Below are 576,716 nucleotides of genomic sequence, written 5' to 3' on the forward strand. Positions count from 1 at the left end.
AGAAGTAAACCTGAAAAAATGGTGGTTATTTTGTTAGGAGATTATAGAGAAGCTTTCATTTTCTTAATAATTTGGTATTGTTTAATTTTTATGCAAAATGTATATATTAGCTTCGGAATTCAAAAAGAAAAATACGTCTATGGATCATCTTGTCGGGACAGAGGGTCTTGACTGGAAGCACATTTGAGGCTGGCAAGGGTTATGCTCTAGCAGGAAGACGAGTCCCACCAACACACTGACATCTCCTAGGTGTGACTGCGTAGGAGGAGGGGGGCTTTCCTCGAAACCTCCCCGCCTGCTCCGGCTCCTCCCCTTCCCTCCCTTCCGCCCCCAGGTTGGGAAGGTAGCCAGACGAAAATTGTAGTTTTTGTTTTGACATTTGGGAATATGCTGCAATTGGCTGTTTTCTTCCAGCCAATTGTACCAGCGGGTCATGCTTGTCTCTACCCCGCAGTTAGGAAGCGTTGACTTCGCCAGCCGGAAAGCAGTGATCTTAGACGCAGGACACAACATCCGTCCTTGCCCCTCTAGTGCCCTCGGGCACAGCGCTGCGTACCACCTCCCGACTCGAGCTTCATTTCCCGGAGTTTCTAAGGGGTCTGTAGACCAAGTTGATCCTAACCCCTAACTAAGCTCCCGGGTAAAAGGCCTTTTCTACCTTGCTCAGTCTGCTGGCGCTCTCTCGCCAGAGCCGCCGAGACCCGGCGGATGCGATTGCAGCCTGCAGCCGGAGGAGGCGGTGCCCACATCACACGGTCTGCGCGCGCCCCCTGCTGCCCTCTGTGAGAAATGACACTCTCCATCGGCCGGGCCCTTTGGCCCTTCAGTCGGAGAGCTAAGCACCAGGACCCCTTCTACAGCGCCCAGGCATTTAAAAAGCAAAATGGTGCCTCCGTGAATGGGCACAGCACCCCCGAGGCTATAATCCCACCTCGGAAGAGGCCTAAGTGACTTTTCTGCATCACGTTTCGCAGGTAAGACGTAGGAGCAAACCACAGCCTGTTCCCTGACAGCGAGTCCAGACCTCTACGAAGCACTGAGGGAACAGAGGGCGTAAATTCTCCAAGCACTGTATGAGGAGCTGTGCGGAGACTAAGATAGGGTCCTGCCTCCCGAAAGCCTAGAGCCCCAGAGCAGGAGCAGGCCTGATTCTGTGTCCTGTCAGCTGCCCTCGCGGGCCAGGGGCCAGCCCTGTGAGTGTGGCTGTTCTGTCCTGGGCTGGACCTGCCCAGGTGGTGAGCATTGACAGGGGCCTCCCCAACCAACTCCAGGTGCGCTCCCAGCACACAGAAAAGCCCCTGCTCAGGAAAGCTCCAGAAGCACCCCTCCCCAAGGGGCTGAAGCTGTGAGTTCCCTGGGGAAGAAGAGACAATGCAAGGTCAGGGCCAGAGGATCCTGAAGGGAAGAAACGGTGCCCTTCTGCTATGTACCAGCTGTGCCACCTGGATAAATGGCTTGCCCTGTCTGAGCCTTATGTTCCTTATCTGTAAAACAGCATTCATAATTTATCATAGGTTGAGAAGTGGATTCACTGCTACAACTTTGCCATATCTAGCACACAGCACATGACCTGTAAATGTTCATTAACAGCGTAATGGAAAAATAAATTGTAGTCTATTCATTTTTTGAATACTCTGAAGAAAGTGAAAGTTGCTCAGTCTTGTCCAGGTCTTTGCAACCCCATAGACTATAGCCTGCCAGGCTCCTTGGAATTCTCCATGCCAGAATACTGGAGTGGGTAGCTGTTTCCTTCTACAAGGGATCTTCCCAACCCCGGGATCGAGCCCAGGTCTCCTGCATTGCAGGCGGATTCTTTACTGTCTGAGCCTCCAGGGAAGTCTGAATACTCTAAACCCGTGAAAATTAATAAACTATAGCTACATATATGAAACTCACATAGTGCTGAGTGAAAGAGGCAAGCTGAAAAATGGCCAGTACAATGTGATACCATCTATATAAGGTTTAGAAGCATGCAAAACATTTCACGCTGTATGCTGCTTATGGATAAGTAACTGCGGCAGAATTGTAAGAACATGAATGGAAATGATAGCACCAGGCTAGAATAGTAATTCACTCCAGTGAATGGAACTGGTGAGAAGTATAAGGGGCTATGTATGTGTCCATGGTACACTTTTTAAAAAAACATTTATTTGTTTATTTATTTTATTTTTGACTATGGTGGGTCTCCGTTGCTGCATGCGGGCTTGCTCTGGTTGCAGCCAGCAGGGGCTGCTCTCCAAGCTGGTGCTCGGGCTTCTCACGGCAGTGGCTGCTCTTGTCGGAACACAGGCTGTAGGCTTGTGGGCTTCAGAAGCTGCTGCCTCTGGCCTGCAGGCTCTAGGCTGGGGACTCAGTAGTCGGTTGCTCCACGGCATGTGGGATCTTCCCAAACCAGGAGTCAAACTGGTGTCCCTTGCATTACAAGGCGGATTCTTAGCCAGTGGACCACCAGGGAAGTCCGACAATGACTTTTACTTTAAAAAAGAAAACAAACGAACAAAAACTGAAGTAAACATAGCCAAAGTTGACAACGTTGGATGGTGACTTCTTGGGTATTTATCATGTTTTTATCTATAACTTTCTTAGTGTTTGAAATACCTTATTATAATAAAAAAGCAGAAGATAACAGTTGCTCACCTAATAATACACCCTTTGATAACCCCCTGCGTTCAGCAGCCCTGCACCCCCACTTGACCACTTCTCCTCCATCTTTAATCTTATCCAGCCATGTTTTTCTTGTCAAACTAGAACCTAAATGCAGATGACTCCCAAATCTAGCCCAGACACCTTCTCTTACCCAACTTCTTGTCAGATGTCTCCACAGCAATGTTTCTCAGACCCTAACCCTCAATATGGCCAGAAGTACCCCTAATAGGACATGCTGAAAGAAGATAGATACTCAGATATCTTGTGGAAACTTTTGAATGCTGATGATAAATAAAAAGGTCTTCCAAGCTTTTTAACAGCAGAAGGGTTTTCTACAAATGAAAGTCAGCCTGACAGCAGACTTTTCATCTGCAACGTGAGATGCTAGAAAACAGCTGTCAGAGCAAGGAAACTGCTGTCCACAGGGCACTAAAGAGAGAACTTTAAAATAGTTTTGAGGATGGGGAACACATGTATACCTGTGGCGGATTCATTTTGATATTTGGCAAAACTAATACAATTATGTAAAGTTTAAAAATAAAATAAAATTGGAAGAATAAAAAAAAAATAGTTTTGAGTAAAAAGGAACAAGGGAAAAAAAAATGACCATTTATGTAAATTAAGAACACATATACAAAACAGCCCTGCATATTTTACATGGATCCATAAACAGTCGATAACAGATAACAAATATATGAGAGAAAAGTTTATTAGGGGAGCAGGAGAACTGGCAAGAGGACAAGGACAAAGAGCAAAAGACAGGCGAAAAAGAAGAGTAGTCTGGTGTGGACCTCTCACGGCGATGGCCCTGAAGAGGCAGGAAACGGTACTCAATCCTCTGCTCCTGAGGTCCAAAATGCAAAAAAAATCATTAAAAAAGAAAAGTGTTCCCAAATTCAGGCAATGGATTAAACAACGAGGGGTGTATGTGTGTGTGTGTGTGTGTTCGCGCGCACACGCTCAGTTGTATCTGGCTCTTTGTGACCTCCTGGACTGTATCCCGCCAGGCTCCTCTGTCCATGAGATTTTCCAGGCAAGAGTACTGGAGTGGGGTGCCATGCCTTCCTCCAACTCCCCTACATTCACAATGTGTGTGCGCGAGCCTCTGCTCCACCCCAGGAACTGTATCTGTATTACTTGTTTTAGATTTTACTAAATCCAAACAAACTGGATGGACTGTATTTGGTGAACCTAAACCATCAGTTACACTCATTCATTCATGGATTTATTCATGTAGCAAATATTTGTGGGCTGACCATTCTGTACCAGGCTCAGTTCTAGGCACCAAGGGAAAAATCAGTAAGCAAAGCAAATTTGAAAAATCTCTGCTCTTTAGGGAGCTTACATTATTGTTGAGAGACATAACAAAAATAAATAAATATATATTTATTGGAGGTATATATTTATTGGAGAGTAATAAGCACTAATGGTTTCCCAGGTAGGGCAGTGGTAAAGTGCCAGTGCAGGAGATGCAAGAGAAGGTTTGATCTCTGGATCGGGAAGATCCCCTGGAGTAGGAAATGGCAACCCACTCCACTATTCTTGCCTGGAAAATTCCATGAACAGAGGAGTCTGGTGGGCTACAGTCCATGGGGTTGTAAAGAGTCAGACACAATTGAGTGACTGAGCACACACACACACATAAGCACTATGGAGAGAAAGTAAGCAGTACAGGGAAATAAGGACCCCAGGACAAGGCCAAGAAAGTCAGGTCAGGGGAGGCCTCGCTAGGAAGGTAACACTGCAGCAAGGACCAAAAGAAGGTGAGGGACTGAGCCATGCACACAGCTGCAGGGCAAACAGGAAGAGGGAATAGCGAGTGCAAAGGCCCTGAGATAGGGGTGTATTTGGTCAAGGGAAGGCCAGAAGGCCAGTGCGTCTGGAGCAGAGTGAGATGGGGACAGTAGCGCATGAGGCTAGAGAAATAACAGGAGTGGAGGACCTTGTCAGCCCCCACCTGGGGTGACTCGGGGAGTCAATGGAGTTGATAGATTCTTTACCACTAAGCTACCTGGGCTCTGCAAATTATGTAGCTTGTCTGGCTTGCGATCAGATAGTGGCTGGGACTGGACCATTCAGATTAGCTTTATTCACACATTTAGCATCTTGACTGGGAGGCTGGGACTCTCGCATTCTCTCTGCATGATTAGCTTGGGCTTCCTCACATAGCAGCTGGATCCCAAGAGCGGGCACCCAAATGGCAAAGGGAAAACTTCAGAGTCCTGCCTCAGAAGTTACACAGTGTCACTTTCTTCATATTCTACTGACGAAAGCAAGTTGTAGGGCTAACCCAGATCCAGGAAGAGGGGATGAAGAAACGGCAAGGCCTCTTTGCAACAGAGCATGTGAGGAAGAAGCCGTCTTTGAACACATACCCTACCATTCATTCCATGTGTGTGGCCTCTGGGCCCGCAGGATCTGCCTGCTGCTTTTGCTGCTGCCCTCCCTACCTCTGCCAAACCCCCCAGCTGAAGCCAGCTGAATTGGTTTGTCTCAAGTAGGGTAGGGGGTCTATTTTGTCCCCTTAAACTTTGAGAATGAATAGAGGACTGGCCTTGACCAGAGAGGCTGTGAAATTGATTGCTTAACCAAGTAAGGTGGTGAGGAAAGGGCAGGCCGAGCAAACAGGTGCAGTAAGCTGGGGACATGGCTCTACCCCCTTCCCCTGACAACTGGAATGAGGAGTTCAAAGCATGTATAGAGCCTTGCCATTCAAGGAATGGTCCCCAGACTAGCCCCACCATGTAGGAGTGCATTAGAAATGCAGAATCTAAGAACCCAGCCCAGACCCACTTTGAGTTGGATCTGCAGTTTAACTAGATTCCTGGGTGATGTGTATGCACACTAAAGTTCGAGAAGCTGGTAGACTCTAGAACAGAGTTTCTCACCTTGACCCCACAGTGGAATCACTCCAGAAGTGCCCTGGGCACACCCCAGGCCAACCAGATCAGCATCTCAAGGTGGGAGCCTGGCCTTAGAATACTTCGTTCCTCACTACGCCTTCCCCTGCTGAGTGAAGAAGCCAGGCTCCACACCCTTCCTGGCTTAGGACTCCTCACTAGGCAAGCCCTGCATGGCTCCCCTCGGGAAAGCCGGGAGCCAGGGCATAGTTTCCAGGAGGGGTCCAACCCTCCCTCTCCTCATCGGGAGCTTGTAGACACTGGTTTTCCCAGAGCACTCGCTGGACCCTGGGGGAAGTACTCCCACACCCCACGCCTACCCCTATGTTTGAAGTCAGGACCCCAAGGGGCAGCTCTCCATGCAAGTGTGAACAGCAAACAAGTCAGTCTGAACACAAATAAGGTTACTTCCTAACAGGAACCTCAATTCAGTGCTGAACAAACAGGCAGCCAGAGCCCCCCCCACCCCGACCCCTAGACCACCAGCTGGTGGCAAGACCCAGCCTCTGCTCCTGGCCTGGACGTGAGGTTTCCCAGGACTCCAGTGCTCCTTTCCACCCAGTTCTCTCCCCAGTCCTGGACTTGGCCTCCCCGGCCTTAGTAGGTGATGGCAAAGGCTTGGTGACAACCCCTGAAGCCCACTTGTGGAAGAGCCTTAAAACGGTTACAAGGGCACAAGGGAAGGTCTGGGCGGGTATGAGGGCCTGAGACAGGTCTGCCCTCTTTTCACTGCCCAACACACCTTCACGTCTGCCTGTGACTCACACGCACACCACCACCACCAAAATGATGACCTCTATTTCCCTTCCTTCTGAACACAGAAACTGCTTTCTAGGTCGTTCTTTCATCTTCTCCCCCTCCAACTCCATCTGCTTACAAGACACTTGGAGAGGTCACACACATGATAACCCAACTCCTCCTGGGTTTTTCCATTTCAACAACACCCCTGAGTTTCTGGACCCTCAGACCAGGTTTGAATATGATGATGCAGAGACGGGCTCAGCCTGACTGGCGGTGACTTTCTTAAAAGAACCAATCCCCTTGGTCGCCTCTTCTAGTGGTGTTGGAAGTTCAGTCACTTATGAGCAGTTGAAACAAGCTGGTCTTTTAGAGGCATTACTCTGTCTCACACACACACTCTTCTACTATAACTTCATCCCCCATTCACCCCCAAAGGGAAAAAAAAATAACCCTTCCCCTTTGAAGGACTGTGAAGCAGAGAGGAGAAATTAATTCGATTAAATTCAATTTCAGGACTTCCCTGGTGGTCCAGACGTTAAGAATCTGCCTGCCAGTGCAGGGGACACAGGTTAGATCCCTGGTCTGGGAAGATTCCACGTACTGTGGAGCATCTAAGTCCATGCACCACAATTACTGAGCCCGCGCTCTGCAGCTACTGAAGCTCACAAGCCTAGAGCCTGCGCTCCGCGACAGGAGAAACCACCACAATGAAGACTAGCCCCTGCTCATCGCAACTAGAGAAAGTCGGCACACAGCAACAAAGATCTAGCACAGCCATAAATAAAGTTTAATAAAATTAATTTCAGCCACTTAAGTTGACACTTCATTGTGGAATTTAGAGTCAGATGGACCTGGGTTTGAGTTCTTATAGTTCACTAACTGAAACAAATCTTAGCTCTTCAAGATCCAGTTTCCCCATCAGTAAAATGGAAATGACAGAAACCATGGAGATGAATAAGATACACGCCTTACACAGGGCCTGTGGTATACTTAGGGGTTGGGTAGAGACCATGCCTCTTGTTTACTCCTTTCTTTAGAAGCTGGAGGGATAAAGGACAAACAGAATTCAATTCAGCAAATATGTGTGTAACCACTGTGGTAGGCGTGGCTGGCGGGTAAAATGACAAAGAAGCTGCTGACTGGGTCTGGGTTGTCATGAGGGCATGGTGTACAGTGAGCTGGAAACAATCCTGGACCGAGTTTTGCCTTTTGTGCAAATCTCTCCCCATTTAGCGGGCTGGACTCAATGTCCTTTTCAGTACAACAGAGGGCTTTGACTAGCTGGTTGTGAAGATCTCAACAGCTCAGTTGAAGTACTTTAGACCTCAGTTCTAGAGTACTCTCAGTGGGTAGAAAATACACCAGTTCCCTGAATTAGGGCTGTTTGCCCTGGTACTTAGACTTCCTCTCTGCTCACTGCTTCTTCCTCTGCCTTTGCCCATTCCTAAACCTGGGGAGCCCCCATGGGTCCATACTAGCTAGCCCTTCTCTCTTCTCTCAAAGCACTTTCTTTCTGCATAATCTCCCCCTCTTCTTGCCTTGGCTGGCTTTCCTCTCTTTGGAAGTATCCGCAGAAGAAAGCCTCCTCCGAGGAGACGTCCCAGTTCTTTGAAGCTATAACTAATCTCTGTCCTTCATACTCACATGGAATCTGCTCTTGTCGTTTGACGGTTGCATCACTTAGCTGTGACTCTCCCCTACCGTGAGACTGGGAGTTCCCAGTGGGAACAAATGGTAGTCCTCATTTCTTTGTAGCCCTCGTAAACCCAGCACATAAAATAGGTCTCAAGCAAATAGATGTTTGTTGACTCCAGTCTAATTAAAGAGCATAGAATTTCAGAGAAAGTCTTAAAAGCAGCATGCATAAGAAAAAGCTGGGAAACAGTAGGTAAGTGCAAAGTGCAACGCGTGTTAGCAATGTGTGCCCCTCTGTGTCGCTGCGCGTTCCTGGGAGATGAACAAACAACTTGTTTGCTCTTGGCCTGTCAGGGGCAAGGGGGTTCGGGAGGGGCAGAGGGGCGGGGAAGCAGGTGTGGGAGGGAGCTGAGGCAGCTGGACAGGAGGCGTGGGGCTTCCCTCGAGGTAGCCTTCAGGCTCTCTCTTCCTGTAGGCTGGGCTGGACTTGAGCCCTGATATGTGAGGGCCCTGCATCTCAGCTGCAATGACCTTCATATTCCCCAGTTAGCTCCTTTCTTCTGAGCGAAAAAGTCTCCCTTTGAAAAGATGAAAGAGAAAAAGAGATGGAGAAAGAATCTACAATAGAGAAGGTGGAAAAAGAGAAAAGGGGCAAAGATTTTCAAGGGTGCTGGAGGAAAGGGCAGCTAAGGGGCCTCCCAACATACCTGTTCCAACTTCCTCAGTCCCCAGTGGCCCTGTCCTGACTAAGGCTCAGAATGTTGGTGTGTACTGCGAGGTTTCTTCCCTTAATCCTGAGAAAGAAACTAGTTCTCTACTGCGGTGGTGTGTTCTGCTGCTGTTGCTATTAGTCACTTCAGTCGTGTTCAACTCCACAACCCTGTGGGCTGTAGCCCGCCAGGCTCCTCTGTCCATTGGATTCTCCAGGCAAGAATACTGGACTGGGTTACCATGCCCTCCTCCAGGGAGATCTTCCCAATCCAGGTATTGAACCTGCATCTCTTACATCTCCTACATCAGCAGACAGGTTCTTTGCCAAATAATGGACACTAGCATAACATTTTGTTAAATTTGAACAAACTCTGTACTTTAGTTAATAATATTGTATCACATGTTCATTTGCTGTTTCTTTTACAGCACAGTATTTCTTTATATTCTCAGAATTGGATTAGAAGTTTCAAGCTTCATTCCAAAACAATTTTTAAATCATTAAGATAAAATTTCTAGATTTTAGCAATAATAGTAGATGCCAAAATGCATGCAATTATATTAAAGTTTTGAGTGAATATAAATTAGAAATCTAGCATTTTATTCATACTAATCAAACAACTGGAATCAAAATGTTATACATTTTTTAGCTGGGAAAAAATTAATGTTTTCTAAAATATATATTATGTTATAATATAAAATTATATATTATACATGTTTTCTAAAATATATATATTATACAGAAGGCAGTGATCAAGACCATCCCCAAGAAAAAGAAATGTAAAAAGGCAAAATGGTTATCTAAGGAGGATTTATAAATAGCTGAGAAAATAAGAGAAGCTAAAGGCAAAGGAGAAAAGGAAAGATATACTCATTTGAATGCAGAGTCCCAAAAAATAGCAAGGAGACATAAGAAAGCCTTCCTCAGTGATCAGTGCAAAAAAATAGAGGAAAACAATAGAATGGGAAAGACTAGAGATCTCTTCAAGAAAATTAGAGATACCAAGGGAACATTTCATGCAAAGATGGACACAATAAAAGACAGAAATGGTATGGACCTAACAGAAGCAGAAGATATTAAGAAAAGGTGGCAAGAATACACAGAACTGTACAAAAAAAGATCTTCATGACCCAGATAACCACAATGGTGTGATCGCTCACCTAGAGCCAGACATCCTGGAGTGCAAAATCAAGTGGGCCTTAGAACAGCATCACTATGAACAAAGTTAGTGGAGGTGATAGAATTCCAGCTGAGCTATTTCAAGTCCTAAAAGATGATGTTGCTAAAGTGCTGCACTCAGTATGCCAGCAAATTTGGAAAACTCAGCAATGGCCACAGGACTGGAAACAGTCAGTTTTCATTCCAATCCCAAAGAAAGGCAATGCCAAAGAATGCACACACTACTGCACAATTGCACTCATCTCACACGCTAGCAAAGTAATGCCCCAAATTCTCCAGGCGAGTTTTCAACAATACATGAACCAAGGACTTCCAGATGTTCAAGCTGGATTTAGAAAAGGCAGAGGAACCAGAGATCAAATTGCCAACATCTGTCAGATCATCAAAAAACCAAGACAGTTCCAGAAAAACATCTACTTCTTCTTTATTGACTATGCCAAAGCCTTTGACTGTGTGGATCATAACAAATTGTGGAAAATTCTTCAAAAGATGGGAAAACCAGACCACCTTACCTGCCTCCTGAGAAATCTGTATGCAGTCCAAGAAGCAACAGTTAGAACCAGACATGGAACAACGGACTGGCTCCAAATTAGGAAAGGAGTACATCAAGGTTGTATATTGTCACCCTGTTTATTTAACTTAAATGCAGAGTACATCATGAAAAATGCTGGGCTGGATGAAGCACAAGCTGGAATCAAGATTGCCAGGAGAAATATCAATAATCTCAGATATGCAGATGACACCACCCTTATGGCAGAAAGTGAAGAAGAACTAAAGAGCCTCTTGATGAAAGTGAAAGAGGAGAGTGAAAAAATTGGCTTAAAGCTCAACATTCAGAAAACTAAGATCATGGCATCCGGTCCCATCACTTCATGGCAAATAGATGGGGAAACAGTGGCTCACTTTATTTTGGGGGGCTCCAAAATCACTGCAGATGGTGCCTGCAGCCGTGAAATTAAAAGATGCTTGCTCCTTGGAAGAAAAGCTATGACAAACCTAGACAGCTTATTAAAAAGCAGAGACGTTACTTTGCCGACAAAGGTCTGTCTAGTCAAAACCATGGTTTTTCCAATAGTCATGTATGGATACGAGAATTGGGTCTTAAAGAAAGCTGAGCACCAAAGACTTGATACTTTGAACTGTGGTGTTGGAGAAGACTCTTGAGAGTCCCTTGGACTGCAAGGAGATCCAACCAGTCAATCCTAAAGGAAATCAGTCCTGAATATTCATTGGAAGGACTGATGCTGAAGCTGAAACTCCAATACTTTGGCCACCTGATGTGAAAAACTGACTCCTTGGTAAAGACCTTGATGCTGGGAAAGATTGAAAGCAAGAGGAGAAGGGGATGACAGAGGACGAGATGGTTGGATGGCATTATGGACTCAATGGACATGAGTTTGAATAAGCTCCAGGAGTTGGTGATGGACAGGGAAGCCTGGCATGCTGCAGTCCATGGAGTTGCAAAGAGTTGGACGTGACTGAGTGACTGAACTGAACTGATATTATACACACTATTTATATATATATATGTATACAAAAGTTTTTCTACTATGCTTGATAAAGGCTTGAGAAAGAACAACAACAAAAAGGAGATGGAGAAATTGGAAAACAAAAACTAAGTGAAATAGGAGCATTGAATATGAAATAGGAAAAGTGAAACAAACCAGATAAAAGTAGAAGATCGTCTTATAGTCCAGTTATTTTTAAACATGGCTGCTCATTAAAAACACATCCGCAGCTTTGGAGAAAGAAAGCAATATCTGAACATTTGTATGTTTCAAAAAATTCTGAGATAATTCTGATATGTATCTGAATTTTAAGAAGTGATTATTGGTTCTTCTATTAAATGGTAGTTTTAGTGATATAGAATTCTATTATTTTCTATTGACCAATCAAGATAGAATGGTATTAAGTGAATAATAGTTACATAATCACAATAGTAGAAGACATTTATCAGTTTTCACAGTCAATAGCCAGACAAAAGATAAAAGATAATTACAATTGCAAGCTATAATGGAAACATGATTAGCCTAACAATATCAAATAATAACATACAATCTGGGGGGTTAAGTAGAGTGATGCGGTGAGTGGAAGTGTGTACATGTATAGGTTTTCATCCAGCTAGCCAGTTTATGTCTTTTGGTTGGTGCATTTAATCCATTTACATTTAAGGTAATTATCAATATGTATGATCCTATTATCATTTTAATTGTTTTTGGGTTTATTTTGTGTAGGTCTTTTCCTTCTCTTGTGTTTCCTGCCTAGAGAAGTTCCTTTAGCATTTGTTGTAAAGCTGGTTTGGTGGTGGTGAATTCTCTTAACTTTTGCTTGTCTGGAAAGCTTTTGATTTCTCTGTCAAATCTGAATGAGAGTCTTGCTGGGTAGAGTATTCTCAATTAAGTTCTTCCCTTTCATCACTTTAAACATATCATGCCATTCCTTTCTGGCTTGTAGAGTTTCTGTTGAGAAATGAACAGATAACCTTATAGGAGTTCCCTTGTATACTGTCATTTTTCCCTTGTTGTTTTTAATATTTTATCCTTGTCTTTAATTTTCATCAATTTGATTACTATGTGTCTTGGTGTGTTCCTCCTTGGGTTTATCCTGCCTGGGACTCTGCACTTCCTGGACATGGTTGACCATATCTTTCCCATGTTAGGTAAGTTTTCAGCTATTACCTCTTCAAATATTTTCTCAGGTCCTTTCTCTCTCTCTTCTCCTGCTGGGACCCCCTACAATGTAAATGTTGGTGCATTTAATGTTGTCCTAGAGGTTTCTTAGGCTGTCTTCTTTTCTTTTCATTCTTTTTTTCTATTCTGCTCTGCCACAGTGATTTCCACCATTCTGTCCTCCAGGTCACTTATCTGTTCTTCTGCCTTAGTTATTCTGCTATTGATTCCTTCTAGTGCATTATTCATCTCTGTTTGTTTGTTCTTTAGCTCTTGTAGGTCTTTGGTAAACATTTCTTGCATCTTCTCAATCTTTGCCTCTATTCTTTTTCTGAGACCCTGAATTATCTTCACTATCATTATTCTGAATCATTTTTCTGGAAGGTTGCCTATCTCCACCTCATTTAGCTGTTTTTCTGGGGTTTTATCTTGTCCCTTCATCTGGGACATAACTTTGTGCTTTTTCATGCTGATTAACTTTCTGTAATGTGGTTTTTGTTTTAGTCACTACAGGACTTTGTTTTTTTTTTTTTTGCTTCTCTGTCTACCCTCTGATGGAGGAGGCTAAGAGGCTTGTATAAGCCTCATAAGCCTCTTCTGTTAAATTTAGGAAGTTGATTGTGAAGGAGTAGGACCATGAAAGTTAGGATGGAGACATGTATGGACAGATTCCAGTGAACCTGGGGACCTTGAGTGCCTAAGTTCTGTTGAACCTCTTTTTTCAGTGGCAATGACCCTTCCACCCCAGTAAGGAATCTTCCTTGCTTGTGGGGCCTGTAATGGCCTTCCCTGAAGTAGTGGTCTTGATTTTTCTCAGGATCTACCTCCACTGCTTATAGGCTTAAGTCCAGACAGACTTTAAAGGGTGAAATACAAAGCATGATTCATGAGAAGATATGATAAACACCAAAATAATTGCATGACTTTGCCAATTTACATCAACAGAAACCTAGGGAAATATATAGATATGGATCCCTAAGGTACAGAATCAGGATAGAAGGACTATAAAGTCAGATTAGGCTATATTTATTTACTAATGTAGAGATTTCTGATTCAACTGAGAGCTTGAGTGTTTCCAACCATTTGCTCAGTTGGTTGATTGAAATCTGGAAGTTAGAAGGTCAAAACTTCTTTGGTATACAGTAGAAGAAAATATTCAAAGGTTAAGAAAGATTGGAATGCTACAGTAGATTTATCATATAAGACCTGAAACTTTGGGCTCGGCTATTTAGAGTATTAGTTCCCCAAAGAGAAATATTTTCTCAGGAGACACAGGAGTGGTTCCGTTGAACTATAAATTGAGACTGGCCCTGGCTACTTCGGGCTTCTCTTGCCAGTCAATCAGCAAGCAAAGAAGGTTACTGTATTGCCTGGGGTGGTTGGTCCTGATCAAGGGTGGGGGATGGGGAGCATCTTAAAATCCATAGCAAAACTTAAAACCCATAGCAAAACTACTGCAGACTAATACAAGAAGGAGTGCTATTGGCACATACCAGAAACAAAGGTCACCCTATCAGGCAGGGAATATGAAATGGGGAGTGGAGGAGTGTTTATAAATACCAGCTAAAACAACACAAACTGTTGCAGGAATAAGGACAAAATTTTTCTTTTTATTTCAACGTAAATATTTTCATGTTTTAACCAAAATTTTCCTTCCCTTCCAATTCATCTACTGTATAAATAAAATTTTAACACTAATTGTTACAGGATGTAATGGATAGTGTGACTTAGCTAGAAGAGAAGTGAACATCACCAAACTATGAAAACTATGAACCTGTAGACTTTATATCCTCTTTTGGCAGGGCAGAGTTAGAAATGAACCTTTTCCACATGGATACCCAATTGATATGACATATTTTCATTGTACAGAAATAGGTATATCATGTTAAGCAGAAACACAGTTTTGCTGTCATTTGCTTTCAATCTTTATTTGAAAGTTGCTGCTGCTGCTAAGTCGCTTCAGTCGTGTCCGACTCTGTGCGACCCCATAGACGGCAGCCCGCCAGGCTCCCCCGTCCCCGGATTCTCCGGGCAAGAACACTGGAGTGGGTTGCCATTTCCTTCTCCAATGCATGAAAGTGAAAAGTGAAAGTGAAGTCCCTCAGTCGTGTCCGACTCCTAGCGTCCCCATGGACTACAGCCCACCAGGCTCCTCCGTCCATGGGATTTTCCAGGCAAAAGTACTGGAGTGGGGTGCCATTGCCTTCTCCATTTGAAAGTTAAGTCTGGTGAAAACAAGTATTTAAGGATGCCAAGTTGACAAAGGGTGGACAATGATGGCTTTGTACTTTGTCACCTTAGCTAAGCTGGAATCATACTTCCTAGAATTTCCTTTCCTCTGTGGTTCTGAGGTAGGATTGGCCACAGGAGAAATTTCCATGAAAGGTAGAAGTGAAGTATCTGAGTTTATACTTGGAAGGTCGCTGTTCGGTCAGGTGTTATTGCAGCTCAAGCACAGAGCTGTGGGCCTGTTGGTTCACTTTACTGGTGTAAGGCAGGAGCTGAGTCTGCAGCTTTTAGGTCTCACTGGATCTCCTTCTTCAGCTTCTTCAACTCCTGGGCTAGGTACAATTTTAGCTCTGAGATGAATTCAGCTATGGCTCTCTTACATCACGGAAGTTGGAGGCTTCGAGGTAGTGAAAAAAGTGAGTTTCAGTTTCTTCTTATGAGTTTCAGCTCTTCCTCGAAGGTTCCAGTGATTCCATTCCTCTCCACTTCATGTCCACTTTCATTCCTCACTGCCTACCCTACCTACTTGAAGTCTCAGTACTAGATGGAGAAGCAATATCCATAAACTGTTTAACTAGTTCCTATAGTTATATAAGATCAGATTTTCACAATAAATGCTTTATTCCACATCACCCCTAGTGGATTAGATTTTCTAATCAAATCCTGTTAGCTCTGTGGGTTGTAAATATCTTCTCTCATTTTGTGATTTGTCTTTTTATCTTTGTTTATGGTGTCTTTTATTGTATAGAGTTCTACACTTGAATGTTTTAAAAATTTATTGTGTTTCTTGTATTTAAGGAATTACTTCTTATCCTGAGGTCATAAAACTATGCCTTTTTGAAAAAAGAAATCTCCTTTTATCTTTTTCCATATTTATTACAAAGGTCCATATCATCAAAGCTATAGTTTTTCCAGTAGTCATGTATGGATACGAGAGTTGGACTATAAAGAAGGCTGAGTGCCGAAGAACAGATGCTTTTAAACTGTGGTGTTGGAGAAGATTCTTGAGAGTCCCTTGGACTGCAAGGAGATCAAACCAGTCAATCCTAAAAAATCAATCCTGAATATTCATTGGAAGGACTGATGTTGAAGCTGAAGCTCCAATACTTTGGCCACCTGATGCGAAAAACTGACTCATTAGAAAAGACCTTGATGCTGGGAAAGATTGAAGGCATGAGGAGAAGGGAACAACAGAGGATGAGATGGTTGGATGGCATCACCGACTCAACAGACATGAGTTTGAGCAAGCTCTGGGAGATGCTGAAGGACAGGGAAACCTAGCATGCTGCAGTCCATGGGGTTGCAAGAAGTAAGACATGACTGAGCGACTAAACAACAACAAAAATGATAAATAGACACTACAACATTGGATATGCATGTCTTATTCTTGACTTTAATTAGGACTGCTTCTGAAGTCTCATTTTTAAATATAATTCTTGCTGTAGGTTTTTAATGACCATCCTTTACCTTTAGTTCAGTAAAGTGTATAATTTTTAAATGAATGAGTGTTGAATTTTATAAAAATTTTTTCTGTGTCTATTAAGATCATTATATTTTTATTCAATCTAGTTTTGTAGAATACTACTTTGATATCTACCTTTTCACCCTGAAGTTTACTAAAAATGTCATTTTTTAAATGATTATAGAATGTTATTAAATATTCTTCTGCATCTATTTAAAGTATCACATTTTTTTTCTTTATTTTGTAAATATGGTGTACACCTCAATAGATTTTATGATGTTTTCTTACACTCCCAGGACAAACCCTACTTGATCATGATTATTATTATATAAACTGCCAAATTTGATTTGCTAACATTTTATTTAACAATTCACCACCTTAGGATCATAAGAATAATTGATTTAAAATTTTTTGTCTCACAGTATATTATTTTCTGGTTTGGACATCAAGGTTATGCTAGCCTCAAAAATGATTTGGGGGTGGAGACAGCGGACCCTGCGGAAGGCAGCGGCAGCGGCTGCGGCGGCATCTGCGAGCCAAGGCCCAGGCACGGTATGGTGGCGCCGACGGCCTTGTAAGAGCGAAGTTACTGCCGGGCCCGCCATGCGCCGGCGGCCCTGACATGGGCGCCAGCGGCTCCAAAGCTCGGGGCCTGTGGCCCTTCACCTCGGCGGCGGGGGGTGGCGGCCCAGAGGCGGCGGTCGCTGAGCAAGCTTTGGTGCGACCGCGAGGCCGAGTCGTGCCCCCCTTCGTATTCACGCGCCGCGGCTCCATGTTCTATGACGAGGATGGGGATCTGGCTCACGAATTCTATGAGGAGACAATCGTCACCAAGAACGGGCAGAAGCGGGCCAAGCTGAGGCGGGTGCATAAGAACCTGATTCCTCAGGGCACCGTGAAGTTGGATCCCCCCCGCATCCACGTGGATTTCCCTGTGATCCTCTATGAGGTGTGAGCCTGGGGGGTGGCAGGCGTAAACACCCCCTGCCCCAGCAAGACACCCCCAGGCTCAAGGTGTGGCTTCCATTGAGGAACCTAGGCTGGGGCCACAACCGTGAATAAACTCCACTGGCCTGGAACCTTCAGCTGTGAGCAGGGCAGTCCTACAGTGCTGGTTGGGTGTTGGTTTGTATGTGGACCAGAGATGGCTGGAAGCTGGTGAGGGCTGATGGCGGAGTTACCAGTCCACCTTTCCCAGCAATCCCTACAAGGAGCATGGCAGGGCACATGCTGGTCAGGAATGCCTGGTTCCTGTGCCCTTGCCTGGCCTGCATTCTTCCAAGCTTGCCTAGGGCCCAGCCCTGCTAGAGGCTACAGCACTTTAAAAGCAAGGTCTGCCTTTTTCCAGCCCCAGGGCAATGGGAGCTCTACAAAAGTGGGAACTTCCTTTCCCTCCTCACTTCCTTTACCCTCTCGTTGGAGCATTTCAGCCGTTTGCTACCTCGATTCCTCCTGTGTTGGACAGAGGCTGGGGGCAGAACAAGCCTGATTTTTCCTGCCTACCTGCCCGTTTGTTCCCAGCCCCAGATGGATGGACACTTTGCTGGCTGTTAATAGGAGTAGGGACTGGTGTGGGAGGTTTCTCCCTCTACCCAGGGCTGGCCCGATCCCTCCCCACTGCAACTAGTTGTTTCTCCCCCTCCCCCCCCACCCCAAGTTGAGAGGGTGTGGATGTGGATCAGGAAGGGCTCTGGATGCCTGTGCCCCATCCCACTTACTGTATCTAATCCCCCTTGCCCTTACACATCCACCACCCTGTGGTAAGGCACAGCACCCTAGGGCTGGTGCCAGTAGCTCTGAGGAGCCCACCACCCCTTTTCCCTACAGTATACCCCTCCCTTCAGTATCAGTCAAGAGAAAAGTACTGGAGCCCCTGGATAGGGGCAGAAAGAAAACAACCATAATAGGAATACTTAAAATGTGAAAGCTTGTAAATAGTCTAGTCCATGATGTTATTGGGGCAGAGTCTGATTTCTACATAGAAATGATTTTTTTTTTAATTCCTTACTGTGCAAACTCTGTGCTTTAAGCGTGTGAGAAATGGCTTGGGGAGGGTAGTCCTCAATCTAGGAAGGCTGTTGTGTTATTTGTTCAATAAAATTATTTGTAGACCCTGAAAAAAAAAAAAATGATTTGGGTAGCTTGCCCTTTTTTCAACTGTGAAACAGTATAAAACCAGGATTTCTTAAACTGTTGGGACTGGATTTGGGAGGTTGAAAGGAAAAATGATTTGTAAAATTTTGATTACCAATTGAACAGTTAGTGGCATATTGTTTTCTGTTTTTTCTAAAGTCAATTTTAACAATTTATATATTTCTGGAAAATGATCTGTTTTATATAATGTTTCAAATGTATTGACAATTCATGATAATCCCTAACAATGAGATGATCTCTATTTCTAGCTTTGTTCTGCCATCATTTCCACTAATTCTTATTTTGTCTTTTCTCCTTTTACTCTTGATCAATTTTGATAGTGTTTTCTTTATTCTATTCTCTTTTTCAAAGAACCATTTTGGATTTTATTGTTTTTTTCAACTGTATCATTGTTTCATATGCTGCTGCTGCTAAGTCCGACTCTGTGCGACCCCACAGACAGCAGCCCACCAGGCTCCTCCGTCCCTGGAATTCTCCAGGCAAGAACCCACTGGAGTGGGTTGCCATTTCCTTCTCCAATGCATGAAAGTGAAAAGTGAAAGTGAAGTCACTCAGTCGTGTCCGACTCTTAGAGACCCCATGGACTGCAGCCCACCAGTCTCCTCTGTCCATGGGATTTTCCAGGCAAGAGTACTGGAGTGGGGTGCCATTGCCTTCTCTATCTTGCCACTATATGTTCTGTGAATTGGGATTTAGATCTAAAAACTTGATCAGATTCATGTTTGACGTTTTTTTTGACAAGAAAACTTCATACATAAAGTTGCATACCTTCACCAGTAGGCACATAATTTCTAGTTGTCTTTCTGATTGTGATGTTAGAGGCCACTGATGATTCTTGCCATTATGATTAATGCTAATTTCTGTCTCACCACTCTAGTTGTCTAAAAAAATTTTTTTTCTAGTAAATTCTTCAGACAGATTCTGGGAACAATATTCCCTCTTTCTCTTTTTAGCTCTTCACAAAAACATCTTAGGAAGTTAGGAAAGCTATCTTGGCCTTTTCTCCTGATCTGGAATAAACACTCATCTCACTTAAACATAGGCTAAGAGTTCTGTCTTTTATGTCGCAATGTGACTGCTTCTCTATTTGGACTTTTTTCTGCTATCTTTTTTTGTATTTTCTGTTTAGCATTTTTCTTTTAATTTCTGTTTTACACCTTTCCCACCTTCTAGAGAACTGATAAAATTTTCCATATACATCCTGCCCACTTTTAAAAAGCCTTTACTGGTTTGGAAGATATGCATTGCATTTCTATTCTTTTAGTCTTTGCCCTTAAGTAGTTAATATACATTCTTAACTATTATTTTTGTCCACTAATATGTAAAATTAGCCAATATCTTACATTTTTCTCCTGAACATGACAATGACATTAAGAGGCCCATTGCATAATGCATTCAATCTTATTTTGCTGTGTGAAGCGTTAGCTTTTTTAATTAAAAAAGATTCTTTTTAACAATAAACAGTTGATAATTAATCAACTTCTATATTTTTCTTATACCTGTACCTCTTGGGTTTTTTCCCTTGCTAAACTACTCTTTAAATAGGTTTCGTAAGGAATGGCCTTTGGGTTGCAAACTTTCTTGGCCTCTGTGTGTCTGAAAATGTTTTCATTTTTACCTCTCTCTTGAATGATAATTTCCATGGATATACATTTTATGTAGACAATTAACATCTCTCAGTACTTTAAAGAGACTACCTCATTGGTTTTTTTCCCATTTCTTAAAAAATTGTGGTAAAATGTGCAAAGAATTACCATCTTAACCAATTGTAAGTGTGCATTTGTAGTATTAAGCACATTTACATTGTTCTATAACCATCACAACCACCCATCCCCATAATTCTTTCCATCTTGTATACTGAAACTCTATACCCTCTAAATAAAAATTTCCTGTAGTCCCCTCCACCTAGTCCCTAGCGACCACCATTATATTTTCTGTCTTTATGATTTTGACTACTCTACCTTATGTAAGTGGAATCACACAGTATCTGTTTTATTGTGAAAGGCTTACTTCACTTAGCACAATGTCCTCAAGTTTCATCCATATTGCTGAATTTCCTTTCACTGAAGAGATATGGCCAAAATGGTGGAATAGGAAGACCCTGAGCTCACGTCCTGTCACCAGCACACGAAATTTACAACTACTTACAGAGCAACTAGCTATGAGGACAACCTGAAGACCAGCAGAAAAGATTTTTCTACAACTACAGATATGAAACCTGGAGAAGGAAATGGCAGCCCACTCCAGTGTTCTTGCCTAGAGAATCCCATGGACAGAGGAGCCTGGCAGGCTACAGTCCATGGGGTCACAAGAGTTGGACACAACTTAGCAACTAAACCACCACTACCAAAGATATAAAGAAGGACCCACAAGACAGGTAGGAGGGGCAGAGACCTGGTATGGTCAAGACCCCCATCCCTGGATAGGAAATGCCAAAACAGGAGGCTAATCACAACTGTAGAGCTTCTTCCCAAGAAGTGAGGGGTCTGAGCCCAACATTGAGGCCCCCAGGCTGGGGGTTCTGTATCAGAAGATGAGCCCCAGAACATCTGGCTTTGAAGGCTTGCATATGGGAGAGCCAGCAACAGTAGAAAACAGAGACTCTGTTCTTAGAGGGCACACAAAAATATTATATAGTCTGAGATCCAACACAATGGCAATAATTTGTATGAGCTTGGGTCAGACCTACTTTCTGATCCTGGGAAAACCTCCCAGAGAAGTAGGAAGTGACTGGTAGTCCCTTAGGGGCAGCCATTTGGGGGAGCTCATTCTACCAGGACACTGGTGCTGCAAAGCACAATTTCGGAATCCCCCTCTAGTTTATAATGCTAGGAGCTTACTCATCCACCAGCAGGTCAGAACCAGTCCCAAGACCCCCAGGGCTGAGCAGGCAGACATGCAAGGACCCAGCCCTGCCTGAAAAATGGCTCAGCACCAGCCTTTCCAGTCCCCATAGCCAGGCACCCCAGGACCTGGTTCCACCTACAAGTGGCCAGCAACCACTGCCCAAGGTAGGACCTGGCAGCCAGCTGGTCTGGGGGCCAACCCCGCTTACAAGCATGCCCATGGTAGTCAGCCTCACCACACCAGAAAGGCCCATGAAGCCTGCTTAGGAGGCACCCTGACAGAGGGGAGTGTATTTCTGGGCCCCACAGAATGTCACCTGCATAAGATCACTTCTCCAAGATCAGGAAATGTAACCAACCTACCTAACACATAGAAATAAACATGGAGAAGTAGTAAAATGAGGAGTTAGAAGAATATGTTGCAAACAAAGAAGCCACACAAAACTCCAAAGGAGAACTAAATGACGTCTACTTATCTCCAGATAAGCAATCTACCCAATAAAGAGTTCAAGGTACTGATCATAAAAGATGCTCAACAAACTGAGGAGAAGAGTAGATGAACCATGGGAAGTTTAATAAGGCATCAGAAATTTATAAAGAAGGATGAATGAGATTTGAAGATAATTACTGAAGTGAAATTGTTATAGGTCATCAAGCTAAGAATTTTGAGTTGGGGGGAATAATTCTGGATTATCTGGATGGACCCAGTGTAATCACAGGGGTCCTTATAAGAAGAAAGCAAGGGCTTCCCTAGTAAAGAATCCACTTGCCAATGCAGGAGCCACAGGTTCCATCCCTGGTCCAGGAAGATCCTACATGCTGCGGGGCAACGAAGTCCACATGCCACAACTAATGAGCCTGTGCTCTAGAGCCTGCAGGCCGCAACCCCTGATGGCCGCGTGCCCTAGAGCCCATAATCTGCAGTGAGAGACGCCACTGCAACTAGAGGGTAGCCCCCACTCTCCACAACTAGAGAAAAGCCCGCACAGCAACGAAGATCCAGCACAGCCACAAAAAAAGCAAGCAAGAATGTCAGAAAAAGGGAGGAAGATTTAAAGATGTTATGCTCCTGCACTTGAAGGAGAAAGAGGCTAGCTAAGAACAAAGACCTACTAGCAGCCTCTAGAAGCTCGAGAAAAGCAACAGAACAGATTAAATAAGAAATGACCAGCAAGGAGACAGATTCTTCCCTTGGAGATTCCAGAGGGGAGACAACCCTGTCAACATCTTGAATTAGTCCTAAGAGACCCAGTTTTTACTTCTGACCACTAGAACTATAATATAATAAATCTGTGCTGCTTTATACCAAAAAAAGAAAGAAGAAGAAGGAATTGAAAGTAGATTAGATGATACAGAGAAACACTGAATTAGAAGACAGAGGAATGGAAATCACCCAAGTTGAACAGAAAAAAAATTTTAATGAGGACAGTTTAAGAGACTTCTGGAACAATATCAAACATGCTAATATTTACATTCCAGAGGCCCAGAAGGAAAAGAGAGAGAAAGGGAGGGGCAAAGAACTTACTCAAAGAATTAATAAGTGAAAACTTCCCTAACCTGGGAAAAGAAGCACATGCGGGTTCAAAAATCACAGAGTCCCAAATAAGATGAACCCAAAGAAGTCCACACCAAGACATGCTGCAATTAAAATGGCAAAAATGAAGGATATTTAGTTATATTTAGACATAAATATAATTAGCTATAAATATAAAGATATTTAAAAGCAGCAAGAGAAAAGCATTAGTTACATACAAGGGAACTCGCTTATAACTCACACAAAAGGAAAGAAATCCAAATATAACACTAAAGATAGTCATCAAATCAAAAGTTATGAGAGTAAAAGAAAAAGGAACAAAAAAGAACCAGGAAACAATTAAAATAGCAATAAGGGCATATCTATCAGTAATCACAAAAGAATACCTTCATGGCTTCAGCTAGGCAAAAAGGTTTCTCTGGAAGGACATAAAAGCAGATTGTTAAGCTTTATTACAATTAGTTATCTTGTTCATTAAAAGAAAATATTAAAAGAACGAGAAGGCAGGCCACAGAGTGGAAGAAGATATTAATATTTGCATCTATATATACTGTAATAAAAAGCTTAATCCCAAAATATCTATCTCTATCCATAACTACTCTTACAAATTAATAAGAAAAAGATAGTAGCCCAATGGAAAAATATGGAAACCGCTGGAACAGGGGCTTCACACAAAAGGGGATATCCGAATGGCTGATATCCAAAAGCTCAACCTAAAGAGTTTTCAGGGAAATAAATGTAAATTAAAATACATTTTTCTAAAGGTCACATAGCTAGGGGGATTTGAACCTAGGCAGTCTGTTAACCTCTCTTGCTCTATTTACTCGTATGTAAACTAGGGATATTAATATCTATATACTCATGAACTTACAGTTTGAAGAGAAATAATTCAAATAATAGAAAACAGATAACAATGTACTGAAATTCAGTGTATGTATGGAAAACCCAGACCTAGAGACACAGTGACCATACTTTTTACCTAAAAATCAGCACAGACTTAACAAAGTTTTCATACATCTTCTATTTTACAAGTTTTTTCTTGTTATTTGTCAACTCCCCCTGATTCCAGGGTGCATGCTGTTATTGTAAATAGCTTCTCTCCTCGCCACAATAGCTATCATGAGAAGGCAATGGCACCCCACTCCGGTACTCTTGCCTGGAAAATCCCATGGACGGAGGAGCCTGGTGGGCTGCAGTCCATGGGGTCACTAAGAGTTGGACACGACTGAGCGGCTTCACTTTCACTTTTCACTTTCATGCATTGGAGAAGGAAATGGCAACCCACTCCAGTGTTCTTGCCTGGAGAATCCCAGGGACAGGGGAGCCTGGTGGGCTGCCATCTCTGGGGTTGCACAGAGTCGGACATGACTGAAGCGACTTAGCAGCAGCAGCAGCTAAAAACTCAATCTCATTCAACTCTTGTAAGAATCTCATTAGGTAAGTATTATTTTCTCACTTAAGAGATCATTCCCATTTTATAAGAAATTGAGGCTTAGAGTGAATATACCACTTATCTGAAGTTACAGTTCAGTGACAAAGTTGGGATTTGAGGCCAGGTTTGTCCAACTCCAAAACCCACATTTTCCATCATCTTGCTCCACGGTTCCCCAACCACCTAAGTCACTATCATTGTAGGCCCAAAAAAAGCAGTGTCTGTATCCCTCCTCATAAGGCCCACTTTTGGTACTTTAGCACTGCAGTCTGGGTGGCCCTAGGGGTAACAGATGTCAACACAGACTCTACCTCTTGGAGGAAAAGCTCCTCAAAAAGAAACACATTGAGGGGGACTTCCCTGATGGTCCAGTGGCTAAGACTGGAGCTCGAATGCTGGAAACAGGAGTTCCATCCCTTGTCGGGGAACTGGACCCAGTGCAGCCAATATTTTTTTTTTTTTTTTAAGAAAGAAACATGGTGAGAAATGAAATAGTATATGTAAGATTTGAAAGTTATGGGGTCCAGAACTTTCCAACTCCCAGTGGATCTGACCTCACCGGAAGAGAGAGTCCTTCCCACCCAGGCCCCTTCCCTGGAGCTCTCATTGCTGTACCCTCATTTCTGACCCTGCATTCTCTGGCCACAACACAGGAGACCTAGACCTGGGGTCAGATGGGACACCTGTTCTTTGTTTTTCCCACAATCTCACGTTGCAGACTGCCTGGGGTGGGGGTGGGCTGGGGGTGTTGTTCAGAAGGCAGGGCCAGTATTTGCTCAAGTGGGAAGTGGGGAGGGACAGGAACCCAGCAAGATTTCCTCCAGCCCTCACTTAGCAGAGCAGACAGGGCATACTGGTGTTCCAAGAGCTAACACCTATGGACAACGCCACTGAACTGTGCCTCGACCTGCTAGAGTGGCTTCAACATTAGGCATTGATTTGAGGAGGCAGAATACCATGGGAGTCTGGAAGGCAGGAATTCCTCCCAGTGCCGCAATCACTGCATAGTGCTCACTGGCCAATGCTACATGGTTTAGGTGCATTAACTCTTGTGTGACCACACAGCAACTCCATGAGGTACCTACTAATACTATCCATTTTACAGACGAAGACATTGAAACAGTAACTTGCAGTTTACCCAAGGACATCCAAAAACACCGATTATCCAACTGTAAAAGGGAGATGCATATGCTTGCCTTACACCTTACATAAGGCAGGTTTTGTAGGACACTAACTCCCATGCATTTGCAATAAATTCGTATTTCTTACCCTTCCTTTTTTTTTTTTTTTGTATACCGGAAAGATTTTTCCACTGGGGCTTCAGTAAGGCGAGAGTGCAGAAAAGTCCCTGAAAAGACACAACAGAAATTGATAACTACAGCGGTGTCTCCAAGCAAGAAAAGGTGGGAATTTTACTTTTCAGTGTTTAAACAAGGTATTTCAATTATTCTTTTTTAATTTTTTTTTTTTTTTATTTAAGGGCTTGCACAGTCATAGGTGAATGTGGCCAGGGCTTTAAAAGACAGTGAGCCGATGAGCCAAAACCTAAAGTCGCGGCACTACAGGGTGGCTCGCCTGGGGTCACCAGCAAGCTACAGTGAGTTTAAGGTTCTTTTCCCTACTGCACAGGATGGGGATATATTTTACGAGGAAGGAGGAAGGGCGCTAAGGCGCCCTGGGCTTTGAAACGTTGGGGGGGGGGGGGGTCCTGCCCGCGGGAGGTGGCGCCCACCTGGGCGATGGGAAGGAAAAGCCCGGCCCCGCCCTGTCCAATTTAAGAGCCGCGGGAGACAGCTGTGACCGTTCCTGGCCGACAAGGCTCGCTCCCTTATTTAAAGCAGGTGTCCTCCCGCGCCTCCCGCGCTGCCCACAGCCCAGAGGCCCCAGCTCCCCTTCTTGGGCCCTTCCGAGCAAGGGCCGCGCTATGCCCAGCCCCGGGCCGCGGGGCTGCCGGCCGCTCCCTCTTTCGGGCGCCGGGGTCCAGCCCCAGCGCTCCAGCCGCTCTCCCCGGCCCGCGTCCCCCGCTCTGCCTCGCGGTTCTGCAAATCCAGGCCCGGCCCGCGCGCCCGGACGCCTCGCGTCCTCCTTTTCCGTTGAGGCCATCCTAGCCAGACCTGACCCCCGCGCGCCTACCACCTCCCCGCTGTCAGTCTCCGCTGGCGCCCACGGGGACCTCTGGAACGTGCCCTCCAGGCCTCCCGCCCAGGCTCTGCCCGGGGCGTGCCCGCCGACGTGGCTGCCCGCCTGCCTGAGCGCGGGGCTGCACCAGCCGCGCCCCCAGCCCCGTGCGCTGCGGCCCCTCGCCTCCCACTTCTGCGGCCTCCAGGGTCTCAGCGTCACAGGTACGAGGGAGCGGATGGCCGCCACGGCGGGCACAGGATAGAGGAGAAGTCCCCGAGTTTGAGAGCCACGCGTGGTTGGAGTAGATGTCAAGTTTATGACCCTTGACCCTGCAGGTGATACCGGGCGGAGAGAGGGACCCAGACCAGGTGGGAGACTATCCGGCCCGCCGCTGAGGTGGGAAAAGGTGTGTGTCGGGGGGTGGGTGAGTACGTGTGCAGAGAGGAAGGTGAGGGCAGGCCCGAGAGCGACTCGGACAACCATGATCAGCGCAGGGCTGCAGGCAGCCCGGCCTCTCCCTGGTCTAGGGAGTGGGAGAGGCCCTTGCTCCCTTGCACACCTGCTTTGCACAATGCTTTGTGGAGCAGGCTTTTCCCCAGCGCGGCCAACTCGGCCGGAGAGGCAGCTGCTACTGGTACCCTTCAGCCAGAGCGAGGAGCTGTCGGGGATTAGCCGACCGAGTTACAGCCTCCACTGCTCACCTCTGTGTGAGCTTAGCTTCCGCACTTTACTGCTCTGAGCCAGGTTCCTTCAGCTCTTAGAATGGTTCCCTGGGGCTCTGGGCCCTGGAGCACAGTCACTTAAATCCCCATGAGACTTTAACCGTTGGGGTAATTTTCTCCTCTAGTATTAACATCCACCTATATGAGTTTTTACCATTTTTGGCTATCTGGTTCATGCATCCCCATGGCTCCCATGAGGGGAAACAAGAGTAAATTTAGTGCAAGCCTTATCAACCCAAACCAAGATCCTGGTAAGACAATCTTTCTTCGGTTACCCCCACCCTGTGTCTCCTCACCTCCCTTCAGTTGGGCATTCCTCCCACCCACGTGGGAGAGAAACCCTGGTCTCCCAAGCACTATCCAAATTCTTGCTACATAATGAGAGCCACCTCTGGTGGCTCAGAAGGCAAAGAATCTGCCTGCTATGTGGGAGATGCCGGTTCGATCCCTGAATCAGGAAAATCCCCTGGAGAAGAGCATGGCAACACACTCCAGTATTCTTGCCTGGAGAATTCCATGGACAGAGGAGCCTGGTGGGTTACAGACCATAGGGTTGCAAAGAGTTGGACATGACTGAGCGACTAACATTTTCACTTTCATGAGAGTCACAGCCCTCACTCCAAGCCACCTTTTTCTAATGTCCCCACACACCTGAGGTCTGAATTGTAACTTTCTACTCCGTATTACTATTGTCTCATTTTCAAGTTATTTTTTTAAATATATATATATTGATTGATTGATTGATTTGGCTGTGCTAGGTCTTAGTTGAGGCATGTGGGATATTTTAGTTTCAGCATGGAATCTAGTTTCCTGACCAGAGATTGAACCCAGACCCTCTGCACGGGGAGCACCAAGCCTTAGCTACTGCACCACCAGGGAAATACCTCACTGGTTTTTGCATGGGTATTACAGCCACACAAATCAAACTTCAAAATGTTAACTATGAAGTTACAGTATGGAGAAGAGTTTACCGTTCCTTTCCCCTAGCCACCTGGTTCTCCCCACCCCACAGGCAGCCAGACACCAGTTTCTTTATTCTTCTAGTATATTTTATACTATTTAATACTTGGACACACGTGTGTGTGTGTGTGACGCTTAGTCGTGTCTGACTCTTTGTGACCCCATGGACTGTAGCCTGCCAGGCTCCTCTGTCCATGGAATTCTCCAGGCAAGAATACTGGAGTGGGTTGCCATGCCCTTCTCCAACGGATCTTCCCTACCCAGGGATTGAACCTGGGTATCTGCATTGCAGGCAGATTCTTTACCGTCTGAGCTCACACACATGTGTATTTGTGAAAATACATGTATATATATATACACACACATGCATTCTTCTAACCCTCCCCCAACACTAGACACACTGCTCTGCACCTTACTCTTTTTACTTGACCATGTATCGAGATTTTTCCTTAGAAGTCCACACAGAGCTTCTGTATGCCACAGAATGGTCCATTGCAAGAATATACCATATTTTAAATCTGGCTCCATTGATGATTTCTTATATTTTGCTATTAATGCTTATGTAAGCCAGCTGGGCCCAGTGGCTGGGGTCTTAGGCAGCCAGACCTCACTCCTTTCAGTGGGGCAGTTTTGTCTGCTAGCCCTGGAGCCCCTCCCCAAGGTTAGTGGGAGCGGAGGAGTCTTAGCCCTGCATTGCCAGAACTCTGTCTGGAACACTTCCTTCCAAGCTAGCCCAATGGCTTCCTTCCTCACTCCTCTGGAGTTACGAGTCAGGTACTGACCCTGGTAGACCAACCTGCATCTCCGCTGGCCCACAGCTCTATGAGCTGAATAGCACACTTATGTGCGTTAGAAAAGGGCACCTCCTAACTCCATGCAAACACAACACCTTGTCAGGGAGGAAGAACGGGCTTATAAAGAGCAGGCGAAATTTCAGACTCCACTTACCCTCTCAGCTGGGTACCTGTGTGCAGGATACAAGCTGTACACAGTGGCCCTATTCAAGAGTCACCTGAGTGAGGTGGCTACCCTTTCCAAAGATGTTAATACAAACTCTTCCACCTGCCCACACACACGCACACTTACCCTGTCCTTCCCTGCTTTATTCTTATTAGTGCTGATCACTTTCTGACATACTCAATATGTTACTTATTTGCCTTTTTTGTTGTTACTGTTTTTTGCTGTTAGGGATTCTCTGTTTTGTCCTGGAACCATGCCTGAATCAAAGTACCCATTCAAAACTTTGAATGAACAAAAAAGATGAACCTTCACTCTTTGTTCAAAAAGGGGTCGCTTCTCTGCTCATCTCATAGGGTTTTCCTGAAGTAGCCAAGGAAAGGAGAGATGGAGGTTTGGCAGCTCCTCTTAGGGCCAGAGATTATGCCACTAACCTGACTAATGGAGGCCAAAGCGGTCTCACAACACTGTCCCTTCTTTTAAAAAAAAAATTTTTTTTTTAAATTTTGTATTGGGGTATAGCCATTTAACAATGTTGTGATGGTTTCAGGTGAACAGCGAAAGGATTCAGCCACACATAAACATATATATCCCTTCTCCCCCAAACTGCCCTCCCATCCAGCCTGCCCCATAACATTCAGCAGAGTTCATGTCCTTTTTCATTTGTTTTATTTCTGCGCAGTCTCTTCCCACCTTGCCTGCTGTGTTGTTACCTGGCCAAGGGTAAGACAGGGCAGTGGAGCTGTGAGTTTGTTCTCTCTCCTCCAAGATGACAGGGTAGGGGGTTACGGCTAACCTTTCCTCCTGCTAATTGCTCTTCAGGCTTGGAGCTGGTTCACTGCCTAGGCCTCTGGGATCCCCGAGACTGGGCCCAAGCTCAGGACCTTCAGGACACTGAGAGATCCCCAAAGAGGATTCGAACCATGTTTAACTTGGAGCAGCTGGAAGAATTGGAGAAAGTGTTTGCAAAACAGCACAATATAGTGGGGAAGAAGAGAGCCCAGCTGGCAGCCCAGCTCAACCTTACAGAGAACCAGGTGAGAGCAGGGACTCCTGTGGGCTCGGCTGCACCTAGGGACAGTTACTACTCTCTCAAAAAACCCTGAGTTGGGGCTGGGAGGAATTTATGGGCCTCTTTCTCTGTGCCAGGCTGATAGGGGATACGGGCCCTAACCACTGGCACACTCCCTTCTCTATATGATGAGAAAAATAGTCCTATTTGAAATCACATTATGGAAACAACATGTGTTAATCTAGAACTTTCTAATATAATGTTTCCATGCTAAATAAGGAGCTGACAGTGAAATTAAGTTGGTATTCAAGAGACTAAATATTAAAAATAATAAACATTCTCTTGACCCTATATTCTCCTCGCGACTGAATTATAGCTGCTCTTTTCACAGGCAAATTTCTCAAGAACTGGCTATGTTCTCTCCATGTCCTCACCTCCCGTCTACTCCTTAATTCACTGCAGTGTGAATTCTTTCATTCTGCCATTTCACTGAACCTTCTCATCAAGGTCTCTAATGACCTCCATGTTGCAAAGCCACCATATGCTTTCTTCCCTCATCTTACCCCACCACTCAGTACAATCAACCACTCCTTCTGTTTTGAAACCCACAGTTCTCTTGGCTTCCAGACACCACACTCTCGGTTTTTCTCCCAGCTCTCTAGTCCCTTCTCGGTTCCCTTTGTAGGCAACTCTTCTCTTTGGGGCCTCAAATTTTCCTCCCTAGATGATTTAATCTATCCCCATGGGTTTTAACAGAGAAGGCAATGGCACCCCACTCCAGTACTTTTTCCTAGAAAATCCCATGGATGGAGGAGCCTGGTAGGCTGCAGTCCATGGGGTCGATAGAGTCGGACATGACTGAGCGACTTCAGTTTCACTTTCCACTTTCACGCATTGGAGAAGGAAATGGCAACCCACTCCAGTGTTCTTGCCTGGAGAATACCAGGGATGGGGAAGCCTGGTGGGCTGCCGTCTATGGGGTCGCACAGAGTCGGACATGACTGAAGTGACTTAGCAGCAGCAGCATGGGTTTTAAATACCATTTGTAAGCCAGTGACTCCCTACTTTGTATCTTCCACCCACTCCTCTTTTCTGACTTGTGCATCTAACTACCTTCCTGGGGCCTCCAGTTGGGTGTCTTGTGGGAAGCCATTTCAAACTTAACAAGTCAAAACCTCAATTCTTGATTCCCACCCCCCCACCCAAATCTCTCCCCTTCCCCACACATGGCATCATTGTCCACCCAGCTGCTCAAGTATCTAGTTCAGATACTTAGATCTGAGTATCTAAGATACTCAGTCATCTTAGATTCCTTTTTCTTTCCCAATTCCAATTCATCAGCCAGCCTTTTCACCTCTACCTCTGAAATACAACTGGAATCACTTCATTTTTCTCCATTGCCACCAGTTTCAAATGGGACCATTCTTCTCATGATACAGGGAAGGGAGTGTGCAGCCCCAACTATTGCTGGATCACTGCAACAGTCTCCCCAGCTGTCTCCTCAAATCTGCTTATATCCATTCTTCACCCACTGCCAGAATTGCAGTTCACTTGATATAAATAGGACTATGTCACATCCCACTAAAAAACTCAAAAGTGACACTTCTAATCCATGGCCTTCACAGTTTTGGGTGATCTGGTCTCCACTGACCTCTTCCACTTTCTCTTCCTTTGCTTTCCCCTTTCTCAGATGTGTCTGCCATGCTTTCCTCCTTTCTGATCCTCAGACATTCCAAGCTTGACTCCCCTGCCCTGGCTTGCTTTTCTCTGTCCCCATCAGGCAGGCCTCTCATCCTCTGAGCCTCAGCTTAAGTGCTGGTTCTTCAGGGAGGCTCAAACTCCTATTTGTACCCTCATTTGTATTTATATATTTGTTTCCATGTTTGTTTTTGGTCTCCCTCCACTAGACTGTGAGCTCTGTGAGGGTGGAGCTCGTACTTCACTATTATCACCATCACCTGGGAAGGGCCAGCACTGCCTCAGATGTGGATGTCTAAAGTGAAGCCAATACACAAGTGCTCAGTCGTGTCCGACTCTTTGCAATCCCATGGACTGTAGCCCACCAGGCTCCTCTGTCCATGGGATTTTTCCAGGCAAGAATACTGGAGTGGGTTGCCATTTCCTTCTCCAGAGTTCAGATCAGGAGCTCAGTAAATACTTGGGTGAATGAGTGGTACTGGAATTAGAGGGAAGGGTGTGCTTCCCTTAGAATGAAGAGTAAATTTTCAGAGAGGAGTGGGCACTGTGGGAATGGGGGATGCAGTGGGAACTGTTAGTCACATTCTTATCTCTTCTCACTGCCTCAATTATAGGTGAGGGTCTGGTTCCAAAACCGAAGGGTCAAATATCAAAAGCAGCAAAGGCTGAAACTGCCAGCTGCATCTGCCATGGCTGCCTCTCCAGACGAGCCCTCCAGCAGCTCTGACACCAGCATCCAGAGAGAAGATGCGGAGTCAGGAATGGACAGCTGAGGACTGCAACAAAGGCTCAGTCCAGGCTGGGCTAGTTCTTCCTGGAAGCACCCATCAGACCTCCTTGTTCCAATTCTTAATGAAGAGCTTGTCAGGTCAAAGGGCATCAGGAGAATCTGAACTGTAAAGCAGGAGCCCTCTTTTTCTGTATTGACCCCTGGGAGTTGTAATAATGCAAATAGTCACAGGTACAGACTTTGGCCTTCAGCTATGTCCTTGGCCAAGTTACTGAATTTCTGAGGGTTTTTCCCCCCACCTGTAGAATGGGTATGTTGATAACTTTGACCTCCCAGGGCTGAGATGATGTCTGTAAAACACTTAAGAGTGTGCCAGGCTCAACACTAAGTGTGCAGTATCTACTAAGGCTTATAGGTCTCCTTCACCTGTGGGAGTAATACCTCAGCCCCAGCCTCTCCAGAGAGTAATCTTTGCCTGACCTGGCTGTAGAGGAGATATGGCCTCCTTGAATCAGCATCTGGGCATTGCAGACTCTTCCCCATTGGAAATGGTGGAATTGAGAGCAAAGAAGGACGGATAGACCATTTAGCCCACTGCCTCTCACAGAATTTCCTGAAGTTTTTTAGTTTTGTCTGAACTGTTACCAGTCATAGAAGGAACTCAGGCCCAGCTGTCCCCTTGGAGCAGACATGCTATCCTGAACACCATCTTTTTCCCTCTAGCTACTCAACTTGACCCCCTAGCCATCTTTATTTCGAGTAAAGAGATTTAACTGTGCCTTTGCCAAAACTGGCATTTTGCCTTGAACTCTGCTGTATTATTACCCCAACCCCTTCACAACCAGTTCTCATGGCTTCCATTCCTTCCCGGGAACCACTCCGTTTCTCTCCAATAAGTGTATGTTATAGCCTCCACTTGTGGAGTCTGCCACCAACATTTCCAGAGCTAATTTCTCTAGCACTTCACATTTCCTGGTGGGCCTCTGTTGAGGGTACTCCCTTAGAATACAGGATGACTTCTGGGTGTTGAGATGAGCTGGTGGAAGGAGGTGTGCCCTGCCACCTGGTGGCGAGAGAGGGCACGGTCCACGCTGCTCTTGAGAGCTCTTGAGGGAGGGAGAAAAGGCGGGAGCAGCGGTCCTTGGAAAACCATCTGTCCCTGAGGCAGTGGACCACCGTCTCGAGAATACCAGGCTGCAGCTGGAGGGAGGGGGGAGGCCACGGTCCAGCTTCAAGAACCTTCTGTTCCCGTCTTCCACGAAATCCTTCCTAAAGCTGGATCCAGTCAACTCTATTAAAGGAACACAGCGGCAGGTGGCTCTTCCAGGAATCGTTGGCTCCCGTTTTTAAAAAAATCACCAGTCAGTTACCTATTCAGCAGTTACCCGGCTCTATCCAATCCCTAAATGTCACCATGAGACCACAGCAGATGTGGACACAGGTCTTATGTCAAGTAGCACAGGATCAATGGGAGGAGGGAACAAAATGAGAGACGGGGGTCAGGCCTGGCTGTGGGGACAGATGCTACAGGTCAGTCCTGAGCAAGAGACCAGATCCCTCTCCCATAGTCAGGACAGTATGCATATGCAGACTCACTTCCGCATACAACTTCATGGTCCTTAGACCCTCCAGCATCCCCCAGGCTACAAGGTCCCTATGCCCCTGCAGCGTCTGAGTAAGACACACTTCCAGCTTGATCTTTCACAGGACTGTCTGCCCCCTGCCAGAGTGCCTGTGGAAATAGGAAATCTTACGCTGGACTTCGTAGGCTGGCTAAGAGTGGTAAGCTGGACTTCGTAGGCTGGCTAAGAGTGGTAAGCTGGACTTCGTAGGCTGGCTAAGAGTGGTAAGCTAGCTCTTCCCCTTAGGCTGAGTCCAAACAGCGACTGACAAGACAGGCCACTGAGAGGCAGAGACAACAGACACAAACAGGAATTCAGACACAGATACACACATCAAAACGACACACACAAACTCTGGTATGGCCACGAAAATACAGGCAAAACTGCACAGATGTAAAAGCACAAAGACCACTCGACCTACACGCACATCGCTCAAACACTCGTGCGAAAACCCGCGCGGCCTCACGGACACGCACGCTGAGGGCGGGGCCTTCGGGGCGGGGCCTCCCGGGTCGAGGCTGGGTCAAGGGTCAGAAGGCAGAGGTACGCCCAAGATGGCGGCCTCCATGTGCGACGTGTTCTCCTTCTGCGTGGGCGTGGCGGGCCCGGCCCGGATCGCCGTGGAAGTCCGCTTTGTGAGCAGCGCCAAGGTGAGGCCGCGGCGAATCGTGCCGGGGTTCCCCACCCAGCCCGTCCTTGGAAACAGCCCCGCGGGACCCTATGCCTGCAGCTTAGAGGGTCCTCTGCCGCTTGGACTCTGCTATCCGGCCCCGGGGGCTCCTTGTCGGTACCCGCGTGCAGGCTTCCAGGGCGATCACGCGGTGGCCTGGGGCCCGCGGAGTCTTCGTGCGCTCCCCCTCCTCCCCTGGAACCGGGCCTTTCTGCTAGCTGGGCTGGGGAGCGCCAGGCCGGGGGATATTCCTGCTGGATCCTGAGAGCTGTTGGGCGGGACGTGCCGGGCAGAGGGAGCTGCGGTACTAAAAAGCGTCGGCCATCAAGAACTTTCTGAGTGAGATTTGGGTGGGGGGATTGAGGAGAGAGGCCAGGACACTTCACAAAGGGTCTTGGAGTGCCAAGGAATTTGGACCGAAGCCCGTGGTAACATTGAAAGGTTTAAATCAAGAGGATGACATTTTGTTTTACTATCGTGTTTTAAAGTTCAGTGTAGAAAAAATTCGAAAGTGCATGTAAGAAAAGGAAAGGTAAAACACTCATAATCTTGTATATGTACAAATATGTGCATATTAAAGTTATATTTTTAGGCTGCTTTCTGATGCAGCAGTATGTATTTCAATATCAATAATCCTTTTAGGTATTAATTTTTAAGAGTTGAGTAATAGTCTTTCATGGGAGGACCGCTGTTCACTCAACAACTGTTCATTTATGGATCTTTATACTGTATCTTGTTTTCCATCCCTGAGGTCAAAGATGGTGAAGCTCAGTGTCTGTGCACGCATCCTTTTCTTCTCACCAGCACTAAGTATTTTCTTTCTTGGTTATCTTTATTAGTTGATATGTGCAAAATGATACTGCTTTGTTCTCATTTGTATTTCTTTACTAATGAGGTTGAATAATTTATCATTTGTAATGGCAGTGTGTATCCTTGCTCCTGCCCTGGATGTCAGCCTTCTAGTCATCTGGCTCCTGCTCTCAGCATCATGGTATTCACACAGATCCCCAACCTAACCTTCCATTGTCCTCTTTCCACTCCAGAGGCGTCTGGAGCATTCCTCTCTTAATGTGGTAAATCAACTCCCCTGTGTCCTTGGGCTCCTCACTGCCCACAACTCCATCTCCACCCCAAGGCCTGCAGTGCTCTCATTGGCTCACAGTTTGATGGTGTTTCAGTTCCATCACTCCTAGCAAGCAGAGATATTCACCTTTACTTTCACTTTGCTCATGTCTCTGAACCTCCTCCTTTTTTTTTTTTTAACTTCTTCTCTCTTACATCACTTCAGCCACTCTCCTTGCCCAGTTGTCCTGTTCTAGCCTTCCATCAAAACCCCAGGTCTGGAAGAAGGGGCTGGCTTCCCTCTCTATGCCCGCAGCTTATGTGCTGCTGCAGAAGAATCATGTACCCAGACTTGGTGACAAGATGGCTTATCCTTTTTGCATCTGTATTCATCAAGTGGGATTGGTTTGTGATTTTTCTTTTTCCTTTATGGTATCTTCCTCAGGTTACGACATCAGAGTTATACTTGGTTTTTTGTTTGTTTTGTGAAATAGAGAAACTTTCCATTTTTTTCCCTCTGTTATTGAATAGTTTAAATAGCATAAGAATTACTTCTTTGGTTCAAGAGAGCTGATTTATGAAACCATATAGACTGGGGGCCTCATGTGGGGGTGGTTTTTGACCACTTTCTGTTTTGCCTCTATGGATATTGGCAAGAATGATTTTCAAAATTTTGCCAGTTGCTATGCCAGGGATATGACTGGTCACAACAGAAACCTAATCAAATATGATAAATGTCAACCAAGATGCTGTACTAGTACACATCAGGCAGGTGCTGGTGTTGCTTGTTAGTCTATCTTGGCTTCCTTCCTGTTCAATTCACTTTTGGCAATTGATATTTTTCTAGAAAATAATTTAATAAAGAATTTATTTACTGGAGTCTTAAATTTTTATTGTACAATCTTTTAAAAAAAACATAAGCTTACTTTTCAAATTGCAAATAACTTTGCATAGTTTGTACCCTTTACATTCAGGTTCAGATTCATTTCTCTCCAGGCTTCTTGGTAATATGAATTAGAGCTGTTTTTTTCTTGAAACACTTCATATGTTCTGGGGATGTGTAGTTTCATAGAGGAACAGCTCTGATTCTTCCCTTTGCATTGATTACTAAATATTTCCTCCATTTGGTCCTCCAGAAAGAGGGAGAAAGAGATTAGTGCTTATCCAATATCAAAATTGATGACTGTCAGAAGTAGCGTGGGTCCCTGTTCATAATATCTTTGCGTCCCACGGAGGAAGGCCAGGTTTTCATTTTGCTAGGTTGGGATCCCAGAGGTTACTCAGTGTGGAGGTGGGCTTCTAGAAAGACAACCAAGCTGCATCCACGGCTTTGTCAACGGTTTTGTTCCAGCTGCCCTAGCATGCTATTGGAGCTCCCAGAGTTATTCACAGGGTTGAGATTTGTGGCTCATGGGCATGTCAGGTCTACACATCCTGCCGCTCTGATTTGGGGAGGTGCCCTTGCCTAGCCAAAGCACTAGAGTTCAGAGGAAACGGGGAGCTACCCAGGAGGCCACATGACAGGACATTTCACTGGTGGCTCAGTTATTTTCTTCCTCTCCCTTTTTGTGACAGTTCACTGGCACTACTGGGGCAATTGGCAGGGGCACCAGTCCTCTAAGTGTAGAGTGCACAAAAGTGCCCAGCGGGGCCAGTCACTGCCTGGCTTTTAAAACTGTCTCCTGAGTCCCTTTGTACATTTGAAGTGAATTGAAGTCACTCAGTCGTGTCCAACTCTTTGTGACCCCAAGGACTGTGGCCTACCAGGCTCCTCTGTCCATGGGATTTTCCAGGCAAGAGTACTGGAGTGGGGTACCATTTCCTTCTCCAGAGGATCTTCCTGACCCAGGGATGGAACCCAGGTCTCCCACATTGTAAACAGACACTTTACCGTCTGAGCCACCAGGGAAGCACATTTGAGAGATGGCAATTCAACAGTTGTTTTCTCATCTTTCATCCCATACACGGTGTCTGCAGTGCTTTAGACCAGGACTTCTCACTAACATGCATGTGAATCACCTGGGCATCTTGTTAAAATGCAGGTTCTGATGTGGCAGGTCTGGCGTGGGGCCTGAGCTTGTGCGTTCTAACATCTCCCAGGCGATCCCCATGCTGCCAGTCCATCACCTCATTTTGAGTAGTGTGGTGCACGTGGGGTTCCCTCACCTGTGCTGTACCATAACATCCTGGAAACTACCTGGTAGGTATTATTATAGTACTCGCTTTTCACATGGTAGACAGATGGAAAAAGGCAGTCGGCTCAACGCTTCACAGCAAGCTAGGCTTAGGACTGGTGCTAGGGTTAGTCATTCCTCCCAGTGTAGCACCTGAGAACTTGTTGGGCACCAGGTACTGTGCTAGATACTGTGAGTTCCGAGCTGACTAGGGAAGTAGGACACATTCTCCCGAAAACTAGGCCTCCCCGTCCTGCAGTGTAGGATTCTCTGCAACCCTGAGGAGCAGCATCATGACCAGGATCCTGGAGGGGCACGTGGGTGACTCAGAAGGCGGCCCTGTACCACTCGCTAGTACTGGAGGCTCCAGCCTGCTGTGAACCTCTGGCCATGCTAAAAACGCTCCTCTGGGTAGCCCAACATGGTTGCCATGGTGGCTCTCTTCCCATCCCAGCCCTCTGCCCTGGACAGTTTGGAAGATGTGCTACTGAATGTAGGGTAGAACTGCATTTCTGGAGGAGGTGATTATGAAGGGGGCTGACGACGCTCCAGAAGTGACCGTCCTGAGACAGAGGCCTCTGCCAAGAGGGAAGCACGTGGAGGTGAGGAGCCCTTGAAGCTCTGTCCTCTGCCTCTTCTTATGGCCATCCTATTCCTTCTCTGCCCTTTTAGGGAAAGGGGCTGTTTGCCACACAGCTGATCCGGAAGGGGGAGACCGTATTCGTAGAACGGCCCCTGGTGGCTGCGCAGTTTCTCTGGAATGCACTTTATCGCTACCGAGGTGAGCTCATCTCGCCCACTCTGAGGGCCGCTGTGCCCAGCAGCCTTGGCGCCTGGAGGAGAGCATAGATATCCCTGATAGTCTCTGGGACTCCCGGTGTCAGGAGGGAAAGCACATCTTCTCTTGGAGAACTGTGCCTGAGAACCATGCCCCTGTCTAATCTCAGGCCGTCTGGGGCTGTGAGCCTATAGCAAAGAAGCTGTTCCAAAGGGTACCCTGGAGGAGGCCTGTCACTCAGGTGGACGCAGCGCCATCCTGAAGGGCTCTGTGCCAAAGTGGAGCCACTACCAAGAAGAGACCACATGCCGCCTGTTCAAAAAAGGCTGCATTAGGGATCACAAACAGCATGCTCTTAGCTTTCCAGCCACTCGCTTTTTTCACCCTTCCGTTGGGCTAGAGAAAAATCTCTGAAAGGAGGGTCAGTCAGCTCCAGAATGTGGGGAAAGCCCAGTTTTGGGGAGGGGTGGAGAGCCCCATAGACTAAGTCCCATGGAGAAGCAGGGAGAGTCTGCCAGGCGGGGTGGGGACTGCAGAGAGGGAAGAAGGTATCATCTATCTTTGAATGCATGTGAAATTGATTCATTCGCTCCATTCTTTAACATAGTCATTCATTTACTCACCCCTTAAAACATCTGATGTGAGCCAGGTGCTGTCGTAGCCCCGCGGATATTGCTGTGAAAGGACAGATGCAGCCCCTGCTCTGAGACACACTGTCATGTCTGGCTCTCTCCCCCAGCCTGTGACCACTGTCTTCGGGCACTGGAGAAGGCAGAGGAAAACGCCCAGAGACTGACTGGGAAACCAGGCCAGGTTCTGCCTCACCCCGAGCTGTGCACTGTGCGCCAAGACCTGCACCAGAGCTGTCCCCACTGCCGGGTGAGCAGCCCTGGGGCCGAGCTGAAGTCCTGGCTGGGGAGACGGGAGTGAGCGCAGACCTGGTCATGGCCCTCAGAGCCCCCAGTGGAGGGAAGACATTGAAAAGCCTTGAGTACTACTCCAGTTTCGTCCACGCGGTTCCAGTCCCACTGCCCAGAAAATAGGCTTGTTGGGAGCTTGCCCTCTGCCTCGGAGCCTGGCAGGGCCCTTCCCTGTCCCCGAGAAGCAGTCTCTCCTTCTCACGGTTTTAAAGCCTGGGGCAGGTGCTCCTCTCACATGCCCCCAGAGCACTGAGTGCTTCCTCGTCTCATAATACTATAATGCCACTGACTGCTGCTCAGGGGCTGTTTGTGGGAGGAATGAAGTTAGAGGAGGTGAGGCCACACAGGTGTCTGTGCCTCACCCCAGGCCAGATCCTTGGGTGCTGACCTCCACCTCCCCCAACAGGTGACGTACTGCAGTGCAGAATGTCGACTGGCCGCAGCTGAGCAATACCATCAGATCCTGTGCCCAGGCCCCTCCCAGGATGACCCCGCGCATCCTCTCAATAAGCTGCAGGAGGCCTGGAGGTAGGTAGCATTTCCTCTCTTCTCTCCTTTATCCTTTCCTCCTTGCGTGTCTTCGCGGTGCTCAGCAGATGCAGCCATCTTTCTTAAGTTACCACTGCCTGGATTTTTCCTCCATTCTTAGGGCCAAACAGAGGTCATTTCACCTATTTCCCCTGCCTTAAATCTGAGCTGCCAGCCCCACCATCCTCAGCATTTTACACACTCCCAGAAGAGCCTCATTAAGCCCATAGAGATATAAAATCCTGCCCATGTCCTTGCCAGTAGCTTTCCCTCTTTGGTTATGAATGGGATTGGTAGGAAGGATTCTCTATAGCAATCAGACCAGGCTTTCCTGAATTCGGCTACTGGGAAGGGAATTTCTAGGCCAAACCTTTATCTTTCTCCCCAGGAGTGTTCACTACCCGCCTGAGACTGCAAGCATAATGTTGATGGCCCGGATGGTGGCCACAGTGAAACAGGTGAGCCCACCTGATCTTCCGGAGAAAGCTGACTCTGGCCTCATTCAACCCTTGACCTCAGTTTCCTTCTTACTTTAAGACTCTGGCTTGGATACAGAGTTCTTTCTGGGCCTCTCAAAGAAGAGCTGCTTGCATGTAAACCTTAGGAGTAGCTAACCATAAATCTGGCAGGGGGAGGGGGGCTTATCTTGCCTGTGATCTTTGATCTATGAGATGACTGCCTGTGCAGCAGCAGTTCATGCGTGCCATTTATAAGCATCACCTTTTCAGGATTGTATCTCTTTAGGTACAGCAAGAGAAGCTGCTCTGACCCCTTCTTTAATACTGTTGCTCCTCAGCCTCATTCTATTTTCCCAAGTGTCGTGAATTGGCTAGCTTGGCAGCAGCTGGGGAGATGGTTGGGTATGGGCAGGGCTGGGAGGAAGAGTCTACCTAGAAGCTAATGTGTGATGGTGTTTCTCTGAGGGCTGGGGCTTTGGAATGACAGCCGACTCTTCCCACAAGGGCGGGAATGACAGTAAAGAAGAGGGTGTCTGTGAGTCCATCTGTGCACATGCATGCATGGGCATGTATCAACCTGACCTTGAAGTATATTTGTTCACTACAGGCTAAGGATAAGGATCGTTGGATCAGGCTCTTCTCCCAGTTCTGTAATAAAACTGCTAATGAGGAGGAGGAAATTGTCCATAAACTCCTAGGGGACAAATTCAAGGTTGGTCTCCCCCCATGACCCTCCCACCCCTGCTAGTAGCCTGGGCTGTCTATGGCTACCTGGAGGAAGCTTCACACTTGCTCCCTTCCCAGTCACAGGAAGAAGTTCGCGCCTGGGTCCAAAAATCTGTTCAGAGACTTGTATTTCTGTTGCTGTTTAACTTCATAACCTAATGTGGACTTAAAATTGCAAAGTGGGGTGATGACCAAGGATAGAGGGGCTGGGTGCCCTGATATGGGAGGCAGGACCCCATAATCGGATAGCAGTGGGCAAATCAAGTGTAATGAAAAATGGAGGGTTGAGGGGGTCTGCAGGTTAGGAAGTGGGGTGAAATAGACTTCTAGTTGCCCATGTACTGAGCACTCGCTTCAGATCAAAGAGTTATGCATTCTCCCCGAGGAGAGCAGAGTTCTGTGCAGGAGCTGCCTGAAGGGGGAGGCAGGTGTAAAAGGGCTTTTGGGGCAGGCCTTCCTGCACTGAATCTGGGGAAAGGAGGGGAGCGTCAAGCTGCTCTGGAGGGTGGTGCTGGTATAAGTGCTAGAAAATAGGAATTTGGGGTTTGCTACCCTGGGTTGGAAGAGACCAGCAGACTGCCAAGGCTCTTTGGAGATCAGGACTCCATGGCTTTCTTTTGCCCCCTGGGAAAGCTGTCTTTAGAGCTCACCCTTTTCCTTCCCTTACATGGTCTTCTGGGCCCTGCCTGGGTGCTAAGGGGAAACCCCAGAGCTGCAGGTCTCTCCCTGCTTTCCCTAACCCAGGGTCAGCTGGAGCTACTGCGGAGACTCTTCACAGAGGCGCTTTATGAAGAAGCACTCAGCCAGGTGAGTGGGAAGGTGGGACCAGTGGCCTCCCAGTCACTCCAGCCCTCTGGGAGCAACCAGGGCAGCGTGTCCGCCTGGGACAGGTAAGCAAGAGCAGACCTGGTCTTACGGAGTTGGGGTGGGACTGACTCACAACAAGCTTCCTCAACAGAGTTGTATCAGGAAGAAGAGCAAGTGGCTGCCCACTGAGTGCCCTTCTCCTTTCTCCCCACAGTGGTTCACTCCGGATGGATTCCGGTCTCTCTTTGCTCTTGTTGGGACCAATGGCCAAGGAATTGGGACCAGGTTAGGAGAGAATGTTCCAGAGCTCTTGGACTTGTCCCTCAGGGCTGGGGTGGAAGATTGAGAAAAGTAGCCAAGCTCCTTTCAAGACTAGGGTGGGGCAGGGTGTAACTCTGGCCAGAATGCTGGACTAAACTCAGGGGCGAGGGTCAGACAGACCGAGTCTTTCTTGGGAACACTTAGTTGGGAAAGGACACACCTACCCACCCCCACCCCCTCTCGGGAGAAAGAAATGGACTTAACTTGCTTGGAGGTGGAGAGCCCTGTGAGCTGGGTCTTTCTCCTCTCCAACCATGGCTGCCTGGAACCCCCAGCTCCCTGAGCCAGTGGGTCCATGCCTGTGATGCTCTGGAGCTGAAGCCTCAGGACCGTGAGCAGCTGGACGCCTTCATTGACCAGCTGTACAAGGACATCGAGGCAGGTTGGTGAGATGGAGCCTTGGCTTCACCTGACTTTGGAAGCCCCCATCAGTCAGTTGGTGGACACAGTCTTCCCCCAGGGAGCTCTGAGTTCATGGTTGGGGAAGGTAATCCCTGTGTGAAGCTTCATGCCTGTCTGCAGGGCATACATGAGAAATGGCCCTGCAGTCCATGCAGAGGCCTCATGCGGGGGGTGGAGGAGTGCCAGATCGTGCGTTGGTATCATATATAGGAAAGCAAGCTTGTGCCTCAGAGAAGCATTGTCAGGTAAATGGGAGTGACTGGGTGGCAGACAGTGGAGCCATGCCTGTCCTTATAAGCCTGTTTGCTTTTCCTACCTATGACATGGACGTAATACCACCTGCATACGACTGTCTTACAGCAACCGGCGAGTTTCTTAACTGTGAAGGATCTGGCCTCTTTGTGCTGCAGAGCTGCTGTGAGTCCCGGCATTGAGAATGCGCAGCCTCACGCTGCAGTCCTCCTCTGTTGGTCCCTTCTGGGCTGGTAGAGTTGAGTCTGGGAGTGGGATTAGGGCTGAGCTGGAGGATTTCCGCTTGGTCTCCCATATCACTTTCCATTCATTTATTGGACTGCTCATGCTTTCCAGTGGGCTGGCCCGGTGCTAAGGCAGGGCACAGAGCTCTGATTCTTGCAGAGGGAACCCTGGGTCTTGCCCCACCACTGCCCTGTGAGTCCTGAGTGTCCTAAGAACCCAGGAGAAGCTCAGGCTGGAAGGCAGTCTCATCAGCACCTGATGGAGGGACAGAGCCAGTTCAGACTGTTTTTCCAGATCCCAGCCTCCCACCCTCTGCTCTCCTCACCGCAGACCTTTCCTCCCAGGCTCTGGGGAGACTACTTTTCCTAAACTAGGCTCCCAGCTGTTACCAGTGACAGACAGGCCTGAGTTAAGTTTCCGGCACGGGCATCCCTTTCACAGCCCTGTCCCTCCCTTTGTGAGACACTGGGAACAGCTGAGGATCAAGGGGACCAGTGAGGAGAAGAGCAGGGCCAGGCATGGCAGGTGGGGCAGGGCAGTGATGTGGGAGCACATCTGGGCCTGTGCTCTTCAGGAAAGAGCGCTGGACAGGGAGACAGGACACCGGGGCCCGGGGACCTGCACAGCCCAACAGGGATCAGAGAACAAGGAAAGACGGGGCCCAGGGCTCTGCACAGTTAAGGCTGTTATTTTTCTTAGTCAACAATCCTCATTATCTGCCTCTCATGACCCAGGCAACCACAGCTGTGTCCCCAATGCAGAGACCTCCTTCCCAGAAAACAACTTCCTTTTGCATGTCACCGCCCTGGAGGATATTAAGCCAGGAGAGGTGAGGGGGCAAGTAGCTGTGGGGGTGGGTGGGCAGGAGGCCTGGCAAGTTCTCTCCAGGAATCAGGAGCAGCAGTGGCTCCAGCCCCAGGTTCAGGCTGTTGGGTTGAATCCCTTCATGCTGCAGGACCTTAGTCTTGCCTGTGAGTGTGCTCTGACCCCACCTCACTTCAAAAAATAACTCCAGAAAGCCTCAGCAGTGTTTGAGAGAGCACTGTGTGCCTGAGTTCTTGTGTCCAGCTGCTTTTTGATCAAGGAATCTGCAGCTTCTAAGGAAACAGGAAATGGCCCTTTGTGGCTTGGACTATGGGTTGCTAATGTGGTTTGGGGTCCTGGCTGTTAGAGCAGTACACAGAGCCTGCTTGAAACTTCTTTCAGGGCAAGTAGCTTCACAGCAAGATAACCTCTGCCCCAGCCACAGACAGACCTTGGCCATGGCCTAAGGCCCAACCATAGCCCCCAGTTCAGACTGTCAAAGCCTCACAGTCCCATCCCTGCTCTGAGCACAAGGGGATGGATTGGGGTGGCCTGCCCTTTCGCTGAAGGGCAGCTCAGGCTCCTGGGGACGAGGCAATGGTTGGACACGGGGCAGAGGTTGGGGAGGCCCTAATCCCACCTGTTAGAAAGACCATCAGCCCAACCTCTCTTGTGCCCCTTAGGAAATCTGCATCAGCTACTTAGACTGCTGTCAGCGGGAGCGAAGCCGCCACAGCCGCCACAAGATCCTCAGGTGCCAGCGGGGGCTGCGGTGGGCAGCGGGGCTCTGGGGTCCTCCATTCCAGTGGCTGCCTGACTGCCCTCACCATCGTGCCCCCTCGCCCTCTGCAGGGAGAACTATCTGTTCGTCTGTTCCTGCCCTAAATGTCTGGCAGAGGCCGATGAGCCCAACATGACCTCTGAGGAGGAGGAGGAGGAAGAGGAGGAGGAGGAGGGAGAGCCGGAAGATGCCGAGCTGGGGGATGAGATGACTGATGTGTGATGTCACCCTGCTCGGAAGCACTCCTACCCCAAACCCTGCAGAAGAGGGGGCCTTTCCCCAGAGCAGAGGCTTGGAAGGAACACCCCACTCCTGTCGCCCACTTCCCCCCCATTTCAGCACTCTTTCTGCCGGAGGGTAAGACAGGCTGGACCCTAGGCCCTCTCCCCCCGCCGGACCTCACGCCCGGACACTGCTGCTGCGTGGCTCAGGCTCTGCGCTGTCACTGAGCCGCTCAGAACTGGCTTCCCCCTGAGGTTCGGATGTAAGTGGCTGGAACCAAGGTCAGGGCCTAACAGTGTTCTTCCCCATGGCCCCACTTACTCATCCGCTTGAGGCTTCAGCCCTCTCAACTCAGTATGGGGGTAGGGGGGCAGTAACAGAGTGGCAACCCGAGAACACCCTGACTCCACTGAAGAAGAGAGGGGCCAAGATGCCCTTACCGACTTCCCTACCTCCCACTGTTGTAGCCTGACCACTGGCACAGCCTAGCGAGGCAGGAGTGGGGAACTGGGCCCCACTGCACCTTCTCTTAGGCGCTCTGTGGGGAGCACTGAACCACGGGGATTACCCGCCTCTCCCCACCTCACCCATCGTTTAGACATCGGGGAGTAGCGATTAGCCCCTCCCCCAGAATCTCTGTACTTGTGCCTTTCCTCTAGGCCCTGGTACAGTGGCTAGCCTCACAGGGTCTGGAAGAGGTGTCTGCCTCCCTTGGGAGGGGTATGGGGGGATCAGCACCCCTCCTCTTACCCTCATCCATTTAGGACTCTAGCAGCATAGCTGAGACTTGGGGGGTGAAAGGCCTCTGCTCCCTAACTGAGGATGTTCTAGAGTCTTCTAGAACTTTGATCAGTGAGGGGCTCTCCTGGTCTCAATCTCCATCTTTAGGATCTCCACAGAGGAACACAAGTCTTCCAGAAACCTAGAAGAGCTGGGCTGGATACTCAAGATTAGCCCTGACTGTCCTCCTCCTCCCCAGATTAGCACCACCCCTTGCTCTTGGGTTGGAAGCTGTGGAAATTGTAACCTGTCACCCGCAATTCTTTTCTGCCCCCCTTCCCTGAGGGGCCTGCCGCATGCCCCTGCTGAGGGATCCTAGGGAGGCCAGGTCCCGCCGCACGGGCCCTTTCTTGGATCGTGAGCAGGTGGAATCTGCCTGAATAGCCTATTGGGTTCTTAATTCTTCAGAGCAGCCAGCACCCCCTCCTCCCCCCCTGCCCACTGTTCTCAATAAAACATGAATGGTGACAGGCCTTTACAGGAATGCTTTGTGGAGGATGGCTTGACAAGCAGGCAACAGTCACGTGGATGGTCCCAGAATGCATAGGACAGAGCGGTGACGGCAGGAGATGGGAGCTCCAGCTCCCCAGTTTGGATTCATCCCTCGTCTCGTCTATATCTGCTGTGCAAACGTTTCTCAGGTCTAAGAGCAGGGCTCCTCTGAGGTCCAGTGTGGATCCCCAGGACCAGGCTACAGAACAAGGAGGCTTTTCCTCGGGGGCTGAACCACCGCTTCCTGAGTTCTTGAGCAGGAGGCTGTCGGGATCCAGGATTAGCAGTCTGAGCACTGGTCCTGAAGGACCCTGGGCAAGCCTTGTACCCTCTCTGGGCCTCAGTTTCCTCCCTTCAAAACAAGAGCGTGGGACCAAGTGAGTGAGTGAAGCCCCCCACCCCACCCCTGTGTGCTTTACTCTAGGACACAGTTGCAACCCTGATGAGAGGCTTTATTGCTAAAAAGTCACTGAGGGTTTATTAAGTCCTCAAACACCAGCTCCTTACACCATTCCAGCAATTGCTGTGAAAGACTCTGGGTGGGGAGGCTGGAGCCAGGTGGGATGTGACAGCTTTCAGATGGCTCTCAAACCACCTGCTGTTGGCCCCTTTAGTTTCAGACCCGAGCCCACCAGCCCCCGGGCCTGGCTCTTGCCTCTTCCCATAGCATGAGACACCTTAGGAGTCCAGGGGAGGAAAGGCCAGTGGTGTGGCTTCCTTTAGCTGAGCCAAGGCCCAAGCCCTTTTCCTCTGCCTGGCTCCACCAGTTCCCAAATGCTATCCCCAAATCCTGAACAGCAGAATTCCTGGATTTTCCCTTCTCAGCCTAGAGTTGCTTATGGCTGGAATGTGGGACCAACTCTTCTACCAGAAGGTCCAGGGCGGTTGCAGCAGCTCAAAGGTGGGGATGCTGGTGACATTGACTGGGATGGAAATGATGGCCCAAGGCAGCCCATGCTGTTCCAGGGAGCGGCGGATCATGTAGCTGGGAGGGCATGGAGAGAGGTGGTGATGGTCACTTTCTCGGCACCCCATCATGCCCCACTGTCCCCATTACTTTGGGAGTTCCAGAGCCTGAGGACTTTTTTGGCCCTCCAACCAGGGCACCCCAAGGTGAGGCTTGTGGGTAGGGACTAGTAATTGCCCTTGACCTCCCCGAGTTGTGGCACCTAGTTTGGTGCTAATACAGCCAGAGACAAGGACCCCTCACCCATCTCGGCCAAGCAGGAAGAGGGCGGGGATGTCAGCTGTGCGCTGGGTACTGTCTTGGATCATCTCCACGTAGAAGCTGTCATTGTCAACCGCGTTGTCAGAGATGATCACTGCCCGCCCGCCGTGCTCCTGCACCACCCGGGTCTTGGACAGGAAGGAGCAGCCCCTGGAAGAGGTGATGATGAGACCAAAGAAAAGGCAGGGGAGCTATCCCCTCCCCAGACCACCACCCTGGGAGGGTGCAAGAAGGACCAATCATGGAGGATTATTTTTTTATAGAGGCTCACAAGTAAATGGCCAAAGGCCTGGATAATTTTAAGACATTTCTTAAAAGATTCTTAAAAAGATGAATTATTTAAAAACAGTTATTTCAAAGTATCACCACCAACACTGATCTCAGACTCTCCCCTGGTGCCTGTGCCTGTCCGCGCCTTACCCCCTCTCCACCAGCGCGATCTGGTCCTGGATGAAGAAACCGTTGCTGAGTTCCCCGCAGGCCTCTGAAGGTTCCGCAGGGACAAGGTGAATCTGCTCATACCTTGTGTGCTGAAAGATATTTAAACAGGTGAAAGTGTAGGGAGGGGTTAGGACTGAGCTGATCATTCCATCATATCAGCTCCTCACAAAATGAGAAGGAAATGCGTGATTTCTGTGTGCTGGACACTTGAGCACTTTTACTCAATTCTCACAATTGTCTGGTTGTCCTATCCCACCCTCCCCCTTTTTTTTTTGGTCAAATCTTTATTTTATTTATTTTTTCTCCACCCTCCCTTTCACAGACACAGAGAAGTTGCTGTGGACCCAGAGTCATGTATTAATAGTTTAGCAGTGGAGCTAGCAGAGCCTTTGGCTTTTTTTTTTTTAACTACTTCATGTCCCTAAGAAGAAGAGTTTCCCTCTGTGATGCCCAGGTCTGTATTATACCCAGAGGAATAGCCGGAAGCCCTGCCTTCCTGGCTCTATAGCCCCTGGAAGACAGAGCAGAATTCTGCCCCCTTCTCTGTCCCAGCACTCAGGTATTGATTGAATTGATGAAGGTCACCTCAACTTAGTAGGGGGAAATGTGGAGACAGCATCAGATGTGAGGGGGCCTCCCTGAACTTACAAAGATACCACCAAAGTCCTTGGCAGGCGTGGCTGTGAAGATGTAGCGAATGTCCCCAGGACTCAGCACTTGAAAGTACAAATAATCATGGATGCGTAAGCCTGAAAGGTAAAATGTACAGGTGAGAAGCCTCCGGGGGAAAAGCTGGTTTCAGGTTCAGATCATGGACCCCAGGCCTTCAACAGGCTGGCTATGGTCTGGGCCCAGAGACCCAGCTTCAGCCAACTGTGTCCTCACAGTAGGTAGTATAGATGGTCTCTGCCCTGGGGAGGATAGAGCTGATGCAGACAGTTAGTGACCCCAGAGGTTTACAGCTGCTGCTGCTTACACAGGTGAGCCAGGGAGACTGAGAGTTCCAGTGTTACCTCTCTGAGGGTTAATTCATCTTTGCTCTGAAGCAGACTTTAGAGTTTCAAGGTGGTAGATGTGGTAGCTGTTGTAAAAAAAAAAAAAAAAGTCTGGTTCCACTGCCATTCCCCCCTCGTCCAGTCACTACCATTTCTTGTCCTAGCTGATGCAGCTTTTTAACTGGTCTATCTTAGCCTGTATTCTTGCTCCCTAAGGTCCATTCCCCTAACAACTGCCAGGAATTTCCTTAAAACACCTTAAAGCAGATGTGATCATATCACCACTGCCAGAGCGTCAATACCCTTCAAGGATTGCCTTTTGCACTTAAAGCCTAAACTCTAGTCTGCAAGGCCCTGCTTGATCTGGCCGTTGGCAGCTACCCCAACCTCATCTCTTCCCTTCCTGTGTTCTAACTACACTGGCCTCCAGTTTCTTCACATCTCCAAGTCTTCTTGTAAGTTCCCTCACCATACCACACCTCTACCTCTTTATAGGGCTCACTCCTATTCATCCATCAGATCACTTTCTCAGAGAAACCTGCCCTGTGACTGCCCTCCTTTATGCCCATTCAAAAATGTACTTTGTCTCCAATGACACTTTTAACATAATTTGGAATTATTTTTGTTTGTTGTCTCTCTCCTGCACTAGAACAAGGACTTAAGTTTGTGATTTCATTCCATACTGTATCCACCTTAACCAACATAGTGGCTAGACTATAACTCGTGCTCTAAAAGGTTGTTGAGTGAATGAACAACTATTTCCAGCAGGGAAGTGCCAGAACAACTAGATTTTTCTGGGATGTGGATCTCTTTAGTACCTAAGTGTAATGTTTTACCTGAACTTAAGTGGCTGGATTCCTTAGCCCAGAGAGATTGAGTAGCGTGAAAGGGTGGAAACTTCTGCCACAAGTCAGGGCTTGTGTCAGGGCTGGGATCAACTGTGGCTTTAGCTGTCCTTTTCTACATCCTAATCAGCCACCAGGTAGAGGTCCACTGGTTGGTACTGGGCTACACATACAGCCTTTTGTCCTGGGAGTGAAGGCTTCCAGTCAAATAGAGATACACTCCCAGGAGGCCTTCCTGGATTAGCACTAAAATTCCCCTCCTCCCTACACATCTTTGCCTAGCCTTTGTATCCGCTGATCCGTGTAAATTAAGTATAGATACACACATGTGCTCACGTATGTATATGGGTGTATGTTTATGTTCTCGTGTAGATGCAAACAGGTTTAGTGTGTGCGTATGTGCTAAGTGCGTGTAAGCCCACGTATAGCAACGTGTGGTCCCATTTATGTATGTGAGTGCTCACATATTTCCAGCTTGTAGTATTCCTGTGAGTGTGAAAGTCGCTCAGTCGTGTCCGACTCTGCGACCCCATGGATTATACAGTCCATGGAATTCTCCAGGCCAGAATACTGGAGTGGGTAGCCTTTCCATTCTCCAGGGTCCCATTTATGTATGTGAGTGCTCACATATTTCCAGCCTGTAGTACCCCTAGGTGTTCCTTGTTCTTCGCCCCCCTCAGCCACCTAAGTCGGCGCTAGTGGGGGTAGGGGGAGCCTTCCTTCGACGTGGGTAGCTGGGGACTCACAGCCCAGTCTCAGGCCGCGCCCAGTTAATGTCCCTGGGGACCACTACCCACCCACTCCAGGTGCCGGTGTCTGGACCTGCCTTCCTCCGAATTCGCGGGGTCCCCAAGGTGACCCGTGGCCCCCGGCCCAGGACGCGCTCAAGCTGGTCCGCCAGCCCCGCCCTGAAGCGTAGCCCCGCCCGTTGCTGCTCACCGTGGGCCGCGACGCACGCGGGGAGCCAGAGCACGAGACAACACCAGCCCGCGGCGCCGGGGACCATCTCCAGGGCCCGGCCGGGCGCCGCGCTTCTTCCAGCCACCCCGCCGCGCGTAGCTAGCCGGACTTCGGCCTGACAGCTGCTCTGGCCTCCCGCCCCCGGACCCGCTCACGCCGTCGGTTGGCGGACCGGAATGAGGCCTAGGACTGATTGGCTCTGAGGCCTGCTTATGTAGCCACATTTTCCGCCCCTACGCCCTAGCCCACTTCCTATTGGTCGAGAGAAGTGAGGCCGAGGGCTGATTGGTCTAAATTGTTAACTGCAACTGCCGGCCCCCGCCCCAGCATTTCTCTTTTTGGGTTAGACTCTGCAGGACCTCTCAGGCAGAGGGCGGGTCCGGGAGGCCGCGGGAACGGAGAATGGAGACCCGTAGCCCCGAAAGACTTGGCTAGTCGGCCCGTGCGTCCTCGGCCGAATCCTCACCGCGGCAGCTTCGCAAGACAACGATTTATCTTCTAGCTGTGCTTTCCTTTTTCCCATCCTCTTCTTGGGAAGGCATTCGTCTAGCGCCCAGGTGGTCTCGGGCGACCCCTGCTCTGCTCATCCTCTGCCTAATTTCACTGGCGTTTGTGCGGTCGTAGTCAGTAGGCTCTGGGGATGTACCAGTAGGCCTTATGTACCCGACACTCGAGGAAGCTCTGACAATGCCAAACCAGAAAACGAGCATTCGGGCCAGGTACCCACGTGTGATGTTGGACACCTAACCCCTCAGCCTCAGTTCCCTCGTCTGTAAAGTGGGCGTGATCGTGGTACTACCAAAACGATAGTGTGTAACAACGAGCTCACTCACGTCAAATGCTTAGTAAAGGCCTGTCTCTCAGTCACCAGTCAATAAATATATGCCTTTATTGCATCCCTTGGTCTTGGGAGATAGGGGAAATGGAATTAGAGTTAGTGGCTAACGCGGCCAAGCAAGGGTTCTACATGCTCAAAAATAATGGCACCATGGAAAACCGGCGAACCTTCCCTTACCAACGATTCTCGTAGCTCTCACCGAGGCCCAGCCTCTGACCCTTCTAGCCACGCCGACTCTATGGTAGCGAACCATAGAGTGGCGGAAGTGGCCCACCCCTTCCTCTCCCGGTCCAACGGCTTTGTGAAGCTTCTGGGGATTTCTCTGTCGCGGAGCATTGTGGGGTTGCTGGGCGTCCCGGGCGCGGAGAAGAGGAGTAGCCGGCCACTGGATAAGCTTACAAGATGATGGTGAGTCGCATCTCAGTCATCCGGCTCCATCCGCTGCCATCTGGTCGGTAGCTGGCGCCGCCTGGCCTAGACTAGTCTCGTAGAACCTTCTCCTGCTTATTGACTCGGTTCTCGCTCCGACCCTCTGTCTGTGAAGGACCCCGGCCCGCTACCGCCTGGTGGGCCCGGGCCCGGAGCAGCTGCCCTCAGCAAGGGTTTTGTGGGGGTCAAGAGGAGGCTCCGGTCGGGCCGGCTGGGGACTACAAGTCCCAGGGTGCTTCGGGGCCTTGAACCTGCGTCGATCACCCGGTTTTCCGAGCCCCCCATAATCTTGACCTGGGTCAAATGACTGCGGGTTGAGCGTGCATACGCGGTCCAGGGCCAGACTTGGAAGCTCTGGCTGTCTTGAAAAATGCGGATGTGAAGGAGGGTGCTTCCTATAAACGGCAGAGGCAGCATGGGGACGGAGCCCAAGGAGAGCTGTGGTCTCTCATTGCCCCGCTCCCTGCCACCTTGCTGCTGCATAATTGAAAACAGATTACTCCGCTCATCATCCCTTCATTCATTAAGTAAACGCATTTTGTTGTTCAGTCGCTCAGTCCTGTCTGACTCTCTGCGACCCCATGGACTGCAGCACGCCAGGCTTCCCTGTCCATCACCAACTCCCGGACTTGCTCAAACTCATGTCCACCGAGTCGGTGATGCCATCCAACCATCTCATCCTTTGTCGTCCCCTTCTCCTGCCCTCAATCTTTCCCAGCATCACGGTTTTATCCACTGAGTCGGTTCATCGTATCAGATGGCCAAAATATTGGAGCTTCAGCTCCAGCATCAGTCCTTCCAGTGAATATTTAGGACTTATTTCCTTTAGGATTGACTAGTTTGATCTTGCAGTCCAAGGGACTCTCAAGAGTCTTCTCCAGCACTCAGCCGCCTTTGTGGTCCAGCTCTCAGATCTGTACATGATTACTGGAAAAACCTTAGCTTTGACTATACAGACCATTGTCGACAAAGTGATGTCTCTGCTTTTTAATATGCTGTCTAGGTTTGTCATAGCTTTTCTTCCAAGGAACAAGGGTCTTTTAATTTCATGGCTGCAGCTACTATCCGCAGTGATTTTGGAGCCCAAGTGAATAAAATCTGTCACTGTTTCCATTTTTTCCCCATCTGTTTGCCATAAAGTGATGGGACTGGATGCCATGATCTTTGTATTTTGAATGTTAAGTTTTAAGCCAGCTTTTTCACTCTCCTCTTTCACCTTCATCAAGAGGCTTTTTAGTTGCTTTCTGCCATTAGGGTGGTGTCATCGCATGGCTGAGGTTATTGCTATTTCTCCCAGCAATCTTGATTCCAGCTTGAGCTTCAGCCAGGCATTTTGCACGATGTACTCTGCGTATAAGTTAAATAAGCACGGTGACAGTATACAGCCGTGACATACTCCTTTCCCAGTTTGAATTAGTCCATTGTTCTGTGTCTGATTCTAACTGTTGCTTCTTGACCTCATACAGGTTTCTCAGGAGGCAGTTAAGGTGGTCTAGTGTACTTATCTCTTTAACGTTTTTCCAGTTTGTTGTGATCCACACAGTCAAAGTCTTTAGCGTAGTCAATGAATCAGAAATAGATGTTTTCCTGGAATTCCCTTGCTTGTTCTGTGATCGAGCAGATGTTGGCAGTTTGATCTCTAGTTCCTCTGCCTTTTCAAAATCCAGCTTGTACATTTGGAAGTTCTTGGTTCACATACTGTTGAAGCCTAGCTTGAAGGATTTTGAGCATTATTACCTTGCTAGGATGTGAAATAAGCACTGCTGGGTGGTAGTTTGAACTTTTAGTACCTACTGAATGTACTAGGCCCCTAGTACAGCTTCTGAGGTGCAACTTCTCAACTAGGAGAATGGGCAGGGCAGTGGGGATGATGCATTAGAGGTGAGAAGACCCAGCCTCTAACCCTGTCTGCCCTTCCAGATGTGACATTAGATGGCTTTTCTAGTTGGCCACCTAATTCTGGGTCTCATTTTCTTTAGGGAAGCAGGTGAATCCTAGAGGCTGTCTGTAGCCCTCCCCTCCCCCCTTCTGTGGCATCCCTTTCTCCAACTCTACAGGTACCTTCCATGGGTCCCAAACAACCTCGGTGATGTCCCCCGAGTTGCTGTTGAACAGGGCCAGCTCTTAAGTGTTTGAGGTAAAACCCTGACCTGTGGTTCCTGTGCACTTGGCAGGTCGCTTGTCCATTTTTATCAGTCCAGCTCAGTTCTCTGTTCTTCTCCTGCTTCCTCAACTTCTGCCTGACCTAGTCATATGTCAGACTGACAGCTGTCAGGTGTGCAGTCTACCAAATGCCCTGAGAATGCTGCTTGTGCCCGAGACAGTAGGAACCTGGCGTTACTCTGTGTACCCTCTCCCTTTCATACACCCAGTACTGCCTTTTTCAGTCGGTCTTCAATGGTACCTATTCCCTGAAGTCATCTTCATCTCATGCAGTGGCAGCATAGTAGAACACTTGAGAGTAGGGGCTCTGGAGCCACACCGAATGCCTATGTTTGTAATTAACTGTGCCACTTAATGGACGTATGACTTCGAGTGTGGTATTATATTTCCGGCCCCCAAAGTTCTTCTGACTTGCGATAAAACCCTTCACCAAGAGGCCCCAGCCCACCACCTCAGCTTTTTCCTGAACTGACCCCTGGTCTGTTTCCTTGCTTTTTGACTTTTTATAGCTCTCCTTTTTGAGTATGAAACTTAAGTCACCAAGAACTCTTGCTGTTATTGTTTGGTACCTGGTGTTGAGTTGGTACCTGACACTCTGGAAGCCAATTGTGATTGAAAAAGAGGTAGGAGGGTTCCTCAAAAAGCTCAGTCCTGTGACTTCGGTACAGCCACACAGAAGGTATTGGTATGTCCTTGCCTTTGTGTTCAGCACTGCATGCCTTAGCGTATGAACACCTGTGGTTTTATAGAGCATCAAGCTAAATAATGCTTATTAAAAGTTATTAAGGAAAAGGAAGATCATTAAGCTGAAATTAGCAAGCCTTTCATGGTAGATACCCTTGGCAGATTATTGGATCCTGCTGTTGTTTCTTCACTTGAGTAAAAACGAGGTTGGAAAGTAACAAGGACACGAGCTGGGCTTGCCCTTGGAGGACTGACAGAGAGGCACCGTCCTGGTAGACCTAGCTTGGCTCAGTCCAGTCCTGCCGCCTTTTCCTCCCCACAGGATCTCTGTACCCAGCCTGCCATTTCTGTAGGGCCTATACAGCATAGAACTTGGGACAACGTGGGCAGCTGCTTCCAAGCCCTTCCTGCTTGTACTTAGGAAGTCTCAGTGAATTTAGTGTCACCGTACTGCTGATGCTTTTCCAAAAATAAGGACTGGTTGCCACCGTACTTCATGATGTGTATAAAGCACTTTCAAGTGTATTTGGCCCTTGAATAACTCCCGAAGTTAGGGGCCCAGATTCTGCTAAGTCAAAAGTTTGCATATGATTTAGTCAGCCCCCATATCTTGATTTCTTTGTATCTGAGGATTCAACCGACCTCAGGTGGTGGTGTACTGTAGTATTTATTGCTGAAAAAAAACTCAGGCATAAGTGGACCTACACAGTTCAAACCATGCTGTTCAAGGTTCAACTGATAATGTAATTGGAATTTTCAGCACCAAAAGCTTCTGTATATTGCTTTGTATGTGGCCAAATCTAGGCACTCTACACATTGAAATTAGTGTAGTCCTTACCTTTATGAAGCTTGTATTTTAAGATGGATGGCAATATAAACATTATGCTTGAGAAGGAGCAGAGTTCTGGGATCCCCTGTTCCCAGTGCCCGTGTTAACTACTGTTGAGAGGAATGGCAGCTCTGAGGAATTGCTGGCCTAGTGGGAAGAAAGCGGTTTCGGTAGAATATGGCAGTGTGGCTCTTGCAGGTGGTGTATAATTTGGAGTTAGAGATGAGAAAAAGTTTATAAAAGCATTGGATAAGTTAGACTTGGTGGGGTGAATGGCTCTGTTGAAGGGACTAGCAAGGGATTAAGACTCAAGTTGGTTTTTGATTGATAATGTAAATCTCTGTTGGGGCAGGGTTGGACCAGAGATGACTTGAAGCTGCCCTGAGGAATGATTTAGCAGGACTGGGAGAAGGGGCCTTTGGGGAACCCATTTTTCCTTGCAAGGGACCCGAAGGAATTCTGAGAGTACAGAGAAGCCATTAAATAATGTATGATATGTTTGTTAGGAAAAGTTGAAACAAAATAAAATACCCAAGTTTTAAATTTTTCTTTACCACTCTTACTTATTTGAGTTTGTTGTGCATCTTTCTAGCCTGTTTTTATGCAGTTGCTCATTATATCTTGCCTCTTATAGTTATTTTTTGTTGTTGTTGTTTTACCCCAGTGTAAATTAGACTATGCCATTACTCTGCTAAAAGCTTTTCCAGGGCATCCCTTCTTTGTAGGAATAAAATCTATAAACTCCTTACCGTAGTCTGCAAATGAGTAGTGATTTGATTCCTGTCTGCTTCTTCAACCTCATTCCAGTCTTTTGCTTTCTCACTACCTTCCAGCTACACGGGCCAAAGAAGTCAAATTTTTAAAGAAATTGTTCAGTTAATGTGGAGTCAGCCTCATGGGTTGTTTGAGTTTCTAGTTTGTGAATTCTTGGCTCTTTTTGTTGGACTGAGACAGCCTGAGGCTTTTCTATGTCTTCTCCACTCAAACACTTGAAATATCCCCAGGGGTGGACATGGGCAGTGACTGTCAAACTTTACGTTTGCAATTCACAGTAAGAAATAAGTTTCAAAGCATAGGGTTGCAGAGGGTCAGATACAACTTTGGGACTAAATAACAACATAGCCTAATTGCATACACATAACTAACATAAGAAAAGTTTTGAAACAGTGTTTACACTTATCTGTTTAATATACATAAATCAGTCATAAGAGAATAGTGACTGTTCTGAGACCAATGCAAAATAGAGAAAAACTTGTTTAGGGTATCTGATTGGAGATTAGTCACAAGAAAGCTTTATGGAACCAGCATGAGAGATGGAAACACTGCTGTACAAATTAGAGTTGTCATTTTGTGAGGCAGGACAAACGTGCCATTTGTTTGTCTGCCTAGCCATTTCCCTACACTCCAGCTACCATCATTGGTAAAACCACCTGCCTGGGCATCTCTGGAACAACATCTGAAGCTCTTGGCATCTCATTCTGCATCAGTGCCCATCTCCTTCTCTGCGGTTAAGCTCTCAGGCGGTTGAACGGGTGTTTGCTGGAGTGAACACTAAGTACGGCCCGCTTCCTCCTGTGCGGTGGCCTAACTCCTCAACCCGGGAAACAGGGTCAGAAGCTGAAAGGGGTATGCTTTTTCAACTGGGCACTGAAGAATACATTATTTGATTTGTTCTTTTTGACTAAATCAGTGCTTCTCAAACCATTTTCTGGTATACCTACAGAGCATGCTGTCTCTGGGGGTAGAGGCTATTTAAGGAATAGATGTAGTGGATGGACATTGGGGGAATGTGCTTTAAAGGGGCCTCCAGATTTTTTTTTTTTTTTTTAAGTGAATTGCTCTTTCTTCTCTAGCCCACACCAGTTATCCTGTTGAAAGAGGGGACTGATAGCTCCCAAGGCATCCCCCAGCTTGTAAGTAACATCAGTGCCTGCCAGGTGATTGCTGAGGCTGTCAGAACTACCCTGGGCCCCCGTGGTATGGACAAGCTCATTGTGGATGGCCGAGGTAAGTGCAGAGTTTCTCAGACCAGTGTGCAGAAGAGGAGGCTCCTCTAAAGTGTTTGGGGCCAGCAGAGCTTGGCAACGGAAATCCCTCTGCTTTTAAGATCGCTGAAGGATTGCTCTCTCTGAAGCTACTTCTTTTCATACACTGTCGTGAATGCTGAGCCTCTTGGGAATATATGGGAGAAGCCAGGTTCAGGAATCTTGCCTTGTAGAGAGATTTGGCCTAGAAACATGAAATAGAACCTTCCGAAGTTGCCTGTAGTCACTCCTGTTGTATCATGTTGCTGAGACAAATTCCACATTATGCTTTATGTATTAATTTACAAGTGAAATACGAGGGCATCCACTGTTAAGAATATCTAAATGATTATCCATTCTTATTTTTTAAAATGTTTTCTGCATCCAGTAGAGGTTTGCTATTAGGAAAAATGAAGAGCTCATGGTTTTTGGAAATGTGTGGTTTTAGGTGGCCCTTTGTGCCCAGAGCTAAATCCATAAAAAGATCAGTTCATTTCCACAAGACCCTCTGTCCTGTCCCAGTAAAGTGTATATGGGCTCCAAGTCCACTAGAAGTCAGAATTTAAGGAAAGATCTTTACATTTTTACTTTGTGTTTGTCCCTTTAAAGGCAAAGCAACAATTTCTAATGATGGGGCCACAATTCTGAAACTCCTTGATGTTGTCCATCCTGCAGCGAAGACTTTAGTGGACATTGCAAAATCCCAAGATGCTGAGGTAGGAATATCAAGTCTGTGTGTTTCAGTGGAGATTGAAACACATGCCTGTTTGTTCCTTTGCTCTTCTTTCTTTAAGCATTTTGATTTTATATCTAAAACCATAATTTCACAAATACAGGTTTGTAAAACTATGTAGATGGAATTAATAGCCCTTTAAAATTCCTTCTGTTTCACTGTGTTGTGGCTCAGGTCTCAGAACCAGGCCAGTGGGCTGTTATTCATATGAGTTGCTCAGTAAATAATTTACCCTCTCATCTGTTGGTTGCCTTATAAGATGGAGTTGGAGATTGTTTCCAGTTCACTTTTTTCTTTCTTAAAAAAAAAAAATTTATAATGGTAAAACACACATAACATAAAATTTGCCATTTTATGTTCCTGTCAGTGACATTAACTTGTCTTTGCCTTTTTAAAAATCATTTCTAACACTGGAGTCTTATTGAGAGAGACAAGTTTGCATTTCAGAGTGTTACAGATAACCTCCCAAAGTTATATTAAAAGGTCTATTAAGACCCTGTAGCCTGGAAAACAGTATGGCAATTTTCAACAAAGGAATACTTTTCTGTCTAGGAATTTGGCAGCTTAAACCCTTTGCCACAGTAACTTTTTTTCTCCCTAAAATCTCTTACAGTCCACAGAAACATAAGTGAGTTAAAAGTAAATTTCTTCTATATCAGAGGTTAACCAGTTTTCTAAAAAAACTCTTTTTTCTCAAAGAAAAGGGGAAGCAGAGGGAAAAAAAAGCTCTTATTCTTTTTCTCCTTTATTAAAAATAAAGTTTAGATCCCATTGTAGAAAATTGCCATTAAGAAAAACAAGCTCATAATCTGCTTATTCCAAATAGTGTTTAAAATACAGACGACTTTGATCCTTAGAGGTTTGTTTTGTGAACTCCTGTAGAATTTGTTCCCATTTATCTCATACCTTTTGCTACCATTATTTGTTATTTGTGACATATTCAGTTCAGTTCAGTCGCTCAGTCGTGTCTGACTCTTTGCGACCCCATGAATCGCAGCACGCCAGGCCTCCCTGTCCATCACCAACTCCCGGAGTTCACCCAAACTCATGTCCATTGAGTTGGTGATGCCATCCAGCCATCTCATCCTCTGTCGTCCCCTTCTCCTCCTGCCCCCAATCCCTCCCAGCATCAGACATATTAGCATTATATTATAAGCATGTATATTGTGTTACTGATCATAGTACCTTGTCCATAGTAAATAAGTTCTTGGTTAATTTGTGTATATGATTTCATATTCTGGGAAAATTTGTCCAGACCAGCCCTCTTTGGAGAATGGGCCTGGCTGCGGAATTAATTTTGTGGCCCAGGACCATTTGATGGGATGAATATCTACCCAGCAACACCCCAGTTTAAATGGATAGATTGCCTAGAAAACAGAGTTTGGGAGTTTTATTCCTGAACATGAGTGGATGTGAGTTTCCTGTCATCCTGTTCCAGGTCGGTGACGGCACCACCTCAGTGACCCTGCTGGCTGCAGAATTTCTGAAACAGGTGAAACCCTACGTGGAGGAAGGTTTGCACCCGCAGATCATCATCCGCGCCTTCCGCACTGCCACACAGTTGGTATGGGAGTGCTAGTGAAGCTGGGCCGCTTGGGCACCTTTTTGTTTCTCTTGGGATATGGTCTGTATTGGGTTGTGGAGGGTCTGGGGACAACATTCCTTGAATATTTTCTGAATTCTACTCCATAGAAATCTCAGTTCTACCATTCAATAACTATTGACTAGGTATATTACTTAGTCTGTTTAAGCTTCCAGTTTCCTCACAGACTATGATGTAGACATACCACAGGCTGTCAGTAAGTGAGAGCTGTTTTGTTTTTATCAAGTACTTCATAGCACATCTTGAGACCTTGCTTTTATTGACCTTTGACTTTCATTCTTTAACTTGGGATAAGTCAGTTCCTCCTCACCTTACTTTCTTTACTGTCTCTGTTTTGGGGTGGTGACATTAAAATGAAATCATATGTGAGAAGTATGTATGAAAGGATATCTTTTGAAAAAGATGGCTTTGAAAAGATACAATGTTTAACATACAAATATGTGTATCATGTGTTACATGACATAGTTAGTATATAAAGTACTACAAGTTGTCACCAGTGCTGTTCTGTGCCTGCTCTACGTTTCTAACTTAGGGCATTTTTCTAAACTAGAGATTTATATTTTTCTGGGCAGCTTTAAGACTTAGAAATGTTATTTCAGCTGTCGAAGTACTTAAGATTTGGGCGTAAACAGATTAGGAACTAGCAGGAGAGATTGGGATCCACTTCTCCAGTTTGTTTTTAACGTGAGAGACTCACCCCGTTTCTGTTCTTGGCAGGCAGTTAACAAGATCAAAGAGATCGCAGTGACTGTGAAGAAGGAAGATAAAGTGTAAGTTTGCAGTGAACTTTGTCAGAACCTTGACTTCCCATGGCCAGATTGGATGCAGAAGCGTGCTGGAATACCCTGCATGGACTGGGGCTGTTTGGCCCTTGCTAAACCCCTTGCTGTGCCCCAGTCAGTCCATGTAGTACAAGAGAGCTGTTGAAGAGCTGTCAGTCATGAGGTCTTTGAGTGCAATCACCATCTGTCACTGGTAATCTTCCCTAAAGATTCAGAAGACAAAGTGTTGAGGGCTGAATTTAAAGGCTAGGATAGAAACCATCTCCACGTTGCAATAGAGTACCATAAGAGGGGCTTTCGAGGCCTGATGCAGGTCCCACCCTTGTGTCCCAGGGAGCAGAGGAAGCTGCTTGAGAAATGTGCCATGACTGCTCTGAGCTCCAAGCTGATCTCCCAGCAGAAAGCCTTCTTCGCTAAGATGGTGGTGGACGCAGTGATGATGCTTGATGATTTGCTGCAGCTTAAAATGATTGGAATCAAGAAGGTGCAAGGTGGAGCCCTAGAGGTGAGCCTGCCGAGGCCTCCCTGGGAGGCTCTTGCTTTCACATCGACCCTGTAGGCAGCTTGGTGTAGGCGGACAGCACACATTAGAGGAATAGAGAGAGAGAGCACTTGGGCGGGAAGCCAGCTGTGTTCCTCATACTGTGGCTATAAGTGTCTCCTGTAGGTGCATTTTATAACCTCCACAGACTTGTATTACTTGTCAGCAGAATTGAAGGATGAACTGGCTGATTTTCATAATCTCAGTGTTAATGTCAGAGGGGACAGGGCTAGCTCTGATAAATTATCTAAAACCCTCTCAATAAATATAAGTACTTTGCAGTCCATTCTTCTCCAAGAGGTTCAGGCAGGCTGTCCCTTCTTTTATTCATTTATCTTGAACAGATAATACGGAAGTCAAACTGTATAGAAAGTCCTAAAGGAAAACAGAAATGTCTCCTATACCACTCCTGCCCCAGAAACCACTATTAACTGTGTGTGTTCTTCCAGACTGTGCGTCGATAAGTATAAATGTAAATATTGTTTTCTGAAACGAATGCTCATTTGTAGTACATAGTGTCCTGCAACTTTTGTTTATTTAACAACATATTTTTTCACTTATTTAAAATAGTGACTAGTGTCTACTGTATTTGCACAACACAATTGCGTTTTCATTCTGTTCATCTCCTCCTCTTCCTATCATGGCACATGAGAGGGGGATGAGATTCCCTGTATATAACAAAGCTGTAAAGAACCTGAAAGTCATCTGAGCCGTTCCCATGCCTTTCGCCCCCAGATGGTTGTGTTTCAGCCCATTCTCTACGTCATGACTTGCTGACATTGTCTTTACACGCTGCTTTGATCTCAGGGTTCCATCTTCTGTTCCAGAAACCCTTGAGATTAAATTGGCATTCACTAAACTAGGGATCAGAACTGTAATTTTAACTGGTGAGAAAGCCAGGGGCTGCAAGCCACACGTACGTTCAGTCTGTCTCGTTTACTAGACCTCTGTCCTGGTAACGCACCCTTCCTCCAATCTTGCATCCCCTAAGTTCATTCTATTTTTTGCTGCAGGGTGAGGTTCCTCAATTTACACTCTGTGTGTGAAGCCACTTGGGGTTCTGCAGGCCCACAGGATAAGAGTCAGGCCTTAGCAGAGCCTTTAAGATTCTCCTAAACGTGTCCCTGCCCTCTTTTTTTCCCCCCTACCCTCTTTATTTTGTATTCCAACAACTGCTAATGGCTTTTCATCCCCTGACTGCACCATACTGCCTCTGCCTGTTGGGGACATCTCTTTCGTTTTCTATTTGACTAATTTCAGTGCATCCATCTAGATTCAGCTCAGACATCACCCCCTTTAGGAGGCTATGGATTTGAATGATGTAGGAATCTGTTCCCTGATAGGCTACGGTATTATGTATTGTAGACTAAAACTGTAGATTAGTACTACGAGAAAACACATAGGTCATTGAACGGAATACAGTTTTTAAAGTTGTTATTTTGTCGACATATAGTTGATTTACAATGTTCTGTTAATTTCTCCTGTTCAGTAGAGTGATTGTTAACACATACCTAATTCTTTTTCATTAGATCAGATCAGATCAGTTGCTCAGTCGTGTCCGACTCTTTGCGATCCTATGAATTGCAGCACCCCAGGCCTCCCTGTCCATCACCAGCTCCCAGAGTTCACTCAGACTCACGTCCGTTGAGTCAATGATGCCATCCAGCCATCTCATCCTCTGTCGTCCCCTTCTCCTCCTGCCCCAATCCCTCCCAGCATCAGAGTCTTTTCCAATGAGTCAACTCTTCTCATGAGGTGGCCAAAGTACTGGAGTTTCAGCTTTAGCATCATTCCTTCCAAAGAAATCCCAGAGCTGATCTCCTTCAGAATGGACTGGTTGGATCTCCTTGCAGTCCAAGGGACTCTCAAGAGTCTTCTCCAACACCACAGTTCAAAAGCATCAATTCTTCGGCGCTCAGCCTTCCTCACAGTCCAACTCTCACATCCATACATGACCACAGGAAAAACCATAGCCTTGACTAGATGGACCTTTTTGGCAAAGTAACATCTCTGCTTTTGAATATGCTATCTAGGTTGTCATAATTTTCCTTCCAAGGAGTAAGCGTCTTTTAATTTCATGATTGCAGTCACCATCTGTAGTGATTTTGGAGCCCAGAAAAATAAAGTCTGACACTGTTTCCACTGTTTCCCCATCTATTTCCCATGAAGTGATGGGACCAGATGCCATGATCTTAGTTTTCTGAATGTTGAGCTTTAAGCCAACTTTTTCACTCTCGACTTTCACCTTCATCAAGAGGCTTTTTAGTTCCTCTTCACTTTCTGCCATAAGGATGGTGTCATCTGCATATCTGAGGTTATTGATATTTCTCCCGGCAATCTTGATTCCAGCTTGTGCTTCTTTTTCATACTCCTTTCAATTATGATTTATCACTGAATATTGAATAGTAGGACTTTGTTTACCCATTCTGTGTAATAGTTTGCATGGCAACCCCAAACTCCTAACCCACTTCTCCTCCAACCCCCAACCCCCATGGCAACCACAAGTCTGTTCACTTTGTAAGTGTTTCTCTTTCATAGATAGGTTCATTTGTGTTGTATTTTAGATTCTACATGTAAATGATATCATACGCTATTTGTCTTTTTCTTTCTGACTTCACTTCCTGAATATACCCTTCTTTATGGAGTGGGAAATGACCAGGTCATTTAATAAGAGGTCTCAGGTTGAGCCTGCCTTCTCATAGTGTTAAAGTCACTCCCAAGTGCTGTGTACTTTCATCATGCCCTTCCATGCAGCAGGCTCTGTTTTGGAATGAGTGGTGTAGTAGTTCATATTTTGAGGGATTGAGATGAGAGAAGCCACAATGATAACTTGAGAACTGCGGGAAATTTCTGACTGTTATGACCTTTTGTTTTCATCTCCTGAAGAGAGGAAGCATCTAGGCTACAGCACACAGGTGTTTGTGCACTCACGTGCAGTACGGGTAGGGAGGGGTGTGTGTACATATGTGCAGTGAAGACTGGGAGGTGTCGAGTTGGAACGACAGTGCATCCCTTGGCACGTGTGCTTTGGAGGGTCAGTCTTAAAGGACAGCCCAGACAGGCTTTTCCCATGCTTAGTCTCTGCAAGCTAAGTGGTTTTCCTTATCCTGAAGGGACAACCAAAATATGTTTTTATATTTTTCCTAGCATTTAGGATGATGGAAAAACTTTGTTACAGTAGTGGAATAAAAACATAATTAACCCTTACAGGTTCACAGAAATGGACATGCATTAGTCCAGCACACCACTAACTTGATTTTATTTCATGCCAGTACTGAACTGTTGAACCGTCTGATTTTTTTAAACAGGAGTCCCAGCTTGTCGCTGGCGTCGCATTCAAGAAGACTTTCTCTTATGCTGGGTTTGAAATGCAGCCCAAAAAGTACCATAATCCAATGATTGCCCTTTTAAATGTTGAGCTCGAGCTGAAAGCTGAGAAAGATAATGCGGAAATCAGAGTCCATACAGTTGAGGTAGGTCCTCCCAGCTGGCAGTGGCATGAAACTGGGCAGCATTCTGGGCCAAAGACTTGGGCCTTCGTGGTCATCTTGGGCTTAGCTTTGTTTCTCAGGTACCTTATGGGCTCCTTTCCCCTCCTATGCCCCTAAGTATTGATGTCTAAATGCTAGGCCCACTCTTCTCACTCTACTCTGACCTGGACCTGAGGAGGTTTGGATAGGGCAAATCTGCTGAAACATTATCCTTTGGCCCTGGAGAAGGGGCTTGCGGGAGCCTTTCAGCTATAAAATGAGCCCTGTATTTTGATTCCTCTTATTTGGGCAGATGTGAGCTCTGCCCTTCTAGACTGTCCCATGCTGCTGGGACTGGTGTGCTCCCAACATTGGTATCAGCAAGGCTGTCACCCAGCTGTAAGCATCTGTTCTTGGAAAATGCATCCCGAACACAGAATGGCCTTTGAAGGAAAGGGCTTGTCATTGGGAACTCCATGGCTGCAGTGCCTCAGAGGAGCTAGAACTTAGCTGGCCAAACTGCCTCACACCTTAGCAAATACCAGCTCTGGAGTAGCTCCCAGTGCTCAGATTACTTTCTGCTTTTGTGTTTGAAGATTTTAGGTGGTTCCTAAGTTACCTTATAGGGTCCTTGTTTATTTGAACTGAGGGGAGTCTCTTCTGTTTACCCTCTGTTAATTCCCTAATAAATTAATATTTTCTGGGTCTCTTCAGGATTATCAGGCAATTGTTGATGCTGAGTGGAACATTCTTTATGACAAATTAGAGAAGATCCATCATTCTGGAGCCAAAGTCGTCTTATCTAAACTCCCCATCGGGGATGTGGCCACCCAGTACTTTGCTGACAGGGACATGTTCTGCGCTGGCCGAGTGCCGGAGGAGGATCTGAAGAGGACAATGATGGTAACCAGGTTCTCACGGGCCGCTTTTAGGTCTTTCTGGCCCCAGAGGGGTTTTCACATACCCTAGTGTACTGGAGTGGTGTGTGAATCTGGGCTTGTCTTCTCAACTCTTTTTGCCATGAAACACTTCGGTTCCAGTGTGTGCATACTACTATATAAGAGTCAATCTAACCAAACAAGTCAGGAAAGCTGATTTGTGAGGGAGCCTAGCAGTAGTGCTATGATTAGCTGGCTAAGCTCCAGTCTTGGTGCTGCAGGCCAGGTTTCCTCTCTCTCTCTTTTTTTTTTTTTGCCGCATCTTGCACCTGTGGAATCTTAGTTCCCCGACCAGGGATGGAACCTGCACCCTTGCACTGGAAGCATGGCGTCTTAACCACTGGACTGCTAGGGAAGTCCCTCCTCCCTTCTTAAGCATCTCGCCAAGGTGCTTTAAGTTTTAAAGCACTGATCATGACTTCAGTCACTGGGTTCAGAGCATCCTAGTTTAGGGAAGAAGGTACTGGGTAAAGCTTTTTAACTGGGCTTGTTTGCCTTCATGTGTCTTCATTCTGTTTTGTTTTCTCCTCTTCCAAAGGGAGCCTTGAGGTCAAGGGTGAGAGTGGGTCCTTAGTGTATCTGGGGCACCATGGCAGTCTAACATGCGAATTGGCTATAAAACTAGGTGGCAGGATGCTTGCTTCCCACCTCATGTGATCTGTCACTGCTAGATGATTTTGTCTTGTGTTCTTCAGGCTTGTGGAGGCTCCATCCAGACCAGTGTGAATGCGCTGTCGTCAGATGTTCTGGGCCGCTGCCAGGTCTTTGAAGAGACTCAGATTGGAGGCGAGAGGTGAGTGGCAGGCCTGGGCTCTGTTTGCTTAGCTCATGAGACTTGCCTGGTGGCCTTCTGCCATCTTTGGTTCGTGGTGTATATATAACAGGCCTCCCAGGTGGCGCTGGAGGTAAAGAGCCTACCTGCGAATGCAGGAAATGAAGAAAAGCGAGTTCGGTCCTTGGGTGGGGAGGATGCCCTGGAGGAAGAAATGGCAACCCACTCCAGTATTCTTGCTTGGAGAATCCCATGGACAGAGGAGCCTGGCGGGCTACAGTAACATGTGCTACTGTCTTCTGAGGTCTTAATCTCTTGGGGTGAATAGTGTTAAGTTATATAAAGTGTTTCAGGAAGAAAGAAGGTCAAATCGGGTCTACAATCTGACTCCACAGTCTTTTATACCCCTGTGGTACAGCCCTAGACCTTCCCAAGAACGTGCTCTTAAGGGTGGGCTTGGAGAACTTTAGTGAGGGACAGAAGAGCAGCTGTTGAGTGTTGGGAGGACTTGGTGACTTCAGAACACTGTGGGTTGGCAGCAGAAATGACTTCACAGATACAATTTGATCCTGGGTGTAGGTACAATTTCTTCACTGGCTGCCCTAAGGCCAAGACATGCACTGTCATCCTCCGTGGTGGTGCAGAGCAATTTATGGAGGAGACAGAGCGGTCCCTGCACGACGCCATCATGATTGTCAGGAGGGCCATCAAGGTACTGGACTGGGGGCTTCCAGCCTGCACAGCCTACTCTGCCTCTTGAGCTGATGTGACCCTGGATTTGTGTGGTGATCCCTTTCCTGTATAACCTGTCCTTCCAAGTGGGCATGTGGGCCCTGATTGTCTCAGATCAAACATCCTCAGTCTCTCAAAATAAGTCATGCTGCCTTAAAAGCTAAGACTTGTTCTTGTGAGCACCTGTGGAGCTGATGGAGTCAGTCATCCCAGGGATTGTGACAGTGCCCTCAAGGTGTAGGTGACCTTGAAGAGGGTCAGAAACCATATGGTTCACCAGATTGCAGTTGGGATGTGCTAGGCGTGGTCCGTGTCCAGGCTTCCTGTGGCTTGGGCTGGGGGAGGGAGTGAGGAGCCAGCCCTCCTTCTAGTCTAGGGGGCCTGTTGACTGAGTGGCCCAATTTGGCCATGGCTGGAGTTTGGACAGGGGGCTCCTTGAATTTAGAGGTGTGTCTGGTCTTTGCAGAATGATTCAGTGGTGGCTGGTGGTGGCGCCATTGAGATGGAGCTCTCTAAGTACCTGCGAGATTACTCAAGAACCATTCCAGGAAAACAGCAGCTACTGATTGGGGCCTATGCCAAGGCCTTGGAAATTATCCCACGCCAGCTCTGTGACAATGCTGGCTTTGATGCCACAAACATCCTCAACAAGCTACGGGCTCGGCACGCCCAGGTGGGTTTTTCCTTTCCTTTGAGTCCAGGGACTGGGTGGATGGGGCTAGATTCTTTGAGTGTGCTGTGCTTACTCGGGCTCTGTGTGCTCAGCCCAGGTGATGGTGCTGGACCCAAACCCGGTACCAACTGACTGCCTCCTCTGAGGTCAAAAGGAAAGCCATGGTGTCAGGACTAGTTGTTCCAGGGTTTCTTCAGTGCTGCTTTCAAGAGTCTGGTCACTCCTTTTGGTGCACTGAGGGAATGAAGAAGCACGGTAGCCCCCTCCCTGAAGCGTGTACGACCACTGTGTGTACGGGGTTCCTCGTGGGTTCCTCCAGCACTTCTGGGCCCTGCTGACAGCAGTCCAGCCATGGCTGTACTACCTCCATGTAGAGCACGCATCTCTTGAGAATTTAATTTGTTCGTCTGCTGTTGAGCCAGTACTCATTTTGAGATGTTTGCTAAATGCCATTTGTTAAATGCTCAATATGATGACGACAGTACTCAGTAAGTGGCCTTGCTTCCGACTTGTGTCAGAACTTGAAGCAAGCTACTTTCTCTTGTGTGTCCGTTTCCTTATCTGTAAAATGGGGGCTACTGGAAGCGGTGTGATGATAAAATGAGATCAAGGGTTGGAAAGTCATCCTCTTGAGAAGCGTGGTTTGACATACAGTCCTCAGATGACCTGAGGGTTAGAATGGGGCCTTCCTAAAACCCAGCAGCTTGCCTGGGAGAGGCTCTGGGCCTCTCAGGTTTGGAGGGGTGGTGGAGGGCAGGGACGGGAAGAGGCTTCCAGGCTCCCGTTGGAATGCCATCTTCCTTAGGGAGATGCCAGCGGGTTCAGAGAGCCTGAGGATGCCTCAATCTCAGTCATTCAGAGGATGTGCAGGAAGAAATTTGAGAGCAGTTCCGTATCATTTTCCCTCTTGTTCTGCTTTTTCAGGGGGGCATGTGGTACGGGGTGGACATCAACACTGAGGACATTGCTGACAACTTTGAGGCCTTTGTGTGGGAGCCAGCGATGGTGCGGATCAACGCCCTGACTGCTGCCTCCGAGGCCGCGTGCCTCATCGTGTCTGTCGATGAGACCATCAAGAACCCTCGCTCAACAGTGGATGCTTCCCCAGCCGCTGGCCGGGGCCGAGGTCGCGGCCGCCTTCACTGAGGTTCCCAGCCCTCACACGAGTGCCCGGCAGGCTGTGCTTACTCTGTCTTGGTCAGATATTACAAGGAAGGGGTAGTATTTGGCCCACTGTGTTCTCACTGGAGGTTATTTAAATAAAACTTAAAAACCTTGAATCCATTTTGCACATTATTTGGGTGCAGGAATTTTACTCATAAATGACTGTGGCTCAGAATTGTAGCTTTATGTGTACTCACCCAGCAGGTAGAAAAGAGAACTCGGTCAGGGGAGGCGCTCCACTTGAGTGGCTCCTGTCTGGAAGTTTTGCTTTAGCTGCTTTCTCAGTCTTAGAAGCAGCTGGAAGATATGGAGTTGCTTCGTTTTTTTTTTTTCCTTTTTTTCTGATGTCATCTTATTTGGCCCTGACCTTGCCCAGCACTGCTCCTAGGGTTTCTCTGGGTTTCTGTTAAATGCATTACATTATATCTTGTTTACCCCTTTTACTTCCATATTCTTTTGACTCGGTCCCTTAATCTCTCTTATTTAAGATCTTGAGGTTGAGGAGTCTTGAAGCAATGTTTCTAAAGTCTTGTGACTTCTTAGAAGGGCGTCCATTGAGGAGGTGGCTGAAGGAGCCACCTGGTCTTAATTCAGCCACTAATGGTCCTGAGGGGGTCCCTTCTGCTTTCTGCTAACCAGTGAAAGTTAAAAATGGCCGGCACAGATAAAATAAGCATTCTAACTGCCTCCTCCTCTATGCTAGTCCTCAGAGTTGGCCTGCAGTTAACTAATTAATAGAAAGCTTCTGCTCCCTGAATCTGGGAAGTGGTTTTTTTTTGTTTTTTTTTTTTGATCTGAATTTCAACCACTCCGAGTTTGATGAACTCAAAAGTAGATTAAGGTGGTGGTAGGTCCACACATTGGAGTCTGGCATCCCTCCTAACTTGATGGTCTTTAAGTAAATTTTTTCCAGTTGTTCTACCTGTATGATGATAATAGCTGGCTCAGAGTTGTGGGGATGTGTTCAGCTACTTGTTTGATGTTAGAGCCACACAGTTTTAAGCCTAAACACCTATTTTCTGATTTTCATTTTAAGACCTGAGGAATCAAATCAGTAGGGGAACCCCATTTTGTCAAATGGAATGTTGAGCCAGACCATGATGGGAAACTTGGTCTCTGTCAGGCGAAAGTCGGATTGGCTGGCCGGAGCCCTCTCTGGTGCCCAAGCCAGTGAGGGGATGGGCAGGTGCGTGCTGTTCCTGCTGGGCTTGCCCTTAAAGATGGCTTCTCCTGGCTGAGAGTCAGAAATGACCCCTCAAGGCTCTACCTGCAGACACTGAAAGCTCTGGGGGGGGCAGTAACACGCATGGTCTTCCTCCAGCGACGCCTACCCTCCTGAGACAGGTCTTCGTAATACTTCAGTTCGCCTCATTGACGTCATTCAGATCATCCACCTCCTTGCTAATCAGTGCATTTCAGCTACAGGAAGGTTTGGTGACAGACTGGCAAATGTGGCCACCTACCATTTACTTTCCTGAGGCAGATATTATTCCAGTTTCACCATCTTTTATTGGATACAAAGCCACAAATTCAGATGCCCATTGGAGTCCTTTTAAATACATACGCTCGGGTACATTCAGCAAAGGGCATCTATGGGCGATGTGGAGCAAAGTGCTGGGATGGTGGTGCCTGGGTGGGGCAGAAAAGTGGGGCCAGGGGAGGCCCCCTGGGGGCTGGAGGTACAGGCACCACTTCAGAAACAAAACCAAAAGTTGCTGTCCACCCCTCTGCCTGATGTGTTTGGGGTGAGGAAAGCTCCCCTCTCAGCTCAGGCCCACTGCACCTGGCTGTTTAGGGAAGGCATGGCATGGGGGCCAGCTGTGGAGGTCCCCGCCAGCAGGGTTATGCGAGCCAGGCCTACTGGGGCCAGCCACAAGGCGAGCCTGACCCTGAGCGCTAGGCCTTTGCCAGGGCAGAGCTGAGGCCGGGGCCCCTGCCAGCAGTGGCAGGCGAGGCTTGGACTTGCAGCGGGGAAGCCTGCCTGATTGTCGGGGCAGTCTTGGGACTGGCCAGGGTCCCAAGGGGTTGGGGTCAGACTAGGAGCTGGTTGCCTTAGTTGGCCCTGGTATTCTGATCTTTATCCAATCCTAACTAAACCTTATCCTCAGGCAAGGCTGCAGATGAACACACTTGTCCAGGAATATATATACACACACACACACGTTACACAGCAGTATATACAGAAACGGGGCCTGGGAAAAGGCTGGGTGAGAGAGCACAGCCACCAGTAGGGAGAAGTGCCCTGGGGAAGGGAAGCTCCACTCCTCAGGGACTGATGGGTTGGGACAGATCCTAAAGCATGAGTTAACTCCTCCAGGGGCTGGGCCTGTACCCAGTCCCCAGCTTGTTTTCACCCCAAGCCCACCAGGAATTGGGTCTTTGGCACCAGTAGTCACTCTGGAAAGATCTTCGGCTTAGCACCCGAGAGGGACTAGGCATGGGCGGCTCCCCACCCACAGCCCAGAGGACCGGAGGGCCAGGGGCCATGCAGAACCCAGAGACAAAGCATGGAGTCATGCCTTGCAGCAGCAGGACTTGGGAAGGAGGCCGCCTTCCCTCCCCAAGCCCCACCCCAGCAATTCTTGAAGGACTGGCTCAAACTCCACTCTGCCTTGTAAAAGCAGCCAGGTGGTCTCCTGGCCAGTAAAAGCCATGGTTCTGGGCGGCCCACTTTGTCTCCCTCAGGGACCCAGATACATCATCTCCTTTGTTCTCTGCCAGTGCTGTGGGCAGGCAGCCTGAATAAAGCATGATGTCCTTAGGACAAACACCCCAAGTCTCCCAGGCACTGGGCTGGCAGGAGGTGGTAAGGACACCGAGTGGCCATCACCCATGGGGCCTCTACACCAGCTGGGTCCCCTGGAGCAGGGCCTGCCTTGGTTTGCTCTCCCAGATATTCCTCTGTTTTGCATCTCATCAGATGTGATATATGGAAGAGGACTCCCCTTTGGGTGAGTGAAAGATGAGGTCCCCCCCAACTCAGGGCTCATCCCCCTGAGGAGAGGCAAAACTACCATCAAGCTGGTAAGGACCTGTGGAAGCCTGCACACCCAGCAGGTCCTCAGGGCAGACATCCAGGCTGGGGCACACAAGCCTATCAGTCCCAGGTGTGCAGTGGGACACACTACGACCCATCTGGGCAGGGGCTTGGACCTACGCACTATGCATCCCTCACACTCAGCTGGAAAACAAAGGATGGGGGACTCGGTGGGTTTCTGGAAACAGCCCAACTCACGGAGAGGAAAACTTCCCACCAACAGGTGAGGGGTGTCCTGTTCACCCGGCTGCCCCCCGTGCTGGTGATACTCAGCGCTGCTGATCAGAAGGGACTTAACCATCAGGCCTTTCAGCACCACCTTCCTCTCACTCGAGCTCGCTGCCCGTGCGCCCTCACCTTTCCCAGAACTGATGGCAGGCATTCCACCAGACATCTTCCCAGGGAGATTACCCAAAGCCTTGTATTCAGGGATGGAGGCTTCCTCGGACAGAAAAAGCCCCTCAGTAGACAGGCTCAGGCCAAGCAAGGCATCCCTTTGTGCTTTGTCCGGGAGACACATGGAGGGCACCTCCAGTCCTGGGGTCACAGGAAGCAGGGGCTGTGGCGGGTGCAGCTGGTAAAGCGGAACACACACCCAGGGCAGCCAGGCCAAGTGGACCTCCACCTCCCTTCCGGTCCCAGAACAGAGGAAAGTTGTGCTTCTCCTTCATGATTCCTGGGGACAGAACTGGGAGGTTAGAGTCAACAGAACCAGGTGCTCTGGGGTGGGGATGCCACACAGCCAAGGCTTCGTGCAGGACTAGATGGAGATACCGACATGCTACCCTTGGCATTTGGAGTCTTCAAAGGATAGGGCCAGAACAAGTCACAGGAAGAAAACAACAGAAAGAGCAAGACACGGCTGTGTGGGGAGCCAGGAGAGCTGGATACACTTCTGAGCCTGTGAAGGTCCCAGCTCTGGAGGCCTTGTTGCAGGGAAACCCAGGGTGGGTCTTGATGTCCTGATGCCAGGTTGCAGCAGAAAAGTTGGATTCCCGGAAAGGACTGGGAAACTAGAGAAGCCCGGCCCCAGCCAGAACCTAATGTTTAGGGCCGAGAGCCCATCTTACAGCAAGAGAGAAGGAAACCCTAAGATGAAACCAGATTAACGTTTGAAAGAACTTTCCAAATGGAGGTTGGCAGGACCCACGGCCTTTGTGCCACTGTGGGAGGGCTAAGAGGAGGAACTCGGAAGACCTGAGTCTTTAGAGCCATAGTGCCAGGACCTGACCCTTTGGGAACCATGCAAGGGTCAGTGAGAGCCTCCATTTGCACTCTAAGCCAGTGATCCTGGTTCAGACCCCAGCACTGCCCCAGGCAGAAGACCCCCCAACACAGCCCTCAGCCCATGGACCACTGGAGACTGAAGAGGGGGGACAAGTCTGATGTTGGGGCTCCTTTTTGGGCCCCAAAGGTGTGGCTCCCCACCAAGGCCACATCTTCCAGCAAGGTAGCCGGACAAGGAAGCAAACTAAACCACCCCTCTTCCAGCCTCCTCCAGGCCCCAGCAGAGGGCAGCCAAATGATTCCCTCTCACATGACCTTGGGGACCCAAAGGCCATCAGATTCCTGTCCAAGCACCCAGATTAGAAGTATACTCCTTGAGGACAGGAACTGCTTCTCACTGCTGACAGCATTTCCCAGAGCTGGGACCTGGCCCCTCCAGAGGCTCGGGATTGGTAGAAGGTATAGAAACATGCGCCTTGTAGCTCTGAATTTAGTTCTGGTGTGTCATGGGATATGTGGTGGCTGGGAGGAGTCTTGTCTTCTCTACAGCAGTAAAAACTCAAAGTTTTCTCACCCTGGCAATATCCACCCTTGGGAGGCGTGGCCTGGATGTCTCGGGGAGAAGTTCTGAATAGATGTCTTGCCCTTCCAAGCCGACCCCACTACCTCACTGAACTCCCTACTTCCCACTTTCAGCTGAGCACATCCCCAAGACCCCTAGGGTTATCCCTGGAGATTATGGACCCAGAGCCCTGGCAGGCTGCCTGAAGGGGATGCCCCGCAGAGGGCTGGGACTGAGCAGGGGGAAGAGAAGAGCCTCTGGGCCCAGTCTGAGCTGCCTGTTGGAGCAACCCCTCTGGTCTGGGGCCTGACAGAGGCTCCCGACCAGGAGGCTGGGCCTCACAAAGGGGAGGCCTGCCCCAACAGCTTGAGCAGCCAAGGAGCCACTGGTGGTTACTGCAGATCCTCAGGGTGATGACACCGAGTGCTGGTGGAGACTCAGCTCTTTGCTGGCTGTGCCTAGAGGGCTGCTCCGGATGGGGGTGGGGTGGAGGTGGGGGACAGCTGTCCAAGCCCCTGCCCTGGAGAGGGCCTGAGTCCTGCTGTCCCAGCAGGAGGACAAGAGACTGACAACCTCTCTCCCAGACACCAGGGATAACACCAAGCCTCCAAAAGTCTAGTCCAGATCAGGGTCCCTCTGGAGGTCCAAAGAGCGCGGCTGGCGTGGGGCTGGCAGGGGCCCTGCCGCCCCCAACCCGGGTTAGCAGCCTTCCACCTTGATGTGCAGGATCTTAGAGAAGCCGGGCCTCCGCCGTAGGGCCTGCGGACCAAACCTGAGTTAGTTCCCCTCAGGGCAGACAGGCAGAGCCCTCCCTTCAAACACCCAGGTCACAGTCCCAGCCGCAGAGTGCCCTGGGGGTCTCGTTCAGAGCCAGCTGCTCACCTGGAGCTTTGTTACCATGTCCTCAAACAGCTTCTGGGCCTCAGGACTGCTGGGCTCTTTGAAATAATCGGCAATCCCAATCTGAACCACAATGGACTTGAGGTTCCGGCAGATACCTAGGAAAAGATAAGTGAGGTGGGGCCCATGTCTGACCTGGGCAAGAGGCCTGTCTTCTCTCCTCTTACCAATCAATGAAATCAGAACACTGAGGGACAACCGCGTGCTAAGCACTGGGAGCAGATCCACGCTGCTCCGGGCACCCCTGGACAAGGAGAGAAAGAGCGTGAGGTTTCAGAGCACAGGTTGTGGTGGACTCTGGGAGGACGAGTGGATGACAGCCAGTTGTGCAGGGGTTCCAGCAACTTCGCTGGCAGAGGGGACCGTTGTGCTATGGTCTGGGCATGTGGAGATGAATTACAGGAACAGAGTAGCTGAGGTGCAGCTGCTGGGTCTCGGCCCAGCCAGAGTACTGGAGGAGTGGAGGCAGGGAGCAGATCAGTTGGGAGCAGAGGGCTTAAGGGACTGGATGTTGCCATGAAGTCAGGGGAGGAGGAGCGAGAAGGTCAAGAGGCTGAGAGGATTCTAGAAGTTAAGATTTTGGAGGCCAAGCAGTTAGTTCTGATGGTCAGCCCAGGGCAGGGCCATGAGATTGAAGGGGAGGGAAGAAGAAGATCCTGGCGATGATAAGAAAGTCAAGGAACCTGCAGTGCTCAGGATATGGGGTCCTGCCAGGGGCCAAATAGTCCCCGATGAGGGACTCACTTGGGTATGTGCAGCTCAAGCTGGGTACCTGCATCCTTAATGAAGGTGAAGGAATCACAGGGAGGGAGTGGGGGCTGGAGGGAGGTAGGGGCCAGCAGAGGCATGCTGAAGGCTTCACCCTGAGAATTGTCCTGGGGGGCTAACACACATTATCTCATTAATCTTCCCACCCATTCAGCTTAGAATTCCACTTAAAAGATGGGGATACAGACTCAAGAGAAGTACAGTAACTTGCCCAAAGTCACACAGCCAATAAGCAGTAAAGACAGAATGGACATGTAGGTCAGTAAGTTCCAGAACCCGTCTGTTCAGCTCTTGCCCTTTGCTGGAGGCTCACGTCGGGGTAGATGGTGGATGATACTGAAGAGCCCATGTCTCCAGCATGGAAAGAGCACAGGGCAACACATGTCCATTTGGCTGAACTAAACCATTCGGGTCAGACGCTGGCAGGCCTTCAGTGCCACCCTGGCCTCAGAAGGCACCGGTGGCAAAGCCAGGGCTAGAACCCTGCTCACCCTGACCCCAGTGTTGGTGTTTGCTGACCAGGATCAAGAGGGAGTTGGCTGCGCGACCTGCTGACAAGACATGGTAAGAGTTGACAGTGGTGCCCCACCCCTGCTCCCCATCACTCACTGTTGAAATGCAGCAGGGCCTTGGGGGTTACGGGGGTGGCTGTGAGCACAAGCATCTCCAGGCCCTTCAGGCCTTCCCGGCAGACCTCAGCCGCCACCTCCTGGGTGATCTCCGACACGTGGTCCAACTCCAGCACCTGCAGCCGCATGCAGTTCCTTGCTAGGAAGAGGGAAGGAGAGGGGAGGGCCTGCTGACAAACACCCAGGTCACTTCCTGCTGCCACCCACACCATCGCCCGAACCCCGCTAGGATTTCAGTGCTGCACCCATGCCTGCTTCCCATCACCCCCTATGCCAGTCCCATGGAGAGACTCACCGAGTGATGCCAGGCCCTGCACCCCACAGCCGGCACCCCCGACCCCCAGAGCCCGGAGGTGGGGCCAACAGCGACCGATCATCTGTAGGCAGCGGTTACTGAATCGCATGGGCTGCTGGCTGGAGAATGGGGTGGAGGGAGGGTCGTCAGGGAGCCCCTGGCTGCATGCTATCCTAAGCCCGCTCCTCGGTCAAGACCCACCCCACAAGGTGAGGGCCCCACCAACCACCCAACTGTTCAAGTCAGAAACCTGGGATCTTCCCTGACTCCTCCTCCTTCACTTCCTGCCAAGACCTGCAGATTCTGATTCCTCAACAACTCGTGAACCCACAGCTCAGACCACAATCAACATTCATCTGATTATGCAGCTAGTCTCCCTGCCAGTTCATCCAGTGGCTGCCGAGAGCCACTCACTCCCACATTCTCTCAGTCAGTCAACAAAATGCTTCTCAAGTCCTGTCATGACTAAGAACAACAGAGCTGGGCCAGAATTCACCTGCAATGTGGGAGACCTGGGTTCGATCCGTGGGTTGGGAAGATCCCCTGGAGAAGGGAACAGCTACCCACTCCAGTATTCTGGCCTGGAGAATTCCATGGACTGTATAGTCAGTCCGTGGGGTCGCAAAGAGTCGGACATGACTGAGCGACTTTCACTCACTAACTGGGGATAGAGTGGTGACATAAACACATGGACCCTGCCTCCAAGAGGTACGCAGTGTAGGGGAAGACAGAGAACATTCCCAGTCTGGTATAATCCCATTTGTTAAGAATCAATGCAAATAAATAGAGGAAAACAACAGAATGGGAAAGACTAGAGATCTCTTCAAGAAAATCAGAGATACCAAAGCAAGATTTCATGCAAAGATGGGCTCAATAAAGGACAGAAATGGTATGGACCTAACAGAAGCAGAAGATATTAAGAAGAGGTGGCAAGAATACACAGAAGAACTGTACAAAAAAGATGTTCACGACCCAGATAGTCACGATGGTGTGATCACTGACCCAGAGCCAGACATCCTGGAATGTGAAGTCAAGTGGGCCTTAGAAAGCATCGCTACGAACAAAGCTAGTGGAGGTGGTGGAATTCCAGTTGAGCTGTTCCAGGTCCTGAAAGATGATGCTGTGAAAGTGCTGCACTCAATATGCCAGCGAATGTGGAAAACTCAGCAGTGGCCACAGGACTGGAAAAGGTCAGTTTTCATTCCAATCCCAAAGAAAGACAATGCCAAAGAATGCTCAAACTACCGCACAATTGCACTCATCTCACATGCTAGTAAAGTAATGCTCAAAATTCTCCAAGCCAGGCTTCAGCAATATGTGAACTGTAAACTTCCTGATGTTCAAGCTGGTTTTAGAAAAGGCAGAGGAACCAGGGATCAAATTGCCAACATCTGCTGCATTATGGAAAAAGCAAGAGAGTTCCAGAAAAACATCTACTTCTGCTTTATTGACTATGCCAAAGCCTTTGACTGTGTGGATCACAGTAAACTGTGGAAAATTCTGAAAGAGATGGGAATACCAGACCACATGATCTGCCTCTTGAGAAATTTGTATGCAGGTCAGGAAGCAACAGTTAGAACTGGACATGGAACAATAGACTGGTTCCAAATAGGAAAGGGAGTATGTCAAGGCTGTATATTGTCACCCTGTTTATTTAACTTATATGCAGAGTACATCATGAGAAACGCTGGGCTGGAAGAAACACAAGCTGGAATCAAGACTGCTGGGAGAAACATCAATAACCTCAGATATGCAGATGACACCGCCCTTATGGCAGAAAGTGAAGAGGAACTAAAAAGCCTCTTGATGAAGGTGAAAGTGGAGAGTGAAAAAGTTGGCTTAAAGCTCAACATTCAGAAAACGAAGATCATGGCATCTGGTCCCATCACTTCATGGGAAATAGATGGGGAAACAGTGGAAACAGTGTCAGACTTTATTTTTCTGGGCTCCAAAATCACTGCAGATGGTGACTGCAGCCATGAAATTAAAAGACGCTTACTCCTTGGAAGGAAAGTTATGACCAACCTAGATAGCATATTGAAAAGCAGAGACATTACTTTGCCAAAAAGGTTCGTCTAGTCAGGGCTATGGTTTTTCCAGTGGTCATGTATGGATGTGAGAGTTGGACTGTGAAGAAGGCTGAGCGCCGAAGAATTGATGCTTTTGAACTGTGGTGTTGGAGAAGACTCTTGAGAGTCCCTTGGACTGCAAGGAGATCCAACCAGTCCATTCTAAAGGAGATCAGCTCTGGGATTTCTTTGGAAGGAATGATGCTAAGGCTGAAACTCCAGTACTTTGGGCACCTCATGCAAAGAGCTGACTCATTGGAAAAGACTCTGAAGCTGGGAGGGATTGGGGCAGGAGGAGAAGGGGACGACAGAGGATGAGATGGCTGGATGGCATCACTGACTCGATGGACATGAGTCTGAGTGAACTCCAGGAGTTGGTGATGGACAGGGAGGCCTGGCGTGCTGCGATTCATGGGGTTGCAAAGAATCGGACACGACTGAGCGACTGATCTGATCTGATCTGATGATCCCCCAATGGCTTCCCAGTGCTTTCCAGATAAAATGCAAAAATCTAAATCTCTTAGGCAAGACCTGACCTTGGCCCAGCCTTCCTTTCCACACTCACTGCTCGTTGGGCCCTGCCCACCACTCACAGCAAACCTGCTACTTCCCTGAACACTTCATCACTAACAATCCCCAGCAGCTGCCACGCACTCGGTACCAGGGACACAGAAATGGACATTCACAGCCTCTGCCCCAAGAAACATGAGTCTGGTGTAGACTGAAACATAGAGAAATTATTGTAAAATTGACTAGTTAGGGGCTAGGACAAGGTGCAAGAGGAATGGAGACAGGGGAGCAGTAACAAACTCTGAGTGTTAGTGATGGGATATTGGGGACCCGTGAGGTGGTGTCATGAAGAGACAGTCTTGCAGGGCACGAGCAGGGAATGAAAAAGCCTGGTAGTTTGAGAATTCCAAGTAGAGCGATGAATGATCTCATACCATGGATTCTCTGAAAACCAGCTCTTTTGTGTATTATACACTGACCTCCCTAACTGCCTTTCACGTGTCAAACAAAGCTGGCCATCAGGCCAGCGTTTCTGAACACTCTGTGGGCTCTGCAGCCTTTAGGCACACATCTCGTCTGAGCCAGCTGCAGGCTTAATAAGATCCACAGATCCTTGATACCACTTTTACTCTGCAGTTGAGAAACTCAGGCACGACCGGGTAGCCCAAAGTCACACTGCCCGCAAGCCAGGCCATGATCCCACGTCTGATTCTGAAGCCTAAAGATAGACTGATGAATGTGAATCTGTCACCCCAAACAGCACATGGAATGGGCCCAGATCTGCTGGGTCCTCAGCCCCACTCGGGGCCCAGCCCTGCCCATCCCCACCGCGGCCTCGGCTCACCAGGGGTGAAGTGGTGCCACCTGGAGGGAGACGATCTCTCTGCAGCCTGCGCCCAGGGCCCAGATGACCTCATGGCCCACTGGGTCTGTGGCACTTCTGTTGAAAAGACAAAAGCTGGGGCCACCCATTCTGGAGGCCTCTGCTCCTTTCCTTTGGGCCTCAGAGCTCTTGGGTCCTTCTGCCCCAGAGCCCTGCGGGGAGGGGGGAGGTATGTGTATGCAGAGCCTGGGGATTCCTCTGGCCAAGGCCTCGCCTCTAGCAGTGGGGACCCACCTGTAGGTGACGGCCTGCAGGGCGCGGCAGTAGCAGCTAGCCAGCCACAGCGAACGGTCAGTGAGGATGTTGGGGCAGTGGGAGATGCGCAGGATCAACAGATTTCCTCCCGCTGCCTTCAGCAGAGACTCCAGGCCTGCCTCCAAGCAGCCCCTGGGGACGGCCAAGAAGTCAGGGCACTGTCTGCAGCCAGATCCTCCTCCAGAAGCACCCTGACTTCACTCTAGGTCCGCAGCCCAGGAGCAGTGCCCCCACCCCCACCCCATGGCCTCACCGGGTACTCCGGGCATACTCCTCTTTGCTCTCCTTCTTGCCTCGCTGCCGGGGCTTCAGGTTCTGCAGTGTCAGCGAGTGGGCCTGGGTGCACCACTGAGCCAGCATTGCCAGAAACTGCAGGAAGAGAGGAGTTATCTGGGCATAATGGGATGTGAGTCTGGTTGGCAGGAGATGAACCAGCTCCAGGATAGGAGGCCTCAGGAGAACATTTCAGGGAGCCAGGTTGAAACTGGGGTGTGGTAAGCGTTGCAAGGACAAGACCTTGCAGGGCTAGACTCTGCCAGGGAAAAGATGGGGTCACAGCAAGGGTGACTGGGAGAGCAGGACAGCAGAGAGGTACAGGCACCTTGGAACAGACGCGGGCGTTCTCGAGCAGCACCCGGGTCCAGACGGCGGGGTGGCGGGCCACGAAGCGCCAGTCCCGGCAGACCTCGGCGGCGTGTAGCAGAGTGCGCGTGTCCAGGTAGGTAAAGATGCAGAACAGGGCAGCTCGCATCTTGAGGATCTCCGGGCTGATGACCTCATTGGAGCGGGAGGGGCTGCCCCTCTCAGCTCGCCGACCCCGCCCACTGCCTCCCTCGGGGCGGGCTGCACAATACCACAGGGTCAGAGGTCAGTGTGGGGGTTACACAGATGGGGAGCTGGGGTAGGGCCGGAACTGCAGGAGGAATGGGCATGACAGAACCATGCTGGGGGACCAGAAACTGGGGAGGAGGGACAAAGGGCCTCTGCTTCCCCCTCCACTGCATTAGCCCCCTCCCTAATTTTGCAAATTAGAAAAAGGTGGCCCTTCCTCAAGTGAACTTTCTTTTTAAGGTCGTGTATCATGACACTGTGCAAAGTCATCCCCTAGAGGAGGCAACTGAGCGATTGGAGGAGGGAAAAGGTTTGGATAGAAACCGTGCATCTGTGAACAGAAGGCAGGTGAGGTTGCCCAGAGCAGTCACCAGGCACAGCCGTGCACCCTGACCTGAGCTTTCTGCCCCCGGACCCACCCACATACACATGTGGCCCTGTATGGATATGGGAGAGGACTTGCCCCACTGGCCCCTGGCTTCACTTTGAACTCCCAACTCCTCTCCTATGAATGTCACATGAATGGATACCTGTGTCCCAGCAGCTCCTGCCCTAAGCCTGCAGGGCCCTGTACATGTGGGAAGTCTGGGGCAAGGGGAGAGGCGGTGCAGGAGCCCAGGAGATTTACTGCCTCAGCCCTGCGTGCCCTGAGAGCAGTCAGCACCAAGGAAAACCCAGTCTCTTAGTACCCACCCCCTCAGGACTCACCAGAGAGGCGGCAGCTGCTCACCGGCCCAGCCATAGCAGGCCCGGGGCGGGGGACCTCCGAGGGGCCCTCAGCCTCTGACTCGGTGGTTCGGGAGCCCACGTCGGAGACGTCACCTTCCTCCCCTTCTGTGCTGTGTCGACGGGGTCTGCGCTGCCAGTTCTGGATGGCCTGGCGCCGCAGTCCAGAGCTGCGAGGGGGCTGGGCCCGCTCCGAGCCACCATTGGCAGCCTGGACCCGCGTGCCTAAGCCCCCGGGGCCGCTGTCCTCGGGGGCCCCCTCTTCTGGCCGGGGCAACTCCAGACTGTCACTGTCATAACAACCTGAGCTCTGAGATGCAGCTGGGATGCGACTGGAGGCCCTGGGGTGGGGGGTGGACCAGACGGTGAGGAGCAAAGGGTCCTAGGCCTGCCCAAACTCTCCATACCACCTGCCACTGGCCAAGGGCAATCCACCCACCCTACTGTCCAAAAGTCCCCTCTGAGTGTGGAAAGGCAGACAGAGGTGACCCAAGGACGATGAGGGAGGAGGAGAAGCCAAGCCGCAGAAGGGCCAGCAGAGCAGTGGATCTTTCTAGGGGAGGGTGGGCTGTGCGGGACGGGCCAGGCCCGTGGCTTACCCTGTGCTGGGAGAGGAGCCATGCCGGGACACTGCATACGTGCTAGGCATGGCCGGGCCCGCGTGGTGTTCTCGCTGTGGGCCCCCAGAGAGGGAAGGAAAGGCAGGAGGCAGAGGGGGCCAGAGGATGAGAAGGAGCGGGAGAAACAGGGTACAAGATGGAGATAAGAGATGGGGGAGAAGAGAGAGAAAAAGAAAAACAGTTGGGAGAGGTGGACAAGTAGACAGACAGACAGCCTGGAGAAGCAGGCTCACCAGCCCCCTCCCTGTACCCACCACGCACCCCAGACCCCGGCTTGTGGCTCCTGGGTCTCATTTGCAGAGATGGGCAGAGGTGAGCCCCTGCCTGAGGCCTGGGGTTGCTGGATGGTATCTCACTACAGCCTCAGGGAGGGGCTCCCCTATTCCTGGACCCCTACTTCAGGCCTGCAGTCTGCTCATGGGGAAGAGCCAAAGAAGGAAGCATGGAGTATCAGAGGGAGATTCAGGCATGTGTGAGGCAAGGTGGTAGGGGTCAGCTGGGCAGGCAAAGGAGGGAAGGCAGGTGGGCACTCACCATCCTGCCTGGGGCCCGGGTACTGGGCCCAGCACCAGCTCCCCCACCTCCGCGGCCCAGGCTGGCACTGGGCGTGCTGCCACAGCTGCTGCTGATGACCTGCAGCTGCCGCTCAGCCCGGTCAGCCCGCTCGAGGAGCTCCTCGATGAACTGCTGCAGCCGCAGCTTGGCACTGGCCTCCCGCGCCGCCGTCTCCTTCAGGAACTGGTCGATCTGCACCACCTCCCTGGGCCCAGAGCAGTCTCTTACCCGAGTGCCCTGGCCTGGCTGCCCACCCACCCGCTGGAGGAGACCCAGAACAGCAGGGAAAGACAAGGGCATGCTGGCCACAGTGTCTGCTCGTGGTCACATGGGTACACGCAGAGCACACCCAGGAACACTGCCCACACAACAGCACTTACAGAAATGCAAGTATACACCCCTAGTCATACGTTCACACCCCACCAACCCAGACCCAAGCACACAAGCAGACACTCCTGCTCCCCACAGAAGTACTCACAGGCACGTTCAGTCACACACAGCCACCTCCTCCCTCCAGAAGCCCACACACAGCCAAGAAGCCAGCCCCGCACACTCATGTACACATATTCATGTAACGTTCATCCACAGGCATGCACAGACTGAGGCACAGTCCTACCAACACATTCAAACACACACACACATTTTCAGAAATGTTCTCAGATGCAGAAAAGCACACTTATAGTTGCACCAACCTCCAGGAGTTGCACAGATACACAGCATACTTAAAAGAGTCATTTGAGTATTTACTCTCACATGCATTCATAGTCATTCATGCATCTATTCAACATGTATGGGCACCTTCTAGGTGTTGGGGCTACAGCAGTGAACAAAGCAGGAAAAAAATCTCTGCCCCCATGGGGCTTATCACGATGGGGACAAATAACATCTATGTACTTCATGAGTCTACATTTGAAGACCAGAGGAATGAGGAGAAACCCAGCAAAGGCTGAGAGGAAGCCAATAGAAAGAGATGGAAATTCCAGGAGAGTGTCTTAGAAGCCAAGTTAAAAGATATGTTTCAAGGATCAGCTGTATCAAATGGCTGCCAAGGGGCCAAATAAGAAGACGACTTGGCCTTTGTAACATGAAGGTCATTGATGACACGGAGAATAACGATGGAGGTGGACACCTGATCAGAGTGGGTTCAAGACAGAAAGTGGGGAAAGAAATCGAAGACAAGGAGAAAAAATATTTTCAAGTTTTTCTCTGAGGAGGAGAGAAAAGAATGATACAATAGATAGGAAAAAACCTGAGGAGGGAAAGGGAAAGGAGAGAACTGAGCCTTGTCTTTGGGTCGGCAGAAGAGAAGAGTCTGGTGTCACAATCAGGAAACAGCCTTGTCAAGGAGCAAAGAGATGGACGAGAAAGATTCACACACACGAACGCGGTCACACTGTCATGGTCTCAGGGTCCTAAACACACACCTTCATGCCACTCTTGGCCCCACGCGCACCACCAATACATGCCCGTGGCCACAGAGCCGCGTAATTCGGCCGCACCCACAGCCACACTCACGATGGTGGCGGGAACACAGTGATGCCATCACCGACTCTGGTACGTTCGCGGACACACCCACCCACGGGGCCCCGTGGGCCACTCACTGCTGCTTGCGGCTCAGCTCCTGTTCTTTGTGCACCAGGTCCTGCTTGAGCGAGGCCAGCAGCTCCACACTCACGTCCACCTGGCGCGAGAGCTCGGAGGCGCGCTCCTCCAGCTCCTCCTTCTCACGCCCCAGCCGCGCGCTCTCCTGCCGTGCAGTCTCCAGCTCCGCCGCCTTTCGCTCCAGCTCGGCCTGCAGCCGGCCCACCTGGCCCGCGATCTTCTGCTCCACCTCCTCGCTCAGCCGCTCCAGCCGTCGGTCCACCTCCAGCTTCTCCAGCGCCCGGATCTTGAGGCGGGCCAGGCCCTCTTCGTAGGCCACGTCGGCGGGCGAGGGAGACGCGGGCGAGGCGGACGCGGGCCCGGGGCAGGGGCCAGGGCCAGGCCCGGGCGGCGGCGTCGAGCACGCCGAGGAGGCCACGGACTTGCGGGCGAACAGCTCCCCCAGCGGGATCTCGATCTCGCGGAGTGCGTAGCGCGCGGCGGGCACGAGGCCCGGCTCTGCCAGCTCCTCGCAAGGCAGGCCGGCCGGCACCAGGTCGCCAGGAAAGTGGGCGAGGGGCGCGTGGTGGTGATGGTGGTGCAGCAGGTGTGGCGCCGCGGACGACTGCCCGACTGCCTGCTCCTTGCCCTGAAAGGAAGTGCTCTCGAAGACCTCGCGCCGGGCGCCCGGCACGGCCAGCAGGGCGGCGGGCTCGGGCGCCAGCGGGAAGGCCGCCGCGGCGCCGTCGCAGATGCTGTTGGTCTTGGAGAGAATGTAGAGCGTCTCGTACGTGTGGCTGTATTCCAGGTGCGCGCGCAGCGACGACAGGCTCCGGAAGCGCTTGTGCTCCCCGCAGCGCGGGCAGCGGTAGGGCAGGTCCAGCGAGGCCATGGCCCCGCTGCCCCCGTGGCGCCCGGGCTCCACCGCGGCCGCCCTGGAGGTCAGCCGGGCGCGCTCATGGGGGGACGCGGGCGAGCCCCCCTGAGGGGTTGGGCAGGCTCAGGGCGCTGGCAGCCAGGGGCAAGGAGGCTAGAAGAGAGGGAAGCAAGCCTTAGGAGGGTGGTATCCCTCCCCACCTCCAACCCGTATTCCCCACCCTTGACGAAACTGACTTCCCCAGAAAACATGTGCCCACAAGAGAGGGGCAAGGGGAGACCAATGGCCAGACCTCCCAGAGGAGACTGGCCTGCTCCAGTACCTGCGTGAGGGCTGTGCATGTATGAGAGTGAGAAAGAATGAGAATCCTCTAAGGAGGGAGGGGGGGACAGCATTAGTTTTATTTATAATAGTAACAACCTGGACATAACCGAAGTGCCCATCACTAGTAGAATGGATAAATCGTGTTATATTCATAATGGGATGTTACCCAGCAATAAGAAGGAACTGTTGGTACATGGAACATGGATGAAGCCATTTAATATCATGCTGCATGACAGAAGCCAGACTGGAGTGCATACTGTTGGTTCCATACACATGGAGAACAGACTAAACTGATGAGGACAGAAGTCAGAACAGAGGTCACCTCTGGGACCCATGTGGACTAGAAAGGGGCAGGAGGCAACTTTATGTGATGCTGAAAATGTTCTTTATCTTGATATGAGTAGTGGCTATACAGGTATATACATAAAGTTACACAGTGTATGCACACGTACATTTAAGTTTAGTGTACTGTATGTACCAGCTGTATGTTATATCTCAAAAAAATGCTTATTTCCATGTCTTGCAACCACACTCATCAAACCAGCTGGACTACTGGTACCATGCTGCAGTGACCAAGAAGTCACCTCACTTAATGATACCGATGTGTGCATGTCACTCTTTCTGTTCCTGCTTCTGTCCCACTGTCTCTCATCCCTGCTCTGCCCTTTGCTCCAAGGGCCATGATATTTGTCTTCTCCAGGTTCCTTCTGGCACAAGTCACCGCCCTTCCTGGCACCCCACTCCTGGCCACCCTCAGCTCCTGCTGTCTGTCCTGCCTCGGCTCTCGCTTCTGGTCGCCCTTCCCCTGCCTCGTGGGCTCTCTACCCTGTAACTGGCCTTCAATAACCTCGGGTGTCACTGTGCCCTTCCAAGTCACAGGCCATCTGCTAATCAGACAACGTAGTTGTCATCAAGGGTCTTCACCTACTTGGTCCCTTGGATGATGTCACTGACCGCTCCATGTTGGCAAGCTGCCATGCAGCTGCCCTGTTTGGGCTCTCCAACCTCTTCTTCTAGCTGTCTTCCTAACCGTCCTGTCTTCTGATGGGAGGTGTGCCTTCACGCCCCATTTGCCTCTATCTGGTTCACTCCCACAGTCTGGCTCACTCATATCTTTAAGCCTTTACTTTCAGCTCCACCTCTCCATCCTGACCTACTCTTAAGTTCCATTTGCCTTCTGGCTTTACACCTGGGTGTATGGATGGATGCCTGTTCTCTATGCCAGCCCAGCACCCAGTCCTCATCCTGGCAACAGCACCCTGCCTTGACATTGGGTAACCATCCTTTCTTCCCCACTTTCTCAGTCCATGTGGTCTGAGTGGGAGCCAATGGTTCCCCCAGGGGTCAGAATGTGATAGAGGCCTGGCCAATCAGAGTCCTGAGATGGGCACAGATCACCTAACTTGAGTCAATGAGTCATTTCTTGAGGACTTCTCTGGCATTACTGGGGAAAGCGTCCTCTTTGGGCTCAGGTTTCTAAGCGCAGGGGCGGGCCAAGCTGTGAGGGCCATCTTTGTCTCCTTTGGGAGGAACCACCTGGGAATGAAGCCAATACAGAGGTAGAACTGAGACGGAGAGAGAGCGATTCCTCACAGTTTGAGGTCCTGGTCTGTTCAGTTAGGTGAGCCAGTCGATTCCCTTTTCTGCTTTAGCCAGTCTGTACCAGGAAAAAGTCCAAACTCAGAAATTAGATTCAGAAGTCAAAGTTTTTTGAAAGAAGGAATTGGCTGAACTAAACAGGATGGTACCACGTCCCCTGTCTGCTACACAGCAGCAAAGCAGTGGCTAAACTCTCCCGCTGCCTCTAGAGGTGAGCTAGAACTTTAGGGGACCTGGAGGAAAATGTCCAACAAGAAAGAGATACTTTGGCCGAAAGGGGCTCATCTGAAAGCAGGAAAGGAAGAAAATGCTGCTTTGCCCAGAGAGGCCCTTTCTGCCTGAGGCCAGTAATTCAATAGGGCTGAGAGATAATTAAGAGCCAGTTCTCTGCTGCTAGCTAAAGTCACCTCAAGCAAAGACAGACAGGCTGGAAACACAGAGGGAGACAAACCTGGAGCCTGACAGGCTCTTGACTCCTCAGGCCCTCTTGAACTCCTCCCAGCTCAACAGAGGCCACCGTGGCTTCCATTACAAGCAGGCTTCCAGTGGGTTGCAGCTTGAGGGAGAAGGGGCAGAGAGCTCTGCCTCTCACCACAGACTAGGAGAGTCTGCACTGCCCTGCGGCAGAGCCCTACTAGAGCCACAGAACCATGGGCTCCTGGGACAAGCAGAGCACCAAGATCTGTTGCTAAGAGACAACTCCTCCTCCTCCCCCAACACCATCACCAGGGACTTGATTCAAGAATTATAACTTTCAATGAGGTCTCTGGTTTGGTTAATAGCTCTGGGGATGGCTGAATGCAGACTGACTGAGAGCTTTCTAATGATTAAAGGGATAGTATTGCCAGGAAACCCCCACAAACCTGGAAAACAAAGGCCAGGGATTACTCAACCCCTGAAGTGTTCCTGCCCCCAAATTTGTACCAATGGGAGGTGACCCCTCAAAGCCCCTTGTGCACGTGGCCACAAAGCATGAAGGTTAACGGAGGCTCTCAAGACAGCAGAAGCAGAGCAGCTGCTAGTGGGCCAGTCACCTTGTCCACACTGACTGGTCAAGCTTGTGGTCCAGGCTATGGACCTGTGATCCCGGAGTGTTCTCCCTCCCGTCCCCTGTTCAACTGGAAAGGCTTTGCTCTTTCAGCTGTCGGACTTTTCCTCCATTGTTGTAGTTTGTCCATAAATTGAAAGACCAGGAGCAGCTAGCCCAATACCATAAGAGATGAGACTTGCATTGGGGCTGGACGTAGTAAGTGGGAGAGAACTTGGACCCTCTCCTTCCGGAGATGGGACAAGTGTGTTTTAAGTTTTGTGAGGGCTAATTGCATGATGATAAAACAGAAAAGTTTTAAATTATATGAGAAGGGGGATCTGTTTAGATCTTGGACAGAGGTGGAAGGGAATGGAGATTTGTTGGTTTTGCTGCTCAACTCCAGTCCCCCTTGATAGGTGCACACCCCAGTTTTCCCTTGGAGAACCATTCCCTCCTCTTTCAGTCAATGTTGTTCAGCTGACCTCACCCCCCGGCTCCATGAGCTTTTCCAGGGGAGCTCATATGACCTTGGCCTTTTCATCAGTCACAGCTGTCACTTGGTCTTGGGCAAGTTTCCTAGGCCAGGCCAATACAGCTCCTCCAGGATCTGTGCAAAACCGGCAGGATGTGAGGCTGGAGCTGCCGGTGGCCCTTTCTGCCCTCTCTTTGGGCAAGGTGAAGAAAAAGACTCCTTATGACCCCCCTGAGCCACTGAGCCAGATGTGCCGAAACCTTTAACCCAGGACTTGTCAATTGCGTGAGGCAGCAAAAATTTTTTTGTGGATTAAACAATTTGAATTGGTTGCCAGGAATGAGGCTCTAGAATAACACAATGACCCACAGTGTCAAAAGACTAACCTTGGACTTCCCCTGACATACTCCCCAGCATCCTTGTTTCCCTCAACAGTGCCAGCCACAGCCCTGGCCATCTCAATTCTGCTCCCTGCTAACCATCAAGACTGGCTGACTTTTCCTTTGAATGCTCTCAACACAACTGTTCTCTTGTGCTTCATGCTCCCCCCACACCTGGAAGTCCCCGAGGTCCAGTCTTGGGTCTCACAGCTCTCTAGCATCCTCTGTAAGGTACCACCAAATGCCTCTGATATGAGATAACTCCTGTTCACCATCCTTCAGTGGTGCCCATCGTCTGTCAACTGCAGCCAAATTCCACAGCTTCATGCTTTGGCTTCGATGTAGTCTTGCCAGTTTGAAAAATGGCCTGGCTATTTCACTTGCATTTTTGGGGACTACTAATGGCTGGACTTTTTTTTCACAATTTATCAGTCATTTATATCTCTTTGGTAACTTGACTATGTACTAGTTTGCTCATTTTTGTACTGAAGTTTCATCTTTGCTTATTGATTTGCAAAGGCTTTTTATAATATTGATCTTTTGTCATTTATGTACTGCAAATATTTTTCTCATGTGTTGATTGGCTTTTACTTTTGTTTATAATCTTTATTGACATGCTAAAGCTTTAAAGTTGCATCAGTAAAATCTTTAGGATTTCTCATTTTGTTGTCATTCTTAGGAAGTCCATCCCTACCCAAGGATTATATTATGTTTTCTTTTGGTAATTTGTGGTCTCCCTTTTTTTTTCAGTCGCTCAGTCATGTCCGACTCTTTGCAACCCCATGGACTATAGCCTGCCACGCTCCTCTGTCCATGGAATTCTCCAGGCAAGAATCTTTTGTGGATAGCCATTCCCTTCTCCAGGGGATCTTCCTGACCCAGGAATCAAAGCTGGGTCTCCTGCATTGCAGGCAGATTCTTTACCATCTGAGGCACCAGGGAAGCCCCTGGTCTTTTTAAGTCCAGAACGTTTTTAAAATTAAGGGCTTTAAACAAACCACCATAATACTATAAACACAATGACTGGTAGCATTCAAATACTTCAGGATCTGTGGTTTCCTTTCATGCAAAGGAGTTTTCATCCATCTAGAAATTCTTGATATGCATAGTGAGACAGGGATTAAAAAACTTTTTGTTATGGACATTTTCACACGTATCCCAAAATAAAGAGACTATGATGATAACTGATGTACTCATCATGTAGCTTCAGAAATTATCAGCTCATGGCCAGTTTTGTTCATCTGTACACTGTTCTCTGACTTCACACCTCCTCCATCTCCACCACTGGATAATTTTGAGCAAATACAAGTTATTGTATTAGTTCATCTAAAAGTACCTTAGTATGTATAAAACAACTTAAACCTTCTTTTAAAAACTAAATGTTAGTCACTTATTATCACAATATTATTGTCTTTTTAGGTCTATTAAAACTCAAAAAAGTAGCCTTGAGAGGTAATCCAAAAGATGGTTCTCTGAAAAAACCAACAAAGTAAATATTCCTCTGGCAAATCTATTCCCAGAGAAAAGGAAGGGAAACAAGTGCTATAGCAAAAAAAAGGATATAAACGCTGACACAGAGGAGATTTTTTTTAATTACTGAAATGCTACCAGGTACAACTCCTGGCCCAAATTTATGAAAATCTGGATTAACTGAATACTTTTCTAGGAAAATATAAATGATCAAAATTGACTCAGGAAGAAATTTTAAAAACCTGGCTAGACTAATGGTTATAGATAAAACTGCAGAAGTTGGCAAAGTGATCAGGGATATATTATAAGGAGAATGTGGTTCACACACACACATAACTGTTCAGGAACAGGGTTATTCTTCACACCCGTTCAGTCCAGTGTCTGAGCACCTGTGTTTGCCTGTCTGTCCCAGCTAAGTGCTGGCCCTTCCTGTGGGGGAATCTGACCTACACAGCACCTTGCTAGCCAGGCTTCTTGAAGATCAGGGTAATCCTGGGGGCACAGGCCTGAGTGTGGAGGTGCAAGCTAGAGGAAGAACAGGAATCTGGAATCCATGGTCCTCACCTGAGGCCCGCCCACCCCACAGTTTCCCTCCATCTCCTGGAGCTGAGAAATGACTAAAAATCATTCTTAGAAATATTTCTGCCTAGATTTTACCCACCTCCTCAGCATAAACATGAAGCTTTGCCTAAACACAAGCAAGATGATGGAGGGAGGAGGGGAGAGAAGAGCAAAACAGAAATGTGGTCCATTCAGATTCTACCACAATCCTATACTGTGATCCCCTGGACATATTCCTTTGTGTTCTAGTCTCCCCAAACCAGCAACCTCTACAGACCTAAGACCTGCCTCCTTTTTCAGCCTGGTCCCGTCTCTTCACCATCCTCAGGACCTGTTATCTCCTTCCCCCATCTCAAATGTCTATCTCAAGTCTACTTTTAAGTCCAGTGCAAGGTTCTCTTTGAGTAGAAGACTCAATCAGTGGTATTAGCATTTTTTTTTAATGGCTTTCCAGTGTGTGTTTCATCTCCTCAAAGAAGACCAACCATCTCAAAATGTGTCTTCTTTGGCTCTTGCCCACTGTCACATTTTCACACGTTGACTCTGCCAGAAACACTGATAATCTTGCATTTTCATGGCTTCCACTACCACGTGGTCACTGACAGTTCCTGCAGTGAGCATTATTATTTTTATCTGCTTGGCAAGTCTTCTTCATCTTCTGTTAATAGCAACATCTCATCTTCTTTTGGGTGAGGTTCCCCTTCCTACCCCATGCTGGAGTTCTGACAGGGCTGCCAGTCCTAGTAGGGTGGTCCCGGACCTGACCAGTCATAGTACCTGATCTTGGTCATGATGATTCCTCAGGCTGAGCCCCTGAACCCTTCTCTGGGAATTTATATGAAAGACTAAAGAGATCTCCTTTAGTCTTATATGAAAGACTAAATTCTCTCTGGGATCACATCCTAAGGATGATGACGCTATCTATGGCCCTGTGCAACTTCCACCTATAACAAGAAGAAAACTCATGTATGGTGGGGAAAAAATGTGGCAACACTCAGAGGGAAGTCGAGTCCAGAGTTAGAGTCCTCACCCATTTTTGAGAACCTGTGTACAGTTATGCCCAAGACCCACTCATCCCTCTTTTTTTCCAGTTATATGCATTAGTACATATCCTTTTTTGCTTAAAATAATTTGGGTTGGGTTAGATTTCTGTCACTTGCAATCAAAAGTCTTAACTAATACTCGTATAAATCTTTATCTCTAACCTAGAATTCTCTCCTAAACACCATTCCAACATGAATTAATTCAACATTCATTTACTGAGTACCTACCATGAACCACACCAGGTGCTATGCTGGGCATGTTGAGGACCCACAAACCTACAAGATCCAAAAAAAAAAAGAAAAAGAAACCTACAAGATCCAATCCTTGCCTTCAAGTAGCCTGTAATCTGGGACAGACTAAGGCATTGGACGGTGCAGTCATGAGATAAAGGCTATGTAGGAGACCGGCACAGAAGAAGTAGAAGTTCCTCTACACTAAGCTTCAGGAGTTTGGGGGTTGGGGAACCCTTGGGAGGAAAATGTAAGCTCCACAAGAGTAGAGACATTATCTTTCTCGATCCCTGCTATTTTCCCAGCACTGAACAATAGTGCCCACTAAGTGCTCAGGAAGTGTTTATGGAATAAAGGAAAGGCGTGTGAGCATGCTCAGTTGTGCCCAACTCTGCGATCCCATGGACTGTAGCCTCCTAGTCTCTCTTCTGTCTGTGGGATTTTCCAGGCAAGAATACTGGAGTGGGTTGCCATTTCCTCCTCCAGGGGATCCTCCCGACCCAGGGATTGAACCTGTGTCTCCAGCATCTCCTCCACTGGCAGGCAGATTCTTTACCACTGAGCCAGCTGGGAAGCCCAAAGGGAAGGCAAAGGCTTAACTAGATGTAGTTGAGAGAACGGCCTACAGAGGGCCAGGGTCAGGAAGAAGAAGGCTCTAGGAACACAACACAGAAACTGTTAGCCAAGGCAGGAGAAGTGTAGATTGTGAGAAGGCTGGATCTGGGAGCAATTTAGAAGGCTTGGTGACAGAATGACTGTGGTGGGTATGAAAGGCGGGAGTCAAGGGTCAGGCTCAGGTTTGGGGTTTGAGGATCTACGTAGATGGGGATGAGGCTCAGTAAAGAGGGAAAATGAGTCCGGGCCAGTTCATGGGGGAGACAGTGAGTTCAGTTATAGATTCCATGAGTTTGAGGTTCCAGTGGACCTTAGAAATATTTGATACATAGTTTTCAATATGGAGCTGAAAATATAGTTTTGGCAATTTAAGCTTAAAAACAAAAGTGGATGAACAGGACCAGGGAGAGGGTTAGAGAGAGGACAGCAGAGAGGAAAAGGTGGATCCTCAGAGAGGCAGAGGAGGCAGAAGAGCCGAGAAGTTCCTAAGAACCAACAGCAGAAATGGGAATTCTGGCAGGAAACCTTAGCAGGGAGAGGATGTCATGGATGGAAGGAGTACTGCTGCTGCTAAGTCACTTCAGTCGTGTCCAACTCTGTGGGACCCCATAGATGGCAGCCCACCAGGCTCTCCCATCCCTGGGATTCTCCAGGCAAGAACACTGGAATGGGTTGCCATTTCCTTCTCCAATGCATGAAAGTGAAAAGCAAAAGTGAAGTCACTCAGTCATGTCCGACCCTCAGCGACCCCATGGACTGCAGCCCACCAGGCTCCCCCGCCCATGGGATCTTCCAGGCAATAGTGCTGGAGTGGGGTGTCGTTGCCTTCTCCTAACATCTACTGCTGCTGCTGCTGCTGCTGCTAAGTCGCTTCAGTCGAGTCCGACTCTGTGCGACCCCATAGACGGCAGCCCACCAGGCTTCCCCGTCCCTGGGATTCTCCAGGCAAGCACACTGGAGTGGGCTGCCATTTCCATCTCCAATGCATGAAAGTGAAAAGTGAAAGTGAAGTCGCTCAGTTGTGTCCGACTCCTAGTGACCCCATGGACTGCAGCCCACCAGGCCCCTCCGTCCATGGGATTTTCCTGGCAAGAGCACTGGAGTGGGGTGCCATTGCCTTCCAGAAGACTGTAAACAACAGGAGTTGACAACTCAGGTCAGAGCAGAGGTGGTAAAGGTCCCCTGAGGACTTCAGAGAGGGCCACTCTGCTGAGCCTGGCTGCTGTGGGTTAAGGAGGGGGTGAGGTGAGGATGTGGTAGACAGTGAGTGGATGCAGAAAGCCCAGCTGTGAAGGGGAGGAGGCTGCATGGGAGAATGACAGACTGTACTGAAGACGAAAAACACCTGAACATATTTAAATGCTTCTTAGAGATAACCTAATTTTAATCTATACCATCACTTCCGCTAGCCTGGAGTTATACATGCCTCAGACCTGTAATTTATAGCAATTCTTTTTTTTTTTTTAACTGCTTCTAAGAAGCAGCAAAGCAGAGAGGACGAAAAGGATGATATTTTAGTGTAGGCAGCTGAGTGCTTAATATGGCTAATAGTGAACTCATAGCACAGTACTCACCCTGAAACCTGCTTCTTCCTCCTGTTTCCCATCTTGGCCAACATGCTCACTGTCTACTCAGTACCCTGTGTGCAACCCCAATGCATCCCTGAATTCTTAAGTGTCCCCCTCAGATCTCATCAGTTGCTGATTTTTGTCAATACTATCTTCTAAATATTTGCCTCTATTTGTTGCTCTTCCTTTAGCCAAGGCCCCAGATCTCCTATCCCCCGCATCTGGATGCTGATACCACTTCTAACTGGAGTCTCTAACCCCTCCAGCTTTGAATTTTCATGGTTTCTCAAGAAGAGATGCAGTCATGTGATTCTTCTTCTAGTAAAGACATGTCTGAAGGCAGGCCATCTTCTGAGAGGTAAAGTCTACCCTGCCTTGCCTGCCCTCAAAGCTGGCTGGAATCTGACCACCACTCGGCTTGTCAGCCCCAGTTTATGCTTAGTGAGCCCTATGGGGCTTAGCTTCACTGAGAAGTGCCATGTGATGTTATATGCTTGCGTCTTGGCTCATGCTGGTCCCTCTTTCCAGGACTCCTTCCACTAACTGGTGAATTCTGCAGGCCCAGCTCAGATGCTCCTCTTTCCATGAAGCCTTCTACCCATTCCTCCAGCTCAAGTCACATCAAAACATGAATCACTCCTCACCATAGCTCTTCACACATGGTAACGGGTGTGAACACATGGTAACATCGAATACTGGATGGTCATGGACTTGTTCGCACAGCTGATCCTATTCTTCACATACATTTGGAGGGCGGGGCAATACAACTGACTCATCCTCACACCTTCCACAGACAGAGCAGACACTAGTATATTCTTAGAGGAATCACAATGAATAATGGAGGATGAACAGATTGATTTACATAAGCAAAGTGATTTCCACCACTCATCATCATGGAATGGGTGAATTTGGTTACAATTTAAATCAACCCAAGAATCCCCTTGAGTAACATGTTCTTCCCTGGCTCTGCAAGTCACCGCTGGGAGGTCAGACCTTGATGTGTCTTCTTGACACCATTGCTCTAGCAGAGCTCCAAGGTTTAGGACTTGTCTGCTTCATTCTACTTTATCCACCCAACAAAAAGATGTCAAATACAAGGCCCATGCCAGGCACTGAGGATATAAAGATGACTAAGACAGCAATGCTGTCAAAGTGCTTGCAGTCTAACAATCAAAACAGTGAACATTTACCTACCAATTATTCTGCTGAGATAACATGGTTTTCATTTAGTGCTCAAGACAGTGCTGCCAAGTACACAGTATCATCATTTTAGGATGAGGAAATTGAGGCTCAGAGCATCCAGATCATGTGTCCAAGACTAGTAAGTGACTGTTACAAACTGCTGCTTTGGTGGCACCCAATGAGCCATGCCTCCCAGTATCCTTGCCCTTACGTGGTCCTCTCCCACACTGACTCAGAGCTTGGCTATGTGACTTTGGCTGGTGGGACATTAATCAAGCCTGATGCAAGCAAGGTTTGATAAGCAGTTGCTCAGAGTTTATCCTCTTGGAATAACTTCCCCTGGGGACCCAGCTGTCATGTAGAAAACTTGGGCTTGACCTGGGTGATTAGATGCCGTGTGTAGAGACGCACTGTAGGAGGAAAGCCACCTTGTCAGCCAGTCTCTCAACTGTGTGCACCTGAGAAGAGCCAAGTGAACCCATAGTCACAGCCAGCCCGCAGACCATCATGAATAATAAATCAGTATTATTTTAAGCTGCTGTATGCTGGGGAGGTTTGTTATACACCAGAGAATAACTGAAACAGTGACAAGCTAGGATTTGAACCCTGCAATATCTGACTGACTTCAAAACCACACTCTTAGTTTCAACACTGTGTTCCTTCTGGTTGGGAGTGGCATGTCATACCAATACTATAATATTTATAGATTGGCCCATAGTAGCACTCAATATGTTTATGTCGAATGAATGAATGAAGGGTGTGGTGGGCTACCACAGAGATAGGAAAGTCTACAGACTTCAAAGGCAAGATGGCAGTAACCTTTCCACAGCCATGATCCCCTTTCCCACTACAATTATTCCAAGAACAAATATCCCCTAAATCTAGAAATAAGTATGTGGATGTCACCAAATTCCATCTGTATCTTTTTCTGTTAAATTCAAATCAGGTAAAACTGGGAATTTCAAAGAGTTTGGTTCTGATGGTCATTCCCCTTTGCCCCCAACTCTCCACCTAGCCCCTGGCATCTTTTCTCTCTCCTATGTTGCCTTCTAGGCCCAAAAGCTCTTTCTCCCTCTTTCCTATAAAATCCACATGCAGAAAAGCAGAGCGGTGGAAATTACAGAAATGAGGAGGACCTGGATATTAGTAGATGGCATTATAGGCCAAAGACATGATACTCCAAGCTCAGTGCTTCCAGGAGCCATCTGCCAGCAGGTGGAGGAGGGGGAGAATGGGGAGGCAACTGGAGGTGTCCCTGTGGCTGGAGAATAAAGGACTGCCCCCTGAATCCCCCAAGAAGCCAGAGGCTCTGGCTGTCTCCACCTGGGGCTGTGGCCCAACATCTGTCCCTCCCAGAGTAGTCCCTGTCACCTGGAAAAGACCCACGGGTCCTCTGCATCCAGTCCTCTGCTTCTTGGTAGCTCTGACACTGCCTCTTCCGTTCTAAGCTCCCCCTCACTCTCAGGCTCCTGCAAGCATGCACACACCTCCCAAGGTCACACACACATGGCTCCAGCACCGGGATCCCAAACCCAGAAAACCACCTGGGCCCCTCACTGCAGACTCAACTAAGGAGAGAGCAGGCCCCTCTCCTATTCACAGGAGAGGGTGGCAAGCGCTTACAGGCACCGTGGCATACACCGACATGCAAAGCAATGCAGTGGGGCACACATATCCAGATCACTGTGGGCACAGTCACAGGCAGAAGCACTAGGATGTGAGGAAACATGCGTGCACACGCATGCACACCTCTAGACCATCACACGTGCACACAAACACTCCCACCCTCAGACACCCGCACAGGTGCCCGGCCAGGCCTCAACACCAAGCCCCTCCCCCACCCCTGTGCAGAAGCAGGTGGAAAGGGCTGGGGTTTTAGGGCGCTCTTTCTCCTCCCTCCCTCGGGTCCCTGCTCTCCAAGGTCCAGAGTCCCAGTGGGGTTTGGAGCCCGCCCCGCCCCCCAACCTGGCTTGAGGAACGAATGGCGAAAGGGGGGATGGGAAGCCTGGTCTTGAATCGTTCTGATTTTAAGTCCTTATATTAACCCCTTCTTTGCCTCTGGCCTGCTCCAATCCCCCGCGGTCGGGGAGCCTCCCGGGCCTCCAGAGGGCTGTAGGGGAGAAGCAAGGGGAGGAGGCAGCGGCTGGGGTCCTCCCTGCCTTCTCTCCAGGAGCGGTCCCGCAGCGCGCCCGCGACTCGCCCTTACCTCCTCCACCCCGCGACGAGGCCAGGCCCCGCGGCCCTCGGCTGGGGGTGCAGAGGCAGCCCCCGCGTGCCCGGACCAGATGCAGGGCCGCCTCGGGGCCTCGGATCTCGCTCCCCTCCGCAGCCTCGGGTGGCCGCCGCGGCTGGCGCCCCCGCCTCCCTATCGGGGCGGGGGCGGCCAAGCCTCCCACTCAGTCGCAGCGGGAGGGGCACACAAACAGGGTGGGGGAAGGATGGAGGAGGGAGGAGGGGGCGCGCGGCCGGAGGAAAGGAAAGGAAGGGGTAGGGAGGCGGCGAGGAGGTGGGGCAGAGCCGGCCCCTCCTCCGGGGCGGGCTCTCCAGCGAGCTGGGGAGCGGCAGATGCCGCCAGAAGCGGCTGCGCCGGGACCCCACGTTTTCCGCTGAAGGTGGCTTCGGTGGGGGAGGGGTCCGCGGCGCCGCCCTGGGGGTTCCCGGGCCTCTCCGGCCGAGCTCCTCCTGGGTCCCTGTCTTCCTTGGTCTCGGCACCGCCCAGTGCACTCCCCCTGCCCCAGGCACCTCCGGTTGTGACTTCTGCTGCCCACCTTTAATCCGAACCTCTCCGCCCTAACCCTACCAGTCCGGTTTGGGCCTGCTCCCACCCGGGGCAAACCCTGGGGTGCGGAATTCTGTGGGTCGGGAAGAGGGCCGGCGCGCTGCCCTACTAAGATCTGCGCCACCGGCCCTACGCAGCCGCCTAGGATGCGCGCCTGGGGTGTGCACTCAGCGACGTCGGGTCACAGCCTTCGAGGAGATGCCTGGGCCCATCCCCTCTGGGCATCCCCAGCGACCCAGAGGAGCTAGGAGTGTCTTTGGCCAGACTCCACCAGGTCCCGGGACCCAATCTTGCCCCTGAGGGTGCCGTATAGGAGCACATGTCCCCGTCACAAATCCTATTCGGGACCTGGAGGGGGAAGAAAGGGACAGGAGACCCCTGGTTCCTTCCTACCCACTCCCATCTCAAACTTGGTTAGGGGAGAAGCCTGGCTCTACGGAACTTGAGCACCTAGAGGGCCCATCCTTGACTTGAGGCCCATCCAGCTGATGAAGCAGGAACAATCTGACGGTCCAAGCTTGGAGGAAGTTTATAGGACTGCAGTGGGTAAACTCAGATAGGGTGTTTGGGCCACTAAGCCCAGGGATGAGATGAACTGAGCTTTGGATGAGAAAAGTAAGTCATTTCAGACTAGGGGTAGTGCTTGCACAAAGGCAAAGAAACTGTCTTGGGCAAAGTTGAGGGCCAAGACCATGAGGGGTCTTCCGGCAGCAGCAGAACAGAAATCCAGCATAGCCCCAGGATTCTCCAGTAAATGAGGCCGATGGAGACTCTCCTTGACCCCATCCTATTTCTGCTAAGGCAGGGTCATTGGGCATTTAGTATCTGGAGGGATAGTTTGTGGGCTTCCCTGATGGCTCAGTGGCAAAGAATCTGTTGGCAATGCAATAGATGCAGGTTCAATCCCTGGGTGAGGAAGGTCCCCTGGAAAAGGAAATGACAACCCATTCCAGTATTCTTATATACTGGAATACGGGAAACCCATTCTTATATAATCTGAATACTGGAAACCCATTCAAATTTCCAATATTCTGGGAAATCCTATGGACAGAGGAGCCTGGCAGGCTATAGTCCATGAGGTCACAAACAGTTGGACACCACTGAAGCAACTAAACAGCAACAGGATAATTTGTAGAGCTGTCAGGTAGTTTCTGAAGAAAGGGAAATTTAATAAGGACCCAGGCCAGTCAGTTCAAACTCCCCTCCTCCCCCACATCTTCTTTTTCTTCCCTTAGCTCCTGAATTTCTTTCCTCCTTGAGGAAATCTTAGATTGAGCAAATAAGAAATTGCTTATGACTTGTTATAACAGCTATTAACCAAATGCTGCATGCTCAGTCGCTTCAGTTGTGTCTGACTCTGGCCTGCCAGGCACCTATGTCCATGGGATTCTCCAAGCAAGAATACTGGAGTGGGTTGCCTTGTCCTCCTCCAGGGGATCTTCCCAATCCAAGGACTGAATGTGAGTCTCCTGTGTTTCCTGCTTTGCAGGTGGGTTCTTTACCACTGAGCTACCAGGGAAGCCCACCCAAATGCTGGGCATTACACATCATTTTTGTATATATTACTCAAATGTCAGACCTACTGAGTAGGTATTATTATTATACCCACATACAGATTGGGAAGCTGGAGTTCAGAGCTCAAAAAAGGGAACAGTTAGGATCTGAACTCAACTCACTAAATTCTAAGGTCTGTGCTTGAATATAGTGCCCCCCGACACCCCTTGGCTGTATTAAGCCCATCCAACCTTCTGCTGCCAAATTGAAGATTCTCTAAATTCACCTGCTTTTGTAGACTGCCAAAAATATTCATGTATTTTTTGTTCTAGTGATGTTTGTTCTCAGTCTGTGCTTCCTCTGAATCTGTAAAAGCAATTTAGGGCATGCATGTGTATGTACATGTGTTTTTGTGAATGTGTATATACATGCATATGCATTCAGGTGTATATCTGTGCATATGCACATATATGCACGTGTGTTAGTGAGTGCATGGATGTGTGAATGTATACATTGTACGGGGGGGTGTTTGTACATATGAATGTGTATATGAGTAAATGCACATGTGTATGTAAGCAGGCATACATGTACTTGTATAAGTGTGTATTCAGGTGTGCATGTACACACACGTGCGTATGTATATGTGCATGTGTGCCCAGGCTACATTTTATGGACAACAGTTCCTGCTTGGTTGTTATGGGAACCACAGTTCTAAAAATGTTAAACTGAATCCCACTCCATGTGGGCCAGAAAAACTAAAAGGGAGAGAGAGAGCTGAATAACAGACACATCTGGGGACCCAAAGCTGAGGCAGAGAATCATGGGCTCGGGAAGAACTGGACAGGCACAAACCAGCCAGAAGTATGCCCTACTCATGAGGCCCCTGGGCTTGGCTCAGGGCCTCAGTCTCGCTTCTTCCCATCTCCCTCCTGACCCTTTCCCAGTTTCATGCTCTCCAACCACCTTCCTTCCTTTCTCGGCCCCTTCTCTTTTCCTCTTCTCCTTTTAGGCCTCAGGCCTTTTTGTTTTTGGCCAATCAATCAGCACAATAATTAGGCACTTAAGGTGTACCGGGCAGAAGGCATAGTGATACTGTGGCCGCATGTGTGGATCAGACAAGGTCTCTGCCCTTGAAGAAGCGTAGTAGTTGCAGGGTTTGGTGGGAGGATTCACGTGGGTGGAGGGGAGAGGACAGAGCGAAGGGAGAGAAGACGGAAGAGGATGGACAATAAGTTTGGATCAGATATGGAGGGCTTTAACTGCAGTGTATTTTTTGTAGGAAGCTGGAAGCTGTGGTCAGTTTGGAATAAAACACTATTACATCAGTAGTGCTGTGCGATGTGAAATGGAAGGAGAGAGAATGGAGGCAGAGGGACCACAGGAAGCAGTCTGGTATAGTACAAGCTTGTTTCAAACAAGGCCAGAGGTTGGGGTGAAGAGGGAGGAAACAGCACTCTCAGTTGCTTTGTCAAACTCTCCCCCATGTCCCACATCATCAAGATTCTTATTACTCTTCCCTGTCTTTCCAAGATGAGAGCCAGGATCTGAGTGAGGCTTTGTTATTGATGTGTATGTGTGTCAAATTCTTCAGGTGCACTGGAAAGGAAAAAAATTGGTAACCACAGGCCCAACATATGGTAGGCACTCAGTAATACTTGTGAAGCAAGTGGATATATGGAAATGCACTGGTCTTGGACCTGGAAAGCCCAGATTCAAGGTCCACTTCAGTCTCTCATCATCTGTGTGCTCTTAAGAAAATCCCAACTTCTGGGACCTCAATTTCCTACTCCGTACAATGAGGGGTCAGTCAGGATGTTCTTGTAAGATCCTTCTAATTATTACGTGATTGTCATAGCCAAGGTGTTTGTGTATGTGGAGCGGGTGGCATGGACTTAGGTGTTGGCAATAGGCACAGACAGGATAAATGGGGGAAATATTTTAATAGAGGAATCTGTATCTTCTGGCTTCAGTTTTCAGCAATATTGTGGAATAAACCCAAGTCCCTCCTGCTAAAGAATGCATGGACTGAGTCACAAGATACAACAGACATCTGAAATGCCCAACTGACCTTGCAAGAAAGGGAAGAAAATCTACTTGGACCAGAACAAGGGAGCTGAGACCAATAGATGAGAGCACAAGACGTGCTGTGGAGGTATGGAGAAGGAAGACCTTCCCGTATTGCTTGTCTGTCCTGACCTGGGCCCTAGGTGGAAAAGGGGAGTTGCCTCTGAGAAGCTGGAACTATTTGAGTTAGAGTTTGAACTCACAACACCTGCATAATATAAGAACCCCAAGCCAAGAAATTAACATAAAGATTGGCCTTCATCAGTTGATATTCCTGGAATGCCTGGCAGAAGTAAGCACAAAACTGCTCAGAAGAAACATGCCCTCAACCCAGGCTACAGAATATTACTGACCAGGTAAATCCCCACTTAAGATGATCTCACAAGCTAAAAATGACACTACATAAAAGGAAGCAATGTACCGTGAATTAGAGTGTGTAAGACCCTTTTGAACTTCAGTAAGATCCAGGAAGTCTGAGTTGACAGCCTGGATGTGGGGGAGAGAAAGGTAAAAAATGAATCCCACAGAATTGTAGTTATTTAGGTGATTTTGAGAACCAAACAAATGGTGGTCTCCATTAGCATAAACTGGGTATGCAAAAGGATGATTTGGTTTTAAACAGATTGTATTTGAAATGATGGTGAGCATCCCCATATAACTTCCCCATATGGAGATGTTCATTATTCAGAGTCATGGGCTTCAGCTGGAGTAGAGATGAGGGCTGGCTGGCTTAGATGTCATCTGTGTAGCAGTGATAGCTGAAAGCCTAGGAACTGACGTGCTCTCCAAGGAGAGTGTTGAAATGGGGAATGAGGGTCTCAGAACTAAGTCTGGGAAAACACCCACATTTTTGAGGACTAAATTAAAAATAGGAGGGAGTAAGGAAAATGAGCTATTTGTCCCCGATTATGTTTGGGTCCTGGTTTGGGACAATTTTCTGAGTGTTTCACTTAATCCTTTCCATCTCTGGCCTAACATTCTTTTCCCTCAAAATTTCTAGGGGAAGTTCCAGTAAATGGAGCAGTTTCTTTTGGGAATAAATAGAAGGGCCTTCTTAGCTGGGAGTTCTAGAACCCAGGCTGGGCCCTGATACAAGCACCACTACTAAGTCATTTCTTTGGGGTGCAATTTTCTTATCAGTGACTTTGAGCCTAGGTGGGTGTGAGGACAAGGTGGACACACTGGAGCTGACAGTACTTGATGGACTGCTGCTGAAGGGGGCAGGGGAGGGGTGGTCAGACACCACTCACCTTCTGCCCTTCTTACTTGTTCAGGTTGTGTAGTTTGAAACCAGTTGCTTGAAATCGGGGTCTTTATGCTCTTTCTTACCCTACTCTGCATGGGAAGTATAGTCAGGTGGTCTATGCCTATAAAGTGAAAGGTGTGGTCCCTTAAATAGTAAGATAATGAGAGTCATCATCATCTTATGTCTCCATGGATCTACCACTTCCCTATTACAGTGCCTGATGCTCCACCATTTGAGACTCACTACAGGGCTAAACATTGCTCTATATAGGCTACTCTATTAAAGTGCTGACTCTCCTAGAACTGTTAGTCGCTCAATCATGTCCAACTCTGTCGAACCCGCCAGGCTCCTCTGTCCATGGGATTCTCCAGGCAAGAATACTGGAGTGGGTAGCCACTCCCTCCTCCGGGGGATCTTCCTGACCCAAGGATTGAACCTGGGTCTCCTGTATTGCAGGCAGATTCTTTACTGTCTAAGCTAGGGAAACCCCTCCTAGAGGAGAGAGCAGTGAATCCTTTACCACAGACTGGTTTATTAGATACAAGGTACCCAACTACATGAAAGCACTTAGCACTTTGGGAGAAAAATGGGTAGAACTCACTGACTTGATAATTTTGTCTCTTGTGAACCAGAGTGTGGGGATGGAGGGCGAGCACATCTGAGTTAGTGAAGGAATGAAGTGGCCAAAGGATCAAAAGCTGGGTTGATCTGGCATCTTAGGGCTGTAGGACTCTCTTAATTCAGGAATAGCTCAGCTCAGAAAAGAAAGAAGTCCTCAGACAGGCTCTATCCTTTCCATAGCAGAGAGGAGCTATCAGGGAGGAGAGATGGGGTGCACAGCAGAATTTTAATACTCCAGCACCTACCCAAGATGGCCAGGAAAAGTAAAAGCTTTTGGGTTAGGAATTTAGGGAGTAAAGGGAGGGCCAAGATTCACCCATTACCCACCTTCCCCATCAGAGGATCATATTTCCTCACCATCCTCCTAGCTCCACTCCCCACTTCTGCCCGCCCCTCTCCTCCAGCAAAGCCACAGATGTTCACCTGGAAGGAGAGTTAGGGAGAAGGGGCTGTGGTCATTGCATGACTAGGTGGTAAATGGACTGCTATGGGAAAAGCAATTAATGTTGACTGTGAGCCTCTGACAAACATCCTGTCCTTACTGGGCTTGGCTATTCTCATCAGTGGTCTAGCTGAATGCTGAGTCCCTTCTGGCCCTGACAGCATGTCATTCTTATACAGATGCAAATGCACTGGTTGTTATAACCAATACTCTGGGCGTTCACAAGGAGCACTGAAATACTGCAGTCTTTTGCTGCTGTTGCTACTGCCTGGAGCTCCCTCTAGTTGCCAAATTTATTTCACCTCTTGCTAAGATGCCTTTCCAAACAGTGATTTTAAGCTGAGGTGCCGCCATACTGGAGCTGGGAAAAAAGCATTGGCTTTGGAACCAGACAGATCTGAGTTTGACCCTGTCTGGGTTACCCAGAAAGTTACATACTTTGCTTCCTTATGCTACACTCAAGATTGCAAGGACTAAGGAGGATAATATACGCACAATGTTTAATGCCTAAGCCTCTCAACGACTCTCAAGTTCCAGAAACACCTTGAACCCTTAGGTCAGCTGTGATTAAATTCATTCGTTAATGCAGTACATATTTATTGAATGCCTATCACATGCCATTGTGCCTGATAGTAGGTGTGTAATGACTCCATGAGCATGACATCTCCTTTCTTTTCTGGCACACATCTTCATGGAGGGGAGAGGGATGGTCAGGAGCTTGGATGGCAGATTCAGTAAGCTTTTAGCACAATAATTTTAATTGCAAAAATAAACAGTTCTGTCAACTGCTTGAGAGTAGCGTCTGCTTTACAAAAATTAACAACAAAAAGGAAATAACCCCAAAGCAAAACGTTACAACCAATGGCCGCTGAAAACGACATTGCTGTACAAAATCCCGCGCGAGACCAGCTCGGCGCTACCCCAGCCTGTCTCTGGGGGTCTTCGAGGAGGCGTGGGGCGTGCGCCAGTTACAAAGAGTGTTTTAAGTTCCAAGTAAGTGCCTGCTCAGTGGGGTGGCCCCGAGAACTTCCCTCCAAAGCGCAGCTGACTCAGAAACAGCGCCTAGACCATGGGAGCTGTCCGTGGAGCTGGTGCTGAACAGGGTGTGTGCGGCGGGCGCTTCAAGGGAACTAGAAGCTGGACCAGAGGCTCGCCCTAGGGCGTGCCGGAAAAAAGTGGGCAGAGGAGTGGGGAGGAGGGCGGAAGGTGGGGGCAGGTTTTCTCTTGCGCGCCAGATTGAGGCGCCCCAATCTACAACCCATTTCACCCTCACAGGGCTGCGAAGGAGAGGCCCAACGAATAAAAGCCGAGGCCCTTGAGCCGCTCCTCGGCGCGCGCCTTCTGCTTGAGGTGCACCTTGCTGTGCCGTTTCTTCTCGTCGCTGCGCGCGAAGCGGCGGCCGCACACGTCGCAGGCAAAGGGCTTCTCGCCCGTGTGCGTGCGCACGTGTGTGGTAAGGTGGTCGCTGCGGCTGAAGTTGCGGAGGCAGATGCGGCACTGGAAGGGCTTGTGGCCCGTGTGGATGCGCAGGTGGCGGTTGAGCTCGTCGGAGCGCGCGAAACTGCGCACACAGCTCTCCACCGGGCAAGCAAACGCCTTTGCATGCGGCCGAGGGCAGAAGCAGCGTGCGCTGCACTTGCCGCCCCGGCGCCCCTTGCGTCGCGCCTTGGCTGGGGGGAACGGGGCCGGCGGCGGGACAGGAGGTTCGGGCACAGTGCTGCTCCCGGGGATGTCCGCCACCAGAGGTTTCGGGAAGTCCGCCGTGGCGCTGCGAAGGCCCAGCGGGGAAAGCTCAGGCTGCGTACCATCTAGAAACTCTCCGCCTTCGCCGCTACTCCCTCCCTCCCCACTAGGAGGGGTCAGGAGCCCCGGGAGGCTCTCGGCTCCTTCTCCTAAGTCACCCGGGGCCAGCGGGAAAGCATCGTAGGTCCCCATGGTGTAGAGTCTGCTGGCAGGGCCACCCGGCAGCTCCGCGGGGCAGCTGATGGACAGCAGGTCTTCAATCTTGGCCCCCATCGTGGGGAAACGGGCCTCCGGGGCGGCCTGGTAGCCTCCTTGTGACCCACAGCTCCCTGGAGCCCCGGCTGAGAGCAGCTCCCATGGAGAGTACGGACCTTTGAAGGCCGAGGCAGTGTCCAGAGCAGGGGAAGCCGGAGGAGCCCGGAGGCCTGGCTTGACGTCGGGTGGGGAGAGATGAGGCTCATACAGGCACTGTGAGGGGGCGCCTGCCGAGGGCGAGGCCTCCCAGAACGCCTCTGGGAAAGCAGCAGCGCCCGGATCCGGGGAGAAAAGGTCTGGCGGACCTGGCAGCAAGGCGTCGGAGCCTGCGGGAAAAGAGGCGTCCAGAGGAGACCGGGATGCTGCCGCCTCAGCGCCGGGGAAAGGTGTCAGGCCTAGGATGCCCGACATGAGGTTGAAGAGTGCTTCTGGATCGTGCGGGTGTTCGGGTACTGCCTGGATGAAGAAGCTACCACTGTAGCCGAGGCCAGGGGGAGGCGTGGGCGCAGGCCCCTCCAGGAGGCAGGAGTCGGTTAAGTACTCCCCGGCGCCACAGCTGCTCAAGGCCCAGCTCAAGAAATCACCTGCTGAGGAGGGAGCAGGAATCAGCTCCGCGCACATCAAAGCCGGAGCCTCGGAGCCCGAAGCCCCTACCCAAGAAGCCCTCGGTGCTCGCTGACACACGCAAAGTGCCTTTTGCACATTCCGATCCAGCAGGAGCCGGCATACGCCCCAAGACATACATACAAACATGCACACACAAAACACACGTGCAAAAGCAAAAGGACGCCTCGATACACGCACAGGTTCCTACGGAGGCGCAGGAGGCCCGGTGTGGGTGGGACTGGGGGCGCGCACCACAAGACCCCGAATCTCCTTCCGCCCCTATCCCTACCGCTCGAGCGTCCCCATCCCTCCCTGTTCTCAGCCACCTTGCGTCCCCGCGGTGCGCCGCCGTCTGAGCACCCCTGGCCTCGCTCCTTACCTGCCGGATAGCCAGTGGCTGCGGGTGGGTCCCTGGCGGGCAGCCGGGTTAGGTCGGTACTGGGTTCAGAGCAACAGCCCTCGGTAGACTTTACTAGGAGCGCGTCGGGGCCGGAAAACTCGCTAAGGTGGAGCATGGCTCGGCGGCGGCGGCGGGGCTCCCGTGGCCTCGCCCGCTGGGCTTGGGGGCGCGCAAATGGCGGGGAGCCGACAGTCGGGGCGCCCGCACCTCACAGACCTAGATGCTCGGACTCCTGGCTCTCACCTCTGGGAAAGGGTTGGGAAGGGGTGGCTGAAGCGCCCTAGCGCTGGGAGGTGGCAGTTCCTCGTCTCTCCAAAGCGCAACCGGGCTCCCCCAACCCGCGGCCCCCCCACTTATATAGCAGCGGCGGCGCTGGCTCAGGGCTTCCGACTCCCCGGGCCACTGCCATTTCGGGAGGCCCCGGCTCTGCCGCCGTGACGTAAATGCCCAAACATGGACACAGGATGTGTGCCGGGGACTCCCGAAAAGGAAAACTCGGGCTGTGACGTCGTTGCCTCAGCCGTCGCCGGGCCCGCGCCGCTGCGTGCGCGCGCACTCCCCAAGCGTGGAGCCCCGTGCGCGCCGGGAGCGCGGGTGCATCTGGCTGGGGCGCTACGCCGCGTGGGTCCGGACGTCTAGAAAGTGCTCTTCTCCCCTGTAGGCAGACGCCGAAGGACGGCTAAAAAAGACCGCGTGACCTTAGGGATTCCATAATTTGGGTTCGAATCCTCTCTGTCAACTGCTAGCTGTGTCGTTTCATCTCCCCAAACGTCAGTTTCCTCACCTGTGAAATGGAGATACACATATCTACTTCATAAATTTGCTATAAAGAGTCAATGGATTAGACCATATGAAATTCTAGGCACAGGGGCACTCAATAAACTGTAGAGATTATTGCCGTAATTTAGTATTTGCTCACGTCTGTGTGTGTTTCATTTTCTTAATAGTTTTGTTGGTTTTGGTTAGTTTGTGCTAGGAAAAATAACATTTAAATTAAAAAGAGTCATGTCTTGAGAGAAAATGTCAATTAGCACAAAATTGTATATTCAAGATTGAAAAGTAAAGGTCTCTCTTTACCCACCATTTTTTTTTTCAGAAAAAAATATGCATATGCAAGCATACACACTGTCTTGCAGTAGAATTTTCCCCAACTTGTAACAGCTGAGAGGTTGACTCATGTCCAAACATAAAGAGCTTGATCCTTCTTTTGTAAGGCTGTATAGTACTCCACTGCAAGGGACAACAATTTGTCCCTTCAGTTCAGTTCAGTTCAGTTGCTCAGTGGTGTCCGACTATTTGCAACCCCATGAATCGCAGCACGCCAGGCCTCCCTGTCCATCACCAACTCCCGGAGTTCACCCAGACTCAGGTCCATCGAGTCAGTGATGCCATCCAGCCATCTCATCCTCTGTCGTCCCCTTCTCCTCCTGCCCCCAATCCCTCCCAGCATCAGAGTCTTTTCCAATGAGTCAACTCTTCGCATCAGGTGGCCAAAGTACTGGAGTTTCAGCTTTAGCATCATTCCTTCCAGAGAAATCCCAGGGCTGATCTCCTTCAGAATGGACTGGTTGGATCTCCTTGCATCCATTAGCATATAGAAAGTTTCCAGTCCTTTGCTTGCCATTGTTGTTGTAGTCCTTGAGTGCATAAATGTGAATATATCTGTGGGATAAATTGCAATGAGTATAATTCTAGATCTAAGAGTATGTAAAATTTTGATACAACTGGCAGTTGTCCTCCAGAGAAGTAGGGCCAATCCCTGCTCCCCATTCCCTCACCCACAAGGTTTGAGATGCCTTTATAGTAGTCTTTTTTTTTTTTTTGCCCAGGAGCACACAGAGAATTTATAGGCTATACATGCCTGGAATCAGTTCCTGGAATAATTAGACTTCTTCTGCAAAACTTAAACAAATATATTTCCTAGTGTTAAGGAGGCTGTGGCTCTTGGCTACAGAAGGCTAGTCAACTCTAGCAAAGAAGCCTACCTGCCCTCCTGATCCCCTTTCTCTTCTTCTATAGTTTTTACTTCGTTTTATTTTTTCATCTTAAAAAATTTTTCATTTTATTTTGTATTATAGTTCAGTTAACTCCTTTCTGGACCAAATTAGGAAATTAAGTAAATTAAGTATGTTTTTCTTTACAAAGAGCATCAATTCTTGAGACTCTGGGTGCCAGCTGGTATGGAGGGCAGGTTGGGATCCCTTCTTCCTTAGGAATGGAAACAAAGTCATTTAGGGGTGATGGGCTCTAGCATGACTGGCAGTATATCTCCAAGCCCCCCTTGCCCAGCCTCCTTTTTCAAGGGAGAGTGCCAGGAATGCCCAATACCCACCAAATGCTCATGTGTTTACCCTATGTTCATTATGCAAATATTCATTCATTTAACTTCTCAATGTTTGTTCATTCAGTATTTATTCCTTAAGTGCCTAGTATGGATTAGAAGGTAGATTTTGGTTTTTGTTCTACAAAGGCTGTGAGATATATCTTCATCCCCATTCCACAACAGTGCTAAAGTGTGTTCACAGAATATGGCATCATATAATCACCCAAAAAACACATGCCGACACACTTGCATTCATTTTCTCGTGCCTGGAACTCACGTGCATCCAGAATGACCTAACAAATGCCATAGACATAGTTCCATGTTAGCAGCACATGTGTTTCCATGTAGGAAATGCAGAAGCTCAGCACTTGTCTGTAAGGATTAGGCACACAGGCCACCATTTCTTTTATACTCTATTTCAGACCCTGATTTGAATCCTAATCCAAATGCATTGCCAAAGCCAGGTGAGCCCGTACCAGACACACGGGGCACACATGTCTCTAGTCCTTGCTGGCATCTTGCTGCCTGGGAGGGAGGAGGAGGGGGGAAGTTTGACTAGGCCGGTGTCCAAGGCTCCCCAGGTTGCCCCGTCGGGCCAGATTGGCCAGCCCCAGGTTCTCCATCCCTCTGCTGTTCTTCCCTCTGCCACAGCATTCCTTCTCCTTCTTAGTCATGGATAATTCCCCTACTCCTTTGGCAAGTTCCCAGGCCATTGCTGCTCTTTGCCAAGGGTTGTCGGGCTAAGTCTGTGTTAAGACAAAGGTCCAACTTCCTTTTGTTTGAGGCCGGGCCTGGAGGCAGAGCTGGGAAGGGGAGAGAGTAGGAGAGGAGACAGGGGACACAGCCTGTGTTCTGGGTGTGGGCTGGCCCACATTCCCGCCCCCGCGTCCTCACCTTCAGTGCGTGCGCACACCCATACTCTCACACATGGGACCTCTGGAGGGCAGCTGCACCTACATTTGGCTCTTTGAGGAGGAGGAGGGAAGATAAAGGGGGAATGAGCATTTTGTAGCCCTTCGCAGCTCAGCCCATCTTACTCCCAAATTTTAACAGCTTAAAAATAGATCATAGGGAATTCCCTGGTGGTCTAGTGGTTAGGGTTTGGCACTAAACAAAAGCTCCATGGAATAATGAATTGAAGACCCACTTCAGATGAGGAAACACACTGAAAAATGTTCAACAACTCATCAAGGCCACACTTCTATTTCGTGGTGGGACTGACAGTCAAGCCCAGGCTAGCCTACTCTGTCAGATAATTTAGGAAAAGATCATTCATTTTACAAAAAGATTAAAATGGCTATATGTGGAGAACCTTCCTCTAGCTTTTTAAACATACAAACTCCATCTGGCTGGGATCCATCCGTGCAAGAATTCTCTGGAGTGGCTGCCATTAGGAACATGGTGGGTCATTTCAGACACATGCTGAGGAGGACGGCGTGCAAGGCTCTTGGGAGCCAGTGTGAAAGGTGGTGGTGATGATCTAGCTGTGATTGTGGGGAAAGCGAGAGGAAATTTCTGGCTTCCGTGGGAAAAGGTGATGGAAGGAGAGTTTGCTTTCTAGACAAGCATTGAATAGACAGACAATTACTGAATGAATTAATGAATCAACAAATTCATTCATCAAATGTTCATTGAATACAGCCCTGTGCCAGGCGCTGCACAGGCCCTTCAGATGCGGATGCTGATGTCTCAGGCAGTGAGATTGGAAGCTCTGGATCCAGGGAGGGTGGAGGGAGAGGGATCAGAGAAGTAAGCCTCCCTTTTCTGTCTTCTGGGAAGGGCCCAGACCCTGCCATCATTCTGGTAATGCTACTGTCTCCTCCCCCACTCCCCACCTTGATTTTTCTGCTCTAAATATCATTGTATTCAAATAATAGTGTATATTTTAAAAGACTCCAAGAAGACAGCTGCCTCAGAGTATTAATCATGAAGAGGCCAGCGCTCAGTCTCCATGGCGACTCCTGGCACAGAATGCCGAGGAGCAGCTCCACGTCCCACTTCCTGGGGCCGTGGAGATGCAGGCACACAGCGTTTCTCTCTCCTCTCTTCCTCTCTTCTCTACCCACTCTCCCTTTCCTTTCTTCTCTCCCATCTCCCCTTCCGCTGCCTCTCATTATTCTCCCGAGAGGGTTTATTTAAAAGCAGGGGCAGAGGCAAGATCCAGACGCCCGACTAACACAGAGCAAGGCCACTGAGGCTGCAGGAGAGATGAAGTTTGTGTCCAACTGCAGTTTCTGCAGTACGTAGCGCCCCTCCCCGGGACCCTGCAGTGCCCTATGCCTCACTGACCGCTAGGCCAGAAGGAGTCCAGTATCTGTCCCCGAGGCAAGTGACCCACCATCAGGGTCCTTCTTTGTACCCCTCCTCTTCCCTGACCATGTTCAGTTCTTGGTTTATGATTTGGATTCTCAATATGTGTTTGGTTTTTTTTAATGACCACAAAAGTAACCCAGGCTCATTGAAAAAAGACAAACATTAAAATTTATAAAGTGAAAAATGATACATACAATTCTATACCCAGATATATAAAATTAAAAAGTTTCAGGTTGATTCCTTTAGGTTTTCTTCATGCATTTCACTTATCTTCCATGTATTCAGTTGTAGCATTGTTATACTTGTCATTATACCAATGGTATCATACTATACATACTCTTGTATGACATTGTACATTGAACAGTTTTTCTTTTTCCCTAATCATGGTACAGACTAATTTAAAGTCTTATAAGTTATAACCATATATATGTATATGTATATATATCCTTATATTTATATCACCTTATAACCTATAGCAATTAATAATTGCTCCAGAGTATTCCATCATGTCAATATATCTAATTTTTTAAACTGACAGTTTTTTCCCCACTATTATAAAGAATCTGGCTACACACAGCCCTTTATGTGTACTTGGTGTACTGATAAGGGTAATAACACTACAATATGCTAGTTAACATTTGTATACCACTTGCTATGGGCACTATTAATTGGGTATTGAGAGCTTTACATGTACTCACAAGTATATGTAAATCCTCACGATGACTTGTTAAATACTATTAACTATCTCTGCTTCATAAATGGGGAAATCGCAGCATGAAGAGGTTAAGAAACGTACTCAAGTTTACAGGGTTAAGACTAACCTACAGTGTAATCATAGAATAGATTCCAAAAAGTAGAAGTCCTAGATCAAAGGTAGAATATTTAAAATTACAGTGTATGTTGTCAAACCTTCCTCTAAAAAGATTGTTCCAATTTGGGGCCAGAGAGCAGCATATGAGAGCCAACCAGGAAGCATTTCTGGAAAAGGTATTCCTGCGATATTTTAATTTACATTGTAAAAATTATACGTAAGGACAAGAAACTTTTCATAGGACCTTATTATTCCCTCTTCTGTGATCTAGGGGCCTACTGCCTCATCCAAAGACATCTGAGTGGGAGCCTTTCTTGTGCTCCGCTCCTTACATTCCTGCAGTGGGCACTGGAGATGAGGCTGTTGTTGCATGAATTGTGTGGGGACGTGGGGTCTAGGGGATTTTGCACTCTCCTTATGATTATTTTTTTTTTTCTAGTTTGAGTCATGGTGGAGGTAGAGAAGAGAACAAGGCAGCTGGAAACCATTCAGAAAAAGCTTCTTAGGTTCTCCCAAAGCAGCTTCTAAACTTCTCTCACAGGAGAGAGGGAGGTTATTCTTTCTCTTATCTTCCATTCTACACTCCTCCTTGGGCAAAATCAGCATTGTACAGAGCTGATCACAGAGGAGGTATGACTAGGGTGGGTTCTAGGAGGGTCAGAGGCAGGGGGATGGACAGAATGACATCTCAATGCTGCTACCCACCCTGCAGTTTGGAATCAACCTCTTTTGTCTCTAAGCCTGTTTCTGCATTCGTGAGCAATAATGGACTGGGATCCTGATATGTGCTTTTATTTGGTTAGGTAATGGTGTTCAGAGCACTGGCTTTCAATTCATGAACTGAGAAGGGAAAAAAGAGGCTGAGAGTAGAGTGGGAGGCCTAGAGCTCCAAAACAGAAATGGAATCATAAAGAAACCTGGTCAACCTCCCCAGCATACCTCTCTTCTCCCTGGCCTCTTCCTGCTTCCTTGCACCTGTGCTTATCTTATTTTTTTCTTTTTTTTTGAATCACCTCTCCTCCTCCATCCTGTAATAGCATTCCTTAAACTGGCTTGAAGTAGATTGTTCAATGCACTGAGATCCAAAATACTCAGGCAGTTTATCTACAACTGAGTCCTCTGTGTGTCCCTGAACCCTGTCCTCCACTAAGCTAGGTTTCTACTTGAAAGTGATAGAAATGCAACCTGAATTAGTTTAGACCCAAAAGGGAATTTATCAGTTCATAGAATCCAAGGGAGTGTCAAACAATGACCCTATAAGGGAATAGAGACACAGCTGATGTAAGGAGCTGGTAGAACCAGGGGCAAAGAGTTTTTCAGATAGTTTCAACTCTTTCTCTTTTCTCTCAGTTGTGACTGAAAACTTGGCAACTAGCAGATTCTGAATTCTCCATGCCTACCTTCTGTGATTAATGGGTTCCCATTCTCAATTCCAGGTAGGAAATCCTAGGAAAGACCTCTGCTGTCCTACTTAAGATAATGATCTGGCTAAGGGTCAGGGTAGCACAGCTGATGAGACCACTCAAGGCTTGCACTCGGGTCTTAAGAGCCATTCCTGGAGAAGGGAAGCCAGTGGAAGCCAGAAACCTCCCAAGAGGCCTCCGCCTCAGTCGTTGATGGCACAAGCTGGGAAGCATTGGGCTCTGCAAGTTCTCCAACGCCCCTGGAGCGTCACCTATTCCATCTGTCTGCCAGCTCCAAGGAGCACTGCCCCAAATAAAAATCTGTGATTAGTAATTCCTGCAATCCAGAAAACCAGTATATTTGTTTCCTAGAATAATCTGGAGCCATACTTGGCTTGGCAACCAGTGGGCCCCACAGATGCATGCAGTGTGCCATGTAAAGACTCCAGCAGGGACCCTTCCTTAGTCAGGGCATGACGGGGAGGCCCGGGGGACCCCTTGCCCAGGCAGCAGCAAGCAGGGGCCGAGAACAGAACCGGCTTTATCAATTGTGTACCGTGGGCTTCTGAAACAGGGAGTTAGGGAACAGAAGGAACGTCAACAGGACTTCTAAATACCAGGCCCCATAAAAGCCAGACTAGGCACACACAGCCTGCAGGATCATAGGGGATCCCACAATGGAGGAGTGACCTCCAGCCTGGAATCAGGGGACTGATTCCAACCCAGCTCTGCTGTTAGCTTGCTCTGTGACCCTGAACAAATTCCCAATCGTTCTGTGCTTGCATTTCCTCACCTGTGAAATGGTAGTATGTTATTTGCTCTACCTACAATCTGATGACTGAGAGCTAGAAGGAACAAATTAAGCAGCTGAAGCACAAGTACTTACTGTAGCAATGAGAGATGATGTGAGAAGCAGTATGTCCACTTAAGAAATAGTGGATAACCCCTGCCACCCCCAGATGTGCTCCCTGTTTTCTGGGCACCTCTTTATGTGGGGGTGAGACTGGTCACTGTGACCTAAATTTTATTTTCAGTATAAAACACCATCTATTTTATTATATCTCATTATTTTTGTGGGTAAAGAATTTGAAAAAGACTTGCATAGCTAACCTATTTTTCTGCTTCACATGGCTTTTTATTTTCAAAAAAATTTTAAAAAGTTGAAATATAGTTAACTTACAATATTGTGTTATTGATAGTTTCAGGCGTACAGCAAAGTGATTCACATACACACACATATATTCTTTTTCAGATTCTTTACACTAGAGGTTATTATAAGATATTGAATATAATTCTCTTTGCTGAAAGTAGGTCCTTGTTTTTTATCTGTTTTATATATTGTGGTGTATATATGTTAATCCCAAACTCCTAATTTATCTCCCCTCCAATCCCCTTTGGTTACTATGAGTTTGTTTTTTATGTGAATGTGAGTCTGTTTCTGTTGTGTAAATAAGTTCATTTGTATCTCTTTTAGATTCCACATGTAAGTGATATCATATGATATGTTTCTTTCTGTCTGAATTACTTCAATAGAGTATGAAAATCTGTAGGTTCATCCATTTTGCTACAAATAGCATTATTTCATTCATTTTTATGGCTGAATAATATTCCATGGTATATGTGTACCATGGACTCTACACATGGACATCACCAGATGGTCAACACCAAAATCAGATTGATTATATTCTTTGCGGCCAAAGATGGAAAAGCTCTATACAGTCAGCAAAAACAAGACCGGGAGCTGACTCTGGCTCATATCATGAACCCCTTATTGCCAAATTCAGACTTAAACTGAAGAAAGTAGGGAAAACCACTAGACCATTCAGGTATGACCTAAACCAAATCCCTCATGATTATACAGTGGAACTGAGAAATAGATTTAAGGGACTAGATTTGATAGACAGAGTGCCTGATGAACTATGGACAGAGATTCGTGACATTGTACAGGAGACAGGGATCAAGACCATCCCCATGGAAAAGAAATGCAAAAAAGCAAAATGGCTGTCTGAGGAGGCCTTACAAATAGCTGTGAAAAGAAGAGAAGCAAAAAGCAAAGGAGAAAAGGAAAGATATAAGTATCTGAATGCAGAGTTCCAAAGAATAGCAAGGAGAGATAAGAAAGCCTTCCTCAGTGATCAATGCAAAGAAATAGAGGAAAACAACAGAATGGGAAAGACTAGAGATCTTTTCAAGAAAATTAGAGATACCAAGGGAACATTTCATGCAAACATGGGCTCAATATAGGACAGAAATGGTAGGGACCTAACAGAAGCAGAAGATATTAAGAAGGTGTGGCAAGAATACACAGAAGAACTGTACAAAAAAGAGCTTCACTACCCAGATAATCATGATGGTGTGATCACTCACCTACAGCCAGACATCCTGGAATGTGAAGTCAAGTGGGTCTTAGGAAGCGTCATTATAAACAAAGCTAGTGGATGTGATGGAATTCCAGTTGAGCTATTTCAAATCCTGAAAGATGATGCTGTGAAAGTGCTGCACTCAATGTGCCAGCAAATTTGGAAAACTCAGCAGTGGCTACAAGACTGGAAAGGATCAGTTTCATTCCAATGCCAAAGAAAGGCAATGCCAAAGAATGCTCAAACTACCGCATAATTGCACTCATCTCACACGCTAGTAAAGTAATGCTCAAAATTCTCCAAGCCAGGCTTCAGCAATATGTGAGCCATGAACTTCCAGATGTTCAAGCTGGTTTTACAAAAGACAGAAGAACCAAGGATCAAATTGCCAACATCTGCTGGATCATGGAAAAAGCAAGAGAGTTCCAGAAAAACATCTATTTCTGCTTTATTGACTATGCCAAAGCCTTTGACTGTGTGGATCACAATAAACTGTGGAAAATTCTGAAAGAGATGGGAATACCAGACCACCTGACCTGCTTCTTGAGAAACCTATATGCAGATCAGGAAGCAACAGTTAGAACTGGACATGGAACAACAGACTGGTTCCAAATAGGAAAAGGAGTACGTCAAAGCTGTATATTGTCACCCTGCTTATTTACCTTATATGCAGAGTACATCATGAGAAATGTTGGGCTGGAAGAAGCACAAGCTGGAATCAAGATTGCTGGGAAAAATATCAATAACCTCAGATATGCAGATGACACCACCGTATGGCATAAAGTGAAGAACTAAAGAGCCTCTTGATGAAAGTGAAAGAGGAGAGTGAAAAAGTTGGCTTAAAGCTCAACATTCAGAAAATGAAGATCATGGCATCCGGTCCCATCACTTCATGGGAAACAGTGTAAACAGTGTCAGACTTTATTTTTGGGGGCTCCAAAATCACTGCAGATGGTGATTGCAGCCATGAAATTAAAAGACACTTGCTCCTTGGAAGGAAAGTTATGACCAACCTAGATAGCATATTGAAAAGCAGAGGCATTACTTTGCCAACAAATGTCTGTCTAGTCAAGGCTATGGCTTTTCCAGTAGTCATGTCATGTATGGATGTGAGAGTTGGACTGTGAAGAAAGCTGAGCGCCGAAGAATTGATGCTTTTGAACTGTGGTGTTGGAGAAGACTCTTGAGAGTCCCTTGGACTGCAAGGAGATCCAACCAGTCCATTCCAAAGGAGATCAGTCCTGGATGTTCTTTGGAAGGAATGATGCTAAAGCTGAAACTCCAGTACTTTGGCCACCTCACGCGAAGAGTTGACTCATTGGAAAAGACTCTGATGTTGTGAGGGATTGGGGGCAGGAGGAGACGGGGACGACAGATGGCTGGATAGCGTCACCGACTTGATGGACATGAATTTGAGTGAACTCCGGGAGTTGGTGATGGACAGGGAGGCCTGGCGTGCTGCAAATCATGGGGTCGCAAAGAGTCGGACACGACTGAGCGACTGAACTGAACTAAACAATTTGGTGCATTGTAACTAACTGCAGAACAGTATATATTTTGAGTTCATTACATTTTTGTGAGTTTTACAAATGGGTGAATATACTTCAGACTGGTAACAGCACTAACCTTTGGAGAGTGGAGCTGAAGGGAGGGCATAAGACAGGCACAGCTGGACGTCTATTAGGAGAGGCCAGATGGGTCCTGTGGGTGTAGCTGGGTGCAGAAGGTTTTGATCTCCCCTGCTTGTAATGTGCTATCTCCTCAGTGCGATCATTATTACATCCATTAATTCCATAGACAGTATAAAAACAGATCATGAAAAACAAGGTAGTATAGATGGAGAAGAGAAGGAAAAGAAAATGAAATGAAAACAGTTTGAAAAGATAAAAGTTGATGTTATCAACTGGGCAGAAGGCAGATGTGACTGTTTCTGGTTGATTTGCTGCATCCCTATGTCACCTAGCTTCTAAGGACCTCCTTGTATTGTGGAGGCAGGGAAGTTGAACATCACAGTCTTGACTCCTTTTCAGCTAGAATTTTGAATGCAAATTAAGTAATACCAGGTAGCTGCATTGTGTGAGATCTGGAAGACAGGTGTGGGATAGAAGTCATCATTTTGCCTCTTCCTATTTCTTTTTTCTGCTGCCAAACCAGAGTGCTCCACTCCCTGGCTTCTTCCATGTGGAAAGGTGACTGTGTTGGCCAGTAGGGACTTCTATTCTTTGGATTACATCTACTGTAGTGTGTTTTTGAGCTAAATAATGTTACATTCTGAGAGTCATTTCAGTCTTTTCAAAGATTTTTAAGTCCCCAATATCCTGTAATAAACCAAAAATACCTCTTTAAAATACCTGAAGTAATTTCTATTTCCTTGTTTCAGTTATCTTGGTGCTACCTGACAAACCACTCAAAACTTAATGGGCTTTAAAACAGCAACAATTGTTTATTTTGCTCAGAATGTGATTTGGGCAGGATTTGGTGGGGAAAGCTCATTAGAGTGGCTCTACAGAAGGCTGACTATCTTTCTTAAGCGCTAAGTCATTTCAGTTGTGTCTGACTGTGGGACCCTATGGACTGTACCCTGCCAAGCTCCTCTGTCCTTAGATGGGATTCTCCAGGCAAGAATACTGGATTGGGTTGCCAAGCCCTTCTCCAGGGGAGGGCTCACTTATATAGAGAGCAAATTGGTGCTGGCTGGCAGCTAAATTGCTTCTTCTGATCCCTCTCCTCACAGCATAGTGGTTGGCCTTCAAGATTGAATGTGTGTGTTTGTGTATGTGTGCATGATCATCTTCATCACATACCACACTCTATCACAAGTCCTGGAGCATCACTTCTGCCAAACTTTAGTAGTTGAGACAGTCACAAAGACCCACTCAGGTTCAACCTATTCAGGGTCAAGGAGAGGGAAGTTAAGACACCACCTCTTGATGGAAGAGTGGCAGAGTTCTAGAAAAGCCTGGGGGATGGAAATATTGTGGCCATTTTTAGGAAGTACAATCTGCCACGTTCCTGTTCTGAAACATAATTGATACAGTTAATAACAAGGTTGCTTTTCTATTTAAACCTTAAGAATAGAAAGTTGGGCTAAAATTAAATTCTATAGAAGGTATTGTCTGTAAATAACGAAACAGTAACATTTAAAGAAATATACAAGAAAAGAAAAGGGGAGATTTTTACAAGATTAGTTTTTAAATAGAAAGGCTAAATATAGAAGCAAATATTTTTCTACAGAATAAAGTTTCATAGGTAAGGTGTGAAGGTAGAGGAAAATAACAGAGAGAAGGTAGAACTAGAAGACTGAAAAAAAGAAGCAATAAAATAAGAACAAGGATAGAAAAAGAACAATTAAAATGGTCCACATTCAGACAACAAAACATGTTCAAAAGCACTGCGACTGAAAGCATTAAACCAAATACATCTCTGTTAAAATAAGAAAAAAAGTAACTAAAGGCCAGTTTAAGGTGGGTTCTGGCCCTAGATGGAAGGAATCCCTCTTCAAAAGCCCTGTGACCTTCGTGGCTGCCGCTGGTAACGCTGCCACGTGGCTTTGGAGGTCTCATCATTTGGGCTAATCTCTCGCTGTGTCTCTCATTTCTTCTCCGTGCTAATTTCAGACTTCTACCAGAGCAAATTTCCTTGGACTTTGCTGCCTTGTCCAGGCCTTTCCTTGTCTTTGTGGCCGTCACAACTGGGCCATCCTCCTGGTAAGGAGACAACAGGGTCCCCCTGGGCCACTTCTTGTGGAGGCCATTTCCCCCTGTGCAGGTGAAGGTAGAAAGAGACCCTGGACTTGGGCTGAAGTTGTCATCAGGAGCCAGGAGACCAGTGTATCCTCACAGAAGCATGCTGCCAGTACTTGGATTCCTCACTTTCTTGTATTTAATCTGCTATTGCCCTTATGGTTGTTTGGTTTTAATGGTGGTGATTAAAAGATGATTCAGTCATCGTCAGAAGCACGCACTATCATTTCCGAATGGGAGAGTCTGAGTTGATTCAATTCCTGGGCAGCGCTTCTGTGCCATTTCCTTCGACTCTTTCGTCCTTCTCTCCACTGGGTTGCTATCATTTCCACCACAATGGATTCCTGTTATCGAACCCCAAGCCCCCATTCCTGTGTAAGACCCATGTTTCCTCCAGGGCTGTTTGGGAAACACATGTGAGCAGCATTCGCCCAGCTGTTGGGTGCCAGCAGCGAATCCTCCTAAACAGTCCCAAGCAGAGCAGGAGCTGGGTGAGGGTGGAGGTGTGAGAGGAGGCACGGCAGGCTTCAGTTACGTTGCTGAGTTTTGAGTTGCTCCTTTCCTGAAAGGCTGTGTCAGCCTACCCTGGAAACACTTCCCTGGCAGCTCCCTGTATGAGCTGCGGGTGCCTGCTGCCAGCACCTCTGCCTCCAACCTCGCCAGCTGCCTGTGGTTCTGCTGCCTTCAAGAGCCTCATGTCTCCTGTGTTATTAGAAGCTAACCTTTCTCCCAAGCAGCAGGAGCATCATCTCTCTTCATTTGGGTGTTAGCTTTGTAGAAAGGGCTGGAGGAGGTAGGAAGGTGGGTGGGAAGAAGAAGGAAATATTGACAATGTGATTGAAAACACTTCGTCTCCTAATTTGAGAAAATTGAAGAGTGGTGGGAGTGGTGGTGGGGTTAAATGGGGAGACGAGGCCCCGCCTGCATCTGCTTTCCTACAGGGGCCCCCATGACTGAGGGCACCGGCTTCCCAATGGCTGTCTGCCCCCTGCCCAGCCCCCGCCCCCTGCCAGGGTGGAGTCTGTGCTTCTGTGCTTCATCTCTGACGTAGAACCAAGAAGCCGTAGTGGACTGGTAGAGAGACAGAGCCCCAACCCGTGGGACTCAGTACAGATTTTGACCACTTGAATGAATTGGTCCTGGATTAAATGGAATGGATTTTTTTAAAAATCAGTGAAGATAGAAAGATGGCAGGCAGGTAGGGGGCACTGAGGCTGAATGCCTAGAGACTAATCCTGGCAAACACTGGTGAGGGCTAACTATATGCTGTGCGTGGGTGTGTGCTAAGTTGCTTCAGTCCTGTCCAATCCTGTGCGACCTCCCCTGTCTATGCTATTCTCCAAGAATACTGCAGTGGGTTGTCATGCCCTCCTCCAGGGGATCTTCTCGACCCAGGGATTGAACCCTCATCTCTTAAGTCCCCTGCATTGGCAGGCGGGTTTTTTACCACTAGCACCACCTGGGAAGCCCAACTATATGCTGCTGCTGCTGCTGCTAAGTCTCTTCAGTCGTGTCCGACTCTGTGCGACCCCATAGATGGCAGCCCACCAGGCTCCCCCGTCCCTGGGATTCTCCAGGCAAGAACACTGGAGTGGGTTGCCATTTCCTTCTCCAACGCATGAAAGTGAAAAGTGAAAGTGAAGTCACTCAGTCGTGTCCAACTCTTCTCGACCCCATGGACTGCAGCCCACCAGGCTCCTCCATCCATGGGATTCTCCAGGCAAGAGTACTGGAGTGGGGTGCCATTGCCTTCTCCAAACTATATGCTAGTTCTTGTCAACTCACCTCTCAGAGTCGACACAGCTGCCCCCTCCCAGGTGGTGGGCCCCAGGGCAGGTGCAGCCCCTCATCTTTCCCAGTATCTATGCCCGGCCCATTTATCAGTTTAGCTTTGTTAGTCTCACTCTAGTCCAGAAAAATATCTACTTCTGCTTTATTGACTATGCCAAAGCTTTTGATTGTGTGGACCACAACAAACTCTGGAAAATTCTTCAAGAAATGGGAATACAGAGCACCTGACCTACCTCTTGAGAAATCTGTAGGCAGGTCAGGAAGCAACAGTTAAAACTGGACATGGAACAACAGGCTGGTTCCAAATAGGGAAAGGAATAGGTCAAGGTTGTATATTGTCACTGTGCTTATTTAACTGATATGCAGAGTACATCGTGCAAAATGCCGGGCTGGATGAAGCACAAGCTGAAATCAAGATTGCTGGGAAAAATATCAATAACCTTAGATATGCAGATGACACCACCCTTATGCCAGAAAGCAAAGAAGAACTAAAGAGCCTCTCGATGAAAGTGAAAGAAGAGAGTGAAAAGTTGGCTTAAAACTCAACATTCAGAAAACTGAGATCATGGCATCTGGTCCTATCACTTCATAGCAAATAGATGGGGAAACAGTGAGAGACTTTATTTTCTTGAACTCCAAAATCACTGCAGATGGTGCCTGCAGCTGTGAAATTAAAAGACACTTGTTCCTTGGAAGAAAAGTTATGACCAACCTAGGCAGCATGTTAAAAAGCAGAGACATTACTTTGCCAACAAAGGTCCATCTAGTCAAAGCTATGGTTTTTCCAGTAGTCATGTATGGATGTAAGAGTTGGACTATAAAGAAAGCTGAGTGCTGAAGAATTGATGCTTTTGAACTGTGGTGTTGGAGAAGACTCTTGAGAGTCCCTTGGACTGCAAGGAGATCAAACCAATCAATCCTAAAGAAAATCAGTCCTGAATATTCATTGGAAGGACAGATGCTGAAGCTGAAACTCCAATACTTGGGCCACCTGAAGTGAAGAACTGACTCATTTGAAAAGACCCTGATGTTGGGAAAGATCGAAGGCAGGAGGAGAAGGGGATGACAGAGGATGAGATGGTTGGATGCCATCACTGACTCAATGGACATGAGTTTGCATAAACTCCGGGAGTTGGCAATGGACTGTTTGACCAGGTGACTTGCCAGAGGGCTGCAGGTGATGCTTGGCCCCACAGTTTCCTCATCACTCATCAAATGCCCTTCACTTTTTGCTTGAATGGAGTGAAAGCACCCTGCTTTACATTCATGTATTCATTTAATACCTGGTCTTCCCTGCTGCTGCTGCTGCTGCTGCTGCTAAGTCGCTGCAGTCATGTCCAACTCTGTGCAACCTCATAGACAGCAGCCCACCAGGCTCCCCCGTCCCTGGGATTCTCCAGGCAAGAATGCTGGAGTGGGGTGCCATTGCCTTCTCCGTGGTCTTCCCTAATCATTCCTAAATAGCAAGGTGGTGAGAGTTCCAGGATCTGGGTCCATTCACCTCCCTTTGCTCATCACTGAGACTCACATCATGGTAGTTATTTGTGAGGAAACACTTTTGAAGATATTTAAAGGGATATTTTTACCAAGTGGATTGAGGGAGGTGATGAAGTGGAAGATCTGTCTATTATATTGCCATTTTCTGAGTTAGAAAATGTATGCCCCAACCCCTCTGAGGTCCCCTTCAGAATTTGGAGGTGTGGTGGGAGAAATGTTTATAATTCTTACATCAACCACACAATAGGATTATAGAGATGTTTACTCTTTTATCAATCTAATATTTTCTAAACTTAAAAAAAAAACCATTTAAAAGATAGGAACATGGAGCTGCTAAAGGCTTAGCGACTCTTCCACCCCACCCCTCATCCTCCTTTAAAAGTTCTTTTTATTTAGTTAATTTTAATAATGTAACAAGCACCATAAATTCACTACTCAAAACTTGGCCCATGACAGTACCCCGCATCTGACTGTGCGGTCCCCCAGCCATGGCTTCACCTTCCCTCACTCAAGGTGACTTTCCATGCTCCACTCAAATCAGGCTGGAGTCAGGGACCTGCCTTGTTTTATCACTTTCTCATCTGTTCTCATTGCCACCAATAGGGCAATTCTACTTTGGCAATCTTAACATTTTAAAATATCCTTAAATGGCCTTACTTGGCAGAGAAAAAAGCTCAGAATAAATGCTACTTCTTGTAGCATAATTTTCTATGTTTAACAGGAGTGCAAATATAGCTGAGATATTATTCATCTTGAAGCTATCACCCACTAATTCGGATATAACTTCTTTTGTCATATTCTAGAAATTCTTCCTTCTAGGATAGGACCAGGGTCGCTGACTAAGAGATCCCCACCCCACACTCCCTGCCCACCTCCTCTCCAGTACTGATTAGTGTTTTTCCCTCAGCCTCCACCAGGGCGCATAATGGCTCCTGAGTGACAGTCTCCATCTAGGCTCATACTTAGAATTTAGAGGCTGCTGCATAGAGTGACAAATATGGCCATTAGTCACTCTTTCCAGCACTGAATCTGTATCATGTTTCACAGCCAGGTTTGAAGAGGGGATAAAAAGTACGATACATGTTGTAGATCCTTTCTTGGGGAGAGGGTCTCTTAGAATAAAAGTGAATTCTTAGATACAGAATACAAACTAATGGTTAGCAATGGGGAGAGGAAAGGGAAGAAGGGCAAGATGGGTGCAGAGGATTCAGAGGTACAAACTACTATATTTAAAATAAACAAGCTACAAGGGTATATTGTATAACACAGGGAATACAGCCAATATTTTGTAGCTGTAAATGGAGTATAACCTCTGAAAATTGTGAATCACTGTGCTATCACCCAAAACTAATCTATTATTGTCAGTCAACTATACCTCAATAAAAAATGCATTCTGGGAGTTGATTTGAATTAGCAGGATAAAGCCGTTTGTCTTGTAGACATTTTACTCTGGAGAGTCTGCAAGACCTAAAGTTGTCTAGGCTTGAAGTGTTACAAGGAGGTTCCATCTGCCACCGAGAGAATACAATTTCTAAGACATTGACCACCAGGGACTCTGTCAGAGTAGAATCTAAGCCTGAAGCCTGTGAGTGAGGATGGGGATGGGGTGGGGTAGGTGGGAGCAGAGAGGTAGAAAAAGGAGAGGGAGGGAGCTGGGGAAAGGAGGGACTTGGGACTTCAACCTAAGGCTTATTCAGCCTGCACTGAAGGGCTGTATTTTTTGTTTTCCTTTTTGGCTTATGGGATCTTAGTTCCCCAACCAGGGATCAAACCTGGGCCCTTGTCAGTGAGAGTGTAGAGTCCTAGCCACTGGACCTCCAGGGAATTCCCAAGGGCTGTATTAAGTAAAAAGTAAGGACTTGTTTCTCATCCTTCTCTGGGCTTTTGATATCATCATGTCTGGCTACAGAAAAGATTGTTTTCTTTTCGGTCAAGACATTGCAGGACATAAGAACAGGGTGACATAAGGAAGACCATAAGCATGAGCAAGGGTTTGGGTTGGCTTTCTGCAAGCCAGAGCTCTGCTGAGATGGTGTACTAGTGCATATGGCTTACAATGGGTGCTATGGTAAAGAGCGCTGTAGGTGGTACCCAGCCCACAACTGCTCCTTGCCTGAGAGCTACCCACTAATCATAGCCCTGTGACCCAGCAACCAGATCTTCATTCTCTAAATCTTCCCCAAGGTAGGTGATTAGCCCAGAGGAGGAGACCTGATCTAGGTTGGGCCAGTTGTGTTCCACCTTCTGGTAGAATTTGGAATATGAAACAGAGACGCACATGGACTGGGAGTCCCTAAAGCCAAGTCACATCGGTGGTGATAATCTAGAGGGAAATGGATCCTCCAGCCTCAGTCAGGCTTTCAGGCCAGCATCTTGACTTTAACCCCCTGAGAATTTCACCTGAGCCAGAACCACCCACATAAAATGTCACTGAATTCCTGACCCATGGAAACTGTGTGAGATAATAAATTTTTGTTGTTGTTGTTTCAAGCTGCTAAGTTTTGGGGTGATCTGTTATCCAACTAAGTACATATTTGTGTGTATATATTGGTATATACATCTGTGTGTGTGTGTTTTTGCTCAGTCCCTTGCAAAGTGTCCTATGCTTTGCAACCTCATGGCCTGTAGCCTGCCAGGTTCCTCTGTCCATGGAATTTTCCAGATAAGAATACTGGAGTGGGTTGTCATTTTTTACTCCAGGGGATCTTCCCAACCCCGGGATCAAACCCACATCTCTTGCGTCTCCTAAATTGCTGCCCTGAGCTTGTCCCTCTCAATAAAGCACTACCGCATAAGTTTTGCCTCTGCATTGTTTGCTAGGCAGTGGGGCTAAGAAAGGGCTGAAAGGGAAATGGAAATTAAGGGATTATATGCAGGTGGATTCTCCCAACATAAATGACTTACTCAAAAGTCGTGGCTTTTAGCAAAAGAGTCCTTGTAAAGTCTGAACACCCTGTAGGCAGGGGCTCTACTGGGATGTGGGGACTAGAATTTCAATTTCCCATTCATATCCCAGTGGGAACCAAGAGCACTGCCTCTGGACCAAGCAGTATGAGATCAGGCTTCTCCCTCTAGTCTACTAATACCAACATCTGTCATCCTGGGAAATTCACTTAGTTTCTTTGAGCCACAATTTTATCAGATCACAGATGCTGAGAACTGAAGGCTCATTTTGTCAAAAGGTGTATGTAGTGTGAAGAACACTGGATTGAGAACCAGGAGAGGTTGTCAGGCCTTCTGGGGCTTAATTTCTACCTCTATAAAATGAGGTGGTACAACAACGTGACCAGCAACAAGGAAGAAATAAAATATTAACCCACACATAACAAAACAGAAACTGAGGTGGCAGGTAAATACATTTCAAGACTTCTTCTCACTCTAAATCGTGTAATTAAAGATTTGAGACGTACTTAGGGTCACAGCGTGAAGAAACTGGGGGCTGGAGCTGTTTTTCCCAGCCCCTAGTCTGAGCGTCCAGTCGTGCTGCTTGAGATTGCACTGTCTTTGGCTATTCAGCTCTGCCTTCCTCTTGACTCTTTGGGGTCGGGTTATATAGGTTTTGGACCATGTGGGATTTGGGGTTGGACTAAGTATTTCAAGACCTTCCCAAACATATGAGGGCATTGTTTATAGCACTGTGTACTTTGGAAAGAGCTTTTAAATATATTATCTGGCTAAGACCTGACAGTCTCCTAAGAACTATGTGTTTATATCTACTTTCCAGATAAGAAATTGACTTTTGAAAGAGTTAAAGACTCAGAGTCCCAAGGATTGTGAGTTAGGGGTAGAGCTGGGCAAGGATGCAGGTCACCTGACTTCCAACCGAAGGATGTTTACTCACAAATGTAGAGGGTTCTAGGGAGAAGACACAATGGCTCAATGAGGGGAAGCAGATCATAGAAGGAAGGAGACCTGAGGTGTGGCTCAAAGGAGGAAAGAGGAGGTAGGTTCCCTGCCTGGCTCCTCTTCACTGCTGCCAAGCCAGCCTAATGCCTCTGTTTTCTTTCAATCACCTCTTTATTACTGTAGAAGCCATATGGGCTCATGGTAAGTAATTCAATCAGAAAAGAAGGGTAGCTAGGAACATGTCAAACTCCTCTGCTCCAACCCATCTCAAGAATCCTCCTAGAATGTCTCAGGAGTGTCTGGTTTAGTGTTGCCATCCTTTCCATGGCCCCTGGCATGGGTCACGTGCTCTTGAAATGTTTGTGAAGATATTGCGGTCCATCCCACATATTCTATGCTTCAATTTGGGGTGGGATTTTAGGTCATAGCATGTGTCTCTTATCCATCCTGGGCTTCATTCAGCTGTAAATGGAAGTGGGAAACACTTCCACATATACTTAGCATCACATGTGTGATAGTGCACAAGTAGATGTCACCTGGAATAAACAGGACTTAGTTCTGAAAATCGGGGAACAGCTTCCTCTTCCCTCTTTTCTAAACTGAAGATAATTGAGAATGCAGAGCCTACACATTTCCCTTCCTCCAACAGGTCCAGGCAGACAAAACAGGATGGTTGACCAGAAGGACAGTCAAGCCTGAGGTAGGGAGTAGAAGAAAGAGTTGAGCCCAGACATTCAACCTGTAACAAAATACAATCAGTCTACCCACCAGTGGACACAAGGCTCAAGAATGCCCCAGGCTTTGGACAACTCCTCCTCCCTCGGGAAGGACTCATAATGTGCTATTTCCTCCCTTATGGGCAAAAATGGACACATGAATAAAGTAATAGAAATATCCTTGTTTTACATATAACTGAAATTTCTCCTTTTTGGGAAAAAATGACACTTTTTATTTCAGGCACAAGTTAGGGCACAATAGCCTCTACTTAAGTGTACAAATACCCTTTGAACAGAATATATTAATACCTACTGTGTTAGAGATTGGGAATCAGAGATGACACCTGCTCTCAAGGAGCTTACAATCCAGAATGGGAAACAGACACCCACCCAACTTTTGAAATAAGTATAATAATAGTAAGGAGAATAGCTAAATGTCCATGCAATAATTACTCTGTATAAGTCATGTTTTATCTTGTTTAGTCTTCATGGCAATCTTAACTAAGGTAATTTTAGTAGTGCCAGATTTCAGATGAGGGAGCTGAGGTTTAAAGAGGCTAAGAGCTTGCCCAAGGCCGCACAGATAACAAGAGGCAGAGCTTGGAGTCGCACTGAGTTCTGGCTGACATCTCTGTGTACGAGCACTTCATCATGTTCTTACAAGAGAGGACAACATGGGCGCTACTGGAACCCAGGGAAAGGCGGTCACCCTGACTGCTGAGGTCAGGAGAGGATCACAGAAGGCTCACACATCATTCTGTGAGTGCTTGAGCACCTATCAGGGACGAGCCGGGTAAATGAGGGCAGAAAGAGGGAGCATTAGTAGGTCAAGTCTACACAGGACACCTCAGTGGGAGAGGGAGGGGAGGAGGATGCTGAAAGGGGCAAGAGCAGTGTGGAGAGGGGGGATATGAAGGCTGAACCTCACAAGTATGTATCATTAAGCTCATTCACCTCAAGGTTAATCCAGAAATGTTCAGTAATGACCGCTATTGAGGCGGGTTGACAGAAAAATATTTATCCCTGAGGAGAACACAAATGAAAATATCTAAGAGAGGAGGGACGGGGAGCCATCAGGGCATCAGGAGCCGGAATCTCAACCATCTGGAATCCTACTGAGATTTGGCGGCCCACTCCAGAGTCTCAGGTATCTTGCCAAAATATTTTTTAAAGGAGAAAAAAACAATAATGTTGCCTGCTATAATAATGCACCGGAAACTCCTCACATTGACATTTACAGATTTCCTGCCAGTGGCCTGGAGAGCACATAATGGATGGATAGCAAAGGCAGCAAGAGAGAAAGAAGCAGCTGAGTGACTGAGCTGTGCCTCCTTGGGTTTTTTATTATCATTGCTGCCTTTAGCCATATGCTTTTCAAAGGCACTGACAAGCCTGGACCGATTTCAAAGGAATTCCTAAATCCCGATTTCAAAATCTTCCTTGCATCTCCGAATTGTCAGTGCTCTGTACAGGAAACACAAATTTATTTAAGTTCTGAAATGTTTCTCTATAAATGTTGATCAGCCTCTTCTGTCATTATATGAGATGCCTTGGATGTTGAAATAGATGCTAATAAAATGCCAATCCAGCTTATTGATTGCCAAGTAATGAAAAGCATTTCTCTTCCTTGGAATAGGATGTCTTACCATCTGAGTGGCTTCCAGAAGCTGCATAAAAAAGGGAATAAGATGGTTTCTTTTTTAGTCTGTCTGGTTGCTCCTTACCACTCCCACCCCCTCTGCCACTTTTTAAAACAGAATGAAAACAGATTCAATCTGCTGGGAACGCTGGTATTTAAGTACAGGACGGACGCTATTTGTGCTACAGCCATCAGCCAAGACTTTTGTCATTCTTTGCCACCACTGGATGTCCCACGTTCATGAGTCTCCACTCATTTCAGGTCTTTCTCTATCCATTTTCTTGGACCCCTTCTCCATGCCAATCTTGCTCCATCTTACAAATAGACCAATTAAACCAGAGGCTGATAAGGTAGGTGGCTGATGAGTCAGGAACCGAGTCTGGGAGAACCCACAACCAAGTGGGACTCTGGAACTCTGCAGAGTTCCTGGCTCCATCTCCAGCCCAAAGAACAGCATGCTGCTTTGCAAGAATGGTGTCACACTAAAGGCTCTGGAGAACTAGAAGCCACAAGTACACTGGATATTTCAGTAAGATTTGTGCGAACAGAGCAAAGAAAAGAGATAAATCCTGTGAAAATACAGAAGTCTTTTACTTTAGAGAAATTCTTGGATGGAGTATGCAGAAATCTGGGATATTTGGGTATATTCCATCCAAAATGAAAGACAAGTTTCTCCACCTTGTGCTTCATCACTAAGAAGAAGACCAATGTTTCAAAGACACCCTTGAATTTGGGGGGCAGCACAATAATATATTTAGCTCTCTATTCCATACCACTAATAGGATAACACAGAATACTCCCTGGGAACCAATACAAAATCATGTTCAGCACCTTGAGATGAAAGCATGGGACTATTAAATTCTTCTCTTGAGCCCATACTGTGAGCCAGGTATTTTTTTTCCTAAGTACTTTATTCACGTAGTCCTCACAGGGCACATGGGTTGCATGGCAGAGTATTTAGACCAAGTGTGTGGTTCCCAAGTCCATTGTTCTTAGCCACGTTTAAGTCCATGTTCGCCTGTTTTCATTTTCAGAGCTACTAGTTAATCTTGGACACTGCAGTTTCCAAGTGATGCCCATTCTTCCTCTGCTCCTGCTGCTAAGTCGCTTCAGTCGTATCCGACTCTGTGCGACTCCATAGACGGCAGCCCACCAGGCTCCCCGTCCCTGGGATTCTCCTCCAGTCTACCATAATTCCAGGATCCTCTGACCTAGGAAATGAATGATAAATTTAACTACCGCCTACACAGCCACTTAGAATAGTGAGAGGTAGAAATGAGTAAGAGGAAGAAATTGCCATAACTAGTATTTTAAAGAAAGGGGAAAGGAGAAAGTAATTATTCAATCTTCAAATACTCAAGAAGTAATATAGAAGTATGCAGTTAATTAAGAATATGGTAATCTACACATATTTGTTCCCCCTTTCTTCACTACCACAACTGGGGAAGTATATAATCTCCAGAATTTGGGTATGAATCCCAAAACTGATACCTCCTAAAACACAATTTTTTTCAGCATTTTTCCTTCGGAATTCTAACTTCGGATAAAGCAGTGCTTCTTGCGCGTGTCTCACACGGCCTTGAGCACTTTAAAGCTCTGGTGAGATTCTCCCTTCGGCTGCACTTCCATCCCACCCATGTGAGAACACACTGCTCTCCTCCTCAACACAGCTACCTCCTCAACCTCTCCTTTTACTCTTTAGTAAACGGAAGGTCCCCAAAGTCAAAATTTCAAGGCTTATTATGTAGCACTCTCAAATGTGGTAGAACAAAAATTTCCTATTATTTTAAAATCTCCCACTGCCTCTAAATATGATGGGGTGTTTTGTCTGCTAGGTCCTAATGACATCATCCTTAGTGTAACAAGAATACACATATATACTTGTACAGTCTTGAGGATAGAATGTAAATGCTGGGAGGGGTCTATGTACTTTTTCATTCCAATTTCATTGCAATTGAGATAACTGTAGATTCACATGCACTTGAAATAATCCAGAGAAATCCCATGTACCCTTGACCCCGTCTGCCTCAGTGGTAATGTTTTCAAGCCCTGGTAAAATCTCACAGCCAGACCATTGTCACTAGTAAAACCATCAGCCTTAATCCGCTTTCCTCAGTTGTTTGAATGTGTGTTCCTTCTAATAATTTGGAAATTAGACACTTTAATTCTAGTTTTTAGCTTTAATTTTAAATAACTATCTTTTAACAATTGATATGTAATTAACATGTCATGTTGTTTTAGTTGTACCACATAATGATTTGATATATGTACGTATTGCAAAATGATTATCTAAATCAGTTTAGTTAACATCCATCACCCCATGTAGTTACAAAACTTTTTTCCTGTGATGAGAACTTTTTAAGACCTATTCTCTTAGCAGCTTTGAAACATCCAGTACAGTGTTGCTAACGGTGGCCACCATGCCGTACATCACATCTGCATGACTCAGAACTGAAGTTTATACCTTTTAACTGCCTTCACCCATTTTGCTCACCCCACACTGCTACACCCGCCTCTGGCAACCATCAGTCTGTTCTCTGTAAATGTGAATTCAGTTTTTAAAATTGCTTCATATTTTAAATTAATTTTTTTGGCTGCACCACACAGCTTTTGGATCTCAGTTCTTCAGCCAGGGATTGAACATGGGCCACAGGAGTGAAAGCCTGGAATCCTAACCACTAGGCCACCAGGGAAGTCATAATTCAGTCTTTTAAGATTTCACATATGTGAGATCATACAGTATTTGTTCTTCTCTCTGTCTGACTTTCTGACTCATTTTGCCTTCAAGGTCCATTCATGTTGTAGCATGTGGCAGGATTTCTACTTTTTTTATGGCTGAATAATCTTCCATTTTGCATATCTTTATCCATTTATCCACTGATGGACACTTAGGTTGCTTCCATGTCTCCGTTATTGTAATTAACGTTGCAATGAACATGGAGGAGCAGATAGCTTTTCAACATAATGATTTGACTCCAAATCAGATCAAATTTAGTGAAGGAAAGTCCACATTGTTGAGTCATCCCCACCACTAGGACCAATTTGTTCGGGTGCCCATGCTCTGGACTGCATTCTAGGCACCTGCTACCATAGAAACTTTCTGCTTCTCCCCTAGTTCCATGAGCTACTACTTTCCTCTCCCAAAATATTAATTGGAATCTCACTGCCTTTTGCCTTATATTGGTCTGATGACCAACTCCAAATACCCCATATGTCATCAAAGGCCTTTTGGTTGGAACATGCTGTCAGATAACAATTTCTGTTCCAGTTGGTGTTCTTTGATTATAAGCAATGAAATGACTGGTCAACTTAATTAAAAGAGAAATTTATTGAAAAGGTATAGTTTAGCTCACATAATACATGAACCAGAACTACCCAGTCAACTCACAGAACTGTGAAAGGCAATAAACTGTTATTTTAAGCCATTGACATTTTAAATTTTTAAATTTTTTTATCTTTTGGCCATGCCACATGGCATGTGGGATCTTAGTTTTTCTAATCAGGGGACCATGCGCCATGCTGCGTTGGAAGCATGGAGTCTTAACCACTGGACCTCCAGGGAAGTCCCTAAACTATTAAATTTTGAGGTGGTTTGTTACCCAGCATCAGATAACAAAGCATTCACCTTATAAAAAATAGTAGAAGAAAAATACATGGAAAATTAAGCTGTATAACTCTAAATAGATATTCACGTATATATAATTACATATGCATATACATAATGTGCTGGATAGGGGCATGGCACCCCACTCCAGTATTCTTGCCTGGAGAATCCCATGGACAGAGGAGCCTGGCGGGCTACAGTCCAGGAGGTCAGAAAGAGTCAGAAACGAATGAAGTAACTGCACATGCATGCATGCATGCTAATGTGAGGGAAATAAGATGACTCTTAGTGTCCTCATTTCTGTAGCTGGGCACAAATTACCCAGCACTATGATGATTTGATAATGTCTAGTTCATGTTCCCTTTCAGTGGGCATCTCAGCCAGCTAGGTTTTTACTCTTGGGGAGACCCAAATCACCATTTCTGAGGAGTCCTTCCCATATAAGTTTGCTATAATCTTCCACTGAAGTTTATTACAGCATATGTCATTGTTAGGAAGTGCTCCAGACACGTTCTTCTCTCACTCAGTGTTGTGGCAGTGTTCCTATTTCTCCTTGATAATGGCATTTCTCTTTGGTAATCTGAAGCCAAACAGTAACCTCCTTTTTGTCTTGTTAATCCAGGTTTATAAAGAGCACAAAATTGTCAGGTGAGTTTTGACTTTCAGTTCAGTGGAACCCTTGTTTTGTCTTATGGTGGTAACACTCATTCTTTGGGTACTAAGACCTCTAAACCAATAGAGCCAAAAATGGAAGGAACAGGAAGCAAACTTAGATATGATACTGAAAAGTAACTCTACAACTTTCAAGCCTTTGGCTCTCAGATCCACGTATTCTGTCCATAGGAGAAAGCACTATGTATTAATTACTAGTTCAGAGCAAGTATGGCACCCACCCTTTTCCCCGGCTGGTTCAATAACTGAGTCTTAACTGGTCAGTTAACTGTTCTATAAGCTCAGATGTTTCTGAGTGATGAGTACACGATAAGACCACCAATTTCTGTATGATTAAGCCCGTTGCCTTCTTTGCTAGCTAGAAACAATGTTGTGCAGAATACCATGACCAGGAAGAAGGCATCCGGTGATTTCAAGGATGGTGTTTGCAGCAGAGGCATGGTAAGTAAGAAAGACAAGTCTATGTTTAAAATAAATGTCTATTCTAGTATGGGCACTGCCCTGGCAGGGATCCAACAAAATCAGTCTGCCACTGGTTGACTGGTCTGCTCAGGTTATGTTACTCTATTACATGCTCGCCATTGGTTGGTTTGGTTGGTTGGTTTTGTTCTTTGTTCCCCTGCTGCTGCTGCTGCGTCGCTGCAGTCGTGTCCAACTCTGTGCGACCCCATAGACGGCAGCCCACCAGGCTCCCCCGTCCCTGGGATTCTCCAGGCAAGAACACTTTATTGAAATATTACTGACACATAACATTGTGTAGGTTTAAGGTGTACAGCATGATGATTTGATACACATATATACTGTAAAATGATTACCACAATAAAGTTAGTTAACACATTTATCACCTCATATAATTATCACTTTATATATATATAAAAACACTTCTTTATCTGTTCATTCATCAGTGACGCTTAGGTTATTTCCATGTCTTGCTATTGTGAATAATGCTGCAATAGAACACTGGGGTGCAGATATCTCTTCAAGATAGTGATTTCATTTCCTCCAAATATATACCCAGAAGTGGAGTTGCTGGATCATACAGTAGTTCTACTTTTAATTTTTTGAGGTGCCTTCACCTCCATACTCTTTTCCATAGTGGTTATACCAATTTACATCCCATCAACAGGGCCCAAGGATTCTGTTTATTCCACATTCTTGCTGCATTTGTCATTTCTTGTCTTTTTTTATATTTATATAGCTATCTTTATTTTCTATTTTTCTAAATAGAGTATTAATTCCACACTATGAGCAATGGTGAAATTAGAATATTTATACTTCCCATTTCCCCTACTCCCTTCTCCTCACTCCTAAATATGAATTGATAGTTTTATTTTTATAGAGTTAAATTTTATATTGTTAATATACTTCTCTCACTTGATTTGGTAGCTTTGTAGCCCAAGCTATTAAAGATGAAGAAACACATTTATGCTGCAAAGTATTTATACCTCATCCTACCTATGTACACCCTTCTCAACAGAAGTTTTGTCAGTTAGATCATTTCCAGATCATTTCCAATCTGTTCTTCAGCCAGATGCACTGCATGTGTTTTGTCTTGGTCTATGGTGACACACGGGCTTCCCCGGTGGCTCAATGGTAAAGAATCTGCCTGCCAGTGCTGGAGACGCAGGAGATGCGGGTTTGATTCCTGGGTCGGGAAGATGCCCTGTGGTAGGAGATGGCAACAGACTCACTCCAATATTCTTGTCTGGAAAATTCCATGGACAGAGGGGCTTGGCGGGCTGCAGTTCACGGGGATGCAGAATTGGACGTGGCTGAGGGACTGAGCTCGCACACCTGGTGATATGCATTCAATATTCTCTGCCAGTTTTTTTGTTGCAACTTTTTCATCATCTCTTGGTAGACCCAAGTTTACACTCCCATAGAAGCCTTCATTTGAACTGATAGAAATTCTCAGAATTCCTTTATGTTTGAATCTGTTACCTAAGTATTTGAACAGCAGTCTGGCTTGAAATAAGATGTCATGTTTATTTTGCTTGAGGCTTTCCTGATTCTTTCTTGTCTTACAGTGTTTAAAATGGCAGTGAATGCAAATAATTAATGAAAATCAAGTTATTATCTTCAAGGAGAGAGGGAAAAGAGATGAGAAAAGAAGGCTGAAAAAAGTAAAAGAGGTTATTTAATAATATAAATAAAGAATCTTATATAAAGAATTTATATAGAATAAAGAATTTTATATGAATAAGAATTTATATAGAATTTATATAGAATAAAGAATTTTATATAAATAATATAAATAAAGAATATGAATAAAAATAATATAAATAAAGAATAATACAAATAAAGATGTCATTAAAAGAAGTAAACAAAAGTTGGACAATACTGTAAAGCAATTATCCTTCAATTAAATAAATAATTAAAAAAAGAAAGCTGAATAGCAATCTTTGTGTCTGAAGAAATAGATTCCTAGATAGAAATAATAAGAGACAAAGAGTATCATCATATGCTGGGAAAAAGAACCACAGGGCAAGGACATATAGCCATCATGTACATGTATGCATTTTATATACATGAAATATATAAAATAACAACTGACAAAACACTGAGAAAAATAGATCATCAATTATCATCAGTGATTTTAACTACAAGTTGCTAAATCAGCAAACAAAAAATTATCAGAGATATAGAAAATCTGAATGCATTAATATCTAGCTGCTAAACGTATATTGAACTCTACATTAAACAGAATATATATTTTTTTTAGTATATGTGTAATATTTACAAAAATTTACCATATACTAGACAACAAAGTAAACCTTAAAAAATTCCATAAAATCAATATCATACAGACTATTTTCTGTAAAGGAACAGATAATACTAAATATTTTTGTCTTTGCAGGCCAGATGGTGTATGTCTTAACTACTCAACTCTGCAGCTGTAGCACAAAAACAGCCATAGATAAATGAATTGATGTATTCCAGTATCTTTTTTTCTTTAAGGAACTGGATGAATATGAAGCATGGACTTTAGTTTCCTGACCCTTGGTGTAGGCTAATTCGGACATTCTAGAGAGTAATAATATAATCTGGGGTTTAGTAATCCTGTACGTGCGTGTGAGCTCAGCTGTGTCCAACTCTTTACGACCCCATGGACTATAGCCCACCAGGCTCCTCTGTCCCTGGAATTTTCCAAGCAAGAATACTAGAGTGGGTTATCATTTCCTCTTCCAGGAGATCTTCCCAACCCAGGGATCAAACCCATGTATCCTGTGTTTCCTGAATTGGCAGGTAAATTCTTTACTATTGAGCCAACTGTATATCACAAAAAAATCTCACATGGACTGATAAGAAGGGGGCATATCTGGAAATTTCAATCCTCTTTGCAGGGATCTGGGAGCAGTCTAAGGTTGATTTCTGGGGAGTTGGATAAGCAAAATGTACTGGACATACCCCAGGGAAGACTATGTAGCATGTAGAAGAAAGAGATTGGATGTGCTCAAGCAACGCGAATATATACTAATATTAGAGTGCTAAGTCAAAGACATGAGAAACAGGGGACTTCCTTGGTGGTCCAGTGGTTACAGTGCCGTGCTTCCAATGCAGGGGACACAGGTTCAATCCCTGGTTGGGGAACTAAGATACCACATGCCGTGCAGTGTGACCAATAAATAAATAAATATTTTTTTTAAAAAATGAGAAATAGAATGAGACCTAAAGCACATAATTTTTAAAATTTCAAAAAATTAGATTAACAGATACAAACTATATAAAATAGATAAGCAACAAAGATTTTCTGTGTTGCATACAGAACTGCATTCAATAGCTTATAATAATCGATAATGGAAAATAATCTGAAAAAATGTATGTAACTGAATCACTTGAAACAAGCACAATATTGTAAACCAACTATTCTTCAATAAAGAAATACACAAAACAAAAATGTATGTTTTGTGAGACGTTTATACAAAATGTATGTTACACATGTGTATAGGTTAAACACTTGTTTGTGTTATCCATACATTATACAGGCATGTTATATACAAAGTACATTTTAAAAATTTTATTTATTTATTTTAATTGGAGGCTAATTACTTTATAATATTGTGGTGGTTTTTGCCATACATCGACATGAATCAGCAATGAATGTACATGTGTCCCACCAACCTGAACCTCCTCTCCCACCTCCCCCCTCACCCCATCCCTCTGGGTTGTCCCAGAGCACAAGCTTTGGATGCCCTGCTTCATGCATTGAATTTGCACTGGTCATCTATTTTACATACGGTAATATACATGTTTCAATGCTATTCTCTCATATTGTCCCACTCTCTCCTTCTCCCACATAGTCCAAAATCTGTTCTTTACATCTGTGTCTCTTTTGCTGTCTTGCATATAAGGTCATTGTTACCGTCTTCCTAAATTCCATATATATGTGTTAATATACTGTATTGGTGTTTCTCTTTCTAGTTTACTTCATTCTGTATAATAAGGCTCCAGTTTCATCCGCCTCATTAGAACTGCCTCAAATATGTTCTTTTTTATAGCTGAGTAGTATTCCATTGTGTATATGTACCATAACTTCCTTATATGTTATATATAACATTTCTGTCTATGTACAAAGGATACATTATAATCTTATTAGCATACTTGCCTATGTGTGTGTATGGATGGGGACTGGGGATAGATAGGCTTTGGGGAATGAACATTAAAAAAAGAAAAAATTAGAAAATACTTTGCCTATAACAAGCATAATAATGGCCATGAACTGATGGGAATTATTAACTCTATATCTGAGGTCTAGAATGTTACAGATCAATTGTAAAGGTAGAGTGTTTTCAGCTACTTACACTCATTTGCCTTTGAATACATTGCTGTTTCACTGTCTGCCCATTTAGCAATTATAGTTTGATAATTGCAATTGGAACAATGTTATAATGTAATTTATCTTTTGATAATGTTTTGCAAATAGCTAGTTTTGCAAAAGCATTACTTGTTTATGACTTGTATCTGGTTGGAACTACATAATCAATTGCTCTAACTGTTACATTGCAATCCAGGAAATATTACCCCAAATATGAACAGCCCCATGAACAATATGAAACAAAAGTGTTCAAATTTTAAAACTTGGATATACACTTTAAATACCTTACACTTTTATTTGTCAATTATACCTCAATAAAGTTGAAAAAAACTTGATAAAAATCTTATCGTCAATCTTAAATTGTACTTTTAATATTATTGTGTGTATTTGTTTTTGTTGTATTCAATGACTAAAATATATAAGCTACTATTAAAGATCTTGAAATAAATATTACCATCCATAACAATTGTTCCTCAGAATTCTTTTGAGAATTCTTTTGAGGGGCTTGAGAGTTGAACCTATTTGCTATCCCAGTCTAGGGGAAGGGATCTCACATTTAAAGAGCAACTACCATAAGCCAAGCATTAAATGTGTAATTTCAATTAATCCTCACAACAAGTCTCTAAAGCAGGCGATATAATCCTATTTTACAAACTGAGAAAATCAGGTTCAGATAAATCAAGTGATTTTCCCAAGGTCTCATAGCTGGTACGGAGAAGGCAATGGCACCCCACTCCAGTACACTTGCCTGGAAAATCCCACAGACAGAGGAGCCTGGTGGGATCATAAGGGACCCATGGGGACCCTTAGGGACCCCACTGCAGTCCCATGGGGTCCCTAAGGGTCGGACACGACTGAGGGACTTCACTTTCACTTGTCACTTTCATGCATTGGAGAAGGAAATGGCAACCCACTCCAGCGTTCTTGCCTGGAGAATCCCAGGGACGGGGGAGCCTGGTGGGCTGCCGTCTATGGGGTCGCACAGAGTCGGACACGACTGAAGCGACTTAGCAGCAGCAGCAGCAGCAGCATAGCTGGTAGGGGGTGATGTTAGAATCTAAACTGAATAAACACAAGTTTTACATCAGCATTCAAAGTTTAAAAAAATCATGACAGATTTGAATTTTACCATGGTGGTGTACATAACCCATCTCTCCTGCTAGACAAAGCACAAAAACCCATTACCTATAACCATTACCTGAAAATTAAAAAAACATTTTTTTAATTGAAAATGCAGCAGATTGTGGAGGAGAGTAAAAAATTAGAGAGGCAGCCACCATGGGGATAAGCTGCCCTTTGTTTCTCCTCTTTTTCTTTTCTGGCCTTGCTCTGTGGCTGAGCCCTGGTTGTGGAGAAGTATAAAGGTATCTATGGCTAAAACGCGAACAGAAATCCCATGCTTAGGGCCAAAAAAAAAAAACCAGGAAAAGGGCCCCTACCTGCCTGAGACTGGGGAATAGAATCCTATATGAAAGAGACCCAAAGAAAGAAATCCGTTAATTCTGCGTATGAACCCATGTAAGTCTCAGCACAAGCCCTGAGCTATGAGTGTGTGGACAGATGCCAAGGTTTTAACCACATGATCGAATATTGGGGAATCCAACCACTGAGGAGCACATGTGCAGAACAAATGCAAACACAGGTGACTCAAGCGGGAGAGCGAAAGCAGGACTTGGGCCACGTGACCAACTTTCGGAGTAATCTCTGCCGCTGCTGAACAGGTCAGAGCCAGAGCGGTGTTACAAAGGCTTAGAGAACCGAGCTGAGAGGCTCTAAGCCTCTATCACAGGAGGCGAGGCAGAAAGGTTGACTGCCTGCTAAAACAGAAACAAGCATTCTTCAGAGGACTTTAATAGAATCTGGTCTGTCTAACATGACAGTCACAATTTCAAGGTACAATACAGGGCAGGGGGTTCAGGATGGAGGGGACACATTTATACCTATGGCCGATTCATATTGATGTATGCCCCAAACCATCACAATATTGTAAAGTAATTATCCTCCAATTAAAATAAATAAATTTTTAAAATACAGTACAAAGTTCATCAACATAATTAAGAATTAGGAAATATAAATAATTCTTGAGAGAAAATACAGTCAACAGATGCCAACCCCAAGATAACCTGGATGGTCAGATGGAAATTTTTAAAAAGCTATTACAACAAACATATAAGTATAGAAAATAAAATTATAATAATCTATACATGCACATATAAAAACAATTATCTAACTGTTATAACATGAAGCAAAGAAAAATACACTATAAGTGAAAGAAATAAATAGAAAAGAAAATAGAAAGCATAAAAAAGAATCTAATGAAAAGCGCACAGCTGAGAAATACAACCCCTGAAATGAGAAACTCACTGGAAGGGCTCAGTAGCAGAATAGGGATGACAGAGGGAAAGACAGTGAAATTAAAGCTAAATCAATAGAAATGATTCCATCAGAACAGAGATTGTTCTTGGGACATAGACTGAAAAAAATGAATAGAGCTTCAGGGAATCTGTGGAAAAAAAATCAAAAGATCCAATAATATACGTGTAACTGGAGTTCCAAAAGGGGAAGAAAAAAAGGTCAGTACAGTAAAGAACATCTGGGGAAATAATGGTCCTCGATATCCTAAATTTGGTGACAGGTGTAAATTTACAAATTCAAGAAGTTTAGCAAGCCCTAAGCAGGATAGATTGAAAGAAAACCACACTTAAACTTTTTTTTAAATTTTATTTCCTTAAACATTTTCCTAAGTCTTATTTTCCACCTTCACTGTGTCATTGCAGGGTCTTAACTGCAGCATGAGAACTCAATTGCGGCATGTGGGATCTAGTTTCCTGACCAGGGATCCAACAAGCCTGGGCCTCCTTCACTGGGAGTACAACGGTTTAGAAACTGGACCACCAGGAGAGTCCCAGGAATCTTCCTAATAAAATCCCTTAAAAACAAAAATTAAGGAAGGTCTTTGAAACTAGCTAGAGAAAACAAAACGTTACACACAGGGAATAATGATATGTTTACAGGTTTTTCATCGGAAAAAAACAGAACCATAGAGCCATAAAAATGTTCTGTAGGAGTGAAGGTGAAATGAAGACATTTTCAGGCAAAGGGAAACTAAGATAATTCATTGCCCTATTTACGATGAGTCCTAAAGAAAGTACTTCAGGTTGAAAGAAATGTTACCAGAGGGAAATTTGGTTCTTCAGAAATGAGGAATCACAAAAATGATAAATAGCTATGTAAAAATAGCTGATCACCCTTTTTCCTCTATGGTGGGGTTTTCAGTAGATGTAGATATTATACATATGATAACTACATCATGTAGGTCAGTGGTGAGGGGGTTCTAAATGGACCTATATAGCTGCAAGTTTCCTATATTCTATATGAAGTGGTACAAGGTTAACTTTGAACCCTTAAAATGATGAAAATGGTACATTTTATGTTCATTTTACCACATTTAAAGATTAAACATTGAGTTATCATATGACCCAGAAACTCCACTTGTAGCTTCTACATACGAAAAATGAAAGCATATATCCACATAAAACCTATAAATGAGTATTTATAGCAGCAGTATGCAGGATAGCTAAAAAGTTGAAATAGCCCATATGTCCATCAATGGATAAATGGGTAAACAGAATGTGGTATATCTATACATTGGAATATTGTATGGCAATAAAAAGGAATGAAGTATTGATACATGCTACAACATGGGTGAGCCTTGAAAACATTATACTAAGTGAAAGTAAGCCAATCACAAAAGATTATGCATTGTAAGATTCCATTTATCTGATATGTCCAGAATAGTATTAGCTAATCCATGCACAGCCCAACTAAAAGACATTAATTCATGGGTTCACATCCCTCATTTTAAAAAGACCCCTCCACTGGAATGTACTTTGACCCCTGTTTCTAGCGCCCGGCTTCAACTAAGCCAAGCATTACCAAGCAAGGATAATATGACAACAGTAGGAGATGGCTGACCCTGACACCCATCCCACAAGTTCAAATAGAGCGTTTCCCAAATGTCTGTCTCGCTACCAAAATTGAAAGTTATTGTTTTATGATATCTATGTTTTTGCCTCAGTGAAAACTCATTCACAAAGTATAACTACTGGGAGCAATTTAACTGATTGTTGGATCTCTTATCAAATTCGTTGGTCAATACAGGCCAATATAAGCCCTTCATAATTCTTGTCACTGACTTTTTGGGTATTCTTACAATCTATAAAATGCTTCCTCATCAGCATACACCTCCATGTTCATTTACTACATTCAATTTATATACTCATTTCTGAAGCTTCTATGATGAGAAAGTGATGTTGCAAAACCAAATGGTTCCTGATTTTTAAAACTACTTTGAGGAGGGAAACTTATGCTATAATACAGACAGTGTTGTGCTTTCATATCAGATGACTCCTCTAATATAACCACCTAATGACTCACATATCAAACAAAGTTCTGCATTGAAGGATCCCCTTTTCTAACCTAAATAAAATCTTGACTCAGTTCTGGGGATTCATGGCTTCTGATTTTGTTATCGTTGTTGGCGATTTTGATTGTATTCTATATCATTTATAGAAAAATAATCTCTTGTGTGTCAGTGTATATTCAACTAAAATGATGGTGTCTGAATGACTTGAAATTACTGATCATTTCTATAGTTCTGTATAAAATGATGAGCATGCACAATGCGTATACAGGATAAAATTTGAATCCTATTGGACAACCTAGAATTGACTGTCAGTCCTTGCCAAGCATTCTACTAGACCTACCCCTTAAAAGAAAAGAAAGAACTAGGCTGTTTAGACCTGGCATAGAGGGACATGATAGAGCCAGGTAAACAAACCACCCTGGCATCAGGGGCACCAAATATTTGATTTGTTTTCTATTGAAAGATTAATGATCAAAAGGGGAGAAATGATGAAGTAAAATTTATATTTTAAGATAGGATAAGAAAAAATAAACATAAAATTATCTCTGTGTGTTTGTTGGGGCCTTCTCCCTCCTTAATGTGCAGTGTGCCTGACTTACACATTAACCAGGGCACCTCAAAGATGGGAGTGTCTGCTCAACGGTATATATCAATTTTTTTTCTCTCTTCTGATGTTAGCAATGTAACTTCTTAAAAAGAACAGCATTCTTTACCAGCTCTGTAGGGGGTTTCTGTGACTTGCTGCTCACTTTGTAGGTGCTTAGCTAGACTATGAATCCTTGGTGAATTTTGTGAAGTATCAGTATGTCATTTTGATGTATAATACGATCCTGTCTCACACGACTATGCCTTCAACTTCTAACAGGTATAACAGTGCTCAGAGCTTTCTGAGAATCTGCTTCCTGGGTTATAATCCTAAATTTGGCTTCAATAAAATTTTGTTTTCTCTTCTTTTTTTTTTTTTTTAAATTATTTATTTATTTGGCTGTGTTGGGCACAAGAGACCTAGTTGCAGCACATGAGACCTTTCATTGAAGCACATGGACTCCCTAGTTGGGCGCACAGGCTCTAGAGTGTGGGCTTCTGCATGGCATGCAGGCTTAGTTATTCCGAGGTATATGGGATCTTAGTTCCCTGATCAGGGACTGAATCTGTATACCCTCTATTGCAAGGCAGATTCTTAACCACTGGATCACCAGCGATGCCCTTCTCTTTGTTCTTTGAAGTGAAGAAGTGAAGTCTCTCAGTTGTGTCCGACTCTTTGTGACCCCGTGGACTGTAGCCCACCAGGCTCCTCCGTCCATGGGATTCTCCAGGCAAGAATACTGGAATGGGTTGCCATTTCCTTCTCCAGGGGATCTTCCTGACCCAGGGATCAAACCCAGGTCTCCCACATTGCAGGCAGATGCTTTAACCTCTGAGCCACCAGGGAAGCCCTTTTTCTTCTTTACTTGGTAGCTAAGGGAATTTTCATCAACTATAGAGAGAAAGATTAATGTTTGTCAGAGGCTGAGGATAGGGGAAAATGAGAAGTGACTGCTAATGAGTATTGAGTTTTGGGATGATGAAAATGCTCTAAAATTAGTGGTACTGATTGCAAAATTCTGTGAAAATACTAAAATTGACAGGATTTGTACACTTTGAAAAATAAATTTTGTGGCCTGTGAATTATATCTCCATAAAACACATATTCATTGAAATGTATCTAGAATGATAGGCACCAAATGTGTGTAATTTTAGGAGATTTGTTGCTTTTATATAATCACTTATATTTAAAAATGAGGGGCATCAATACATTTTTATGAAAATGAGCCCCTGATTTCCAAGAAGTAATGGGGCATGTGAACCCAGACTGTAGAGGTCTCAGAAACTGAAGGAAGGGAGTGATTGTTCAGTGGTAAGAGGGGTAGATTTTGGAGAGAAAAATCTTGTGTTCCAGTGGCTGTTATCTGCTGTGCCTATGCCTGCTGAAGAGATGCAAACTTCATTAGCATGATTACAATTAGTAACACAAGTTTATTTTTATGCTCTCTTAAACTGAGTAATTTTCAAATAAAAAGAACTCCTCATGATGCAATTTTACCAAACTCAAAGAGGGTCTGTTGGGACAGAAATTTGCTGACAGAAAAGTCATTTTCAAAGAGCAAGAACAGAAATATCTCTTTTCTATGGTGTGCCATTGATTTAATCATGGAAAGTGTGCTGGCAAACATTATCTCAGCAGGTTAATCCATAATTAGAGCTCTAATTTTCCTCCTGGCTTTCTTCTCATTTGTCAAAGGGACCCAATGAAGGGTGTCTATAAAACCATGATAATGGTTCTGAGCATTTTCAGTGCCAGCACCACTCCAGAGCTTGTGTGTGGGAAGAGGGAAGTTGCATGGTGCTATGGGAGAAAAGCAACTATATGACCAGTAGGCTTGCATCCAAATTCCTCCCTCTCTGAAAGGTTATAACTGATGCCCTATAAACATTTTCTCTGAAGATGCTTTCCTTAGAGGCGCCCATCCTGGATAAAGATTGCCTTAGTCACCAGAGAATCCAGAACAAGATGAAGATAATCTGTAAAACCAAAAGTTTGGGAAACTTCCTCTGCTGAAAGGACAATAAAAGGAATCAACGGCAAGTCAAAGACAAGTATTTAAACATCGGTCACCATTGCTTTCTGTACATCTCCAATATGTTGATTTCAGGCATCCCTTTCTTTGACTACTATCTCTTATCCTTCCAGTGTACTTGTTTTCATGAATCCATTCCAGCAATTCTCTTTAAAATTTTTATTTACTTATGTATGACTGCTTCAGGTCTTAGCTGCAAAATGTGGGATCTTTTGTTGTGACCCAAGGGCTCCAGAGTACGTGGGTTCTGTAGTTGTGGCACATAGCTTTAGTTGCCCTGCTGCATATGGGATGTTAGTCTGAACTCACATGCCCTTCGTTGGAAGGCAGATTCTTAACCACTGGACCACCAGGGAGTCCCCCAGCAATTCTTAGCCATACTGAGATCATAATCCATTGATTTTTCACTATCCATCAATCCCTTCACAACCTCATTCAGTTCTTATCCAGCCTGGGCATGTAAGACTCAGGGAAATTATGACCCTAGATGTTTATTTACTTTTAGTTGATTCTTTACAGTTTACCTATTTCCCGAAACAGTTTGAGATAGATTGAAATAGGAAAAACACTTAGGACAGAATACAGATTCAGAAAGAGAAATTAAATTATTTAAAATGTCAATCAAGAGAGAATTGGTTATGTAATTAGAAAAGGAAACACCCTTTCTCTCTCACTGTCGGAGAGTAGAGGAAAGATAAGCCTTGGCTAATAATTTAATTTGACTGATGGTTAAGATAAAGGGCAATTTCAAAGACAGTTCTTTGTGTAGCTAACCAGTAGTTAATAAAAGATACATAGTTTAATAATGAACCCTGATCTTGGGCCCAGAACACTAGGCATTTGAAGGGAATGAAGAAAGGTTGAGGGATTAAGATGAATAAGAGGAATTCACAGTGTTTTACATAATTTCAGGTACTCTCAGGTAGGGGTCAGTTCAGTTCAGTCAGTTCAGTCGCTCAGTCGTGTCTGACTTTGTAACCCCATGAATCGCAGCACGCCAGGCCCCCCTGTCCATCACCAACTCCCAGAGTTCACTCAGACTCACGTCCATCAAGTCAGTGATGCCATCCAGCCATCTCATCCTCTGTCATCCCCTTTTCCTCCTGCCCCCAATCCCTCCCAGGCATCAGAGTCTTTTCCAATGAGTCAACTCTTCGCATGAGGTAGGGGTAGTCATTAAATTTATATGGTTCTAAGGAAAAATTTTTTCTTCTGCAATGTAAATTTAGACTGTGCTATCTTCAAGAAACCCGTATTTGTTTTTGGGAACTAAGTGTGATTTTGTGTGTGTGTGTATTTGATCAACAGTTAATACCTGTTGAATTATAGGAAGACAAAAAGTAATAGCTATAGCCCACTCCATATGGTGAACGGATGCTAAGGTGGCTCCTATAATTTCTGCCTCCTGGTGTCCACACTTTTGGTAATCCCCTCCCTTTAGTGCAGGCAGGACCTGTGACTTACTTCTAACCAATACAATATGGTAAAGATGATGGGAATATCACACTTGCAATTACATTTGTTGTTGTTTTTCAGTCACTAAGTCGTGTCTGACTCTTTGTGACCCCGTGGACTGCAGCATGACAGGCTTCCCTGTCTTTCACTATCTCCTGGATTTTTAAGGAATCTCTATACTGTTCTCCATAGTGGCTGTATCAATTTACATTCCCATCAACAGTGCAAGAGGTTCTCTTTTTTCCATATCCTCTTCACCATTTATTGTTTGTAGATTTTTTGATGATGGCCATTCTGACTGGTATGAGATGATACCTCATTGTAGTTTTTTAAAATATGATTTGATTTATTTATGGCTGTGCTGGGTCTTCATTGTTGCATGAGCTTTTCTCTAATTGTGGCGAGTGGGGGCTACTCTCTAATTGTGATGTGCAGGTTTTCCGTTGTGGTGGCTTCTCTTGTTGCAAATCATGGGCTCTAGGGTGCATGAGTTTCAGTGGCTGCAGCACATGGGCTCAGTAGTTGAGGCTCCAGGACTCTAGAGTACAAGCTCAGCAGCTATGGTGCGTGAGCTTAATTGCTCCATTGCATGTGGGATCTTCCTGGATCAGGGATTGAACCCATGTCTCCTGCATTGGCAGGCAGATTCTTTGCCACTGAACCACCAGGGAAGCCTCCCTCATTGTAGCTTTGATTTTCATTTCTCTAATAATGAGCTATGTTATACGTCTTTTCATGTGTTTGTTGGACAACTGTATGTCTTCTTCGTAGAAATGTCTGTTTAGGTCTTCTACCCGTTTTTTTAGTTGGGTTGTTTGTTTTTTGGGTGTTGAGTTATACGAGACGTTTATATTTGTTGGATATTAATCTCTTATTGGTCCTATCAGTTGCAAATATTTTCTCAGTACGTTGTCTTTTCCTTTGTTGATGATTTCCTTTGTTGTGCAGAAGCATTTAAGTTTAATTAGGTCCCATTTGTTCATTTTTGCTTTTGTTTCCTTTGCTTTAGGAGACAGATCCAGGAACTTCCCTCGTGGTCCAGTGGCTAAGACTCTTCACTCCCAATGAAAGGGTCCTGGGTTTAATCCCTGGTCAGGGAACCAGATCCCACATGCTGAAACTAAAGGGTTTGCATGCTGCAACTAAAAGATCCCACATGCCTTAACAGAGATCAAAAATCTTTTGTGCTGCAACTAAGACCCAGCACAGCCAAATAATAGTAAGTGAATAAGCATTTAGGACACAGATCCTAAAAACATTGCTGTGAGTTATGTCAGAGAGCGTTCTGCCTATGTTTTCCTATAGAAGTTTTATAGTATCCACTCTTACATTTAGATCTCTAGTCAATGCAGAGTTTATTTTTGTACATGATGAATGTTAGAGAATGTTCTTTTTTCATTCTTTTACATGTAGTTGTCCAGTTTCCCAGCATCACTTATTAAAGACTGTCTTTTCTCCATTTTATATTCTTACCTCCTTTGTCATAAGTTAACTGACCATAGTTAGGTGGGTTTATTTCTGGGCTTTCTATTCTGTTCCATTGATCTACGCGTCTGCTTTTGCACCAGAACCACACTGTTTTGATTACTGTAGTTTTGTAGTATAGTCTGAAATCAGGGAACACAATTCCTCCAGATCTGTTCTTTCTCAAGATTGGATATTTAGGGTGTTTTGTACTTCTACAAATTTTTTAAATATTTGTTCTAGTTTTGTGAAAAATGCCATTTTCTATAGGATTGCTTTCAATCTGTAGATTGTCTTGGATAGTATGGTCATTTGAACAATATAGATTTTCCAAACAAGAACATGGTATATATTTCCATCTGTTTGTTGTCTTCAGTTTCTTTCGTCAGTGTCTAATAGTCTTCAGAGTACAGGTCTTTTGCCTAACCTTATGTAGGTTTATTCCTAGGTATTTAATTCTTTTTGATGTGATGACAAATAAGATTGTTCTCTTAATTTTTCTTTCTGATTTTTTGTTGTTAATGTATAGAAATGTTACAAATTTCTAAGTGTTAATTTTGTATCCTGCAACTTTACCAAATTCATTGATAAGCTCTAATAATTTCCTGGTAGCATCTTTAGGATATTCTATATATAGAATCACATCATTTGCAAACAGTGACAGTTTTACTTCTTCCTTTCCAGTTTGGATTCCATTAATTTCTTTTCTTCCTCTGGTTGCTGTGATTCAGACTTTCAAAATTATATTAAATAAAAGTGGTGAGAGTGGGCATTTTTTCTTGTTCTTGATCTTAGGCAAAATGCTTTCAGTTTTCACTGTTGAGTACGATGTTAACTGTGGGTTTTTCATCAGTTCAGTTGCTCAGTCATGTCCGACTCTTTGCGACCCCATGGACTGCAGCAGGCCAGGCCTCCCTGTCCATCACCAACTCCCAGAGTTCACTCAGACTCATGTCCTTTGAGTTGGTGATGCCCTCGAACCATCTCATCTTCTGTTGTCCCCTTCTCCTCCTGCCTTCAATCTTACCCAGCATCAGGGTCTTTTCAAAGGAGTCAGCTCTTCACATCAGGTGGCCAAAATATTGGAGTTTCAGCTTCAACATCAGTCCTTCCAATGAACATTCAGGACTGATTTCCTTTAGGATGGACTGGTTGGATCTCCTTGCAGTCCAAGAGACTCTCAAGAGTCTTCTTCAACACCACAGTTCAAAAGCATCAATTCTTCGGCGCTCAGCTTTCTTTATAGTCCAACTCTCACATCCATACATGATTACTGGAAAAACCATAGCCTTGACTAGATGGACCTTTGTTGGCAAAGTAATGTCTGTGCTTTTTAATATGCTGTCTAGGTTGGTCATAACTTTTCTTCCAAAGAGTAAGCATCTTTTAATTTCATGGCTGCAGTCACCATCTGCAGTGATTTTGGAGCCCCCCAAAATAAAGTCCGCCACTGTTTCCACTATATCTCCATCTATTTGCCATGAAGTGATGGGACCGGATGCTATGATCTTTGTTTTCTGAATGTTGAGCTTTAAGCCACCTTTTTCACTCTCCACTTTCACTTTCATTAAGAGGCTCTTTATTTCCTCTTTACTTTCTGCCTTAAGGGTGGTATCATCTGCATATCTGAAGTTATTGATATTTCTCCCAGCAATCTTGATTCCAGCTTGTGCTTCATCCAGCCCAGCATTTTCCATGATGTACTCTGCATATAAGTTAAATAAGCATGGTGACAATATACAGCCTTGACATATTCCTTTTCCTATTTGGAACCAGTCTGTTGTTCCATGTCCAGTTCTAACTGTTGCTTCCTGACCTGCATACAGGTTTCTCAAGAGCCAGGTCAGGTGGTCTGGTATTCCCATCTCTTTCAGAATTTTCCACAGTTTATTGTGATCCACACAGTCAAAGGCTTTGGCATAGTCAATAAAGCAGAAATAGATATTTTTCTGGAACTCGCTTGCTTTTTCCATGATCCAGCGGATGTTGGCAATTTGATCTCTGGTTCCTCTGCCTTTTCTAAAACCAACTTGAAGATCTGGAAATTCACAGTTCACGTATTGTTGAAGCCTGGCTTGGAGAATTTTGAGCATTATTTTGCTAATGTGTGAGATGGGTGCAATTGTGCAGTAGTTTGAGCATTCTTTGGCATATATGGTTTGTCATATATGGCCTTTATTATGTTGAGGTGTGTTCCTTCTATGCTTGCTTCCTGGAGAGTTTTTTTTTTTTTTGGTAAATGTGTATAATTTTAAGATATTAAGTTTGTGGTAATATTGTTATGTAGCAATAGAAAGCTAATACCCTGGGAATGGTGGTGCATTTTGGGAAACAGAAAGCACTGGGAAGAAAGATTGGAGACATAGTCATGTCTTAAAGGTTATATTTCAGCCATGTTAAATTTTAGCTTCCTATTAGATATCAGAGTGAGATGTCAAGCAGGCAATTAGCTATACAAACTTGAAACTTAAAGAAGAGCCAGAATCATAATATAATTTGGGGAGCCATCAGAAGATAACATTAAAGTCATGAAACTGAATGAACTCTCTACAGAGGAAGTAGAAAGAAAAAAAGAGAAGAGGATCCAGATTGATCACTAGAATATACCAACACTTGGTTGTTGGACAGAGGAGGAGGAGAAGTCAGAGGAGAAAGAAAAAGTAGAGAAGTTAAAGAGAAATGAAGAGACTGTGGGATCCTGATACCAAGAAAGAAGGAATAATTATGCGTGTTCAGTGTTGCTAAGAGAGTGAGTAAGATGAGTACAGAGAAGTGACCATTGCATTTGGCTGTATGGATGACACTGGTGACCTTGATAAAATCAGTTTCAATAGAGTGAAGGAATGAAATAAGACAGATGAGAAGGGAATAGAGAACAAAGGGCCAGGATGGTTGAGTATAGGCAAATTGAGGAGTTTTGTTGTGAAGAGAGACAGAGAAATGGGACAACTGTTGGAGGAAGATGTATGGACAAAGGTGGGTTTTTTAGTGACGAGTGATCCTATGACATGCTTACAATCAGTGGGAATAATATACTAGAGAGGGAGAAATAAACGATGGAAGAGAACATAGAAATGGTTGCAGGGACAAGATCTTAAGGCAGAAGACAATGGGATTCAAAGCATTAATGGAATAATTGAACTTAGGATTGGCAATCCATCCACTGTGAGAGGGAAAAAAGACTGCATGGACAGATACAAGGCAGTGGATCCTGTGGTGGAAAAGAGGGACTGTTCCTATCTGGCTGCCCCTATGACTAGTGACATTTGACATAAAGGCTTCAGCTGAGAAAGTATGTAGAAAGGGTGTTGGAGGTTTGAGGAGAAATAGGAGAAATTTCAAAACAGACTTCTCTTGTACACTTATCTTGGTAGAGAAATGTAGGACTGCCAGGCAATACAGATTTGTGATCCCACACTAAATTTGCAACCATGAATTTGAAGTGAAATCATTTTTTTGGAGGATATTATGCTAAGATAAATAAGTCAGACAGAGAAAGACAAAAATTGTATATCATTTATACGTGTAATCTGAAAAATAAAACAAGTGAGGAATGTAACAGCAAAAAGAAATAGATTCATAGATACAGAGAAAAAACTAGTGGATACTGGTGGGAAGAAGGAAGAGTGGAGGGGTAAGATGGGGTAAGGGCTTAAGAGGCACAACGTACTACGTATAAAATAAGTAAGCTTTGAGGATATACAGTACAATGTGAGGAATATGGCCAGTATTTTATAATAACTATAAATAGAATATAATCTTTAATAATTATTGTACACTTGAAGCTTATATAATATTACACATCAACTATACCTCAATTAAAAATAACCACAAAAAAAATAAAGTGAAACCAGTCCAAATAGTAATACAAGAAACACTGGGGAGAAAATAATGTTCAACTCTTCAGGTACTTAAGTAGGCACATTGTTGAGCCTGACCAAGCAAGTGTGTTGGAAGAAGAGAGGATCAAGGAATCAAGGTGGTTTGCAAGCAAATCTGTAATGAAGGACCATTAGGAGGAGTCTGTGTACACAGGATACTAAGAGAAGGGGAAGAGAAAATGAGAAAGGGCAGTCACTCGTTTGGATAATTGCCTAGTGTGGGGGTACTAGAATTAATAGACAGGAAGATTGGGAGGTGGTCAGAGAGATGCTTGAAATGGAAATTTTTGGAGGCAGCACAAGGATTGATAATGATAGTTAACTATTTCGATACTTGTCGTTTGCTTTCATCACTCTCTGAATCTTTGAAATCTTACTTTCATGATTCACACAGACCACAGTCTCTAATTGTTTAAGCTCACTCTTAATCTTATTCCTAAAATAGTGAAATCACATCATTCATGTTTTAAACTTATTTAAATTTGGTTCTACTGCCTGAAGGGAAAGTGAGAAAAAGAAAGAACAATTTAAATAGCACAGTTGCTTCAAGGCCTTTCCTTTCAATGAGTGTGTGCCAATAAGTGAGGATAAGGTGGGAGCCAGGATTCTGCTACTTTGCAGGTTGACCTCAGTTCCCTTTTATCTCTTACTGGGGGAACATCTTGTTGCCTTCACTGTGATTCTAATGGTCAAAGAACACTCCCTATTTTTGTTAATATGGCCTCTGAACACATGCCAACTACTTACACGCTGCTCAACCAAAGACAGAGTTCTAGGCCAGCGTGGACTTGCTGGAAAATAGTATGTCAGGATGTCAATGCAAACTATGTTTTAAGGCCAATTTAAGGAATTTCCAAGGGAAAATTTGACCTTACGAAATTTATGTCCTAAGTGCTGCCTTTAGAATCTGATCCCTTCTGTGGTACAACTCTCTATACTACCATTTTGGTCACAATCTGACAGTAGGTCCCTTGTTTATTCCATTTTTTCCCGAAGAAATCAGCATCCTCATGCATCACTTGTTTCCTATTGAATCTATACCCTTTTCTCCTTTTTGTTTCCCTAGACCTTTTTGACCTTTGGCATGCCAGTGTACTTGACCTATAGAACCACAAAGCTCAGTTAATTCGAGCATTCAGGTGCTCAGTTTAGCACTGCTAAAGAAATTTGCACTAGTACTGTCCACTCAAGTCGCCAGTTTCCTGTGGGTCTTCATACCTGCTCATCAGTTCCTCTCTGTATTAGAAGTTATGCCTCGTTTCATCTCTTTAGCACTTAATTCAGCTTGTTTGCTCTTTCCTCAAATCTCTTTCCCCATTATCTTCCTCTATGCTAAGGACTTTGCCAACAAAAGTCCATCTAGTCAAGGCTATGGTTTTTCCAGTGGTCATGTATGGATGTGAGAGTGGGACTGTGAAGAAAGCTGAGCACCGAGGAACTGATGCTTTTGAACTGTGGTATTGGAGAAGACTCTTGAGAGTCCCTTGGACTGCAAGGAGATCCAACCAGTCCATTCTGAAGGAGGTCAGCCCTGGGATTTCTTTGGAAGGAATGACGCTAAAGCTGAAACTCCAGTACTTTGGCCACCTCATGCGAAGAGTTGACTCATTGGAAAAGACTCTGATGCTGGGAGGGATTGGGGGCAGGAGGAGAAGGGGACGACAGAGGATGAGATGACTGGATGGCATCACTGACTTGATGGATGTCAGTTTGAGTGAACTCTGGGAGATGGTGATGGACAGGGAGGCCTGGTGTGCTGTGATTCATGGGGTCGCAAAGAGTCAGACACGACTGAGCGACTGAACTGAACTGATGCTAAGGATTTGCCTATTCCATTGGGAAAATTGAGGCCATTAGGCAAAAACTCTTTCAACTTCTTTCCCAACCACCTACAAATTAAACTCTCTCTTGACCTGTCCTGTTTCCTTCCCTCTTACCTCAGGAAAAGTGGTTTCTCCCTCCACACGCTTGGAATCCCTCTCACTTTCTCATGAACTTGCTCACTGACAACTCTTTCCCTTGGCTCTTCAATCTCTTCTTCATTCACAGTGCTTTTCCTTAAGCACTTGCTCAAGTCAAATTCTCAATATCCTACTGGCCTATAATTTCACCATTTCACAGCCAGGGTATTTTTAAAAATTGCCTACAAGTATTGTTGTTAATATTTCACTTAAAACCACTGTAGCCATGCTTCTGTGCCCATCACTCCACTGAGACTTTTCTCCCTGAGGTCACTGATGACTTCCTGAATGCCAAATCCAATGGACCATTGCCTTTTCTTATCTTATGTAACTTCTCACGTTATTCTTCCTGAGTTCACTCAGACTCACGTCCACTGAGTCAGTGATGCCATCCAGCCATCTCATCCTCTGTCGTCCCCTTCTCCTCCTGCCCCCAATCCCTCCCAGCATCAGAGTCTTTTCCAATGAGTCAACTCTTCGCATGAGGTGGCCAAAGTACTGGAGTTTCAGCTTTAGCATCATTCCTTCCAAAGAAATCCCAGGGCTGATCTCCTTCAGAATGGACTGGTTGGATCTCCTTGCAGTCCAAGGGACTCCCAAGAGGCTTCTCCAACACCACAGTTCAAAAGCATCAATTCTTTGGCACTCAGCTTTCTTCACAGTCCAACTTTCACATCCATACATGACCACTGGAAAAACCATAGCCTTGACTAGATGAACCTTTGTTGGCAAAGTAATGTCTCTGCTTTTGAATATGCTATCTAGGTTGGTCATAACTTCCCTTCCAAGGAGTAAGCGTCTTTTAATTTCATGGCTGCAATCACCATCTGCAGTGATTTTGGAGCCCCCAAAAATAAAGTCTGACACTGTTTCCGCTGTTTCCCCATCTATTTCCCATGAAGTGGTGGGACCGGATGTCATGATCTTCGTTTTCTGAATGTTGAGCTTTAAGCCAACTTTTTCCCTCTCCTCTTTCACTCTCATCAAGAGGCTTTTGAGTTCCTCTTCACTTTCTGTCATAAGGGTGGTGTCATTTGCATATCTGAGGTTATTGATATTTCTCCCGGTAATCTTGATTCCAGCTTGTGTTTCTTCCAGTTCAGCGTTTTTCATGGTGTACTCTGCATATAAGTTAAATAAGCAGGGTGACAATATACAGCCTTGACGTACTCCTTTTCCTATTTGGAACCAGTCTGTTGTTCCATGTCCAGTTCTAACTGTTGCTTCCTGACCTGCAAACAAATTTCTCAAGAGGCAGATCAGGTGGTCTGGTATTCCCATCTCTTTCAGAATTTCCCACAGTTTATTGTGATCCACACAGTCAAAAGCTTTGGCATAGTCGATAAAGCAGAAATAGATGTTTTCCTGGAACTCTCTTGCTTTTTCCATGATCCAGTGGATGTTGGCAATTTGATCTCTGGTTCCTCTGCCTTTTCTAAAACCAGCTTGAACATCAGGAAGTTCACAGTTCACATATTGCTGAAGCCTGGCTTGGAGAATTTTGAGCATTACTTTACTAGCGTGTGAGATGAGTACAATTGTGCGGTAGTTTGAGCATTCTTTGGCATTACCGTTCTTTTTTTCCTGTGGTTGACATCTAACCTTACTGCACAGATCACAGTCTTAATTACTTAGTTTTACAATGTATTCATATATGATTATGTAGGTCCTTCCACTTTGCCTGTCTCCTTTGGAAACTGTTAATAAGACTATGGAGCAAGAGGAAGTCTTGCTGTTAGAGAATGTAAATTGGTACATGCACTTTGGAAAACCGTTTGGCAATACATGCTGAAGAATCATATATGCTATGACCTAGCAATCCCCTTCTTATGAATATACCCAACAGAAGTGTATGCAGATGTTTACAAGAAAGCAGGTACAAGAATATTCTTAGCAACATTATTTAGGAGAACAAAAATCTTTGGATAACCCAAATGTGCATGAATGGATAAATGTATTGGGGTGTAATCATCTACACAAACACACAAATGAACGGCTCCACAGTGAGTGACCGTGTCCTTCTACAACTCCTATCAGGTGAAGTGTAGTTGTAGCTCAACCTTCTCCATAGCTCCAGATCTTGCTGGAAATCTCCTCTTGTTCTTCAAACTTCGAGGGGTAATGGTTTCTCACTGTTTTGAGTCTATAAAAGTACAGTAATCCTGTCCACAAGTCTGTATCTAGCTCCCTCATTAGGTCTCTTTATTAAGCCATATATAATGAATTATTCTCACCAGGCACTGAACGACATACAAACACAAAAAAAACTTTGCACATGGATGCATAAACATGATCATATACATAATAATATATGTACTGTATATTATACATATAATATATGTATAACATATGTTGTATAAAGTGTATGAAGTTTTATACAATTCACTGTTCTAATACAATCTCTACTTTAAAAAAAAGTTTATCAGATTCTAGAACCAAGAGGAATTTAAAAAATCAACCTAAACAATCCCAACTTTGGGTAGGTAAACTGTTTTCACGATATAACATGTGTGCCACTGTGGCCCAGAATAGCTAAAACCCTACTTCAGGTCACACAGATGTATTGGTGGCTATTTGAAGATTCAAACCCAGACCCCTGATACTGAGCCAGAGATTCTTCCTATACAGTGGTTCTTAAACTGACTGCACTTTGGAATCACTAGGGAAATTTAAAGCATACTCATGCCTGGGTCTCACTTCCAGAGAACTTAATATAATTGGCCAGGGTGTGACTGGATATAGGAAAATTAAGTACATATATTTCTGTTATGAAATAAAATACCACTGCAGAACACCACACAAATAAAACATGTGGCTTAATGAATTATTTTAGGGTGGACAGCATCTAAACCAAAAAAATTGAACTTCGGCAAGCATTCCAGAAGCTCTTCCATGTACCCAGCAATTCCACTCCTAGGTATCTACCTAAGAGAACTCAAAACACACAAAAAATGTGTACACACAAAAACTTGTATAGTTTTCTCTTCAACAGCTGCTGGACTTGGGGTGCCTAATTCCCAGCAGTAGAAAATCCATATATAACTTTGTAGTCTGCCCTCCAGACCTGCGGTTCCATATCTGGGGAATTAACCAACCACAAATCAAGTAATACTACAGTATTTATAGAAAAAAATGCATATCTAAGTGGACTTGAGGGAAGTTCAAACCTGTGTTGTTCAAGAGTCAACTATACACTCATTTATACCAGTACTTTTCTTTTTTAAAATCAATTTTTATTAGAGTATAGTTACTTTACAATGTTGTGCTAGTTTCTGCTGTACGGCAAGGTGAATCATGTTATAGATACACATATACACTCTTTTTTAGATTTCTTTCACATTAAGTCACCACAGAGCACCGAGTAGCATTCCCTGAGCGTTCGTGCATGCTCAGTTGCTGAGTTGTGTCCCACTCTTACAATCCTATAGCGAGTAGCCTGCCAGGCTCCTCTGTCCATGGAATTTTCCAGCTAAGAATACTGGAATGGGTTGCCATTTCCTCCAAGGGATCTTGCCGACTTGGGGCTCAAACCCACCTCTCTGGTGTCTTTTGCTTTGTTGTACAGTAGGTTCTCATTAGTTATCTATTTTACATATAATAGTGTATATATATATGTCAATCCCAATCTCCTAGTTCATCCCACCTTTCCTTCCCCGCTTGGTAACCATGAGTTTGTTTTCTACATCTGTGGCTCTGTTTTCACTTTGCAAATAAGTTTATCTGTACCATTTGTCTAGACTCCACACATGAACAATATCATATAATATTGGTCTTCTCTGACTTATTTTACTCTGTGTGCCAGTCCATCCATGTCGCTACAAATGGTGTTATTTTGGGTCCTTTTTATGACTGAATAATATTCTAGATTGTAACGGCAGGTTTAGGAAGTAACAGGGATTTCTTTGGGGGATAATGAAATATTCTAAATTTGATTGTGGTGATGGATGCACAACTCTGTATATATTCTAAAAGCCATATATAATTGTATACTTCAATTCAATTGTACACTTTAAATGGATGAACTATATGGCATATGAATTATAACTCAATAAAGCTGTTTTTGAAAAGTAAAAAATAAAGGAGATACTTCTGCCATATTTACACTGTTAGAATACATATTTTTATATAATACTTTATCTTTTAATTCTCATTTATTCATAGTTCTACAGGTAATATACTTTGAATGTTTAATATCTGCCCTTATATCAGTGAGTCTCTACTTATTTTGGTGGTCTGAAGCTCTTTCCGTAATAAATTTTTCTAGGATGGGCTCCTGAGAATAATAGTCCCTGGTCTTCACATGTTGGTAATAGTTTGTCTATGTCCTTTATATCTGAAAGTTATTTTGAGATGATATAAAACCCTTGTTTCACACTTTCTTTTCTTGAGTGTCTTATATTACTCCTTTTCTCTCTTTTTCTCTGGCATAAAGCATTGTTAAAAAGATTCTAATAATCTAATTTCCTTTTCCTTAAAAATCACATGCTCTTTATTCTAGATGTTCAGAGAGTTTTTATTTTTCTTTACAGTCCAGTAGTTTATGTTGTGGCATTGTTTGTTCTGGGCCAATAATCTCAACTGTGTGGTGTGCTCTTTTACACATGCAGTTTCAAATCTTTTCTATATTCAGGAAAGATTTGTCGTCATTTGTTTCATTTTTTAATTTATAGGATGTAGCTTTTGTTCTCGGAGGCATTGGCACCCCACTTCAGTATTCTTGCCTGGAAAATCTCATGGACAGAGGAGCCTGATAGGCTGCAGTCCATGGGGTCGAGAAGAGTTGGACACGACTGAGCGACTTCACTTTCACTTTTCACTTTCATGGATTGGAGAAGGAAATGGCAACCCACTCCAGTGTTCTTGCCTGGAGAATCCCAGGGACGGGGGAGCCTGGTGGGCTGCTGTCTATGAGGTCACACAGAGTCGGACACGACTGAAGCGACTTAGCAGCAGCAGCAGCTTTTGTTCTATGCCCTCACATTGGTTTTCTCCTTTAGGAATTTCTATTTCTAAAGGAATGTGTGTTTGATCTCCATTGCTTTTCTCTCTCTTCGTTTCTTTTTGATTAAAAAATTTCCTATTTTCACTTTCTATTTCTTTTCAGTCTTTTCTTCCTTTCCTTATTCTTTCTTGAGTTCCGTCAACTCATTTCTGAGTTTTTCTGATCTATGTAGTTTTTTTGTGTTTTCTATAATTTTCTTAATATTTATTTTGAAACATATGTTACAGCTTTTGTGAGCATGTCTTTTTGACATGCTTTTGTTGTTTTTTGGATGTCTTATGCTTCTTATTCCGTTTTTTTTTTTTTTTATATACTTTTGTGTAGGATTTGACTTTGATGCTATTTGGTTTCCCATTTTCATGTGAAATTAGTTTTCCTGAACTTATAAAGAAATAAGATGGAGTTCAGGAAAGCTTTTCTAATTTCATAGAGCTCCCTCTTCTGTTGCTTTTGTGTAGTGTGCAGAAATATGTGGTTTGTTTTCTGGGATTTTTCTGGTTCTATTCCCCTCCCCCATTTAGATCTAGCGTTTCTATTTCCATGCAGTATTTAGAACCTACTTACACTAAAAACTTATTCATTATTTACCTGAAATGTGAATTTAACGGGACACCCTGTATTTTTATGTTAAATCTGGCTATCCTAGTTGTAAATATTTCTCATGCATGTTGGTTTTGCTGTCTAGTGGTTCTGCTGCTATTTCATGGAGATTCGTAGAGGTTCAAAGACTTTGCTGGTGCTGCCACTGCCAGCTTTGAGGAATCCATCACTTAGTTTTCAAATGTGATCTGCTTTCTTTTCTTCTTTCTCCCTTGATATTGTCTTCACTTCCCTCACACATATATCTCCTCAGATAACTCATGTTCTAAACTTAGTGTCTGTTTTTCTATGGTTTTTATTGCATTCATATAATCATATACATTATGCATTATATATGGTTTCATTTTAATTTTTTTGACAGAAACAAGATCCTGTGTACTTTTTTTCATCTTGCCTTTCTGTCAACAATATCCTAAGGACATTGCTCCAAGTCACCTTGTAGAACTCTAGTTCCTTCTTTTTAATGATAGCATTCAGAAATGTACATGGATTGTAATTAATTCAACCATGTTTCTAGTGTTGCGCCTTCACTTCATTTATGGATTTTTATTGCTATAAAAGCATCTGTAATAGACACCCTTATATAAATTCTTATATGTGAGTTCTTTTGTTTCCAAGAGGTAGAGTCTCAGGAGTATATTTACTGGGCCACAAGTGTTTCTGACTGTTGCAGGAATGAAGATTGGGTCATTCAATATCCATTGCATCCCTCTTCTAGCACACTTTCCCACAGAAGCAAGGATGGAAAACTAAAACAAAATCCCAGACTCCAGTTAGTTCATCCAAGTTAATACACCTGTGCAGGATAAATTGTTAGAAGTGAGCTATGTGAGAACTGGTTTTGCATATCGTGGTAGAAGCATTTGATTCTTTTGGGGGAGCTTGTTGGAGTTCTTCTCTTCTTTCTCCACTCTCAAACATGTCTATAAAAAGTAGTGGTAGCAGTGAAATTTCCACTGGGACCTTTCATAGTGAGGTTGAGTGTTTCTCCTGGCTGCATTAGCACCCCAAATTTCCTGGAAATTCTTAAGACAATATTATATAACAAACGCTCTTAATTAAAACACGCTACAGTGGATTCTGTTGGCTAAAGCAAATAATCCTGACCAGAAGCAGCTGTGCCCGCAGACAATTCTACGGCAGTGAAATGGGAAAGTGGGATTGGCCATTTGACCTGGTTGTCTAACATCAGAGAATGGATTGCTAAAATGGTGCATCATACACAGTGTTGAACAATCACTTCAACTATCATCTGTGGTTATCTGGAGTGAAAAGTACACCTTGAAGACAATACCTTAGTGATCAAAGTGGTTGCTGTGATAGACCATGTCAAGGGCATAAGAGTACAAAGATTGCAGCTTGGATTGGCTTTTTCAAACCATGCTTAAAGAAAGAAAATGAAGTCTCTGGGTTTTAAGTTCTTGCCTCAAGGCATAGTTGCATCTTCTCCTGGTAGCTCAGTTGGTAAAGAATCTGCCTGCAGTGCAGGAGACCCAGGTTCGATCCCTGGGTTGGGAAGATTCCCTGGAGAAGGAAACGCAAAACTACTCCAGGGTCCTTGCTTGGAAAACCCATGGACAGAGGAGCCTGATGGGCTGCAGTCCTTGGGGTTGCAAAGAGTCGGGCACGACTGAGTGACTAACACTTTCAGTTTCACACGTTCAAGGCATAGTTAGAGAACCAGGGAGTTCTTACGTCTGTCCTAAAAGAATCTCTTCATGTAGTCACAAATGGCTGAGTGGGTTAACATAGGCTGAACCAATAGTCTTGTCTAATCTTTTAGGCAAAAGTTAGGGCATCAACCAGGTGGTACTATGAGATTGGAATGAGGAAGCTGGAGGATCTGGCTGATAACAAGTACATTAGACTCTACTGAGCTTCTCTTGATGGCAGAAGGAGCCCTCTTCCTTGCTTTTGTCTGATGTGCTGATTCCTGCCCTGGTTGAAAAACCTTCCTTACGACTTTACCTGAGATAGTTTCCTGGCAAGTGAATGGAATTCTGCACACACTCCTCCTATCCCCCTCTAATTATATTCAGGCAAATAAGTCATATTGTCCCATGTCCCAGGGGACCAATTAAAAGTCCAAGATTACTTAGCAAGATAATTGCAAAATTTTGCTAATTTATTTCAACACAAAATGGATAATACATATGAACACAGAGTTCAACAGATTAGGGACATAATTCTACATTGGCCTAAATTTATTTAACTTTAGAGGATTTAACTGCTTGGTTGGTTGATTAAAACCTAGGGTGGCTTATACTACATGAAGCTGAGATACCAGAAACTCTTCAGTATGACATAGAGAAATCCAAAGACTTTGGTATTTGGTATTATAGAGTGGATTTATTAAATGTGGATTTATCATTCACCCATCTAATTAAGAAGGCTGAGCACTGAAGAACTGATGCTTTCGAATTGTGGTGCTGGAGAAGACTGCTGAGAGTCTCTTGGACAGCAAGGAGATCAAACCATTCAATCCTAAAGGAAATCAACTCTGAATATTCATTGGAAGGACTGATGCTGAAGCTGAAGCTCCAATACTTTGGACACTTGATGCTGACTCTTTGAAAAAGACTTGATGCTGGGAAAGATTGAGGGCAAGAGGAGAAGGGGGTGACAGAGGATGAGACTGTTGGATGGCATCACTGACTCAATGGACATAAGTTTGAGCAAACTCAGGGAGATAGTGAAGGAGAGTGAAGCCTGGCGTGCTGCAGTTCATGGGGTTGCAAAGGGTTGGACTTGACTTAGTGACTGAACAACAATAACACCAGAGGACATTCCCTTCATTATGGCATAGAAAAATACACTGATGTGGAGAGCCCCATATCTTTAAAAGAAACCATAGCTGTCCTCTGTAAGCTGTGGATGAGATGAGATATTCTGCTACTGAAATGCATTCCTTGATTTCAGTGGAGATAATCGTATCTCAGAATGGCAGAGGCTATAGAGTGGTTCTTGACCAACAGAAAAGGATGAACATGGCTACCATAACAGGCAGCAGGGCTAGAGTGGTCATCAGAACAGTCTGACCCACAGAAAACTTTAATAATGCCTAACACAGAGTATTCAAGGCCAAAACAGACAGCCCACTGAAGTTCTACTTAAATTGTAGTAACAGGAAACAAACAAACAAAACTTTAGGTATATGAAGAGTCCTGCCATAAGCCATCACAATGAAGACTCGTGGCCTCTTATCTGTTTTCCATTTTTGAATCTGTTCAAAGTCCCAGGACCCCTTGAATGAAGGAAAAATTAGGAACCCTCCTGGAAGGACCATGTGATAACGTAGATACACACAGAGCTCTTTTTCTTAGTCTTCCTAAAAGGGACTCATGCTTCTTTACTGTGGCAACTGTAGCTAGGGAAAGAGAAATACCCAGACCTCTTGGGAATTATTAGTTACTGGCTCAGAGCCAGAGTTAATCCCTAAGGAACCAGAGTTACCCTGTGGTCTACCCCAGTCAGGGTGTGGCTTGTGAGAGCTATGTGATGTAGTTTGCTTATCATTCCTCTCACAATGGCCCAATGGGTCTTCAAATCCACCTGTTCTTTCTGTTTTGATGGCAAAATATTTTAATTTTACATAAGGCTATTTCCTGTCACCCTGTAGACACAAGACAGAAAAGAATCTGCATGCATGTGTTCTGGCAGACCAGGAGAATGAAGTGTGCATATACATACATGCATATACACACACGTGCATTTTAATGATCAGATCCATACTTTCAGAGGAGAAAATGGTAACCCCCCTTCAGAGATCAAAACCATCCCTAAGAAAAAGAAATGCAAGAAGGTTGCAAAGTGGTTGTCTGCAGAGACTTCACAAATAACTGAGGAAAGAAGAGAAGCAAAAGGCAAGGGAGAAAAAGAAAGATATACCCAACTGAATGCAGAGTTCCAGAGAACAGCAAGGAGAGCTAAGAAGACCTTCTTAAATGAACAATGCAAACAAATAGAGGAAAACAAGAGAATGGGAAAGACTATAGATCTGTTCAAGAAATTTGGAAATGCCAAGGGAACATTTCACACAAAGATGAGCATGATAAAGGATAGAAATGGTAAGGACATAATAGAAGCAGGAGAGATTAAGAAGAGGTGGCAAGAATACACAGAAGAACTATACAAAACCAATCTTAATGGTCCAGATAACCACGATGGTGTGGTGACTCACCTAGAGTTGGACATTCTGGAATGTGAAGTCAAGTGGGCCTTAGGAAGCATTACTATGAACAAAGCTAGTAGAGGTGGCAGAATGCCAGCTGAGCTATTTAAACTTCTAAAAGATGGTGCTGTTAAATGCTGCACTCAATATGTTAGCAAATTTGGAAAACTCAGCAGTGGTGACAGGACTGGAAAAGGTCAGTTTTCATTCCCATCCTGAAGAAGGGCAATGCCAAAGAATGTTCCAACTATCATACAATTGCACTCATTTCACACGCTAGCAAGGTTATGCTCAAAATCCTAGGCTTTAGCAGTACATGAAATGAGAACTTCCAGATGTAAAAGCTGGGTTTAGAAAAGGCAGACGAACCAGAGATCAAACTGCCAACATTCATTGGATCATGGAGAAAGCAAAAAAATTCCAGAAAACCATCTACTTCTGCTTCACTGATTACACCAAAGTCTTTGACTGTGTGGATCATAACAAACTAGAAAATTCTTAAAGGGATGGGAGTATCAGGCCACCGTGCCTGTGTCCTGTGAAATCCGTATGCAGGTCAAGAAGCAACAGTTACAACCAGACATGAACAACTATCTGGTTCAAAATTGGGACAGGAGTACAATAAGGCTATATTTGTCACCCTGCTAATTTAACTACTATGCAGAGTGCATCATGCAAAATGCTAGGCTGTATGTATCATAAGCTGGAATTAAAATTTCAGGAGAAATATCAACAATCTTAGACATGCAGATGATACCACTCTAAAGGCAGAAACCAAAGAGGAACTAAAGAGCCTCTTGATGAAAGGGAAGGAGGAGAGTGAAAAAGCTGGCTCAACGTTCAAAAAAACTAAGATCATGGCATCTGGTCCCATCACTTCATGGCAAATAGAAGGGGAAAAATGAAAACAGTGACAGATTTTATTTTCTTGGGCTCCAAAATCACTGTGGATGGTGACTACAACCATGAAATTAAAAGACACTTGCTCCTTGGAAGAAAAGCTATGATCAACCTAGACAGCATATTAAAAAGCAGAGACAACATTTTGCTAACAAGGATTCATATAGTCAAAGCTGAAGTTTTTCCAGTAGTCATGTACAGATGTGAGAGCTGGACCATAAAGAAGACTGAGCACTGAAGAATTGATGTTTTTGAATTCTTGGTAGTGCTGGAGAAGACTCTAGGGAGTCCCTTGGACTCCAAGGAGATCAAACTAGTCAATCCTAAAGGAAATCAACCTTGAATATTTATTGAAAGGACTGATGCTGAAGCTGAAGCTCCAATACTTTGGCTACCTGATGCAGAGAACTGACTCACTGGAAAAGACCCTGATGCTGGGAAAGATTGAAAGCAAAAGGACATGGGGTAGCAGAGAATTCGATATTTAAATAGCATCACTGATTCAATGGACATGAATCTGAGCAAACTTTGGGAGACAGTGGAGGACAGAGGAGCCTGGCACGCTGTGGTTCATGAGGTCACAAAGAGTCAGAAATGACTTAGTGACTGAACAACACCACCACCAAATATTTGCTGTATTTCATATTATCATTTATTCCATCAATTCTTTTTTTAAAATCTGTTTAAAAGTAGTTGATCTAGTTCTCTACTTGCATATTATACACAACTATTGCTCAACACATACATCTGGCCTCTTGCTTCTACTACAAACATCATCCTAGAAATTACTGGATGCCTTATACTTGGTCATGGTATTCTGCACAACGTTGTCTCTAGCTAAGAAAGAAGAAGACAGTGGCCTAGTACTTATAGAAACTGGTGGTCTTAACATGTATCTCATTGCCCAGAAACAGCTGAGCTTATAGAATAGTTAACTGCTCAATTAAAACTCAGCAACTTGGGACTTCCCTGGTGGTCCAGTGGTTAAGAATCTGCTTTGCAATGCCGAGGGCCAAGTTCGATCCCTGGTTGGGAACTAAGATCCCACATGCCACGGACCAACTAAGCCTGCATGTCACAACTAGAGAGTCCGTGTGACTCAACAAAGATCCTGAATGCTACAACTAAGACCTGACATAGCTAAGTAAAAAAATTTTTTAAAGGCCTCAGTTAGTGAACCAGCTGGCAAACAACTGGGGCAGTCAAGAGAAAGCGTGTAACATACACACTCCAAACTAGTAACTAATATTTAATACTCTCTTTTCTACAGTCAAAATACATGGATCTGAGAGCCAACGGTGTGAAGATTGGAGTGTTACTTCTCAAAAGTACATGGAAACTGTTTCCTGTTCTTCCATCATTGGCTCTACTGGTTTAGTGGTCTTAGTATCCAAGGAACGCGCGTTACCACCATTGGACAAACAAGGGTTCCGCTGAACTGAAAGTTAAAACTGTCATCCGACGATTTTGTGCTCTTTATACACCTGGATTAACAGGTTAAAAAGGAGGTTACTGTTCGATTGTGGATTACCAAAGGGAAATAATATTATCAAAGAGAACTAGGAACACTGCCACAACACTGAGTGAGAAAATACGTCTGGAACACAAGGGATCCTCTGGAACACTTCCTAACAATGACATACGCTGCAATAAAAGTCAGTGCAAGATCATAACAACCTTATATGGGAAGGACCCCTCAGATATGGTGGTTTGGGTCACCCCAAGGGTAAAAAAATGCAGCTGGCTGAGATGAACACTGAAAGGGAACGTGAAATGGACGTTATAGAATCATTCTAGTGCTGTGTGATTTGTGCTCAGCACAAGAGTGAGGGTATTAAGAGTTATCTTGTTTTCCTCACTTTATGCATGTGTGAGTGTATGTTAGTTGCTCAGTCAGGTCTGATTCTGCGAACTCATGGACTGTAGCCTGCCAGGCTCTTCTGTCCATGGAATTCTCCAGGCAAGAACATTGGAGTGGGTAGCCATTCCCTTCTCCAGGGGATCTTCCTGACTCAGGGATCAAACCTGGGGATCTGCATTGCAGGCAGATTCTTGACTGTCTGAGCCACCAGGGAAGCCCTCACATTATGCATATGTAATTACTTATGTGTGAATAAATGTCTTTTTAGAGCTATCCATCTTAATTTTCCTTGTATCTTTCTTCTACTATTTTATATAACACAAATGCTTTGTTATCTGATGCTGGGTAACAAACCACCTCAAAGTTTCATGGCTTAAAACCAAAACAGTTTACTACCTTCCACAATTCTACGAGTTGACTGGGTTGTTCTGATTCATGTAATATTTGAGCTAGACTATATCTTTTCAATAATTAAGTTGACCAGGGTCATTTCTATTGCTTATATTCAAGAAACACCAGTTGGAACAGAAATAGTTACTTGAGAGTGTGTTCTAAGCAAAAGGCCCTTCATGAAATACGGTGCATTTGCAATAGATCATCTGACCAAGATAATGCAAAAGGCAGTGAGACTCCAATTAATACTGGGGGAGAGGAAAGTAGTACCTCATGGAACTCAGTGGAGAAACAGAAAATTTCTATGGTAGCAGGTGCCTAGAATGAAGTCCAGAGCGTGGGCACCTGAACGAAGTGGTCTTAGTGGTGAGGATGGATGCTATTAATATGTAGGAACTCAACAATATGCACTTCCTCTTACTAAATTTGATCTGCCTACCACCACTGTTATGCATTTAAATGCTGATAGTAGCATCTAGTCGTGATCCAGTAGTACGGTAACAACCCTCAAGCAGATCAGTGAGTTGAGATGGTAATTTTGTACTTACAAAATTAGGAATAGAAACTTTTTGCATAGTCTATGTTGTCCTCATTGATATATCATATACTAAAATTACTATTACATATATATTTACATATATACACAGGGAGACACATGTATGTATGTATAAAACAAAATTTCTCTCTCTATATGCCACATATAAACTTCTAAAATTTCTTTAACTGATTATGAAAATGAAGCTATCAGTGGATTAAGTTAGCCATCAATGGAAATGACTCATCCTAAGGGAGAGTTTGCCACCAGGAGTCAACTACAGTTTGGGATCATCTTCCCCTCCAGCCACTCAAGCACCTGAGATGCATACCACTTTCTGCTCACCTAATACCCCCAGGAGCCAGCTGGGAGAGGATATGAAAAGTTGCCCAGTAGCAGACATCTTTATCAACTTTGGTAAAACCAAACTTATTCTGAAGTTCTATTCAGAAACTTTTGACCAGCTACCTCAATTCAGTCTCCATTTGTTTCATTCAACAATGCAAAACAGACAAAATTCCTTCTCTCATGGAGCTTGCATCCTACTGGCAGCAGTGAGTTGCAGTGGGAATAAATAAGACATCAACAAACAGATTTTGGGTGGTGATAAGCACTAAGAATACACAGAAAAACTGTACAAGAAAGATCTTCATGACCAAGATAATCACGATAGTGTGATCACTCACCTAGAGCCAGACATCCTGGAATGTGAAGTCAAGTGGGCCTTAGAAAGCATCACTACGAACAAAGCTAGTGGAGGTGATGGAATTCCAGTTGAGCTATTTCAAATCCTGAAAGATGATGCTGTGAAAGTGCTGCACTCAATATGCCAGCAAATTTGGAAAACTCAGCAGTGGCCACAGGACCGGAAAAGGTCAGTTTTCATTCCAATCCCAAAGAAAGGCAATGCCAAAGAATGCTCAAACTACCGCACAATTGCACTCATCTCACATGCTAGTAAAGTAATGCTCAAAATTCTCCAAGCCAGGCTTCAGCAATACGTGAACTGTGAACTTCCAGACGTTCAAGCTGGTTTTAGAAAAGGCAGAGGAACCAGAGATCAAATTGCCAATATCCGCTGGATCATCGAAAAAGCAAGAGAGTTCCAGAAAAACATCTATTTCTGCTTTATTGACTATGCCAAAGCCTTTGACTGTGTGGATCACAATGAACTGTGGGAAATTCTTCAAGAGATGGGAATACCAGACCACCTGACCTGCCTCTTGAGAAACCTATATGCAGGTCAGGAAGCAACAGTTTGAACTGGACATGGAGCAACAGACTAGTTCCAAATAGGAAAAGGAATATGTCAAGGCTGTATATTGTCACCCTGCTTATTTAACTTATATGTAGAGTACATCATGAGAAATGCTGGGCTGGAAGAAGCACAAGCTGGAATCAAGATTGCTGGGAGAAATATCAATAACCTCAGATATGCAGATGACACCACCCTTATGGCAGAAAGTGAAGAGGAACTCAAAAGCCTCTTGATGAAAGTGAAAGAGGAGAGTGAAAAAGTTGGCTTAAAGCTCAACATTCAGAAAATAAAGATCATGGCATCCGGTCCCATCACTTCATGGGAAATAGATGGGGAAACAGTGGAAACAGTGTCAGAACTTATTTTTTGGGGCTCCAAAATCACTGCAGATGGTGATTGCAGCCATGAAATTAAAAGACACTTACTCCTTGGAAGGAAAGTTATGACCAACCTAGATAGCATATTAAAAAGCAGAGATATTACTTTGCCAACAAAGGTCCATCTAGTCAAGGCTATGGTTTTTCCAGTAGTCATGTATGGATGTGAGAGTTGGACTGTGAAGAAAGCTGAGCGCCGAAGAATTGATGCTTTTGAACTGTGGTGTTGGAGAAGACTCTTGAGAGTCCCTTGGACTGCAAGGAGATCCAACCAGTCCATTCTAAAGGAGATCAGCCCTGGGTGTTCTTTGGAAGGAATGATGCTAAAGCTGAAAGTCCAGTACTTTGGCCACCTCATGCAAAGAGTTTACTCATTGGAAAAGACTCTGATGCTGGGAGGGATTGGGGGCAGGAGGAGAAGGGGACGACAAAGGATGAGATGGCTGGATGGCATCACGGACACGATGGATGTGAGTTTGAGTGAACTCCGGGAGTTGGTGATGGATAGGGAGGCCTGGCGTGCTGCAATTCATGGGGTCGCAAAGAGTCGGACACGACTAAGCGACTTAAATGAATGACTGAACTGAAGCACTAAGAAGAAAAATAAAGCGTGGGTAAGGTATGGGCGTATTGGGTTACTACAGAAGGCCTCTCTGATAAAATGAGCAGAGACTTTGTGGTTGTGTGTTCCAGCAGTGGGAATAGCAGGTGCAAGGGCCCTGAGGTGGGTGTGGACTTTGCATACTGTGCAATAGTGAGGAGGCCAGTGTGGCTGGAGTGGTGTAAGCAAAAAGGATGGGCAGAAGTTTAGATCTGGAGATATCCAGGTGGGAGCCAGATCATATAGGCTCTTTTAGGCCCTGGTTAGGACTTTGAATTGTATTCTGAGTGAAGTTGAAAGCCCTTGTGGGGTTTTGAATAGAGACACGAAATGCTCAGGTTAAAGATTTAACTAGACCACTCTTGTTCGCCTGTAGAGAATGGTCTTTGATGGAAACTAGTTCCACACCTCTAAGTTTCTTCATTTTCAGCCTCATCTCTAAAGGAGAGCTCCTCCCATTTCCTCTTGCTGCAGGGCTTTCCTCTGCATATTTTTGCAAATCTTCTTTAGCTTCTCTTCCTGCTGACCTCCTTCTTCCAAACCTGTCCCACAGTTGTTGAAAATCTTCCCATGCCCCCACAGCTCCTCACCTCATTCTACCCTTAACTGACACCCAGTTTGCTTCTGTGGACATATGTGTCCTTGTCACCTCTGCAGGGAAGGTTGACCCATGTTCTACTTACAACTGAGCTAGGAGTTGGGGTGTGCCTGCTTCTCCTGCCCTACTGGAAGCTTCTATATCATAAGGTTAAACAGGAAGGGGCATAGACTGTATAGTCAGACTGGACTTGGAGCTATACTTCACCCCCTCTTACTGACTCGGTTATATTGGGCAAATTGTTTAACTTACTGACTTTGGTTTCCTCATCTGTAAACTACTTTGCCAAATTGTGAAGATTAGAGGCGGCAACGATTGTAAAATACTCATCATAGTGCCTGGTACTCAAAGAACCTTAGATTTCCCTTCCCCCTGTCCCTTGGATGTTCATATTGCCCTCATGTCACTCATCTGGGTGGTGTGCAGGGAGAATGTGGCATCTGATCTATCTTGTCTCTAATTCCACTTCTGTCTCCATCCTAGGGGGTTTTAATGAGCACATAAGGAGACCCGTTTTAGGAACACACTGCTACACCGCACCTGAAGCCTTTTCAACTCTGGTAGCCACACCCTGAACTTTTTTTTTTTTTTCTAATTTTATTTTATTTTTAACCTTTACATAATTGTATTAGTTTTGCCAAATATCAAAATGAATCCGCCACAGGTATACATGTGTTCCCCATCCCGAACCCTCCTCCCTCCTCCCTCCCCATACCATCCCTCTGGGCCGTCCCAGTGCACCAGCCCCAAGCATCCAGCATCGTGCATCGAACCTGGACTGGCAACTCGTTTCCTACATGATATTTCACATGTTTCATTGCCATTCTCCCAAATCTTCCCACCCTCTCCCTCTCCCACAGAGTCCATAAGACTGTTCTATACATCAGTGTCTCTTTTGCTGTCTCGTACACCGGGTTATTGTTACCATCTTTCTAAATTCCATATATATGCGTTAGTATACTGTAATTATGTTTTTCCTTCTGGCTTACTTCACTCTGTATAATAGGCTCCAGTTTCATCCACCTCATTAGAACTGATTCAAATGTATTCTTTTTAATGGCTGAGTAATACTCCATTGTGTATATGTACCACAGCTTTCTTATCCATTCATCTGCTGATGGACATCTAGGTTGCTTCCATGTCTTGGCTATTATAAACAGTGCTGCGATGAACATTGGGGTACACGTGTCTCTTTCCCTTCTGGTTTTCTCAGTGTGTATGCCCAGCAGTGGGGTTGCTGGATCATAAGGCAGTTCTATTTCCAGTTTTTTAAGGAATCTCCACACTGTTCTCCATAGTGGCTGTACTAGTTTGCATTCCCACCAACAGTGTAAGAGGGTTCCCTTTTCTCCACACCCTCTCCAGCATTTATTATTTGTAGACTTTTGGATCGCAGCCATTCTGACTGGTGTGAAATGGTACCTCATAGTGGTTTTGATTTGCATTTCTCTGATAATGAGTGATGTTGAGCATCTTTTCACGTGTTTGTTAGCCATCTGTATGTCTTCTTTGGAGAAATGTCTATTTAGTTCTTTGGCCCATTTTTTGATTGGGTCGTTTATTTTTCTGGAGTTGAGCTGTAGGAGTTGCTTGTATATTTTTGAGATTAGTTGTTTGTCAGTTGCTTCATTTGCTATTATTTTCTCCCATTCTGAAGGCTGTCTTTTCACCTTGCTAATAGTTTCCTTTGATGTGCAGAAGCTTTTGAGGTTAATTAGGTCCCATTTGTTTATTTTTGCTTTTATTTCCAATATTCTGGGAGGTGGGTCATAGAGGATCCTGCTGTGATGTATGTCGGAGATTGTTTTGCCTATGTTCTCCTCTAGGAGTTTTATAGTTTCTGGTCTTACGTTGAGATCTTTAATCCATTTTGAGTTTATTTTTGTGTATGGTGTTAGAAAGTGGTCCAGTTTCATTCTTTTACAAGTGGTTGACCAGATTTCCCAGCACCACTTGTTAAAGAGATTGTCTTTAATCCATTGTATATTCTTGCCTCCTTTGTCAAAGATAAGGTGTCCATATGTGCGTGGATTTATCTCTGGGCTTTCTATTTTATTCCATTGATCAATATTTCTGTCTTTGTGCCAGTACCATACTGTCTTGATAACTGTGGCTTTGTAGTAGAGCCTGAAGTCAGGTAGGTTGATTCCTCCAGTTCCATTCTTCTTTCTCAAGATCGCTTTGGCTATTCGAGTTTTTTTGTATTTCCATACAAATTGTGAAATTATTTGTTCTAGCTCTGTGAAGAATACTGTTGGTAGCTTGATAGGGATTGCATTGAATCTATAAATTGCTTTGGGTAGTATACTCATTTTCACTATATTGATTCTTCCAATCCATGAGCATGGTATATTTCTCCATCTATTAGTGTCCTCTTTGATTTCTTTCACCAGTGTTTTATAGTTTTCTATATATAGGTCTTTAGTTTCTTTAGGTAGATATATTCCTAAGTATTTTATTCTTTCTGTTGCAATGGTGAATGGAATTGTTTCCTTAATTTCTCTTTCTGTTTTCTCATTATTAGTGTATAGGAATGCAAGGGATTTCTGTGTGTTGATTTTATATCCTGCAACTTTACTATAGTCATTGATTATTTCTAGTAATTTTCTGGTGGAATCTTTAGGGTTTTCTATGTAGAGGATCATGTCATCTGCAAATAGTGAGAGTTTTACTTCTTCTTTTCCAATTTGGATTCCTTTTATTTCTTTTTCTGCTCTGATTGCTGTGGCCAAAACTTCCAAAACTATGTTGAATAGTAATGGTGGAAGTGGGCACCCTTGTCTTGTTCCTGACTTTAGAGGAAATGCTTTCAATTTTTCACCATTGAGGATAATGTTTGCTGTGGGTTTGTCATATATAGCTTTTATTATGTTGAGGTATGTTCCTTCTATTCCTGCTTTCTGGAGAGTTTTTATCATAAATGGATGTTGAATTTTGTCAAAGGCTTTCTCTGCATCTATTGAGATAATCATATGGTTTTTATTTTTCAATTTGTTAATGTGGTGTATTACATTGATTGATTTGCGGATATTGAAGAATCCTTGCATCCCTGGGATAAAGCCCACTTGATCATGGTGTATGATCTTTTTAATGTGTTGTTGGATTCTGATTGCTAGAATTTTGTTAAGGATTTTTGCATCTATGTTCATCAGTGATATTGGCCTGTAGTTTTCTTTTTTTGTGGGATCTTTGTCAGGTTTTGGTATTAGGGTGATGGTGGCCTCATAGAATGAGTTTGGAAGTTTACCTTCCTCTGCAATTTTCTGGAAGAGTTTGAGCAGGATAGGTGTTAGCTCTTCTCTAAATTTTTGGTAGAATTCAGCTGTGAAGCCATCTGGACCGGGGCTTTTGTTTGCTGGAAGATTTTTGATTACAGTTTCAATTTCCATGCTTGTGATGGGTCTGTTAAGATTTTCTATTTCTTCCTGGTCCAGTTTTGGAAAGTTGTACTTTTCTAAGAATTTGTCCATTTCTTCCACGTTGTCCATTTTATTGGCATATAATTGTTGATAGTAGTCTCTTATGATCCTTTGTATTTCTGTGTTGTCTGTTGTGATCTCTCCATTTTCATTTCTAATTTTGTTGATTTGATTTTTCTCCCTTTGTTTCTTGATGAGTCTGGCTAATGGTTTGTCAATTTTATTTATCCTTTCAAAGAACCAGCTTTTGGTTTTGTTGATTTTTGCTATGGTCTCTTTTGTTTCTTTTGCATTTATTTCTGCTCTAATTTTTAAGATTTCTTTCCTTCTACTAACCCTGGGGTTCTTCATTTCTTCCTTTTCTAGTTGCTTTAGGTGTAGCGTTAGGTTATTTATTTGACTTTTTTCTTGTTTCTTGAGGTGTGCCTGTATTGCTATGAACTTTCCCCTTAGGACTGCTTTTACCGTGTCCCACAGGTTTTGGGTTGTTGTGTTTTCATTTTCATTCGTTTCTATGCAAATTTTGATTTCTTTTTTGATTTCTTTTGTGATTTGTTGGTTATTCAGCAGCGTGTTGTTCAGCCTCCATATGTTGGAATTTTTAATAGTTTTTCTCCTGTAATTGAGATCTAATCTTACTGCATTGTGGTCAGAAAACATGCTTGGAATGATTTCTATTTTTCTGAATTTACCAAGGCTAGCTTTATGGCCCAGGATGTGATCTATCCTGGAGAAGGTTCCATGTGTGCTTGAGAAAAAGGTGAAATTCATTGTTTTGGGATGAAATGTCCTATAGATATCAATTAGGTCTAACTGGTCTATTGTATCGTTTAAAGTTTGTGTTTCCTTGTTAATTTTCTGTTTAGTTGATCTATCCATAGGTGTAAGTGGGGTACTAAAGTCTCCCACTATTATTGTGTTATTGTTAATTTCTCCTTTCATACTTGTTAGCATTTGTCTTACGTACTGTGGTGCTCCCGTGTTGGCACACCCTGAACTTTTTAAACACCAATGACTTGGTCTCCAGTCAAAGCCTCCTCTTCCTCCACTCACCCCTTCATGGCATCTCAGCATCATGCGCACTCAGTCTCCAGATGCTTCTTCTCCAAGCCTGACAGCTGCATCCTGGGATGCCATCTTCTCCCCTTTTGACTTAGATTTCCTCCTGTGGATCAGTCAGTGAGAGCTTTTGGTTTCGGGCAAAAGAAGCTGGCTCTAGCTTGCTGCAGCAGAAAAGGAACCTCCTAGAGAGAATGTGTAGGGTTCTTTGAACCAGTTGGAAAGCTGGAAGACAGGTTTAGAAAAGGGTTGGTATCATATATTAGGTTTATCATTCAATAAATATTTATTACTTCTCCTCCATCAACCTCCATGGGAGAAATATGAAGTGGATGGGCCCATGTGATTTGCTTTGGTCAATAAAGTATAGAAGGAATGCCTGTGGCCTTAAGAAGGATGGATTTCCACTCACCTCTGAGAGCTTCCTACCTCCAGCCTGGAAGGAGAATACTTTGGGGAACCTGCTATTTTCAATGTCTTTCTTTCCTTTGGGTCAGTTTTCTCGCATACCAATATACTCTCCCATATTAAAAAACTCCAAATTCCCATATTTCTTTTCCTGCCCTAGCTACTACCTCATCAATTTCCTTTCCTTTCATGGCCAAATTCCTCCTTTCTATACTCAATATTTCACCTTCCTCACCCCCAATGATTTCTCAACTTCCGGATCTGGAGTTTCCTCTCACCATCCCATTAAAATAATTTCTTGTGCAAGTTACCAATAAATGTCTTAATGCCAAATTCAATAGACACTTTTCAGTCCTTATTTTATCTTTCTGCTGCATTTGATCCTGTTGGTTTCTTCAGTCTTAAAACTCTTTGATGTCCCGTTTTCAATGATATCGGTCTTTTTCTGTTTTCTTCCTATCTCCCTGGCAGTTCCTTCTTAATCTGCGTTCTGTTTTTCCTCCTTTGGGGATGTGTATATTGGCACATGTACTTGAGTTATGACTTCCTTTAACATATATACACTCCTTGTCAGTAGCACACACCTCCCTCTTTCTTGAGTCCTAGATCTGTATATACAACTGCTAATTGAACATCCTTCCTGGATATCTCTTGGGCAACTAAAACTCAATATGCTCATAAATTGAACACATGATTTTCCCCTTCAGGCCTGCATCTTCCTACTTCTATACTCGATCTTACCCAAAAGGCCGAGAAAAGATGCATCTTCCTACTTCTATCATCAACTCAGTTACCCAAACCAAAATCTGGGATTTAACTTTACTGTTCCCTTTCCATCTCTCTTCCCCACATCCGGTCACTAGATACTATTCGTGTTGCTCCTTTTGTAGCTTTTGCCTCTGTTTTCTCCTCTCCTTTTCCACACCACTGTGTTCTTTCAATTATCATCTAAACTACTGTTGTAACTTCCTTAGGGGATCTCCTTTTTTTTTTTTACCAGGGTTTTCTTCACATCATCAGATGCTTTTATTTCTAAGGATAATGGGTGAAAAGATATAGGAACATATTTGTATAACTCAAAGATGCAACCATTTGTTTAAAGGATGTTGTAGTTGAAGGATGATTTCAGTTTATTCTCTGAAAATCTCAGACTCAGGTTTGTCTTTCAGACTGTCCACTTGGAATATGAAAGCTGCTGGACAGGCTTAAACACTTCAGATGTAGACATTGGGATAGTTTGCCACCAGCTAATAGATCTACCAGTAATTACTTTCTCACTTACACATAACCTTATACATTCTTGCTGAGTCATCTTTGGAGAAAGTAATCCACTGTATACAATCATAGCAGAAGGAATCAATGAGAACTCTGCTATACTGACCAATCCCAGTCTTGGTTCAAACACTATAGATAGCAACAGCAATTAAAGTGACTTAAAAAAAATTGTGGTAAAAATCACAGAACACAAAACCTACCCTCTTAAAATTTAAGTACAGTATGTTATGGTTAACTCTATTACAAGAATTACTGAAGTTCCTCAATTCATAATTTTATTACTGGTTTCATGAAAAATATCCCATGATTGAGTCCAGGGATGTTTTGAAAATGAAATACAAGCAAGACAGGACATTGATTTCAAAGGGGCAAGTCTGGTTAAGTGGCCCTATTGATTGTAACTCCTCTGAAGGCAGAGAAAGTGTCATTCAGTCTCTGTTACTCTAATATCTGGCAAAGTGATTGGCATTTAGTAGTTGGTCAATAACTGTTGAGTAAATGCTATTGGAGACCTGGGGCTGATCCAGAGCCACCAATGTGATAAGGCAGAGCCTCAGGACTGACAGGGAGCTAAAGAGGGATGTAATTTATTAGCTATGTTGTAACCTGACTATCTGGGGGTAATCTGCTTATGTATACTTTCTCCCAGTTTAAAAACCAAAGCTTGAACTTTTAAAGGCTTCGGTTTGAAAAGTGAATCCTTTGATGGGAGAAAGTCAGCTGACCCTGCAATTTGAAGTAGCCCCCTGAGTTTCATCTTTCCTAGGCAGTAGGCTCAGTTTAATGACTCCTGTCACTGCCATACTGGCCTACATGCTTCAAATGTTCTGTCTCAATGGTCATTGGAGACTTTTTCCATGGATTTCCTTTAGCACAGCTCTGGCAAGCTGGAGATTCATAATAGTTTTACAAACTAAAACTTCACCAGCCTTTGGCTCCAGGTAAGTCCAAGTTAATGGTAATCTCCCAATTCGGTTCTGTTCCTTCTTCAAATAGTCCCTCATTTTCCCTTTGTCCTCAGGTGGTGGTGATATTAAAAGTATTTCAACATCTGGAATGGTGAGGACATAAGACAATCAAACCAGAAGCTTAGGATATAACAGGCATTAACCCTTTAGTTTTTCCATTCTAGGAAGGTAGGTCTGGGGTAGCAGGAGGTAATAGGAGTGGAGATGAGAAGGGTGCTTGAAGCCCTGGCTAATTACCAGTGAATATGGAAATATCTCAATATTCTAACAACCAATATAGCTGGACCGGTACACATCAGATGAGTATCAGCCCTGCTTCCAGATTTTTCTGGAAGTTGTCAGTCTGTCATTCATGACTTTCCCAAGAAGCCCAGCTAGCTGTCATGTGATGGGTGCAGGGCATTGTTGCCACCAGCAAGGGAGAGCCTCTCCCATGGTTACACTGCCTTATCTGGGCATGGCTGTAGTTTCTCCTAGGTTGTTCATCTCTGGAACACTAATTCTCCCACTAGACACTATAATTGTTTCTGCTATTGCCTGATAGGCCCCGTGGTCTTCAGTGGCCATAAAATTTGCGTTGGGCATTTCTGGACCTCACCACCAAGGTCTGGAAGCCCTCATATCTGATTTTCCATATATCTATAGTAGAATCAGTGAGAATGTGTCTTGCTCCTTTTAAATTCCTTTTGTGAGAGGATCACCAAATCACTGGACAAATATTAAGGGCAACTATATAGCAGGAATAATTCCAAGTGTTAAGGTTGTGAAAAATATAGGGTCTCTGCTTTCATGAAGTTTATATTCTAGTGGGTAGAAACAGAAAACAGACAAACATATACAATGTTAGTTAATGACTGATGTATTAGTAATAAGGAAAATAAAGCAGAGTGATAAGAGAATGGAGGAGGAGGCGGGGATATAGATGCCATCTTAGATGATCAGAAAAGACCTCTGATGTCTGAGGTCTTTTACTTTTAATAAAGTAAAAGAGTCTCCAATAGGGGATATCTTGGGGGGGGGGGGGCGGAGGGTAGCAAATGCAAAGGTCTTGTTGTAGTCTGCATGTGATTTGTGTTTTGCGGTTTTAATGAATCCAGTGTTTTTCACTTTTTACTGAATTCTGCCTTTTGCTGTACATTTGAACTCTCCCTAGTAGACAAATTTTTGTTTTTTTTTTCACCTCTGTTTATCCAGAAAAGGAGAAGGAGAAGAAGAAAGGAGGTGGAGGAGCGTGAGGCAACAACAATGACTATGGGAGGGGAAGGGAGGGCATGACGCCCTTAACCCTGTTTCACTGCTTCCTGGCTCCTAGATGAAGGAGTGGGCATGACCTGTGAGTGGGCAGGTCTAGTCTAAGCAGACTCTCAATCTTGTGGGCACATTAGACATGTGTTGTAGGAATCCACACCATTTATAATTGGCAAATTCCCATGTTTTATGCACTCATTTGTGTAGTCCTGCTATAGGAAGTGTTAGCCAGGAACATGAACTGTCAGTCTCAGCTGTCAGACCCTCTGTTCAAGGTGTATGAGTAGGTCTCACCTTCACCATAGGTCTCCACCTGTCTTTTTCCATTCTTTGGAACCCTGCCTCAAGAGATGGCTATCACAGATAATAATGACTTTTTTTTTTTAGTACAATATCAGTATCTAATTTACACTTAACATTTTTAGCTAAGACCCTTTACCACAGTCTCAGGCAGTATGTAAGGTAAACTTACTATGTATCTATGTACTTCATCTATAAACAATATTTGCACAGCACTCTTAGCCAGAACTGGAGTCACTACAATGTATTATGGCTGATAAAAGTGTGTGTGTGTGTGGTTTCTTTATTTTTTTATAAAAATATTTGTTTATTTATTTTTGGCCGCACTGAGTCTTTGTTGCTGCTCACAGGCTTTCTCTAGCTGCAGTAAGCAGGGGCTGCTCTCCACACTCTCTAGTTGCGGCGCGCAGGCTTCTCATTGTCGTGGCTTCTCTTGCTGAGGAGCACAGGCTCCAGGTGCATGGGCTTCAGTAGTTGCGCTGCACAGGCTTAGTTGTCTCTTGGCATGTGGACTCCCCCTGGACCAGAGATGGCACCTGAATGCCCCGTGTGGGCGGGTGGACTCTCAACCACTGGACTCCAGGGAAGCCACGTGTATGTGGTTTCTGATGTCTCCAAACTTCTCTGTACTATCTCTCCTCTATAAGACCTCAAACATCTGTCCAAGGTGGCTATGGTGGGAGTTGGAGCTAGGACTCAGGAGGCACAGTGTGAACAGAATCGTCACTCTCTTTTTGTGACTAAAGCCCTCTGCTTTTGCATTGACTGCATTCTTACCTAGTTTCTTCTTTCCCAGAGAAACAGAAAGCTCTGAATCTTTATTTGGGCCAAAGTTGAATTCCCTAAAGGGATAACAGCTGGGAAATAGTATGGAGAACCTAGGAATAGGAAGAATCTGAATGATGAGGCTTGGGTTTTAATCCCACCATGGTGGAGGCCCAGGTTTCTCTGTGCTTTCAGGGAAAAAGCATTCTCAGCTCCTGTCCTGTCTTATGGCAGCACCACCTTTAACACTGGCTACTGCTACTGCTAGAAGAAAACACCAACAGGGGTGCTTGCTTAGCCATAGAAGGACTGATGACAGGAGATGGCATTCCTACTTTCTAGCACAGTGCCTTGAACCTACAAAGCAGTCAATCTTCGATCGAGAGATTTGTGATTCAGAGCAGAAACCAGAATTCTAGTAACTGGGAATGCTCCCCACTCATAAGTTTAAAATCAGCATAGAGCCTACAGAGTTTCTTTAGTTTAATATTTCAGCACTCTCCGGCCAGTGATCCTTGGAAACCCACCTATAGTTAAAGCAAAGTTGGATTTATTATTTGTTGCACCAAGACAGAACACACATCATGTGAAATTAAAGAGTACCTCAGTGGAGAAGGCAATGGCACCCCACTCCAGTACTCTTGCCTGGAAAATCCCATGGATGGAGGAGTCTGGTAGGCTGCAGTCCATGGGGTCGCTAAGAGTCAGACACGACTGAGCAACTTCACTTTCACTTTTCACTTTCCTGCATTGGAGAAGGAAATGGCAACCCACTCCAGTGTTCTTGCCTGGAGAATCCCAGGGATGGGGAAGCCTGGTGGCTGCCATCTATGGGGTCACACAGAGTCGGACACGACTGAAGTGACTTAGCAGCAGCAGCAGCAAGTGATTTTGAGGAAGGTTCAGAGAAGCAGGGCTTTACTCTGAATCAGATGATGTCAGGACAAGGGAATAATTCTATGACTGAGTACATTAATGAATCTTATCTAGAAGAATGGAGTGAAGCTAGAGCTATAATTGATAAAACAGTAGCAGTCACCCAAATTAGTTAGAAAAGACAGATGTTTAGTATGTTTATGGTTTGCACAGTAACAGTGTTTCTGTCTGTGCTTAGACAAGTGGTCTTGTTTTTTGTTTCCCCTCATCACAGTCATAGAGTGACCTTGTGTGATGCTGGTGTTCTAAGAAATTGATTATGCTCAATAGGAAAGTATCACAGCATAGCTTCAACTGACAGGCCAGCTCCTAACAGCGCTGAGGCTTAGTTATTAGTGTCAGACCAGTTTCCTGATCCAGAGGTTTGTTTCCTTAGTGCCCCTTCCCCAAAATTTTGAGTCAGAGGAAAAGTTAGCCCATGGGATGTTAATACATTATATTCAGATTTCTTTTCTTTTTACTATTGCTGAGATTCTGCTGAGTCGGAAAATGGGCTGTGGTTGGACTAGGGTTAATCTCTCCTCATACTCCTGTTGTAGGATAAGTTATTGAATCATATGCTATGACAATGACTGTGTAGTAACATTAGTACTCTGGACAGGGTACAGTGAGCAACTGTAAAAAAAAAGCAGTTACCAGAAACAAAATGCTTATTCACATTCGTTGTAAGTCTGGAAGTCAGAGGCCCAGATTATAAAATCCTGGCAGTGAAAACAAAAGCCCAGAATAACCCAGCTGACTCTGTTTTAGGTTTTATCTTTTAGCTATGTTCTACTACCCTGAAGGGTAACCGATGCAGGAATAAGTATTGCTGAACACAAACTCCCCTGTGGCTAGCTATGAGAAAATCAAGGCCTATACGACTGTCCATAAAAACTCTGGCTAATGTATTCAAATTTAATTGGTTGAGCTTCTAAAGTAGAAGTTCGGTCATTTATAATGTCTGCTAAGATCATGGGAAATGCCAGGCTGGATGAATCACAAACTGGAATCAAGATTGTTCAGAGAAATATCAGTAACCCCAGATATCATCCTAATGGCAGAAAGTGAAGAGGAACTAAAGAGCCTCTTGATGAAGGTTAAAGAGGAAAGTAAAAAAGCTGGTTTGCTTAAAACTCAACATTCAAAAAACGAAGATCATGGCATCTGGTCCCATCACTTCATGGCAAATAGATAGGGAAACAATGTAAATAGTGACAGCTTTTCATTTTCTTGGGCTCCAAAATCACTGTGGACAGTGACTATAGCCATGAAATTGAATGACGCTTGCTGCTTGGAAGAAAAGCTATGACCAACCTAGACAGCATAGTAAAAGGCAGAGACATCACTTTGATGAAAAAAGGTCCATCTAGTCAAAGCTATGGTTTTTCCAGTAGTCATGTATGGTTGTGAGAGTTGGACCATAAAGAAGGCTGAGCGCTGAAGAATTGATGCTTTTGAATTACGATGCTGGAGAAGACTCCTGAGTCCCTTGGACAGCAAGGAGATCCAACCAGCCAATCCTAAAGGAAATCAGTCCTGAATATTCATTAAAAGGACTGATGCTGAAGCTGAAGCTCTAACACTTTGGCCAACTTATGTGAAAAGCTGATTCATTGGAAGAGACCCTGATGCTGGGAAAGATTGAAGGCAGGAGGAGAAGGGGGCAACAGAGGATGAGATGGTTGGATGGCATCACTGACTCAATGGACATGATGAGTCTGAACAAACTCCGGGAGATAGTGAAGGACAGGGAAGCCTGGAGTGCTACAGTTCATGTGGTCACAAAGAGTTGGACATGACTTTTCAGTCGCCAAGTCTTAATAATAAAGTCAGAGAGAAATGTTTGCAGCATCTTTTTCAGTTGTATTAATCTTGTTGTGGGAATTTCATTCACTGAGGACATACACAGAGAAAGTCAGCTTTCCCTCCTGGGAGTTCTCCCAAGTTGTCTGTGAGTCTCTGCTCGCCTCATTTGCTTGGTTTCTGGGTATCTTTCTCAGGGAAATATGAGCCACTGGAGGCCTGACCATTTTAAGCATCTGAAAACCTCTAACAATTTGATTCAATGTACAGGGTAAGTTAGTAGGAGTGTATAAGCCTGACATTCACGTAAGAAGCAGTACTCTAGTAGGGGTACAGACTATACTGGGAGTACAAGTATTATTACGTGTATCGGGAGCAAGCCAGTAGTTTGTCCCTCAAGATGGGCAGATTTCTTGGTTAAGTAAAATAGGTTTCTGCAAAGTGGGCTCCAGTATTTCTGAAGAGAACGAACTGACTGTTGGAGCAAGGATAGCCCCAATATTAGTTGCCATTCCTGATAAGCTAGATTTTTCTAATAAGGTTGTAATACCCTCAGAGAAGCCTGACAGGTTACAGTACCTGGGGTTGCAAAGAGCTGGACATGACTGGATGATCTTAACCCTCAGAGAAACATTTTGTTGAGGTGTGGATCAAGGTCTGATTTTTACAAGATTGAAGTCTGGGATTAATTACATGAGAAAAGCTTAAGAACCAGAAGGGGCCTATAGAGGAAAATCTACACTATGAAGTGCTTAAAAGTGCAGCTACTGAATTTTGTCAATAGCCAGTTTAATTAAGAGCATAGCTATGGTTTGAGAAATATATACAAGTATTGCTTTTCTTAAGCAGCAGAAAAGTACAGGGAGTCAAAAGTAAAAAGATGCAGATAAGGTAGATCATATTGAGAAATCATTTTGTTAGTTGTCAAAGTACAATAATAGGCAAGATTAGTGGTAGGGTGAAGGATGCTGAAGAATCAGAAAAGTAATCTTGTTTTGTTGTCATGGGCACAAGCTGTCCACTTCTATAATCAGCAGCCTCTGGAGAATTCCCAAGAATCTTCAGTTTGAGGTCTTCTAATGGAATGGATGTCCTGTAGTCAGGAAAAAATGATGCTTATATTTTTGGCTGAGAAACATGGACCCAAGATCAATGCCTTGGAATTTCACTGCTGGTCCACTTGTTAGCAGTACCTAATCAGGTCTTTTCCATTGAGGTTCAAGGGAAGTTTTCTTCTGATATTTTTTCAGAAAGATCAAATTTCCAGGTTTCAGATCATGCAAAAGTTACTTAGGTGGATACTTTGGAAATGCAGATTCTACCTATTGTTGATAAAGCAGGAATTATTATGTGGGCCCCTGGAGCAATTAGTCATACCAGATTGTATCAAGGTAGAATTTAGTATTGAAAATAGTTCCTAAATACAGGAGGCAGCCTATCCTTAATTCAGAAGGAGATACATATATCCTGCTGCTAAGTCACTTCAGTCGTGTCCGACTCTGTGCGGCAGCCCACCAGGCTCCTCCATCCCTGGGATTCTCCAGGCAAGAATACTGGAGTGGGTTGCCATCTCCTTCTCCAATGCATGAAAGTGAAAAGTGAAAGTGAAGTCACTCAGTCGTGCACGACTCTTAGCGACCCCATGGACTGCAGCCTAGAGAGGTTCATGTTATTGCTATCAAGGTAAATAGAAGTTCTTTGGGCCTTGGAAGTTTGAAGATTTCTGAAAGATTTGATAATTAGTTTTATAATTCCACTAGTTCTCTTTATTTTTCCTGACATTTGTGGATGATAAGGACAGTGGGGTTTCTAGGTAAATGGTAAAGTTTTACAGAATTACTTAATAACAGATTCAACGAAATGTGTGATCCTGTTACTGGAGAGGTACATCGAGATTTCTCAAGTCAAAATATAAAATAAAGCAATTTTTTCCCTATCATTAAAGCCATAGCTCTCCAGCAAGAAAAAGCCCGAACCCACCATAAGAAGAATTGTACTTATATGTACTCAAAGTTCATTTAGAGGTGTTCCAAGGAGTCCTGAGGCTTTGGGCCTCCATATGCTATCTTTATGGTTTTCCCAGGATTGTGTCATTGGCAGATAGGACCTTCATTCTTGGCAAAGCCCCTAAATTATGCCACAACTGTTGGTTGTGCCCTGCCCCTTTCCCTCCTGTTACAATACCGAGAAGAATTTTTGCTGGACTTCACTTTGTGTCTGTCTCCTTAGATAACAACAAGGGATCTCAAGATTCTTTAATTTCCCATTCATTTTATAGGCGTTCTTAAGGGATAGGGAAATCTTTGTTTTTAAAGCATTTAAAAATCATTGACTAACCCCCAAACATCATCTTTCAGGATTTGGAATAGCTCAACCGGAATTCCATCACCTCCACTAGCTTTGTTCATAGTGATGCTTTCTAAGGCCCACTTGACTTCACATTCCAGGATGTCTGGCTCTAGGTCAGTGATCACACCATCGTGATTATCTGGGTCGTAAAGATCTTTTTTGTACAGTTCTTCTGTGTATTCTTGCCATCTCTTCTTAATATCTTCTGCTTCTGTTAGGTCCCTACCATTTCTGTCCTTTATCGAGCCCATCTTTGCATGAAATATTCCTTTGGTATCTCTGATTTTCTTGAAGAGATCCCTAGTCTTTCCCATTCTGTTGTTTTCCTCTATTTCTTTGCATTGATCGCTGAAGAAGGCTTTCTTATCTCTTCTTGCTATTCTTTGGAACTCTGCATTCGGATGTTTATATCTTTCCTTTTCTCCTTTGCTTTTCGCTTCTCCTCTTTTCACAGCTATTTGTAAGGCCTCCCCAGACAGCCATTTTGCTTTTTTTGCATTTCTTTTCCATGGGGATGGTCTTGATCCCTGTCTCCTGTACAATGTCACGAACCTCATTCCATACTTCATCAGGACTCTATCTATCAGATCCAGTCCCTTAAATCTATTTCTCACTTCCACTGTATAATCATAAGGGATTTGATTTAGGTCATACCTGAATGGTCTAGTGGTTTTCCCTACTTTCTTCAGTTTAAGTCTGAATTTGGCAATAAGGAGTTCATGGTCTGAGCCACAGTCAGCTCCTGGTCTTGTTTTTGCTGACTGTATAGAGCTTCTCCATCTTTGGCTGCAAAGAATATAATCAATCTGATTTCGGTGTTGACCATCTGGTGATGTCCATGTATAGAGTCTTCTCTTGTGTTGTTGGAAGAGGGTGTTTGTTATGACCAGTGCATTTTCTTGGCAAAACTCTATTAGTCTTTGCCCTGCTTCATTCTCTATTCCAAGGCCAAATTTGCCTTTTACTCCAGGTGTTTCTTGACTTCCTACTTTTGCATTCCAGTCCCCTATAATGAAAAGGACATCTTTTTTGGGTGTTAGTTCTAAAAGGTCTTGTAGGTCTTCATAGAACCGTTCAACTTCAGCTTCTTCAGCATTACTGGTTGGGGCATAGACTTGGATTACTGTGATACTGAATGGTTTGCCTTGGAAACGAACAGAGATTATTCTGTCATTTTTGAGATTGCATCCAAGTACTGCATTTCAGACTCTTTTGTTGACCATGATGGCCACTCCATTTCTTCTGAGAGATTCCTGCCCACAGTAGTAGATATAATGGTCATCTGAGTTAAATTCACCCATTCCAGTCCATTTCAGTTCGCTGATTCCTAGAATGTCGACATTCACTCTTGCCATCTCTTGTTTGACCACTTCCAATTTGCCTTGATTCATGGACCTGACATTCCAGGTTCCTATGCAATATTGCTTTTTACAGCATTAGATCTTGCTTCTATCACCAGTCACATCCACAGCTGGGTATTCTTTTTGCTTTGGCTCCATCCCTTCATTCTTTATGGAGTTATTTCTCCACTGATCTCCAGTAGCATATTGGGCACCTTTATGTTTCTCTTTCAGTATCCTATCATTTTGCCTTTTCATACTGTTCATGGGATTCTCAAGGCAAGAATACTAAGTGGTTTGCCATTTCCTTCTCCAGTGGACCACATTCTGTCAGATCTCTCCACCATGACCCGCCCATCTTGAGTTGCCCCACGGGCATGGCTTAGTTTCATTGAGGTAGACAAGGCTGTGGTCCTAGTGTGATTAGATTGACTAGTTTTCTGTGAGTATGGTTTCCGTGTGTTTGCCCTCTGATGCCCTCTTGCAACACCTACCGTCTTACTTGGGTTTCTCTCACCTTGGGCGGGGGGTATCTCTTCACGGCTGCTCCAGCAAAGCCCAGCCATTGATGCTTTTGAACTGTGGTGTTGGAGAAGACTCTTGAGAGTCCCTGGGACTGCAAGGAGATCCAACCAGTCCATTCTAAAGGAGATCAGCCCTGGGATTTCTTTGGAAGGAATGACGCTAAAGCTGAAACTCCAGTACTTTGGCCACCTCACGCGAAGAGTTGACTCATTGGAAAAGACTCTGATGCTGGGAGGGATTGGGGGCAGGAGGAGAAGGGGACGACAGAGGATGAGCTGGCTGGATGGCATCACTGACTCGATGGACGTGAGTCTGGGTGAACTCCGGGAGTTGGTGATGGACAGGGAGGCCTGTCGTGCTGCGATTCATGGGGTCGCAAAGAGTCAGACATGACTGAGCGACTGATCTGATCTGAACCCCCAAACATATATATTATCAGTATAAATATTTCTACTTTATTCTTTATTAGCTGTAGGTCTGGGCAAAGGCAATTACTGGACTTACAGAAGACCTGGGATGGCACTGCCAGCCACTTATAAGGTAAGAGACTTTGGCCAAGTTATTCTTCTCAGCCTTAGATTCTTCATGGAAGCAACCTAGATGTCCATCAGCAGATGAATGGATAAGAAAGCTGTGGTACATATACACAATGGAGTATTACTCAGCCATTAAAAAGAATACATTTGAATCAGTTCTAATGAGGTGGATGAAACTGGACCCTATTATACAGAGTGAAGGAAGCCAGAAGGAAAAACATAAATACAGTATACTAACGCATATATATGGAATTTAGAAAGATGGTAACAATAACCCGGTGTACGAGACAGCAAAAGAGACACCGATGTATAGAACAGTCTTATGGACTCTGTGGGAGAGGGAGAGGGTGGGAAGATTTGGGAGAATGGCAATGAAACATGTAAAATATCATGTAGGAAACGAGTTGCCAGTCCAGGTTCGTTGCACGATGCTGGATGCTTGGGGCTGGTGCACTGGGACGGCCCAGAGGGATGGTATGGGGAGGGAGGAGGGAGGAGGGTTCGGGATGGGGAACACATGTATACCTGTGGCGGATTCATTTTGATATTTGGCAAAACTAATACAATTATGTAAAGTTTAAAAATAAAATAAAATTAGAAAAAAAAATGGAAAAAAAAACCATAAAAAAAAAAAGATTCTTCAAATACAAAATGGTTATAACACTTGTCTCACAAATCTGTAAGCATTTACCGTTACTATTCAGTAGTCAACAAATAATACCTACCACTACCCCTTCACAAGTTATCTCCCTTAATTATCAGGACCATCCTATACAAGGGCCTATTACCCTCATTTCAAAGAGGGTTAGTCTCAGTGCTGTTAGAGGCCATGTTAGGATTCAAGCTCCCATCTTTTTGATACCAAAGTCCAGTTCTTACTTAACCCCTCTACTGCCTCTGACGCTTTTCCGCTGTTGGGTTCAAGTGCCCATAATACATTGAAAACTTTGAAAAATTTATAGTTTGCAGGTTTGATTATTTTGGGTTTGTCCCAGAGTCTGATTGCCCCTCGGGGCAGGGGAAAATTCAGTTTTGGCTCGGCCCAGTCGAGGACTAGATTCTTCCCCATTCCGACAGGAGCCCTGTCTGGGTTTATTGTGAGCTTACAGTACTGTGAGCGAGACCCCAGCCGGTGACGGGGACTAGGCGTCGGCTTAGCCAGCCCGCCGCTCAGCGCCGCGGGCCTTCCCGCCGGCCCCTTCGGGGCGTCCTTAGCAACGGGCGCTCACTCCCTGCCCCGCCCTGTCCTCCCAACACCCAGCCCCGCGCAAGGCGTCGGCGGTCTTTGCGCCTGCGCGCAGCCAAAACCGCCAGTCGTTTATTTTCCCCTCCCTTCCCTCTCCCCTCCCCTCTCCTCCTCCTCCTCCATCTCCTAGAGCGAGACGCCAATATGGAGCCTGAGGACCTACCATGGCCCGGCGAGCTCGAGGAGGAGGAGGAGGAGGGGGCGGAGAACTTGGACGAGGACGAGGTGGTGATGGTGGAGGAGATGGAGGAAGAGGAGAGACGGGAGCCGGAGGCGGATTTTAACTATGAGAGCCAGCGTCGAGAGAGTACGGACGAGGAGGACGACGAGGAGGCCAAAGCCTGGCTGCAAGCGCACCCCGGCGCCACTTTGCCTCAGGCGTCTCTCCCAAGGCACCGCTATTCGGAGAGCGAGCTGACCAGCCCCGGGAAGGTGAGCTGGCCGGGGAGAGGTATGGGCCGCCGTCGGGCAGGTGGTCCCTGAGCGCTTTGCATGTTCCCTGCCGTCTGCCTCCTGCTCGCCGCCCGTCACGATGCCTGACAGTAGTACGTGTGCTTTTAAAGGCTTGTAGGGGCCTTGTCGCTTCCTGGGCCCCGACTCTTGCCGAGTACTCCAAGTCTCCCGTCCTTTCAGGCAAAGATCTCTCTTGTTCCCCCGCCCCAGGCCCCGGGCTTTTTGAATTACACCAGGGGTTCAGAGGAGTCAGTACTGTGGTTTCAGAAACGCTGTTGGGAGGAGGTGGGGCTTGTCCCCTGAGGGAGAGGAAAAGAGCGGTGTAGGAAAGGAGAGAATGGTTGTCCAGGGACTCTGTTGTTTTGGAGACAGAAAATTATCTGCCTGAAGGGCGGAACTCCGCTTGAGAGAGCAGTGTGGATTCTGTACGACAGTTAGTTCAATCGCTCAGTCGTGTCCGACTCTTTGCGACCCCATGGACTGCTGCACGCTTCCCTGTCCATCACCAACTCCCGGAGCTTGCTCAAATTCATGTCCATTGAGTCGCTGATGCCATCCAACCATCTCATCCTCTGTCGTCCCTTTCTCCTGCGTTCAGTCTTTCCCAGCATCAGGGTCTTTTCTAAGGAGTCAGTACTTCGCATCAGGTGGCCCAAGTATTGGAGCTTCAGCATCAGTCCTTCCAATGAATATTTAGGACTGATTTCCTTTAGGATTGACTGGTTGGATCTCCTTGCAGTCCAAGGGACTCTCAAGAGTCTTCTTCAACACCACAGTTCAAAAGCATCAATCCTTTGGCGCTCAGCTTTCTTTATAGCCCAACTCTCACATCTGTACATGACTACTGAAAAAACCATAGCTTTGACTAGACGGACCTTTTTTCGTCAAAGTGATGTCTCTGCCTTTTACTGTGCTGTCTAGGTTGGTCATAGCTTTTCTTCCAAGGAGCAAGCGTCTTTTAATTTCATGGCTGCAATCATCATCTGCAGTGATTTTGAAACCCAAGTTTTCATTGTTTCCCCATTCAGTAAGCTACCTGAATAGTAATCTCTAGTGGTTTCTGGCCAATTGTGCTTCTTCAGCTTCTTTGTAGCCCTAAAGGGGTCCCTAGCAGGTAGGAGGGGCTTCGAAATACAGGAGGTTTATTATGCTGCAGCTCCCACCAGTCTGGAAAATTAGAAAGAGCTGATTTTTTGGCTGGCTTCTGAAGGTCATTTTGAAAATAACTGCATTTAATTGATTATTTTTCAGGGAGAAAGGAAAGATATACAATTCGGATATCTAGTCATCAGACATTAAGTTTCTATTCTGTGAGAGGAACATTGTGGGGACAAAAAGAAGTCTAGGGTTTATTGTTCAAGACTGCTCCTTAGATAAGGTGTCAGCTGGGTAGAGTGAAACAAGATGCAACGATTGAAAAGACAGAGAAAAGACTATATAGACCTGTGCTGTTCAATACAGTAGTCATAGCAATGTCTGACTCTTTACATCTTAATTTGTTAAAATCAAGTGAAATTAAAAATTCAGTGCCTCTGTTGTACCAACCACTTTTCAAGTGCTCGGTAGCCACGCTTGATTAGAGGCTGTGTAATTGGACGGTGCAGATGTAGAATAATTTCATCATTACAGAAAGTTCTACTGGACATTATTGCTGTAGGCTGTTGATAATTAAAGAATAATAGTTGTTTTGCTTGGTAAATATTCCTGTCGGTACTCAATTCGTTGAGCATGTATTGAGCATTCATCATGGGCCACACATTATGCTTTATGCTGTGGAATTTTGATGAACGGAAATATTTGTTTTTTCTTTTTTCCTAGCGTATGCACTTTAAAGAGGGAGGCAGACAAAATTCAGTTGGTCGAAGAAAGAAAAGTAAAAATCGTATGTCCTAACATGCTTTGAAAACATTTAGTAAGGGAATCTGTTGTGTCAGTGAAGTTGGGGCAAGCTTCTCTGAGGAAGTTATGACAAGCTGAGGTCTGAAGACAGATCACAATTAAAGGGAAAAGAAGCTTTCCAGCTGAGGGAAAGCCACATGGAAAGGTACTGTAGGTAAGAGAGAATGGCGTTTTCAAGGAACCAGGAGCCAATAAGGGTTGATTACAGATTTCAAGGCTTTCTGTTCTATGTCAAGGATTTGGAAGCTTTATCCGTGGAAGTCATTGAAATGTTTTTAAACAAAGAAATACAGAATAAGATTTGTGTTTCAGGAAGATCACTTTGTAGCAGAGCAGAGAACAGCTTTGATGCCTGGGCTGGGTGGGGAGCAGCAATAATGTCAAGGATGCTAATTAATTAGGACATTGCAGTATTGCCGGGAACTGATGATATTTTGGAATAGGCACCTGTTGGTGGATGTAGAAAAGTAGACTGATTCAAGAGGAATTTAAGAAGTAAAATAATCACAGTGGTACACTAATTTTACATTATTATTACACCAATAATGGATTAGATGTGGAACACGATGGCAAGGAGGTGTCAGGTTATTGGATAAATGGTTGTGCCAAATATTGAAAAATGGCCAGGTTTATGGTAGAAGTGGTGGCCATGGGGTAGGGTGATGAGATGGCTGGGATGGGTGTTAAGACTATGGGTTTGGCTTTGGAGATCAGGGGAGGGATCTGGGCTAGACATTTCAAATTGTAAGTTATCTATATACATATGGACCAAAACTAAAGCCACACTTGTGGATAAGGTCTCGTAACTTTAATTTTGTTCTATGACTTCTTGTTTGAATAACTGTTAATATTTAATTTTAATATTTCTTGAAGATTTTAATTAAGCCCTTTTACTTCTTTACAGCCAATGTGACGAGATTATTCTTTTGTTTAGCAGTGATCTATCTGTGTAATAGAAGATACTGCTTTTTAGAGCCTGAGTATTTTTTCCGTAGAGGGTTTTTTTTTTTTTTTTTGAGAGAAAGATATTCTCTTGTTTACCTTGGTGGGTTTATGAAGGTGTGGGTGATGTGCTGTATTAAAAGTAGTTTTAAAATGATATAAAATGTATTAAGATAATTTTTTTGCTCACTAATATGTTAAGATTTATTTACTAATATATTAAGATTTACTGGCATAAATTGGAAAAATGTTTAAAGGAGAGACTTCTATATTTCTTGCTAGAAATTTATGAACTATAAGTTTTTGAAAATGAGTTTGTTGTGTAGTATTTAATTCAGTGTCTTCAAAGGATGGGGCTTCCCAGGTGACTCAGTAGTAAAGAATCCACCCGCCAAGCAGGAGATGTGGGTTCCGTCCTTGGATTGGGACGATCCTGTGAAGAAGGAAATGGCAACCCACTCCAGTATTCTTGCCTGGGAAATTCCATGGACAGAGGAGCCCGGTAGGCTACAGTCCATGGGGTTGCAAAGAATCAGACATGATATAGTGACTGAACAGCAGCAGCATTCAAAGGAAGAGACCAAATGATGGGAGACATTAATTTCATTCAGGATAGCCTCAAGTTAAATAACAAAATTGTAATATTTGACTCACTCTCATGTCTCTGACAATAAGGATGTTCTAGTGCTAATTTGCAAGGTACTGATTAAGTTTGCAACTCCAAGTAATGACACCGAGCTAAGGTATGGAACTGTTTTAAGTTCAGTACAAAATGTGACCTGCCTTACAACCAAGTCTTAAAAAAAAAAAAAAAAAGATTTATTTTTAGCTGAGCTGGGTCTTTGTTGCTGTGGGAGGGCTTTCTCTAGCTGTGGTGAGTGAGGGCTAATCTTCATTGCGGTACGCCAGCTTCTCATGGCAGTGTGCCGTCTTCTCACGGCAGCGGCTTTTCTTACTGTGGAGCACAGGCTCAGAGTTGGGGGGCTTCAGTAGTTGTGAGCACTGGCTTAGTTGCCTCTCGGCCTATGGGCTCTTCCGGGACCAGGAACTGAACCCATGTACCCGGCATTGGCAAGCCGATTCTTAACCACTGGACCACCAGGGAAGTCCCACAACCAAGTCTTTTTAAGAGTTCAGGGAAGTGAGTGATTCAGAGCCTTTACTTTGTTGGTCTTATGCCAGGCCAGTCCTACAGACCATTCAACAAGAACCGTTTCAGACATCTCTGCTTTGTAATTCCTAAACCTAAATTTCTGAACTGTGCTAGGGAAAATAATTCAGTTCTGTGAATCGGTATCATAGAAGTTCTTGGTCTTCAACTTTTTTTGTTTTTAGTGTTATTATTTATTTACAATAGTCTTTTCTTCCAACTATATTGAGATATAATTGACATGAAGCACTTATAAGTTTAAGGTATATAGCATGGTTTGACTTACATACATCATAAAGTAATTATCACAAGTCGTCATCTCATGTGGCTTAGAAACATGAATAGAAAATAATTTTTTCCTGGTGATGAGAACTCAGCGTTTACTGTTAGCAGTGTTCATATATAGCATACAGCAGCGTTAATTTATTTGTCATGTTGTGCATTATATACTTAGTTCTTATTTATCTTATTATTGGAAGTTTGTGCCTTTTGACCACTTGGTCTCCAACTTTTAACTGGATCATCAAGAGTTCTTGGAAATATTTTTATGTTTCCTTCTTCAGATTCTTCTGCATTATCACCCTTATCCTCTGGCCTTCATCTAGTGTTCAGCATTCTCCTGTCAGCAGGTTATCATTTCTTAGGAGAGACGCTTAGGCCTGAACTCCTTCACCTTCCTAGCCCCCATCTCCAAATTTATCTACACTGTACAACTCTTAATCTTTTCTTTTTTGCCTATTAGTACAGATTTTTTTCTTAGTATTAAAACTTTTTTGAGCTTGGGGATGAAAGCTGTCAGTTAGAATGTGTTTCTCTCTTAAGGAAGTGCTGAATTTTATCTTTAGATATTTGATAAATGATAATAGTTTTAAGTTAAATTGTTTTCTTGACTTTTTTGGTCAAATTTGAAGTCAGAATTATGATGTTTTTATGTGAGGTACTGGGAAGATTTTTTAATGTCTTGGAACAGTTTAAATAATATAAGACTTTCTTGCATGTTGGAAAAATAATAACTTGTGAAGCTACTGTGCCTATGGATTCCTTTCAGGGTTATAATTTGTATATACTGTCTCACTTTTTTTGAGTTGAAACTCTTAGTTGCTCAGTTGTGTCTGGCTCTTTGCAGCTCCAGGCTCCTCTGTCCATGGGATTGCTATTCCCTTCTCCAGGGGATCTTCCTGACCTAGGGATCGAACCTGGGTCTCTGGCATTGCAGGCAGATTCATTAACATCTTACCCACCGGGTAAGCCCCTTTTTTTGGGGGGGGGAGTTAATTTTGATAATTTATGATTTTTCTGGAAAATCATTTCAATAAGGATTTTTAGTTAATTATAATGAAGTGTTACATAGTATTCTTTATTTTTTCCATTGCATTTGTGATTATTTCCACTTCTCATTCCTAATGTTATATATTTTATTTTCCTCTTGATCTGAATAACTATGGATATATTTTGTTAATTTTTTTCATCCAAGGAAACCACTCTTATATTTAAGTTTAATTCTATTGACTTTTTCACCATTTGGTTCGTTAATTTCAGCTCTCATCTTTTACTATTTCCCTAGGTTTATTTGATTTATTTAATTTTACTTAATGTGCTGAATGTTCAACCGGCTTATTTAAAAACATTCTAAACAGTTTTGTTGTGATATAATTTAAAAACCGTGCAATTTACCCTGTATTTTACTGCACAGCTCAGTGGTTTTCAGTATATTAATGGATATGTGTAGCCATCACCACAATTTTAGAACAATTTTTTCACGACCTCAAAAAGAAACCCTATACACTTTCGCTATCGCCCCTCTTGCTTCCATTCCTCAAGGCAACTATTAATCTACTTTCCCTCTCTGTAGAGTTGCCTGTTCTGGTCATTTAATATAAATGGAATCATATAATATATGGTACATGTCACACGGATTCTGGATCTTAGTTCCCCCACCAGGGTTTGAACCCTGGCAGTGAGAGCATTGAGTCCTAGCCACTGCACCACCAATTCCAATGTGTGGTCTTTTATGACTGGCTTCTTTCACTTAGCATAATGTTTTTAGGAATCCATGAATATAACATCAATTTTTCGTTCCTTTTTATGACTTAATAGTATTCCATTGTATGGATATACTATATTTGTTTATCCGTTATCAGTTGATGGACATTTGAGTTGTTTTCTGCCTGTTGTCTATCTCAAAATATTTGAAAATTCTCTTTGTGATTTTTTTTCATTGGTTGTTTAGAAGTCTGTTGCTTAATTTCTACATGTTTGTGAATGTCCTTAACTTCCTTCTGTTATAGATTTCTAATTTCATTCCATTTTGGCTGGAGAATATACTTTCCATGATTTAAATTTTTTAAAAAATGTGAGGCTTGTGTTTATAACTGAATCACTGTGCTGTACAGCAGAAGTTAACACAACATTGTAAATCACCTATTCATTAATAAAATAAAATTTTAAAACATTGAGGCTTGCTTTGTAACCTAACACGTTGTCTGTCCTGGAGATGTTCCATGTATGCTGAGAAGAATGTATATTCTGCTGCTCTAGGATGGAATATTCTATAATGTAGTTTGCTTATAGTGTGTTCACATCTTATATTTCCTTGTGGATCTTCTCACAGGTGGCTGTCCTTTTTTTTTTTTTTTTAAATTATTAGTATTATTTTTTGGCTGCCCTGGATCTTTGTGGCAGCCCGTAGGCTTTCTCCAGCTGTGGTGAGTAGGGACTACTCTAGTTGCGCTGCTCAGGCCTCTCACTGCGGTGGCTTCTGTTGCAGAGCGTGGGCTCTAGGTGTGTGGGCTTCAGAAGTTGTGGTGCCTGGGCTTAGTGGCCTCCTGGCTTGTGGTATTTTCCCAGACCAAGGATGGAACCTGTGTCCCCTGCTTTGGCAGATGGATTCTTAACCATTGGACCACCAGGGAAGTCCCAGTAGACTTTATTGGGAGCCGTTTTATGTTTAGCAAAAAGCTCAGAATTCCCATGTACCTCTTTTCCCTCCCCTGTTTTCTCTGTTATTAGCATCTTGTATTAGGCTGGCATATTTGTTACAGTTGGTAAGCCAATATTGATACATTGCTATTAATTATAAGTGTATGTTTTTATTAGAGTCCACTTTTTTGTACATTCTTTGGATTTTGACAAATGTATAATGACATATATCCACTATTTTACAGTATCACACAGAATAGTTTCACTGCCTAAAAAAAAATCCCCGTGTTCTGCTTATTTGTCCCTTCCCTCCTTCCTCTGAAACCCTGGCAGCTGCTGCTGTTTTTATTGTCTTTGTAGTTTAGCATTTTCCAGAAAGTCATGTGCTTAGAGTCATACAGTATGTAGCCTTTTAGGATGGCTTCTTTCACTTAGGAATATGCTTTTAAGGTTCTTCCATGTCTTTTCATGGTCTGGTGGCTTGTTTCTTTTTTTCTACCTTGATTTCTTTTTCTTTTCTTAAAAATTGTGGTAAAATATGTATACCATAAAATTTACTGGTTTAAGCTATAAATAAAATATATTTATTTTGGCTGAGCCTCGCAGCTTGCAGGATCTTAGTTCCACAACCAGGGATTGAACTTCGGGCCCTGGCAGTTAAAGCACCGAGTCCTAAACAGTGGGCTACCAGGGAATTTCCCCATTTTAACCAGGTTTAAGTGACATTAAGTACATTCACATTGTTTTATAATCTTTACCACCATCTATCTCCAGAACTTTTGCATCTTTACAAACTGAACCTCCAACATTTCTGCCTTATCTGAGTCTGATTCTGATCCTTGCTGTCTCTTTAACCTGCTTTTGTTTTTTGTAAAACAAAAAAGTTGTTTTTGTCGTTTATGTTTTGTAATTTGTGTGTGTGTGTGTGGAAAACCAGGCGTGTACCGAATGAATATGATATGCTAGGAACTGAAGTAAATAGCCTTTTAGTGTGAGGTTTCATAAGTTTATCTGGTTAGAGGTGATTTTGTGTTTGTTTGCTATAGCAGTAGGTGTCAGAGGCTAAAATTTCCTCTGATGGCCTTGCTTGTGTTCCGCCCGTTTTCTTTGGATTTCTCTAAGGACCTCCTAAATAAGATCTGGATGTGCTGTTCTTGCATTCGTCTACCATTCTCATCAGGAGCCCCGTTGATGTAGTGGTGAGGTATGGGCGGAGGGGAGGTGTTCTGTAGTCATATTGTGAGGTCTCAGTCTTTCTCTAGGCTGTGAGCTTCACTAGGGTTTCTCATTGGTTTCTCCTTAAATAAAATAAGAAAGCTAGGAGGGGGCTTGGAGTTGAATATTTCCCTTCCCCGACATCACTTAGTCTCTGGTAAAACCCCAGTCTCTGGTAAAATAGTTTCTTTTGCAGGCAGGTCTTAAGGACAAAATGCTTCTAGACTTATTTCAAAACGACTACTTTTCCCTCTTCTCCTGCCACAGCAAGAGATTTTTCTCTAATCTTAACTGTGAAACCTGGTGCAGTTCCTGGAAGTAAAACTACAAAAGTGTGGGAGCCCCTCTAAGACTTTCCCTGGACTTTTTAAATCTCACAGTTCTCTATCCTGAGCCTCTAATAATTTGTCAGTTACAATTTAGGCTTTCCTTCCCTGTCCTTCGTGGTGTCTGCTCTGGAACTCTGTCCCGTTAGTTGTGATTGTCTGTATCTGTTTGTCTGTCCCAGATTTGCTGGACTGTTCAGTTCAGTTCAGTTGCTCAGTCGTGTCCGACTCTTTGTGACCCCGTGAATTGCAGCACGCCAGGCCTCCCTGTCCATCACCAACTCCTGGAGTTCACTCAAACTCACGTCCATCCAGTCGGTGATGCCATCCAGCCATGCCATCCTCTGTCGTCTCCTTCTCCTCCTGCCCCCAATCCCTCCCAGCATCAGAGTCTTTTCCAGTGAGTCAACTCTTTGCATGAGGTGGCCAAAGTACTGGAGTTTCAGCTTTAGCATTAGTCCTTCCAAAGAACACCCAGGGCTGATCTCCTTCAGAATGGACTGGTTGGGTCTCCTTGCAGTCCAAGGGACTCTCAAGAGTCTTCTCCTACACCACAGTTCAGAAGCATCAATTCTTAGGTGCTTAGCTTTCTTCACAGTCCAACTCTCACATCCATACATGACCACTTGACTAGACGGACCTTTGTTGGCAAAGAATGTCTCTGCTTTTCAATATGCTATCTAGGTTGGTCATAACTTTCCTTCCAAGCAGTAAGCGTCTTTTTAATTTCATGGCTGCAGTCGCCATCTGCCATGATTTTGGAGCCCCCCAAAAATAAAGTCTGACACTGTTTCCACTGTTTCCCCATCTATTTCCCATGAAGTGATGGGACCAGATGCCATGATCTTTTGTTTTCTGAATGTTGAGCTTTAAGCCAACTTTTTCACTCTCCTCTTTCACTTTGATCAAGAGGCTTTTTAGTTCCTCTTCACTTTCTGCCGTAAGGGTGGTGTTATCTGCATATCTGAAGTTATTGATATTTCTCCCGGCAATCTTGATTCCGGCTGTGCTTCTTCCAGCCCAGCGTTTTTCATGATGCACTCTGCATATAAGTTAAATAAGCAGGGTGACAATATACAGCCTTGACGTATTCCTTTTCCTATTTGGAACCAGTCTGTTGTTCCATGTCCAGTTCTAACTGTTGCTTCCTGACCTGCATATAGGTTTCTCAGGAGGCAGATAAGGTGGTCTGGTATTCCCATCTCTTGAAGAATTTTCCACAGTTTATTGTGATCCACACAGTCAAAGGCTTTGGCATAGTCAATAAAGCAGAAATATATGTTTTTCTGGAACTCTCTTGCTTTTTCCATGATCCAGAGGATGTTGGCAATTTGATCTCTGGTTCCTCTGCATTTTCTAAAATGAGCTTGAACATCTGGAAGTTCACGGTTCATGTACTGCTGAAGCCTGGCTTGGAGAATTTTGAGCATTACTTTACTAGCGTGTGAGATGAGTGCAATTGTGCAGTAGTTTGAGCATTCTTTGGCATTGCCTTTCTTTGGGATTGGAATGAAAACTGACCTTTTCCAGTCCTGTGGCCACTGCTGAGTTTTCCAAATTTGCTGGCAGCATTTTCACAGCATCATCTTTCAGGATTTGAAATAGCTCAACTGGAATTCCATCACCTCTACTAGCTTTGTTTGTAGTGATGCTTCCTAAGGCCACTTGACTTCCCATTCCAGGATGTCTGGGACTGTAGTTTGCCCTTAATTTCAGTTCTCTGGTGGATATAAGAAGAGTTGTTGATTTTCAATTTGGTTAGGGTGTTTTCTTTTTGTAGGGATGGGAGTGATGACTTCCTAACTCCTTGCATGCTGGACCGGAGCCTTGTTTTAGTTGTTTTTCAGCAGACTGTGGTTTTGTTTGTTTGTTTGTTTTCACCATGCTCCATAGCTTGGCTTCCCTAGTAGCTCAGTTGGTAAAGAATCCGCCTTCAATGCAGGAGACCCTGGTTCAATTCCTGAGTCAGGAAGATCCTCTGGAGAAGGGATAGGCTACCCACTCCAGTGTTCTTGGGGTTCCCTTGTGGCTCAGCTGGTAAAGAATCCGCCTGCAATGCTGGAGACCTGGGTTTGATGCCTGGGTTGGGAAGATCCCCTGAAGAGGGGAGCAGCTACTCACTCCAGTATTCTGGCCTGGAGAAGTCCATGGACTGTATAGTCCATGGGGTCGCAAAGTGACTTTCACTTTCACAGCTTGTGGGATCATAGTTCCCCCACAAGGGATTGAACCTGTGCCCTTGGCAGTGAAAGCATGGCGTCCTAACCATTGGACCACCAGGGAATTTCCTCAACAGATCATTTTTTAGAGCAATTGTAGGTTCCAAAAAAAAATTGAGATTTCCCATCTACTTCCTGCTCCCACACATGCACAGCGTCCTCCACTGTCAATTTCCAACGTCAGAGTGTAATACGTTTGTTATGATGAACCTACATTGACATCCAAAGCCAGAGTGTATATTAGGGCTCACTTTTGGTATTGTACATTCTGTGGTTTTTGACAAATGTATAATGGCATGTATCCACCAATATAGTTTCTCCATGTCTTTTCATGACTTAGTGGCTCATTTCTTTTTAGTTCTCGATAATATTATTGTCTAAATGAGCCACAGTTTATTTTATCCATTCATCTACTAAAGGATATTTTCGTTGGACTTCCCTGATGAGTCAGACTGTAACGAATGTACCTGCAATGCAGAAGACCTGGGTTCAATCCCTGGGTCGGCAAGACCCCCTGGAGAAGGGAATGGCTACCCACTGCAGTATTCTTGCCTGGAAAATTCCATGACAGAGCAGCGTGGTGGGCTGCAGTGTGTGAGGCTGCAGAGAATCAGACACGACTGAGAGACTAACCATCTTTTCAGTCCATTTGGGTCAGTACCAAGCAGTCTGATGACTCGCTGCATGTGTGCTCAGTGCTGTATGTTGGTTAACAGTCCTTATCAGGTTATGTCTTTTAGAAATATCTTCTCCTCGCCTGTGGCTTGTCTTCTCATTCTCTTGACATTGTCTTTCATGGAACGAAAGTTTTTAATTTTGATGAGTCCAGCTTATCAATTCTTTCTTTCAAGGGTTGTGCCTTTGGTGTTGTACCTAAAAAGTGATCACCATAGCCCAGGTCATCTAGGTTTTCTCCTGTATTATCTTCTAGGTGTTCTACAGTTTTTACAGTTTTATATTCCCTGTTTTGAGTTGAATTTTGTGAGAGCTGTAAGATCTGTCCCAATTCGCTTTTTGCATGTGCATGTCCAGTTATCCCGGTGTCGTTTGTCGAAAAGACGGTCTTGGCTCCATTACGTTGCCTTGTTCCTTTGTCAAGGATCAGCGGTCTTTATCTCGGTCTGTTTCTGGACTTTGTTGTGTTACAGCGATCTGTTTGCTGGTCTTTCACCAGTGCCACATTGTCTTGATTGCTGTAGCTTTACAGGAAGTCTTTAAGTCAGATAGTGTCTGTTGTTTTTTTGGCTTTCTTGGATCTTTTGACTCCCCCTATACACTCTATTTTTTAAGTTCAAATTACTTTTTTTTTTTCCCCATTGGTGTGTTGGTTTCTGCTGTACAACAGTGCAATCAGCCATAACTATACGTACATCCCCTGCCTCCCTAGCGTCTCTCCCCACCATCATCCCCCCTCCACGTCATCACAGAGCACTAGATGGGCTCCCTGTGCCGCACAGCAGCTTCTCCCACCTGTCCAGCTTACACTGGACAATGTGTGTATATTGATGCTGCGTTCTCCATTTGTCCCACTCTCTCCCTCCCCCACAGTGTCCATAAGTCCATTCTCTACATCTTTGTCTTCATTCCTTCCCTGCAGATAGCTTCATCAATATAATTTTTCTAGGTTCTGTATATATGCGTTAATTACTATATTTGTTTTTGTCTTTCTAACTTACTTCACTTTGTATAACAGGCTCTAGCTTCATCCATCTCATGAGAACTGACTCAAATTCATTCTTCTTGATGACTGAGTAGTATGTATGTACCACATCTTTTTTGTTGATTCCTCTGCTGATGGACATCCAGGTTGCTTCCATGTTCTGGCTGTTGTCAGCAGTGCTGCAGTGAACGTTGGGGTACATGTGTCTTGAGTTTTGATTATGGTTTTCTCATATTGATTATGGCCCAGTAGTGGAATTGCTGGGTCATACGATGATTTATTCCTAGTATTTGAAGTAATCTTTATCCTGTTCTCCATAAAGTCTGCATCAGTTTGTATTCCCACCAACAGTGTAGAGTTCCCTTTTCTCTACATCCTCTCCAACATTTATTGTTTGTACATTTTTTGATGATGGCCATTCTGACTGGTGTGAGGTGATACCTCATTGAAGTTTTGATTTGCATTTCTCTAATAATTAGTGACGTTAAGCATCTTTTCATCTGTTTATTGGCCATCTATATGTCTTCAGAAAACAAAGATCATGGCATCCGGTCCCATCACTTCATGGGAAATAGATGGGGAAACAGTGGAAACAGTGTCAGACTTTATTTTTCTGGGCTCCAAAATCACCGCAGATGGTGACTGCAGCCATGAAATTAAAAGACGCTTACTCCTTGGAAGGAAAGTTATGACCAACCTACATAGCATATTCAAAAGCAGAGACATTACTTTGCCAACAGAGGTTTGTCTAGTCAAGGCTATGATTTTTCCTGTGGTCATGTATGGATGTGAGAGTTGGACTGTGAAGAAGGCTGAATGCTGAAGAATTGATGCTTTTGAAGTGTGGTGTTGGAGAAGACTCTTGAGAGTCCCTTGGACTGCAAGGAGATCCAACAAGTCCATTCTGAAGGAGATCAGCCCTGGGATTTCTTTGGAGGGAATGATGCTAAAGCTGAAACTCCAGTACTTTGGCCACCTCATACGAAGAGTTGATTCATTGGAAAAGACTCTGATGCTGGGAGGGATTGGAGGCAGGAGGAGAAGGGGACGACAGAGGATGAGATGGCTGGATGGCATCACTGACTCTATGGACGTGAGTCTGAGTGAACTCCAGGAGTTGGTGATGGACAGGGAGGCCTGGCGTGCTGCGATTCATGGGGTCGCAAAGAGTTGGACACAACTGAGCAACTGATCTGATCTGATCTGACCCATTTTTTGATTGGGCTGTTTGTTTTCCTAATATTGAGCTGTATGAGCTGCTTATATATTCTAGATTAATCCTTTGTCAGTTGTTTCATTTGCAATTTTCTCCTATTTTGAGAGTTGTCTTTTAATCTTTTTTATTGTTTCCTTTGCGGTGCAAAAGCTTTTAAGTATAATTAGGTCTCATTTGTTTTTTTTTTTTTTTCCATTACTCTAGGAGGTGGGTCATAGAGGATCTTATTGTGGTTTATGTCAAGGAATATTCTGCCTATGTTTTCCCCTAAGAGCTTTATACTTTCTGACCTTACATTTAAGTCAATCCAGTTTGAATTTATTTTTGAGTATGATGTTAGGAAGTCTTCTAGTGTCATTCTTTAGCATGTAGCTGTCCAGTTTTCTCAGAACTACTTGCTAAAGAGGCTGTCTTTTCTCCATTGTATATTCTTGCCTTCTTTGTCAAAGATAAGGTGCCCATACTACTACTACTACTACTACTACTACTACTAAGTTGCTTCAGTCGTGTCCAACTCTGTGCGACTCCAGAGACGGCAGCCCACCAGGCTCCCCTGTCCCTGGGATTCTCCAGGCAAGAACAGTGGAGTGGGTTGCCATTTCCTTCTCCAATGCATGAATGAAAAGAGAAAGTGAAGTCGCTCAGTCGTGTCCGACTCTTAGCGACCCCATGGACTGCAGCCTACCAGGCTCCTCCGTCCATGGTATTTTCCAGGCAAGAGTACTGGAGTGGGGTGCCATTGCCTTCTCCGAAAGCTGGTTTGGTGGTGCTGAATTCACTGAACTTTTGCTTGTCTGTAAAGCTTTTGATTTCTTCTTCAATGAGATCCTTGCTGGTACTCTTGGTTGTAAGTTTTTATCCTTCATCACTTTAAATATATCCTTCCACTCTCTCTGGCCTGCAGAGTTTCTGCTGAAAAATCAGCTGTTAACCTTATGGGGATTGCTTCGTATGTTATTTTTTGCTTTTCCCTTGCTGCTTTTAGTATTTTTTCTTTGTGTTTAATTTTTTTTAGTGTGAGTAATATGTGTGTTGTTGTATTTCTCTTTGGGTTTATCCTGTATGGGACTGTCTGGGCTTCCTGGACTTGGGTGCTATTTCCTTTCCTATAGTAGGGGAGTTTTCCGCTATAATCTCCTCACATATTTTCTCATACCCTTTGTTTCTCTTCTTCTGGAATGCTAATAATTTGAATTTTGGTGCATTTATTATTGTCCCAGAGGTCTCTGAGACTGTCCTCTACTCTTATATTTCTTTTTCTGCTCCTCAGCAGTTATTTCTGTTATTCTGTCTTCCAGCTCACTTATTCATTCTTCTGCCTCAGTTATTCTACTATTGATTCCTTTTAGATTATTTTTAATTTCAGTGATTGTGTTGTTCATCTCTGTTTATTTTTATTTTTTCTAGGTCTTTAGTAAATGTGTTAAATAATTCTTCTATTTTTTCTATTTTTGATATTTTGAAACTTCTTTACTGTCAATACTTGAAATTCTTTTTCACATAGGTTGCCTGTTTCCTCTTCATTTATTTGGTCTTGTAGTTTTTAACTTGCTCCTTCATCCGTAACATATTTTTTTTGTCATTTCTTTTTTTTTTTTTTTGATAGTTGGGACTACGTTCCTGTCTCACAAGTTGTTTAGTCTTAGTTTCCAGCAGTGGAGTTTTCAGGTAGTTGGGTAGAGCTGGGTCTTTGTTTTGAGATGTGGACCTTTGGGAAACCTCACTCTAATTAATATTCCCTGGCACCTGAAGTTTTCTCTGTTACTCTAGCCCTTCGGACTCGGCACTCCTGCCTCCTGGGGCTCAGTCCTGAACTGGGATTCCACAAGCCATGGTTGTGGAAAAGAAAAATATAGAAAAGGAAGAAAAGGAAAAAAAAAAGGGCAGAACAATAACAAAGAATAGAAAATAACCTCAGAAGGGTGAAACTGGACTCCAGTAGCAAAGTGAGAGAAGAAAAAAAATTATATCTATAAAAATAAAAAATAAGAAAAATCAAGAGGGAGCAGAAAAATAATGAAGATTAAAAAATAATAAAATAAATTTAGAAAACTAACAAATAATAGAAAAAATAAGAATATGTGTGAAACAACCACTGCAGGGTAAAACCGAACTCTGCTGGTAAACAGTAAAAAAAGTATTGGAAAAAAAAAAACAACCTCAAAAACAGAAACAAACCTTGAATGTGAAGGGCTGCTTAGGTGGGGGATGACTTATGTGGTGTTGTTTGGGTGGAGATGGGATTTATTGGGGGGATGGGGTCCTGATTCAGGACCTAAGCCTCCAGAGAAGACCCTAGAGAGGGGGCTCTACCCAAACTGAGAAAGCCTCTGCAGTGCCTCTCTGTAGGGCGTGGCAGGTGGCCTGGACTCCACCCAAGTTTCTGCAGTGCTTCTGGCTTCAGGGTGGGGAGGATAAACCTGGGTCTCCAGGAGGCTCCCTGGGGCCGAGTGGGTAGGGGAACACCAGATGGATTCCCCTCTCCTCCCCATCCAGAGGGACCCTTCCCTGCTGGCTCTGCTTTGTCTTCCTTCCCTTCTGCAGTCGCAGGACCTGTGTGGGCAGTGGGTGCCCTTGGAGGTGACCCTGGAGGGAGAGGGGTCCTGAAGAATAGAGGGTGCCCCTGGAAGGAGGAGGGAGCCAGAGGGTAGAGAAAGGGGTCCCAGATGGTGGAGGCCCAGTCCAGAGGGCAGACAGAGCCCCTGGTTGGGGGATGAGGGCCCACAGAGGACAGGGACCTTGGAGGGGAGAGGGAACTGGAGGATAGAGGGGGACCCTGAAGGGTGGGGGGCCACCCGGATGGCTGAGCACTTGGCCTGGAAAGAGGAGTAAGCCCTGGAGGGAGGAGAGGGGCTGGAGGGGGGCCCCCTGGAGGGTGGAGGGGGGCCCGGAGGTGGTGGTCTTAGGAGACGCTCCAGGGCCGAGTGGGCAGGGGTACACTAGGCAGTTCCCTGCTACTGGAACCCTGCAGTTGCCTCCCCCGGCTGGGTGGTCTTCTCTCCCTGCAGGAGCCTCCCTCCCCTGTTTCACATCTACAGGACCCATCCAGGTGGATGAGTCCCTGAAGAGTAAAAGGTACCCTGGAAGGCAAAGAGCTCCTCAGGAGGGTTGAGAGGGTCCCAGAGGCCCTTGGGCCCCATAAAGGCTCCCTGGGGCCAAGTGAAGGGGGAACCCCAGGGCCTTCCACAGTGGGACTTCTTATCCCCTCAGAGGTCCCTCCCCTTTCTGGTAGAGCACGTATGCCACTCCCAGCACCCAAAGGCATCCAAACTGTCCCTGGCGTCCAAACTGCTTCTGATGCCGAAACTGCTACCCCTCCCCCCGCAGCCCCTCAGTCTCTGAAAAGTGAAAGGGGCACCCCAGGGGCTTTTCCCAGTGGATCCTGTGATCCCCCAGGATCCCCACCCCTCCGAGGCAAGCAGGCGTGCGGCTTCTAGCACCAAAAGGTGCCCAGACTGCTCTGGGCACCGAAACCACTTCTGGTGCTAAAACTGCTCCCTCTCCCCCAGCAGCCCCTCAGTCACTGGTCCCCAGGCCTGCACTTTCCCCTGCTTGGCCCTACCTGGTACCTGGTCTCCCCCAGGGCTCCTCCCTTCAGCCTGTCCACAGGAAATCCCCCACCATTGCCTGGTGAATATCCTAGGGGTGGGCAGATGCAGACTGCATGCCTTCCCTCACTGCCGCCTTGGCTGTCTGCCATATAAACTTTAGAACCAGTTTATCGATATCCACAAAATAACTTGCTTGGATTGCATTGGAATTGTATTGAATATATACATCAAGTTGGGAAGAACTGACATGTTGACAGTATTGAGTCTTGCTAACAATGAAGATGAACTATCTGTCCATTTAATTAGTTCTGTTTTGATTTCTTTCACCAGAGTTTAGATTTGGTGCATATTTGTTTAGATTTATACCTATTTCATTTTTTGGGTGCTAATGTAAATGGGTTTTTTCCTCCCTGTACATCATGTGGGATCTTAGTTCCCTGACCACATACCAAACCCACCCTTCCTGCAATGGAAGCACCCAGAGTCTTACCCACTAGACTGCCGGGGAAGTCCCAATGGTATCGTGTTTTTAATTTCAAATTCTAATCGTTCACTGCCGGTGTGTAGGAAACCCATTGATTTGCTCTGGTTTTTTTGTTGTTTGTTTTTTTAAATGTTCAGATCAGATCAGTCGCTCAGTCGTGTCTGACTCTTTGCGACCCCATGAATCGCAGCACGCCAGGCCTCCCTGTCCATCACCAACTCACGGAGTTCACTGAGACTCACATCCATTGAGTTAGTGATGCCATCCAGCCATCTCATCCTCTGTCTTCCCCTTCTCCTCCTGCCCCCAATCCCTCCCAGCATCAGAGTCTTTTCCAATGAGTCAACTCTTCGCATGAGGTGGCCAAAGTACTGGAGTTTCAGCTTTAGCATCATTCCTTCCAAAGAAATCCCAGGGCTGATCTCCTTCAGAATGGACTGGTTGGATCTCCTTGCAGTCCAAGGGACTCTCAAGAGTCTTCTCCAACACCACAGTTCAAAAGCATCAATTCTTCAGCATTCAGCCTTCTTCACAGTCCAACTCTCACATCCATACATGACCACAGGAAAAATCGTAGCCTTGACTAGACGGAACTTTGTTGGCAAAGTAATGTCTCTGCTTTTGAATATGCTATCTAGGTTGGTCATAACTTTCCTTCCAAGGAGTAAGCGTCTTTTAATTTCATGGCTGCAGTCACCATCTGCAGTCATTTTGGAGCCCAGAAAAATAAAGTCTGCCACTGTTTCCACTGTTTCCCCATCTATTTCCCATGAAGTGGTGGGACCAGATGCCATGATCTTCGTTTTCTGAATGTTGAGCTTTAAGCCAACTTTTTCACTCTCCACTTTCACTTTCATCAAGAGGCTTTTGAGTTCCTCTTCACTTTCTGCCATAAGGGTGGTGTCATCTGCATATCTGAGGTTATTGATATTTCTCCCGGCAATCTTGATTCCAGTTTGTGTTTCTTCCAGTCCAGTGTTTCTCATGATGTACTCTGCATATAAGTTAAATAAACAGGGTGACAATATACAGCCTTGACCAACTCCTTTTCCTATTTGGAATCAGTCTGTTGTTCCATGTCTAGTTCTAACTGTTGCTTCCTGACCTGCATACAGATTTCTCAAGAGGCAGATCAGGTGGTCTGGTATTCCCATCTCTTGAAGAATTTTCCACAGTTTATTGTGATCCACACAGTCAAAGGCTTTGGCCTGTCGCAGCCACCTTTAAATGTTCAAGTATCACCAAAAAATATCCATCCACTACTTTGGGAAACTGGAGTATTGAATTCTAATTATTGTTGGATTGTCTCTTTTTTCCTTCAGTTCTGTTAATTTTTCCTTAAGGTATTTTGGAGCTCTGATGCGAAGTGAATATATATTTTGAATTATTAGATTATTCTTGGTGGATTGACCCTTTTGTCATTCTGAAATGCTCCTCTTTATTTTTAGTAGCCTTTTTTATTGTAATACATTTTTATATTGCACTAGCCACTCTGCATGTTTTAGATTATAAATCTGCTCTTCATCCTTTTCCTTTCACCCTGTTTGTGTTTTCAGCCTAAAGTGTGTCTCCTGTAGAGAGCGTATAGTTGAATCTTGTTTTTCATGTAGTCTAGCACAACTATATATCTTTGATTGGGTTGTTTAATTCACTCACATTAAATGCTATTGATATGTTTTGATTTATATCTACTGTTTAATTTTTTGTTTTCTATATATTGTGTCTTTTTGTTCTTTTAGACCTTATATTGCCATTTTTGGTTTTAAGTAGATATTTTTCTCTTGTTTTGGTTTAATTCTAATGATTTTTAAAGTTATAATTACTGAGTTATTTTCTGTGGCTTACAGTATACACTGTTAATTTATCAGAATCTGCTTGAGATTCATTAGGACTAAATTTCAGTGAAATATAGAAGGTTTATGCCAATATAACCCCATTCCTTACCCTGCCCCTTCAATGTTATTACTGTTAAACATATGTCTGCATATGTTACAGATATATGTTACATACCAAGTGAGGTATTGTAAGAGTTAATACTTTCTGTAATAGGTTTTTTGAAGAATCTGGGAGGAGGGAGAATAACAAGCAGATGTTTTGTAGTTAGTTATATGAACTTTCTTTTGTCTTCTTTTTCTGTGCTCATTTCTTCCTTTCTTTTGAGTTATCATCTGGTATTGTTTCCTTATTTCAGCACAGATCAGTACCTGTTGATCTCCTTTGTGCTCTCATTGTCAAATACATTTCTGTATGTTTATGTGCCTAGCAGTACAGTTAGATATATATTGTTTCATACAATCGTTCTTTTTTGAAATAGGAAAATTTTCACTTTATTGTCACATTGAATTTTAGTACTTTACTTTTTTTCCCCTTTCCTTCCTTCCTTCCTTCCTTTCTTTCGCTGTCAGGTCAACTGCAGCGTGCGGGATCTTTTGTTGCAACACACATACTCTCTAGTTGTGGCGTATAAGCTCAGTAGTTGTGGCACGCGGGCTTAGTTGCTCTGTGGTACGTGGGATCCTAGTTCCTGGACCAGGGATTGAACCTGTCTGTGTCCCCTGCATTGCAAGGTGAATTCCCAGTCATTAGCTCACCAGGGAAGACACTGAATTTTAGTGCTTCTCTGTACAAGAGAAAAACAAACTGAGTCATGGTCATGAGTTCAGGATTATATATGTTACATTTTGCCTTGTTACAATACAGTTGTGGCTTTATGATAAACATAAATTGGGGACATAGCTTGTAATCCAAAGCTAATTTGCATAACTCACGAGGGGAAAAAGCATTAAATGCATTTCTGAAATAAGTATTTTCATTTAATTCAGAATGTCAAGACAGCATTAGACATTGGCCTTGTTTCAAAAAAGTTTAAATGCTAAGCTAGCTAAATAACCTTCTTGAAAGGTTTAAACACAGATAAAGAAAATGTTTTCCCTCTAATCTCAATCTTACATAAGAGAAAGAGATGAGGGGAAAAATGTAGACAATTTCTTTAGCGTATATGGCTAAGTACTTCAGCCTCCTTAAACTAGTGTCCATTACTGACTTCATTAAAATGAACTGGGCAAATATCGAAAGTTATCCACTTTATAAACCAAAGGCAGAAATTTTAGGGTTATGGTAAGTAAAAAAATTTTGAAACACTTGAAAAATGTTTGACATTAGAGAAATCATCTCTTCATTATAAGAAAGAAAGGCATAACAGAAAGTAAAAAACATTTAAACTAAACTGATTTTCAGTCCTCTTTGAACAAGAGAAATAGAAAATAATGATTACTAAACTTTGTGCTTTAATCGAACTAATTAATTACAGTGATTTTAAATGGCAACTGCCCATCTGACTAGGTGGTGAGCTTGACAGTTTTGAATGTTTTTGTAATGAGTATTTTTTAAAACACAAAGGCACTAAAATGATCTGGTCTTGCAGTGTTTATCTTAATGCATTCTGCATTTCTTTGCCAAGCTTGTAGTTAAGGATCTTGTTCCAATCAGTCTTAGTGTGAATAATTGGGAACCGTTGATGAAAGTTGTGTCTGACATTGTCTGATAATTTTCACTGATGACAGTTTGATATTCATTCTTTTTAGCCTCTTCAGTCTTTATAAATTCATTTGCTGTTTGCACCTCGTTAGACACCGTTAGGGAATCTTGTATATCTTTATGACTCATAGCTGAACCTTAACATTTTCATAATAATGAACCTGAATTCAAGATGCCAGGCACCTGAGTAGTTGAAGGAATGATTGTAAACGTCCACTCTGACCTCCAATGACCATTCCAAAAGTCTTTTGCTTGAAATTAATGGCTTTCTATGCATGCAATAACTGTTTGCTGTCTATTTTTTTTAACCACATACAGTACTGACACAGAGTACTGTGTCACACACAACTGAAGTGACTTAGCAGCAGCAGCAGCAGCAGCAGAGAGGAGTTATTACTGAAGTTTGCCATGGTTCAGTTGCGTTTTCTACTTCATACAGTGTTGGATCAGTTGTGTCCTTTTTTAAGTGATCAAGTTTTTTGGTTCCAAAAACTTTCCGTTTCCCAAGTTACCATGTTCTGTTTTCAGTACCTGATTTTCAAAACCTTCGGTTTTACTGAGGTATGCATGGATTGCCCCTTCCCTCAGAAGAGTATCATTGTTAAGCAATAACAGAACATCATTAAACACCTCGTTAAATTCTCCAGGAGGGGCATGAATGATGAATTTTGCTGCTATGCATACCTTCTCATCAGACAACTGCTCCTCCAGATCTGCTGTTTTCCTTTCGGTGGCGAACTAGGCTGCCCGTGTTGATGCTGGCGGTGACAGCCTGCCTTGCCCCTTTCCGCCTGGTCTTCTTGCTGCACATCCTGCCAGTGAAGGCTTTTTAGATTGTCAAAGGGAAGAAAGGAGAAGAAATACGCAGTTACACTGTCTTTTGCAGTTAGCTGTGTAATTACTTTAATTAATTCTCTGTTATTTTGTATAAATTTCAGTTACTCTCTAGTATCATCCTGAAGCATTTCCCTTAGTATTTCTTGTAAAAGAAATAAATTTTCTGTTTAGGTTTATCTGGGGATTGAAAATTTTTAAAAAGAATTTTAATTGTGATAAAATACAGAGAATATCTTAACCATCTTAACCATTTTAAAGTGTATAGTTTGATCATGTTAAATACATTAACCTTGTTGTACAACCGGTGTCCAGAACTCTTTTCATTTTGCAAAGCTGAAACTCTGCACCATAAACAACTCCCCATTTCCCCTCATCTTAGCTCCTAGCAGCCACGTTTCTGCTTTGTGTTTCTATGAATTTGATTACTCTAGATGCCTCTTTTAAGTGGAACCATACAGTATCTGTCCTTTGTGACTGGCTTATTTTCACTTTCATCCTCAAGATTCATCCATGTTGTAGTAGTGACCCAATTACCTTCCTTTTACGTCTGAATAACATTCCACTGTATGTATGTACAACATTTTGTTTATCCCTTATCAGCTGATAAGACACTTGGATTGCTTCTGCCTGTTGGCTGTTCTGAGTAGTGCTGCTATGAGCATAGGTTTGCAAATATCTCTAGACCTGGCCTTCAGTTCTTTTGGATATATACGCAGAAGTGGGATTGCTAGAACATGGTGGTAGTTCTATTTTTAGTTTTCTGAGGAACCTCCCTACTGTTTTCCATAGTAGTTGTTCCATTTTATAGTTTCACCAACACTACACAAGGGTCCCAGTTTCTCCACATGTTTGCCAACATTTGTTATTTTTTTTCTTTCTCTTTTTCTTCTTTTTTGATAGTAGCCATCCTGATGAGTGGGCTTCCCTCATAGCTCAGTTGGTAAAGAACCTGCCTGCAATGCAGGAGACCCTGGTTCGATTCCTGGGTCGGGAAGATCCGCTGGAGAAGGGATCGGCTACCCACTTCAGTACTCTTGGGCTTCCCTTGTGGCTCAGCTGGTAAAGAATCTACCTGCAATGCGGGAGACCTGAGTTCAGTCCCTGGATTGGGAAGATTCCCTGGAGAAGAGAAAGGCTACCCACTCCAGTATACTGAACCTGGAGAATTCCATGGATACAGTCCATGGGGTCATCAAGAGTTGGACACGACTGAGTGACTTTCATTTTCACTATCCTGATGAGTATGAGGTGATGTCTTACTATTTTGATGAGTGATGTTGAACATCTTTCCCTGTACTTAGTGGCTATTTGTATGTTTGGAGAAATGGCTCTGCAAGTTCTTTGCCTATTTGATAATAGGTTAATTGGGTGGTTTTTGTTTTGTTTTTGAGTTTTACTGCTGCTGCTAAGTCACTTCAGTCGTGTCCGACTCTGTGCGACCCCATGGATGGCAGCCCACCAGGCTCCTCCATCCATGGGATTTTCCAGGCAGGAGTACTGGAGTGGGGTGCCGTTGCATTCTCCGGTTTTGGACAATACTGCAGCATGAATTCAGACTGAAAACCTGAATCAGTACTGGCTTACCGTTCAGATTCTCAGGGAAGTTCTTTTTAACTCCCTCCACTCAGTGCCAAGGTTGAGAAGTGGAAGTTTCTTTTCTGTCCTTTTCTGTGGGAAAGTTTATTTCCCTTTTAATTTTATATTTGTTGAAAAGACCATCCTTTTCCCATTGAATGAACTTTATACTTTTATTGAAAATTATTTGACCATATATATGTGAGAATTTATTGGGGTCTCTGCTCTGGCTGATACTCCCAATACTGTGTTGATTAGAAATGGCAAGAGTAGGCATTCTTAAGCATTGTTCCTGGTCTTAGAGGAAAAACTTTCAGTTTTCCACCATTGAGTATGCTATGAGTTAGTTGTGGGTCCTCATAAGTGGCCTAGGTCATGTTTGACTGTTTGCAACCCTGTGGACTGTATCCCACCAGGCTCCTCTGTCCATGGGAGTCTCCAGGCAAGAATACTGGAGTGGATTTATGCCCTCTTCCAGGGGATCTTCCCAATTCAGGGATTGAACCTGTGTCTCCTGCATTGCAGGCAGATTCTTTACCTACTAAGCCACCTTTGGGAAGTCCCATTATATTGATTAGTTTCCTTCTGTTCCTCATTTGTTGAGTGCTTTTATCATGCAAGGGTATTGAATATTCAGGTGCTTTTTCCGTATCAGTAAAGATCATCAGTGGTTTTGTTCTTCATTCTGTCAATGTGAAGTATTGATTGATTTTTATGAGTTGAATCATCCTTGCATTCCATGGTTAATCCCCACGTGATCATGGTGTATACTTCTTTTAATGTGTTGTGAATTCTGTGTGCTAACATTTTTGAGGGTGATTGAAGTGATTTGGTCCTTGGCTTTTCTGTGTTGCCAAGTTTTTGATTACTGATTCAATCTCCTTGCTAGTTATACATTTCAGATTTTCTGTTTTTTCATTGTTCAGTCTTAGTAGGTTGTGTCTTTCTAGGGATTAATGTGTGTCCTGTTTGTTGGTGTGCAGTTGTTCATAATGTTCTCTTATGGTCCTTATTTGTGGCATTGGTTGTAATGGAATATTACAACTCTTGCATTTCTGATTTTATTATTTGAGTTTTTTTTTTTCTTTCTTTGTCTAGCCTAAGGGGTTATCAATTTTGTCAGTTTTCTGAAAAATCACTTTTAGTTTCATGATTTTTTTCCTTGTTGACCATTTCATTTATCTGTACTCCAGTTTTTGTTATTTTCACTTTTAGGTTTTAGTTTTTCTTTTAGTTCCTTGAGGTGCAAGTTAGATTGTTACTTGAGATCTTACCTTTTTTTAAGGCATGCCATTTATAGCTTAAACTTCCTTCTTAGTACTTCTTTAACTGCATCCATAAATTTTTTTGGTATTTTGCATTTTCATTTGTGTCAAGGTATTTTCTAATTTCCTTTATGACTTCTTGTTGTTTAAGAGTGTAGTGTTTAATTTCCACATATTGTAAAATTTCCAGTTTTTTCTTAGGCTGTTTATTTCTAGTTTCATTACATTGTGATTGGAAAAGGTACTGTGTATTATTTCAGTCTTCTTGAATTTATTCAGACTAGTTTTATGGCTAGACATGTGTTCTGTCCTGAGGAGTGTTTCATGTGTAATTGAGAAAATGTATTCTGCTGTTTGTGGATGGAGTCTTCTATATATGTATCTGTTAGGTTTGATTGGTCTGTAGTGTTGTTCAACTTCTGTATTTTCTTATTCTTCTTATTGGTTGTTCTATGCATTATTGAAAGGACATTATTCATTATGTCGTTGTATATTTCTCCCTTCAGTTCTTTCAACATCTGTCTCATTAATTTAGGAGCTCTGAGGTTTGGTGCAGAAATATACTTTTCATATTTTCTTGGTGAATTGACCCTTTTATCATTATATGACATACTTCTTTGTCTCTTGTAACAGTTTTTGACTTAAAAGTCCATTTTGTCTGAAATTAATACAGTTGTTCCTGTGTTATTTTGGTTACTGTTGCATGAAATATCTTTTTTTAATCCTTTTAATTGATATGCATCCTTAGATCTAAAATGTTTCTTTGATAGGTAGTATGTAGTTGGAAGACCACTAAAGACCACAAACTTTTAATATTAAAAGCTAATCAGGGAAGGACTCTGAAACTGTTTATTCCAGAAGGCATTTAACCTCAGATCAGAGTTGCTGATGACACCTGCTTAGTTTTAAAGCATTCATCTTAAGAATTCTCTTTCAAGTGTTTGGGTTATACCAATACCTGAGGCACCTGTGGGAAAACTGATCAAACATACGGGAATGTATTAGAAATTAATTTCCTTAATGAAGTCTATAAACCATTGGGTAGGTAATAAAAATAAGTTCTGGGAAATGTATTTTTTAATAAGAACTTTTCCAATGAGCCCACTTTCTGGAAAAGACCCTCATGCTGGGAAAGATTGAGGGCAGAAGAAGGGAGCGACAGAGGATGAGATGGTTGGATGTCATCATGGACTCAATGGACATGAGTTTGAGCAAACTCTGGGAGATAGTGAAGGATAGGGAAGCCTGGCGTGCTGGAGTCCATGAGGTCACAAAGAGTCGGATACAACTGAGCGAATGAAAAACAATAAGAACTTCTAATATTTAATTTTAAGTTTTAAGGTTTTTTTAGCTGATAAAAGTGAGAGTGTGTTCTTTTTTCTCACACACTGGGTTAGTTTGTCAAAGTGTTGGTTTTCGTAATATTGTATCATTAGTGTTCTACAAATATCCTAGGGAATTGAACTTTTTTTTGTAAGCTAATATGAATCAGCTGTTTTCAAAGGCAAGACCCTGTGCAGTACACCCAGCATTATTTAGTTGCAGTGAATAGCCATTATGAACATTCATTTTGGCATTCTTCGTTCCTGGAGGGCTCCAGGAATACTAACTGTGCCAGAACATTGGCTCTATTTTTATTTATTTAGGGATTTCAAATTGCCAAAATGAATTTGCAAAATGCCTTTCTTTGCTTTTTGTTCGTTATTCCTCAGAAAATGCCACTGGAGCAAGGTGGGTGTGCCCCATGGTGTTCTACCTTTTGAGAAAAACCTCATGAAAGAGTCTATACCATAGAAATCTCTTTAGTTATTGAATAGAATCTCTTTAGTTATTGAATAGATTTTTGAGTTAAGCTTGCCTTTCTCATCAAAAGCACATTGTTGTATGTGCTCTGTAAAAATGTTTTGTTAGTGTAGTAACTGTTTTAATTATGGGGAAAAAAATTACCTTATGATCTTGAGTTTCCTTCAGAGGTTCTTTGACATTTGTGGGTTTGTGAGCAGGCATCTTTTCTTGACTCATAGCTGCCTGTTTTATTTTTATCAATCTCTTCTTTTTTTATGGACATTATGTCTCTTTTTATTTTATTTTTTAACTTTACAATATTGTATTGGTTTTGCCATGTATCAACATGAATCTGCCACAGGTATACACGTGTTCCCTATCCTGAACCCTCCTCCCTCCTCCCTCCCTGTATATGTCTCTTTTTAAAAAGTCTCTTTAAGAGTCTGAGGTATTCTCATTTTGAAGTCTTTTGAAATACCTTTGAAAGTATAGTTTGTAATTTCATTTTTAGCAGGAGTGTTGCTTTGTTTTGTCCTTTGGTACATTCTTCTCTTCCTGGTGTTCTTCTCTATTCTGGTTGTCTCCACCTTGCCCCTTGCATCTCCTTTAAAAGGAGGTTTTACATTGGAAGCTTTGGGTTCTTACACTCCAAGAATATTGGGGAAAATCTCAGTAACCCATCCTGAACCAGTAGATGACTTGGCGTGACTGAAGTCATTTTTGTTTGATTGCCTCTGATCTTTTCCATGTACACTGCTTCAGTTTTTATTGCCTTCTTTCACAAATAGGAGAGCCCTGCTTCAACCTCTGATTATGCAAAATGAGCCCAACTTTGTCCCCATTTTCCATGCTCTCGGATGATTTTAATTCCTGTTATTTGGGTTAATTTCTTAGATGTCTCAAATAGTAAGATTGTGAAATAGGTAACTTGCTTGCTTCTACTTGCTTCTTTCACTTCTACAAGTATGTGTGCGAAGTCACTTCAGCAGTGTCCAACTCTTTGCGAGCCTATGGACTGTAGCCCACCAGGCTCCCCTGTCCATGAGATTTTCCAGGCAAGAATAGCAGAGTGGGTTGCCATTACCTTCTCCAGGTACAAGCATAGGTTAAAGAACTGGTGTGGTTTGTTGGAATATATCAAGTCCTTACTGTGTAATCAAAATCACTATTTCCTAATTTTTTTAAATTAATTAATTAAAAAATAATTAACTTTGGCTGCACTGCGTTCTGTGCATCGGCTTTCTCTAGTTGTGGGGAGTGGGGCTACTGTCTGGTTAGGCTGTGCAGGCTTCTCTTTGTGGTGGCTCCTTTTGTTGTAGAGCACAGGGGCTCTAGAGCTTGGGCTTAGTAATTGTGGTGCATGGGCTTAGTTGCCCTCTGGCATATGGGATCTCCTTGGACCAAGGATCAGACTCATGTCTCCTGCGTTGGCAGATGGATTCTTAACTACTGGACCACCAGGGAGGTTGAAGATAGTAAGTTGGACAGTGATTATGAAGTCTAAATGTTATATTTGTGAAAGTGCTTTATAAACTGACAAACATAATTTAAACGTTAAATTTGTTTATTGTTTAGTCATAGGGATTGTGTTATTACTCTCTTTAAATCTGCCTTTGATTTTCAGGTTGTTCCATTGACTTGTCATCTGTGGCAACAGCCATTATATCACAACAATAGTGGAACACAAATTTCTGATACTAACGTGGCCTCTTTGGAAAATATAGCTCCGTGGGGTTCTGGCGATGATCAGGTATGTCTTCTGTAACTGGAAAACTTTCTTTTGATAAGCAGCATGAGAAATTCTGGTTTAGCTATGAAGAGCAGAAAGAGGTGAATTAGTTTAATATTCCACTTTTCTAGTAGATCTTTGGCAGCCTTAATTATATAGAACAACAGTTTACTCTTTTTTGGTCTCAGGATTCCTTTACATTTTTCAAAAGTGTTTTAAAGAGTTTTTGTTTATAAGGGTTGTCTATATCAATAACCTCAGATATGCAGATGACAGACACCACCCTTATGGCAGAAAGTGAAGAGGAACTAAAAAGCCTCTTGATGAAAGTGAAAGAGGACAGTGAAAAAGTTGGCTTAAAGCTCAACATTCAGAAAACGAAGATCATGGCATCTGGTCCCATCACTTCATGGCAAATAGATGGGGAAATAGTAGCTGACTTTATTTTTTGGGGCTCCAAAATCACTGCAGATGGTGATTGCAGCCATGAAATTAAAAGCCACTTACCCCTTGGAAGGAAAGTTATGACCAACCTAGACGGCATATTCAAAAGCAGAGACATTACTTTGCCAACAAAGGTTCGTCTAGTCAAGGCTATGGTTTTTCCAGTGGTCATGTATGGATGTGAGAGTTGGACGGTGAAGAAAGCTGAGTGCCAAAGAATTGATGCTTCTGAACCGTGGTGTAGGAGAAGACTGTTGAGAGTCCCTTGGACTGCAAGGAGATTCAACCAGTCCATCCTAAAGGAGACCAGTCCTGGGTGTTCTTTGGAAGGAATGATGCTAAAGCTGAAACTCCAGTACTTTGGCCACCTCATGTGAAGAGTTAACTCATTGGAAAAGACCCTGATGCTGGGAGGGATTGGGGGCAGGAGGAGAAGGGGACGACAGAGGATGAGATGGCTGGATGGCATCACCGACTCGATGGACATGAGTTTGAGTGAACTCCAGGAGTTGGTGATGGACAGGGAGGCCTGGCATGCTGCAATTCGTGGGGTCGCAGAGTTGGACGCGACTGAATTGAACTGATGTCAAGTTATTAAAATTAAATCATTCTAAGAACATTTATTTAAAAATACGAATCCATTATATATTAACATAAAAATATGTTTTAAAATGAAAATTTACTGTTTTCCAAAGCAAAAAAAAATTGGTTGAAAGGATGGCATCGTTTTACATTTTTGCACATCTCTTTAATGTTAGCCTTACTAGAAGACAGTTGTTATATTAGACAGGGTTCTCCAGAAAAATAGAACCAATAGGAGATAATAAATGTGTATTTACAATAGTGTTAGTTGCTCAGTTGTGTCCAACTCTTTGCAACCCCTTAGACCGTAGCCTGCCAGGCTCCTCTGTCCATGGATTTCTTTAGGCAAGAGTATTGGAGTGGGTAGCCATTTTCTTCTCCAGGGGATCTTCCTGACCCAGGGATCAAACCAAGGCCTCCTGCATTGCAGTCAGATTCTTTACCGTCTGAGCCACCAGGAAAGCCCACATATATACAGTATGTATATATGTGTGTGTATATATATGTGTGTGTGTGTGTATGTGTGTGTATATATATATATATATATATATGTATTTGTGTCTGTGTGTGTATTATAAGGAATTTGTTGCAGGAGTGGAGACCCCGTCTATGGCCCCAAAGTGGGCGCTTGTCTAAATACTTGGATATTAATTATCCAGGGAGACACACATGCAGACAAAGCAAGAGATTTTGTTGGGGAAAACCCAGGTGGCGAGCAGGAGGGTAAGGGAACCCAAGAGAACTACTCTGCCATGAGACTTGCAGTCTCTGGATTTATGGTGATGGGGTTTAGTTTCTGGGTTGCTCGTTCTGTCTCAGGGTCCTTCCTGGTGGTGTGTGCATAGCTCAGCCAAGAGGATTCTAGGAGATTGGTAGGATGTTTGGGCTGGTGTCTCCTATCTCCTTTTGACCTTTCCCAAATTCTTCCTGACGGTGGTAGCTTGTACTTCCACATTACTTACCGTGGACCTCCTATTGTTAAGATAACTCATGCAAGTGGCTGGCCACTTGCTTGGTCATGGCGGGCAGTTTCAGTCCGCATTTCCCTTAGCAGATTGGCTCATGTGATTATGGAGGCTGAGAAATCCCAAGTTCTATAATGTGGGGACCCAGGAGCACTGATAGCTTAATTCCAGTCTGGATCTAGGAGTTGACTGATGGTATATGTTCTAACCCAAGTCTAAAGGCTCAATGATAGGCCAGCGGATGGTGTAAGTTCTGTGCCAAGTCTGATTCCAAAGGCAGAAGACTGATGTCCCAGCTTGAAAACCATCAGACAGAGAGAGCGAATTATCTTTTGTCTAGCCTTTTGTTCTATTCAGGCCTTTAGTGGATTAGGTGAGGCCTGCCCACATCAGGAAGGGCAGTCTGCTTTACTAAGTCTGTGGATCAAATGTTAATCTCATCCAGACATGCTCTCACAGTGCCCAGATTGTTTAACCAAATATCTGGGCACCCTGTGGCCCAGCCAAGTAACACATAAAATTAACTGTCATAACTAAACTTTCAGATTTGCTTTCTGCATTTAGTCCATTGGGATATATTGTTTTGCTTAAATTATATGAAGAAAATCTAACCTTATATAGGTACATAGTTAGAAAATGGAGGCCCATGTCACTTCCCTGAAAGGATGTCAGTGACTCCTAGGGATCTTCGGACCAAATTTTGGGAACCATTAATCTAGAACATAGTAATAAACTTAGAGGAAATGGAAAAATTGTGAGCAGATAGGAAAAAGTTCATATATGTTTGTAGGAGGAAAAAAATACAGTCTTACTCATAATGATTAAATATTTAAAGGTGATTATGTAATAACTTAGATATCAGATTTCTTCTGGTTCCTGCAGTTTTCTCTGAATTGCAGTTACTATCCATTGAATGCAAGATACAGAGGAAGGAGATTTACTGTCACCAAGCTAAAAGGGTTACGAGAAACCCTAACAAGAAAAAGCATAGTAATTGTGACCGTTAATGGAAGGGAGATTGTTATTTGTTGAATTGTGTCCCCTCAACTTATTTGAATTTTTGACTTCTGTTTGTTGGAATATTTTGATTCTCATATAGATCTGGGGCTTTAAATATACCTGTATACTTAAAGATTGCAAATTTGTATCTCCAGCCTTTACTTCTCCTTAAAAATTTGTTTGTATTTATTTTATTGTCATCCCTCTCCATATCAATCAAAAATAGTTAGAGATTTGAGGGTCTTTTTATATTAATTAAAAGGATATAACACTCAGGATCATAGCAAAATAAGCAGAAAGAAAAGAATGGTCAACAGATTTTTTTAAAGTTTTATTTTATGATGGGAAATTATTGGAGTATGTTTGCATAAAGAGAAGAATTGTTCAGTAGGAAGGGAAATTGTGTGAAGGAAAGTAGGAAATCACATATAGGAAAGAAATCATTAGAAAAAAATGGAATGAGATGGGTAAGCCATTGATAGGTTAGAGGGAAAGACAGTTTAAGTCATAAAATGAAAATCTGGGTTAGGTAATAGGGCTGTAGATCTTGTGATAGGAAAATAAGGGAGCTCCATCTCCTGCTCTTTGCTTACTAAAGTGGGAAATGAGGTCATCAGTTGAAAATGAGGAAGGAGAGTTCAGTAGTTCTGAGGAAAGTATAAAGTAATCATTTTGGCTAGTCAGCTTGGCAGGAAACTATAGTAGAACTTCCAGGCAGGGCTGAGTGCCTTTGAGGTTTAGTGTTATCAATCTAAAGCAAATAGTGTATGTTAATGTATATATATGAAATCTAGAAAAACTGGTATAGGTGATCTTATTCATAGAGCAGAAATAGAGACACAGACATAGAGAACAAATATATGAATACCAAGGAAGAAGGGAGAGTGGTGGGATGAATTGGGGAATTGGGATTGACATGTATACACTATTGTTGCTAAAGTGAAGTCGCTCAGTCGTGTCCAACTCTTTGCGACCCTGTGGACTGTAGCCTCCCAGGCTCTTCCCTCCATGGGATTCTCCAGGCAAGAGTACTGGAGTGGGTTGTCATTTCCTTCTCCAGGGGATCTTCCCGACCCAGGGATTGGACCCAGGTCTCCCACATTGCAGGCAGAGGCTTTAAGCTCTGAGCCAGCAGCTCACATTGTTGCTAAGTATAAAATAAATAACTAATGAGAACCTACTTTGTAGCACAGGGAACTCTACTCAGTGCTTGGTGGAGACCTAAATAGGAAGAAAATCCAAAAAAAAGATATATGTATACATATTGCTGATTCACTTTGTTGTACAGCACAAACGAACACATTGTAAACCAACGGTTCACCAGTGCATGTGTGCTCAGTCACGTCTGATTCCTTGTGACCCCTTGGACTGTAGCCCACCGGGCTCCTCTGGCCATGGGATTTCCCAGGTGATAAAACTGGAGTGGGTTGTCATTTCCTCCTCCAGGGATTGAACCTGCATCTTCTGTGTCTCCTGCAGTGGCAGGCGGGTGTTTTTTGTTTTTTTTTTTACCACTAGTGCCACCTGGGAAGCAAGATTTTTAAAATAAAAAAAATCAACTATACTCCAGTAAAAATTCATTTTAAAAAAATCTAAAGGAAATCCAGTCTGAATGTGTGTTTTGTTCAGCAGTGTGCTGTTGCTTGGATTAAGACAAGGAGAGGTTCAACTAGAACTCAACTTTTGCTAGGCAGATAGGATGGTAGGGGAAAAGGGTAAGAAAGTCAGAAGTGTTTGTGAAACAGTGTTTATAAAGATGACTGTGAACACTCATAGTGTTCATGGGGTTCTCCTAGGCAAGAATACTGAAGTGGTTTGCCATTCCCTTCTCCAGTGGACCACATTTTGTCAGATGTCTCCACCATGACCCGTCTGTCTTGGGTAGTTTAATTGAGTTAGACAAGGCTGTGGTCCATGTGATCAGTTTGGTTAGTTTTCTGTGATTGTGGTTTTCATTCTGTCTGCCCTCTGATGGAGAAGGATAAGAGGCTTATGGAAGCTTCCTGATGGGAGAGACTGAGGGGGAAACTGGGTCTGTTCTGATGGGCTGCAGGGCCTTTCTCAGTAAATCTTAAATCCAGTTTTCTGTTGATGGTGGGGGGATGCTGTGTTCCCTCCCTGTTGTTTGACCTGAGACCAAACTATGGTGGAGGTGATGAAGATAACGGCGACCTCCTTCAAAAGGTGCGGGCACGCACTGCTGCACTCAGTGCCTCTGACCCTGCAGCAGCCACCGCAGACCCACGCCTCTACTGGACACTCCTGGACACTCAGAAACAAGTCTGGGTCAGTCTCTTGTGGGGTCACTGTTCAGTGGTGACTGTGGCTCAGATCATGAACTTAGTATTGCAAAATTCAGACTTAAATTGAAGAAAGTAGGGAAAACCACTAGACCATTCAGGTATGACCTAAATCAAATCCCTTCGCGTTATACAGTGGAACTGACAAGTAGATTCAAAGGATTAGATCTCATAGAGTGCGTGAAGAACTATGGACGGATGGACAGAGGTTCATGACATTGTCCAGGAGGCAGTGGTCAAGACCATCCCCAAGAAAAAGAAGTGCAAAAGGCAAAATGGTTGTCTGAGGAGACCTTACAAATAGCTGAGGAAAGAAGAAAAGTGAAAGGCAAAGGAGAAAAGGAAAGATATACCTATTTGAATGCAGAGTTGTAAAGAATAGCAAGGACAGATAAGAAAGCCTTCCTCAGTGATCAATGCAAAGAAATAGAGGAAAACAATAGAATGGGAAAGACTAGAGATCTCGTCAAGAAAAGTAGAGATACCAAGGGAACTTTTCATGCAAAGATGGGCTCAATAAAGGACAGAAATGGTATGGATCTAACATAAGCAGAAGATATTAAGAAAAGGTGACAAGAATACACAGAAAAACTGTACAAAAAAAATCTTCATGGCCCAGATAATCACAATGGTGTGATCACTCACACTCACCTAGAGCCAGACATCCTGGAATGTGAAGTCAAGTGGGCCATAGGAAGCATCACTACGAACAAAGCTAGTGGAGGTGATGGAATTTCAGTTGAGCTGTTTCAAATCTTAAAAGATGATGCTGTGAAAGTGCTGCACTCAATATGCCAGCACATTTGGAAAACTCAGCAGTGGTCACAGGACTGGAAAAGGTCAGTTTTCATTCCAATCCCAAAGAAAGGCAATGCCAAAGAATGCTCAAACTACTGTACAATTGCACTCATCTCACATGCTAGCAAAGTAATGCCCCAAATTCTCCAAGTGAGTTTTCAACAATACGTGAACCATGAACTTCCAAATGTTCAAGCTGGTTTTAGAAAAGGCAGAGGAACCAGAGATCAAATTGCCAACATCTGCTGTATCATTGAAAAAGCAAGAGAGTTCCAGAAAAACATCTATTTCTGCTTTATTGACTATGCCAAAGCCTTTGACTGCGTGGATCACAACAAACTATGGAAAATTCTGAAAGAGATGGGAACACCAGACCACCTTATCTGCCTTCTGAGAAATCTGTATGCAGGTCAAGAAGCAACAGTTAGAGCTGGACATGGAATAACAGACTGGTTCCAAATCAGGAAAGGAGTACGTGAAGGCTGTATGTTGTCACCCTGCTTATTTAACTTATATGCAGAGTACATCATGTGAAATGCTGGGCTGGAGGAAGCACAAGCTGGAATCAAGATTGCCAGGAGAAATATCAGTAACCTCAGATATGCAGATGATACCACCATTATGACAGAAAGCAAAGAAGAACTAAAGAGCCTCTTGATGAAAGTGAAAGAGGGGAGTGAAAAAGTTAGTTTAAAGCTCAACATTCAGAAAACGAAGATCATGGCATCTGGTCCCATCACTTCATGGCAAATAGATGGGGAAACAGTGGCTGACTTTATTTTTGGGGGCTCCAGAATCACTGCAGATGGTGATTGCAGCTGTGAAATTAAAAGACACTTACTCCTTAGAAGGAAAGTTATGACCAACCTAGACAGCATATTCAAAAGCAGAGACATTACTTTGCCAACAAAGGTTCGTCTAGTCAAGGCTATGGTTTTTTCAGTGGTCATGTATGGATGTGCGAGTTGAAGTATAAAGATGGGAAAGTATAAAGTATAAAGATATGAGAGTATAAAGAAAGCCGAGTGCGGAAGAATTGATGCTTTTGAACTGTGGTGTTGGAGAAGACTCTTGAGAGTCCCTTGGACTGCAAGGAGATCCAACCACTCCATCGTAAAGGAGATCAGTCCTGGGCATTCATTGGAAGGATTGATGTTGAAGCTGAAACTCTTAATACTTTGGCCACCTGATGTGAAGAGCTGACTCTTGGAAAAGACCCTGATGCTGGGAAAGATTGAGGGTAGGAGGAGAAGGGGATGACAGAGGATGAGATGTTTGGAGGGCATCACCGACTCGATGGACATGGGTTTGGGTGAATTCTGGGAGTTGGTGATGGACAGGGAGGCCTGGCGTGCTGCAGTCCATGGGGTCGCAAAGAGTTGGACATGACTGAGCGACTGAACTGAACTGACAAGCACTTAAGAGTGGTAAAGAGGAAAATGCAGTTAATAAGTGTTACTCAGTCATGTCCAACTCCCAGGCTCCTCTGTCCCTGGAATTTTTCCAGGCAGAATACTGGTGTGGGTTGCCATTTGCTTCTTCAGGGGATCATCCTGACCTTGGGATTGAACCTGGCTCTCCTGCATTGCAGGCAGATTCTTTACCAACTGGGCTACCAGGGAAGTGTAAATGTGGTAGGATAGTTGTCTTCATAAGGTTGCAAAATTATTGCAGTTTAGGAGCTGAGTGATCTGTGGAGGTCAGAGTATGGACAGGAGAACAAATGCATATATCTTTCATCTGTAGTGAAGAATAAACTATGGGACAAGGCTCAAACCCTGGTCAGAGGGGCTAAGAGATGAGTTGGGACCCGAAATTTTGTTGTAGTGAAAATCCCAAGATGATTGGAATTCCCTTGCTTTCAAACCTATTCATTGGCCCACTATTCCCTATTGAATTGAATACTCTCAAAAGAAAAAAAAAATCATTCTCACATTCCTTTTTATTTTTCAAGTATGAAAAATGTATAAAGCATGTTTCCAATAGCAATTTGATGTTACGGATTTGACTAATTTATCTGACATAGATGGGATTGGTATATTTTGGAATGCCAAAGGTCTATTATCTGGTAAGCCATAGATGGATAGTGTTAATATTTTAGAATATTATTCTCCAGGATTATTTTTCTCTGTATATTTATTTTTTTATAGCTGATATTAGAAAGTGGATAGTTGTGTATCTTTTTTTTTTTTTTTAAGCCTACTCTTAAGCACATTTGGTTAGAGGATTTTAACTAATGGAAATAATCCTTTAAAGTTTTGTTGAAATTGTGAAATCGTCCTAAATTACAATATATATTTTTATATGTGGGTCATTTGGGAATTAAAAAAATTTAATTTGGTTAAGGAATAAAATAATGAATATCAGTACATCATATATCTAAGCCTGTTGATAGCCATCAATATAATGTCATTGTCTCATCTTTTTAAACAGATAGGTTAAAATAATTCATTGTTTAATAAAAAATTTTGTTTGTATAATTAATGAAAGGCTGAAAGTAGAGGAAACATGATAAAGAGAAAAGCAGAAATAAGTTAGAAAGTAGAACTGTTACACTGAAGATAGAAAAAATGTATACATTCCTAGCAAATCCAATCAAGAAAAAAAAACCCCACCTTAATGAGGTAGACTTAATACAAACCTGTCAAAGTTTATGGAGTTGAACTGAAACTAAGAAGAAATCAAGAATGTTATAATAGTACCAACTATCAAAAAGGTTTTTGGATCTAATGAATTCAACCATGAAGTCTTTTATATTTTTTAAAAAATTTCCTTGTATTAAAATATACAGAACAAGGTTAGAGAACAAAAGCATTTAAAAATACTAATGAATCTTAATCACTGAGAATGTTAAAGACTGCTATCAAATCTAGTTAAAGGTCTCATCTACCATCGGCCTACTACTGTGAAGTTGTTACATTATGAAGAAATTTATTGCTGTATTTTATCAGATGTAATTGGGGAAAAATGATGCTCTAATGCTGTTTGATCAAATTTCGTGCCCATTCCTAATCAAATTATTTTAAAGTGAAAATAAAGGAATACTTTAATAGCATGACAGGAAGAATATTCTTAATAGCTAATACTAAATTTGTTTTTTAAATAACCAGATTTAAACAGAAAATGCCTATAAAACTGGTTACCATTAGTCTTTAATTCAACTTTAGTTCAACATTGCTGCTTAGTGTGGTTTGTAGATTGGTGCCAGTCCATGAATTGCCTGTTACTGTCAAGAAATAAAAAGAATTGAGAGGAAGTGTTTAGAAACTTTTATAGCAAATTGATGTTTTTTAGTATCAGAAAATGACACTTAGACATGTGTTTTGTATTTTGGGTTTATATACCTTTTCAGTTTCATTTTCCTAGTTTTTTTTTTTTACTAGTTTGTAAATTTATTTTTTATTTATTTGTTACCTATTAATTTTTATTAGTATTAATAAAATGTTATTCTGTAATGAGTTGGAAGTAGGGAGAACTGACCATAGGTATTTTGAGAGACATTGCTCTGAATCATGCCACAAGTAAAAGAGTTAACGTTTGAAAGAGACAAATGTACCACTCACGACTCATGAAACCACATGTTTTGTACCAAGAAGTCCACTAGAAACTAGTATAGTAAATAAGAGTTAGTAAAGTGGTCATGTGTAAAGAATATTGTAGCTTTAGATTTGGAAATTTTTTTTCAGTTTTATGATACTGTAGGATTTCATCATGAAGAACCAAATTTATTGTTTTAATGATGAGAAGTAATATTAAAGAATAGCAGAAATGCCAGTGGTTCAACACATTAAAAGATGTGTAATAATGGGAAAAGGTAAAAAATCTTATTGTGAAAAAAATTTTGATGAAAATGTGAAATAGAAAGCTATATGCTAATGTAAATGGACATTTTAATCTAAATGTTAATATGTATGGTAACTCAGTTAATGATTTAGCATATTTTCCTTTAAAATTCTTGTTTTAGAGAACAGAATCTTGGCATTGTCTTCCTCAAGAAATGGACTCATCCTGCACCTTGGATACAGCCCAGACTGGGTTTAATATGAGAGAGAAAGGGACTGAAGTGACCGACTTCACCTCTTTGGAGGAAGGTATATTGACCCAATCAGAAAATCAAGGAAAGGATCCCAACAGAGACCTCTTATGTTCTCCGTTGCTAGGTAATACCTCTTTATTTTTAGCTAGTAGTAATACCTCACATTTACAAAATACACACGGGGGACTCCAAATCTTGCGTCCAAATCCTTGAGTTGAGCTCTGTAGAACTGTACTCAAACGTGTTAGTTTATTTCTGGTTTTTCACACTGGCCAGCTGGTCTAGTTACGTTAAATGTGCAATTGTTCCTCATTTTATCATTCTCTGTTGCTCTCAGAAGGCATAGAAGCTTTCTGTCATGGATATGCCTCCTCAGTCCTGACTCTGGGGTTTTTCCTGGGGGTAAGCACATGTGTTATCTTTTGACTGCTTCTCTCAGCAATGGAGGCTCCATGATGTATAAAAACCAAACAGAAAACAAATGTTCATGCTTACCTAATTAGCTTCTTAGAACTAGTTAAGACATTTATCATTATCCTAAGTTTTTAGATCCAAACATTGAGATAAAGAGGTTAAATGACTTGTCTGAGGCAGATCTTCCTGCTTTCTTCTGTTTAATATGGAACTAATTTATTAGCTCTTTACAAAAGATAAACTTTAAGTCCTTTTCAAATCATCAAGGTAGGACATAGAATTATACTCTCATTACTTTAGATTGCTGCACATATATAGGAATGCTTAGGCAGTATGATAATTTCAATTTTTTTATGCCTAATTCATAATTCAAATATTATTTTGTTTTCCTTCTGTTTTCTTCAGATTTTTAGTTTCAAAAATTGAAGAAAATGCAACCATCACAGATTTTACAGTTAACCTTTGTCAAGGGTGTGGGATTCAACCATAGAGGTGTCTTAACAGAATTTTGTAGAGGAGCATGAATTAGCAGTTAATCCAACAAGTTCTTTTCAAATGCTATCCAAGTAAAAAGTATCAGTGCCAATATATTCAGTGATGTAGATCATCAAAGTCAATTTTAGTTTTATATTTAAAGAAAGATGTTGACAAGAGTTAGAGTTCCCTTGAAGAGGAGGTAACATTGATAGCATATGAACGAAAAGACTTTGCTATGATCAGATGTTTGAAGGACTGTCATGCTAAAGATGAAGCAACTTATTTTTCATTTATTCATTTATTTAGCAAATATCTAATATACACTAGGAATATATAAAGGAAAGCTGTGTTGTCTTTTGGAAAGACAGTACATAAAAGGAAAATAATAGTACCATAGGCTGAGTTAGATAATGGTCTACAGCAGGGGTCTGAAAGCTACTAGTCACAGGCTGAAGCCTGATTTTGTACTGTCTGTGGGCTAAAAAAGGTTTTAGCATCTTAGAGGATTGTAAAAAACAAATGAACAAAAGAATTACATGGGGCAGAGACACCATGTGTGATCAACAAAGCCTAAAGTATTTATTTACTCGCTGACCTTTTATAGGAAATGTTTGCCAATTCCTAGTCTAGAGTTGAAAATCAGAGAAAGCAGTGGCACCTCACTCCAGTACTCTTGCCTGGAAAATCCCATGTATGGAGGAGCCTGGTGGGCTGCAGTCCATGGGGTTGCTAAGAGTCAGACACGACTGAGCGACTTCACTTTCACTTTTCACTTTCATGCATTGGAGAAGGAAATGGCAACCTGCTCCAGTGTTCTTACCTGGAGAATCCCAGGGACGGTGGAGCTTAATGGGCTGCCCTCTATGGGGTCGCACAGAGTCGGACATGACTGAAGCGACTTAGCAGCAGCAGCAGCAGCAGAATTGAAAATGAGACTACAAAACTTGTAGGGAGGCTGTTTTCAACTAGTAGAGCCATTTAATAATGGGATATAGCTAATAATAATAATATAGCTAATAATGTTATATAGCTATATAACAAAAAAAGGTGAGCATTATGTCACAGCAAGTAAGTGAAGTTCTCCAATAGAATAGTTTCAGCATTGGGTTGGAGATTCTGCTACATGGCTTGAGTTATACAGCTCCAGTTTCTCATTTACTGTAGATACAATAGAACATTTTAATAATTAGATCAGATCCTGGGATCTGATGACCAGAGGAAATTTCATCACTGTGACTTTGTTAGGCTGGAATCCAGTCATTGTAGAGTGGATCTCATCAGTGGCAAATGTCATGATGATGACTGTGGCTGGAACGGTTAGATATTTCAAAAAAGACTATCCAGGCCAGCAACAGTTGTCCAGGTGTGAGGAAATGTGGGGTCTTTGTTGAAAAATCTTCACGATTCTTAGAGGAATGAAAGATTTCTGTTATGAAGGTTTAAGACTGAGCTTATTGGCCAGAGCCAAGGAAGAGTTGTACCAATTAGTCCTTGGTGGTAAATGTTACTGTTATCTTTCAGTTTCCCATTTTTTATTAATCCATTTATTAAATAAATAATTGTATTCTGAGTGCCTACTAAGTGTAGGAGGTACTTTGTAGCAGGTATTTTGCTAAGCACTGAGGATATAGCTCTGAATAAAGCAGACATGGAATTGGTAATCAAAGTGGGAAGCAGACAGACTGAAGATTAAAACAAGAGTGTGACAGTTATGATAGGGAAGGAATGCAGTTTTATTATAGGCATTGTGAAATCAAGAAGGTATACTGTAGTCACAGTATTACATTCATATTTAAAGCACATTTCAGTTTTAGCAAAACATCACTTGTCTAGTTAAATTAATATGAGATAGAAGACTATTGGTTTCATAGATTTGTTTCTGCTAGTGTTTACTTTTTTGTTTTTGTAATTGTATAAATACTATAAGGAATAGGAGTTTATACCTAGTTGTACATATTTAGGGATGTTAGAACTTATTTAAGGTGACATTCAGGTATTCACAAGCATTTTTTTCCCTTTAAATTAGCAGTTTTCAAACATTTTGCCCACAGGATTTCCTTGACACATTTAAAATTACTGAGAACTTTTGTTGATGTGGCTTAGTGATGTTTTGCAATATTAGAAATTATTAAAACTTAAAAACTTTAAAAATGAGTTTATCAATTCATTCAAAAGTAGCAATTCCATTGATGTTATAAATTAACCTGGTTTATTAGAAAAATAACTTTCAAAATCAAAAATATTTAGAGGGCTAGTGTTGTTTTACTTAAAAATATGTAATGTCTGACTTATTAGAAGACAAACAGGTTCTGATGTCTGCTTCTGCCTTCAGGATGTTGCTCTATCATATGTGATGTAGCTCCTGGGAAATTCCATGGTATCCTTATGAAATAATGAGAGTGAAAAAAGCAAATGATATGTTAATATTTTGAATATCACTTTGACCCAGGCATCTTCTGGGAGTATCTTAAGGATGTTTGGGAGCCTGTGAACCACATTTTGATGTAAGATGGAAAGAAACGATCATAATTGTTAGGAGCATTTGCTAAAAAATATAGTGTTTAGGTCTAGATTGTACTCTGGCATATAAGCTATTTGAATGTGGACAGATTACTTAATATTTTTTAAGATTTATGGTCATGTCTCCCCAGCTATAAGATGACTGTAATAATACCTATACTTCAAGGTTGTTATGAAGGTTAAATAAAATATTAGGTTAAGTGCCTGCATCTTGTTGTTGTTTAGTCGCTCGGTTGTGTCTGATTCTTTGTGGTCCCATGGACTGTAGCCCGCCAGGTTCCTCTGTCCATGGTATTTTCCAGGTAAGATTGCTGGAGTGGGTAGCCATTTTCTTCTCCAAACTTGGATCTTAATAAATGGTATTTGCTGCTGTTGTTACATTATCATACTAATGCTTGTAGAAAGTTCCAGATGGCAACATTTAGGTTCTTTAAAATATTATATAAGCTAAGCAGTTAAATTATCAGCATTCCCAACATTTTTATATTTGAAACTTTGCAGTCCTACAGGACAATTTTGCTTCTCCTGATTTGCCTTTGCTGACATGTTTGACAGAACGTCAAGAGTTTGGGCCTGATTCCTTATTTCATCAAAGTGAACTAGATTTTGCACCTCTGAGGTAGGATGATTTATTTTTGTACTTGCATATAACCTTTTTACTCTTTCTTTTCTTGTTCTAAGTTGTTACTAAATTAATGACTTGTAGTGAGACTTTGGGTGACAAGGCCTTAACACACGGTACATGTTAATTTGGCAGAATAACGTGTGTAAAGATGAGGCAGGGGAGTGTAGTTTATTTAAAAATAATTTCTAATGTATTCTAGCATACTAGGCATATTTTAGTTTAGAAAGCACACTCGATTTTCTTCTTTATATATCTGCTGATTTGCTATCCATCAGCCCACTCCCATTCTGTGAAAAGCATTCATTTCATGGTCACTAGCTTGTTTGGCATTCTCATTTTTGTCAGCCAGTATTGCGTGAACCTAGTTATCTCTCTTTCCTGTGTAGGAGATGCAAATAGGAAGTAATGAAGTAGCATGATTTTTCTAATAGATGTATCTAAATTAAGTTATTCCAAATTAATGTCTTTTAGTCATCATGAGAGACAAGTCTCGAATTCTTCAAATCATATTTGGAATTATCCAAGAATATGTTTTCTTCTTTTAGAAATAAAAAAGACAATGTAAATGAAAAACTATAAATGTTTACAGAGTTAAAAACCTCTGCCCTTATGCTGTGTTTTACTTTAAAATTACTTTTATGAAAAGTGTTCTGTACACAGTAGTCAACCAATGATTAGGTTATGTTTTGTTTGAAGAGTAGATCACTTAAGTGGTTTTTAAGAACATAATAACTAGTAAAAGAATTAATTAATGCATGTTAAATGAATATTAAATTATGGTAGGTAATAAATTGCATATTTTAAATGGTAAAGTTTGAAATTTTCATTTAAAGAATCATCTTTGGGGCATAGTATTGTTTTGAGAGAAGCCTGAGAAAATATCAGGTCATAGGATGGTAGTTCATCTTCTGTCTACAAAAAATTTGCTGCATTCAATCATCAGCCACTCTAAAGGAATTTGAAATTAGAACTTTTTCAACATACTTTTCAAATAACCTCAATTTTAGTAACATCAGTTTTGCATTTTTTTCATATTAGTATTTAAAAAAGATAAATGTTTTTAATGTGTTATTTATTTATTTTTAACTGTATATTTTCAGGGGAATTCCTGGTAAGTCTGAAGACACTGAATGGTTTTCTCGACCGTCGGAAGTTAGTGAAGCTTTATTCCAGGCAGCCTCAGGAGTAGCATCAGACTTAGTTAACAGTTGCTTTAGTAGATCTCAGCACCCACTTATAGGTAGTACAGCTGTTAAGTCTCAGCACTCTTTATTAACTCCTGAACAAGGGACTAAAGAAGAGACTGCTTCATCTAATACACTTGATCTGAAAACCTGCGAAGACTCTGGTAATTATGATGCTGTTTATTCATATATGTCATGGGAGACACAACAAGTTATGCAGGAGCCAGCAACCAATTTAGCTGATAAAGATCACGTTTCTTTTTCAACTGCATCTGATATAAGTGATGAATACATAAATCCTAGAGGAAGTGACGATTTTGATGCTTCTTATTTATATGCACAGTATGGGAACCAAGGAACTTTACAACAATCAGAAAAATATTTAGCCAGTAAGGACCATGATTCTTATTCAGATTCATCTGACACAATTGATAGAAATAAAATTCCTAAGGAAAGTGACAATTTCTCTTTTTCAAATATGCCGTGGAGCAAGCAGGGAGCTTCACACCATCCAGAAATATATCTAATCAGTAAGGATCATGTTTCTTTTCCACATGAAGTTGCTCCTCATTTTAATAATAAAATGCCACATTCTTTCTGGCATTGTTTGTTGGGATCAGGAGGAAGCGAGGTTCCCTTGATGTCTGATAGTCATTATTTTGAGAGTGTTTGTTTAAGGGCTCCTGTTGAGAATGAGGTGAAACAAAAGGTGGATTCTTTGGAGAGTTATAAAAGCAATGAAGAAGATCTGGGGAAAGGATTATCTCAGTGTTTTGAAGTAAAGGAGAATAGAAATACTTTAGTGTTTTCAGAGGTGCATCCCAGATCTTCAGAAATACAACATATTGAGAATGTTGTAGTTCCTGATAATTCTGTAGAAGTTTCAGAAGCACATATACTCTCCCGGGGGCTTGATACCTCTACAATGGAGATTTCTGGTGGTCCTCTTCAGACTATTAAATTCAACTCAAATGAGACATCAGAACAACTGTATTTTCAAGAAGAAAGAAACCAAGAGGCAACTTCTGTTTTTGATGGGGAAAATGTTGGTGCTATGAAAAATGTAGCTTTTCGGGCAGTTATTGCCTCTATTGAACCTTCCAAGAAGGAGAGTACAGTAAATGAAATCCAAACTGACATCAACAAATCTTTAACAAATGACAGCCAAGAAAGTGAACCAAAAAGTCCAGATCCTTCCCTGTTAAATTATGATGAAAACCTTTTATTTGATAAACTTAAACGTCCACGCTATCAGTCTACTCCTGGGGTGTTTGAATCAGGAGCTTCAAAATCATTGTATAAAAAAGATGATGGTGATAGCTCCCTGTACTGGCATCACAATTTAAACTCAATCCCCAGTGCTTCTCAGGAAACACTGATTAAGCCACTTTCTCTTAGTCCAGAGCTTAAGCCATCATCTTCTTTAAGTGAAAAATCTCTCAAACAGGCTGTTGGTCTTGGCAGAACATGGTCAACTTTATTTCAGTATGGTATAGACAATGAACAGTTTCTTCCCCTTGGGAAGATAAAGTCTGTTTCTGCTCTTGACCTTGCAGAGAAGTTAGGATCTTCAAACATTATTTACCCAATGAAAGTATGGACTTCAGATTCTTTGGTTTCACAAGATTTAAAGCAGCACAGCTTTGAAGAAGCAGATTCCTCAAACTGTATTTTGGGTAAGACTGTAAACTCTAGTTACATCATTGAAGGTCCATCTGCAGCTGTAGGAAGCGGCTTTTCAGCAAACTTGGTGGCATGTGATGCAAAGTCACAAGGTGCTTTACCAGTGATGAGTAATGCACCGTTAATTGCAGTCGGCCAAAAGACATTGCTGAAAGCTGATACGGGCCAAGGGGAAATTCCTCGGCCTTTGGGAGCCAGGTCCAGTTTTACTATACATACAATTATGCAAAATGACTCGTATTTTGTAGAGGGCCTGCAGGGGAAGGCTGAATCTGACATCTGTACTCTGGACGATGATACTGAATGCTGTAGCGTAGATGAAAATGCTGTTGTATGCAGTAAAAGACAAGAGGTAAGGCAATAAAATGAGTATTGGGGAGAGACATGGTCTTCTTCATTATTGTTTTAGGAAATGGTATTGTTTGTTTTTTTTACTTTTTGCTGTTTCCCAGATATGTGACCAAGGTGACTTGACCGGTGAGTGCGTTGAGCTAGCAGGTTTAGAGAATTTGCTTGATGATCTAGAGATTTGTGACAGCTCCCTGCAGTGGCAATCTACTGTACGGCTACCATCTAAGGAAGACAGCAGTTTTGAAGATTCTGTAAGTCTTTCTACTTGACGTTTCTTGTTTGGTGGGGAAAGAAATTTTAGTTGAAAAACGGGGATGAGAATAAAGGTCTATTTATATCCTCCGATACCAAATTTTGATGTGTAATCTGGCTTTCATATGATATCCAGGAGTATGCTGCATTAATTTATTAGAGGTTGGCATAAAAGAAATGTTTGTGATTTGTAGACCATGAGACTCACTAAGTTCTATGGTGCTTTGGGAAAAAAGGTCAGCCTTTGGAGCATCCAGGCCCTTCATATTGAAATATCTTAACTCTTTCAAATTGTGCTAGCAAGAACCTCTGGGATGGTGTTAAGATTAAACTCATTCATGGAGATACTCAATTGTGCTTTTTCTACCCTCTGGCCTTCAGTGTAACAGCCCTTGGAATAGGCCCTGAAATATTCATGTATTTCTGTTTAGAAGCCCCTGAAAGATTTTAATTTCAGAGATATCTTAAAGTCAAAATTTTGTTTTATACAAGGCTTGATTTGCTTGGACCCTTGGCTCTTCTGACTTTAATGGTTCTCTGGTCCCGTTGCCCATCTGGTTTCATCTGACACTGTCAGCCCTGCCCTGAGTCCTGTTACCTGATGATATATCCTTACATTCTATTAGTCATCAAATATAGTTAGGTTACATATATATGGTTACACATATATATACACATATATATGTACTTAATGTTACTTTCCTTTTCCTATTTTCCCATGTATAAGATAAATATGTCATTGGAAAGCTGCTAGTTTGAGTTGCAATTATATTTTGACCTCTAGGTTCGGGTAGTTAAAAAGACAAAATGAACAAAAATATTGTGATAAGCTTTTCCTTTTATTTCAGTTTATTGAATTTATTTACAGATAGTAGAATTTATTTATAGGTAGTTTTATTTTCTTCAACATTCTAGACATTGTTTACTTCTATTTTTCAATTTAATAACAATGGGGATGATAATGATAGCTAATGTTTTGCGCTCAAATACTATGCTAAGAGGTTTACTTTATATATGATACCTCAATTCATTTAGTCCTTTGGTCAGTCCTATCAGGTAGGATTATAGAGATACCAAGGGAACATTTCCCTTGATACCAAAGATGGGGCAATACCAAAGATGGGCTCAATAAAGGACAGAAATGGTATGGACCTAACATAAGCAGAAGATATTAAGAAGAGGTGGCAAGAATACACAGAAGAACTGTACAAAAAAGATCTTTACAACCCAGATAATCACTGTGGTGTGATCACGCACCTAGAGCCAGACATCCTGGAATGTGAAGTCAAGTGGGCCATAGGAAGCATCACTACAAACAAAGCTGGTGGAGGTGATGGGATTCCAGTTGAGCTATTTCAAATCTTAAAAGATGATGCTGTGAAAGTGCTGCACTCAATATGCCAGCACATTTGGAAAACTCAGCAGTGGCCACAGGACTGGAAAAGGTCCGTTTTCATTCCAATCCCAAAGAAAGGCAATGCCAAAGAATGCTCAAACTACTGTACAATTGCACTCATCTCACATGCTAGTTAAGTAATGCTCAAAATTCTCCAAGCCAGGCTTCAGCAATACGTGAACCATGAACTTCCTGATGTTCAAACTGGTTTTAGAAAAGGCAGAGGAACCAGAGATCAAATTGCAAACATCCACTGGATCATCGAAAAAGAGAGTTCCAGAAAAACATCTACTTCTGCTTTATTGACTATGCCAAAGCCTTTGACTGTGTAGACCACAACAAACTGGAAAATTCTGAAAGAGATGGGAATACCAGACCACCTGACCTGCCTCTTGAGAAACCTGTATACAGGTCAGGAAGCAACAGTTCGAACTGGACATAGAACAACAGACTGGTTCCAAATAGGAAAAGGAGTACGTCAAGGCTGTATGTTGTCACCCTGCTTATTTAACTTATTCGCAGAGTACATCATGAGAAACGCTGGGCTGGAGGAAGCACAAGCTGGAATCAAGAGTGCCGGGAGAAATACCAATAACCTCAGATATGCAGATAACACCACCGTTATGGCAGAAAGTGAAGAAGAACTAAAGAGCCTCTTGATAAAAGTGAAAGAGGAGATGGAAAAAGTTGGCTTCAAGCTCAACATTCAGAAAACTAAGATCATGGCATGCGGTCCCATCACTTCATGGCAGATAGATGTGGAAACAGTGTCAGACTTTATTTTTTGGGGTTCCAAAATCACTGCAGATGGTGATTGCAGCCATGAAATTAAAAGACTCTTCCTCCTTGGAAGGAAAGTTATGGCCAACCTAGACAGCATATTAAAAAGCAGAGACATTACTTTTTCAGCAGAGGTCCATCTAGTCAAGGCTATGGTTTTTCCAGTGGTCATGTATGGATGTGAGAGTTGGACTATAAAGAAAGCTGAGTGCCAAAGAATTGATGCTTTTGAACTGTGATGTTGGAGAAGACTCTTGAGAGTCCTTTGGACTGCGAGGAGATCCAACCAGTCCATCCTAAAGGAGATCAGTCCTGGGTGTTTATTGGAAGGACTGATTTTGAAGCTGAAACTCCAATACTTTGGCCACCTGATGTGAAGAGCAACTCATTTGAAAAGACCCTGATGCTGGGAAAGATTGAAGGCAGAGGAGAAGGGGGATGACAGAGGATGAGATGGTTGGATGGCATCATTGACTCGATGGACATGAGTTTAGGTGAACTCTGGGAGTTGGTGATGGACAGGGAGGCCTGGTGTGCTGCAATTCATGGGATCCCAAAGAGTCGGACACGACTGAGCAACTGAACTGAACTGATTATCATCCCCATTTTACAATTGATATTTAGAGGGTTAAGGAACTTGCTGGTAATCATTTAGCAAGTAGAGGAACTAGTATTTGCAACTATCCTTGTATATATACTTAAGGAATATACCATAAATTGCCTCCCTGTTTAACTGTTCTTCAGTGACACCAAAGCCAAGATTTTGCATTATTTTGGCAAGAATGAAGGTCAAAATTAGTTTTAATAAGAATGAGAAGCAAAATATCAATTTTAAACTTAAGAGTTTCTTTTTGTTGTTTTTCTTTCAGTTTTATTGAGGTATAATAAGTTTAAGGGATACAGTGTAATGACTTGACTTACATACATCATGAAGTGATTACTGCAGTAAATTTAGTGAACACCCATCATTTCATAAACATATTAAGGAAACAAAAAATTTTTTCCTATTATTAGAACTCTTAGGATGTACTCTTTTAAAACAGCATTGTTAATTATATTTACAGTTGAGTTTCTAATTTTTTTTGATAGAACTACTTTTGCAACTTATGTCAACTTTTCATATAGATAAAGTATATTTGAAGATGTGAAGATATATATTTACTTAGTTAATAGTGATGTGCGGGGATTAACTCTGACACAGCTCCAAATTGTATTTGCCCTTAACTGTAACCTTAAGTATATTTTTTTTAGTCCAGGGCGGATGCTGTTTTCTCTGTTGTCTTTCATTCTTAGGTCTCTGTTATAATCTGGGACTTACATCATGCTAAATATGAGAGAAGCAATGAGCCAGACATGGTAATCATCTTTCTACATGGCTCAGCTTGCTCTCAGGAGGTCTGCCTACTGCTTAGTTTCTTCCTTATTCTCATCTGGGTCTCAGAAGAGTCGTTCATACTTGTTTGTCTCACTTTGGTACCCATCCATCATTCTCTGAATGATTATTTGGGTATCCACTTACATATGATGTAGGCTGGGGCTGTGAAGAGAGTGTGGAGAATTGGAGTCAAAACCCTGTTCAGTTACTTTCTTGGCCTTGTACCTTGGTCAAATGATTTTGGAGGTTTATTCTCCTTCCTTGTCTACATAAAGAAATAAGCAGTAATAATCAACCTCAAACATTGTTATATTGAATGGGGTAAGGTATGTAGCATGTATATAGTGCCTGGCTGTTAGTTCCCTTTATTTTAGTGAAAGTAGATCAGTCTATTACCAGGGGTTTCCTACTCTAATTTGTTATTTTGTTCTTTCTCTTGCCTTGTTCCTGGAAGCATACTACATTCTTTTATCCTCTATAATAAAATACTGTTTTTGTATCCCTTATTTTGGCCGTATAACTCTTAACTATTATTTAAGGTTGACTCCTTAGATCTCTTTCTTTTTTGTCTTGTTGATTCCCTGTCCATCCCATGGGCTTCCCTGTAGCTCAGATAGTAAAGAATCTGCCCACAGTGCAGGAAACTGGGTTCGATTGCTGGGTCGGGAAGATCCCCTGGAGAAGGAAATGGCAACCCACTCCATTGTTCTTACCTGGAGAGCCCCATGGACCGAGGAGCCTGGTGTGCCCCCGTTCATGGGGTCGCAAAGAGTCGGACACAACTGAATGACTGACACTTACCAAATTTCAAAGAATTTGTTTCCACTCAAGATTTTCTGTGTGGATGATCATCATCTCCATTTTTAGACCCTAGTATTTTTCCTACATAGACCCATATACTATCTTGTATGACATTTTCTTGTGAATATTCCCATCATCTCAAAATTTACCTTGCCTAAATCAGAATAACTTATCTTTTCTCTAAAGTCAGAGTGACTTACAGATTTTCTGTTCCTCTAGAGATGTTAACATTTCTTGGTTTCTTTATTGTCATTGATTCTATCTTCATTATTGATTATAAACTAGGAGATAAACCAATCTTGATTTTTTTTCCCCTTCTAACTCCCCTAATTTTTAGTGATAAATATCTGTTGATCTCTTAAATATGTCTCATCTTTTTCATTCTACATTTTCTTTATTACCTACTCTAATATCTGTATATTTTGAAGCTTTGAAATTTTATTAAAGTTAAAATTGGAATAGAAATGGTTTTCCCTATGTTTAGAAGCTTTAGGGGGAAACTGCTATTAAACACAGTGTGCACACACGAGTATTCATCTATCGCATATGTGATGTATACAGTTGACCTTGAACAATGTGGGAATTAGGGGCACTGACCCTTTGCGAAGTTGAAAATCCATAGTTGGCCTCCTGTATCCCCGATTCCACCAAATCTAGGATTCTTCCACATCCCCAGATTCATCCAATCTTGGATCATGTGTAGTACTGTAGTATTTACTGTTGGAAAAAAAAAACATGTATAAGTGGACTGCTGCTGCTGCTAAGTCGCTTCAGTCGCGTCCCACTCTGTGTGACCCCAGAGACGGCAGCCCACCAGGCTCTGCCATCCCCGGGATTCTCCAGGCAAGAACACTGGAGAGGGTTGCCATTGCCTTCCCCAATAAGTGGACTGCTGCTACTGCTAAGTTGCTTCAGTCATGTCTGACTCTGCGACCCCATAGACAGCAGCCCACCGGGCTCCCCCATCCCTGGGATTCTCCAGGTAAGAACACTGGAGTGGGTTGCCATTTCCTTCTCCAATGCATGAAAGTGAAAAGTGAAAGTGAATTCGCTCAGTCATGTCCAACTCTTAGCGACCCCATGGACTGTAGCCCACCAGGCTCCTCCGTCCATGGGATTTTCCAGGCAAGAGTACTGGAGTGGGGTGCCATTACCTTCTCCTAATAAGTAGACTAGTACAGTTCAAACCTGTGCTGTTCAAGGGTCAACTGTACATTAGTGAGCTGCACGTCTCCTTCAGCAGTAGGAGAGTTGGAAACTAAGAACTTTGTGTTATGTTTAGGATTTCTCCACATTATTGGTTTGGGGTTGGCTAATTCTTTGTTGTGTGGGGGTGTTCTGTACATTTTAGGATGTTTAGTAATATCCCTGGCCTCTGTTCGCTGAGTAGCATTACCTCCACTAAAGTTGCTGCTGCTGCTGCGTCACTTCAGTCGTGTCCGACTCTGTGTGACCCCATAGACGGCAGGACGGAGAAAAATGTCTCCAGGCCTTGCCACATATTCCTTGGTGGGGGAGGTGAGGGAGTACAAAATCTTCCCCAGTTGAGAACCATGGGTCTAGAGAAACGATATAGGCAGTAGAAGTAGAATTATTTATTTTCACATTCTGCCAGCTTCATAAGAATGTTTGTTACTGCACAATGAAAAAACTTTCATAAAGAGAATAGAAAAATTCATAAAGAGGATAGAAAAATTTCAGACTCCGTCCTGGGAGGGCAGCACTGGAATAATATTTTAGGAAAATAAACCTAAAAGTGGTATGCTGTTTTTATCGAGAAAGTGTATGTATACTCATATATGAATATATGGCAGTATACTATGCATTTGGTGAAGAGTTGTGTATATTTATGTACCAACATCACTAATAATAGTTTCTAATTTCCTTTTTAGCAAGGATTTGCTGGAATGCCATGAAACTTCAGGAACTTCTTTTTCAGCATTTAACTTTTATTTCATCAATTTATATTTCCTACTATTTTTGTTTCAAGAAATTTGAGGACTTATGTTTTTTGGTAACTGATCACAGATCCAGTTCTTTGGTGCTTTTATTTTTCTTCTAAACATTTGTGGATTTCTTGAAAATATTTCTGTTCTCATCTCTTTCCTTACCCTAGCATATCTTTCCTACTTAAGGAGAAAAAAAGATCCTTGAGCTTGTCAAGAGTATTGTAATAGTTCAAATCCTGCAGTGTTCATAAAATTATTGTAAGGATCAAACTTCTGAGTAATAGAATACTATTATGTCTCCTATCTGTAATATTCTGTACAGGTTGACTTGAAAACCCTCAGAATAATTTGTAGAGCCATCTTGGAATTAACCAAATAAGATATGACCTATATATGAATTCAGGAGACTTAAGAGTATGATCTTAAGGAACTGGTATAACTGTTTAGCATTCATTTTCATAAAATGAGGTTTATTTTTTGGTAGATGAAGTCTAAAATTAATCTCTTTTTCATAGGTATGTCCTTCTAATATGGACATTAATGAATCTTTTTCATCTGTGTTGCCTCCATTTGTTCCTCATGAGCCAACTGGAGATTTGGAATATCACTCTTCAAATCTCAGAATGTTGAGGGTATCTCCTGACACTGTGTCAAGGACTGTCAGACATTTAACAGGTACGTAGAGAAGGATACATTGTGTCTTTATAACTAGCTTGCTATGCCTAATTAATTTTCAACTTTTGAACTGCAATGATGTTAACTTTGGATTAGGTATATTTATAAATCCTCAGATATTTTATTAGATGAACCGTTTGATTTTTCATTGAGTTCTTCATGACAGTGTTTAGACCTGAATTACGTGGAGGAGTCTGATATTAAAGTCAGTTTGTTTCTATATTCCTTTTTGAGACTTGAAGGGAAAAGGAAACTGAATGAACACAGGAGCAGATATAAGTTTATAGAGAGGAGACTGAGAAATTAATTTTGAGGTAGAAAGCAAGATTGCCCTGGGAGTTGGTGATGGACAGAGAGGCCTGGCGTGCTGCGATTCATGGGGTCTCAGAGAGTGACTGAACTGAACTGAACTGAATGGCTAATGATGTTGAACATCTTTTGTTGTGTTTATTGGACAGTTATATATCTTCTTTGGAGAAATGTCTGTTAAAATTCTCACTCACTTTTTAATTGGTTTATTAACTTTTTGTTACTGCATTTTAAAAGTTCTTTGTATATTCTGGATACAGGTCCCTTATTAGATATGTTATTTGCAAAAATTCTTCCACTCTTGTTGAGTTATGGGTTCACTTACTTGATGCTGTTGACTTCACAGAATTTTTAATTTGATAAAGTCTTATTTTATCTTGTTGTTTTTTTTTTTTAAGTTAGTTTTAAATAGTGGTAAAATACTGATAATGTTTCATCTTAGCTATTTTTACATATATAGTTCATTGGCATTAAATACATTTACATTGTCATGTAAACAATGTCATGCATTCACAAAGCTCTTTCATCTTGTGAAACTGGAACTCTTTATCTAAATATTAAAGAATAACTCCCCATTCCCTCCTACTTCCCCATCAACCATGGTTTTACTTTTCACCTCTGCTGTGAATTTGACTACTCTAGGTACCTCATATAAGTGTTTGTCTGTGACTGATTCATTTCACTTGGAATAATGTTTTTTAAGTTTTATTCATGGTGTAGCAGGTGTTCGATTTCTTTGAATTTGTAGATTTTTTTGAGAATATTGCCATATTAATAATATTGCATATTTTGATCTGTGCATGTGGGATTTCTTTTTGTTTATTTAGGTCTTTATTTCTTTCAACAGTGTTTTGTAGTTTTCAGCATACAACTCTTGTATGTCCTTGTTAAATTAATTTCAAGTATTTAAATCTTTTTGATGTTACTATACATGGAAAAGTTTTCTTAATTTCATTTTTGGAATAGTCACTGCTAGTGTATAGAAATAAAGTTTAATTTTGTATGTTCATCTTGTAGCTGGCAACCTTGCTGACCTACCTCTTTGTTATTCCTATAATTTTTTGTGTGGTTTTCTTATTTTTGTATATAAGCCAGTGTCATCTGCAAGTAGAGATGTCTTCTTCCTTTCTAGAATGTATTCTTTTTTCTATATTTCCTAGTTGCCTTGACAAGTACAGTGATAACCTTCAGTACAGTGTTGCCTATAGGTGGCAAGAGCAGTCTTGTGCAGGTCTTTGTAGGAATGTCTTTTATCATGTTAGCTGAGGGGTTTTTGTAGATGCCCTTTATCAGGTTGGGGAAATTATTTTTTATTTGTAGTTTCTAGAGTGCGTTTATCACATAAAAGGTATTAGATTTTGTCAGATGCTTTTTCTGTATTTTTAAAAGGATGGTTGTGTGTATGATTTTTGTTCTTTATTCTAATATTATGAAGCATTATTAATTAATTTTCAGATGTTGAGTCAACCTTGCTTTCTTGGTTATAAGTGCTACTTGGTTATGGTGTATAATCCTTGTATGTGCTGTTGGATTCATTTTACCAGTGATTTTTTGGGGGGAATTTTGTGATTCATAATAGATATTGATGTGTACATTTCTTGCCTTTTTTTTTTTTTTTTGGTTAGGTTTTGGTACAAAAGTAACAGTAGTGTCATAAGTTGTGTTAGAAGTAATTTGAGTTTTCTTTCTCTGTCTCTTTTTGTGAGTCTAGCTAAATTTTTCCCTGTTGTTGATCTTTTTGAAGAAATTTTGATTTCTTCTCTTTTTCTAATCTCTATTTTTTCTACTTCTTAAATCTATTTGCATTTTAGTTTCTTTTTATTTCCTTTCTTTCATTTGCTTCAGTTTTAGTTTGTGCTTTTTATTGTTTCTTATGATGAAAGGTTATTGATTTGAGATTTTTCTTTTTAATATAGGTATTTATGTTGATAGATTTCTAAAGACTAACTGCATGCATTAACTTTTGGTTTGTTGTGTTTTTGTTTTAATTCATCCAAACTGTTTCCTAGTATAATTGTAGGAGTCCTTTTACACTTTGTTGAGGCATGCTTTATGTCCTACGGCATAGTTTATCCTGTAGAATGTATGGTTTGCACTTGAGAAGAATGTGCATTCTGTTGTTGTTAGGTGGTGTGTTCTATACATGTGTCTTCGTTCCAGTGGGTTGATAGTGTTCAAGTCTTCTGTATCCTTGTTGATCTTCTGCTAATTTTCTCCATTTTTGAAAGTAGGGTATTGAAATCTCCAACTATTATTATTTCTCCCTTTTCTGTCAGAATTGCTTCATATATTTTGATATTAAGTGAATCTATGTTTCTAATTGTTCTGTAGTCCTGATGAATTGGGCCTTTTGTTGTTATACATTGTCCCTCTTTAATTCTAGAAACATTTTTTGTTTTGTTTTGTTTTAAAGTCTGTTTTGTCTATATCAGTGTTGACATCCCACTTCTTATGGTTGCTGCTTGAATGTCATGTCTTTATTCATCCCTTTACTTTTAGTCTACTTATATTTTTGAAGCTCAGGTTTATGTCTTATAAGTAACTTACAGTTGTATCTTTATTTCTTAATTCCAGAATGATAGTCTTTGCCTTTTAATGTGATTATATTATCCCTTCACATTTAATGTAATTATTGATTAAGATTGGGTTTATATTTGCTGATTTACTTTTTATTTTCCATCTGTCTCATGTCTTTTTTTTTCTTTCCTCTTTTACTGGCTTTCATTGCATTAAGTGAATATTTTCCAGTATTTTAACTTCTTTAATAGTTTTCTGGCTAATTGTTAAAGTTATATTATTAGTGGTTGTTCTAGGACTTAGAAAATTTATTTTAACATACCAGAATATGCCCCAAATTTATACTAACTGAATTCTAGTGTAATAAAGAGGTGTTTCTGCTATATAGATCTGTTCACTCCCTGTATTTGCTATTCTTTTGATATATAATATACCTATATGTTACAAACCAAGGAGTACATTATTACATTGTCATAATTATTTATATAATTTTATGGGTTTTAAAAAAACTTAAGTAGAGAGCACAAACATTTGTTTATTAGGGCGTATTGCATTTGTATTTGAATTTACCATTTTTTATTCTTTATTTGTTCCTGTGGACTTGTTATCATCCAGTGTCATTTCCTTGCTGTACTCTAACTTTGTTCTCATGTACCTCCTTTTGTTATTGTCAAATATGTCACATTTCTGTGTCTTATAGCTCCAATAATACAATTACATACGTTGTTTTATGTAAACTTTTTTAAAAAAATTGTTGGAAGAAAGGAAAGTATGCAAGTATGCTGTTTTTTTGTAATTACCTAGTATAATTATCTTTCCTAGCACTATTTGTTTTGTTATGTAAGTTCAAATTACTGTTTGGTATCACTTGCTTTCAACCTGAAGAACTTCCTTTTGTACTTCTTGTAAGATGGGCCTGCTACCAACAGTTGCTCTCAGTTTTTATATATCTGGAAATATTTTTATATTTTTGGAAGTGTTTTTTGCTGGATTTTGAATTCTTAGTTGACAGTTATTTTCTTTCAGCACTTTGAATATGTCTTTCCACTGTATTCTACCTTTATTTATTGTTTCTGATGAGAAATCAACTGTTACTCTTATTAATGTTCCATTGTATGTGACTTCGTTTTTCTTACTGTTTTTAGAGTATCCTCTTCCAACATTCTGATTATGATGTGTCTGTTTATCTTACATTGAGTTCACTTGGATTATCAGATACATAGGATGTTTTTCATCAAATTTGGGAAGTTTTCAAACATTATTTCCTTTGAGTATTTTTTTTTTTTTTTGCTCTTTTCTGCCTCAGATGATCCCCCATTATACATGTGTCAGTGTACTTAATCTTGTTTAATAGCTCTCGGAGCCTTTGTTCATGTTCATTTGTTCTTTTTGGGGGCTGTCCTTCATCCTGCGTAGTCTCTGTTACCATCACGTTCACTGGTTCTTCTGTCTGTCCCTATTTACCATTGAGCCTCTAGGAAATTTTTCATTTCAGTAGTACTTTTCAGCCCCAAATGGAAGTTGAACTTCCATTTGGTTCAATTATAAGTTCTATAACCTTACTTTATATTTGATGAGACATTGCCATTACCTTCTTTTAGTTTTTAAGCATGATTTTCTTTTCTTCTTTGAGCATATTTATAATAACTGCTTTGAAATCTTTGCTGGCTAAATCCAACATGTGGGTCTCCTTAAAGGCAGTTTCTATTGGTTACTTATTTTTTTTCCTATGAATAGTTCACTTTTTCTTTGTATGTCTCAATATTTTTATAAACTGGACATTTTAGATAATATATTGTTGCAGCCCTGGATACTAACAGCTTCTCTGGTGCTGAGAATATTTGTTATTGTTTTGCTTGTCTGATTATTAAAATTTTTCTTAAAAATGTATTTATTTATTTTTGGCTATGCTGGGTTTTTGTGGGTGCACGTGGGCTTGACTCCAGTTGTGGTGTGTAGGCTTCTCATTGCAGTGGCTTCCTTCTACAGCTGCGGAGCACTGCCTCTGGGACATGTGGGCTCAGTAGTTGTAATTCAGGGACTCAGTGGTTATGGAGACTGGGCTCAGTTGCCACATGACCTGTGAAATCTTCCCAGACTAGGGATTCAACCTGTGTCCCCTGCATTGGCAGGCAGATTCTTAACAACTGGATCACCAGGGAAGTCCTGTCTAGTAGTTTAAATAAATCTAATGATTCTCCTGCAGTATGGACCTTCCACATTCACTGGAAACCAGAGGCTTTGGTATGTGTAGAGCCTGCCTTACTGTGATCTCTATCCATTCTCCCCTCCTCTGCCTATGGTTTTAACTCAGTTCTCTTTTACTGTCTCCTGTTTTCATCATCTTGTGCAATTCAGTTCATTTGCTCAGTTGTGTCCGTCTCTTGGTGACCCCATGCTCTGTAGCACGCCAGGCTTCCCTGTTCATCACCAACTCCTGGAGCTTGCTCAAACTCATGTCCATCCAGTCGATGGTGCCATCCAACCATCTCATCCTCTGTCATCCTTTTCTCCTCCTGCCTTCAGTTTTTCCCAGCATCAGGGTCTTTTCCAGTGAGTCAGTACTTCCCATCAGGTGGCCAAACTGTTGGAACTTCAGCTTCAGTATCAGTCCTTCCAGTGAATATTCAGGACTGATTTCCTTTAGGATGGACTGGTTTGATCTCCTTGCAGTCCAAGGGACTCTCAAGATTCTTCTCCAATGCCACAGTTCAAAAGCATCAATTCTTCGGCCCTTAGCTTTTATTATGGTCCAGCTCTCACATCCATACATGACTACTGGAAAAACCATAGCTTTGACTAGACAGACTTTTGTCGGCAAAGTAATATCTCTGCTTTTTAATATGCTGTCTAGGTTTGTCATAGCTTTTCTTCCAAGGAGCAAGCGTCTTTTAATTTCATGGTTGCAGTCACCATGTGCAGTGATTTTGGAGCCCCCCAAAATAGTCTTTCACTGTTTCCATTGTTTCCCCAACTATTTCCCATAAAGTGATGGGACTGGATCTTGGTTTTTTGAACATTGAGTTTTAAGCCAGCTTTTTCACTCGCCTCTTTCATCAAGAGGCTCTTTAGTTCTGCTTTGCTTTCTGCCAAAGGGTGGTGTCATCTGCATATCTGAAATTATTGTTATTTCTCCCAGAAATCTTGATTCCAGCTTGTGCTTCATCCAGCCCAGCATTTCACATGATGTACTCTGCATATAAGTTAAATAAGCAACTGGATAATATACATACTTGATGTACTCCTTTCCCAATTTGGGACCAGTCTGTTGTTCCATGTCTGGTTCTAACTGTTGCTTCTGACCTGCATACAGATTTCTCAGGTCAAGTGGTTTGGTATTCCCATCTCTTGAAGAATTTCCCACAGTTTGTTGTGATCCACACAGTGAAAGGCTTTGGCATAGTCAATAAAGTAGAAATAGATGTTTTTCTGGAACTCTCTTGCTTTTTTGATGATCCAGCAGATGTTGGCAATTTGATCTCTGGTTCCTCTGCCTTTTCTAAAATCGGCTTGAACATCTGGAAATTCTTGGTTCATGTACTATTGAAACCTGGCTTGGAGAATTTGGGGCATTAATTTGCTAGCGTGTGAGATGCGTGCAATTGTGTGGTAGTTTGAACATTCTTTGCTATTGCTATTGCTAAGTCACTTCAGTCGTGTCCGACTCTGTGTGACCCCATAGACGGCAGCCCACCAGGCTTCCCCATCCCTGGGATTCTCCAGGCAAGAACACGGGAGTGGGTTGCCATTTCCTTCTCCAGTGCATGAAAGTGAAAAGTGAAAGTGAAGTCGCTCAGTCATGTTTGACCCTCAGCGACCCCATGGACTGCAGCCTTCCAGGCTCCTCCATCCATGGGATTTTCCAGGCAAGAGTACTGGAGTGGGGTGCCACTGCCTTCTCCTGAACATTCTTTGGCATTGCCTTTCATTGGGATTGGAATGAAAACTGACCTTTTCCAGTCCTGTGGCTTCTGCTGAGTTTTCCAAATTTGCTGGCATATTGAGTGCAGCGATTTCAAATAGCTCAACTGGAATTCCATCACCTCCACTAGCTTTGTTTGTAGTGATAATTCTTAAAGGCACACTTGACCTTTAGGAAGTCCCTCAGTACAAACTATCTTTCCATTTCTTTGGGTCTTCCATTACTTTTAACTGTGTCTTATTTACAGTTTTCAGTGTACAGAGCTTTTACCTCCTTGGTTAAATTTATTCCTAGGTATTTTATTCTTTTTGATGCAATTGTAAATATGATTGTTTTCTTAATTTTGTTTTCTGATCATTCATATTTAGTGCATAGAAATGTAACTTTTGTATAGTGATTTTGTATCTCACAACTTTACTGAATTCATTTTTTTGTTGTTGTTGGAGTCTTTAGGGTTTTCTACATATAGCATCGTGTTATCTGCAGTAGAGACAGTTTTTCTTCTTTTCTGACTTGGATACATTTTATTTCTTTTTCTTACCTAATTACTCCACTAGGACTTCCAAAACTAAGCTGAGTAAAACTGATGAGAATGAGCATCCTTGTCTTCTTCCCAGTGTTAAGAGGAAAAGCATTTAGCTTGTCACCCTTGAATATGATGCTAGCAGTTCTCTTGTTGTATATAACCTTTATGCTGAGGTGCATTCCTTGTATATCCCTTTTGTTGAGAATTCTTATTATAAATGGGTAGTAAATCTTGTCAAATGCTTTTTCTTTGCATATTGAGATCATATAATTTATCCTTCATTTTGTTAACAAGGTGTATTTCATTGATTGATTTGTTAATGTTCCCTGGAATAATTTCCACTTGATTATGGTATAGCACCCCTTTCATGTATTATTGAATTTGGTTTGCTCATATTTTGTGGAGGATTTTTAGGTCTAAATTTATCAAGTCTTCAATTTAGATCTAAATTTATCAGGCCTGTAATTTTCTTTTTATGTAATGTCCTTTTCTGAGTTTGGTATGAGGGTAATGATGGCTTAGTGAAATGAGTTTGGAAGTGCTCTCTTCTACTTTTTAGAAAAATTTGATACGTGTTGGTTTTAATTCTCTGAATGTTTCATAGAATTCAGTTCTATAAATTCTGGACCTGGACTTTTGTTTGTTGGGATACTTTTGAGTACTGATTCAATCTCCTTACTAGTCTGTTCAGATTTCTTGTTTCATGATTGAGACTTGGTAGATTGTATTGATATGTTTCTAGAAATTTATCCATCTCTTCTGGGTTGTCAAATTTGTTAGTCCATAATTGTTCATAGCAGTCTCTTATCCTTATTATTTCTGTGCTATTATTTGTAACATCTTTTTCATTTCTTAGTTTATTTGTGTCCCCTTTTTTCTCTTTGGAATCTAGCTGAAGGACTGTCAGTTTATCTTTTTAAAGAACAAGCCCTTAGTTTCACTGATCTTTTACACTGTCTTTTTAGTCTCCATTTTATTTATTTCCAGTCTGATCTTTGTTATTTCCTTCCCTTTTAACTTGGAGCTTTATTTTTCTCTTTCTAGTTCTTTGAGTTGTAAAGTTCAGATGTTTATTTGCTTGTTTTTCTTGCTTCTTGACGTAGTTATTTGTTGCTATAACCTTCTCTCTGAACTTTTTTCTGTATCCTCTTAAGTTTTAGTATGGCATATTTCCATTTTCATTTGTCTGCAGGTATGTATTTTTTAATTCCTTTTTGATTTTTTTCTTTGACCCATTGGTTGTTCATTTTGTCAGTCTGTGTTGGTTTATTAATTTTCTAGCTGTTTTATTTCTTCACAAAGATTTCTGTAACCCATATTCCTTTTCAAGTTACTGTGTAGCTTATATTGTTCCTTTTTATTAGTTCTTTGCAATCATTAGTCATTAACTCAACCTGTTTCATGATGTATTCAACTACTATTTTTGTTTTAAAACTCATTAATGGTTTTAGAATGGCAATTCATTTTAGTGAAAGGAGTTCAGAATTTAGAGTTAGAATTAAAGGGTTAAAAGGCCTGTTTTTGTCAATTAATGTACAACTATTCAGAATGTAATCTGAGGGTCAGTAGTATTGTGCATTATCAGGGAGCTTGTTAGAAATGCAGGATTTCAGCTTTCATTCCAGACCCACTTAGTCAGAATCTGCAAGTTAACAAGATCTTCTCAATGAAAAGCACTGTTGCTTCATCATCTTTGAAACTTACTTTCCCTCTGTGTAAGGTATAGATCATGTTTGCTGTATATATTAATCATCTCATCACCATCTGTCATACCAAGTTTTAATAATTTATTGTCTGCTTTCTTCTAGTAGAATGTAAGCTCTGTGAGGCAGAATTGGAATGCAAGCTTTCTTTGTTTGCTGCTCTATTTCCTATATCTAGAACAGTGGCTAGAACAGAGTAAACATTGATTTTTTTGAATCACCAAATGAATGTCAAATCTTGTTATTTTTATTGCAGTTATTTATTTTTCACTGCTACTCAGAACTGCTTTCATTTAGAATTACTCTGTTAGATAATCCAGTATCAGAGTTTGCCTTCAATGCAGGAGACCCCAGTTTGATTCCTGGGTCTGAAGATCCCCTGGAGAAGGGATAGGCTACCCACTCCAGCAATGTTGGGCTTCCCTGGTGATTTAGACGGGAAAGAATCCACCTGCAATGCAGGAGACCTGGGTTTGATCCCTGGGTTGGGAAGATTCCTGGAGGAGAGCATGGCAAGCCATTCCAGTAGTGTTGCCTGGAGAATCCCTTTACAGAGGAGCCTGGTGGGCTGCAGTCCCTGGGATCACAAAGAGTCAGACGTGACTGACTGACTAAGCACAGCACATTAGATAATACAAATATGGCATGTTTCCATTGTTGCAGAAAGTTCTTTTAGATAGTACTGCTTACCCTTTTATTCCTTCTACTCATCCTGAATCTGTTTCTGCAGTATTGATCAGATCAGTCAACAACTCCCCATGTCATATAGAATTAATTTCATACTTTTTAGTGTAACCTTTAGAGTCTTTAGAGTTTCATGTAGTTAAAAATACATATTTTATTCACGGTGTGTTTATTAGGAGAATCATTTAAATCCATTGCATGTATAGCATCCATCTGGGCTATATTGCTTTGCCCTCATATAACTTAGGGGAAAGGGAATTTCATGAAAATAAGTTGATTTTCCTTTACTATCCCATGGAATAAATATTTTGTCCTTGATTGAGGAGTCTTTTGTCTTCTAACAACATACATGACACAGTAACAGGCTAACTTATTAGCTTATAAGTAGCATGAAATCAGATGCCATAGTAGATACGATTTGTTCATCATAATGAAAATTCTTTAAAATCTAAATTTTAAGCTCCACATAATATTCCATAAAGTATATATTCTGCTATTTAAAAAAAATTACTCTCATTGCATATTTATTTCCACATTAGTTTGTTGTTATAAATCACTTTGTAATTAACATCTTTATCTGTAAATCTTTATTTCTTCTGATGGTGAGTTATTTCTTTTGGAGTCCTTTCTGGTAGCATAAAGGCCAGAAGAAGAAAAGCTTGCCTGATTTCTTTTAATGCATAAAAAGAATACATTTTAATTCTGTATATATAAATGTGTGTGTGTGTGTGTGTATTTATTTATAATATTAAAAATATTAACAAATCCCTTTTTCTTTAGGGGATACTTCTAAAGGAGGCATAGCTGAAATTCCTCAATCTACCTTTAAACCAGGCATCACTACCTTTCCTGAAGATTCAGACACTGTATCTCCTTTATCCTTGTCCCCTGAGGACTTTCCTCAATTGGCTGGAAGGTCTCCTCAAGTGAAGAATATTGGTGAATATACTGATACTGTCAACCAGCAGACATTAACAGACAGTCGTCTAACTGAAGAGACTTTAAAAATTTCAGCTATTCCTGGCCTAGCTGACCAGAAGACTGGAATAGCAGCAGCGTCCTCTAGTTCGTACTCACAAAGAGGGAAGCCAAATATCTTCTACCCACAAGCCTTGCCAGACAGTCATCTAACTGAAGAGGCTCTAAAAGTTGGAGCTGTTCCTGGACTTGGTGACCAGAAGACAGGTGTATCTACAGTTCCTCCAAGTTCCTACTCACTTGGAGAGAAGCACAGTATTTTCTACCCACAGGCATTGCCAGACAGTCATCAAACTGAAGAGTCTCTGAATGTTTCAGTTCTTCCTGGACTAGCTGATCAAAAGACTGGAAAACCAATAGTACCTGCTAGTTCTTACTCAGTTGGAGAGGAGCCTGGTATTTTCTACCATCAAGTCTTGCCAGACAGTCAGCCACCTGAAGAAGCTCTGAAAGTTTTGGCTTCTCCTAGACCGGTTGATCAAAAGAGTGGGTTGCCTACTCCATCCTCTACTTACTCATATGGAGAGAAGCCTCATATTTTCTATCAACAGACATTGCCAGATACTCATCCAAGTGAGCAGACTCTGAAAGTTTCAGCTGCTCCTGGATTGGCTGAGCAGAAGACTGGGGTTCCTGCTGTAACCTCTGCTTCTTACCCACATAAAGAGAAGCCCAGTATTTTCTACCAACCAGAATTGCCAAACAGACGTCTAATTCAGGAGGCTCATCAAGTTTCAGCTGCTCCTGTATTGGTTGAACAGAAGACTGGGATATCAATAGTACCCTCTACTTCCTATTCACATAGAGAGAAGCCTCATGTTGTGTACCAACAAGAGTTGCCAGAGAGTCATCTAATTCAAGAAGTTCAGCAGGTTTCAGCTGCTCCTGGATTGGCTGAGCAGAAGACTGGGATTCCTACAGTACCCTCTACTTCCTATTCACATAGAGAAAAGCCCAGTATTGTGTACCAGCAAGAATTGTCAGACAGTCAACTAATTGAACAGTCTCAAAAAGTTTCATCTGTTCCTGGACTGGCTGAGCAGAAGACTGGGATTCCTACAGTACCCTCTACTTCCTATTCACATAGAGAGAAGTCCAGTATTTTCTACCAACAAGAGTTGCCAGACAGTCATCTAATTCAAGAGATTCAGCAAGTTTCAGCTGTTCCTGGACTGGCTGAGCAGAAGACTGGGATTCCTACAGTACCCTCTACTTCCTATTCACATAGAGAGAAATCCAGTATTTTCTACCAACAAGGATTGCCAGACAGTCATCTAACTCAAGAGGTTCAGCAAGTTTCAACTGCTGCTGGACCCCTTGAGCAGAAGACTGGGATTCCTACTGTGCCCTCTACTTCCTATTCACATAGAGAGAAACCTCATATTTTTTACCAACAGGAGTTGCCAGAGAGTCATCTAACTGAACAGGCTCATAAAGTTTCATCTGTTCCTGGATTGGCTGAGCAGAAGACTGGGATATCAACAGTAGCCTCTACTTCCTATTCGCGTAGAGAGAAGCCCAGTATTTTGTACCAGCAAGAGTTGCCAGACATTCATGTAATTCACGAAGTTCCAGAAGTTTCATCTGTTCCTGGATTGGCTGAGCAGAAGGCTAGGATTCCTGTCATACCCTCTACTACTTACTCACATAGAGAGAAACCCAGTATTTTGTACCAACAAGAATTGCCAGATAGTCATCTAACTGAACAAGTTCAGAAAGCTTCAGCTGCTCCTGGACCTGCTGAGCAGAAGACTGGGATTCCTATAATAACTTCTGCTTCTTATTCATATAGAGAGAAGCCCATTATTTTCTACCAACAGGATTTGCCAGACAGTCATCTAACTAAAGAGGCTCAGAAAGTTCCAACTGTTTCTGGACTAGCTCACCAGAAGAGTGGAATACCGATAGTGCCCCCTGCTTTCTACTCACATGGCGGGAAGACCAGTCTTTTCTATCAGCAGGAGTTGCCAGACAGTCATCTAAGTGATCAGACTCAGAAAATTTCAGCTATTCCTGGACCAGTAGACCAGAACACTGGCATACAGACAGCACCCTCTAGTTCCTACTCATATAGGGAGAAGCCCATTACTTTTTACCAGCAGGAGTTGCCAGGCAGGCTCCTAACTGAAGAGGTTCTAAAAGTTTCGGCTCTTCCTAGAACAACTGACCAGAACACTGGGATAATAACAGGGTCCTCTCAGTCTTACTTATTTGGAGAGAAGCCAAGTGGTCTTTTCTATCAGCACGTGCTACCGGATGGTAGTCTAACTGAAGAAGCTCTGAAAGTTTCACCTGCATCGAGACCAAGTGACCAGAAGACTGGCGTCCTCTTACTGCCTGCTAGTTCCTACTCACATAGAGAGAAGCCTGGTATTTTCTACCCACAGGCCTTGCCCAGCAGTCACTTATCTGAAGAGACTCTGAAAGATTCAGCTGTTCTTGGACCAGCTGACCAGAAGACTGGGACATCAGAACCTTCTGGTTCCTATTCACATAGAGAGAAATCCAGTATTTTCTACCAACAGGAGTTGCCAGATAGCCATATAACTGGAGAGGCTCTGAAAATTTCAGGTGTTTCTGGAACAGGTGACCAGAAAACTGGGATACCCATAATAACCTCTCCTTCCTACTCACAGAGAGAGAAGCCCATTGTTTTCTACCAGCAGGTCTTACCAGATACACACCTTACTAAAGAGGCTCTGAATGTTTCAAATGCTCCTGCACAGGCTGACCAGAAGACTGGGATACCCATAGTAACCTCTCCTTCCTTCTCATATAACGAAAAACCCATTATTTTCTACCAACAGGCCTTGCCTGACAGTCAACTGACTGTGGAGGCTCTGAAGGTTTCAGATGTTCCTGGACCATCTGACCAGAAGACTGGGATACCTACAGTACCACCTAGTTCCTATTCATATAGAGAGAAGCCCATCATTTCTTACCAGCAAGAGTCACCAGATCTTACTCAGGTGGCTTTGAAAGTTTTTGAGGTTCCTGGCCCAGCTGACCAGAAGATTGGGATACCACCAGTAACCTCTGCTTCTTACTCATATGGAGAAAAGCCCATCATTTCTTACCAGCAAGAGTTGCCAGATGCTAATGAAAATGCTTTAAGAGGTTTAGGGGTTCCTAGACAAGCAGACCAGACCGTTGGTGTGCGAATTATGCCCCCTGCTTCCTATTCACATAGAGAGAGTCCCATCTTTTCTTACCAGCAGGAGTTACCAGATCTTACTGAGGAAGCTTTGAAAGTTTTTGCTCTTCCTGGACCAGCTGATCAGAATGCTGAGATACCAATAGGACCTTCTAGTTCTTACTCACATAAAGAGAGACTCAAGACTTTACCAGACGATCAAAAGACTGAGTTACCATCAACTCCCTCTGGTTCCTACTCACATAGAGAGAAGCCCAAGACTTCAACTATAATTGGACCAGCTGACCAGAAGACTCCATTATTGACAGGTTTTCCTAATTCTTATTCTCAGAGAGTAAAGCCTAGTATTTTCTTTCAACAGCAGTTGGGAGATAGACATCAAAGTGGAGATATTCTGAAGATTTCATCTGTTGCTGAGCCAACTGATGTGAATTCTCAGATATCAATACCTCTTTCTGCTTCCTATTCACACAGTGAGAAATCTAATATTTTCTACCCAAAGGAATTGCCAGACAAACATCTAAGGGAAGATTCACTGAAGGTTTCAACAGTTCCTGGACCAGCTGACAAAAAAACTGTGTTACCAGCAGTTCCTCCTAGCTCCTTTTCACATAGAGAAAAACCAGCTATATTGTACCATCAGGATTTCCCAGAAAGACATCTAACTGAAGATAACCTGAAGTTCTCAAGCAGTCTTGAGCAAGCTGATCAGAATAATGGGTTATCAATAGTTCCCCCTGGTACTTACTCACATAGTGAGAAGCACAAACCTGTTTCACATCATGTTCAAAGGCTAACAGATAATTTGGATTCTTCTCACACCAGTGTTATCTCAAACAATATGCCTTTAAATTCTCAGGCTGATGGTAGAGTTGTAATAAATAAGCCAGAATCTTCTGGTTTTGAAGATGTTGGCTCTGAGGAAATCCGGGATACAGAAAACAGTTCCAAAACTCTTAAAGAGATTCAGACACTTTTAATGGAAGCAGAAAATATAGCACTAAGACGATACAATGTTCCTGCTCCCCTTGTCCCTTTCAGAGATGTTAGTGATATTTCATTTATACAATCTAAGAAGATGGTTTGCTTCAAAGAACCCCTCACAACTGATGAATCTAATGATGATTTGTCTCAGAGACAGCCATTCACAGAAGAAAGCTCAAGCAACAAGTGTATACAGAAGGATATTAGCACACAGACGAATCTGAAATGCCAGAGAGGCATTGAAAATTGGGAGTTTATTAGTTCAACTACAGTTAGAAGTCCTTTACAGGAAGCAGAAGGCAAAGCCAGAGTGGCATTTGATGAAACCCTTAAACAATATAAAGCAGCCAGATCTGTAATGAGATCTGAACCTGAAGAGTATAGTAGAACCATTGGGAATAAGATTGTTATCCCTATGATGACTATCATTAAAAGTGATTCAAGTAGTGATGCAAGTTCTTGCTCATGGGACAGTAATTCCTTGGAGTCAGTTTCTGATGTACTTCTAAATTTCTTTCCATATTCTTCACCCAAGACAAGCATGACAGATAGCAGAGAGGAAGAGGGGGTGTTAGAGAGTGACGATGGTGGTGGAAGCAGTGTAGACTCACTGGCTGCACACGTGAAAAACCTTCTGAAATGTGAATCCTCATTGAACCATGCTAAACAAATACTCAAAAATGCAGAGGAAGAGGAATCTCGGGTACGAGCACGAGGTAGGAAAAGATAATTTGTTATAAAGGCAGGTCAGACTCAAGCATTATAGTTTAATAATTTACTTAAAGTTAAATATTTGATGCTCTAGGTAATTTTCCTGTAGAACTGTTCTTGTAGAACTGTTAAAATGATTGCATTATCTACTGGCAACCCAGAATAAACTCATTTAACCAATAATGAAGTCACAGTATTAATAGTGCTAGTTTGAGGTCTTAAGGAACTGTAAGTTCTGATGTCTGAAGAAAAGTAAGAAAATTTGGGTTTTCAAACTCCTAAAGCTTGAATGTTTTCCTAATCTTTTCTTTGTACTGTCCTCATTGTGGAGGCAATGAAATACTCATTAGAGTATTTGACTCTCTAAGTCACTGTGTTTCATAAAACTTACGTATATTTTCTATCCCCTTCTCTATTAAGATTCTTAAAGCAGATCTTAGATAGACATTAGGAAAAACTGAATGAAAGTATTTAACACTAAAACTTGGGTTAGAGTTAAATTCCATTAATCTCTAAATTGTAGAATTCCATTAAAAAAGAAAAAAAAATCTTTACAATAACATGGCGAATAAATATATTTTAGAAGGCAACTTTTAAGCAATTCAGGTCTACCTGGAAATCTCTTGAGGTCAGCTTCCTATGCCATTTTTTTGATCATTTGTGCTTATTTTGATTCTCCAGAAACTCCCAGGTTTTATTTATTATTTTAAAATATTAACAACTGTGGAAGTGGCAAAGACTGTAGCAGGAGCTAATAAGGGAGACAAAGGGACTCTTTTGATTGGAAGGAAGATTAAGATGAAATAGGCTAAATACTATATTTCAAGTGGCCTCATTGGAGAAATGTCTGTAGAATATGTTTTTATTTGTTTTTAAATCTGACTTTTCAGTGAAATTATCTCTCTCAAGAACTTCGAATAGTTTGTTATAAAACTGAGAGCGCACACTGTTTACTAAGCACTGTGGTAGGCATTAAATTGGCTATATTGATGATGATCTCTGCTCTTGTAATCACTGATAGTTTTGCTCTGTATTGTCTCGAATGCTTTTATCTTTTCTCTCCAGCCTGGAATCTGAAGTTTAATATGGCTCATGACTATGGCTACTCCATTTCAGAATTAAATGAAGATGACAGGAGAAAAGTAGAAGAGATCAAAGCAAAGTTGTTTGGTCAAGGGAGAACAACTGACTTGTCCAAGGTATAAAAGAAATCTAAAAATTAAGAGACAAAATGTGACAGAAAGGGTGTGTAATTTGAATCTCTTACCTGGGCATTGATGACTCCTGCTGAGTCACTGATAGTCTTTGGCTAAAGTGTTGGGAGTCTTAAGTCTTCAAAAGTTAAGATTTAAGAATTTGGTTCTATAGATTTTGTCTGCTTATGAATAGTAATGGGACATATCTCTCTTACAGGGTTTTGCTATGGCTTACATGAGATAATGCCTATAAAATGCTGGGGTGTGTGATATCTAGGTAGTACTCAATAATTGACAACTGTTACTATTTTAACTTTTAATTTTATATTGAAGTATAGCCAGTTAACAGTGTTGTGTACGTGTATCCATTCTTCCCCAAACTCCCCTCCCATCCAGGCTGCCACACAACATTGAGCAGAGTTCCCCTGTGCTATACAGTAGGACCTGTTGTTATCTATTTTAAATCGATAACTGCTATTATTAATTCTATAAAAATTGATATAGCTATCAGATATGTACACTTAATGACTTAATTCATACAGTGTCTTAGAAAATTGTCAGTGATAATAGCATAATTATTTGGCTCATCAATTTTGGAAAGGTTATCAGTTTTTGAAACTATGAATTAGATTGGATTTTAGTTTTACATAGCTCATCAGTTTTGAAAAGGTTATCAGTTTTTTAAAGTATAAATTAGATTGGATTTTAATTTTACACGCTGATATATTCCCTCTATGTTGTACATTTCATCCCCATGACTCATTTATTTTGTACATCTTAGCCTTCCTCACCTATTTTGCTCTTCCCTTCCTGCCAGTGGTTCCCTCTGGCAACCACTTGTTTGTTCTGTCCATGAGACTATTTCTGTCTTGTTACGTCTGTCCATTTATTTTTTAGATTCCCCATGTAATCGAAATCATACAGTATTAGTCTGTCTTTGACTTATTTTACTTACTGTAGTACCCTCTAAGTCCATCCATGTTGTTTCAAATGGCAAGATTTCATTCTTTTTTATGGTATATTAACCATGTGGTGTATATGTATGTACATACTTAGATTACTTCCATATCTTGACTATTAGAAATAATGATGAAATGGATATAGGGGTGCATATATCTTTTTGAATTAGTGTTTCATTTTCTTTGGAAAAATACACATAAGTTAATTGATGGCTCATGTGATTTTGGTTATATTTTTAATTTTGTGAGGAACCTCCATACTGTTTTCCATAGTGGCTGCACCAATTTACATTCCCAACAACAGTGTGCAAGTGTTCCTTTTTCTTCATATCCTCATCAACACGTCTTACATGTTGTCCTTTTCATAACCATTCTAACAAGTATGAGTTGATATTTTAGTGACTTTTTAAAATTTACATTTCCCTGATGATTAGTGATGTTGAGCATTGTTTTGTGTGTCTGTTAGCCATCTATGTGTCTTTTTTTACGAAAATGTCATTCAAATCCTTTGCCCATTTTTTCACTGAGTTGTCTGAATTTTTTAATTGAGTTGTATGAATTCTTTGTATATGTTGGATATTAACCCCTTGTTAGATACATTCATTGTTTGCAGATACCTACTATTCAGTAGGCTGCCTTTTTGTTTTATTGGTAGTTCCCTTTGCTGTGTGGTAACTTTTTAGTTTCATGTAGTCCATTTGCTTATCTTTGCTTTTGTTTCCCTTCAGTTCAGTTCAGTCAGTTCAGTCGCTCAGTCGTGTCCTACTCTTTGCAACCCCATGAATTGCAAAATGCCAGGCCTCCCTGTCCATCACCAGTTCCCGGAGTTCACTCAAACTCATGTCCATCGAATCAGTGATGCCATCTAGCCATCCCATCCTCTGTTGTCCCCTTCTCCTCCTGCCCCCAATCCCTCCCAGCATCAGAGTCTTTTCCAATGAGTCAGCTCTTCACATGAGATGGCCAAAGTACTGGAGTTTCAGCTTTAGCATCAGTCCTTCCAAAGAACACTCAGGACTGATCTCCTTTAGGATGGACTGGTTGGATCTCCTTGCAGTCCAAGGGACTCTCAAGAGTCTTCTCCAACACCACAGTCCAAAAGCATCAATTGTTCGGTGCTCAGCTTTCTTCACAGTCCAACTCTGATTGTACCTTTCTAAGAATTTGTCCATTTCTTTCAGGTTGTCCATTTTATTTGTATACAGTTGCTGGTAAAAGTCTCTTATGATCCTTTGTATATCTGTGTTGTCATTTGTAACTTATCCTTTTTCATCTCTGATTTTATTGATTGGAATCCTCTCTGTTTTTTAATTGATGAGTCTAGTAAAGGTTTGGAGAAGGCGAAGGCACCCCACTCCAGTACTCTTGCCTGGAAAATCCCATGGACGGAGGAACCTGGTAGGCTGAAGTCCATGGGATCACAAAGAGTCAGACACGAATGAGTGACTTCACTTTCACTTTTCACTTTAATGCATTGGAGAAGGAGATGGCAACCCACTCCAGTGTTCTTGTCTGGAGAATCCCAGGGACGGCAGAGCCTGGTGGGCTGCCGTCTCTGGGGTCACACAGAGTCAGACACCACTGAAGCCACTTACCAGCAGCAGCAGTAGTAAAGGTTAATCGATTTTGTTTATCTTTTCAAAGAACTAGCTTTTAGCTTCATGTATCTTTGCTGTTGTTTCATTTATTTCTGCTCTGATCTCTATGATTTCTTTCCTCCTACTAATTTTATGTTTTGTTTCTTCTTTCTCTAGTTGTTTCAGGTGTGAGGTTAGGTTATTTCAGATTTTTTGTTTTTTTAAGATAAGATTGTATTGCTGTAAAGTTCCCTTTTAAAACTCCTTTTGCAGCACTGCACAGATTTTGGGTTGCAGTGATTTCATTTTCACTTGTCTCTACGTATTTTTTGAGTTCTTTTAAAAAAAAAGTTATTTATTTTGATGGACTGGGTCTTTGTTGCTGAGTGCAGGCTTTCACTAGTTGCAGCAAGCGAGGGCCACTCTTCATTGCAGTGTGGTGGCTTCTCGTCGCAGAGCAATAGTTGCAGCACATGGGCTCAGTGGTTCCCGCTTTCGGGTTCTAGAGTGCAGACTCACTGATTGTGGCTCACGGGCTTAGTTGCTGTGCAGCATGTGGTATCTTCCTGGACCAGAGATCAAACCCATGTCCCTTGCATTGGCAGACAGATTCATAACAACTGGACTACCAGGGAAGCCGCTGAGTTCCTCTTTGATTTCTTCAGTGATCCATTGGCTGTTTATTAGCAAACTGTTTAGTCTCCACCTGTTTCTGTTGTTTTATAGTTTCTTTTTCTTGTAGTTTATTTTTAATCTCAGTTGTGGTTGGAAAAGATGCTTGATATAACTTGAGTCCTCTAAAATTTACCCACAGCTCCCTTTGTAGTGCAGATTGTGATCATTACTGAGGCTATTCTGTGTGGACATGAAAGGAATGTTTATTCTGCTTCTTTGGGATAGAATGCTCTATAATTATCAAATCCATCTGATTTCATGTATCGTTTAAGGCTTGTGTTTCCTTATTGATTTCTCTCTGGATGGTCTGTGCATTGATGAAAGTGGGGTGTTACAAAGTCTCCCACTATTGTGTTACTATTGATTCTCCCTTCATGGCTGTTAGTGTTTGCTATATATATTGAGGTGCTCCTGTGTTGGATGCATATATATTTATAATTGTTATATCTTAATTCTTGCATTGGTCCCTTGATTATTATGTAGTGACCTTTGTTTTAGTAGTCCTTGATTTAAAGTCTGTTTTGTCTGATAAGAGCATTGCAACTCCACCCTTTAGAGTTCCATTAGCCTGGAATACGTTTTTCCTTCCCTTCACTTTCAGTGTGTACATATCCCTATGTCTGAAGTGAGGTCTCTCTCTTTTTTTTTTTTTAATAATTATTTATTTTTGGCTGTGCTGGGTCTTTGTTGCTTCACACAGACTTTGTCTAGTTGTAGAGAGTGGGAGCTACTCTCATTGCAGAGCATAGGCTTCAGTAGTTGTGGCACATGGGCTTAGTTGCTCCTTGGCTTGTGGGATGTTCCTGGATGGGGGATTGAACCTGTGTGCCCTGCATCGGCAGGCGAATTCTTATCTAATGTGCCAGCAAGGAAGTCCCTGAAGTGGGTTTCTTATAGACAACTTTTCAGTTCAGTTCAGTTCAGTTGCTCAGTCGTGTCCGATTCTCTGCAACCCTGCGAATCACAGCATGCCAGGCCTCCCTGTCCATCACCAACTCCTGGAGTTCACTCAAACTAATGTACATCGAGTCGGTGATGCCATCCAGCCATCTCATCCTCTGTCGTCTGCCGGGGTCCAGCCCCGGCTGATCCAGGGTATTCGAAGGAGAGACGGCATCGGCAACCTATTTATTTAAATATTCATCAAAGATATAAAGAATAATAGAACGAGGATAGCTCAGTGAGGAAATTCAGTGGAGAAAAGAGGCTGAATAATTCAGCCAGAAGGTGAGAGAAAGAACGACATGGGGAGACCAAGTTTCAGTGAACAAGGGCTGCACTTTATTTTCCAAAGTAGTTTTTATACCTTAAGTTATGCATAGAGGATAATGGGGGAAGGGGTAGAGTCATGCAGTAAGCCAGGCTTTCTTCCTGCACACTTATCATATGCAAAAGTTTAGGTGATTTGCATCATCTTCTGGCCCAGAGGCCTGTTAACATTTTAAGACCCTTTCTTCAGAAAACTTATTTTTCTCTAAAGGTGATTAGTCAGGCGCCACCCTCCAAAAGCATTAAAGTTGCATTCCTATAGGGCAAAGGTGTGGTGGGCTGTAACAAGAAAAAGAATTAACTCAAGGGTCCAAGGTTACAAACATTAAAGCTACTACTTACACCAATTATATTAATCAATACACTGCCAGGGACACAGCAGATAAGGGATATGGAGACCTAGCAGCAAACATTGGCGCAACAAGTGAAAAACCCTTCACCAATACAATTTCTAATCAATCTTTTAACTGCTCAAAGGAATCTGTACTTAGACAGTTTAGAACATCTCATGCCTCTCACAGTTGGGAGGCTCTGAGCAATCACATGTGGCCGGAAAAACCTATTCAGGCAGGCTAGAGGACTTCCAAAGGAGTTTGTAGGTTGAAACACTGTCACACCTAGGAACTTTATTAACTGGAGCTATAAGTTAACTCTTTTTTCAGAGAGAGGTAGTGGGGGACAGCCCCCCATAAAGTCAGAGGTGTAGGCGAGAGCACAAAGCAGAAAGTAGGCAGACTCTGGTTTTGGGGGTAGATGCTCGAGGATTTCCAGGGGGACTCCTGAGACTTGATCCCGCCTTTGCGTATGCCGAGCCTCCTTCCTCATGACCTTTGCCGTGGGCGGAGCTCCTGCTCCTGGCAGTTGTCCCCTTCTCCTCCTGCCCCCAATCCCTCCCAGCATCAGGGTCTTTCCAGTGAGTCAACTCTGGCCAAAGTATTGGGAGTTTCAGCTTCAGCATCATTCCTTCCAATGAACACCCAGGACTGATCTCCTTTAGGATGGTCTGTTTGGATCTCCTTGCAGTCCAAGGGACTCTTAAGAGTCTTCTCCAACACCACAGTTCAAAAGCATCAATTCTTTGGCACTCAGCCTTCTTCACAGTCCAACTCTCACATCCATACATGACCACAGGAAAAACCATAGCCTTGACTAGACAGACCTTTGTTGGCAAAGTAATGTCTCTGCTTTTGAATATGCTATCTAGGTTGGTCATAACTTTCCTTCCAAGGAGTAAGCGTCTTTTAATTTCATGGCTGCAATCACCATCTGCAGTAATTTTGGAGCCTCCAAAAATAATGTCTGACACTGTTTCCACTGTTTCCCCATCTATTTCCCATGAAGTGGTGGGACCAGATGCCATGATCTTAGTTTTCTGAATGTTGAGCTTTAAGCCAACTTTTTCACTCTCCTCTTTCACCTTTATCAAGAGGCTTTTTAGTTCCTCTTCACTTTCTGCCATAAAGGTCGTGTCATCTGCATATCTGAGGTTATTGATATTTCTCCCGGCAATCTAGATTCCAGCTTGTGGTTTTTCCAGTCCAGTGTTTCTCACGATGTACTCTGCATTTAAGTTAAATAAGCAGGGTGACAAGATACAGCCTTGACGTACTCCTTTTCCTATTTGGAACCAGTCTGTTGTTCCATGTCCAGTTCTAACTGTTGTTTCCTGACCTGCATACAGGTTTCTCAAGAGGCAGGTTAGGTGGTCTGGTATTCCCATCTCTTGAAGAATTTTGCACAGTTTATTATGATCCACACAGTCAAAGGCTTTGGCATAGTCAATAAAGCAGAAATAGATGTTTTTCTGGAACTGTCTTGCTTTTTTGATGATCCAGTGGATGTTTGCAATTTGATCTCTGGTTCCTTTGCCTTTTCTAAAACCAGCTTGAACATCTGGAAGTTCACAGTTCATGTATTGATGAAGCCTGGCTTGGAGAATTTTGAGCATTACTTTACTAGCGTGTGAGATGAGTGTAATTGTGTGGTAGTTTGAGCATTCTTTGGCATTGCCTTTCTTTGGGATTGGAATGAAAATTGACCTTTTCCAGTCCTGTGGCCACTGCTGAGTTTTCCAAATTTGCTGGCATGTTGAGTGCAGCACTTTCACAGCATCATCTTTCAGGATTTGAAATTGTTCAACTGGAATTCTATCACCTCCACTAGCTTTGTTTGTAGTGATGCTTTCTAATACCCACTTGACTTCACATTCCAGCATGTCTGGCTCTAGGTGAGTGATCACATCATTGTGATTATCTGGGTTGTGAAGCTCTTTATAGGGGTCTTATTTTTTTATCTGTTCAGGCAGTCTGTGTCTTTTGGTTGAAGCATTTAATTCATTTACATTTTTGGTATATATTCCTATTGCCATTTTGCTAAGTGTTTTGGGTTTGTTTTTGGAGGGTATTTTTCTTCCCCTCCTCTTTTGTTCCTGTCTCTTGTTTGAGCACCATCTTTAGTGTATGCTTGGGTTGCTCTTTCTCTTTTGTGTGTGTATCTGTTGTAGTTTTTGTCTTTGCTGTTCACTATAAGGTTTTGATACGGCTGTCTGTATAATGTACAAGGTTGTTTTAAGTTTCTGGTCTTTTCCCGCCTAGAGAAGTTCCTTTAGCACTTGTTGCAAAGCTGGTCTGGTGGTGTTGAATTCTCTTAGCTTTTGCTTCTCTGTAAAGCTTTTGATTTCTCCATCAAGTCTGTGTGAGAGCCTCACTGGGTAGAGCATTCTTGGTTGCGAGTTCTTCCCTTTCATCACCCTAAATATATTGTGCCACTTTGATCACTTAAATGTATATATTGAATTTAATATATATTAAATTCTGGCCTGCAGAGTTTAAGCTGATAATGGTAATTCTCTTGTATTGGTTGTTATTCCCTTGTTGCTTTAAGTATTTTTTCTTTGTCTTTTCAGCTATTATCTCTTCAAATATCTTCTCAGCGCCTTTCTCTTCTCCTTCTGGGACTCCTATAAATGAACATTGGTGCATTTAATGTTATCACAGAGGTCCCTTTGACGTTCTTCATTGCTTTTCATTTTTTGTTTTTTTCTTTATTCTTTTCTGAGGAGTGATTTCTGCTGTTCTGTTGTCCAGGTCACATATCCGTTTTTCTGCTTCACTTTCTCTGCTATTGATTCCTTGTAGTGTATTTTTCATTTCAGTTATTGTATTGTTCATCTCTGTTTGTTCTTTAGTTTTTTAGGTCTTTGTTGAACATTTCTTGCATCTTCTCAATCTTTGCATCCATTGTTTTCCTGAAATCTTGGATGATCTTCACTGTCATTATTCTGAATTCTTTTTCCGGTAGGCTGGCCATTTCCTCTTAGTTGTTTTTCTGGGGTATCATCGTGTTCCTTCATCTGGGACAAATTCCTCTGCCATCTCATTTTTACTAAGTTTTTGTTGTTGCAGTTTGTGTTCCATAGGCTGCAGGATTGTAGTTTTACTTGTGCTATCTGCCCTCTGGTGGATGCCTTTCATGATTTTAGTTGAGCATCTATGTGAGTACATTTTCGCTCATTTCTTAGCATATATGTTATAGGTTTTTCTTAAAAAAAAATTTTTTTTTGTAATTGTCCTAGAATTTGTAAATTATGTTTGTACCCAGTTCAGGTATACTTTCAAATAACACTACAGCATTTCATAGGTAGTACGATTACTTTCCAGTAACAGAACAGCCCCAATTCTTTTGTTTTATTTCTTTTATCATTGCTACCATTTTCCCTCCCATCTCCAAAAGAATTTTAAAATTTACTCAATTATTTACAGTAGTATATAATGAAGTTCAGTTCAGTTGCTGGGTCATGTCTGACTCAGATATTATGAAGACAAAAAATAAATAGGCAGTTGACTGGATTCAGCCCACAGACCATACACAGTTTGAGCTACAGTGTAGTAGAGTATAGTATCTCATAGATATACCTTCATTTACTTGTTTTCTTATTTCTGGGCATTTATTTTTTAATTTATTAGAAAAACTTTGGGGAATTCTATTTAACTTAGAATATTGTGTTAATTTCAGGTGTACTGCAAAATAATTCATGTATCTTCATTATATGTTTGCATTATGGAATCTTTTTCAGACTCTTTCCTATTGTAGGTTATTATAAGATACTGACTATAATTCCCTGTACTATGCAGTAAACCCTTGTTGTTTATATAGTTTCTATATAGTGATGTGTTAATCCCATACTCTTATTTTATCCCTCCTCTCCTCCTTTCCCCTTTGGTAACTGTAAGTTTGTTTTCTATGTCTTTGAGTCTGTTTCTGTTTTGTATGTTCATTTCTATTATTTCTTAGATTTAACATGTAAGTTGTACCATATGATATTTGTCTTTCTCGTCTGACTTACTTCACTTAGTATGGTAGTCTTTAGGTTTATTCATGTTGCTGAAAAGGACAATATTTCATTCTTTTTGGTGGTCAAGTAATATTTCCGTGTGTGTGTGTGTGTGTGTGTGTGTGTGTGTGCGCATGTGCCACGTCTTTATCCCTTCATCTGTCTGTGGACACTTAGGTTGCTTCCATGTATTGTAAATAGTGCTGCTATGAAAATTGAGGTTTATATGTCTTTTTGAATTAGAGTTTTCATCTTTCTGGACATGCACCCAAGTGAGGGGTTGTTGGATCATGTGGTAACTCTGTTTTTAAAGGAAGGTCCTTGTTGTTTTCCATAGTGGCCGCACCAATTTAAATTCTCACAACCAGTGTAGGAGGGTTCCCTTTTCTCTACAGCTTGTGCGGTATTTATTGTTTGTAAAATTTTTGGTGATGGCCATTCTGACTGTTGTGAGGTCATTGTAGTTTTGATTTGCATTTCTCTAATTAGGATGTTGAGTATATTTTCATATGCCTCTGGCCATGTATATGTCTTTGTAGAAATGTCTATTTAGGTCTTCTCCCAGTTTTTTTGATTGGTTTGTTTGATACTGATTTTTATTACTATGTTTTAGAAATTAATATCTCTTTTGATGCATCATTTGCAGATATTTTCTCCCAGTCCATAGGTTATTTTCATTTTGGTTATGGTCTCTTTGCTGTGGAAAAGCTTATAAATTTGATTAGGCCCTGTTTGTTTAAATTTGCTTTTATTTCTTTTGTCTTGCAAGCCTGATCTAAGAAGATGTTGCTGTGTTTTTGTTTTGTTTTCAGGGAGTGTTCTCTTCTAGAAGTTAAGCCTCTAAGTCATTTTGGGTTTATTTTTGGTGTGATGGACTCTTCTAACTTTATTGGTTACATTAGGCTGTCCCTCTTTCCCAACACTACTTGCTGAAAAGACTGTCTTTTCTCCATTGTAGCTTTTAACCTCCTCTTTTGAAGGCTAATTGAGTGTAGGTTTCTGGGCTTATTTCTGGGCTCTCTATTCTGTTCTGTTGATCTGTATGTCTGGTTTTGTCCCAATATCCCACTTGTTTGATTTCTGAAGCTTATTTTCTTTGATTCAGTTTGGAATAGGATTCCGTTTTTACTTTCTCTCTCTAGCATTTCATAGTTTAGTGTAAAATAATGCAGCAGATTTATGTGTGTGTGTGTGTGTGTGTGTGTGTGTGTGTATGTATATAAATCTTGTATTCTGCCGACTTGCTGAGTTCATTTATTAGTTCTAATAGTTTTTTTGTGGAATCTTTAGGATATTCTATATAGACTATCATGTCATCTGCATCTAATGATAATTTTACCTCTTACTTTTCAATTTGGAAACCTTTTATTTCTTTTTCTTGTCTGATTGCTGTATCTAGGATTTCTAATACTGTGTTGAATAGAAGTGGTAAGAGTAGGCATCCTTGTTTTGTTCCAGAATTTAGCAAGATGGCTTTTAGGTTTTCACTGTTGAGCATTATGTTGACTGTGGATTTGTCATAAGTGGCTTTTATTATGTTGATGTGTCTTCCCTTTATACTCACTTTGGTGAGAGTTTTTATCATAAATGGATGTTGAATTTTTTGCATCTGTTTAGCATGAAGTGGCAATGGCACCCCACTCCAGTACTGTTGCCCAGAAAATCCCATGGATGGAGGAACCTGGTAGGCTGCAGTCCATGGGGTCGCTAAGAGTCAGACACGACTGAGTGACTTCACTTTCACTTTCCACTTTCATGCATTGGAGAAGGAAATGGCAACCCACTCCAGCGTTCTTGCCTGGAGAATCCCATGGACGGAGAAGCCTGGTAGGCTGCAGTCCATGGGGTCGCAGAGTTGGACACGACTGAAGCGACTTAGCAGCAACAGCAGCATGAGGTTTTGGTCTTTTCTTTTGTTGATATGGTATATCACATTGATTGATTTGCATATGTTGAACCATCCTTGTGACCCTGGTATTAATCCAACTTGGTCATGATGTATGATCCTTTTTATGCATTGTTGAATTTGGTTTGCTGATCTTTTGTTGAGGATTTTTACATCTATATTTATAAAAGATATTGGCCTATATTTTTCTTTTTTGGTAGTGTGTCTGTCTGGTTTTGATATTAGGGTGATGGTGGTGGTTTCATAGAATGATTTTGGGAGTCTTCCTTCCCTTTAATCTTTTGGAAAAGTTTCAGTAGTGTAGGTTTAAGTTCTTTTCTTCTTTGTTGTTTGGTAGAATTCCCGAGTGAGGTCATTCGGTCCTTCCTTTTGTTTGTAGGGAATTTTTTTTTTTCCCAGTTAAAGATTCTACTTCACTTCTAGTGACTGTCTGTTCAGATTATCTGTTTTTTCTTAATTCAGTTTTGGCAGGCTCTATATCCAGTAACTTGTCCATTTCTTCTAGGTTGTCCATCTTGTTGTCTTAAAGTATTATAGTTGTTCCTAGTATATTCTTATGATTTTTGTATTTCTGTTATGTCCCCCCCCCCTTTTATTTTTCATTTTATTTTGTCCTCTTTGTTCTTGGTGAGCCTTTCTAGAGGTTTTTTGATTTTATCATTTGAAAAACCCATCTGTTGCTTTTATTGATTTTTTTTTATCTGTATTTTTTTCCTCTCTGATCTTTATCATTTCCTTCCTTTGATGACTTTAGGTTTGAATGTTCTTCTTTTTCTGCTTTTTATATTGGTTTATTTGAGATTTTTCTTGTTTTTTAAATGAGGCCTATATTGCTATAAACATCCCTCTTCAGACTGCTTTTGCTGCACCCCGTAGATTTTGTGTAGTTATATTTTTGTTGTCATTTGCTTCAAGGTATTTTTTATTTTCTTTTTGATTTCATTGTTGACTCAATGAAAGATTTTTTGTAGCACATTGTTTAGGCTCCGTGTAGTAGTTTTTATCCTCTGTTTCTTTCTGTGGTTGATTTCTAGTTTCATGCCATTGTGGTTTAAAAAGATGCACAAGAAATTTGTTGAGTAAGCTATTGAGACCAATTAAGGATAAGGAAAAGAAGTTGTGTTATTTTTTTTTTTTAATCCTTTCCTTGTTTCCTCTTTTGACGATCTTACTATCTTTATATAGATCTCAGTTTCTAAACTATATTTTCTCTTCTTTAGTACTTCTGTTAAGTTATTACATGGCAGTCCTACAGGTAACAAATTCCCTCGATTTTTGTTTTTCTGAGAATGTATTTCTTCATCAATTTGAAGGATAATTTCATAGGGAGAGTTTAGAATTCTAAGCTGGTGCAGTTTTTCTCTTAACATTTTTAATATTTCAGTCTATTTTGTTTACATGGTTTTGTGGGAAAGTTGGAAGTAATTCTTTGCTTCTCTTTAGATTTTTCTCTATCTGGCTTCTTTCAGGATTTATTTTTCTTTGATTTTCTGTACTTTGTAAATGTTATATTATACTTAGGCTTAGTGATTTTTTTCTTCACATTTACTCTGCCTGATGTTCTTTGAACTTCATGAATCTGCAGTTTGGTGTCTGACATTAATTTAGGGGAAATTCTTAGTCATTGTTGCTTCAGTGATTTTTTTCTGTCCTTTTCTTTGTCCAGTATTTTCATTCTCATATGTTAAACCTTTTGTAGTTTTCTTAGAGTTCTTTGAGATTCTGTCCTGCTTTTCCTGCTCAGTCTATGTTCTCCTTGTTTTGTATTTTCAGGGCTTTTTGTTGAGATATTCTTTTTTTTTTAATTATTTATTTTAATTGGAGGATTACTACTTTCCAATATTGTGATGGTTTTTGCCAAACATCAACATGAATTAGCCACAGATGCACATGTGTCCCCTCATCCTGAAACCCGCTCCCACCTCCCTCCCCACTTCATCCCTCTGGGTTATCCCAGAGCACTGGCTTTGAGTGCCCTGCTTCATGCATCGAACTTGCACTGGTCATCTGTTTTACATATGGTAATATATATATGTTTCAATGCTAAATCTCAGGTTTCTTGTCTTGAATCCTGTGCAATCTAATAATTCCTTCAGAGGTATTCTTCATTTCTGCTACAGTGTTTTTGATCTCTAGCATCTGTTTTTTATTCTTTCTTCACATTTTCATCTTTCTGCTTATATTGTCCCTTTATTCTTGATGAATGCTTTCCACTTTATTCATTAGAGCCTTTAGCATATTAGTCATAGTTGTTGTAAATTTCTGATCTTATAATCTCAGCATCTTCTCCATATCTGGGTTTGATACTTGCTCTGTCTCTTTATGTAATTTTCTTTTGCTTTGTAAATATGTTCTGTTGTGGGGCCTATAACTTCTGTATTAAATTAAGAATACTCACATTATAACTGGATGAATTAGTAGGCACAAGCCATTCACATGGGGTTGACATATAGCTCTGTTAGCACCTGAGCTTTCACTTTGAGGAAGTGTAAACACTCAGTCATTTTGATTGAAGACACAATGGCACTACACTTTACAAGGGAGTAAAGTCACGTTTATTCTTACAGATCCCATAAGGGGGATGGGGTGTCCAGTAGCCTAGGAAAGGCAATCCTCTGTCCCAGTCACAAGTGAGCAGAAGAGCACATATTAGTTGAAAAGTGTTTCAGGGGAGATTTTGCTACCTTTTTGTGAATTCAACTGTATGTGGTTATTTTTAAAGGAGCTCTGAGAAAAAGGAAACAGGAACTTGTCACAGGAGTCCTAAGCTCAGGTCCTTACCTGTCCAGGCTCTGGGTGTGAGCAGGGTTGTCATACTGTAAAATGCTTATGTAGCAACTCAGAATAGCTGTTTTCTCATCACAATTGACCCTGTGATGCCTAGGCATTAGTCTTTAGGGGAAATCATGGGCACTGTCTAGATGGTGGAGATATTAAAAGCTGCTGGCAGGATTTTGGTCACCCAGCACATGAAACATCTAAGCAAAGCAAAATGCCACTCAACAATATAAATAGACAAATGGTGGTTTGAAATCCTGTCTGTAACCATCTCCTCCCATTTTGGGGGGTTCAGCCCAGAAAATAAAGCTCATGGATAAGATTAAGGTAGGTATTTGATTTAAAACTTGGGTGGGATTATGAAATACTTGTACCTGTTGGGATATCATTTGTAAATGTCTAAGTTTGTCCAGAATTATTAATAAACATGCAACAAGAGGTACCCTTTGCAGGTTCCCCTTCCTTGGCCAATAGTAACCTAAAGCTAAATCGTTGTCCAAAACCATCTACACTAAAGAATTGTACTGTTACTGCATTAAGGCTGGGCTTTGGTGTAACAGCCCAATGTTTTTAGACAGGAGAGTTGAAACTTTGGTGTTTGCCTTAACAATTTAATTTAATAATTTGTTGTTGCTTGGCTGTTGTGGTCGTGCCTAACTCAGTTCCCATGAAGGATAGTAGCAGACCTATTCCCAACATAATGGGGATGAGTACTGAACGTTTTTGACATGAGGTGGTTTAAAAAGAGACATTTTGGGGATCCTATTCAGTGATTTGTAAGGATAGTCCCAGGGAGACTTAACTATCTTGGTGTGAACAGACAGGACTTAGCAGGGAGCTGGCAAGGAGGCAGATGCATTGGTGGCTGAGGAAGGGAGAAGCACATAAATGAGGAACCATGTATATATGTTTGCTCCTGGGTACTAAACCCACAGTGGACACCGACTGTTATACTGGGTATATCCAAATAAGTTGGGGTTCCCTTGGGGAGCCTGAGCCATGAGACTCAAGACCATGGGAATTGTGCTCCTTGGGATGAGAGGTATAGGTTTATTTAACTGTGTGGTGTCACAGGTGGAGTGTGTTAGTGCATGGACAGACATGGTGGATTATAAAGTGCATGTGGGGCTCCTGCCAAATGCCACATACTGTATTGTAAAGTGCTGCATGGGAACAGTTGATCACCATAGAGAGGAGCTGGGTAAGCCGTGGAGATGCATGAGATGGCTTCCACTGGGAAAATGGGGGCAGGGTCAAGAAATTAGCTAAGTAGGCCACTGACTCAGGAAAGAAGCCTTTGTTGAGTTTGATAATATGTTCAGCAATTACAGCAGCTCAGAAAAAAAAAAAAAAACACTGGTTTCTGCCCATTGTACAAAAATATTAAGACTATGGGAGGACTTGAATGAGAAGATTATGGAACCCTGAGTGGTTCCATAACCAGTGGGAAAAGATTCCCTTGGTGTTATGTAGGGAGATGACCCTGTGTCTGCAATTCTGGAGAGTTTGTATGTAGGGGAGTGATGAGGGAGTCCTATGGTGATTGTAGCATCTATACCCAGGGAGGAGTCCTTTCAACAGAATTAAATTTACTAGCCCTCAATTAGGTCACATAATGTGGGTCAATCTAATATTGTGTGGTGAGGGTAAGCAATTATATGAAGCATTTAATCAGACATTTAAAAGGTTTAGAGACTTGACATATACCTTAACCTATCAAAATTTAAAGGTATAGTGGAGAGCAGCCTGCAGTCAAAGTGCCACCTCACATCTCAGCAGCAAGTGTAGTAAGCAAGGAGAACTTGGGGTAGCTCTACAAAATGCCACGAAAATGGGTCATCAGCTGGGAATTTAGATAACTAGGCATTCAGTTTGGCAACCAAGTTCTGGGAAGTGCTTGCCATCATCAGCCGCCATGCTTCCCTGGGTGTCACCTCTTCCATAGTGGAAAATTGTGGAGGCAGTATTCATGATGAAGTTGTGTCCTATGCTGTCGTCTGCTGAGACTTTGTCATCTCAGATCATCATGTTTGGCATTATCATGGACTTGGGCATTATCAAGTGCTATTGCATGTGAAGGAGCCGTTCTAGAGTAGGTTGCTCTGGTCAGTGAGGAAGGGAATTGAAGGCCCATAGGGTCTAACAGGGTTGCATAGAGTTGGGATATTCTGATTAAGGTTTGCTTGCACTTTTGGGAGTGTCTGTTGCTAACTCAAATTCTTGGTAAATTTTGGAGGTCTGTGGGGGTGAATCTTGCAAATGATTAAGTGGTGCCCTTCTTCAAGGCATAGGAGGTCACCATTGTAAATAGTAAAGATTAGAGGCACGTGTGTACCCTTGGTTTAAAGAAAATTTAGTTATATGCTTCTGACAATTTAATCTTTAGTCTTGTATTACCAGATGGGTTTGAACTGTATAATCCTATGAGCCAGTTAGGGGTGAAATTAGGGCAGCGTGAGGCAGGTGGCCTTGAAGCATTTGTGCTTTGGTGCCATTTAAGACAGTGCTTGAATCACTCAGTTAGTAACCTGGTGGCATTTTGGGCCCAGGCCTTCTTGGGCTGACTTCCAACATATGCCATCCCTCCATCCTGGGGTTCAGTTGTGAGTGAGTGCTGTGGTTTTCCAGTAACTTTCTGGTGTTGTCTCCTGGGGTCGTGGAGAAAGCCCCATGACTCAGATGGCATGGAAGTCACAGAAAAGGGACAACAATAGCAGACATCTACATTTTATAGTTTTGTGCTTGCCCTCTGAGTGCCCCATGTGATAACTGGTTATTGGGCTGTTGTGGGTCAGTATGTCTTTGGTGGCTTCCTCCAAAGTGAGATAGCGCCAGGTGTGATTGTATCACCATGATGTCATCTTCTGATGTTGCTGATGTCAACCTGAATGCCTCTTCTCCCCTTTTAGATTTCCACCCACACCGTCCTTTCACTGGATCCAGGGTTAATTATTTCTACTTCCTAGTGGGAGGTATGGTTGGGAGAAATGAACTGTCCACTGAGGGCACTCACTGTACGTTGAAATCTCAGTTGAAATATGCATATCAAGTTACTTGGTTAAGTGTAGTCCAGCAGCCTCCTAGTGGATCTGTGTTCCTCTAATGAGCCAGGACTCTCTCTGACCAGAGGGTTTTATAGCTAAAGTACCAGATGAGTATTAGAAGGCAAGGTGATTGACATTTTAAAATCTGTAAGGGAACTCAAAAATGTTGGGGAAAATGTAATTGTCCTCTGAGATAAAAGCATCAGATTTCCTTCTGATAGCAATCTGTCATCTTTTGCGATTTATAATTTTTTATTTTTTTAGGTATATGCTTTAACTGGGTTTCCCTGGTGGTTCAGTAGTAAAGAATCCAGCTGCCAGTGCAGGAGATGTGGGTTTGATCCCTGGGTCGGGACTATCCTCTGGAGAAGGAAATGGCAACCCACTCCACTACTCTTGCCTGGAGAATCCCATGGACAGAGGAGCCTAGGGGACTACTGTTCATGGGGTCGCAAAGGGTTGAACACGAATGAGCAACTAAACAACAACAATCTCCTTTAGGATGGACTGGTTGGATCTCCTTGCAGTCCAAGGGACTCCCAAGAGTCTTCTCCAACACCACAGTTCAAAAGCATCAGTTCTTTGGTGCTCAGCTTTCTTTATAGTCCAACTCTCACATCCATGCATGACTACTAGAAAAACCATAGCTTTGACTAGACAGACCTTTGTTGGCAAAGTAATGTCTCTGCTTTTTAATATGCTATCTAGGTTGGTCATAACTTTCCTTATGGCTGCTATCAAAATGCCAGACAAGGGTTGGAGAGGATGTGAAAAAACTGAAGACCTTGTGCATTGTTGGAGGAAATATAAAATTGTGCAGCCACTATAGTAAACAGTGTAGAGGTTTTTCAAAAAGTTAAAAAGAATCACTATATGATCTGCATCCCTACTTTGGGTAGATACCTAAAAGAATTAAAATTAGGATCTCAAAGAGATATCTGCACTCCCATGTTCTTTGCAAGATTTCGCAGTAGTTAAGATACGGAAATAACCTATATGTTTATTTACGGATAAACAGTAAACATATAGTGTAGTGGGTAGTCTTTCCCTTCTCTAGGGGATTTTCCAAACCCAGGGGTCAAACCCAGGTCTTCCACATTGCAGGCAGATTCTTTACGGTCTGAGCCACCAGGGAAGCAGTATATTGATGGATAAATAAAATGGTAAATACATAGCCATTAAAAAGAAGGATATCCTGCCATATGCATCAGCATGAATTAATGTGGAAGACATTATGCTAAGTGAAATAAGCCAGGTACAGAAGGACAACTGCATGATTCTGCATATATGGGATTTCCAAAATGGCCAAACTCATAAAAACAGAGTAGAATGGTGGTTGTCAGGGCTGTGGGGAATAATAAGTAGGAAGTTGGTGTTCAGTGGGCATATAGTTTCAATTATATAAAATAAATCCTAGAGAGATACCTGCTCTGCAATATGGTGCTTATAGTTAATAATACTCCTTTTTGCACTTAAAAAAGAGATGTACTCTGTCAACAGGGTGTGTCTTGTATTAAGTGTTCTTAGCACAATATGTGTTTTATATTAAAGAATCTAATGTGGCAAATAGATGAAAAATATTTAAAGTAAATATTAATATTTGGTATTCGGTATCAATAATGTATCATGAGCAAGTAGAGCTTAAGCTAGCAAAGCAGATAGTTCAGTCTTAGGAAATTTATAAACATGTTTTACATAGCAGGAAAACTGTAGTTATTTCATTGTGTTCCAAAAAGATATTTGGGAATAAAAATAAAAAGTAAAAAAATCTGTTCCCAGTTAAAAATATTTCTCAAGAGTAGGCCAGTAATGCCTCAATATGATAAAAAAAATATGTATTTGAAATTAGCAGTCACATAATCAAAGATCAGTACTCTTTTTTTATACATATAAAACATTTGTAAGTGATGTTGCCATAAATGGTCAAGTAGGGAACTCCAAGGCTCCATTTCTGCACAAAAATAACAAGCTAGCAAAATCTATCAGAACCAATTTTTGTAGATCTCTGGAATCTAGTCAGAACTTAAAAAACTAGGGAAGGATTACTGAAGTAAAGAGCAATTGTTCTATAGGAGAACACTGACTGAGGCTTCTTCAATCGCCTGCCTCACCATCCCCCAGTCTGCAGTAGCTTTGAGGATTGCAGACCACACTCCTAATGCGGGTCAACACTTACAGAGGGTGCAATACAAACCCTGCTCTTAAAAAATTGTTAGGAGGTGTTTCAGCCTGTCTTACAACTCCCTGAAGGACTAGTGTGGCGGCTTTCACTCAACCAAGAGCTTTTCTGAGGATGAAACAACTTCCCTGCCAGTGTTTGGCTGGAGTATTGACTGTAGCAGACTGGGTCTAGGGTTAACAGGATAAACAATAGGAACATTGTAAAACTTGGGGAGAAAGCAGTTGAAAAACCAGATACATGGAGAGTAGGACTTTTTTTTTTTTTTTTTTTTTTGAGTAGGACTTTTTAAAGGTCCTGCTTATACTGGGGAGTTGAGGCCATGTGCTTGCCCAAAGCTGGACTCATTCTCAGAAAAGGCCCAAGAAGACCTTAAACTTTCATCTCTGGCTGAACTTTCAGACTTGCATTGCACAGGCTGTAAATGAAAGTACAGAGCTGGCTAACTGTTGGAATGCTTCAACATAAAGTCAGTACAGACTGGGGAAAGTTGTTTTCTTTTTTCTTTTTGGCTGTGGATGTTTATGGAAACTGTCAAGATAATAGCTCACAGTTGAGCAAAGCTAACAAGACTCCAGTGCCACACACAAAGAATGTACAAAACAGTTATCCACAGCAAGCAGCAACACCAAACTCCAGCTGTAGGGGAGAATCTCGTATCCAGAGTTGCCACACTGTATTTGATATGTCCAGTTGTCAACAAATCATGACATGCTTAAAGAAACAGAATATGGCTGTTGTCAGGGGAAAATACAGTTTACAGTAACACTATGCAGGGATTAATTCCCATATAACTTTACTCATTTCTCCATTTCTGTGATTTTTTTTTTTTATCCCATCTGTGGATTCAACCACAAACCATGATGGACTATAGTATTGATATTTACTGTTGCAAAATAATCACATAAGTGGACCCTCACAGTTCAAATCCAAGTTGTTCAAAAGTCAACAGTAATTTATAAAAACTGCCCCTGAGGAAGCCCAGGAATTATAAAAAAAAGATTTTAAAGGTGCTCAAAGAGCTAAAGAAGTTGTGTTCAACACACTGAAGACAACCAAGAAAAAGCTATCTCACCAAAGAGAGATGTCAAAAAAGGGATATCCAACAATTATAAAAAGGATCCAAATTGAAATTCTGGAGCTGAAAATATAATAACTGAAAGGAAAAATCCACTGGCAGGTTTTAGTAGCACATTTGAGCAGGCAAACAGAATCAGTGAATTTAAAAATACATCAGTTGAGATTGGCAACTTTGAAAACCCAGAAAGAGAAAAGAATGAAAAAAATGATCAGAGCTGTGAGATACCACCAGCATACCAACATGTGTATAATGGAAGTCCCAGAGGGAGAGAAAAGAGAAAAGAAATAATATTTAATGAAGTAATTATTGAAAACTTTCCAAATTTGATAGAAAATATACATCCAAGAAGCTTAATTAACTTTGAGCAGGGTAAACAGAAAAAGTTCCCCACACTGAGACACAGTACAGTTGCTCCTTGAAAAATACGGAGGTTAGGGAGTCTGACCTGGCTCCATTCAGCTGAAAATTCACATGTAATTACACAGTTGTCCTTCTGCATCCAGGGGTTTAAGCAGATGCAGATTGTTCAGTGCTATTATTGTTGTTCAGTCTCGTCTGACTTTTTGTGACCCCGTGGACTGCAGCATGCCAGACTCCGCCATCCTCCATGTTATCTTGGAATTTGCTCAAATTCACTTCCATTGAGTCAGTGACTTCTCATTGTTACTGAGCACTGGCTCTAGGGTGTGCTCCAGAGCATCAGTTCAGTTGCCCTGCAGCAGGTGGAATTTCCTGAATCAAGGATCAAACCAGTGTCCCCTGCATTGGGAGGAGTATTCTTAAACACTGGACTACCAAGAAAGCCCACAGAGTCCTAACCACTGGACTGTGAGGAAATTTGCTCAGGGGAGTTTTGCATGAAACAGTAATCCATGGTTCATTTGTTTGTAGAGAGTAGATTTTGCTTTTGGTGCTAGATGACTGTTTGTGTGGCTGTGCGTGTGTGTATGTGTATGTTTGTGTTTAGTTTTGTTTGTTTTATGTGACAGGGAAGAGCTGTTATTTTCTTTCTGGTTTGTTATATGAGGTCTGTGATTTGTGATATTAACTGAACAATAAGAGAATAATCTGATAAAACTCAAATAGCTCTGTTAGGTAGAAATTTTAATTGAGAAATAGTCTATGGAAATTCATAAAGGACATATATTAGCTAAACTGTACTTAAAAAAATCTTTTTAGCTTTGTATTGGGCTATAACCAATTAATAATGTTGTGATAGTTTGAGGTGAACAGCCCTGGGACTCAGCCATACGTACACATGAATCCATTCTTCCCCTAACTCCCCTCCTTTTCAGTTGCCACGTAACACTGAGCAGCGTTCCATGTGCTGTATAGTAGGTCCTTGTTGGTTTTCCATTTTAAATGTAGCAGTGAGTACATGTCCATCCCAAACTCCGTAACTATCCTTTCCCCCCATCCTTCCCCACCCAGCAACCATGTGGTATATATGTGTGTGTGTGTGTATATATACACACACACATATACATATAATAGAGTTTTACTCAGCCATTAAAAAGAATGAAATAATGTTATTTGCAGCAACATGGATGGACCTAGATATTATGATACTGAGTGAAGTGAGTCAGACAAGGAAGAAATATCATATGACATCCCTTATATGTGGAATCTAAAAAGAAATAATACAAATGCACTTACAAACAGAGGCTCACAGAGAATAAACTACTTTTTAACAGCTTTATCTCACTGTAATATATACACAGTAATAATCACTCATTTAAAATATATAATTCAGTGGTTTTTTCTTTATTTACAGAATTGTCCAATAGCTAAATGTTAGAACATTTTTTTTTTTACTATTCTACCCCCATTCCTCTCTTACTAGAACCAATAATCTACTATCTTTCCTTATGGATTTGCCTGTTCTGGGTATTTCTTATAAATGGAGTCCTATAATACACGATCTTTTGTGACTGCTTTTTTTACTTAGCATAACAGTTCTGAGATTCATGCATGTTGCATAGTAGCGTGAATCAGTACTTAAGTACTTTTAATTGCCAAATAATATACCACTGTATAGATATATTTTATTTATCCATTCAATAGTTGATAGACATTTGGTTCCACTTTTGGCTGTTGTGCATGGTGCTGGTATAAAGAGGTTTTGATTGGACATTTTTTTTTAATTTATTTTAATTGGAGGCTAATTACTTTACATTATTGTAGTCGTTTTTGCCATACATTGACATGAATCAGCCATGGGTGTACATGTGTTCCCCATCCTGAACCCCCCTCTCACCTCCCTCCCCATCCCATCCCTCTGGATCATCCCAGTGCACCAGCCCTGAGCATCCTGTCTCATGCATTGAACCTGGACTGGTGACCTGTTTCACATATGATGATACACATGTTTCAATGCTATTCTCTCAGATCATCCCACCCTCGCCTTCTCCCACAGAGTCCAAAAGATTGTTCTATACGTCTGTGTCTCTTTTGCTGTTGCGCATGTAGGGTTATCGGTACCATCTTTCTAAATTCCATATATATGCGTTAGTATACTGTATTGGTGTTTTTCTTTCTGACTTACTTCACTCTGTATAATAGGCTCTTTAGTTTCATCCACCTCATTAGAACTAATTCAAATGCATTCTTTTTAATGGCTGAGTAATATTCCATTGTGTATATGTACCACAGCTTTCTTATCCATTCGTCTGCTGATGGACATCTAAGTTGCTTCCATGTCCTGGCTATTATAAACAGTGCTGTGATGAACACTGGGGTACACGTGTCTCATACCTCTTGGCTATATACCTAGGAGTGGAATTGCCAGGACGTTGTGGTAACTCTGTTTAACATCTTAAGGAACTAATACGGTGTTTTTCAAAGTAACTGTACTATTTTACATTCCTGTCATCAGTATATGAGAGTTCTAGTTTCTCCATATCCTTTTAAACTATTTTCTGTCTTTTTGTTTATAATTATTCTGATGAGTATGAAGTGGTATCATCATGTTTTTTATTTTCCTAATAATTAATGATATTGAACATCTTTTCATGTGCTTGTCATTTGTTGATCTTCTTTGCAGAAACATCTCTATTCAGATCTTTTGACCATTTTAAAATTTGATTATCTTTACTGTTGAATTCCCCCTTTACTGTGGGCTTCCTTCATAGCTTAGTTGATAAATCATCTGCCTGCAATGCAGGAGACACCAGTTCTATTCCTGGGTTGAGAAGATGCCCTGGAGAAGGAAATGGCAACCCACTCCAGTATTCTTGCCTGGAGAATCTCATGGACAGAGGAGCCTGGCGGGCTACAGTCCATGGGATAGCAAGAGTTGGACACGGCTTGGCAACTAAACCACCACTACCACCACTGTTGAATTGTATATTCTGATATTAGATTCTTATCAGATATATTGTTTGCATGTATTTTCTCTCATTCTGTATGCTGTCATTTCACTTTCTTGGTTGTGACCTTCAAAGCACAAGTTTTTTTATTTTGACAAAGTCTGACTTATAATGAATTCTCGTTTATTGCTGTGCTTTTGGTATCATATTAAGAAATCATGGCATAACTGAGAGTCACAAAGGTTTAACATTATCTTCAAAGAGATTTAGTTTTAATTCTTATGTCTAGGTCCATGATCCCCTTTGAGGCAATTTTAAATTATTTTTGCTTTTAAAAATTGTGCTGAATTATACATAACAAAATCTATCATCTTAACCATTTTTAATCGTGCAGTTGACTGCATTTAACTGTATTAACATTGTTGTTAAAGAATCCTCAGAGCTCTTCTTCTTATAAAACTGAAACTCTATATTCATTAAACCATAATCCCCTATTCCCTTCTCCCTTTTTCTCCAACCCCTGGCAGTCCCCATTATAATTTGTCTCTGAATTTCCCTCCTTTAGGTAGCTCCATAAAAGTGGGATCATATAGTATTTGTCTTTCTCTGACAACTGTGTCCTCAGAACTCATCCATTTTGTAGCATGTGTCACAGTATCTCCTTTTTAGGCCGAATAGTATTTCATTGTATGTATGTACGATATTTGTTTATCCATTCATCCATCCGTGGACACTTGAGTTGTTTCCATCTTTTGGCTGTTGTGAATAGAGCTGCTGTGAATATGAAAATACAAAAATACCTCCTTGAGAGCCTTCTTTTCAGTATTTCAGTACAGACCCAGAGGTGGAATCGCTAGATCTTGTGGTCGCTCTACTTTTCTTGTGGAACTTGTTTCTTGTGGAACTGCCATAGTTTTCTTTAGTAGCCACTTTACATTAACATCAATGATGCACAAAGATTTAATTTTTTTCACATTCTCACCAACACTTATTATTTTCTGGGTGTTTTTTTTATTTCATAATGGCCATGTTGCAGATATAAAGTGATACCTTATTGTGCTTGAGTTGCATTTTGCTGATGATTATTGATTTGAATATCTTTTCATGGACTTATTGGCCAGTTGTATATCTTCTCTGGAGAAATATCTATTCAAGACCTGTACCCATTTTTGGATTGGGTTTTTTTTTTATTGTTTAAGTTGTAAGAATTCTTTATATATTCTAGATGTGTGTGTTAGTAGCTCAGTTGTGTCCAACTCTTTGCGACCCCATGAACAGTAACCTGCCAGGCTCCTCTGTCCATGGGATTCTCCAGGCAAGAATACTGGAGTGGGTTGCCTTTCCTTCTCCAGGGAATCTTCCTGACCCAGGGATTGAACCCAGATCTCCCACATTGCAGGCAGATTCTTTACCATCTGAGCCACCAGGGAAGCCTTCACTTAAAATTGCACCAATATTTCTTTTAATTCGGGGTGTATTTCTTCAAATTAATTTTTGTTGGCATATAGTTGACTTACTATGTTGTGTTAGTTTCTTGCTTTATAGCAAAGTGAATCAGTCATTCATATACATATATCCATTCTTTTTAAGATTTCCTTCCCATTTAGGTCACTACAGAGCATTGAGTAGAGTGCCCTGTGCTATACAGTAGGTTCTCATTAGTTATCTGTTTTCTACATGGTAGTACGTTTGTGTCAGTCCCAATCTCCCAGCCCACCACCCATTTACCCCCTTGGGCTCCAAAATCACTACAGATGATGACTGCAGCCATGAAATTAAAAGACGCTTGTTCCTTGAAAGAGAAGTTATGACAAACCGAGACAGCATATTAAAAAGCAGAGTACTTTGCCAATAAAGATATGTCTAGTCAAAGCTATGGTTTTTCCAGTAGTCATGTATGGATGTGAGAGTTGGACTATAAAGAAAGCTGAGCGCCAAAGAGTTGATGCTTTTGAACTGTGGTATTGGAAAAGACTCTTGAGAGTCCCTTGGACTGCACAGAGATCAACCAGTCCATCCTAAAGGAAATCAGTCCTGAGTGTTCACTGGAAGGACTGATGTTGAAGCTGAAACGCCAATACTTTGGCTACCTGATGTGAAGAATTAACTCATTGGAAAAGACCCTGATGCTGGGAAAGATTAAAGGCAGGAGGAGAAGGGGACAACAGAGGATGAGATGGTTGGATGGTATTACCAACTCAATGGACATGTGTTTGAGTAGACCCCAGGAGTTGGTGATGGGCAGGGAGGCCTGACACGCTGCAGTCCACGGGGTTGCAAAGAGTCGTACATGACTGAGCGACTGAACTGAACCATAACTTTGTTCCCTATGTCTGTGACTGTTTCTGAGTGTGAATAAGCATTTTTGAGTTTATTTTTGTGTATAGTGTTAGGGAGTGTTCTGATTCGGTGCCAACCCTGTCAGATTATCAAAGGCATTTTTCAGAGAATTAGAACAAAATTTTTTACACTTTATATGGAATCACAAAAAAATCCTGAATAGTGAAAGCAATCTTGAGAAAGAATAGTGGACCTGGAGAAATCAAGCTCCCTTCAGACCATACTACAAAGCTACAGTAAGCTATCGGTACTGGGAGAAGAACAGAAATATAAATTAGTGGAACAGGATAGAAAGTCTAGAGACAAACCCATGCGCCTATGGCCATTTATTGTAATCTGTGACAAAAGAGACAAGAATATATGATGGAGAAAAGACAGTGTCTTCAATAAGTGTTGCTGGGGAAACTGGACAACTGCATGCATGTATTTTTACTTTTGTTGCCTGTCCACTTAGAGGCATTATTTATTTAAGCAAAATAATAGATTTATAAAGAACTAGAAAACACTTATGAAAAAGTTAGGTTATTGGCAACCCACTCCAACACTCTTGCCTGGAAAATTCCACGGACAGAGCAGCCTGGTAGGCTACAGGTCATGGGATCTCAAGGAGTCACACACAGCCAAGAAACTTCACTTCTCATGAATCAGGCTGCTTGCCACTTCTTAAAAAAACAAAAAGTTAGGTTATACCAATATCTCCTATTTTATATATATACCAAAGTATCAAAACTTTAAATATAAAAATAATCCGTATATGTAGTAGCTGAAATGGCATTTGTTTATATATGGAGTTACATATTCATTATTTTACACATAGATATTTAGTTGTCCCAGCACTGTTTGTGTAAAAGGCTTTTTCCCCATGAATTTTCTAGCCTCCTTGACAATTCATCATGAATGTTAGTATTTATTTCTGAACTATCAGTTCTGTTCTCGTTCCCAGTACCACTCAGTTTTGATTACTGTAGCTGTGTGGTTAAGTTTTGAAATCAGAATGTGAGTCCTCCAACTTTGTTCACCATTTTCCAAATGGTTTGGCTGTGTCTCCTTTGAATTTCTGAATAAACTTTAGGATCAATTTTTACAAAGAAAAAAAGCCAGCTGACATTTTATTGGGAATTCCCTTGAATCTATCAATCAGTATGGGAAGTATTGCCATCTTGACAATATTAAAGTCAGTATTAAAGTCTGGCCCAATTCATTGAGCCAGTTTTCCATTTATTTTGGTCTTTTATAGTTTGTCTCAATAGTGTTCTGTGGTAGTCTTCATTTTTTTGATAAGTATGTTCTTAAGTATTTTATTTTTATGCTGTTGTAGATGGAATTGTTTTATTTCATTTTTGGATTGTTCACTGTGTGTTGAAATGTAGTTGACTGTTGTCTGTTAAACTCATGTCCTAAATTTTAAGGAACTTGTTTATTAGTTCTAGTTGGTTTTCTTATGGTGTCCTTGGTGTTTTCTATGTAGAAGATCATGTCATCTGCAAACAGAGATGGTTTTACTTCTTCCTCTCCATTCTTGATTTCTTTTCATTGGTTTCCAGATTGCTCTGGCTAGACCCTTTAGTATGATAAGAGGAAGTATGTACATTCTATGTTGTTCTTATCCTAAGGGAAAAGCGTCTGATCTTTTACCATTTACTATAATGTTAGCTGTGCATCTTTTGTAAATGCTGTTCATCTGGTTGAGAAAGTCCCTTTCATTTATAGTTTGCTGAATGATTTTATCATTAAAGAGGGTTGTGAGCGAAACAGTAGCCTTTTGGGGGGCTAGTGTGCTGTGCTAGGTCTTTGCTGTGGCATGCAGGATATAGTTGCAGCATTCGGGATCAGTTCCCTGACCAGGGATTGAATCTGGGTCCCTCACATTGGAAGTGCATTTATTTTAGCCATTTTCTGCTAGGTATATCTTAACCACTGGATCACCAGGGAAGTCCACATTTAAGAGCCTATCCCATATCAAAGGATGCATTGTTGGGATGTAATATAAGTTCTTATGGCTGTATCTGGAGAAGGTTGTATGAAAATACTAAAATTGATTTGCCCAGTACCAAAGCTATAAAAAAAATTTTAAATGGAAAAGTTATTATAAAAAGCTGTTTATGATTATTATAAAGCTTGAAGGAGGTGATGGATGGTTGTGGGGTTTTGCGTATTCTAAAAAATTATAAGATACAGATTGTTGGGAAGAAAGAAGAAATGTCTTTTGGGATGAATATAAATCTAATCATGCCCAATTTTAAGAAGCTGGACTAAGTTTATGCTTCTCAAATTGGAGCATTTATTTCCCAGTGATATGTGTGGCAGTGTCAGGATAGTGAGAAGCCATGGAATTAAAATCACATTTTTAAAATGTTTTGTCCAGTGGTATTTAGTTTATTGACTTTTTAAAAATTGAAACATTTTATTTTGAAATAATCGTAGATTCACATAAAGTAGTAAGAAATAATATAGAAGGATTGCCTCTACACTTTACCCAGTTTCCAAAAATGAAGATGTCTTGCAAATATGTAATAATATATTACAACCAGGATAATGACATTGATAGAGTCAGGAAACTTAATGTTTTCACCACCCCAATGGTCCCTTTTGTTTCCCTGTAATAATTATATCCACTTCTGTCTTGTTCCCACTCCTTTCTTAACCCCTGGCAACCATTAATCTAGTTTCTATTGCTATAATTTTGTCCTTTTAAGAATGTCATGTAAATGAAATCATACTGTATGCAATCTTTTAGTATTGGCTTTTTCTCAGCATAATTCTCTGGACAATATTCAGTGTCAGTAGTCTGTTCATTTTTTACTGATGTGTAGTATTCCATGGTATGAACGTGCCACAATTTGTTTAAATATATACTGATTGAATGAGGTGACTTGGTTGTTTTCCAGTTGTTGGCTGTTACAAATAAAGCTGCTATAAACATTCCTGTCTAGGTTTTTGATGAACATCAGTCTTTATTGCTTTGCTGGGTCATAAGGTAGTTGTATACTTTTTTGACCATCTCTAATACCACATTGGCCTGGATGTTGGGATTCTGCATTAGAGTTTTCCAGGGATGGAACTTTAGGCTTCTCACTTGGCCTTTGCTGGTGTGGGTATGGGTGAGGCCATAGTTTTTTTCTGTGATGTTTGGCTGGAAGAGAGCAGTTATTGTCTAAAAGTTTTCCGTCTTGCTGAACTTCACCTTTACTTGTTTTTAAACTAATGAGAGCAGGTTTTTGTTAGAGCTCTTTGGATTCTTCTGTGCTCTTTGTTCATGGTAGCTGTCTTTAACTGGAAGTCTGGGATATTTGAAGTAAAAACAAAACCCAGGGATCACTCTCTTGTTATTCTCTGATCCCAAAGTCCCTAGCCAGTCTGCCTTTTTTCTCTTTACCTTTCAGATTCTTCTTAAGTTTGTTGTGTATATAATGTCCAGTACAATGTTAGTTGTACTTTGCAGGAGGACTAGGGAAAAGTACATCTCCATTATATGAGAAATGGCAATGCAATGTAAAATATTTTTATATGAAATCACATGTGGCACTAAAATTAAATAGAATGCCAGGTTATCATTTTAGAGATAAAACAGAGAAATCTCAAAGAAGTGTTAAATATTTATGGTATCTTTAGCACTGATCCTGTACCCTAGTAAGAAGTACTAATTCTTTTTTCCTATTTTTATTGGTAAATATTAGGTTGTAGGCCATGTTTCTGTAGCAGAGAGACCCAAATACAGTGGCTCAGATAAGGTAGAATTGTATTTCTCTTTCGGGTCCAGGGTAAGAAAGTAACTTTGCTTCTTGAAATCTTCTGAGGAACCAAGCTGGGTGGGCAGTTGAGGCACCATTACAAGTGGCCTCCCAGGGTTGTTCTAGACATCACCATTTTCATTTGGCAAAAACAATGGTAATGGGTTGTTGTATAGCAGAAACTAACAACATGGTAAAGCAGTTACACTCCAATTAAGAAAAGAAAGAGTAGTCGTGATGGTAATGATCGAAGGTGGCAGTAGGAGATCATGGAGGCCAAGAAATACATTTTTTAAGGACAAGAGCCAGAAGTTGTACTTACTGCTTTTGCTCACCTCCCATTGGCTTGTATCTAGTCACATGATCCTATCTGGCTGCAAAAGAAGAGTCTCTGCTTGGTAGTCATGTGACCAGCAGAATTTGGGTAAGGGACCCCTGTTACTAAAACTAAAAAGGTGAGCAAAAGTCTTTGCTTTTGTAACTTAAGTGAAAACTTTTAGAAGAAATTAACTGTGTGATCTTAGTTATCATGAGCCATTTTATTCTATAGTTAACTATCTTTTCTTGTTGGGTTTTTATAATTATTCAGACTACTTCAAGTAAGAACTTGTTTATATCTTCTAGGATTTACAGAGTCCACGGGGAATAGGATACAAGCCAGAAGCTGTCTGTAGTCACATTATTATTGAGAGCCATGAAAAAGGATGTTTCAGAACTCTAACAGCTGAACGACCCCGATTGGACAGCCACCCTTGTGTTTTTAGATCTGCTGAACCCTCAGAAATAGTCAGAGGACAACGGAGCCCGTCATCATGGAGAACTAGGCACATCAACCTTTCCAAGTCACTGGACCAGAACAACTCCCAGTTCAAAGTTTGGAATTCCTTGCAGTTACAAAGTCATTCCCCATTTCAAAACTTTATCAGTGAAGACTTGGAAATTAGCAAGGGCCTTCGAATGCCATTTCATGAAAAGTTGGACCCTTGGCTGTCAGAATTAGTAGAACCTGCTTGTATGCCACCTGAAGAAATGGATTGTCATTCTTCATCACAAATGCTGCCCCCAGAACCCATGAAAAAGTTTACTACCTCCATCACTTTCTCATCTCACCGACATTCTAAATGCTTTTCAGATTCCTCTTTTCTTAAGGTTGGTGTTACTGAAGGTAGCCAGTGTTCTGGAGCATCTGTGGGGGTAGTTAATTCTCATTTCACTGAAGAGCAGAATCCTCCTAGAGATCTAAAACAGAGAACCTCTTCCCCTTCATCATTTAAAATCATTAGTCAGTCACCAGATAAAGCTGTGACTATTTTAGCAGAAAATAGTAGCCAAAGCCAAAAATTATCTGTTGAACATTCTTATCAAGAAGAAAAACCCTTAGAAAAATCAGATTTTAAAAGCAGTCATCCTAAGCCCAGTGCCAGTGCAAATGATAGCAATTTCAAAGAAGTTCATTTTTCTGATAATCATACTCTCATTAGCATGGGCAGACCAAATTCCACACTAGAAGTAAAGGAGAAGAATGTAACTATTACTGCAGATCTTCCTTCACACATTTTTCTTGAACAGGAGGTCTTTGAACAAAGCAAAGCCCCACATGCAGATCACCATGTGAGAAAACACCATTCGCCCCCTCCTCAGTGTCAGGATCATGTAGCTCCAAATCTTCCTTGTCGTATTTTTCTTGAAAAGCGAGAACTCTTTAAACAGAGCAAGACCCCGCATGTAGATCAGTTAAGAGAAAACCACTGTCCCCTTCCTCAGAGTCAGGATTATACAGCTTCAGACCTTCCTTCTTCCATTTTTCTTGAGCAGCGTCAGCTCTTTGAACAAAGCAAAGCCCCAAATGTAGATCACCACCTGAGGAAACTCCATTCCCCCCTTCCTCAAAGTCAGGATTCTGTAGTAGAAAAGAATAATGAGCATAAGCCTAAATTACACATTTCTGATGTGATAGATGTTGAAGCCAAATTCAGTGATGTGGTCTCCCCATCAGTCCCAAATCAATGTACAGTAGTAACATCTGCATCTACTCCACCTTCAAATAGAAAAGCACTTTCTTGTATTCGTATAACTCTTTGCCCCAAGACTCCTTCCAAGTTGGATAGTGGAAACTTAGATAAAAGATTTCATTCATTGGATCCTGCCACTAAAACAAGGATGAATAGTGAGTTTAACTCTGACCTACAAACTATATCTTCAAGATCATTGGAACCAACCTCCAAATTATTGATCAGTAAACCTGTAGCACAGAATCAAGAATCTTTAGGTTTTCTAGGACCTAAATCTTCATCGGACTTTCAAGTCGTACAATCTCCTCTTCCAGATAGTAATGTTATTACTCAGGACTTGAAAACCATACCTTATCAGAATAGCCAGATAGTAACATCAAGGCAAACACAAGTGAACAGTTCAGATTTGGAAGAATATTCCAATCCAGAAGGGACTCCGGTATCTGCAGATCGGTGAGTCTCATTGTGATGACAAGCAAGCTGATGAAATTTATGATAAAGGGTTTAAAATACTTAAGCAAGTGTAAGTTCTTGGGGGAGAGGCAGATAATTTCTCTTAGGGGAGGTTGTTACCTGCCTAATCTAGAAATCTTTCAAGGAATGAACACCTAAGTAAGAGAAAACATCTGAATGTAATGTATTTATACTCTCAAAAGACTTCTGGAAAACAACTTGACATCAAGTATTTTAAAACATTACTCAGAAGAATCTTTGATCACCAAGTGGTTCAATTTAGTAATTCCTTATTTATTACATTGGAAATATGCTGAAGACCAGGCTTTGGAAGGGGATGCATGCATGTATGTGCTCCCTCTCCTCCTCTCTCTCTGTTTCTGTTTCATGTTTCCTCTCTGAATGAATATCAAAGCGGTAATTTCTCTGTGAAAATTCCTGGCAGACATCACTTAACCAAGTTATCAAGGTTAATATCACAAGTAGTGTATGTCAAGATAATGTGGTCCCTAGTGTGATATCTTATTTCACAATGATTGTAGGAATGAAAACCCAGTTTAGGGATAAATGCATTAGATTTATACTGTTCAAGCTGATTTTAAGACTATCATTAATTCTCTTTTACATCAGTGAGTCCTTTACTATATGGCTAAATACTTACCCTCTGTGTGTAATGTTTCCACGTTATAGTTGAGAAGGTAGTAGATCATAGTGGTGGGCCTTGAAAAGAAGGGGAAAAAATGTTTAATCAGTATCCACATGTGGTAGTCATGCAGTGAGGGACTTACATATGTTTCCTGATTTAATGCTTGTTAACCCTATAGGGTAGGTGATGGTATCCTTATTTGCCTTCTGGAAAACTGAGGCACTGACATTGCTGCTTTTTCAGCAAGCAGCAGTTGTTTCAAATAATGCAGTCTGTTCAATGGAAGCAAGCGCTTCTTTACCACATTACCATGTCTCCCAAATCCTGAGCCATACTTAAACTATCCTATCAACTGTGCTCTCGGACAAGTCATTTAATATCTTTGGCACTCGTATATGGATGATTGGTGGGAAGAAATAATTGGAAAGCTTGGAGGTCCATTATAGCTCTGAAACGTTAGTGACTGAGAATTGGATTGGGGCAGTTTAATCTCTGATTTCCATAGTATTATAAATATATCCTTTTTGGGTGTGAAAAGTGTTTAGAAATGAAAAGATTGACAAGTTTGCATATAATACTTAAACTCTTCTAAGTGATAAAGTGTCACGTTATTGGAGCTGAATTCTTTGAATCAGAGAGAAAATTATAGCTGATTATACATATGAACTAATAACAATGTTGTTTGTTCCAGAATGTACTAAGTGCTAGGCACTGTAGTCAATGTTTATATCTAATTTTATACTTAGTGTAATCATCATAGGTAGATATTATGACCTCAATTTATAGGTTTTACAAACCTTAGAGAGATTAAATGATTTGCCCCAGATTATATGACCATTAACTGTTAAAAATGACATTTGAACCTAGTTTGTCTGACTCCAGAATCTGTAAATAATATACACACTCATCTGTATATATGTGTATATATACATAAAATGTTTAAGAATATTAAACTTTATTTTTAGATTAAATTTAGACTGAGAGCTTCAAAAATAATAGAGTCCCTGTGTTATCTATTGCAATGTAACCTATTACCCTGAAATGTAGAAGCTTAAAACAGTAAATATTACCCCAAAGTTTCTGTGGGTCAGAGATCCCGGCATGGCTTAGCTAGGTGCTTCTGGCTTCGGGTCTCTCACAGGGTTCAGACAAGGTATCGGCTGCAGCTGTGGTCCCATCCCAAGACTTGACTAAGACCGATGTCCTTTTAAGCTCACTCACATGGTAACTGGCCAGAAACAGCTTCTTCCTTCCATAAGGTAGCTGTGACAGTTAAGCTTTTCTCAGATGAGCAAGTGAGAGTTCAGGAGATGTGCCCAAGACAAAACACAGTCTTTACTTTGTAACCTAACCTTGGAAGTTAATCTCACCACCTCTGCCACATTCTAATACTAGAAAGAAATGAATCAGTATTTCCGGCCAACCCTCAAGGATTAGGGATTACTCAAATGTATGAATACCAGGAAGCAGAGATCACCTGGGGCATTTTTGTTTGATTTTGGCCGTGCCGTGTGGCACGGGGGATTTTAGTTTCCAGACTACCCCCTGCATTGGAGGCATGGAGTCTTAACCAGTGAACCGCCAGGGAAGTTGTGTTGGAGGAGTGTTTTAGAGGTTGCCAATATACCCTTTGCTAAACCTCCCCTTATGTTATCATCTTATCCTAACATCATAACCATAAAACATTTACCAAAACTAAGAAATTCTCCATCATACAAAATTATAATTAAATGTATAGACCAATTTGGATTTCTCCTGGTTTTTCCAAAAATGAATCTTTTCCGTTTCAGATCCATCCCACCATTTCACCTTGCATTTAGTTGTTCTCTCCAGTTAATCTCCAGTTGTTCTGTTTCCTGAATCTCCTGAAGAAACTGAAGGCAGTTTCTCAGACTTCCTTATTTTTCATGACCTTTGAAGGGAATTATTTTGGTTTCAAATTGGCTTTGTCTGATGTTGTCTCAAGATTAAATTGAGATTATCCATTTTCAGTGCATTTCATCAGGAAGCATGTTAAGTTGATATACTGAAGATGTTAACCTGGATTACTTGACAAAAGTGGTATCTACCAAGATTCTCCACTGTAAAGAGAGAATCTTGGTAGGTAAATCATTTCCTTCATTCCTTCTACATTTATTAATTGGAATTCTTCTGTAAGCAAGAGCTGTTGTTCCTCCCATTTATTTATTCCTTTAGTTTTCCATGGGGCATTTATTTCATCCTTTGGATTATAATCCAGTACTACTCAAATTGATTCAGTTTTAGCAACTAAAAACATGATTGGCTACTATACCCTGTCACAGCCCTGAAATCAATCATTTCCCCAAAGAATACTGATTTCTCTTTTGGAGTATAGGATTTTCCCCTAGCTTTGTTGAGATAAAATTCATATGCAACCTTGTTTAAAGTTTACAGTGTGTTGATTTAATACACTTATATTTCAAAATAATTACCATGATAGCATTAGCTAACACTTGCATCACATCACATAATTATCCTTACTTTCTTTGTGGTGAGAAAATTTAAGATATACTCTAAAATAACTTTCAACTATATTAATACATTATTTTTAACTATCATCACAGTACTGTGCATAGATCCCCAAAACTTACTCATCTTCTAACTGGAAGTCTGTGCTCTTGGACCAGTAGCTCCCCTTTTCTCCTGCCCTCCAGCTTCTGGTAAACAGCTTTCTACTCTGTGTCCTCTTGTTTAGGTTCCATGTGTAGTGGTGCATGGTGTTTCTCTTTCCCTGTCTGGTTTATTTCGCTTGGCAAAATGCTGCAAAAGTCCATCAGTGTAGGTTGCCTTTTCATTTTGTTGACTGTTTTGCTGTACAGAAAATTTGGGGTTTGATGTAGTCCTGCGTACTGACTTCTGCTTTTGTAGCTTGTGCTGTTGGTGTTACATCCAAAATACCACTGGCAAGACCTATGTCAAGGAGTTTTTCCCTGTGTTTTTTACTAGGAGCTTATGTTTTCAGGTCTTATGTTTAAATCTTTAACGCATTTCAAGTTAATTTGTTAGTATTAAAATAGGAGTCCAGTTTCATTTTTGGGGCATGTGATTATCTAGTTTTTCCAGCACCTTCTATTGAGGAGACTGTTTTTCCTCTACTGAGTATTCTTGGCTCCCTTGTAAAATACTAGTTGAATGCGTATGTGGGGGTTTATTTACGGGTCTCTGTTCTGTCCACTGATCTGTGTGGCTGTTTTTGTGCCAGTACCATACTGTTTTGATTATTGTAGCTTTGTGTTATAGATTGGAATCAGGAAGTGTGATACCTCCAGTTTTGTTCTTTCTCAGAATTGCTTGGGCAATTCAGGGTCTTTTGTGACTCTGTACAGATTTTAGAATTGTTTTTCTCCTTTCTATGAAAAATGGCATTGGAATTTCGGTAGGGATTGCATTGAATGTATATTGATGGCTTTGAGGAATATGAATGTTTAAACAATATTCTGGTTCATGAACACATTTCATGTGTCTTCTCATTTTTGTGTCTTCCTCAATTTCCTTCATCAAAGTCTTTTAGTTTTCAGTGAACAGATCTTTTACCTCCTTGGTTAAATTTATTTCTAGGTATTTATTGATTTGTTACTCTTGTGAATAGTATTTTCTTCCTTCTTTTTGGATATTTTGTTGTTAGTGTACAACTGATTTTTCTATGTTGATTTTGCATCCTGTGACTTTACTGAATTCATTGATTATTTCTAACTTTTTTTTTTATGAAGTCTCTAGGATTTTCTGTTAGATGTTAGATCATATCATGTGCAAAGAAAGACAGCTTACTTCTTCCTTAGTGATGGGATGCCTTTTATTTCCTTTTCTTGCCTAATCATTCTGGTTAGGACTTCCAGTGCTGTGTTGAGTAAAAGTGCTAGCAGTGGGCACTCTTACCTTGTTCCTCATACTAGAGGGAAGGCTTCATCCTTTCACCATTGAGTCTCATGTTAGCTGAGAGTTTGTCATACATGACCTTTATTATGTTGAGGGATGTTTCTTCTATACCCAATTTGTTGAGAGTTTTTATCAAGAAAGATGTATTTTGTCAAATGCTCTTTCTTCATCTACTGAAATAATCATATTATTTTAATCTTTTATTCTATTAAAGTGGGATGTTTATTGATTTTTATATGTTAAACTATCTTTATGCCTCAGGGATAAATCCCAGTTGATCTTGATGTATAATTCTAATGTGCTGTTTAATTCAGTTTGCTAATATTTTGTTGAGAAGTTTTATCTCTTTATTCATCAGATATTGGTTTGTAGTTTTCTATATCTTCACTTAGCTTTGGGTCATCAGGGTAATGCTGGCCTTGTAAAATGAGTTTGCAGATGGTCCTCTCTCTTCAATTTTTGGACAAGTTTCAGAAGAATTGGTATTATTTCCTTTTGAAACATTTGGTAGAATTCACCACTTAAACCATCTATTGGGAAGATTTGATTACTGATTTTATTTCCTTACTCCATTGGTCTGTTTATATTTTCTATTTCTTGATGAATCAGTCTTGGTAAATTGTATGTATCTTATGGATAGTGGAAATTATCCATTTCTGCTAGGTTATCCAATTTGTTGGCATATAACTGTTCATAATAATCTCTTATGATCCTGTGTATCAATTGCCATGTCTTCTCTTTCGTTTCTGATTGAGTCCTTCTTCCTTATTCTAGCTAAAGGTTTGTCATTTTTGTCTATCATCAAAAATTAGGTTCTTAATCTTGATCTTTTCTATTTTTCTGGTCTCTGATCCTTTTTTTTTTCCTTTGATTTTTCTTATTTCTACTTTGATCTTTCTTATTTCCTTTCTTTGTGTGCTTTGGGCTAGTCCGTTCTTTTTCTAATTCCTTGAAGTGTGAGATTATTCGAGGCCTTTCTTTTTCTTAATGAAGGCATTTATCATTATAAATGTCCTTAGAACTGCTTTTGTCTCATAGGTTTTGATATGTTTTGTTCACAGTTTCATTTCTTTCAAGATATATTTTGCTTTCTGTTTTGATTTTTTTAAGACTTACTAGGTTGACACTGCTTCTTGCCCTGCTGAGTGAATAAAGTTAAAGATTATAGGCATTAACTCACACATGTGTCTACATCTGTAGTCATTTCATCTTGATTGTAATGTGTGTATGTATTTATGTGTGTGTGTATTTTTAAAAATTGCAGATCAATGTTGATACCTCCAACTAGTCCAGAACCATGGGGTTGATTCTAGCTTTTTTCTTTTATTTATAAACTTCTTTCTCCAATGGTGATAAACATGGCTCTCATTATCTACAGTATATTTACCCCAGGATATGTAGTTTCAGAATTCTTGTCCCATACCCAGGTGAGAAACAAATTCTCCAACTGTGTACAGGTTTTTTATGTATAGTATTCAGTCCAGACATTGTTGCTGTTTCCCAGGTTAGTTGTTTTCTTCCCTACACGCTTTAGCATAATGATATGATTCATTTATAACACTGTTAGATCCATTTCTTACATCCTGTATTCCATGTTGCCCCAATAACTTGGTTAATTTTTTAAAAATTTGCACATTATCAAATTCACTTTTTGTGGTTAAAATATTAGTTCTGTCAGTTTTGATTAATCCACATCACAGGTCCATACGAAGCATTTCTCTCAGTCCAAGTTTTGCCTTTCTAGAGTGTCACGTAAATGAAATCATAAAATATAGAATAGCCTTTCAGGTTTGGCATCTTTTACAAAGTGTATTTGAGATTTGTCCATCTTGTTTTGTGAATCAATAGTTTTTTACTTTTTAATTACTTCTTGACTTTTTACAAGCATAAAGCAGTAAAAAGTTAAAAAAAAAACAAAACACACACACACACAGTTTATCTATGTACATTGACTCCTTAAAGGATATCTGGGTTGTTTCTAGTTTTCGCTGATTATAGTTAGACCTGCTATAAAAATAAGAATATATTTGTATATATATGTATATATAATTAGAGCTGCTGAGTCATGTGGTGTGTGTGTGTATTTAACTGTACAAGAACTGTTTAGAACTAAACTATGCTAAGCTGTTTTTCCAAAGTGGCTGTATCTTTGTATTCCCACTAGCAATGTACAAATGTTTCAGTTACTCTCCATCCTCACCAACTTGTGGTACTGTCCCTGTTTATTAACCATTATAATAGATGCTTTCCTTGATATGTTTCACCCTGAGCTCCCCTTTTCAGGTCCTCAGAACAGAAAGCAGGGGCTTAACTTAGCCCTTTCTTCTGTGTGTTTTTTGTGTGCTTCCTGTGACTGTGTCAGTGCCAAGTGGTTCAGTACAGAGAAAAAAAAATCACAGATTTGCCTTACCCTCTTGAGACCACATGGCACCCCACTCCAGTACTCTTGCCTGGAAAATCCCATGGATGGAGGAGCCTGGTAGGCTGCAGTCCATGGGGTCGCAAAGAGTCAGACAGGACTGAGCGACTTCACTTTCACTTTTCACTTTCCTGCATTGGAGAAGGAAATGGCAACCCACTCCAGTGTTCTTGCCTGGAGAATCCCAGGGACGGGGGAGCCTGGTGGGCTGCCATCTATGGGGTCGCACAGAGTCGGACACGACTGAAGTGACTTAGCTTAGCTTAGCTTGAGACCACATCTCCTGTAGTGGAAGAGGAGGGTCCTCGGTCAGAGTTTTAAACGCCCTGTTTCTGCTGGTATTGCTGCCACCATGTAATCACTTGAGTGCTTGAGATTACTAGAAAGAGAGAAAAGAAAAGGGGATTTTCACATTATTTCCAGTTCCACTTCTCATGCCCAAATAGAAGGCTTCTTCTGGAGGTCTTTCTGTCTGTACTAATGTCCACTTCTAAGTGTCAGACTCTATTGAGTTCAGGTCATTGGATACCAAAGGGAACAGTGATAAACTCTTCTCTGTTTTACTGGTGCTTCACATGTGCCAGTAAACCAAATTGCCAGCTCCTATTATTTCTCAAAAGTCTTCTAATAACTGCTCCATGTAGTCTGTCTCAGTTTTATAGCTTCACTTAGTAGAAGAGACAGACTGATTGATTATCCAAAACTGGAACTGACTGTATCATTTTTTGTTCTCAGTAACAGCATATGCAAATTCTATTGCTAACACTTGGTATTTCCAGTTATTTTTTATTTTGGCCATTTTAAATGTGGATGTGAAATGATATGTTATTGTGGTTTTAATTTGTTTTTCCCTGATGACACATGATGTTGAGTATTGTTTCTGTGCTTGGCCATTTTTATATCTTTATGAAGTATCTGTTCACTCTTATACATTAGATTGTGTCATGATTTTAAGAATATTTAATATATTCAAGATAACAGATCCTCTGTATTGCAGATATTTTCTCACAGAATGAGGTTTGATTTTCATTTTCTTACTGGTGGCTTCATGAAGAAAAAGTTTTAATTTTTATGAAATCAAGTTTGTTAATTTTTCTTTTTCTATACTGTATAAGTTGAAAGTGAAAGTGAGGTCGCTTAGTCGTGTCCGACTCTTTGTGACCCCATGGACTGTAGCCTACCAGGCTTCTCTGTCCATGGGATTTTCCAGGCAAGAGTACTGGAGTGGGGTGCCATGTGTACAATATAGTGATTCACCATTTTGAAGGTCATACTTCATGTATCATGGTTATTATAAAACATAACCATACTCCTTGTGTTGCACATCACACCCTTGTAGCTTATTCTGTGCAGAACAGTCTGTGCCGCTTTACCCTCTGCTCCCATCCTGCCCTTCCCTCCCCACTGGTAACTGCGAGGCTGTTTTCCGTATCTGTTAGTCTGTTTTGTTTTTTTCATTATATTCACTAGTTTGTTGTATTTTTTAGATTCCACATATAATTGATAATCATATGACATTTTTTCTCTCAGTCTCTTATTTCACTTAATATCATAGCCTCCAGTCCATCCATGTTGTTGAAAGTGGCAAAATTTCATTCTTTTTTTATGGCTGAGTATTTTATTGTATATATAAATGTATATACAATATCCTCTTTATCCATTCATCTGCTGATGGACACCCAGTTTCTCTTTTATGGTTGGTACTTTTTTGTGTCTTGTCTAAGAATGATGCCTAAGCCAGTGTTATGAAATTTTCTCCTACATTTCTTCTAGAAATGAAAATAGTTTTAGCTTTATTTTTTTATGTCTTTTATCTGTATCAAATTAATTTCTGTACATACTGTAGTTTACATAATTCAGGACCACTTTCTTTTACTGGATATTCCAGCACCATCATTGAAATAATTATTTATTTCCTTATTAAAGTAGTTGGCACCTCTGTCAAAAATCAGTTGACCTTTTATATGGGGGTTTATTTTTAAGTTTCCACTCTGTTCCTTTGAACTATTTATCTATGCAGCCGTACCAGGATGTTTTTATTATTGTAGCTTTATATTGTCTTGAAATCAGATTATGTCCTCTGACCTTATTTTATTTTCAACATTATTTTTTTCTATTTTAGGTTCTGTGCAGTTCCATATAAATTTTAGAATAGTCTTCTCAGTTTCTTCAAAAATCCTCCTGGGATTTTGTTCAATATTGCATTGAATCTGTAGTCATTTTGAGAATGATTGACATCTTAGTAATACTGGAGTCCCCCTCAAGCGTGAACATGTTCTCCTCTTCCTCCCTCCCCACCACTGACTTGATATCTCTCAGTAAGATGTTGTAATTTTCATTGTGTAGGCTTTCACATTTTTCATTAAATTCATTCCTCAGTATTTTATGTTTTATGATAATTTTGTATATGGTATTTTAGATTTTGTATTTTCTAGTTATTTGTTGCTTGTACATACAAATGCTGTCAATTCAATTTGTTGGTGCCAACCAATTAATTTTAATTTCTTACTAATTGGGTCAGAGCCTCTTTACTTAGGGATAATTTAGGCTGAGCTTTCCAAATTTGGTGGCATATTAAGTGCAGTACTTTAACAATATCGTCTTTCCGGATTTGAAATAGCTTACCTGGAATTCCATCACCTCCACTAACTTTGTTCATAGTAATATTTCCTAAGGCCCAGTTGACTTCAGACTGCAGGATGTCTGGCTGTAGGTGAATGATCACACCATCGTGGTTATCCAGGTCATTAAGACCTTTTTTTTACAGTTCTGTGTATTCTTGCCACCTCTTCTTAATATCTTTCACTTCTGTTAGGTCCATACTGTTTCTGTCCTTTATTGTGCCCATCTGTGCATAAAATGTTCCTTTGGTATCTCTAATTTTCTTGAAGGAGGTCTCTAGTCTTTCCCATTCTGTTTTTTCCCTCTATTTCTTTGCATTGTTCACTGAAGAAGACTTTCTTATCTCTCCTTGCTATTCTTTGAAACTCTGCATTCAGATGGGTATATCTTTCCCTTTCTCCTTTGCTCCTCTTATTTTCTCAGCTATTTGTAAGGCCTCCTCAGACAACTATTTTGCCTTATTGCATTTCTTTTCTTGGGGATGGTTTTGGTCGCCACCTACATGCAGTGTTAAGAACCTCCATTATAGTTCTTCAGGCATTCTGTCTATCAGATCTAATCCCTTGAATCTGTTTGTCACTTCAACTATGGGAAGGAAAGGGAAGGTATCCCTGTACATAAGAGATTTGATTTAGATTATACATGAATGGCCTAATGGTTTTCCCTACTTCTGTTTAAGTCTGAATTTTGCAAAAGGAGCTCATGATCTGAGCCACAGTCATCTCCTGGTCTTGGATTTGTCACTTTTGAAATTTCTTCCTCTCAAGCATTAGTTATTTAGTTTCCTGTCTTATGTAGGTTCAAAAACTGGCAAATGTCTTGTGGAAGAGGCCTAATGTTTGTCACAAGCCCCTTTATCTAGTGGGATTTCTGTTTCATTAGTTCTATGACTGTGCATGAAATTTCACTCAGCTTTCTTCACTTAGTCCTCCATCAGCTTGACTTTGTTTTCTGCTAGATTTCACTCCATTGTGCCATAGTATATTTTTAAAAATTAAAAATCCAACATTTATGTATTACTATTAACTATATATTACTATTACTACTAACTAAAATTCAAATTGTTTAAAAAAAATGCAATATCTGCAAGGTACAATAAAGTTAAGTGCAGTAGAATGAGGTGTACCTGTATGTCATAACTGGAAGTGGAAATCCTATTCAGACCACCTTTAATTTCTCTCTGTGATGTATCAATAGTTTTCTGTTTAGTGTTCTTATATCTTTTTTATAGTTAGTTATTTGATGTTTTGATGATAATGTAAAGTGCATATCTTTTGGTTTTTAATTGTGTAACTTTTCAGATACCAAAGAATATAGGGGAATTCTTAAAAGTTTGTTCTCTTATCTGGTAACTCTTCTGAAAACTTAACATATTTTATATGTTATCAGTAGATTGTTTTAGATTTTCTGTATCCCTGATTATATCAAATATGAAAAGTGACAGTATTATTTCTTCCTTTCTTATCCTTATATGTCTGATTTCTTTTTCCTGCTAATGCCATTTAAGACTTTTACTAACATACTGAATAGAGAGGGTAAGAGTTGGCATCCTTATTTTGTTCCTAATGCTACAGTGGACATTGTTCACACTTCACTATAAATAGGATTGTGGCTCTAAAGTTTTTTGTAGTTCCCCTTTGCTACAAGTTTTTAATCATACATAATTATTGAATTTCATCAAATGTTTTATCTGACTATATTGATACGATCATGCAAATTTTCTCCTTTTGATGTGGTGAGTCATATTGGTTGATATTTGAATGTTAACTTACCTTGAACTTCTGGAGTAAACCAGCTTGATAGGAATTCATTCACACACACAGACATTCACTCACTCACTGTACATTTGGTTGTCTAACATTTTAGGATTCTTACTTCTATATACATAAGGGAGATGGGCCTACTTTCTTTTCTCATAATTGTCCTTTTAATTAGTGACTAGTAAACAAAGGATCGGAGAAGGCGATGGCACCCCACTCCAGTACTCTTGCCTGGAAAATCCCATGGACAGAGGAGCCTGGTAAGCTGCAGTCCATGGGGTCGTGAAGAGTCAGACACGACTGAGCGACTTCACTTTCACTTTTCACTTTCATGCATTGGAGAAGGAAATGGCAACCCACTCCAGTGTTCTTGCCTGGAGAATCCCAGGGACGGGGGAGCCTGGTGGGCTGCAATCTATGGGGTCACACAGAGTCGGACACGACTGAAGTGACTTAGCAGCAGCGGCAGCAGACAAAGGATAGAGATTTAAAAGCTCTTCTGGTTTTGTGATATAGCCAGTACATCAATATGATACAATACAGTATTGCTCCTTTTTTGGGGGGTGCTATGCTGGGTCTTTGTTTCTGTGTGGGGCCTTTCTCTCATTCGGTGCTTGGGCTTGTCATTGTAGTGGCTTCTTTTGTGGGCTCACTAGTTGTGGCTTCAGGCTCTAGAGTACAGGCTCAATAGTTGTGGCATAGGCCCAGTCACCCCACTCTGCAGAATCCTCCCAGTTCAAGGATTGAACACATGTCGCCTGAAGTGGCAGGAGAATTCTTAACCACTGGCCCACCAGGGAAATCCAATATTACTCCATTTTTTAAAAATAAATATTTTTTATTTTCAAAAACTTTAAAATCTGTAGAAAAGATATTAACATAACACAGTTAACTCCTCTCCCAGTTTTTCCTACTGTCAGTTAACCTCTTTACCATAGTATATTTTTAAAAATTAAAAAAGCCAACATTTATATATTACTATTAACTAAACTTCAGGCTCTTTTTAGATTTCACTAGTGTTCCCATTGGTGACCTTTTCCTGTTCCCAATATACTGGACCCAATCCAGTGTATCTCATTGTATTTAGTAGTCGTCATGTCTCCTCAGTCTTCTCTGCTCTGTGACAGTTCCTCATTCCTTCCATGTTTTTCATGATTTTGAAAGTCTTGAGGAATATTGGTCTGACATTTTGTGGAGTTTTTCTCAATCTGAATTTGGCTGATGTTTTTCTCTTGATCAGACTGGAGTTCTGGGATTTGGCAAAGAATACCATAGGTGAATTCTCACCACATCATAACAGAATACGTAATGTCCACATGGTATCACTGGTGATGTGAACCATCATCACTTGGATAACATGGTGTTTGCCAGGTTCTCCACTGTGAAGTTACTTTTTCTCCCGTTTTTGATCTCTTCTTTGGAACTCAGTGAATTCAGGACTGGACTTAAGGAGAAGATTAAGCTTCACCTCCTTGGGGAGGAGATTAATGGCAAGAGGGGCTTACCTACATATGGGGTTTTTCTATTAGCATGATTTGTCTTATCCCTCCTATTATTTACTTGTTTATACAGTCATTTATTTACTCTATTATATCTTAATATGTATTCTTTATAATCTTTATACATAATTGCAACCTTAAAAACCTCTAGTTCCCCCACTGACATATAAATTTTTTGAGGAAAGATTTTATTTCTTGTTTGTTTTTGTATACTCTATGTGTTTAGCATACTCCCTTCCCTAGTGGCTCGGACGGTAAAGCTTCTGTCTGCAATGCAGGAAACCCGGGTTCGATCCCTGGGTTGGGAAGATCCCCTGGAGAAGGAAATGGCAACCCACTCCAGTATTCTTCCCTGGAAAATCCCATGGATTGAGGAGCCTGGTGGGCTACGATCCATGGGGTTGCAAAGAGTCGGACACGACTGAGTGACTTCACTTTCACTTTCTAGTAATTTTATTTTTGAATGGATGTATTTTCACTTCAACTGAAAAGGACCTTGTCCTTATTAAATAGCATTGTGAATTGAAACTAAAAGTCGGTTTTAAAGTACATTTGATCACATTGTAATAAGTATCTAAAAAAGCAAAGGGTACTGCAGAAATAACCATTGGAGTCTGATGTGTCTCCACAAAATATTGAAGTAATGTTTGGAAAGAAATAACGATTTGTGATAAGCCAAGGATATGACCTGCTTTGCCCTTTCTCTTCTTTTTCAGATCACCAGAGGAGATTAAATCCCCGTTTTCTCCCTTCTCTGGAAAATTATCATCTGATGCAGTCACTCAGATAACAACAGAAAGTCCAGGTAAAGCCACGTTTTCATCTGAAATTTTTGTTAATGCTGAAGATCGTGGACATGAAATTCCAGAGCTCAATACACAGAAGTCGGGCAACATTCCTGTCAAGTTTGCTTCATCATCTTCAGTTCAACAGATTACTGTTCCTCATGGTACAGATGGTAAGAGAATATGATTGCGTTTTAGGTCATATTATCAACTTTCATGTGTAATTAAGAAATTTCTTGATTGAGTCTTTCTAGTTAGAAAACCTGATTTTAATTTTAATCTTTAAGCTGTACATGATTATATCATTTATTTTTCATAACCATGAGAAGGATATAGTTTATTATGTTTTTATTTCTGTTCCATTGGCGTTAACAACCTATGTGAAACGCATGCTACTTATGGTTGACATATTTTCATCTCATAATACTTGTCATAAGAGTGCAAGTAGTTCATGAAAGCTGAAAAACTGTAGAGGTTCAATTTAAGAGAGGCAGGCGAATGATTTGGCTTTTTTTTTATTTTTTAACTATCATTTCATATAATATATTAAACAGATTTTGCAAGCACAATACCAGTCTATTTCTTGCTCTTGAAACATTGACCAGGGACCCAGGTTGGCTATGACCCTGCTGTCTTTAAAACATGGAACCATGGATTCACCATCATAGTCAACTGGAAGGGATGGAAAACATGGAGGTGCACATGTGGGAGGCTCTTATGGGCTGGGCCTAGAGGTGGCCCATATCACTTTCCACTGACTAGGGTTAGTTTAAGTGTGCTTTCCAGGATGAAGAAGAAATGAGATTTGGTGAACAGCTAGTGATCTCTACCATAGGGTTTACATTTAGGGTGTTTGTATGCCATCTTGACAGTGATGTTTTGATAGTGCTTATACTATGTAACCGGAGAAAGCAATGGCACCCCACTCCAGTACTCTTGCCTGGAAAATCCCATGGGGAGCCTGGTAGGCTGCAGTCCATGGGGTCGCGAAGAGTCAGACACGACTGAGCGACTTCACTTTCACTTTTCACTTTGATGCATTGGAGAAGGAAATGGCAACCCACTCCAGTGTTCTTGCCTAGAGAATCCCAGGGACGGGGGAGCCTGGTTGGCTGCTGTCTATGGGGTCGCACAGAGTCGGACACGACTGAAGCAACTTAGAAGTAGCAGCAGCAGTAGCAGCATACTGTGTAACATTCAAAATTATAGCAAGCTATTTTCTTTTTCAGACCAGTAACTGGAAAATTAAGTTCCCATTCTTCCTGTAAATAAAAGTGGAAGCTTTAAATTACTAATTTTAAAGTATCCAGTAACTTGTACAAATCTATTCAAAATAAATTTTAAGTTTCCCTACTTGTGCAAAAAGTTTATGTGTCTATAGATAAAGATGGGATATGCTTTAAATATATAAAGAAAATTGCTTTGTTCTGAATTTAAATTGCACTGAATTTAATTTGAATAAATACATTTATATGTTGAGATGGTTATATTTCTCATACATTTTTATTGTAATATAAAAACATACCCCACAAATGTATAGTCTAATAAATCTTTAACGTGTTAGTTACCTGTTGCCACCATTATACCATGTAAGAACCTCGAAAATCTCAGAGCTTTATAGCAAACATTTGCTTTTCTCACTCATGGGCTTACTAGTCAGTTGAAGTGTGGCATCAGGATGCAAAAATGCTTTGGGTCTGTCCTACATGCCTTATTCTGAAAGCCAGGGTACTCTTGGCTGTGTTCTCGTGTTGGTGGCAGAAGCACAAGAGAGGATATCCAACTATGAAAGTGTATTTTATACCTCTTCTGACATCAAATGGATCAGTCTATATAGAGGCCACAGTTTATATAGTCTTACATACAGGTACTTAGAAAAGACTGCTTTAAAAGGTAAATATTGTTTGGTTTACCAATAAAAGATTAACTCTGTGGATTTAAAAGTAAAATTTTCAAAAATATTTTAAAGTATACGGAATAAAAAGTTAAATTTATGATTGAGTGTCCACTGCTCTGAAGTAAATTAAGGGTAATATGCTGTATGTCTACATTTAATTCCATTTTCAAGTTTTTTGAAGAAGTAAATTTTACGGTTGAACTTTCTTCTTTACCATTCTCCAGTCCTTTTTTTCTCTTCCAGGAACAATTATTATTTGCTGTATAGTGGCTTCTTCCCCCATAGATAGGCAGTTCACACTTTAAGACTTCTGCATGCATACATATAAACTTGTTGACAATTCAAAAACTCACCTCTCTCTTAGAATTCTCCATCTCACATGATAGCCATTCTTGCTCTAGGTCCACTGTAATTCTGTCCAAATGTTATTGTCCATTTTCTGTGAACTTTGAACTAAATTTACATACACTGACAGAAGAAGAAAACTAATAAATCAGTATTCCTACAATGATGACTACAGCACGTCCAAATAGAAGTGAAGGCTATAGCCTATTTTTTCTATTATTTAAATTCTTCCATCCTTTATACATCTCTTTGTTCCCCTTGAATTCATCCAGGTTCTCATTAGCTGGGTTTTTGCTTGTTGCAGTGGTACAAGTATTCTTAAGTAGGCTAAGACTTCACTAGCCCTTATTTATAAATTTCAAATAATTTTTATTAATTTCTATGATCAAGCTTGGTAAAGTGGTCCCCTTATTATTAGCCAGACTCCTTTTGACTGTCTTTTTTCTAAGGTAACCTTATTTCTCCTTGATAGTTAAGGTCAGTCATAGTTTAGTCAACATTATGACTCCCTATTGCCTGCTTATGTCACTATTTCAGTGACATAAAGAATGTAAAATGACTAGATGGCTCCTGTCTCTTGATAGAATTGCCCCTCCCTTATTTCTAAGATCTTCCATCTAACAAAGCACAGTCACGGAGATGGAAAGGAAACGATTTTAAAGGCTTCTACCTTTTTTCCTGAATACATGCATTCTGTCTATGGGATAGAAGTATCAGAACCATATATGGTTCTGAGCATGTGCCAGATTCTGAAGCTAGCATTCCAGCCTCAGAAAGTGATACCCACCAGCTTGTGCCACAACGGTTTTCAGTGAATTGTTCACTCACTTTTTTTCTTTTTTTTTTTTTGAGTTTACCGTAGTTGTGGGTGATCAGACTTCTGATGAGAAGAGTGAATTCCTTTAGGCATCAGCCTCTTGTCTCATTTCCTTCACTCTGAAGTCAGTTCCTTGGTTGGAAGCAGGGTACTAGTAATATGGATTTCATATCAAATCATCAGAATGATGGAGTAGTAATTCTAAGTACTATAAAAGTTATTGTTGTCTCCAGAGTCAGGGAGTTCTCATTCCTGGGGCTATCAGACTCTGTCTTGAGTATCACTTCTTGGCCTTTTGGCTAAGATCAAACGATTTTTATAAACTAGACATGTGTAACTAGGAGTCAGTCTAGAGCTGATGACAGGATACAAGGGAAAATCATGGTCTGTGAGGATAAACTGAAGAAGCTGGTCTGTTTGATCAGAGGTGATAGCTGTGTACAAAATTCTGTTCAGATATGTGATACAACCCCATAATATATTCAGAAATAACCTGAACAAGAAATTTATACGACCTTTGTGTAGGGATGGGGCTTCCCTGATAGTTCAATTGATAAACAATCCACCTGCAATGCAAGAGACCCCGGTTCGATTCCTGGGTCGGGAATATCCGCTGGAGAAGGGATAGGCTACCCACTCCAGTATTCTTGTGCTTCCCTTGTGGCTCAGTTGGTAAAGAATCCGCCTGCAATGCTGGGGACCTGGGTTTGATCCCTGGGTTGGGAAGATCCCCTGGAGAAGGGAAAGGCTACCCACTCCAGGATTCTGGCCTGGAGAATTCCATGGATTCTATTTCATGGACTATTCTGTATAGTCCATGGAGTCGAGAAGAGTCGGACATGACTGAGTGACTTTCACTTTCGTGTTCACTTTCACTGTGTAGGGATAGAAAAGAAAGGACCAGTAGACTAAAAGAAGGGATGAAATATTTCTGAATAGTAAAACTGAATATTGTAAAGATGTCATTTATTCCCAAATGAATGTATACTCCTAACATAATTCTACTCAAATTCTAGCAAAATTGTTGTTTTGTACTTAAATTTTTATCTTAAATTTTATCATGGAGAATAACAAAGAAAATTCTGAAAAAGAAGAGTAATGAAGAGGATAAATTTTAGCAGTAGCTGATGGAGTGTTTTAATGGGATGCCTAGAAGTTGCACACATTATTCTCACACTTGACTTATGGGCCGAGACTTAGTCATATGTCCATACATGGCTACAGAGGAGATTGGGAAATATAATGTACAGATGGACAGTATGTACCCAGCCTAATATTAAGATCTTGTTACAGAGGGGACTTCCCAGGTATTGCAGTGGTAAAGAATCTGCCTACAATGCAGGCGATGGTGGTGGGGAGTGGGGGGTGTGGGTTCAGTCCCTGGATCAGGAAGATCCTGGGGGAAGAAAGTGGCAACCCACTCCAATATGCTTGCTTGGACAATCCCATGGACATAGGAGCTTGATGGGCTACAGTCAGTGGGGTTACAAAGAATCGGATGTGACTGACCATACATGCACGCTGTTACAGAGGACTTGCATGGTGGTCAGTGGTTGAGAGTTTACCTGCTGATACAGGGGATATGAGCCTCTTGATGAAAGTGAAAGAGGAGAGTGAAAAAGTTGGCTTAAAGCTCAACATTCAGAAAACTAAGATCATGGCATCCAGTCCCATCACTTCATGGCAAATAGATGGGGAAACAGTGGCTGACTTTATTTTTCTGGGCTCCAAAATCACTGCAGATGGTGATTGCAGCCATGAAATTAAAAGACACTTACTCCTTGGAAGGAAAGTTATGACCAACCTAGACAGCATATTAAAAAGCAGAGACATTCCTTTGTCAACAAAGGTCCATCTAGTCAAGGCTGTGGTTTTTCCAGTGGTCATGTATGGATATGAGAGTTGGACTATAAAGAAAGCTGAGTGCCAAAGAATTGATGCTTTTGAACTGTGGTGTTGGAGAAGACTCTTGAGAGTCCCTTGGACTACAAGGAGATCCAACCAGTCCATCCTAAAGGAGATCAGTCCTGGGTGTTCATTGAAAGGACTGATGTTGAAGCTGAAACTCCAATACTTTGGCCATCTGACGCGAAGAGCTGAATCATTTGAAAAGACCCAGATGTTGGGAAAGATTGAGGGCAGAGGAGAAGGGGACAACAGAGAATGAGATAGTTGGATGGCATCACTGACTCAATGGACATGGGTTTGGGTGGACTCTGGGAGTTGGTGATGGACAGGGAAGCCTGACGTGCTGCGGTTTATGGGGTTGCAAAGAGTCTGACACGACTGAGCGACTGAACTGAACTGAACTGAACAGGGAACATGGGTCTGATCCCCAATCTGGGAAGATCCCACATGTCTTAGGGCATCTAAGCCCATGAGCCGCAACTACTGAGTCCAGGTGCCTAGAGCCCATGCACCATGACGAAAACATAGCCTCCATTCACTGCAACTAGAGAAAGCCTGCGAGTAGCAACAAAGACCCAGCATAGCCATTAATTAATTGGTTAATTTTTTTTAAAGATGCTGTTATAGAATCAGGGTTTCTACCACATCTTGAAAGAAAAGTATATAGAAAAAGACTTCATCCTCTATAATAATCAAATTATTATACTGTCACAGACATTTTAGAAAGAATTTTAGAAGTTTATAATAAAACAACTTTATAAATGACATACTTTTAAACTCTGAAATCAGAAAATCTGTGTGATACAGGACAGCAGGGGAGAATAGGTATGCTATAAACAGAAAGTCTTTTTTTCACAGAATTCTCAATTATTGAAAATTTAGTTCACCCCTAATTTTTAACATTAGGAGAAGGGTTAAATACACTTAATTTGTAGTATAATGATTTTTTTAAAATGTGAAGCTGTGAAATAAAATGAAAATTGTATTAATGTAAAGTGGAAAAGCTGAAGTCCAAGTTATATATACTGTACACAACTATGTAAACAAATACAGAGGGAAGACATGTGGGAAGTACATTAAAATGTTAATAACAGCTATCTTGGGTAGTAGAACTTTGTCTTTTTTACTTTTGTGTATTTTGTTAATATTGAGAATTTATACTTTTATAATAGAAAACTTTTAGTTTGAAAATCTGCCACAAATAATAGAATTAGATTTATTTCCTATGATTCTAGAGGCAGAACCTCCAAAGTTGAGTTGTAGGGGTTAAGAGTGACCAGGTTTGCGTTCAGTATAAGGTAAAGTGTTTCTTGGAGAAATATATTTGAATAGATTGCTATATATTGGAATAGGTGCTAAAACCACTCTTATTTAGACCGCATGCTGCTGTAGTTTCTCCAGTACTTCCTATCTTCCTCAGCATTTTCTAATTTTTTATATCACTAATAATTTATTAAAATACTAGATGATTTACTTATTTAGTGTGCTAATTGTATACTGTTTATGTCCTTCTAGAATTCTAGTTCATGAATATATCCCAAGAATCTTGAAGGGTTCTTAATGTTTATTCAGTTAGTTAATAAATGTTTTCTTAATAATTATTCTGATCTTTATCTCCTTAGGCCAGCCTTTACTGTTGCCATATAAGCCTTCTGGTAGTACGAAGATGTACTATGTTCCACAGTTAACACAGATTCCTTCGTCTCTGGATTCCAAATCAGACACCACCATTGAGAGCTCACACTCAGGTATAACATATGAAAGCTCATTGCTATTTAGTTTTTAAGTGAAATATGGAACTATTTTTGATCAGTCTCTGGTTCAGATAAGTGTCAGATATATTGTGTACACTCAAACATATAATAAATATTTCAAGAAAATTGTGTGAACAGTTACATGTTTTGGTTAGTGGATTCCATCTAGGACAAAGGTTTCCAAGTTTTCTGTGTTCATAGTGACCTTAGTTTTTGGTTGGGTGATCTTTTTCCCCATTATCATGTGGATATGAGTCATCAGCAGCATAGAATTACAAGAAGTATTTTTTTCAAATACTAAGCTATTGTGTTATTAGCACATAAAAATACTGTTTTGATCTAGCAACTTAATAAGCAAAAATATTAGGTTTTTTTTTTGGTTTTGTGTTTGAAAGAAAATATTTTACTGTGTTCATAAATACCCATAATTACTTACTGATGAGACATGTGCAGCTATTGGGCACTGTAAACTTTCTCAAACCCTGAGATGAAATGGGACACAACCACTCTCCTTCACTATTTTTGTTACAGAAACAGTCAAAAACCCAGCTCTGCAAAGATACAACAGAGTTGAAAGGAATGTAACAGTATCTAATGTTGAAACATTTAGGTGCTAGTTTCTGTATGTGCTGTGTGTGCTAAGTCTCTTGTGACCCTATGGACTGTAGCCCGCCAGGTTCCTCTGTCCATGGGATTTGGTTATTTGTAGTGTACACCAGATATTAAGTATCACTATTTCCCTAGGATTTTAAAATATCCCACAGCACTTCTTTGAGATCACCACAAGAGAACTGTAGATTTAGAAAGTGAATAGCACCCCATGGAAAAGCTCAATAAACATTTTCTGTGGAAAATTATAAGATACAGATACTGAGTTGGTAGGATGTGGGGTTTTGATTGTTGGGATAACATATTAATTGGTCCACGGGAGATGATTTGATTCAGTTTAAATATGAATTTTTCATGATTGGTCAGTAGACATCTTTATGTGTGTAAGAATTAAAAAGAAAGTAGTTGTCCCTGGTGTTACACAGATTTGATTTTAAGAAAACCAAACTAGTGTCTAATGGTAACTGAGGTTAAACCCCTGTTACTGCTGCTTCTGACTTCCCAATGTGATGCCAATGTTAGGATTGATTGTTAAGCCTATAACCAAGATCTGGAAAGAATTTTTCACTACCTTCATGGCTATGATTTTAAAAAGACACTTAATGGCTACCAGAAATAAAATAAGCTCACTTAATTGATTGTAGGTAGGAACATCTTTGATCTCAGTCTCACTTTCAGCCCCCTAGTTCAGAAGACAGAAATGTACCAATAGAAATCTGATCAAGTGTTCAGTATTTTTGAGGTCTCCTGTGTGCTTCTGTTCATTTACATCCCTAACACTTCCCTCTGGAGACATTAACTTTGAGAAAAATGGGACAGCAGTGGGAAGAGAAAATGACTCAGGAATGGTACATTGTATCATGAGAAATATTGTCCCTATAAAGTACTGAATTCATCAGTTAGACAAGAGATCTGTTAGCTATATACTTGAGGTTGTAATTTTTTCATGTTCTTCCATCTGTTCTGAGAGTGGATGGAATTAACAATAGAAAATAATACTTTCTTATACCCGTAGAGCTACTGGTGAAATCCTTGAAACTGTTCTGATAGCTATTGTCTAAAGAGTATATTGTGTTTCCATAGATATATGGAAGATCCAACTAGAGTTTGGAGCCGGGGGCAAGTCATAAACCACTGCAGATATTTGGGCCAAAAAATTTCTCAATTGAGAATGAGTAAACTGTTGAACTCATAAAATCCTTTTAAAAACAAAAACACAAGGCAAAGGTAATCTCACAAAAAAAGAGATTTGCTCTTGTTGTTCAGTCGCTCAGTTGTGTTTGACTCTTTGTGACTCCATGGGACCCCATGGACTGCTGCACACCATGCTTCCCTGTCCTTCACCATATTCCAGAGCTTGCTGAAACTCATGTCCATTGAATCGGTGATGCCATTCAACCATCTTTCCCAGCATCAGGGTCTTGTCTAATGAGTCAGCTCTTCACATCAGGTGGCCAAAGTATTAGAGCTTCAGCTTCAGCATCAGTACTTCCCATGCTGTCTAGGTTGGTCATAGCTTTTCTTCCAAGGAGCAAGCGTCTTTTAATTTCATGGCTGCAGTCACCTTCTGCAGTGATTTTGGAGCCCAAGAAAATAAAATCTATCAGTGTTTCCATTGTTTCCCCATCTGTTTGCCAGAAAGTGATGGGAACGGATGCCATAATCTTAAGTTTTTTGAATGTTGAGTTTTAAGCTAGCTTTTCACTCTCCTCTTTCACTTTCATCAAAAGTTTCTTTAGTTCCTCTTCACTTTTTGCTGTTAGAGTGGTATCATTTGTGTATCTGAGATTATTGATATTTCTCCTGGCAATGTTGATTCCAGCTTGTGCTACATCCAGCCCAGCATTTCACATGATGTACTCTGCAGTGGTTAAATAAGTTAAATAAACAGGGTGACAATATTCCCTGAAATGAAAGAAAGAGATAGATGTTAGAGATACACTCTTTGGGACTAGTAACGCTGTGAAATAGTAACAAGGTTCCAGTTATATTTGAGAGTAAGCTCTGTGAGGATAGGTACCATGTCTGTTTTTAAAGATATTTATACCTCATATCAATATAAAGTATATATGTTATTTTTATATTCATTTAGAGATATTTAAATAATGTATATACTACTAACACTTAACTGTCAATAGAAGCAAAAAGCCATTGGGAGAGAACTGGCTGGAATTTTTAAAAGAAGATGAGAAGTTATAGCCAAAAAATGGTGGAGAAAATTATAGCAGAAAAAAATGGTAGCATGAAAAATTTTGCCCTGTGATAAAAACAACAGAAATTTGGCAAAACTTTATAGAAAACTTTTCCAAAATTCTGGAAATAAACCAAAGTCTTGTAGCCTTTGTAGTAAGCATTTATTGAAGAAAAATGTCTGAACCTTGATAAGAGTAGTAAGCTTGTGGCATTTTAATTTACTCTATTCTCATCCCCACACCCAGCTCAATGAGAATCTTGAAAAATATCAGCCTATAGTTCCAGGACTAGAGGGAGTAGAACAGAGCTAGTTCTCTTTCAAGACTCCACTCAAAAGGCATGTCTTTATTTGACATTACTCAGAGCTGTCCAGTGTGTATGAGCTTCTTTTAAAGGAAAAACTGAAGATGAGATGTCTATAGATATTTTGAAAGCCATTAACATATTCCTAGGGCTCTGGAAGACTTACACATGTGCACAGGCCTGTGTGCATGCTCAGGAAAGACCTGAGACCTTTAACTTTTGCCTGCCCTTAAGGCTGTGGACAAGAAGAAAGGAAAGGCTAAGGCAGAATTTTTAACTCCCTGCCCTCAGTGTTGAAGGCTCTGTGCACGTAATCCCTCAGCAAAGACAGAGAGATTCATTGTTTATAGATGTTTAAGAATATCTGTATCTTAGCTTATCACTAAGCTAGTTGAGTGGGAACTTCAGTAGAGTTTACAGAATTAGTTTAGAAAAGTTACTTTAAAAAAATAGCATAAGTCACAGTATGTTCAAAGAACTAAGTGAAACCATGTCTAAAGAACTAAAGGGGGCTTCTCTGGTGGCTGAGTGGTAAAGAATCCACCTGCCAGTGCAGCACACAAGGATTTGATCTCTGATCTGGGAATATCTCACATGCCGCAGAATAATTAAGCCCCTGCCCCTGAGCCACATTTGTTGAGCCTGTGCTCTAGAGAGAGCCCATGAGCCGCAACCTGCTGAGCCCACGTGCTACTATTTAAGCCTGCATACCCTTAGATCCCTGGAGAAGGCGATGGCACCCCACTCCAGTACTCTTGCCTGGAAAATCCCATGGACCGAGGAGCCTGGTGGCTGCGCAGTCCATGGGGTTGCGAAGAGTTGGACACGACTGAGCGACTTCACTTTCACTTTTCACTTTCATGCATTGGAGAAGGAAATGGCAACCCACTCCAGTGTTCTTGCCTGGAGAATCCCAGGGACGGCGGAGCCTGGTGGGCTGGGCTTCCGTCTATGGGGTCGCACAGAGTTGGACACGACTGAAGCGACTTAGCAGCAGCAGCAGCAGCCCTTAGAGCCCATGCTCAGCAACAAAGAAGCCACTGCAATGAGAAGCCCATGCACTGCAACTAGAGAGTATCCCCGCTCGCCACAACTAATGAAAAGCCCACACAGCAAGGAGGACCCAGCACAGCCACAAATAAACAAGCAAAAATTCAACAAAGAATTAAAAGAAGGTATAAGAACAGTGTTTTACCAAATAGAGAATATCAGTAAAAGAGAAATTATAAAAATCACCAAACAGAAATTCTGGAGTTGAAAATTTTGTATAATAACTAAAATAAAAAATTCACTAGAGAAAACTCAATATCAGATTTGAACAGGCAGAAGAATGAATCAGTGACTTAGTGAAGATAAGTCAGTCGAGATTATACAGTGTGAGAAACAGAATAAAAAAAGAATGAAGAGAGGTCCACAGAACCTCAGAGCCCTATGGATTACCCTCAAGCAATCTGATATACACATAATGAGATGAAGAGAGAGAAAAAGGCTGAAAAAGTATTTGGAGAAATAATGGCCCCAAACTGGCAAATTTAAGGACTCCTGTTAATCTGTGCATCCGAAATACTCAAGGAAGTCCAAGCGTGATAAACTCAGAGATCCGTGTCTAGATACATCATAAGCCATCAAAAGACAAAGAATGTTAAAGCAGCCAACACGAGTACAGAGTCTCTGCACAGAGACTTCTGATTTCTCATCAGAAGCCATATAGACCGGAAGGCATTACAATGACATATTCAAAGGCTGAGGGAAAAAAACCTACCTACCAAGTATTCTGTACCCAAAAAAACTTCAAAAAAAAAGGAGAGATTAAGACATTCTCAGATACTCAGATAAACAAAAATTGAGACTACATTGCTAACAAACTGACTCACAGAAAGTACTTAAGATTTTTCAAGATGAAATAATAACTCAATAACCTAAATAGTAACTCAAATCCACATTGAAAAATAAGAGTAATAAAAGTAACTACATAAGTTAATACAGACAGTAGAAAGGTATTTTTATTTGTAGTTCCTTTTTCCTTCTATATGACATAAAAGACTAATGCAAAACAATAATTATAAATTTATGTTATTGGACACAAAATGTATAATGCTATATAACTTGTGAAAATAGCATAAAGAGGGGAGGAGACAATTATAAAGGAGAAAAGTTTATATATACTATTAAAATTGCTATTAATTTAAATAGATTGTTGATTTATATTAACATGTGAATGTTAATTCCCAGGACAATCACTAAGAAAATAACTTTATATATAGTAAAAGTCATCATAGGAATTAAAATGATATACTAATAAATAGCTATTTGACACAAAAGGGGCATAGTACAGAAACTGAGGAGCAAAAAAAAAGCATAAAACATTGAAAACAATAGAAAAATAGCAGACTTAAATCCTACACTCAAACTACATTAAATGTAAGTGGATTACAATTTGATAGAAAGGCAGAGATTGACAGATTGGCTAAAAAGACATAATTTAACTGTATGCTGTCTGCAGAAGCCTCACTTTATTTTTTTATTGAAGTATAGTTGATTTACAATATTGTGTTTCAAGTGTATGGCAAAATGATCAATTTTACCTATATATATTTTTTCAGATTATTTTCCATTATAGTTATTATAAGATACTGAATATAGTTCCCTGTGCTATACAGTAGGTCCTTGTTTTTTTTATCTTTATGTATAGTAGTGTGTATCTTTTAATCCCAAACTCCTAATTTACCCCGTGTCCCCAGCTTTCCCTTTGATAACCATAAGTTTGTTTTTAACATCTATGAGTCTATTTCTGTTTTATAAATAAGATCATTGGTATCATTGTTTTTAGATTCCACATATAAGTGGTATGATACTGTGTTTGTCTTTCTCTGAAAAAGCCCCTATTTGGGTAATTCCCTGGTGGTTCAGTGGTTAAGACTCAGCACTTTCACTGCCGTGGACCCGGGTTCAACCCTTAGTTGGGGAACTGAGATCCCGCAACCCGTGCAGTGAGGCCAAAATAAAGAGACTTACTTGAGATTCAAAGATAAATTAGTTAAAAGTTAAAGGATGGAATAGAATATGCTCTGTAAAAAAAAAAAAAGCAAAGGAGGGCTAGAGTGTCTATTAGGAGACAAAATAAACTTCAAAACAAAAATTGTTATTAATGACAGTGTCATTTTATAATGATGAAAGAGTCAATCCATCAAGAAAATATAACAATTATAAAATGTATATGCACCTAATAGCAGAGTACCAAATATATAAATCAAAACTAACAACTGAAAAAAAAAATACAAAGGGAGAAATATTTCAAGCCAATAGCAAAAGGTCATATATTGTATAATTCATTTACATGAAATTCCCAGAATAAGCAAATCCATATAGACAGAAAGTAGCTTAGTGGATGCCAAGGGAATGGTAGGGGATGGGAAAATAGGGAGTAACTGCTACCATATGTAAGATTTCTTTGTGGGGGACAAAAATGTTCTAGAATTAGATATCAGTATTGGTTGTGAAAGCACTAAGAACTACTGAATTGTACACTTATTTTAATTTGTGAATTTTCTGTTTTGTCTCAGTTTAGATAAAAGGGGGGCAGCAACAATACAACGGAAAAGACTGTGTAAAGCTGTAAAGATTTGGTAGCAGGCGTAAAATATATTGTTCAGGCAGGAAAGGATGGAATTAGCATGGTGGAAGTTAAATTAGTGATGCAGACAAATCTGAGAAAGTCTCTAAAATTACAGAGGAAAAAGAAAGTGAAACAGCTGTGAGGGACTTCCTGGTGGTACAGTGGTTAAGAATCCGCCTGCCAGTGCAGTGGACGTGGATTTGATCCCTGATCTGGGAAGATTCCACGTGCTGCTGGAGCAACTAAGCCCACGTGGCACAACTGCTGAAGCCTGCACACCCTCGAGCTAGCGTGTGGCACCTGCCAGAGCCCGCGCCTGGAGCCTGTGCTCTGCAACAAGAGGAGCCTGCGCCGCAAGGGAGGGTAGTCCCCACGTGCCGCAGCTGGAGGAGCCAGCCTGCAGCAACGAAGACCCAGCACGGCCAAAAGTAAATAGGAAAATGCTGCACAAGGTGATGAGAGGCGTAAGAAACATAGCTAAGTAAACCAAACCAAGAATTTTACCTGTAGCTGGGGAAAAAGGTAATAGTCAAAGGCTTAACCGAGGAAAACATCCTTCTCCTAAAAAAGGGAACACTGTATGCAGATTGAAAGTTATCATAAAAATCCAGGCAAAAATCAGTAGAAAGAGACTGAGATACATACCAGAAAAAGATTTTTGAGTATTAAAAGGGAAAAAAATCCTATAAATATACAGTTGAAAAAAGGGAACAAAATTAAATCTGATATCAGGTTTATTTGAAAGGTTAAATGTAAAAATAATGGAACCAAGTCTGTGTTTATTGGGAAAATTATATAATTCAAGGATTTATAGACCCAGTGCATATAGATTAAGCAGTATAACAGTGAAAAGACATTTTCACATGTATACAAGAGCTAGAAAGTATGTTCAACCTCTGTACCTTCTTGGGAAATTTACTTGAAGACTCATCCAGCTGAAGAGATGAATCAAAATGAAGAATTCATTACAGAGAAATGAAGCTGAAAGTGACTGGTGGTGAACTTTGAAGTCAGTTTAACACAACACTCATCTAAATAGAAAATTTAGTTACACGGTTGGGGGAAAATGTCAGAAGTTAATTTTGGAATGAAAGGCACAAAAAGAATAAACAATTGTATTTTTTATCTTTAAGAGACTAAAGAGGTTTTGTTTTATTCATGACTTGGTTTTCCTACAACTAATGATACTAAAAGCACAGCCAAAAATAAATAAATAAATTGGACTTTAATAACATAACTTTTGCTCCCCCCAAAAAATTATCAGCATTGTAAAAAGTTTGCTCACAGAGTTGAGAAAAAAATTTGCAGTTCTTATATATCTGATAAGAGATTAATATCCATAATGTCTGAAGAACTCTTAACAGCTCAACAACAACAACAAAATCTCATTTTTAAATGAGCACAGCATCTAAAGAGACATTTCTCCAGGAAAGATATACAGATGGCCAAAAAGAATGTGAAAAGATGTTTTACATCATTAGTCATAAAGGAAATGCAAGTGAAAACTATGAAGAGATACCCAGTAGGATGGCTGTTAGGAAATAAAAAAGAACAAGGATTGCAGGAATATGGAAGATTGAAACTCTTTGGGTATTGCTAATGGTAATGGTGTAGCAACTATGGAAAACTGTATAGTGGTTCCTCAAAACATTAAACATAGAATTACTATATGAACTAACAGTTCTACTTCTAAGTACGGTCCCAGTATTCCTGACAGATACTATACTAGGTGCTACATTTATAAGGTTGTCCAAAATAAACATGTCCCCTCTGATTATGCTCAAGTGGGGAGGTAGATATGAACAAATAGATACAAATAAGTACACAAATTACAAATGATGCATTAAGAAAATAAGAGTTCTAAGAGAATAAGAGGATCCAGTTTAATTTTAGGAGCTCATGAAGACCTTGCTAAAGAAGAAACTCTAGAACTGAGATCTAGAAGATATAGGTAAATTAGGCAGACAGAGTGAGGAGTGAAAGTGCTCTGGCTGGAGGGAACAATATGAACAGAGCTCCAGAAACAGTGAAGTTTGATGCATTTGGCAAATGAGAAGAAGGCAGTGTGGGTAGAGCAGAGCTGTGGCTAGAATTGGTTAAAGTTAGGTAGGCTCAAGATGAGGCTGCTGCTGCTAAGTCACTTCAGTCGTGTCCGACTCTGTGTGACCCCATAGACGGCAGCCCACCAGGCTCCCCCGTCCCTGGGATTCTCCAGGCAAGAACACTGGAGTGGGTTGCCATTTCCTTCTCCAAAGCATGAAAGTGAAAAGTGAAAGTGAAGTCGCTCAGTCGTGTCTGACCCTCAGCGACCCCATGGATTGCAGCCTACCAGGCTCCTCCATCCATGGGATTTTCCAGGCAGGAGTACTGGAGTGGGGTGCCATTGCCTTCGAGTCAGGGTTGTGTAAACTATATTAAGGCATTTGAACTTTATTCCAGTTGGCAATTACGGTTTGATTTACATTTGTAATTTTTTCATGCTGCTACATAGAGGATAGCTTATGAATGAAAAGTAGGGAGTCAAGAAGTGGAATTGAGGATACTAGTTACCTAAAGGCTGTTGCAGTGGTCAGTATCAGAAGGGGTAGCATCTAGGATTAGAGTGATGATGATAGAGATGGAGAGAAATGGAAACATTCAACTTATTTTTATAAGTTTAATAGTTCCTCCTGGACTTGGTAATGAAATATGGAGAGTGAGGGAGAGGAGGTTAAAAAAAAATGCTTTCTAGTTTTCTAGAATAAGCAACTGGTAAAAAAAAGGTGACATTTACTGAGATGGAGAAGCCTGAGGAAGAAGCAGATTTGGGAAAGATGGTCAAGATACCTGCTTTGGACATGTTAAAAATGAGACTTCTGCATCCATGTGGAGATGTTAAATCTGCAGTTGAGTTTAGACAGAGTTGGTTTGCAGATGTGTTTGTGTACAAGTGCACTACATGGAATATGGCACATGATAAACATATGCTGTTTTTTATGAAAACATCCAGGTGGGTGTAGAGATTCCAGATCTCCTGTTAGAGTTCTGGACTCTTCCTGTCCCAAACATTAACCTGTACTTATTTTGATACATTTTACAGCTGAACACAGATACAGGAAAATAAGTATGCATACACTCAATGGCATATATATATTGTGTGGCTGCACTCTTTCAACTGCCTCTTGGCTCCAGTGAGGTTGATTCTCTTTTATATATACCTGCTGCTCTCAGGAACTGTATTCTTCCCCACCTCTGAAGCTGACATAATCACCTCTCTTGGAGAATAAAGGGAAGTTGTGAAAAAAACCTCATGTACAGTTGTTTGTGTTGTTCCATAATATATAAAAACAAATTTTTTTTTAAATGAGGAAAGGAAGTCTTTTTCTAATTTTGTTGCCAAATTCTTGGCTTTCTGTGCATTGATGCCCAACAGACATACAGACAGTTTTGGAGGAGGAGAGAGATGGCTTTATTCTTTCATTGTCCAGCAAAGGGGAAAATACAGCAGGCTAGTGTCTCAAGACTATGCCCCTTTTCTTTGGGTAATAGGGAGAGAATCACAATGAAGGTCTTGCATTTTAAAAAAATTTATCTGTTTGTTTGCTTTTGGCTACATCTTAGATGCACTGTGTGGGCTTCTCTCTAACTGTGGCGTGTGGGCTCAGTAGTTTGCGGCCCAAGGGACCAGTTGCCTCAAGGTACACCACTTCCCCATGGCTCAGACAGTAAAGAATCTGCCTGCAATGCAGGAGACCTGAGTTTGATCCCCGGGTGGGGAAGAGTCCCTGGAGAAGTGAATGGCCACACACTCCAGTGTTTGTGCCTAGGGAATTGCATGGACAGAGGAGCTTGGTGGACTGAAGTCCATGGGGTCACAGGGTCAAACTTGACTGAGTGACACTTTCACTTTCATGTGGGATCGTAGTTTCTGGACCACATCACCTACATTGGAAGGTGACTTCTTAACCACTGGACCACTGGGGATGTCCCTTGTATTTTTTTTTTTTTTTCCTTTGCAAAATTTCAAAAAAAGGCCACAGCTAGCATCAGGCAGCTCAGCAACTGGGCCTGCCGCTCCCTCAAGTTATTGATCCTAACCTTCTTTTTGGAATGCAGAATGCTACTGAGAGAGTGTAGGGGGAGAAGAATGCCAGGTGCAGAGTACAATTCATATGAATTGTATCAAAGAGTAATTAGCTTTGTTTGGCTTTGTGAAGAAGTCTAGCTACACGTGTTAGTAGTAACAGTAAAGAATAAGCCGAGATTATTCTTTTTCAGGCCTGTTTATGTTGTTTCCCCAGCCTGTTCACTGTTTCCTTATTTTCCTTGTTTATCAGAAAACTCTCATTTTTATTTAAGAAAAGTGTCATTTCTATTTTTGCTACAACAGTTTCTCCCCCAAATGCTGTAGAGGCTAGTTGTGTCCTAAGTACTGGAATCTGAAGCTCAGAAGAAAGGTTCCAGCTAGAGATACATATTTGTTGGTCATCAACATATAATTCTATACATTGGTGATTGGGGAGTTCATCCAGGAAGAGAAGAGAACCCAGTTCTGACCCCTTCAGGAACTCCAACACTGAGAGTTTTACTTGAAGAAAGGACAATGAGGATTTACCTGAAGGATAGGGAGCAAATAAAAGAAAGTGATGCCACAGAAGCAAAGAAAAGCTCAATGGACATACGACCCAGAAGGCTTAACAGGATTCTTGCAGTCTGTCCTGAAATATTCCTCATGACATATTTATACTATACTCATGGACTGATACTTGTGGTGGTGGTGGTTTAATCACTAAGTCACGTCTGACTCTTTTGCGTCCCCAGGAACTGTAGCCCATGAGGCTCTTCTGTCCATGGGATTTCCCAGGCAAGAATACTAGAGTGGGTTGCCATTTCCTTCTCCAGGGAATTGCCCCACCAAGGGACTGAACCTGCATCTCCTGCTTGTCAGGCAGATTCTTTACCACTGAACCACCTGAACTGATACTTAGCTTTTTTGGCCATGTACCTTTTTGGTGCTTACAAAGTGCATGAGATATGGAGTATCAGATAAGAAGGAAAAAAAAAATCACATTTTTGTAGAAGATAATTCTATAGTTACTACAAACTCTTACATATCTAGAGATGTTCTTTTGCCTCTTCTTTGTGACATGGGTAAACTTCTTATCAGTTCCTGTATTAGTGGACTTAATACTGAAATGTATTTTAAAAGAAAAAAATCTTATATTCAAATCTTACATTTATCACATAAAATTTTCCTTAGAATAATTTGTATTATTGTCAGATTGACCTTCCTAAAATGTGCCTGATTGTATTTCCCTTTATTATTACCCCGTTTAGTTTGGGATGCTATGCCCCGCTGAATTTTGTCCCAATTACTTTTTAATATCTCCCACCACTCTCTTTAATGTCTGACCACAAAAGTATCTGATTTTCTTATTTACTGTTTTCCTTGTCTTTGCTAATGCCATAACCTCTACCTAAAATGCTTTTGTTTCTTCCTTCCTCTTCATATTTCAGAAAGTCCCTACTTGTAATCTGTTTCTCCTCTTCTGAAAACATTTCTGAGCTAGAATTTGATCTCCCTTCTGAACAGATATTCTGCTTTCTCTGTCTCCTCTTATGTCATTTGCTTCTCCATTGTATTGTAGCAGTATTGTACATTTCTGACAGCTTCAGTTTGACTGATGTCTCCTTCTAATTACCCTATAACACTCCCATGGTAGTGCCTTTTTTATAGAAGTGGTTTAAGAGGTAATTTTTTTTGTTTTTCTTTAAATTCTTATCTGTACTTATGTTAACTGTACTGCTTTTCCATTTTTCTGTAGGATCCAATGATGCCATTGCTCCAGATTTCCCGGCTCAGGTGCTAGGCACAAGGGATGATGACCTGGCAGACACTGTTAACATTAAACATAAAGAGGGCATCTACAGTAAGAGGGCGGTAACTAAGGCATCCTTGTCAATGGGGAAAAAACCCTTTCAGAAAGATAATGCAGGTGACTGGAGTGGCTTTGTGTATTTTGTGGCTTTTTTTTTTTTTCTCTGTATTCATCCTAAGTGGGAGTATTATCCTTTCTTTTTTTTCTACTTCATTAATGCGAATTTTTCTCCTAGGTGTTTTATTGGGTATGTACAAGAAGGAAAATATAAAATCTTTTTAAATGCTTCAAATTTTTGAAAACAATAAACTTTAGTTTCACTATGGAAACTAGATTGCAGCTTTTAAAATGAAATTATATCCAATTAAATGTTTTAAAGACTAAAATTCATAGAAAGTGTTGATTAAAATGCTTCGTGAATTTATCTGTCAGATGGTATAAATATCTCATCAATTGGCTTCTGCAGGAAAATCTGTGGCTTACATGTTGTTTTGAATGTTTTTTAATTTTGCTGCCAACATTTAAAAATAAGATTTCGGGCTTCCTTTGAAAAGTCAGAATATCTGGTTGCACTCAGCTTGTATTCCTTCTTGGCAATAATCAGTGAACCCTGAGGCATGACTGTCCTCTGCAGAAAGGATACACATTCTTCTGTTTGCATCAGTCCACATGAGTCTCAGGCTCATGAAGACTCAGTCTGCTTCATTCATCGATCTTGGGTCTTCATTCTTATTCCCAGATAAAGGCCCCAATGTTTTATAAAAGCTTTTAATCTTTAGGAATCTCCTTGATTTTTTTTTCCCTCTGCATCACTGATATTGTGCTTCTTTAATTGATACACAGTAGTATTTATTAAAGGAAAATTTCAGGAGCCACTGAAAACTCTACATGTATACTTACATATATTACTTTGTTACATTTACAGTTTTTTATTCATGTTCATAGCTATTAGCCAGATAGGAGCTACTAATCTGGGGGCAGTATTCAAACAAGGGCTGCTGGCTCTATGTTCTGGTTTGGGCATAGTGTTAATGATTTCCTGTGATGGTGTTAGTGCTTTTATGAGGAAACCAAACGAAAGGCTGCTTGCTAAAGTGCAGACATTCTTCCAGATAACTTTTGTTGCACTCAAAAGCATTTTGAGGTCTTTTGAAATAAGATAAGTTTATCTGCCAGTTAGCACTGAGGCTGCCAAGTAAATAAAAAGGCAACTTTTTTTCAAAATGTAGTTCATAAATGAAAACGCTCATATGCTAGCTATATACTAGTGGCAGTTTGGTTCATGTAGGTGACACTGTGATCCCACTGTTAGACACTTGTGAAGAAGGTAGATATGCAGAAACTGACAGGAGACAAAAAGTGGTAGGCTCAGGGAACTCCATTAGAAGTCTGCACAGTGAACTTACTAACTGTGCATTTGGTAAGGATGTTGTGTTGGAAATAAAGTTGGGCTTTGTTACCTGAGGGACCCCTGTAACTTCCTGCTTCTTATAGGGATCATCTGTTACTATTATTGTTGGTCTACTTCAGACTTTACATCCTAAGGAAAAGCCCTCCTGATTAACCGTGGGCGAAGCCGAGCCTTAGAACCTCTCACTTTAAAGGGTTAAGAAGAATAGGGAGAAGATACCTGCTGGAGAAAACTTTTGTATACCAGCTAAGTGAACCCATTAAATATATCAGAAATAAAAATCTCATAAGGATTGGAATATAAAAGTAAGAAATTCTGATAGGAAATAGAATGTAAAAAGAAGGGAAAAGAAAAAAAAATGAAAAGAAAATTCAAGATTGACTCCAAAGGGTCATCATCAAAAAATAGGTGTTCCATACAGAAGATAAAGAAGGTAAAAAAGAAGCAATCAAAGGACTAGTATAGGAATAGATCCCAAAGGTGAAGGATATTAATTTTCATATTAATAGGAACCATTATGTACATAAAAATCCACATCAAAGCACATGACTGTTTGAAATTTTGATACACTGGCAAGAGGAGATTCAAAAGGCTTCCAAAGAGAAAACAAGTACCATATAAAGAAATGGATATTAGACTGATGTTAAACTTTTTAAAAATAATACATGCACTATTGATATTATCTATAAAATAGACAAGTAATGAGAACCTACTGTATAGCACAGGGAACTCTTCAGTGGTCTGTGGTGACCTAAATGGGAAGGAAATCCCAAAATAGGGGATATATGTATATGTATAGCTTGTTCCTTTTGCTGTACAGTAGAAACTTGATACAACACTGTAAAGTGACTATACTCCAATTAAAAAAAGGAAAGTAATACATGGGACTAGAAACTAAAGGAATAATGCCTTGAAATTATGAGGGAAAATTATTTCATTAAAATTAAAGATTTAAGTTTTTTAAAGGAAAACATAGAATGAAGGAAATGAGGTCAACATAGGAGAGTGGGAAAGGAATTGCCATTGCAGCAGTGGTGCAGAAGATCGAGAACGAGTTCAGATAGAGGACTGTAAGAAAAGTCAAGCTGATAAGACTGCCTTATATAGTTGACTGTATTTGGAAGAGATTTTCGATTCTGTTTCCATTTATAAGGATGATGAAGGGAATGGTATAGAGAAACTTAGCAAATGTAAAAACAGGCAATTGTTAACTCCTCAGGGAAAGCAAAACTTTTTAAAAGAAAGTAAATATGTTTACAGTATTCTAGTTGGTTTAATGTGAATAACAGAAACATAACACAATCACATATGAACTGAAGACTGACTAAATCAAGACTCTTATTTACATACTATATAAACACTGAACATTAGTATAGGGTTAAAACTTCAAAAGATAGAAGGAGGGAATATGGCTGTGACAGGAAAGTTTTCTAAGAGGTAAATCCCTATTGATCATAGAAGAAAATAAAAAATTTTCTGGAACTAAAAAGGATACAACAATATGAAACATGTTATTTGGAAACAAGGCTAGTGATACTGGAAGAAATGACTAAATGAATTGGTTGTATTTGAAAACTGTTGATTTCTGTTATAAGCTTAACGGAACTATTCGACTTTCTGATATTTTGATTAGATTACTGTTTATTTTGTGTTACCTCCCAAAACATAAAGGAGATAGAAAAAGATATATTTGGCAAATACTAACCAAAGAAAAGGTAGCGAGCAGTGTTAATATTGACAAAATAAAATTCTAGGCCAAAAAATAATATATATATATATATGTATATATAAAATATATATACTCCTAGGAGTAGGAATACTCCTAATAGTAATATATATTAATTATATAATATGTAATATATAATTATATATTATATAAACCTATATAATTATATCTGATATTAAAACATATATGTTTATATAATATGTAATTATATATAATTATGAATTTTATATATATATATATACGCCTATATCTATATATAAGAGTAGGAAATGGCAACTCTAGTATTCGTGCCTAGAGAATCCCATTGACAGAGGAACCTGGCAGGCTACAGTCCATGGGGTCACAAAGAGTCAGACATGACTGGGCGACTGAGAGTGCACACACGCATGCACACACGAGTTTCCCTTCCAATAAAAAAAGGTTCAAATATAACAACAAGCAAGGTAAAATTTGAGCTTATTTTCACGTACTCAAACTTGTATGCAGGAAAAATGACAGGAAGATATAGGTAAACCCAACAGTTCATATCCGTCAGAAACTGAGAGATGCTGGAAAGAGGATTAAAGTGTATGTACTTGGTTGAGGAGCCAATTGGTCAAAGCTACCATCTGTGAGATTTAAGACTGTAGACCTCTGGAATCCCACTGAGGTAGAACCATACGGCAGCACCATGGAAGCCTTGGTGGGTTCAGATAGCTGGTCCCCCTCTGGCAGGCGGCTGCCCATATCCGCGGGGGTGTGGTGCGGCATGCCTGGCTTGGTTTTGGACAGTGCAGGACAGCCCTCACCTGTCAGGTACTAAACCATTCATAGATAACCTGCTTCTGGGTGGGAGTTTCCTAAGAAGCAGAGAACCCTTCTTGAGTTCTATTTAATGTCAGCCCTTTACACAAGGGTTTTAATAATAAAAAGGGAAAAAAAAAAACAAAAAAATTAGAGAAGATTTAAACAATGGAATTTTAAAATTTGATTGAGAACTTTGCATTTTTTTAAAGAACAGGTGAAACACTTAGAAAAATGGATGAAGTTGTTGCTTTTAAAGAAATGATGTTCAAACAGAACAACTTCTTTGACTACTGTAGCCAAATTAGAAATCAACAATAAAAACTTGTAATAACAAAACAAAAATCTGTTTGTTTTGGGTTGAATAGTATTCCCCCAAAACTCATGTTCACTGAGAACTTCAGTATGTAATGTTACTTGCAGATGTAATTAGTTAAAGATCTTTAGATTAAATCATTGTGGGTTTAGAGTGGACCTTAAATCCAGTGATTCATGTACTTACTGACTAGGAGAGGGGGTCATGTGAAGACAAAAGCAAAGACTGGAAGAGATAAGGAAGAATTCTCCCAGATAGCCTTTTGAGAGAGCATGTTCCTGCTGACACTTGACTCCAGATCTGTGGGAGAATAAATGTATTTTGTTTTAAGCCACTCAGTTGGTAATAATTTACTGTGGCAGCCCTGGGAAACTAATATACATAATATATAAATATTATATACATACACTAATACAATAACCATGCATTTGAAAATTTAAAACTAATTCTAAGTAACTCAGAAGTTAAAGTAATACTGGAAGTTGCAATATATTTAAAACTCTGATATCAAAATGTATAGAAGATAGCCAAAGTGATAGTTAGGGTAAAGTTATACCCTTAAATATATGTAATAAAAAATTGAAATAGAACAAATCTAGAGGATTTATACTACCAAGTATCAGAACTTATTATAAAGCTGTAGTAATCAAGACAGTGTGATGTTGGCACAAAGATAAACAGACTGACCAGAGCAGAGAATACTCCAGAAACAGATTCACATATGTATGGACACCTGATTGATGATAAAGCTACCACTGCAGTACCGTGGGGAAAAAGATGATGTTTTTGGTAAAATGATGTTATGTAAATTGGATATTAGGGGGAAAAAAAAAAAGAACACTGATCCCCCCTACTTCACTACACGTCAAAATCAATTCCATATACTTCATAGATTTAAATATGAAAGGCATAGGTAGATGAAATATGTCAGTTTTCTGCAAGAAAATACAGAGGAGTATGTCTTCATAATCTTGCAGTGGGAAAAGATTTATTAAATCGAATCCCTAGCCCCCAAAAATAGTAACCATAAAAGAAAATACTGACAGATATATCACATGAAATTAAGGTATTCTATTAATTAACCACCAAATGAGAGAGTCAAAGGCAAGCCACAGAGTGGGGAAGATGTTTTCAATACGTATCTCACAAAGGACTTCTATCTAGAATATAAAATGAATTAATACAAATCAATGTGAAAAAGATAGGCTATCCAATTTTTGAAAAGGACAAAAGTACTTGAATTAGGTGCTTTATAAAAGAGAATATCGAATAGCCAATGAACATAAGGCAAAAATATTCAACTTGATTCATCAGCAGGGATTTGCAAATTAGGATCACAGTAAGATCTCTGCATATGCATTAGAATGGCTGGAATGAAAAAGTCAGTACTGTGCTGGTAAGAATATAAAACAAGAGGTATTTATTCACTACTGGTGAGAATGTAAATTTCGAGAGTAACCTTGGAAAGCAATTTGCCATTATCTACTAAGTTACACAAAAGCATAATCAAGCAGTTCTGATCCTAATCATATACTCCACGGAAGAGGATGTGCATGAGCACCAAGAGAAACAAGTGAATATTCTTTACAGCAGTTCTTGTAATAGCTTCAAACCAGAAATTACCAAATGCCCGTTATTTTTCCAGTAGTATGGATGAATTGTATTAACATTGTTAATACCAACCAGAAAATGAGACTAAGTAAAGGACAAATATGTTTTAACACTTAATGGATCTTACAAATACAACATGAGAGAAGAAAGCAAGACATAAGGCTATGTGCTCTTTTTTTCTATTTACAGAAAGTTCAGAAATATAAGTAGTTTGTTGCACTTAAAATGGGCTGTTAATTATCATCCTGGGGGAGATTGGAAGAAAGAATGAGGGGAGCATGTATACTTCGAGCCAGGTTTTTTTTAAAACCCTGGTACATGTTCACTTTTTTTAACAATTCACTGAATTCTCTGTGCAATATTTGGTATGTGTCTTCTGAGACATAATGCAAAAGGCATTTTTAAGATACGCTTTTTAGAAACAACAAAAAATAAGTACTTAGAAATGACTCTAACAAAGGACATAGAAAATGATTAAGCTTCATTGAATTACAGTAAGGAACCCTAAGTAAATTCAATGCATCACTACTCAAAATTCCAGTAGAATTTTTCGTGGGACTTGACAGGCTGATTCCAAGGTTTTTTTGAAAATCAAGAAGTATATTTAAAGAATAAGATAGGGAACTTGCCATACCAGATATCAAAAGACTTACTGTGTGCATGTGTGTGGTGTGTGTGTGTGTGTATAAAATATATTTAAGACCTAATATGTAGTAATAAACAATGTGTTGACCAGAAACACACCCATGAATGTGGAAACTTAATATATGCCACAGATGACATATCCTGGGGAGGGGGTGAACTAGTCAATAGTGTTTTGGCCACTGATGATAGATGTAAGAAAAAATAAAATCTGATAGATCCCTGTGTGCTCTGTGCTTAGTCACTCGTTAGTGTCCAACTCTTTGTGACCCTGTGGAATGTAACCAGCCAGGTTCCTCTATCCATGGGGATTTCCAGGCAAGAATACTAGAGTGGGTTGCCGTGCCCTCCTCCGGGGGATCTTCCCAACCCAGGGATCAAACAAACCCAGGTCTCCAACATTGCAGGCAGATTCTTTACCATCTGAGCTACAGGGAAGCCCTAGTGCAAACTAAACAAAAGCGTAGTCCAAGTGATATTAAATGTAAAAAGGAAAACTTTAAGCTTTTAGAATTTAGATGACTGTGTTTTGACCATGAAATACTGGTTTATTAAATGAGACCTGCAAAGCACAGCCCATGAAAGAAAAAAATAAATAAATATGATATTATTAAAAAATTTTGTATACCAAAAGACATATAACAAAGACAAGACACAGACTGAGAGAATATTTGCAATTCATACAAGCTACAAAGAAATTCTACAACAATGTTCATTGTAATGCTTTTTAATATTAAAAAAATTAGAAATAGCCTAAAGTTTATCAACAGATGACTTGATACATTAATTGAGTAGAATTCTGTGTAACATTGAGAATGAATTAATTAGAGTCACTATGAGTAAATCCTCCAATCATAATTTGGAGTGTAAAAGACAAGTTAAAGGTACTCAGAGTATTACACCTTTTTATATAAAGTTTAAAGAAAGACATGCAAAATAATCCAATACATTCAAAAACATCCTTGAAATTGGCAGATTCTAAATTGAGCTTAAGGTTGCTGCTGAAAATGGTATTAATTGAGCCTTCACATAGAGTATCTATGATTATATCACTATATCTGTAATGTTTTATTTTTTAAGCTCTATAACCATTATTAACTGCTTGGTAACTGTATCCTAGTTGTTGTATTGGTGATTTTTAATTTATTTACCAACATAATTTTGCACTTGAGTTTTCTCATATACACAAAAAAACTCACTTTAAAAGACCAATTAAGTAGATAAATCTCTAGCAAATATGACCAAGAAAAAGGAATTAGAAATTATCAGGCAAATTTAACTCAAGAAGATTTTTTAAAATTACGTGAGTACTGTATATAAAATCTAGGTGATATAAATTTTTTCTAGTATTATATGAAATTTGCCCCCTAATTGAGAAAAACTTTGACTAGGCCAAAGAACTTGAAAGATTGTTCAGATCTACTTTTCTACTTTGAAAGATACCTGATCTGGATCCCCCCTTTTTTTTTCTTACTGTTGCATCAAATCAGCAAAGAGCAGATTTTATTTAAAATGATTGTACACAGAAAAATATGGAAAGTTTTCCAAACTCCCCAAAACTGTCATATGTTAAAACTGTCATATGTGGCAGTCCTCAGAACTGCCACAGCTTTTACATGGTTGAGCCTATGAGATGCTTTTTTCCTCTAGTATATAAAGAGGTTTTGTTTTTGGGGGGAGGGTGGTGTATTACTTTCTGGTGTTACCTTTTCCTTCTCCATGGGATCAAATCACATCATTATTCCAGATGCTCACGTTCAAGTTCTCATCACTGGGGATGAGGACCTCTCAGACAAAAACCAAGAAAAGGAGATCTACACTAAAAAGGCAGTGACCAAGATTGCTGGCTCTGAAGAAAAAGAATCTTTGGAGAAAGATACCACAGGTAGAGGTATCACTCATTTTCTTCTGGCCTTCTAAAATGAATATATCAGTAAATAGAAAAGTGTTATCCAGTTGTCTTCAACCCTGCTCCATCTTGTCCATGTCTGAAATAGAATATTAGCTGCAGCTTTTGGTATGCACTGGCAGGTGGAATCAACGTTTTTAAAGCTCTTTGAGATATTTTTGGAAAACTTTGTGTATATTGTACACAAATTAATCTGACTGCCATAAATTCACATAATGGATTTTAAAAAACATTTCTGATAAAAGTATTTGGTGCCATGAGATGCTAGCTCTTTAATAACATTGTCATACATAGGCTTTTGTTCTTCAGGAATTTAACTTGTTTACTTCCTAACTACCTACTCAGTTAAAACACTTCAGTAGGACTGTACTAATTAAATATGCCTGTTCAAGTGTGTTTAAGTTAGAATTAGCTTTAGCTCTCAGAGATCAAAACAAAACAAAAAAGACTTGTTGATAGAAAGAATAGATAAAGCAGGTAACAAAGCTCTTTCTCTCCCGTTGCTTCAATGTTTTAGCCTCCATTCTCATACTGTAGCCATCAGACCCATATTCCAGGCGGTAGAAAGGAAAACAGGAAAAGAGAAAAGTATATTTCTTCCTTTAAATACTTCTCAAAATGTAAATGTATCATTCCCCTCCCATCCTGTTAGCCAGAGTTATTCACATGGTCACACCAACCTGTGATGCTAGGGAGGCTGGGGAATATAATCTTTCTTCTCATAAACATATGCCCAGCTAAGTCAGGTTCTATTTCAGAGGCAGAGGAAAATCAATTTCAGAAAGCAGCTGGTAGTTTCTGCCACAGTTATAAATATTGAAACATATTTTGGAGTATAATTAGCCACTTCTCTTTTTTGTGTGTATTGCTTCTATTTCAGAACTTATATGTATTCTGAGCAGAACTTCAAAAATTTACCCCCTTCTTTGCTGTAGCTAAATCAGTGCTTCAAAAAAAGTTTTGATCATGTTAATCTCCACATCAAAAAGTTTTCATTGCCCTTACAAATTAAAAATAAACCTCTTTAGCCTAGTCTTTCAGAATAGTAGAATTGGCTCCCAAACAACTTTTCAGTGCTTACAAATTCTATAATCAAATAAATTATATAATTGTTCTTTCTTAGATGTTGAGTTACTTTCCTGATTCCATTTTTTTCATATGTAGTCCCCTTTCCCTAAGATGTCTTTCTCTTTCACTCTCAGTGTTTACCCATCTTAACTGTCTTCTCACTCTAGTGAAAGTGAAAAGTGAAAGTCGCTCAGTCGTGTCCATCTCTTTGCAACCCCATGGACTGTACAGTCCATGGAATTCTCTAGGCCAGAATACTGGAGTGGGTAGCCTTTCCCTTCTCCAGGGGATCTTCCCAACCCAGGGTAGATGCTTGAAAAGTATTTTAAAATACGTTTTGTCAACTTACAGTCTTCTTTTTCCTGTCTTAGGTTCCAGTACTGCTGCTCCTTCACAGCACTCAACTCAAGACACAAAGACTGATAGTCTGCCAGACGCTAAAGCCATTAAACAGAAAGAGGAGATCCATAGTAAGAGGAAGGTTCCTAAGGAAGCCTGGTCAGAAGAAAAGAAAGCCTTACAGATAGATATTGCAGGTAATGGGATTGGGTGGTGGGGTAGGAGCTATAAGAGAGAGAGAGCATGTGTGCCCCCAAACACCAATGTCCACATGTTTCCACTTAATTCTGGTGAGCATTGTTCAGTCACTAAGTCATGTCTGACTTTGCAGCCTTGTGAACTACAGCACGCCAAGCACCCCTGTCCTTCACTGTCTCCTGGAGTTTGCTTGAATCATGTCCATTTATTTGGTGATGCTATCTAACCATCACACCCTCTGCTGCCCCCTTCTCCTTTTGCCTTCAGTCTTTCGCAGCATCAGGGTCTTTTCCAGTGAGTTGGCTCTGCATATCAGGTGGCCAGAGTATTGGAGTTTCAGCTTCAGCATCAGTGCTTCAGTGAATATTCAGGGTTGGTTTTCTTTAGGGTTGACTGGGTTGATCTTATTGCAGTTCAACGGACTCTCAAGTTCTCCAGCATTACAGTTTGAAAGCATCAATTTTTCAGTGCTCCGCCTTCTTTATAGTCCAGGTCGTTAGCTGCTCAGTCATGTCTGACTCTTTGTGACCCCATGGACTGTTGCCTGCCAGATTCTTCTGTCCATAGAATTCCTCAGGCAAGAGTACGGGAGTAGGTTGCTATTCCCTTCTCCAGGGTATCTTTCTGGGATCGAACCTGGGTCTCTGTATCACAAACAGGTTCTTTACCATCTGAACCACAAGGGGAGCCCCACATCCATACATGACTATTGGAAAAACCATAGCTTTGACTAGAAGGACCTTTGTGGCCAAAGCAATATCTCTGGGTTTTAATATGCTGTCTGGGATTGTCATAGCTTTTCTTCCAAGGAGCAAGTGTCTTCACTCAACTCTTTCACTCTCATCAAGAGTCTCTTTAGTTCTTCTTTGCTTTCTGCCGTTAGAGTGGTATCATCTGTGTGGAGGGAGGTGTGAAGATACTTCACAAAAAAGGAATTTTCCTGGGCTGTAAAACATGTAAAGAGTTGGCATTTTTGAAAATATTATCCATTTAATTACTGATGATAAAAGTGAAGTCTCAGGTTTCTTTGCTGAAAATGAGGTTAATAATACCTCTCTATCAAGTTTATAAGAGAGAGAAAAAAAGAGGTAAAGCATATCTTATAATACTCCACACATAGCAGGCAGTGATAGATAGCAGCTGCTGTTACAATCCCAATAACCAGAGTGCCCTCCTCAAGGTCATACAGCCAGATTGTGGCAGAATCCAACCTAGAATCTGGGTCTTTTGACCCTGAGTCTCTTGAAGTATTACCATGCCAGTCTGGGCTCTAGGCACACAGCATGAATCCTTTATACAGGCAGTGAATTTTCTGAATCTGTATATAAACTATTCTTTTTTTTTTTAGGAAAGGAAAGTTTGCTTTCTTTTGGAGGCTAGCAGACTAGGGGGAGGGTGGGTGAGACTTACGTCCAAAGGCTGACTCCCCCACTGACAACCAGTGGGTAAGAGCTTTTAAAGGCAAGTTTCAGGGTGTATACATGGAAGGAGGGGACTACATGCAGAAACTGCAGTCAGCTCTGACAGTCGTCTTGAAATTGGTCATGCAGTGGTCACACAGCATCATCTTGACTATTTTAAGTATAGTTAGTCTTCAATACCAGGGTCAGTTTGTTCCCATTTCTTTGAGGCCAGTTCTCAGAATTGTGGCAGCTTATTTCATGGATACAGTCCAGTCATCATGTAGTTAACTTCTTCCACCTTCCATCGCTGTGGAAAGGGGAGGCCAGGGTGATGGCCTTGTAGTCCAGGAAAGGCTTGGGGACTGCCCGCTCTTGCCATATAAAGAATTAAATGTGAATACTATTTCTAAATGGAATGCAGATATTTTGAAAGTACTTCAAATCTTTTTTTCCCCTCCTTTTCAGAATCCAGATGTCATTCGGAATTTGAGAACACCACCCATTCTGTGTTCAGGTCAGCTAAGTTTTACTTTCATCATCCAGTGCACCTGTCAAGTGACCAAGATTTTTGCCATGAATCCTTAGGAAGAAGTGTTTTCATGAGGCATTCTTGGAAAGATTTCTTTCAACATCATCCAGACAAACAAAGAGAATACACTTGTCTTCCTTCCCCTTGTCAACATATGGAAAAGACAAAGACAGATTATACCAGAATAGAGAGCCTCAGTATCAACGTAAACTTGGAAAACAAGGAACTGAAGCGTGCTACTCAAAGTCAGGCTAGAGATTTTCCAAAATCTGACAAACAAATTAATGATCTAAAAAGGGATCCTAAGGCCACCCCAGAGCTAACAAGTGAGCACACTGTGAGTTTGAATGAACTCTGGAACAGATACCAGGAACGGCAGAAGCAGCAGAAACCTGAGGTCAGTGCCAAGAAGGAACTTTCCTTGGTGGAGCGACTTGATCGTTTGGCTAAACTTCTTCAGCATCCCATCACACATTCTCTTCAGCCCTCAGAAAGTACACAGGATGACAGCAGAGGGGAACAAGATGCTAAGGAATGGAGTGATAAACAGCAGCAGCAGAAAAACAAGCTTCAGAAAAAGAAACGGTATAAAAGCCTGGAGAAATGCCATAAAAACACAGGTGATCTTAAAAAAAATAAGATTCTTTCTGCTCATCAAGCTGGGAGGCCCAATCAGATTAAAATTGAGCAGTTTAAGTTTGATAAATACATTCTGAGAAAACATCCAGGTTTTCATTATATAAATAACACTTCTTCAGATTCTAGACACTCAGAGGATAGTGAGCTGCTCACAGATACGACCACCAACATCCTTTCTACCACCACTTCTCCTGTGGAATCAGATATATTGACCCAAACAGATAAGGAAATGACTTTGCATGAGAGGAGCAGCTCAATTTCCACCATTGACACTGCCCGATTGATCCATGCTTTTGGCCATGAAAGAGTTTGTTTGTCACCCAGGCGAATTAAATTATACAGCAGTATCACCGACCACCAGAGGAGATACCTTGAGAAGCGGAGCAAGAAAAACAAGAAAGCTTTGAATACAGGTTATCCCCAAATTACTTCAGAGCACACCAGAAGGAAACACATCCAGGTACATGGCTACAAATTCCATCTGGCAATGTGACTGCCTTTTTCATGGACTTCTTTAGTTAAGCTTTGCACACAGGTGAAAAAAAGCCAATTGCCCTTTCTTCCCTATAATATTTCTTACCAACTGGAAAAGAGTGAGAAAGTGTAGCACAGTGCTATTGTGAGTTGTCATTCTTTTCATCAACACTCATTTACAAATTACCCTTTGGATGAAAGGCTTTGCTGCTAAATGCTTCAGAATCTGCAGTGTATACCCTTGGGACAGGGGAACTTCAAGTTTAGAATGACCTTCATTCTGAACAATATTGCCTGCTTTTTTTTTGCCTGTTGATTTTCTTTATTCATTCCTCCCTATCTTTTAAGAAATCTTGACGTTCTTTTAAGCACACATATACATACACACATACATATATAAGTAATATGATATGATTTTTTTAAGTTGATGAAGAATTGGAATGATAGAAAGTTAGATTGAAGCCAGGGTGGAGTGAGCTACAACATGATTTTTAAAACAAATGAGTGAATAATTAAGAGTAATGGGAAGACAAGTTGATACCTTGTGGATATGGTTCCTAAAAATGAGTCACAAATTTTGCTTTATGTTTTCTACTAGTTAATATTGGTAGAATTTTGTGATCAGTTGCATAACTCTAATAGAAAAACAAAAATTTCAAGAGCAGTACAGATATCTCTGGTTCTAAAGACTTAAGAGAAATTTAATCTGTCCTTAAGAAATCATTGTGGTGTAACAAAATCCTCAGCGGAGTCCTTACAATATGTTCTCAGTAACAATAGTCATATGAGGCTAATATGGCCTTAATTTAGAGAATTCCATAAAGGCAGATTTTACAGGGTCAGTAAATGCAAACCATCACTTTAACCCAAGATAAAATTTATTTGGAGATGTGCTCTCCAAATAAGGATACTTGCAAAGTGGTTCATTGGAATATGAACCTTTTAAAGTTTGTCTATGTTTTACAATACATAAATACAGCAATAATACATAACTTGTAAGTATCTAATAATTTCTGCTCAGAAATATTTAATCAGTAGAACCCAATAATTCAAACAATTTGGAGACCACTAGTCTAGTGGGAAGAAGGCACAAAACATTCAGACATTTACCATAAATATTATTTCTCATCATTGAGTTTTTGGTAGGTATTTAATGACAGTACTTACATGTATAAATAGTACCATAAGATTTTTTTTTAAGTAAGCAAAGAATAGGGAAAGACAGGATTGAGGCATTTTGTTCCATAAGGAGATGGGGGAAAGGATGCAGATAGAGTATTTTGGGAGGGATAGTGTAGTAAAACATAAAGCATGAAGTCTACAGTTGATCATTTTGCGTGGACAGTTCCATGGCGCCAAATACATTCACAGTGTTTTACAACTATCACCATGCCTAATCCCAAAATTTTTCATCACCCAGGAGAAACCTCATTAAGCAGTCACTCCCTTTTCTCCTTCCTACCAGTCCCTGACAACCACAGAAGTCTACTTCGTGTTTCTGAACTTTCCTACTCAGGTTATTTCATTTAATTGGAATCACATCATATGTGATCTTTGTGTCAGGCTTCTTTGACTTTAGGATAATCTTCTGAGATTTCTCCATGTCCTAGCATCTGTCAGTAGTTCATTGCTTTTTATGGCTGAATAATAATACTTGTTTAGATGACATTTTATTTATCCATCCATTCATGGACATTTGAGTTGTTTCTGCCTTTTGGCTATTGTGAATAGACCTAACATGAACATTTGTGTACAAGTTTTTAAACACCTACATACAGTTCTTTTGGGTATATACGTAGGAGTTGGAAATACTACTGGGTTGTCCAGAAAGTTCATTCAGGTTTTTCCCTAAGAGGTTATGGAAAAACTTGAACTTTCTGGCCAACCCAATAATTTTAAGCTTATTCTGAAACCTTCAAACTGTTTTCCACAGTGGCTACCTCATTTGACATACCCACCAACAATTTCTAAGGGTTCCAGCTTCTCCGCATTCACCAACACTCTACCTTTTTTTGCCATCCCAGTAGGTACCAAGTTGTATCTCATACTCACAGTCATTTTCATTGTGGTTTGTTTTGCCTTTCCCTTTCCCAAAACGACTAATGATGTTAAAGTACCTTTTTATGTACTCGATCATTTTTAGATCTTCCTTAGAAAAACATCTATTCAGGTCTTTGTCCACTTTTTAATTGTCCTTTATGTTTTTGAGTTGTAAGAGTTCTTTATATATTCTGGATTGTGCAAGCTTATCAGATGTGTAATCTGCAAATATGTGTTTTCTACTTACTTACTGTTCCTTGCTGCATAGCATTTTATATTTGATGAAGCCCCAGTGTGCCTATCTTTTCTTTTGTTGCTTGTGCTTTTGGTGCCAAATCCAGAGTCATGAGGATCTGTCCATTTATTTTTTTTCAAGAATTTTATACTTTTAGTTCTTTCACTTGCATCTTGGATGTATACTGAGTTAATTTATGGTATGAGGTAGGGGTCAAACAGACTTCCTTGGTAGCTCAACTGGTAAAGAATCCACCTGCAATGCAGGAGACCCTGATTAGACTCCTGGGTCAGGCAGTTCCCCTGGAGAAGGGACAGGCTACCCACTCCAATATTCTTGGGCTTCCCTGGCGGCTCAGATGGTAAAGAATCCGCCTGCATTGCAGGAGACCTGGGTTTGATCCCTAGGTTGGGAAGATCCTATGGAGGAGGGCATGGCAACCCACTCCAGTATTCTCGCTTGGAGAATCTCCAGTAACAGAGGAGCCTGGCGGGCTATGGTCTATAGGGTTGCAAAGAGTCAGACATGACTGAGCAGCTAAGCACAGCACAGAAACCAAATATCCTTTTCCACATAGATATCCAGTTGTCCCAGCACCAGTTGTCAAGACTGTTCTTTACTTATTGAATGTCCTGACACCATTGACCACAGATGTGAGGGTTTATTTCTAGGGTCTCAATTCTGTTCCTTTGATCTACATGCATATCTATGTCATTACCACACTTATTTGATTACTGTAGTTTTGGTAGTAAGTTTTGGGGTTTTTAAAAAGTATTTATTTATTTGTTTTTATTGGGCTGCCTTGGATCTTAGTTGTGGCAAGCAGGATCTTCGTCGTGTCATGCAGGGTCCTTTGTTGCAGAGCACAGGCATCAGTGGTTTTGGTGCTTAACTTGCTTCACAGCATGTGGGATCTTTGTTTCCTGACCAGGGATTGAACCCACATCGCCTGTATTGGAAGGCTGATTCTCAACCACTGGGCTGCCAGTAAATTTTAAAATTGAGAAATGTTAGCCTTACAACTTTTTTTTTTTTTAATGACACTTTTGGCCAGTCGGGGTCTTATGTCTCCATGTGAGTTTTAGGATCAGCTTTTTTTTTTTTTTTTTTCTTTTTCCTTTTATAACCGAAATGGAAAAAAGAATCTAAAAAATAGATATGTGTATACGTATAACTGAGTAACTTTGCTAAACACTTGAAACTGACACAGCATTGCAAATCAACTACACTCCAATATAACAAAAATTTAACTAAAAAATGACAGAAGTAAAAAGAGAGCAGGATCAGCTTTTTTATTTCTGCTGAAAATGTCATTGTGATTTTGATATTAATTGCATTTAATAGGTAGTTTGCTTTAGGGCTTAATGCCATCCTAATGATACTGTCTTCCAATCCAGGAATACAGAATGTCTTTTCATTTATTTATATCTTTAATGTCTTCCAGCAGTGTTTTGTAGTTGTCAATGTACAAGTGTTATAAATTATTTTTCTTCCAGTTTGATTGAGATATAATTGACATATCTGTTTGAGTACAGCATAATAACTTATCTTTTATTTGTTGTTCTTTAGTTGCTAAGTCATGTCTGACTCTTTGTGATCCCATGGACCGCAACAGGCCAGGCTCCTCTGTCCTCTACTGTCTCCTGGAGTTTGCTCATATTCCCATCCATTGAGTCGGTGATTCTGTCTAACCATCTCATCCTCTGCTCTTCTCTCCTCTTGCCTTCAGTCTTTCACAACATTAGGGTCTTTTCCAGTGAGTCAGCTCTACGCATCAAGTGGCCAAAGAATTGGAGCTTCAGCACCAGTCCTTCCAATGAATATCCAGGTTTCCTTTGAATTGACTGATTTGATCTCCTTGCAGTCCGAGAAACTCTCAAGAATCTTCTCCAGCACCACAGTTCAAAAGCATCAATTCTTTGGCACTCAGCCTTCTTTATAGCCCAGTTCTCACATCCATACATGACTACTGGAAAAACCGTAGCTTTGACTGTATGGACCTTTATAGGCAAAGTGATGGCTCTGTTTTATAATACACTGTCTAGGTTTGTCAAAGCTTTTCTTCCAAGGAGCAATTGTCTTTTAATTTCATGGCTGCAGTCACCATCCACAGTGATTTTGGAGCCAAGAAAAGAAAATTGGTCACTGTTTTCACTTTTTCCCCTTCTATTTGCCATGAAGTAATGGAATCAGATGCCATGATTGTGGTTTTTTTAATGTTGAGTTTTAAGCCAGCTTTTAAACTCTCTTTCACCTTCATCAAGAGGCTCTTTAGTTCTTCTTCTCTTTCTGCCATTAGGGTATTCTCATCTGCACATCTAAGGTTGTTATTACTTCTGGCAGTTTTGATTCCAGCTTGTGATTCATCCAGCCTGGCATTTCACATGATGTATACATCATGAAATGATTATCACAGTAAGTTTAGTGAACATCCATCACCTCATATAGATAGAAAATAAAAGAAATAGAAAAAGATATTTTCCTTGTGATAAGAATTCTTATGCTTCCATACCTTGGCTATTCTAAATGATGCTTCAGTGAATGTAGTAGTGGAGTTATCTCTTCAAATTAGTGTTTCTGTTTTCTTTTGAAAAATAGCCATAGGTTAATTGTTGGGTCATGTGGTAGTTCTGCTTTTAATTTTGAGGGGAGCCTCCATGTTCTCCATAACGGCTGCACCAGTTCCATCCCCACCAGTAGTGCATGAGCATCCTGTTTTCTCTGCATCCTTTTCCACATTGTTATTTGTTGTATTTTGCTAACTGTCATTCTGACATGTTAGATGATATCCTATTGTACTTCTGCTTTTTACTTTACTGATGATTAGTGATGTTGAGCATCTTTTCATGTGCTTCTTGGCCATCTGCATGTCTTCTTTGCAAAAATGTCTATTCAGATCCTTTGCCTATTTTCAAAATCAGGTTGTTTAGGTTTTTTGTGTTGAGTTGTATGAGTTCTTTATATATTGTGCTTACTTACCCCTTCTCCAATAAATTGCTTGCAGTTATCTTCTCCCATTCAGTAGATGGCCTATTCTTTTTCTTGATGGTTCCCTTTACTGTGGAAAAGCTCTGTATTTTGATGTAGTCCCATTTGTTTATTTTTGGTTTTGTTTCCCACGCCTGAGAAGATACATCCAAGAAAAAGCACTGAGGCCAACCAGCGTCACATAGCTTCCTGCCTGTGTTTTCTTCAGGAAGTTTAGTCTTTTCTTGGTTGTAGTTTCAGTTCCTACATTTGTCTTTAATCCATTTTGAATTTATTTTTGTGGCTGGTATAGTTCAGTGATATTAAATACATACCACCTTATGCTTCACCCCTAGCAACCACTATTCTACTCTCTGTGTCTTAAGAATTTGACTACACTAGTTACCTCATGTAAGTGGAATACGGTGTTTATCCTTAAGTAGCAAGTTTATTTCCCTTAGCATTTCCTCAAGGATCATCAGTGTTGTACCATCTGACAGGATTGTCTGTTTAAAAAAGAGCCTGACTAATGCTGCAGTGTGTGTGTGCCACATTTGGTCATTCATCCAGCAGTAGATACTTGCGTTGCTTCTGCCTTTAGACTGTTGTGAATGGTGATGCTGTGGACATGGGTGTACTAATGTCCGTTCGAGACCCTGCTTTCAGTTTTGTGGCTATATATCCAGAAGTGGAGAGGTTCAGTTATGTGGTAATCCTGTTTGTAACTATTTGAGGAACTACTCTACTGTTTTCCACAGTAGCTGCACCATTTACAGCCCCACTAACGAGACAGAACGGTTCACTTTCTCCACATCTGTGCCAACACTTATTTTCTGTTTCTTTAATAGTGGTGTCCTAAGAAGTATGAAGTGATATCTTACAGTTTTGCTTTGCATTTCTTTCATGGTTACTGATATTGAACATCTTTTTACATGCTTCTTGACCATTCATATATCATCTTTGGAAAAATGTCTGTCCAAATACTTGGTCCATTCTTGAATCATGTTATTTATTTTTTGGTCATTGAGTTGTTGAAGTTCTTTATATATTCTGAGTATTAACCTTTTATCACATACATGATTTATAAATTTTTCTCCCAACCAGTGAGTTGCCTTTTCACCTTTTTTAATTGTGTTCTTTGATGCACAGAAATTTTTAATATTGATGCAATGCCAATTGTTGACTTTTGCTTCATATCCTTTTGAAATCATTACCAAGTCCAGTGCCACGAAACTTTCTCCTAACGTGTTCTTCCAAGAATTTTATGGTTTTAGGTATTTATTTCATTTCAAGGTAATTTTTGTATATGCTATAAAGTAAGGTTCCAACTTCATTCTTTGTAAGAGTGTGTGGATATCCAGTTTTCCCAGCACTGTTTGTTAAGAAAATTACTCTTTTCCCATTGAGTGATCTTGGCCCCTTGTCAAGGGTCAGAGATCCTTTGATCATAGATCATTTGACCATATGGCACAAAGGTTTATTTTTGTCTATTCTAGTCCATTGATTTACTTGTCCTTATGCCAGTGTTTCACTGTTGTATTACTGTTTTGAAATTGGGAAGTATGGATCCTCCAACTTTGTTGTTCTTTTCCAAAATTGTCTTGGTTCTTCAGTGTTTCTTATCATTTCTAGTGATTTCTTACAGGTTTCGATTTTTTTTCATTGGTATATGATTTCTTTGAGTTTTTTTGCTAATTCAGCAGCCTTGTAACTAACAGATATGCTTAAGCCACTGTCTCAAATGTATCACTGTCAGAAATGAAGTTAATATCTATTGACTCCACTATTATAGGAAGAATTAAGTTGGTTGTGCTTGCCCTACTTCTCCCCACATACAGCACACTTCCCCCAATGTACCAATATTTATTTTGTGAATTTTATGTTTATTCTGGAAGTATTATTCCTGTATTGATTGGCTTTATTTTCAAGAAGTATAACATTTTTCTTTCATATTATAAGCAAAATCACTGTATGTTTTTTAAAAGCATCGGTATTTGTTACAAGTCTTTTCAATATAACTGAGTTTATTAATTTAAATAATTTTATTGTTTGGATAGATTTTTCAGTAGTTTTTTAGCAGTGAACATGTCTTCAGTTCTAGCAAATTTGAGATTATCATTCTGTCACCTTTGTATAGGAATAACAACTTGTTTGGGTATAAAACTTTTAAACAGTTTTTTAGAATATTTATTGATTTGGCTGTCTCAGGTCTTAGTTGCAGCACACGGATCTTCATTGTACAGTGTGGCACATGGACTCTAGATGTGGCGTTCAGGCTTAGTGCTATGTGGCATATGGGATCTTAGTTCCCTCCCAGGAATTGAACCCACCTCCCTTGTGTTGCAAGGCAGATTCTTAACCACTGGGCCACCAGGGAAGTCCCAGTAATAATCTTTTATTCAGAGCTCAGTTAATTTTGTTCCCCTTTTCTGGGTGCATATGTGTAATGTATCTGGTGCCAGATGCAACCGTATTTCTTTCCCTGTGTTGGATCCTGGATTTTCAAAATTTGTCAGGTTTTTAAAATTTGTTTTCTTACTTTCCCAGGGTGTGTCTCATTGTTGGTCAAAAAATAAAATTTATGTACCTCACAATTCATCGGAGAAGGCAATGGCAACCCAGTCCAGTACTCTTGCCTGGAAAATCCCATGGACGGAGGGACCTGGTAGGCTGCAGTCCATGGGGTCGCTAGGAGTCGGATATGACTGAGCGACTTCACTTTCACTTTTCACTTTCATGCATTGGAGAAGGAAATGGCAACCCATTCCAGTGTTCTTGCCTGGAGAATCCCAGGGACGGGGAGCCTGGTGGGCTGCCGTCCATGGGTTCGCACAGAGTCGGACACGACTGAAGCGACTTAGCAGGAGTAGCAGCAGCACAATTCATTCTTTTTTTAAATTATTTATGTTTTTATCTCTGCTGGGTTTTTGTTGCTGTACAGGCTTTTCTCTAGTTGTGGCGAGTTGGAGTTGCTCTCTAGTTGCCGTGCATGGGCTTCTCTTTTTGATAGCTTCACTTGTTGAGCACAGGCTCTCAGGCTCATGGTTTCAGTAGCTACAGCACATGGGCTCAGTATTTGTATCCAGGATTCTGTAATTATGGTGCACAGGCTTAGTTGCCCTGAGGCCTGTGGGATCTTCCTGGACCAGGGATCAAACCAGTGTCCCTGCATTGGCAGGCGGACTCTTCACCACTGAGCCACCAGGGAAGCCCTACAATTCATTCTTTTAAAGGGCAGCCATCACCACTAATTCCAGAACGTTCTTCTCATACAAAAAGAAACTCCACGCCCATTAACAGTCGTTTCCTAGCCTCCCCTTAATTTTTTCAGGGTTCATTTTGTAGCATGAGTCAGTTGGTGTTTATTATGGCCAAACAGTATTTCATATGCATGTACAACACGTTTATTCATGAGTTGTTGGACGTTTGGATTGTTTCTGCTCTTTTGGCCATTATGAAAAATGCTGCAGTGAACATTAATGCGTAAGTTTTTGTGTCCACATGTTTCCTCAGTTTTCTTAGGTGTGTATATACCTAGGAGTACAATTGCTAAATCATGTAGTAACTCTGTTTAAGCTTTTGAGTAACTGCCAAAGTGTTTTCGAAAGTGGCTGCACCATTTTGCATCTGCATCTAGTGGCTGCACCTAGATTTTATTCCAGTTTTTCTACATCTTCATGAACACTTGTTTTCTGTCATTTGATAATAGCCATCTTATGGATGTAAAGAGTTATGTCACTGTGATTTTAATTTGCATTTGCCTAACAGCTACTGATATTGAGCATTTTTTCATATGCCTAATGGCCATTTGTATATATCTTCTTTAGAGAAATATCTATGTAGATCCTTGGCCCATTTTAAAATTGAGTTATTTGTCATTTTATTACTATTTCTTCTCTATTCTGAATACAAGTCCCTATGTTTTCCAAACATGTCCTTACACTCTGTGACTTGCTTTTCACTTTCTTGATGGTATTATTTGTGGTACAGAAGTTTTAATTTTGACAAAACCATTCAGTTGATCTGTTATTTCTTTTGTCCCTGATTCTTTTCGTATAATATCTAAAACTGCTATATAACCCATGGTTACAAAATATTTACTCTTTTTTGTTTCTTCTAAAAGTTTCATAATTTTAGTTCTTACTTTTAGTTTGATGAATAATTTTTGCATGTGGTGTTGAGGCAGTACAATTTCATTCTTTTGCCTGTAGATATCCAGTTGTCTTAGTACCATTTGTTGCAAAGACTATTCTTTCCTCCATTGAATTGTCTGGGCACCCTTGGCCAAAACCAGTTGATCATAAAGGAAAAAAAATTTTTTTTATGATAAAGTTATAAATGTAAGGGTTAATTTCTGGACACTGAACCTATGTCTCTCTTTATTCCACTACAACACTGTCTAATTAGTGTGAATCTTCCAACTTTCTTTTTTCCTTTTCAAGCGTATTATTTTGGGGTCATTTTAAATTTAGGAATTTTCAGATCAGCTTGTCATTTTCTGCCCAAAAGAAGAAACTAGACAACTTGAATCTTGGGGAGGGATTGCATTGAAACTGTAGAAGAATTTAGGGAATATTGTTACTCTAATGGTATTAAATCTTCTAATCCATGAACATGGGATGTCTTTCTACTTACTTAGGTCATCTTTAATTTCTTTCAATGATGTTTGTAGTTTCCACTTCTTTGTAGTTTGGTACTTCTTTTGTTAAAAGTATATTGAATATTTTATTTTTTATTCTTTTTAATAACCAACATAACTAGTTTTCTGAAGTTCAATTTGGGACTTTTCCTTGTTAGTGTAGACTAACAAGTATTAACAAGCAAAGAACTGACTCATTGAAAAAGACCCTGATGCTGGGAAAGATTGCGGGCAGGAAGAGAAGGGGATGACAGAGGATGAGATGGTTGGATGGCATCACCAACTAAATGGACATGAGTTTGAGCAAGCTCCAGGAGTTAGTGATGGACAGGGAAGCCTGGGATGCTGCAGTCCATGGGGTCACACAGAGTCGAACATGACTGAGCAGCTGAACTGAACTGTACAGGAATCTACTGATTTTTTTCGTATTTATCTTGGTCACTGCAACTTTGTTGAACTTGTTTATAAGTTTGAGTATGTTTGAGTTGTGTGTGTTCATTGGTGTTTTCTATGTAGAATAGTGTGTCATCTGCAAATAGAGATTGTTTTCCTTCTTCCTTTCCAAAATGTCACTTTTCTGTTTTTGTTGCCTAGTTGCCCTTGCTAGAATCTCCAGTACTATCTTGAATAGAAGTGGTAAGATTGAGTATCCTCATCTTATCCCTGATTTTAGGGAGAAATCTTTCTGGTCATTAAAGATGATGTTTACTCTGAGATTTTTATAAATGCTCTTTGTCAGACTGAGGAAATTCTCTTCTATTCCTATTTTGTTTAGTGTTTGTTTGTTTGTTTGTTTTACTTTTTGGCCATACTACAGAGCATGCCTGATCTTAGTTCCCCAGCTAGTCTAATCTGTACCTCCTGCAGTAAAAAGGCAGAGTCTTAACCACTGGACCACCAGGGAAGTCCCTGTTGAGTGTTTTTATTATGGAAGGGTTTTGGGTTTTGCCATAGGATTTTTCTATGTATAATGAAATGATCATATGTTTTCTTTCTTTATTAATATGTGTATTACATTGACTGATAATCATATATGAAACCAACCTTGCCTTCCCTCGATAAATCCCTTTTGGTTTTGATGTATAATTCTTCTGTGTTGCTGGATTCAGTTTCCTAGTATTTTGTTGAAGATTTTCCTTCTCTATTGCTAAGGGGGTACTGGTCTGTAGTTTTATTATATCTTAGCCTTTTTTTCTGAAGGTAATACTGTTCTCATAGGATGAATTGGGAAGTGATCCTCCTTGTTTTTTCTTCTTTTTGGCTGTGCTGGGTCTTCAGTGCCGCACAGGGTTTCTCTCATTGTGGCAAGCAGGGGCTACTCTCTAGGTGCAGTACGTGGGCTTCTCATTGCAGTAGCTTCTCGTTGCAGTAGCTTCTCATTGCAGAGCACAAGCCCTGGAGTGTGTGTCCTTCAGTAGTTGGGACACGTGGGCTCAGAAGTTTTGGTTCCTGGGCTCTAGAACACAGGCTCAATAGTTGTGACACACAGGCTTAGTAGCTCCACAACATGTGGGATGTTCCTGGATCAGGAATCAAACCCGTGTCTCCTGCATTAGCAGGCAGATTCTTTACCACTGAGTCACCAAGGAAGCCCTCTTGTTTTGAAGTTGTTTAAGTTTGTGAGTAGTTACTGTTAATTCTACTTTAAATGGTTTTTTTTAGAATTTACCAGTGAAATAGGCTTGGGCTTTTCTTTGTTGAATGTTTTCTGATTACTGACTCAGTCTCTTTCCTTATTATAGTTCTGTTCAGATTTTCTGTTTTTACTTGAGTCAGTTTTGGTAGGTTGTTTTTCTAAGAAATTGTTTCATCGAGGTTATCTAATTTGTTGACATATAATTGTTCATAATATTCCCTTATGGTCCTTTTTAATTTCTGTGTGATTGATAGTAACACCCCCTGGTTCATTCTTAATTTATAATGATTTACATTTTCTCTTTTTTTCCCTTTGGTGAGTCTAGCTAAAATTTGTCCAGCTTTTTGGATCTTTGCAAAGAACAAACTTTTGATTTCTTTTATTTTCTCTCTTTTTTTTTTTTTTGATTCTCTGATTCATTTTTTTTTTCTTTTTAAGATTTATTTATGGCTGTGCTGGGTCTTCTCCAGTTGCAGCTAGTGAGAGCTACTTTCCAGCTGTGCTGCGTGGGCTTCTCACTGCAGTGGTTTCTCTTGTTGTGGGGCACGGGCTCTAGGCGGGTGGCATTCATTAGTTGTGGCTCTGGGCTCTAGAGCACAGGCTCAGTAGCTGTGGCACACAGGCTTAGTGGCTCCACGGCATGTGGGGTCTTCCCGAACCAGGGTTTGAACCATGACTCCTGCATTGGCAGGCAGATTCTTTACTGCTGAGCCATCAGGGAGGCCCGTGATTCATATATTTTCATTCTGATCTACATAATTTCCTTCATTTTGCCTGCTTTGGATTTTATTTGCTCTTCTTTTTCTGTTTTCTTAAGATTGAAGATGAGGTTATCGATTTGAAATCTTGCTTCTTTTAATATATACATTTAGAGGTACAAATTTCTATAAGCTCTGCCTTCACTGCATCCTGTAAGTTTGGTTACGTTTTGCTTTCATTTTCATTCATCTCAAAGTATTTTCTAATTGCCCTTGGTGATTTTGTCTTTGAACGTTGGCAGTTAAGAGTGTGTTGTTTAATTTCTATTATTTCTAAAATTTTCAGAGTTCCTTTTTGATTTCTAATTTCATTCCATTGTGGTCAGAGAACATATTAATACTGTGTATGATTTGTAAATGTATTGTGACTATTTTGACCTAGAATATGGTCTCTTCTAGAGAACATTAAATATGCTCTCAAGAAGAATGTATATTCTGCTTCCGTTGGTTGGAGTATTATGTATATGTCTCTAGATCTACTTGATTTATAGTGTCATTCAAGCCTTCAATTTCCTTATTGGCCAGTCAAATTTTTCTATCCATTTTGAAAGTGTTATATTGCAGTCTCTAGCTATTACTGTTGAATTGTCTTTGTCTCCCTGTATTTCTGTCCCTTTTGCTTTATGTATTCCAGATATTAATTTTTTTCTGGTACCAAGTAACTCTGTATCCCTTGTACATTCAGATTTACTTTTAATTTCAGCAAAAACTTTAAAAAATTGTATCCTAGAGTGCTTTTTCCTTTCCTCTCAACCTGTTTTCTGTCTTACAAGTGAGTGTTGGGGCCAGTGCCACATATAGAATCCTCTTCTTGCATTCTAGTTATTTTCATTCCCTTCATCTTTTTCTCTGCATTTCAGGAGACCTTTTAAAACTGTACTCTGCTCCACTGGCTAAGTTTTCTTTATTTTTTTAAATCAAATTTGTTTTATTTTGCATAAATTAATTCTGCAATGATATAACGACATAATTACTGTCTTCAGTTTTTCCTTTGATGCCTGGCATTGATTTTCCAACATATGGCATATATTCATTAACTTTTTATTGAATTGTGTTAATTTTGTCAACAACCTGTTAATCTCCCCTTGTTTTCCCAGCTTATCTTGGATCTATTTCATTAAGTCCATGTTCTTTTTAACTTTTCTCTAAAGTGAAAATGCAGGTTCTTTTTCTTTTATTTATTTATTTTCGATTGCACTGGGTCTTTGTTGCTGGGCACCGACACTCTAGCTGCAGCAAGTGGGAGCTTACACTGTGTTGTGGTACACTGGCTTACCGTGGTGGCTTCTCTCATTGTGGAGCATGGTCTCTAGACGCAGGGGCTCAGTAGTTATGAACTGTGGGCTGTAGAGCACATGGGCTCAGTAATTGCAGCACTCTGGCTTAGTTGCTCCGTGGCATGTGGAATCTTCCCAGATCAGGGATCGAACCCATGTGCCCTGCACTGGCAGGCGGATTCTTATCCACTGTACCGCAAGGGAAGTCCCCAATTCTTTATTGACTAAAATGGGTAAACCTTCTGGCAAAGTAAATTCTTCCCCCCTTTTTTGTTCTCCTTTCTTCCACTTTAATGCTATAGAATATTTTCATATTATATCTTCTCTTTTTTTCAGATTACCTTTGTCTCTAAACAGTTTTGTGAAAACCATTTATTTGATCCCACATAATGTGGTTAAACTCTTTCTGACTGGCTTATTACCTGTTTACAAGATACTGAGTCCCCTTCCTAGGACATGAACCTGAAGGTTGGTTATATATGGTTTTTTTTTTTTTTTTTTTGCCTTTCAGAGTTTGGGAAAGGCAGAAAGATAGTAAGTGATTTTAGGATTCTGCACAGCTTTAGCAGGTGATATTTTTCTCTGCCATTGTTTTGAAACATAAACGGATGGCCACTTTTCTACGTGTGGAGGTGAGAAAATACCTGGTTCTATAGGACGCGCCCTTGAGTTTTGCTGCTGTTCTACATAAAGTCAGCTGGGAGCTGCTTTCATAGCATTGTTGTGTTTTGTGTGGGCAGTGATACAGCAGAGGCCTTATTTTTTTCTAGCAAATTTTAGTAATGAAACTAAAGACTTGATTTTAGACTTAAGAGGTTATTTCCTATCCCTTTTTCTGATTTCTTCCTGGCCAAAGAGGGTATACAGTAAACCATTCTGGCTAGGACAGAAGAAGCTATGTTTTCACTGGGAACGTGTCTCCCCTTGGAAGACATGTTCTTTTTCCTGGGCCACTTATTATAATCAGTCCCTTTTCTGTGAGATAGTTTTAATTCAGTGACTCACCTTTTACCCTTCTGTATGATCCTTTGTGTAGGAAGAGCTTTGTGGTGGCATCAGTTGAGTCTGTTCCCTGGATTCTGAATACTTTTTTCAATTTTTGATGGTTTTTGTTTGTGTATTTCAGTTAAGAAAGAGGTTCAATAAGCCTGTCTCTGTGCTATCATATTTTCCAAAATCCATTATCTGTTTTCTTAGGATTTTTTTTTCTTCTCTCTCTTTCGTATTCACTTTCTTCTTTTTCTGTAGGCTCCTTCTCAACTAAAACTGTGCTTATCATAGACTATAGTGGAGGACTTGCCTGTCATGATAGCTTTTGTTGATGCTTCAGCCACGTTACATCTTTCTCTTCTCTTTAGTAACAACTATTTTTGTCAAAAAAGATATTATTTTATTACTTTTGAATATAAAAGTAAAAAGATAACTAAATATAAAGAGTTTAATACATAAAATATAAAGACATTGGAAATGAACCATAATTCTCACCATCCTGAAATAGTCATGATCAACATTTTCATAAATAAGCTTCCAGGTTTATATTTTATGTTGCACACACCTACTGCTTACCCTGGATCTGCTTGATCGGCATTCTAATGAAGCTAAATATCAAATGAAGAAACCTGCGTGACAGCATAAAATGAGACCTTTATTACTGTCCAATTAAATGTTTATCACTGTTTCTTACATTTTTGTAAAGCCGGCTGATTTCATATTAGTCTTCACAATCATTTTCATATATGGAGAGAAACAATGGTCCCAAAAAAATGAAACCATACTATGTATGTTGTTTTGAAACTCTACACTTAATATATTATAGACATCTTTCTATGCCAATAAATAAAGATTTATTAGTCATTTTTAATAGCTTTATGAGTTCCATTGTATACATACAATAGTTTTAAGGTTTTTTTTGCACTTTATCATAATTTTCACTTTGGTGGGTAGTCTTGGTACATCTTTATGAATTTTTCTTTCCTAGAGATATATTTCTAAACATAGAATTTCTGGGTTACCAAGTACGTACATGAAAAATGTTTATTCCACACTACTAAATGATCCTCTTAAAATGTTGATTCAATACCTGCCAGTAGCATTCTTGTTAATATTTGCCATATAGGCCAGAAATATGGTATCTATCCTGACTGATATTTCTTTCATCACACCTGCTGCTAAGTCGCTTCAGTCGTGTCTGACTCTGTGCGACCCATAGACAGCAGCCCACCAGGCTCCCCCATCCCTGGGATTCTCCAGGCAAAAACACTGGTTGCCATTTCCTTCTCCAATGAATGAAAGTGAAAAGTGAAAGTGAAGTCGCTCAGTAGTGTCCGACTCTTAGCGACCCCATGGAGCCCACCAGGCTCCTCCATCCATGGGATTTTCCAGGCAAGAGTACTGGAGTGGGGTGCCATTGCCTTCTCCACACCTACTGAATTTTTATTTTCTTTTCTGTATTTCTTTTTTGAATTGCCTATCTTATCTTTAAACCAGGTGTCCTTAGATATGCTAATGCTTTTTTTCCCCGAACATGTGTATCCAGGACATGTACATGTGAGGGTTTAAGAGTCAACAGAAGGGAGTAAGTTCAAGTGCCTGCTTGTCCTTCCCCTCTTCCTTCGATGGCACCTGCTCTTTCTCTGACTCGCTCTCTGTGCGTGTCTGACGTGTCTGTGCAGGCTCTCCCCACACTCTGTAATCCATGCTGCAGTGCATTTGCATTCTGTCTACCTCGGTGTTCTTCCTCTCTGCCTCCGTGCACCCGCATTCTGTTCACTTGTGCTGTCCTCTACCCCACTTCATGCCGTCTATTGTCTCACCATCTCTGCTGCGTATCTCTTGTGAAAGCTTCTCCTTTCCTTCTCTCTCTCTCTTTCATGTTCTTGCTGTGCTTGCCTGCTCTCTCGCTCTCTGTTTTTTCTTTCTTTTCCCCTCTCTCACTGTCTGGTTGTATATTGGGGTTAAAGAAAAGGAATAGTTTACTACTGTCAGCACAAAAGAAGTCACATTCAGTTTTTGTTTATGAAGAAAAAGCTAAAGTTGAATGATTTTTCTGTATTTGTCACCCCTCATTGTTTCCAGTTGCCCACGTTACCAGCAGTTGGGCACATGAGCAACGTTAACCACCAAGCAGACACCCACAAGAGAATAAAATGATAGCCTTAGTCATGTGTAAATGTTCACTGGTGTTTCTTACATTTTTATAAAACAGGCTAATATCATATCACTCTTCACAGTCACACATATGTGGAGAGAAACAACAGTCAAAGGCAGTATCTTTGAACCCAAGGATAAATTTCATTATGTGTTAAGAGATAAAAAGCAAGCTATCAAACACATGTATTTATATAGCTGGAACAAAAATATTAGGTTATTTTAAGATTGTGGGTTTATACATTTTTTCTTTTTAATTTTTCACTTTAAAACAAGAATCAAGTATTTTCTAATATGAAACCATAAAAAAAATTTTGTGGCACTAACTAAAAAGTGACCTCAGCCAGACTGAGCAAACAAAACATTAGTTAAGAGCTGGAAAACAGAATTCTTAAGCTTCTCATTGTGTTTTAGTTTCTGCCTAAAGTGCCCATTTGAATTCCAATCTAGACATCATAAATCCTTCGAGAAGCAGAGTGAAAGAATAGAATTAGAAAAGTACTATATACACAGTTTTTATGCCAAAATAAAATAAAATTTTAACTTCAGCTGCCAAAGATTGAGTTAAATATACTCTTGGTTCATGGCGTCTCTTTTAAAAACTTGGTTCCCACATCCCATCCTCATTCCTCTCCTCCTATATGCAACTGGCCTTGTTATGTAAATATCGTTTGACTTAGAAGAGTTCTTACAAAATATGTATTCTGTAGTTGTCATGTATTTTCAGCTTATATAAAATGTATATCATTATTTTTGTTATTTTCACTAAGCATTGTATTTTTAAGATGCATCTACATTGCTATTCATACATCTAATTCAGGTTTCTGATCATTGCACAGCCCTCCATTGAGTGCCTCTACCGGTTTACCTTTCCCTGTAACACCCATGTTGTCGTCAATTCCCAACAATGCAAAACACCAGCGGTGCACATGCGCGTTCATATTGCCTTATGGACCTTGTGAGGCTGTCTTTGGCACATAAATCCAGAAGTGGAATTCTTGGATCATAAATTACATGTATACATAATTTTCTGCATTAATACCAAAGTACTTTCTAGTCTGTATTTCTACCTGCAGTGCATGAAAATTCCTTTATTTTGAGTTTTTGGTCAATAATTTATAGCTTTGCCAGATTAGAAATACAAGTTTTTATACCATTGAAAGGTGAGGGATTTTTTGGTCATTTTTAATTAAATGTTACTTTTTGTGAGAGTCTACCCTATCTCCACTCTGTAATTTCCAAGGGAAGAAAGTCTGTCAGAGACTGCCAGAATTACTGCTGTGCTTACAACCAGAATGAATTCATATGTTCATCCAAACATAATATGGAATGTGACAAAGTACAAGGATGGAATATTTTAATTGTTTTTATCAGATTTTGATATATAACAGATAAAATAGCAGTATTTAATAGCAGTATTAACAGTGCTGATTTAAGATATCTATATAAAACTTTATTCCTAAAACACAGCATTCACATTTGTTCCAAATGCCCGTGGAATGTTTACAAAGATTAACTGTACACTTAGGCAAAATGTTGATAAATCCCCAAAGTAGATTACTAACTAAGCTTATATTCTCTAAGCACAATACAGTAAGGTTGGTATTTAACGGCTGTCACTTTTTTAAGGAAACATTTTAAAATATTCTAAACTTTTGGGCTATGGGATAACTAAAAATTGAGATTGTAGAATTTTTTTTTCATTAATGAGAGTAAAAGCAATATCCAGATATTATAGGATGTGACTAAACCTATATTTACAGGAAAATATAGAGCCTTTAATATTTTAGTTGAGCAGATTCAACTAGGAAGTAATTAAGTAAGCATTCTAAAAATTAGTCCCCCAGCTTGATCAATATAACCAAGATCTGGCTCTTAAAAAAAAAAGACTAAATCTTTAGTTATTGTGACCATAGGAAAAGGGTCAATGTTAATAGGTTGGAAGGATGTAACTCCAGTCAAAGATGTGGATTTCTTAAAGAAGATTACTATGTGCAACTTTAGGCTGATATATTTTAAAACCTAAATTAAATGGATGATTTTCTAAGAAAATAAGTAGATCATTAACAACAAATTAAAAGACCATCAGTAAATCTCTAGACCTTCCTACCCCTATGTGCCCTCCAGAAATTTTGTACAAATATATGTGCTCACCAAAAGTATGATGGAATGTTTCTTCATTCTTTTGCCAGCTTTGAGTAGTATCAGTCCTTCTAATTTTGTTAATCTGATGTGTGAAAAAACTCATTGCTTTAAATTACATTTTTAAATATTAGATTTCAGAGGTTGCTTGTTACATTTCTTATTTTGAGAATTAACTTCCTATATACTTTGCACATTTTTCTCTGAAGAATTTTTGTTAATTGTTGAGCAATAATTATATGATATTAATGAAGGGAATGGTAACCCACTGCAGTATTCTTACCTGGACAATTCCATAGACAGAGGAGCCTGGCAAGCTACATACAGTCCATAGGGTCGCAAAGAATCGAGCATGACTGAGCATGCACTATCTAAAACCATCTAGTGGTGTAATAGCATTGTTGTATACTAAACTTTATTTATTTGTCACATGCTAGGAAAGGTCACTCCGTCCTCAAGATTGTAAGAAAGTATTCTCCTTGGTTTGTTGTTGTCGTTTATCATATTTAGGGTAGAGGACAATGTACTTAAATCCTTAATCCTCATGGGATTTATTTTGGTGTGTCTAGGTGTAATTTTATTGCCTAATGTTTAGTTAATTGTCAGATTTTTAAATAAGATAGTGATATTCACAAGTTAATTTATGAGAAAAATTAATACTGTTTTTAAGCTGAGCTTTGATCAGTTGGACTTGGTAATTAATAGCCATGGTTCTTTTGAAATTTCTGCGCAAAGCAGCTAAAAATCCTATGTGATAAGGTAATCAAAATAGAGTGATAAGAAGAGGAAACTAATTCTGACTTATGAAATATGGAGTTTTATTTGTTAAACTTGAAGTTGGATCAGAGCATCCAAGTGAAAATGTCTAAAACCATAGATATATATGACCTCATGAGTGGAATAAAGATTTTAGAGCCATCCATGTAAAGGTGATCATAATCCTTATAAATACTATAGCCAAGAAGAAAGATTTGAGAGAATGCAGGGAAGAACAAAAGAGTGAGAGGACCACTGCCAGACCATAATTTTTGAGACTCATGTCATCTAGCTCTACCACCCTCTGTAAAATTTTAATGATCATTTTCTAACCTTCTGGTTTTTCCCGTATATTAATTGAGGACTTCAGCTCTTGGTTTTCTTTCTTCTCTACCCCAAACCCAACCATTATCTGGAAAACTTTACTCTCCATTAGAGATTTTTTAACCTCAGTTCTAATGACAAGTACTGCTGTTACATTTTAACTATACAGTCTCATGGCCTTACTTTGAATTTTGGCATTATCCAGGTTCATTACGTCTCTGCAATCTTTATTCATTTTTGTATGAAAAGAAATTTTCTGAGGACCTTTCTGCAGGCACAATACATTTTAGGGGACAGGATATTTTATAGTTATCATCTACCATACTTGCAGAAATAATTGACCAGTTCTGATTTTCTAATGGTAAGTAATAGTTCTCAGCTGAGTTCTGCTTAAGATTTAATCTTGCCTCTCAGAATTAAATCTATGTCAAAATGTTATTTTGAGGGCACACACTTTGTGTCATCTTTTACTGGTTAATAAGTTTTAGTATTGAATTGACAGTTGCCAGTTTGAGCTGCACATATCTAAAAACTTTTCACAAGAAAGGCTGTCTTTGGGTGCTATTGACTATATTTCTGATTTTGACTCTGCTTTATCAACGTATATCTCTGGTACTAGAGTAGTTATAAATGAATTAGCGTAAATCCATTACTCTGAAAGAAAAGTATCTCAGCAGGCACCTTGCTGGCAGAAGGTCAACGATAACAATCTTCATACATGAAGAATAGCCGTAGAAGGTCGTGTAAGAAAACATAGACTTTTTCCTACATTTGATACATTTTCCTAAGCTCAGTTTCCACCTGAAAAGCAATTACTTGAAAACCTTTTTTTCTGGGTCTATCTGATGGTGTGTCTGATCAATGAATATGGGAATGAATTTCACCTAGATTTTAGTTAAGAAGTACAACAAAAAACCTGAAACATCTCTGAGATGGTGGCAGTTTTTTCTTAGTTGTAATCAGGCATCAACAGGTGAGTTTACTCTTACAATAATAGAAATTAAAACAGAAGAAGCCAGCCAGTATGTATCTCCTTTCAACTCTGCAACAGAAAGCTTAAAAACCATGGTAGCTGGTAATGTCAGTTGACTTGTGGTCATTTAAATCTTTATGTGTAAGCCCAACTGCAGAGAACTGAGTGGGCTGATTCACCTCCAGGCCATGAGGGATGCTGAGACCACTATAGGAGCTGCCTAAGACTCTCCCTTGGACTAAGGAAGGTGGGTTATTGTGGGTTACCAACAGCGTCTGTAAATGAATTCAGCAAAAATTGCCTTCTATCCTGTGTTGGGTCCTCAGCACAGATTGTCAGACACAGTGCAAGGCTTCGAATTGTGATTCTTGTTTGAGGAAGTCAGCATGGCATGACTGCATCATTCTCACAGTTTGCACTTAGCTCTAGCCATAGTGTGTATACAGTGCTGCCATATGTACAGTATTCAGTGCCCACATTTGTTAGGACTGTTCACTGTTATATGAAGATGACACTGTTGGTACCTTCCTTTGTTCTTGTAGCCCTGATTCAGTAACAGGAGATACAAGACCACCAAGCATGAGCAGCAATTTTTCTCCAAATAAAGATAAATCTTTATTCATAAACTGCTTGTATTTCAGTTTGCGTACACAAATATACACATTTTATAGCTTTCTTGAGATGTTTCACACGCCATAAAATTCACCTATTTTAAGTGTACAGTTCAGTGGGTTTTAGTATATACAGAGCTGTGCAACCATCATCCCAATTTTAAGGTGTTTTCAATACCTACCATATACACATTAGCAGTCACTTCTTCCAACTTCCTGCCCCTTCCCTGGCTATGTTACTAATCTGCTTTTTTTTCCTCTCTCTCTAGAGTTCTTTATTTTAAATATTTCGTGTAAATGGACATAATATGTGATCTTTTGTGACTGGCTTCTTTCACTTAATATTTTCAAAGTTCATCTATAGTGTAGCATGTATTCATTCCTTTGTATGACCAAATAATATTCCATTGTATGAGTATACATATTTCACTTAACTGTTCATTAGTTAATGGACATTTAGATTTCTTCCACTGTGGGGCTACTATCAACAGAGCTGCTGTGAACATCCATATACAAGTTTTTATGTGGACATAGCTTATATTTCTTTGGGGCATATGCCTACGAGTGGATAGACTCTGGGTCATATGGTAAGTCTATATTTAACCCTCTGAAGGACTGACTACCAGATTGTTATGCAAAGTATTGTTACCATTTTGCATTCTAAACATCAATATGTGAAGGTTCTCATTTCTCCACATCCTTGAAAACACTTGTTTTTGTCTAGCCTTTTGATTTTTACCACGCTAGAGAGTTAACTAGATAAATCTTGTTGAGCAAGAATTTATTTTTAGACTATTTTCTATTTTTAAATGTTTACCTTTTTACAGACAGGACTGAACTTAATCAGAAAGATTTAAGTGGAAGCAGACACACATACCAAGACTCCTCATTTAATCAGATGTAAACACTTGTTCTTTCACACCCAGCGGTGCATACCATGCCCAGTCGTGTACTTTGGAAGTGCAGGAGGTCCTCAGACTCGTTCTTGGGAAGGACCATCCACACTTTGCTGCCTCTGCCCCATAAGGTGCTCCAGCCTCTGCTTCCACAGCTCCACCACTCACTCACTGCTCATTGGCATCTCATTTCATTTGTCTAGGCACCAGTTGGCAAAGGTTTTGAAAATTTAAAAAGATCCAAAATCTGCCTGTGTTAGATTTCCTGGCTCTGTTCCCAGTTCTCTCTGAAGGCACAGGAAAGAGATCTAATCTACTTCTCAGGTCCCCACTTCCTTCCCTGAAGTGTTTTTCTCTCAGGTCTTCACTCATTGAAGCAGTTCTCACAGGTCATCCTTTCTACTCCACTTTCCTAAGTTGGCAGCTTCTGGGTCTATTTGTTGATATCCTGTATTTAAACATGTCGCTTTGAATTACATATGGTGTGCCTCAGATAGTGACAGCAGATTTATCATCCTCCTCTCTGTAAACTAAACGGGTAAAGCATCTGCCTGCAATGCGGGAGACCCGAGTTCGATCCCTGGATTGGGAAGATCCTGTGGAGAAGGAAATGGCAACCCACTCCAGTACTCTTGCCTGGAAAATCCCACGGATGGAGGAGCCTGGTAGCTACAGTCCATGGGGTTGCAGAGTCGGACACGACTCTGCAACTTCAATTTTCACTTTCTGTAAACTAGAACACTTCTATGGCCTAACATATGCTTTACTCCTATTGACTCATCAAAGCCATTAAACCTTTATTGCCACACTTCCTTATTTTTGTTTAATTTATTCTCATTTTTTAAACTGATAATACAATCACATGGTACAAAATTTAAAATACATTAAGTATTTGATAAAGTCTCTTCCCTCTCCTGTTCCCCAAGCACCCATCTTTTCAGAGTTACTCAGTATTACTAGTTCTTGCATATCTTTAAATTTTTAAACAGCTTTATTGAAGTAAGTTTACGGAGCTGTGCAGTCATCACCACAATTCAGCTTTAGAACACTTCTGTCACCCAGACAAGTCTCATACCTGTTTATAACCAATTCACATTCCCAGCCCAAGACAAACTCCCATATTCCTTTTTTCTGCATATTTCATATAAATGGAATTACGTAATAGCTAGTCTTTTGTATCTAGCTTCTTACGGATATTTTCAGGATTCACCTTACAGTATGTATCAGTACTCCTTTTTATTGCTGATTAGTATTGTGTGGCTCTACCACATTTTGTTTGTCTGATGGCCAGTTGGACATTTGCATTGTTTGATTGGGGGCGGATAATATGAATAATACTGCTACAAATATTTGTGTAGAAGTTTTTGTGTAGACACAAAAATTTTTATGTGGACTCATTTCTTTTGAGTATATACCTAGGAGTGGAATTGCTGGGTCATATGGTAAGTTTATGTTTAGTTTTTAAGAAAAATCCCAAAATGTTTTCCAAAGTAGCTGTATCATTTTGCATTCTCAGCAGCAGCTTGTGAAGGTTCCAGTTTCTCTGCTTCCCTGTCAGCACTTAGCACTGCACATCTTTTTGGTGATAGCCATCCTAGTGGGTGTAAAGTGGTGTCACACCGTGACTTTAGTTTGTTTCCTTCATGACTGATAGTGTTGAAATCTTTTCATATGTTTATTGGCCACTCTTACATCTTCTTTGGTAAAATATCTATTCAAATCTTTTGTCCATTCCACATACATGAAATATCTCACAACTTATTTAGGCCTTTAATTTCTCCCACCAAAGTTTTATAGTTTTCATTGTACAAGTCTTGCACTTCTGTTGTTAAATTTATTTGCTGATATTTCATTCTTGTTGATGCTACTGTGAATGGAGTTTGTTTCCTTAATTTTATTTTCAGATTGCACCTTGCTGGAATCCCATGGACAGAGGAGCCTGGTAGGCTGCAGTCCATGCTAAAGGTCAGACATGACTGAGCAACCTCACTTTCACTTTTCACTTTCATGCATTGGAGAAGGAAATGGCAACCCACTCCAGTGTTCTTGCCTGGAGAATCCCAGGGACGGGGGAGCCTGGTGGGCTGCCGTCTATGGGGTCACACAGAGTCAGACACGACTGAAGTGACTTAGCAGCAGCAGGATATAGAAATACAATTGACAAGAATATAGACATACAATTGATTTTTTATCTTCTTGACCTTATATTCCACAATCTGGCTAAACTTTTTAATTTGTTTTAATACTTTGTAGATTCCTTAGTATTTTCTACAGATAGCATCATGTCATCTGCAAATAAAAATTTTACTTCTTCCTTTCCAATCTGGGTTCTTTTATTTCACAGGTATTTTATACATAAAAGCAAGTAACTATATATTGCATATATTTTCTTCCCTTTTCACAAAAGTGGCAGCAAACTTTGCTTTTTGTATTTGACAATTAATATTGGAAGTCCATTTTAGTGTGTAAATTATTCTCCCCTTTTTTAAAAAACAGCTGCAGAAAAATTATAGTGTATTACCAGTCAGTCAAATCTTCCTCACCACACTTTCATACATATTGGTTTAACATGATCTTTGTCTCCTAATTTTATATTAGCTTTTTACATTTTTTGCATCTAAGTCATTTGTTCTTTGTAACACTTGCATAGTTTCAGGAATGCAGCTGTTCCCTTTTCTACATGGGGAAACTGGCAACAGAGATTATGGCTTGCTCAAGAAGAGACAGCTAGTAAAGGGAAGATCTGAGACTGGTTTAGGTATTTGGACTCCAGACTCACGGCTTTTCTACTGTATCAAAGTTATTGCCATTCTTCCTGTCTGATGCATAAGGCTTTACAATTATCCCTTGTTTGATTTGGCCTATCATTCCTGTTATTATTAGGGATCCTGACAGCCCTTTAGTCCCTTCTGGATGTTTTATATGGGAAAGCTGGTTCCATCAGCTTATCCTTCAGCCCCTGTAACTCCATCTTGCCCTCAAGTATGCTATGAGAATTTTTGTTGTTTTATTCAAATTAGTTCTCTGCTATATATTTCTGGTCTACCAGTTAAATGACCATATCTACCAGGAAAAAAAAGGCTAACCTGGCAGGGTTTTATTCTGCCTGCTTTAGTGAATCTTGGCTAAAATTTGCTGATCTGTTTTTTTTTAACCTGCATATACTTGCAAATAATCAAATTTGTTATCCATTCTGGAATTATACAGGTCATCATTTTTAAAGCCTGCAGTTTGCTATGCTATTCTTTTTAAAAATTAATTTCCTGTCTCCAGACATTTAACATAGTTCCTCTGCTGCAGGATCTGTTGCAAGTTCCCTGAAGATCCTGAAATATAGTTTATCTAGCTCAGGGAAGGAGATGCTCTGTTTCCTTTCCTGACTTGGGCTTCAATTTACTCTACCAAACGTCCTTAATCAGACAAGCACCTGGCATTTATTCAAAATGTGGATGCCCAGACCCCTCACTTACAACATCCAATTCATTGTTCTGGGTTAGGACCCTTTCTCAGGAGAGTGTTCTGATGAACCAGTTTTAAGAAATACCATTTTATATCAAAATTTTTTTACTATATTTTGGTAATCTTTGTCATTCACAAACATTCCACCATCAGCTCCCTTCATTGCTCTACTTGCTCTGAATATAACTAAAAAACCTTTGGGGCTCAAATATTTAAGTGCTTTCTGCAATATTCCTCACATCCAGGACTTCTCATAGGGCCTTTAAGCTTTTGGGCATTTATTCTTGAATAAACGCCTAAGTTGGATCTTATTGGAAAGCACTCTCTGCAGTTCACCACTCAGCCTCTTTAGTTATCCTCTGCCCTCTTTCTTACCAGTTTTGTGGTAGTGTCACTTCAGAATTTCATTCTCACACCAGGCTAATCTTTGTCTAGCACCCTCTTCAGAGTGTTTTCAAGCCCTGGGAACACACCCAGTCTTGTCTTAGCTTCTTGAAACAGCTTGAGCCCTTATCTAACTACAGCGTCCACCTCTCTATCACAAAATATGGAGTAGTGTGTTCACATTGCTGCAAGCTTCCTGGCAATGTCATCTCAGCCATTTGAACTGGATTGGAAAGGGCTCTTGGTAACTTGTATATTTTCTTATTCTGTAGGTAACTATGCCTTTGACCACAAGTAGTGATAACAGGATCTCTTTTGTTTTTCCAGGTGACGGACCATGTCTCTTCTGACTCTGTTTCATCTTCTACCAGTAGTTTCTGGAGCTCGAACTCTACCCTTTGCAACAAGCAAAATGCACATATGTTAAATAAGGGCGTACAAGCAGGTAAATTAAACATTTTCATTGAAATATTAACATAAGTAGCTCTTAAACCTGTGATAGGACACTCACCTCACTCACAATAAAAGAAATGAAGATTAAAAATGTACTCAAGTATATTCTCTGGTGGTCCAGCGGTTAAGAATCTGCCTTGCAGTGCAGGGAACATGGGTTCGATCACTGCCCGGGGATCTGAGATCCCACGTGCTGCAGGGCAGCTATTGAGCTGGCTCACCACAATTAAAACTTGGCACAGCCAAAAAGAAATACATAAGTAAATTTTTTTAATTAACAAAAAATATATACTCAAATGCCATTTGTCACCTATCAGACAAAAATTTAAATTTGATAGCAAGTTTGTGGGCAGGCATGTATGGAAATAGGTACATTGTAGGAGGTGTATAAGTTGGGAGTGCAACCCTTATGACTAACAACTTGGCAGTTCCTATCAAAATTACTTTGACCCAACACTTTTACTTTTGGAGTTTAGCCTATAGATATGTGGTGCAAATGTATAAAATGACAAATAGTTAATGACAGAATTAACCTCTGAAGTATTGTTTTATTATAAGCATTAAAGTAAAATCAACTTAGATGTCCATCAGTAGCTAAATTGTTAAATAAATTATTGTATATCCATATAATGAAGTCTTTGGAGAAGGAAATGATAACCCCCTCCAGTATTCTTGTCTGGAGAATCCCATGGACCAAGGAGCCTGGTGGGCTACAGTCCATGGGGTTGCAAAAGAGTCGGACGCAACTGAGTGACTAACATAATGAAGTCCTACATAGTATGAAGAAGCTTTTGCTACTAATGTGTCAAGATCCCCAAGATACATAATTAAAAAAAAAAGCAAAGTACAGAATTGTATGTAGCATGCTACTACATGTATTTGAAAAATGAAGAGAATTGCTTGAATGTGTGCAAAAATTCTCTGGAATCACAGGGTTATAAACTTAATGGAGAACAGGAATGGGAAGGAGGCTTTCACTTTATGACTTCCTATATCTTTTGATTTTATAAAACAGAAGTAAACCTGCCTCTTGATTATTTTTCCCTTCAAGTCATGTCTTTACATCTGTTAACCTCTTCCTTACCTTGGTTGACTGCATTTACTGTCCTTCTTACTTGGGATCAGAACTGAAATCTTTTTCCCAGTGAATCCATATTAGTAGTTCTTTCCCTCTAATATCTAAACTGACAGAAGTGAACTCCTCCCACAGACACACACATCTCCATCTCTCTACCTTCATCTTCCTTCTCTTCTCTCTCTCAAAGCCTTTTACCCCACCCAAGAGGAGTCAGTAGCCTGCGGTTCGGAAACCTTAAAATTTTTTTAATTTACTGAAGTGGAATAAAAAAAAAACTTAACTCTAGTGGTAATAGTTTAGGCAGCAGTGAAACTACCATTCTTTATGCAGACATCATAATAAGAAAAAGATGTATATCACTTATCATAGTTTAGGATTCTTTCTGATGGCAATAAGAGAAAATACAACTCAAATTTGTTCTTAAAAATAAGATAACTCACATATTTGAAATTACAATAAAACTTTGAAGACGCTTGATGTAGTAAATCAAATAATGTGATTCCAAAACGGTTTATATCACCTTTCAACTCTGCTTGCATTGTCTTTTTGCTTATACTCATTCAGAGCACTGTCTTCAACAAATATTTTTACATGATGATACTTGTTAAAAATGTGTCCCGATGATTGTTTTGAATATTTTACCAGATTTATTTATTTACTTTTTCTTTTGGCCACACTGCACAGCATGTGGGATCTTAGTTCCTTGACCAGGAATCAAACCCGTGCCCACTGTTGTGGAAGCATTGAACCCTAACCACTGGCCCACTCGGGAATTCCCTATTTTACCAGATGTAGTTATGAAGATTATAGATCTCAATACTTTTTCTTTGCAGAATAGAAAATAAATGATTAAATTTTTTTTTTTAAGTTTTCATTTACTGACTTAAATGCATCTGCCAACTAAATCTCAAGGCTTTTCTCAGAGAGGTCTGTGATCTTCACCCTCAGGTAACTTGGAGATTGTGAGTGGTGTCAGAAAAAACACTCGAGATGTTGGAATGACTTTCCCAACTCCAAGTTCTAGTGAGGCTAGAGTAGAAGAGGACAGTGATGTGACTTCTTGGTCAGAAGAAAAAATAGAAGAGAAGAGGCTCCTTACCAGTTATCTTGGGGACAAAAAGTTAAAGAAGAACAAGAAGACCTGCTGTGAAGGTCAGTTTCTAAGTCCTGCTTTCTTAGTAGAAAAACTTGTGAATTTCTGTTCTCTTGCAACACTAGGATTCTTCATTTCTAAACAACTTAATGTTGACCACTCAGCACCGCCTTGGCACATTTTCAAAGTACAGTCATCTCTCTATATCTGGAGGGGCTTGGATTGAGAACCCCTCCTGAATACCAAAGGCTATGGATGCTCAGGTCTTTTATATAAAATGACCTAGCACTGTCCCCCAAATGCAAGGATTCTGCATGCGTGTATACAGAGGGCTGACTGTATTTAATGCTGCAGTTAGAGTCTATATACCTGCACTAAGCAGACTCTAGGGCATTTTGCTGGCCCCTGACAGCTGATTCCCTGAGAGCCTATATTATGCATATGTTTCTGATGAGAAAAATGAAAAATCTTTTTTCTTTCTTAAAAATATCTCCTATAGGAGTTTCATGGTTTGTTCCTGTGGAAAATATGAAGTCTGGTCCTAAGAAGGAAAATATGCCCAAGCTTCATGGCCCTGGTGTCTCCTGGTTTGCACCAATAACCAACACCAAACCTTGGAGGGAGCCACTGCGGGAACAGAACTGGCAGGGACAGCACATGGACAGCCACAGTTCTCTAGCTGGCCCAGGCAAAGAGCCGCTGAAGCCATTTGTGAGAGCAACCCTCCAGGTACAGTAAGGTTGAATTAATTTTAGCTGTATGTTTAGGGAGGAAGAAAGGGTAAACCTGTGACTTGGCATTCTGAAGTATAGTCATGTGACCCTTGTTTCGGGCACTTCCACAGTTCATCTGTTCTCACACTCATTAATCAAAGGCTGCCTTACTATTAGTAGTATAAATCACATATCACCCTCAGTATCTGAGAGGGGCAAGGCAATAGAAGCGAAGATGTTGTGTAGCTACTCATTGGGTTTTGTAGATAGATACCTGCACGGGGAGTGTAGTAGAGGCCTGATGTTTGCATCAGGCTTATGTTTGTTCCTCCATTTATATAACTCCTATTTCTACTTAGCACAGGGTTTAAAAGGCACCAAGTCTCTTTTTTATAAATACTTGGGACCCAAAGAAAATGTTATTTAATGATGTATTTCTTTGAAGGGAAATTTAAAATCGCACAGTGAGCCAAACTTTATCCCATCCACATTGGGGAGAGTTGTAATTGCCGTAATCTTAGTTCTTGATTTATTCCAAAGGCATTTCTTTGATCCCTCTGATTTTCCTACTGGAATTCTCCTACTCAGGGAGTTGTTCGATCATCCTTCAGCTCTAGGTATTTTCTGTAAGTTACAAATAGGCTTTCCAAACCTGCTGGGCAGGTACTGTTTTTGTAGGCCTTTGGAGAAAAGACTGCATCATTAATATGAGGTTGGGGGGCTTTTTCTTCTCCTCAGGAATCACTTCAGCTTCACAGACCGGACTTCATCTCCCGCTCTGGGGAGCGGATAAAGCGCCTGAAGTTAATAGTCCAGGAGAGGAAGCTGCAGAATATGTTACAGGGTGAGCGGGAGGCACTGTTCAACACCGTGCAGGACTGGCAGGGCTACCGGGACCCCGTGCACCTGCTCCGTAAGAGAGGTACGCTCTGCCTGTTCACTCTCCTGTTACTTGGTAGAGAGGGCAAGGTCTGCTTCATGCAAGGCAGCACTGCTCAATGCCAGGCCAGTTACAGTTCAGAAAGTGACTTTTTGCTTGTTGAGGCTCAAATCTCCTTACATAACAGAACCTGCCTAATTAAGCTCTCAGCACTTCCATGATCCAGAAAAGCACAGTTAATCTTGCCCTGTCACTACATCTTAAAAATGAGAGTGTGCAGTGAGAATGGGCACTTAGCTTGCAGAATCTTAGTTCCCTGACCACGGATTGAACCCAGGTCCCCGGCAGTGAAAATGTGGAGTCCTAACTACTGTACCACCAGGGAATTCCTGAGAATAATGTTTTTAAAAACCAGCTCTGTCACCATGAACAAGTTAGTTCCAAAAGTATAATGTTTTGACGGGGCTTGCTTCCCTCAAAGGGTAATAATAAATACTTACAGAGCTCTTGTGTTTTGCTCAGACATTATTCTTATTTAATGTTTATAACACTTCTATGGGGTGGATACTATTAATATCCCTGTTTCACAAATAAGAAAACTGAGGCAAAGAGAGATTAAGTACCTTGCCCAAACGGATTTGAACCCAGGTGGGCTGGTGCTAGACTCTGTGCTCGTAACAATTATGCTAGATGTAATATCTCAATAAAATAATATGCGAAAGCTGTGAACACTGTAAAGTACTCCCTAATGCTTTCATCACTGCCTTACCTGTAAACAGGTCAGTGTTTCAATTCTCACTGCTTAGTCTGTGCCACAGCATTGTGTCTTCAGGAGCCTTAGGCCGCTGTCATAGTCATCATCGTCTAACCCTGGCTTTGCCGTTGCTCACCAGCCTGCACTGCCAGCTCAGGGTAGGGGCACAAAGCCCTAGCTGCTCCCTCTCAGTTCCTGAGCAACACATTCTTCCTTCTTAAGACACAGTCCTCTGTTACCAATCCCCTAAGGGTCAGGATCCCCTCAATGGATCCTTTGCCCAGAGTCACAGTTGTCAATTGAATGAGACCAGGCTCAGCATAGCAGAACATTAGCTGATCATGGAATGGAGAATGGAGAGCTCATGTTTTTGTTTGTTTTTTCCTTTAAAGATTTTTGTAATGTGAACCATTTTTAAAATCTTTATTGAATTCATTACAATATTGCTTCTGTTTTATGTTTTGGTTTTTGGCCGAGAGGCATGTGGGATCTTAGCTCCCCAACCGGAGACTGAACTTCACCCCCTGCACTGGAAGGTGAAGTCTTAACCACTGGGCTGCCAGGGAAGTCCCAGTAGAGCTCGTGTTCTAAAGAGAAGCGGAGTAAGGGAATTGAGGATTAGGAGGCAGATAGGTTGATTAGGGCTTGAGGAAAGGGGCGGAGATTTTCAGGGGCAGCCAGGGCATGCACAGTCCTCCATGGTCCTTTGCACATGGTAAAGATTGTGCCTCAGTTCAGTTCAGTCGCTCCATCCTGTCCAACTCTTTGCGACCCCATGAACCGCAGCACGCCAGACCTCCCTGTCCATCATCAGCTCCCACAGTCTTCCCACACTCGTGTGCATTGAGTCAGTGATGCCATCCAACCGTCTCCTCCTCTGTTGTCCCCTTCTCCTCCTGCCCTCAATCCCTCCTACCATCAGGATCTTTTCCAATGAGTCAGCTCTTCACATCAGGTGGCCAAAGTATTGGAGTTTCAGCTTCAACATCAGTCCTTCCAATGAACACCCAGGACTAATCTGCTTTAGGATGGACTGGTTGGATCTTCTTGCAGTCCAATAGACTCTCAAGAGTCTTCTCCAACACCACAGTTCAAAAGCAACAATTCTTTGGCGCACAGCTTTATAGTCCAACTCTCACATCCATACACGACCACTGGAAAAACCATAGCTTTGACTAGACAGACCTTTGTTGGCAAAGTAATGTCTCTGCTTTTTAATATGCTGTCTAGGTTGGTCATAATTTTTTTCCTTCCAAGGAGTAAGTGTCTTTTAAATTCATGGCTGCAGTCACCATCCACAGTGATTTTGGAGCCCCCAAAATTAAAGTCAGCCACTGTTTCCACTGTTTCCCCATCTATTTGCCATGAAGTGATGGGACCAGATGCCATGATCTTAGTTTTCTGAATGTTGAGCTTTAAGCCAAATTTTTCCCTCCTCTTTCACTTTCATCAAGAGGCTCTTTAGTTCCTCTTCACTTTCTGCCATAAGGGTGGTGTCATCTGCATATCTGAGGTTATTGATATTTCTCCCAGCAATCTTGATTCCAGCTTGTGCTTCCTCCAGCCCAGCGTTTCTCATGATGTACTCTGCATATAAGTTAAATAAGCAGGGTGACAATATACAGCCTTGACGTACTCCTTTTCCTATTTGGAACCAGTCTGTTCTATGTCCAGTTCTAACTATTGCTTCCTGACCTGCATACAGGTTTCTCAAGAGGCAGGTCACGTGGTTTGGTATTCCCATCTCTTTCAGAATTTTCCAGTTTATTGTGATCCACACAGTCAAAGGCTTTGGCATAGTCAATAAAGCAGAAGTAGATGTTTTTCTGGAACTCTCTTTTTCGATGATCCAGTGGATGTTGGCTATTTGATCTCTGGTTCCTCTGCCTTTTCTAAAACCAGCTTGAACATCTGGAAGTTCACGGTTCACATATTGCTGAAGCCTGGCTTGGAAAATTTTGAGCATTACTTTACTAGCATGTGAGATGAGTGCAATTGTGCAGTAGTTTGAGCATTCTTTGGCATTGGCTTTCTTTAGGATTGGAATGAAAATTGACCTTTTCCAGTCCTGTGGCCACTGCTGAGTTTTCCGAATTTCTTGACATATTGAGTTGCAGCACTTTCACAGCATCATCTTTTAGGATTTGAAAGAGCTCAAGTGGAATTCCATCCCCTCCACTAGCTTTGTTCGTAGTGATGGTTTCTAAGGCCCACTTGACTTCACGCTCCAGGATGTCTGGCTCTAGGTGAGTGATCACACCATCGTGATTAACTGGGTCATGAAGGTCTTTTTTGTACAGTTCTTCTGTGTATTCTTGCCACCTCTTCTTAATATCTTCTGCTTCTGTCAGTTCCATACCATTTCTGTACTTTATTGAGCCCATCTTTGCATGAAAGGTTCCCTTAGTATCTCTACTTTTCTCAAAGAGATCTCTAGTCTTTCCCACTCTATTGTTTTCCTCTATTTCTTTGCACTGATCATGAGGAAGGCTTTCTTATCTCTCCTTGCTATTCTTTGGAACTTTATGCCTAGACGAGTATAAATGCCCCCTTTGGACAGAGACCTTAGCATGAAGCAAAAGTCACTTTTGAACACTTCCAGGTTGCATCCACGCAGGCTTGTTCTTGTGGTCAAGTCAGAAATGGTTTGGGGCAGTTGACCACTATATATCTCTCAAAACATGTATCTCCCAAAGCACAGCTGCAAAACATCTCTGCCAAATGCCAGGTGCTTTTGAAATGAACACAGAGATAAATCAGGTCAAATGTCCAGCTCTCAGGGTCTGGTATGGAAACAGGTCCACAGTTTTTAGGTGTGGTTTGGTGATACCACTTGATACTCAACCATAAAAATGAATCAAATTTTGCCATTTGGAACAGCATGGAGTAATCTGGAGGTTATTATGCTTAGTGAATTAAGTCAGACAAATACTGTATTATATCACTTGTATATGGAATCTAAAAAATACAACAAACTAAAGAATATAAGAAAAAAGAAACAGACTCACAGATATTGAGAACAAACTAGTGGTTATACTAGTGGGGAAAGGGAAGAGGAGAGGGTCAAGATAGGGACTGGGGATTCAGACATAAGCAAGCTACAGGAAGGTATTGTATAGCACAGAGGATAGAGCCAATATTTTATAACTATAAACAGGGTATAGTTTTTAAAAATTGTGAATAACTATGTTGTACACCTTAAACTTACATAATACTGTAAATCAACTATACTTCACTTCAAAGAAAAAATGGCACAATCCACTAAAGAAATCTCTTCTCTTGCTTAGGCTTCCTGGCAGCCCAAAAGAAAAGGCCTGTTGGAAAGAAGGAAATGATTCAGAGGTCTAAACGGTAAGGCCAAAAGAATAAGTAACTATAAAAGTATAAATCAGGCCCCGAATGGTCAGGAGCTATAGCTTGGCCCAGAATAAAGGCATTATGCTCTAGTTACAACATTATGAGCAAATTAGCTATAAAAACAGTTTCTCACTTATGGTTCTAAAATGGAAATGAAAATTAGCAGATCATGGTATGGATGCCTCATATATAAAAAATACAAAGAGTGTACACCCCACTCCAGTACTCTTGCCTGGAAAATCCCATGGACGGAGGAGCCTGGTAGGCTGCCGTCCATGGGGTCGCTAGAGTCAGAGACAACTGAGTGACTTCACTTTCTCTTTTCACTTTCATGCATTGGAGAAGGAAATGGCAACCCACTCCAGTGTTCTTGCCTGGAGAATCCCAGGGACGGGGGAGCCTGGTGGGCTGCCGTCTACGGGGTCACACAGAGTCGGACACGACTGAAGTGACTTAGCAGCAGCAGCAGTCATGAATTTTTATGTTTTAGTCAGGCTTGTTTTTGTTAGAAACTTAAATATAAATAAAAATATTTTGAAATAAAAGTAAATATTTATTTGGGGCTCTTTTTCTAGGAATTGTATCCAATATAATAAGAGATAGATACAACACATTAGGCTTGTAGCTAAATAAAGTTTGAAACTTGAAATAAAGTTTCAGAATCATGTGTACACTGCCACCATTTGTAGTCTTTTAAAAAAAGTATTTGTGTTTACATAGATGCATATAGTGGGTTGGCAAAAATTCAGTATTTTCCAGAAGATGGCTCTAGCAGCACTTACTTGTCTTTAACTTCTTTCAAAACAGTTTTGTTAGGTTGTATTGTGACAACTGTCTGTCATATCAGAATGCATTTTAAAACTTATCAAAATTGGTGAATTTTTGTGTATCCATTTTAATATTGAAGATGGAAGAAAAAGTAAATTTTCAGTATATTATACTTTATTATTTCAAAAGGGATAAAAACACAGCTGAAGTGCAGAAAAAGATTTGTGCAATATATGGAGAAGGTGCTGTGACTTATCGAATGTATCAAAAGTAGTTTACAAAGTTTCATTTCATGCTGGAGATTTCTTGCTGGAAGTTCCACAGGTGATGGGATTGATCAGTTGAAGTTGATCTTGATCAAATTGAGACATTGAGAACAATCAACATTATACCTCAGCAGAGACAGCCAATGTATTCAGTATATCCAAATCAAATGTTGAGTCTTTAAAAACCATTTGCACCAGCTTGGTTATGTTAATCACTTTGATGTTTAGGTTCCACATAAGTTAAGTGAAAAAAACCTCCTTGACCATATTTCTGCATGTGATTCTCTATTAAACATAACAAAAACATTCTGTTTTTTAAAACAAATTGTGATGGGTGATCAAAAGTGGATACTGTACTATAATATGGAAAGGAAGTGATCATGGGGCAAGCAAAATGAACCACCAACCACACCAAAGTCCAATCTTCATCCAAAGAAGGTGATGTTGTATATATGGTGGGATCGGAAGGGAGTCCTTTACTGTGAACTGCTTCTCGAAAACCAAACAATTAATTCCAACAAGTGCTGCTCCCAGTTAGACCAACTGAAAGCAACACTCGCGGAAAATTGAGTCAGACTAATTCTGTTGAATCAGTCAACACAAAACACATAATCTTTCATCAGAATAACACAAGACCGCATGTTTCTTTGTTGACCAAGAAATAACTGTTACAGTTTGGCTGGGAAGTTTTGATTCATCTGCCGTTTTCCCCAGACATTGCACCTTCAGATTTACATTTATTCTGGTCTTTATAAAATTAATGGAAAATTTCTCAATTCCCTGGAAGACTGTGAAAGGCACCTGAAACAGTTCTTTGCTCAAAAAGATAAAGTTTTGGGAGGATGGAATTATGAAGTTGCCTGGAAAATGGCAGAAGATCGTAGAACAAAACAGTGAATACACTGTTCAACAAAGTTCTTAGTGAAAATGAAAAGCGTGTCTTTTATTCTCACTTTAAAACTGAAGGAACTTTTTGGCCAATGCAATACTTCTTTTTCCCCAAATGGTTGATCATACTATATACAAAAGTTTGTAGCTTGTTTTATTTTGCTTAACACTATATTGTGAGTATTGTAAATGTTTTCCCATATTGTAAAAGCTATTTAAAACATTTCGTGCTTTGTAATAATTTTATTATAGTCCATAATTTATTTGTTTTCTTGTTGGAAATTTAGATTATTTCCAATTAAAGTGTATATATCAAATGTATCTTTGATCCTGTTCCTCAAAACATGGTTCTTTAAAATCAGTGGCATCCAATCCGTGATGGACAGAGCCCAAGATTTTCACTTGACTACGAGACCTTCACCCCATCTGTTTCCCCTGCACTGTCTCCATGAAACCTTGACTCCATTCTTACCAACACTCCCTTCTCCTCCCATCTCCTTTCTACTCCTAACTTCTTCAAGACCCACCTCAAACTTATTCCTTTTCGTCTTCATTGACCTCCTTCCGTCAGAATAAGTTTTTTCCATTTCCTATAACCCTGCGGAGCATTTTGTAGATATGACCCATTGTACTTTTTTGCATTATTTTTCATCTTTAGAAGTATGGTAGTATTACGTAGTCGTTATATTGAAACCATACATTTGTGCATATAGAGTGCCAAGAAGTCCATCTGCACCCTTTATTCCACTCCTTTCCCAGAAGTGACCACTATCATCAGGATTTTATTATGTTTTTGTTTATCTGTGTCTCTTCCCAGATCTTGAACACCCTAGGCCAGGGTTCTTTATGTCCAAGTGTCTAACAGGAAGCTGGGCCCACAACAGGCCCACAGCCTGTCTGAGGGACTGAGTGCCTAGAGAGTGGCAGAGCTTAGGAGATGTGGGGAGAAGTGATTGTGTGCCTCTGTGCTCAGTAACCTCACTGCTTTCTATCTTTCCACTGGTACCATTTCTAAGGATTTATGAACAGCTTCCTGAAGTACAGAAAAAGAGAGAAGAAGAAAAGAGGAGATCAGAATATAAGTCGTACCGGCTGCGAGCCCAGCTGTATAAAAAGGTCAGTCGGTCCTAGAGCAGGATTGATGAGGTTGACCAGGGGAAAGAGAAATCGAGACCTGTTTGAATTAGCCGAATTTGGAGAGTGAACTTAAGCTAATAAATACATGTACCACCACTGAAATTTAGAAGACAAAAGCATCTGTAACTAGATTTCAAATCTGAAGATCTAAAAAGGCAAATCTAAAAACGGCTCCTTTCAGGGGCTTCCCTAGAGGTCCAGTGTGTTTGAGACTCTGTGCTCCCACTGTAGGGGCACAGGTTCAATCCCTGGTTGGGGACCAAGATCACGCATGCTGCGTGGTGTGGCCAAAAAAAAAATTTTTTTTTAATTTTTTAAAATTATTCAGTAGATAAATAAGTCACCTTCCAGACACATTCGGAGTGAAACCGAATTTCATGCTTAGGTGTCCGTTTACATGCCATGCTGGAAATCCCCACATCCTTCAGAATTGTTGGGCTTTCATTTGAGTCCCAAATGGTAGTTTTATGTCCCTTATAGGTAAATCATATACCATTAGAGCTTTTCAGATAAATTGGAAAATGTCCAAGTGTAGCATACAAGTCGGTAGTTTGGGGACGCGGGGCTTTGACGCCACCACCATTTCCTACCCATAGCCCCAGTAGAATCAATGGTGCTACAAGTCCCAGAACCTCACAGGCCAGGGGACTTGCTGCCAATTAATTCCTTGAGAAAGCAGATGGACCTGAAGGTCTAGGTCCTTCAGGTGTTCTCATTTCTTTCCCAACCCCCTTGTTTCACCCTCAGAGGACTCTGAAAGTCAGGAACCGAGAGACGAGTTCGTGCGAGACCCGTGTGGGATTGGAGAGCTGCTCCTGGAGCGTGCGCCGCGGCTCGGGCTGGGCTCGCTCAAGTGCGAGGCGCGGGCGCTGCTGCGCCGCGGGTGGTGCGCCAGCGTCCCGAGGCCAGGCTTCTCCTTGCGCTGTGTGTGAACTGACGGACGGATTAGTCTGTTAGGATTATATTAATGTAATGTTTCTGTGTAGACTATAACAGACTGTAGATGGTCTTTCCTAAACACTTGAGGAAGTATTTTTTTACTATAATTACCATATCTTCTGAAGCTGGGAAAGATAAGGTTTGGGAGAACCACACTGGTCTCTTCAGCAGCACATCTAGGGTGAGGAGTGGCTGTCTGCCTCTGATGGCAAGAATATCTAACTTCTTTCTTCCCTTTCTTTTCTTCTACAGAAAGTGACCAATCAACTCTTGGGGAGAAAAGTTCCTTGGGACTGAAATAAAGAGTATTTTCCTCAGCGCCTTGGAATTATATTTTATCAGCTTGGAGGAACATAATCCTTACTTTTATGAGTCTGGTTTAATAAAGCTTGTCGTCCATGTGTAATGTAGAAATAGTTACCTTCTAAAGAGTCTTGGGTAGAATGACTAAGATTATTAATGGTTTAGGAGCAGTACTTTCTCCACAGTGGCCTTACCCACAAGGATATTTGTTACAATGATACTACCTTACTTCTAGCCAAGAGTAAGTCCCTTTTTGTATGTGTTTTTATAGAAAATAAATAACTTCTGATGACTCATAGTAAAGCAAGCAGCAGAAGGTTTTTTATTTTCCATCTGGAGAGGTGCCAGGAGCTATGCAGTGTTTCCAGGGGTGTGTGGGAGACTTCAGTCTAAAAGTGCCAGTCAAGGGAAATGGGCTGTTAGATAAAATGTGGTCTTTCTTTAGAAATGCCATGTAATGTAGTGAGAGCCCTTTTGTTGATTCTGTGGAGACAGTGTCTGCTTAGGTAGCCATTGAGTAGCCAGAGAGACTCGGCAGACACAGGCACCTTGGGTCCAGAGCCACATCCTAGCCTCACTCCAACTTCCCTCAGGGCCGCTAGCTTTTAGAGGCACAGCTCAGGAGACAACAGTAGCTGGATTTAAATCACGACCTGGTCCTGGCCAGTGAGCCGCAGGTGGTGCCACTTCTAGGTCTAGTCCTGTCACTGGCTGCCTTCTCCCGTTCAGCAGAGACCTTGGGGACCATGACAGATTGACGGCATCATTGGCCCCAGTCCTTCTCATGTGGATTCTTCTCACACGCCTTCTCCACGCCCTCTTCATATGATTTTGCATTTCTGTTCACTGAAAGTGGGGAGGGTCCCCAGCATGACACCTGGACACCAAAGGGGAAACCCAGCCTAAGCTGCTGACCCACAGACTCATGAGCCAAAGAAAAAGGTTTATTATTGTTTTGTGGTAGTTTTTCACGCAACAATCTGTTGGCATTAGATAAATGAAACAGTAGCAATCCCAAAAGACTGAATGGAGCAGGGCCACCCCACCACCAGTGCCTGCGCGAACAAGCAATAAGCTTTTACCCTGCCATCACACTGAGACTTCAGGGGCTGCCTGTTTCTGCAGCAGAGAAGATTCCTCCTGACTAATCTGCTAGAAAACAGATCACAGGCCCCCTCCCTGCTCCAGTGCCTGAGAGACCTGAGCAGAGGGGAGGCAGTAGGTAAATTGAAATTTGAGAGATAGAAATTAGCCTCCAGCTTGTGGATAAGAAAAACTGGCTCATCTTCTGGAAGCCAAGGTGCTGGTAAAGGGCCTGGGCAGAGTGCTGCAGCAAGCTGGTGGTAAGGACCACTTCACCATAGCCCTGGTCTCGTGCAAATGTGAGGAGAGTCCTGACCAGGGCTTTGGCTATCCCTTGACCTTGGTGCTCAGGGGCCACACATAGGTGAAGCAGCTCCAACTGCTTCTTCTGCAGGATGGGTTTCTTAACAGGCAGTGCTCCCACTATGCCTACCACCTGTCCCTTAGACTCAGCCACCCAGAAGCAGGAGCCACTCTCACTGAAGTAAGATTTAGTGATGTCAGACAAGTCTGTGTGCAAAGACATGACTTTAAACTGCTTCCAGGGGTATTTGGCAAGGAACCTCAGGGCAGCAAAGAGGGCGAGGCTGGCCACGAAGGCCAGGACCCAGGAGCCAGAGACTAGGAATAGGGCAAGGGGTCCCCCAAGCAAGAGCACAAGGGTTTGGGGCAGCTTCAGGATGTGGCGGAAGGTGGTAGGAATGTGCTCAGCCATCGCCTTAGAGAACAAGTCTATGACCCATTTGCGGTCATTATCCTGGTATTTGCGGATGTGATAAGGAGCCATAGAAGACTTCTGGTTGTCTGGATCTCGAAGTTCAAGAGAGACCTGAAAGTGAAAGTGAAGTCGCTCAGTCGTGTCCTACTCTGCGGCCCCATGGACTGTAGCCTATCGATCCTCTGTCCATGGGATTCTCCAGGCAAGGATACTGGAGTGGGTTGCCATTTCCTTCTCCAGGGGATCTTCCCAACCCAGGGATTGAACCCAGGTCTCCTGCATTGCTTTACCATCTGAGCCACCAGGAAAGACCTAGGTGCCCCTTTATGCTTGCCCAGCAGCCCTGGGGCAGAAAGAGGAAGCCATGTGAGTGGCCCACTTAGCAGAACCAGGGAGACCCTGCTCAAAGATGTGTCTCTGCTTCTACCCAAGAGGAAGTAGGCCACAGCGACTGGGAGAAGGTGTAGAGTCCGAAAGACCTGCATTTGATCATGGCTTCATGCATGATCTTGGGCATGTTATATAATCCCTAAGAATCTGCCTTCAGAAGTTGTTCAGAGGGTTTAATGAAATAGCATAAACAAAGCTCTGATTGTAAAGTGTCCTCCCGTCTTTCCCCGTTCCCTAGCCCTCGTCTCAGTTTCTCCATACACTGGCGCTCCCTGCAGCAGCCACGCATGCGTCCTCCTCTTGGTCCCTCTCTCAGGGCCCATACACTGAGGGAAGCCTGTGTTTCCAAGCAGTTGGAAACAGCAAATGTTCCTTCCCCCTTGATTGCAGATTCTCAGGCTGCTGAGGGGGCATGAGGCGTAACGCCAAAAGCAGTCCAGCCTTGAAGGCCAGGCGAGTCTGGAGCTCCAGGCCACACCTGAGAGCAGTCCTTCCACCCATGTCCTCTCACCTGCTGTCACAAGAACCTGGAGTGTCCAGGGCAGCCTCTGCCTGGCCTCTGTCCTCAGCATCCGACTGGCATCCAGGAGAGACTGCAGGGCCTGTCCTACTTCTGGGGCCCGGGTCCTCATTGGCTGGCTTCTGAATATTTGTTAATCATAAAGCCCAAGCTCAAGGGGCTGGGCCATGATAGAGCACGAAGCCCATTCTTGGTTCTCTGAACTCTGGGGAATTAGCCTGGAGGGGTCACGCAGGGTTTGGAACAGCTCAGGGGTCCTTGCCCTTGTGGCTGGCCTACACCCCCAACCATGGCAGTTCACCTGGCACCTTGGTGCTCTCTGATGTCCATGCTTGGCCCCACCGTACACCTGCAATGACCCTGGAGCATTCGCCCCTCACCCTGCACTCTGTCATCACAGGCCAGAGTCCAGTTCTGCTGGATCAGTACATAAGGTCCTTCACAGCTGGGTGAGGCCATGCAGGGCATATCATCCAGGTTACAAAGTTTGGGCTCTGTTTTAAGAACATCAGGAGCCCGCTGCTGTTCTTTTAGCTGGGGCGTAACATAACCAGAGGTAGCGGTGAGTTGTGTGATATGTGTGTGTGATTCTGGTGACCTGTGGAAAATGGACTGAAAGGACCCGGAATAGAAGTCTATATCCCCCTGCCCCCCAGAGGCTAGTGCAGCGGTCCAAGCAGAAGGGCCTCTGGATACAGATACGCAGGTGCTCACTTTACAAGATCACCTTGTCAAGGAAGGCTTGCGGGAACTACAATCCACGAGCCCTGGCACAGAGCTGAGTCTGACCAAAGGAAAAGGCATCTTTTTCTTATTTTGCTCAAAGGTGTCACTGCCCACTGAGCTGTGTGTCCAGCAGGTTGTGTCAGTGTTGAGGGGGTGCCTTGTTCTTTGTTCACAAAGGAGCCATCTAGGCTAGTGGGGATCCTACAAGAGAAAGCAGTAACTTGGACCAGAATGGGGCCATGGATGGAAACTGGCCCTCTTGGAAGTATCTTTGGGGAACAGAAATGACAAGTTAATGCTAATCTGAGGATGAAGAAGGGGTCAGAGATGACAGCTAGATTTCTGGCAAGAGCAACTAGGAGGATGCTCCAGAGACCAGACTTGTGAAAGAGATCACCGCAAAGGTGCCATTTATAACATTTCAATGTTAAGCAAAATTTGAACAAGGAACCAAAAGAGAATAGAAGGCTCCAGAGTATAGCTGAGTAACCCTCATGAGTCTCTAATATTAAACAATCAGATCCTAGTGGTCAAGCTGAGGGGCCAGAAGCCCTGTCTGTCCCTACCCTCTCTTTCCTGTATTCTCACCAACTTCTGTGGCTTCCTCAACCCAGTGACCTTGGTTTACATTTAGGCTTTTTAACCTTCCTGAGTCATCAATGATGATCATGAGGATTTATTGACATGAAAAATAATTGTCAGAATATAATTGTCAAGCTATAAAAGATGATAAAACTATGTTTTCATTCATTTTTGAAAAAATATAACTAATAATTTATATTCACAAGCATGCAGAAAGAAAAGTCTTGAATGGTTACACCAAACATTGGCAGCATTTATGTCTGGGTAGAGGAATTATGGGTAATTCTCTGTGTAAGAGATACCGGTCTGGAAACCAGCACATTGCAGGCTCTTGACCCTGCTTTCAAATGATGAAACAGGCCTGGGAATCTACCTGTCTCTGCCTCAGCCAACTCCTTTTTTAAAAACATTTATTGAATTAGAGTGTGTTAATTTCTGCTGCACAGCAAAGTGACTCAGTTATACATATATATACATTCTTCTTCCTATTCTCCATTGTGGTTTATCACCGGATATTGAATACAGTTCCCTGTGCTATACGGTAGGACCTTGTTGTTTATCCATTCTGTGTATAATAACTTGCACCTGCTAATTCCAAATCCCCACTGCCTCCCTCTCCCGCATAGCAACCACAGTTTATTCTCCAAGTCTGATTCTGTTTCTGTTCTGTGGATGAGTTCATTTGTGTCCTATTTTAGATACACATACCAGCGGTCTCATATGGTATTTATCCTTCTCTGACTTTCTTCACTTAGCACGATATTCTCTAGGTCCATTTATATTGCTGCAAATGTACTTCAGCCAACTCTTGAGAGTCAGTCTAAACAGACCCATCAAAGATTGTGAATTCCTGAAGGTAAGGCAGGTGTGTTATTCTAGTATTTTCAATTAACCATTCACATTTGTACAACTCAGTGGTACTTAGGACATTCACAATGTTGTATAACCACCACTTCGGTCTTGTTCTGAAGCATTTTCATCACCCCAGAATGAAACCCCTTATTCAGTGGGTAGTCACTCCATTTCCACCCCTCTTGCACCCCTGGCAACCACTAGCCTGCTGTCTCTTTGGACGTACCTATTCTGGATGTTTCATTTAAATGGAATCACACGATATGTGAACTTTTATCTTTAGCTTCTTTCACTTTGGTTCTCAAAGTTCACCCATGTCCTAGCAGGCATCAGTACTTCATTGCTTTTTATGGCTGAATAATGTTCCATGGATAGGATAGACCATTTGTTTATCCAGTCATCCGCTGGTGGACACTTGTTTCCACATTCTGGCTGTTGTGAATAGTGTTGCTGTGAATATTCTGCACAAGTGGTTGTTTCAACACGTGTTTTCAGTTCCTCTGGTATATATCCAGGAGTGCAATTGCTGGGTCATATGGTAACTCCACTTTAACAGCTGGAGGCGCTGCCAAACTGCTGTGCTAAGTTTTACTCCCCCGGCAGCAGTGAGTCTTACTCTACTGTATGCCTCAGTATTATGCCTGGTACACACAGACAGCTGTCACTTGCTGAGATATTAGATACCTGGCTCTGTGAGAAAGCACTTTTCCTGTGCTGTACTATTTGACATTCACAATCATCTAAGAGCTAAGGCTCATATTGCTTCCATTTTACAAATGTGAAACCGAGGCTCACAAGCCTGAGATCTCCTACCCAAGAGAGTGGCACCCAAGCCTTGGCAGTTTTGACTCGAAGGCCTGAACATTTTGCTTTTTCAGTACCACATGCTGACCCCAAAAGACAGGTATCTGACAAGTGTTTGAATTATTAATTAGTATAAAGCTCTGTATGCCAACAGAAACAGCTGTCTGCTGGGATGCAAGATTCACCTCTAAGCCTCATCACGCGCCTACGTTCAGGCCATACTGACCCAGATCCAGTATGTGACAGGGTCAAGGTCGAGCTCAGTGCTACCTCCTCCATCAAGATTTCTGACCCCTGACAACCAGATGGATCTTGTATCCGCTCCCTCCTTTGAAGACTTTGCACTTCTCATCCAGCACTTATATTGCTGTTAATTTGTTACTTGCTAAAAACTGCTAACTTATTAACAGTTAAACAGTTACTAGTGACCTGATAAATTATTTAATTTTTCTATTACCCATAGGAACCTGATTATAATAGGTAGTTATATTTTTGAAATCACTGTTATTCTCAGAGTTGTGGGACTTGAGAGCAGCATGTCAATGAAACCCTATGCTTGCATTTATGAAGAACACTTGCCTGTTAGACCAGCTAAGCCCAGAATTGGGTCAATGAACTGGAAGTCAGACAATCAAGTGGTGTCATGTTTTGGAAGTCTCAGAGGAGGAAATTGTCCTGGAAAGAACATCATCTCCCCTGATCTCTTCATCAGGGTTCCCAGTAAGCCAGCCTCAGGTCAGTGCCCTGGATTCCCACTGAGCACTCATAACTTAAAGGACATGAGTGAGAGGAAGTAACAGCAAATTGTTTCAAGAGGAAAGAAAGTGGTCCGATAGGTCACTCCTTGGCAAGATGTTCAGAAATACTGGAACAATGATCCAGCTCTATAGAAATACTGCTAATCTAACCTTTTAGCGAAAGGGAGGCATTATCAGGCCCCAACACTCAAACTAGGATAACCCAAGCTCATTTTATATAGATCACCAAAGGGCCTAATTATGAAGGTGTGGGTGGGTAAAGGGGAACCAGGTATGTTAATGCTCAAGAGGCCTGAAGTGAGGCAGGAGGGTGAGGGGACAGGACCCTGACCCAGAAGTTGAGTAGCAAGGACCACCCTGAGAGGTCCAAAGCCAAAGCCAGCCTAGGGATCCTTGCAGTGAGGGGCCAGGAAAAGAAATACCTTTGGCCTCATCCTCCTGCTAGCCTCTCCACCCCACACACTGGCCAAACCCAAGCAGAAGCCAAGGGGAAGGGAGGACGTACATGGGAAGTCAGCCTCCAGGGCAGAGAGAAGAGTGGAGAAGGATGAAGAGTGAGCTGGAGGGAACAATGGCAGATAACTGGCACAGAGGATTATGAAAACAATACAAACTTGGCTCATCCTGAGACCAATCACCTAGAGAGCTGTGCTTTACTCAGTTTTGTAACACGGAGTGCAGATAGCACAGCAGTCAGCAAAACAAAACCAGGTGCAGAGAAGCAGCCGCAGCCCTAGCACAGGTTCCAGGTTTCCAGACAAGCAGAAAGGTCATCAAAGGAAAAAGCGAAAATGAGAATTGCAGCAGGTGGCCTGAAAAAGTCTGCGAGCCCCAGGGCTCCTTCTAAAAAGAAGGCGCAGTGCTTAGGTGCGTTCTTGTGGTTTTCCCGTGTGAGGTGGGGAGAAGGGCAGGGGATTAAAGATTCTGCCACTCGTGGCAGCTTTCCTTGTTCCCAAGACGGGGGAGATGGGGAGCAACGATTGCCTGGGTGACAGAGCCCCCTTTCCTCATGTTATCCTAGCGACAGCTAGCTAACAGCCTTAGTATCCCTTAATAACCCTGTAACCCTTGACCAAGGAGCCAACTGAGGGTGGCCTGCCACACTGCATCCCTTCTCTTCCAGCACCAAAGGCCCTATAATCACTGGTTGCTTTTGCTGGGGAAGCGTTTAAGCTCTGAAGCAAACTGGTTAACTTAAGAAGAAAGAGAACATTATTCCTAAATTGGCCCAACTTTCTTAAGAGAAAAAGCTTGTGGACCTTACATTAACTTTTTTCCCAGGAAATGGCATTACTTCTTTTTCCTTCTTCACCCAAAGGCTCATAGAGTTAAAAAAAAAATCTATATAGTTACAGGTATAAACCCTTATAAAACACTTCATAACAAATAAACATAGTTCAGCTTCACCAGTAGTCTGACATTTCAAAATGGCGAAAATGTTGAGAAGTTTAAAGGCATTGTTGGTGAGTCTCCTGAGATTGGCACACTTGTGCACTGCTATTACAAGTGTGAAGTGGCACCTTTCTGGTATTAAAAATTCATATCCTCTTCCCCAGTAATTCCACTTCAGGGAAGCTATCCTACAGAAAAAGACGTGTACAGAGATTTACTTGCAAAAGCAAAATGAACAATTGAAAGCAATGTTAATATATAAAAATAGAATTATATATGTGAAGTTTCACTTTTACAAAGAACATGTTTGATAGTGATGGCTGTGTGGAGTCATTAGGAGCACAGAATCAGGGGTCACTTGGAGTTTTAATCCTGGCTACAGGCACTTTGAGCTTTAGGGCAGCTTTGACTTCTCCCTAAGCTTCAGGAGAAAAGATGCCTTCATATTGGAGAAGTCTGGGGTACCACCTTAACGAAGTGACCAAACTGTACCACCAGTGATGAGGCCAGGTGACGCTATGTGCCTCCCAATGATGTAAAATTGGAAGGACACAAAATCTACGTATCATTCTCCAAAATATTTAAACTGACTTGAATCACGAACAAACTCATTCTGAAATTCTGAAAGACATCTGGGGTACTCTTCAAAAACTGTCAACATCACCTTTAAAAAAAAAATAGTTCTAGATTAAAGGAGCCTTTAAAAGAGACATGACTGTTGATATGACAGAAACCAACAAAATTCTGTAAAGCAATTCTTCCTTCAATTAAAAAATAATTGAGAGAGACATGACAACTAAATACAATGGGGGGTGAAGTGCCCCAAGGGCTGCAATTTACTTTCAAATATTTCAGAAGTGTTTGCCCATGCATAGAAAAGACTAAGAACAAGCAAACTTAGCAAAACATGAACATATGGCCTGTAACCTACTCTATCTTGACTGACACAACCATATTTTAAGACAAAATATGAAAAAAAAAAATCCCAAACCATTTATAACACATGATTTTTAGCTGTGTGACCTTGCGCACATTATTATTTGTACAACCTTTTAATGGGAGTAATCTACTTCATATGATGCTGTGATAATTAAATGAATTCTTGCACACAAAAACTTGGAACCAGGAGGCTTGGAACGGTGATGCTGGAGTAGCCAGAATTAAGTGCAAGGGTGTAAGTTGATGGATATACAGTCATTTAGATAAGAACCTAGTATCTTGTAGACATTCAATAAATGTTTGCAATTATTCCAATTATATAAAAATAAAATATATCTGGACAGAAACAAAAGACAATAACAACAATAACCGTGATTATCTTTTAAAATATGAAAAGGTAGGACCAGGAGTGGTTTTTTTTTCCTTTCCTTTGTTACCATTCTGTGTTTTAAAACTTTCTACAACATAATAGATTTTATGATCTAGGAAAAACAATGAATGTTTTGTATAAAAGCTGAAAATTTTTTAATATTTCTGTCATTTCACAAAACATCTTTTGTTGACATTCTACAAATGATACCATCCAATAATGTTCCAATACTTTCTTCTTGTGAAGATAGTTTATATACCTGTAAGCATAAAAGACAGATTATGACATGCTGACATGTTCATGCACTACTAATTTCCATTATACAAATACATATATGTGACCTAATTTATTACTCAATTATTGGGATAATGGGATGGAATCACAATGTGATTAAGGCACGCAAAGTAGACAGCAACTCATCACTTATGTCAAAAGTTTCAACTGCAGTTATAGTGATAAGTCTCTAAACATCAAAACATTTGTACCAATTTTAAAAGCACACATCTAGACATTAACTTCATACTATATTTTATATTTCAAATGTAAGCTTGATATCTAGTCATCTATTCTTTTTAAAAGAATGTCTTTACCAACTAAGTTTCTAATTATATCTTACATAAATCTGCATTTCTTTGCATGTCTAATCATTTTTCAGTTCAGTTCAGTTCAGTCGCTCAGTCGTGTCCGACTCTTTGCAACCCCATGAATCGCAGCACACCAGGCTTCCTTGTCCATCACCAACTCCCGGAGTTCACCCAGACTCACGTCCATCGAGTCAGTGATGCCATCCAGCCATCTCATCCTCTGTCATCCCCTTCTCCTCCTGCCCCCAATCCCTCCTAGCATCAGAGTCTTATTAACCTTTCTTACAAGTTAAAACAATATAGAAGCATTGGTGATCAATAAGCAAACAGTATTATTCCACATCTATCATGCTCTTTCTAAAAATATGGGTTTACAAACCTTTTTGACTTCTGTAATATTTGTTATTTCAGGGAGATTTTTCAGAGGAACCTGATGACCTTCTACCTGAGATATTAGGTGTTCTTGATTTATTTGTTTTTCACCCTCTTCAATATAAGCAATCAGAATTGAAGTATCATTTGCTGAGATACCAAATTTTTTCAAGGCTTCTGAAATCTAAGGGGTGAAAAAGACAATAAAATCAGTAGTCTCAACGTCTGAAACCTCTCCCCATTTGCAGCCTTTCCTGGTCAGATTCTCATTTTTCATATCCTAGTGGTTCTCTCTGCCTACAGTCTTGCAATGTCCCTTCCTAATCTCTACCACCTCTGCCTCTGGAGTACTCCCTGCTCAAAGCTGCACCTCATTCCCACAGCATCAAGCCTGGACTTTGATGCACCAATGACCCTCTCCTGGACCCAGTGACTCTCGCCGCGCCCTCCTGCCCTCCAGCCAGTGGGGCTGTGGGCCTCCCATTCTTTCCTACTTTTCTTGCCTGTGCCTGCACTTTGTCCTCCTCCTGGACTGCCTTCATCTTTCAAGGGTCCAGCTCAAATGTCACTCCTTTAGCACTTTCCTCCTTATAGAATGAATTGCTTCTTTGTTCCCACAGATTTGCATTATTATTCCATTATATCAATTAACTTAGGGCACTTGAACTTTGTCTTGTTCATCTGCCTTTCTTGGGAACATTTCTGACCCTAGACTGGAACAGGGACAAGCTCAACACATGTTTATGAACTGCAGTCTCTTGAGTTATTTCAGCGATCTCAAAGAAACAATTACCCAGTAATTTTCCCCAAGATACAGGAGAATTCTATTACTACACATTTTATAGATTTTTCAAACATCTGTATTTTAAACCATGCCACAGGTTTCCTAACCTTTCTCTCCATGGCAGTACTTGATTGTGTTTAGTAGTAGTAATAATTAAACTTCGTCAGCAAAATTAGTTGGTTTTTTAAAAAATATGCGCAGGTGGAATGTTTTTAACTCAAAAACTTTGATTACTATCAGTATCTCAAACACAAACTCTTCCTGTGTACCACGTGTATGAGCATGTGTGAAGAGCTAGTCTAGGTACCAGCAGCCTTCCAGTATATGGAAAAGGCGTGGTTCTATCCTCAAAGAGTTTATAGGGAGAACGAAAGATGCGCATGGTAACACACAAATACCCACACCTAATTTTTTATCATGAGATTTAAACAGCATTTTCCTGACTCTGTATGTCAGGAAGGACAAATAAAACTATCCTCACTCAATTTAGCTAAATTTCATGTGAGTGACTCCAAAGCTTAATTGTCTAGTAGGAGGCAATGCTAAACCACAACTCTCTGTCCAGCACTCACTCTTCACTGTTATTTTGGTTTGTTACCAGCAACAGGCTCCAACCCAACACTGAGTCACACACAGGCTACCATGACAAGGTCAACAGATATAAAGAAAGTATATATTCCATACTAATTACATTGTTATTTGGGGAAAGATTGAAAATAACTTCAGCAGATAGAGTTCTGGTCTTCATTTTCCCCAGCTTGTAGAGGTGAACTGCTTTGTTTGCGGCCATAATTATCTGAAATGGATCAACAATCTACCAAAGAGAACAGAAAACATTATACACAAAGAATCTGGAGTACTCTGAAGAATAATGCCCTGTACCCTCCAGGGTCAGGCTGTTTTACTTCATCACAATTTCTATATTTTCAAAATTGTCAAAATCTCAAGGGCCTAGGTGTTTAGAAAAATCACAGAATTTTACAGCTGCAGGCAATTAAGACACAAAAAGTTTTAAAACAACTTATTGAGGACCATTATTATGGGAAAGGCCATATACTCAACATTTAAACTTTATTTTCTATTCTACTCAAAAGTACCCTATTTGATATCTTCTATTATTTTCATGTGCAATAAATGAGGAAACCAAGGCAAAGAATGGGTTGGAATTTCAGCTCTGCTACTTACCACCAAGGGAACCTGGGCAAATTCCTTAGCATTTTATCTTTTAGAAGCAGATAATCATCTCACAACTTCATAGAGTTGTTGTAAAGATTAAGTGAGTTAGCAGTATATACAAAGAACTTACCAAATAAGCACTGTATAAAGGCTGGCTACCACATGCTCAAAGTTGTAATAAATGGCATAACTGGGATTTAAGTCCTGGTGATTCTACCACTGTACAATGCCTCCTTTACAGAGATTTTCTAGGTCACACAAGAAGATGGATATCTAGGCATCAGCCATCATATCAGAGGGAGACCACCTTTCATGTCTCCTAGGGCGGGGCTCAGCACCTGGCTTCTGCTGCCACTAAATCGCTTCAGTCATGTCCGACTCTGTGTGACCCCATAGACGGCAGCCCACCAGGCTCCCCCATTCCTGGGATTCTCCAGGCAAGAACACTGGAGTGAGTTGCCATTTCCTTCTCCAATGCATGAAAGTGAAAAGTGAAAGTGAAGTCGCCCAGTCGTGTCTGACCCTCAGTGAGCCCATGGACTGCAGCCTTCCAGGCTCCTCCGTCCATGGGATTTTCCAAGCAAGAGTACTGGAGTGGGGTGCCATTGCCTTCTCCGACTTGGCTTCTATTCACTGTTAAATTGAAGGCTGGCCAAATCTGAATCCACTCTACAGGTTAGACAAGTCCTTTTACTTGAAGATAACAATTTTGGGCTAACCCATAACATCATGAAAAATCATCAGATTCTTAAACTCCCATAAAGCTCACTCATTGCCATGAGTACTTACCATTGTAGGGTTTATTAATGAGCCATCAATGGCACCTTCCATGGCCTTTTTTCTCAAGGCTGCAGCATTTTTTACATCTTTAAATAACAGAAGGGTCACCCTGTATTCAGGAAATAGGTCCAGCTGATGTGTTAACTGCATTTCATAGATAAGCAGGATGCCACTGCACAAGACCAAAAGACCAAAAGTTAACAACTGTAAGTCACTAACAAATATCCTTGCTCACAATTAAAGTATAACTTTAATAATAAGATGTAGAACTGTTAAACTTGAAAAATCCACCCCAAAACATCTGGCAGCCTCATGACAGACTGTCTTCCTAACCCTGCTAAGCTGTTTTAGCTTCCTTCCTGGGAAAGGATCAAGGGCAACACTGGGTCCCCTAGTGGTACAGATAAGGCAGGCTCTGGATGAGGGGGAGCTTCTCAACAGACAACTAGGAGCAGGATACCAAACACTTTTTAGACCACAGGTTACTTACAGCATTAAGGAAACCTCACTCCAACTTAGTATTTTTAGCTTTCTAATCTCACCATTTTATTTATATTTTGGCAGCATCTAGACATAAATATAAGGCAGAAAACAATCTTATGGAAGAAAGTATGACACAACTCAAAGATATTCATTACATACATGGGAATTTAAGCCTAAAGGGTACAATTCTTAAATAGTAACACCCTTTAAAGACATAAATTTAACAAGGAAAGAACAGGGTATATACAAAAAACATAAAAGCAGCATAAACAACAAATAACTGGAGAGACATAATCTATCTTTGAATGAAAAAACTAAGCACTGCAAAAATATAATCTTTGAAAGAATTTCAAGTCTCAGAGAGATATTTAGGTGAAGCAATTTTATATAGGTTCACGTTATCCTTTTACCTAGGAAGTTTTATCTCCACCAGTTTTCTGAAGGAATACATTGGCAATCTGAAGATTTATGTAATAAGATGTTTTTCTTATCATCCTAAGAGTAAAAGGTTGAAAACCTACCTAACTAGTAATAGGCCCAACTACAGTGGCTTTCCTGATCAACCACTAAAAACTGTAGTCTTGAAGAGGAGCTAAGGATGTGTAAATACAGTAATAAATAACATTAAGTACTTAACATCTGATTGGAAAATAAAACACAAAATGTGCATAATATGTGGGTTTTTACAAATGTACACAAAAAGAAAACTACTGAAAACAAACAACAAAATGTTATCTTTGATTTGCTAGAATTACATCTGATTTTTTCTGTTACAATCTGGAAAAATAAAATGGTGAATAATGTCTTGGCACAACAGGGCCACACAATCTTTATTATGGCCATCCTGGTTAGCAGAATTACAGATAATTTTGTTTTCTAGAAAAAATATGTTTGCATGTTCTTAATTTTCTACAGTGAGCACACAAAAGATAATGAGTACATACAACCAGGGAGGAAACAATTTTTTTGTGGTTTTTGTTTCTACAGTAGGGGGAAAAGGGCGCCTATCAAACGTCAAAAATGGTTTTGGTTTGCCTGTTAGGCTGCAATCCATGGGGTCGCTAAGAGTCGGACACGACTGAGCGACTTCACTTTCACTTTTCACTTTCATGCATTGGAGAAGGAAATGGCAACCCACTCCAGTGTTCTTGCCTGGAGAATCCCAGGGACGGGGGAGCCTGGTGGGCTGCCGTTTATGGGGTCGCACAGAGTCGGACACGACTGAAGTGACTTAGCATAACATAGCATATAATTCACTCACTTAAGTCAGAAACTTCGAACCATCGCTGGATACTTACCTCCCACTCAAATCCCATATCTTATGCAAAACTCTTCTCAACTTTTATGTATCATTTTGAAGGGTCCAATTCTCTTCCATACCTACTCTGCCACCGCCGTTGGCCACCTTCTCTCCTCAACGTCGGTGACCTCCTAGAAGAGGTCGCCTCACAATTCCTTCCCTATCATCCAACCTCCACCCGAGAGTCAAAGTGATCTTTTCAAAATGTACACCAAATCTTGCCCTGCTATAAAGTCCCTTTATGTCACGGGGTCCCAAACTCTGTGATCTGAGACCTTCCTCTCTCTTTGGCTTCCTAGCTCACCCCTGCAGACCGCGCTCATTTCCCCACCGCCGCACTGGCCCTTCCAGCTTGTCACCACCCCCAGTCCCTGCCCAGCACGCCCCCTCGGACAGGCAGTTACTCTGAATTAATCCTCCCTCCTTTCGACTGGCCAGTAAGAGCCCATTTACCAGCGCTCCCAGGACCCCAGGACCAGTCTCCTACGACCTCCTCTGTTACAACTTCGGTGAGTCTCAGGCTCATCAGAATGCTGTATCGTCCGCCCTCGAAGGGAGGCTGAGCCGATCACTGCCGGGCTGCATCCCAGGACCCGACCTTGGCAAACGCTCGATAAACAAGGGCGCCGAGAATCACAGGTATCATCTGGAAAATCACTGGTCTCCAGTTCCCGCCCGACCCGGCCAGGGCTGTGGTGCCAGGAGTACTCACCGTCGCGTCCCTGTCCGTCTCGTAAGATCTTCCCCACGGAAACAAAGCCCTCAACTTCCGGGAGATCGGCCGCAGCTGCGCTCCTTTCTCGCCCTCCCCGACCCTGCAGCGTCTTTTCAGGTCGGGGTGGGAGGAAGGTTCTCGGCTACCTCCTTACACTGAATGTTTCGCCGGCATGAGTCGCGTCTGCTGACCCGAAGGAGAGCAGGGGCTCGGTCCGCCACTTCCGATGAGAGTGGCGGCGTGTGGGTCTTCGCCGCGTCCTTAAGCCGCTTGGCCTTGAAGGAGACATCGTGTTTCGTCCTATGGGAAGAAAAGTAATGGCTCCGATGAGCTCTACATATGTCTCCGCTGCTCGAGATTCTACAGTTCTTTTTCGAGGCAGGCAGGACTCAGTTTTTTCTTGTTCTGGGCGAGGTCCACTTGGCCAGGATCTCCTGGAGCCGAAAGTGCTCGGCGATCTGCCTAGGGTACTTGAGAGAGGTGACAGTACAACCCCTTCATCCAGCAGGCTCACAGGTTTGATTGCCATCCCTGAGTGTATCAGCCTCCGAAAGACGAGGTCATCGCTAAATGGATGTTTTTTCCCATATTATTCTAACATGTTATTCTTCCATGTTTTTTATGCTTGGGGGCTCATCTGGGTCAATACTTTTCTTTAAACAAAAAGACAGGTAAATAATAAATAGGATAGATATGTGCTATGGAGAAAAAACTAGAGAATAGGGGGTAATGTCAGGCCGTGAGTATTACTATTTAAAATAGGATGGTTAAGAAAGATCTCACCAAAAAGGGCCATTTGTGACTGGAGGAGGTCTGGAGGCAGGTTCTGTGTGTATCTGAAGAGCAGCAATTCCAGGGAACAGAGAGAGTTTAAAGACTCAGAACAGATATGGCCTCATTTAAGAAAGAGCAAAGAGAACCGTGCGGCTTGAGCCCAGTGGGAATATATATGAAATTATTCTGAGGAAAGACTGGTATCCAGATTATATAACCAACTCCAATTCGAAAATAGTAAGAGACACAACCTGATTAAGGATAGATGACACAATTGAACACATTTTAGGAAAGATACATGAAAGGCCAATAAAAACATGAAAAGATGCTCATCATTAGTCATCAGGGAAACACATACAAATTAAAAACATGAGTTATTACTACATACCCATAAGAATGCTGAAATTTGAAAGGCCTTAAAATTTTTAAATATCAAGTGCAAACATCCAGAACTGGAACCTTCACATATTGCTAGTCGGAGTATAAAATAAAAATAGTGTAACCACTTTGGAAAAGAGTTTGGCAGTTTCCTAAAAAATTAAATGCATGGCGCTAGTGTTTAAGAATCCACCTGCCAATGCAGGTGATACAAGAGACTGCTGGTTTGATCCCTGGGTCAGGAGAATCCCCTGGAGAAGGGCATGGCAACCCACTACAGTATTCTTGCCTAGAGAATCCCATGGACAGAAGAGCATGGCAGGCTACAGTCCATAGGGTTAAAAAGAGTCGGACACGATTGAAACAACTGAGCACACTCCCTTGCACGTGCATACTTAACCATTCGCAGCAGTTTCACTCCTTGGTATTTAACCAGGAGCAGTGAAAACATGTCCACCCAAAGGCTTGAACATGAATGTTCATAGCAGCTTTACTCATGATGACCCCAAACTGGAAACAACCCAATGCCCAATAATACATGAATGGATAAACAAATCATAGTGAATTCATGTCATGAAATACTATTCAGTAATAAAAGGAATGAACATACTTGAAACATGGATCAATCTAAAAACATGCTCAGCAAAAAAGCAAAGTAAAATTGTTACTGTATGATTCCATTTCTACAAAACTATAGGGATTGCAAATATAGCAAATTTATTCTAGAGTGAAAGCAAATTAGTGGTTGTTAGGGATGGGGAAGTGGGAGACACTGAAAAAAAAAAAAAAACAAACCCCAAGGGAACCTTTGTGATTGAAGCCAATGTTCTATATATCCTGATGTGGTGTTAATTACAAGGGAACCTGTGTTCAGATCAGATCAGTCGCTCAGTCGTGTCCGACTCTTTGCGACCCCATGAATCACAGCACGCCAGGCCTCCCTGTCCATCACCAACTCCCAGAGTTCACTCAAATTCATGTCCATTGAGTTGGTGATGCCATCCAGCCATCTCATCCTCTGTCGTCCTCTTCTCCTCCTACCCCCAATCCCTCCCAGCATCAGTCTTTTTCCAATGAGTCAACTCTTCGCATGAGGTGGCCAAAGTACTGGAGTTTCAGCTTTAGCATCATTCCCTCCAAAGAAATCCCAGGGCTGATCTCCTTCAGAATGGACTGGTTGGATCTCCTTGCAGTCCAAGGGACTCTCAAGAGTCTTCTCCAACACCACAGTTCAAAAGCATCAATTCTTCGGCGCTGAGCTTTCTTCACAGTCTAACTCTCACATCCATACATGACCACAGGAAAAACCATAGCCTTGACTAGATGAACTTTTGTTGGCAAAGTAATGTCTCTGCTTTTGACTATGCCGTCTAGGTTGGTCATAACTTTCCTTCCAAGGAGTAAGCATCTTTTAATTTCATGGCTGCAGTCACCATCTGCAGTGATTTTGGAGCCCAGAAAAATAAAGTCTGACACTGTTTCTACTGTTAAAATTCATCAAATTATGTCATTTTAAAGAGTACATCTTATAAAATTTATCAGTAGAGTTGATTAAAAAATAGACATAAAAAAAGTCCAGTTCAAAGTGACTTGTCTGTGATCACCAAAAGCTGGAAACAACCCAAACCCTTGTTAAGTGAATAAACAAACTGTATATCCATACAATGGAACACAACTCGGCAGTAAAAAGGAAATCAACTATTACTACATACAATAACATGGACAAATTTCAAAATTATGCTGAAAAAAGGTCAGACATAAAAATAGTGTATCCTGTGATTCCATCATTTATATAGAACAGATCCTACTGTATAGCATAAGAAACTATATTCAATATTCTGTGATAAACCATAATGGAAAAGAATATTAAAAGGAATAGAATATATATTTAATATATATGTATAGCTGATTCACTTTGTTATACAGCAGAAACTAACACAACATTGTAAGTCAACCATACTTAAATAAAAAAAATAGTTTAAAACGGAAATTAAGTTTGCTGAATTGCTTCATAAGGAAATAGAAAAATGCCTTGTGTCAGGCTGTTGAAAATGTTCTCTCTTGAACATAACCTCTAGCAGATGGAAAGAGGGCTCTCTAATGTTTCCATTTTCTTTGATGCTATTAATATTCCCTTATAATCTCTGTGTATGTGGTCACAGTTGGTCTCTTGAGGTAGTTCTACTTTACTCTCACTTTCTGAAGTCATTAATGTCGATACAGTGGCAACCACTACCACCTACTTGTGGAGAAGGAAGTGGCAACCCACTCCAGTATTCTTGCCTGGGAAATCCCACGGACAGAGGAGCCTGGTGGGCTATGGTCCGTGGGTTCGCAAAGAGTCAGACATGACTTATTGACTAAATAACAATTCTATTGGGGATATGTAAGAATAGAGCGGTGAGGGTGAGGAACAGGCTTCACAGTGAGCCAAAAAGACAGGTTGTTTGGTATATGTGTTCACTCAGCAGGTTGGTTCTTCTCTGGAAGGCCTGGAAGGAAAAGCCATTCTAAGAGTATTCCACAGAAGGGAGAATGGAGGGGGAATCCACCTGCCAGGCTCCCTTCTCTCTTCTGCATTTCATTATTTAAGGCTCCTCCCATGGGAGTCAACTGCTCTACACTTCTGTACATCATCTAACCCTTCCATGGCAGCTCATAAAGCCAGAGCTTGTGGCCTGACGCGGCATTTCCTCCAACTCCAAAGTGGAGGGATGGCTGATAGAAAGGGCTTCATGTGGGGGCTGTAAGGGCCGTGCAGGCCCAGAGTTTATCTTGGGCTCCAGTCAGCTTAGGGAGTGCTGGGTTCGCCTGCAAAGGCAAAACTGGGGAGCATGGGCCAGGTGGCAGATGGCACTTTCAGGAAGGAGGAGGAGACCATTCTTGGAATCTGTATTTCACATAGCATGATATAAATGAAATAAATGCTAAATAGTCCTACAAAGTACCTTGTAGCTAAAGGAGTAATTCAGTAGGTGGGTAAGGTTGGGAGAGATGGCTTTACTGAGGAGATGGGGCTTCGAGAATGATTTGCCCATAGAGGCTGCAGGAGAGCTGTTACAGCCAAGGAACAATCTGAAAGACCAAGATACCGTGGCATAAATGTGTATGTGCTCAAGAACTGCTGGCACACTGAAGAATGGAGTGGAACATGGCAGAGGCTTTGAAAAGTCAGCTGGAGTCAGATCACACGAGGCCTTGACAAGGAGTTGGAAATGGATTCTCAAGGCCATAAGCCATTCAAAATTTCCAAGAGGGGAATAACATTCATGAGTTTGTTTTAGGATGTAATTCTGGGGCAGCTGTTAGAATTACACTAGAAAGGTGGTTCAGACAGGATCCTAGGAAGGGCTTTCTCCATAGTAGGAGTGTCTGTAGTTGACTGTGTGGGTCCAGATCATGGCTTAGGGCTCTGAGTGGCCTGCAATTCTGGGATGTGATGCCTAAAAAATCAAGCTTACCAGACTGATGTTAAATCCAAAACTCATTTAATTGACAAAGTCTCATTATACTGGCTAGATTGAACTCATGTCTATATCTCTACTCACCACCCAAACCCTACCAAAACAGATAGACTCCCAAAGATTAAAAACCCACAAGAGAAGGGGAGGGATGATGAATGGTAGATGAGAGAGTAAAACTTTCAGAGATATTAACTGTCAGAATGGAGACAAATAGGGTTTCCCTGGTGGCTCAGTGGTAAAAAATCCACCTGCCAATGCAGGAGTGATCCCTTGTCCAGGAAGATCCCACGTACCTCGAACAACTAAGCTTGTGCACCACAACTGTTGAGCCTGGCTCTGGAGCCCAGGAGCCCTAGAGCCCGTGCTCCGCAAGAGAAGCCGCCTCAGTGAGAAGCCTGTGCAGTGCAACTGGAGAGTAGCCCCACTCGCTGCAACGAAAGGAAAGCCTGTGTAGCAGCAAAGAGCCAGCACAGCCAAAAGTAAAAAAATAAAAAAAATTTAAGGGCTTAAAAAAAATGGAGAAAAATAAAACCTGATTCTGTGCAGCAAGGGGAAGCTAAACAAAAATAACAAGGTGAGTGACCGCCTTATTACAAGTCTGCCATACATGAGCAGTTTCCATCCGCTCTGAGTGCTCAAATCTTAAGTTCTAAACAACAGGCAAAGACCACCAGACATTCCAACATCACATCTAACAAGAGGGAAAGGCGCCAACAAACAGGAGAAAATCAAAACCAAAAACAGCTGATATAGAGAACAGAAGAAACTTAAAAACTGATAACTTTATAGAGAAAAGATAATGCATTCATTAAAAAAAATAAAAGAATGAAGTGCCGGGGAAAGACAGCCATTCAGAAAAGAGCTAGCTATTGGAAATTAAAAACATAGAGCAGAAAAAATAGATATAAAATATGTAGCAAAAAACCCAATAGAAGGGTAGAAATAAAGCTGAGAAAATTTTTGTGATTTAAAAAAAACAAAAAAGATTAAAAATGGAAAATAAGAGACAAAAATACAATTAACTTAAGAGGTACATTTCAGAAAATCAAATAGTCAGCTAATAGAAGTTCCCCCAGAAGGAAACAGAAGGCAGCTCTGACTTTGGCAGCACATATACTAAAATTGGAACAATATAGAGATTAGCATGGTCCCTGCACAAGGATGACATGCAAATTGGGGAAGCGTTCCACTTTAAGAAAAAAAAAAGAAGTAAGATATAGAGAAGATAAAGTGAAAAACATTTCCCAGAAATGATGCATATAGCCTGCTAGACTGGAAGGCCTCATTTGCATTATGAATTTTAAAAATACCCACACTAGGGACTTCTCTGGTTGTCCAGTGGTTAAGAATTCACCTTTCAATGCCAGGAGACATGGGTTTGATCTCTTATCTGGGAAGATGCCACATGCTGTGGAGCAACTCAGCCTGTGAGGCACAGCTAACTGAGCCCCCGCTCTAGAGCCCTCAAGCAGAAACTACTGAAGCCCATGTGCCCTCGAGCCTATGACCAGCAACAGGAGAAGCCTGCACTCCGCAACAGAGTAGCCCCTGCTTGCTGCAACTAGAGAAAGCCCTCACGCAGCAGTGAAGACCCAGCGCAGCCAAAAAATTACCCATGGTAAGTCATATCATGGTATTTCAGGACACTTGAGAGAAAGATCCTAAAGCTTTCAGGAATAAAAATTACAGGTCACAAATAAAAGTTCTGGGATCAGAACTGTTACTGTTGTTCAGTTGCCCAATTGTGTCCCACTCTTTGTGACCGCATGGACTGCAGCACAGAAATCAGAATAGCACAGGGTTTAAATAGCAACAATGACTATGGAAAATAATGACTAAATGCATTTTAAACTGCCTACCTCCAAATGTATAGCATATCAACTTATCAATGCAGTGAAGAATAAAATAAACCCATTTCAGACATGCAAAAGCCTCAAAAAGTTTGCATCCCATTAATCCTTGGGAAACCATGGAAGAATATGCTCCACCACACAGGGAAGTAAACAATGAAAGCAGCAGCTGTGGATCCAGGAAACAGAAGGGGCACAGAAGAAATGACCTGGGTGAAGGCAAACAGAAATCCCAGGGCAAGAGCTGTGCCCCCGGTGTAGAGAACCACCACCGTGTACCTGTCATAGGTTGAGTTGTGTCCCTGCAAAAGCTGTATGTTGATGTCATCCTAACCACCTGGTCTTCAGAATGTGACTGTACTTGGAAGATGGGGTCTTTAAAAAGTTAAGTTTAAATGAGTTCATTATGGTGGGCACAACCCAGTGTGACTGGTTTCCATAAAGAAAAGGAAATCTGGACATAGATAGAGGGTAGACCGTGTATAGACACATGACCAAGATGGTCATTTACAAGCCAAGGAGAGAGGCCTCAGAAGAAACCAGCTCTGCTGATACCTTGATCATGGACTTCTGGCCCCCAGAACTGTGAGAAAACAAATATCCAGTGTTTAAGACACCTAGTCTGTGATGTCTTTTTATGGCAGCCCTGGCAAACAGTGTCCAACCTAGACCAAGAACAAATCCAATCAACCCAAGAAAGATTTCAAACAAACAGAGTCTGATGTGTTTACGCTATCCACATTAGGGCCACAGGAAAAGACACAAAAATGTAGTCAAAAGTGGTGCAAGAATAACCATGGCACTCCCTGGTTCAGAGGCGGACACTCACCTAGAAAATAACATTACCTTAGGATAGTAATGTAACCAAAAGGTGGAAAATAACTATACTAAACATATGTGGGGAACAGAAGTGTGTATGTGGAAAAATGATATGAAAGAGCTAAAAAATACTCATCTTCTACAGTAAGGAAATCAACAGAAAGTACTAGAAACGGAAAAATCAACAAGTGGTCGTATAAGCCTAATATTTAAATAAGAGGTAAATATTAGATAATAATGCAAAAATACATAAAGTGTTGCCCTTGGGGAGTGACAATCAGGGGGTAGGGCAGGTGTGCCAATGGGAAGACTGCTCTTTTTCATAAAAATCTCAGTAGAACTATTTGAATTTTAAACTATGTTCGTGTGTGTGTGTTTTTCTTATATGTGTTTTTTGATGTGATGAAAATAAAAAATGTAAAAGCTTAAACAGACCACGACACATCTTTAAAAGAGGAAGTTGCCGGTCCCTTTAGCCAGAGGTCTTTCAGTGGTATGATGTGAGCCGAAGCCAAAACCAGAGCTGAAGAATAAACAAGACACAAGAGGAGCGTGGTTTTCAACAAGCTGTGTCGACAACTGAGATGAGATGGGGACAGAGAGGACCGCAGGGTCGAAGACAGCTTCCCAGGTGGCCCTGCTTACGTGACACTGCGCTGGCCACTCCTCCTCAGAAACTGCTGGCCAAGAGCTCCGTAGAATAGTAGGCTCGCTGGAGTCCCACACCTGTCCCTGGTGGTTCTCTTTCTGCCTCACCGGTTGTCCTGCTCCAATTTCTTTCCAAGTGGGGAGTTCATGATATATGCGAGGAAACAATTCCACAAGAGCAGCCTTTTAGCAAGAAAAACTCTTGTATCTCTGTTAAATGTGGTGGGTAGAAAAAAAAAATTTTCTGAGCCACCATTTCGATGAAGGGTAGCAGCCTGAGTTCATCAGACACAGACCAGGGAGTAGGCAAGTTAGTTAGAGCACCTCCTTGGCGTCAGGTTCCACAGGATGTTCATTTATGAAACGGCAAACAAGCGTCACCGGCAGTATCACTCTATGACACAACACCCCAAAACCAGAGGCTTAAAAAATGAAGCCAATCTGCCCAAGCTTTCATCAAACATCTACCAAGGCTTATGATGTCATGACAGTCACACCCTTTCTTGAGCAAACAAAGGTTTCTGGCTTCCTCTGCAACTAAAAATAATTACTACCTCTCAAGTGATCCATCCGTGTGTAAACCAGCTGAGGAGATAACTTACAAACTGTCAAGGTCAGGCACCATTCCACGGTGAGAGGCTAGCAGAAAAAGACCGCAGCAGGTTACGTTCAATAGAAAAGCAGTAACTTCAGGAGCCATGCAAGTCTCCATGGATATCACAGGCTTTAAACGTCACATCTTATTCTGTTCATCAAGCAACCTTTACAGTCTACAAAAGTTTTCAAGTTTTCTGAGTAGCTCTACCCAATTGATAACAGTTACCCTGTCAGGTAAATTACTCAGCATTAAGTATTTAGGTTTATCGATTGGTCTTTCCTGCTCAACTGACAATCGGTCTCAAAGTTTATCCATTCCTGTGTTAGGTGGCCTATCTGAACACTCAGTGAAAGGAAGCTGACAATAAACAGATTGCCAATGAAAGAAATGTCTAATGACAAAAATACTACATAGTGATTAGGTTCTAAAGAGATTATCTCCTAGGTAGATTTTAACAAAAATATTGAACAGTTAGGGGGAGAAAAAAGATACCCTAGTGATTTGGTCAATAACAGAATATGATAAAAACATGTTTCTGGCTTACTTCACTCTGTATAATAGGCTCCAGTTTCATCCACCTCATTAGAACTGATTCAAATGAATTCTTTTTAATGGCTGAGTAATACTCCATTGTGTATATGTACCACAGCTTTCTTATCCATTCATCTGCTGATGGACATCTAGGTTGCTTCCATGTCCTGGCTATTATAAACAGTGCTGCGATGAACATTGGGGTACACGTGTCTCTTTCCCTTCTGGTTTCCTCAGTGTGTATGCCCAGCAGTGGGATTGCTGGATCATAAGGCAATACAGTATACTAATGCATATATATGGAATTTAGAAAGATGATAACAATAACCCTGTGTACGAGACAGCAAAAGAGACACTGATGTATGGAACAGTCTTATGGACTCTGTGGGAGAGGGAGAGGGTGGGAAGATTTGGGAGAATGGCATTGAAACATGTAAGATATCATGTATGAAACGAGATGCCAGTCCAGGTTCGATGCACGATACTGGATGCTTGGGGCTAGTGCACTGGGACGACCCAGAGGGATGGTATGGGGAGGGAGGAGGGAGGAGGGTTCAGGATGGGGAGCACATGTATACCTGTGATGGATTCATTTTGATATTTGGCAAAACTAATACAATTATGTAAAGTTTAAAAATAAAATAAAATTAAAAATAAATAAATAAATAATTAAATAATTTTTTAAAAAAGAAAAAAAAAAACAAACATGTTTCTGCATGCACACACACACACACACATACAGACACACTAACACCACACATTTAGTCAGGAAAAAATACACAGAAAACGAAGGTAGAATTTTTCATTAATTTACAAGGGATATTCTTTATTACCTTTATCAGTTTTAAAATATCATCTTCCTTTAAAAAAATTTAAGAGTGGAATGACAGATGATTTCCTTCCCTGTTGTAAATACTGCAAATCTGTCAGCAGTAGTAAGTATCAACAGAATTTTTCCTTAAGCTTGAGCACGTAAGGGAGCAATAAAATAGATTATAAACCTCATTTGACCTGATCTTACAAAAAGTCACTTGCTGATTTGAGTCCTGCTCTGTCCGCAGACAGATTTCCAGGGTAGGCGTGTGTCACTTGGTCCATCTGTAATAGGCTGAATAGGGTACTCTGTAGTAACTGCCAGGAGAAAACCTTTTGTTCGGGCCTCCTTGACCGGCACTTGGCTTTACATTCCAAGAGTATCTCCTCTGGAAATAGTCCTCTCCAGGCGGACCAGGAGGAGGGACATGGCATCTCTGGTAAATGTTCCAATTCTGGGAAAATTTCCTTAAAATAAAAGTAATAAAACATTATTAGTTCTGATAACTATATATAACAAGCTTTATAAAATTATACCTAGACACTCTGGTTCTACTGTTTTCAACCTGTGTGATTTTAGCAGATAAAACTGCTTAACCTTTGGATCTCTCAGTGCTTTATAAAACAGAGTATTATTAAACACCCTCCATCTTCATGACTGTTTTGAAGGTAAATTAAAACAACGTATTTCTATTACCCACCACCACGACTTGGCACACCGTAGGTTCCCAGAAGCCTTTTCCACCTTTCCCTATAGAGGTAAATGCTCATACTATTCTAATCAGATATATTCTCTCCAAGTGTGGCAGGGCTGACAGGAAACAGAACGAGCTATTTATGTTTGCAAACAGGAAGCTGCTTTCACCTTGTAAGTCCCTGCTGCTGCTGCTGCAGCTAAGGCGCTTCAGTCGTGTCCGACTCTGTGCGACCCCATAGACGGCAGCCCACCAGGCTCCCCTGTCCCTGGGATTCTCTAGGCAAGAACACTGGAGTGGGTTGCCATTTCCTCCTCTAATGCATGAAAGTGAAAAGTGAAAGTGAAGTCGCTCAGTTGTGTCCAACTCTTATCAACCCCATGGACTACAGCCTACCAGGCTCCTCCGTCCATGGGATTTTCCAGGCAAGAGCACTGGAGTGGGGTGCCATTGCCTTCTCCATATAAGTCAATAGATATATAAATTAATTACAAAATGTAGAAATTCTAACCATGGCACATGCAGCAAATTTGGAAAATTAAAATTTAACTGTCTCAAAATTAACACCGGTAAATCTAATATAATCATATAAAAGAAAAGTTGGAGATCTGAGAAAAGTAAACACCCCCAAAACCCCTCAATCCCAATTAATCTAATTAAACTGGTTAATATTTTCTTTTGGTCTTTTCCTCTTGCATCTTTTTTTGACTATTGAATCATAACCTATTATTTTCACTTATTGTAAGTGAGCTCTCACTTTTAATGGCTTTATAAAATATCGCAATATGGATACATAATTTACTTAGCTATTCGTAACTGTTAGAAATTCAAGTTGCTACCAATTTTCCCACTACTGTAAATAATGGCAGGATTAACATTTCAGAACATATGAGACTCTATCCTAAGCACTTAGTTCAGAGTCTGATGCACAGTAGGAAGTTTAGAGAAATGTGTTGAATGATTAAATGCATATAGATTTCTCCATATTTGGAAGTTTTTCTGTAGTTTCAAGGTTAGCAGGTATGAGCATTTTTATGGCTATTACAGTTATGTTTCAAAAGGGCTATACCTATTTTCAGAGTCCCTGGCAACACAAGCAATAATCATTGAAATGTTTACATCTTCTAAAAATGTCAACATCTTTTGAAAGTGGAAAGTTTACAATGTGCTAAAATACTTAATTAACTTATGTAATAATCACAATCCCAAGGTATGTATTATAAAAGCTTTATTTATAATATTATTAAAATTTCCATCCAACAGATAAGAGAACAGGAATTTAGAGATCTTACTGAGATCATACAGAGAGTGAACAGCAGAGCTAGGCTGCAAACCCAGGCCCAGCCTGACAGTCACCACCCTGGACCACCTTGTCAAAAACTGTTGCCAAATTAATAGGCAAAGAATAATACTGTGCTATTTTAATTGTTCTGAGGTTTTTCCTGTTTCTCAAGTAAAAAAATGTGTGTGTGATTTATGCTTCAATTCCTCTGCAGATTTCTCTACTGGCGTTGGACTATTTTCCGTATAGTTTGTGTTCATTATGCTGTGCTAAATCCATTCAGTAGTGTCTGACTCTTTGTGCCTATGGACCATAGCCCCAGGTTCCTCTGTCCATGGGATTCTCCAGGCAAGAATACTGGAGTGGGTTGCTGTATGCTTCTCCAGGGGATCTTCCCAACCCAGGGATCAAACTCAAGTCTCTTTTGTCTCCTGCACTGCAGGTGGATTCTTTACCACTAGTGCCACAGGGGAAGCCCTAATTTTTGTTTACTCTTAAATAAAACAACCTTCCTTATTCTGAAAACTGTACCACTATTAATGGAGCCTAAGAATGCAAGGAGACTTCCCAGATGGCACAGTGGTAAAGAATCCACATACTAGTGCGGAAGACGTGGGTTCGATCCCTGGGTCCGGAAGATCCTCTGGAGGAGGAAATGGGAACCCACTCCAATACTCTTGCCTAGAGAATCCCATGACAGAGGAGCCTGGCGGGCTACAGTCCATGGGGTCACAAAGAGTGAGATATGACTGGGAAATGGGAACCCACTCCAATACTCTTGCCTGGAGAATCCCATGACAGAGGAGCCTGGCAGGCTACAGTCCATGGGGTCACAAAGAGTGGGACGTGACTGAGTGACTAACACACACAGACAAGTTTGCAAGATCCTTTTTGGCACGAACATCAAATTACTGCCTTAAACTAAGTTTAAGGATCAATGAGGCCTGGCGTGCTGCGATTCATGGGGTCGCAAAGAGTCGGACACAACTGAGCGACTGATCTGATCTGATCTGACCTGAAGGATCAATGAAAACTTTCAAGACCTTATCCCAACTGCCTCTGAAAAATCACCTATTCCCCATCCCATACTTGATTTTCCAGCCCTAAATGCAAAATATGGAGAAAACAATACCTCCTGGTTGACACTGACCAGCAAGAAAATACAACTTCTTCATATTATCATACTGTGTTTGCACTAATTTATAATACTAGTTTCTATTTCAATTCTAGACAAAGGGAAAGCAGAGATACCTTTCTGACTGCTGTAAATCTTGAGTCCAGGTATGGAAATGCCGAGGTTCTGGGTAACCTTGGGTCTGATGTATGTTATGCTTAGGTCTTCGGTTAACAGGCTTAGTAGCTGTGAAAACTGGCTCCATCATATGTGTTGAATCTTCAAAACCTCTTGTTCTAGATACACTGGAATCCCAATTCCTCAAACAGAATGTTTCCACAAAATATTATTGGTGTCCAATTTGGTATCCGTTCAGTGACTATATTTTGGCCCATGAAAAAAACAATCCCACCTGACCCCCACAATCCTATTTGTTTAGGTTTCCTACAGCAAGTTCATGAGCTACAAGAAGAATGGATAGGTGCAGTTTAAATGATACAAAAACACATCTTTCTCCCCACAAATATCAGGTATAAAATGCAGCTTACTTTCTGATGGGACCGTTCCGAAGGTCATCAATGTAGTTTTGCCTTTCTAAGCAATGCCCACGGCACCTACTGAATACTGAGAAGAGGATGAACTGTTAGAAATAAGTGTGCAAAAAGCGAATCTTTCCCAGAGAAAGCGGATCAAAGAGGAAGTCCACTTACTGATTATACAGGCTGTCATAGCTCATTATTTCCAGATACATCCCTTTATGAACTTTCGCTAAAAGGTTATCTTATGTCAGAACAAATGAATCACAAACTTTTCTCTTTTACCAAAATTTGAGAAATTCACCTACATTTCTACTTTCAAATTTTTAAAAAAAGGGAAAACAGTGACAGCTCTCATACTTACATTCAATTGCATCATCTGGCCTCATGCCTTCTACATCAATCAAATACCTAACAGACAACAAAATTCAAGTCATTTGTAAATAAAAAGAAAAAAAAAATCATTTTTGCAAAAAAAAAAAAAGGTCCAATTTCACTTTACAAATATAGATATAAAAATCCTAAGAAAATATCAGCACATCTAATCAGTAATTATTAAAGAATGATATACGAAAAGGCTTTATTCCAAGGATGCAACAATGACCTAGCTTTAGAAAATCTATTAATGTATTTACTTACATTAATACAACAATTAATAAATGAAAGAGAATAAACTACAGGATCAAACTGGCAAATATTAAACAGGTATCTAAGATACAACAGTCAGTTTTGATCAGAATGCTTTGTACACTGAAAACAGGAGACCTAATATGACAGAGTATTCACCAGGAACCAACAAGTAACAGACAAATTAGGAAAAATATTAACATTATATCTAAAAAAAAACACTATTAACCAACTGTAGGACCCAGAAACTGAGGAATCACCTTCACTGACAGTTACTTCTTCCTCATCTTCATCCTCAACCCACTACCAAGGCCTAAACAATGATATCGCCTAAAGATCTCTAGAATATGTTACATCTTTCCACCAAAATGACCACCAAATCCTGGTCCAAGCCACCATTATGCCCAGTTTCTACTAATGTCTCCTAACTTGTTTCCTTGCTCTTTATCCCTGCAGTGTATTCTCCACTCAGTAGCCAAATGAGAGGCTGAAAATACAAACTTAATTACACTCACCTTCAACAAAAACAGTGCAATGATTTTCTAATACTCTTAACGTCTAAAACCTTAAACACAAACCTGAATGACTGAGCTCCTACCCACAATTCCAGCTCCATTTTAATGACACGCTTCCCCCACACCCTTGCCTTCCTGGCCAGTTCCTCCAACAGAGCATATGCTTTCCTCTTACAGGGTCTTTCTTATTTCTTATACTTAGAAATCTCTCCCAATGTCTTTATCTGGTTAACACCTACTTCTTCATCAGATATCAGCTCAAACATCCCTAAAGAAACTTTCTCGAAGGAGAAATATTGTATGAAGGCTGGAACTTTTATGGGCTGGAGATGGGCTGGAAGTTGAGTCCATTGCCAACAGCCAATGTTTTAATCGATCATGCCTATGTAATAATAACCTCAATAAAAGCCCAAAAGGGGGCGGGGGCGGGAAGAAACTTCTAATCTCCATGATGAGGTCAAATCCTCCCTAAACTATGTTTTTGTGGTACCATGTCCCTTTCCTTGGCATTTGTCAGAGTTGTAACTGTACATGCAGAGTGTAATTCTTGAATCTCTATTCTCTCTCTGGACTGTCAGAATTCACAAAGGGTAGGTAAAGTCTCTTTGCTCACACAATTTCCCAAGGCTTTTTGCTAGTACCCAGCACAGTGCTTAAACACAACAGATGCTCAATATTTTAAATATTTTCTGAATGAACAAACAAAAATTGGTACAGTCACAAAAAGCATAAGGGCATAAACTCTTTAATTCAGAAGTCCCATTCTGAGTGAAGTTATCTGAGACAAACCATATATAGTCAAAGACGTTCACAGAGGAATATTCATTACTTCAATGTTTTACAATGTCAAAAACTTCTGACTTTCTCTTCATCAGTAAGCAAAGGAACAATGCAGTCTTTAAAAAAGAACAAAGTCTCCAAATATTTTCATAGGAAGATGTCTACCATACATTAAATTATAAACCAGAACATCTAAATATTATACCATGAAATCACATGTAGAGTCAGTCCTCTGTATCCACGGGTTTCATTCCTGTGGATATGGAGGGCTGACTATACTACACCAGTTTACACAGGGGACCTGAGCATCTGATGATTTTGGTATCCATGGGATAGTCTGAAACCAATCCCTTGCATATATCAAGGGACGATTATATGTGCTTCTATTTGTGTTTTTTAAGTAAAAAAAAATATGTGCTAAATTATTACTGGTGGTAATCTCTTAAGTCGAGGGCAAGACTGCTTCTACTTCATACATTCTTTAACTGACTTCATTTTCTGCATTCAGCTTACATTACTATTGTGAACAAAAAATTTAAACATGGTCTGCCTCTTGGGGTTGGCAACTCACCTGCAGATGAGGTAGCCAGTCCTGTTTACACCATGGGTACAGTGGACACCAATAAGTCTGTCTATAAAACAGGGCATATGGAATTAAATAAATGAAGTAGCTACCTGAAGACAGGTTATACAATTTTCTGAAGAGTAGCATTTACTGGTTACTACAATACCACCACTATCCTAAAATGGAAAAACTCTGAAGAAAAATATGTTTCAGCAGGAACATACTATAAAGAATTAATATAGTCAAAATTCATTGCCTCTGGAAAATTTTGCATAGCATCCAATCATATGCAATAGTACGGACTGGAGCATGCCCATCATGAGCTGATTTGACTATAGAAAAAGGGAGTGGGGAAAAAACAAAGCAAAACAGGCTACCAAAAGAATGAAATCTGTTTTTGGGTGAAACAAATGGAAAGCCTTCACTATTAATGCTCAATAGTATTTATGAAAAGAACAAACGCTTTCTTGGGTTCCCAAAGTGCTGTTGTTTCTACTCTCGTTTGCTGCTCCACACACACCATGGGTCTATATGCCTGTGGAGTTCTCGGGAACATAGCACTGTTCTTATATCACAATGAAAAAGTAAGGCTTGAGATGTTAAGCCCGAGCTGCACAGCAGGCAATGGCACCCCACTCCAGTACTCTTGCCTGGAAAATCCCATGAACCGAAGAGCCTGGTGGGCTGCAGTCCACAGGGTCGCTAAGAGTCGGACACGACTGAGCGACTTCACTTTCACTTCTCACTTTCATGCATTGGAGAAGGAAATGGCAACCCACTCCAGTGTTCTTGCCTGGAGAATCCCAGGAACGGGGGAGCCTGGTGGGCTGCTGTCTATGGGGTTGCATAGAGTTGGACATGGCTGAAGCGACTTAGCAGGAGCAGCAGCGGCTCAGCAGGCAAACAGAACAAAGACTAGAATCGAGTCTCAGATTTTTCCAACTATGCCACAGTATCTCTTAGTTTAGCACTTAAAAAAAAAAATATATATATATATATATATGACAAAGTAAATACAAAACAACACGTTTGATCTCTGCAAAAGGCACGTCTGTGACTAGGCGGTGTGTGACAGTCATCATCTCTGGCCTGGATTACTAATACCCAACTTCTAACCCCTTCTGTTTCAACTGACCCGCCACATGGAAGATGTTATTTTCTAAAATATAAACCTGGCTGGATTGCTCTGTTAATTAAAAGTCTTCATTTAGCATAGAATAAAGCCCAAATTTTTAGCAAAGAATTTAGAACTCTTTATAAACAAGTATCAATCTGTCTCTCCAACTGAATTATAAATTCAAACTATCAATTTGTCTCTCCAACTGAATTATAAATTCAAACTATCAATTTGCTTCTCCAACTGAATTATAAGTTCAAACTCTGACCTATGCCATCCACCTCCCTCCTGTCCCCTGCCAGCCTCTCTGATCCCACTTTCGACTTCTCTGACTTCACTCCCTGCCCCTGTCCAGCCACACTGGCCTTACTATCCCTTACACCTGCCAAGCATAGTTGTGCCTCAGGGAACTTGTACCTACTATTCCCTCTGCTTTAGAACACTCCCTCCCACCCCATCCCCACTCCCTCAGATATCCAATGGCTTGTTCCTTGCTTCCTGTAAGGCTCTGATCAACTGACACCTTAATAGAGAGGGCTTCCCTGGTCACCTTCCACACTCCCTCACTTCTTTATCTTATTTTGTTATTTTCCGGAGCACTTACCACCCACTGCCTGACACTCCGTATGTTTACTTATTTCTCTATCCCCCCAACTAGAATGTAAAGTGCGCAATGGCAAGACCTCTTCTGTTCCTACTTGCTAGAACAGTGCCTTCAACTCAGATGTTATACAATATTTTTGTTGAAAATGAACGTATGAACTCTCTGTCCTTTCATACTGCCTCTAGTCACACCCGACGCTGCCCCCCACTGCACAAGTTCAAGTCCTGTGCCTTTTGCACCTGTTCCCAATACCTGGTCTGTCCTTTCCTCATTCTGGCAAGATCCTCTTCCCCCAAGCCCAGCTCAGATGGTCTCCTCGGTTTCTCCTGTGGCACCTGATTCTTTTGTTTTTGGTCACTTCTGGACCAGGGATCGAACCTGCGACCCCTGCACGGGAAGCATGGAGTATTAACCACTGATGGCTGAGGAAGTCCCTGCACTTGGTTCTTTTATTATAATTAACCCACTATCTTATAGTTACTACATGCTTATCTTCCTAGATAACTATTAAGTCTCTGCTGAACAAAGACAGCTAGTCACCTCTGTTTCCCCATGCCCTAACAACAAACCTAATAGGCTCTCAGTTTACTAAACCAATTTATTTTCTGAGTCTCTACCAATTTGAGGGAGTGGAGAGTGTAGCCTCTCCCTCTTTATCAGTGAGCCTGGCATCTGTGGGAGGGATTTATAGCAGAGGAAACCAGAAGGGATCACAAGCAAGATCCAGACGTCAGAGAGCACGGTGAAGTTAGCCCACTGCTGGCAGAGACCCACAGAGGGGTCGCATGCTGTCATCTGGGTCAGCGGCATTCCAAAGACAAGAGATTACTCAGTCTTAAAAGATGGCAAATACCACGTTCCCTTTGATACCCTTCTACCAATACACAGGACAAAAGAACATTTTTATTATATATTTCCCATTCAAAGTTTTTAAAAAGAGGTAAGTAAGCTAGTTCAGTTCGTACTTCTCACAACAATCACCTTCCAAACTAAATTGAGCCCCTCAAAAAAAACCCCAAAACTAAATTGCTTGCGACCATAAAAAGGAAAAACACCTCTGTTAGCACCACCTTAATGTTATCAAACAAAGAGGCCTAATGTCAGAACTATTAAAAATATTAAAATTCTCCAACCCCACTTGAAATGCATACCAAAATTCAGGTAAAGAGAAAAGAACAACAACAAAAAAAGACACTCACCATTATCTTTATTTTCTCTCAAAAACCCATTAACAGCATTTTTGAATTTAAAAATAGTGTCATCATCAGGAACCTGATGCCCAACTGTATAAATTTTTAAATAAGGAAAATTTTCTGGTAATTCCTAGAAGGCAAAACCATGGAATGGATATTATTTCATTTGTAGGGAAAGAACAAAAGATTAATTAGAGAAAGCAAAATATAAACAAAGACATTATATTAATCTAAGCATGTCAGTCACTCTGATAAGGGACTTTTTTTTTCCAAAGCTGCTTTAAGCAGGAAGTATCACATGATTCTCATTAAACTACAGAAAGGACAGTTACTAGGGATGCAAAAGCAAATCAATATGAATGAAGGCACGTATAACTCAAAATGCTAAGAAAGAGTTCTACCTAGTATCTTACATTTCAAAAGCATAAAGCAGCTGTGATTGATTGAAGTAGAATAGTATAGTAGAGTCAAAAGAACGTAGAACTGGAAAACAGAGCAAATTTCATGCACTGTTGAGAACTGGTATTCTTGGGGTGGGAGAAAGTAGATTGTCAATAAATGACAGAATAGACTAAGTGAAAATTCTGTAGTTCAGAACTTATATGGAAAGTAGCAGTATGAACCTATGATATGCGTGTGGCGTGCTAAGTCGCTTCAGTCGTGTCTGACTCTTTGCGACCCCATGGACTGTCCCTGCCAGGCTCCTCTGTCTGTGGGATTCTCCAGGCAAGAATACTGGAGTGGGCTGCCATGCCCTCCTCCACCAGATCTTCCCGACCCAGGCATTGAACTCTCATCTCTTATGTCTCCTGCATCAGCAGGAAGGGTTCTTTACCACTAACACCACCTGGAAAGCCTTGAACCCAGGATATATTTTATATTAAAAACAAACAAACACATTTCCTATCTCGAACCACTGAAAAAGCCTAGGAACAACTGATGTCATGTCAAAAGGATGCAAGAATCACTGAGAAGCTCCACTGGTCAAAGACAGGCCCTCAGTTAGAACAACTGTAATGGAGTCCACTGTTCTTGTTTAGTTACTAAGTTGTGTCTGACTCTTTGTGACCCCATGGACTGTAGCCTGCCAGGCTCCTCTGTCCGTGGGATTTCCCAGGCAAGAATACTAGAGTGGGTTGCCACTGCCTTCTCCAGGGGATGTTCCCAACCCAGGAATTTAACCCAAGTCTCCTGCATTGGCAGGTGGATTCTTTACCACTAAGCCACCGGGGAAGCCCAATGCAGTCCATAGTGATACAAATAAATAAAGTTGGTCACCACTGGAGGATATTTGTGAATCAACTCATTATTTTGAACACTTTTAAGTAAAAGGAGGAAATCATGCCTCTATAGCTGGGCAACCAAATAGCTTATGCAAGGAATCTTCTGATAGAAACACCCAGCTAATAAATGAAAAAGGAACTATAGAATTCACCATTTTTTGAAACTCCAACTGAGTTCATGGATGTAGGAATCAATCATCAGTGACTGTTAATATCACAGAAAGAGATAACCATATGTCTCCACGGAAGAAGACCTATATTCATCACCACTTCTGATGATAAACACCTGTTCATTCTCACCTATGAAACTGCTTTACCAAAAGAAAACATTCAAGCTTCATTCAGATCAAGCCTCTAGGTCCAACTACCAATTCACAGGAAATAAAAGGATTGAAGAATATGTTTAACAACACATTAACAAATGAGATCGTCAAAATCTAGATCGGACAATTAAACCAGTTTTTTTTAAAAATAAAATTCAAGGAGAAAAAAAAGTGAGAGAGACATGGAAGAAGAACCTTCAAAAAAATAAATAAAAATAAAATTAGAGACCCAACAATAAGACCACACCAAGTAACATGTGGACCATATTTGGATCCAATTCAGAATTCTTAAAAACAGCTTTTTATGACATTTAGAACACAACTGCAAATTTCAGCACTGACTGGATATTTAATAATATTAAAGAATGATACTAAGGAATAAAAGTCCTACATTTTAAATATATATATAACAAAAAATATTTATGTGTAATTCAATGTTATCTAGGATCTGCTACACAATGAAACAGCATGAAACAGGCAGAGGTGTAAATGAAGCATGATAGACATCAGTTGATAAATATTATAGCGAGATGATTTCATGGAATCCTCAACATACAAAGAACACTCAGGATTTTGTATACTTCCATATATGTTTAAATTTGCAATAATTGTTTATGACACTGTAGGAAACAGTTTGATAGTTTCTCAAAGGTTAAACACAGAACTAACATACAATCCGGCAACTCTGCTCTGACCTACACTGCACATCCGAAAGGACGGAGAGCTGCAATTTGAACAAATGTATGTACACCAATGTTCACAGCAGCATGGTTCCCAATTGCTACAATGTGCAAACAAGCCAAGTGTCAGTCAACAGAAGAATAACAAAATACGGTATATACACACAATAGGATTTATGAGGTCTTAAAAAGGAATGGCATTTCATCACATGCTATAACAATGATAAACCCTGAAAATATTATGCTTCGTGAAATAGGCCAGATGTAGGACAGATATTGTAGATGCCACTTACACGAGGTACAGCGAAGAGGCAAATTCACAGAGACAGAAAGTAGAATAGAGGTTACTAAGGGCTGCTGGGAGGGAAAATGGGGTTGGTGGTGGTTAAGGATTACAGAGTTTCTGTTGAGGATGATGAAACATTTTGAGTATAGACACTGGTGACGGCTACATAACACTGTGACTGTATTTAATGCCACTGAATTGTATACTTATAAATGGCTAAAATAAATATTATTTATGTATATTTTACCACAATAAAAAAAGAGGAACAACTAAGTTCAAATTTCAACTCTTCCTTTTCTGAATCTCAGTTTCATTAATGTAAAACTAGTAAGTGTAATTGTCTATCCTCTGAGCTAAGTGCAGAGGAAGTGCAGTAGAAGGTATTAGTACTACCACCACTTCAACAGCAAAGGGTTGTTGTGAGGAATGGATATGAAAGAACTTTTTAAATGGCAAAATGCGATAAAGTGCTAACAAACATGAGGTGTTATTGTTTCCCAAGGCCATGGAACAGATCAGAAGAAAAATAATTCTTTTGCACTGATGTGTCCTACGAGGGCCAAGAGAATATACAGGTTTCTGTATTATATCAAAAGATATTAGGAAAAGAAAGCATAAACCTTAGAGAACAATTGCCTTTTACTGTGATGCTTAAACATGTTTAAGCGACTGCTTAAACACATAAAGATATAATGGATATACGTTCTTTCCTTTCAAGCTTACTATTCTTACTAAGAGTTTACTTCATTTTCAAACTATACAACAGGGAAGCTTATAGAATTCTTAAGCAGATCCAGAGCCTATTGCCAAATGGTATAGTTCAATTCATGTCTTCAATCTCATTTTCTTAATCTCACTGCAGAGAGAAATCAGAAATGTGTACTTAAGGAAACTACCAACTTTCCTTTTTGAACTATTACTCATGAAAGAAGGCCAGGATTCACCTTAGTATAAGATGGTAAACATCGAATTACTACAAATTATTACAGTACCAGAAAGAAGGTCCTTTTCAACTGCAAGTTCCATTTACCTCTGGCTTATAATAGCGGCGAGTATATGTTAAGTCAATAATCAGTCCAAGTTCTTCATTCTGTTCTTGGATTTTGTTAAAAAGATCCAAGGGGGAAAAACATTCTTCTGGGGCAAGATGCTTTTCAAAACTCTGTCAGAGAGAATGAAATTTTAAAAAACATGTGCTTAAAATCCATTCTTATATTATTCATTTACTCAAGCCCTGTGATGCTAACATCAGATTCAAAGCCAAGTTTGCTCCTCTGGAATTTACAAGCTATATTACAATCCTTTCTTCCAGAGAGATTAGAGGGAAGCATTTCTACATATTTATTTCTATATTTGTTTCTTTCATGCTGGTCTCCTAACCAGACTGTAAACTCCCAGAAGGCAGGGACCACATCAGTTTTGCCTCCCACTGTACTGCCAACTCCAAGCAGAGTGCCTGTAAATAGATATTTATAAATAAATACTTCTTGAATACATATATGAAGGATGGCTTTCATTGCTAAATATTCTTGTATGCACTTGGCTTATTCACCTACTCTTTCCCGTTGATCTGTTTGGTTATTCTAGTCCCAGCAACACATTTTCTTCAAAATATATTACTAGACTAGTTTTACAGCAGTTTTAGATTCAGAGCAAAACTGAGCAGAAAGTACAGAGTTCCCATTTATACCTTCTATCCTTCATCCCATACAGCCTTCTCCGTGATCAACATTCCATACTAGTGTGCTTCATTTCTTAGAATTCATGAACCAACACTGACACACCATTACCAAAGTCCACAGTTTTTTGCATTCATGGCGCAAGGAACTATTTTTTTATTTCTGTTACAGTCATGCCCAAATATATACATACTGATATATATATCATTGTTGTTGTTGTTGAGTTGGTTAAGTCATGTCCGACTCTTTTGCAACCCAATGGACTATAGCCTGCCAGGCTCCTCTGCCCCTGGGATTTCCAAAGTAAGAATACTGGAGTGGGTTGCCATTTCCTTCTCCAGGGATCTTTCCAACCCAGGGATCAAACTTGTGTCTCTTGCTTGGCAGGCAGATTCTTTACCACTGAGCCCCCAGGGAAATCCCAAGGTACATATTACTTTATTATAGATTACGTTATTTACTCTTTACTTATAGTTAAAGCATTACATTGATTTTTCCCTATAAAATTAGGTTGTATTTATCTATGAATTCATTTCAGGATAGTAAAGGGGGTAGTAAAAAGTATAAAAAGAAAAAAAAAAGTATCAAAAAGGAAAACGGAGTACAACAGGGTTGAGAACTAGGGTTCTATCTGGTGAATACAGATTTTGAAAAAATACTATATCAACTTTTGCGTACCTTTTTCAAAGGAACTTTGAAAGCAATGAAACGAGTCCCAGGCATCCTCTGTCCAACTGGGAGGTAGTCTTTCCACCTATTAATACATTTTTTGTTAGGCAAATTTTATATTAGTCTGTCTCCCAGCATAGGATGAATGCACATTCAAAATGGAAATGAAAGTCCTCTACAGTAGATTCCTCTTCTTTCAGCTTTGCATTTTATTCACATCCACCTAGTAATAACCTTTACTTCCCTAGTTCCAGTTTTCCGATCGTGAACACAGATAAAAAGCAACAAAACAGTGCCAAGGCCTTAACAAAGTCTATCTAAAACCAGAGATGGCCAGAACTTCCGACTCCCTAATAAAAATGGCCTGGTGTTGAGTTATTAGTTAGTTCAGTCGCTCAGTCGTGTCTGACTCTTTGCCACCCCATGAATTGTAGCACGCCAGGCCTCCCTGTCCATCACCAACTCCTGGAGTTCACTCAGACTCACGTCCATCAAGTCGGCATGCCATCCAGCCACCTCATCCTCTGTCGTTCCCTTCTCCTCCTGCCCCCAATCCCTCCCAGCATCAGAGTCTTTTCCAATGAGTGGTGTTGAGTATTAAGGTATCATTAATACGAGCAGGTTGCCTGAAATAGTTTAAACACAATACTTTAACCTCCCAGTTTATTCTTAGTCCTCATTTAACTGAGGCCATCAAATTCAGTAGGGAACTTCAAATCCGTATTTTAAAAGAAAACTTGATAATAAAAGGAGTGTGAAGGTCACAAAATGCTAGGAATCACAGTGAAAAGTAATATTTGAACTGATTTCTGTAGGATGAGTTGGAACTAAGGTTAACTCAGAAGCACAGAAAGTGAGCACAAAAGTTCAGTATTAGGATGAAGATGACGTGACAGATTCAAGAGAAATTCAGGAGATAAAACGGAGTTGATTTAATAGGATATGCAGCGGAAGAAACGAAAGTCTCAGGGAATAAATGGGTTTACTGTACATATGAGTGAAGTCTCAAAATTAATTTGAACGTACAGCGGTAGCTCTCTCAAATGACACCGGTTCTGAAGCAAGACTATGCCCTTTATGATTCCCGGAGACAACACAAATAACACAGAACTGTTTCTTTGGAAAATTCGGCGGTATTGGTATGTTGTTTTGTTTTGTTTTCCCACTGAAACTCAGTTTCTATTACATTTTCTGTGCCAAAAACAACACAGATTCAGGAACTGGAAGTGAAAACTGAAAGTGCCAGTCGCTTAGTTGTGTCCGACTCTGTGACTCCATGGACTGTAGCCCACCAGGCTCCTCTGTCCATGGCATTCTCCAGGCAAAAATACAGGAGTGGGTTGCCATTCCCTTCTCCAAGGGGATCTTCTAAGAGATCGAACTCGGGACTCCTGCATTGCAGGCGGATTCTTTAACGCGTCTGAGCCATCAGGGAAGACCTGAGGAATTGAAGGGGATTCTATTTTGGTAATTACGTTGTATCCCCAACACCGACAGTCTCACCTTAAAAAAGCAGTCCTTTGGCATTTTACCTGAAAAGCAATGACTAGAGCCTCGCTTTTGAAACAATGGAGAGAAATCAGAACATCACACACCCTCCCTTTCTGCTACTCTGAACGCAGCCCTGAGAGAGTCAAAGCCGACTAGCACAAGGCGGAAGATCCAAGCCGGCCGGGGTAAACACGACAGGCGGAGAGCACAAGAGATGAAGACCAGGCCCAGGGGCTCTGAGCTGAAAGGGCAACTCCCAAGGACCAAGGCGTGTATTACCTTTCGGGGATGTGGTTTCCGCCCTTCTTCTTGGCTGACGAATATCCAGAAAAGACGCGATCCTGGCCCCAGTGACCACCGACATGATGCCACTGGCTCATGTGACCCCCAAGATGCCGCGAACGCAACGCCAAGAGTGCAAAAGCTGCCAGCCCAGAGACCCGGGTGCCTGCACTACCCCGAACCGGAAACGCCTAAGAAGCTACCCACGCAGCGCCAGGATCTCCTTCTATTGCGCATGCGCCACCGCCTGCCGAGATGACGTCATCACGACGGCTGACTGAGAGACTTGATCAGTAAACAAGAGTCTGGGGCTGCAATGGCCTCTTTATCCGGAGGCGGGTTGCACAGGTCCATGAATTCGTGTGTGCACCCTTCAGAATTCCAATAGTGCGGGACATGGAGAGTATTCCCACTCTCCCAGTGCTTTGTGTGGCACTTTCAGCTATTTTCCAAGTGCTTACATTCACACTTGTGTATAAGTATTTGTGCCTAATGGCTCAGATAAGCCCATGATACCACTTTAATGGCAGATAGCGAAAAGGAACTAAAGAGCCTCTTGACGAGGGTGAAAGAGGAGAGTGAAAAAGCTTGCTTAACAGTCCCATCACTTAATGGCAAATAGAAGGGAAAAGGTGAAAGCAGTGACAGATTTCTTCTTGGGCTCTAAAATCACTGCACATGGTGACTGCAGCCATGAAATTAGAAGAGGATTGCTTCTTGGCAGGAAAGCTATGAGAAACCTAGACAGTGTAATAAAAAGCAAAGGCAACGCCTTGCTGACAAAGGTCCATATAGTCAAGGCTATGGTCTTTCCAGTAGTCATGTACGGATGTGAGTGCTGGACCATGAAGGAGGCAGAGCACCAAAGAATTGATGTTTTTGAGCTGTGGTGCTGGAGAAGATTCTTGAGAGTCCCTTGGACAGCTAGGCGATCAAACTAGTCAATCTTAAAGACAATCAACCCTGACTACTCATTGGAAGGACTGATGCTGAAACTGAAGCTTCAATATTTTGGGCACCTGATGCTAACAGCCAATTCATTGGAAAAGACCCTGATGCTGGGAAAGATTGAATGTAATATACAGGAATGGAAAATAAAGGACCCCAGGATATTTGGAGCACCAGACATCTAAGTATTTGACACTAACAAACTATAACATTATCTGGTAAGGCCATGCAAGGGTTTGAGGGATTTCAGTGTTTAATTAAATCCAAATGTGACAACAGGACTGGAAAAGTCAGTTTTCATTCCAATCCCAAAGAAAGGCAATCCCAAAGAATGCTCGAACTACTGCACAATTGCACTCATCTCACACGCTAGTAAAGGAATGCTCAAAATTCTCCAAGCCAGGCTTCAGCAATATGCAAACCGTGAACTTCCAGATGTTCAAGCTGGTTTTAGAAAAGGCACAGAAACCAGAGATCAAATTGCCAACATCCACTGGCTCGTGGAAAAAGCAAGAGAGTTCCAGAAAAACATCTATTTCTGCTTTATTGACTATGCCAAAGCCTTTGACTGTGTGGATCACAATAAACTGTGGAAAATTCTGAAAGAGATGGGAATACCAGACCACCTGACCTGCCTCTTGAGAAACCTATATGCAGGTCAGGAAGCAACAGTTAGAACTGGACACAGAACAACAGACTTGTTCCAAATAGGAAAAGGAGTACATCAAGGCTGTATATTGTCACCCTGCTTATTTAACTTATATGCAGAGTACATCATGAGAAATGCTGGGCTGGAAGAAACACAAGCTGGAATTAAGATTGCCAGGAGAAATATCAATAACCTCAGATATGCAGATGACACCACCCTTATGGCAGAAAGTGAAGAGGAACTCAAAAGCCTCTTGATTTAAGTGAAAGAGGAGAGTGAAAAAGTTGGCTTAAAGCTCAACATTCAGAAAACGAAGATCATGGCATCTGGTCCCATCACTTCATGGGAAATAGATGGGGAAACAGTGGAAACAGTGTCAGACTTTATTTTTGGGGGCTCCAAAATCACTGCAGATGGTGATTGCAGCCATGAAATTAAAAGACGCTTGCTCCTTGGAAGGAAAGTTATGACCAACCTAGATAGCATATTGAAAAGCAGAGACATTACTTTGCCAACAAAGGTCCGTCTAGTCAAGGCTATGGTTTTTTCCAGTGGTAATGTATAGATGTGAAAGTTGGACTGTGAAGAAAGCTGAGCACCGAAGAATTGATGCTTTTGAACTGTGGTGTTGGAGAAGACTCTTGAGAGTCCCTTGGACTGCAAGGAGATCCAACCAATCCATTCTAAAGGAGATCAGTCCTGGGTGTTCATTGGAAGGACTGATGCTAAAGCTGAAACTCCAATACTTTGGCCACCTCATGTGAAGAGTTAACTCATTGGAAAAGACTCTGATGCCGGGAGGGATTGGGGGCAGGAGAAGGGGATGACAGAGGATGAGATGGCTGGATGGCATCACCGACTCGATGGACAAGAGTTTGGGTGAACTCTGGGAGTTGGTGATGGACAGGGAGGCCTGGTGTGCTGCAGTTCATGGGGTCACAAAGAGTCAGACACAACTGAGTGACTGAACTGAACTGAACTGAAGAAGAGCCTTGGCGGGTAGATGAACTGGATATGTTACACCAAGACATCTCAGTTAACCTAATGGTTTCAAAATGCAGGAAGTGAGTCTATGGGACCAGACAACACCCTAACTATAAAAATAAAGCTTTGTAGTATAGTCTGAAGTCAGGAAGGGTGATTTCTCTAGCTCCATTCTGCTCAAGATTTCTTTGATTATTCAGGGTCTTTTGTGTTACCATACAAATTGTGAAATTTTTTGTTTTAGTTTTGTGAAAAATGCCATTGGTAATTTGATAGGGATTGCATTGAATCTGTAGATTGCTTTGGGTAGTATAGTTATGTTCACAATACTGATTCTTCCAGTTCAGGAACATAATAGATCTCTCCATCTGTTTATGTCATCTTTGATTTCTTTCATCAGTGTCATATAGTTATGTGTATACAACACTTTTGTCTCCCTAGGTAGGTTTATTCCTAGATATTTTATTATTTTTGTTGTAATGGTGAATGAGATTGACATCTTAATTTCTCTTTCTGATTTTTCAATGTTAGTGTATAGGAATGGAAGTAATATCTGTATTGTTTTGTGTCCTGCAATTCTACAAAATTCACTGACTAGCTCTAGTTCTGATAGTGTCTTTAGGACTTTCTATGTATAGTGTCACATCATCTGCAAACAGTAACAGTTTTAATTCTTTCCAATATGGGTTCCTTTTATTTTTTATCTTCTCTGATGCCATGGCTAGGACTTCCAAAAGTATGCTAAATAACAGTGGTAAAAGCTACAGCCTTCAAGACAGTATGGTGAAAGTGAAAGTGAAGTCACTCAGTCGTGTCCAATTCTTTGCAACCCCATGGACTGTGGCCTACCAGGCTCCTCCATCCATGCAATTTTCCAGGCAAGAAGACTGGAGTGGGTTGCCATTTCCTTCTCCAAGACAGTATGGTACTGGCACAAAAACAGAAATATAGACCAGTGGAAAAAGACAGAAAGCCCAGAGGTAAACCCACACACCTATGAGCACCTTATCTTTGACAAAGGAGGCATGAATATACAATGGGAAAAAAAGATAGTCTCTTCAATAAGTGCTGCTGGAAAACTGGACAGCTACATGTAAAAGAGTGAAATTAGAACACTTTCTAACACCATACACAAAGATAAACTCAAAATGAATTAAACACTTAAATGTAAGACCAGAAACTATAAAACCCTTAGAGGAAAACATAAGTAGAATACTCTTTGACATAAATCACAGCAAGATCCTCGATGACCCACCTCCTAGAGTAATGGAAATAAAAACAAAAATAAACAAATGGGACCTGATTAAACCTAAAAGTTTTTTCATAGCAAAGGAAACCATAAGCAAGATTAAAAAACAAACCTTAGAATGGGAGAAAATAATTGCAAATGAAACAACTGACAAAGGATTAATCTCCAAAATGTACACACAGCTCAGGCAGCTCAATATCAGACAAACAAATAGCCCAATAAAAAATGGGCAGAAGATCTAAACATGCATGTCTCTAAAGAGGACATACAGATCACTAATAAACACATGAAAAATGCTCAACATTGCTCATTATTAGATAAGTGCAAATCAAAACTAAAATGAAGTATTACCTTATTACTGTCAGAATTGACATCACCAAAAAGTCAAAAACAATAAATGCTGGAGAGGATGTTGAGAAAAAGGAACCCTCTTGCATTGTTGGTGGGAATGTAAGTTGATATAGCCACTGTGGAGAACAGTAAGGAGATTTCTTTAAAAAACAGAAATAAAACCATCATATGACCCAGAAATCCCACTACTGGGAATATACCTTGAGCAAACCACAATTCTAAAAGACACATGTACCCCAATGTTCTTAGCAGTACTATTTACAATAGCCAGGACATGGAAGCAACCTAGATGTTCATCAACAGATGAATGGATAATGAAGTTGTGGTATATCTATATAATGGAATATTACTCAACCATAAAAAAGAATGATTTGTCAGTTCTCATGGGGTGCATGAACCTAGTGCCTATTATACAAGTGAAGTAAGTCAGAAGGAGAAAAACAACTATCATGTACTAACATATACATATGGAATCTAGAAAAGTAGTACTGATCAACATCTTTGTAGGGCAGTAATACAGGCTCAGATGTACAGAACAGACTTGTGGACACAGTGGGTGAAGGAGAGGGTGGGGTGAATTAAGAGCATAGCATTGAAACATGTACATTACCAAAGGTGACATAGATAGCCAGATGCAGGGAGCTTGACCCTGTGCTGTGTGACAACCTAGAGGGGTGACATGGAATGGAAGGTGGAAGGGAGGTTCAAGAGGGAGGGGACATATGTATAGCTATGGCTGACCCATGTTGATGTATTTCAGAAACCATCACAACATTGTAAATTAATCATATTCCAATTAAAAATAAATAAATTTTAAAAATAAAAAAATAAGACCTAAGGTCAGGGAAGGGTTGATCTTCCAAAGTGTTGAACTCTTTAATTTCTTCTTCCTACATGTAAGATTCTCTTAGAGGATAAGATGATGCTGAGATTGCAAGCTAAAGTTAAATGATTGGAACTAGGGAAACCAAATAAGTTACTTAGGTTTGGTGGAATCAGGAAGTCTAACTCATAGTTTCCCTAAGTAGAATTGAATATTGGAACTGAACATTTTAATATGTAAACACTTTATTGCTACTAAAATTGGTCTTAATGCATTTCCCTCTATCTCACACCATCCACCCAAACCTGCAGTAGTCATGAGTCCCTTGATATCCATGGGAATATAGAGAAAGAGAGACTTGTTTGGCTTGCAGGTATTTAGTATATATTGTTAGCCTCACATCACATACTAGAATCATGGAAATAGGCCATCTGAAGTATGAAGTTTAGGGGGAAAAAACCTTGATATGCACTTAAAAGCCTAAGCCGCATCTGTACACCACATCTTTCACAATTTCTTGTCAGCTAAGTATCATCCCCCATATATTTCATAATAGGGAAAACAAGCATATAAATTAAATATGTGTCTTCAGAGATCCCATCTGTGAGAAACCTTCTTGGTATTAGCAAAGTCCCCAGATAGATTGCTCTTTGAACCCCTGAAAGCTTACTACCAAGGAAAATGAATAGAACCATAGATTCCCTCCTTCAAATCAGTTTACCCCACATATAAGTCATTAGCAACTCAGCCATAACTCACATTATCAAAATCACAAGAGTGGTTAGTGACAAAAGCACTAACCAGGGGGGGAAAGCAGAGGCACTCCAGGCCAAGTCAGGCTGACAGCAGATAGCTGCTCCTTCCACTTGGGTGCACAGTGCAACTCAACAAAATGCCTTTTTCACAGATGCTTTTTAAAGTTTTTCCACAAGATCCATCAGGTCAAGTTAGTTCATGATGCTTCAAAATAAACATGCAGTATGCCTTACAATGCTGGATTCCTTACAAAATATGACAAAGAAAGAAATGCTCTGTAGGCAAAACCAGAGCATTTAAAAACAGTCTGTATTCTATAAACACATCAGTGAATGATATAAACAAGGTAATATGACATAAAATGAAAAATATATGTAAGATTATTCTTTTTAGTGTACAGACTTCATGGCAGTTGCTGCACTATCTAGCTACATAAATATATCTGTATCTAAAATTGTTGGTTCTGTTAATACAAAGTGAGGTCAAAGTGTGTCCACTTGCTTCTCATAGAAATTGAAAAATCTACATGACTCTCTTTTAACCTGTGCCCTTTCACCTTACCAGCACCAGCCCCCTCCCCAGCATATTTTCCACAAATGTCCTCTTCTATCTCTAATTCTCCTGTTCATTTTGTCTGGCCTTGCACCCAAGCATGCAAGAGAGAATCCCAGAGGCCCAAGATTCTAGAGTGGCTGTTTGCAAGGGGGAGGAGGCTACAGCAACTGCCACCCTGGATATACTTAATGTGGGAAGGAAAAGGGACAGTATCCAGAATGCCTCTCATATATAAAAGAGCTGGATGGCAGGATGCCTGTGTGGCCCAAGGAACCAGAGGTAGCAAACCATGGTCAAAAGAATTGCAACCAAAGGCTGCAAGAGAAAAGGTCTGCAACCAGCTGTGTGTCCTAGCTCTCTGGTATTTGCTTCCATTGGGCAGAGTCTATTTTGTGAAGCATCAAGCACTGAAAAGAAGACTCCTGATGCTGGAAGTTGACAAGAAGTAAGTAACAAGCAAGACGGTAAGAATTCAAGATCAAGAGTTGTCCCAGAAACAATGCCTAGAACAACAACAACAACAAAAATGGAGGGCAGAAGAGAAATGCAAGTCCAACCTGGCCAAGCCCAAGAAAAGGAGGAGTCAAGGAGACGAAACTAAAAGAGAAGAGCCTTGGACCACTGGACCACATCATTCTCCACAAGGTGCATTCAACCAACTTCGCCCTACTCTTTAACGAAGTTACAAAAAGAGCTTCTTAATCCCTTCCTTTGCTCCTTAAAAGCTACTGCAAGTTCACTTAATTTAATAGACTGATAGGACTTCAGAACAACTATAATAGTTCAAACTGGATGGCTCTTTCCTTCTTCTCTAAGGTTATTAATTAACCAAGACATACGTAACTGTAAGTGCATAACACATAAAATATAATGCTATGTAGAATATAAGTAACTATGTTAATTATATTAATGAGCATCTATAAGAAATGTTGCAATGATTTCCTTCATGGAAGAGCTTGAGGGAAGTAAATCTGTCTTGGAGGATTTTGCCTCCCCGGAGCTCAAACATTTAGGTGTTTCCTACACCTTTTTTCTGCATCCAATCCTGTCTTCTTATTGGCGATCTGACCTCCCTATTGGCTATATCATACCTTTAAACTGCCCGCTTTGTGACATCATTCTCCCACCAAATCTACTACCACCTGGTAGAATCTTGGGGTTTCCATGGAGTTGTCTGTAAATAAATTTGGATCATCGCAAGTGACCAGTGACCAGTGACCTTTGTACTGGCCACATGTACACTTGGCTGCAGTCATTCCAGACATCCTCTCGTATCATCTCCTCCTCCCTTGTATCTACAGTTAGTTTTTCCTCTACTTCTCTGACCATGTCAGGTATGGAAAGAAACTTTGTAAAGTTTTTCATTAGATTTCTTTTTCTGCCCGTAAATTTAGTAGTAGATTCAAAATGAATAATGAAGGAAAGTATTGAACTAGAAATCTGGAGACCTAATTTCAGTTTTGACTTGGACATTTACTATCTCTGTGACTTTGGACACTTTGGACAAGTCTCACAATGTCTGTTTTTTCCTCATCTAATGTTACATCTAATGTTACATTAGGATGCTACATTGGTCTATCTCTCTGGTCCTTTTCTTTTCAATATTGAATCTCAAAGGGGACCCATGTAGAACATGAAATCAGAGACTTCTCAAGAGTGTTTCAACAGAAACAGAGAAAAACCAGGTGGTGTAGAAAATTAGCAATATTTACTGAGTTGTCTCACCCATAATGGTCACCCTCAGTTAATATTTCAGTTTTAGTATTTTAAATTTAGTGCTGCTCAAAAAGTAATATTCACTTGTTTTTGGAGTTTTCTACCTAAATGAGTTGAAAAGAGAAAACAGGGAGAGGGGATGGAGAACTCTGGGCTAACGGGAGGCGTGTAGTCAAACACAAGGAAGTTTAGGACTGTCCTCATCAGCAGAGGCCGATGGGAACCAAGAGGATGGAGAAAATACAAGAATGAGGAGAGAGAGCAAGGAGGAGTTCTCAGGAAAAAGGTAGTTTGGGATGGAATGCTGACAGGATCCAGAGATTTTAAATTAAAGCAGAAAGAGCACAGAGAACAATCTGCTTAGAGCAGGGCAAAATACAGTTGATTTTCACAAATGCTTCTGTTAATAGACTCGGAAGGAAAGTAAGGCCAGAATAAGGTATCACCAGGAAAAACAGCTTATCAGAAAAGTCATACTCGGTGTTTTTCTTTTATTGCCTCTCTCAACACAGATGGCACTTGACAATTTTGAATATAAATATTTTAGAAATATGTTTTAGAAATGATAGTTCCTATAAACAAGAAACAAAAGTGATGAAAATCAGGGGGCTGATTCATTCATTCTGACTTTGAAACTATTAGACATTTTACCAATTAAAAATAACATTTTAAAATGATATTTTTAACTTAAATCAGAAAGACTCATTCTTTTGTGTGATAGTAGGTTCTAAGTCAAGGTTGCTTTTCATCTTTACAATTATTTCCTTCCTAACACAGAGAGCACATTGACCAACAGCCATCATCCATTTTTAGAGCTTAGCTACCTAGGAAGGAAAATAAAAAGGCAAACCCTGTATCTCTAATTCCACATATAGGGAATTCCTTGGTTGTCCAGTGTAGTTAGGACTTGGTGATTTCACTGCCAGACTGCACAGTGCTGCTAGGAAAAAAAATCTGCATTTATCTAAAATATTGTTGTGGAGTCCTTTGGATTTTCCTACATTTAAAAATCTTTTTAAACTGGATTGTAGTGAAGATGGTTCTCTCAGGTTTTGGAATATCATCCTTCTGGATGTTGAAGATGATTATAATCTAAGTTCTAGGATAAATATGAAAACCATCTTGATACTTTTTAAGTTTTCCTTTCTGCTTGTGACATAGTTACATTCATTGAAATATATATTTTTACTAGACTTAGTACCTGTTACTTGCTGCATAAAAATATGAATGAGCCCAATAATGAAATTCTTTTATACATTATTTGGCTGTCTACTTTGTGCCTTTTTTTTACTGAAATAATTGTCTACATATATTGGGCTACCTATACAATCACATTTATTGCATTCTGTTGCTTGCTATGCATGTTTTACAGATACATCTTCTCTGTCGGTATGTATTGGCTAGGAATTCATTTCAGAGAAGGCAATGGCACCCCACTCCAGTACTCTTGCCTGGAAAATCCCATGGACAGAGGAGGCTGGTAGGCTGCAGTCCATGGGGTCGCACAGAGTCGGACATGACAAGTGACTTAGCAGCAGCAGCAGGAATTAATTTAAAATCACCTTCTATTGTGTCTTTTCATTAATAGTATTAACCAAGATAAAGTGAGCAATATTCACTCGTAATATTGTATATATGATACAGAACTTCATTTATCATGAAACTTACTATGCTTTAACACTTGCCACATGCTGAAGTTTTCATATCTATATTATACATGTATATATACATTAACTATATATATAATGTATAAAATAATTCGCTTTTCATCATTTTTCTATGTCTTTCTAGAATTTATTAAATCTTCCTCCATATAAATCATATGTAATATATCATTTATTCATGTATTATTTATTATGTAATATATTAATTATTCGTATTTACTTATTACTGCTATTATTATTTTTGTTGTGATAACCACTCTATAGATAAGTAGTCTGAAACTCAGAGAGTTAAATAGCTTTTTTCATTCAAAAGGCATTTCAGAAATTCACTTTCAGATAATCATTTTGAGGTGGGATGAGAAGTCAGGCTTGAAGAGGGTAAAGATGACCCTTTAAATTTATCACTGGACTCTAGGTAACAGTGAGGGAAATGTGCAAGTAAAGTGAGACACTAAAGATTACAATAGTAATAGCTATACTGTTTTCAAATGGACAAAAAAATGCCTACATTATAAGTTGAATTTCTCCTGGTTTCTGGCCGTATCATGCTCAGATCGGCATCCTGGCAAGAAAGTCAGGATACTTAGATTCTGAAACCTGATAATGATACTAATATAATGAGAGAACTTGAACAAGTCAATCTGAACTCTCTTAGCCTCAGTTTCCTTCCTCATGAAATGAAATTATGAGAACAGAAGTTCTCTAAGGACCTCCTAGTTCTAAAATGCTTCAATTCTAGGAAACAGCATGCAAGTCAATACTAGTGCAGGCTTAAGGGAAAGATAGGGCAGGAAGAAGAATATTTCCTGCCTGGAGAACAATGTCTGAATCACATCACTTGGGTCTTCTGCACAATGTATGTCCAAGACAGGGGCACAGGTAGTCAACATAAGGAAGTGTCAAACTGCTCCAACCCTTACAGCCGTCATAACTGCCTGATTTTTGGTTTCTCAGGAAGTATTGATATTAGAGGCGTCTGATAGCAAGAACCAGACACGACTGAGCAACTTCCCTTTCACTTTTCACTTTCATGCATTGGAGAAGGCAGTGGCAACCCACTCCAGTGTTCTTGCCTGGAGAACCCCAGGGACGGGGGAGCCTGGTGGGCTGCCGTCTATGGGGTCGCACAGAGTCGGACACGACTGAAGCAACTTAGCAGCAGCAGCAGCAGATAGCAAGAACCTTAAGATAATGGTGTTCCTCAAACACAGTGGAAATTTATCAACCTCACTCATCTTTTTCTTACCCTCTTGTTCTTACAGAAAATTTCCAAAATCCATCTGCACTTGGAACCCAGAATTCTCTGCAGCTGTCTCTTCCTGCGGTGAGCAACGCAGCTTCCCTCACAGAAAGTGTCCGCACCTTCTCCAGGGTCTCTGCTCCAGCCCTCAGTTCAGCATGGCTATTGCCAGCGGGCTCCGACACCTCTTTCCAGCCACTCATGAGTAGTGCCTGCCTTTACCAACATTCCAGCACAACTATGTTATCTGGAGTCACTGGCCAGAGCCAGCTCTCCACCTCAGCTGCTTCCTATCCAGGTGTTTTTGAGTGGAACATCACAGGAAGCACTGAAAGGAAGTCTTCTTCACTTGGAGACTTCACTGTGACAGTCATTGACCAAGACACAGCTGTTTCCTCCATGTCTATGGCAGCCCAGTATGACAAAACATCAGACATCAATAGCATGGTCCCTTTATATCCATCTCTTTCTGCCAGCCTTGTTCAGGGAACACCATCTCAGATTCCAAATCAGGGACACAGCCTGTCACTTCCCCACCAGGGAGGAAGCCAGGTATATTACTATCACCAAGGCACACTGGGGCCTTTACTATCTGAAGAACTCGGCCCCCGCCTGCAGTCCTATGGCTCTGTGTCGTATACAGGAAGCAGGACCTCTGCCCAGCCAGAAATGGTCATGGTACTAAAGGAGATTCAGCCCACAAATATCCTACCACCAGCTTCTACCTCTGGAGTCTACTACTCTGTGTCTGCTCAGCCCATCACAGACACAGGTTTTCAAGGTGAGTACAACAGCAAGAAAGTAGAATGAGCTCGGCATTCAAAAAATGGGGTCAAATCTACAGCTGGGAAGTGGCGTATAGACAGAATTTAGATCCTGGGACTTGAATAACCACGACCTTTGCTCGGTGCTCTCTGTTTTTAGACTGTATGTGAGAACACCTGATGCAGGTGGAAGGCTGCGCACTGTGAAGGTCATTTATGCTACATGTAAGAGAACCACAGCGCAGTTCAGTCGCTCAGTCGTGTCCGACTCTCTGTGACACCATGGACTGCAGCACACCAGGCCTCCCTGTGCATCACCAGCTCCTGGAGGATATTTGTGGGCTGAATCTCCTTTAGTACCATGACCATTTCTGGTTGGGCAGAGGTCATCAAACTCACACCCATTGAGTCGCTGATGCCATCCAACCATCTCATCCTCTGTCGTCCCCTTCTCCTCCCACCTTCAGTCTTTCCCAGCATCAGGAAAGATGCTCTCTTTTCAAATGGGTCAGCTCTTTGCATCAGGTGGCCAAAGTATTGGAGTTTCTGCTTCAACATTAGTCCTTCCAATGAATATTCAGGATTGATTTCCTTTAGGATGGACTGGTTGGATCTTTGCAGTTCAAGGGACTCTCAAGAGTCTTCTCCAACACCACAAGTGCGTACCAAAAGGTACCACGTTTTCCACTGCTCTAGTTGATCAGTCCCCCCTGTACTACCACGCTGTGTCACTCCCTTCCCTGATCTATTGCTGTAGTTTTCTTGGGAGGTGTTTCAGAACTCTTATTATGATAGTGCCAGTTTAACTGTCCCTCATTTACTTACTTTACACCAAGATTTAAGACCCTGTGGTCTGAGATCCTGTCCGGAGCAGGCAGGCTGCAGATTCTTTGTTTATATATTTTATCAGGAAGAGCTCTACTCCCTCTCATAGTTCATGGTGTGAAGTGTGTTTAGTCTCTCAGGAAAGCGGGGAGAATTGAAAGGACTCTACACAAGAATCCTAGGCTTTGTAAGACATGTTATATTTTAAAAATATGACTCATTTTAATTTGGCTTATAAGATCCCTATGGAATACAAAGAAAGCCAAAAATCAGTGACATCAAATGATCACCAGTAAGAATTAGAACAGTCACCTCTTAGCTCCTAGCATAAGACAGTGTCCACCGCCCTTAAGACTAGGTAGTAGAAATGCCTTGCCCAGCACTGAAAGGTACATGATTACTGTGCTGGTGTCTGAGGGTGGAGGGAGCATCTCACTCACCAGGGACTGACTTCTTCCTTGATTCCTCTGTAGTGATGGAGACTTCCCTGAGGATGGAAAATTCCCTGGGATCGCAACCTCCAAGCCAGACATTTTGTCTGTCAGAAACTTCAGAATTCCCCAGGTCCTGCATTAGCAGAAATATCCAGATACTTGAGAGTAATCCACCACTTGAACTTGGGGACGTTTCAAGGATAGCTCCAGTCCAGAGTGCCAGTAATCTCCTGGCACTGCCTCCAGCTCCAAGCCAGGAACAAACAGAGAATAAGAATTTGGATGATATGAAAACTAAGTTTTCAAAGCCTCTGGATGATGCTTACCAGATCCCAATAGAAAACCAAGATCCTCCACTAGTCCCTTTAGAAATCTCTGATATTCACGAGCTCCTGGCCAGCATTGATCCCCTCAGCCAAGAGGAGCAACTTGTTTCTGAAAATGTGAATCTGGGAAAGAATAGCTTGAGTTTTGAGGACTTGGGGACACTTGAAAATGGGTTTGAATCTAGCAGTGGCTTTGCAGACATTGCTACACTGGTGGAGGATATTCACCTTCCCCAGTTCTTTCATTCTTTGAAAGACCTTGATCAAGCCGAAGCTCCAAAACTGATCACAGCCAAAGATACCAGCATTGTTAAGGTGAATCAGGTGCAGGAAAAGCCAAATGTCATAAAGGCGCCCTCTGATCAACCCAGGAAGAACAAACATAAAGCCTCTGAGTCTGTCAGTGATGCTCCCAAGGCCAAAATCCAGCCAAAGGACCCAGAGTGCCCGTTCGGGGGAGAAGTGATTATATGCAATGCTGCAGTCAGTGACAAGGCTCCCGTGAACACAGCCAAACAGCCGAACAGCAAAACTCAGAACGCGGCAACCAGCAGAACCAACAAAACTAAGAGCCATGGGCAAGAAAAGACCAAGAGAACCAGAGAAAACAAGAAGGCGGAAGAGAATAAGCCATCAGGGAACAAAATCAAGGCAGAGGAAAAGCCAAGCGTTCCCAAGATGAAGCGAAAGAAAAACCAACCTGACTTTAGCCAAGAGAACTTTAAAAAGCCTCGGAGCTGCCTAGGCATGCACATGCTGGAGTCTGTGCAGGTGTTTCACGCACTGGGGAAGAAGAGCGATCAGAAAACTGGACTCAATTCCTCTCGGGTCCTGGGAAATTCAAGCAACCCTAAAGACCCCCAGCCATCCCCTGCTATCAAGTCATGGCTCAATACCCCATGTGAGGGTAAAGGTCCTGAGAAAACTCCAGTCAAAGCCCAGAAACCAGACGACAGTGCTGAAAAAGAGTGTCTATCTCCATCGCAGTACGAGCTGCCTCCTCCTGGGAAGGTCAAGTTAGTACCTTTGCCTTTTCCTACCCTGGACAAGCCTCAGGCTCGACCTGTTCCTCGGAGGCCACAGTCTCTGGCCTCGTATCGGCCTACTGTGGCTTATCCTGCCTGGCCTGGTTCTACTAACTCAGCTCAACCTGCTGCAGTCAATGCATCCCGGCCAGCTCCTGCATCTTTGCCAGGTCCTGCCAAACCAGCTCAGACAACTGTGACCAATCCAACCCGACCGGGTTTGACCAAACCTACCCGGCCTAGCGTCCCTCAGTCTGCTGCTCCTCGGCCTGTGCCCTACAGAACTTCATCCTGCACTTCTCTCCAGCGGGAGTCTGTTCCCCCTGCTGTGACCAAGCACCAGTCCCCACCCAAGCCTCAAACCCAGTTTCTACTCCAAGACTTCTGCTTCCAACCAATTCCTTGGAGGAAACCCAATGTTCCTGAGCCAGTAATGTCAAAGCCCATCACAAAAGAGCAGCGGCCAGAGCGGGAGGCCATGAAGAGGAAGGCTCAACTAGAGCGTGAGAATGCTGCTAAATATACCTCTTTGGGGAAAGTGCAATATTTCATTGAGAGGGAAAAAGAGATGGAAATTGCTCGATACTATGGGTATGTCATGTGAGAGCTGCTAGGATTGTTGGTGCCACCTGGGGTACCAGTTGTTTTTCCATAGATAGATAGATATAAATTTCTCTATTTATTCTGATATATTTTAAAACTTAAAACTGAACAAATATAATAGAGTTAATAGGCAAATAATAAAGAAGACTTTTGAATTTGAGATGATGTTAATTGTGCCTTTTTTTTTTTTTGGTTGGGGCAGGAATCAAAGTCTGCACAAGAAAGGAAGGACTGAATGTTGGATGAGAGAAGGAGGGAAAAGGTGTAAAACCTGAGGAAAGAGGAAGGAACTTGGCCCAGGGCTAGGAAGGCCAAGAGATTTTATGGATTTATAAAAGGAAGCAGGAGTGGGGGAAATGGTAGAAGTAAAATGAGGTTATGGTGAGGTTAGGGTTGAAAGAACAATATGAGTAGAGTTGAAGATGACAGAAGATGAGTCTAGTTTGACAAGGAGAAACAGAAAAAGTGTCTCTTTGAGATTGGCCTTATGTCTCACCACCACCAGATATGTATTTCAAGAGGTTCAGGACACCCCTCCGAAAGGTCTGAGTTACCTAAGTGTGATGACAGAGGGGAACTGGGAAGTCTACCAGGTGAGTGGCAAGGGCTCAGTGTTATCTTGGCAGCTGACAAGAGGGCGAGGGCCAAGTGAACTGCTGCAGCAGGAGGCTCAGGAACAGGGCCTCGGATAGAAAGCACCATTTACTCAACACCTAGGCACCAGGGCAGCAATACACTGTTGAGTGAACCCTGGTAACAACAGGCAGGGCCAGTATTCCTCTGCCTCTGCATTCAGTGAGCTTCAGCAATAGGCTGAGGTCACATCGCATGCGGAGGTACAAGGCCTCAATCTGAGGCCCAAAGGCCCCGCAAAGTCCTCAGTATTTGCAAGTTCCGGTAGGCCGCCAACCTGGCTTTTAGAGCACAGCATCCGAAGGTTTCTGGCGGAAGAGATCAAACTTCTGCAGGGGCCGAAACGTTAACTTGAGGGGCTTCCTCCATTGACCCGTGCGCGTGCTGCCTTCTCTAAATAACACCATCAAAACATCACCATCAACTGAAGCGCACGAGAAAAATCCTCCGCAAGTGTCCATTTTCAAGGGTGAGAGCGGTAGGCACATGCGCAGTAGGTGGCTGCTTGCGCAGTAGGTGGCTGCTTCCGCAGCACAGGTTGCAGGTATCCTGCAGTCCAGAGCCTCCTTGGGAGGCAGCTCAAGGGAGTGAAGATGAGGAGGTGCGGTGGCTGGGGTGGTAGGGGTGGCAAGGGTTGGGGATGAGTAGTGGGCGGGGGTGGGGGGTGGCAGAGTCGGGGCTGGGGTTAATGCGGGCCAGGGGCTGGGGGCAGTGGCAGAGAGTGGGCCTGAAAAGGAGGGAGAGATGGAAACAGAGGATAGTGACTATAGGAAAATTGGCAGTTTTCGTTTGTAAATTATTTTATTGAGATATGATTCACATATCTTAAAATTCGCCTTTTGAAACTCCAACTTCAGTGCCATTTAGAACATTCACGAGCCTATGCATGCAATCATCACCAGTATCTAACCCATCACATTTTCATCACCCCCAAAAGAAACCCCCATGACCTTCAGCAGGCCCTCCTCATCCCCTCCTCCTTCAGCCCCTGCAATCATCAATTTACTTTGTGTCTCTATGGTTTTGCCCTTTTCTGGACCCTGCATGTATATGGAATAATGTAAGCGTGACCAGTGTGTCTGGCTTCTCTCAGCGTAATGTTTTCAAGTTCATCCATGTTGAAGCTTGTGTTAGTGCGTCATTCCTTTTTATGACTGTGTAATCCAATATAAAAATCCTTTCATCCATCGGTGAACATTTGGGTGGTTTCCACTAAGTATTTCCATTTATCGAGAGTTTATCTTGTGCCAGGCAGCACCAGGCTAAGTTACTGACCCTATTTTACAGACACAGAGGTTTGGAGAGTGGGAAGAATTTGCCCAAGATTAAGAGCTAGCAACTGGGGGAGCTGGGGTTAGAACTCAGGCAAACTTCACAGGACAAAACGTTTGAAAAGGTACGCAAGCATATTCAACAGAAATTCACCCTATTCCCTAAGTTCTGCAGCCACACATTCCCTCCTCAGAGATTTGCTTCCAGAGAAATATTTATACCCCAACATGTGTATATCACAATTTATTGACTAACCTGTCTCACAGATTTGAGATGTCACCTTTATGGTAAAATAGATTCTTCTACATATTTATATTACTCTTTATAGATTGTCCTCTTTTTTTTGCCTATCATTTTTTTATATTTCCCATTTCTCTAGAATTCTTTGCATCTTATTTTTAAAAATTTTCTTTTTTGGGTTTCTTGGTGACTCAGGGGTAAAGAATATGCCTGCCAATGCAGGAGACATGGGTTCAATCCTTGGTCCAGGAGGATCCCTCATGCTATGAAGCAGCTAAGCCCATGTGCCATAACTATTGAGCCCGTACTCCACAACAAGAGAAGCCGCCACAGTGAGAAGCCTGCACCCTGCAACAAAAAGTTAGACCCTGCTTACCACAACCAAAGAATAGCTCGCGCAGCAACAATAAATAAATCAAATTATAAAATTTTTCTCCTTTTCCTGTTTCTATTAAGACATTATGTTGTATTATTTTAAACACTTCATTTATGAATTTATTTCTTTTATTTTGAATTCTGTCCTAAATTCTGTTATCTTACCTAATTCTAACTTATACTGCTTTTTCATCTTTTATTATGGTAAAACATACATAAAATTGATTATTTCAACCATTTTTAAGTATACAATTCAATGACATTACATGCATTCAGGATGTTGTGTAACCATCACCACTATCCAAATTCAAAATAATTATATCAAAACATTGAGCAGGACCTCAGAAAGATGGGCCCAGCAGAATAGTTTTTGAATCTCCCCAAACCCTTTCATGGAAATAGAGCCACCAAATACCCGCGGGTGGCATTTATCAGCATTTAATATTTCCAGAACTTTTTCACCATCCTCAACAGAAACTTGTAACCATTAAATAGTAACTTCCCATTCCCTTTTGATCCATGTTCTTTCATTTTTTGCATCATTTTTCCTACTGTCTTTTCACCCATTTTGAAATGATAGGCTACGCTTTTGATCTGTTTTGTGGGCCTGTCTTTTCCAACTTGCTTTTACTGTCTGAAGAGATGACATTCTGCTCCTTGTTCTGTTTCCTTACACTGCTTTTGTATGGGATTTAATCCCAATTCATTTCTGCTATTTGCTTTTAGGTGAAACCAGTTTTAAAACACTTTGAAAGGGAGATGTGAGGCCACCTGGAAATAGGTTCTTCATGGCAGTTCCATCAATATTTCACCTATTCATTTCTGGAATAACAATAACTTCTGCAGGAGGCATAAACCAGTGGGCTTTATCATTAGATACCATTCAGAGAAGGACTCCATGAAAGCTTAGCAAAAATGATTTAGTTAAATGATTTTACCCAAGATGATCACACACCAGCCCCAGGAAACTCAGTGAACCAGAGACAAGGTGTAATGGCATCCTTCCTTCTCTCTGCCTTAGCTCTCAAGGGTTGGTCACCTACATGTTATTAGCAATTATTATTTGGTTTCTATTCATAACTACTATCAGAAGACATAGTATCTGTGGGCCTAATCACACTGCCCTGATACCCAATATTCTTCTTTATTTTGGCTTCTTGCCCATCAGCAGGAACCTGGTTTATTTTTGTTCTCCTTTCACCACAGCCTGGTAATTTTTGTGAAAGACTCAGTCTTACCAGAGACTGAGGGGGTTTCTAGTTTCCCAATAACTGCTACCCATGGGCATGTGGTTTTGGCTGCTCTATTTCCATGAGAAGGTTTTGTTGTTGCTGCTCACTCACTAGGTCATGTCCGATTCTTTGTGACCCCTGAACTGCAGCACTCCAGGCTTCCCTGTCCTTCACTATCTCCTGGAGTTTGCTCAAACTCATGTCCATTGAGTCAGTGATGTCATTCAACCATCTTATCCTCTGTCACCCCCTTCTCCTCTTGCCTTCAATCTTTCTCAGCATCAGGGTCTTTTCCAATGAGTCAGCTCTCTGCATAAGGTGGCCAAGGTATTGGAGCTTCAGCTTCAGCACCAGTCCTTGCAATGAATATTCAGGGTTGATTTCCTTTAAAATTGATTGGTTTGATCTTCTTGCTGTCCAAGGGACTCTCAAGAGTCTTCTCAAGCACCACAGTTTGAAAGCATCAAGTCTTCGGTGCTCAACCTTCCTGATGGTCCAATTCTCACATCCATCCGTGGCTAGTGGAGAAGCCATAGCTTTGACTTATACAGACCTTTGCTGGCAAAGGGATGTCTCTGCTTTTTAATATGCCGTCTAGGTTTGTCATAGCTTTTCTTCCAAGGAGCAAGCGTCTTTTAATTTCGTGGCTGCAGTCACCATCCACAGTGATTGTGGAGCCCAAGAAAATGAAATCTGACACTGTTCCCACTATTTCCCCATCTATTTGCCAAGAAGTGATGGGACTGGATGCCATGATTTTGAATGTTGAATTTTAAGCTAGCTTTTTCAGTCTCCTCTTTCACCTTCTTCAAGAGGCTTTTTAGTTCTTCACTTTCTGTCATTAAAGTGGTATCAGCTTCATGTCTCAGGCTGTTGATATTTCTCCTGGCAATCTTGATTCCAGCTTGTGAATCATCCAGCCCAGCATTTTGCATGATGTACTCTGCATAGAATCTAAATAAGCAGAGTGACAATATGCAGCCTTTATGTACTCCTTTCCCAATTATGAACCAGTCCATTGTTTCATGTCCAATTCTAACTTGCTTCTTATCCTGCATACAGGAGGCAGGTAAGGTGGTCTTGTATTCCCATCTCTTTAAGAATATTCCACAGTTTGTTGTGATCCACACAAAGGCTTCAGTGTAGTCAATGAAGCAGAAGTAGGTATTTTTTGGGAATTCCCTTGCTTTTTCTATGATCCAGCAGACAGATGTTGGCAATTTGATCTCTGGTTCATCTGCCTTTTCTAAATCCATCTTGTACATCTGGAAATTCTCAGTTCACGTGCTGCTGAAGCCTAGCTTGAAGGATTTTGAGCATAACCTTGCTAGCATGTGAAATGAGTGCATTCATATGGTAATTTGAACATTCTTTGCCATTACCTTTCTTTGGGACTGGAATGAAAACTGACCTTTTCCAGTCCTGTGGCCACTGCTGAGTTTTCCAAATTTGCTGGCATATTGCATGCAGCGCTTTAACAGCATCATCTTTTAGGATTTGAAATAGCTCAGTGGAATTCCATCACCTCCACTAGCTTTGTTTATAGTAATGCTTTGTAAGGCCTGCTTGACTTCACATTCCAGGATGTCTGGCTTTAGGTTAGTGACCACAGTTCAGTTCAGTTCAGTTCAGTCGCTCAGTCATGTCCAACTCTTTGCGACCCCATGAATTGCAGCACGCCAGGCCTCTCTGTCCATCACCAACTCCCGGAGTTCACTCAGACTCACGTCCATCGAGTCAGTGATGCCATCCAGCCATCTCATCCTCTGTCGTCCCCTTCTCCTCCTGCCCCCAATCCCTCCCAGCATCAGAGTCTTTTCAGTGAGTCAACTCTTCACATGAGGTGGCCAAAGTACTGGAGTTTCAGCTTTAGCATCATTCCTTCCAAAGAAATCCCAGGGCTGATCTCCTTCAGAATGGACTGGTTGGATCTCCTTGCAATCTAAGGGACTCTCAAGAGTCTCCTCCAACACCACAGTTCAAAAGCATCAGTTCTTTGGCGCTCAGCCTTCTTCACAGTCCAACTCTCACATCCATACATGACCACTGGAAAAACCATAGCCTTGACTAGACGGACCTTTATTGGCAAAGTAATGTCTCTGCTTTTCAATATGCTATCTAGGTTGGTCATAACTTTTCTTCCAAGGAGTAAGCGTCTTTTAATTGGCTGCAAGTCACCATCTGCAGTGATTTTGGAGCCCCAAAAAATAAAGTCTGACACCGTTTCCACTGTTTCCCCGTCTATTTCCCATGAAGTGATGGGACCAGATGCCATGATCTTCGTTTTCTGAATGTTGAGCTTTAAGCCAACTTTTTCACTCTCCACTTTCACTTTCATCAAGAGGCTTTTTAGTTCCTCTTCACTTTCTGCCATAAGGGTGGTGTCATCTGCATATCTGAGGTTATTGATATTTTTCCTGGTAGTCTTGATTCCAGCTTATGCTTCTTCCAGCCCAGCGTTTCTCATGATGTACTCTGCATATAAGTTAAATAAGCAGGGTGACAATAGACAGCCTTGACATACTCCTTTTCCTATTTGGAACCAGTCTGTTGTTCCATGGTCCAGTTCTAACTGTTTCTTCCTGACCTGCATACAGATTTCTCAAGAGGCAGGTCAGGTGGTCTAGTATTCCCATCTCTTTCAGAATTTTTCCACAGTTTATTGTGAGCCACACAGTCAAAGGCTTTGGCATAGTCAATAAAGCAGAGATAGATGTTTTTCTGGAACTCTCTTGCTTTTTCCATGATCCAGCAGATGTTGGAAATTTGATCTCTGGTTCCTCTGCCTTTTCTAAAGCCAGCTTGAACATCTGGAAGTTCACGGTTCACGTATTGCTGAAACCTGGCTTGGAAATTTTTGAGCATTACTAGCGTGTGAAATGAGTGCAATTGTGCGGTGGTTTGAGCATTCTTTGGCACTGCCTTTAGTGATTATCTGGGTCAGGAAGATCTTTTTTGTATAGTTCTTCTGTGTATTCTTGCCACTCTTCTTAATCTCTTCTGCTTCTGTAAGGTCCTTGCCATTTTTCTCCTTTATTTTTGCTTATGTTTGCATGAAATATTCCCTTGGTATCTACAATTTTCATAAAGAGATATCTAGTCTTTCCCATTCTATTGTTTTCCTCTATTTCTCTGCATTGTTCACTTAAGAGGGCTTTCTTATTTCTCTTTGATATTCTCTGGAACTCTGCATTCAGATGGGTATATCTTTCCCCTTCTCCTTTGCCTTTCCCTTCTCTTTATTATTTCTGTATTTTTTTCCTTCTTTATTTTTTCAGCTATTCGTAAGACCTCTTGAGACACCACTTTGCTTTCCTGAATTTCTTTTTCTTGGGGATCGTTTTGGTCATCATCTCCCATACAATGTTATAAACTTCCATCCATAGTTCCTCACGCACTCTGACTACCAGATCCAGTCACTTGAATCTACTTAAGACCCTCACTGTATAATCATAAGGGATTTGATTTAGGTTATACCTGAATGGCCTAGTGTGGTCCCTACTTTCTTCAATTTGAGCCTGAATTTTGCAATAAGGAGTTCATGACCTGAGCCACAGTGAGCTTCAGGTCTTGTGTTTTGCTGACTGTATAGAGCTTCTCCATCTTAGGCTGCAAAAAATATAATCAATCTGATTTCAGTATTGACCATCTGGTGATGTCTATGTGTAGAGTCATCTCTTGTATTGTTGGAACAGGGTATTTGCTATGACCAGTGCATTCTCTTGGCCAAACACTTTAGCCTTTGCCCTGCTTCATTTTGTACTCCAAGGCCAAACTTACCTGTTACTCCAGGTATCTCTTGACTTCCTACTTTTGCATTCCAGTCCCCTATGATGAAAAGGACATATTTTTTTTTTGGTGTTAGTTCCAGGTGGTCTTGTAGGTCTTCATAGACTTGGATTATTGTGATGTTGAATGGTTTGCCTTCGTGAAATGAGATCATTCTGTCATTTTTGAGATTGCAACCAAGTACTGCATTTCAGACTCTTTTTTCACTATGAGGGCTACTCCATTCCTTCTCAGGGATTCTTGCCCACAGTAGTAGATATATTGGTCATCTGAATTAAATTCACCCATTCCCATCCATTTTAGTTCACTGATTCCTAAAATGTCCTTGTTCACTCTTGCCATCTCCTGTTTGACTACATCCAATCTGGCAGATCTGCTTCCCAGATGGGAGGGTTTGATGAGATTCAAAAGCTACACCACAGCCTCCATCTTTCTGAAGTTCTGCTCCATCATTTGACACAATTATTTGAAATTTGGGGATCCTATAATTTTCAGTTCCCCAAGCAGAGACTTATTTGCTCTACATTAGGACTCTGGGTCAGGTGAAGCTTTCTGAGTCTTCTCTGTCTAAGTTTCATCTCAATATTTGCTCAGCCCATGTTTTGAGTAGGAAGTCAAAACACAACAACCTAAACGGCTCATGGGTTGGGGGACATTTGGCCACCATGAAAGGAAGAATGAACTGGGGACGGGGGAGAGTCTGGAGCCAGGTCCTGGTCAGGAGTGTGTATCTTTTCTTCCCTCTTCCCTCTTTTCCTTCTCTCTTACTGACTTTTCTAAACATGTACAAAATGGAATCTGCAACCTGCCCTCTTACCAAGCAAAAATATTGGTCCATGGACAGTTTTCTTCATCACAGTTCATGGAAATGTCACTTCTCCAGTTGCACAGGCCAGAGGCCTTCAGAACCGCTTGACTCCTCTTTTTTGTTCCCAACTGCACATCAGAAAATTCTGTCTGCTTTACCTTCAAATTGTATCTAGAACTTGTCCACTTCTAACCTCTCTCCTTGCTGCCTGGATTACTGGGAGAGACATTTAACTCAGAAGCTTCCCAAACTTTCTAGATTCACAGAGCCCTTGCTGTCTCACCTATAGGCTCAAAGAAATACTTAACGATCTCATTTATTAAGTAGCTGGGTGGCAACAATTAATAAGTATTTATGTTTGTAGTAGGCTGGAAAATGGCCACCCAAAGAGATTAGGTCCTAATTTCTCAAGCCTATAAATATCATCACCTTATTTAGAAAAAGACCTTTATATATGTGGTCAGATTAAGGATCCAGAGATGGGGAAGTTTTCCTGGATTATCAGGGTAGGCCCTAAATACAGTCATTATGTGTCCTTACAAAATGGGGGCAGAAAGAGATTTGATAGAGACAGAAGATGAAAAGGCAATGTGACCATGGAGGCAAAGACTGGAGTTTTGCAGGCACTGGCCAAGCAATGCCAGCAGCCACCAGAGGGTGGCAGAAGCAGGACTGAAATCTCCCTCAAGAGACACCTTAATTTTGTCCCAGTGGTACTGATTTCAGACTTCTGGCCTCCAGAACTATTAAATGTCTGCTTTTTTAAGCCAATAATTGTGGTGATTTCTTAGAGAAGTCACAGGAAAACTGTTCCATTGTATAATAATACAATGCTCCAATAACTAGGCAGACATTTGAAAAACAATACAGATAAATTAAAATTAAAATATATATATATTTTTTTTTTTACTCTGAAATAACCAGTTATTTGTAATGGAATGTGGGGGACTGTTGGGCACTATGCAACATCTCAAACTCTGGAATCAAATTGAATGCTGCCAGTCTCATGTCCTGCTCCACACTGATTTTCAAATAGTACTTGTCTTTTGTTACAGCTACTGCCAGAATCCCAGGTTTATATGTCAGCATTGAAAGGAATATGGCACAACCTAATGTTGAAACTGTGAACTACTTACCAGATAGAAGTCACATGGTCTCTACTACTACTACTAAGTCACTTCAGTCATGTCCGACTCTGTGCGACCCCATAGATGGCAGCCCACCAGGCTCCCCCATCCCTGGGATTCTCCAGGCAAGAACACTGGAGTGGGCTGCCATTTCCTTCTACAGTGCAGGAAAGTGAAGAGTGAAAGTGAAGTTGCTCAGTCATGTCCAACCCTCAGCGACCCCATGGACTGCAGCCTTCCAGGCTCCTCTGTCCATGGGATTTTCCAGGCAAAAGTACTGGAGTGGGGTGCCATTGCCTTCTCCACACATGGTCTCTAACAGATGTCAAATATTGCTGTGAATCCTTCAAAAATTTTAAATATCCTGCTATTACCTGGTGAATTTGTATGGTGTCCTGGGAGGACCCCAGTGTATGTTGAGAACCACAATACTGACTGACTTCTCTCTTCCCACCCTTTTCTGCCTAAAGTTTGTCAACTCAGTCACCATAATGATTCTTGAAAAACACTAGACCCTGTCCTGTTTGAACCCTCCCATGTTCTCATTTTTGTCAGAGTCAAGGCCAATGGCCCTGCAATGGCCTATGAGGCCCTACCTACATCAGGAGTCAGCAAATAAAGAGCCAGACAGTAAATATATTAGTCTTTATGGGCCAGATTGTCTTTGTCTCTGCTATTCAACTCTGCAGTGGTAGCATGAAAGCAGTCATAGAAACCATGTAAATGAATGGGCATGGCTGTGTTCCAGTAAAACTTCCTTTACAAAACAGGTAGCTTGCTGACCCCTGCAGTACATGATCTACTGCTATGTTCCCTGTCACTCATTCCACTTCCAACACACTCAGCCATTGCCGGTCCTTAAATACACCAGCTACCTCCTGGCTCAGGGCCTTTGTACTTGCTGTTCCTTCCAAGTCTTTAGTCAAATCTTTCCAATGTGGGTTTACCTGACTACGCACACTGTCTGGAACTGCAATTGCACCCCCTGCAGTTCTTCTTTCCTTTAATCTGATTCCTTTCACCCAGACCCATTTTTCCCATTGTATTTAGAATCTTCTAGCACCCCACTCCAGTACTCTTGCCTGGAAAATCCCATGGATGGAAGAGCCTGGTAGGCTGCAGTCCATAGGGTCGCTAAGAGTTGGGCACAACTGAGCGACTTCACTTTCACTTTTCACTTTCATGCATTGGAGAAGGAAATGGCAACCCACTCCAGTGTTCTTGCCTGGAGAATCCCAGGGACGGGGGAGCCTCATAGGCTGCCGTCTATGGGGTCTCACAGAGTCGGACACGACCAAAGCGACTTAGCAGCAGCAGCAACATGTAACTTACTTGTTCGTAATCCATCACTTCCTCACCCATCACTAGAATATAAGATCTTTGAGGGCCGCTGCTGCTGCTGCTAAGTTGCTTCAGTCATGTTCGACTCTTAGTGACCCCATGGACTTCAGCCCACCAGGCTCCTCCATCCATGGGATTTTCCAGGCAAGAGTACTGGATTGGGGTGCCATTGCCTTCTCCGATCCTTGAGGGCAGTATTGTTTTATTTTTTGCCTGCTTGTTTGCTAATATATGTCCAATCCCTTGAATAGTGTTTGACACATAGTAGGTAGTCAGTAAACAGTTGTTCATTCAATAAATGAATGTTTTTCAAGGAGTACAAGTACATTGGCATGCAATTCTTTATCTTGCATCCAAAGTTATAGTGGTTGGTCATGTGCCAATATTTTTGCAAATAAATATGTAAATAAAATATAAAATGATAAAATCCCTCAGCCCAAATTGTACAACTCACATAGTCCTAAAACTTCTTATCTCTTTTAAGTGAAAAGTGAAAGTGAAGTCGCTCATGGACTGTAGCCTACCAGGCTCCTCCCTCCATGGGATTCTCCAGGCAAAAGTACTGGAGTGGGTTGCCATTTTCTTCTCCAGGGGATCTTCCCAACCCAGGGATCAAACCCAGGTCTCCTGCATTCTAGGCAGGTGCTTTAACCTCTGAGCCACCAGAGGAGCCCTATCTCTTTGAGAATAGAATGACACTTTTACTTAAAACAAAAGGCTCTGAGTTATTAGGAAATAAATCATATAACTCATGGCTAACTAGCAGGTAACAAACGAAGAAAATATGCCAAATAAAATTGACCGCATACGTGCAAATTTAGTTGTAATAATATACACACACTTAAAACCTTACAAGCATGCATAAAAACTCATTTTCCTGACTAGATATTTTTCTTGACGACAGGAGATACCATTCTTCAAAACTAACAATAGGTGGAGCCCCAAACCTCAGGTTCATCTTTATGTTACTGGTTTTTCTGTAGGCTTCTCAACGAACCTTCTCAATGTATTTCCAAACTCCAGCTCAAAAAGAACATAATTTCCATGCATACGTAGTATACAAATGTAAAAGATCCCAGTGTACTTGTTGTAATTCCCTTCTTGTAAACAGCTCTTTCCACATCTTTTCTTCTCAAATCCTTGCTTTTCGAATTCAAATTTGTGATTTTATATTCCCAATGGGTTCACAGAAAAAGTTTCAACAATGTGAATAATTTGTCTTAAGTACACATTCCATTTCTGCTTTCTGAGCATCTCCTTTCCCTAGCAATTTTAAAGATAAACTGTTTCAACTGTTTCGGTGTCTCAATGCATGGAAATCACCTAGCAACCACTTGAGAAACTTACTCATTTTTGTTTTCCTTCTGATGGCTCTCAGCTCTCATCTATGAGGGCCTTAAAAGAATAAGAGCTGAGTTTTTCTTTTTCATTATTGTAAACCCATGGCCTGACACTGATCTATGAGTATGATAGGTACTTAATAAAATTTTGCTCAATAAATGAAGGCATCTAGCCTTGGAGACTTTCTGCTCTTGGTTCTAACTGCCTTATAGAGAAGATTTGGTCCCAAGAACATAATGGCCACTATTTTCATTGTTCATTTCAGTTATCACCATGATTATTACCCATCCCAGTAATTCTTTTTTGGGACAGTTAGACAGCATTTATTTCAACAACATTTGAGCATCCAATGATCTTCACTGAATGTCATCTGGGGTCCCAAGCTGTCCTGGGCACTAGGAATAGAGCTGTGAGTATGTCAAAAGAGGTTTTCAACACCACCCGCCCCACCCCTCCCCACCTCCAGGGGAATCCTAGCCGACTTGCATATTTATGGTTGTGAAGGGAAAAAATCTGATAAGCAATTTCAGCTGTAAGTCTAAAAAGCCAATGCCTGTGCAGAATCACTCCAGGGAAATTTAAGAAAATTATACATAACAGAGAATGGGAGAAATTAGAGATCTGGATGCTGGCCTAGTGGAGGAGGCAATACCTATGCAGGGGCTTTAAGCTAGACCTTGCAGTGTCATGTCATCACACTAACAAGCTTACAGACAGTCTTTCAAAATTTGGGGTTTAAAGTATGTATAGAGAGTTTAACCTTTTATTTTATATTGGCGCACAGCCAATTAACAATGTGGTGGTAGTCTCAGGTGGCTAGCAAAGGGACTCAGCCACACTTGCACACATATCTAGTCTCCCTGAAATTCCCCTCCCATCTAGGCCGCCACATAACACTGAGTAGAGCTCCCTGTGCTATACGGTGGTCCTTGTTGGTTACCCACTTTGAATACAGAAGTGTGTACCTGTCAATCCCCAAACTCCCTAACTGTCCCTTCCCCAGTTCTTCCTCCTTGGCAACCGTATATTCATTCTCAAAGTCTGCGAGTCTATTTCTGTTTTGTAAATAAGTTCATTTGTATAATTTCTTTTTAGATTCCACACATAAGGGATGTCACGTGATATTTCTCCTCCTCTGTCTGACCTACTTCACTCAGTATGACAATCAAGAGCTAAACTTTTAAACCACAGCATAAAGTTTCAGAGTGGCGATAAACAGTCTCCTGAAACAGAATGACTAGTAGGCTTGCAGAACTTTTTGGAAAGAGGCTGTGCATACATTCATACATATACACATCCACAAATAGAATGTGTCACTCTGTATTTGGTGTAAATAAACACCATGCCCTGGTCGTAGGGTAGGAACTGTGTCATACAGATATTTGTGTCCCCATTGCTTTGCACAGTGACCCTTAGAGATTAAACACTCATTTTCAATACATATTTTTGGTGTTGTGACATTAAAAAGTTAGTCTTCTAGGCAAAAAACAATTGTCTAATACTTCAGGCCAACAATTTTGTCTAGAATGTAACAAACAAATGGAAATTTTCAGGAGTTTCTTTTCTCTGATTTAGAAAACCTGGTAAGTTTAGCCAGGTTTTCAGATCGGCAATCCCTCTTTGAATACTGGATTAATGTCAGTGTGTTAGAGTATCTATCTGGCAGGAAAACCCTACTCAAAATGAAAATAGTAGTTCTTTCATAAGATTCAAAATTGTAAGTTAATGAGATAATGAGGCAAAAGATGTTTTTTATTATAGCAACTATTTTTAGAATTTAAAGAAGTTGTGGGTACTCTTCCAGATAGCAATAGAACAAAATCATTCAATTACTGGGTAATACAATCAGACTCCAAAGCAAATAGGTTTCTATTTCAGTTTTAAATAGTTTAGTCCTTGTTAAGCACGCCCATTTATGAAATAGTACGTGTAGATAAATAGGAGAGTTCTTGACAATTTTGCGGTGGTCAAAGCAAGCAGATTCATCGATATTATATAGTGGTCATCAACAACTCAACTGACACGAGTTTGGGCAAACTCCAGGAGACAGTGAAGGACACAGCAGCCTGGCATGCTGCAGCCCATGGGGTCACAAAGAATTGGACATGACTGAGCAACTAAACAACAACAATATAATGGTAAAGAACAAATACATATTGATATAATATTTCTAGATAATCAAATATTAAACACATTGGGCTTTAGTCTACTAACATAATTTTAAAATTTATTTTTAATTGAAGGATAATTGCTTTACAATATTGTGTTGGTTTCTGCCATACATGAACAAGAATTAGTCTACTAATATTTTTAAAAGTTTATAAAGCTGAATACTATACCTTGAAGCAAGAGATAAATTCAAATGTCATTTTTAACAAAATTCAGATGGGATATTGAAACAGCTTTAAACATTAAAACTACGACAGCCAAGATCTAATATTGCCAATCTAAAACAAATGTACACCTGTTTTTTGCAATGGTAACTGCAAATTTTATGATCACAACAGAGTCAGGTAATCTATGAAAACCTAGAAATTTCTAGTGAAATGCTGAAGAAGTCTTTTCTTAACAAAGCTTTGAAAGTCCTACAGTCTGAAAAGGAAATGGTTACAAAATAAACGCTTTTCAAATTTACAGATAAAATTTTATTGTAATATATGCTAAAAAAAAAAAAAATTAGGGACTTCCCTGGTGGACCAGTGGTTAAGAGTCCATGCTTCCAAGCAGGGAGCATGTGTTCAACTGGTATCCCACAGGCTGTGCTGCATGGCTAGGAAAAAAAAAAAGAAAAGTTAATCCCCCCAAATTTTAATGGCTTAACCAGTATGCAAAAAAGAACTCGAAGGGCTTAAGTGGTGTGCTAAAGTTTGCAAAATGAAGTTTACTTTTAGATCCTACTAGTGGAAACCACTAGAATGACTGCTCAGTTCCCCAAACACTCCTCTGAAAATCTTGTCACTGACCAGGATGGACACTAACAGCCAATGAGTCCAACGTGGCCTATCTTTCTGGCCACAAAGGTTTAAAACAGAACTCGACATGACCTTTCTGAATGTGGCAATAAACAAAATTAAGGTGAAATGAAGAGCTAAGATTTGAGTAATTTCTAAAAAAATAAGTCAGTGGAAATTCAGGGAAAGCAAATTTCCACATAGAGAAGACCCAAGGATGTGTATTTAGCATAAAAACATTAAAGACATAGCTCATCTGTTTTTTCAGTGACTTCGTAATATAAACAGGGTATTAATAATCTGGTGGGGTAGGTTTCAACATGCAATCAATCTTGATAAAGCTCATAGAATTTTCTGCAGAAAACTGGGATACCCTAGTTTTTAGGACTGACATAAATATATAACACGTGCTTCCCAGGTGGCGCTAGTAGTAAAGAACCTGCCTGCCAATGCAAGAGACATAATGCAGGTTTGATCCCTAAGTCAGGAAGATTCACTGAAGGAGGGCATGGCAACCCACTCCAGTATTCTTGCCTGGAGAATCCCAACGACACAGGAGCCTGGCAGGCTCCAATCCATAGGGTCGCACAGAGTTGGACAGGACTGAAACGACTTAGCAGGCACGCACAAACATATAACTCACCTGCACAAATGTGGAGGACATAAAGGCATGGGGTGAGCATGAAGGTTACCAGTCTAATTTAAATACATGTATGATTTATGCAACAGACTTTATCTGATTTCATACTTCTTAAGCTTTTCCAAGGGATGTTGTATTACAACTTGTGTAGCCTTTCACCGTGTCTGTACTAACCTAAGAGAAAAGTTAGCTCGGTCATTGGGTCCTTTGCTCGTTTTCTCTTCTTTGCTGGTTGATTTTCCTTTACCAAAATGGCCCCGCTCTCTCCTCATTGGTGTTTTCTTCCCCCGCAGGTGGCAGCTCTAGCTCCGCCCACCAGTCACCGCTCGGGTCCTAAGTTCTTGAGAATTTAACTCACAGACCAGAGGGAGGGGGCGGGGCGGGGCGGATGCCGGACGTGACGTTTTCGGAAGCGCCGAGAGTCGTCCGCGGGGGACAGGTGGGCAAGGGTCCCAGCAGTGTGGTGGGGCCCTGCTGCTGAGCGTGATCGGAGTCTGACGGGGAGCGGCCACCGTGAGTGTGGGGCCTGCAGCCTTCTCCTCCCTGCGCCCCCTGCCCGGCCTGTCGCGCGCGCGGCCCCTGACGGCTCCGGTCCCCAGCCTAGCCCAGCGCGTCCCCTCCTACCGCACGCGACAGACGCGAAAGCCTTGAATAATTTTGCCCGGTGTTGACAACTTGGGCTTGAGTGCCTTCGAGAAGGCTTCAAGCAGTTGTCAGTGGATCCTTCTCCGCTGTAAACGCCCCCTTCGCTCATTCCTGGTACTTCCTTTCGCCTCCCAGTCATCTTCCCCCGCCTCGGTTTTTTCCGCCACTTTCCCCTCTTATTTGCCGACGCTACATCTCCTCTTTGGAGTGTTGCTCAGCCTTGTGTGGGGCAGCACTTGCTGGCCTTGGGAAAGGGTTCCATTCTCGACCAAAAAATCCTCTCCCGAGAGGTGATAAAGAGCAACAAGCTTCTCCTGCCTCAGTTAGCTTTGCTGGGCTCTGCGCTGAGTTTACTAATTAGTTAACTTGGGGAGGTTTTAGATTTGCTAGTGGCTTCTTGAGCCCCTGAAAAGACTCCCACAGAAGGTGGAATGCCTCTACATCCCTGGTAGTCCCCACAATTTTTGTACCCTTAGGGTGTTTGACGGAGAAGGCAATGGCACCCCACTCCAGTACTCTTGCCTGGGGAATCCCATAGGTGGAGGAGCCTGGTAGGCTGCAGTCCATGGGGTTGTTAAGAGTCGAACACGGCTGAGCGACTTCACTTTCACTTTTCACTTTCACGCATTGGAGAAGGAAATGGCAACCCACTCCAGTACTCTTGCCTAGAGAATCTCAGGGATGGGGGAGCCTGGTGGGCTGCCATCTATGGGACCGCACAGAGTCGGACACGACTGAAGCGACTTAGCAGCAGCAGCAGCAGCAGCAGCAGCAGCAGCAGGGTGTTTGAGAAAAAGCTTGGTGGAGGAAGTGTGACCGAGTGATAGAGTTGACCTGGAGAAAATCATCTTTGAGGGAGTGCTTGGAATGGAAAACAACAGTGGGTAGACAAAGGAAACAAATATGAGGATTTCTGGGCAGATAAGAATCCTGACTGAAGCAAAAGGTCTCTGTTGGCAATGAGTGAGGTTTAAAAGGACCAAATGGGGCCAGTTGACACAGGGCCTTGAATTCCAAAATCTGCTGTAGCTTGTATGTTCTACAGCATGCTGGCTGTGCTGTGTCGCTTCAGTCATGTCCCACTTTGTGACCCTATAGACTACAGCCCACCAGGCTCCTTTGTCCATGGGATTCTCCAGGCAAGAATACTGGGGTAGGGGGTGTGCTGTAATTCAGTATGCATCAAATACCCAGAATCTTTTTGGAAGTGATGTAGAGTGATATCTGACTGGAAGAAAGAATCTGATTCTAACAGCAACAGTATCAAGAAAGATTGTAGAATGACTGCAATCTGAGACCCAGGGAGGGGAGACTCCCGGGTTGTTTTTGTTGTTATTGTTGGTTTGGGTTTTGCCTTTCAAGCTACCTTCATGTCCTTTTGTTATTCAAGGAGTACTTAGTCTTCGAAGATAGATTTGAGTAAACTGTTTTCTAGATCTGAATTCCTTACCCTGAAATGATGATGTTGTACATTGACTGGACTAGTGATTTTATGAGCAGAGTCAGGATTATAAATATTCATCCCCACACCATTTCCCCTCACTAACCTTGTGCTAAAGTTCGAAAAGTTGTAGACAAAGTCTGTTACTCTCAGGTTAAATGATCAACTTAAAGTCAGTTAACAATCATCAGGAAATGTCATTGAGTGTTCTCTGTCAGATACTGGGGTGGGTGGAAGTGGGTAGCTGGGAGGAGAGATAATGGAAAAAATACAAGATACTGTCCCTCTTTTTATGGTGCCGAGGTCAGGGCCTCCTAATGACGGGATGATTAGCATGAAAAGAGAACTGAACCCCTTGTGGCTCATTATTGTTATACCCTTTGTAGCACCTAATCATGCCACAGGCATTGTGGGTTTCTGAGTCTGGCAGTCCTTTCATCCTTGTGAAATGGGCTTCCTTGAGGGTCTCAGGCTTCTTGTGGGAAAGAGACCTTAGTTAATATGAGCAACAGCATGTGGTGTTTTTCTCAATTCCTTTGTAAGGAAGAGGTTTGTTGAGATGTACACCTGTGCCGAGGTGATGGGGGCCTTGGTATTGATGCCATCTTTTGTTTGTTTCAGGACTTCTTGGTCCTCATGTCTGACCATGGAGATGTGAGCCTCCCACCCGAAGACCGGGTGAGGGCCCTGTCCCACAGGGGCAGCGCCGTGGAGATAAATGAAGACATTCCACCCCGCCGGTACTTCCGCTCCGGAGTGGAGATTATCCGGATGGCGTCTGTTTACTGTGAGGAAGGCAACATCGAATATGCCTTCATCCTCTATAACAAGTATATCACGTAAGACACCTCCGGTTTCCTTTTTCTTTTCTGGTGACTGATACCCCACTCATGGTGCTCTTGTGCTCATTTATTTCTGCTCAGAATTGCTAAAACCAGAGAACTTTACAACATCATTATCATTAATCATTTTTGCTGGCAGCTCCTACATATTAGCTGTTCTTGACATTCAAAGACATGGGTACTGGGTACTGAAAATGTTGTTTTCATGACTCAGTAATTTCATGAGTAAGAGACCTAGCTCTTTGGGCTGTGCCCACATGGCCCAGCTGTTAGGCAAGAGAGTTGGTGTTTAAACTATACATGTTTTGTATTGATGAAGGATTTTTCCTGTCCCCTCTCTATTAAGGCAGCCAATCAGAGGGTTATTGTTGAGGTTTAGCAGAGCCAAAATTCCTCACCTTTACTTATTTTGTAGCAAATTGAGTGTCTCGGGAAAGAGTTTTTTCTTAACCTTTATCATAATCGTGTAAATCATTAAATAAGTACCGACCACCTACAGTTTGTATAGCTCATCATAAGACCTTTCCCTTGAGTTGCTTAGCCTCTTGCAGCATGAATTGAAGATTTCAGTTAACAGGAACAATTGCTAAAGTCCCAGTGACTTTGGAAAAGATGTGTAATTTAGGAAGGGAATAATAATGTTAAAAGATCTCATTTGTAATTTCTAGTCTTGTCCTTTCATAATAGTAGGACCTTAAGGTAATAATAATTTCACTGTATTTGTATAGCTCTTAAATAGTTCATAGAACATTTCACCTGCATTTATGTCATTTGATCTTTACGGTTCTGTGTGCACTGTGTAGGGCACATCATCCTTCCATTCTGCATATGAGGAAACACCCTCCAGGTTCAGTGGTAGGTTTTATTCCACAATTTGCAGTGGCAAAACCTGGATTTTCCAGCTCTTAATTCAGGATTCATTCTACAGCATAAGGCCTGTTCTTTTTGTTTTCTTTTTGGTGCTGTTTCTTGAATTGAAGGTAGTCTTTTGAGATTATAGTCTGGGGACACACTAATTTGGGCTTATTTTTTATTGTTTTTTGAATGGGTAACGTGCATGTAGTGCAGAATTCAGAAGGCACGAAAGGGTATATATATTTAAAAACTAAATTTCCCTACCATTCCTCTTTTCCCCCAAACCTTTAGTTCCCCTCCCCAGAGGCTGGCACCCTTATTAGTTTCTTATATGTTCTTCTAGAGGTGATGGATGCATATTAATTATATTAAGTTTTTGATCACATACTGCTGTAAAGCAGTGTTTGTCAACTTTGGTGTTAGTGACATTTTGGGTTGAACAATACTTTGTTGCACAGGAGTGGCCTGTGCATTGTGGTGTGTTTAGTAGCATCTTTGGTCTTTCTACTCACTAGATGCCAGTAGAACCCCTTATCTCCAAGTTGTGACAACCCAGAATGTCTCCAGATATCACTAATGCTTTCTGAGAGGGAAAACTGCCCCAGTTGAGAGCCAGTACTCTAAAGAAGGTGTAAGAGTGGATTGCCTAGAATTCATATTGTAATTTTAGAATGGAACAAAGGGAGTGCTGTGGTTTCATAAAGTTCATAGAATCATAGTTACATTTCTCCCTCTCTTTGCTATTAGGAATTTCTCATTCCTAGGCACAATGGGCACAAAATTTATTTTCCCGAGATATTTCTTTGGCTACTGTCCTCCTCTTCATTTACTCTGCTGCTGGTGGAACTAGTATATTTCTAGTAATCTTGTAGATAGCTCTCTCAGAATGAGGGGCACAGTTCCTTTGGGAAATTATAGTTGAGTAAGTGCAGGAGAATCATGGAATCACTCTACCAGGTGTTTTCTGAGGGCCTTCTGGGTCTTGTTGTTCCACATAGAAAGTGCTTGAAGGGTGAGGATCGTATTTATTCAGCAAATATATATTGTGTATATCTTCTATCTACTTGACACTGCAGTAAGTCCTACGTACATAGTAAATAAAATGGCCCTTGTCCTTATTCTCATTATGGGAGAAGACAGCATACAGGTAAACAAAGAAATGTATGGTAACAAAATAGGGGAGCAGCAGAGAAAGTGCTGTGATAGAAAATAACCATGGATATCTAATTAAATAGAGTAACATCTATCTGAGAATGTAAGATTTAAACTGAGACTTGAAGGGTGCCATAGAGTTGGTCATTCCAAAAGCATAAAGCAGAGCGTTTAAAACAGATAGTACTGTGTATTCAGAAGGTCTCAGGTAGGAAAGACCTTAGTGTGTTCTGAGGATTAAAGATCATTGTGTTCGGAGTGTAGCAAGTGAAGAGAGAGAATGACCTCAGATGAAGTTGGAGAGGTAGACGGGGCCAAATCATGGAGGATCTTATTGGCCACAGTAAAGAGTTTACATTTTATCTTGAGAGTAATAGAAAGCCACTGAAAAGTTTTAAGTGAGGCTGTGACCTAATCTTATTTATGTTTTAGAAATATAAATTTTGGCTGCCATACGGTAGCTGGTGGAGGGAGTATTAAGAGAAGGCAGTGAGATTAGTTAGGAAACTCTTAACAGCAGTTCAAGAGAAAGGCTGGTGGCTTGAAAGAACATGGTAGCCTGGAAAAGAGTAGATGGATTTTGTTTTCTGGAGATAGAGTCCATGAGACTTACTCATAATTTTGGAAAGAAGATGGTATCAAAGTTGACCTCATTTTGCCTTGAGTAACTTAGGATTTGCCAGTCCATTTACTGAGATGGGGGAGAGTGGTGTCAAAGGGGGTTGTTGGGTAGTGGGAAGACAAAGAGTTCATGTTAAGGTGTTAAGTTTAAGTTATCTATGAGATATCCAAGTAGTGATGTCCAGTAGGAGGTTGAGTGTAGCAGTCTGAACTCAGAGGAGAGGTCTCTGTTGGAGCAACAAGCTCAGGAGTCCTCAACATATAGTTGGTCCCGAAGCCATAAGGATGCTGAGACCATCTAGTGCACTGGTTCTTAATCTAGGGTCCAGGAACCCACAGGGATTTGTTGATAGAATTCAGTGTCCATGAACTTGGTTGGGAAAAACTTTTCTTATTTTTACTAATGTGTAGCTGAAATTTAGCACTTCCTTTAATTTTGGATATAGGCTCAAATCACAGTATTATTAATATTTGTAGTTTTGTCACCAACAGAAATCAAGATATTTTCATATTATGATTGTCCAGTAGGTCTCAAAATAACATTTATACTTATCACTACTTCAGAATTATAGTACAGTTCTTAAACCCACAACTAGATCTTGTTTTTTAATGCATTAACAATGCATCAATAAGTAAGCACATTTCATCATTTTTTAATATTTTGAAAACTGTTAGAGTAGAATGGGGCTTTTTGTAATCTTTCATTATTTATATTACACCTTTAAAAAATTATTTCGAGTCCATAGGCTTCATTAGAGGCCAGAAGGATCCGTGGTGTATTAAAGGAAAAGAGACTTTGATTATGAGACTGTAGAATGAGAAGAAAAGGAACTTAGGAGAGAGCCCCAAGGTTGGTTAGTGAAGGGAAGGCCAGTAGAGGAAACTTGGAAGGAAGTTTTGAGAGATAGGAGGAAATCCATCACTTTGTCATGGGAGCCGAAAGAAATAAGTAACTGCAGGACAATGGGCACTGTGTCAGGTGGGCAGGGATTTGATGTCATGATGTGATTGGTAATCTTGGTCAGCAGTTTCACTGAAGTGGGTCAAAAGGGGAATGGGCGATGAGTATAGTTCCGAGACTGGCAAACTTTTCCTGTAAAAGGACCTGATGGTAGATATTTTTGGCTTCACAGGCAAGTTGGTCTCTGTCACAACCTCTGCTTTATAGTGTGAAAGCAAGTCATAGATAATACATGAATGAATGAGTGAGGCTGTGTTCCAATGAAACTTCATTTACAAAAACAGATGGCGAGCTAGATTTGCCCCACTGGCCATAGTTTGCCAAGCCCTAGCATAGACAGCTCTTTGGAGAAGTTGGACCAGAAGTAAAGTGGAAAATTGAAATAACTGAAGGGGGACACAGAGTACATGAATGTGTTTGTGTCTGTTTTCAGGTGGGAGATGCTAGAGCATATTTTTTGGAAAGGATACTGTGGAGTAGGAGAGGCTAATGGTACAGAAAAGAGATTGAGCATAGAAATAAACTCCTAAATAGGCCAGAGGGAGTAGGAGTAGGATTAATAGTACACAGAAACTTCAGTTGATTTTTTTTCTGTGCCTTGTTATTACATTGAGTGATATGAATATCAGTGTTAACAAGACTGGTAAAGGGAGCCTGTCCCTATATGTGGTGTTTTGCTTATAGGACCATTTAATGTGATGAACTTGGCCTGGAGGAGAGTCAAGTGAGAGGAGGGGAAAATGTATTACTTAACTTGTTAGATTTGGGTTTTAATTTGGGACGTTGTTGGATTGGCTTGACCTGAATCAACAAATATAGCTACATTTATTTTTCTTGCAGATATCTTCAAGACCCTAACTCTTGATTCTGTGAGCTGACAAGTCCTAGGAGTTGCAAAAAAAACCTTCTAGCTCAGTATTCTTGCTCTGTTTTTCTACCACACTTTACTTGGTATGTTCCTGTCAGTTAACAAGAGCTCACTTTGGCAATTATTACACTGAGGAGGAGAGAGGAGGGTAGGCCTCTATTTCACCACTCCTCTGCTTCGCCCCCCCACTACTGAGTCATTGTTCTAGACCTTTTGTGGATACTTTAATTCAAGATTTTAAAGGGTATATTTTTTTCCCTCAATCAGTTTAGGCATCTTAATGATCTCAAGCACATTTCCCTCCTCAGAGGTTTTCCTTACTGTAGGAATGCTTTTCCTTTTGCAGACCCCAGTATAGAAGAAGGATCCTCAACATATTAAATCAGTACATATTTTCATGGTGAGCACAGACAGTAATCCAGGCAGTGGATTCTTTCACAGCTTTTTATGGTCATTGACTAGGCTACATCGAAAAGAGTTACAGAGGCCTTAGGCAATCCTGTCTGCTGTGTGAGCCTCTTACAACACAAACCTGCTTTCTGAAAATGGTCTGTCACCTGCGTTGAAAATGTTTCCCCCCAGGATTGGGGCTTATGGACTGAAGAGGGTTTTCCTCTGTGATCATGCTCGCTTTGCTCACTAACTTTTCAGATTGGAAGAAATTAGAGCCCTTAATACATCCACGTTATAGAATTTCTTTTTGACTTTTTAAATTATTTTTACACAAAATTAATATGTTTTCATGATTAAAACAGTTTGTTTTCAAACCATACAGCAAGGGAAATATTAAAGTGAAAAGAAAATGCCCATCCACCAGAGGTAATCATGTTCTATTTCTTGTGTGTTTATTAAGAAAATATCCCCATGCAAGCACCTGGGCTCATGTCTTTATCCTTTTTCCTTGGTACCTGAATGAGATCATACAACATAGTCTTCTCTACAGCTTGCTTTCTTAACAGTTGTATCTTTACATATCAGGACACTGATCCATCATCTCATTCTGCTTTAGGGGTGTTTCTTCTACCTGGAGCAGTCTTATCCTAGATATCTTCATGGCTCGCTCTTCCAGTCCTTACTTAAATGTTGCCTTCTCAGTGATGCCTTCCTTAGCTGCGCTACCTAAAATCTCCATCCCTTCCATGTCACTTATTCCCCTTCCCTGTTAGTGCCTTTCCCAGCACTGATTATCTGTGTACTCTTTGTTTGGTTTATTGTCTCTTACCCCCTGTCATGTATACTCTGGTGGGGAGGAATTTGTGACATTCACTGCCAATTCCCCAGCCTTTATAATAATGCCTGACCCCATCACAGATGCTCAATAAATGTTTTTTGAATGAAAGAGCGAAAGATTATATTGTTTTTCCACATTTGGGTCTACCATAATTTATGAAGTAATCCCCTACTGATGGCCATTTAGGTTTTCAGTTTGTCTTTCTTTTATGAACAATGCTAATTGAATAATCTTATTCATATATTTTTGTACTATTGTAGGATAAATTCACAGAGATGGAATTGTGAGCTTAAATGGTATACACATTTTAAATTTTGAATACTTGTCTCCTACACCCCTTCCTCCCCTAAGGAAAAAGGTATTATCAAATTCCTGTCCTGCTAGGAGTGTGAAAGGACACCTATTTCTCTGTGCCTTTACCTACACTGATTGCAATCCAGTTTTAGCCTTTGCCAATCTGATAGATGAGAAATGATAGCTCATCTTAATTTGAATTTCTTTCATTTATAAGTAAAATTGAGTACCATTTTACTTAATTATTTCCCTCTTTTATTTACTTTTATGCATATTTTTTCCTTTTGTTCTTTTGGATTGTTTCGTTTGTGTTTTGCCAGTGCATCTTTGTTTGCTTTTGTACAGCTCCTCTCTCTGAACTGCAACCAGATACAACCCAGAGAACAGTATACCTCTGGGCCACAGCTATTCTCTGCCTGGAAAACTTCTAACCCTGGTGTTAACATCTTCCTCTCTTTTTCTTGCTCACATCTTTATTTATTATGATAGTAAAAACAATCGTATATATAGCAGATGTTGGCTATGCGCTAGGCACTGTGCTCAGCACTTTATTTATTTTTAAACTCTGTTTGGTATCATAGCAACCGTTTCAGGTAGTACTAGTTTGTCTCTGTGTGTATAATTTATAGAGAGAGAGCAACTGAGGGATGGTGCTGGAGGCCACACAGCTGGTAGATAAGTGGCTAAAACCAGGATTTGAACCTAAGCAGGGTGGCTCCAGAGCCTGCCCTCCTAACCATTAAGCTTTCTTGCCTCCAGTGTGGGCAGTGGGTTGTGTTACTCATTCTGTTTTCAGGAGACCCTTCTGCCCATATGTCCCCATTCAGAAAATTGACTACAGTTACTGAAACACGAGAAAGGTGTTCATGTTCAGGTCTGGAAGTTTTATAAACTCATTTTATTTATTTATTTATTTTGGCTGTGCTGGGTCTTCATTGCTGTGCACAGGCTACTCTCTGGTTGCGGTGCAGTCTTCTCACTGCAGTGGTTTCTCTTGTTGGAAAGTACAAGCTCAGTAATTGTGGTTCATAGGCTTAGTAGCTCCACAGCATGTGGGATCTTAGACCAGGAATCAAACCCATGTCCCCTGCATTGGCAGGCGGATTCCTAACTACCACCAGGGAAATCCTTCATGAACTAGTTTTCATTACATGGTTCAAAATGAAAATAATTTTTTAAAAAAAGGTATATAGATTTTTCACTCCCACTCCTGCCTCATGCACTCTATTTCCCCTGCCCTCTCCTTTTGTTAGCTTCTGTATATACTTCCTGTGTTACTATATATACTTATAAGCAGAATCTGGAATCTGGCATTCTGAGCCCTCCACTTCTGGCTGTGACAAGTTACTGAACTTCTGTTTGTTTTCACCATTCCTAAGTAGACATCATAAATGTTAGAGCTCATGAATTGATTGAGTTTATTTTTCCCACTGAGCTTTACAGTCAAGGACAAGAACTGAAAGAGGAAATCTAGCACTTATGTTTCTCTAAGCAGTTTTCATCGGAGACCATAATGCACATATCAAACATAATGCACATGTGCACATATTACACATTACACATGTAATGTTCACATATAACACATATACTCTCTGAGCATCCCAGTGCTTAATCTGGTGCGAGGATGATTCTACAAAGGAACATGAATCCCAAAGAAAATAAGCCAACAGCAAAGATCACACAGAGCTAGGAGTAGTAATAGAACGTGGGTTTTCTCTTAGCCTCCTGCCTTTGGCTGCCAGACTGTTCACTGAAGAATGCTTTGTGACAGAGGGCTTTTCCTTTGGAAGCCTGTTACTGTCACAACCAGAAAAGAATTTCTTTGGAGGCGTATTTTTGGGCACAGGCTAGGATTTTCTCTCCTCCATAGTTTTTGTTGTGGGCGTCTCGTGCTGCTGAACGCCTGAGTTGGGAGAAGAGCAATTCTGTGGCTCTTTATGGGGCTGAGGGTGAGTGGGGGAGGGGGCCTGTTACCCGTGCGTACCTGGAAACCTGTCAGATAGCCCCTACAGGGTAAGGGAGTTGCACTGCTTCAGAGTCTTCTGGGCATTTGCATGTCTTCTTTGCATCACCATCAATCTGTTCTGTCCCCTTAGGCTCTTTATTGAGAAACTACCAAAGCATCGAGATTACAAATCAGCTGTCATTCCTGAAAAGAAAGACACAGTAAAGGTGGGTCTTCACTTTCACTCTTGCCCATCTAAAAGCTTCAAAGAGGCACAGACTAACTTCCAGACATAAGAAGCAGAGTCTGCATCTGAATGTCAAATCCTGCAAATAGGAGATAAGGCCATTTCAGTAGATCAGTTACAAAATACCAGGTACAGTATGGCAGGGGTAATTTAAATTACATTATTTAAATGTTTTTAGAAGTGGTGTTGCCATTGCCAACTTGACTTAAGTCTTTTTACTTTTCTACTTAATTGGCGACCATTGTCCTAACTCTCAGATTTTGATTTTGTATCCCAGAAATTAAAGGAGATTGCATTTCCCAAAGCAGAAGAACTGAAGGCAGAACTGTTAAAACGATATACCAAAGAATATTTAGAATATAATGAAGAAAAAGTGAGTATGTATTAGCAAAAATAGGAAATTATTTTGGCTTCTTAGGCTGTGTTCTAGGAATCTAGTAGGTATTTCAGCGGATCTTTTAATTTCATTGTGATATTTTATATTTTTGGCAAAATCCAGAAAAAAGTGTTGAGGCTGAGGATTCTAATACAGATTAACCCCTTTATCTAAGAGGATGACTTGAGGGACAGAAAATCTATTGCTTGCCTGTTACATCTAGAGCTAGAACCTAAGAACAAAGAAAGTTCTCACTAAAGTATAGGATTTTTAGATCAGAGAATTTGGGGTTTGATTCACATTTGATTATATTCAAAACAGATTATACCTGTTTATAATAATCAAATTTTTTCAAGCTGTTAATATTTTCAATGACTTCTTGTTAGGAAGAGTCAGTTAAAACACGTGAGAAGCTCTGAGGCAGTGTCACTGGTCTGTCAGCCAGGAACACACACTGCAAGCATTTCGCATTCTTTTGTACACTCTCCTAAACTCTATTCTGGACTCTGATGTTGAAAATCAGCTGAGAGGAAAACAGCTGTATATTTCTAAGGTACCTGGTGAGTTAAAAATCTTCATGAAGGAAGCTATTACTTGATGATTCTTATAGTTTAAAATGTCACTCTGTATTTTACTAATCACCAGAAGAATTTCAGAGGCTTCATTCAGGGTTAAAATTCAATACAGACCCCTACATGGCGTTTGTAAGCTGGGATCTGGTTCCTTTTCGCAGCCCTACTTGGGATACAGAATGTATACCTGGCACACTTAGAGACTAAAATTCTGTATGATATGCATGTACAGGCAATATGCTGCATTGAGATTTTGGTAAAGAAGAAAATGCATTAGTTAGAGTTATTGGGAAAGGGTACTGAGAGGATTAGGACTTTAACTGTCCTTGAAGAATAGGGGTACGGTGGTTAGATCCATTAGGGGTAACTGTCCTATGGGTGTAGAGGCACTGAGGGAAGCCTGGATTCTGTGTTTGGAAATCAGGCCAGAACATTTGGGGGCAGTCTCCCTGCTAAAAAGCTTTGTCCTCCTAAGGTGTGAAGTTACTTGAGTGTAAAGTGTTATTGTTAACTCCTATTTGTGCTTTGTAGAAGAAGGAAGCGGAAGAATTTGCCCGAAATGTAGCCATGCAGGAAGAGCTGGAAAAGGAAAGACAGAGGGTGGCCCAGCAGAAGCAGCAGCAGTTGGAGCAGGAGCAGTTCCACGCCTTCGAGGAGATGATCCGGAACCAGGAGCTAGAAAAGGAACGACTGAAGATTGTGCAGGAGTTTGGGAAGGTGGACCCTGGCCTGGGGGGCCCACTGGTGCCTGACCTGGAGACACCCTCCCTAGATGTGTTCCCCACGGTGCCTGCTATACCCACACAGCCTTCAGACTGTAATGCAGCTGTGAGGCTTGCCAAGCCACCGGTGGTGGACAGATCCTTGAAACCTGGAGCACTGAACAACTTGGAAGGTAGTGAATTCATTTGCTCGAATCCTCTTCCATCTCAGCTGCAGCCAAAAAGGGCGTCATTCCAAGGGATTCAGCGGACGACTACCTCCGTGATCCCGCTCTTTAGGCTCTGGTCACAGAAATCCATTCGATCAATATTATCATACTGTGTTCTATGACAGCTGTATTATAAAGTGGCCTTTGCTTAAGCCATATAATTTACCTGGGCTAGGTTGATTTTCTGAAGCGCTAATAAAATCCTTGAAAGTCAGACTCACTCTCAGCTTTTAAGGGTTATATAGAGATTTGACATGTTCAGTGAACTAGAGACCACTGTTAACCTTTTGTAAAGGAAATTTGAGATTTATAGTAACACTTTAAAATTCAACAACTGACTTAAAAATAAAAGCTACTGAACTGTGTTTGCCTTGCAAATATTCCTAATTGGTAAGGAGCTTAGTCAAGGTAACTATTCTGTGTGCTGCTACTGCTAAGTCGCTTCAGTCGTGTCTGACCCTGTGCCACCCCATAGACGGCAGCCCACCAGGCTCCCCTGTCCCTGGGATTCTCCAGGCAAGAACACTGGAGTGGGTTGCCATTTCCTTCTCCAATGCGTGAAAGTGAAAAGTGAAAGTGAAGTCGCTCAGTCGTGTCCAACTCTCAGCGACCCCATGGACTGCAGCCCACCAGGCTCTTCTGTCCATGGGATTCTCCAGGCAAGAGTACTGGAGTGGGGTGCCATTGCTTTAGTGGTAATTCAGTCTAGCCATAAAAACTATTGAGTCTTTCCTTCTCTCACCAATGAATAGTTACCCGAGAAAATAACAGTAGCAGCAAAATGATGAGTATGCCTTGATGATTAGAATAGATCTTTTTGTTAGGAATTGTCTTTCAAGTAGTCATGTAAGGAATTCAGCTTTGTAGAAGATCTACTTAAAAGGACAAGGTAAGAGTGGGCAAGAGGTGTTAGACTCTGAAGCTTTCAGGATTTCTCCCCATGTACTTGGCAGGGTTGCCTCTCACTATTATTCCTGAATAGCTCAGAAACTTAAGTAGTAGTTTCTCTTTGTCTTCACTTGAATGATTAAAGCCTCTTCTCTTTTCTTGAAACAACCTACTCCCAGTGGCTGTGGTCAGAGGTTGGAGAAGAGCCTTTGCAGCCCTTTCTCTTCTGCCATTAGGATGAGATCCCCACTTACTGCCTGCAGTTGGGGGGACCCCAGTGATTTGGCATTGCTCTCCTAGGGCTGCCAACTCTGAGGTCTGCTTGGGGAGGTCTTAGATTTTTTTTGTCTCTCCTTTACAGCTCCTACAATCGATGGATTGCGCCACGTGGTGGTGCCCGGGAAGCTCTGCCCACAGTTTCTCCAGTTGGCCGGTGCCAACACTACCCGGGGAGTGGAGACATGTGGAATTCTCTGTGGAAAACTGGTAAAAAAAAAAAAAAAATGCTTTCTAGAGCCTAGACTGTTTCTTCACCCTTGGCCTCCTGTGACTTTCAGAGAGATATCCAGGGTCAGTTACTCTTTGTACAGATCCCTCTGCTGAAGGAGCCATGGCAGCAAAATGCAGTGTCACCTTGAATTTAGTAGCCCTGGATTTGGTTAATTTTGATTAATCAATTAATTAATTGAATTTAACTGAGTATTTTAATGCTGGTGATAAGAAATGCTTAATTCTAAACTTGGTAGGAAGATCCCTTGTTCAGCTTTTGAACACCTGCTTTATGGTAGATCATCAGAATATAAATATGTAAGGCAGATAGCATCTGTCCACAAAAGGTACCCAGGCGCTTTAGAGAGATGGGAGATATACACCAAAAGATAGTTTGCTGACTAGCACGTACAATAAAAGCACTAGGAATTATGGGGAAAGAAGGATCATTAAATGGAGGTACTTAAAGAACTCATTACTAACTGCTGAATAGATAAATGAGTAAAGTGGAATAGACTTAAACTGAGCCTTAAAGGTTGGGAAGGGCTTAGAGAAATAGTAAAAGGAAACTCCTCTAGACATGAATAAAGGAAGAGAAACAGTACCATACCCAGAGCTTCTTAAGACTCATGAGCAGACCTGTTTGGCTGCAGCAGGAAATTCGCACAGGGCTGTGGGCATCTTGGCCTTGCAGAGGGCCCCAGGCGGTATACTTGGGCAGTAAGAGTTGTGAGCAAGACTGACCTGAGGGACTCATCTCATGGAGGAGACTCATGCTGGGAGAAGGGCCTTTGCTTGTATGGAAGTTTAACTTTCCACTGCTGTGACAGAGAGGGTTGCCTACGTACCGCGGAATCGTGACGAGCTGTTTTCTAATTTGACAGATGAGGAACGAATTTACCATTACCCACGTTCTCATCCCCAAGCAGAGTGCTGGGTCTGATTATTGCAACACCGAGAATGAAGAAGAGCTTTTCCTCATACAGGATCAGCAGGGTCTCATCACACTGGGCTGGATTCATGTAAGCAGTTCTGAGCCCTCCGGGGGTTCATCTCACATGATGTTACAGACGCACTGCTTGTTCTTTTCTTGAAGCAGAGTGAATTGTATCCAGGCTGTTTAGATGGTTGTATTCCCCTCTGTTGGGTACAGACTTGACTTCCTTAGCATACTTACCTGCTTGCACTCCAGTGTTGATTTCTGGGGCTTTTCATTTCTAAAAGATGTTATGATTTATTATATTTTAAGAGATGTATATATTTATTTTGACTGTGCTGGGTCTTCATCGCTGCACACGGGCTTTCTTTAGTTATGGTGCATGGACTTCTCACTGTGGTGGCTTCTCTTGCGGAGCCTGGGCACTGGGCACCTGGGCTTCAGTAGTAGCAGCACTCAGGCTCAGTAGTTGTGGCACACAGGCTTAGTTGCCCTGCAGGTCTTCCCAGATCTGGGATCGAACCCATCTCCCCTGCATTGGCAGGCAGATTCTTCCACTGCACCACCAGGGAAGCCCAGGACTTTTTAATCAAAATAATGTTTTAATAGAAATGAAATTCTTCCTCCAAAGTCCCAAATTCCCTGTGAGCATGAATGTTGATAGGATGCTAGCGCCTTGACCATAGAGGTTTATGCCTTACTTCATACAAATGATGTTCCTGAAAGGTGTACAAATCAAAGTATTTAAAATGAACCAAGGATGTTAATTCAGATACTTGCATTTCATCTTTCTTAAAACAACCTATGAAAGAAAGTGAAAATGTTAGTTGCTCAGTCATGTCTGACTCTTTGCAACCCCACGGACTGCAGCCTGCCAGGTTCCTCTGTCCATGGAATTCTTCAGGCGCAAATAGTGGAGTGGGTAGCTGTTCCCTTCTCCAGGGGATCTTCCCGACCCAGGGATCGAACCCAGGTCTCCTGCATTGCAGACAGATTCTTTACCATTTGAGCCTCCAGGGAAGCCCAAAACAACCTATATGTAAACCTTTATGTAAATCCGAAGGGCTATCAAAATAGAAAATTTTTAAGTATCTGCATATCCTAACAGTCTTCTAGTAATACTCAGGTAAAATATAATTCCATCCCTAAAGATTACATTTTAATTTTTCTTTTTATTCTTTTTCAACCCCTCATTCTCATAGACCAAGCTGTTTTTACATTGTGTGACAGGGTTCCACACAAACAAGGCAGCTTATTTCTGGATTTGGGAAGATTGCACATACTGTATACTGGCACTGGGGAAGCACTGACTTATGAGGCAGTCCCGTGTGCCTCTGTCCTTTTGTAAATACTTGCTATTGTGTATCCCCCATTATAGATACATGGGGGATAGAAAACCTGTGTCTTATCCACCAGGGGATACAATTTGAGTAAGGTTTGATTTTAGTCTAATAGAGGAGATTGACATATAGACAAGTCGTTAACTCCTTATGTGAAGCAGAATGTGCCTGGCACTTTAAGAGATGCCCTGTAGAATTTAGAGGAGGGAAGGATCACAGCTGGGGTGATGTACTAGATTTGTGGGGGGGGGGCCAAGGGAGGGTTGCATATGGAGGGGACAGCAGTGAAAGAGGCAGACTGGAATCCTGGGACGTTGAGTGGTCCAGTTTTCTGTGGCTTAGAGTTCATATCAGGAAACAGTGATAGATAAGTTTTCACGTAATACATTAGGAGTAGTATTTTGGGTGGACAGGCAGGATAGTTCTGCATTTTAGTGAGTAGGATGAGGCAGGGAGCTCATTTAAGAGGTTAATGTGATGATTAAAATGTAATAATGAAGAGAGCCAGGGTGATGGCAGTGCATTTGGGAAAAAAAGAGACAAATGTAGGATTTCAGAGGATGTGGGGAATGAGTCAGAGAGGATGATGAGTAAATGTGATGACTTAGAAATTTCAGGCCTGACTCATGGAAGTGGCAGTGATCAATCATCTCATAAGGAGAAACAGAGGTTCCAGCAAGAGAACTTACTTGGAAGTGGGGCAAATGTTGTCTTCAGTTCTGAGTATGTTGAATTTAAGATACTGGTAAGACATTGGGCTTCCCTGGTGGCTCAGGTGGTAAAGAATCTGCCTGCAGTGTGGGAGACCTGGGTTTGATCCCTGAGTCGGAAAGGTCCCCTGGAGAAGGGAATGGCAACCCACTCCTGTATTCTTGCCAGGAGAATCCCATGGACAGAGGAGCCTGGAGGGCTACATCCATGGGGTCACAAAGAGTCGGGCACGACTGACTTTGATTTTTTTCTTTTTCCAGACATTATATCAGTAGAGGTAGTTATCAGGAATTTGAACTTGGAAACAAGGTCAAGGTGGGAAAGAGAACCAGGAGACCTCTATGTCAAGCTGACCTTGGAGGCTTTGGAGCTGGGGGAAGGTGGAGAACAAGAAGAAATTAACTTGCAGCTGAAGGCCAGGCCACCTAGGGGAGCATAGGGAGTAGTTAGTCATGCAGCACAGAGATGTCAGAGAAAGGTGAGGTAGTGTTGAGGCATAGGTACCAAAGGAGGAGGAATGTCTCAGAGAGAAACTTCAGGATGTTCACTGTGTCACATGCTGTGGAGAGCTCCAGGATGATGAGTACTTGTATGAGCTGATTGGACTTGCTGAGTCATTGATGACCTCAGTTTAGTGGGTTTTAGGCAATGGTGGGAATAGATTTAAAAGGTTTAAGAAGTAATGGGTATTGAGGTTGTGGTGATAGTGAAATGTACACTAATTTTTTGAAGAGCTTAGCACTAACTAGAGGAAAGGAAAGAGATTGAATAGTGGCTTAAGGAATAGCCAGGTTGAGAGAAAGTTTGCTTGATTTATGGTTTAGTGTGTAAAAATGTGTTGTTTTTATTTTGATTTTCTTGAAACCTTTATATTTGAAATATATATAAGAAAGTATTATATAAACTAAATGTACACTTTAATGAATCATTAAACAAAAATATATGTGTACACATTACCTAGGTTAAGAAATAGAGCATTGCCAGAAACATACTCCTACCCCATGCTCCTGCCCAGTCACCCTTCCTCTCTGGTACAGGTAATCCCTCTCTTGATTTCTTTTGAAATTCTTTGCTTTCTTTATAGCTTTGCCACCTTACTGTGTGTCCCTAAACTCAATAGTTTGCTTTTTCCTGGGTTTGAACTTCACATGCGCGTGTGTGTGCTCAGCCACGTTCAGTTCTTGGTGACTCCATGGACTGTAACCCGCCAGGCTCTTCTGTCCATGGGCTTCTCCTAGCAAGAATACTGGAGTGGTTTGCTATTTCCTCCTCCAGAGATCTTCCTGAACCTATGCGCCACCAGGGAAGCCCTTTTGAACTTTACTTAAATAGAATTATATAATATGTATTCTTTTGTATTCAGCTTCTTTTGCTCAGTATCTTTAAGGTTCATCTGCATTCTTGTGTATAGTTGTCTGAGCATGTTTTTAAGCCCAGTGAGTGGGTGAACTATAGTGGAACCTGTGAATGAGATGTAAAAGGACAGGAGAGACAAGATAATCTGGGGGTAGGAAGGAATTAAGTCAAAAGTACAAAGAGGGTGTCATCTTCATATTAGGGAGAAAACACTCCTCTACAACAGAATTGAAGGAAGAAAGTTACAGAGAGATTTTCAAGGTTATAATTGGAGATGTTGAGGGAACTCATTTTAGGCGATCTTTCAATGAGGTTGAAATCTAGGTCCATTGCCCAGCGGGAGGAGGCAGGAGAGTTTAAGAACTGGACAAGATGAGGCAAAGTTGGAAATAATTACTGTTTAGACTTTAGGTACATCTTAGCCACAAGTGAGTAAAAGTATTTTTAATATCAGTGAGGGCCTAGCTAGGAAGAAATTTAGAACTTAAATTGATAGTATTCCAGCTTTTTTTCCCCCATGATGTCCCTGTACCATTTCTTCCTAACTTGGGATTAAAAGCAAACCAAAACAGACGGTAATGTTTGCTCAGATCTTAAAGTTGGCAAGAGGAGAATGCAAAAGGTCCATTCTTCCTTCTGTACCGTGCCAGCTATGAATCAGGTTCCTGGTCAAAATCTTTGAATTTTTTCTGGCTGTGCTGGGTCTTCGTTGCCGTGCAGGCTGTTCTCTAGATGAGGCAAGCAGGGGCTACCCACTGGTTGCAGCGCGTGGCTTCTCCCGCGGGCTGGTTGCAGCGTGTGGGCTTCTCCCGCGGCGGCGTCTCTTGTAGTTGCAGCAGCACGCGGGCTTAGCGGTTTCGGCTGCCAGGCCCTACAGCACAGGCTCAGTAGTTTTGGTGCATGCGCTTAATTGCATGTGGGATTTTCCCAGAACAGAGATTGAACCCACTACTTCTACACTGGCAGGCAGATTCTTTACCATTGAGCCACCAGGAAGCCCCCCTCGTCAGAAACTTTGTATGGTCATGTTTATCGCCAACTATCGTGTAACCCCCAACTCAGTATTCAAGGCACTCCTTCACCTTGTCTCAGCCCTGCCTTAGCTGGCATTGTTCTTTGTGGACACTCTGCTCATCTGAACACCCAGGCTGCCCTCAGCATTCACTTTTCTCACTCATTTCTGTTCCTTTGGTGTATTTTTTTTTTTTTTTCATAAAAATGCCTTCCTCTGTCTCCAGCATGTGAGCACAGTAGGCATAACTTTTTTTCAAGAAACTCAACTGTGACGGGAAGGAGTGAAGGCATAGTAGTTAGAGGGGAGCAGAGCCTCAAACAAGATTTTTTGGTTTTCAGTTATTTATTGAGGCCCTGCTATATGTTTTTATGTCGTCTTTCTAGCTAACCCAACTTTAGATTGGAGACCTTCATCAACTTGTGTAGACCTTGTTTGTTCTCAGTTAAAATTGCAAGCTCTAACATGGGATGAAAGGTGTTGACACAGGCCACATGTTCCTAAAAGCCTATGGGATCGTATTCTTATTGGTAGAAACTGTTCCTCCCTTGTGGTCATCGAAGCCCTTTCCTGCCCCGTGCGGGCGTGTGTGTGGATTTGCTGTCAGCACTCAGCTAACTTGTTCCTGTGTTGTAGACTTCTTCCACAGTGAGCTGGTCACAGCGTTTTGTGCAGTCATGCTTCTCGGATGAGGCTACGCATAAGAATTATTTAATGAGCTTTAAAAAAATATTTTTTTCCTTCTCAGGATGGATATTTCCAGGGTGGGGTGCAGGAACTTGTGCTTTTGACAAGTTCCCTTGGGAGCTTCATTTTTGCACAACAGAGTTAAAAACACTGGTCAAGTGTGCATATTTATTTTCTGTGCTTTTAAGTCAGTAAAGATTGGTGTTCTTTTTAGTCATATTTGGTCTTTCCTTTTTCCATCCTTATTATCTAACATCATATCCCCTCTGAGGTAAGTCTTTATATAGTGTTCATTTGTATACAAAGACAGTGTTCAATAAAACATTAAATAACTGGGGAATTTCAGTAGTTAGGACTTGGCGCTTTCAGTGCCATGGCCCAGATTCCCTCCCTAGTTGAGGAACTAAAATCCCACAAGCCATGCAGCACGGCCAAAAAAACAAAATTAAAAAACTGAAAACAAGTGAGATAAACTGAATGAAATTTAAATGGTGCTTTAACTGATTGCTTTCAAATTTCGACATCGTGGTCTTTTTCTCAGATAAGACAGGGTCCTTGTGATTAACCACCCTCTGAAATCCCAGTCACCCTCTGCCTCTCATATCCTTGAATGATATGCTTTACCCACAGGACAGCTTTTGCCACTTTTGCCTATGGAGCCCCTGACTTGTGCCTGACTTTTAAACCCCTTTTTCAGGAAGAAGAATCATTCATCTGTGGCTTGTTAAGTCCTTGACGTCTACCAGGTTGAAGTATTGGGTAGCACATACCGTCTATTCCAGTATGGGTGACTTTCCATCGTGTCGAGAGAGCTTGTGAGGAGCCAGATAGATCTTGATGGTCAATTAGAAATTATGAGTCTGCACATACTCATGTTAAATTACATTTGTTTACAATGCAGGGAAGGAAGTTCATTCCTTATTAGGAACTTCAGGCATATTCCTCATGGCTGCTAATGACCTTAAACTTAAGGAGATCATGGCAAGTTATTGAGAATTATTTGGCTCTGCCTTCCTTCATGGGGGGGCTTCCCTGGTGGCTCAGATGGTAAGAATCTGCCTACAATGTGGGAGATCCACGTTCGATCCCTGGGTGAGGAAGATCCCTTGGATAAGGGCATGGCAACCCACTCCAGTATTCTTGCCTGGAGCATTCCATGGACAGAGGAGCCTGGCAGGCTGCAGTCCATGGGGTTGCAAAGAGTTGGACATGAGCAGCTAACATTTCACTTTCTTCATGTGCTGGGCTTGCCTGTGTATTCTCAGAGGCTTTTTTTCCCTCTTCTCAGACTCATCCCACGCAGACAGCCTTCCTCTCCAGTGTTGACCTACACACTCACTGCTCATACCAGATGATGTTGCCAGAGTCGATAGCCATTGTTTGTTCCCCCAAATTCCAGGAGTAAGTACATAGGGTGTTCAGGGGAAAAGCCTCAGAGGAAATGTTCTGCATTCTTAAGACCTTGTTCTCTATCTAACATATAGATTGTGATATTTGATTGGCTTTTCTAAAGGTCTTCCTTTTAAGTCCTATAGCCTGATAAACCTACTCTGCTTGTTTACAAAAGTATCCAAGCAATAATGTAGGTGCTTTTATAAGAAAAGGATGTAAGAAATTTGAAGTGTTTGACTTGAAGCAGTAGGAATTTCAAGAGATTGATGTCAGATTAGAGAATTTCAGTACCCAACAGATTATCTCTGAAAATTAACTTTTTCATTTTAAACCCTGTTATTTACTATGAATTCTCCCAGTAAAACTGATGTGGTGGCAGTGATGAATCACTGTCTGATTCATTCACCAGAGAAGAGATCCGCGGGCCAGCAGACGTTTGAAGGTGTCTCAGAATGAGCTCTGCCCTACCCAGTGTATGTGTGATTGAGGGGACACCTTTGCTGGATTCTGGACCTGCTTTTTCTTATTTCAGAACTGGATTCTTTAGACTCACTGACCATGGCCTAGAGGAGATTTCTTCCTGTCGCCAGAAAGGATTTCATCCCCACAGCAAGGACCCACCCCTCTTCTGTGTATGTATCCCTGTGGAGGAAGCTGCAGCTATGCTTTAACCAGGGAGCACAGTCAGAGCTGATGCGACACAGTGTCCTTCACGGCCCACACAGAAGATCAGCCTTGTCACTACTTTTTCTAAATCTTCCTACAAAGACATGTGTGGGAAGCAGTGTGGAACAGGAAGGGGTTTGAGTCTTAGCTCCGCTACTTAAGGGTTGTGATCAAGTTATTTAACCTTCCTGGGCCTCAGCTTTCTCACCTATAAATGGAGATGATGATGATGATGATAATAATAATATATACTTTTACAGGTTGTTGACAGGATTAAATGAAAGTACCAAGTGCAGTAGCTTGCTTATTAAACATTAGGTTTTTTTCCTTCATCATCATCAGTTGCTAAGCATGCATTTCAATAAGAGATTTGAATTCAAAAGAAAAAAGCCATTTAAGATAGGTAAAGTATATTTAATTTTGGAATTTTGCTTTTAATTTGATTTTAGGTAATAGAGATTTTTATGACCTTCTTAGAAAGTTTTTCCCCCAAGTGGTAAATGTTGTGGGTTTTTGGTAAATTCACAGTGGTAAAAAGCTGTGGATAAAAAGCTGTAGTTGCTGATAAGTATGTTGCAGTATTCTCCTCAAATCTAATGAGATAGTACTGCCTCACTCCATGCTGGCCATGGAGTATTATTATTTCTTTTGGGTTCACTGAAAAGAAACCAATGTGGAAAAGGGACTCCAGAGCCTTGTCACGTAAAAGAGACTAGGGATGTTTAGGAGAGAACTTCAGGGAGCATCTGAGAACTAACTGTGAGTGTTAGAAGAGCTGTTGTATAAAAAGGTCCCAGATATTTCATATGACTCCCAGAACCAAAACTTAAGACCCTGTGAAAGTGCCAGTTTTCAGCTGAGTACGAGAAAGAAATTTCTGACAGATTTGCTCACAAATAGGGAAGTCTGCCTTGGAATGTAATAAGTGGCTAGGTACCAGGATGTTGAAACAGAGACTGCACAATCCCCCAGAAAGGCCTAGGCTTTCAGTTAGGATGACCCCTTGCGCATGCGAAGAGGGAGTATTCCCCTTGTGAGAATAGGTGTACTTTATCATCTGGTTGACATAATGACCCAGCATACTGCAATTAATTCAGCAGTTATTTAAAATAAATGTATATTTTATAAATGACTCTAGAATACACATACATTTGAAGAATAAATGGAGATATATAGGTCCATATTGATTCAGACTACAGGCTATTGATTCTGGATTGGTAGAAATAATAATTCCCAGACCCCTTACCATAATTGCCACTTAAGTAACAGTCTGGCTGCCAGTCTGGGAACCACTAGCCAGAATGAGCATTTTAAGTATTTAAGCATTTAAAAGATGACTTTTCTGAATTTTCCAGGACTTCCCCTTTCTTTCTGTTTCGCTCTTGCAGAGCTGCAGCCACGTGACTGTTGTGGACAGAGCTGTGACCGTCACAGACCTTCGATGAGAGTTTGACTCAGACGCCTCCCAAGAATTGTAAAACCATATCAGTGTACTGTAGCCCCTTAATTTAAACTTTCCAGAAAGCTCTGGAAGCTTTTTAAAACAATAGGAAGTATCACCCAGGGGAGAACTGATTTTCTATTTCTGGTTTGAAAAGAAATAATCAAGTATGTTTTTTAGGCACCCATCTGGAAAATAGCATGGTCATGCTAAAGCAACTTTTCAGTGTGCCTGTAACTAAAAAATTAAGTTGAAAAACTGTGTAATGAAGACTCACATGTGCTTTGTTCAAGATTCACCAATTGTTAACATTTTTTCCCTGTCATGTATCCTTCTAATTTCTTTGCCAACTTGTTTATTGTTTACCTTTGGACTAATGAAGAGCATCTATGCAGAAGTTTGGAAGCCATTTAAAAAATCTTTGGGTTTTTCTGTGGTTTATGGCAAGATTAATGAAGCTTATTATAAGGCTGAAGGTCAGCTTGCTATGTCTGACCAGATGGTGAGGCTCAATAACCCTAAAGAATGATTTTGTCAGAAATTATTGTTATTTAACAAATATTTCAGGATATTTTTTCTTCTACAATAAAATAACAATTAACTTATATATATATATGTTGTGTGTGTGTACGTGTGCTCTAGGACGATCTGTTGGATCAAGCATTGTCTAGACAGACAGTGCTTACTAAATGTTAACTAAAAGGTCTGGTTATTTGGGGAAAGGTGAGGGAAAAATAGAGCTTTGAGATGTGCCAACATTGCAGGTGTGCCCCAGTTCACGTTAAATTGTTCAGTCCTTTCATTCTGCCTCTTGCCATCTTCCAGAGGTGTGAAGTCATCTTTGTTCTTTTGGTGCTGTCTCAAGTAGGTCATCCATTCACTTCCTCCTTGTGCCCTGAAATCTTTCAGCTGAGGGTAATAGTGCCTTTATTTGGAGTACCAGGTTACACTCCAAATAAATGATTATATTCCCATGCCAACACACCCTACTGGCTTTTTGTGTTGGTTATTCCTTTCTGATTTAAGCAACATCTAGGGAGATGTTTGAAGCTGTAGCTGATTCTGTATTTTTCCTATGAGCTGAGCCTAATGTTCTAAGGTGTCCTAGAAATTAATGGTATTGTTTGTGTCCCCTCAGAGGGCAGAAGAATAAATACTTTGGATAGGAGAATGATTTCTTTTTGTATCAAAATTCTGTGGGGAAAAAAAAATTTACAACTGTATGAAGTTTTGTTTCATTTAAAAATTTTGTGTCCTGAATATATTCATTCTTTATTACTTAGGTTTGTGGCCCTTGAACTTTTCCCCTGAAAGAGACAAATGTCTATATTCATGTTCTCATAGGTTCTTAACTCCAAAGATACTGGAAGTTCCCTTTTCTGCAGTTTCCGAGTAGGTGGGAATGTGGGGCTAGGCGGGTCTGGGCAAGGGAGAGCATCTCTCTGGCCGGTGCCCTCCTTTCCCTGCTACAGCCCCACACTTGCCTGGCTCTGTATTTTCTAGGCAGTGCCCGCCTCCTTTGCATTCTCAAGGCTGCTGTTTAGTTTATGATCTTATTACCCCTTACTTGAACTATTTCAATAGACTTCTTACCAGACTGTTTTTAGTGTTGCTTTTTTATTTTTTGGTGCACTGTTTCTTTGTCACTGTGCACAGGCTTTCTCTAGTTGCTGCAGACGGGGGGCTGCTCTTCGCTGCGGTGTGCAGGCTTCTCACTGCGGTGGCTTCTCTTCCTGAGGAGCTCTAGGCACGCGGGCTTCAGTGGTTCCAGCACGTGAACTCAGTAGTTGTGGCACACAGGCTAGTTGCTCCATGGCATGTGGAATCTTCCTGGAGCAGGGATGGAACCTGTGTCCCCTGCACTGGCAAGGGGATTCTTGGCCCCTGTACCACCAGGAAGTCTTATTAGTGTTTCTTGACTCTAGTCTGTTCTGCCCAATACAGTCAGAAGAAGTTTCCCACATTACAGCCATCCTCATGTTTCCTCACTTACTCAAAAACCTACAGTAGCTTTCTGTTGCTTAACATCTAAATTTAGCCTTCATTCCAGACTTACCGTATGGTCACATAAAGCTCTTACCCTTGGCCACACACTAGTTACCTGGGAAGCTTTTTAAAAAGTACTGATACTCATGCTTCGCACCCGACCAATGAGATCAAGATCTCTGGAGTGAGACCTCAGACACTGTTTTTGTTTTTGTCTTTTAAGCTGATAGGATTCTCAAGTATAGCCAGGGTTGAAAACCACTGTACTAGTCATTTATACCTAAGAGTTTTGAGCTCTCATCAGTCTCTGTACATCATAGACATTCAATGAATATTCAGGGTTGATTTCCTTTAGGATTGACTGGTTTGATCTCCTTGCTGTCCAAGGTACTCTCAGGAGTCTTCTCCAACACCACAATTTGAAAGCATCAATTCTTTGGTGCTCAGACGACTTTATGGTCCAGTTCTCACATCTGTACGTGACTACTGGAAAAACCATAGCTTTGACTATACAGACCTTTGTTGGCAAAATGATGTCTCTTCTTTTTAATATTCTGTCTAGATTTGTCATAGGTTTTCTTCCAAGCAGCAAGCATACTTTCACATACTCCTAATTAAATACCAAACCAGAGAGGAAGAAAAAAGCCTCTTAATCCTTATAATGCTCTCTTGGGTACCAGGCACTTTATGTGGGAAGCATTCCCTAGTGTGGCTGGTGTCATGATGGATATGTGTTGCTTGAGAGGGGAGGGTTTCAACTTTCATTTGGCACCTCAGAATTTAAAATCATAATGCCTATCCCCTTTGATTGCTGTTCACTTCTGGGTTTCAGTTACCCCAGTGGAAGAAATGTTTTCGTGTTGGGGAGAGTAGCTGCTCTGTGGCATATGGAATCCTCTTAGACTAGGGATCAAACCCATGTCCACTGTATTGGCAAGTGGATTCTCAACCACTGGACCACCAGGGTAGTCCCCAGGGCTCATTTCTTTTTGTGAGAAGCTTTGCTTGGGGCACTGAGAAAACCTGTTTGGAACACTGGAACATTATCCTTTTGGGAGGAAGTGCTAGACTAAACGTGATATTTTGATTCTAGGCCCAGATGTTCACTTACCAGCAAGTCACCTAACTTCCCGAACATCTTTAAAATCTATAAAGTGGGATCAGTCTAATATACCTACCTCAAATGATAAAATGAACTCCATATGTAACTATGAGAGTTGTAAAGATGCTGTAAAGGCTTAACGTACTTACTATTTGTATCTCTGGAAGACTTAGAGTTGAGGTGCCCTTGCTTCTACCTGTGAGACCTCTACCTGCTTCAGCTTCCAGCTAGAGGACTCCTCAGACAGATTCACGTTGTTTGTCACTAACTGGGCTTCAGCTCCGATTATCTTTTCTGGTCTGCTCCGATGTTCTGAACTGAAAAAACTGAAAACCTCAAGAACCAGAAGAAATACTCCAAATTTCTACTCATTTTCCCTACGACTCGGAGCAGAGCCAGGACCTAAAAGATGGCACCATATCTTTTATCTCTTGTTTCCACCCCCACTCTTTTTTAAAGCTCATTTTTGACTGGAGGATAATTGCTTTGTTTTGTTGGTTTCTGCTGTACAACAAGATGCATCAGCTATAAGTATACATATGTCCCTCCCTCTTGAGCCGCCCTCCCACCTCCCCCACCACCCCATCCCTCTGGGTCGTCACAGAGCCCTGAGCTGAGCTCCCTGTCTTATACAGCAGCTTCCCGCTAACTCTGTTTCACACGTGGTATTGCATCTGTGTCAGTGTTACTGAGTGCATCTCCCCCTCTCCTTCCCCCACTATACCCACAAGTCCGTTGTCTGCATTTTTATTCCTGCTCTGTAAATAGATTCATCAGTACCATTTTTCTAGATTCCATACGTATGCATTAATATATGATACTTGTTTTTCTCTTTCTGACTTACTTGTGTAACAGGCTCTAGGTTCATCCACCTCCCTACAGCCGACTCAAATTCATTCCTTTTTATAGCTGAGTAATATTCCATGTGTGTGTATGTGTATATATACCACAACTCCTTTATCATTCCTCTGCTGATGGACCTTTAGGTTGCTTCCGTGTCCTGGCTATTGTAAACAGTGCTGCAGTGAACACTGGGGTACATGTGTCTTTGAATTATGGCCTCCTCAGGGTGTAAGCCCAGTAGTGGGATTGCTGGGTCATACGGCATTTTATTCCTAGTTTTTTAGGGACTCTCCGTACTGTTCTCCATAATGGCTCTATCAGTTTCTAGTCCCACCAACAGTGCAAGAGGGTTCCCTTTTCTCCACATCCTCTCCAGCATTTATCGTCAGTAGATTTTTTGATGATGGCCATTCTGACCAGTGTGAGTTACACTTCATTGTAGTTTTGATTTGCATTTATTTAATAATAAGCAGTGTTGAGCGTCTTTTCATGTGCTTGTTGGCCATCTGGATGTCTTCTTTGGAGAAATGTCTGTTTAGGTCTTCCACCCATTTTTTGATTTGGGTTGTTTGTTTTTCTGATATTGAGCTGCATGAGCTGCTTGTATATTTTGGAGATTAATCCTTTGTCATTGTTTCATTTGCAATTATTTTCTTCCATTCTGAGTGTTGTCTTTTCATCTTATAGTTTCCTTTGCTCTGCAAAAGCTTTTAAATTTAATCAGGTCCCATTTGTTTATTTTTGTTTTTATTTCCATTACTCTAGGATGTAGGTCAAAGAGGATCTTGTGATTTATTTCAAAGAGTGTTCTATGTTTTCTTCTAAGAGTTTTATAGTTTCTGGTCTTACAGTGTTACAAAGTGGTCTGATTTCATTCTTTTATATGTAGCTGTCTTGTTTTCCCAGAACCACTTATTGAAGAGATTGTCTTTTCTCCACTGCATATTCTTGCCTCCTTTGTCAAAGATAAGGTGCCCATAGGTGTGTGGGGTTTTCTCTGGGCTTTTTATCTTGTTCCACTGAGCTATATTTCTTTTTGTGCCGGTACCATACTGTCTTAATTACTGTGTGCTTTAGTTGCTCTGTTGTGTCCGACCCTTTGCTGCCCCATGGACTGTGGCCCACCAGGCTCCTCTGTCCATGGGATTTTCCAGGCAAGAATACTGGAGTGGGTAGCCATTTCCTTCTCCAGGGGATCTTCCTGACCCAGGAATTGAACCCAGGTCTCCTGCACTGCAGTTGGATTCTTTACCGATTGAGTCACCAGGGAAGCTCCCATCTTGATTACTATAGCTTTGTATTAATAGTGTAGCCTGAAGTCAGGAAGGTTGATTCCTCCAGCTCGGTTTTTCTTTTTCAAGATTACTTTGGCTATTTGGGGTCTTTTGTGTTTCCATACACATTGTAAAATTTTTTATTCTAGTTCTGTGAAAATACCATTGGTAATTTGATAGGATTTGCATTGAATCTGCTTTAGGTAGTGTTCACAATGTTGATTCTTCCAATCCAAGAACATAATGTATCTCTCCGCCTGTTTGTGTCATTATTTTCTTTCATCAGCGTCTTTTGGTTTTCTGCATATAGATCTTTGGTTTCTTTAGGTATGTTTATTCCTAGGTATTTTATTCTTTTTGTGGCAGTCATGAATGGGGTTATTTCCTTAATTTCCTTTTAAGATTTTTTTGTTGTTAGTGTATAGGAATGCAAGAGATTTCTGTGTATTAATTTTGTATCCTGCAATTTTACTGAATTCACTGATTAGATCTAGTGATTTTCTGGTGGCATCTTTAGGGTTTTCTGTTTATAAGATCATGTCTTGTGCAGAGTTTTATTTTTCCTTCCACCCCACTTTTGTTTGAACCTCCTACTTTTGTTGTTCCAACTACTTCTTGAGGTGAAAGAATAGGAGGAGAACTTGGACCCTCTTCACAGATGTCTTTATTTCTTAGTCCAAGGTTGAGTTTTTGGTTAACCTTTGCCTACTTGGGGTCAGCAGTGGACCTTACGCTTCTAAGATACACGCAGTATCATTCATGGTGCCTGTCAGATCCAGCATCCAGCCCTGTCGCACTAAATAACCGTGGACTCTTGTCCTTGTTAATTAAACCTGCTTCCCTGAGGGTTTGATTCAAGTTCTGCCTTTTCCAGTGTCCACTCGAACTGGTAAATTCACTCTTAGGGCTTCCTTCTTTGAGCTCCAGTGGCACTTAAGCCTGTTATCCACAGTTTGGTACGTGATTTTTTTGCTATTTTGCAGTGTTTTTTCATTGTCTTTTGCGAGTCGAGTCGCTGAACTGTCATGTAAACTCATGTCGTGTTTGCTTTCTAACACTGTGTTGAGTCCTTGTAGCTCCTTCCTTTCTTTTGCTGAGCCCTTCCTTGAAATAGCAGCCTTGGTGTTGGACCACGTGCTAGAAAGCCAGCTGGACCTGTGCCCTGACTCCACCTGTGGGAAGCTGTGTTAAGGTCCTGACTCAGACGTGTATCCTGGGCCTGTCCTACCATCCCAGTGTCACCTCATGCCAAAGACCTGAACACAGGCACGAGCTGCCAGCAGCTGTGCTCTTCTTCCGGCTGCCAGGACGGCTGCTTGTGCTGCCCGAAAGCTGGACGGGGAAGATGTGCCCACACTGAAGGCTCAGAGGGGGATGTCAGAGAGGGAGGAGGAAACGAAGAGACTCTGGCGACAAGTAATTACTACCTTGTCGCAGAAACAAAGGAAAGCAACAGCTTAGAAAAGGGGGAGGTGAGTGGCACCAAAAGGCTCAGGGGAGGTTTTCAGGCTAATGACCAAGGGACCCAAGGTCCATGAGATCTGGCAGCTGGCAGAGGTCTTCCCTGACAACCCCATATAAATCACCTCCACTCCATTACACTATCTCCTTCTTTACTGTCTGCATAGCACTGTCATTAGCTAAAATCATCCTGTTTATTTTTAGCTTATGTATAGTATATGTTATATATAATAATAATGTATAATATATATAATTAATAATGTATAATATATATACTATACATATATAGTATACTCTGAAAACGGCAATTTTTGTTCACTCTTCTATTCTCAGCTCCCAGCACAGTGCTGGACACTTGATAAGATAGGAATACATGCACAGACTTACCCCAAATCACCCAACCAATAAATGGGAAAGCTTTGGTTTTTTCAGGGGCAGCATATTAAGTGTTCACACAGTTTGAATAATGACTTTAAAGATTATGCAATTTAAAAATTAACAGGTTAATCATAGAAGGTTACCTCTTAGAAGGTAAAAGAAGGAAAGCATATGAAAAAATAAAAACTGCATATATAGAGATCAAACCCAGGTCTCCCACAATGCGGGCGGATTCTTTACCAGCTGAGCCACAAGGGAAGCCCATGAGAAAGTCTTGTGTATAACTAAGCTTCTCACTGAATAATCTTTTCAGTGAAACAGATGATTTTCTAGTAAAAAAAAATTATACATATGCATGAAACTAAAATTTATCTTAAGTGGAACTTAAAAGACCAATAGTCGATGAAGAAATGGGAAAACGTGTACAATATTATCTCCAGAGGCTTTTGTGAATGAGTTCTCTCAACCTTTCAAGTGAAGGATAATTCCCATGCCCTTTTTTAATTTGGTAAAATATCACAAAAGAGTAGCAATGTTTGTCCACTAAAAGATGTATATAATTCTCTCTTTTTAGTACAGGCAATAGCCAGTTGTGATTGGGGAAAAGATTCTTAATCACCTTAGAAACCAAAACATGAAATAACTTGGAACAAAATGAACAGGAGATGTTCAGTTTCTTTCTTTATTATAAAGAAAACTAAGCTGTACAGAGGGACATGAAGAAAATAAATGGAAAGACAAATATTCTATATTCTATGAGGGGAATATTTAATGCTTTAAGGATGTTAATTCTTTAATCCATAAAATTAAATGCAAGTCTACAAAAATTTTACTTTTCTAACTTGAAAGAATTACTCTAAAATTAATCTGGAATAAGGGAATAACCAGTTTTTAATTGAAAGGTGAATGTTGGGGAAATTTTATTACTAGGCAATTCTTATTATAAACATAAGTTAAAATAATAGTGTACTGATGGAAGACTAGATTAAGAATAGCAAACTTTGTTGTTTAAAGAGAAAAGACAATGCTGTGCATGGCATGGACTGTGTCTTGATGGAATTGTGCTTTGGTATATGATGCTATTTGGCTTTTTCTGTGATGCTTTTTTTTTTTTTTTCCAAGGCAAAGTGAGGTGAAATGAGGTACAGAGGAGTAGGGAAGCTAACTACAGAGAATGACTGAGAAATATCTAAGAATAGTCTTACTTCCTTTAGTCTAGGTGATGTTTCCACTTCTTTCACCCACTAAAACCCATTACTTTTTTGTCCAACACAAGTAACATCCTATATTCTCACTCAGACCCAGGAAAAAACCAGAAATAACCCTTGGACCACTGTGGGAGTTCTTTTTTGGAGTTGCCAAAAGCCATAGAACTGCAAATGAGTGGTGTCAAACTTCCAAACCCACACTCAACCACAATGCAATACCACCTTCCTAAAATATACATAGATAAATGCATTCATTAAAACTATGAGAAAGAAATACACCAAAATATTAATAGTATTTTTCTGTAGGTGATAGAATTATGGCATAATCGCTCTCTTTTTTCCCCTCCATACTTTTTTGAATTCTCCAAATATTCTACAGAGAACATGCATTGTTTTTATAATTGGACAGAAAGAACAATGCCTACTATTTTCAGAAACCAAAGCTCCACTGCCCTTTCAATGTGGGAATCCAGCCAAGACCTTATTCTTGGACAGCACCAGTGAAAGGGCCTTAGGAATGCTCGTGGGCACAGCAGCAGAGGATGTCATATATGGAAACCTTCCATGAGGGTGACATCACCACTGGAACCTAGTCAAAATAAACCTTGCTGCAAGGGCTGGCAGACATCTGTGGATAAAACCTGGAGAGTGGAAAGCCCAAGAAAGAACAGACCTAAAGAAGACAACCTCTGGCTTTGGCCTGAAGAGCTCCTATGTATCTGTTTGGGCTTATTAGCAGATTTTCCTCTGCTCAGTTTCTAGGGAAGGATTACTTTTCCCCAACTCACCGTCCTCCAAAACAGAATTCCCACAGTGGCTCAAGGGTTATTTCTGTTTTTCTTCCTGGGCCTGAGTGAGAATATAGGATGTTACTTGTGTTGGACGAATAGTAATGGATTATTGATAGGTGAAAGAAGTGGAAATGTCACCTAAGGGAAGTAAGATTTTTCTTGGCTATTCCTCAGTCATTCTCTGTAGTTAACTTATCTACCCCCCTGTCTCCTCTTTTCATCTCCCTTTGCCTTAAAAAAAAGAAATCACATCAAAATACAATTGCATCAAGATACGGTTCATGCCATCTACAGCACTGATCCCTTTGCCACCCTGAATAGCTCTTAATATCCCTGCACACCATGCTTAAACATCTGTGTCTCGGACTTCTCTTATCCAGCTTAGTGTTCTATACCTTCCAATGGCCCGGGAGTTTTACATTGTTTTAATTGAACCATGGCAGACTCAGGATAAGTTTACACAAATCTTTCAGTTCCCAGTCCCAGTGTCACTCTGTAAGCACGAGACTTCTGATACAGCCCTTGGAGCTTCAACACGGCCTTGGAAGAGACCGTATAATGACAGAGAATCCTGGGTTGGTTTGAATTCTTTTCACTGCACTGACAGAAAACTCAATTCAAACTTGTGTTCAGGCACAGCTGAATCCAGTGCCCATTGTTATCAAAGACTCATTTTGCTTTCTTCTCTTAGCTCTTATATACTCAGTATTTGTTGATTTAATTAGATTTTTCCAGTATGGGAACTCCATCAGCTATAGGTTTGTTCGTATTGTCTTGGTAAATCCAGCAAGAAAAAGAGAAGCTGTGGTCAACAATTCCAACAAGTCCTGGAATTGAGTCATAGGGTCATGACTTCATCCTTGAATCAATCACTGTGTCCAAGAGGATGGCATGCTCTGATTGGCCTGGCCTGGATCATGTATCTATACCCCATCTGAACTAGGTGCATTGGGAATGGGGGAACATTCATTCTCCAAAGAAAAATCATGATGCCATTAAGGGAAGAGTGGATGCTGGCCAGGAAAAAGCTACAGCGTCTACACCGAGTGCCTAGAAGGAGAAGCTAGGGCACCATCACTATGATGACCCAAGGTGAGCAAGCTAACAGAATGCAAATGCAAACACCAAGCGTTCTTGGCTTCAGATAACAGCAGCTTGACTATGGGGTAGTAACCGTTTCACTCCCCAAAAGATGGGTCGTTTAATTTGTACTTACTGAGCATCTACTGTGTGCAGCGCCCTCTTAAAAATACGCAGAAAGTAAATGTTATACTCTGTCTTCAGGGAGAAAAATAATGGAGTACATTAAAGAAACCATGTTGCTGTGTCCATGGACACAGGACCCCAGGGTCCTCCGTCCACGGGATTTCCCAGGCAAGGATACTGGAGTGGGTTGCCATTTCCTGCTCCAGGAGATCTTCCCACTCAGGGACTGAAGCCACGTCTTCTCACTGGCAGGTGGGTTCTTTACTAATGAGCCACCTGGAAAGTTCTAAAGAAACTATACTCCCATGAAATAGATTTCTTCGTAATTGGTCAGTGTATACAGAAAGGGCACCAGTTCTTTGCCTGAGTATTGACATACCCCAAATTAGGGAGAAATGAATGTTTTCGTCATTTATAGTCCACTTTTATAATTTAATTTATACTCTATGTAATTATTTTGTATTCTACTTTCCAGCAAATATTTACTACCAAGTGCCAAACCCCGTGCTAGACTCTGAACCTAGTAGAAAGGCTTTCCAGGATATGTAAAATACTACAAAGGGAAAGTAAATTGAAGGTAGAGGCAAAGGAATATAGAATACAAGCATACAAGAAAGTAGATACAGTAATACAGCAAAAAAGTAAAATGCTCACTTACATTCCCGTGGATAGGCCACGGGATGTGTGATGTCGTGAATAACAGAAACCTTTGTGTAATAAACCCAAACAGCACATAGAGGATCATTTTTATTCATATAAAAGATGGCATCTCACTAAAGCACAATATGTTGTAAAAGTAATTCTACTGGAAAAATGGGGAATGGAGGCAAGGCAGTATATATAGTGCAGCTCAGATACCTAGTTGTCTTTTAATCTGGTTTAACCTAGGGATGTATTTTGTCATATTTGAAGGACATATTTTGTCATATTTGAAGATGGACTGCAGAGATTTTAAACAACTCCAAGTTTCTCTGGTGACATTTTAATAAATATTTAGTGACAGTGAACTTGGAATTGCAATACTTGGCAAGTATCTGGAATTTAGCTGCCATTCTTTATTGGTGGCTAAGTAAGATCTGAGACTCTGACTTTCAAAGGACTTTTGTTTTAACACAGCTCACCACGGTGGGGTAAGAGAGCTCTTGGCCCACTAAGTACATAGATTCCCACTTTACAGTCGAAAAGGGACTTGCAGTAGCCACAAAGAGGTTTGGGACAGCGAATTTGGGGAATCAAATTTTGAACAACGTGGTTGTCTCCTCATTTATGAACTTGGGAATAACATGGAATACCTTCCTAGGTAATAACTTTACGGTTAGAGATTTTGATCTGTAGCCCTTCTGTGTCCTTAACTAATAAAGACTGTTGTATATATAGACCATTCTTTGTCCAGGAAAAAAGCCATCTCACCGCAATAAAAAAGAATACCTCCTTTTCTTTTTTTATCACAAGGGGCTGTGCAACTAACTCATCTAAAGATAGTATCAGGTTTTTGTTTTTGTTTTTGAATGAGTGGAAAAGTACTGGTGTCAGAACTCAGCCTGGATCAGCCCTCAGGAAAGTTGTTCCCCCCACTCTGGCCCATGAAGTGCAGTAGCAGTGCCAAATCAATTTGTCCATGGCCCAGACTGAGGAAAGGTCAATGAAAGCTGCAGACAATTTCGTATTATTCTTGCCACTGTAGGGCAAGCGCTGTAGCAGTGACCTGTGGTGGCATTGTTGTCTGAAGACCATCTGCTCTTTATGTCAAATGCTGATCTGAGAATCCTGGAATTGCACAAATTGTTAATAAGGGGGCATAGAATTTAGGTAAAATGACCAATTTAAAAAAATAGACTTAATTTGAGTTAGGGGAAGCACAAGTTATCCTTATTTAAGGAAAATAAGCTAGAACTAAATCCAAAGAGTAAAATAATAAACAATAAGCACAATTCACAAAGATGGGGATTAGACCCCATCATTCAGAAGGAACATTAAAAATTCAAGAGGCAAAAAGTCCCCATGGATGCTTTACTTAGCTCAAGTGTTAAAATTGAGCAGTGATAGACATAACTGGGCTCTAGTCAGAGACTGACCTCAGATTTATGACAACGGGGGCTGTTGGCCACATGGTCAGAGAGCTGGAGGAAGTGAACTTCCTAGGTGTTATTCTGCATTTGGTCCCACGTAAACACACTTTCCAAGATAACCACTCGAAAACCTTTTCTAGAGTCTACCCTTATTGCCAGATTCCATACTCACCACAAGATAATAGATTTCCCCAGTTTTATTGAGATAGAATTAATGTACAGCCCTGTATAAGTTTAAGGTGTATAACATAATGATTTGACATATGTGCATGAAATGGTGACCACAATAGATTAAGTGAACATCCATCATCTCACATAACTACAGCATTAAAGGAAAAGAAAAAGGCAGCCAAAATAACTCACTTGGGAGAGTGTAAAGACTGAAGAAATGGAAAAACATTTTTTTTCCTTGTGATAAGAAGTCTTAGGAGTTACTTGGGAGAGGTGTTACTCTTAACAACTTTTATTTGTAACATAGAACAGTGTTAATTATCTTTCTCATGTTGTGCATGACTTCTGTAGTATTCATTTGTCTCATAACTGAGAGTCTGTACCTTTTGATCACCCTCATTCAAATCCCACCCTCCCCCACCTCTGGTAACCCTACATCTGCACTCTTTTTCTATGAGCTTGTCCCGTTGTTTACTTTTGAAGAATAATTGATCTCCAACACTATGTTAGTTCCTGGTGTACATCATAGTGATTTGATATTTCTATACATTTCAAAATGACCACCATGATAAATCTAGTTGTCATCTATCATTATACAAAGGTATTACATAGTATTGACTATATTTCCCACACTGTACATTTCGTACCTGTGACATTTATTTTGTAACTGAAAGTTTGTATCTCTTACTCTTTCTCAACCCATTTTTCTCCTCCCCTCCAAAGTAAAATATTTTTAAGACAGTGAAAAATGTATCCTAAACCTTAATTTTTATGAGGTCCTTCACTTTCATTTTTCACTTGCATGCATTGGAGAAGGAAATGGCAACCCACTCCAGTGTTCTTGCCTGGAGAATCCCAGGGACGGGGGAGCCTGGTGGGCTGCCGTCTGTGGGGTCGCACAGAATCGGACATGACTGAAGCGACTTAGCAGCAGCAAGTAGCCTCTTACTATTTTGGTTTTTCACAGTTGCTTCATTTGACTTAATAAAAGTTACTTTGACTACTCAGGAACATTTTGAAAATTAAGGCTGACTCTAAATTATGTGCATTATGTTGTTATCGGAGACCTCCCTTTCAGAACACTACTAGTTCTCAGCTAATACCAAATTGTAAATATGTATTTTTTCCTCTCAACACTAGGGGAGAGCGAAATGCTGAGGTTAAGAGCAGGCTTCAAAGCTAGACTGACCTGGGGTGGATTCCTGGCTTCCTCACTTGCTTATTATGTCACTTCAATAAGTGCCTTACAGCTTCAAAGTTCTCACCTCTAGAAAATACCATGTTTAGATAAGGGAATGCATACACAGGGCCTAGTACAATTTGTAAACCACAATCAATAAATGGCAGCTATCAATAACAGCAATAATAACAATAATAGTGTGGTCCACGGCCAGTAGTTTGCTCCAAATCATCCTTTGGGGGCTCTGCTCTTTCAGGGGAACATCCTTGCCTTCTTAGAGAGATGGGCAGAGGATCCTATTAGCCCAGGCTCAGTGGTGTCCCTATATGCTGAGGCCTATCCCAGGGAAACCACTGCCCCGATCACAAAATGAAATGGCCTGGCAGGTGTCTGTCATTTCAAAGCCACCCTTCTGAGTGGGCTCGCCTGAAGTGTTAGGTAGAGCTTTACTTTTAAAGAACCATCCAGCAAGGAGGCTACCAACTCTACTTTCAAAGCCCTCTAATCATCCTTTCCCCAACCCTCCCCTCTAGTTTCTCTTGTCTCCTAGGCTCAAAATAGTGACCTGGGGCACCATACCGCTAGGGCTTGCCTGGAAGGAGTGGGAGAGGGAACTGCCTAATAATGTAAGGGAAGGGACAGGGATCCCGGGGCACCTTCCAGTCCAGCCCCAAGGCTCAGGACCCCTAGAAAGCGGAGAGAGGGTGAGGTCTGTTTCTAGCTCCTCCAGACTTGGGGTCGTCCCTGAGAGCGGGCAGGAAACAGGCATGTGTCTTTTGCCCGTTAGTTGGCTGGTCGGTTTCAGAGTTCTTTCTTTGGCTCTCATGTCTCCATTTAGCACTGTCTTTCTCATAGTGATCGCATGTCGGGTTTTCAGCATGCTGTGTGCAAACCGCCGCCACCCCCCCGCCCCCACCAGCACCTAAACAACACCCTTCACCCAGATCTGGGGAATCTGGTCTAGTTCAAATGCTTTCACTTGCCCTTAGCCCAACTCTAGGGATACATTCACCAGGGGACCACCCAGTCTTTCTCTTGCTTAAATATTGGCAAGAAGGCTTAAGACCAACCACCTTCCCTGTGCCCATTGGACCTGTAAGAACATCCCAGATGGGGGTGTCCAGTCTTCTCCATAGAGTTCCCCACTGTCTGACCTGTCTCATCGCCTTCCTGCAAACCCCACTCAGGTGGACTCGGAGAAGATCAGTACAGCCTCTGCACCAGCAGACCCCCACGAGGAGAATTATTGTGGGCACTGGACCTTCTGGGGCTTCCCTGATAGCTCAGTTGGTAAAGAATCCACCTGCAATGCAGGAGACCCCAGTTCAATTCCTGGGTTGGGAAGATCTGCTGGAGAAGAGAGAGGCTACCCACTCCAGTATTCTTGGGCTTCCCTGGTGGCTCAGCTGGTAAAGAATCCACTTGAATGTGGGAGACCTGGGTTCGATCCCTGGGTTGGGAAGATCCCCTGGAGAAGGGAAAGGCTACCCACTCCAGTATTCTGGCCTGGAGAATTCCATGGACTGTGTAGTCCATGGGGTCTCAAAGAGTCAGACACGACTGAGTGACTTTCACACTCACTGGACCTTCCAAATCGTCCTCTTGGAAACCCCCTTAGTTGACAGGGAATTACAAGCAGCCCTCCCCTCCCCACAGAGAAAGGAGAGAACGCCCCCTCCCCTAGCACTGCTCTCTCTCCAAGGCTGAGGGCTCCAACTGCGAAGACTCAAGTCTCTCTCTAGCTTTCTCACATAGGTGTCTGGGGGCTCCGAGTGGGGGCAGGGGTGCTGCTCCCAGAAAGCAGGGTGGTTGAGCTGCCTCTCAGTAAGCCCTGGGAGAGGAGTTGGGCTCTGGTTTTTGGCCATCTCCTGTAGCTTGTTGTTTGCAGATGGGGCCATAGCAACGATTCAGGGAAACAAAAAACATTCACTCAACATTCTGTACACAGATAAGAGTTAATCATGTTCAAATCCTCTAAATCCTTCCTGATCTTTTTGTCGCCTTGTTCTAACAGTTACTGAGACTTTCCTGTGTTAAAAGTCTTCCAACGTGATTGCAAATTTGTGTCTTTCCCCTTTTTGTTTGATTAAGTTTTGCCCTGTGTGTGTGTGTGTGAGGTCCACATAACTGTGGGATTGTTATAATTCCATAGAACTGAGGAATTCTCTGGTGGACTGACCCATTTTCATTATAAAATGTTTCTTTATCTTTAGGACTGCTCCTTGCCTTAAAAACCTACTTTGATATTAGTATAACATTCTTTTGATTAGTGCTTCTTACTTTCAATTTTACTGAATCCTTACATTTAAGGCATATCTCTTATAAGAAGGATTGATTATTGTTGATTTAACATCATCAGATATGCAGTCAAACAATTTTTATCTTTAAATAGGAATATTTATTCAGTTTGAATTTAACATAATTACTGATATGTCTGGGCATAAAGTTAGCACCTTACAATTTGTTTTCTATTTTTCCCACCTGTTTATCTTCCTTCTGGCTTTTCTTGATTTCTTTTGAATTAATGGAGTATGTTCTATTATTCTAGTTACCTTCTCTTCTTTTAGCTTATTAGTTATACATTATTTTTCTTTTAGAGATTACCCTAGATATTATAACATTCATCCTTAACTTATTAACATTTCATGTAAAATAGAATTTTCTCTTTCCAAGACAATGCAAGAAACTTAGAATACTTCGACTCCATTTATCCCCTCTTGACTTCAGTATTACTGTTGTTGTATAATTCCACATATATTTTAAAGCTCACAAGAAATTTTTACCTTTGCTTTGTATAATTAATATTCATGCAGATTTATGTAATACTAACCCTTTTCATTGTTCTTCATTCCTTCCTGAATTTATGTGGCTCCTACTGGGATAATTTTCCTTCTGCCTGAAGAATTCTCCTTAAGGCAATTATCACAGTGTTAGCATCTCTGGAAATGTCTTTATTTTTTGCCTTCATTTTCCGGAATATTTCACAGATTATATAATTATAAACTGCATCTATTCAGCATTTTAAAGATGTCATGCCATTGTGAAAAGTCAGCTATAAGTCTTTTTGCTGTTCTTTTGAAGGTATCACATTTCAACCCATTGCTTTTAAATTGTTCTCTTAATCTTAGATTCTCCCACCCACCCCTCTCCTGGCATATCCTGGTTCTACTATGATGTACCAAAGGAATGATGTTCTTTGTATTTATCCTACTTGGGATATAGAGTACTTCTTGAATCTGAAGCTTAATGTATTTCACCTGCTTGGGAAATTTCTTGGCCATTATTTTTCAAATATTCTTTTTCATCTCCTTCTTTCTCTCTTCTCCTTCAAGGATTACATTTACACATGTTAAACCTTTTCACCATATCCAAATTTCTCTCTTTTGTATTTTTCCTGCTTTTCAAGATACAGATCATCGGTGACCTGTTTCTGTTGTTTGCTTTTTCTCTTTCAGTCCTATTTCCTGGTATTTCTGATAATTTTTAAGTTGAATGCCAGATACTGTAGACAAATATTTGTACAGGCTTTTAAAAGTATTATCTTAAAAAAATAAATAAATAAAAGTATTATCTTCCTCTAGAGAGAATTTACTCTAAATTTTTGCAGATAATTAGAGATCACCTTATTCTAATCTGGAATTGAACTCATTTTAAGCTGGGTTCAGTCTTTGTAAGGCCTGGTCTATTTCTGGCTTGCCCTTATTCTCTAGAGCATAGTTTTTCTTGGGACTAGTATTAGTTAGGGTTGTCCAAAGAAACAGAATCAAAATTGAGAGAGAGAAAGAAAGAAAGAGAATGTGTGTGTCTGTATACATACAGCCAGCAGATTGCAGACCCAAAAAAGAATTGCAGCTTAACTCCAAAGATGGTCTGCTGGCAGAATTTCTTCTTTCAGGAAGATCAGTCTTTTTCTATTTAGGCCATCTGATTGGATGAGAACCACCCACATTGTGGAAGATATTCTGCATTATTCAAAGTCTACTGATGTAAATGATAATCTCATCTTTAAAAAATACCTTCACAGAAATACCTCAGTTAGTACTTGACCAAATATCTGGATACTGTGGCCTAGCCAAATTAACACAAAAAGTTAACCATCACAGGTCCCAGTGGAAAGCCGGAAATATTTCACAGTGCCCCTCCTCCTGAACAGTGTTTTTCTCCCTGGCCTAAGTCTGTCAAAAGTACTGATAAGCTTCCCATTCTCTTAGTTACTGCTCCTTATTCAACTTCTTGACCTCTGCTTAAACACTGAAAGACATCTCAAGAGAAAAATGGCATAGAATATCAAGTTCACCCAAATGAGTTTTCTCTCTCCAGAAACCTGGCCTCTTAAGTCCTATTTTGGGTGTTCTCTGGTGCCTTTGAACAGATGTTTTCATGTTTTATCCTGAAGGGAGGATCATTGAGATGCTGAGAAGACATTTTATTAAATCCCAAACTCCCAATTAATAACTCTTAATAAACCTTTGGTGGAACAATAATTCCATAATATGAAAAATAATGCATACTATATTGAAATATTTAACGGGAAAGTGCTAGACTACCGTCCTAATGACATATTGGGAACATGCTTCAATATTATTTGTGTAATTAACAGGATGCAGTTGCCTGGGTGCCACCTCAGATTAATGAATTAGAACCCTTGAGTGTTGTAGAGATGTTAAGAAAAATGAACTAGAGGCATTCTCATTAAAGACAAGGATGCCACTTGTAACAGCAAAACATTAAACATTGTTCTGTAAGTTCTAAATAGTATAATAAAAATAAGAAACTAAATAAAATATAGAAATATTGGTTGAAATAAATACTATTTTCAAATGATATGCTACCCACTAAATAAAAACCTTTCAAACTAATGAGATAGTTTAGCAAAATGACAAGATATGTGTGTATAATAATATTTATATTTGTACATAATAAAATGTATGTGTTTCCTGTATGTCAGTAATCAGGAAATATTGCAAAGATGCTAATATAATAGCAACAAAAAACATAAAAATCCTAACTTGAAAAACAAGACTGTGCAAAGTCTATATGATGAAAACCTTGAGATGTTATTAAGGAACACAAAGTTTTGAATAAATACATAATGATGTAAAGGTATCAGTGTTTTCTAAATTAATACATAGGGAATTCCCTTGCAGTTTGGTGGTTAGGGTTCCGTGCTTCCACTGCAGGGAGTATGGGTTCAGTCCCTGGTTGGGTAACTAAGATCCTGCATACCACTCAATGAGGCCAAAAAAATCAATAAAAAAAAAATTTAAAAATAAATTAATATGTAAACTCAATGTAACCAATTAAGATTTCAACTTTTTCAGGGGATGTGGGGAGAGAATGTCAAAAAATGATTTTAAAGGTTTTCTGGAGAATAAATGATAAATAATAACCAAGAAAGGTTTGAAAGAAAATAACAAAGAAATATTTAATTAAGGAGATATTAGAACCTGGAGTTATATTTAAAATGCTGAGATACTGGTGCAGAAATTGGCAAATAAAGCAAGAGAGTAGACTCTATAAAAGTGTTTTAACTCATGGAGATGGTGTTGACTAGTTTATAAATGATGTTAACTTGTTAACAAATAATGCTGGGTAATAGCCTTGAAGGAACAGATAGGGGAGTTTGATCCTTCTCTCTTGTTTACATTAGAGTAGATTTTATCTGGATTAAATAAAGATTTCAATATAAATGACATAATTAAAGTGCCAGAATAAAACATAGGTGAATATTTATACAATTATGAGTAGAGGAATGAGCTTCCCAGGTGGTGCTGTGCTTATCTGCTCAGTCCTGTCAGATTCTTCATGACCCCATGGACTGTAGCCTGCCAGGCTCCTCTGTGCATGGGGATTCTCCAGGCAAAAATACAGGAGTGGGTAGCCATTCCCTTCTCCAGGGTGTTTTCATGACCCAGAGATTGAACACAGGTCTCCCGCATTGCAGGCAGATTCTTTACCGTCTAAGCCACCGGGAAGCCCAAGAACACTGGAGTGGGTAGCCTATCCCTTCTCCAGGGGATCTTCCCAATCTGGGAATCGAACTGGGTTCTCCTGCGCTGCAGGCAGATTCTTTACCAGCTGAGCTACCAGGGAAGCCCTAGTGGTAAAGAACCTGCCTGCCAATGCAGGAAACATAAGAGATGCAGATTCAGTCCCTGGGTCGGGAAGATCCCCTGGAGGAGGGCATGGCAACCCACTCCAGTGTTCTTGCCTGGAGATTCCCATGGACAGAGGAGCCTGGTGGTTTACGGCCCATGGGGTCACAAAGAGTCGGACACGATTGAAATGACTGAGGATGCACACAGGAGTAATTATTTCAAAACATGACCCAAGGGTACAAACTATGAAAGCTAAAGTTTTACTACATCAAAAGTTAAGGCTTTATCAGAGTAGTGTTGACCTTGGGAGGATTATCAACTGGGAGAGGTCACATGGAAACTTGATACAGGCAGTGATGATGTGGGTGTAAAAACTCATTAATGTGCATGCTCAGTTGTGTCCGACTCTTTGCCACCCCATGGACCGTAGCCCACCAGGCTTCTCTGTCCATGGGATTCTCCAGGCAAGAACACTGGAGTGGATTGCCATTTCCTTCTCCAGGGGATCTCCCCACTCCAGGAATTGAACTTGCCTCTCCTGTGTCTCCTGCACTGGCAGGTGGGTTCTTTATCACTAAGAACACCTGTAAGTAAAATTTCTTACAAAAAATTTTTTAAAAAGATACCATGAAAGCAATAAAAGAAGTGACAAGCTAGGAACGAATACTTGCAGTATTCATGACATACAAAATGGTAGTATCTTAAGTATATGAAGAATTATTATAAATCAGTAAGGAAAGTTTCGGCATCTAACAAAAATGCATCCAACAGGAAATTTACAGAAGAAGAAATACAAGTTGATAATAGACAAGAAGATATGTGTAACTCACTAGTAACCAAATAGATGCAAATTTAAACCCTGTACAGCACATTTCTCCCCTGTTAGATTGTGAAAACTAAAAGGTTTGATGCTCCACACTGAAGAAAGAGGTGACAGGCATCCATACTAAAAACAGCACTCACAGCAAAAATATTAAACCCACACAGGCTACACAGGGACACTCCCACATAAAGATAGCCCTTCGAGACCACAAGAGATAATCGTTTCTCCCAAACTCATGGAATAAGAGAAATATAAGCAAAATGAAGAAGCAGAGGAACCACTCCCATTTAAAAGAACAAGAGAATTCCCCCAAAAGAACAGACAATGAAGCAGACCTCTTCAGTTTAAAAGACACAGAATTCAAAAAGGAGATAATAAAAATACTGAAGGAATTAAGAAAAGCCGTTGATAAAAATGCAGATTACTGTAAAAAAAGAACTAAAAACTTTAAAGAGGAGCCAAGAAAAATTCATTTGCCAAGACAAAAGCTGAGCTAAAAAGCAATAAATAGCAGATCCAATAATGCAGGAGAATGAATAAGTGATCTGGAAGAACAGAAAAAAAGACAAATGAAAGTGGTATAAAAGTCCTATGGGATAATATAAAGCATGACAATCTATGCATAATAAGGATCCTAGAAGGAGAAAAGGGATCAAAATGTATGTGAAGAAATTATGACTGAAAACTTCCCAAACCTAAAGAAGGAAACAGATATCCAGGTATAAGAAGCACTGCTGCTGCTGCTGCTGCTAAGTCGTTTCAGTCGTGTCTGACTCTGTGCGACTCCATAGACGGCAGCCCACCAGGCTCCCCCATCCCTGGGATTCTCCAGGCAGGAACACTGGAGTGGGTTGTCATTTCCTTCTCCAATGCATGAAAGTGAAAAGTGAAGTCGCTCAGTCGTGTCTGACTCGTAGTGACCCCATGGACTGCAGCCCACCAGGCTCCTCCATCCATGGGATTTTCTAGGCAAGAGTACTGGACTGGCTTGTCATTGCCTTCTCCGATAAGAAGCACAAAGGATCTCAAACAAGATGAACCCATGCAGATCTACATCAAGACGTATTGTAGTTAAAATGGCGAAAGTTAAAGAGAGGATTCTAAAGGCAGCAAGAGAAAAACAAACAGTTAATTACGGGAACCCCCATAAGGCTCTCAGATGATTTCTCTTCAGAAATGTTGCAGACCAGAAGGGAAGCTAGATTTAAAGTCCTGAAAGGAATCTAGGATACTCTACCCAGCAAGATTGTCATTTATAATAGAAGAAGAGATAAAGAATTTCTAAGATAATCAAAAACTAAAAGAATACCACAATACTGCTGCTGCTGCTGCTAAGTCACTTCAGTCATGTCTGACTCTGTGTGACCCCTGAGATGGCAGCCCATCAAGCTCCCGTGTCCCTGGGATTCTCCAGGCAAGAACACTGGAGTGGGTTGCCATTTCCTTCTCCAATGCATGAAAGTGAAAAGTGAAAGTGAAGTCGCTCAGTCGTGCCCGACTCTTAGCGACCCCATGGACTGCAGCCTACCAGGCTCCTCCATCCATGGGATTTTCCAGGCAAGAGTACTGGAGTGGGGTGCCATTGCCTTCTCTGACCACAATACTAAACCTATCATAAAAGAAATATTGAAAGGTCTTCTCCAAATAGAAAAGAAACAAGAATCTAAAGAAAAGAGAAAATCACAGTTGGAAAGTAAATCACTTAAATAAGCCAGTGTACAGATTAAGAAAAATTTTTTTTAATTTGTGGAAGTGATGATAACCAAAATGAATAGCAGAAGGACAAACACGAAAATGTACAAGAGGACATCAAAATCATAGAATGTGGTGGACAAGAGTAAGAAAATGTAAATTTTGTATGTTTATGTATATATTTTAGAATGTGCTTGAGCCTACATGACTATCAGTCTAAAGGAAGTAGGTATAGTAATGGGTTAACATACTTGAAAAACAGGATAACCACAAATCAAAAACACACAATACATTCATAAAAACGAAAAAGAAGAAAACACAAGCATAATGCAAAAGAAAATCATCAAATCACAAAAGGAAAAAGAAAGGAACAAGAAGAAATATAAAATCAGCTAGTAAACTAGGTTTAAAATGGCAAAAAATACATATCTATCAATAATTACCTCTGGGACTTCTCTGATGGTCCAGTGGCTAAGAGTCTGTTCCCAATTCAGGGGACCCAGTTTCGATCCCTGGCCAGGGAAACAGATCCTACCTGCTGCAACTAAAGATACAATGTGCCACAACTAAAGTCTGGTGCAGCCAAATAAATAAAAATAAATTTTTAAAAATTACCTTAAATATCAAAGGACTAAATGCTCTAATTAAAAGACACAGAGTGGCAGATTTGATAAAAAAAAAAAAACAAAAAACAAAACCAAGAGCCTGCAATATGCTATCTACAAGAGACCCACTTTAGGGCAAAGGACACACATAGATTGAAAGTGAAAGGATGAAGAAAGATAATTCATGCAAGTGAAAATGACAAGGAAGCAGGGGTCACAATACTTAGACAAAATAGACTTTGAAACAAAGACCATAAAGAAAGCTTTTTAAAAAGAGAGCTCCAAACCAAGACCTAACAGGACTCAAGAATTCTAGTGAATTCAAGTATAATTCTAGAATGGTGAAGGAGGTTTCAGGCATAGTTCGATTATACCATCTCTTAAACTCATCCAGCTCTCCTTGCTGTAAAACCATGATTATCTGGCAACTTCTAATAGTCTGGATCAAGGGTTGGTGAACTGTGTCTTAAAGGGCCAGACGGTAAACATTCTAGGCTTGCAGGCCACTCGGTCTCTGTGGAAGCCAATCAGCATCTGTGGCACCACAGAACAGCCAGAGAAGCTGCATAAACACGGGAATGGCCACATTCCAAGAAGATGATATTTGCCAAAACAGGTGGCCAGCCTGAAGGCTGCCTTTTGTCAGCCTCTAATCTAGATGCAGAAGCATATTATCTTGGTTTTAAAGAAAATTTGAATTTACTAGCATTATTCTAGGCTTCTTAGTAGGTTTTACTTACTGCCAAGTATTAATAACATATGGAACAGAATATCAATCACTCAACTGCTAATATGGCCAGGGAACCAGTCAGTTTAGTGTGAGTGGACATAAATCAGTGTTCTGGATTTTGATCCTCACAGCACCTACAAGAGGCCCAAAGTGGGCAGCTGGTATACCTCCCTATCTATGAGATCCTATGGCTACAACTGAAGAATGAGCTCTAAGAACCCAAAAGTCACCATAATTGGGATCACTAAAAAAAAATAATAATAATAACAGAGTTTGGAATAAAAATTTAGGGAATGTCAGTCAGTGCAAAAACATCCTGACAATCAGGAAAATATGTGTGCTGACAAAAATTCAATAACATGTTTGGAGAAGAAAGATACCAAGTATTAGAAGTGGTAAACCAAATTCTGGTCCTAAAGAGGCCTTAATACTAGATCTAGAAACTAATGATTAAACTAAAAAAGGGCAAAACAAAATACGAGGGCATTACTATAACTGGCCACTTGGCTTACTGAAAGGTAAGTAAAGACTCCACCTGCCAATACAGGAAATGCAGGCTCGATACCTGGGTCAGGAAGATCCCCTGGAGAAAAAATGGCAACACGCTCCAATATTCTTGCCTGAGAAATCCCATGGACAGAAGAGCCTGGAGGGCTACAGTCCACAGGGTCCCAAAAGATTTGGACACGATTTAGTAACTAAAGAATGACAACAAACATGTAAGTTATGGATATCACAAGAGGATAACTGCAAGCTACCTCCAAAAATGCAATTAAGAATTAACACATTAAGTAGACCAGTCATCTGCAGAAATGATACAAACAGAAAAATGTTTGGTATCTGCTGCTGCTGCTGCTGCTGCTAAGTTGCTTCAGTCGTGTCCAACTCTGTGTGACCCCATAGACGGCAGCTTACCAGGCTTCCCCGTCCCTGGGATTCTCCAGGCAAGAGTACTGGAGTGGGTTGCCATTGCCTTCTCCGTTGGTATCAGTTTTAGGAATATCCCAAATCTATTCCAGGTGATCTAGATGATGAGTGGGACATAGTTCTTGATGAAACCAATGATAGAGCTTGATAAATAACCTGATGAGGTGAGAGCCCTGAAATGGTAAGAGCGCAGCTTTCATTTACTGATAGTTGCCACAGAACCCTTACTATACACCAGAAGCTTTACACACATGATTTCATTTAATCCTCACAATAGTCATATGAAGAAACTTTGTTTATGGATGAGAAAATTAGAGCTTGCCTAAAGTTAATAGTAGGGGACAGAGCTGTTATTCAAACCCAGACCAGGACTCCACAACTAATTGTATTTTTCAAGTGGATCATCTGTAGAACTCTATCCAAAACCAATACAATATTGTAAAGTAAAAAAATAAATAAAAAGAAATGTTCTAAGAGTAAATCAGTTGGGAAATTCTGAATGTTTACTGTACCTAGGACTTCTCTGAGCCTTTACTATAAATTTAAAAGCCAAGGAAGATAGCAACTTGATTGACTGGTCTTTCTAAACCATAACTTCACTTGTCCTTTCTCTTTCTAACTGTACGGAGTGAATAATTAACAGAAAATAATACTTCCAGGATGTGGACTAGATATTGTAGGGGTATGTAATTAGGGTGCTCAAAAATGCCTGGATTTGAGACTTTGCATTTAAAAATAAATGTTTACATGTAAAAACAAAATTAAAATAGAGCTTTTCAAAACGATTAAACTTAAAGAAATACGTTGGATAATAGCTACAGTATAGAATATGCTCTAAGAATAGGAGTAAAAGCTGTTTGGCTCCCCTTGGTTGTTTGACTCATAGAAGATCTGAGTTGTAAACAAGCAGAGGATGATGCAATTTCTGATATAATTAAAACTGGGTAAGCCACTGGAAAAAAAAAAGGTCTGATGCTCTCCAGTTAGGTTCTAAGAAAATATGCACTCTCATACCTAAGTGGGAGAATAAATTGCAGTTACTTTCAGGAGGTCTGACTTAGCAAAATGACTTTTAATTACAATGTGTATTCTATTTAACCAAGAAACTTCTCCTTTTGGAATAATCTAAGGAGATAATCCCATATGTATACAAACATAAGTAAAAGCATATGCATCACAGTATTATATATAATAGTGACAAAGTAGAAGCTAGTTGTTACAGGCAATCAGTAAAGGATTGATTTGATAAATACATTGAAATATATGCAGCCAATAAAACAGATGATGATGAAAGTCTATATTTATGGACACAGGAAAAAAAAAAAAGAAATTCCAAGACATTTTGTTAAGCAATTAAAAGTGGAACTTGTTTATTTCTTTCTTCATTTAGCAGATGTTTCTTGAGTGCCCACATGTGTCAGGCCCTCCTGTAGTCATGGGCGTTACAGAGGTGAGCAAAAAAGAAATAAAACTATTGCCTTCCTAGAGCTGACAGCCTAATGACAAATGAAAGATAATAAAAAGTGAAATAAATTATGTAGTATATAAAGCAGTGTGTACAGTACGATAAATGTGTATTTGTATTGAAAAATGTCTGTAAAGAGTTTGGTTCATAATGGTTATCTGTATGGTGGGGATTTTTATTTTTCATTTCATATATCTTTTTCTTGAAGTGTTTTTAATTCTTTTTAAATCAGAAGAAAACTAACAAATTTCTATTTTGACAAAAATAAAATGACAAAATTTTATTTTAAAGAGTGTATGAAATAATGATATTTGTTTCCTTCCTTCAAAGAAATTAAGAGATCAACAACTGTGAAACAGGAGACATTTTTGACATTAAAAAGAAGTGCTCACATGTAATCAGAACCACGGTAATGTGAGCAACAGGCTCTCTCTCATTCATTACTAGTGAGAATGCAAAATGGTACAGCCACTTTGGAAGGCCGTTTGAAATTTCTTACAAAACTAAACACACTCTCAACATGTGATCCAGCCGTCACACTCCTGGTATTTACTCAAATGAGCTGAAAACATATCCACACAAAAACCTGCTCAACGATGTTTATAAAGCAGCTTTATTCATAATTGACGAAACTTGGAAGCATCAAGATGTCTTTCAATAGGTGAATCGATAAACTGTGGTACATTCAGATAATGCAATATTATTCACTACTGAAAAATCAGCTATCAAACCATAAAAGGACATGAGGGAACCTTAAACGCATGTGACTAAGTGAACAAAGCCACTTAAAAGTGGCTTAAAATCTTAAAAGGTTACCTGCTGTACGACACAAACGAAATGACGTTTTGGAAAAGGCAAACTATGGAGACAATAAAAGGATTGGTGATTGCCAGGGGTTGGAGGGTGGGGAGGGATGAACAGGTGTAGCACAGAGGATTTTTAGGACAGTGATTCTGTCTTGTATGATACTGTGATGATGCATACACGATATTATATCTTTGTCAAAACTTAGAGAACACACAACACCTAAAGTGAACTCTAATATACACTATGGACTTCAGGTGTCAATGACATGTCATTGCAGGCTCACCAGTTCTAACACATGTACTAGTCTGATTGGGAATGTTGCTAGTGGGAAAAGCTATGCATGAGTAGGGATAGGGGATATATGGAAAATGTCTGTACTCTCTACTCAATTTTTCTATAAGCCTAAACTACTCTAAGAAATAGTCTATTTAATTTTAAAAAAACATACACACAGTGATATACCATTTTACATCCATCAGGATGACCACTATCAAAAAGTGTTGGTGATGAAGTGGAAAAATTAGAACTCTTGTGTACAGCTGGTGGGAATATAAAATGATGTAATTGCTGTGAAAAATAGTGTATTAGTTCCTGAAAAAATTAAAAATAGGAATATTATGTGGTCCAACAATTTCACTTCTGAGTATGCACCCAAAAGAATCAAAAGCAGGGTCTCAGAGAGGTGTTTGTACACTCATGTTTATAGCAGCAGTATTCACAGTAACCAAGAAGTGGAAAAAACTTATCTCCCAATGAAACAAAATGAAGTACACACACGCAATGGAACATTCAGTTCAGTTCAGTTCAGTCGCTCAGTCGTGTCCGACTCTTTGCGACCCCATGAATCGCAGCACGCCAGGCCTCCATGTCCATCACCATCTCCTGGAGTTCACTGAGACTCATGTCCAGTGATGCCATCCAGCCATCTCATCCTCTGTCGTCCCCTTCTCCTCCTGCCCCCAATCCCTCCCAGCATCAGAGTCTTTTCCAATGAGTCAACTCTTCGCATGAGGTGGCCAAAGTACTGGAGTTTCAGCTTTAGCATCATTCCTTCCAAAGAAATCCCAGGGCTGATCTCCTTCAGAATGGACTGGTTGGATCTCCTTGCAGTCCAAGGGACTCTCAAGAGTCTTCTCCAACACCACAGTTCAAAAGCATCAATTCTTTGGCGCTCAGCCTTCTTCACAGTCCAACTCTCACATCCATACATGACCACAGGAAAAACCATAGCCTTGACTAGACAGACCTTTATTGGCAAAGTAATGTCTCTGCTTTTGAATATGCTATCTAGGTTGGTCATAACTTTCCTTCCAAGGAGTAAGCGTCTTTTAATTTCATGGCTGCAGTCACCATCTGCAGTGATTTTGGAGCCCAAAAAATAAAGTCTGACACTGTTTCCGCTGTTTACCCATCTATTTCCCATGAAGTGATGGGACTGGATGCCATGATCTTCGTTTTCTGAATGTTGAGCTTTAAGCCAACTTTTTCACTCTCCACTTTCACTTTCATCAAGAGGCTTTGTAGTTCCTCTTCACTTTCTGCCATAAGGGTGGTGTCTTCTGCATATTGAGGTTATTGATATTTCTCCCGGCAATCTTGATTCCAGCTTGTGTTTCTTCTAGTCCAGCGTTTCTCATGATGTACTCTGCATAGAAGTTAAATAAGCAGTGTGGATTACTCAGCCTTAAAAAGAAAGAACATTCTGATACATGCCACAACATGGACAAACCCTGAGGACATTGTGCTAAGTGAAATAAACTAGTCACAAAAAGACATATACTGTGTGATTCCACTCATCATATGAGGTACCCAGGGTTGTCAAATCTGGATAGAAAGTAGACTGGTGACTATCAGGGGAAGTCGGGAGTTGTTACTTAATGGATACAGAGTTTCAGTTCTGCAAGATGAAATTGTTCTGGAGATTGCACAACAAAGTGAACATAATAATAATGAAGTGAACACTTAAAATGGCTAATTTTATGTTATGTGTATTTTACCACAATTAAAATAAAAAATAAAAGATCTAAAAATATAATGAAACACAGATAGCAAAAAGGAAAGACTTTAGATTAAATTCCAATAAGGCAAATGCTACCAGATAAAGCCAAAAGATAAATAAATAAAAGTTAAACTGGTGGGAAAATAATTGCAGCTCTTGTAATAAACAAAAGGCTAATGGTATCACTATTGAAATATACCAAGGACTCTTAAAACTCAAGAAGATAAAGACAATAACCATACAATAAGACATAACCATACAATAAAAAAATAGACAAAGATATGATCTTTCTCAGAGGAAGATTCCCCCCAAAAGATTAATAAACGGGTCTATTCTCATTGTTCACCAAGTAATTTAAAATTTTAATTTCAAAACAAGAAGATGCTAAGTCTGTCCTTTTGGATTAGGAAAAGTTTAAAAGATGGTTCATTGCCACATGGTTCTTTGGGGCACAAAGAGAGCAAGAGGAGCAGAGATGCTCAGTTGGCCAACTGTCCACCAAAAGAAACATCTTAAGATGAAGACACCTGTTTCCCTATTTTCCTTTTTAAAAAAAATTGAATGCATTACTTTTATAATTAGGGGGAAAACTTAGCCAATTCTAAGGTGGTGAGCCACATGAAAATTTGTATGTTTCCAAAGGTAATAAACAGATGTAATGGACAAAAAACCACTGATACTCAGTGTCTGAAACAGTGTGAAGGAAGTGGTCTCATATCTTATTGGCAAGAGTGTAAACTAGTACAACGTTTTTGGAAGACAATTTGGCCATATCTATCAATATTTTAAATGTTCCTTGCTTGATCAGACAATTCCACTGTAGGAAATGAACCTATATATAGATATACTTACACATGTATACAAAGGCACAATATATAAAGTTTTATAAACTGCAGCAATGTTTGCATAAGTGAAAAATTGAAAATGACTCAAGAACCTATGAATCAGAATATTGGTTAAAAATTTTACAGTATATCCCTACTATGGAAAACTATGTTAGGGTTTAAAAAAATCTATAAGCTGATTTGGACAGCCATCCAAGAGTATTATTAAGAAAACAGGGCAAGTTTCAGAACAGTTGCAAAAATGTATGTTATAACATAATCCCATTTTTATAAAGTCACATAAAAATAGAAGAAAAAATCTGGAAGAAGACTGAAAGAATGTACATCATACTGAAAGCATGTTAGAACCATCTCTGACTCAGGTCTGTACGAGATTGTTGGAGGCAATTGCCTTCTAAAACACACATTTTTGTGTTCTTTGAATTTTTTGCATTATTTTTGAAACCAAGGGAAAAAAAAGAAAGAAGTAGCTGTTTCAGGGTGAGAATCTTCATAATATAAAAAAAAAAAAAAAACGACAACAACAACTGAGCACCTCTGACAGATGGCTTGGCCTCCTGCCTCCTCCACCCTTTCTCTCTGTCAAAGTCAAGGCAGACTCCAGCCTCTCTAAGTATTTCCGACAGGCTTCAATTTATTCAGATAGCCTTCTCTGAACTCTGGACTGTTTGGACCCGGACTCACAACCAATTCCCTTTGATTATAGATTCTTCATTGCTTATAAAATGATTGTGGCAACCAAGGTATGAACTTTCACCCAAGTCATAGTTCAGAATGATTAGAAGAGAATGAAGCCAACCCTGATACTGTGAAGAGAAAAAAACACCCCCATTATACCCCTGATCCACTCAGACGAGACTCACGCTCTGTTGCTGCCCAGGGAGGGAGACTAGTGGGGAGCGCTTGGCCTGGCACTGGCGCTGAGCTGTCCCGCCCAGTCGGAACTGGCAGCACTGTGTCTTTGCTGGACAGCTCCCACCCCATCTGCCGCCCTCGTGCCCCACCATCCACAACGAGGGCTTTTCCAGGGACTTGAAAGGGTCAGGGAATCTTCCTGGGGGCCTGGAATTTAGACCTGGCATTAAGCACTCAGGCCAGTGGTCAAAGATAAGTAAGTATACCTCATGATGGCTACAGTGTCCCTTCTATACAGGGGACAATCCGAGGTCTCCATGCAAAGCCTTCCCCAGTCTTTCCTCTGGGTCCTCTCAGCAGTGGCCACTCCTTACCCACACCTCTGCCCGCCTCAGTCCTTAATTAATGAGCGATACAGACCTATACTAGCCATTGTGCCAGGACCCCCAAAACCACTGGGACCTCCACGCAGTGTCTCCAAAATGGATGCAGTTGTGCATGGTCTGCTGCAAGCCCATGTTAGCTAAAAGCCAAAGGGCCATGGCGTCCACACCTGGGAAAACAATCCCCCAAAGGGCAATGGCGTCCACAGCCGGGAAAACAATCCCGTGTGCCCTCCTCCCCTGCTGCCCCTCACACAAGCCCCTAACTTTGGGGCTGAGTCCCCTGGGGGCCCAGGACAATGTAAGCAGGCATGCAACACACATTTCTTCTGGTGACGGGTAGGAACCCTGGACATCTGGGTGGGAGGAAGAGGTTTGTGAAACACAGAGCCATAGCCCCAGTGTTTCTGATTTAGTCCTGTTGGGTGAAACCCGAGGGTCTGCATTTCTAACACGGCCCAGGTCATGCAGTTGCTGCCTTCCAGTCAGCCTGGGGACCACACTCGGGGAACTGCTGGGTTTTAAGGTGGGGCGGAGTCAGGAAGGCCAGTCAGGAGGCTGTGCCGGGCAGGACCAGAGCCTGAAGCAGGGTGGGGGCCCACGAGGGTGGCAGGGAAGAGGCAGAGCATTTCCGAGGGGAAGGGGCACCAGAAAGATGCCTGGGTGGATATGGGCATCAGGGAGGGCGAGGCAGTTACTAGCTTAAAGGACTGAGAGGAAGGACTCTGAAGTAGGGAGCCCATTGTCACAGCAACATCGACAGGAGGGGACAAGGATTCCGTTTTGGAGGGTCATCTGGGCAGGAACGTCCAACAGGCAGTCGGTTCTTTTAGTCTGGGTCAGGCATGAGGCGTTGGGACTGGGGAATATGGTGGGGAGAGTAATTGCCACAGAGCTCTAGCTGCTAGCTTGGAAATGAAGCGGCTACTCAGGAAGAGGACGTGAGAAGAGCAGGAAGCCCAGGACTGTGGACAGGTCTACGAGCTTGCGGGCCTTGTTAGGTGGAGCGGGTCTTGTTGGGTGTCCCTCCACAACAAGGCAGCTACCTTAGGCTGTGTTCCCAAGGTCCAGGGACTGGCAGAGGGAATCAGGAAAGGAGACAGAGGTTTCAGAAGAGGCTCATGCTGTTCTGGGCCCGCAGGTGACCCAGCCCAGGGGTTAGGAGAGTGTGTGAGAGGCCACAGGTCAGGAGAGTACACGGGATTGCTTTCCCAGTGTGGATGGCATTTCCCTCTGGTTTTTAGCTGACCTGGGCTTGCCCCAGACCAGGCACAATTGCATCCATTTTGGGGACACTGCCCTGGGGTGGCAGGCAGCAGGGCCTAAGTAGGGAGGTGCAGAGGGAGGCGGCCCACTGCCATTCTTGGTATGGTTCTCTCTCCAGGAGCAGAACTCCATCTGGCCTCACTCTGGGCAGCTTATAAGGCCTGGTGTGAGTTTTGTTTATGCAAGTGCAGCATAAAAGGAACAAATCCGCCAGCACCGAGGCTGCTGCCTCTGGAGTCCTTTTGCATACATTTTTTCAAATGATAATTCACTCTACCCAACCCCCTTCTCCACCCTCCCCACCCCCAAGGCCGATTTATTGAAAAAACCACCTTATATGGTAATATTGCTAACACACCGTCAGCTGGCCTTTTTAGGGACTCTGTTTAAAGAAGATCCGCCTCTGGGGTTTTATATTGCTCTGGTATTTATGCCAAAGACACACCAGCCCTCAGTCACTGGGAGAAGAACCTCTCCTACACTCGGTGAGTACTATACAGCTTCTGCTGTCTCTGTCTTTTTGGGGCCGCCTGGCCCCCTGGGTACAGGAGGCGCCTTCAGATTGGCCTGGCTTTGGTGACGCTGGCCTAGGTCACACGTCAAGGCCCTTGGTGTGCAGTGGCGCCTGCAAGCACACTGCTGCCTGCCAGGAGAAGGCATTTCTGGCCATGGGGCATCCTCGGGCAAGGGCAGCACAGCTCCCTGCCCTCTTAACCAGGTGCCGGGTGGGATATGTTACCTGCGCGCTCTCTCTTCTCACTGCTCACCAGGGCCAGTGCAGATCTATTCCGTGTCCTTTGTCATGGCTCAGGATGTCTGGGAGGCTGTTTAGGGGAGCAGATGCTTTTCAGAGAAATGACTTCCCAGGGCATTTAAATCCAAACCAGTCATAGCCCTTGTATCTGTGAGATGTCTTGTTGGGGATGGGTGAGTATTTTCTTCAGACCACCTCTTGTCTCTCTGACTTCTGCTTCATGCTTGGCTAAGAGTTTTCTCGGTCTTGAAGGCTCCAGGATGCAACAAATCAGGAGTAGGGTGGAGTAAGTGTCCCGGGGCATCATGTGACTTTAGGGCTGGAAGGAAGTGGAACCATCTATTAACAATTCATTCTGCGATGAAGACACTGAGACCTGGGGAAGTTAAGACCCTCACCCAGCTGTGAGACCACCACCAATGTCGTTGTCCTCCCCCAGTGACACACACACACAGACACGTGAGCATAAATAATTAAGAGGGAAATAGACCAAGGGGCTGTGTCCACTTTTGCGATCAAACTCTGCTAACATCTCTTTACAGCTGAGGCTGGCCGGTGTAGTGGTGCAGGCCTTGAAGATAGACCACCCAGCAATGGAAGTAATACTATATCTCCCTGGCAGTGCTGTTGTGAGGATTAAATGAAATAATATTTGTAGAAAGTTCCCAGCTCAACACTGTCAGGGCCTGGCCCTGAGTGCTCAGACCTTAAATATCACCTGGACAGTTTGCTGAAACAGACTGCCTTACCCCAGATTCTGACTCAGTAGACTGGGATGGGAGCTGATAATTTCCACCCCTAATAAGCTCCCAGGTGAGGCTGAGGTGGCTGGTCTGGAACCGCCCTTTGCACAGGGAGGCTTTAAGCTCTTGCTTTTACCATTTGAATGGGTTTAGAGTTTGAGGTTAGCCCTTGGGCTGCATAGAGAGATTCCTATGACACAGATGGAGGGGAACTAGAAGAAATCTAATGAGCAGATATTATACGTCACACCTGGGAAACCAGGATGGGCAATATGACATCATGACCTTGAAGCTACATTTCTTTCCTCCTTCCCTTTGTTCATTCTGGCAACACTTCTTGCGCACTTGTTATGTAAGCAGGCATTGTCCCTGCTCCTTAGGACAGAGTAGGGGTTCTGCAATCACTAGGAGAGACAAATGAAAACCATGGAAAAGATAAATATATGAAAGAGGTAAAGCCCAGGAGTCTCTCACCCAGCCCAGAAGTTATCAGGGAAGGCTTCCTGGAAGAATGGGTACCTAACCTGGGTCCTAAAGTCGGGATAGTCCCAGGACAGAGGACAAGTGGTCTTTGGGACTGTTTAAGTGGCTCAGCTCCACTGAATATAGATTTCAAGGCAGGAAGCAGGGAGTTCTAAGGTCAGAGGAGAAGGCGGGGCCAGATTACTAGGGCTTTCTGCTGGTGCTGCTGCTGCTAAATCACTTCAGTCGTGTCCGACTCTGCGACCCCATAGACAGCAGCCCACCAGGCTCCCCTGTTCCTGGGATTCTCCAGGCAAGAACACTGGACTGGGTTGCCATTTCCTTCTCCAATGCGTGAAAGTGAAAAGTGAAAGTGAAGTTGCTCAGTGTGTCCGACTCTTAGAGATCCCATGGACTGCAGCCCACCAGGCTCCTCCATCCATGGGATTTCCCAGGCAAGAGTACTGGAGTGGGGTGCCATTGCCTTCTCCACTAAACTAAAGGACTGGGCAATGGGGCATCGCAGAATGGTAACAGCAAGAGGTCTGCCCCCTGAAAGGACTGCTCAGGCAGCTGTGAGGGGAGTGCGCTGGAACAGGGCAAGACTGCTACAGCAGTGCACTGCTCCCAGTTGGCGGTGGATCCAGACATAAAAGGCCTGAGGATTGGAGGGGAAGGAGCAGGGAGGACTGGGGAACTGGGCTCCATCCTGGGTGGGGGTACAAGTCTCTGAGGGGCCAATCCAACCAGAGGACATCGATGAGGATGGCAGTCTCAGAGATGGAGTTGCGGTGCCAGGGCCGTGGGGCTCAGGAGAGGGGTCAGGTCTAGATCTGAGCAGGGGAAGAGAGTGGCCAGGATAAAACAGAACAGCAAGTCCAAATGGCAGATTCCTGAGGACCAGTAGGGTTACGAGCAAGAAGCCATTTTTAATTTAATTAGAATTAACCAAGTCAAGGTACCCTGAAGTTAATAAGAGGTGCCGCTAGAATTTTCCACCGTAGGAGTGTTCCTCATGCAGTCATTGTATGGATGTATGCACTTGCAGATTATAATAGGCGGCTGCTTAGCTGTCAATTGAAGCCCTCACTCCAATCTATTTCCCCAACTATTACTTGAAATCTCACTATATTTGAGAGGCTTTCCTTTTAGGACTCAAACTTTTCACTGAAATGAAAATGCCTTTGGAAACTGGCATAAATTCAACCTTCCTTTCAATAATCATTGATTGGTGAAGCAGATCCTTCATCTCCTTCCAGTGTGGCAGACTTCATCCTGAGAGCAAGTTGTAATGGAGAAGATAAGAGAGATAACAAGAATTATTATTTTTTCAGTCCTTTACAATAGGGATTGGGAAACTTTTTCTGTAGAGAACAAAATAGTAAATATTTTAGGCTTTGTGAGTCTAAAGGTCTCTCTCACAATTACTCAACTCTGCCATTGTACTGGAGCAGCCACGGACAGTATGTAAATAAATGGATGTAGTTGTGTTCCAATAGAACTTTATTTATTATTTGATTTCATATAATTTTCTTGGGTATTAGAATCTTATTCTTTGACTTTTTTTCAACCATTAAAAAATATCAAAACCATTCTTAATTCAAGGGTGTCACAAAAACAGGTGTTGTAGTTTGTAGACTACAGGGTCAGGAGTTTACTGACTCTGATTTGCACTTTATAAAGCACTTCATTTCCATTATTTCATTTGATCCATTATCCCGGGAGATAGATGTCACCATTTCCATTTTACAGTTGAGGAAACTGAAGGCCAGAGAGGGAGCCGTGGAACTGAGCCATGAGAAGGGGCACCTGAAGGGAGGAGAGAAAAGAAAAGAGGGCGGGAGAGAACTCTGAAACCAAATCTTCAGAGTGAGGGTGGGGAGCGCTCACCCTGTTCTCGGATTTGCTTGGGGGTGGCCAGGGGTATGTGTGGGTGAGCAAATCCTTTGCACTCATTATGTCTTTGGGTTTTGGCCACTTTTTGGGGAGGAGCGGGGATTTGTGCTTCTAACTCTGTGAAATCCTCAATGAAGCCCAGATGTAGTATGTGCTGAAAGGGCCAGAACAGTGCACTTGGGTTTTCTGCGAGTGTAAAGGGATTGTGACCCAGGAAACCACAGTGACGTTGGCTCTGGTTCAGCTGACACGCTCAAGTCTAGCCACAAATTACCAGCAAGCGGCTGAGTGAGGTTTAGAATTTCCCCCAGCAGAGACCTTCCAGGAGAGGCTGGCTCCAGGGTCCAAGCCTTCCCCCAGAGGGCCCCCGCCGCCAGCTGCCCTCCCTCTGCCTTCACCTCCCTCGCTTCTCATTTGGTTCCAACTTCAAGAAAAAGCAGATCTGAATCCACCTCAAGTGCTGCAGAATGGCACGGCTGACAGCTTGAAGTCACTCTGTGGCTTGTCTCAGCTGCTGGGAAATCAAGTCCAACACGCTTTCTTCCTGTAAGTGCAGAACTTCAGGGGGAGACAATAGGGTTCACCAAAAAGCCAGACCGGCTTGAACTACAGGTCACACGAGAGAGGGGACCCCAGAGGGAGATAGTCACAGAGGGGCAGCTTTGCTTCTTGGCCACGTTTGGAGGTTGTTTTCTCCTCTAGGTGGACCACCTGCTAGAACAAGGAAACCCAGCGCTCTGTGCCCAGCTTGTGAAGAAGACTATCCCTTCGTGGTTCTTTTTTTTTTTTTTTTAAACTTTACAATATTGTGTTAGTTTTGCCAAATATCAAAATGAATCTGCCACAGGTATACATGTGTTCCCCATCCTGAACCCTCCTCCCTCCTCCCTCCCCATACCATCCCTCTGGGTCGTCCCAGTGCACCAGCCCCAAGCATCCAGTATGGTACATCGAACCTGGACTGGCGACTCGTTTCATACATGATATTATACATGCTTCAATGCCATTCTCCCAAATCTTCCCACCCTCTCTCTCTGCAGATGAATGGATAAGAAAGCTGTGGTACATATACACAATGGAGTATTACTCAGCCATTAAAAAGAATACATTTGAATCAGTTCTAATGAGGTGGATGAAATTGGAGCCTATTATACAGAGTGAAGTAAGCCAGAAAGAAAAACACCAATACAGTATACTAACGCATATATATGGAATTTAGAAAGATGGTAACAATAATCCTGTGTACGAGACAGCAAAAGAGACACTGATGTATAGAACAGTCTTTTGGACCCTTCGTGGTTCTAAATCGTATGAGCGAGCTGCCTGGGACTGTGGGAACTGGGAGTTCAGCTCTCAGGGGCAGAGCAGACTGTCACGGCGGAGCCCAGGCAGGTGGAGGGATTGTCATCTGACATTTACTGAGCATCTACTTCGTGCTGCCCACCAGCACGGGGGCTGTCAACATAAATCTAGATCTTGTCATGGCACGGGAGGGGCTCAAAGGCTCCGAGAGAGAAAAGAACACTGACCCTTTTGTTTTAGGGCTTTTGCTGCCAGCAGTGCTAGAGAGACAGAGAGGCAGAAACAAAAACACCAAACATGGAGAAGTTGTGTGGGTGTCACTGAGCTGCTGGGGAAGGGGCAAGCCCAGGCTTTGGAGCCTCATGGGCTGTGGCCAGCCCTACCTCCCCCGGTGAGCAGCCTGAGAGCTATGTCCTTTCACTTTTCTGAGATTTGGTTTGCTTATCTGTAAGTTGGAACTAAGAATATCTTTACTCAGGGCTTCTGTGAGGATTAAATAGATAGTATGTGTGAAAGGCATTCAATTTTTAAAAATTAAAGATGTGTTTTTACCAAAAATCTAAACACAGAATATACTGTGTTTCACCTAACAAAACAGCCTGCACCTTTTCCATGGCAGTAAATATTCTGCTCTATTATGGGAAGGTTTCTGGCAACTAGTTTACAAGCATTTTATTTATTATTCAATAAACTTTTTGGCATTAAAGTTGGCCAAATCTTTGCACTCACCCAAGGATAAATGGGCTTCCCTGGTGGCTCAGCTGGTAAAGAGTCTGCCCGCAATTCAGGAGACCTGGGTTCAATCCCTGAGTTGGGAAGATCCCGTGGAGAAGGGAAAGGCTATCTACTTCAGAATTCTGGCCTGGAGAATCCCATGGACTGTATAGTAAACGGGATTGCAAAGAGTCAGACACAACTGAGCAACGTCCACTTTCACTGTCAAGGATAAATTGCTAGAAGTATATTTGTGAAAAGACATGTGCATTTTTAAAGACTTTTGATAAATATTTGTGAATTCTCCTTCAGAAAGGTAGTCCTGTTCGCCTCGTCAGCTGTGAACAGGAGCTCACCTTCCCACACCTCTGCGGGCAAGTGTAGTCCTAAGGAGCAGACACAGCTTTCAGGCTGGAGATGGGGTCAGCTTTTATCCTGGCTCCAGAACACTGCTGACTGTCCACAAGACCCCAGGTCCTTCTCACAGAGGCTGAACAAGAACTTTCACAGTTTGTTATTCAGACTCACCTTTACAATTTCATATTTATGCTGTTAAATTTAATCCTAGTGAATTTAACTTGTTTTTCTCTGCTTTTTGAGATCATCTTAGATTTTGATCCTTCCAGCCAACAGATGTGTTTTATCTGGACATATGATCAGCATGTACTCTACATTTTTGTCCAGTTCATATATAAAACATGAGAAAGGACCAGGAGTGGAGTTCTGAGGTATATCGTTGCCTCCAGGTTGACAGTGATCTATCAATGAACACCTTTCAGTGACAATAACTCAGATAGCTGTGAATATGCCTAATTGTTTTATTCTTCGGCCTACATGGCTTTATCAATAGTGATGTCACAGGAGAACTTGTCAGATGCCAAGATCAAATTAAGCTCAATTTCTCCCACGTTCTCCTTCATTTCCAGCCAGAGAGTCTTGGGAAAAAAAGGAGGCTATTTGTTGTTAGTAAACCCTAGTCAGTTATAAGAAATCACTTCTTCTTTAATAATGCTTTCTTTAATAGTGCCTTCTGGAAACCCACCTAATTTGGATATCAAGATTACCTGAGGTTTTAGACCACTGCCTTGTTTCCCTTTTTGAACACTGGAACTTTTGCCATCTCCATCTCCTGACATCTCTCCATTTCTCCATGGTTCCAATATGGTAGGTTAGGGAACTTCTCTGCAATCCAGAAACTGTTCAAACCAAAGGCAGCATTGTTTTGAACAACTAGGTACTTTTTCTTTAAATTTTTTAAAACCTTTTTATTTTATATTGGAGTATTGGCAATTAACAATGTTGTGATAGTTTCAGGTGGACAGCAAAAGGACTCAGCCATACATATACATGTATTCATTCTTCCCTAAACTCCCCTCTGATCCAGGCTGCCACATAGCATTGAACAGAGTTCCCTGTGCTACGCAGTAGGATGTTGTTGGTTATCTATTTGCAGTCTAGCAGTGTACACATGTAGATCTCAAACTCCCTATCTCTTCCCCATTGGCAACCATGGGCTCTGAGCAACCAGGCACTTCCCTTCAATCTCCATCACATCTCAGACCGTCTTGTCTTCTCACCAGTGTTTGTTCTATGCCACTGAGACTGGTGGGCCAAAAAGACTGAAAATGCAATGTTGATACAGAAGCTTGACAGGTGATGGGAGTCAGAGTAGTAAACAGGTTGGGAGAAGGGGGTTCCAGACCCTGCATCTAAAGGTCCAGAAGGGACAGGAGATGACACAGTTCGGAGGATGGAAAGAACCTCCACATAGCCTCAGTGAGAAGGCCAAGGAGAGGGTCCAGACAGGAGATGAGTCTGGGGACACAGGCAGGGGCCAGACCTTGCTGGACCTTGTGGGCTGAATGAGAAAGTTGGGACTTGCTCTCCATGGCCAAGGGCATCATGAGGGTCAGCAAGGACAAGCAGGGTTGGATTCTAGACGTCCCGGTGGCCTCTCCCCGGGTGTACACCCTGCTTTGAACATAACAGGAAGGGCTTCCTTTTAGCCCGAAAATTGTGTGAACAAGCTTTTGCTCAGTCTCTAGGTAGTCTTTGGCATTCACAGGCCTAGGGCTCTCCCTCTTTCCTCTGGTCATGGTCTTTGCTGTCCTCCTCCCACGTAAGGTCGTACGGGAACCGGGGTCCCAGGTGTCTGCGGCAGCTGTCTTCTTCCCTCCTGCTGCATGTTCTGAGCGAAGCTCGGTGGGCTCCGCAGCCACCTTCTCTTTCCACGCCTTGTGCCTCTCTTCTCTGGACCCCCATCCCCCTCAGCTGAGACTCTCTCCACCTTCCACCCGGGGCTTGCTGGCCAGATAGTGATCTGCACACCAGCTCCTAGACTGCTATTACTTCTCCTTTGTCACTCAAAAGAAAGAAAACCTGCAACATGTTAGAAAAATTAATTTCCTAGTCAGTTTGCAGCCATCCCAATTCAGGTATCAGCACTGGAGGCAGGACTTCTCTGTTTTTTTTTCCATCTGAAGTGACAGGGTCAGTGAGTCCCATCATGAATTCTCTTGCTTTCCTTGTCCTCCAGGGGCTTCTATCCTTAGGATTGTACATTTCACCTAGAACTGCTGCATCTTTTTTTCCTTGATGATATGTTATGACTGATTTTAATTATAGACTGTACATGGATACAGTCTCCTTGTTAAAAATTAAAACATTACAACACTTCTCCTCCCAGTCCCCTTCCCACCTCCAGGTAACTGCTATGATCAGCCTTAGTTTTTTTTCCCCAGAACTTTTTGCTATGTGTTCACATCCACAAAAAGAAAATTATAGAAAATGTGCAATATTTTTTGTGCTTTAAAAAAAACTCACAAATTTTTTATGCTGGGCCATCTATCCTGCAACTTGCTTTGTTCACTCAGCAGAATGGTTTAGAAACTTGTCCACATTAGTCCATGTCGATCTGCCTGTCCCTTCCCTTAACCTCAGTACAATATCCCACAAGGGACGTTTAGGCAGTGCCAGATTGTACATTGATGTGTTTTTCGGATTAAAGAGGGCCAGTGTTCCCACAACTTAGCCAACAGCTATGATAAAACTTCGAATCTTAACAATGAGATGGGTGAAAATGGTCTTACTTCATTTGCATTTCCTGATAACTAATGAGGCTGATCACCTTTTCAGGTAATTGTTGGGTATGTGCATTTCCTTTTCTGTCAGTTATCTACTTCATAGTTGTTTTTTTTTTTTCCTTTTGAGCTATTTACTTTTTTCTTATTGATTTATAAGAGTTCTGGTATATAGTAAATGATAATCCTTAATTATGTTTATTGCAAGTTTTTTCTATTTCTTTTCTAAACTTCAAGTCTGTAGAGAGTTTTTCCATTGGATTAACACTTTGTATCATTTCAGGCCTTTGAGAGGCAGGTGGATTTGTTTGTGAGGGCTGCCATAATAAAGTATCACAGACTGGCTTAGCAAGGGAAATTTTATTTTTTCACAGTTCTGGAGGTTAGCAGTCTGAGGGCAAGGTGTCAGCAGGGCTGGTTTCTCCTGAGGCCTCTCTCCTTTGCTTGTAGATGATTGTCTTCTTGCTATGTCTTTACATGGTCTTCCTCTGTGTGTCTCTGTTTCAATTTTCTCTTGTAAAGATACCCATTCTATTGAATTAGGCACATTTGGTACCAGTCATAATAGATCAATGACCTCATTTTACTCTTACTTATCTCTTTAAAGGCTTTATCCTCCAATACTGGTACATTCTGAGGCACTAGGGTTAGACTTCAACACAGAAATTGGGGGGTACACAGTTGAGCTCAAAACAGCAGGGTAGAGAGAGGGAAGAGGCCCAAATGCCAGAGTGCAGGGCCGGGTCCTTGCCTGTCCGTCTGGAAGTAGGCCCTAGTTGCCGACGGGGTCAGACCCCAAAGCCGAGAAGATCGTCTCCAGCATGATTTTGAGAAGTGGCCAACTACCTCTCTTCTCCCCAGTTCCCTAGCTGCTCCAGCCCCTGGTTCACTCGGCCACACTCACCATGTGTGAAGAAGAGACCACCGCGCTCGTGTGTGACAATGGCTCTGGCCTGTGCAAAGCTGGCTTCGCAGGAGATGACGCCCCCCGCGCCGTCTTTCCTTCCATTGTGGGTCGCCCTCGTCACCAGGTACGCTCATGTGGACCCAAGGCTTTGAGTTCCTGGGAAGAAGCACTGCATTGTGGCATCCACGGGGAGCCGTGTGTGTGTGTGTGTGTGTGTGTGTGTGTGTGTTTCAAGTAAAGTAAGAGGGAGAAGTGTATGGATGAGCCCTGTTCTCTCAGAAAAATGACATTGTTTTAGGACAGAGAAGGGAGACACGCCCACGAGAAATCATCCGTCTTCTCTCCCATCATTTCCCCATTCATCAGCATCTGCCTCACCCCACTTCCTTCAGCCTGGTTTCCAGTGGGGAAAAAGGACATTCTTCTTGTCTTTATCCTTCTTCAGAGACTCTCCAATGCCTGAATCCCTCCAAGTGGAACCCTCAGCCAATTCTGTTCTCCTTCCTTCTCTTTTGCATTGCAGGGTGTGATGGTGGGAATGGGCCAGAAAGACAGCTATGTGGGGGATGAAGCTCAGAGCAAGCGCGGGATCCTTACTCTCAAATACCCCATTGAACACGGCATCATCACTAACTGGGATGACATGGAGAAGGTATTTGTGGACCCCTCCTGTAATGTGCTCATTTTAATATCATCAAGACCTTCTGCCCTGTCAACTCTTCCTCTACGATGTTTCTCACATCTTTCTTTCCTTCCTGTCCACCCCCCTGGGCATTCCCCAGCCTAAGTTGCCAACATCTCTCACTGGATGATTCCAGTGGCTTCCTGACTGATTTCTCTGTCTCCTGTCTCAATCGCCTAATTCATTCTCTGCACTGTTGCAAAGCTTGTCTTTCTAACAGACCAAACCATGTCACTTGCCTCCTGGGACTCTTCAGTAGCTCCTCACTGACCAGCAGTAGGTTCCTAACTCCGTGTCTGGCATCTGAGGACCTGGTCCAGCCTAAGTCCGAGTTTTATCCTTTCCTGCAGCTTTCATCCCAGCCCAGTGCTTGTCCTTCTTTAAAATGCATGGTCCCCTCCAAAAAGGTGAATAACTTCTCCTCTTTATGTTCCCTGTCCTGCCTCAGATAGGTACATTGATGCTATACTATTATGATGCTTCTCTAGTGAAAAATTTAAGTAAGAATTGCTACTGGTTTCTAGAAGCTTTTTTTCATGTCAGAAAATGGAAGAAGGACTTCCCTGGTGGTCCAGTGGTTAGGACTCCACGCTTCCACCACAGGGGACGGGGCTTCCGTCCCTGGTCTGGGAACTAAGATCCTGCCTGCCATGTGGTGTGGCCAAAACAAAAAAAATCAAACTTTCACTAGATACCTAGGAAATACTAATATCAGGAACAAAACCACCTGTGAATGATAAATGAAAATAAAATATCCAGAAAAGGAAGATATGGGGGTAGTTTTTAAATAGTAGTTTGTGTTCAACAAAATCATGTGCAAAATGCTAATAGAACCTTTCTAATATTCTTTTTTAATTGAAGTATAGTTGGTGTACAATATTTCTAATATTCTTTTGATAAATCCCACTGACAGTTGTCTGAGAATTCTTGTTTCTGCAATGACTGTCTCTTGAAATGTAACAGAGGGCTTATTGAGCAGCTGCAGTCTTGCAGCTGGGAATAAAGAAAGCTGATTTGAAATCTGTGCTTCACATACACTTTTCTCTAAACCTTAAATTCAGTCACTCTGAATGAGAGATAAACAGATAACAAATGCAATTGCTTTTTGCTCCACTCTGTGAGGCAGTTAAAAGCACAGACACTGGTACCAGAAGCAGGGAGATTTGGGAGCAAAAACTTCCTCTAAACCTCAGCTTCCTTACTTGTGGAAATAAAAATACTTTCTTCACTAGGTTGCGCTGAAGGTTGAATTAGGCAAATAGTATAATCCCAAAGCATGGAACATACTTAATGCTCAATACATGGCACATATTACTTGTATATGTCTAATGATATCTAATTTAAAAACAACAGACAAAATTTTTATTCACAATAGTAATATGGACTCTTTAAAGAAATTCCTAAAAGTACATTACATACTTTAAAAGAAAAATTCAATAGGATAAAGCTGTCAAATTTTTTCAAGTTGATTTATAGGCTCATTAAAAGTAAAGTGAAAGTCGCTCAGTTATGTCTGACTCTTTGTAACCCCATGGAGTGTACAGTCCATGGAATTCTCCAGGCCAGAATACTGGAGTGGGTAGCCTTTCCCTTCTCCAGGGGATCTTCCCAACCCAAGGATCGAACCCAGGTCTCCCGCATTGCAGGTGGATTCTTTACCAGCTGAGCCACCAGGGAAGCCCAAGAATACTGGAGTGGGTAGCCTATCCCTTCTCCAGTGGATCTTCCCGACCCAGAAATTGAACTGGGGTGTCCAGCATTGCAGGTGGATTCTTTACCAACTGAGCTATCAGGGAAGCCCTCATTGCCATTCTAATAAAAATCTCACAATTGTATATATTTAAGGTATACAACTTGATAATTCGATAATGTATATACATTATGTATCAGTCACCATATTCAAGCTAATAACATATCTACTACCTCACAGTTTGTTTTTTTTCCTTGTAGTGAGAACACTTAATATTTATCCTCTTAGCAAATTTTAAGGACAGTATTGTTACCTCTAGTCACCATGCTAATATATTCTGTTAGATCTCCAGGTTTACTCATTCCACATACCTGACACTCTGTGTGCCTTGACCAAGAGCACCTCCCTTTCCCCTCCCCCCAGCTCCTGGTAACTCCATTTTTACTCTCTACTTCCTTGAGTTTGACTAAAAATAACACAAGCTTTAATTATGCAAGATAATCATAAAGTTTGGAGAAATAAATAAAATAAAATTTATGAGACTATTATGAATAAGGAAAACTGACAGAAGACTTGCTATATCTGAATATTAAGATATACAGTTATACAAATTAAAACAATCTGATGCCAGTACAAAGGTAAAAAAGAAATAGTAAATGTAACTTCTAAGACCAGAGGGGAAAAAAGGATTACTCAGTGAATTATTCTGTGACACCTGATTCATTATTTGGGGGGGCAGGGAATCTGTTTATGGCCCTTACCTCATACAATTTCATTAAAACACATCAGTTGAACACAAAAGTTAAATGTAAAAAAATTAATGAGAAAAATACAATATAGTAAGTATGAGTATCAAATTTCTGGTGAAATAAGTCATAGAAAGAATAACAAATGTGATTTCTTAAAAATCATAATTTCTAGTATGTGAAAAATAAAACCAAATTTAGAAGGCAAACAACAGATTGCAAAGAAATTTCACAACTAGTGTAATAGAGGATTAATATAAACAACTAATATAAATTGATAATTAAAAACACAAAGTCTCCACCAGACAAATAATCAAGGGGCATGACCAGGGAGTTGGCCAAATAGAAATGATTAAAAGTTGAAAATCTGAAAATTATTTGAAAAATTATTTAAAGTTTTATTTAAAAATTTAGAGTAAAACAGCTAGGTGTTATTTTTATCTGTCAAATTATTTCATATTTTAAGAGTGAGAACATTGAATGCAGATAAGGGTGAAATAGGCAATTTCTTATTCTGAAGTAAAGACAAAATTAGCCTCTTTGTGAGTAATAGAAATCAAAGCATTTTCCAGCAGTCACCAAGATGGCAGCACCCAGGCGTGAGGCTGGAGCTGACCCGAGGGCTTCAGGTGTGGTGCTGGTGGGAGCTGGGGAAGCATGCAAGGACCTCAAGATACCAACACATACACATGATCAGTCCAGTCCTTCTTTAGGAGATGCAAAGCTCAGAACACCAATGGTCACTGAAATCACAGAAAAAAATTTGAATACTTTAGAAAAGAAAAGACTTTTCTATATATGGAACAGTGACCTTTGGAACAACAGTTGCTTTCCCTGGAATATTGGGAAACCTCATTTTCAGGCATTGCTTCAAGGTTAAACATGATGCTTTGAAGACATATGCATCATTGACTCTACTCCCATTTTTGTCCACTACAGTTTCCTACAGGCTTCTTATAACAGATGCTTTGTATTTAGGTAATACAAGCCAGGAAAACTGTGTTCTGAGAAGTTCACTGATTGGCATGGCATGTGGTGTTTTATACCCCACTGCTTTGGCTTTTTATAAAAATGGATGTCTGGCAGTCAAGTTCCACTGCCACCAAAAGGAAGGGTTTTATTTTACTGGCTGCTGCCTTGTCAAACAGAGATAAAAGCAATGGTGATTCCTCTCATTTTCCAGACAGTCTTTGGGATAGTTCATGGTTTTCAGCATTATGCAATATTTGAAAGTACATTTGAGAAAACTGTGTGTGAAGATTAACCAAAGAATGAATGGATACTGAATCAGCTGAATGAACTTTTTTTATGATAAAAACTCAGGCACTGCTGAAAGAGTTGAAAGTAATTCTAGATGGACAATTTGTTGTTGTTGCTGCAGAATGCTTGCTTTGCGGTGCTGTGCTGGTCTCTGCCATACAGTAGATGCATTAGTCACAGTTGTATGTGCAGCCCCTCTTAGAACTTTTCTTTTTTGGAAAACATCCTGAATAGAAAAAAGAAAATGTAATAGGTACAAAGATAGTTTTCACACAATTATACAAAAAAATCAAGCTACCCTGAATAGCAATGTGATTAAATATATGATGGTGATGAGATATGATCAACTGTCATATAAGCATTAAAACAGTTTTTAATTCAATTTATTAAAAATAAATATTTACTATGAAAAAGAAAATTATTTACTTATATTAACTGAAAAGTGATAGGAAACAAAATTGAACACAGAAATGTAATCGTAGTAAGTAAGAAATAAATGAAAGCATATGAAGTGAATAAATTATAATAGTAATAAATTTGAAAATACATAAAGATGAAAGATTAGGGAGAGAAAAAAGCCAAAGTGTTAACTGTTTATTAGTAAGTGATGGAAATATGGGAAATTTGTATTCCTCTTAAAGAAATTTTCCTAATTTAAAAATTGTCAACATCTTTAACTTTTAAAGTACTTCATAACTTAAACTTCAAAGTACTTTATAAAAGCTTTTGAAAATGAAATAAAATGAAGTGCAGATGGTTGGACCCAACATCCAAAAAGATTCTGATTTATGGGCCTGGGATACAGCCTGGGAAGCTGCACCTATAGCAATTATCCCCATAACTGAGGCCACATTTGGGGAAACACTGACATCACCTTATTAAGCCTAACTGCGGTCTCTTCTGTCTCCTGTGACACCCCCACAGCCTGCGGCCTCTGCCTGCGCCATTTGCTCTGCCTCGGGTGCCCTTCTCAGTCTTTGGAGACCGTCCTTTGCCTTCAGGGCTCTCTCAGATCTCCTAGAAAATGAACTTCTCCTGCCTCTTCCTTCACTTGAATATGAATGTGTCTTTGCATTTTGTCTTTTTGACTGCTTTTCTCCGCTCTAGACTTGGAAACTAAGGTTACATTTAGCACCATCCTAGCTGCCGTCTCTGGGGTCACACAGAGTTGGACAGGACTGAGCAACTTAGTAGCAGCAGCAGCGCAAAACCGGAGGCCCATAAACATACCGGTGCAATGGACACAAGGGCTCTGTGCCCCACCTCTGGGGAAATCAAAGCCCTGTGTCCCTACCACTCTTTGCTGAATCCCTTTGAAATAAAGGCTCTTGTTTGCTGTCTGGATTACTCAGAGGGAACCGGACACAGTGGGAAGAAGTAACTTCCTCTAAAACTACCATGCAATGTTTTCAGAATCTAATATTGTGCCCTGTAACTATTAAATATTCAATATGTAGAAGTAAACTACCAGGCTTCCCCGGTGGCTCAGACAGTAAAGAATCCGCCTGCGGTGCAGGAGACCTCGGCTCAATCCCTGGTTTGGGAAGATTCCCTGGAGAAGGGCATGGCAACCCACTCCAGTGTTCTTGCCTGAAGAATCCCATGGACAGAGGAGCCTGGTGGGCTACAGTCCATGGGGTCACAAAGAGTCAGACACGACTGAGTGACTAAGCACAGCACACATACAGAAGTAAAAAAAAGAACTAGCTTCATCTAAAGCAGTGATTCTCAGCCAGGATAATTTTGCCTCCCAGGGGCATCTGGCAACTTCTGGAGACATTTGTGCTCCTCACAACTGGAGAGGTGCTACTGGCCTCCAGAGCGTGGAAGCCAAGGATGCTGCTAAACACCCCGTAATGCACAGGTCAGCCCCCACGATGAAGAATTATTGACCTAAAATGTCAAAGCGCTGAGGCTGAGAAACCCTGCTCTGAAGAACAGCCTGGTCAGTAATAGACAGTGACAGTCCATGCATATCTGTCAGGCTTAAACAGGAGACAGTATACACTCAGCTGGGGTTCTGAATTAATTTAAGGAAGGACTACTTACAGAGGTGTGAGCAGGTTAGGGAACCAGAAAGAGAGGCAGAGACACCCGAGTACCAGCAGCAGGGAAAGCTCTTAGAGCTGGAAGGCTGAAGGGCAAGGGTGGCGAGGCTAGAGGTCAGTGAGAGCTAGAGCCTGAAGAGGGGCCACACAGCAGGAGCCCTGCTCAGGGAGACCTCAGCTTGGCCAGGAGGGCACCCTGCCCTCCTCCCGCCTCACACTCTGCAACCCCTTGCTGGTATCTTCGATCAGCCAAACACAGCCAGAAGCCAGAGAGCTGCAGTGCACCTGGTCCCTTGGGGTGCAGGGAAGACGAGGGAGAGGAGTGAAAAGGAGCCGTGGTCAGATGGAAATAATCAACACACTGAGTATGTTGGCCCTAGGTCTGAGTCTTGTCTGGGGCCCTGATGAGAAGGAATATACCCTTGAAAGAGTGATCAGAAATTCCCAGTGCTGACGGGCCTCCTCTCCAGATCCAGTCTATTCTGAGACCATCAAGCCATCCTCCCCCAGTACGGACATGCCAGTTGGAATTTCCCCGCCCACTGAGAGTCTGCTGGACTCATCTGACTTTTCTCCCAACCAGATCTGGCACCACTCCTTCTACAATGAGCTGCGGGTAGCCCCTGAGGAACACCCCACCCTGCTCACAGAGGCCCCTCTGAATCCCAAGGCCAACAGGGAGAAGATGACCCAGGTAAGAGGCCAGGAAGACCTGCGTACCAGCGCAGGAACACACATGGATGCTTGGCCAGATTCTTTTTCCCAACCATGCATCAATGCAAAAGAGTAGTTTTGAGGACCTGCTATGCGTGCAGTCCAAGCCAGAACCCATGGAAGGTTGGAGCGGGGTTAACAGGCACAGGTCCCCCCCTTAATAAAATTACCAACCATTCTGTGGGCCAAGAGAGCTGTGATTTCTAAGTCTTCCATTCTGCGTTGTTCTTTCAGATCATGTTTGAAACCTTCAACGTCCCCGCCATGTACGTCGCCATTCAAGCTGTGCTCTCCCTCTATGCTTCTGGCCGTACAACGGGTAAGTAGCCCTGGAATCTGTTCCCTTTTTGACTTGAGGGGAAGAAAGGGAAAGCTGGGCTCCTGGAGAGATTCCTGTTCAGAAGAATCAAAGGGACAGCCAAAGCCCAACGAAAACCTGGGTGAGGGATAACAGAGGGAAGCCCAGGTAGAATGTAGGTGCAAGTCCCCCAGTATAGCTGAAGAGAATCTACATGAGCAAATCATGACCACAAGGGCCATTTCCATCACAGGAGTTAGTCCGGGAGCTTGTGCACGCTTTCCAACAGTACTGGAATGTTTCTGCTCACGAAGCAGCAATGGCAGAATCTGTGATGGTGGCTGTATAAGTATGAGGTGGCCTTGGCATAGAAAACTCAGGGAAAACAGAGGGAACTTCAAAATGAAGTGATTTTTAATAAGGGCTTGACAGCTTCCAGAAACATCTTTCAAACATTCATTCATGTATTCATTGATTTGTCCATTTATTCATCCATTCAAATATTCTCCAATACTTCATACCCTGTGCCAAACGCTGCAGGCCATGGGCACACACTGGGAAACAAGACAGATGAGCCAGTTTGCAGCTAACACAGTCTAGTGGAGGAGAGAAGAAATTAAAGGATAATTTCACTGCACGTGATGAGGACAGTGACGGGGGAATGCAGGTACACATGGTTTTGAATCCTGCGCCTTGCGCTTGGTTTTATGCCGTGGACGTCATGTTCACATGCCACATGGTAGTCATTGTGTGTGAGGCTTCCATGATTGGTTGACTGATTTTGCCATTTCTCTAATGCAGAACCTTTAGGTTTGCCTCCAATTTTTGCTTATTATAAGTTATGCTGTGACCAACATCCTTGTATAAGAGTAAGCTACTGATCTCTGGATATTTATTTTGGATCTGCCCTTTACTGAGACATCTTATTAACGCTAATGGTTTCTCACTTAGTCCTCTTAGGTCTTTTAAGTATGGGCTACAGTCCATGGGATCTCAAAGAGTCAGACACAACTGAGCGATTAACATACACACCACTTTATCTGCAAATAATGATGATCCTCTTTCCTTTTGATAATAATACCTCTTATTTCTATTTCTCGTCATATTGCATTGGCTAGAACATCAAGGACAATATTAAATAATAATAATATAGTAACAATATTGTAATGTTTCCCCATCCATTATATGGCTGTTGGATCAAGAGGGATTTCTTATCATGCTGAGAAAACTTATATCCTTTCATAGTTTACTAAAAGTTTCATCAGTAGAGAATGTTCATTTTTTTCAAGCTGGTTTTTATAGTCCTTTGAGTGCTAACATTCTAATTGCATGAGCGTATATGTTAGTTTGATGCCTGAAGGATATGCAAATTATTCACTCTAACTTAAGGAATGCGCACCCTAGATGCCAGTTGACAAGCATGCATTTTTGTGAAAGTGTTTCAAGGGATATAAGAAGAGGAGACGTTTCATTTGCCTTCCAGAAGCCTACAGTTTCATTTGGGAAAATACACTGACATACACAAAATTGACTTACACAAAAAATATGATTGATAATTCTCATAGTGGGTGAATTTTCCAGCTGCTAAAGAAACATATGGTCGTTGAAGATCATTTGGTGACAGGTCCCAGAAAGAAACAGATGAAAAAAATACAGGGTTTCATAGGCCTTATCTCCTCCGTCCTTAGGCATCGTCCTGGATTCAGGGGATGGTGTCACCCACAATGTTCCTATCTACGAGGGCTATGCACTGCCTCATGCCATCATGCGCCTTGACCTGGCTGGCCGCGACCTCACGGACTACCTCATGAAGATCCTCACAGAGAGAGGCTATTCCTTTGTGACCACAGGTACGCATCCTCTTTCTGGACTTGACTTGGGCTCAGAACCAAATCTGATCTAGGACCAGAAACTCTCATGAGTAATGAGAAGTCAGTGGCCCTGTGTGCTCAAACTCTCTTAGGGTAGATAGGGAGGCCATGAGCTGGGGTTGGGGCCCTGGACCAGACCAGATAGTCAGGGGAGCCTTTTTCAAGGGACAAGTTTCCCAACCAAGACACCCTGGGGAGGGGTACGAGGCTTAGACCTACTTATTCTAAGAAATGCTTGTCTTCACCCTCCGTTAACTGTGCTTTCACAGCACACCCTCCCTCCCCAGGGTCCTGCTACCTCTGTCCACGTCCACAGGATCAGAGCTAGTTTTTATGGGGCTGGATGGTGGCAAGACTGGTGGTGCATTTCATTACCTCAAAGTGTTTATGGTTTGAGGACAAATGGAATAACTAAGGTCTGAATTTCTAAGGGGAAGTGGTCCCCAAGGCAGGAAGAATTTATAGGTAGGGGCTTTCCTAGATTCTGTACAATCCCAGCATATAAGCCTCCATCTAGATGGGAGATGTGTGCTGCAAGGCCCTCAGGAAGGCCTGCAGCTTTGTCAAGACAGAGTGATAAGAGCTAGATGAAAAGTACATGCAAAGTTTTGCTTGAGAATCAAGCAAATCTTGAGACTGAATCCAAAGGAGAAGGAAGAAGGAAGTTTTCATGGAGACCAAAATGGGACAACCAAACTAGCAGAGCCGAGTATCTACTCTCTCTCATTTCTACTCTTTCTAGCCGAGCGAGAAATTGTGCGAGACATCAAGGAAAAGCTGTGCTACGTGGCCCTGGACTTCGAGAATGAGATGGCCACGGCAGCCTCCTCTTCCTCCCTGGAGAAGAGCTACGAGCTGCCAGATGGGCAGGTCATCACCATTGGCAATGAGCGCTTCCGCTGCCCAGAGACCCTCTTCCAGCCCTCGTTCATTGGTGAGGCTCTGCCTTAGTTCCGGCCAATCACACACACTGTTTATTGTTTATACTTACCCAAAATTTTCCAGAAAGGGCTGAAAATACATGAACAATACAACTAGATAAAATCTAATTTTAAATAAAAGGATAAGGAAACCAAAATAAAGGAAAAATGGGATGGGAATATAACATGAAACTAAGAATGAGGTTAAAACACAAAACTCTTCTTGAATTCTCACCATTTAGATCACGGGGTCTGAAATCTATAGGAGTAGACAGAGTGGGTTTGGGGGTCAGACCTGGTTTTAAGTCTTGATTCTGGTCCTTCAAGTGCTATACCTTGGGCATGTTACCTTCTTCAAATCTCAGTTTTTTTATCTACAAAGTAGAAACCGTGATAGTACCTACTAGATAGGGGTTAAATAAGATAATGTTTAATATAAGGATAACTATCATCTTGAGAAGTATATAAGAGGAAGGCCTGTTAGCAAATGTTGGCATACAATGTAGTGGTAAATAGCAAACCAGATAAAGTGCTATAGGCCTAAGAAATCAGGCAAGGCTTCTCATCAAGCTGAATCTTTGAACAGAACCTTGAAGAATGAGCATCACCTTACGGTATCTGGGGATGGAAGGAGTGCAAAGTGGGGAATGGCATGCAAGGCAGAGGGAAAGCTTGTGAAAATTATGGAATATGTGCACGTCATATTCTATTTGGGACATCACAGGTGAAGTGTGTGTGTGTTTGTGTGTGTGTGTGTGTGCACGTGTGCATGCATTCACACACGGGAAATTGAAGACAGCTGCTGGGTCACACAAAGAGCGTGGGTGTTAATCATATCAGCAATTTCAAATCCCCTGGAAGTCTTTAAGCAGCAGAGTACAGAAGTCCGAATTTCACTTGAGGAAGATTCCTCTGTCTACAGTGTGGAATAATACCACATGGAAAAAGACTGGAGGTGGGGAAACTCGGGTATGTGGGCATGAGCTGTTTTGGCAGGCAGGGCCTTTTACTGTGGAAGATCTCGGTTGCAGACAAAGGTGGCTAGATGTCAACTAGTAGGCAAACACGATGTGATTAGAGTGGGATATTTTTTGGCTATAACTGACTATAACATGGAAGAACCTTGAAAACATTATGCTAAGTGAAGTGAGCCAGACATGAAAGAATATTGTATGGTTTCATTTATATGAAATGTCCAGAATAGGCACATCTATAGAGATTGAAAATAGATTAGTGATTGCCTAAGGCTGGGAAAGGGGAGAAGGGGGAAATGGAGAGTGTCTGCCAATGGATATAGAGTTTATTTGGGGGGTGCTAAACATGTTCCAAAATTAGACTGTGGTGGTGGTTGTACAACTCTTTAAACTATACACTTTAAAGGGGTGAGTATCATGGTACATGAATTATATCTCAATAAAGTTGTAAAAAAAGTGATACAACGGAAGCGTCCCTCTAGAAATATTCATCAGGCAGCAGCGTGAACGATCACTCAGAATAGGGGAAACTCAAGGCAGGGCAGTGACCAGTTAGAGGGTCTGATCTTACAGTCCAGTAGGGAGGTGACAGGCAAATCAGGGTAGCTGTCCCGATAGAAGGGTCACCTGAGGAGCTGTAGGTGTGGGGTGGTGGGTCCTGACCAGATACTGTGGTCTCTCCTAGGCATGGAGTCAGCTGGAATTCATGAAACAACCTACAATTCCATCATGAAGTGTGACATTGACATCCGCAAGGATTTATACGCCAACAATGTCCTCTCCGGGGGTACCACCATGTACCCTGGCATTGCCGACAGAATGCAGAAGGAGATCACAGCCCTGGCCCCCAGTACCATGAAGATCAAGGTAGGTGCTACCCTGGCTCCCCTCATCCTATTCTTTGTACAAAGACCTGTGTACTTGGGTACACAGGTCCAAGTCAGGCTGCCAGGCCTACAGCTTGGTGGTCACCTTTATCCTGGCCTGAGGCAGATTTCATCTTGTGGGGGGAGTATGTTCCTGGGACCCTGAACGGGATACACATTTATTCTGGGCTCTTAAGCACAATCTCATGGACACTGTATGAGAAGGAGGTAAAATGAATTTGGAATGGAGAGAATGTTGAAGGGGTTGAGAAGGAAATGAGGAGTTTAAAGAGGGAAAGAAAAGGAAGAGGCAGCACCTCACCATCTTTAAACTTTAAAAAGGACCTGGGAAACCTTTTTAAGGTGAAAGTTCCAGAGAGAGAATGTTGGCTGTAGGACAGGCTACAGGGACATGCCTCGATTCCTGGATAACCTCTGACCTGTGTCCCATCTCGGCCACAGCCCTCCCACACTGCTTCGCACCTCATAGGCCTCCTCAGCACAGGAGCCCACCTGTCTTACCACCCCTCCCCAGCCTCTGGTCCCCAAGCAACCAGACAGACCTTTTCAGGATTTCTAGGAACTGTTTTGCTAGAGGGGTTAGAAAAAGGTAGGTGCCAAATAGCAATAACAAATAGGTTGAAAGTTAGAGTCTCATGATAAAGTTGGCCTCTGAGCTGAGGAAGTGTGTTCTATATGTTAGTATTCTAAGAACCTTTTTCACAAAGGCCTCCCTGCCCAGGGAAGCAGAATGGGCCATCAGAAAACAGATGAGCACCTCCAAGCTCTTCTCACTTGGAACCACTGAAGCAGTCATGTTTATTGAGGCCTGCCGTATGGTGGGCACTGTGCCAGGCCTTGGGCAGTGGTTTTTTTTACTAAGACCATGTGTCAGGATACCAGACCTAGCCTCACCCCCAGATTCCTGTTCAACAGGTATGGGGTACTGCCATCACCTACACTGACAAACGGACACCAGTGATTTGATGCATATCCCAATTTATGAGCCAATGCCCTGAGTTTAATAACATGGCCAGCTGTTCAGGAGTTTAAGATCTGCTCATTAGACATGCGCAATGGGAGAACACCTTAAATAAGACCAGAGGAAGGGAAAGGGCACTGCAGGCAGGGGGAAGAGAGTGAGTAAAGGTGCCCAAGGGTGTGTGCATGTACAAACTCCCCAGCCAAATTGGACAGCAAAATGTGTGGGGGAGATGAGGCCAGCTCCAGAATATGGAAGAATAGAGTAGGGTGGAAATGGGGCTGAGATTTAGGGCCTCCAGCCCAAGACAGCCCAGAGTTTTCTCACTAGAGCTGCCCAGCAATAAAATCCTTTACCTTCTTAGTGGCTGTGCCCGTCCTTGAGGTGTATGTCAAAGGAGCCCCGGTGTGACTTTTGTCTGCGTGAAAAAGATAACTTCTAAAGACCCTACTTATTCTGTAATTCCTTGATCTGCAATTTAGGAAATATGTAGGGATATCCTTAGGAGACCAAAAAAAAAAATCCGTTTCACATCTGGCTTGTTCTAGCATTGGATTCTTAGTCCTTTCAGAAACAGGAGTTAGTTGAAGAGTCATAGTCCTTTTGAGTCCACTTTTAGATGAAGTTCAAAGTTGTCTGACATGGCAACGAAGTTCTAAAGGCCAAGCTCAGGAATCCCAGTGGCATGTATGAATTTGAGAACTTCTCAGATACAAGAGACTATTGAGTAGACTGGCTTATACTCCAGAAAGGAGGAATCCCAGCCCAAGCTGCCCATGCATCCAGGCAAGAAAAGAACAGCACTGCCCTTATAGATGTTTGTATTGGCTAGCTATTGCTGGGTAACAGCAACTGTGAAATGTCAGGTCACATAACAATAAGCATTTATTGTTCATGCATCTGCAGGTCAGCTGGGAGTCAGTTGTTTTGGGTCAAGTTTGGCTTGGCAGTTCTGCAGGTCTAGCCAACTCAGGTCAGGGGCGCATCTCTTACTGTGGGGCTCGGGTTAAAGGGCCAGTAGCTCTTTAAGGGAAGTTCTTCTCATGAAGATGACAGAGACACAAGAGACTGTGCCACTTGCATGACTGAAGCACATTTCTAGCCACTATGTCAAGTCTGCTGATATCCTATTGGCCAAAGCAGACAGGGCCCAGCCCATTCTTCTCATGGAGGGGCAGGGGAATGAAGTGGGAGGCAGGGTGACAATCTGAGCAATAGTCTGATCCACCACAAGGTTTCTCCTAGTTCCTTTCTGACCACAGGAGCTGTCCTTTCCCAGGGCAGTCTGGCAGTATGATGAGATGATTCCTGGACCACCTTCCCTATACCTTGGCAACTGACCATGATTCCCCACATTTGCTCTTTGCAGATTATTGCTCCCCCAGAGCGGAAGTACTCAGTCTGGATCGGAGGCTCCATCCTGGCCTCTCTCTCCACCTTCCAGCAGATGTGGATCAGCAAGCCAGAGTATGATGAGGCGGGGCCCTCCATTGTCCACAGAAAGTGCTTCTAAAGTCAGAACAGATTCTCTGGGGACCTCCTTGAGCGTGCTCTGTTAACAATCATGAATCATGAAACATTAAAACCTACAAGCCTGCCTTCTCTGTGTGAAGGTCTTTTATCTTCCTGGGCCATGTCTCACACATAGTGCTAAGGGCTTTTCACACCTTATTTCTAGTCCACACAATGACTCTATGAGGTAGGTGCTGCTGTTACATATCACAGATGAGGAAATTGAGCTCTGAGAAGTTACAAACTTGCTGAAGATCACACAGAACCAGGGTTAAAAATTCATGTGTATCTGATGCTAAAGCCTAGAGCTTCTTCTACCAACTTGTTTTCTTTTTCTTTGAACTTTAGTAAGAATGAGGACTAGATGACTCTTGGGGACAGGAGGGTTAAGAAACAAGGGCTTTCAGAGATATAAGTCCTTTTACTCAAGCGTGATAACACTAGACAATGTGAACAAAAAGAGAAACATAGCACTTATAGGATGTAACGTATGAGTGGTTGAAACACAATGCTATTTAAACTCAGGTGAAGGATGGTCATAGTGGGCTTAAGTCTCTATGAGGTCCTTTGTCATTGAGGATTAAGTTGTATTTTGCCCCAAAAACTAATCAAGAAAGGAGCAGCACCACAGGAAGAATATTTTCTCTTCCTGCACTTCTCTTCCCCCTCCCTCTTCCCCTTTTCTCTCTGTCTCAGATTATTTGCTACCCACTCCCTGCCCTTGGTCAAGTCTCCTATTTCACAAGTATTTACTTGACTTTTTTATTTATTTGAATTTTTGGCATCTACAATTCCTGGTTAAGGTTGAATGGGATTTATGTACCCTACAAAGATGATTCCTGCCCATCAAGGTCACAATGCCTAAAGAAGGAGACAGACACATGCATATAAAACAATGATTTGAGCAGAAACAGAAGCCTTCACAAAATACTATGGGAGAATAATGGATACTAACAGCTACCATTGATTGAATGCTTACAATATGCCAGGCACTGGATTAAGAGTGTTACATGGATTTTCTCATTTCATCCTTACCACAGCCCTATGAAACAGGTGCTAGTATCATTCTCATTTCATAGCTAGTTTACTAGTTAGCTAGATTGCCCAGCTAGTTATTGGCAGAACTAAGTCCTTACTTTTGCCAACGTGCCTTTTGCTCTTGCCACCTGGCCAGGTCCCATCCTTGATGCTCCTGAACAGAGCCCACCTGGTCTTTGCGGACACACCTATATGGAAACAGTGGAGTCCAGTTAAAGCATTACAGAACTCAAGGTCAGACATGCCTCCTCCACTATCCCCTCACTTGCCCTCTGGGGTTGTGGTAGAGAGGCATATTTTCAAAAACAAAATCCCTAGAGGATTTTTGTCTTCTAAAGGGTTTCCCAGAAGCAGACCCTGGAAGGAGGACTCACGTACAAGTGATTTATTAGAGAAGTGCTCTCGCTGGAAACCAGCGAGTGAGGAGAGAGGCAGGACAGAAGAGGGTGACTTCAGCCCGGTCTCCAGGGAGCCCTGGAGTATAAACCTTACTGCAGGCAAGGAGCCACGGCCATATATCAGTGATTGGTGATGGCACTTCTTAGCAGACAGAAAGTCCCAGACTTTCCTCCAGTAGGTTAAGAGCTGTCTTGCAAAGAAGAGCCACAGGCATGGGCTATTGGGAGAGAAAGCACAGGGAAGATGGATTATGATGCCCAGGCACACAGACCCTTCCCACTGTGGAGGGGCACAGAGGAGTCTCCACATGGGGCAAGAAGGGAAGGCTGACCAGTCCTTCCTCCTTTTCCCTGACCTGATCTTACCCCACTTCAATAAATGCTGTCCTAGACTTCTGCGGGGGAAGTTGAGTTATGTGCTGGTAGAAGAGAGAGCATGGATCAGTTACAGTGGTTTGAGGAGTGTGTAAATCCAACAGGAAGTCAACTAAATAGAAATAACATCCTAGGACCTGAGGGCCAAGCTGAAGGCGGCCATTACTTATTATGTAATCCCTATTGTTTGGTAACCGTGTTGCAGGCATTGCATTAAACGCTGCACATGGATTATCTTTCTTAACCCTCACCCCCAGCTGTCTGAATACAAGAGCCCACACACTTAACCGTTTCCTATATGCCTCCTTTTATGACTAGGTCTATCAGTGTTCATTCAGGCAAGCAGAGCCACCATGCCCATTATGGGGATAAGGGAGTTATTATAGGAATAAGACTGCACCAACATGGGACAAGCTGGGGAAGTGGAGGTCTGGAGGGAAATGTGGGGCAATCAGGGAGGAGTTGCTAGGCCTCAAAGACTAGCTGGCATCTATCTCTGGGCACACCAATGACAAAGGTCTCCTCAGAGTTGCTGAGGCTCCCATCCTGCTTTCTAAATCTCAAACCTGGTCCTCTTTTGATCAACTCAAACTCAAAGCCCTGTTCAGATCAGATCAGATCAGATCAGTCGCTCAGTCGTGTCCGACTCTTTGCGACCCCATGAATCGCAGCATGCCAGGCCTCCCTAGCCATCACCAACTCCTGGAGTTCACTGAGACTCATGTCCATTGACTCAGTGATGCCATCCAGCCATCTCATCCTCTGTCGTCCCCTTCTCCTCCTGCCCCCAATCCCTCCCAGCATCAGTGTCTTTTCCAATGAGTCAACACTTCGCATGAGGTGGCCAAAGTACTGGAGTTTCAGCTTTAGCATCATTCCTTCCAAAGAAATCCCAGGGCTGATCTCCTTCAGGATGGACTGGTTGGATCTCCTTGTAGTCCAAGGGACTCTCAAGAGTCTTCTCCAACACCACAGTTCAAAAGCATCAGTTCTTTGGCGCTCAGCCTTCTTCACAGTCCAACTCTCACATCCATACATGACCACAGGAAAAACCATAGCCTTGACTAGATGGACCTTTGTTGGCAAAGTAATGTCTCTGCTTTTGAATATGCTATCTAGGTTGGTCATAACTTTCCTTCCAAGGAGTAAGCGCAAGGGGGTTTTGGAAGCATACTTCCCAGTTTAACCAGACTGAGTTAGCATAATCCAGTATGTTAGAATATCTTTGATGTAGATAAGAATATAACTGACCAGACATCAAGCCGCAGAAGAAGGTCAGGGTCACCTTTTGTATGCTTATCTCCCCATTTTTAGTGGCTGCATGGCACATTGGTAGTACAGATCAGTTTACTTGTCACAGCAGCATTTACAAATATTTGAAAGTGGTAATTCCTTCAGAGCTCTAAGGACTAAACAGAGTGTCTAGTACATGGTAGATGCTGAGCCAATACTGGATAAAGGAATGGATGCTGAATGACTGCAGTCCTCCTGGGGCAACATCAGCTTTTACTCATAAACTTCAGCAGATGTCTGACAACCCCCAGGAGCAGGAAGTGACTTCATTCTTTCAAGCAAATGGGACATAATTCTGCGCACCAACTGCTTTCTGGCCAAAACCTGTTTACCACTTCCAGGAAGAACTGATCACCGTTTTTTCTCCCTTGCTCCTGACAATCCCTTTAATCACCCTTCTTCCTCATGCACCCTGGGGTGGGCCTCCAACACACCCATTTGTTGCTTGAGCCCTTACCTTTTGACCATAGCCGGGCCAATCAGAGTCTCTCTTTTGGAAATTTGGAATTAAGATCAAGAAAAGTGTTGAATTTTTCTACATGGTATAACATAACAAACAAGCATGAAGAAATACAGAGGAATAGAAGGATCATCAGTAATTGAGGGATGACTAACAGGCAAAAGACATTTTAGCTTCTTACTTTACAGTATACATCCCCCCAATTTAAAAGCTTTTGGAAGCAAGGAACAGAGTGAGAGGAAATATTCATAATGGATTCATATCCAGAATATACAAAGAACAATAAGTAAAAGAGAGATAGCCAATAGAAAATGGGCACAGGACTTGAACAGGTCCTTCACAACAGAGGCTACTGAAATGGCTGATAAACATACAAAAAAAATGTTCCATTTCATTAATCATCAGGAAAAGGCAGATTAAAACTGCAAGACACCATTATACAGCAGAATGAATAAAATGAAAAAAGCTGACAATACCAATTGTTGGCAAGAATGTGGAACTATAAGAGCGCTGACTCACTGATGGTAGCACTCTTGATTGGTATGATCAAACACCGTGAAACTGTATACCCTTTCGGAATATCTACTAAAGCTCAGCACACATATAACCTCTCATGCAGCAGTTCTAATTGTAGGCATATGCCCAAGACAAATGAGTTCTTAGCTTTACCAAAGACATACTCAAGAATATTCATAGCAATGCTATCTATTATAGCTTTAATCTAGAAACTTTCAAATGCCCATAAAGAGTAGAATGGATAAATTAAATTCAAGGTGGTATAATAACATAATGGAGCACCACACAACAACAAGAATAAATGAACTACAGCTATCTATATAACATACATAAATCTCACAGACATTATGTTGAATGAAAGAATGACTTACTATATGATTTCATTTACATAAAGAATGGGCAAAACTAATGTCTGCGGTTAAAAGTCAGCCTATTGGTTAACTTTGGGGGTAGTAACTGGCAGGCGAAATGAATTCTGGGGGTGGTGGTAATGCTTTATTTCTTGCTCTGATTCTGGGTAACAGGGTGTGCTTAGTTTGTGAACATTTCATAAAACTGTATACTTATAACACATGCTCTTTTCTTCACTACATATTCTGCCTCACTAAAAAGTTGTTTTAAATGACTCTTGAGGGAATTCTCTGGTGATCCAGTAGTTAAAACTCTGCACTTCCACTGTTGAGGTATGGGGCGAAGTGGGTTCAATCCCTGGTTGGGGAACTAAGATCTTACATGTACAAGGTGCAGCCAGACACCTTATTTTAAAAAATAAGTAAATAAATTAGTTAAATTATTTTTAGGAGCTCTAACTTTTAGGAACAGGTTAATTGCCTATCTGTACCTAAACCTCCCAGAAACTTTTGTAGTTAACCTTCACAGCTACCCTGAGGGCAAAGAGACAAACAAGGCCATAGGATGGTGAGAGCTTCTCAAACTTTTTTGGAGGAATATTTTCCCAAGTCGGAGTTTACATAGATAAAGAAACAGAAGTAATTTTTCTACGGAGAAGTGACTGTGGCAGAGGAAGTGGGGGAATGGGACAGATTGTAGCTGCTCCAATATCCTTTAGCACTCTACCCAGGTTATCCTAAATAAATTTAGAATCTATTTTTTAATGTGTGTGTGTATGTGTGTGTGCTCAATTTTGTCCAAGTCTTTGCAACTCCATGGACTATAGCCCACCAGGCTTCCCTGTTCATGGGATTTCCCAGGAAAAAAATACTGGAGTGGGTTGCCATCTCCTTCTCCATGGATTGAACCTATATCTAAATATACGAATGTCACTTCAGCCATCCCATATAAACATCAATATAGGAAAAGGATCTTGTGCCTGCTTTGCAAATAGTTGTCCTGAGACTGGCAGGAAGGCAGCAGGGCACAATCATTAAAAGAATGGCACAGTTAACAAGAAGAACAGGAGATCACAAAAACAGGTTAGAACCTCCTAGGCCCAAGATGGCAGAAAATTTGACTTCCAGTAGATGAACCTCATTATATGCTCATTGTAATACATTAGCATCTAAATGACACCCACAGGCACCATGACAGTTTTGAGGCTGACCATAAATGGGCAAAAAGTGGGTGGTGCTCCAATTTCTGGAAATCCTTGCCCCTTCTCCAAGATGTTAGAATATTCCACCCACTCCCCAGCCCATAAAAACTAACCACCTCCACACCTCTGCTGCTCTTGCCTTCTGAGACAGCCCATACACTGTGGAGCGTATATCTTCCTAAATACACCTGTTTTCACTTTACTATGGCTAGCTCTTGAATTCTTCCTGCAAGAAGCCGAGGACTCTCACTTTGCAGCCTGTCCCAGGGATTCAGTCATGTCTCTGCTGTTTTTGACCCCATGGACTGTAGCCCACAGGGTCCCCTAGTCCATGGAATTTTCCAGGCAAGAATACTGGAGTGGGTTGCCATTTTCTACTCCAGGGGATCTTCCCCACCCAGGGATCGAAACCAGCTTTGTTAGTCTCCTGCAATGGCAGGTTGATTCTTTACCACTGCACCACTTGGGAAGCCCTCCACCCTCTTCACCCTTATGGACTTTTTGCTTACTAGTCAAATCAACCGATTGAACTTTATATTTATTCAAGAAGCGAAACAAGAGGTGGCGTGTAACTAACACACTAACTTGCTAATTTATTCAATAAGATTTCAGCATTGCGGTGGAAGTTATACGGAATATGAAGTTAACTTGTGTAAATCATCAGACTGCATCATTTTCCTACTTAAAACTGTCCAATTTCTTCCCACGTTAGAACAAAAGCCAAAAAACAAACGCTTGGGGGAAAAACTCGTTTAAAATTACAATTATTTTTATTTGTCTTTAGTTACGAAATTTATTCTAAAGTGAGACAAATATGCAAAGGTGATGAATTGTTGAGTTATGGCAGTTTTTAAATGCTGCTTTTCCAGTGAACACAAACAGACAAGCGAATAAAGCAGCAGCAACTCCAACTTTCATTAAACTCTCCAGTACCCAACACTAGAAGTCCTTTTTGCAACACTTTCCTACAAATATCGCGAGAACAGAGAGATTTCCCCCACCGCCCGCCCCCCGCCTCGGCCCCTCCCTTCGAGCCAGCTCAACACCACCTACTTCCCGCGTGACGTCAAAGGTGCGCCGGAGTGTCTCAACAGCAGTATCGGGGGCGGAAGTGCTCTCGACGGAAGTGATCGCTGCGTGAATCGTGGGTAGGATGACCGCTGGCCGGCTCTATCTAAGGTTGCTGCGCGCACCCTCGAAGTTCATGGTTCAGCGCTTACTCGAGGGTGTGCCCCCTTCCAGGGGTCTACACGCGGGGCGTGGTCCCCGAAGGCTCTCCGTCGAAGGCAACATTGGTAAGGGCCAGAAAGTAGGTGCCAGGCTTCGGCCTCCGCAGAGCAGGTCCCTGAGAGGCTAGGAAAGGGAGTTGGGCCCAGAAGCCCTTCCTTTTCGATCTGTTGCGGCCAGGCTCCTTGTTCTGAGCTGCCAGACCTTTCCCCACTCAAGGTGCGCTCTGTGCCTTTGCCTCTTGGATTTTTCAGACGTCAGGCCTTCGTACTCTCCCACAGGGATACGTTTATTGAGGCATAAAAACCACGCAATCTGTTAATGGGACAAGAGCTATCTTGTTTTGGTAGATCAAAATGGAAGCGACAAAGAGAAGGGTGAAATTTCTTTGTTCTCCTAAGATGAGGTTGCTAGATTGAGGGGAGGAAAAAAGGATGTCCATTTAAAATAGCATTTCAGATAACAATATTTTAGTGTGTGTCCCATGCGGTATTTGGAACATACCCCCTCCCCCATCTAAAATTCAAATTTAACTGAGTGTCCTTATTTTATCTGGCAGCCCTACCCTAAGTTCATAAACTCCAGTCATTCAGATATCACTTTCACTATTTTTGCCATGTCTCTGCTGGTCCCACTATAGTTTCTTAACATTTTTCTTAGAACAGCTCACTTTTTAAACCTAAAAACGTGTTAAATTAAAAATAACTGTTGTAAGAGTGAATAGAAGTCCAGTACCTTAATAAAAATATTTCAAAATAAAGCAAAATATTCAATTAGTTACTGTTAGTTACTAATGTTGCTAAAGTCTGACTTGAGGCTTTTACCTGTAGGGTGCTGAGCCCTAAAAAAGGATTAGGAAGTTTTAAGTATTGAAGACTTTTAGCAGCAAACTGACAATTTCTCAATTTGTTCATTCAACAAATAGCCCTTTGAGCAACTTCCATATTTCAGCACTGCTGTTGGCCCTGAGGATACAGTAGTGAAGAGAACAAATAAAATCTCTGCTCTCATGGGACTCTAGTAGAGAGAGATACACAATTAACAAATAAATAGTATGTTAGATATTAAAAAGTGTGATGGAGGAAATACAGGATTGAGAAATTGAAGGAAGTTGCAATTTTAAGTTGAGTTGTCAAGACAGGCCTCACTGAGAAGGTGATAATTTGAGCAAAAGCCTGAAGAAGGTGAGGAAGTGAACCATGTGGGTAATGTGGAGAAGAATCTTCCAGGCAGAGGAAAGATCAAGTGCAGAGGCCCTGAGCTGGGAAATGTGTTCAGGGAACAAAAGTAAAGCTGCTGTGGCTGGAGTGGAGTGAGGCAAGGGGGCAGGTGAGGGAGATGAGGTCAGAGGGTAAGGGTGGCTAGATTGTATAGGCCTTGTAGTCCATTATGGAATTTTACTCTGACTGAGATGAGAAACTGTTGGAAGATTTGAGCAGTCAAGTGACTTGATTTGACTAAGATTATAAAAAGATCACTCTGGCTGATCTGTTGAAAATAGAAGGTGTCAGGAAGTTGCTGCAGTGATGAGTTATGGTGTGTAGGACCAGGATGTTAACAGTGGAGGTGGTGAGAAGTGATTCGATTCTAATTTCATTTAGGGTAGGGCACACAGGAATTGGTAACAGGAAATTGTGGAGTATAACATAAAAGGGGTCAGTGATGACTCGAATCATTCTGGCCTGAGCAACTTGAAAGATGGAGTTCCAATTCTCTTAGAGAAAAGTGGGAATAACAGCCTGGGGACAGAAGGGTGATTTCAAGTTTTTGGTTTTAGGCATGTTAGATTTTTATAAGCTTGTTAGATATCTAAGTAGGGCTGGATAGTCAGTTGGATATATGAGTCTAGAGTTGAGTCTCCCTGGATTGTAGTTATACATGTAGATGGTATTTAAAGCCAGGAGCCTATGTATGTTGATAGAAAGGACCATGTCCCGGGCATGCAAATGTTAAGAGAGATTGAGATGATAAGAAGAAACCAGCAAAAGAGACAAAGGAGGAATGACCACTGAGATGAGAGGAAAGCCAGAAACATGATATACTGGAAACTAAGTGAAGAAGGTGTTTGGGAAAGAAATGATCGACTGTATAATGTTGTTTGAATAATGGAACTCTTTGGTGAACTTGAACAATTTATAGGAGTGGGGGCATGAAAGTCTGATTGTAGAGGTTCAAGGAGAATGGGAGGTGAGGAATTGGAAACAGTGGGTTAAGACCACTGTTTGGAGTTTTCCTTGAAAGGGGAGATGTGGAGTAATAGCTGAAATAGGACAAGGGTTTGAGAGAGTTAGATTTTGTATTTTTTTTTTCTTTTCTTTTAGTAAGAGGAATTAGATCATATTTATAAGCTGGTAGAAAGGGAGAAAATTGGTGAAACAGGAGAGAGGATAGACTTGCCAGAGTGATTTTAGTAAGCAGGAAGGAATGGAATCTCTTGCCCAAGTTAAGAATGAGAGATTGGCTTTAGCTAGGAGCAGTTTATCCCTAATAAACAGGGAGAATGGCAACATAAATGATTACTGACCTGAGTAGGTGCAGTGGGAACCTGGGGAACATCTTCTGGTTGTGTCAGTTTCTCAGTAGAAGGAAGAAAGATCAGCTCAGTGTGAGGAGAGAGGAAAGACATGAAATAGTCTGGTTAGTGAGCAGGAGAAATGTAGAACTGCTGGGCAGCATTAAGGACCCATTTGGACTCAGCGGTCTTGAAATTTAAGTGAGACCAGTCACCACAGATGTGTGTTTTTCTCCAGCTAAATCAGAAACATTGAAGGGAATGAGAGGGGCTACCTGCCTCATGGTGTTTTTTTTAAAAAAGATTTTCTGTCCTATATTTTGGGAAACATGCCGCTAAAGGAAACTTTGTCCTCAGAGCCCAGAGAGGAACAGAGTACTTCACAAAATAAGTGGTTTGGACAGATGATCAAGTGAAATTTGAAGTGCCTATCCCAGTTTTCCTGCCTTTTGCTTTTCTTCTTATCCTTTCCGGATTTCTGGGCCACCTCCTTGCTTTTTCCTGCAGCCAAAGCTCAGTGTGTGCCTGCTGTGGAGGTAGACTCAGATGTGGTCCAGGCCTTCTCTTGTAAGGAACTCACAGCTAAGTGGGAGGAGCGGACTTCTAAGCATAGTTTCTATACCAAGTGATGAGTGCTATGTTCGGACATGGAGACTTGGAATCTCTGGGGTAGGAATTCCTCCCCCAGAGGAAAGAGTGTTCCAGGCACAGGAAGTAATATTTGCCAACACAGAGCCTCAGGAGACATGCAGTTTTAATATCAGGCTTGTGCTGGGAGTTTGAAGGGCCTGTGAGAGGATAGCAGAACAAGAATTTGGAAGGGTAGGATTTGCCAGACGCTGAACAGCGAGGAGTTTCTCACGTAGGCTATGGGAGGCTACTGAAGACTTAAAGCTAGTGTGTGCCATGGCCAGATTAATGTTTAAAAGGAAATGGACTAGAATGAAGGAATAAAAATAAAGCTTCATAAAGTGGGCATTTTGTATGTCTTATTTGCTGCAGTACCCATCATGCCTTGCATGCAGTTTGTTGAATGAATGTTGGTGTAGACAGACTAGGCTTTGTGGCCATTGTAGTTGGAGGGAGGGAAGATGCAGGCCTGAACAGAGAGAATGGTGGACATTATCAGACATCATGATGGTTTGAGAAAGATTTTGGAAGTGGTATTGACAGGACCTGGTGACCACTTGGAGGTGAGAGATAAGGAGCCTTAATTTAGACACTGACTGAAAACTGAGGATGGAAATGAAGGAAGAAGCAGTCTTGGGACGTAAGAGTGATGTTTGGAGGAAGTGCCTGAGACAAGAGATAGATGTTCTGAGGTAGATTAGAGTAAGTGCCTGAAGTGCATAGACAGATTGGAGCTGCAGTCCCAGACATGGAGGTTGTTGACTTGTCAGGGTAGTTGTTGAAGTCTTGGAAGTGAGTGCAGTTGCCCAAAGGAAGTGACTAATGCGAAGTGGACTGGGGGATCTTAATCTGGCTCTTTCTAGTTTTATCTCCTATTATATTATTCTCCATCACCCCCACACGGTGATGACTCTCCCCAGACAGAATTGGGCACTGCCTCCTCTGTGTGCTCACATAACATTTTGTACCCACAACTTCTGCAGCACTTGAGTTCTGTTGAGATTGTTGACACCCTCAGTACTTTTCCTGGATTAGCCACAGAGTGTCTTGTTCATCGTTGTGTCACCAGCATCTAACCCATGTGTGGCCTATTGTACTCATTCAGTGTTTGCTAGATGCTTGAATCCTGGGCTGTGATAGCCGTGTGCAAGTTAGTCATTGGTATCCACAGAGGAAACACAATAAACTGCTTGTATAATCAAACAGTTATCTTGTTCTCTAACCACAGGTGACATTCCCCCCCACCCCCAAAAGTCGGAGTATCCATTCAGGAAACCTGAACAGGGGAAGGTGAACCCCTGTCCCAGCTGGAGTTAGATAAGTTTAGAGGGACCTGTCTTGTTTTCTGCTCTAAATGTTGCTAATCTGACCCCGCAGGTACACACAGTAGCACGTAAGGAAATGGATCAGTGAAGCAGCAAGTAATGGCATCTAGCATGAGTTGTGAGCCATATGTTATGATTAAAAGTCAAAGCTTGGGATCTAGAATCCCTTAAAATCTAAAAAATAAAATACCTACCCTATCTTTTTTATATAAGTGTATCCATCACTAAAGTGTATTATCACCTTCCAAAGTCAGTTATTTTGTGTTTACAAACCTAAATTGAATAAAGGATTGCTGTAGGAACTTTTGTTAGTGAGTCATCTCAGACTAGTCTCATTTTTTTTTTCCCCCGTCTTGGTTTTCAAAGACCCAGCAGAGAAGAAACCTCTCTTTTGCCAGTTAGAGGCTTGTATGTAAAGCAGTGGAGAGCGTTCCTAATAACATTCCAGCATTCAAAATTAGTGATTTAACATTGCTAATGTCATCTTTTATTTTCATTAAATGTAAACATTTGGGCAAGATTCCTAGGGAAAAAAGGAATCTTTGTATATTGGATACAATGTTAGGAATAAATTGGATTCTCTGTTTCTGTGATTTACATCATTCTATCCATCCATCTCGTTCTTAGCACCTGGCCAGATACTCAGGATGCAAAGGAAATAAGGTTGGTCCCTGTCTTCAAAACGTGAGTTCCCAGTCTAGCTGGAGAGACTGATGAGTCAACAAATAATTACACTGTGATGCCCTTTAAAGCAGAACAGGCAGTAATTAACTCTGCCCAGGGATAAAGTGGAGCTGGAGAGAGTTCAAGGAGACCTCACTGAGAAGGAGACACTGAAAGGATGAATCAGCTGGTGGGCAGAGCTGGGGAGGGCATTCCGGACCAGCAAAGGTCTGTGCTGAGTGCAGAAGCTTAACTACACTTTGGAAGTTGTGAGGACTGTTTTTTTTTTCTCTTTTTTTAACAATGATGTTTTTTTTTCTTCTCATGAAAAGAAGAGAAAGTAATCAGGGCTGAAATATATCAAGTTTCTTTTAAGTCAGCTGATGATTTTTTTCCCAGAATGCTTTTATGCTCAGAGTCTCAATATAAGTTCCTTGAGGGCAGCATCTCAGCTTGCTTCATTTTAGTTATAGTACCCGCCGTTAGTGGCTACTCTGTAAACATCTGTTGGTTGAATGAATGAATATAGCATCAGATATAGTTCCTGAAATAAAGGCTTTAAATTTTCTTTGGAAGAATTTTTTTGCTTAAAGATAGGCAGTTTTATATTTACTGCTTTTGCTTGCTTCTTGGTAAAGGATTTTACATCTTGTTCAGAAGAAAATGCCTAGAGATCATGGTATATTTAAGAGGCTCCCATGAACTACAGCTGTAAGCGTTACATCAAGATACTATCTTAACTACTAGGTTTTAGTATAATGTAAATCCCATGGACAGAGGAGCCTGGTAGGCTGCAGTCCATGGGGTCGCTAGGAGTCAGACACGACTGAGCGACTTCACTTTTACTTTTCACTTGCATGCATTGGAGAAGGAAATGGCAACCCAGTCCAGTGTTCTTGCCTGGAGAATCCCAGGGACGGGGGAGCCTGGTGGGCTGCCATCTGTGGGGTCGCACAGAGTCGGACATGACTGAAGTGACTTAGCAGCAGCTGCAGCAGCTGTAACAGGCATTGTATTGCTAGTTTATAGAAAAACTTGTGGGAGGAAAAAAAAACATGATTTAGGAAAAGATGAATGTTAACAACAGAACTGTTTGATCCATCCTGTGGAATGACAATACTGGTGCTAATAAAAGTCAACTTGTTGATGTAATGTGCTCTAATCACAAAGTACCTCCCGCCCTTTCTCAAGTCACGGCACACATAATACAGTACAGTGATAGCCAAGGCCCTAAGGGAGCATTTAATGCTGCTTATGAGGCCTGAAACCTCCCAAGTTTCATGATATTAGACGTATACTGAAAAAGAACAATTAATTGTTTTAAGTCTGAGATAATGATATCAGAAGACGCTGGTGCTCAGTATAGAGACCAGACAAGGGGGAGGCATTTTTCAGCTGGCCCAGTGTTACTCTGAAGAAGAGAACGTCTGGACACAGATGTTCTGGTCACTAGGAGGAAACCAGTGTAGCAGTGGAGAACCAGACAGCACCATTCTTATGAAACCCCTGGGAATATTTTAAAACTTAAGTCTTAAAAAAATAAAACTTTTTAAGTTTCATTTCCTTTTAGGAAAAAGAAAAAAACTATTATGGTCAAGTATCATAACCCCCAAAAAAGTTATGTATTATAAATACATAATTTTGAATTATTTTTTAAAATAATTATTCTGTATTGGTGGGTGGTGCTTGGCACAGCTGAGCTCCATTGGAGTGCAGTTCTGTGGTCATTCTATGGTAAATTACCCAGGCTCTCCGAGCCCTACAGTGACATGGATGGCAAAGTTCCTAGGACCTTCCATCAGCATTCACTGTTATTCTTTGCTGAAAGTCTAGCTTCTCATTTTTAAAGTGGCTTTCCAAAATTTTTGGAATGGGGAGTGGTGTGCAAGTTGGGGGTGTTGCACTGGTGTGATTGTTCCAGTAATTGGGACTGTGTATTTCCCATTACATCTCGTTTATTGGCATTCCGGGTTTTGTGTGTTTAAATAGCACCAGTCGGTTTCTCAGAGTACTGACTGCCCTTGGATGAACTAATAGTGTCTGATCTCAGATGTGAAGTTGGCACACCCTACCCCTCAGGGCCCTTCCTTTCCATCTGCAATTGTTCCTTGGGTAGTTGTTTTTAACTTTAAAAAAATTTAATTCAAACAACCATTTTACCCCACCCATGTAAGAAATCAGTTACCTTCATCTTTTCATGTGAATTAAAATAGTTTTTCAGCCCATAGCCAGGAACCATGTTTTAGCTTTCATCAAAAACCTGCAATCTAAATATTGACCATCTCTGCAATATTTTGAACTAGGGACGATTCAGGGCTGGCAGATGTCTGATAATAGAAAATTCAACCAGCTTGTAGTTCCTGCAGCCCTGTTGGGCACTCCATGACAAGCCCAGAAGGTCTTCTTTGGTAGTCTGGGATGTGGTTTTGGAACCTATATTTTTTAAAAACCACCTCTGTTGATTGTGATCAGATTGTTCTGGATACAATCTGAAATGTAAGTCTACATCACAGTCACTTAGGGCATACTTGAAAAATGTGGATTCCTGGGGGTCCAACCTCAGAGATTCAGATCCTGTTAGGAAACCAAAATTGAGACCCATGAAAAATCAAACCAATTAAATGCTAAATGTATCAGAGGCAGTTAATAAATATTTGTTTGAGTCAACTGCCCAACATGGTAGGAATTTGGTGTGAGCTAGAGATGTCCTGAACTTTGTGGAAGAGGTGGGCCTTGGGCATGATGGGGAAGGGATTTAGACACAGGCCGAACAGAGCAGGGAAAGGCATTTATTCATGGAAGTGTGGGAGGGGCAGAGGCGCGCAGGAGCTCGGTGGACGTGGGATTGAGAGATGAGCATGACTGTACAAAATGCACAGATTTCTGTTGTGTGTTTTTCACCCCCTGTGTTCAGAGAGGAGTTGGAGCAGTGTATGATAAATGTCACATATTGGATGTGTGGGCTCTCCTGCTGAGACATCTCTTTACTCCCAGTCATCAACCATGAATGGCTGATAGAATCGATGGAAGGATGCCTCCCCTTTCCTTCTCTTAGTTCCATTTGGGTTCCTTCTAAGGGTGGAATTCACTTGAGAAAGATCATCTCTGATAGGGGAGATTGAGCTCCAAGTGCTCAATTGTTTTGGATGTTTTGGTTTTTAATAGATGTGGGTTTCGTAGGGAACTGAAATTAATAATGTATGTTTGATTCACTCGGCTGGGTCATTAGTCTGGGCTTTGGTTCCTGCCTTGGAGGAACCCCGTCTTCTACTTAGAGAAACAGAATTACAGTGGCAGTGATGGAGTCTTATCCACATCGCCAGGCCAAGCACAAGCATTGCCGGGCCAATCCAGCTTATAGGTGTGAGGTCCTGAAAGGCTGCACACAGGATGCGTATCTAAGCAGAATCCTGAAGACTGAGTAGTAGCTGGTCAGAGGAGGAGAGGAGGTTCCCCAGGAAGTGGGAAAGCACATGCGAAGGCACATTTGCAGCAGACCACACGGCCTGATTAAAGTTGCAAGGCGTTTGGTCCAGCGGGAGCTCTGGGTGTCTGAAGAGAAGCTAAGGCAGAACCGTCTATGCAGGGGCCAGGTTTTTATATGTCTTACAGGCCATGCTGGCCTTCCCTGGTGGCTCAGACAGTAAAGAATCTGCCCGCAATACAGGAGACCTGGGTTCGATCCTTGAATCAGAAAGATCCCCTGGAAAAGAAAGTGGCAACCCACTCCAACCTATTGCCTGGAGAATTCCATGGATAGAGAAGCTTGGTGGCCTGCAGTCCATGGGGTCATAGAGAGTCAGGCATGACTGAGAGACTTTCATCGTCACCACCACCGTCATACGCCATGCTAAAGGGTTTGAATTTTGTCATGAAGGGAGTAGGGACCTGTCAGAGGATTTTAGGCAGGGTTATTTTGTGTGGTGTGGCTGCTGCAGTATGAATAATGGATTGAAGAGGGCAAGGCCAGAGTTTGAGAGGCAAGAAATGAGAGCCTGGTCTTGAGTGGGAAATGGGAATAGAAGGACAGATGGTGAAGGCATGTTCAACATGTTAGAAGGCATGTTCAACAGCACTTGGCGGCCACTTGAGGTTTGGCAGAGGAGGAAGTTGTGACTGAGTGGATAGTGCTGTTGTGCCCTGAGATTGGGATATGGGAGGAAGCTCAGTTTGGTGGGGAAGATGGTGAGTTCATTTAGCAAATGTCAGTACTTCGAGGTGCTTGTGGGACATTCAAGTGGAAATGTCTGGAGGGCTCTTAGTCTGGAATTTAGGAAGATGTGGGCTAGATGTTGGTGTAAATGGGAAGAGGGAACTTAAATGTTGTGGTACTGGGTTAATTTCATCTCCAGAATATTTCTCATAGCAGTCACTACTTTCCACCTCCTCTGCTGTTGCCTTGGTTGAAGCTCCTGTTGTGTTCCAACCTAGCTGGTGGAGTGTCTTTTAAAAATGAGGTGGTAACTTGTTATTTTCCTGCTTAAAACTCTTCCTCAGTGGTTTCCCATTGCCCTTCTTCGCATGGTACAAGGCCCTGTGTGGCCTGGCCCGCCCTGCCTGCTGCCCTCTCCACGCTCACTTTTTGCCGTCCTTCTCCCTCTTTTGACCACACTGTCTCTGCAGTGCCTTCTTCACGGCCACAGATTCTCTTCTTTCCCCTTGTGCACTGTTTTTCTCTTTTCCTGACCTTTCCCCCCATCCTTGGCCTGGCTGCTCTCTCTCCCCTTACCCCACCCTTGACCTGACCAGTCCTCGTCTTTCAGGTCTCACCTCAGGTCACATTTTTCAGAGGAACCTTCCTTGATCTTTCGAGCTACATTAGAGTCAGCATGCATTTTTCTTTCCTAGCACTAACACAGTTTGTTGTTAGTTACTCATGTGTTTGCTTGGTGTCTGTCTCTCACACAAGCTCTGTGAGGGCAGAATCCGTACAAAAAATCTGTGTTTTGTTTACCGTGGTACCACCAGTGCCAGACGGTTCTGAGCACGTAATAGCACTCCCTGAGTATTGGTTAGATTTGTTGAATGAATGAGGGTCATTGTCTTCATTTTCTATAGAAAAACTTGCAATTTTATACTGTCACAGAATAACTGACTGTGATTCAAGGTTTATAACATATGTAGTTGATTTCGTCTACTTTTGAGAGTATTCCATTTTTAACTGTTATTAAATACTCTATTCCTCTGGGAGGTTGGGGCAATAAAATTACAAATCCAATCTGAGGGGTATTTTTCCTCCCTGTTACCTGCATTCATCATGGTGACTCTGGTTGGCATGGCATGACCTGTCATCTGTCTGACAGTGATGTGGCTGCTGAGTTGGGTGTTTGTGGAAGAGTTGAGTAGCAGCCTTCTCCTGTAACCTGATTTGGGAAGTGTCCCAATACATGCTGTTTGCATTGCAGCTGTGGGAAAATCCACCTTTGTGAAGTTACTCACGAAAACTTACCCAGAGTGGCACGTAGCTACAGAACCTGTAGCAACATGGCAGAATGTCCTGGCTGCTGGCTCCCAAAAAGTAAGTTTTCAGTTGTGGTGGGTAGTTGGCAGGCTTGGGTTCATAAACTAGTTGCAGTAATCTAATTTGCTCCGAGTAGGTGAAGTAGTCCATTTTGTGTCTCCTTTTTAAAATACCTTCATTTCAGAAAGCAGACCGTGTACATCAGGGAGGGATGACTTGTTTGAATGTGTTAAGTTTTGATTTTTGTAGTTTTGACATTTCTGTTTAAGTGATTGCCTCTGTTCTTTCCAGTTTCCCAAAGCATGGCCAGCCATCCTGTCATTGAAGATTAATTTTGTCATTCCTACCCTTAAGTATTTTATTGAAATTGACCATCAGGAATAGTAGTTAATTACAGTGATTTTAGCTTAGTTTTGAAGTCTTAGAAATTGAAAGGAATCTTAGAGAAGATCTTGTCACATTTTAAGTCAATGCAGAAATCATAGCTAACGTTTATAAAGTGCATACTATGTGCCAGGCACTGTCCTGTCCCAAACACTGTACATTTCACAGATGCCTTGTGGCTGAAGCCCTCCCGTCAGTATGTTGCTCTGCGAGAGGCCATGGGCTTGGTTTCTCACTAGCCACATCAGTGTGAGTAGGGAACAACCAACTGGACGTGACCCTCAGAAGCAACTGAGGGAGTGGCAGCATCTCCGCAGACTCCTGTAGTTCCAGGAGCAGTCACGAGTACCTCATTCTTGCTTTTAACAGCCTATTGTTAGAAAGTTCTTGTATGAGCCACTTTGCATACCTGTGACTCTGATTCATTGGTTCAAGTTCTGACTCTTAAGACTTTTAACTTTTCCACATGGCAACTCTTCATTCATTTCTAAGGCAATGATTTCTTGATTTTTTGCCCCGTTGAGTCTTCTCTTTGAAATCAAATACCATTTTCCTCCAGACTGTTTCTCATGCAGAAGTAACTTTGTGTAGGAGATGCACTCCTGTCTGTTGGTTTTCCACCTAGATTTTAGTAAGAGTAGCACTCAGAGCTGAACAGGACATCTTAGATATCGTCTACATGGTACAGAATACCACAGAACTGGTTCTCCGTGCCCTTTGCTTGTGCTTCCAACTTAGGATCGTGTTACCTTTTTTGGCAGACACTTATACTTACTGAGGATATTTGTTTTTTTTAAACTGTCTCCATCTATGTATGTACATGTGTGTGTGTATTTGTGAGATTAACTTTTCTATTTAGTAAATAAATTATCTTTTTCTGAGTATGCCACAGGGCACCTGCTTTGGGGATTTAAAAATATAACCACAGATTTGGTACTGTTTCCTTCAAGAAGGAAATAGTATTAATTCTTTTATTCTTAATTCTCCCCTGGAGTGTGATCTGGACTTGGTGACTTGCTTCTAATGAGTACAGTGTAGCAGGATTAATAGTGTGTGACTTTCTGTGGTAGGTGGTAAAAGACACCGTATCTTCCGTTCTGCTCTCTCTCAATCACTTTTGGCTCTGGGGCTGCCAGCTGCCCTGTGATGCAGCGTACCTGTCTGTGAAGGGGTCCACGCAGCAAGGAACTGGTCCTGCCAGGAGCCGTGTGACTGAGTCTTCTTGGAAGCAAATCCTTGAATCCCCAGTCAAGTCTTCAGATGACTGTAGCCTCAGCCAATATCCTGACTGAAATCTCATGGAAAACCCTGAGGCAGAACCACCTGGCTAAGCTGTGTCCTGAATTCCTTTCCCGTAGAAGTGGATTTAATGAATGTCTTTTTTTGTTTAAGCCACTAAATTTTGGCACAACTTAGATAATTACTACTCTGATAATCCCATTGTCTAGAAATAAAACAGTTAACATTTTTGTCCTTTTAAATTTTTTTAAAAGGACAAAATGTATATATTAACACACATATAAATGTATGAAACATACACACATTTCATCTTTTAAAAAATGTATTTATGGCTGTGCTGGGTCTTCGTGGCTGCGCAGGCTTTTTCTCTAGTTGCGGCACGCAGGGACTGCTCTCATTGCGCTGCTCGGGCTTCTCACTGGTGCCGTCTCTGGTTGCGGAGCATGGGCTCTAGGTGACCAGGCTTCATTGGTTGCAGTGTGCGTGCTAAGTAGTAGCTGGCGCATGGGCTTACTGCTCCAAGGCATGTGAGATCTTGCCGGACCAGGGATCCAACCAGTGTCCCCTGCCCTGGCAAGTGGATTCTTTACACTGAGCCACCAGGGATGCCCACGTTTCCTCTTTTAAAGTAAAAATTGTGACTGTCACTTGCACGTCCCTTGATACCCAAGGCCTTCTTCCTTTCCGTTAATGTCGTTTTAACGGTTGCTGTATGATGTTACACTGTATAATGTGGTGTACTATCATTTAGTCATCCAGCCTTATTTTGAATGTTTACTTTTCTAATTTCTGCTTATTATAAACTGTCACAATGATGAATATTTTTGTAGCATATCTTTTTTTCTTTTTAATGGCTTAATTTTGAGGGTAATCTAGAAGTGGTATTTGGATGTCCCCAAATTACATGTTTTGTTGAGACTTTTGTTACATTTTGTAAAATCTTCCTTCAGAAAAGTTTTACTATTTTTCTCATATTTTCAGCAACACAGGGTATTATTTTTTTATCCTTTCTGACTTGAGAGTGAAGAAAATGAATGGTATGTTATTTTATTTTACATTTATTTGATTATTAATTTGTAAGGCCTCCTCAGACAGCCATTTTGCTTTTTTGCATTTCTTTTTCTTGGGGATGGTCTTGATTCCTGTCTCCTGTACAATGTCATGAACCTCCGTCTATAGTTCATCAGGCACTCTGTCTATCAGATCTAGTCCCTTAAATCTAATTCTCACTTCTATTGTATGTCATAAGGGATTTGATTTAGGTCATACCTGAATGGTCTAGTGCTTTTCTCCACTTTCTTCGATTTCAGTCTGAATTTGGCAATAAGGTGTTCATGATCTGAGCCACAGTCAGCTTCTGGTCTTGTTTATGCTGACTGTATAGAGCTTCTCCATCTTTGGCTGCAAAGAATATAATCAATCTGATTTCGGTGTTGACCATCTGGTGATGTCCATGTGTAGAATCTTCTCTTGTGTTGTTGGAAGAGGGTGTTTGCTATGACCAGTGCATTTTCTTGGCAAAACTCTATTAGCCTTTGCCCTGCTTCAATCTGTATTCCAAGGCCAAATTTGCCTGTTACTCCAGGTGTTTCTTGACTTCCTACTTTTGCATTCTAGCCCCCTATGATGAAATGACATCTTTTTTTGGTGTTAGTTCTAGAAGGTCTTGTAGGTCTTCATAGAACCATTCAATTTCAGCTTCTTCAGCATTACTGGTTGGGGCATAGACTTGGGTTACTGTAATATTAAATGGATTGCCTTGGAAATGAACAGAGATCATTCTGTCGTTTTTGAGATTGCATACAAGTACTGCATTTCGGACTCTTTTGTTGACTATGACGGCTACTCTATTTCTTCTAAGGGATTCCTGCCCGCAGTTATAGATATAATGGTCATCTGAGTTAAATCCACCCATTCCAGTCCATCTTAGTTCGCTGATTCCTAGAATGTTGATGTTCACTCTTGGCATCTCCTGTTTGACCACTTCCAATTTGCCTTGATTCATGGACCTGACAGTCCAGGTTCCTATGCAATTTTGCTCTTTACAGCATCGGACCTTGCTTCTATCACCAGTCCCATCTACAACTGGGTGGTGTTTTTGCTTTGGCTGCATCCCTTCATCAGAAAACTAAGATCATGGCATCCGGTCCCATCACTTCATGGCAGATAGATGGAGAAACAGTGGAAACAGTGCTGACTTTATTTTTCTGGGCTCCAAATTCACTGCAGATGGTGATTGCAGCAATGAAATTAAAAAATGCTTACTCCTTGGAAGGAAATTTATGACCAGCCTAGACAGCATATTCAAAAGCAGAGACATTACTTTGCCAACAAAGGTCTGTCTAGTCAAGGCTATGGTTTTTCCAGTGGTCATGTATGGATGTGAGAGTTGGACTATAAAGAAAGCTGAGTGCCAAAGAATTGATGCTTTTGAACTGTTGTGTTGGAGAAGACTGTTGAGAGTCCCTTGGACTGCAAGGAGGTCCAGCCTGTCCATCCTAAAGGAGATCAGTCATGGGTGTTCATTGGAAGGACTGATGCTGAAGCTGAAACTCCAATACTTTGGCCACCTGATGTGAAGAGCTAACTCATTGGAAAAGACCCTGATGCTGGGAAAGATGGAAGGCGGGAGAAGGGGATGACAGAGGATGAGATGGTTGGATGGCATCACTGACTTGATGGACATGGGTTTGGGTAGACTCCGGGAGTTGGTGATGGACAGGGAGGCCTGGTGTGCTGTGGTTCATGGGGTCGCAAAGAGTTGTACATGACTGAGTGACTGAACTGAACTGACTCCTTGAAAAGAAAGTTATGACCATCCTAGATAGCATATTAAAAAGCAGAGACATCACTTTGTCAACAAAGGTCCGTCTAGTCAAGGCTATGGTTTTTCCAGTGGTCATGTATGGATGTGAGAGTTGGACTGTGAAGAAAGCTGAGCACTGAAGAATTGATGCTTTCGAACTGTGGTGTTGGAGAAGACTCTTGAGAGTCCCTTGGACTGCAAGGAGATCCAACCAGTCTATCCTAAAGGAGATCAGTCCTTGGTGTTCATTGGAAGGACTGATGCTGAAGCTGAAACTCCAATACTTTGGCCACCTGATGCGAAGAGCTGACTCATTGGAAAAGACCCTGATGCTGGGAAAGATGGGAAGGCGGGAGAAGGGGATGACAGAGGATGAGATGGTTGGATGGCATCACTGACTTGATGGACATGGGTTTGGGTAGACTCCCGGAGTTGGTGATGGACAGGGAGGCCTGGCGTGCTGTGGTTCACGGGGTTGCAAAGAGTCGTACATGACTGAGCGACTGAACTGAACTGAACTGATTACCAATTAATTGAACAACTTTTTAATCTTTATTGGCTATGTTTTAGTATTCTTTATGAACTGCTTGTTCAAACCTCTTGCCACTTTTTCCTCCTATTGAGATCTTCAGGTTTTTGTACTGGCTTCATAAGAACTCATTGTATTGTTAAATATCTTAACTCTTTGTCATATACTGTCGATTCTTTCCCCAGTGTTGTCATTTTTTCTTTGCCTTTCTGTATGGGATATTTCGCAATGTAATACTTGAAAGTTTTTATGTGGTCAGAGCTACATTTTCTTCGTAGTTACTGCCTTTGATGTGAAAGTCTAAAAAAACCTGTTACAAGCCCAAGGTGATAAAAACATGCACTTGTTTTTCTTTCTTTTGCTTTTAAGGTTTTACCCTTTATGTGACTTTAAAAGTTACAGGAGTCTTAATTTTCCCCCAATTGTTATCTGCATTTCCAGTAATAGTCATGTTGAGTGGTTATATATTTTGTGGTTATTGTGACTGGGAACTGTTTTTCCATCATCTTTTTCAAACTGGTTATTGCTGTTTTAAAGAAAAGCAGTTGATTGTTGTATATGTCTTGTGTGACTTAATTCTCTCTCTTCTCTCTTTTTTTTTTTTTTTGCTTTATTTGCTTGAGGTTTTAGAAAATAATAGTTTTCTCTAAATTCTAATCACTTGTAAGGGCTTTCCAATATCCAAACCTCATTTCTGGTTTCTTTTGTTAGATAGAAGTTCCAGAATAATATTAAATAGTAGCAGTGATGGTAGTCACCCTTATCTTTTCTGTCTTTAGTGAAACTACCTCTAATGCATCATCATTAAGTTCTGTGCTTGTCATTCATTTCAATAGACTGTGTGGAGGAGGTACCCTTCTATTACTAAGATATTAACTGTTTTTATCAGTATCAGATGTTAAGTTTTCATCAAAAGCCTTTTTTAGCATCTAGTGAGATAACCATGGGATTTTTCTTTCCTTTGCTTTTTTCTCTTAGTGTTAGTCATAGATTTGATAATGATGTCATCCTCACATTCCTAGAATGAACCCTTTTGATCATGGTGTACTGTTGCATTAATTTGCTAATACGTTGTTTGGACTTTTGCATGTGTATTTATAAATTTAATTGGTATTACTATTTGGGTATACAGTTTTTGACAGGTTTTACCATCAAGGTTATGAAAATGAATTGAGCTTTGTATCATTTTTAGCATAGAAATTGTCTATTCCTTGAAGGTATGATAGAAATTAGTTTCAAAATTACATGGACTTGGTGTTGTTTGAGGGGAATATTGGACAACTCTTTCTTCCTCAATTATTATTCAGGGTTTTTAGTCACTTTTGATAATTTTTTTCCAAAGAATTGCCTTTTATTAAGATTTTCAAATTTAATAATGTAAAATTAGTACATGTCTTTTATGCTTTAAATTCTGTATTGAGAGTTATTTTATTGTTTGTCTGATGTTGCTTATCTGTGTGAATATTTTGAAAGGAAAAGACTTGGTAGATGATTATTCTTTTTTAAAAGGTGCAATTAATAGATTGTAATTTTTAATTCTGTTGGGGCTTGCATTCTAGTTCATTACTTTTTGCTTTTAAATTTATTTCTCAGAATTTTTGTATTTTGAAAAGTCTTTAATAAAGTTAATGATTAATTTGTGTATTTTCCCCTTTTTTCTGCCTTAATAATACTGTTGGCCAAAAAGGTTCACTAGGTTTTCTCCCACCTGTTTTTGGCCAACCCGATAAAAGCATTTGCAATGGGAAAGTTTCTTCGTAGAATAACTTATGGCCCTATCTTCTAGATTTTGACATATGAGACTGTAACTGAAATTTCTAAAAAATATGTAATTGTAGTTTTAACTTATTTTTTGCCTAAGAATTATTTTTAGTGTTTTACATATTCTGAGTAGATTTTGTATGTTTATTATTTTGTTAATCTAGTTTTATTTTGTTAAGATCAGTGTGGCTGATACAGTTTCTCATTGGGGAAACTTACTGAGGTTTTCTTCATGGCCTGTGTATGGTCAGTTTTCATAAGTTTGCCATGGACTTTTAAGAAGAGTATGTATTTCCGTAAATTCTGTGTAGTTTGATGTCACATATTTTATCCATTCTAAGATGCCATTGATTATGAGACTATCAATTTAGTGACACTCCTAAGGAATAATTAAAATGTCTGTTCTGTTTAGTAAGCATTGTACTATGTATCCCAGTTTCTGATATGTGAAAAAAATGGTTTAGAGTCTAATCCTCCAAGTTCTCTACAGGTTTTTTTTTTAATTAAATGCTAAGAGAAGTGTACTAAAGTTTTGTGCTTTTATTATGTTTTGCCCATTTCTCCTTGTATTTTTAAAAATATTTATTTACTTATTTTTTATTTTTACATAAAATAAATGGGTCTTTGTGGCTGTACACTGGCCTCCTCTAGCTGCGGCGAGCAGCGGGGAGGCCCCTGTCTCGCTCCAGTGCGTGGTCTTCCTCTTGTGGGGGCTTCGCTTGTGTCAAGCACAGGCTCTGGCACGCGGGCCTCAGTAGTTTCAGTGCACAGGCTCAGCAGCTGTGGCTCTGCAGCTCTGTAGCACAGGCTTAGTTGCTCTGAGGCATGCAGGGTCATCCTGGACCAGGGATTGAATCCATGTTTCCTGCATTGACAGGCAGATTCTTCACCACTGGATCACCAGGGAAGTCCCTAATGCCTTTTTTCTTAATACAGCTTTGCCACATCTGCTTTCTTTTTATTTGCACCTACTTGATGGATTTTTCTGCCCCTTTGTTTTCAACTAATATCTGTCATCTTGGTTTGGTGTTTCACTTATGAACAGGAGTTTTAGCTTTTACACATTTTGAGGGTCTGCTTCCCATTCCTGGGAATTTTTCTCTTTGATCATGATTATATTTAACTTCTTCCTGCCACCTTATTTTTGTGCTTTCATCTCCTTTTTTTTTTCTTTTTTCTGTATTTAAATATTTCTTTCATCTTTCTCCGCTTCATTCCTGTGGAAATTTTTACTATTTTTACTCTGCTAGTGGAAACATTTAAACTAAAAATATACATGTTAAATATATATATATATGTTTAAGATTCACAGATACAGAAAACAAACTTGTGGTTACCAAAGAGGAGAGGGAAGGGGGAGGAACAAATCAGGAATGTAGGATTAACAGATACAAACTACTACATACTAAATAGACAAAGCAACAAGAATATACAGCACAGGGAATTATAGCCATTTATGTTGTAATAAGCTATAGTGGAGTATAATCTGCAAAAATACGGAATCACTGTGTTGTACACCTGAAACTAATATAATATTGTACATCAACTATACTTCAATAAAAAATATATATATATTCATGTTTAAGCCTATTTATCGATATTAATGGCATCTCCATGAAAGAAAAAAATAAATTTTACTACTGTTTTATTACTTTCTTCTCTAGGCTCTACCACCCAAGCATAGAAATCTGTAATTTTATAGTTCTGGAATGTTTGTACATAGTGAAATTTCTCTGTCTCTTTCTCTCTTTTTTTCTGGCCAGGCTGGACAGCTTGTGAGATCTTAGTTTCCTAATTAGGGATTGAACTTGGACCCCAGCAGTAAAATCACCAAGTCCTAATCACTGGATAGCCAGGGAATTCCTGGAAATTTCTCTTTTAACTATAGAAATTGGCAGTAAACTTCTTAACCACATTAATAATAATTTATACTTAACTCTCTTCTGCTGGTCATTCACTGAACACTGTTTTCTTATTGCCACTTCCCATTTCTTGATTCTTTGATTCATTTTTCAATTGGTTGAAGTTTATTTTAGAGGAATTTTTTTTTTAGAATGTAGGTGGTATTAATATAGTCTCTGAGCGATTGCTTGTCTTAAAATGTCTTTAATTTCTGTTGTGTTGTTGCTCAGTTGCTTAGTCGTGTCTGACTCTTTGTGACCCCACAGACTGCAGCACACCAGGCCTCCCTGTCCTTCACCATACCTTGGAGCCTGCTCAGACTCATGTCCATTGAGTTGGTGATGCCGTCCAACCATCTCATCCTCTGTCAGCTCCTTCTCCTCCTGCTTTCTGTCTTTCCCAGCATCAGGGTCTTTTTCCATGAGTTGGCTCTTTGCACCAGGTGGCCAAAGTATTGGAGCTTCAGCTTCAGCATCAGTCCTTCCAGTGAATATTCAGGACTGATTTCCTTTAGGATGGACTGGTTGGATCTTCTTACAGACCAAGGGACTCTCAAGAGTCTTCTCCAACACCACAGTTCAAAAGCATCAATTCTTTGGTGCTCAGCCTTCTTTATAGTCCAACTCTCACATCCACACATGAATACTGGAAAAACCATAGCTTTGACTATAGGGACCTTTGTTGGCAGAATAATGTCTCTGCCTTTTAATATACTATCTAGGTTTCTGCTATAGGGAAGTGTTATGTGGTTCTGGTCCTTTTTTAAATGTAAGAAATTAATATTTCCCCCCTCCTTAGGTTTTTGTTTTGTTTTTATGAATTGAGATCTTGCTAGGATAGGTCTGGGTGTGTGTGTGTATGTGAGATAGAGAGAGAGAAAGAGAGAATATGAAAGCCACATATGTAAATCTGTATTAAATCCTTTCTGGTACTCAGCAAATTTCTCTGGTGGAAAGTCTCACGTCTTCAGAGATATTCTTTAATTTTTTTCTTTGGTTTTGGCTTCTTTTTCACCTGAACTAAAACCATAGTAAAAGTACCATGGTTTTAAAAGTTTATTTTTGTTCTAAAATACCTAGAGATATGTCATGTTTCTATTAGACAGTGATTCTCAGTGACTGAAATTTGATGAGAGGGAGACACAGACCTTATGAGTAGTGGTCTTCCTCCATTCATCTCTTTTTTTGGGGGGGTAGTGGCATTTCACCTCTCTGTATTGGGCTCATCACTTGAGAAAGAAAATTGTTCACTTTGGGTAGGTAGTTTTATCTAAAATATGGGTACTGCAAAGTTGCACATTATTTTAGCTCTTGTTTGAAAAGTTATTTGATACAAAATTGTATTAACTGCTGTGGGGTTGGAGAAGGTGACATTACATCTTGATGTATCTTTCCAGAAGAAAGAAAAAACAAAAAATACCCTCCCACTGTGTAACAGTGTATATTGGATCTCCTAAACTGTTTCTGTTTGTTTCTTAACTTTCTGCTTTTTTCTGTTAGTTTAGGAAAAATTTCTTGAGTCGATACTCTGTATGTGCTGTGTGCTGTGCTTAGTCACTCAGTCCTGTCCTACTCTGCTCAGTCGTGTCTGACTCTTTGCGACCCCATGGACTGTAGCCTGCTAGGCTCCTCTGTCCATGAATTCTCCAGGCAAGAACACTGGAGTGGGTTGCCATGCTCTCCTCCATCGGATCTTCCCAACCCGGTAATCGAACCCAGGTCTCCCACTTTGGAGGCAGATTCTGTACTAGTCTGAGCCAGGAGGAAAGCAGTGTTCTGTTTGATACTCACTAATGAGGTTTAGTGCAGTTTACAGTCTGCTGGTTACTATCTTCATTGGGAGTTTTGTTTTGGCAATTGCATTTTTTCCCTCTAAGAATGTTCTTTTCATATTGTTCCATTTGGAGCCTGGGTTCATTTCTTTTATTGGGGGGCATGCCATGCAGTCTGTGGGACCTTAGTTCCCCAACCAGGGATCGGAGCCTTGCCCCTGTAGTGGAAGTGCGGGGTCTTACCTCCAGGGAAGTCTCTGGCTCCTTTTTTTGATAACCTGTTCTTATCAGTGTGGCAGTCTCTTGAATCTCATTGAGCTTTTTCCATTTTCTCCTTTCTCTGGCAATAGCTCTGTCTCCTGAGAGGCTGCTTGTCCTGAGCACATTGATGAGTTCACTCCTTTTGAATGGCTGAGTATTTTTATTTCCACTGCTTGTCCCCTTTTTTGTTTTTATGTCTAAAGGGATATGTGCTTCATGTTCTGTAGTTGAGATAGGTTCTTTAGAAATAGTGTAGGCCTCTGTACAGTCAACCTGGTGCCTCTGCCAGCGTGGTGCCCCACTCCAGTCAGCTGGCTTCCCTGCCATCTCAGAACTGTGCCACGCACCATGGGCTCCCTACAGTCTCCAGTGACCCTGCCAGAGACCCCAGTACATCCAAATTTGTCCTCCTGCTTCAGCCTCCAGCTCTCAGCCAGGGGCCGTTTGTGAGGCTGGTGTGTGTGTGTGGGTTGGGACTGGAAGGAGGGAAGTTGTTTTGTGACTTGCTGTGCTCTGCCTGCATTGCTCCTGATGAAACCTTCCAAAGGGTAAGACCCTTCTTTGGAATCCAGGGTTGATATTCTGTGAAACCGGACCACTTGTGGTTGTCTAACCTCCCCTTCCCCCCCCCCCACCCCCACCAAGACTTTTGTCTCTATGTGAAATTCTTTCTTCTTAATCTCTATTTCCATCTATGGAGATTCCATGTACCATTTACTTACTTCCCAGCTTAATGCCACTCTTTTCCAGAAACTTCCCAGATTCTCTCCACCATATGTGAGCACCCCTTTGTTGTATGTTCTGCTTTCTAGTCTAGTTTTCCATATTTTTGTCACCCCCTTTCTGTTTGCATTATGAGCTCCTTAAATTTAGGAACCACGTCTTGCTTGCTTTTATATGGAGAAGTATTAAAATGAAGAAGTTAGTGGAAGCCAGGTTTGAGTCCCCATTCAACACTTAACCATGAAACCTTAGGCAAGTTCCGTCACCTTTCTGAGTGGATGTTCTCCTCAAGGAAATGGGCATAACAGGGGTACCTACCTCATGGTGCTGTTGTGAAGATCAAATGAGACAGCATAGCACAGTGAACATTGAGATAAATCTTAATTTTGTTTTCTGTACCCCTTACAGCACCTAGCTCACGTAGCACCTCATCCACACAGGCCTTCAGTTAATGGTGACTAAATGAACACAGATAAGAGTGCTTTGCGCAAAACTCACTTTAGCACTGAGTCAGTGGCAGAGCCCAGGAAAGAATCTAGGGTTCCTGAGTATCTTACACACGTTCCCGCCTGCACATGCTGAGTAAGTGGGTCTTCACGTGCCTTTCGTAAAGTGTCTAGAATCCAGGAGGAGGGATTTGTGTGTTTTTGTTTGTTCGTGTGTGTGTTTGTTTAACAACGTGTAGCTCTGCCATAAGAGAGACAGAACTCTTTGTTTTGTGGGTTGGGTTTTATAGTCAGTTCCTTTCTTGTCTAGGTTAGTTGTAGAAAGAAAGAACCACAAATGGAAGCCCCAGAGAGAGGCAGCACGGTGTTGCGGTAGAGGTAGTATGATTGCAAGTAGACTTTTAGGTGGTTGTGATTGTTAACTCCTCCTCCGGCACGCTCTGCAAACACATCTATCGGTGCACGTGCTAACTGTACGGTGGTTCTGCCTCCGCTCTTCTAGGTGTGTTGAGGCATGTCATCTCCCTCTATCAGGGTCTCACCTAATAAAGTAGGAAAGTCTCTCCCTTGGCTGTGTAGCTTTGACTGCACCAACGGTGAGGGATGCAGTATCTTTTTAGTGGGAGGAAACCTCTGTAATTGCTTCTCCCAGTGATTACAAGGTATGAGGTAGAAGGGTGGTGAACACTGAAGTAAATGCGTCCTAGGAGATTCTCCTCTTTTGTAATTTGCCTCTAGGCCGGCGCTGCCACCAGCCTTGGAAACTTGCTGGATATGATGTACCAGGAGCCAGCACGATGGTCCTACACCTTCCAGACATTTTCTTTCCTGAGCCGCCTGAAAGTACAGTTGGAGCCCTTCCCTGAGAAACTCTTAGAGGTTGGGAGGGCAGTACAGATCTTTGAGAGGTCTGTGTACAGCGACAGGTAAGGTCCCGAGCCTCTGCCGGCCACAGGCGCTGTGCTCAGCACCACAGGTTTTCTTTTCTTGGTCAGACCCTGAACTGCTCTTGTCATTGAATGTTATCCTTGAAAAAATTGTCTTCTTTTTAACGACAACACTATAGAGATTTGTTCAGACTTGCAATTTCAGTTACCACACATGTCAAGAAAGGAAACTGTTTTTCATAAACTAATACATCTAATTTCTCACACTGGCACTGATTGCCTTGTCGTCGTCTTTTCTGTCACAGAAGCAGGCTGGTGGCTACCTAGTAAAACCGTTACATGCACAAAGGCTCGGAAGAGACACTTAAGTAGCAGCGTATGTTTCAGCAAACCAGATGAATCAGTGGCTGGCTATCACCTTGAAGAAAAAAGCAGATGGAATTAAAATCTGTGTTCCTAAAATGATAGGAGAAATACATTTATCCTTGTTTTATTCTTCAAGAAAGGATTTCTTAGTAGAAGCACATCTGAAAAATTGACTTCTGTCTTGGATTTAACCATTTTTGACTCTGTCGTGTGAGAGGACTTATTATTGGCCAGAGTCTATAAGAGATATTCAGTCTCTCATAGGTCCAGGGAAGGGCATTATCCTATCTACCGATGGAGTGAGATGAGTCACTTTTCACGAAGGCTAGCAGCTAGCTTGGGAATTCAGCCCCTTGATTCTAAAGGAGCTAGTCCGTCTATACTCCGGAATTCCTGGTTCTGCCACAAGACCAGGCTGAGTCTTGTGTTTCAGCCATTTGGAGATGAAGTGAGGGTGCCTCGATCTGGACATCACTGAGGGTTTTTTATCCGAAGGAACCTGTGTCAGTGTGAGATGGTGGCCCAAAGCATGTTGAGCTCTGAAGCCCCTTTGAATTATCAGAATGGAAAAATTCACTTTTATTGTCCATTCACGTCTATTTTAAAATTTTTATTTATGTATTTTTGGCTGTGCTGGGTCTTCATTCTGCCCAGGCTCTCTCTAGTTGCAGAGAGTGGGGGCTACTCTTCACTGTGGTGCTCAGGGAGCAGTGGCTTCTTTGGCTGGGGAGCACGGGCTTTAGGGCATGCAGGCTTCAGTAGCTGCAGCTCCCCAGCTCCAGAGCACAGGCTCAAGAGTTGTGGCGTATGGGCTTAGTTCCTGTGGAGCACGTGGGGTCTTCCTGGATCAGGGATTGAACCCATGTCTCTTGCAGGCAGATTCTTTACTGCTGAGCCACCAGAGAAGCCCTGTCCATTCGCTTCTCAAGATGCTAGATTGGTTACCTGTTTACTTCCAAATTACAAAAACTAGCGCTACTTCTTAGTCTTCCCATAAAGCCGCCTGGAGGGGGAAAAATAAGGGTATATTTGTAAATGTATTGTGATTTTTTTTTTAAGCATTACTTAAAAATCATTCAAGAAATGTAATACAAACCCTATAGGCTAGGCACTCCTTCTCTGTGGACCCCAAGAGAGAGCCTGTTCTTTATAAAAGCTAAATATGTGAATTGTAAATGGTTGAGCTATAGACTTTTGTTGTTTTTTCAACTGTTGGATACACTACTATTTATTTTCCTCTGCCTTCTCTCAAGCCTAGCCTCTTGAATTAGGAAGATGAATTACATATTGCTACCTTCCTGGAAACAAACTGGCCATTGGTCTTTTGATTTTCAGCCCTTTAGTGAGGTAGACATGTGAGAGACCCCTTAAAAATAGAAATACTTTGTTTAGAAAGTACACGGACTTGAGAAGATCTGTTTAGAAGATCTCCAGACTTCTCTGGCGGTCCAGTGGTTGAGACTCTGTGTTTCTACTGTAGGGGGCATGGGTTTGATTCTTGATCAGGGGACTAAGATCCCTCATGTGGCGTGCCATGGTATAAAGGGAGACAGCTGATTGCACTGTAGGCAGCTACAACATCCCAGATGTTTTCTTCAGAGGGGACATTTTTGAGACAGAAAGGGTAACTGATTACACACTCTAACCCTGATGGTAATTTAGAGCCTCTCCACTCCTTTAAACATTTATTCATTTGGCTCAGCAAATGAACAGATTTGTTGAATGCCACCTGTGTTCAGGCACTGGGTCAGACCTGGGGCTGCAGCAGTAAGCAGGGCGGACCCAGTTCCTGCCCTCATGGTGACCTTAGTCTGGCAGGGACTGCACACCTGCCCAGGTGTGTTATACGTATTCCAAAGGAGGAACATCGCTTGTTTGGGAGGGTAGATGACAAGGAGGGGGAAATCTAAATCTTTTCTGTTTGAGTTGAAAGAAAACAATAGCATGTGGTTTTAGAGCAGGGACCCTGATGCCTTGGTGCTTAAGCTGGCCCTTTCCTGCAGCCCCTTCATTCAGGCTGCAGTGGCTCCCCAACCCGCCTCAGCATTGAGCACCACCATGGCCTTTACGTCCTCTCGCCCCTTCACTACCAGCTTTGGAGAAATAAAGAAGTGCTCATCCTCAGAAAAAGGCCAGGGCCTTTTATAAGACTAATTAACAGGTATTTACTTGCTCTTTATAAGATCTTCATTTCCATGTTACTTATGAAGAAGCTGAAAACATTGTTCAGATACTGAATTAGAAATTCACCTCTTTTCTATGTTGCCTTCAGCTAGGCTATAGGTAAGCCATTTCAGAGCTCCCAAATTAGTGCCTTCATAGCCTAACAGTGAAGTAGTTACAGTGACAGCTAAGGTACTGTTGGAAGCACCTTGTAAGTATTACAGTTCTCACAACTCCACGAATTAGGTTCAACTGTTATCTATGTACAGAGGAAGAAGCAGCCTGAGAGTTTGATGACTTGCCCCTGGTGACACAGCTAGTGAATTTTGAAGCCAGGTCAGACTCAGGAGTGTGACGCTCCAACCCCTTCTCTTATGCAGCACTCGCAGCCTTGTGGTGTATACCTCCCTGAGCCATTCATAGACAAGGCTTCCGAATTTCATTTTTCCAGAAGTAGCCAGTTGCTGAGTATTGCCTTAGAAACTGGAATTCACTGCTTAAGATGTAAACTGTGTTTTGTATCAAGATGCCTGAGGTTGGAAAGCAGAATTGCCCCTCCTGAAACGATGGTTTCTAGTTAGCTCCGACTTCCTATTTATCCGATGCTCCTTTAGTTACGGAAGTAAGCAAGGGGCAAAATGAGATTGATTTTTAGATTTAGCCTTCTCATATCTGGATTAGAAGCTCAGAAGCAGAGGAGGCTTGCTTTGGAGGAGAGTTTGTTTTCTTGGTGATACTGCAGTTAGTAGGAAATGCGTTTCCTGCTCCACAGGGGACATGACTTAAGTACAGTTCCTGCTCTACTTCTCGGCTAGACCAAAGGATGGCTCTGCAGCCTCAGAACCCTTGAGTCCTTAAAGTAAGTCATGGGTGCTTTATACTAGGTTGTTTTTTGTTTGGGGGCTTACTTACAGTAATAGTAAGGAAATCTTAAAAGTCTGAGTCTACATGCACCATTTGCACATGTTTTGACTGGTTTCCAGGAGAGAAAATTGTTAGCGACCAATGGTACTGTCTTTCAGTGGCCTTTTTCTTCCAGTGGATTAATCCACTCAGAGATTTTGGCCTCTAAAGTCTAAATGCTATTCTCAGTATTGAGCAAAAAGTGTAGGTGAAGAATTCAGACTTCTTAAAAATCAGTAAGGAACCAAAAAGGTTAAGTGGTTTGGACAGACGTGGAAGAAGTTGTTATTAATGTTTTTTGCTTCTTTCTTTTGCCTTTCATTCCATTTCCCATTCTCTTCCCCTCACCCATCCCACCTACATTTCCAACCAGGTATATCTTTGCAAAGACTCTTTTTGAAAATGGTTCCCTCAGTGACATTGAATGGCATATCTATCAGGACTGGCATTATTTTCTCCTGCAGGAGTTTGCCAGCCGGCTCAGATTACATGGCTTCATCTACCTTCAGGCTGCTCCCCAGGTAAGACAGAATTTAAAGCCTTAAACATTAGGGCCATATGAAACTTAAGAGGTGATGTTCTCTGAGCCTCTGATTTTCCAGTTGGAGAAAGTTGGTTGTGGGTATTACCTGGAGCATGGAGAGCAGTGGGTGAGCACCCTCCCATTCTAGCACAAGGACCCAGTTCCCTTAGGCTTTCTGCAGCAGGGGGCTAAAGGGTCCCTCTTGATGTAGTGCCCACCTGGAGAAGATTGGGCTTTATCACTGGGATCCACAGTTTCAACCCTCTGACCAGCTAATCTGTAGCCAGTTGCCTCAGCTTTTCCTTCCCTCTAACTGGGTCATCAGAGTCCATTGTGGTCTCTATGGTTTCCTGACTATCATGTTAGGAGGACGAAGAGGCTTTCCTCACCTCATCCTGGTACTCTCCTAATTCATTGTCTGCTTTTTTGAACCTGAAGGATGCCACTGGTAAGGCACGATGGACTGTGGGAGTTGCCTCCCATGACCTCCGACCTGGACCATGGGGGCAGCCCAGCACACAGTAGGGTGGTGATGTGGAGTCTCTGGAGATGGCAGGGGTCCTTGGCTCTGCCAACCGCGGGCAGGCCCTGGAAACCTTTCCCCTGGAGGGGTCCTTGTCTGTCCAATCCAGTGTCGCAGACACGTGATCCCTAAGGGCTCCTCTGGAGTGGGAGTCAAGCTGGGGGGCATTTTTGAGGGATGTGTTGCTCTCACCTTTTTAGACAGATACCTGACATACGGTCAAATGCCAGGTATAACGCATAGTCTTAGGAGGGAAAGTTCTCTTGAGGCTAGAGGCCAGGCTTTTAGGTATATGACCCAGTCTTGTGGAAGGAAGAAGCCTGAGAGCAGACTGGCCAGGGTCAGAAAATGGGTGGGAGCGCCCCCATGACACAGACTCGCAGGAACCAGAGGGGAGAGGACCGGATGGAAGGGCCTGACCTCAGCAAGGGTGGCAGCAGGCAAGGGCCTTGGGTGTGAAGGGGACCAGGGATCGGGGCTCTTTATGTCGGGAGCTTCTGAAGATTGTGAGGAAATAAAGAGAGTCCACGAAAGTAAATAGAGTCTCAGGTTTAAGTGAAACTCAACTGGAGATGCAGTGAAGCCAGAGGGCTGAGAACCTTCCGTGAAAAGCACAGCTGAAGGTGGCAGCCTCGCACATTTATGACTTCTTGCAGTAGTTGTCATTTCCTGGGAGCAGGAATAGAAGAGACCAGTTATGAAGGTGACTGTCCGGTAGGGGCAGGGATTGGTGTCAGTGTTTAGGGGAGAAGGAGACCCCTGCCAAAAGGATGGTTTGAGGTAGCCGAATGTAGGGTTCAGGGTGAGAGGAAAGTCCTGGCCCCCAGGAAGGCTCATGGCCAGAGCCAAGGATGGATTAAGAGCATTGTGGACTTGAATTGAGTGAAGATTGTGGTTGGGTTTGAAGAGGTGATGGTTTCCAGTAGGAGTTCATGGGATGGAGAGTTGAAGGCAGCAGCAGGTTGGGCTGAGCTTTAAGAGAATTGAAAGCACTGCCACCTAACCTTTGCCTGGTTCCTGACCTAGCCTGCTGGGCCACTGGGACCCAGCAGGAGAGGAAGGAAGTCTTCCTCACGTCTTTGTGTACTTGGAATGACTGTGAGATGGGACAATGATGGTAACAATGGTGGTGGTGGCTGTAATTGTTACGGTGTGGCTGATAACATCTTTTTGGAGAGACGAATTGAGGTATTTCAGCTGGGGTGGAATAGGGGTTGAAGGATTAAGGATTACTGCAACTTGATGGTAGAAAAAAATTACTTACTCATTTTGGAATTGAATGGGGATTTTGGTGCTGTTTTGATGGCACCAGAACCGAGAATGTTGATATCCTTCCCCTGAAGTCATTCCTAACCTCTGCTGTGAGACCCAGAGGGACTGTGAGAGAGCAGAACAGAAGTGAAACATCTTTATGTAGAAAGCGGTGCAGAGTCCCGGCAGATGTTGGCTTAGAGCTCATGTGATGGGCTTGAGTAGGGCATTTTGCTCCTTCCTACCTACTCTTCACTAACCTGTAAAAAGCAAGCGAGCCAACAGTAAAAAAAGAAATCAGAAGAGAAACGGCTGGGCCTCAGTGCCCCAAACAATCAGCAAGAGAGAGTGCAGCTGGCCAGTGTACCTCCAAGAGCCAGGCCGTGTCTGCAGCCCGGACAGCGTGTGCTGCGAAGACCTGGGACAAGGGGCACCTGGGTGTGGGGCTTAGGAAGTGCAGTGGTCAGACCCACTAGCAGTCCCTGTCCAGTTGCTGCCTCTGACTGCAGGCAGTCCAAACAGCAGCTCTTCCAGGAGGGTCGGGTGGAGTGAAGCAGGCAGCTGCCGTCCCAGCCACGCTCTTTCCTGTTCACGTTCAGTGCGTCCTCCCCATGAGGACTGAGGTAAAGAGGAACCAGACTAAAGCACTGTTTGCACAAGGTTGTTTTTTTTTTTTTTTTTTTAAAAAAGAACTTGTAACCATATCAGTACAGCAAGAAGTACACCAAATGTTCAAAATAGAAGTTTACCTAGGCTTCTGGGAGGGAAGAAAAGTTTGCTCTCTTAAGTAAATTAATAGTGCAAAGGGAAATGTTAGCCTATTTTAACAGGAGAGACTTTAGCATCAGTGTTTGCCTGCCAGCAATGAATGAATAATTATAGCTTTTATAAAAAGAATTGCTCTGCCCTAGTGTATAATTGAAAACATAACGTCACATTCGGAAAATACGCATTTTCATTAATTCTGATAATATTTTTCTCTCAGGAAAATTAGGTAGCTTTGCTATGTTTAGAAATCCTGAAGCTACCTTGCTGGCAGGAATGAGAATTGGTCAGCCTCTAAGGAGGCAGTCTGGCAGTGTATACTAGCAGGATACATAGTTTTGCCCTATTAATCATGCTTCTTGGAATTTACTACATAAATATGCTCCCACATAGGCAAAATGGCTCATGTGCAGGGCAGCATTGTTTATAATAGCAAATTATTATAAACAACGCAAGTAGTCATCAGTAGAGGCCAGTTAAGTATATTATGCTCCATTGATGCACTGAAAAACTCTGAAGCCATGAAAAAGAACTGGAAGGTACTACACTGACATATAACAATCTTCAAAACATATTCTTAAGAAAAATAAGAACCAAATGTGTAATAGGAGATCTTTTATATGTTTTTTTAAGTGGAGGTAAGACTATATGTGTAAAGTCTTTCTGCAAGTAGACAATAGCCACTAACATCTGTCATCAGTGGGGTAGAGCACTGGGTCGTGGTTAGTCAGGGCTGTAAAGCTGTGTGATGGGGAGGCAAGGGAACGGCGGAGAGGTCTTGAAGCAGTCAGCAGTGAGGAAAAGATGTAGGGACAGAATGACAGAAAGAAAAAGAGAAGGTTCAGAGGGAAGGAAAGTAGAGATGGAAAAAGATGAAAGTAGGAGCAGACGGTCAACAGGGATAGACGGGGTCAGAAATGAAAACATTCAGTGAGTATGTGCGATAAATATGTATTGACCACCTGCCCTGCCAGACCCTGTGCTCAGCCCTGGACCAGACAGATTCTGGCCTGCTTTCAGAGTGGTGTTGAGTAAGCTGGTGCCAGTGATGAAGGGGGAGCCCCTGCCGCTTCCAGGAAGCGCCTCTGACTGCCCCAGCCCAGTTGCTGCCTTCCTTATCTGACTTCTGTACTTAAGATCCAAACCTCACAGTAGAGCACCTGATTTGCTGTTTTGCATATGTTCTTTTACTTGTTATCTAATTAGATTATAGACTCCCTAGGACAAGGACTTCATCTAACTTTAGAACAGTTCTTGATTCAAGGGAAAGAGATGAGAAGGGATAAGTGCTAAAAGTATTAGCATGTTAGACTGTTAACCTGTGTTAATCAACTTGAAAAGTTGGGCAGAAGATCATAAATGAAATTTGTTTATATGATTTTCTTTCCATAGAGAAAAGATGATACAAGAGGGAAACAGCACAGATTGCATCTTTGGGAATATTATACATTTTTGGGGGAATAAAAGTTTACATTTGGGAATAAAACTAAACTATTTGAAAGAGAGAAGTCCTAAATCAGTGAGTTAATCTACGTGTTTTTCTCAGGACAGATGACACTGAATAATGAAGTGTTTGCCATGCATAGAGAGAAAGGAAGGCAATTCAGGCAAAGCAGACATTCAGAGCAAAAGTTTTGAGATGCGAAAGAGCTTGGTCTGTACTGCAGACAGGAGGTGACATCCGGCTTCAGGGGAGGAAGGAGCTAAGGATGTCAAGAGTGGAGAGTTAGGAGGGGTGGCCAGACTCTGGGAATGGCCCTGTGTGACCAGTAAAGGAGAAGGTGACATTCCTTGAGTCATTGTGCTTCAGATTTCTAATCAGATGAAGACAGACTGGAATTACGCACGCTCTGGAAGGACTGAGGGACAGAGTGAATCTCAAGCCTCACTTTTTTATTTTTTGAACTTTGACGTATGCAGAATTTGCATTCTGCCCCAGAGTGAATGTGTGATATGACATGACTTCAAGTTACGTACCGTTTTGTAAATATGATGTTACTCATACTTCCTTGCACCTGTGACTGAAGGCGATAAGCACCCTGCAAGGAGAGTCATACCGTTGGAGTCAGCCCTCCGAATCCAGACGCGGAACCCCTGATGTGGAGAGCCCACTGCCATTTCACACACATAAGGGGCTCCAGCAACCTTGGAATTTCGTACCCACAGAGGGTCCTGGAACCAAACGCCCCTGCAACCCCCTCTGCACGTGCTGAGGGACAGCTGTATATTGCAATAGTCTGGAAGGGTGGACTGAGCAGGAAAAGTAGGAGAAAAGACAGCATTTGCCAGGAACTGATGGGCTCCCTTCCCTGAGTCTTCACAGTGACCCACGGGGTTGATGAGAGGAAATGGAAGCCTACAAAGCTTACCCCCCTGGTGCCTGGCTAAGATGGGAATTTAACCCTGGACTTTCTAACCTTAAGGCCTGTGCTCTTTCCATACACTTCACTGCCTCCAGGAGGCAGAGAGTCAGAAGGCTCTTGCTCCATAGTCCAGGTGAGAAATGCTGGGGACCTGACCAGGGCAGGGGTGAGAGAGAGGCAAGGAGAGAACCAGCTGGAGAGAGATGAAAGAGAATTCAGTGACTTCCTGGATGTGGCAGGGAGGAGGAAAAAAATAATAATTCCAGGTTCCTAGGGTAGATGATGGTTGCCATTAACCTGTGATTCACTAAGAAGACAAGGCAGCAGAAGGAATGTCACAACACTAGCGCCCAGGATAGACACAGCAAGGAGGCCTGAGAGCCCCCCAGCTTCTGTAACAGCCGAGATAACCCAGGAGCTCAGCAGAGCCTGGGGATTGTCTTTCAGGTTTGTTTAAAGAGACTACAGCGGAGGGCCCGGCAAGAGGAGAAAGAAGTTGAGTTGGCCTATCTGGAGCAGCTTCATGGTCAACACGAAGCCTGGCTTGTCCACAAGACAACCCCGTAAGTGGAGAAGAGAGCGGCAGTGGACAGGGGCCTGCCTTCCTGCAGCCAGGCATTAAAATACAGGAAGCTGAACACGCAGCCCCTTAAGCAGGTTCAGAATGTCCTGGAAGTGCTTGGGATTGTTAAGCGTTATCCCCAGCAGAAATTTAATACCGGATATAATCTATATATTTCAAGAAACTTTTTTATTAGATTGTTTCCCAGCTTTTTTATTTTTCGATATGCCCTTAGACTGAACTTGGTGATTGATGATGATAAAGTCGTTGGCTCAGGGTAAAGGGCTGAAACATTGTCAGTGTGTACTAAGTTAATATTCCTGGTTTCAGCCTTTCCTCCCTTCAGGCTTGGTGTGCTGTCCATTTAAATTGTTTGGGGCTCCGACCTTCAGTATCAGTCTTCAGACTAAAGAGAAATTTCAATCTCGTCTTTCCAGCCGACTTTATTGAGTTCCTTTTTTAAACTGTTTACATAAAATTTCCCTAAGAAGCCCTGTGACCTTAGAGCTATTATGAATTATTAAGACTGGTGAGTATGTGAAGCTTACCATCTTTTTTCTGTTCCCTAAATATTCGTGCTTCTTACAGGCTCCACTCTGAGGCTCTGCTGAACATTCCAGTGCTCGTGTTGGATGTCAATGATGATTTTTCGGAAGAAGTAACCATACAAGGAGAGCTCATGAGGAGGGTGGGGAAGACCTTAACTCCTGCTTTTCTTTTTTTACACTCTTATCACTTCAAAACTTCACTATGGGTCCTATGCATTGCGCCTCAAATTGCATTTCACACTCCGAAGCCTGTAGGGCCTTGAATAAGTTATTAAGATAATCTCTATTCTCTAAAGTATTTGGGGCTAATAATTGTTAAATATTTGCCTTGTAAGATGTGCTTTCCAGCTGACTTCCTCGTCTGAGGTATTCTAGAACTAGGGAAATGAGACTTCTGGATTCTCTCCAGCTCTGCTACTTGATACCCTGGGCAGGTCTCATTTCCTTTCCATACCTGTGTTCTCTTCCTCACAAAAAACTCGAAGGCTTGGCTACACATGCATTATGGATGGACTGTTGTATAGTCTCCTGAAAATGTGAAATTTAACTTTTTGTTTTTCTCTTTCCCACAGGTAAACACCTTTGTAAAGAATCTATAACCAGTACTGGGATGTTCTAGCTGGGATCTGGGCTCTCTGACTTTCTAAAGCCAGAAAATACCAAGCCACCCACCTTTCTGTCCTCTGCTCCCACCTGCTTTTACCCCTAGAGTGCTCTGACACTCAGGGGTTAAGCTTCTATTATCTGTAGACCTAGCCCTAGTCTTCTTTTGTATCTCAAGGACTTCTTAAATAAAGTCTGTGCTTTTGTGGATTTTGTTAATCCATTTGTTCATTTATTTCAGCTTGTATCTACTGCTCTGAGCTCCCTCTAGACTAGCCATTTTCACTTGAAAAAAGTCCTGGCTTGCTTTTAAATCCTTCACCTGTCAGACTTCCCTGTATGTTCATTGGCTCCTTGTGACATGATAGGGCAGGAATTGCTTCAGAACCCTGACCAAGCTCTGCCTTAGGAATGAAGAAGGGGAATAAAATGACTCAGGAGTGGGTGGATGTGAAGTGAGCCCTCAGAGCCAGGAAATGGAGCTCAAACTCCAGGAAGCTTCTCTGTCTCTCCCCATCCAGCACTCTTGGTGTGGGCGATGGGGTCGGTACTTAGACCTTTGTCCCAAAGCTGAAGAACCTGGATGAAAGAAAAGGAGGGAAGGAGGGAGAGAATAAATCACAAGCTTAAAAGTTCAGCATATGACATTTAGGGCTTGGTCATCATGGCACTCTGGCCTCCTCCAAACACCTACCAAGTAAGTTTCAGGTTAACTTCATGGAGTGAATTTGTCTATGCTAGAAAGAAAATTTTTTGTGTGTGCTGCAGTTCAAGCTTCAAGGATAGTTTATTGTAAAGAGAGAAAAATACATGACTCTATAGAATTGAAGTGCTTCATTGAAAGAAGCCTACAGATCCACGATTCATCAGGATTGGAATTCCTGCACTGAGCCCTTAACAGCTGCACAGGCCCACCAGAAAATGAATGAGCTTGGGACCCAGAGTGTCCCAGAAGACAGAAATCTGTGTTTCCCCTGATACTTGGCAAAACGAATGTGAGATTGGTTTCTAATAGACGTGTGATGTTTTGAAATAGCACAGCATTTCTTTATTCTACTTAAAAATTTTTTACAGTTTTATTGAGGTAATTCACATACCATACGATTTACCCATTTAAAGTGTTCGATTCTGTAGTTTTTAGTGTAGTCATAGAGTTGTACAGCCATCACCACAATCGATTCCAGAATGTTTTCATCACCTCAAAAAAAAAAGCCATACCAATTGCAGTCACTCTGTATCTCCTGCTTTCCCACAATCCCCACCCACCTGTACCCTGCTCTGGGCAGTCAGCAGTCTACTTTATATTTCTACTGATTGGCCTCTTCTGGACATTTCATGTAAACAGAGTCACATAATATGTGGCCTTTTGTGACAGGCTTCTTTCATTTTCAAGGTTTTCAAGATTCATTCAAGTTGTAAAACATATCAGTACTTCATTCTTTATTATGGCTAAGTATTTTGTAAATATACATTTAACCATTTATCCATTGATGGACATGAGGGTTCCACATTTTGACTATTAGGAATAACGCTGCTATGAAAATTCATCTACAGGTTTTTGTGTGGACATATGTTATAATTTCTCTTGGGTATATACTGAGGAATGGAATTACTAGGTCAGATGATAACTCCACGTTTAACTTTTTGAGGAACTGCTAAACTTGCGAAATTCCATGTTACATTCCCTCCAGCAGTGTATGAGTGTTCCACTTTCTCCACATCATCGCCATCTATCATTTTGATTATAACCATCACACTAGTAAAGTAATGCTCAAAATTCTCCAAGCCAGGCTTCAGCAATATGTGAACCGTGAACTTGCTGATGTTCAAGCTGGTTTTAGAAAAGGAAGAGGAACCAGAGATCAAATTGCCAACATCCGCTGGATCATGGAAAAAGCAAGAGAGTTCCAGAAAAACATCTATTTCTGCTTTATTGACTATGCCAAAGCCTTTGACTGTGTGGATCACAATAAACTGGAAAATTCTGAAAGAGATGGGAATACCAGACCACCCGATCTGCCTCTTGAGAAACCTGTATGCAGGTCAGGAAGCAACAGTTAGAACTGGACATGAAACAACAGACTGGTTCCAAATAGGAAAAGGAGTACGTCAAGGCTGTATATTGTCACCCCGCTTATTTAACTTATATGCAGAGTACATCATGAGAAACGCTGGACTGGAAGAAACACAAGCTGGAATCAAGATTGCCGGGAGAAATACCAATAACCTCAGATATGCAGATGACACCACCCTTATGGCAGAAAGTGAAGAGGAACTAAAAAGCCTCTTGATGAAAGTGAAAGTGGAGAGTGAAAAAGTTGGCTTAAAGCTCAACATTCAGAAAACAAAGATCATGGCATCCGGTCCCATCACTTCATAGCAAATAGGTGGGGAAACAGTGTCAGACTTTATTTTTTTGGGCTCCCAAATCACTGCAGATGGTGACTGCAGCCATGAAATTAAAAGACACTTACTCCTTGGAAGGAAAGTTATGACCAACCTAGATAGCATATTCAAAAGCAGAGACATTACTTTGCCAACAAAGGTCCATCTAGTCAAGGCTATGGTTTTTCCTGTGGTCATGTATGGATGTGAGAGCTGGACTGTGCAGAAGGCTGAGCGCCGAAGAATTGATGCTTTTGAACTGTGGTGTTGGAGAAGACTCTTGAGAGTCCCTTGGACTGCAAGGAGATCCAACCAGTCCATTCTGAAGGAGATCAGCCCTGGGATTTCTTTGGAAGGAATGATGCTAAAGCTGAAATTCCAGTACTTTGGCCACCTCATGTGAAGAGTTGACTCATTGGAAAAGAGTCTGATGCTGGGAGGGACTGGGGGCAGGAGGAGAAGGGGACGACAGAGGATGGGATGGCTGGATGGCATCACCGACTCCATAGACATGAGTCTGAGTAAACTCTGGGAGTTGGTGATGGATAGGGAGGCCTGGTGTGCTGTGATTCGTGGGGTCGCAGAGTCGGACACGACTGAGCGACTGAACTGAATAGGAGTGAAGCTGTATCTCATTGGGGTCTTGATTTACATTGCACTAACGGCTAATGATGTTGAACGTAACTTTCATGTACTTACTGGTCATTTGTATATCTTTGGGAAAAACTGTCTATTCAAATCCATTTTTTCAATTGTGTTTTGTGGCTTTTTATTGTTGAGTTGTAAGAGTATATATTCTGGATACAAATCCTTATTACATAGATAATTTATTCGTATTTTTCCCATTCTGTGGGTTATATTTTCATTTTGATAGTGTCCTTTGAAGCATGAATGTTTTTAATCTTGATGAAGTCAAATTTATTTTTATCAACTTATTTTGGCATCATGTCTAAGAAGTTTTGAATAACCCAGGGTCACAAATATCTGCTGTGTTTTCTTCTAAGAGTTGTATAGTTTTAGCTCTTACATTAGGTCTGTGATCCATTTTGAGTTAATTTTTGTGTAGAGTGTAAGGAAGGGATTCAACATGGTTCTTTTGCATGCATATATACAGTTATTCCAACACTATTTGTAGAAAACATGACTCTTTTCTCCCATTGAATTGTCATGGCCAAAAAAAATAATAGTCTTGGCACCATGTTAGAAATCTGTCCCACTTGTTCATGTGTTTATTTGCCGCTTCGGGCTTTGGACAAGACCAGGGATGAATACAGGATATTAGGCGTGTTTGGAAAGTCAATGGTTTTGGTACTTGAGCTCTGAGGGGCTCAAATGTTTCATTCCTACTTAAGTTTCCCAGAGCCACTAATGTAGAAATCATCTGTAAACCCGGAGTAAGAGCACTCGGTCCCCACCCTTCATTCATTTATGCAGTCATCAACAAATATTTGAGTATCTCCCACATGCTAGAGACCAGGAGGGTAACAGTGAGCACAGCACAGGGCAGGCCTCATCCTCAGCTCACAGAAACTGTCAGCTAGTGGAGAGGCTGATAGTCACAGACCACACGTTGCAGGTGTGGTGACCGTTTCCAAAGATATCAGGTGTACTGTGGGGGCCATAACAGAAGGAGCCAACGTAGTCCGGGAGTCCCCTGCAAAAGTGACAGCTGCTCTGAAGAATGAAGTGTCTAGGCAGAGAAGAGTGTCCTGTGCCGAGGCTTTCGTGTGAGAGTGAGGCGTTAGACCCAGATGGACCAAACTTGATGAGGTTAAAGAGCTTATTTAAGGATGCTCTCCTCTCTACACTCTTTTGGTCAGAACAGTGTTTCTTTCCATTTGTAAGCAAATACAGTGTTTCTTTCCATTTGTAAGCATTGCCTTTAGAATGTAAATATTCTGTGAGATAATCAAAGCTGTCAACAGTCTCACCTGAAACAATTTGTCATTTTCCAAATTGGTAGCTGAGCTGGTCTGGTGAGAGTATATATTTTAATTAGGAGTAGTTTGGAACTTTAAGAATGTGGGTAGGGGTAGGTCTGGGTGAAGTGTTTAAATATGGAGATTAGGTCTTCACTGGCAGGCCAGAATGGGTGGGCTGTTCTCAGTCTTGGATTAGATGGTCCCCCAGAGTCAAGTGAAGGCAATGGCACCCTACTCCAGTACTCTTGCCTGGAAAATCCCATGGATGGAGGAGCCTGGTGGGCTGCAGTCCATGGGATCACTATGAGTTGGACACGACTGAACGACTTCACTTTCACTTTTCACTTTGATGCATTGGAGAAGGACATGGCAACCCACTCCAGTGTTCTTGCCTGGAGAATCCCAGGGACAGGGAGCCTGGTGGGCTGCCCTCTATGGGGTCGCACAGAATTGGACACGACTGAAGCGACTTAGTAGCAGCAGCAGCAGAGTCAAGTAACTGGGATTAACACATAAAACAGCTACATTTCTTTCCAGCTTCAGTTCAGTTCAGTCACTTAGTCGTGTGTGACTCTGCAACCCCAATGGACTGCAGCATGCCAGGCTTCTTTGTCTATCACCAACTCCCAGAACTTACTCAAACTCATGTCCATTGAGTCGGTGATGCAATCCAACCATCTCATCCTCTGTCATCCCCTTCTTCCTGCCTTCTGTCTTTTCCAGCATCAGGGTCTTTTCAAATGAGTTAGCTCTTTGCATCAGGTAGCCAAAGTATTGGAGCTTTAGCTTCAACATCAGTCCTTCCAATGAATATTCAGGACTGAGTTCCTTTAGGATGGGCCGGCTGGATCTCCTTGCAGTCCAAGGGACTCTCAAAGACTTCTCCAACACCACAGTTCAAAAGCATCAGTTCTTTGGCGCTCAGCTTTCTTTATAGTCCAACTCTCACATCTATATATGACTACTGGAAAAACCATAGCCTTGACTAGATGGACCTTTGTTAGCAAAGTAATGTCTCTGCTTTTTATTTTATTTATTTTTATTTTATTTTTTCTGCTTTTTAATATGCTGTCTAGGTTGGTCATAACTTTCCTTCCAAGGAATAAGTGTCTTAATTTCATGGCTGCAGTCACCATCTGCAGTGATTTTGGAGCCCAGAAAAATAAAGTCTGCCACTGTTTCCACTGTTTCTCCATCTATTTGCCATGAAGTCATGGGACCAGATGCCATGATCTTAGTTTTCTGAATGTTGAGCTTTAAGCCCACTTTTTCACTCTCCACTTTCACTTTCATCAAGAGGCTCTTTAGTTCTTCACTTTCTGCCATAAGGATGGTGTCATCTGCATATCTGAGGTTATTGATATTTCTCCCAGCAATCTTGATTCCAGCTTGTGCTTCATCCAGCCCAGCATTTCACATGATGTACTCTGCATAGAAGTTAAATAAGCATGGTGACAATATACAGCCTTGACACTCCTTTTCCTATTTGGAACCAGTCTGTTGTTTCATGTCCAGTTCTAACTGTTGCTTCCTGACCTGCATACAGATTTCTCAAGAGGCAGGTCAGGTGGTCTGGTATTCCCATCTCTTTCAGAATTTTCCACAGTTTATTGTGATCCACACAGTCAAAGGCTTTGGCATAGTCAATAAAGCAGAAATAGATGTTTTTCTGGAACTCTTGCTTTTTCCATGATCCAGCGGATGTTGGCAATTTGATCTCTGGTTCCTCTGCTTTTTCTAAAACCAGCTTGAACTTCTGGAAGTTCACGGTTCATGTATTGTTGAGGCCTGGCTTGGAGAATTTTGAGCATTACTAGCGTGTGAGATGAGTGCAATTGTATGATAGTTTGAGCATTCTTTGGCATTGCCTTTCTTTAGGGTTGGGATGAAAACTGACCTTTTCCAGTCCTGTGGCCACTGCTGACTTTTCCAAATTTGCTGGCATATTGAGTGCAGCACTTTCACAGCATTATCTTTCAGAATTTGAAATAGCTCAACTGGAATTCCATCACCTCCACTAGCTTTGTTCATAGTGACGCTTCCTAAGGCCCACTTGACTTCACATTCCAGGATGTCTGGCTCTAGGTGAGTGATCACACCATTGTGATTATCTTGGTCATGAAGATCTTTTTTGTACAGTTTTTCTGTGTATTCTTGCCACCTCTTCTTAATATCTTCTGCTGCTGTTAGGTCCATACCATTTCTGTCCTTTATCGAGCCCATCTTTGCATGAAATGTTCCCTTGGTATCTCTAATTTTCTTGAAGAGATCTCTAGTCTTTCCCATTCTGTTGTTTTCCTCTATTTCTTTGCACTGTATCATTCAGTTCAGTTCAGTTCAGTCGCTCAGTCATGTCCAACTCTTTGTGACCCCACGAATCACAGCACGCCAGGCCTCCCTGTCCATCACAAACGCCTGGAGTTCACCCAGACTCACGTCCATTGAGTCAGTGATGCCATCCAGCCATCTCATCCTCTGTCATCCCCTTCTCCTCCTGCCCCCAATCCCTCCCAGCATCAGAGTCTTTTCCAATGAGTCAACTCTTCACATGAGGTGGCCAAAGTACTGGAGTTTCAGCTTCAGCATCATTCCTTCCAAAGAAATCCCAGGGCTGATCTCCTTCAGAATGGACTGGTTGGATCTCCTTGCAGTCCAAGGGACTCTCAAGAGTCTTCTCCAAACCACAGTTCAAAAGCATCAATTCTTCGGCGCTCAGCCTTCTGCACAGTCCAGCTCTCACATCCATACATGGCCACAGGAAAAACCATAGCCTTGACTAGACGGACCTTTGTTGGCAAAGTAACGTCTCTGCTTTTGAATATGCTATCTAGGTTGGTCATAACTTTCCTTCCCAAGGAGTAAGCGTCTTTTAATTTCATGGCTGCAGTCACCGTCTGCAGTGATTTTGGAGCCCAAAAAAATAAAGTCTGAGACTGTTTCCACTGTTTCCCCATCTATTTCCCATGAAGTGATGGGACCAGATGCCATGATCTTTGTTTTCTGAATGTTGAGCTTTAAGCCAACTTTTTCACTCTCCACTTTCACTTTCATCAAGAGGCTTTTTAGTTCCTCTTCACTTTCTGCCATAAGGGTGGTGTCATCTGCATATCTGAGGTTATTGGTATTTCTCCCGGCAATCTTGATTCCAGCTTGTGTTTCTTCCAGTCCAGCGTTTCTCATGATGTACTCTGCATATAAGTTAAATAAACAGGGTGACAATATACAACCTTGACGTACTCCTTTTCCTATTTGGAACCAGTCTGTTGTTCCATGTCCAATTCTAACTGTTGCTTCCTGACCTGCATACAGGTTTCTCAAGAGGCAGATCGAGTGGTCTGGTACTCCCATCTCTTTCAGAATTTTCCACAGTTTATTGTGATCCACACAGTCAATGGCTTTGGCATAGTCAATAAAGCAGAAATAGATGTTTTTCTGGAACTCTCTTGCTTTTTCCATGATCCAGCGGATGTTGGCAATTTGATCTCTGGTTCCTCTTCCTTTTCTAAAACCAGCTTGAACATCAGGAAGTTCACGGTTCACGTATTGCTAAAGCCTGGCTTGGAGAATTTTGAGCATTACTTTACTAGCGTGTGAGATGAGTGCAATTGTGCGGTAG

The 576,716-nt window shown here is 41.9% G+C and overlaps 15 protein-coding genes, 3 long non-coding RNA genes, 1 other non-coding gene and 2 pseudogenes across 63 annotated transcripts; 12 read left to right on the forward strand and 9 right to left on the reverse strand.

Annotated features, from left to right (window-relative positions):
• Positions 1-834: 834 nt before the first annotated feature.
• On the forward strand, positions 835-7,096 carry LOC147363586 (uncharacterized). Its single transcript, XR_015137280.1, has 2 exons — positions 835-974; positions 6,801-7,096. It is a non-coding gene; the product is annotated as an uncharacterized LOC147363586 (long non-coding RNA).
• Positions 7,097-16,651: 9,555 nt separating this feature from the next.
• LOC147363587 (tumor suppressor candidate 2) lies at positions 16,652-18,299 on the forward strand. Its single transcript, XM_086327619.1, has one exon. It carries the CDS (start codon positions 16,793-16,795, stop codon positions 17,123-17,125), a length of 333 nt encoding a protein of 110 aa, XP_086183745.1. The 5' UTR covers positions 16,652-16,792; the 3' UTR covers positions 17,126-18,299.
• A 7,113-nt stretch (positions 18,300-25,412) lies between these two features.
• Positions 25,413-33,126, forward strand: NOTO (notochord homeobox). 2 transcript variants are annotated; one of them, XR_015137284.1, is made up of 4 exons: positions 25,413-26,478; positions 26,593-26,663; positions 29,719-29,933; positions 32,221-33,126. XR_015137284.1 is itself a non-coding variant. In XM_086327615.1 (3 exons), the coding sequence occupies exons 1-3, from the start codon at positions 26,061-26,063 to the stop codon at positions 32,377-32,379; spliced, it is 792 nt and encodes a 263-aa protein (XP_086183741.1). In that variant the 5' UTR covers positions 25,413-26,060; the 3' UTR covers positions 32,380-33,126. The 2 variants fall into 2 exon arrangements, 1 of the variants encoding a protein (XP_086183741.1); XM_086327615.1 differs by lacking the exon at positions 26,593-26,663.
• Positions 33,127-34,490: 1,364 nt separating this feature from the next.
• Positions 34,491-46,341, forward strand: SMYD5 (SMYD family member 5). 4 transcript variants are annotated; one of them, XR_015137282.1, is made up of 14 exons: positions 34,491-34,608; positions 38,537-38,645; positions 39,382-39,521; positions 39,969-40,090; positions 40,479-40,548; positions 41,156-41,260; positions 42,019-42,081; positions 42,296-42,366; positions 42,678-42,784; positions 43,165-43,221; positions 44,016-44,110; positions 44,769-44,839; positions 44,938-45,350; positions 45,977-46,341. XR_015137282.1 is itself a non-coding variant. In XM_086327613.1 (13 exons), exons 1-13 carry the CDS (start codon positions 34,513-34,515, stop codon positions 45,086-45,088), a joined length of 1,257 nt encoding a protein of 418 aa, XP_086183739.1. In that variant the 5' UTR covers positions 34,491-34,512; the 3' UTR covers positions 45,089-46,341. The 4 variants fall into 4 exon arrangements, 2 of the variants coding, with proteins under 2 accessions (XP_086183739.1, XP_086183740.1); XR_015137283.1 differs by lacking the exon at positions 39,382-39,521; XM_086327613.1 differs by having other exon boundaries at positions 44,938-46,341.
• PRADC1 (protease associated domain containing 1) lies at positions 46,329-51,956 on the reverse strand. Of its 3 annotated transcripts, none has more exons than XM_086327618.1 (5): positions 51,845-51,956; positions 48,678-48,778; positions 48,009-48,118; positions 47,571-47,738; positions 46,329-46,712 (listed from the first exon to the last, which is right to left on the reverse strand). In XM_086327618.1, exons 1-5 carry the CDS (start codon positions 51,918-51,920, stop codon positions 46,466-46,468), a joined length of 702 nt encoding a protein of 233 aa, XP_086183744.1. In that variant the 5' UTR covers positions 51,921-51,956; the 3' UTR covers positions 46,329-46,465. The 3 variants fall into 3 exon arrangements, with proteins under 3 accessions (XP_086183744.1, XP_086183742.1, XP_086183743.1); XM_086327616.1 differs by lacking the exon at positions 51,845-51,956 and adding an exon at positions 50,809-50,972; XM_086327617.1 differs by lacking the exons at positions 46,329-46,712; positions 51,845-51,956 and adding exons at positions 46,796-47,345; positions 50,809-50,972.
• Positions 51,957-51,997: 41 nt separating this feature from the next.
• CCT7 (chaperonin containing TCP1 subunit 7) lies at positions 51,998-69,320 on the forward strand. Its single transcript, XM_086327612.1, has 12 exons — positions 51,998-52,075; positions 57,626-57,779; positions 58,406-58,512; positions 59,968-60,093; positions 60,850-60,902; positions 61,248-61,419; positions 64,764-64,928; positions 65,640-65,828; positions 66,559-66,656; positions 67,215-67,347; positions 67,834-68,040; positions 68,965-69,320. The coding sequence occupies exons 1-12, from the start codon at positions 52,070-52,072 to the stop codon at positions 69,184-69,186; spliced, it is 1,632 nt and encodes a 543-aa protein (XP_086183738.1). The 5' UTR covers positions 51,998-52,069; the 3' UTR covers positions 69,187-69,320.
• A 1,370-nt stretch (positions 69,321-70,690) lies between these two features.
• FBXO41 (F-box protein 41) lies at positions 70,691-85,668 on the reverse strand. Its single transcript, XM_086327611.1, has 12 exons — positions 84,673-85,668; positions 83,051-83,276; positions 82,496-82,569; positions 81,879-82,237; positions 80,941-81,182; positions 80,593-80,708; positions 80,319-80,471; positions 80,046-80,141; positions 76,623-76,741; positions 76,308-76,466; positions 74,913-75,028; positions 70,691-74,789 (listed from the first exon to the last, which is right to left on the reverse strand). The coding sequence occupies exons 1-12, from the start codon at positions 85,542-85,544 to the stop codon at positions 74,730-74,732; spliced, it is 2,592 nt and encodes an 863-aa protein (XP_086183737.1). The 5' UTR covers positions 85,545-85,668; the 3' UTR covers positions 70,691-74,729.
• Positions 85,669-105,387: 19,719 nt separating this feature from the next.
• On the reverse strand, positions 105,388-108,205 carry EGR4 (early growth response 4). Of its 2 annotated transcripts, none has more exons than XM_086327621.1 (2): positions 107,634-108,205; positions 105,388-107,232 (listed from the first exon to the last, which is right to left on the reverse strand). In XM_086327621.1, the coding sequence occupies exons 1-2, from the start codon at positions 107,767-107,769 to the stop codon at positions 105,920-105,922; spliced, it is 1,449 nt and encodes a 482-aa protein (XP_086183747.1). In that variant the 5' UTR covers positions 107,770-108,205; the 3' UTR covers positions 105,388-105,919. The 2 variants fall into 2 exon arrangements, with proteins under 2 accessions (XP_086183747.1, XP_086183746.1); XM_086327620.1 differs by having other exon boundaries at positions 105,388-107,235; positions 107,634-108,204.
• An 81,154-nt stretch (positions 108,206-189,359) lies between these two features.
• Positions 189,360-376,297, forward strand: ALMS1 (ALMS1 centrosome and basal body associated protein). Of its 18 annotated transcripts, none has more exons than XM_086327629.1 (25): positions 189,360-189,880; positions 218,106-218,231; positions 228,263-228,458; positions 232,247-232,364; positions 233,471-235,230; positions 235,486-235,589; positions 235,690-235,839; positions 242,657-242,816; positions 253,258-258,309; positions 259,370-259,503; positions 289,305-291,145; positions 304,705-304,946; positions 311,363-311,488; positions 324,020-324,190; positions 332,310-332,453; positions 333,911-334,075; positions 335,945-337,107; positions 363,693-363,810; positions 365,845-366,048; positions 366,489-366,718; positions 367,441-367,624; positions 371,624-371,687; positions 374,632-374,731; positions 375,500-375,676; positions 375,944-376,297. In XM_086327629.1, the coding sequence occupies exons 1-25, from the start codon at positions 189,593-189,595 to the stop codon at positions 375,986-375,988; spliced, it is 13,062 nt and encodes a 4,353-aa protein (XP_086183755.1). In that variant the 5' UTR covers positions 189,360-189,592; the 3' UTR covers positions 375,989-376,297. The 18 variants fall into 18 exon arrangements, 11 of the variants coding, with proteins under 11 accessions (XP_086183755.1, XP_086183756.1, XP_086183748.1 ...); XM_086327630.1 differs by having other exon boundaries at positions 233,471-233,718; XR_015137289.1 differs by lacking the exon at positions 375,500-375,676 and adding an exon at positions 361,427-361,487 and having other exon boundaries at positions 233,471-235,589.
• On the reverse strand, positions 210,910-216,718 carry LOC147363595 (F-actin-capping protein subunit alpha-2 pseudogene; annotated as a pseudogene).
• Positions 376,298-377,029: 732 nt separating the features above from the next.
• Positions 377,030-378,763, reverse strand: NAT8 (N-acetyltransferase 8 (putative)). The gene is given in 3 exon segments (XM_086327633.1): positions 377,030-377,218; positions 377,220-377,906; positions 378,697-378,763. Coding segments are annotated over 2 exon segments (705 nt in total). The 5' UTR covers positions 377,865-377,906; positions 378,697-378,763; the 3' UTR covers positions 377,030-377,158.
• Positions 378,764-385,259: 6,496 nt separating this feature from the next.
• On the reverse strand, positions 385,260-395,321 carry TPRKB (TP53RK binding protein). 2 transcript variants are annotated; one of them, XM_086327636.1, is made up of 5 exons: positions 391,320-395,321; positions 388,834-388,996; positions 387,560-387,682; positions 386,092-386,268; positions 385,260-385,387 (listed from the first exon to the last, which is right to left on the reverse strand). In XM_086327636.1, the coding sequence occupies exons 2-5, from the start codon at positions 388,972-388,974 to the stop codon at positions 385,301-385,303; spliced, it is 528 nt and encodes a 175-aa protein (XP_086183762.1). In that variant the 5' UTR covers positions 388,975-388,996; positions 391,320-395,321; the 3' UTR covers positions 385,260-385,300. The 2 variants fall into 2 exon arrangements, with proteins under 2 accessions (XP_086183762.1, XP_086183760.1); XM_086327634.1 differs by having other exon boundaries at positions 391,061-391,335.
• Positions 395,322-397,030: 1,709 nt separating this feature from the next.
• Positions 397,031-397,134, forward strand: LOC147363598 (U6 spliceosomal RNA). The gene has a single exon (XR_015137542.1). It is a non-coding gene; the product is annotated as a U6 spliceosomal RNA (small nuclear RNA).
• Positions 397,135-401,179: 4,045 nt separating this feature from the next.
• Positions 401,180-417,111, reverse strand: DUSP11 (dual specificity phosphatase 11). Of its 2 annotated transcripts, XM_086327637.1 has the most exons (9): positions 416,916-417,111; positions 415,155-415,230; positions 413,828-413,959; positions 410,232-410,355; positions 407,318-407,378; positions 405,189-405,235; positions 404,837-404,912; positions 404,426-404,608; positions 401,180-401,665 (listed from the first exon to the last, which is right to left on the reverse strand). In XM_086327637.1, the coding sequence occupies exons 1-9, from the start codon at positions 417,014-417,016 to the stop codon at positions 401,470-401,472; spliced, it is 996 nt and encodes a 331-aa protein (XP_086183763.1). In that variant the 5' UTR covers positions 417,017-417,111; the 3' UTR covers positions 401,180-401,469. The 2 variants fall into 2 exon arrangements, with proteins under 2 accessions (XP_086183763.1, XP_086183764.1); XM_086327638.1 differs by lacking the exons at positions 410,232-410,355; positions 413,828-413,959; positions 415,155-415,230.
• A 7,356-nt stretch (positions 417,112-424,467) lies between these two features.
• C11H2orf78 (chromosome 11 C2orf78 homolog) lies at positions 424,468-431,990 on the forward strand. The gene is made up of 3 exons (XM_086328388.1): positions 424,468-424,567; positions 427,876-428,634; positions 429,916-431,990. Exons 1-3 carry the CDS (start codon positions 424,468-424,470, stop codon positions 431,829-431,831), a joined length of 2,775 nt encoding a protein of 924 aa, XP_086184514.1. The 3' UTR covers positions 431,832-431,990.
• A 14,620-nt stretch (positions 431,991-446,610) lies between these two features.
• Positions 446,611-447,962, reverse strand: LOC147363601 (uncharacterized). Of its 2 annotated transcripts, none has more exons than XR_015137301.1 (2): positions 447,754-447,962; positions 446,611-446,758 (listed from the first exon to the last, which is right to left on the reverse strand). It is a non-coding gene; the product is annotated as an uncharacterized LOC147363601 (long non-coding RNA). The 2 variants fall into 2 exon arrangements; XR_015137300.1 differs by having other exon boundaries at positions 447,583-447,837.
• STAMBP (STAM binding protein) lies at positions 447,926-472,086 on the forward strand. 6 transcript variants are annotated; one of them, XM_086327639.1, is made up of 10 exons: positions 447,926-448,018; positions 450,287-450,504; positions 458,586-458,661; positions 458,959-459,054; positions 460,161-460,524; positions 461,810-461,934; positions 462,822-462,959; positions 469,269-469,381; positions 469,905-470,004; positions 471,427-472,086. In XM_086327639.1, the coding sequence occupies exons 1-10, from the start codon at positions 447,968-447,970 to the stop codon at positions 471,481-471,483; spliced, it is 1,338 nt and encodes a 445-aa protein (XP_086183765.1). In that variant the 5' UTR covers positions 447,926-447,967; the 3' UTR covers positions 471,484-472,086. The 6 variants fall into 6 exon arrangements, with proteins under 6 accessions (XP_086183765.1, XP_086183768.1, XP_086183767.1 ...); XM_086327641.1 differs by having other exon boundaries at positions 447,982-448,338; XM_086327640.1 differs by having other exon boundaries at positions 447,982-448,092.
• A 25,994-nt stretch (positions 472,087-498,080) lies between these two features.
• On the reverse strand, positions 498,081-504,716 carry LOC147363603 (uncharacterized). The gene is made up of 2 exons (XR_015137299.1): positions 504,383-504,716; positions 498,081-499,940 (listed from the first exon to the last, which is right to left on the reverse strand). It is a non-coding gene; the product is annotated as an uncharacterized LOC147363603 (long non-coding RNA).
• Positions 504,085-528,150, forward strand: ACTG2 (actin gamma 2, smooth muscle). Its single transcript, XM_086327645.1, has 9 exons — positions 504,085-504,128; positions 513,456-513,625; positions 514,025-514,153; positions 520,511-520,621; positions 520,876-520,960; positions 522,628-522,789; positions 523,553-523,744; positions 525,390-525,571; positions 527,922-528,150. Exons 2-9 carry the CDS (start codon positions 513,500-513,502, stop codon positions 528,063-528,065), a joined length of 1,131 nt encoding a protein of 376 aa, XP_086183771.1. The 5' UTR covers positions 504,085-504,128; positions 513,456-513,499; the 3' UTR covers positions 528,066-528,150.
• LOC147363605 (complex I assembly factor TMEM126B, mitochondrial pseudogene) lies at positions 517,055-518,124 on the forward strand (annotated as a pseudogene).
• A 6,641-nt stretch (positions 528,151-534,791) lies between the features above and the next one.
• DGUOK (deoxyguanosine kinase) lies at positions 534,792-569,012 on the forward strand. Of its 13 annotated transcripts, none has more exons than XR_015137302.1 (9): positions 534,792-534,991; positions 545,459-545,571; positions 558,075-558,262; positions 560,593-560,750; positions 561,525-561,611; positions 562,029-562,176; positions 567,528-567,643; positions 568,231-568,330; positions 568,763-569,012. XR_015137302.1 is itself a non-coding variant. In XM_086327649.1 (7 exons), exons 3-7 carry the CDS (start codon positions 558,111-558,113, stop codon positions 568,787-568,789), a joined length of 543 nt encoding a protein of 180 aa, XP_086183775.1. In that variant the 5' UTR covers positions 534,792-534,991; positions 540,018-540,053; positions 558,075-558,110; the 3' UTR covers positions 568,790-569,012. The 13 variants fall into 13 exon arrangements, 7 of the variants coding, with proteins under 7 accessions (XP_086183775.1, XP_086183772.1, XP_086183777.1 ...); XR_015137303.1 differs by having other exon boundaries at positions 562,120-562,176; XR_015137304.1 differs by lacking the exon at positions 561,525-561,611 and having other exon boundaries at positions 562,120-562,176.
• The last annotated feature ends 7,704 nt before the right edge of the window (positions 569,013-576,716 follow it).

Source organism: Bos grunniens, chromosome 11 (genome assembly GCF_055505025.1).
Source record: "Bos grunniens cultivar Pamir isolate PY7600 chromosome 11, Bosgru_T2T1.0, whole genome shotgun sequence".
In the NCBI taxonomy this organism is placed as follows: Eukaryota; Metazoa; Chordata; class Mammalia; order Artiodactyla; family Bovidae; genus Bos; species Bos grunniens.

Coding starts and splice junctions, on each gene's coding strand:
- LOC147363587 (XM_086327619.1), top strand. CDS start 16,793: ATGGGCGCCAGCGGCTCCAAAGCTCGGGGCCTGTGGCCCTTCACCTCG.
- NOTO (XM_086327615.1), top strand. CDS start 26,061: ATGCCCAGCCCCGGGCCGCGGGGCTGCCGGCCGCTCCCTCTTTCGGGC. Junction 26,479..29,718: donor CCAGGGTCTCAGCGTCACAG/GTACGAGGGAGC, acceptor ATTGCTCTTCAG/GCTTGGAGCTGGTTCACTGC. Junction 29,934..32,220: donor TCAACCTTACAGAGAACCAG/GTGAGAGCAGGG, acceptor CCTCAATTATAG/GTGAGGGTCTGGTTCCAAAA.
- SMYD5 (XM_086327613.1), top strand. CDS start 34,513: ATGGCGGCCTCCATGTGCGACGTGTTCTCCTTCTGCGTGGGCGTGGCG. Junction 42,082..42,295: donor ATGAAGAAGCACTCAGCCAG/GTGAGTGGGAAG, acceptor TTCTCCCCACAG/TGGTTCACTCCGGATGGATT. Junction 44,840..44,937: donor AGCCGCCACAAGATCCTCAG/GTGCCAGCGGGG, acceptor CGCCCTCTGCAG/GGAGAACTATCTGTTCGTCT.
- PRADC1 (XM_086327618.1), bottom strand. CDS start 51,920: ATGGTTCGCTACCATAGAGTCGGCGTGGCTAGAAGGGTCAGAGGCTGG. Junction 48,779..51,844: donor GAGAGCTACGAGAATCGTTG/GTAAGGGAAGGT, acceptor TTTACCTTTCAG/GCTTACGCATCCATGATTAT. Junction 47,739..48,008: donor ATCGCGCTGGTGGAGAGGGG/GTAAGGCGCGGA, acceptor CACCTCTTCCAG/GGGCTGCTCCTTCCTGTCCA.
- CCT7 (XM_086327612.1), top strand. Junction 58,513..59,967: donor CAAAATCCCAAGATGCTGAG/GTAGGAATATCA, acceptor ATCCTGTTCCAG/GTCGGTGACGGCACCACCTC. Junction 60,094..60,849: donor TCCGCACTGCCACACAGTTG/GTATGGGAGTGC, acceptor TGTTCTTGGCAG/GCAGTTAACAAGATCAAAGA.
- FBXO41 (XM_086327611.1), bottom strand. CDS start 85,544: ATGGCCTCGCTGGACCTGCCCTACCGCTGCCCGCGCTGCGGGGAGCAC. Junction 82,238..82,495: donor GGCTCCTCTCCCAGCACAGG/GTAAGCCACGGG, acceptor CCCCCACCCCAG/GGCCTCCAGTCGCATCCCAG. Junction 80,472..80,592: donor GAGTATGCCCGGAGTACCCG/GTGAGGCCATGG, acceptor GGCCGTCCCCAG/GGGCTGCTTGGAGGCAGGCC.
- EGR4 (XM_086327620.1), bottom strand. CDS start 107,769: ATGCTCCACCTTAGCGAGTTTTCCGGCCCCGACGCGCTCCTAGTAAAG. Junction 107,236..107,633: donor AGCCACTGGCTATCCGGCAG/GTAAGGAGCGAG, acceptor CTCCCTCCTCAG/CAGGTGATTTCTTGAGCTGG.
- ALMS1 (XM_086327622.1), top strand. CDS start 189,593: ATGGAGCCTGAGGACCTACCATGGCCCGGCGAGCTCGAGGAGGAGGAG. Junction 311,489..324,019: donor CATTGAGAGCTCACACTCAG/GTATAACATATG, acceptor ATTTTTCTGTAG/GATCCAATGATGCCATTGCT. Junction 334,076..335,944: donor CTTACAGATAGATATTGCAG/GTAATGGGATTG, acceptor CCTCCTTTTCAG/AATCCAGATGTCATTCGGAA.
- TPRKB (XM_086327636.1), bottom strand. CDS start 388,974: ATGCAGTTAACACATCAGCTGGACCTATTTCCTGAATACAGGGTGACC. Junction 386,269..387,559: donor ATCTTTCCCCAAATAACAAT/GTAATTAGTATG, acceptor TTCACCCCTTAG/ATTTCAGAAGCCTTGAAAAA. Junction 385,388..386,091: donor ATATTACAGAAGTCAAAAAG/GTTTGTAAACCC, acceptor TTATGCTTACAG/GTATATAAACTATCTTCACA.
- DUSP11 (XM_086327637.1), bottom strand. CDS start 417,016: ATGAGCCAGTGGCATCATGTCGGTGGTCACTGGGGCCAGGATCGCGTC. Junction 410,356..413,827: donor GCCGCTATTATAAGCCAGAG/GTAAATGGAACT, acceptor TTTGCCTTCTAG/GAATTACCAGAAAATTTTCC. Junction 404,913..405,188: donor GCCAGATGATGCAATTGAAT/GTAAGTATGAGA, acceptor TCCTCTTCTCAG/TATTCAGTAGGTGCCGTGGG.
- C11H2orf78 (XM_086328388.1), top strand. CDS start 424,468: ATGTACACTTGGCTGCAGTCATTCCAGACATCCTCTCGTATCATCTCC. Junction 424,568..427,875: donor TACTTCTCTGACCATGTCAG/GTATGGAAAGAA, acceptor TTGTTCTTACAG/AAAATTTCCAAAATCCATCT. Junction 428,635..429,915: donor CACAGACACAGGTTTTCAAG/GTGAGTACAACA, acceptor ATTCCTCTGTAG/TGATGGAGACTTCCCTGAGG.
- STAMBP (XM_086327639.1), top strand. CDS start 447,968: ATGCCGGACGTGACGTTTTCGGAAGCGCCGAGAGTCGTCCGCGGGGGA. Junction 460,525..461,809: donor AGCACTGAACAACTTGGAAG/GTAGTGAATTCA, acceptor TCTCCTTTACAG/CTCCTACAATCGATGGATTG. Junction 462,960..469,268: donor TCACACTGGGCTGGATTCAT/GTAAGCAGTTCT, acceptor CCCTCTTCTCAG/ACTCATCCCACGCAGACAGC.
- ACTG2 (XM_086327645.1), top strand. CDS start 513,500: ATGTGTGAAGAAGAGACCACCGCGCTCGTGTGTGACAATGGCTCTGGC. Junction 520,961..522,627: donor TGCTTCTGGCCGTACAACGG/GTAAGTAGCCCT, acceptor CTCCGTCCTTAG/GCATCGTCCTGGATTCAGGG. Junction 522,790..523,552: donor CTATTCCTTTGTGACCACAG/GTACGCATCCTC, acceptor TACTCTTTCTAG/CCGAGCGAGAAATTGTGCGA.
- DGUOK (XM_086327646.1), top strand. CDS start 534,850: ATGACCGCTGGCCGGCTCTATCTAAGGTTGCTGCGCGCACCCTCGAAG. Junction 567,644..568,230: donor CTTGTCCACAAGACAACCCC/GTAAGTGGAGAA, acceptor TGCTTCTTACAG/GCTCCACTCTGAGGCTCTGC. Junction 568,331..568,762: donor AAGGAGAGCTCATGAGGAGG/GTGGGGAAGACC, acceptor TCTTTCCCACAG/GTAAACACCTTTGTAAAGAA.